At 40.6% G+C, this 576,716-nt stretch overlaps 13 protein-coding genes across 31 annotated transcripts; 6 read left to right on the top strand and 7 right to left on the bottom strand.

The window, feature by feature from the left end:
• Positions 1–41,293: 41,293 nt before the first annotated feature.
• Positions 41,294–63,643, top strand: LOC110216695 (nucleophosmin). Of its 6 annotated transcripts, none has more exons than XR_013484819.1 (7): positions 41,294–41,492; positions 42,892–42,968; positions 43,361–43,480; positions 45,003–45,096; positions 45,497–45,603; positions 46,716–46,779; positions 60,728–63,643. XR_013484819.1 is itself a non-coding variant. In XM_078150308.1 (6 exons), the coding sequence occupies exons 1-5, from the start codon at positions 41,435–41,437 to the stop codon at positions 45,601–45,603; spliced, it is 456 nt and encodes a 151-aa protein (XP_078006434.1). In that variant the 5' UTR covers positions 41,294–41,434; the 3' UTR covers positions 46,716–48,456. The 6 variants fall into 6 exon arrangements, 1 of the variants encoding a protein (XP_078006434.1); XR_013484820.1 differs by lacking the exon at positions 60,728–63,643 and adding an exon at positions 54,486–56,230; XR_013484817.1 differs by lacking the exon at positions 60,728–63,643 and adding an exon at positions 47,330–48,456.
• On the bottom strand, positions 62,572–72,637 carry LOC110216694 (THO complex subunit 3). The gene is made up of 6 exons (XM_020998584.1): positions 72,282–72,637; positions 71,342–71,498; positions 69,781–69,985; positions 65,679–65,840; positions 65,285–65,385; positions 62,572–63,879 (listed from the first exon to the last, which is right to left on the bottom strand). Exons 1-6 carry the CDS (start codon positions 72,546–72,548, stop codon positions 63,716–63,718), a joined length of 1,056 nt encoding a protein of 351 aa, XP_020854243.1. The 5' UTR covers positions 72,549–72,637; the 3' UTR covers positions 62,572–63,715.
• A 26,703-nt stretch (positions 72,638–99,340) lies between these two features.
• On the top strand, positions 99,341–135,648 carry SIMC1 (SUMO interacting motifs containing 1). Its single transcript, XM_020998873.2, is given in 11 exon segments — positions 99,341–99,877; positions 110,426–111,098; positions 111,101–111,258; positions 116,680–116,909; positions 117,202–117,271; positions 118,766–118,920; positions 128,812–128,901; positions 131,660–131,788; positions 133,069–133,225; positions 133,657–133,741; positions 135,287–135,648. Coding segments are annotated over 11 exon segments (2,364 nt in total). The 5' UTR covers positions 99,341–99,508; the 3' UTR covers positions 135,535–135,648.
• A 1,940-nt stretch (positions 135,649–137,588) lies between these two features.
• KIAA1191 (KIAA1191 ortholog) lies at positions 137,589–169,917 on the bottom strand. 2 transcript variants are annotated; one of them, XM_020998874.2, is made up of 9 exons: positions 169,601–169,917; positions 168,452–168,560; positions 167,572–167,655; positions 163,912–164,102; positions 161,738–161,855; positions 150,882–151,006; positions 141,256–141,362; positions 140,101–140,249; positions 137,589–138,165 (listed from the first exon to the last, which is right to left on the bottom strand). In XM_020998874.2, exons 3-9 carry the CDS (start codon positions 167,600–167,602, stop codon positions 137,960–137,962), a joined length of 927 nt encoding a protein of 308 aa, XP_020854533.1. In that variant the 5' UTR covers positions 167,603–167,655; positions 168,452–168,560; positions 169,601–169,917; the 3' UTR covers positions 137,589–137,959. The 2 variants fall into 2 exon arrangements, with proteins under 2 accessions (XP_020854533.1, XP_020854534.1); XM_020998875.2 differs by lacking the exons at positions 167,572–167,655; positions 168,452–168,560.
• Positions 169,918–189,749: 19,832 nt separating this feature from the next.
• Positions 189,750–200,566, top strand: ARL10 (ARF like GTPase 10). Its single transcript, XM_020998591.2, has 5 exons — positions 189,750–190,070; positions 191,157–191,325; positions 193,223–193,398; positions 196,263–196,459; positions 198,071–200,566. The coding sequence occupies exons 1-4, from the start codon at positions 189,909–189,911 to the stop codon at positions 196,437–196,439; spliced, it is 684 nt and encodes a 227-aa protein (XP_020854250.1). The 5' UTR covers positions 189,750–189,908; the 3' UTR covers positions 196,440–196,459; positions 198,071–200,566.
• Positions 200,567–201,678: 1,112 nt separating this feature from the next.
• On the bottom strand, positions 201,679–210,546 carry NOP16 (NOP16 nucleolar protein). Its single transcript, XM_020998594.2, has 5 exons — positions 210,298–210,546; positions 210,098–210,203; positions 207,174–207,249; positions 205,651–205,757; positions 201,679–204,648 (listed from the first exon to the last, which is right to left on the bottom strand). Exons 1-5 carry the CDS (start codon positions 210,402–210,404, stop codon positions 204,508–204,510), a joined length of 537 nt encoding a protein of 178 aa, XP_020854253.1. The 5' UTR covers positions 210,405–210,546; the 3' UTR covers positions 201,679–204,507.
• An 81-nt stretch (positions 210,547–210,627) lies between these two features.
• HIGD2A (HIG1 hypoxia inducible domain family member 2A) lies at positions 210,628–212,456 on the top strand. The gene is made up of 2 exons (XM_020998592.2): positions 210,628–210,918; positions 211,959–212,456. Exons 1-2 carry the CDS (start codon positions 210,630–210,632, stop codon positions 212,129–212,131), a joined length of 462 nt encoding a protein of 153 aa, XP_020854251.1. The 5' UTR covers positions 210,628–210,629; the 3' UTR covers positions 212,132–212,456.
• Positions 212,457–214,204: 1,748 nt separating this feature from the next.
• CLTB (clathrin light chain B) lies at positions 214,205–259,441 on the bottom strand. 3 transcript variants are annotated; one of them, XM_020998790.2, is made up of 6 exons: positions 259,004–259,441; positions 243,802–243,848; positions 223,946–224,063; positions 223,586–223,697; positions 222,468–222,521; positions 214,205–218,335 (listed from the first exon to the last, which is right to left on the bottom strand). In XM_020998790.2, the coding sequence occupies exons 1-6, from the start codon at positions 259,179–259,181 to the stop codon at positions 218,164–218,166; spliced, it is 681 nt and encodes a 226-aa protein (XP_020854449.1). In that variant the 5' UTR covers positions 259,182–259,441; the 3' UTR covers positions 214,205–218,163. The 3 variants fall into 3 exon arrangements, with proteins under 3 accessions (XP_020854449.1, XP_020854450.1, XP_020854451.1); XM_020998791.2 differs by having other exon boundaries at positions 243,802–243,845; XM_020998792.2 differs by lacking the exon at positions 222,468–222,521 and having other exon boundaries at positions 259,004–259,439.
• A 41,809-nt stretch (positions 259,442–301,250) lies between these two features.
• Positions 301,251–398,045, top strand: FAF2 (Fas associated factor family member 2). Of its 2 annotated transcripts, none has more exons than XM_020998650.2 (11): positions 301,251–301,588; positions 322,736–322,804; positions 348,551–348,628; positions 356,580–356,656; positions 358,961–359,099; positions 361,212–361,297; positions 361,396–361,487; positions 365,351–365,528; positions 366,325–366,496; positions 372,423–372,566; positions 394,740–398,045. In XM_020998650.2, exons 1-11 carry the CDS (start codon positions 301,526–301,528, stop codon positions 394,920–394,922), a joined length of 1,281 nt encoding a protein of 426 aa, XP_020854309.1. In that variant the 5' UTR covers positions 301,251–301,525; the 3' UTR covers positions 394,923–398,045. The 2 variants fall into 2 exon arrangements, with proteins under 2 accessions (XP_020854309.1, XP_020854308.1); XM_020998649.2 differs by having other exon boundaries at positions 301,252–301,588; positions 348,551–348,685.
• A 10,221-nt stretch (positions 398,046–408,266) lies between these two features.
• On the bottom strand, positions 408,267–439,537 carry RNF44 (ring finger protein 44). 6 transcript variants are annotated; one of them, XM_020998510.2, is made up of 11 exons: positions 439,388–439,537; positions 419,672–419,844; positions 418,839–419,055; positions 418,387–418,554; positions 414,637–414,810; positions 414,256–414,417; positions 414,019–414,167; positions 413,706–413,793; positions 413,371–413,492; positions 412,266–412,365; positions 408,267–411,726 (listed from the first exon to the last, which is right to left on the bottom strand). In XM_020998510.2, exons 2-11 carry the CDS (start codon positions 419,776–419,778, stop codon positions 411,664–411,666), a joined length of 1,350 nt encoding a protein of 449 aa, XP_020854169.1. In that variant the 5' UTR covers positions 419,779–419,844; positions 439,388–439,537; the 3' UTR covers positions 408,267–411,663. The 6 variants fall into 6 exon arrangements, with proteins under 6 accessions (XP_020854169.1, XP_078006433.1, XP_020854168.1 ...); XM_078150307.1 differs by having other exon boundaries at positions 418,839–419,007; positions 439,388–439,535; XM_020998509.2 differs by lacking the exon at positions 439,388–439,537 and adding an exon at positions 429,959–430,146.
• Positions 439,020–523,783, top strand: CDHR2 (cadherin related family member 2). 3 transcript variants are annotated; one of them, XM_020998506.2, is made up of 32 exons: positions 439,020–439,210; positions 488,938–488,999; positions 489,788–489,859; positions 491,087–491,226; positions 493,453–493,506; positions 494,254–494,343; positions 496,775–496,864; positions 498,439–498,564; positions 498,778–498,909; positions 499,016–499,091; positions 499,503–499,618; positions 503,132–503,365; positions 503,844–503,999; positions 504,250–504,411; positions 505,255–505,316; positions 505,469–505,712; positions 506,371–506,610; positions 509,586–509,655; positions 510,902–511,513; positions 511,675–511,746; positions 512,204–512,253; positions 512,574–512,725; positions 513,232–513,340; positions 513,496–513,584; positions 514,025–514,096; positions 517,669–517,746; positions 517,902–517,962; positions 518,172–518,296; positions 518,403–518,516; positions 519,662–519,742; positions 519,980–520,058; positions 523,410–523,783. In XM_020998506.2, exons 2-32 carry the CDS (start codon positions 488,954–488,956, stop codon positions 523,542–523,544), a joined length of 3,939 nt encoding a protein of 1,312 aa, XP_020854165.1. In that variant the 5' UTR covers positions 439,020–439,210; positions 488,938–488,953; the 3' UTR covers positions 523,545–523,783. The 3 variants fall into 3 exon arrangements, with proteins under 3 accessions (XP_020854165.1, XP_020854164.1, XP_020854166.1); XM_020998505.2 differs by lacking the exon at positions 439,020–439,210 and adding an exon at positions 440,816–440,902; XM_020998507.2 differs by lacking the exon at positions 439,020–439,210 and adding an exon at positions 454,871–454,936.
• A 660-nt stretch (positions 523,784–524,443) lies between these two features.
• Positions 524,444–544,620, bottom strand: GPRIN1 (G protein regulated inducer of neurite outgrowth 1). The gene is made up of 2 exons (XM_020998508.2): positions 544,389–544,620; positions 524,444–528,730 (listed from the first exon to the last, which is right to left on the bottom strand). Exon 2 carries the CDS (start codon positions 528,679–528,681, stop codon positions 525,850–525,852), a length of 2,832 nt encoding a protein of 943 aa, XP_020854167.1. The 5' UTR covers positions 528,682–528,730; positions 544,389–544,620; the 3' UTR covers positions 524,444–525,849.
• A 14,654-nt stretch (positions 544,621–559,274) lies between these two features.
• On the bottom strand, positions 559,275–566,141 carry SNCB (synuclein beta). Of its 3 annotated transcripts, XM_020998860.2 has the most exons (6): positions 565,735–566,134; positions 564,633–564,767; positions 562,353–562,394; positions 562,007–562,125; positions 560,850–560,939; positions 559,275–559,971 (listed from the first exon to the last, which is right to left on the bottom strand). In XM_020998860.2, exons 2-6 carry the CDS (start codon positions 564,751–564,753, stop codon positions 559,939–559,941), a joined length of 405 nt encoding a protein of 134 aa, XP_020854519.1. In that variant the 5' UTR covers positions 564,754–564,767; positions 565,735–566,134; the 3' UTR covers positions 559,275–559,938. The 3 variants fall into 3 exon arrangements, with proteins under 3 accessions (XP_020854519.1, XP_020854520.2, XP_078006431.1); XM_020998861.2 differs by lacking the exon at positions 559,275–559,971 and having other exon boundaries at positions 560,354–560,939; positions 564,633–564,764; positions 565,733–566,141; XM_078150305.1 differs by lacking the exon at positions 559,275–559,971 and having other exon boundaries at positions 560,354–560,939; positions 565,735–566,140.
• Between the last annotated feature and the right edge of the window lie 10,575 nt (positions 566,142–576,716).

The following is a 576,716-nucleotide window of genomic DNA, read 5'->3' as shown; positions in this document are numbered from 1 at the left end:
CCACATAGTTAACATAGAAGCAAAAATTTGAATCGCCCTATACCCAAGTTTCTGGCTGAGGTCTAACAACCTTCTGGCAATCCTCTGCCTTCCTGTTTCAGTTTCCTGCTATAAACTATTTCCCTTTTTGTGGTCTGTTAAACCACTTTTTTTGTTTTTCGAATTTTTGTGTTTCTTGTTGGTGATTTCACTGTTTAAAATGGTTCCCAAGGATACTGCTGTCTCTGTTCCTAAGGACGGAAAGGCTATGATGTACCTTACAGAGAAAAGACATGTGTTAGATAAGCTTCCTTCCAGCATGTTCAGTGATATTGACTATAAGTTCAGTGTTAATGAATCAACAGTATATACATCCAGAAAAAAGAAAAGGAAATTCACTATCCTGTAAGTGAGGCAGCTCTGGAATGCTCTAAAGTGAATGACATGATCAGAGGCTCTCAGGAATCTAACCCAATATTGCCTGTAGGAGCAATGGTTCAGTATTCCATAATTCTTTGATCACAGTAACTTTATAGATTATAACTACCATAAATGATGAGAACTGACTGTATAACTATGTGCCTGCCTAAATGTTGCTGTACAGGGTACAGTAACTTCAAAACAAAAGCCACTCCCCTGCTCACTAGCCCTTAAGGGAAAAGGATATCCCCAGACTTATATCTGGCAGCTTGGCTCCTTCCCACCAAACACAAAGACTGGTTACACAAAGACTGTCATAAATATTGAATATTAAGTAAGCAAATAGCAAAAAAAATTAAAAATTTTAACAAGCAGCAGTTATACAAATTAGAAGAAACAAGAAAAATACACAAGAGTGAATGATTTCTTCTGATGCAAGCAAGATAATATTTCACCTTGAACCAAGAGAGAGAAATCTTGATCTCACCTAAAAGGAAATTCTCTCTCCAAAGGCAAGGTGAAAACTGGGGATATGTTGAGGAGCTGGCTTCCCCTACATCCACAGTTTTCAAAGTCTTTCTCTCCAAATTGGAGGGGTTCCCAGAGAATTTCTAAATCCATGAGTGTCTCTGGAAGAATACATTTCTTCCCCAAAGCTCTTACATCAACTCTGCTACTCCTGCAGGCATTTGGCATCCTGTCACTATTCCAGTAATTAGAATATTCTGCATATGCAGAGGCATGCAAAATGTCCCAGGTTTAGGGAAGTTACAAATATATATATATATATATATATATATATATATATATATATATATATATATATATATATATATATATATCTCAAAGGCAAGAACAGACATTTCATTTTTGTCCTTTGATCCCTAGTAGTTTGTTCCATGCAGATCATGTAGTAGGTGCTTAACAAGTAAATGATTTATTGATTCCTTGGTTCCAATGGACTATTCACCTCCCTGCAGTGTTTTCACCACTCTGTACTTTACCATCATGACTCACTTGCCTTCTCATCTTAGAACTTCCCTGAGTGTCTAAGGCCTTCTCATCCTGGAACACTGCTCCTCCATGTCAGCCCCCTTTTATTACAGGTAATTTCCATCTTGGGAACCTCCATTTTGGGAGATTACAAGGGGCACTTTGCTGTCACTGAGTGCAGGACTCTATTGCGATACCGAAACAGGGATCTGGGTCATAGACCTGAGTCAGAGTCCCAGGGTAAGGATGAGCATAAGCATATTGGAGCTTGCAGCTGCTGGGGAGCAAGGATCTTGGTCAGAGGTCCAGGGAGGAAAAGAGTGCTTGTGGTTACTCTTAGGGGAGAGTATAGGGCAGGAGAGTATGACCACACCTCTCAGTTCATACCACCTTGGAAGAACTGAAAACTATAGGTCCCTAGAATTAGTTCTGAAGACAGCAGCACAGAAAAAAAATCTGAAGCTTTTCACAATGCCTTTTCCACACTAGGAGCAGAGCCCAATGTGAACATCAAGTTAAAAGTCAAGGAATAAGCTGGGAAAATGAGCAAACAGAAAAAAAATCTTACCATAGAAAGTTATTATGATGACAAAGAAGATCAAAACACAAACTCAGACAACTACTTGCAAACACATTTGTAGCAGAGAGACACAGACTGAAAGGTAGAGGGCTGGAGAAGAATCAATTATGCTTCAGCTAAAGTGGGGGAAAAAAGGGGGCAGCTAGGTGGCGCAGTGGATAGAGCACAAGCCCTGGATTCAGGAAGAGTACCTGAGTTTAAATCTGGCCTCAGACACATAACACTTAATAGCTGTGTGACCCTGGGCAAGTCACTTAACCCCATTGACTAGCCAAAACACAAAAACAAAAACAAAAAAATAAAGTAGAAGAAAAAAAACAAATAGCAATCATGATCTCAGACAAAGCAAAAGCAAAATAGATCTAATTAATAGAGACAAGGAAGGAAACTCCATCTTGCTAAAAGATACCACAGACAATGACATAATAATATCAATAATAAACATAGATGCACTAAATGGTATACGATCCAGATTTTTAAATGAGAAGTTAAACAGGAGGAAAGACAGTAAAACTATACTAGTGGAGAATCTCAATTTTCCCCCTCAAAACTAGATAAATCTAACCAAAAACTAAACAAGAAAAAAAGTTAAGGAAGTGAATGGAATTTTAGAAAGGATATTGAAAACTAAATAATCTAATCCCAAAGAATAAGTGGGTCAAAGAACAAATCATACAAATAATAATTTCTTTAAAGAGAATGACAACAATGAGACAACATACTAAAATTTATGGGATATAGCCAAAGCAATAGTTAGGGGAAAACATATATCTCTAAATGTTTGCATCAATAAAATAGAGAAAGAACAGATCAATGAATCAATGAATTGGGTATGCAACTTTCAAAAAAAACTAGAAAAAGAACAAATTAAAAACCCCCAATTGTTGTGCACAACTAGTTCATTTAGCTATAGAGCCTACCTAGGGCCTAGGATTTCCCAATCACCTGATGAATCAAGACCAGCTTGATTTTCTATCTCAAATGCGCATTGATGAGGCAGGAGGCAGGATGGAAGCAACTCTGTTTATTTTTAGCAAAGCACTTACTTATATAGTAAAATAACAGGAACTCTTTCTCAAGTTACAATGACATATAGCCCATGCTGTGCTCAAGCACAGCGCGTGCACGAACTGTGCAGTTATCTGACTCCAATCCCAGAATAGACTGCTAATGACCATACAATAACTAGAGGAGTTAAAGACTGTTACAGATCCATACAATGGAGCACCGAACCAGGTGACCTTTGCTCAAAGATCAGCACCCAAGAGGGGCCTCTGCCCATCAGTGAGACCTCTTGAACAGCCTGTGGCCCTCTACATCCTTATAGATCCCTAACAATTCCCCCTTTTTGTTTTTGCCACAGATGGAGCATATGAAGCTCAGTCCCAAAGTCCTTTATCTGATTAGCTATGCATGTGAGCAAACACGGTCCAAAACACAGCATGGCCATCAATAGCAAACATAGTGGCAACAAAGAAGACAATAGAGACATAAGCCAATGTCCAAGGTTATCAAAAGGGTTATGGAGTTTATCTAGCCAATCAACTATATGTTCAGCAGTTTTATCTGGCATCAAATCTTTATCAGCGGCCCTTGCAATATCTTTAGCAATTTCGTATAAGTCATCAATATCCACTGCAATAGTAGAATTCCCAAACAGCTCATTTAGATGTCTACTTATTCTTTGCCACTCCCATTAGGATTTATTGTATTTAACATTGATAAGGCAAATGAATTCATACCTATAATCACATTTCAAATGCATTCTATATTCTAAAATATCCAATTCATCACCTATTTTGATAATGGTTTCCTTCATTCCCTCAAGTATATGGTAAAATTCATCATCTATCCTTTTGTGTGTTTGAAAACCTTTAGATACATTGCGAGCTAATTGATTCATAAAATCAGCTTGAACCATTTCATTTCTTGCGATAGATATAGATTGAGATAAAGATATATAAGCAGTTATGATAGCTATAAGTGAAACAATTCCTAATGCTACACATGAAATACATCTCTTTTTCCTAGCAATTGCTAATTGATTACTTTGGTCTATTATTACAAAAATATGATCAGAATGTGGCTTATACCAATCTTTGCTTTTCACAGGCACCAAGGCAAACTTTTGTTGTGTAATAACAAAAATAATTTGGTCTCTAATCTTGGTTCCTATACATTCAGACATCCTGCAATTAATACAAGTGACATTATATTCCCCTGAATCCACGGCCGTTATATTAACATTCTGTGCTCTTCCCCATATAAGTGCATGGTTACCAGTCAAGCAAGCTCACATTGTCATATTATCATGGACAGTCCCTTGCAAATTTGTGATGTTTATGGGACTTAAGGCTGCCCATGCCTTCCACAACTGATTTTCAACTCCTCTATCATGAAGGGAAATCCACTGAGGAAATGGAAACCCACCAAAAGCCCAAGTATGATTGTTTTTCTCCCTAGTATGATTGTGCCAGGATTGTAATGTAAAATTCTTTTGTAACACAATACAATGACGTTCTGAAGTATGACAAGATAACCAAGGAGGACACCGTAAGCTCTTGCTAATCGGTGTCACATGATAGCATGACTTTGAATTACTTGGACGTCTGATAGGTATGTCATTAACACACTGTGACCCCAAGATGCCCATGTATAAATTGAAAAAAGACAACAGTATAAGGAGGGGGTGCCATTATTAAACACATACCCATCAAAACGGGTGGTGACATTAAATAATTGTCAGGGTGTTGAGACCGGTTCTTAGGTGATATGAAATGAAATTCCTTGCCAAAACCTGTGGAGGCATTTCCTTGCAGAATGACCTCAGGTATTGTCTCTCCCCATGTAACTAGTCTGGGCCATGGTGGTTTTGTCACAAAGGCCATCATGTTGTATTTCCTGTCTCTGCTGCTGCTGTATTCTGTATCCCTGCTGACGATAACAACAAGAGGCACAGCTTGGTTAAAAGTTCTTGTAGTGCCTTCTTCTTATTCTTTCAGCTCCTTCAATTTCCTGGCCGGCCTGTGTTTTCTCTTCTGCTTGCCTTGTCCCTTCTGAATGGATAATGCGGACATCCTTCGTTCTGATCCCGAGTTCTCCATCACCTGTGAAAATAAGAATAAACCCTTGCCCCCAGGTTAGCACTCACCCTGGACCCTGCCAGACACCGTCAACATCTCTCCACATAACTTTCATATTATGTTTAGAAGAAAGGAATCTGTTTGATTTAGTGGTGTCACTAGTACTGTTGTCATTTCCTGCCAGATATTTCATTGCAGGGGAGAGGTTACAACTATCGAATTTTAAATAATTTATAGTGTAGAGTGCAGTGTTCAATTGATGCCAAGGGGATCCCTTAGCTCCCCCTTTTTGTTCTTGGAGCACCATTTTCAAGGTATGATTGGCACGTTCAACTATGGCCTGACCACGAGGATTATAGGGAAGGCCAGTAGTGTGACTAATAGAGAACTCAGTACAAAACTTTTTAAAACCCTGAGAAATATATGCAGGACCATTATCAGTCTTTAAGCATTGGGGTGGGCCAGTAAAGGAAAAACAATGAAGCAAATGATTAACATTGCGAACAGCCTCACCCACTTGAGCAGTATCAAAAATAAAGCCTGAACAAGTATCAATAGAAACATGAACATATTTTTGTCTTCCAAAAGGAGAATAATGAGTAACATCCATTTGCCATAAGGTGTTAGGTGTAAGTCCCTTGAGGTTATGAACATCAACATGGAAAGGGGGTTGAAAAGGCACACAAGTAGCACAGCGCTTAACAATTTCACGTGCTTGTGATTTTGTTATGCCATACAAAGTTCTTAAAGACCTAGCAGATAAATGTAACTTATTATGATTATTCCTTGCTATTTCCACATTCATTGTTAAAGACCTATCAACAATATCATTACCTTCAAAAATTGGTCCTGGGGCAAGAGTGTGGGAACGAACATGCAAAACATAAAATTTTTCTGTCCTATTCTGTATCATAAGTTGTGTATCAATAAGCAGCTGACATATATTATTACCAGTATTTTTTATTACAGCAGTCTCTAGATGTTTTAGAATTCCTTCAACATATTTACTATCTGTGCTAATATTCATTGGCTCCTCATATTTTTGAAATGCTCAATAGACAGCATATAGTTCATTCTGTTGTGTAGATATAAAGGGAGTTTCAATTACATGTAACTCCTTTCTTTTAGGACACCACATAGAGGCCTTATTCATCTTTGTGACATTAGTAAAGACATTAATCCTGTGTACAGATTCACCTGCTGTAAGTGTATCCAAGGCCAATTCTCAAAGATTCTATGCATTAAGTGTTTTCAACTTTTGTAGGTCTATTTTTGGAGGATGTAGAACTATTTTTTCTTGAAGTATCTGGTGACCTAAATATTGATATGGAGGATGTTTTTGAATTTTTTCTGGGGCTATTTGAAGCCCATGACCTTGCAACAAATTTTGTATTTTTAACAAGATTTCTTCCAACACTTCAGGATTGGGATGAGCACATAAAATGTCATCCATGTAATGTATCATTTTTAGCTTTTTGTAATGGAATAGTAAAAAAGCAATCTTTTAAATCAATAACTATCAAAGGCTAGGAAGTCATAAAGCATCGTTAATTTTCCTGACTCCTTTGCAATAAAAAAAACAGGTGAATTTTAAGGAACCCAAACAAGTTCATTGGATTTCATTTTGTATTTTGTCAGTTTTATGGATAGAAAAAGCACAAACAGTGGGCGGGAGAAAATAACAGCTCTCAGTAAATGTAAAATATCATGCCCATAAATTAAGGGGAAATGAATTGAGTTTTAGCTATCTGTTATCCTAGTAGTTTAACTTCATCTTAAAATAATTGATTAGTGGCGATTTATTAGGCAAGCTAAAAGTAATTAACATCCATAAAAAGTCATATGAAACTTATTAAAAATTATCAAGGAATCTTGATTAATTTGTAACATTTTGGTGGTATACCCGCAGACTGCAGAACAATACACCCAAAGTAATCAAAGGGTGACACCCTCTGTACCCTTTCAGGGGTAATTATAAATCTATGAGACTGAAAGTCTTGTTGACTGAAAAGCTTGTTAAAACTTGGGCATTAATAAGGAAAGTTTGGTAGTAGTAGGACAACTGCAACGTTTATCATCCATACAATAAATTATTTTTGTCTGGGAATATTTCTAACAAGTTTAATAGTGTTATGAACAAAATTTCACCACCTGGTAAAAAACATTTCTCCTTAATGGATCATAATAGGGAAAATGGGAAATACTGATTTAATGAGACGACCATATCCAAATTCAAACTCAAAACAAAGTTAGTTATAGTTCTAAGAGTCTTTTACCTCAAGCAGTAAGTTTCACTAATTATGGCTTAAAGCCAGATACAGTTAATTGTTTTTCATAGAAGTGTAATAATGAATAAAGATTTACTAGGACTCACATATATAAGAAATTTTACTTAACATCCTTTCTTTCCCACATTTAAACTTGTCTTGGTGAAAAAGCCAATTATTAGAAATTATTTATATAAAGTTGCAATTTCTCAGTCTTAGCTTTAAAACAGTAACTTCAAATAACTTAGTTAACAATTTGGTAATTTTCATGAGTGATAGTTAAATTGTTTTAGCTCTAAGCTGTTCTTTCAATCATAGGTAAAGATAGAAATACCTGATCTTCTAAATGATAGTTATAAAACATCATAGAACAAGATTAACCGGACTTGATAAAATAATTTAGCTGAATTTACACAGTTATCTGACTACCTTTCAGTTTCTTTTAGTTCACATTTTAATAACATTTAAATTATTAAAAATTGCTTGATATAACACATAAAAGTGTACCAATTTGTAATGAGACTAGATTTTTAAAACTTGAAACATGCATATTGCTAATGTGAATGAACTAAATTATCTTTAAATTGTGTTCCAATACTTAAAAACTTTTCTTTTTGATTTGAAGAGGAAAACTGTCCTCCTTATCTCCTCCTTCTTTCTCCCCCACTCCAACCTGGCCAGGGCTGGAATTTGAGAGAAAGGAAGAGAATATTTTTCAACATAATCTTTCAAACTTACACCCAAAGCTTTGGCCAGAGCTTTAGAATGCAAAAAAGAAAGAGAATTTTTTCTCCAAAAGTTTCCAAATCTTTTACTCTCAAATCATCTATTCCTACTATTCATGCAAACAGATTATATTATTCTTTCTATCCATACTTTTCTTGTTCCTGTATGCTTAAACTTTCTTGCCTTTTATCAAATTATATAACCTAAATAATGAAGTACTTTTTCTCCCATTCTCTCCCCCATCCACCCGCTCCCGGGAAATGCGGCTGGTATTAGGGACGGGGAAAGGGAGAAAGTCACTAACAGCATTTCAAAATCCAGTTGCAGCCCTTGGCTGCCTGGCAGTAAAAGATTAAACAAATCACAGACATTAATCACAGACCATCATTCACACAGACACAGACAAACATAGAAAAAAAAATGACAGGGAGAATCCAAAAGTGAGAAACTTGTCAGAAATTCCCTACACAAAGGAAATAATACTCTCTTTATTTTATCTTTTCTTTTCATGGTATTCTAAAACCAGGCAAAATCTTTCTTAAGGTTTTGGTTTTATAAAAGGAAACTTTTTCACTTTCTAATGCTCCACAACGTCCACAATATAGTGCTGTGAGTACACGTTTCTTTTCTATTTCCCCTTGGGGATTTTTGAAATTCCTCACGGTGGGATTTTTGAAATTCCTCATGGTACATGGTGGGAGCTTCCTTTGTTCTCACAGCTCCTACAAGCCCATTTTTATAAGATTATAGATAGTGAAAGTACCCAGAGGAACTGATTTCGGGCCTTTGGTGTTATAAAATTCTGTTAATTGTTCTCCCACTATTTTCCATTGTTCTAAATCTAAGTTCCCTTCTCTGGGGTGCCATGGAGATTTTATATCAATAATATCTAGAAACTCTCTTATTTTCTCAGGAGTTACCGAGCACCCCTGTTCCTCAATCACTTTATATATTTCTCTAACATTCTGTTCCTTATCTGAGAGTTTACCTAGATTTTGCCCCATGGTAAGAAATCCTCTTACCTCTCCATAGTCTTCTGCCACAGGATACAATTCAGAGACCTCTCACAAGGAGGCTGCCTGGCTCCAACAGACCTCGGTGTCTTGATGTGGGTGTCGCTTCTTCTTGGTCCAGACATTTCCCGACTGTTTCATGCAGCTGTCTTACTCTCCGTATCTTCTTCACGGCAGCAGTGCAGCCCCACGTTGGGCGCCAGTTTGTTGTGCACAACTAGTTCACTTGGCTATAGAGCCTACCTAGGGCCTAGGATTTCCCAATCACCTGATGAATCAAGACCAGCTTGATTTTCTATCTCAAATGCGCATTGATGAGGCAGGAGGCAGGATGGAAGCAACTCTGTTTATTTTTAGCAAAGCACTTACTTATATAGTAAAATAACAGGAACTCTTTCTCAAGTTACAATGACATATAGCCCATGCTGTGCTCAAGCACAGCGCGTGCACGAACTGTGCAGTTATCTGACTCCAATCCCAGAATAGACTGCTAATGACCATACAATAACTAGAGGAGTTAAAGACTGTTACAGATCCATACAATGGAGCACCGAACCAGGTGACCTTTGCTCAAAGATCAGCACCCAAGAGGGGCCTCTGCCCATCAGTGAGACCTCTTGAACAGCCTGTGGCCCTCTACATCCTTATAGATCCCTAACACCCAATTAAACACCAAATTGGAAATCCTAAAAATCAAAGGAAAGAGTAATAAAATTGAAAGTAAAAAACCATTGAACTAGTAAATAAAACTATAAGCTGGTTTTAGGGAAAAACCAATAAAATAGTTAAATCATTTGTTAATCTGATTTTTAAAAAAGAAAGAAAACCAAATTGCCAGTATCAAAAATTAAAAGGGTGAATCCATGAAGAGGAAATTAAAGCAATTATTAGGAACTACTCTGCCCATTATATGCCAATAAATCTGACAATCTTAGCAAAATGTAAGAATATTTACAAAAATATAAATTGCTCGGGTTGACAGAACAGGAAATTAAATACTTAACCCCATCTTAGAAAAAGAAATTGAACAAGCCATCAATGAACTCCCTAAGAAAAAAATCCCCAGGGTCAAATGGATTCACAAGTGAATTCTACCAAAGAATTAAAGAACAACAAATTCTAATACTATATAAATTATTTGGGAAAACAGTTGGAGTCCTAACAAATTCCTTTTATAACACAAATGTGGTGCTGATAGCTAAATCAGGAAGAGACAAAACAGAGAAAGAAAAGTGTAGATGAATTCCCTAATGAATATTGATACAAACATTTTAAATAAAGTAGTAGCGAGGAGATTAAAACAGTATATCAGAAGGATCATATACTATAACCAGATGGGATTTATACCAGGAATGCAGGACTGCTTCAATATTAGGAAAAGTATTAACATAATTGGCCATATTAATACCAAAACCAACAGAAATCATATGATTATCTCAGTGGATGCAAAAAAAGCTTTTGACAAAATACAACACCCATTCCTATAAAAAACATAAGAATGTAAGAATAAATTAAACTTTCTTTAAAATAAAATTTAATATCTATCTAAAACTTTCAGCAAGCATTATGTGTAATAAGGATAAGTTAGAAGCTTTCCCAATAAAATCAGGGGTAAAGCAACAATGCCCATTATCACCACTCTTATTCATTATTGTATTAGAAATGTTAGCTACTGGGGACAGTTAGGAGGTCACAAGTACCAGCTGTGTGACCCTGGGCAAGTCATTTAACCCCAATTGCCCTTACAAAAAAAGAAAGAAAGAAAAGAAATGCTTGCTATAGCAATAAGCCAAGAAAAAGAAATTGAAGGAATTAGAACAGGCAATGAAGAAACAAAACTATCACATTTTGCAGATGATGTGATTATATACTTAGAAAATCAACACCATGTTGCTGAGGGAAGTCTTCACATGCTTGAGATAGACATCCCCCTAACTCACTGATGGGTGAGTTATTAACTGTCAGTTAATCTAAACCTGAGATGATTTACCAGAATGTGGCCATTGTGCATACTACAGGTTAATAGGATATATGGAAATACACAATTAGAAATCATAACTGTGAATGTAAATGGAATGAGCACACCCATAAAAGGAAAAATTACAGCAAAATGTATTAAAAAGCAGAATCCAACAATATGATATTTACTCCACACACACACATATATGTATATACATGTATATGTGTGTATGTATGTATATACATACATGCATATACATCATATACATATACATATACATATGCATATGCATATACATATACATATACATATACATATGCATATACATATACATATACATATACATATGCATATACATATACATATACATATACATATGCATATACATATACATATACATATACATATACATATACATATACATACATATACATATACATATACATATACATACATATACATATACATATACATATACATATACATATACATATACATATACATATACATATACATATACATATACATATACATATATATATATATATATATATATATATATATATATATATGCTTTCAGAAGATTGACCCAGAGTTCAAATAAGTGACTGAAGCAAAATCTATTATGTTTCAGCTGAATGCAAAAAGTCAGGACAAGCAATCATGGTCTCAGGGCAATAGTAAAAATAGACTTGATTTAAAAAGATATACAGGAAGACTACATTACACTGAAACTTACCATAGATAAGTAATGTCAATACTAAGCATATAAGTACCACATGGTGTAGTATCTAAATATATTTAAAGGAAAAATTAGATGAGTTATAGGGATAATGGTAGGGGACATCAATATACCCATTTCAGGCCTAGACAAATTGAATTTAAAAAAATAAATACGAAGGAAATTAAGGACCTAAATAGAATTTTAGATGTTAGATATGACAGAATTGTGGAAATTACTGAATGGGAATATAAAGGAAAATGCATTATGGCTAATGTGAAAATTTTGTTTTGTATGACTATACTGTACATATTTGTAATGGGTTTTGTTTTTCTTCCTTTTTCAATGAATAGGGAGGGGAAGAGAAAGAATTTGAAACTGAAAAAAATTAAAATTGAACTTAAAGAAAGAGAGAATACATATGTCTAAGCCATGCATGACACCTTACAAAAATTGATCATGCATTAGAGTATAAAAACTTCACAAGAAAATGCCAAAAAGCAGGAATATTAAATACATCCTTTACTAACCACCATGAAAGAAAAGTTACATTCAATAAAGCATTGTTGAAGAAATAATTAAACATTAATTGAAAATTAAATAGCTCAAGCCTAAGGAATGAGTGAGTCAAAGAACAATAAATAAATAGATAGATAAATAAATAAATAAATAAGTGACTAGATGAGTAAATAAATAAATAAATAGATGGACAAATAAATAAATAAGTGAGTGAATGAATGAATAAATGAATTAATTAATTAATTGATTGATTAATGTGTTAAAGATAATGGCAACAATGAAAGAACATACCAAAATTTGGGAGATGCAGCTAGAGCAATCTTTAGAAAATTTTCTTCTGGGACAGCTAGGTGGCACAGTGGATACAGCACCGGCCCTGAAGTCAGGGGGACCTGAGTTCAAATCCGAACTCAGACCAAACACTTCACACTTACTAGCTGTGTGACCCTGGGCAAGTCATTTAACCCAAATTGCCTTAAAAAAATTTCTTCTAAGTAATGTCTCTAAACATTTTCATAAACAAAAGAAAGAACAGATCAATGAATTGGGCATACAACTAAAAAAAAAACTAGAAAAGCAATAAATGTTTAAAACCCAGCTAAAGACCAAAATAGAAATCTTTTAAATAACAACATTGAAAGAAAATAATTCTCCCTATCTCACTCAAGCTGAAAGTACTCTCAGGTCACTCAAGCCTGATTCCATCATGATTAGGATGTAGGCTTTAACTCACTCTATTTTTCTGACCTGGACCAGAAAGCCACCTTATGTGGCTTGGTGGCTCTTTGCTCCCAGGGGTTCAGCATATTTGTGCCAGACTTAATGAGGACACTGAATCAGCTTTATCTCCATTGCAGTTCAGAAATCCTATACTCAAGCAAACCACCAGCCTCAATATCTCCCAGTAGCAGTGACTACAAACAAGTGCCACAATGTCTGGCTACTTTTGATTTAATAAATAAAATTAGAAGTTGTGTTTTTTGGGGCATGGTAGGGAGGAGGGGGTAAAGCTAATATTGAGCAAATGAAAGAGGAAAACCAAATTATCAAGAGGAAAATGGAAAAGGGTCAATTTATAACAAATGAAAAAATAAAGAAAATTATTGGAAACTATTTTGCCCAAATGTATGCCAATAAAACTGACAATCTAAATAAAATGGAGAATATTTACAAAAACATTAAATGCCCAGATTAACAGAACCAGAAATAGAGTACTTAAATTACTTAATCTCATAAAAAGAAATTGGACAAGCTATTAATGATCTCCCAAAGGGGGGAAATGGAACTAGATAGATTTACAAGTGAAATGTATCAAATATTCAAAGAACAATTAATTCCAATATTACATAAGCTATTTTTAAAAATAGAAAATTAAAAGATCCTACCAAATTCTTTCTATAATTCAACAATATTTTAAATACCTAAACCAAGAGGAGTTAAAATGAAGAAAGAAAACTACTATTCAATATCTATAATGAACACTGATGTGAAAAATTTTGAATGAAATATTAGAAAGGAGACTGCAACAACATATCACATAGATTATACACTATGACCAGGCTGAATTTTTACTAGATATGTAGAGTTGGGTCAATAATTTTAGGAAAACTCTCAACATAATATGCCTTATCAATAATAATAATAAAACCAAAGTATTGTATTTATAGATACAGAAAAAACTTTTAACAAGATACAAACCCATTTTCCTGTTTTAAAAATAAAATGTAAAAAAACAGAAATAAATTATTTTCCCTTAATTTGATAAATATTACCCATCTAAAGCCAAAAGCCAGCATTATATAAAATGAGGAAAGCTAGAATCCTTTCCAGTAAGATCAGGAGCAAAGCTAGGATGTTTATTATAACCATTATTGATACAGTGCTAGAAAAGCTATCTATAGCAATAAAATAAAAAAAAACTAAGGGAATAAGTATAGGCAAAGAGTAAACAAAATTATCATTTTTTGTAGATGTTATGATGTTTTACTTAGATGGCCCTAAAGAGTCAACTAAAAATTAATTAAACCAATTAATAACTTCAGCAGTGTTTCAGGATATAAAATAAACCCACATAAACCATCAGCACTTCTGTATATTACAAACAAAGGCAAGGAGGAAGTGGAGGAAAGAGAACTTCCATTTAGAAATTAAAGCTAAGAAGCTTATAGCATCTTCTAAATGGGACTACTAAAGAATGTCCATATTTCTAAGCACCACATGGAACTTCTTGCAAAAACAGATATGCGTTAGGGCAAAGAGATATTGCAAACAAATAGTAAAAACACAGAAATAGTAAATACATCCTTTACAGATGATAATATGATAAAAATAGTAATCAATGTAGGGAACACAAAGAGACACAAACTTAAATGGAGTCAGCAATGAAATCCTTAAAAATAAATGGGTCAAATAAAAAAATCATAGAAATAATTAATAATTATATAAAAGAAAATTATAATGAAACAACATGGAAAAATTTCTGGGATGCAGCTAAAATGGTCCTCAGGGGAAAAAATCATATCCCTATGAATACATATTAACAAAATAAAAAAGAGATTAATAATGTGAATATACATTCTTTAAAAATTAGAAAGCTAAAAATAAGCCTACAATAAGTGCAGAAGAGGAAATTTTAAAATTAGAGAGATTAAATTGGAAACAAAAATGTAGAACTAATCAATAAAGCTAAAAGCTAGTTCTTTGGAAAGAACAATAAAATTGATAAACCTCTAGCCAATCTAATTAAAATTAAGAAGGCAGGGGGGCGGAGCCAAGATGGCAAAGTGAAAGCAATAACTTGCTTGAGCTCTCCCCCAAATCCCTCCAAATACCCGTAAAAAAATGGCTCCAAAAAAATTTTGAAGCAGCAGAACCCACAAAAAGACAGAGTGAAACAAATTTCCAGCCAAAGACTGCCTGGATGGTTGATCAGAAAGGCATATCACACCGTGCTGGTAGAGGAGTGCAGTTCAGCATGGGCATGCAGGCCACAGCAAACCTGCAGCAGGCCTCAGGGGACTGAACTGCAGGCAGCTGTGGCAGTTTCCAGTCTTCTCAACCCACAAACACCAAAGACAACTTAGAAGGTCAGTGGGAAAAGTCTGTGTCTCCAGTGAGAGAGAGAAGCAAGGTGGTCTCAGCTCCAATTCCTGAGTGAGCGTGGCCCTGGGGCAGTGGCTGCCTCCTGAACTTCTGGCCCACAGACTGAGGGGGAATTGAGTGGCTGGTCAGAGGGGGATTGCAGGGATCTCTCTGCTGGTGCAAGATTCTCTTGCTTTGCCCATGCTTGCATATGGGTCACAGTTCTGGATGGCAGTCCTGGGGCAAGGAGGAGCTCTGGCATGGTGGAGCTTGTAGTGGCTGTAAAGAGAAAATCCTCACAGTTTCAAGACAGAAAAGAGTGCCTGTGGTCACTCATAGACCAGAGCACAGGACAAGAAAGGAGCAAACACCTCATCCTTGATCACAGCACCTTGGAAGAACTGAAAGTTTACAGGTCCCTAAAAGTATCTCTGAAAACAGCTGCACAAAACCCCTGAAGCTTGGGACAGTACACTCTCCACACTGAAAACAGAGTTTATAACTCTAGTAATTGGTTAGGCTCATAAGCAAGCAATGCAAAGAGAGTCAGACTATATTATCTTACTTTAGTGACAAAGAAGATCAAAACATACAACCAAAAGAAGACAACAAAGTCAAAGCTCCTACATCCAAAGCCTCCAACAAACACATTAATTAGTCCCAGGCCACGGAAGAGCTCAAAAAGGATTCTGAGAAACAAGTAAGAGAAGTAGAGGAAAAACTGAGAGTGATGCTAAATGAGACCCAAAAAAAATACTGAAGAAAATAACACCTTAAAAAATAGCCTAGGGGCAGCTAGGTGGCGCAGTGGATAGAACACTGGCCCTGGATTCAGGAAGACCTGAGTTCATATCCGGCCTCAGACACATAGCACTTACTAGCTGTGTGACCCTGGGCAAGTCACTTAACCCCATTGCGTAACTAGAAAACATTTAAAAATTAAAAAATTAAAAAATTAAATTAAAAAATAGCCTAACCCAAATGGCAGAAGAGGTCCAAAAAGCCAATGAGGAGAAGAATGCCCTAAAAAGCAAAATTGGCCAAATGGAAAAGGAAATCCAAAAGCTTACTGAAGAAAATACTTCCTTAAAAATTAGAATGGAGAAATTGGAAGCTAGTGACAATTTGAGAAACCAAGGCACTGTAACACTAATCTAAAAGAATGAAAAAATTGAAGAGAATGTGAAATATCTCATTGGAAAAACAACTGACCTGAAAAATAGATCCAGGAGAGAGAAAACTTTAAAATTATTGGACTATCTGAAAGCCATGATCAAAAAAAGAGCCCAGATATCATCTTTCAAGAAATTATCGAGGAAAACTGTCCTGATATTTTAGAACTAGAGGGCAAAATAGAAATTGAAAGAATCCACCGATCACCTCCTGAAAGAGATCCCCAAAGGAAAACTCCTAGGAATATTGTAGCCAAATTCCAGAATTCCCAGGTCAAGGAGAAAATATTGCGAGCAGCCAGAAAGAAACAATTCAAGTATTGTGGAAACACAATCAGGATAGCACAACATTTAGCAGCTCCGGAGGGCATGGAGCATGATAATCCAGAGAGCAAAGGAGATAGGACAACAACCAAGAATCACCTACCCAGCAAAACTGAGTATAACCCTTCAGGGTAAAAAATGGTCATTCAGTGAAATAGGGGACTTTCAAGCATTCCTGAGGAAAAGACAAGAGCTGAATATAAAATTTGACTTTCAAATACAAGACTCAAGTGAAACATGGAAGAGGTAAACAGGAAAAAGAAATCATAAGAGACTTATTAAGGTTGAACTGTTTATGTTCCTGCATGGGAAGATGATATTTGTAACTCATGAGTCCTTTGTCAGTATTAGGGTATTGCGAGGGAAAAAAATTCTATGTATGTATACATAGATAGATAGAGGGCACAGGGTGAACTGAAGATGAAGGGGTGATATCTGGAAAATAAAATTAAGGGGTGAGAGGATTATACTGGGAGAAGGAGAAAGGGAGAAGTAGAATGGGATAAATTATCTCACACGAACCAGACAAGAAAAGGCTTTTACAGTGGAGGAGAAATGGGGAAGGTGAGAGGGAATGAGTGAATCTTATTCTCATAGGATTTGGCTTAAGGAGGGAATAACATACACAACAGGGTATGGAAATCTATCTTACCCTACAGGAAAATAAGGGGGAAGGGGACAAGAGAGCAGGGGGTTGATAGAGGGGAGGGCAGATTGGGGGAGGGGATAATCAAAAGCAAACACTTCTGAGGAGGGACAAGGTCAAAAAAGAGAATAGAATAAATGGGGGGATAGGATAGGATGAAGGGAAATATACTTAGCTTTTCACAACAGGACTACTATGAAGTGTTTTGCATGACTACACATCTATAACCTGTATCAAGATGCTTGCCTTTTCAATGAGAGTAGGTGGGGAGGGAGGGAGGGAGAAAATTTGTAACCCAAAGTTTTAAAAACATATGTTAAAAATTAAAAAGAAAAATTAAAAAGAAAAAAAAACAATGCACAATGAAAAAAAATGAAGAGGGCAGAAAATCAAATCAGTGAAATAGCAAATGAACAAGGTAAAATCACAATAAAACTAGAAGAAATAAAAAGAATTATCAGAACCTACTGTGCACAACTATATGCTAACCAAACTGAGAACATGAAAGAAATAGAGGAATATCTAAAAAATATAAAATACTCAAACTCATAGAAAACCAAGGAAAGATCTATAACTGAATCTAAGAAAAAAGAAATAGAACAAGTTGTAAAGGAATTACCAAAGAAAAAAAAACTCCTAGTCCTGGTGATTTACATTAGAATTCTATCAAACTTTTAAAGAATAATTGATACCAACACTACATATATTATTCTCAAAAACTTAGAAAGTACTCTACCATATTCCTTTTATGAGACAAATATAGGCTTTATACCTAAACCAAGGAAGGATAAAGCATAAAATGAGAACTATAGACTAATATTATTAAAGAATATTGATTAGATATTTTTTAAATAAAATCCTGTCAAATAGACAACAGAAATTCAATATCCAAGAAACAATTCATTATAAGCAAGTTGTATTTATAAATATCAATGTGGCAAGGGTGATTTGACATTAACCAAGATTAGAAGGAAAATAGAAAATTGGGAAAGAATTTTTACAGCCAGTATCTCTGATAAGGGCCTCATTTCTAAAATATATAGAGAATTAAGTTAAATTTATAAAAATACAAGTCATTCCCCAATTGATAAATGGTCAAAGGATATGAGTAGGCAGTTTTCAGATGAAGAAATTAAAGCTATTTACAATCATATGAAAAAATGCTCTAAATCGTCATTGATTACAGAAATGCAAATCAAAACAACTCTGAGGTACCACATCACACCTATCAGATTGGCCAACATGACAAAGCAGCAAAATGATAAATGTTGGAGAAGATGTGGGAAAATTGGAACACTAATGCATTCTTGGTGGAGTTGTGAAATGATCCAACCATTCTGGAGAGCAGTTTGGAACTATGCCCAAAGGGCTACAAAAATGTGCATACCCTTTGACTCAGCAATAGCACTTCTAGGGCTTTATCCCAAAGAGACCATACAAATAGGAAAAGGACCTACATGTACAAAAATATTTATAGCAGCTCTTTTAGTGGTGGCAAAAATTGGAAATTGAGGGGATGTCCATCAATTGGGGAATGGCTGAACAAGTTGTGGTATATGAATGTAATGGAATACTATTGTGGTATAAGAAATGATGAGCAAGCAGACTTCAGAAAAACTTGGAAGGACTTGTATGGTCTGATGCTGAGTGAAGTGAGCAGAACCAGGAGAATGTTGTACACAGTAACAGCCACATTGTGCAATGACTAACATTGATAGACTTAGCTTTTCTCAGCAATGCAAGAATCTAAGACATCTCCAAAGGTCTCATGATGGAAAATGCTATCCACATCCAAAGAAAGAACTATGGAGTTTGAATGCAGATGGAAGCATACTATTTGCTATTTTTTTTCTCTTCTGTTGTGTTTTGTTTCCTCTTTCTGGTGGTTCCTCCTATTGGTTCTAATTCTTACTTACAACATGACTAATGTGAAAATATGTTTAATAGGAATGTATGTGTACAGCCTGTATCAGATTGTGCACTGTCTTGGAGAGGGAGGCAGAGAGGGAAGGGGAGAAAAATTTTAAACTCAAAAGCTTATGGATGTGATTGTTGATAAATCAAAACAAATAAATTTTAAAAAGGAAAAGAAAAGAAAGAAAAAAACACAATTGATCATATTAAAAGCAAAAACATTGAAAACTACGATTATCTTGAAAGATGAAGGAAAAGCCTTTGAAAAATAGACATAGAAGGATCTTTTCTTAATATCATAAAAAGTATCCATCTAAAAGGCAATGCAAGAAACAACAAAAGCATCACATACAATGGGAATATACTAGAACCTTTCCCATTAAATACAAGATTAAAGCAAGGATGCCTACCTACTCTTTCTACTACTATTTGATACAGTTCTGGAAATGTTAGCAACAACAATGAAACAAGAGAAAGAAATTAAAGGCATAAAGATAGCAAAAGGAGACAAAACCATCCCTATTTGATGATGATATGTTAATTAGAAAATCTAAGAGAATCAGCAAAGATACTAATGGAGACAATAGCATCAGCAAAATTGTAAGCTATAAAAGAAATCCCTCCAAATCAACATTTCTATATAATAATAACAAAATCTAGGAGTCAGTCACATGAAAGGAAATCCAATTCCAAATAACTACAATATGCATAAAGTAGTATCTGAGGATCAATCTACCAAAGTACACAAAATACTTGTATAGAGTCAATTACAAAAGAATCCTTAAAGAAATAAAGAACAATTTAAATAGCTGGAGGAATAGTCAGTGTTCATGGCTGGACTATGCCAATATGATAAAAAATGACAATATTATCAAAGTTCGATTTACAGTTTAAATGCTATGCAAGTCAAGTCAAAGGAATAGTTTATAGAACTTGGTAAAAAAAATAATAAATTTATTTGGAAACAGAAAAGATCTAGAATATAAAAGGAAATAGTGAAAAGAGGTAGGGATGACTAGCCCTTCCAAACTTCAAACTATAGTATAAATAGCAATCATAAAAGCCATCTAGTATTGGTCAAAAATAGAGAAGTAGATCAACAAATAGACTAGATAAAGAAGAATTAGATATAACAGAACTCAACAATATAGTGTACCAGAAAATATAAATTACATAGGAAAAAATTCCCTCTTTGATAAAAATTGCCAGGAAAACCAGAAAACAGTCTGGAATAAATTAGGCTTAGACCAACACTTTACACCATACTCCATAATACATTCTAAATAAATACATGACTTTAATATTATATTATATTTTTTAAATAGGAGAAAAGCAGATTATTTACCTCTCACAGCTATGGGTAAGAGATGTATTTTAACCAAACAAAGGATAGAGGAAATTATAGAAGATAAAATAAATAACTTTAACTAAATAAACTACAAACTTCTGTACAAACAAAATCAATGCATCTAGGACAAGAAAGGAAGTAGCCAAATAGGAAAAAAATTCTTTGTATCAAATTTATCTGATGAATGTTCTATATTCACAGTATATAAGCAATCAACAGATATAGATACATGACCAAAAGCCATTTCCAAATAGAAAAGTGGTCAAAGAAGATGAAAAATTCTTTTTTAAAATTTTTAAAATTTAATATTTTATTTTCCCCCAATGACATACAAAAGCAACTTTAACATTCTCTTTTTCAAATTTTGAGTTCCAAATTTTTTCCCTTCCTCCCTTACCTCCCCCCATTGAGAAGGCAAGAAATTTTACATGGGTAATAAACAATCCTTAAAAGAAAAATTACAACTATATAAAATGATGCTCAAAATCAGTTCTAATAAGAGAAATAAAAATTGAAATAAGCTTGAGGTTTCATCTCATACCTTGAAAATTTATAAAAATGACAAAAAATGGAAATAATCAATATTGGAGAGATTGTGGGAAAATAGGTATAATATAGCATTGTTGGTAGAGCTGTGAATCAGTACAATCATTTTGGAAAATAATTTGGAATTATGCAAATAAAGTGATTAAAAAGTTCATACCCTTTGACACAGAGATTTCACAACTAGGATTTTACTCCAAGAAAGCCATTGATAAGAAGAAAGTCCCTATAGACACAAAGATATTTCTAACAGAAATTTTGTTGATAGCAAAGAATTAGAAACAAAGTAGATGTCTATCAACTGGGGATTGGATAAAAAAAATTATGGTACATGAATGTAATAGAAAATTCTATGCCATAAGAAATGGTGAATGTGATAAATATGGAGACGCATGGAAATATCTACATGAATTGAGGTAGAATAAAGTAAGCACAGCCAAGAAAGTAATATATAAATGACTACAACAATGTAATTGTAGTCACACACATGCACCAAAAAAAGTGAATATTGAAAAATTACAAAGAACAAATACTCATAGATCAAAAGAAAAAATATAAGAACACACCTCCACTTCACCCTTTTGCAGAGGTAGGAGGTCCATAGGTGTTATACATTGTACATATTTTAAAATGTTTTTATATATTGATTGGTTATTCTTATTTTTTTCCTCATCTCTTTTTATCTTTAAAAATATTATTTGTAGCATGAAATGACTATCTGGGAAGAATAAGGGAGGATACTGGGATAAAATATGGTAATATTTTAAAAATCAAATATCAATAAAAACTCTTTTATTTAAAATGATAGAGTAGCAGGCTTGGATTTATATTTTGGGGTTGTCTTCCTTGTCCAGTATCCCCTCAAATAACACTTTACACTATCTATTCTACCTACACTACCTATACTATAGTCTACGTATACTACTAGTCTATAACACCTATTCTACTCCTCCTAAGGCTACTCCTGCTTATTATCCAGAAGAAATAATTGCCTCTCCTTTCTTTCTTACTTTAAATCATGCCTGAATGTAAGAGGAAACTATCCCATTGGCAAATACCTGAAATCATAGTCTTCCCCTTTTGTTAAGCATACAAAGCAAAGATGTGCTCGATTATAAATATTTTTAAAGGAATTCATTTGAAGCTACACAATTTTACATAGCTAAACAATGGAATTAGAAGAGCTCATTTATGATCAAATTGTTGATCAACACTGTGAAAAATTATCATAGAAAATAAATGCAAATCACAACAAAGGCATCTTTACACTTAACTGAAGCATACAATCTATTTTTTCTTTAGAATGTAAAACCCTTTTTAAGAATTCATTTTAAAAATATAAATTTAAAAATTTATATATTACCCTACCACAACTAAACACAGAGACGGTCAGACACCTGACTCTACCATCACCCACAAATGTTCCAGTTCCATGTTCATGGACTCTGAAATGCCTTTATCTGATCAAAATCTGTTGTCATTCCACCTCTTCTGCCTTGCAACTCAAAATCCTGTTCTGTCTTCACTACGACTTCAATCCCTCAAGCCCTCATTTCCTTCCCAGGACATCACCCTTTCATTGGCTGTACTCTCCTCTCTTCCCCATCTTAACCCCTTAGCGAACCAATTCAACTCCACTCTTCTCTCAAGTCCCTTGATCCCTTATCCTATTGCTGATCTTGTCCTGCCAAGCCTCAGTTATAGATTATTACCATCATCTGTTGCCTTATCCTGAAACAGTTCTGACTGGATCCACTACAAATTTGTTATATAATCCCAACTGGACCCTTCCTACAGCAAGGCAATCAATCCTTTTACAACTCCCTAATTGACTCTGTATCCCATTCACCACTTTAGTTTTTCCAAACCACTTCATCTGTCTTCAAACTTCCCACAGCTCTACCTCCCCCACCCACATCATCTGAGAACTTTGCCTCAAATTTTACTGAAACAATTTAGGACAGCCTCCAAGAGCTCCTTCTTCTCCCCTCCTCCTCATATGACACTCAAATGCCTTCTGCAATTAACTCTTCCTTCACCCCTGCCTCACAGGAAGAGGTATCCCTTCTCCTAGCAAAGACAAACCCTGCTACATGCACAAGTGATGACATTCCTTTCTGTCTTCTCAAGCTATTCGCCCTCAATATTATCCCCATTCTCTCATTTATCTTCATTCTCTCCCAATCTAATGGCTGTTTCTCTACTTCCTATAAACATTCCTGTCTCCCCCGCGCTTATTTAACCTTCACTTGACCATTCATCCCTGCTAGCTTTCATCCTATTTCTCCATTTTCTATCTTCTGTCTACAATCATTGTTTCCACTTCCTTTCCTCTCACTCCCTTCTCAATTCTCCATACAGTCTGGCTTCTGACCTCATCATTCAATTTAAACTACTCTCTCCAAAGTTACCAATAATCTCTTAATTGCCAAATCTAATTGCCTTTTCTCAGTCCTCATCCTTCTTGATCTCTGCTGCCTTTGACACTTATTGATCACTTTCCTATCCTTAATACTCTCTTCTCTCTAAGTTTCCATAATACTGCTCTCTCCTGGTTCTCCTCCTATCTCTTTCACCAATCCTTCTACACCTCTTTTCCTGGATCTTCCTCCAAGTCCTGTTAACCACTAGTATCCCCTAGTATCCCCTAGGACTCCATCCTGGGTCCTCTTATCTTCTCCTCCACTCTATTTCAAATGGTGATCTCATCAACTCCCATGGACCAAATCATGGACTAACTATGCAGATGATGCTCACACCACTTATCCAGCCTGAACCTCTCTCCTAATCTCTATTCTTACATTTCCCACTGTCTGTTGGACACCTAAGACTGGGTATCATATAAACATCTTAAATGCATTATGTCCAAAACTTAATTCATTATCTTTCCCCCAATCCCCTCTTCTTCCTAACTTCTTGATTACTATGAAAGATACCACCATTCTCCCAGTCACCCAAGTTCACAACCTAGGTGTCATCCCTGTCTTTCATTTCCCATATACAATCTATTTCCAAGCCTTGTCCATTTTATCTTCACCTCTGATACTGCCACCACCTTGGTGCAGAGCCTCATTCCTTCATGTCTGAATTATTGCAATAGCCTTTTGTTTGGTCTCCCTAACTCAAGGCTCTCCCCACTCCAATCCATTCTCCACTTAGCTGTCAAAGTGATCTTCCTAAAGTGCAGGTCTGACCATTTCACACAAACACCCCTTTTCAGTAAACTCCAGTGGTTCCCTATCACCTCCAGGATCAAATATAAAATCCTGTTTGGCATTCAAAGCCCTTCATCACCTGGCCCTTTCCTACCTTTCCAGTCTTTTTATACTTTACATCCTCCTGCTCTCCATACTCTGTGATCCAGCACTGGCCTTATTGCATATGACACTCCATCTCCCCATGCATCTTCACTGGCTCTCACCCATGCCTGGAATTCTCACACTCTTCCTCTCTGCCTTCTAGCATACCTGGCTTCCTTTAAGTCTCCCCTAAAATCTCATCTTCTACAAAACTTATTTCCCAGTTCCCCTTAGCGCTAGCGCCTTCTCTCTTTTGATCATCTCCAATTTACCATGTTTATACATATCATGTTTTGTACATAATTGTTTTGCATGTTGTCTCCCCCATTAGACTGTGAGCTGCTTGAGAGCAAAGACTGTCTTTTGCCTTTCTTTATATCCTCAGCACTTAGCATAGTGCCTAGCACACAGTAAGTGTTTTTAAAATGCTTATTGACTGATCATTTTTATTACACATCCCAAGGTCACATCTCCAAGCACTGATATAATGTTCATCAATCCATTTAGTGAAGTAGACTTTCAGCCCCATTCCATTCTCTCTGCCCTCCTGTGAAAAAACTACACACACACACACACACACACACACACACACACACACACACACACACACACACACACGCAAAGAGAGGGAAGAAACTAAATACAATCTACAGTAAGAACACTAGATGGCAGTATAGATAAGCTTATATGATACATAATCAAATTGCTATAGCCTTTATTACCTACTGGATTACCTAATAATTTAGGAATTGCTGAAAGTATATTAGCTTATGTTAATAAAGAGAGACATTGATATATGTTGGCGTAGCTGTGAATTATTATAGCAATCACGGAAAACAATGTATAACTATGGCCCAAAAGCTACTAAACTATGCATACCCTTTCACCAAGCAATACCCCTACTGGGCCTGTACCTCCAAAAACACCAAAATAAAAAAGTGGAACCTATATGTAAATATTTATCACAGCTCTTTTCATATGGCAAAGAACTAGAAGCTGAGAAGGAGGCCCACTGACTGGGGAATGGTTGACCTAATTTTGGTATATGACTATTATGGAATATTATTGTGCTAGAAGAAATGATGGAGACAGCTTCAGAGAAAACTGGAAATACTTATATGAACTGATGCAAAGTAAAGTGAGGAGCCCAAAGAGAACAATTTACACTATGACAGCATTACAAAAATGAACGATTTTGAAAGACTTAAGAACTCTGATCAACGTAATCATCAACTATGCTTCCAAAGGACCCGTGACAAAACATGCTACCCACCTACTAATAGAGATGGTAAACCAAATACACAGAATAACACACAGTTTTTTGGACATAAACAATATGGGGTTTTTTTGTTTGTTTGTTTGTTTGACTATGTTTGTTGACTGGGATTTCTTTTTCTTTTTCTTTTTTTTCCCTCAGTGGGGAGGGAGATGGGAAGAAGAAAAATAAATGCCTGCTAATTGGAAAAAAAATTAATTTAAAAAAATGCCAAACAGGGGACTTTTTAAAGAAATCATAGCTCAAAATTTTGTAGCACTCTGAGAAATACTTTATAATGCTCCTGGTGAAGTAGATAGTGTAAAATATCATCCTAATTTTAGAAATGAGAAAAGTGAGTCTCAAAAAAGTTAAATATGATGTCCAAGGATTTCAGCAAGTTAAATCTATTGTAACCAGAGTCTTAATACCCATTGGTATGGACTCTCTACTCACTGGTAAAGATGAATGCCCTGGGCTAGCATGAGGGATGGGGTGGAGTTGGTCAGAACAGGAAAGAAGAGAATTCCAAGGTCTTCAGTCTTCTTTGAGTTTTCTTCAAGTCTCTTTAGATCTGTTGGATCTTTTCAAGCCATGCAGTTACTTCGGGCACTTCTGGCTTCCAGCTTTGATAGAAAAAAATGGAAGATTCCAAGCCCACTTCATGTTGCTGGAGGTAAAGATGGTAGGAAGAAGCTGACATAAGAACTGGCATCATGTCCCTATCCTCAGCTTACTATACTAGACTACAGGGAACTTCCCTTTAGCTGAGATCTAGGACTCTCAGTTGAATTGAGCTACCTCACTCCCAATAGGAAAGCTCCTTCCCTCTGTTATATATTCTCCTATATATACTTTCTATGATACATATATGATTTCTGTTTTTGCTACAGACTTGAATAAATGGGTTTTTGGGCTACCTGCTATGTGAGCTCATTGTAGAACTGGTATTTGGTGGGAAGGGAGTCATTCCTTGGATATAAAACTTGGCATCTTGCTTCCTCCCATTAATGAAACAACAATCAGAAATTAGTGTGAACCTGAAAATCTTATCCCCTAGACTAATAATATTTTATGGAGCAGACAGATATAATTCTATCCCAGTACTCCTTCTCTCTAAGGAGAGCAGAGTGGCCAAGCTTTTGACCCCAACATTCTGCTCCCCTCCTGAAAGGAAATAGTCTGCCTTGGAGAAGGGTGGGGGAAGAAGAAGTTAGAGATGTCTATTTTGCCTCCCTTTGAGCCACACTATGACACTCTCATGCTACATGGGGGAGACAGCCTTCATTACACTATTTTGGAAGTATAGTACCTATGGACACTCCCCAAACTTCCAGAGTAGGCCTCTAAAACAAGTACTCTGGGTTCAAGGTACTCTGTGGATTGACCTTCACTAACAATATAAATCCCTAGACCCAAATGATCTGTCTAGGAAATGGCCACAATAAGGAAAGTAGAAATCTAACACTTCCCCCATAATCCTGGGGCACACTCTCCTCCAGATTCTCCTCCTACCAGCTCACATAGGGAACACTGTGGAAAGGAATGCACCCAGTGAGCGCACATGGCCAAGGAGCACACGTAGAGGGACACGGAGACAAGAGATATACTTGGCAAGAGTACATGTTGTGGGGTAACATGCCTCCAGAGCTTGTAGAGCTGCTTAGATCTCCTAGTGCCACCATCACATTGCTGCCATTGGGCCTCTTCCCCACCGGCTTCTGCCAGACAAGTAGTCTCCACCAGATGCTGCTAAGCCACACATTGCTTGACCAGATGCTCCTCTCCAGGGTACATCATCTCAACCAGACATTCCTAGGCACAATTTTCTTCACTGAGTACGTGGCTATGGGAATTCTCTCTGTTTTCAGCTTCTGGCTTCAGCTGAAGTCATAATGATACTCTGAAATCTACCCCATGAGACAACAGACTCTACTATGACTTTTTTGCTTCAGAAATGGAGGGGTTTTTTTTCTTTTTCTTTTTTCTTTTCTTTTTTACTCTTGCCTTAGCTATCTATAGGCTATGTACAACCTTGGTAAAGAAAAAGGGTGGGGAGAGAGCAAACCCTTTCTCAACTTTTTTTTTCTCCATTCCTCTATTCCTTTCCAGAGCATTAGAAAGTTCTTCATCTTTAGAGGGACAAGATGGTGTTGTGGATAAGGCACTGGACCTGGAGTCAAGAAGACCTAAATTTAAATCCCACTTCATATACTAACAGTATGACTCTGGGCAAGTAAGTCCCTTAAGTTTTCTGTGCCTCAGTTTCCTCATCTATAAAATGAGGGGATTTGACTGGATGACCTCTAAAGTGTCTTCCAGCTTAAATTTATGACCTTATGATCTCCAGAGTATTATTTACTTTAGGTATGAAACTTTTTAGGACACAGAGCAGGGTATTTCCAGCTAACTAATGCCCTCAGACTTAATCTCTTCTTTGAACTGAATTTCCAGTTCTATGGACTTGGTAATTTTTGAATGACTTATTAAAAGTTATACTAACTCAGTGACCCTGTTGTTCCTAGCATTGCTTGTCAATCAGTGTTGGGGGAGGCTGTGTTGAGGGAGGCATCACCTGGTCTGAAGCTTTTGTATTACCTGCTATTTGGGCGCAGGAGCAGGTCACCCCCTACCTGCTTGTCAGCACATACTCACAGTTGGGGAGAAGCTGAGACACAACAGTCCATTCTGACATGGATCTATCTAAATTTTCTGTTTCTCACTGCAAAAGTGATCAATAAAAATTAGCTCCATCTTGAATTCCTTGCTGATCTCTAGTGATCAGCCCATCAACATGTTGCCACTTTGAAGTATTTTTTTTAATAAACTCCTTTTAATTCTCTTGTTCTTAAGTTTTGCCTTATTAATCAGGGTAAAAGCCCAAACAAAGAATTTTCCTTTTAGCAAACTATATCCTAAATTATGGTAAGGATACACTTGACAGTAAGAATACACTTGATTATCACCCATATAAAGGATATATATTTGCCCAATAGCTCTGGGATTTGTAGTTCCCCGCTTTTTTCACCTCCAAACCACTTGAAAATGAAGACAAGATGGTTTAGGACTGTTACCCATCTGACTCACCTAATTACACTCCTGGTCTTTCATATGCATTCACCATCAGCAAAATCCTAAAATCTTTGAGCTCACATTACATCCCCCTGGCAAATCACATGAGGGTACAATGTATATATGGGTGCATAAGAATAGTGTAGAAATTTGCAAATCACATAGTTTATATAGTTAACACAGGTTTGATACAAGCCCCATGCAGGTACCTTGTACGTGATTGCCACGTTAGAACTTTATACCATTAATCATAGGATGTACAATATGTACATTAGAGTACAAAATCTAAGATAACTTTGATATCAAAACTCAAGCCTTATGGCACATACATAATACATAGCACATACAACAAAGTTGTTTACAATGAAGAAATAAAGCATATCAAGTATAGCAGCAGTACGTGCATGACATTCCATCCTAGAAGGGAAGGGGAAAGGAGAAAACATTTATTAAGCACCTACTAGGTATTAGGTACCATGCTAAGCATTTTACAAATTTTATCTCATTTGTACTAGAATACATCAAACAATCAATTAGCAATTAATAAGCACTGATTAAGTAACAATGCACCAAACACTGTCCTAGGTTAAGTTTGCGTAAAAATGAAACAGTTCCTTCCTTCAAGGAGCTTATATCCTAGAGGAGAAAGCAATGGGGTACAACATATAAGTATGTTCACAAGATACACAAAATAAATACAAAGCAATTTGTTATGGTACAGGGAAGCATTTGAATCTAGGGGTATCAGGAAGGCTTCATGTAGGAGATGGTTTTTACTATAAGTTTTGGAAGAAACTAAGGATTTTAAGGGATAGAGGTAAGAGAACATAGCATGTAAAATTCAACAAAATAGACTGAGGACCATTTTCTCCAGACAAGATAATAGTTTATTAATAAGGTGCTGAACCTATTAATAGAAGGGCCAATGGCTTGCCCCAATTTATGCCACAGATCCCAAGCTTAAGACTTAACTCATTTTTTATAAGGTTAGAACAAACAACAGAGCAGGGTAGGTGACATCATGGAGCTGGGGACAACATGATTGGTTATGTAGCTGGGGCAAGGGGAACAATTTGATTATTTAGAAGTTTGGGAATAAGGACTAGCAACAACCCCCTCCTTCCCTCCTGTGACTAAGAAATGTTCATTGTTTGAGTCCACCTGCAAGGTCAAAAGATATTGTGCCAGACTTGTTTGGATAGAAAACTAGCCATCCTTGAAGTATAGCCTCGTGGTATAAAAATAAAAGACCAGACTCTCTGGTGTCCACTCACATTCCTTAAGGATAGCAGATTTCCTTGAGCCAAGAACAGTGATAAGCAGGAGAACTAAATATCTAAACATAACTCATTACAGGCCAGCTGAAGTTCTGCACTAAGTTCAGAGACAAAGAACCATGACCTGGGCAGTTACAGGACCCCCCAAAAAAACCCCAACAATTAATTGTAAGTAGGATCAATAAAAAAGTGATACATAATCAATTTAATCTTCTCAATTCCCCCTTTGTGTGTGCTTTGATCAATCACACACACATAAGTTAATTCTATAAAAAATTTAACATAATCATTACTAGTAGGGCACACTAATATAAGCTTTTCCAGTATAAGGTCAGAGCAAGTTTTAACAGCAACTAATGCAAGGTCTAAAAAGAATAATAAGACATAGGGCAAGAAGGGCCCATTCACAAAGGGTAGGTAACAGGCTATTTCCCTGCAACCAAATGAACAAAGAGGAGAGAGTCTATCAGGGGTCACCTGAGGAAGGTAGTTGTGTACAACTTCCAAGACCAGTTAATAATGTAAGAATAACAAGATAGTGGTGTAAGAACAACAAGATAGATTAAACATAGCACAAGCCATAGTAAAACTATCTAAAGCCATGGACTAATTTTTTTAGAGGAGAGATTTTACATGTATCGAGATAATCCAGAAAACTCAGCAAACATAGATACAGTGTAACAAAAGCCAAAGCAATACAATAATGATCAATAGTAACTAACATCAAGTCTCCTATTCTAGTAACCCACTCCCAGTGTTTATTTAATCAACACATTTCATCTTGGATCCCTGATGCCCCATGTAGTCTTCTGGTCCCCTGGAAACATCTTCTCTTGGACATTCTGGAATAAGTCTCATTCTCAGGGAAGTTTTGAAGGGGGCTCCTCTTCAGTGAATCTCTTTCTCTGGTTCCCTGTCATCCATAGATTCTTGGATGTTCCTGCTAAACTCTTTTACAAAACAGACATAAATACAATGTAGTACAGTCTCTTAAACATACTTCTCCAGTAACTAGTTTGTGTGATGAAAACCAGCTCAGACTTTGTGGTTCTGATCTTATTAACAATAGAGCTATAAGAAGAATTTCAAATTAGGAACCCACAGTTCCCTTGCAACTTTAGAGAATTTCATTTCTTAAATGTCCCTTGCCTTTTCTGTCTTTATCTAAACCCTGTACTTGCTGTAAACATTGCCAACAATAGGTTAAAGAATCTTTTTAAAAAAAAAAAGATTCTATGAGGATCTGGCTTATAAAATGAGCCTTTTGGTTAAATAGTTAATATTTACCAGAGTAGACATATAAGCTAGGATTAAGGGTACTTTTCTAAATTGGCATTGACTCTATGACCATTTAACTTGCTTCAATGTAACTTAGCAAATTGTTGTTGGTCTGTTTAAGAAATTCAAATAACAGCTGAGAAATCAGAAGCTAAATATTTTAAAATACTATAGAATGCACAATTCTGAAAACTTTTAAAATCACATATGTAATCATCTGATCTTATTGCTTTCTAAAGATTTTTCACTCCAATTAGTTTTCTACTTGAATTTATTTAGAACTCTAATTAAATTTAGAACTTCAATTAATTCCAATCTTCCCCTTAGGAGGAGTAGAGATTGAAAAGGATCTAATCCTTATATTAAAACATAGGTAAGAATGCTCTTTATAAGTAGATGGCTTTTATCACATAAACAAATTTACATAAAAGATGTTAATTTTGCTCTGATTGTAACAAAAGACCTAGGATGGGATATGTAAATATAATAAGTAATCAAGTTCAAAACAATGCACATGAAAGGAGTTGTCTATAATAAAACATATTTGCATTTCAGGACATGCTCTACACCAGATGGGAAACCTGCAACCTTAAGGCCACATGTGGCTTTCTAGGTCCTTAAGTGCAGCCTTTTGACTGAATCCAAATTTTACAGAACAAATCCTTTTATTTTAATATATTTTTGTTCACTTTTTATATTTTTATTTAATTTTTAAAATACCAAAGAATAAAATAAGTTTCAACAAAATAATTGTCCCAGATTGACCGGCACAATTAGAACATTATTAAGCCAGAAGGGCTAAATTGATGCCTGCTATGTTCATGACTTATTTATAACTTCCCCTGCCTAACTGGCACCACTACCACACAAGGTTGGTTGGCAAGAGTTTATGGGGGTTGAGTACACCAGTCTATTATCAGCTTTTAACAGTGGTGCACTATGTTTCTGTTTGAAGTGGAATTTGTGAATAGTTGCACAACTTCAGAGTGTTTTTTAATTCTGTCTGCTTAATAGCCCATCATGTCAAAGAAGATCAAGAGAATGCTGAAGAAAACAAATTTTTTTAATGAGGATTGGTGATTGCAATATTATCTTGTTTCTGCTAAAGATAAGATTATTTGCTTGCTTTGTGATACTGTAATACCAACATTTTAAAAAATCCAATACTCTTCAGCATTATAATACTCATAAGGACAACAAATATTTTAAATTAGAGGCATGAAAGGTTGTATTGCAGAAATTAAAAGATAAAAGCAGAAGCAAATACAATTCTTTCAAGGAGCAATAAGACTTGGAAATAATGCCACTGAAGCAACTTATAAAGTAGCTTATACACTTGGGGGAAAGAGGAAGCCATTCAGTGATGTAGAAATTGTGAAAGAATTCATTGTCAAAGCTGTAGGATGCTTAGACCCTGATAATGTTTCAAAGTACAAACTGCCTCTTTCAAGGAGAACATAACTGATTTACAGCATGAATTAGCCTTGAACTTAACAGAACAAATTCATGTAATGCTTCAAAAGGAAAATATATATTATTCAATTGCTTTGGATGAATCATCTGATACTACTGACCCAGCTCAGGTTTTATACCATTCGGATAATAATAGATTTTCTTTGCCACAAAAAGTTACTCACTTTGGGCACCATTGTGAAGGGAACACAGGGAATAGATATCTTCAATAGCTTTCAAGATAAATGTCATGAAGTTGGACTGAATTTGGTAAATTTAGTGAGTATATATACAGACAGTGCACATTCCATGACAGGAAAACAGGAAAACAAAATCTCTGTGCTAAAGCTACTATTTTAAGTGACAGTTTGCAACAACTTATAAGTATTGTTAACTATATTCATGCAAATGCAACACAGCATCATCACTTTCGTAACATGCTAAAGTTGAACAACGAGGTATTCAGTGTGGATTTGCCATATCATTCTAAAGTGCGTTGGCTATCACAGGGACAGGTGCTAGCCAAAACTTTATCTCTGCGAAAACAGATAGTTAAATTTTATGAAGAACAGAATCAGCAATGTAAATTATTAAAAGAAGATTTCTTTATGAATGCTGCATTTCTATGTGATATCATGTCAAAGCAAAATGACCTAAATATTTCTTTGCAAGGTAAAACTAAGTCTATATATGATATGTGGCAAAAAAAAAAAAATCCAAGCATTTTGAAGAAACAATCTTGTTTCAAAACACTTCTTCAAAAGGAAATTTCAGATGAACATTTTCCCCAGCTAGCAAAGGTCATTGATAAGCAGGACGATTGTATGCAAATTATTTGAAGAATATGCAATTGCTATAGACCTACTCACTAGAGAACACAATGAAGGGTTCACTGACTGAGAATCGTGATATCACACTCAAATTTCAGCCTCACCTCATGGATATTAATTACCAAGGCATCTAAAGAACTACAGATGGAATTGATTGAGCTTTTAGTAGATGACATTTTAAAGTCATTGTTTGATGCTAGAAAAGATCTAACTGAAACATGGAAAAATGCAGTAGGATACCCATGCCTTCAGCAACATACCCAAAAAATGCTTTCTTGCTTTTCAACCATTTGTTGCTGCAAATCTACATTCTCCTGCCTAACCAAAATCAAGATGCACTTAAGGTCATGAATGATTGATACCCATCTAAAAGATCATCTGAAACTGTGGACCTCCATGCTACAATCAAATATGCAAATGCTTTCCAACAAAAAAGCAGACACAACAAAATCATTAAAAGTTTAGTTAACTTTAAAATTAACAAATAGTTTTCATTTTTTGAAATTATTAAGTACATAGTAGTTAGATTTTTACAAAATAATGTGCAAATTTAAGTGTACTTAATTGAAGTTTCTTGAATGTGGCCTTATTTGTTTATAGCTAAATATAGATGTGCCCTTCCAACATGAAAAGGTTCCCCACCCCTGATCTAGATGAATGGTGGTATCCCAGCCGGAACTAGTATGTAGGAGGTGTGGGCTGGTACTGTGTTGCTTTGCCCATTTAGGTTATGACTGCCCATATCAGTCTGTCTGGATGTGGCTCAAAGGGAAGAAAATGTAGATCCATCTGGAGACTCCTTTCCCCACTCTTCTTTAAGGGAGACTGATTCCTGCCAGGAAGGGAAACAGGAGATTGGGACCAGAGGCTGGCCACTCTGCTTTCCTCAGAGAGAGTGGTATCAGGCTAAAATAATAACTATCTGCTCCCTTACATGTTGTTAGTCTTAGAAAAATCATTTTTAGGTTCCAGCTGCACTCCTGATTGCAATCTCCTTAATAGGAAAGGAGTGCCCCAAGTTTTTTATCCAAGGCTTGATCCTCTTCCTACCAAATATCAATTTCACAGTGAAGACATGTATTGAATAATGAATAAACTCATTTATCCAAATCTATAGCAAAACAGAAATCAGAGAAGGTATACATATGAGATTATACTAGACAATATAAAGTGAATGAGTGGAGGTGCACTAACTGCTGGAGGTGTGATAACTCAACCAAGCCAGCGTCTCAGATCTTACCCCCAGATCTTAATCAAAACTCCCCCAAAGTCTCTAATGCAGTAAGCAGGGGATAAGGATATGTTTAAGGTAGCTGTCTCCTCTGCATGTTGATTTCTTCCGATATGCTTTCTCTACCTTCAGGGACCTGAAGAATCTGGAAACTTATGTCTTCTTTCTCAAAGCTGGAAGCCAAAAAACTAGGATCCCTCCTTTTTCAAACTTTCACTAACTCTTCCCCCTCACAAAGGTGCAGAGTATTGAGTGATCAGTCTCTACCAATGAAGAGAGCCTTATGCAAATAGCTTACATGCCTCTCCTGGGGTTAAAACTCTTTGCAGTACCTTGCAAAGATAGCTGGAGTAAGCTCAAAACCTGCATGTATTATACAATCTGAATGCAAATATCAATGCTTTAAAACAAATTTTCCAGGCATCCCTGGTATGGCACAATTGGAACTAAAATAAAACAAATGCACATTAACAATACATGCAATAGACATGGCACTATACAGACCATCACTTAAAAGTACCACAGTGACTACATGGCAAACTACATACAAGACATGCACATTTCAAAAGTACATGCATATGCACAGTATACAACAATTAGTCAAGAGCAACAAGCATGGCTAACAAGGCAAAGCTAGCTAACAGCAACAATAACACTACCAATAGGCCTATGTATAAAATACAGTTTACCTATAAGTATTGAATGGTTTTGTCAGCTTAGTCATGCCTGATTCTTTGTGACCGCATTTGTGGTTTTTCTTTGCAAAGATGCTGGAGTGGTTTGCCATTTCCTTCTCAGACTCATTTTATAAATGAGGAAACTGGGGCAAACAGGGTTTAGTGACTTGCCCAGGGTCACACAGCTAGTAAGTATCTGAGGCCACATTTGAACTCAGGTCCTCCTGACTCCAGGCCCAGCACTTTATCCATTGTGCCACCTAGTTGCACAAACAGACATTGCTATAGCATTATAGTAACACAAAATATAGTCAAATGAACATAATAGCAAAATAAGAAACAAGCTTACTCAACAGGCAGTAATTCACATGCACTACAATAAACATTTGCAATTACATGTTAGGCACATTTCACATGGGCCATCTCTATTACTGTCACCTAGAGACAAGTGTAACTATATCTTCAGGTTTACCTGTAACAGCATAATTTAGCCTATTAACTGGTCTGATAGTCCTAGTTCTCTTGTCACTGACTCATCTCTCTATCCCTACACCCAAGCTAACAGTATCCATTGCCTATCAGAATCATTATGGAATTGTTTGTCTATACCTGGGCTGTCAACAATGTCAGGCTGGCTATCTATATGTTTATATTCTGTGGGTTAAATCTGTACTCAGATAGTCTCTGTAGCAGTTTTAAATGGAAAAGGAGTCAGTTCTAGGTCCAGGTCTCCTATCCTCATAGTTTTCTTCATTGGATGCATCACTTTCAGCACCCACGTCTGGCTCAGGGAGTCTTTGTACAGGTGGAGGACATTCTCTTTTTCTCAACCTTTGCCTAAGAATACATCAGTCATCTCCATGTGCTCATTAGAAAATCAAACTGACTCTCCTATGGGCAAGAGGTGGTTGTGGTGGATAGTCCTAGCAGGTATCCCTCCATTCTCTGGGATCATTTTATAAACAGGCAAGTTTTCTAGCCTCTCAATAACTTTGTATGGGTTAGCTTTCTGTTCGTCAGCTAATTTGTGAGTCCCTTGAATGTCAATGTTTCTCAACAGAACTCTTCTCCTTATTGATGGTCTTGGTACCATGCTTTTGCATCATAATGTCTTTTACTCTTTTCACAGCACTTTTGGGCTGAAGCTGTGGCTAGCTGGTAGGCATCTTTCTACCTCTCCTTTAATGGAGAGATGAACTGAATATAAGTGCATCACCTCCTTCATTTGAGATATCAAGACACGAGTCAATAGCTAGACATAGTTCTCACCTAAATATGAGCAAGTATGATGTAAAGCCTGTAATATCATTCATGGTGGAATTGTATGTATACAATAGAAATGATACATGCATACAAAAAATTCCACTGAGTTTTTTGTTCTGGTCTTAAAATTCCCAACATGTTTAACATATGATTAATGTGATTAAAATGTTCAGGCTGTGGGTCTCCTTGAGAATGGTAAGGAGTAGTCCTAGACTTTTTGGTAACTGCCAAGGCCAACAATTCTTTGAGTAGCTTGTTCTCAAAGTTTCTACCTTGGTCAGAGCAGATCCTGGAAGGGAATCCATATACTGAAAAATATTTTTTTCCATAACACTTCAGTAATAGCAGATGCTTTGGGGTTTCTGGTTGGGAATGTTTATTCATATCTAGTGAAATAGTCAGTCACCATCGAGATATGACTCATCATTTTACCATCTCTTTCCAAGGGTAGAAAGTCAGTACAGAAAAGTTACTGTGTAGAACGTTGTCCTGGTTCTACACACTTCACTCAGCATCAGATCACACAAGTCTTTCCAGGTTTTTCTGAAGTCTACCTGCTTATCATTTCTTATAGCACAATAGTATTCCATTACATTCATATACCAAAACTTGTTCAGCCATTCCCCAATTGATAGGCATCCTCTCAATTTCCAATTCTTTGCTACCACAAAAAGAGCTGCTATAAATATTTTTGTACAGGTGGGTCCTTTTCCTGGTTCAACCATTCTAAAGAACAATTTGGAACTTTTATATATTAATATATAAGAGAAATAACAGTAAATTAGCCCTAAGCTGTAATTAGTAAAATTTTGTTATTTGAGGTAAAATCTCATGGGACTGTAATTTGCTATGGTTCCGAGTTTTGATTTCAGGTATGATTGTCTGAATTGTCAAGAAACCAACAGCCCTCCATTTAAGAGGAATGCCATGTGCTTCCCAAAGGGAATGTAGCATGAGAACTATTACAGGTAGATGTCTGGTATCAGGTAAAAGTTGAAGGGGTAACCTCGAGTAGGCAAAAGCAGGAGCCTCTTGACTCAGTTTCCTGATTGTGCTATTTCCTTTGCAAACAGGAAATTTTTCCGTCTAGTTAATTGTGAGCCTGATTTATACTCTATAAAATTTTCTTTATTATGAAACAGTTAGAAAAATAACTTCTTTTTAATACAGATTTTTTTAGAATTTATTTTTAATATACATCTTTCCCTCAATCACATGTTAAAACAATTTTTAACATTTTTTTAAAGTTTTGAGTTCCAAATTCTATCTTTCCCTCCCTCTCTCCCTCCCCGCCCTGCCAAGGCAGCAGGCAATCAGATATAGGTTATAATGTTCAATCATCATTACATCAAAGTCAACTAATATCCACCCTCTTTATGCATACTCCTTTAACAAGGTATAATAACAATACAGTTCTCAAGGGTTACAAGTCTCATGTTCCCTTGTAGGGGTTTAAACAGCCCCCCCCTTTATTAACAACATATTGTATCCTGTCCCATTTACCTTTTAAGTCCTTCTTGAGTCCTGTACTTGAAGACCAAATTCTTTGTTGAGCTCTGGTCTTTTTATCAGGAAAGTTTGGAAGTCTCCTATTTCGTTGAATATCCACCTCCTCCCTTGAAAAATGATGCTCATTTTTGCTGGGTAATTGATCCTTGGCTGCATTCCAAGCTCCTTTGCCTTATGGAATATCATGTTCCATGCCCTGTGGTCTTTTAATGTAGAAGCTGCAAGGTCCTGTGTAATCCTGACTGTGGTTCCATGATATTTAAATTCTTTCTTTCTGGCTGCTTGCAGCACCTTCTCTTTCATCTGGTAATTTTGGAATTTTGCTATTATATTCCTTGGCGTTGTCAATTTGGGATCTCTTTCAGGTGGTGATCGGTGGATTCTTTCTATAATGTGCAATCATGCAAAACATTTCCATATTAGTCACTTTGTACAAGAAGATTTGAATTAAAAAAATGAAAGAAAGTGAAAAATAGCATGCTTCAGTCCGTATTCAATCACTATCTGTTCTTCTTCTGGAGGTGGCTAGTATGCTTCATCATTGGTCCTTTGGGATTGTCATGGATCATTGTATTGCTGAAAATAGCTAAGTCATTCACAATTCTTCATCACACAATATTGCTGTTACTATACACAATGTCCTCCTGGTTCTGTTCACTTTACTTTGCATCAGTTCACATAAGTCTTTCCAGGTTTTTCTGAAATCATCATGCTTGTCATTTCTTATAGCACAATGATATTCCATCACAATTCTATACCACAGCTTGTTTAACCATTCCCCAATTAATGGACATCCTCTTGATTTCCAATTCTTTGCCACCACAAAAAGAGCTGTTATATTTTTGGACAAACAGATTCTTTTCCTTTTTTTTTTGTCTTTAGGATATAGACATAGCAGTGAGTGGTATTGCTGCATCGAACAGTATACACAGTTTTATAGCCCTTTGGGCATAGTTCAAAATTGCTCTCCAGAATGGTTGGATCAGTTCACAGCTCCATGATGATGGAGCCTCATAACATCACCAGAATATTGATGTTAAAGAAATAATGTTCTTTTGATGTAGTGGGATACTCTAAAGCACTGCATAATTTCCCAAATATGGTCCTGTCCATTTTCCTACTATTTTTTTTCTTGGCTTTGTTCATTTGTCTGGCAGCCATACCTGTTTATATTGATTCACCCAACATAAGCAACAACTTGCTTTCAAGACACATAGTTCTTACTATGATATTATAATTCAATGCAATGAATCCCACTTCTCTGCTAAGCCACAGCCTGCTATGGCAGAGGAGAAATGGTCTAGTGCAATGAAAAGTATACTGGTTCTGGAATCAGAAGACAAAGGTTCAGATTCTACCTGATGGAATCACAGAATATGAATTAAAATTCTGAGTGTGCTACCTGTGTGGCTGTGGGTGAGACACCGCCCTTCTTTGGGTGCTAGTTTCTTTCCGGATTCTGAGATGAGTTGGACTAACTGGCCTCTAAGATGCCTTCAGGGCAGCTAAGTGTCACTGAGGAGAGAGCACCGGGCCTAGAGTGAGGAAAACATCTTCCTGAGTTCAAATCTGGCGTCAAATCAGTTTCCTCATCTGTAAAATGAGCCAGAGAAGGAAATCACAAACCACTCCAGTATCTTTGCCAAGAAAATCCCAAAAGAGGTTGTGAAGAATTGGAAAAAACTAAACAATGACAAAGTCTCTTCAAATTCCAAATTGATATCATGAAATCAGTTGTTTGGAATACTGGCTTTTGGAAATGACTAATATGATTTAGCCTGGTGTGACCTAAAAGAGCAGATTTAGAATCAGAGGTTTGGGGTTCAAATATGGATTCTGCCACTTAATACCTGTATGACATTGGATAATCATTGCTCTTTCCTGGGTCTGTCTTTTCAGCTGTAAAATGAGGGATGGGAGGGAGTTAGCTGCCTCTAAAGTCCCTTAGGAGGCCACTAGGTGGTTCACTGGATAGAGCCATAGACCTGGAGTCAGGAAGACCTGAGTTCAAACTTGACCTCAGACACTTAGGAGCTGTGTGACTTTGGGTAAACCCTCTGCTTGCCTTAATCCACTTGAGAAGGAAATGGCAAACCACCCCAGGATCTCTGCCAAGAAAATCCCAAGGGCAGTATTGGTGTGCCAGGGTCTATGGGGTCACAAAGAGCCGGACAAGACTGAACAACAACAAATGACCCTTTCGGCTCCCTCATGGCAGATCTGGAACTGGAAAGGAGAGAAGTTATCGAATCTAATGCTCATTTTGTAGATGGGGAACTCTAGGCCCAGAGAGGTCAAGCGACTTCCCCAAGTCACACAGGTAGCGACACCCACGGGAGTCAAAGGCAGGTCATCTGACTCCAAATGCCGGGGTCCTGATTTTTCCGAGGCCTCAGGGGCTGGAGGAAGGAGGCCATGGATGGCTAAAGCTGAAAGCCTTTCTCAAACTGACCCTGGTCAGCAGGATGAAAGGAGCAGGATTCTCCAACACCCGGCTGATTTCTTCGAAAAGAAGACTAAAATGCGGGGGAAGAGGGACGAGTAGGTGGGGTGCAGAAGTAGTGCATGGGGAGGGGCGTCGCCGCCATTTTGCGCATGGTCGACAGAGCCGGTTTCACCATGCCGGGGGCTCGCCAGGGTCTAGAGCGCCCGCCGGCCGCGTGCCCGTGTGTCCTAGCGTGTGATCGGGGCAAGGACATGGCGGCACAGAGCTCGTTCCTGCTGACGTCGGGAGCGCGCGGGATCGTCGAGGAGGAGGCAGGCGTCATCGCGCGCACCAAACGCATTCTGTGGCTGGCAGACGAGAGCGCGCGCGCGGAGAGCGAGACCGGTAGTCCGTGCACGTGCTCTCGGTGGCAGACCTCGCGAGATGTGAGGGACCGTAGGTGTAGGTGCGATTCTGGACTGAGCAGAACCCCTGGGGAGCCGGAGCTCTTCTGTCTGTCCGTCTAGCCTCTCTCCTCTCCTCACTGCTCTGCTCTGCTCTCAGTATCGCTGCTCAAATGGAAGACTCAATGGAAATGGATATGAGCCCCCTCCGGCCCCAGAATTTCCTCTTCGGTAACGGCCGTGTATTTGGAGGCGGCTGCAGGGTTGGGGGCGGGGCGGCCAGCCGCGAGCCTGAGCTTATTGGGGGGGGGAGGTTGTTGGAGCCCGAGCCTGGGGCCTAGATGTGCCTTGAGGTCTAGAAGCCTGCCCCTAAAATGCGGACTGTGGGCTCATCGGCCAGGGAGCAGCTTGGCCGTAGCGGGCGGGTGTCGGAGAAGGGGTTTGACGCCACGCGTGGGATGGCTGGTGACGGATGCGGAGGGGGCCGTGGAGGCGAAGGCTGCAGGCCTGGCGACGGTGGGGGAGGGGATGACGACCGAGAGGCCCGGATTTGGTTTTCTGTGGAGCAGCGGAGGGTGAAGAGGGGCTCCGGGAGGGGTCGGCGGCAGCACTGCGTCTGGGCTAGTTCTGCTCGGCTTCCTCTTGTCTCTAATAAGGCCACCGGCGGAACCGCGCAGCCGCATCTCTGCGGGGACCTGCTTGGTTGCCACCGTTGCTGGGCCGGTTACTGGGGTGGGGTGGGGCACGTGTGCAGAAAACCTAGGTGCTACTCGAGGCCTTGGGCTGAGGGCTGAAGGCAGCTCCGGAGCAACCAGGCCCCGCGGCCCCAGGCCCTGGTTGTGCCTAGGGGCTTGGGGAAATGCAGGATCGCCACAGGGCCTAAGGGGGAGGGACTGTAAATGCAAAAATCTCTCGTTATCAATTTGTGATTGAAATGGCACTGAGGAGTTTTGCTTTGGTGGCTTAGTTTTTGGGTAGAGATTAGTAGCTTGATGTATGTGTTCTAATTTAATACATATAGTTTAGTAAACCCTTCCTTTGGCATGTGTTACTGAATTTTAATCATTTTGTACTCAACTGCATTTCCATTGTGGCACATTTTATCTCTGTCTCAACAATAAGATAACCTTTTGGGGGGGAGGGGTTTTTGTGGCATCACTCGTACATTGAAAATGCTTCTTGGTTGGATGAAACAAGTTGGGCAGATTTTTAACGTTGATAGAGTCGAAAAAATACTAAAGCTCTAGGGATGAAAAGGGTTCAGGGCCCCTCCTAACCCGCAACTTGTTTGTACAACAGAATGGATCTCCCTCCCTCTGAAACAAATACCACATTCCATTTTGGGAAAATTAGAGGAACAAATTTGTTCAGTCACCGTTTGAAGTTATGGCTCGATTTTTAATCTTTTTTATAGATTTAAAAACATGACTTGTATTCATTGAGCTTTTTATAAACTGATATTGTTTCACTCAGCATTAAGGTAAAGGTAGAGCAAATATTAGCCCTTATTTTGCATGTGAGGAAACTGAGGCTCAGATTAAGTGATATGATATTGTTCAAATGTTAGGGGAATCAGTCTTTTGCTAAGTAAGAGGTATCTGGTTAAAACTATGGCTCTGCTCCTTTTCAGGTTGTGAATTAAAGGCTGGCAAAGATTATCATTTTAAGGTAGATGATGAAAATGAGCACCAATTGTCATTGAGGACTGTAAGTAAATTTTCACTTTTTAATGTATCTTTTGCATCCTTTTGCTCATTTAACAGGATAGAAATAATTTAACACTCTCTTTTAATGGCCTTACTGTTAAAATTAAGGAATGACTATCATTCTGTTCATATAGGTGAAGAATAAGCTTACCTAAGTGCAGTACATCTTGTACATGGGTATTCAAAATGAAAATAATGGTTGATCTGATTTGTGCTGTGTACGTAGCTTTCATTTTCTCAAGTGCTTGTAAGTTAAGAAAAGTGACAAACTTCCATGATGATGCATGTAGCATTTTTTTGATTGATCATTGTTCTTTTACCAAGTAACTAGTTGATTTAGGAGCTTTTTAAATTGAATTAGTAAAATGTTGCTTTCCTTCTCTCCATTTACAGGTGAGTTTAGGGGCTGGTGCAAAGGACGAGTTGCATATTGTTGAAGCAGAGGCACTGAACTATGAAGGCAATCCAATTAAAGTAACACTGGCATCTTTGAAAATGTCTGTTCAGCCTACAGTAAGACCTTAAAAAATTTTTTTTCTCTGATTATTTTGAGATAAATGTTCAAGTAGTAAATCATTGATTCTAATCTGATATAAGTTGCACTTCTGCTATCCAGTTAAGATTAGGGCTTGGTGCCATTCTTAACACATGTCCCCACTAGAGGTTTATACTAATATTCTAGGATTTCTGCTTTATGCATTTTTTAAAGCCAAAATTGATAACCGACCATTTGTGTAATGTTTTTAAAAAAACCTTTTACATCCTGTGAAGTAGTTAGGTATGGACTAAGTATAATTATCCGTTTACTAATGCAGGTCCTCATCTTCTCTTGCAATGTAGTCTTTCTGAGTTGCCTAGAGCACTGAGAAGGTAAGTAACTTGACCAGGGTTAACTCAGCCAGTATGTGTCAGAGGTGGAACTTCATCCTAGGACTTAGACCTTTTGAGTAAGACACTACTCTATTTCTCATGTACGTATTATAAGTATTATTCCTAAGTCTAAGTATTTACTACATATTATCTCCCAATTGATACGCTATATAATTTACATGATGAATAAATTTTAATCAAATTGCATCTCAAATGTATTGTATTATTCAAGTTTCAAGTCCATTACTAGTTGGGAAAGTAGTATATTCCCAGTTCTGCTCACTTAGGCTAAATTAATAGCTTTAGTGGATAAACAGAGCCAAGTAAGGAATTATACTTGCTCATAATTCAGTATTTCTGAGATACAGTATTTCATCATTCTGTAGTAATTGTTCTTCATACCTTCAGTGTACCTCCTCACCTTGCCCTCATAGCATTCTTAATTTCCTTGGTCAAATGCCACCTCTCAGTTGAAGCCTTTTTTCATTCCTAGCTGCTGTTACCTCATCTTATATTAGATAACATTTTCTACATTTAGGTGCAGTTAGTCTCCTGGTGAAATGTAAGTTTCTTAAGTATACAGATAGTTTCTTTTTTGTCTTTGTAGTACCAGTGTATGGCACATAATACTTAATAAATACTTGCTTGTCCTTCATGAATTAACATAGCCAAAAACAATTAGTACTTGGTGTGCAGTCTTGTGGCGTTATAAGCCTCTTAAATTCATCTAGCCTAGTCTTTGGATATTTGATCATCAGGCCTATACCTGAAGCCTTTTCCAGATTGTGACAGTTTTCACATTTTCATGGCTGCCACTGAAAATCCAGGGTCGATCATGTCACAATATGTTGAAGTGTGAGAGGTCCTTGTGCTTATATGTGCTTTGCATATAAATGTAATTTCATCAGTTAGTACTATTTTATCAGAGAGGCCCAGAAAATGCAAGAGACTTGTCTGTGGTCAATTAGCTCTAGTAATAGTTTGAAAGAAAAGGGTAAAAAATCATGAAAAAATACTGCTTGTTTTTTATGGCTTTAAATTTTTTTTTCTAACATGGCTTAATATGGGTTTGACATACCTTAAATGTTCACAAAGGTGTTGATTCTTCCATGTTATTTGCCATTTATAGTATTTGGTCATAGATTGGCTTTTTCCCCCCTCCCAGGTTTCTCTAGGTGGCTTTGAGATTACACCACCAGTAGTTTTGCGGTTGAAATGTGGTTCGGGGCCGGTACATGTGAGTGCCCAGCACCTAGTAGGTATATAGTCTTTCATGCTCCTTAAAAATGGTGCTAATTTAGTTGCCAGAAAGACTTCTCTAAAATCTTGTTGGTATTTTTAGATGCAAACTTGACAATCTTTTATGGCTGCAATTGTGATACATTAGTGAGCGTTGCTTATGATTCCTTTCCAGTTAAAAGATTAGCTCTTCAATTTATCAGTTTAGCTTAAGGTTTCTTAGATATTGCTTTTTATTTGTACCAACATGATTAAAGAATTAGGATCTGGATCCTGGGACACATTCTGGCTCTGGATTGTTTTAGGGCATTTATTATTGTCATGTGTTCAGTTTTTTTCCTCTCCTGAACACTCAAGTTTAAAGCAAAAAAGTACTTACAATTTAAATTTAGCCATGATTAACACAAAATTTTCTCTTAGCACTGGAGGAAGATGCAGAATCAGATGATGAAGAAGAAAATGATATGAAACTCTTAAATACATCTGGCAAACGATCTGCTCCTGGAATTGGTAGCAAGGTTCTATAGGTATAAATGCAACTTTATGTTTTCTGATGTTTGTAAGCTGTTACTTGCCAGTTAGGATAATTATTTCTATCCCTTATTTCTTTAAAGAAAAAGGCAAAACTGTCTGAAGAAGATGATGATGAATAGTTTTTATTTCACATGGAAGTAGTGTTTTGGGGCACTCAAGTAGAACTCTTCTCAGTTCTGCTTTGTCATTCTCATGAGCTCAGAGTTAAATACCCTGAATATTTGTGGAAAGAAATTGTTGAATAAGCTATTAAGCCTTAAAACTGCCTTAAGACTTTTGGGGTACCTTGTATAATAAAGATTAATAGGGATCCTTATCATATTAACATGTCAGTAGTAATTGCAATTCTATTAATTTTGACATTCTGTTTTCTAAGAGTCAAAATTTACATGTGTAGTCGAAAATTTTTTTTTCAAGGAAGTCTCTGAAAAAGATCTGATTGCAGAGGTTTTTTTCATAGTTGTGAATTGAAGTTAATGATTTAGCAACAAATGGGATAGTCTTGATGTAGAACATCAAAACTGGAAGACTTTTATCATGTTAAGTCATTGTGTTGAGTAGATATTTTCATAATTCTGTCTTAATATGTTTACTCTTTTTACAAGACAGTTATATCAAAACAGGACACTCAGACTAGGCTACAATTATAAGGAAGGACATCAAGAACAAATCTAGAGGGTCAGTCTTAAACACCCTTATTAATGAACATCAGTTATAAAGCTGTGACTACATATAATGGGTCTGTTTCAATAACCAGAAAGAATATTTTGACTGAAAAACGAAAAAGGCTAGTGTGGCAAAAGTGGTAGAAAAAGGAGTGGCAAACTGGCAGTGGATTTTTATAAATTGTAAGTAAACTTTCAGAACCCTGTTAACAGCCAAAAACTGTACTTATAAACCATACTTGGCCTTTGATTGTTGAAAAGGGGATTCAAAATGATGAGCTTTGACTCCAGTTTTTAGAACAGTGAGTTAAAAATCAGTGATTCAGGGTGGGTACCTTGTTTTTAATGCTGATTTCTTTCTAAAGGTAGCAAAAATGGCAGGGGCTATTTGTAAGTACACATAATTTGATTGGTATAATACACACTATCTATGTTTGTAGTGATGATGACAGTGATGACTTTGAAGGTGAAGAAATTGAAGAAAAGACACCTCCAGTGAAGAAAGTAAGGATTGCTTCTTACCATAGAATGACAGCTAATAACTGTTGCCTCTTGTAATCTATAGTACTGAAGTCTCTGGTGTTCTTGATACTTAAACCTGAAACTAGGCCAGGGGTGGGGGACCTTTGGCCTTAAGGCCACATGTGCCCTTCTAGGTCCTTAAGTGCAACTTTTCACTGAATCCAAATTTTACAGAACAAATCCTTTCATTTTTATTAATACATTTTGGTTTGTCTTTTTTATTTTAGTTTTTAAATGAATGTATTTAAAATAAATTTAAACAAAATAATCGTCCCAGATTGAACGGCACAGTTAGAACACTAGTAAGCCAGAAGGGCTAAATTGACGCCTACTACACTCATGATTTATTTCTAACTTCACCTGTCTAACTGGCTCCACTACCTTACAAGGTTGGTTGGCAAGGTTTGGGGTGGGGGGATGTCTGAGTACACCAGACTGTTATCAGCTTTTAACAGTGGTGCACTTTGTTTTTGTTTGAAGCAGTGTGAATAGTTGCACAGTTCAAAAGTATTTTTTAATTCTGTCTGAACAGCCCATCATGTCAAAGAAGACCAAGAGAATGCTGAAGGAAGGAAACTTTTTTTTTAAGTGAGGATTGGGAATTGCAATATTACTGTGTTTCTGCTAAAGATAAGATGATTTGCTGCTTTGTGATGCTGCAATATCATTTAAAAAATTCAATACTTAACAGCATTATGACACTCATAAGGACCACAAATATTTTAAACTAGAGGGAGAGGCATAAAAGGTTGTGTTGCAAGGAAGAAAAGCAAAGGCAAGTCTTTCAAGCAGCAATAAGACCTGAAAATAATGCCACTGAAGCAACTTATAAAATAACTTATATACTGGGGGGGGGGGCAGGGAAGGGAAGCCGTTCGGTGACATAGAAATTGTGAAAGAATGTATTTTTCGAAATTGTAGGATGCTTGGACTACTATGCTTCCCCCTTAACCTCCCCCCCCCAATAACATTTCAAAGTACAAACAACTGCCTCTTTCAAGGAGCTCCATAACCGATTGGCAGCACGAATTAGCCTTCAAATTAATAGAACAGCTTCATGTAATGCTTTGAAAGGAAAATATATATTCAGTCACTTTGGGTGAATCATCTCGTACTACTGATTTGACAGGTTTTTCTGCTTCATTAAGATAACAAGCTCTTTGCTATGGAGAGTTACTTTGGGCACTCTTTCAAACAGAACACGGGGAATAGATACCTTCAGCTTTGAAGGTAAATGTCGTGAAATTGGACTGAATTTGGCAACTTTAGTGAGTGTATGTATAGATGATGTACTTTCCATGACAGAAAAACATGAAGGGTTTATTGTACAGATTAAAAAAAAAAAGCATTAACAGATCCAGATGCTCCCATTTCTTTTCATTGTATCTTGTATCAGCAAACTCTGTGCTAAAGCTATTTTAAGTGACAGTTTGCAACAACTTAAAAGTATTGTTAACTATATTCATGCAAATTCAACATGGTATCATCAGTTTTGTGACGTGCCAAAGTTGAAAAATGAGGTAGTCATGGTGGGTTTTTTCCAAAATGCATTGGCTATCTGAGGGACAGGTGTTAGCTAAAATTTATCTCTGTGAACACAGTTAAATTTTATGAAGAACAGAATCAGTGATGTAAACTATTAAAAGATTTCAGTATGAATGCTGCATTACTGTGTGAGGATCTGTCAAAGCAAAATGACCTGAATATTTCTTTGTGAGGTAAAACTAAATCTATATGTGATATGTGGTCAAAAATCCAAGAATTTCAAGGAAAGCAATCTTGTTTTCAAAACACTTCTTCAAGAGGAAATTTCAGATGAACATTTTCCCCAGTTAGCAAAGGTCATTGGTGAGCAGGTTGATGTATGTGAATTATTTAAAGAATATGCAACTGTTACAGACCTGTTCATTGGAGAACACAATGAAAGGTTCCCTGACTGAGAATCATGACATCACACTCAAATTTCAGCCTCACCCAGTTGTTATCACCAAGGCATCGAAAGAACCATAGATAGAATTGATTGAGCTCTTAGTAGATGACATTTTAAAGCCATTGTTTGATGGTAACAAAGATCCAACTGAAATATGGAAAAATGCAGTAGGATACCCATGCCTTCAGCAACATGCCCAGAAAATGCTTTCTTGCTTTTCAACCACTTACTGTGGCAAATCTACATTTTCCTACCTAATCCCAAATTCAAGACACCCTTAAGGTTACAAATGACTGATGCCCATCTAGAGGATGGACTCAAACCGCAGACCCCCGTGCTACAACCAAATACTCAAATGCTTTCTAACAAAAGTAAACACAACAAAATTATTAAAAGGTTAGTTAACTTTAAAATTAAATAGTTTTAATTTTTTGAAATGATAAAGTACATAGTAGTTAGATTTTTTACGAAGTAATGTACATTTTTAAGCATAACTAATTGAAGTTTCTTGAATGTGGCCTTAACTTCATTACAGCTAAATTACTGAGGCCTTCCAACATGAAAAGATTCCTACTCTGACCTTAACACCTCACCTATTCACTGCTCCTAGCTCTCTTCAGTTCTTGCTCCCCACCACATCTTTTTTATTGAAAGGGAGGGGAAGAAGGGAGGAGCATTTTAAAAGAACTATAATGTGAGCTTGAAAGAATAGGGTAGGAAGCTGTGCCAGCTGCCCTCCCCCTTTACTCTCCATTCAGTGCCCCTACCCAGCTGTCACTGCTCAACACTTGGCCACAACCCCCTTCCCACACACCCTTCCAACCCACACTCTTCCTTTTGGGTATTGTCATCCTCCTCCCCTGCACACCTACAGATGCATACACACTCACCCCCCTGGCTGTGGTTGTAACTCTCCATTACTACAGAGATAGCCTACAAGCCATTTGAAGGGACAGACCTAAAACTCTGCAGCCATTTACTGCAAAATCTCTCATTCATACTGTTCTGATGTATTGTCTCAGAAAATGTGTTTCCTTTATGCTTCAGTTTTTCTCTATGAACTAATCCCCTGTATTAAAGGGGGGGAGGGTAATTAGGGGCAGAATGAGAAAATGGATTAATTTTTTTAAAAGATAAACTAAGCATAGACTAGTAAAACTATAGCCCTCCGAAAGAGAATCAAAGGTGGCCTTAAAGATTAGTCAATCCAACCACCATTGATAGGAAAAACATGCCCAGAGAGGTTAAAGCAAAAGACTTAAATTCACACAGCTACACCAAGTCCCATAAGTCATTGATTCACCTACTTTACAAGAACTAGACTTTCCTTCTAGACTCCAGATAGCTCAGTTGGGACAGCATTAATATCTAGCATTTACATAGCGCTTTAAGGTTTGCAAAGTGCCTTAAAATATCTCAATTTGGTCCTCAAAATGCCCCTGCTAGGTAGATGCTATTATTATCTTAATTTTATAGGTGAGGAAATTGAGGAAAACAGGATAAGTGACCTGCCCAAGGTCACACAACTGATAAGTGTCAAAGTCTAGATTTTAACTCGGGTGATCAAGATTCCAGATCCAGCTTTTATTCTGCAGCTGTGGCAGTTTCCAGACTTCTGAACCACAAACACCCAAGACAAAAGGTCGGTGGGAAAAGTCTGTTTCTGCCGTCGTGAGAGAGAAGCTAGGTTTCAGCCTCAGTTTCCGAGTGTGGTTTCAGGGGCAGTGGCTGCCTCCTGAGCTGGCCCACAGACTGAGAGGGAATTGAGTGGCTGATCAGAGGGAGATTGCAGGGGTCTCTCTGCTGGTGCAGAATTCTCTTGCTTTGCCCATGCTTGCATATGGGTCACAGTTCTGGGTGGCAGTCCTGGGGCAAGTAGGAGTGCTGGCTTGGTTGGAGCTTGTAGTGGCTATGGAGAGGAACTCCTCCTCACAGTTCCAAGACAGAAAAGAGTGCTTATGGTCACTTAAAGACCTGACCACAGGCCAGGAAAGGAGTAAACACCTCTCCCCTTATCACACCACCTTGGAAGAACTGGAAATTAACAGGTCCTTAGAAGTAACTCTGAAAACAGCTACACAAGCCCCCAAAGCTTGGGACAATACATTCTCTACATTGGAAGCTAACCTCTATTTTAATAAAGAGTTTATAACTCAAATAATTAGCTGGGATCATGAGCAAACCTCGTAAGAAGTGTCAGACCATAGAATCTTTTTCTGTTAACAAAGAAGATCAAAACATACAACCAGAAGAAGACAACAAAGTCAAAGCTTCTACATCCAAAGTCTCCAACAAAAATATGACTCAGTTCCAGGCCTTGGAAGAGCTCAAAAAAGGATTTTGAGAAGCAAGTAAGAGGTAGAGGAAAAACTGGGAAGAGAAATGAGAGTGACGAAAGAAAATCATGAAAAAGAAGTCAACAGCTTGCTAAAGGAGACCCAAAAAATAGCCTAACCCAAATGGCAAAAGAGGTGCAAAAAGCCAATGAGGAGAATGTCCTTAAAGCAAAATTGACCAGATGGAAAAGGAAGTCCAAAAGCTTACTGAAGAAAATACTTCCTTAAAAATTAGAATAGTGTAATTGGAAGATAGTGACTTTATGAGAAATCAAGACACTGTAAAACAAATCCAAAAGAATGAAAAATTGGAAAGTAATGTGAAATAACTCATTGGAAAAACAACTAACCTGGAAAATAGATCCAGGAGAGAGAATTTAAAAATTATTGGACTATCTGAAAGCTATGATCAAAAAAAAGAGTCTAGACATCTTTCAAGAAATTATCAAGGAAAACTGCCTTGATATTTTAATACCAGAGGGCTAAATAAAAATTGGAAGAATCCACTGATCTCCTCCTGAAAGAGATCCCCAAAGGAAAACTCCTAGCAATATTGTAGCCAAATTCCAGAGTTCCCAGGTCAAGGAAAAAATACTACAAGCAGCCAGCAAGACACAATTCAAGTATTGTGGAAACATAATCAGGATGACACAAGATTTAGCAGCTTCTACATTCAGGGACCAGAGGGCATGGAATATAATATTCCAGAGAGCAAAGGAGATGGGATTACAATCAAGAATCACCTACCCAGCAAAACTAAGTATAATCCTTTGGGGGGGAAATGGACGTTCAGTGAAATAGAGGACTTTCAAGCATTCTTGATGAAAAGAGCAGAGCTGAATAGAAAATTTGACTTTCAAGTACGAGACTCAAGTGGAACATAAAGAGGTAAACAGGAAAGAGAAATTATAAGAGACTTATTAAGGCTGAACTGTTTACGTTCCTGCTTGGAAAGATGATATTTCTAACTCATGAGACCTTTGTCAGTATTAGGGTAGTTGGAGGGGAAAAATATATGTATGTATACATAGATATAGGTAGGTAGATAGCACAGGGTGAGTTGAAGATAAAGGGATCATATCTAGAGAATAAAATTAAGGAGTGAGAGGACAATACTGGGAGAAGAAGAAAGGGAGAGGTAGAACGGGGTAAATTATCTCACAAAAAAAAAGGCTCTTACAGTGGAGGGGAAATTAGAAGGTGAGAGGGAATGGGTGAATCTTATAGGATTAAGGGAAATAGAGTTAGTTTTTCAAAACATGATTACTATGGAAGTGTTTTCCATAACTGCACATGTATAACCTAAAAAAAAGAAGCAGGTCTCATTCAGGAAAAGACGTCAAGGCTGAACGTATAGACTTCAGATTCCTCCATGTAGAGATCTACAAGTCACAGGAAAGTTCTGGTACAAACTTGCCAGTGGGAGACAACATACAACAGAAAAAGGCTGCTACTACGAGTTCAGAAACTTAGCTTCTAGACCTGGTTCTTCAACCATGAGTTAGTTCATACCCCTATAAGGCTCTTTAAGATGAGCCTTAACTTCCCCTGTATGTAAGCAAACAAGGATAGATGATTTTTAAGCCTAGCACACAATAAGCATTCACTCCTTTAACACATACTTATCATAAGGAGAAGCTAGATGGCCCAGGGGATAGAGCACTGGCCCTGGATTCAGGAAGACCTGGGTTCAAATATGACCTAAGACACTTGACATTTACCAGCTGTGTGACCCTATGCAAGTCACTTTACCCCATTGCCTCGGGGAAAATACCACATACTTAGCATACAAACCACTGTACTAAGTGCTGGTGAAGGTACAAAATTCGTCTCAGACATGACCTTGAAGAGCTTGTAGTCTAGTGATCTAAACTGAATCAAGGATCCTTTCCAGTTCTAAGATGGTATGATAAGCTTAGAAACTATACTACATATCTAAATACAGGGTGAGGGTAAGGCTAGGATGGAAGTGTCTGTGCTGGGAATAATACCATATTTACTTACAACTTGTCCTAAGCCACAGCTAAGCCTGAACTTGCAAGCAACTGGGAGGTACAGTTAACATGGAAAAAACAATATTCTGTTCAAACATTCTGTCTTAAATCCTTATTGTGACAAAGAAAAGCAGGCTGGTTATAAAGTTCAAAGGATAATTAATAGAAAAAGATGAAACTTCAAAGTGGCTTCACCTGAGATGAAGGCAGTTAGTAACCTGAGCCAGGAGCAATTGTTCTTTGGGTACATGGGCCACCTGCCAAACGAGCTCTGAATCCATGTTAATACGGCTCTAATTGTTGATACAGCCAGGGACATCTGCTCTGCCTCGAAGTCTCCCTCCACTGGCACCTGCACTCTTAAGTCACCGCCTCCCACATCCCACTATATTCCTGGTGGGATGGAAGAATAGGGAACCCCTAGAACTCCCAAGCCATAGCACAAGCACCCAAAGTTACTAAACAGGAGAGACTGAATGCTTGTTGGATCTTTTACCCTTATTATATTAAGGTAATGGTGAAATAGAAAGAGCTCTGTGTTGGAAGTTGGGGGCCCTGGCTTCTTGTCTCAGTTCTGCCATTAGCTTACTTTATGAACCTGAGCATGACCCTTCTCCACTTGGGACCTCTGTTTCCCCAACTGTAAAATAAGGCAGTTAGACTTAATGACCTCTTAAAGGTCCTTTCTAGCTCTAATATTCTGCAGTTCACTAGTTCTACCTTGGATAGCTCCATACTTATCATTTCTGGAGAAAGTTGAGAAGACAATGCCATCATAACAGATTTGATTTTGAGCACTTACTCTCTCTTATGTGTTAAAGGCCACAAATCTTTTTCCCTCAATATTTAAAAGATCAGCCACAAAATGTTAAAACTACAAGGGACCTTAGAGATGATCTAATAACAGCTCAAAATCTAGAGTATTTCAAGATTACAATATACCTGTGAAGTAGTCAGCATAGATATCATTCCCATTTTACATGGCTCATAAAATGACTTGTCCAAGGTCACACAACTAAAATGTGTTAGAGCTAGGATTAGAACCCAGTGTCTTTTACACTAGATTCCCTGTTAGTCTGAACAACTTCATTTCATAGAGAAGACCACAGACCAAAGAGGACAAATAAGGCCTTTTTTTATCATCAGGCTCCCTCACTTTACATTCATTCAACAAATATGAACAAAGGCATGAGGTCCCACCTTGGGCTGCAGGAGATGGGTAAGAAAACCAATAGCTTGTCCAAGGTCATACAGTAGCAAATGACTACTGGCAAATGGCAGGTCAGGACTCTTCTGTTAACTCCACCACCACCCCCATTGTCTCTGATGTTTCTTAACCAATGTAGTTGAGTCCACTCGAAAAAGTCCAATTCAGGATTTAAGATGGGATTTTTTTCTTTCTTCCTCTCACTTTCCCTCCATCCACAGGATCAAAGAGGGGCAGTACTGATCCCTAGGGAATCGGGGCAGAACACAAAATCAAATTTTCCACTGGGAGAAGAGCAATTGTTGGTTATTTTTTTACTTGGGAGCGATGAGGCAAAAAGCTCCTTGTTTTCTCTGCTGCCCTTGAGAAATAAACACAGCTGTTTGCATTCAGAAAGCTCTGGCCCCACGTCATGGTGGAAAATGCTATCCACATCCAAAGAAAGAACTATGGACGTTGAATTGCTATCATTTTTTCTCTTCTGTTGAGTTTTGGTTCCTCTTTCTAATGGTTTCTCCTACTGGTTTTAATTTTTACTTACAACTTCACTAATGTGAAAATATGTTTAATAGGAATGTAAATGTATACCCTATATGAGATTGTGTGCCGTCTTGGGGAGGAAGGGGGAGAAAATTTTTAAACTCGAAAGCATATGGAACTGATTGTTGATAAATCAAAATAAATTAATTTTTAAAAAAAAAGGGAAGAAGGCTTTGGCCCCAGCCAAGAGCATCAAGCAAAGCCTGAGCCAGAAGGGCAAAGGGGAACCCATCCATACAGTGGCAGCAAGATGCAAGGGAAACATGTGAGACATGGAGAGAAAAGCTGTCAATATCACATTGATCACAGGGCAGAGACTGACCACACAGCCTGAGGCCCCCAGATCCATCCATAAATTGCCTGGCAGCCTGGTATAGGTTACCATGATTACGCTGCCCCCCTGGTGGCCAGCACTGCACAGGTGGCCTGGGCCAGGTCGACAACAGCTTGGGAGTGAAGCTGTGGACCTTACCACCATGGTTCAGCCAAAAGACCTCAGAGGGCATCTGTCTACACTAGCATCTACCTGAAAAGGAATCCCTTCCCCAATATAAGAATAACAATAGCTCTCATATTTATGCTGCATTCAGGTTTATAAAGCTCTTTCTTGTGGATATGTCTTTTGGACTCTCAGTTTACTCACCAGGATTTTAAGAGGTACAGACTAGATGATCTAAGGTCCCTTCATCCTGTGACCCTGTGACCTTGGTCATAGAAGGATCCACATTTTACACAAGAAACTGAGGATCACAGAGGTTAAATAATTTGTAAAGCATTACATAGCTATGTCAGAGCCAGATTTTTAATGCCGTTGTACCTAGACTACAATATTTCAAAAAGCAAACATCCCACCAGAAGGGGTTCTGACTAAACACTCCAATGAAGGGGAACTCATTTCCTCTAAGATCAGCTCTTTCTACTTTTTCTAATTGCATAATGCATTCCTTTTATTTCTCCTTGTCCATAGGGTAGAGAAGAAAGGAGAATCGATCTGTAAGCTATTCTCAGGTTCAAAGAGTTGTTTGGAATTAAAGTTCCTATGGGTGATGCTTATGAAGAAAACCTTAGTAGGTTAAAAATGGATGTTTGCCAGACAAGATACAATTATGAATCTAGCAAACACTACTCTTTTCAACTTTCAAGATTTCCTTCAAAAACAAAGCCCCTAGGGAACTCTAACATCAAACCAGGGAACTTCTTAAAAATCCATGCCTGCCTTCTCCCCAACCTCACTAACTAAGAGCAGCCAATACTGGAATAACAGCTAAAATTCATGGTTGCCATGGCAATCCTGTCGAATACTTGATGAGGGTTCCTCTACAAAATGACCATAGGCAGATGTTGTATAATGTATTAGAACATCATTTCGTTGTAGCAATGTGCATTCATGATCCCTGTGTAACCTGAATAAATTGTCTTTGAATTACTCTGGATCCATACTTAAAACTCAGACACTCTGCCCTACTCAAGAAGGAAGAAAAGAGGGGTCAGTAAAGGAACAGGATCATAGAATTTAGAGACAGAGGAAATGTTAGATACCATGTAAGTCCAACCTCTTCATTTTATAGAGAAGAAAACTGAAGCCCAGAGAAGGTGAGCCATTGCCAGGATCACATAAGTAATAAACATGAGAACTGGAATTCAAACCCAGGTCTTCCCACTCTAAGTCATCTACTTTTGACATTATACCATATTATCAATCTTCTATCATCCCACTTGCCAACCCAAGTACCCTAAAGACAAAGAAAAGAAAGAAAGAGCTTTGAGTTGTTATCTAGTCCTCTTACTTGGTTTTTGGCCTGTGCTAAATCACAACCTCTTTCTGCCTTTTTCTTCACCTTTAACCTATAATCTAATTCAGGAAAGTATATAAACATATATATATACACACACAGACACATACACACACATATGCATATACATAAATATATATACAAATATACTTACATACATACACATATACATATGAAATACCCTAGGACTATAAAAAATAAAACATTAAGCCTTCCCTCATGGAGCTTATTATATTCTACTGTGCCTCAGTTTTTTTTTTCTTTTTTCTTTAATTTTTTTTTCCATATACTTTTGAGTTGAAAATTTTTTCTCCCTTTTTCTCCCCCCCACCCTCCCCAAGACGGCACACAATCTGACATACACTTTACATTTACATACCCATTAAACGTATTTTCACATTACTGAAGTTGTAAGTAAAAATTAAAACCAATAGGAGGAACCATCAGAAAGATGAAACAAAATTCAACTTAAGGTAAAAATAAGTGAGAGCAATTCGACTTCCATAGTTCTTTTTTTGGATGTGGACAGCATTTTCCATCCTGAGGCCTCTAGAGATGTCTTAGATCCTCATAAGGCTGAGAAGAGTTCAGTTTAACATTCTTAGTCATTGCATAACGTGGCTGCTGTTGTATACAAAGTCCTCTGGGTTCTGCTCACTTCACTCAGCATCAGACCATGAGTCTTCCCAGGTTTTTCTGAAGTCAGCCTGTTCATCATTTCTTATAGAACAATAGTATTCCATTACATTCATATACCACAACTTGCTCAGCCATTCCCCAATTGATGGGCATCCTTTCAATTTCCAATTCTTTGCCACCACAAAAAGAGCTGCTATGAATATTTTTGTACATGTGGGTCCTTTTCCCATTTGTTTGATCTCTTTGGGATATAGCCCTAAAAGTGCTATTGTTGGATCAAGGGATATGCACATTTTTGTAGCCCTTTGGGCATAGTTCCAAATTGTTCTCCAAAATGGTTGGATCATTTCACAACTCCACCAACAATGTATTAGCGTTCCAATTTTCCCACATCCTCTCCAACATTTATCATTTTCCTGTTTTGTCATGTTGGCCAATCAGATAGGTGTGATGTGGTACCTCAGAGTTGTTTTGATTTGCATTTCTCTAATCAATAATGATTTAGAGCATGTTTTCATATGAATATAGATGGCTTTAATTTCTTCATCTGAGAACTGCCTATTCATATCCTTTGACTATTTATCAATTGGTGAGCCTCAGTTTCTTACGTAAAGTGTGGATCATTTGATGACCAAGTTCACAGGGCAACAGGAGGGACCTGAGAATATCTACTCCAGATCAGGTCTTCTAACCTACATGTCCCTTAGGGTTCTGTCCTGGACCACCTTCTGTTCTCCCTCTATATTATTTCATTTGTTGATCTCATCAGCTCCCATGGATTTAATTTTTACAAATGACTCTCATATCTACCTCTCCTGCCCCAATCTCTGCTGACCTCCTATTCTGCATCTCTGACTTTCAGACATCTCAAAATACATGTCCAGCAGACATCTTAAACTTGTGTCCAAAACCAAACTCATCTTGGCCAACTAAACCCTACCTTCTACTTTCCCTATAATTGAGGACAGCAATACCATCCTCCCAGTCCCCTAGGCTCACTACTTAGAAGTCATCCTGGATTCCTCACTCTCTCTTGCCCCTATATCCAATATGTTGCCAAGGCCTGTCAATTTCACCTTGGCAACATCTCCCAAATACTTTCCCTTTTATCCTCTGACACTGTCACCACTTTAGTGCAGGCCCTCAACACTCACACAGGGATTGTAGCCTGCTGGTGGGTCTGCCTGCCTTCAAGTTTCTCCCCACTCCAATCCAGCATTCATTCTGTCACCAAATTGATTTTCCTAAAACACAGGTCCAATCATTTCACCCTCCCACTCAATAAACATCAGTGGCTTCCTGTTGCCTCCAGAAGCAAACACAAAATGCTGTTTGGCATTCCAAGCCATTCACAACCTAGCCCCCTCCGACCTTTCCAGTCTTCTTACACCTTACTTCCTGAAACATATTCTTTGACTTCCTGGCTGTGCCACAAGCAAGACACTCCATTTCTCAGCTCTGGACAATCTCTCTGGCTGTCCCTCACACTTGGAACACTCACTCCTCCTTTGCTCTAACTACTCACCTCCCTGGCTTCCTTTTAGTTCCAGCTAAAATCCCACCTTCTACAGGAAGCCTTCCCCAACCTTTCTTAATTCCAGTGGCTTCTCTCTGTTATTCTCTGTTTATCTTGTACATAGTTTGCTTTGCATATATTTCCTTGCATGTTGCTTCCTCCGTTAGATTCTAAGCTCCCTGAGGACAGGGACTGTCTTTCGCCTCTTTTTGTATCCCCAGCACTCAGCACAGTGCCTGGCACGTGTCCATTCCATTCCGTCCTTTTCAGTTGGGGTTTTCTTGGCAGAGATATTTAAGTGGATTGGCATTTCCTCCTCTAGCTCATTTTACATATAAGGAAACTGAGGCAAAGAGGGTTAAATGACTTGCCCAGGGTTTCACAGAGAGCATCTGAGGTCAGATTTGAGCTCAGGAAGTTTTCCTGACTCCAGGCTCAGCACTCTATCCACTGTACCACCTTTCCTGGCATATAGTAGGCACTTCATATTTATTAGATACAAATAATTATAGTGTGTGAAGAGGTGAGAGGAAGAGCTGACCAAGTACTCTAGGGAAATTTCAGAAAGAATACTTTTAGTCAGAGGAAGAGGAGGGTTACTCTCAAAATGTGTCCTCCAGAAAATGGCCCTTGAGCTGAGAATGTTTCAAAGGGTCAGATAAGAATGAAGTGCATCTCAGGCACAGGGGGTTGCCCATCTGTAACTCACATGATTGTAGTAAGGGAAGCATTTTGTAAACTGTAAAGCAGTTTGGAATGTGTTATTCTTGTTCTTCCTATTATTATTGTTGAACCAAGCATGGCTATGATACTGTAGGGGTCTCCACCAACTCCAGACCTAGCACTTAAGCTGAGACCTGGTTTTTGTGCATGTTCATATCAGGTTTGAAAATTATATCATTCTGACATTCCATGAAGAACATTTTCTGGCATTAAAATAGGCATAAACTGTTATAAACCATAAAACATATATAACCATAAAATAGGTTAAACTGTAAAACCTGTGCTCCCCCATGACCCGCCCTTTTGGGTGGTCACCCCTTAAGTAAGGGCCGATCCCAATTCAATCAGCTTTACCACTTTTAACCTTCACTTCACACCCATTTTTGATATTAGTGAAGGTAGCAGGTGGCTCAGTGGATAGAGCACTGGGCCTGGAGTCAGCAAGACTCAAGTTCAAATCTAGCCTCAGACACTTCCTAGCTATGTGACCCTTGTGCAAGCCACTTAACCTCTGATTGCCTGATGAAAAGATCCACTGGAGAAAGAAATGGCAAACCACTCCAGTATCTTTGTCAAGAAAACCCCACGGGCAGAGGTCCACAGGGTCACAAAGAGTCTGACACAACTGAACAACTTTCTTTGGGGTTTTTCAAATCAACTAGAAAGGCTGATAACCCAAAAGGTTCCTAGTAAAGTGCAAAATCACATGGACCTGGCAAATTTCTTTGGGGTACTCACTATACATGTAAGGAATGACTATGCTGGCAGCATAAATGCTCAGGTCAATTTGCTACAAGAGAATCCACTCTTCAAGTAGCATGACATGACTTAAGTGAATCCCCTCATAAATAGCCCTATTTTTCTATGGCATGAAGGACTACAAAGCACTTTCCTCACCATACCTCTATAATACGGGTAGAGAAACAATGATCACTCCCATTTTAAAACCAAGGAAATCTGTGCTCACAAAAAGAAATAATTTGCTCAAGATCACACAAGTTGACAGGAGCAGAGCCAGGATCAAAAACTAAGGTGTGTAAATTTTAGGACTCTCAATTCAGTGGTCTTTCCACATAGTGGTCATAAGGCCATGTAGTGCAGTGGCAAGAACACTGACCTGTGAGTCTCAAGACCCAGATTCTAGTTTCCATTTTGCTACTAACTAGCTGTGTGATAGTGTTTCCTCTACTTCACCTGGTTTCCTCATTTGTTAATTATGAGTAAAAGCTACTCCCTCTGCCTGCCCTAACAGGACTCAGGAATCATGGATGTGAAAAGTGTTGTGAAACCCACAAAGAGCAAGCATAAGGCAAAGCTGCTCACATGAAGCAGAAGACAGCACTTGAGGGGGAGTCAAAAGACTTGAGGCTCCAATCCTGCCTCAGCCAACAATGAGACCCCATCACCAGGAGCAAGTCACAACCTAAGCCTGTTACCCCTCATCCATCAAGGTGAGGAAGATCAAATAGATAAATCTCAGCTAGGATCCTCATTCAAGGATTCTAATTCCTGGCCCTGCCTCTCACTACCCCGCTGTGAGCATGGGTAAATTACTGAGCTTTTCTCCAAGCCTGGAAGAATAAGATAATTTTACAGTCTGATAGGAACTCAGCAGCCATCTAGTCAAGCCTATATACCCCCAAAATTTTCATAATACACTTGTATTTGTCAAATCTGAATTTGCTATGAGATCACAGGAACACACATCCAGAAGTGGAAAGGACCTCAGGGCCTAACTTCATTTTATAAGAGGAAAACTGAGGTCCAGGGTGGTAAAAGGACATGTCAAAGGTCACACAAATTGTTAAGTGGCAGAGAGCTATTTTGAATCCAAGCCCTGACTCCAAATTCATCATTCTTTCCAATGTACAATTCTGCCACTCAAGAGGAAGGAGTACAGGGGGAGTAAGAGAGGGTCTGTTCCTCATTTAATTCTCTGAGGCCAAATGAAACAAGCTCAATCTTTTACATAAAAGCCACTTATATGCTTAAGACAGCTATTGTAACCTTGTAGCACCACCCACAAAATCATCCCTTAAATATTCTCTCCAAGCTAAATCTCCTACAGTACCTTTACCCAGCCCTCATACAGCAGGGACCAGCCTGGGTGCCCTCTACATCCTTTCCAGCTGCAACTGTTACCACTCTTATCATGACCAGAACTGAACATAATATTTAAAATGTGATCTGAACAGGGGAGAGAACCTGAGTACTTGGAGTGTTATCCAGACTGTATTACTGATGGCCTCCCATTGCTTCTCAATGCAGCCCAAAATATGTTAGCTTTTCTGGCTGCCATGACACCCTCCTGATTCATTGAATTAAATCTCCCACATCTTTTTCAAACTTCTTTCTAACCATGATTCTCCTATCTTGTACTTATGAAATTGATTTTTACTCCAAGTGTAAGACTTTACATTTAAATTTTTTAATTTCATATGAGTCATTTCAATATACTTGCCCATCGATATCTTTTGAGACCAAGATTACTCTCTTCCAACTTTGTGTCATCTACAAATCTGATAAATATGTCACTAACTCACTGACGATATTAAGAAAAGTGGACATCTTTCACTCTTTTGTAGACGTGGGGAGCCAAGGTGGGTCCACAGGTGGGAAATAATGAGTGTGTCAGATTTTTTTCAATGTAGTGATCACTTTTGCTGGAGTTTTTTCTCTTCTTTTTCTTTTTAAATCCTTTTTCTAAATCCTAGGTGGCCCTCTATAAGAAGAAAGGGGGAAGATATCAAGGAAAATCTAGGTGATGTAAAAACAAATTATAGCAATAAATTTTTTTTTAAGTGCAGAACCAAAAATAGATCCCTACTCCACTAGAAACTTCCTGGCCAGGTTTCAATAGACCCACCCTGTAAAGAAAACAATCTTCATCCTTCACAGCACTTTGAAAACTTTCATTAAAGAAATGTGAACCAATATTATCATAAGGTAGCAAATGATAGCTTAAAAGATCACTGATCAGCTTCAGCTTCTCAAAGAGGTTCAAATTAGAATTCAAAGTGATAAAGAGCAAAGTTACCCATAATTATATTTACCCATTTCTAACAGATAAAGAAAACACAAAAGTCCAATACCATCTTACTAAAATGTAAGAATGCCCCAAAATTTAACTTTTATTAAAAGCTGAAATAATCAAAATTACTCTTAAAAAATACTTTCCCCAAAATGTTACATCCCTTTTCACCACCCTGGCCCCACAACAAGAATGAGTATGAGCAGAGGAGAGCTGTCAAGACACATATCACATATGGGGACACCCAAATGAGGTAGCAACTTGGGTCCTGAAATCATGCCATGCCACCTACAGTCATTCTGGCAGAAATACCTACTTTACCCCTGGGTAAATTACTTAGCCTCTCTATGCCACAGCTTCATCATCTGTAAAATGGGGATAACACATCTCCGTCCTCCCTTTAGGGTTACTATGAGTAAAGTATTTTGTAAACCAAGTGCTATAAAAAATGAATCACAGAAATTCAGAAGTCATCTCATCCAACCCTTCTCTTTACAGAGCAGGGAGCTATTATTGTCAGGAGTGTGGTACTAAGGCACCAGTGTTTCTTTTTCATCTCTCTTCAAGATGAAGTTACTGATATGGGCATGCAATCTTTGATCAAGAAGTGAGGTTGTCACCTCTTAAGACCAACAAATTTTTAAAGTCAGCAAAGTTTACAAAACGTAGCTTTACAACATCTTTTCAAAATTAAAGGCAATATAAAAAAATGAGAAAACTGGTTAGACTATTCAGCTAGCTGTAGAAACTCCTAGGATTCTGAACAATCCCCTCAGAAAGGAAGATAATAGAATTTAGATCATCTAAATCCCTCATTTTAAAAATGAGAAAACTAAGGCCCAGAGAGGCAAAGTTCTAGGTATTAGTAGAACTAAGCTGTGAATAGAGGCCTCCTATCTCAAATCCAGTCTTCTTTCCACTGCTCTGACTCTAAATTCAGTGCTCATTGCATTAACAGATTACTACAATAGCAACCTCACCACTCCCACAAAAATACTGAGGACAGATATGCTATTGTATTCAAATGGATGGACACAGAAACAACTTTCTTTTTCTCCTGGGATGTTTGGGGCTGGGGGAGAATGTACTACAAGAGAAGCAGACCAAATAAACTAGACAAAATGATGCCTGACTTTCCCAGGCCTTTATCCGAGCCTTTCTTCTGAATCAGTACACTTCCCTCTGCATACTGGACACTCCAATCTCCTTTTAAGAGTCATTAGGAAGCCCAAATAACTTCACAGTCCCTGCTTCCCGGCTGCTGTCATATTTGCCATCTTTGTCATCACAAGCAAATGCCAAAAGAGGTCTTTTCGGATGCCAGGCCACCGTGAATGTTGGGGACTCACACTGCACCTCCCAGAGCTTATCACCTACAATCAACATACACAGAAAGAAAAAGTCAGATACATTCACATACACATTGATTAGAAATAAATTTTACATTTCTTTACCACTTTTAAGACCTAAAAAGAACTTCTTTACAATCACTCTGTGAGCTAAGTAATATGTAAGAATTATCCTCATTTAAAGACGAAAAAACTAAGGCTCAGAGAGGTAAAAAGCACTTGTCCAAGGTCACAGACCTAGGAAACACCTGGCAAAATCCATTACTCTTTACACTCCATCCCACTGTTTCCAAAACATAGGTAAGACTAGGTGATTCTGGGACACTTACTCCATTAACAAAAACTTTTAGGAATAAAAAACAAGATGGTACAGAAGGTAAGTTTTCTCTCCTTTGAAACATAACTGCACCAAAAACAAAGAAACTGAAGAATTAAAATTCTTTCAAACAAATTTTGACAATATTTAAAATATTGAACTTTTCCAACAAAATGCAACGTAAGTCAATAAAAACCCATATATACAGCCTTACGGCTTAGGAAATGTTTTCCTCATAATCCTATGACGTAGGTAGTTTATGTATCATTTCCTCATTTTGCAGATGAGGAATGTAACAAGTTGATCTGTACATCAGAAAGAGGTAATTTTCATATTGGGTTTTCACCCAGATCCAAAATCTTTATAAATAAAAAAATCTTCCCCTCAGTGTTTTTCAGTCATTTCCTCAAATTAAGATGAATGAAGGTGTAAAGTCAAGGTGCCTCAAACCTTCCCTCAATCTGACTTCTTCAAATCCACTACAGGTCACTTTCTCCATATAGAACACTAAATTAGCATGAATTTCCAGCTAGTGGATATTCATCACTTCATTAGCATTTCAAAAGGCTGTCAAACTGCTTTACTCTAACTTCTGATACCACTGAGTGAGGCTTTTATTATTCTCCCAAAGAACTCTAATTTTGCATATCTATCAATATTCTAAAATGGTGTCAAAGGAAACTTTATAAAATCTTTTATCTAAAAATATTGAACATTTTCAGGCTTTAGAAACAGAAGTGAAAGGCGGCTGCAAATTAAGGAAACTTTTTTAATAGATACAAAATGCAATTCTAGACATAAATGGACATAATCTACCTCCACAACCACACATTTGCTCTTATGAAATGCAAAACTACTGGGGTGGAGGGATGTTTAGATAATACAGCTCACTCACAAACTGATTCTTGGGTTCTTTAGAAAACCCTTGAGTTTCAGCTCTGCCATTTACTACTTGTGATACCTTGGACAAGTTATTTCAGATCAATTTTATGAAAGCTAGAATAGACATCTAAGGTCTTTTCCAACTGTACTTTCTGTGATTCTGTGAAATGGGTTTATTAAGCACATATCACTGGGACATGGTGGTAATCTCCTTACATGGAAATTTTTTACCTGTCTCTACTTCAGCAATGTCAATAAAGTGATCTTCAGATGCTGATGCGAGCATCTTCCCATCATGGCTAAAGCTGAGGGTTCTTACTGGCCAATCCAATCTGCAGCATAGGGAGAAAGTAGGATTAAATAACTCATGATTAAATAAAATTCTTTTATGTATAACACACATATGTATGACTGGAAAAGGAAATGGGCTAGTCCCACAATACGAATAGATGGACAGCCTGAGTGCCGAGTTGATATCCACAAAATATTATGCACATTATATAGAACCAAAAAGCCTCCAGCACACTGTGTGAACCTCATCTGAGAAATGTAGAGAACAAAGGAGAATAGCACAAAGGAGGCACAGATAGGCAGAAGAGATGAATGGCCAGGAAGTGCTACTGACCTGGAAAAACATCTCACACACACTAATTCATCAACATCCCAAAGGCTAACCAGTGCATCAGCACTTCCTGTGGCAAAGTACTTCCCCATGGGGTCAAATTTGATACAGATGCAATTGGAGGGATGGGCATTGATGGACTGCACAGGCTTCAGCTCAGGATAGCTAGGAAGAAAAAACACAAAACAAGGCTCATGGATCATCTATCCACATACTCAAAATGCAACCCCATGACACCCTGGAATCTCCATTATTGGCAAAGGCATTAAACTGGGAGTTGACACAAATTCTAACTGACTGTAGGGAAACCTGACCAATTACATTTGGTCTTTCTGATCTACATTTTCCTCACCTGTGACATTAAGGGATAACATTCATAGTACCTATCCTTTTTACCCCTCCCATGACTGGAATCTGTTCCCTCTTCACCTCTTACCTCTTAGAATCCCCTCTGGCACGTAGTAAGTACTTCATAAATACTTTTCCCTCTCAAAGCTTATTTCAGCATCGCCTGCTATATGAAGATGCTCCTCATTCCTCCAGCTACTAGCGCCTTTCTTCCCCCTCCACAATTAACTTGAACTGATTTTTGTATATTATTTACACGTACATGTTGTCTCTGCAACAAAATGCACAGTAACCTCTTTGAAGGCAGCAATTATTTCATCCCCGTCTTTTTTCATCCCCAGGGCCCAGTACATATTACCTACTTAATAAATGCTTCTTGACTGATTACCTTCTCCTAGGATTGTTTTAAGGAAAGCATTTTTTAAACTTATAAAGCGGTTTTACAAACATGAGATCAAAGTGACTTTTCCCTTCCTCACATTTTTCTCAGTATACTTTGTTTCCATCTATCATTAAACCTCATCACATTCTATTTAATATCACACTTTATAAATATCTCATTTTATCTTCACAACCACCCCAGGAAGGAGGTACATCATTGTCCTCATTTTGTAAATGAGGAAACTGAGGCTAAGAAAGGTTAATCGACTTTCCTAAGGTCACAAAGCTAGCATCTGAGACAAAATTTGAACTCAGGTTCTCCTGACTCCAGATCCAGCTCTTTTCACTGTACCACCTCGTTTCCTCAATTGATGCCACTAATATAATTCAAGCAAGAGAAAACAAAGACCTGAACTATGGTGGTGTAAGTGAAAGGCAAGGAAATTACAATACATCTATGCTGGTCTACTTGCTGTTCCTTGACCATGATACCCCATCTACCAGCTCCCTTCTCTTGCCCTGGGTCTCCCCATAACTGGAAAACTCAACCTCCACCTGTTGGTTTCTCTGGTTTCTTTCATGACTCAACTAATTCCACTTTCTGCAGGAAGCCTTTCCCACTCCCTCCAGCTGCTAGTGCCTTCCTTGCCCTCTCAGAATGCCTTTCATCTCTTCTATAGATCTAACAGGTAATAATTTACTTCTTTCTCCTCATTACAAAGTAAGGTCCTTGAGGGCTATTTTTGCCTTTCTTTGTATCTCCAGCACTTAGCATAGTGCTTAGCACGTGATAAGCACCTTATAAATGCTTATTGACTGAGAATTTAAGCTCCTCAAATACCTGCAGGAAAATGAATAGAAAATGAATCCTCAAAATTATAATGGCCAAGCCTGGCCCCAAAGAAGAAATAGGAGAAAGCACTTCCTCTCTACTTCTTTGTAGAGGTGGGGAACTATGGGTATGGTTCACTTTATATAATGTTGGCATTTTCAATGTGTTGGTTAGTTTTGCTGAACTTTTTTCTCCTTTTTTATTTTTCATTATAAGGGGTAATTCTTTAGGAGGGGAAGAGGGAATAGAGTTGGTGAGGTAAATAAATCAGGTTGCAATAAAAATATAATTTTAAAAATTCAAAGCTTGTCAGATTGAAGTAGATAATGAGTGCAAAAGAACTTTATGAATGTCAAAGCAACAGAACTTGGAAACGCATGAGTGGAAGGAAGAGAAGGAGAGAAAAAGATGAAAAGCAGGGTAGACAATCAAGGAAGGATCCTAGGTTGTGAAACTAAGTGACTGAGAGGACAGTGGTGCTCTCAAGACCCACGGGGAAATACAAGATGCAGCATCATAGAATACAAAAGTTAAAAGAGATTTCAGCATGGTACAGTAAAAGCAGCACTGGATTTGAAGTCAAAATACTTGGGTTCAAATGCTATATCTGCTACCCATTACCTGTGCTACTTTGAGCAAGTCGTTTAACTTCTCTGGGCCTGTTTCCTTGTCTGTAAAATAAAAGGATTAGATCCCTTCCAGCTCTAAATATATCATCCTAAATGGAGTGAAACCCCTCATTTAACAAAAGAGGAAACCAAACACCATGGAGGGAAGTGACCTGCTCAAGCTATCATTGCTAGTGTTAGATCCTTCTCTTTGCTTCTTCTACCTGTCAATAGGGAGTATGCCCTACTCTTCATTCAAAAAAGAATGATAGGGGGCAGCTAGATGGTGAAGTGGATAGAGCAATGGCCCTGAAATCAGGAGGACCTGAGTTCAAATCCGGCCTCAGACCAAACGCTTGACACTTACTAGCTGTGGGACCCTGGGCAAGTCACTTAACCCCCAACTGCCTAAAAAAAAAAACAAAGAGAATGATAAATGTACCTATCACCACAGCCACATCTCTACCTACTTTGTTTCCCTGAAATTCACCTGGCATTTGGTTTATACTCCTTTTATGCTATCAACATGAAGTTATCTCTCCTTCCTCTCTGACCCTAAAGCACACTTTGTATCATTCACATGCCACTTACATTATGATTGTGCTGATGTCTTATTTAACCTCCTAGACTCCAACTCCCTGAGAAGAAGGATCAGTACTTATTTCATACATTATCCTTCTCAAAACCTAGTGCAGTACAATTTACACAATAAACTCTCAAATGTTTAATGAAGAAGAATAATTCCATGGCCTAGTAGACTGAGCAATGGAGTTGGGAATCACAAGCTAGATTCAAGATGAGACTCATTCACTTAGATACTATGTGACCCTGCATCATTCTGAACTTTTTTACACATGTCAAATTAATATACATGTCAAATTACGGGTGATAAGGCTGGCATTAGGCCTACCGCACAGGGTTACTTTAAGAAAAGTATTTCAGGCCTCAGACACTTGAAACTTCTTAGCTGTGTGACCCTGGGCAAGTCACTTAACCCCAACTGTCTCACCCCCCAAAAAAAGTATTTTACAAACCATAAAGTACTATATAAATCTAAGTTATGATAATAAGTGAGAATGTCTTCATGTTATGAATTCTAAAAAACACAACCAAAATGCAAGATACAAAACGAAAAGGAATAAATCCCTTCATTTCCCAGAGGAAGAAACTGACACATTACTGAATTGGTCTAGTGAACTGCCCAAGGGGAACAACTTTTAACTAGGCAGAGTTGGGATTCAAATCCAAGTCATCAGAATCTAAATTTAGTACTCTTTCAACTGCTCTTACTACTTACTCTATGCTGCCTTCTCTCTATAAGTCTGCAAATGAGTCACTTTGACAAACATATTCCCTCCTCAAGTAATGACTGTTTTAATGAAACCCATGATAGCAAGTAGAGTTAAAATAGTACTCATCTCATCTAATGATTGTAGAAATTTGTATTTTCTAGTTCAGCACCCAATGTTCAGCAACATGGTATAATAGAAAAAGCACTGGGTACGAATCCCTGGTTCAACTACTAAGCAACAGTGGGACCTAGAGCAAATCACTTCTGTAAGTGTCCTCATCCATAAAATGAGGAAGTTAGACTACATGATTTCCAGAGTCCCTTTCCCACCTCTGACATCCTATGTTCTAATCTAAGTAAATTCAAGGAATTTGAGATTAGATAGCTAAATGGGAGCTGGGAAAGACTAGCATCAAAGTAGCATAAGCAAAAGTAATCATAGGAACAAAAACATGAGGTTAAAAATCAGTACAAAACAAGTAAGAGGAAAACACAAACCCAACCAGCACACCTTAACTGTGACTTGATTAAGCAACCCAATAACACAGTCTAGGTTCTCAAGTCCCTTCCTGCTCTCACTTTCTATAAGTCTGTAGCAGCCATAAATAGAAGAGAAATTTCCCTGAGCTGGGTGATACCCATTACCTGAGAATGTTGATACAACCATTGCCATTTGTCAGGAAGAACATATTATTATCATTATTCCAGGAGATTTCATTTACTTCAAATTTAAATTGCTCCTCTGCTTTTGAACGGTGGGTTTTAGCATCAATGAAAGTCACCACATCATCTTTATTGCCCACAGCAATGGTCTGCCCATCAGGACTCCAGCAGATGTTAATATTCTCCCCTAGGAAAGAAAAAAAATAAGCAAACTACTTGACCAAGATCCACCAAATAAACTGTCTCAGCAACAGCTGTAATGCAGTAGAAAGGACGCAGGACAAAAGGCTGAAAGACATGGGTTCAAAAATCAATTTTATTTACTAGCTGTGTGTCCTTAGGCACATCACAACCTCCAAGATTCAGTCAACAAAATTAAAACAGTAATCTTTGCACTATCACATCTAAGGTTTATTGTGAAGGTAATCCCTAAAGCGCTACATAAATGCAAGTTGGGTTATTTTACTAATAATACAAGTTAAAACTTTTCTTTGAATACTGCATTAAGTAGTAAGGAGGAACATATATAAACTGCTAAATACTAAATCCTAAAATCCTAAAATTAATGCTAAAGCTAAATCCAATGACCTCTTATATCAAATATGTCACTTCAAACATCATTTCTATGGTGATTTAAGGTTTACAAAGCACTTTCTTCCCAACAAACTTGTAAGGGAGATGGGGATAAGGACTGGACCCAGAATTTCATTGGTACAGGTAACATGGTGGGAAGGAGAGTAAAGAGGGGTGAACAGACTTCCTCTACAAATATAGGTCAGCATCTCCTCTGCAACTTACTGTCTTAAGACAGCTGCCTAAAGCAGGTGTCAAATCCTTTACCCAACCAGAATAAAATGTAACTGAGAAAAGTTTAACAAAATAAAAAAAATACATGTATGATTTCCTAAATCAATATGGCACCTGCAGGGACTCCATTTGAGTTTGATATGATGTGCCTCTAGCACTGATAAGCTAAGTGACTTGTCCCAGGTGACATAGCCATATGTCTCAGACGGCATGTTTGAACTCCAGTCTTTCTGGCTTCCACGATGCATTTTCTAAAGTAGATTGTGTAAGTATTGTTCTCATTTTACATATGAGAAAACTGAGGCCCAGAAAGTTCAAATAATTTATCTAAAGTTACCAGGCAGTAAGCAACAGACCTGGAATTCCAGCCCAAGTTGTGTGACATCTAAATTCAGTGCTCCTACCACTACACCAGTAGACACATAGACAGATATGGATGGATGCACAGGCAGAAAAAAATGCTTTGAGCTATCACTTCTGTGAATAATTTGCATGAAAATGTTAGCTCCCGTTTCTATACTGTTTCACTGAAAAACATGTGAAGTTGGAGTGAAAAGGACTATCACAATTTTAGTGAAAGGGAACCAAGACTCAGAGGTGAACTTCCATTCTCCAGGCGACTCAGCTGTTAAATGTCAAAACTGGGACTTTACCCTATGTCTTCTAGTCCAGTTTCCACATACCACTATGGACTACAGTACAGCACAAGAATCCCTTCCTCCCTCTTGAGAATCACCTTTAGTGTTCACAGTGGCGATGCATTTTGTAGTTCTAACATCCCAGATGCGAATAGTTTTGTCCCCAGATGCAGTAACAAAGAGGTCTGGATTACTCGGATGCCAACAAAGCTGATCCACGCTGTCCCCATGCCCTCGGTAGTTATTTTCTTTTACCTAAAACGAGGGTGGCATCCGTTAACTCAAACACGTAGATATACTTCCGTGGGCCACTGGGGAATCTTGGGAGTTGGAATAGCCACCACAATGACCCACAGCACTTCCAAAGATGCCCCCATCACTTCCTCCTCAATCCCTGTCCTCCACAAAGCCTAGTCACATTGCTTCTTTCAGCTCCTGTCCCCCCTCTAATCTTCCAAGTCCTTTATCCCCTCACCCTAAAATCTCAAATCCCTACTATTCTCCAGCCCCTGACATTTTCCCTTCTCCTCCATCCTCTGGGTAAACCCCCCCCCCATCACTTTTCAATTCCCTAAATCCCCAGATGTTTCAATTCAGCTCAAAACAATATTTATTAACCACCTACTACAGCATCAGGTATTTGGGATAACAATGAAAATTACAAAAACAAAAGAAAAGGTCACTGCCCTCAAATTTATATGGGGAGGAGAGGGGAGGGTCCAAGTACAAGCTCACAAACAAATAAGTACAATCTATTAAGAACAGAGCAATAATAACGGAGAAGGAGACGGGGGAAGTGGCACAAGACAAGTTTTGTGTGTCAGGTGAAACCTGCCCAGAGCCTAAATGTAACAGCAGGGGGGAGGGGAGACAGCTGGTGCAAAGGCGCGGTGGTGAGAGATGGCACGTCGTCGTGTACAGGAAAAATCAGGCCACGTCGGCCTTCCAGGGTTCGCGCTCTCTCCTGCCTCCCCAGACCAGGAGATCCTTACGCCCCCCAACTCCGGGCTCCAGCCTCCCCCCCGGGGCTGAGCGCACCAGCCGGTCCTTCTCCAGCAAGAAGACGCTGGCCGTCTTGTCGAAGGAGCCCGAAGCCAGGCGGCGCCCGTCACAGCTCCAGGCCACCGAGTGCACCTTGGCGCTGTGCGCCGGGAACTCGCGAGTCTTGCTGTGGCTCCGAAACAGCTCCTGCATCCCGGCCACATAGCGGGACGGGCTCCCAGCCGAGCTACCCCACGGCCCGGGCCCCCCAACAGCGCCCAGCCCCAGCGCAGAGCTCCCCGCCAGGGTCGAGGCGCTCGCCATCCCGCAAACACACAGCCGGGCCAGGAGCGCAGGACAACACGTAACAACTGCCTCCCACGCGCCCCAGTGGAGGATGGGGCGGACACGCGCAGGCGCACTTCCTCCGCCCAATCGACCACGGGGGAAGGAGCAAGGAGGCGGGGGCCTCCAGCCGGACAAGCGCAAGCGCACTCATCCCGCCCAACCACCGATTAGGAAGCGGCGAGGAACCGCCTCCGGGAGAAATGCGCAAGCGCACGCATCCAGGGAGGGGCGCCGATTCCGGAAGCTTCGGGAACCAAGTGGCGCAAGCGCATTCCCACCACCCCACTCTCCTGTGGAGAGTGTAAAGGGTTTAAAAACTACAAGTCCCATCCTTCAGAGTGCTGTCTCCTATGACCCTTCTTTGATATCCTTCTGGATCTCCTCGAGTCCTGCTTCTGATAGTCTCAACTTTTCCCTGCTGTCTTGTAGTCTGCTTGTACCTTAGCTAAGCAGGAGCGAATAGCCTAGAAACATCCTGGAAACCAAAGAGCATTGATTGCGCTTGGCAGACGCAGACCCTGCGGAAAGAGGCTGTGAACGTGGGGCGGGCGGAAATAGCGGGTTGCGGGGAAGCCAGAAAGTAGTGCAGGTGAACGCGGAAGATAGGGAAATTGAGAGTGACCTTTAATGGCTGCTTTCTAGGCATATTAATGAAAAACAAATAAAATAATAATAGGTAACATTTGCATAGCACTTGAAGGCTTGCAAAGTGCTTTACAGATATTTAGTTGGACTCTCCCCAAAACCCTGGTGACCTGAGTGCCATCATTGTCCTCCCCATTTTACAGATGACACATTCCTCCCCCTTCACAGTTCTGCAGAACCAGTGAAACTTCGCTACTCCTCTTCTATGACATTCCTGCCCTGTCTCAGTGCCTTTACATTGGCTGGCATGGCTGAAATGCATTCTTTCCCTCCTTCTGGCATCAAAATCTACCTCTATTCTTAATTACCCCCAAACCTTTCACAAATCAGTTCATTTACTTTCTACCTTTATGTGTACATTTCTTCCATAGAATGTACAAGTATGTGGGTGCGCATCTAAGACATGGGTTTCTATATGGATTATCAATATGCTGTTCTCTCCAAAAGCTTCCATTGCTATCTCTGGAATCCTGCCTACCCCCATCTAAGAGAGACTGTGATGCCTACCTTGAAAGGAACAGAAGGGCCATGAGTTTGGGTGAACTTTTCTCCAGTCCCTGAGAGGAGGACTGGATTGGAAATAGAGTTGATCTTTGTAATTTACAGATTTCATATTTGCAACTTCACCTACTTGCTACAATTTATTTCTAACCCCAAATTCTATACTCACACTTTTATAATCATTCCTCCACATAGTTAACATAGAAGCAAAAATTTGAATCGCCCTATACCCAAGTTTCTAGCTGAGGTCTAACAACCTGGCAACCCTCTGCCTTCCTGTTTCAGTTTCCCGCTATAAACTATTTTCCTTTTTGTGGTCTGTTAAACCATGGTGGGTTTTTTTTTTTAATTTTTGTGTTTTTTGTTGGTGATTTCAATGTTTAAAATGGCTCCCAAGTATGTGGGACAAGTGAAAGTTCCTCATGTTAGATGTAAGGTATGCTCCAAAAATGTAGTAAGGGTTCAGCATGAGCTGGGCCTAAGTTTCACTTTCGTTTTTGGAGAATGGGGTTGTACACCAGCTGCCCACCCCCTCCCTTGTTTTGTAACCACCCCCTCTTTTATACCTTAACTTTACCACATAAGGCAATCCTCTAGCTCCCAAGCTTGTTTTGAGTAAAATGTATCTCTTGGGTTTTAAATATAGACTGTGAGGTCTCTTGCCTCAACCAATGAGGATAAAGAAATTGAGACAAACAAGTGGGGAGGGGGGTTTCTTGGAGTGATTTGTACAAGAGTATAGAACTACTTTCTGCTATTTGTGCTTGGCCTCACTACTCCAGTCCACCCTGGGTAAGTGACGCCTAACTCTCGAGTGAGACTTGCTAAAATAAAACCTTCCGTTTTCTACCTGGAGAAACCTCTGAATTTTTATTTGGGTAAGTGGTCTCAATCCCACTCAGTGGGGACTCATCCAGAATTTTCTTTGATTAGGGAGGGGGACTTCCTTGCCAAGGTCAAAGCCAAGCGTGCGTCTGAGATTTCTCGGAGGCCTTGAGCTCCAGAGGGAGGTTGCTACCCAGTCTTTGAAATAAACCCGAAGAGAGAGACTCGGAGAAACAGAAGGTTTGTTAGGGCTCCAAAGGTTAGAGATGAAACTGAGAAATTCCGGCTAGTGAGTGACAGCAGTTATGTAAGTTGTATGCGTGCAACCCAGAGGTAAGTACTCAGGGGTCTGGAGGTAATTGGCATAGGGTGAGGGCCTTTTAGGACGGACTCTAGTTTGGGCGGAGTCCAGGCCTGGTCAAATTGCAGAATAGATACCTCATGGGAAGGACACCACTGAGAAAGCTTCATGGGTGACTGGTGAGGAGTGGGCAACCCTCCTTGGTGATTCGGCTGAGTCTGTCTTTAGACTCGGGGAGTTCGGTGACAGCTCCCGTAAATTCCCTAGGTGAGGGCCTAGGGGGATGCCTAGGAATGTAAGGGACAGTCTAAATCTGCAGAGTCAGAGTGCAAATGTAAGGGACAATCTAAATCTGTGCAGTTGGAGTGCAAATGTGAGGTACCTATAGACAGTCCTTTAGGCAACTGATTGCAGAATTGGAATGAACTACCAAAATATACAGGAAAAGATAAAAAGAAAATGATTAAATATGATTTGATGATTTGAGGATTCTACAGGGTGGAGGTTTGTTGTATATTTATTTTCTTTTTTGTGTTTATGTCTGTGCGTGGTGTGAATGAGTGTTAACAGTGTTTGATAGTAAAAGATTTGGCAAGAAAAGCATTCTGAGTGCTGCAGCTGGACTCTGGAGTGCGGCTTTATTTCTCTCCCCGCTCACTCACTGATAACAGCAGCCTCAGAGGGGTGGGGTTGGATGAAAGAGAGAAAACTACTTTATTATTTAGGTTATATGATTGGTAAAAAGCAAATTGAGAAGGATTTCTGAAGTGTCAGGTCAGAATTAGAAAGAAATAAGATATGTACAGTTTTAAAGGGACTTTAATCAAAGTCCATTAGAAAGAAAGGCAAGAAAGTTTAAGCATGTAGGAGAGAGGAGTATGCGTAGCAAGCTTAAGGAAGGTATAATTTATTTGCATGGTATTAATAGAGGGTTTTGAAAGTAAGAAGGTTTTGAAACTTTTGGGGAAAAAAAAATAATATCTCTCTCTCTGCATTCTACTTCTGGCCAAATTTGAGTGTGAAGACAAAGAGAGAAAAAGGGAACCTTTTCCCCTCAGATTGAAAAGAGAAGTAGCACTTAATCTTTTCTGCCTCTCACAAAAGATAAAAGTTTTTGTGTACCAGAACATAAAGAAAAGGTAATTTATGGGCAGCCAGGGGACTGTGCTGAGGGCTTCGGCTTGTTGGGGATGACTGGGATCTACTATTGCCGAGACCATGATGTTTCCCCACAAGCCCCAACTCATTCAAATTGGTAAAAATGTGATGTTTTTAATTTCAGAACTTATTACACTGTTTGGCACTAAAGTAAATTGAAAGAAACTAAAGAACAGTGGAAAAATAGCATAAGAGGAGTGAAGTGTTTAGAGTGCATAGTAAAGTTGTAAAAGCAGTTTGGTAAGAGAGAAGAGAGAGCAATTATCTCCCTTCAGAAATGCAAAAAGAAAGCTTTGTAGTAGTCTTGGTGAGTGTAATTTGGGTGGGGGTCTTAAGTTCCCCACCCTTGGATAAGGATATCCTCTGAATAGCTTTAGATATTTTAAGTAAGTTGAGAAGTTGTGAAGAAGTGGTATGTTTTAAAGTAGAAGGATGGAAAAATGAAATTCTTTTTTCTTTGCCTAATTTAAAAACCAATAGATAAAGTTATGGAGAGATGGAAAGAATTATGCCCACCCACCTTTCAGGCTAGATCCGTGGGTGGGTTCTATTAAATATAATATGCAAACTGGCTATGATAAAGATATTGGTTATTGTGAGTTATGATTATTACTGTTCAATTAATTATTAAGGTCCAGAGGTGCCTACCTGGAGGGAAAGCAAAAAGAAGTAGTTAGAATACTGGTCCAATATATTTTAAACTGACCTGAATACAATAGGTGATTCCAAACTGTTTGTAAAACTTTCGAAAGAAAATGTGGACATGAATGGGGAACTGAAATATTGAAGAAATATATGAATTTGTGGATAATATCCCTTTATAAAGGGCCAAGGGTATTGAACTTAGAAATGTGTATTTGTATAATTTTAAGAGCACATATTGTTATTTGACAGTAAGAAATTTATTAACTATGTGGCCCCAGGAGACTGTTGAATCTGGTGAAGGGGTCTAGAAAGAAAGATTTTTTATTGAGTCTGTTTTCAATTGTATTAGTTATGTTGCTGGAAGGGCAATTTCCTTTATAATCTGGAATGTTAAATTAATTGTGCCTTCAGGGAAAAGAGCAAAAGGAATGAATCTGGCTGTTGGGGCATTCTGTATGATCCTGTTTTGTAACATTTCCTTTTTAAGTATTGTAATTTAAGAAAGCATAAAATTTCCAAATTTTGTCTTGATTTAAGGGGCATTTTCAGCTAAAATTGTTTTGCTACATTTGTGAGATTGTTGACTAGGTTGCTTGGGGATATTGTTTTGATGTTAAAACCTAGAACTGTTAATTGATTATTTGTGTGTGAAAAAAAGGGGCACAAGGCAATTACTCTTTACGTTGAAAACTTGCCAAGATCCCTGGAAACCAACAGGGAGAGGGTTAACATAACCCCTCTTAAGATCAAATTGGGGGGGGGGCAGCTAGGTGGCACAGTGGATAGAGCACCAGGCCTGAAGTCAGGAGTACCTGAGTTCAAATCCGGTCTCAGACCAAAACACTTGACACTTACTAGCTGTGTGACCCTGGGCAAGTCACTTAACCCCAAATGCCTCAAAAAAAAAAATCAAATTGAGGGAACCCACTACAGCGGTGAGAGTAAAACAATATCCTTTATCTCTGGAGGGGAGGCTCGGACTCAGACTGGTGATTCAAGGGCTATTGGAAGGGGGACTTCTTGAACCCTGTATTTACCCCTTCAATATCCCCATCTCACCGGTCTGGAAAGGGGATGGAACATATAGACTAGTCCAAGATTTAAGGGAAATTAACAAGGTTGTACTACCATCCCACCCAGTGGTCCATGACCCCTACAGGGTCTTGGAAAGGGTAAATGAAGGCAGTAGGTGGTTCAGTGTAATTGATTTAAAAGATGCGTCCTGGGCCTGTCCCTTAGACCCTAATAGTAATCTTTGCCTTCGAGTGGCAGGATCCTGAGACTGGGAGGAAGCAGCAGTATAGGTGGTGTGACCTGCCCCAGGGGTATACCGAATCACCAAATTTGTTTGGACAAGGCCTTGAGAGAATCCTGGAAGGGTTTAGAGCTCCCCTTGGCACACAGGTATTGCAATATGTAAATGATTTGCTGGTGACAGGTAATGAGAGAATAGAAACTAATGAGGCCTCAATCAAATTGACAAACTATTTGGGATCAGAAGGTTTGAGGATTTCCAAACATAAATTACAATTTGTGGAACAAGAGGTGAAATATCTAGGACATTTAATAAGTGAGGGGCAGAAGAAGCTGGACTCAGAGCGAGTGGCAGGAATCCTTCAAACTCCCCTCCCAAAAAAAAAAAAACCTAGGAGGGAACTCAGAAAGTTCCTGGGGCTAGTAGGATACTGTAGAAATTGGATTGATTCGTATGCGTCCCTCACAAAACCCTTGTACCAATACTTATTGGAAGAAGAACCAGAGGAAATTAGATGGGGCCCTGAAGGGGAGGGGGGATTTAAGAAGTTAAAGGGGGTCCTCCCCTCCCCTCCTGTTTTGATGCTCCCCTCACTGGAGATGCCCTTTCACTTATTTGTAAATGTGGACAAAGGGGTAGCACTGGGGGTCTTGACCCAAATGGGGGGGGGGGCAGAAGAGACCCATGGCTTTCTTGTCAAAAATCTTGGATTCTGTGGCTAGAGGATGGCCGACCTGTATTCAAGCAGTGGCGGCTACTGCTGTACTAGTGGAAGAGAGTAGAAAGCTGACCTTTGGGGGAAGCTTCATACTGAGCGTTCAGCTGCTTGCTGCTGCTTGTGCTTGGCCTCACTACTCCAGTCCACCCTGGGTAGATGACACCCAACCCTCGAGTGAGACTTGCTAAAATAAAATTTTCTGTTTTCTGCCCGGAGAAACCTCTGAGTTTTTTATTTGGGCAAGTGGTCTCAATCCCACTCACAAAGATACTGCTGTCCCTGTTCCTAAGGACAGAAAGGCTGTGATGTACCTTACAGAGAAAAGACATGTTAGATAAGCTTCCTTCCAGCATGTTCAGTAATATTGACTATAAGTTCAGTGTTAATGAATCAACAATAGATACATCCAGAAAAAGGAAAAGGAAATTTATTAACCTGTAAGTGAGGCATCTCTGGAATGCCCTAAAGTAAATGATGTGGTCAGAGGCTCTCAGGAACCTAACCCTATATTGCCTCTAGGAGCAATGGTTCAGTATTCCATAATTCTTTGTTCACAGTAACTTTATAGATTATAACTACCATAAATGATGAGAATTGACTGTATAACTCTGTGTCTGCCTAAATGTTGCTATACAGGGTACAGGAACTTCAAAACAAAAGCCACTCCCCTAATCACTAGCCCTTAAGGGAAAAAGATATTCCCAGATTTATATCTGTCACCTTGGCTCCTTCCCACCAAACACAAAGACTGGTTACACAAAGACTGTCATAAATATTGACTATCAAGTAAGCAAAACAGCAAAAAAAATTAAAAATTTTAATAAGCAGCAGTTATACAAATTAGAAGAAACAAGAAAAATACACAAGAGTGAATGATTTCTTCTGATGCAAGCAAGATAATATTTCAGCTTGAACCAAGAGAGAGAAATCTTGATCTCACCTAAAAGGAAATTCTCTCTCCGAAGGCAAGGTGAAAACTGGGGATATGTTGAGGAGCTGGCTTCCCCTACATCCACAGTTTTCAAAGTCTTTCTCTCCAACTTGGAGGGGTTCCCAGAGAATTTCTAAATCCTTGAGTGTCTCTGGAAGAATACATTTCTTCCCCAAAGCTCTTACATCAACTCTGCTACTCCTGCAGGCATTTGGTGTCCTGTCATCATTCCAGTAATTAGAATATTCTCCTGCATATGCAGAGGCATGCAAAATGTCCCAGGCTTAGGATGCAGGTTATAAATATATACACCTCAAAGGCAGAAACGGACTATTTCATTTTTGTCTGATCCCTAGTGGTTAGCCCTGTGCAAATCATGTAGTAGGTGCTTAATAAATAAATGATTTATTGATTCCTCGGTTCTAATGGACTACTCACCTCCCTGCAGTGTTTTCAACACTCTTTACTTTACCACCATGACTCAGTTGCCTTCTGGACTTAGAACTTCCCTCAGTGTCTAAGGCCTTCTCATCCTGGAACATTCATCCTCCATGTCAGCCTTTTACTACTGGTGATTTCTATCCTGGGAACCTCCATTTTGAGCATGGGCTCAAGCCGACCATGCTTCACTCACTTTGAAGCTGTGCTGCTTACTCTTCAGACTTCACCACCATCCCTCCCTTTGTGGTAGATATATCACCCCCACTTTTCAGTTATTTTTATGTGTTGTCTTCCTCCATTAGAACGTAAGTACCTTGAGGACAAAGACTTTTATTTTTACTGTATTTGTATCCTTAGTGCCAGATACATAGTTAAGCAAAGGGGCTCCTATAGCCATCATCTTGGGAAGCAGGTCCTATGGAGAGAGGGCCAGCCCTCCCCACCCACTGCCAGACAACTGCCATATACAGGGCAGGTATTCTAACCTATATGAAGCAGCAGGGTATCCTGAGGGAGATACAGAGGGTAGCATGTACAAGGTACCACCTTGACCACCATCTCCCCCCAGATCCATATGGTCATAGCCCAGAACCCTTGGGCAGAGAACATATGGAATATCTGTCCCCCAAAATACCAGACCTACTTCCACCTCAGCCCCTGCACCACTGTGAAGAAGAGGCCCACCTTCCTCTTCCCCACCAGTAATAGCTGCTGACCAGTTGCCACCAATGGGTAGGTGAGTGAGGGAACCCTAGGGACCACTTGTTCAGCTTCCAGCCCAGCTCTCACAGCCATGATCCAAGGAAGTAGCATGTGCCAGGCAGGTCAGTCCATTACCATCTCCTTGACTGCTATTTCCCCTCAGACCCCAATGGAGATAGCCCAGGACCCTGAGTCCAACAGCCTATCAGTACACCCCAGATCATTACGTCTGCTTTTAGTTCAGGAAATGCAGCCTAGCAAACACTCCTGCAAGTGCTACAGCCACATTTATTGACTCAGAAAGAAAGCTCTTTTCACTAAAATTTTGGCACTATCAAATGTTTCAACCTCAAAGTATGATCTGATTGAAGATGGCAGAGTAAGACAGGAACTTGCCAGAGCGCTACCAAACTTCCTTCTAAACAACCTTAAAATAATGCCTTAAAACAAATTCTGAAGTGGCAGAACCAACAAAAGGAAAGGGGGTGACACAGTTTTCCAGTCCAAGACAACTTAGAAAGTTGACAGAAAAGGTCTGTCTCACTGAGGTAAGAGCAAAGCACAGGGGCAGCTAGGTGGCCCAGTGGATGGAGCACCAGCCCTGGATTCAGGAGGACCTGAGTTCAAATTTGACCTCAGACACTTAACACTTGCTAGCTGTGTGACCCTGGGTAAGTCACTAAACCCCATTGACTAGCCAAAAAAAAAAAAAAGTGAAACACAGTCTAGAACAAGCAAGGCCCCAATGAACTCAGCAGAAAGCAGCAACTTCCAGAGCTCTCAGCCCACAGAGGGCCAGATCACTGATCAGAAGGAGATTACAAGGGATGCTTTGCTGTCACTGGGTGCAGGACTCATGCATTGCCAAAACAGGGATCTAGGTCATAGACCAGAGTCAGAGTCCCAGGATAAGGAGGAGCACAAGCATGTTGGAGCTTGCAGCTGGTGGGGAGCAAGGATCTTGGTCAGAGGTCCAGGGAGGAAAAGAGTGCTTGTGGTTACTCATAGAGGAGAGTGTAGGGAAGGAGAGCAGTGACCACACCTCTCAGATCATACCACCTTGGAAGAACTGAAAACTATAGGTCCCTAGAATTAGTTCTGAAGACAGCAGCACAGAAAAAAAAAAAAACCTGAAGCTTGCCACAATGCCTTTTCCACACTAGGAGCAGAGCCCAATGCGAACATCAAGTTAAAAGTCAAGGAATAAGCTGGGAAAATGACCAAACAGTAAAAAAAAAAAATCTTACCATAGAAAGTTATTATGATGACAGAGAAGATCAAAACACAAAATCAGACAACTACTTGCAAACACATTTGAAGCAGAGAGACACAGACTGAAAGGTAGAGGGCTGGAGAAGAATCAATTATACTTCAACTGAAGTGGAAAAAAAACCAAACAGGTAACAATCATGATCTCAGACAAAGCAAAAGCAAAATAGATCTAACTAAAAGAGATAAGGAAGGAAACTCCATCTTGCTAAAAGATGCCAGAGACAATGACATAATAATATCAATAATAAACATAGATGCACTAAATGGTATGCCATCCAGATTTTTAAATGAGAAGTAAAATGAGTTACAGGAGGAAAGACAGTAAAACTGTACTAGTGGGGAATCTCAAATTTCCCCCTCAAAACTAGATAAATTTAACGAAAAACTAAACAAGACAAGAAGTTAAGGAAGTAAATAGAATTTTAGAAAAGATATTGAAAACTAAATAATCTAATCCTAAAGAATGAGTGGGTCAAAGAACAAATCATACAAATAATAATTTCATTAAAGAGAATGACAACAATGAGACAACATACCAAAATTTATGGTATGTAGCCAAAGCAATACTTCGGGGAAATATGTATATCTCTAAATGTTTGCATCAATAAAATAGAGAAAGAATTGATCAATGAATCAATGAATTGAGTATGCAACTTAAAAAAAAAACTAGAAAAAGAACAAATTAAAAACCCCCAATTAAACACCAAATTGGAAATCCTGAAAATCAAAGGAGACATTAAAAAGTAACTAAGAAAAGTAAGTAAGTAAAAAGGAAGTAAGAAAACCATTGAACTAGTAAATAAAACTGTAAGCTGGTTTTAGGGAAAAACCAATAAAATAGTTAAATCATCGGTTAATCTCATTTTAAAAAACAAAAGAAGAAAACCAAATTGCCATTATCAAAAATTAAAAGGGTGAATCCATGAAGAGGAAATTAAAGCAATTATTAGGAACTACTCCACCCATTATATGCCAAGAAATCTGACAATCTTAGCAAAATGGATGAATATTTACAAAAATATAAATTGCACAGATTGACAGAAGAGAAAATTGAATACTTAAATAACCCCATCTTAGAAAAAGAAATTGAACAAGCCATCAATGAACTCCCTAAGAAAAAATTCCCAGGGTCAAATGGATTCACAAATGAATTCTACCAAAGATTTAAAGAATAACAAATTCCAATAGTGTATAAACTATTTGGGAAAATAGATGAAGAATTCCTAAAACATTTCTTTTACAACACAAATGTGGTGCTGATACTTAAACCAGGAAGAGCTAAAACAGAGAAAGAAAACTATGGATCAATTCCCTAATGAATATTGATGCAAACATTTTAAATAAAATACTAGCAAAGAGATTACAACAACACATCAGAAGGATCATACACTGTGACCAGGTGGGATTTATATCAGGAATGCAGGGCTGCTTCAATATTAGGAAAAGTATTAATATAATTGAATACATCAATATCAAAACCAACAGAAATCATATAATTATCTCAATGGATGCAAAAAAAAAGCTTTTTACAAAATACAACACTCATTCCTATTAAAAACACAAGAACATAAAAATAAATTAAGCTTTCCTTAAAATGAAAAGTAGTATCTAAAACCATCAGCAAGCATTATCTGTAACAAGGATAAGCTAGAAGCTTTACCCAGTAAGATCAGGGGTAAAGTGACAATGACCAGTATTATTCAATATTGTATTAGAAATGCTAGCTATAGCAATAAGGCAAGAAAAAGAAATTGAAGGAATTAGAACAGGCAATGAGGAAACAAAACTATCACTCTTTGCAGATGATATGATGGTGTACTCAGAGAATCAACCTCAAGCTGCTGAGTAAGTCTTCACATGCTTGGGGTAGACATCCCCTTAATTCACTGATGGGTTTGAGGTCTGTCAGTTACCCTAAACCTGATTTAGCTAAGATGATTTACTGGGGTGTTGCTACTATGCATGCTACAGGTTAATAGGATATATGGAAATACACAATTAGAAATCATAACTGTGAATATGAATGGAATGAGCTCATTCAAAAAAGGAAAGAGGATAGCAAAAATGGATTAAAAAGCAGAATCCAACAATATCTTTACCAAAAAAAATATGCTTTCAGGAAGATTCACCCAGAGTTCAAATAAGTGACTGAAGCAAAATCTACTATTTCAGCTGAATGCAAAAAATTAGGATTAGCAATTATGGTCTTAGAGCAACAGTAAAAATAGACTTGATTTAAAAATATAAACAGGGAGACTACATTACACTGAAAGATACCATAGACAGTTAATGTCAGTACTAAACATAGATACTGAATGGCAAAGTATCAAAATACATTTAAAGGAAAAATTAGATGAGTTACAGGGAGAATACTAGGAGACATCAATATACCCATTTCAGGCCTAGACAAATTGAATTTAAAAAAAAAAACACAAGAAAACAAACCCAGGAAGTATATGAACAAAATTACAAAACACTTTTCACACAAATAAAGTCAGATCTAAATAACTGGAAAAACATCAGTTGCTCATGGGTAAGCCGAGCTAATATAATAAAAATGACAATTCTACCTAAGCTAATTTACTTATTCAGTGCCATACCAATCAAACTACCAAAAAATTATTTTATAGAGTTAGGAAAAATAATAACAAGATTCATTTGGAAGAACAAAAGGTCCAGAATATCAAAGGAACTAATGAAAAGAAATGCAGGGGAAGGTGGCTTAGCCATTCCAGATTTAAATTGTATTATAAAGCAGCAATCATCAAAACCGCTTGGTACTGGCTAAGAAATAGGGAGGTGGATCAGTGGAATAGGTTAAATAAGCAAGACACAGTAATTAATGACCATAGTAATCTATTATTTGATAAACCCAAAGACCCCAGCTTCTGGGATAAGAACTCATTCTTTGACAAAAACTGCTGGGAAAACTGGAAAAAAGTATGGCAGAAACTAGGCATAGATCAAAATCTCATACCACATACCAAAATAAAGTCAAAATGGATTCATGATTTAGATATAAAGGCTGATACTGTAAGCAAACTGGGAGAGCAAGGAAGAGTTTACCTATCAGATTTATGGAGAACAGAATTTATGACCAAACAGGAGATAGAGAAAATTTTTTTTTTTATCTCAGAAATAGGTAATTTATTCTCTTCAATTGTTGAGAATTGTTGGGAAAACTGAAAAAGCATTCTGGCAGAAATTAGGTTTAAACTAATATTTAGTTTGTTTCTTTGTTTTTAATTTTTATTTTTTAAATTTTTTTTTCCTTATGCTTTTGAGTTGAAAATTTTTCTCCCTTTTTCTCCACCCCACCCTCCCCAAGATGGCACACAATCTGACATAGGCTTTACATTTACATACGCATTAAACATATTTTCGTATTAGTGAAGTTGTAAGTAAAAATTAAAACCAATAGGAGGAACCATCAGAAAGATGAAACAAAACTCAACAGAAGGTAAAAATAAGTGAAAGTGATTCGACTTCCAGAGTTCTTTCTTTGGGTGTGGACAGCATTTTCCATCCCGAGGCCTCTGGAAATGTCTTAGATCCTCGTAATGCTGAGAAGGGTTCAGTTTAACATTCTTAGTCATTTCATAGTGTGGCTGCTATTGTGTACAAAGTCCTCTTGGTTCTGCTCACTTCACTCAGCATCAGACCATATAAGTCTTCCCAGGTTTTTCTGAAGTCAGCCTGTTCATCATTTCTTATAGCACAATAGTCTCCCATTACATTCATATACCACAACTTGCTCAGCCATTCCCCAGTTGATGCGCATCCTCTCGGTTTCCAATTCTTTGCCACCACAAAAAGAGCTGCTATGAATATTTTTGTACATGTGGGTCCTTTTCCCATTTGTTTGATCTCTTTGGGATATAGCCCTAAAAGTGCTATTGCTGGATCAAAGGATATGCACATTTTTGTAGCCCTTTGGGCATAGTTCCAAATTGTTCTCCAAAATGGTTAGATCATTTCACAACTCCACCAACAATGTATTAGCGTTCCAATTTTCCCACATCCTCTCCAACATTTATCATTTTCCTGTTTTGTCATGTTGGCCAATCAGATAGGTGTGATGTGGTACCTCAGAGTTGTTTTGATTTGCATTTCTCTAATCAATAACGATTTAGAGCATTTTTTCATATGACTATAGATGGCTTTAATTTCTTCATCTGAGAACTGTCTGTTCATATCCTTTGACCATTTATCAATTGGGGAATGGCTTGTGTTCTTACAAATTTGTCTTAATTCTCTATATATTTTAGAAATGAGGACTTTGTCAGAAAGACTGGATGTAAAAATTCTTTCCCAATTTTCTACCCTCCTTCTAATCTTAGTTGCATTGGCTTTGTTTGTGCAAAAACTTTTCAATTTAATGTAATCAAAGTTATCCATTTTGCATTTTGTAATTTTCTCTATCTCCTTAGAGAACATTATGAAAAGCAAAATGGATAATTTTGATTACATTAAATTGAAAAGTTTCTGTACAAATAAAGCCAATGCAACCAAGATTAAAAGGAAAGTAGAAAATTTTGAATTTTTACAACCAGTGTCTCTGATAAGGCTCTCATTTCTAAAATATATAGAGAATTAAGTCAAATTTATAAGAATACAAGTCATTCCCCAATTGATAAATGGTCAAAGGATATGAGTAGGCAGTTTTCAGATGAAGAAATTAAAGCTATTGATAGTCATATGAAAAAATGCTCTAAATCACTATTGATTAGAGAAATGCAAATCAAAACAACTCTGAGGTACCACAATCACACCTATCAGATTGACCAACATGACAAAGCAGCAAAATGATAAATGTTGGAGAAGATGTGGGAAAATTGGAACACTAATGCATTGTTGGTGGAGTTGTGAAATGATCCAACCATTCTGGAGAGCAGTTTGGAACTATGCCCAAAGGGCTACAAAAATGTGCATACCCTTTGATCCAGCAATAGCACTTCTAGGGCTATATCCCAAAGAGATCAAACAAATGGGAAAAGGACCTACATGTACAACAATATTTATAGCAGCCTCTTTTTTGTGGTGACAAAGAATTGGAAATTGAGAGGATGCGCATCAATTGGGGAATGGCTGAACAAGTTGTGGTATATGAATGCAATGGAATACTATTGTGCTATAAGAAATGGTGTGCAGGCAGACTTCAGAAAAACCTGGAAAGAATTGTATGGTCTGATGCTGAGTGAAGTGTACAGAACCAGGAGAACATTGTACTCAGTAACATCCATGTTGTGGGATGACTAATTTTGATAGACTTAGCCATTCTCCGCAATACAAGAATCTAAGACATCTCCAGAGGCCTCATGCCAGAAAATTCTATCCACATCCAAAGAAATAACTATGGAGTTTGAATGCAGATCGAAGCAGACTATTTGCTATTTTTTTTTCCATTCTGTTTTGTTTCCTCTTTCTGGTGGTTCCTCCTATTGATTTTAATTCTTACTTACAACATGACTAATGTGAAAATATGTTTAATGGGAATGTATATGTATAGCCTATATCAGATTGTGTGCCATCTTGGGGAGGGAGGCAGGGAAGGAGGAGGAGAAAAATGTAAAACTCAAAAGCTTATGGAAGTGATTGTTGATCAATCAAAATAAATTAAATTTAAAAAAAAAACAAGAAAGAAATTAAGGACCTAAATGGAATTTTAGAAAAGTTAGGTAGGACAGAACTCTGGAAATTACTGAATGAGAATATAAAGGAAAATGCATCATGGCTAATGTGAAAATTTTGTTTTGCATGCTTTACATGTTTGTAATGGGTTTTGTTTTTCTTGCCTTTTCAATGGATGGGAAGGGGGAAGGGAAAGAATTTGGAAGTGAAAAAAAATTAAAATTGAATTTAAAAAAAGGAGAATACATATGTCTAAGCCATGCATGGCATCTTACAAAAATTGGCCATGCCTTAGAGTATAAAAACTTCACAAGAAAATGCCAAAAACAGAAATATTAAATACATCCTTTATTAACCACCATGCAAATTATATTCAATAAAGCATTTCTGAAGAAATAATTAAACATTAATTGGAAATTAAATAACTCAAGCTTAAGGAATATGTGGGTCAAAGAACAAAAAAAGAAATGATAATTTCATTAAAGATAATGGTAACAATGAAAGAACATACCAAAATTTGGAGGACGGAGCTAGAGCAATCTTTAGAAAATTTCTTCTAAGTAATATCTGTAAACACTTACATAAACAAAAGAAAGAACAGATCAGTGAATTGGGCACACAACAAAAAAAAACCTAGAAAAGCAATAAATGTTTAAAACACAGTTAAACACCAAAATGGAAATCCTTTAAATAAAAAAGGACATTAATAACATAAAAAGAGATTAACAACATTGAAAGAAAAAAAAATTCTCCGTATCTCACTTAAGCTGAAAATTCTGTCAGTCTGATCCCATCATGATTAAGATGTAGGCTTTAACCTGCTCCATTTTTCTGACCTGGTTCAGTTTGCCCCACCTTATGTGGCCTGGTGGCTCTCTTTTCTCAGGGGTTCAGCATATTTGCGCCACACTTAATGAGGACACTGAATCAGTTTTATCCCTATTGCAGCTCAGAAGTCCTATACTCAAGTAAACCACCAGCCTCAACATCTTCCAGTAGCAGTAATTACAAACAAGTACCAAGATGTTCAGCTACCTTTGATTTAATAAATAAAATTAGAAGGGTTTTTTTTGGGGGGGAGGGAGTAAAGACAAGAAAAAAGGTAAACCATTAGCTAATTTAATGTTGAACAAATGAAAGAGGAAAATGAAATTGCTAATATAGAAAATGAAAAAGGTCAATTTACAACAAATGAAGAAGAAATAAAGAAAATTATTGTAAACTATTTTGCCCAAATGTATGCCAATAAAACTGACAATCTAAATGAAATAGAGAATATTTACAAAAATATTAAATGCCCAGATTAATAGAACAAGAAACTACTTAAATTACTTAATCTCATAAAAAGAAATTAAACAAGCTATTAATAAGCTCCCAAAGGGGGAAAAATGGGACTAGATAGATTTATGAGTGAAAGGTATCAAATATTCAAAGAACAATTAATTACAATATTATATAAGCTATTGGAAAAAAATAGAAAATGAAGAGATCCTACTAAATTCTTTTGGTGATTCAACAATATGTTTAATACTTAAACCAAGGACAGTTAAAATATGTTTGAATATGTGATGAAAATGTAGTGAATCCACCAATCCACCTCCTGACAGAAACCCAAAAAGGAAAAGTCCTAAGAATAGCTATGGAAATTAAAATTATGCTGTATCATTTTATAATTGATTTTACAATTTATAATTGACCCTATTTCCCATTTTGTCAAGCCCCATTTCTCAGTTATGCTTAAAAATTTGGTCTCTGAGTCAAATTTAAAGGCTTGGTTGAATGATGTTGTTATTCCCTTTCAGATAGGCCCTGGGACATGTTTTGTTGTCTGTAAACAAAAACTAGTTTAGGTGAACTCCTCCCCAAAAGACAATTCTTCTGTCCTTGTCTCACCTTGTGAAATTAAGAGTGGTTTGATCTCCCCCAATGGGACACCTAGCTGGGTGGTCCTAATTGGGGCATTTCTGATTTTCTAGCCCAGATTATTAGAAGAAGTTGAGGCCCATAAAGCAATGAACATTCCTTAATTATCAGAGGGACAAGATCATCCACACATGAAGGCCAACAAACCACCTTTCCCAAATGTATCCAATTGTGACATTCTTCATCCACTCAGAACTTTTCCTTTCCCGCCTGTCAGTAAAGTAGGGTTTTTCCCCCCCTTTCTCATCATGGACACTGACTTGAGACTGAGGGAGGCAAGTGTGACCCACTTTGTTAACAGCTATATGTGTCACTGTTAATAAATTGTTATCTTGCTAGGAGAAAGCGTACCTCATTTTGCCTGTTTCATTTTACTCACCACTTAGCCAAAGTACAGAATTCTCACATTGAAGAAAACTGCAAGCGTCTAGAAAGAAGCAGTTCAGGTACCAAAGAACTACAGTCAGACCTGGCATCTGCTACTGTAAATAAAAGAAGATTTTGTAATAGAATATCCTAAAAGGTTTAGGAGATAGGTTTATAACCAAGAATAACCTGCCCTGGACCTTTAGTAGAATAAAGGACTTTTGACTATTTCTTCCCTCCCTCCCTCCTTCCTTTTTTCCTGACTTTCTTCCTTCCTTTCCCTTCTCTTTCCCCCCTTTTTTTTTAAGGCTAGGTATTCCAATTTTGCCCAGCCTGGAAGTGCAACTTGTAGGTTAATTGGCATAGGAACTTTAACCTGCTCTAATTCTGACCCAATATGATTTAACCCTCCTTACACAGCTTAGTGCTTCCTCCCAACTCTCAGGGACTCAACATATGCCAGACATAGTATGGAAACTCAATTAGTTTTAGCACTAATACAGCTTAGAACTCCTGAGGTCAAGTAATCTACCAGTCTCAGATTCCTCAGTAGCAGGTGTTATACACATCCAATCATCACACTCAAAACTTCTGAACATTTCTGATGAAAAGACCAAGGTTGAGTAGCAATTGAAATACAAACACAGAAGTCCAGAGAAACCTAGAAAGGTAAAGTTACTTAATAACCAAAGGAGTTATATGAGGATGTAGTGCCAGCATTCTAATAGGGAAAAACAAATGTCTCTTTAGAACCTTAATGTTTTCCAAGCATGGTGCAGAAGTTCAATTAAAAATAAAATAAAAAAGAGGTCCTGGGGGTGTATTGGTTCTGTTCTGAGGTTTAAAGAGGTGAAACAAGATATTTTATATATTTTGTTATATATTATAATTATAATATAGTATTGTATTATTTTAAAATAAGCTTTACTATAGTTAAAATATTATGTTGTAATGTTATTATAAATATATTATGATATTTATGTATTATATAACAGTGGACAAAGGAAGAAGAAGGAGATGGAACTTACTATTTCTCATAATTAGGGTATGTGAGAAAAGTACATAAATATGGAGAAAGGGGTGGGAGGAACAGGTATCAGATGAATCTTATCTGAAACAGACAAAAGAAAAATTAACAAACATGTACTCAAATAGTTTGGTGTAAAATACATGAAACTCAACAAAGTAAAAAGGTGGGAAAAGGAGATGGTTAAGAGAGAGAATAACACTAGGGAGGAAATAGTTGAAAGCAAAACAATCCTCCTGAAGGGAGAATTAAAAGAAAAGAATTAGACTCTAATGAGAAAGTTATCAATTTGGGAATGGCTGAACAAATTATGGTATAGGAAGGTAATAGAATACTATTTCTCCATAAAAAAATTACAAGAGACTTGCAGAGAATCCTGGGTAGTATGAACTGATACAAAGTGAAGTGAGCAGAACCCAGAGAACAATTTATACAAGGACAACAACATCATAAAGAAAAACAACTTTGAAATATACAACTCTGATCAATACAATAATCAACGATGTCTCTGAAGGACAAATAGGTAATGAATTCAAGATGTAGAAAGAGACATACATTTTTGGTCATTGACACTGTATGGATTCTTTTTTGCTTATTTTTTACAATGGTTGGTTTTGTTTTTTTTAATTTTTCTTGGTTGTTTCATTTTAGAAGGAAAGTTAAGTGAAAGGGTATCAGGAAGTTATTAATACCAAAATAAAAATCAAGGTCAATGAAACCTTTTTAAAAGTGCACAGAAGAGAACAGAAGGAAGTACAAACAGGACAATTTTTAAAGTAATGTATGGAATTGATTAGTCAGTCAATAAACATTTCTTAAGCATCTACTATGTGTCAGGCTTCTACTAAGTGCTGGGGATACAAATATTTTAAAAAAAGAAAAGAAGAAAGAAAGAGGGATAGGGAGGGCGAGGGAGAGAGAGAAGAGGAAGAAAGAAAAAAGAAGGAAGGAAGAAAAGACAAAATCCCTGCCCTCAAGGAGCTTACCATCTAATGGGTGTATACAACACACAAAAGGAAACTAAAAAGTGAATGAGGGAATGATTGGAGTGGAAAAGTCAGAATTTTCAAAGTAGTACACCCAGGTGAGAAATGAGATGTTATGATCTGGGCTCCCTCCTTAAATGGCAGTTTTGGAGTTTGTGACTTTACCCTCCAACTAAACACACACACACACACACACACACACACACACATACACACACACACACACACATGCAGGCACAAAATCAAGTGTTATAAAATGGAGATATCAGGGGGTTTTTTTTAGCTAGTAAGTGTTATGTGTCTGAGCCTCAGAACAGAACCAATACACCCCCAGGACCTCTTTTTTATTTTATTTTTAATTGAACTTCTGCACCATGCTTGGAAAACATTGTTCTAAAGACACACTTGTTTTTCCCTATTAGAATAAGAATGATACAGTTCTTTTAGATTACCACTTAGTAGCAACTGCTATCGAAATAAGGAATTCATGATAAACTAACTGCCACAGTGTGGCATAAAATGTAGCAATCCAAGAAGAAATCTTTGTAGCCAGTAGAGAGGTACTAGGATCTGTGGAGATTAAATGAGGAGCTCCTTGGATTGTGTTTTGAGTTGGGTTCCCTCCTCAGTGAATAGAGGGAAGGGGTCGAGGAAAGAGAAGGGGAGTAGTTCCCAAAGGAATAGTGGGGTAGTAGTTCCCCAAGGTATAGAGAAGGGTTGTAGAACCAGGGATGGCTTTCTATGCTGCCTGTGCAGTGCTGTGGCCTGGTGTCTTAGATTAGCTAGTAGACAAGGGAGCAGTATAGCTGTCCAAAACATCTCTTCCCAAAATGTCTCAAAAAGTTCTCCTTTAATACAAAAGAATTATTCCATCTCCAATGTATGTTAGTGATGTTTTTGTTTTGTAGCTCCCAAGTATTCCAAGGCAGTGGCTGTCTGGGTGAGATGGTGAGAACACCACCAGAGGGCTTATCTTAGCTTACAGTAGAAATCTATTACATACGAGAACTTAAGAGTGCTATAAAAAATTACTTCACTTGGGCTGAGCTGAACATTATTGCAATTTTGTAAACAGGATGAGATCTTCCCAACAGTTTAAGGATTTTAGGCAAAACAGTTGAAATTCTGTAGGTAAATGGAAAACAAAGCGTCCTAAGGAAGTTTTCTTGCTTCAAATGAGTTTGACTAATACCAAGGAGAACAGCCCTGGGGCTTCCTTTTGCAAAGGAGAATCATAGTGCCCTTATTTTAAATATTTATAACAGGAAAGATGGTGGAGTAGAGGCAGCAATCCAGCTGAACTTTCCCAACATTTCCCTCCAAACAACTTTAAAATAACATGTCAAATCAAATTCTGGAATGGTAGAGCCAGCAAAAGTTTGGGGAGAGATATTTTTCCAGCCCAAGATAACTTAAATAGGGGTAGGGAACCTGCAGCCTTGAGGCCACATGTGGCCCTCTAGATCCTCAAATGTGGCCCTTTGACCAAATCCAAACAGTTTGGATAGGATACCTCTGATGGGAGGTAAGATGGAGAGGTCTGTGACACTGGGGTGGAGAGGCTGGCCAGGAGTCCAGCCCAGCAGGGACACCAGCTATGGGCCTTGGAGGAAACAGAGACAACAGAGCTACAGCAGCATTTTGGGGACTTCTCACCACCCAAAGACAGAAAGGGCATTGGACAACTGCTCAGAAAGAGATTACAGGGGACCCTGAGCTGGCACTGGATGGAGAATCTTATTGCATTGTCCATAGGCAGTTCCAGGTCAAAGTTCCAAGGCAGACAAAAGCAATGATGCTTGTGGCTGCAGGAAATCAGAGACCCTTCATGAGTAAAATATTAGAGCACAGATGAGAGCAGTCACCACAGTTCTTCTCCCTGAATCACACTACCTTGGAAGCACTGAAAACTAGCCCACCAAACTAACTCTGAAAACAGGAATAGGGAAAAAGCCTGAAGCTTGGGACAATGCCTCCAGCCCTGTGCTAGGAATAGGGCCTAACTTTAAAGTTAAAAGTAAAGAAATAAGCTAGAAAAATGAGCAAAGAAAATCTGACCATAAAAAGCAATGATAGTGACAGGGAAGATTGAGACACAAATTTAGAAGAAGACAACAACATGAAAACAGCTACAAGGAAAGCCTCAAAGGAAAAAAAGGAATGTAAATTGGACACAAGACCAATAAGAATTCCTGGAAGCACTAAAGAAAGAGATGAGTGGTTAAGGAAAAATTGGGGAAAGAAATGAGAGTAATGCAAGAAAATTATGAAAAGAAAATTAACATCTTGGTAAAAGAGACACAAAAAGATGCTAAAGAAAATAGTTATAGCTTTTCCCGTCAGACTCTATATGTGAGATGAATGGAATTTTCACAAAGATTCTAATGTTAAGGAGAAAAAGGCTTTAGTTAACCAATCTGTCTACCTATGCATGCATGTGTTCTATTCTCTAGAAAACAATAACAATTCTATTATGTTCATAGAAGAAGGTTGGTATTTACAGTTGCAAAGACCCTAAACAGGAAAAACACATTGACAGGAATATTGAACCATATATTATGAACAGAGGATACCATCATTCTTCCATTGTTCTCAAACTCAGTCATCTTCTACTCTTTCTTCCAACATTTAATCAATTGCTATTTTTATCCATTCTGCCTTCACAACATCTGTACCTGTATTTACACAGGTACCAAATCTAATTCAGGCTCTCAATCATCTGTCACTTAACTATTAATGATTAATAGCTTCTCTACTGGTTTTCCTGAGTCTACACAATTACCACAATAACACAAGTACATAATTGGTACTTCTAAACCATAGTTTTGACCATATCCCTCTCCTGCTCAAGAAGCCTCCTATGTTTGGCACTTTTAAGCCCTTGAAGATCTGACATCAACCTGTTTTTTTCAGACTGAATTTACATTATTCCCACCCAGGCACTCTATGTTCTGGCCATACTGGCCTGCCTGTTGTTTGTTCCCAGTACAGGACATTCTGTTTCCCACCTCAGCCTTGGCACTGGCTGTCCTCAAACGTACCATGAACTTCCTCTTCACCTCAGCCTGGTGGAATCCCTACCATCCTACAAGGTAAACTTAACCACCATCTACTTATGTCCCCTAGGGCAGCTAGGTGGCGCTATAGTGCACAGAGTGCATGGCATGCAGTCAGGAAGACTCATCTCCCTGAATTCATAACCAGGCCTCAGACACTTAGTAGCTGTGTGATACTGGGTAAATCATTTAACCCTGCTAGCCTCATTTCTTTGTCTGTATAAAATGAGCTAGAGAAAGAAATAGCAAACCACTTTAGTATCTTTGCCCAGAAAACCTCAAATGGGGCCAGAAAGAGTCAGACATAACTGAAAAATGGCTCAACAGCTATGTCCCTCACCCTAAAATTATGTCACATTTATTTTGCATGTACTTATCAGTGTTGGGGGTGAATGGGGTGTTCAGGAAGGATTAGCACCTCTGGTATGAGGGCTTGTTGAGGCCTTTTCAGGGCTACTCATCCACCTTTGGTGTCTACCTTTTTACCCAATGTCACCTGTGGCTCCAAGAAGCTGTAGAATGCACAGCAGCCACACCCTGGTAAAAACTCTTGGCAGACAGACTAAACCAAGTTGAAGGTAACCAAGAGGTCTCAAACCCACCCGTGAGTTAGGGAGATGTCTACCCCAAGCACGTGAAGACTTTCCTGAAGCAGAATTTGTAGATCAGAACAATTTGTTCCAAAGGCCATGAAGGTGGCTCAAGCAGGTATTGTGGAGCACTTAGAGCAGACCTGCACAATCTTTGGCCCCTTGGGCCACTTGTAGCCCTCAGGCACATCAAAGGATTTTGGGCCACCAGAAATCCTATGGTGGGCACAAGTCTGACTTAAAGCTTGGTCTGACATTGAAGACACTAAGGTCATCCCTGTATTGTCCTGACTTTTGTCCTGCCACTGGACTTCAGTGACTCTGGAAGAGAGAGTGAGAGTGACAATTTTGTGCAACTCTGCTTCATTAAAACTCCAACTCACCAGAAAGTCAAGTCATCACACAGTTCTCTTGAAAATGAAGGACAACATCTGTGTTCAGGTCATTCCACACCTCCCCCCCAGAAGAATGTGACTTCCTAGAATGTAAACTCCTTTAGAGGAGGAATTGTTTTATTCTTTGTATTTCTATCCATTGTTTTGCACAATGCCTATTTTGCTGATTGATTGTGATAAAGTTTTTTTGTCTTTTTATCTATCCTTCACTAGTCCAGTACTTAGCACAAAGTAGGCTCTTGACTTAACCTTAGTTGAATGGATGAATAGTTTATGCTGGGACTTCAGCATTTAGCTCTGGTCCCCTAACTTGACAGGCGGCCAAGAATGTCACCTTCTTTTCTGAAGTTCTTCCAGTTGGCTGTTCTTCCCCCTCCCTTCCAAATTATTTGTATTGTCGCTAACAGAACTTAGCAAAAAGCAAACTGAGGCAATCCTTTGAGCAAGATATCATTTATTAATAGTGAGAAAGGAATTTATAATTTTCTTATTAATATGCTATGAATAATGAATGTATTTATAATTTAGTTTTCTCAAGAGCTGTCTTTCCCAGCTTGTGAGTCAGACTCACAATGCAGCTTGAACTGATCAATCAAACCTTAACAAGGCTCACAATCACCGGCATCCTTTTGCCTGCATACCTGAAGTGAAGCAAATCAAAGATTGTCGTGTTGAGGTTTAGGGGTTTAGGGGTGCTGAGACCCCAATATCACAACACCAGGATCCTGCCCTAAAGAATTTGACCCAAGACTTCTTTCAGCCAAAGACAAGGTTTATTAGAACATCTGTCATATTGGGCCGGCTCTTAAGGAGTCTGAATGTTAGTGAACTATTGGCTAGATTTTAAGAATCTAAGCACATTCATGGAGGCAAGATGGACCTTATATACAGAAAGACTGTAGGAGGGATCTAGGGGTGGCCAAGTGACTGGAGGAGAGGTCTAAGGAAGATCAGAATGGGAGTAGCCAGTAAAGTGGAATGAACCGATCTCCTGGGACCTGGACCATGTGGCCAAGGGGGAATGGAGCCCAGCTGGGATTAAAGGTGGGAAATGGGAGAGGGCCATAGGGAGGAAAACAAGGGAGAGCTAGGCTAGATTTAGGATAACCAAATTGGGAGATAGGGTGTAGCCACAATGAAAGGCCAGTTGACGGGATTATAGCCTCAGGCAAACACCAGAGATCTGGCTGTGTGGGAAAGTCCAGGGTTTTTCCTTTTTGGGGTCTAGCTCCCAACCCCATCAGTAGAACCTGTTCTGGTCACAGAAACAACCCTCAAGGACTTGAGCAGTATTGCTTCCACCTGACTCCAGAATTGTTATATTGTCTTCAGTTTGTGGGTTTGTCATGGGAAAACATTCTGGCCCTGGGAACGATTGTTTGTAATCCACTTTTCCCTCTTCCTTCCCACTTGTAATTTATATATATAATCTCTGTCTTCACTTCAGCAAGGTGGAATTCTGATCAGAATTCCTGATTTGCAAATCTGTTCCTTATAATGAAACTAATTAATTAAACAGCTACCTGATTACTGGCACTTTGTCTCTGGCCTGCTGTTTTCTTCATTCTTGGGTTAGAGACTGGCTCAGTAAAATCCTGTTAACAACAGGGTGCCAAACCTATTACTAAAAGTTTCTTATGGTGTGCATTCATTTGTGCCAAAAGACCCTGAGTAAGAGCTGACAGGGCTTTTTAAACCTAGGTGTAGGGGCAGTTAGGTGGCCCAGTGGATAGAGCACCGGCCCTTAAATCAGGAAGACCTGAGTTCAAATCCGACCTCAGACCAAACACTTGACACTTACTAGCTGTGTGACCCTGGGCAAGTCACTCAACCCCAATTGTCTAAAAACAAACAAAAAAGGTATATTCCTTCAGATTATCCTGATGATGTATCATTTGGACTTCTCCAGGCAAAGGCAAAGCATTGGTGAACAATTTAATGAAGAAGTGGATTAATAGTTTTCTGTTCCTCCCTATTACTCCAAGCCCACCCTCCCCAAAACTAATCCTCAGGTAAAAGGATTAATGTGAATTAGTTGTTTTATGAGACCTAGCTGCCTCTAGCAATCTTGCCTAGAAAAACATAAGCCATCTCAATCAGGTTCTATCTGGTCTCCCTCCACGTACATGAGGTCATCCCTAACTTTGGTTAGGAAAACAGAAAAGTGTTTCCCTGGAGAGGGTCTAACTCAAGTTGGCTCCTGTGCTTAGGGGTAAACCCACCCCAAATTGGTTAATGAGCATCAGATGCCTTGGGAGCTGAGAGTGGTCAGAAACTGCCTGCCTTTCAGAAGTGTGGTCGGTCAAAATGAGGAAAAGGATGGATAAAACACTTTTTGTATAAAAAGGCAAAGGGTGGGAAATCTTGGGATGTGTTTAGACCCAGGCTATGAATTGAAAAAATGGTGCATTGATAGGAGTATCTTCATCTAGGAATTCCATATACTAAAGAAGTCCCACAAGAAAGAAGTTTAAACTCATATGGGGCAGAGAGTTTATACAAAATAGAATTAAAATCAGTTTTCAATTTCTCACTACTCTTGGATCTAGTGACACTGGCCTCCTGGTTGTTGCTGGAAGACATTCCCAGCATTTTCTCTTCCCTCCTCTGCTCTAGCAATTGACCTGTCTTCTTTGTCTTCCGTCCCAACTAAAATTCCATCTTTACTGGAAGCCTTCCCCGGCCCCTTCCCTCTATTACTTCCCATTTAGCCTATATATATGGCTTGCTTTCTATGTATTTATTTAAATATTGTCTCCCCCATTAGATCGTAAGCTCTTTGAGGCCAAAGATTCTTGCTTCTTTTTGTATCCTCAGTGCTTAGCACAGTGCCTAGCACACAGTAGGCGCTTAATAAATGATAGACTAATGTGTACATGTAGTCACTCCGTATAGAACACGAGTTCCTTAAGGGCAGGAATTTGCTTCATTTTGCTAGTGCCTTCCCTCTATTATCCTCAATTTATCCTGTATATATCTTGTTAGCATTGTCTCCCTCAACTGCACTGTGAGGTCCTGGAGGGTTAGGGAGGTATTTTTGTCTTTTTAGCCGGAGAGCTTAGCACAGCCTTGCTTGCACGTAGTAGTAAGCGCTTCAAGAATGCTTTTCCACTTCGAAATCAGCAGCTGGTGCTTAGTGAACCTTTGATGGCTATCCCGGCACAAGCACAACCTTCCGCCCCACCGCACCTCTAAGTTCTCTTCGGCTCCTTCACACTTTCACTTTCCAGGTTGGTTTCATTTCCCAATTCGAGTAAACTCTGCAGAGAAATCCTCTTCTTTAGTCTACTCGCGGGGCGGAGGGGAAAGTGATAGAGAGCAGCTTCGCGGCTTTCCCCTCCCACCTCCCTTCCCGCCGCGGCCTGGAGCGCGTGCCCAGGCTCCGCCCCCTCGCCCTCCCCCCGCCCCCCGCGCCCCTGCTGAGGGGCCCGGGAGCCCCGGAGTCTGCGGAGCCCAGACCCGAGCCGTTCTGCGGGCGCCAGGGGGCCCCGCCCTCGCCCGGGAGCGCCCTCCGTCTCCTGCCCAGCCTCCGGGCCCAGGACGAGCTCAAGCCGCGCCCGAGGGGCCCATGACTCGAGCGGGGCCTCCTTCCCCGCTTCAGAGCGCGCACCGGGCCCCGCCTCGCCGGCCTCGGCCTCGGCTCCAGCTGCAGCGGAAGTTCGTACAGGGATACGAGCGGGAAGGGGCTGAGGCGACGGCGAGGCCCGGGCTGGGCTGGGATGGCCGCAGCCGCAGCCGCAGGCGCTCGGGAGCGGGGCCCCTCGCTTCCCGAAGCCCCACAGAAGCCGATCCCATGACGGAGCCCATTGTGATTTCGGATGACAGCGATGACGAGCCTCGCAGTCCCGGCAGAAGCCCCTCGCGGACGCGGACCCGGACCCGACGCGGACCCGGGAGCGGAGGAGCCCACTCGGCAGGCGGTTCGCAGACTGTGATGGTGAGTCCGGGCCCCTCCTCCCCTCCCCCTTCCTCCTCCTCTTATTCTTTTCCTTTCCCCCCTTCTCTTCCTCCTGCCCCTCCCTGTCCCTCTTCCCTTTCCTCCTTTCCCCCTTCCTCCCTTTGTTAGAGCCTGCCTTCTGTTATTCTCCATTGATCGTGTGTGTCTTGTTCGGATGCTGGCTCCCTCCTTGAGATCTAGGGAGGTAGCCTTCTCCTCCCCTTTCTTCTTTTTTTCCTCTTCTCCCCTTCCTACTTTCTTTCATCACCTCTCTTTTTCTCTCGTCTCTCCCCCTTCTACTTCCCCTTCCCTTGTCTACCCCCTTTTTTAAAAAAAAATTTTGGGGGGTCAGGCAATGGGGTTAAATGACTTGGCCAGGGTCACACAGCTAGTGTTAGGTATGTCTGAGGCTGGATTTGAACTCAGGGCCAGTGTTCTATCCACTGCACCACCTCGCTGCCACCTCCTTCTCTAGCCCTCCTTCCTCCCTCCTTTCTTCATCATAACTTTGAGACTTCCTGAAGAAATGAAGGACCAGCCCAGAACGGGACCAGAGACTCCGCTCTCCCATTCCCAAACTGAGTTGCCCCATGTGTTAAGCAGCATCTCTCAACACATCACTTCTTCATCTAGTTCTGTGAAGTAGGTAAACACCGTGTTGTTGTTGTTGTTTGGTCGTTTTCAGTCCTGTCCGACTCTTCATGACTGCATTTGGGGTTTTCTTGGCAAAGATACTGGAGTGGCTTACCGTTTCCTGCTCCAACTCATTTTACAGATGAAAAAACTGAGGCAAATAGGGTTAAGTGATTGGCCCAAGGTCACACAGCTAGTAAGTGTCTGAGTCTAGATTTGAACTCCGGTCTTTCTGACTCCAGTCCAGGCACTCTATTCATTGCCACACCTACCTGTCTAGGTAAACACCGTGGTAGCTTAATAAAGCAGGTTATGGGTAACAGGTCAGAGGAAAGGGACTGGCCAACCAAACATTTTTTATGAACCAAAAGACTGATATTTGGCTCCTGTGGAAGATCCAAACAAGTTGTTCTATTTCCAAGGCCAAATCTCAGCAAAATATCAAACTAAAGTAGCAACATTTTTGTGTTTGATAGGTTTAGACATGATACTATAGTGGAAACTTTTCTGGGCCTACTTTAATCATCTATAAAATGAAAGGGTTTGGACTAAATAATCACATAAAAAAAAATAAAGTGAAAAGTAGTATGCTTCAATCTGCATTCAGACTCCCATCAATTCTCTCTTTAGATGTAGATAGCATTTTTCATCTTGAGTCCTTTGGAAATGTCTTGGATCATTGTATTGCTGAGAATAGCTAAGTCATTCACAATTGATCATCATACAGTATTGCTGTTACTGTGTACACTGTTCTCCTGGTTCTGCTCACTTCATTTTGCATCAGTTTGTGTAAATCTTTCTAGGTTTTTCTGAAATCAGCTTGCTAGTCATTTCTTTATAGCACAATAGCATTCCATTTACAATTATATACCACAACTTGTTCAGCCCTTCCACAATTGATGGGTGTCCCTCCAATTTCCAATTCTTTGCCACCACAAAAAGAGCTGCTGTAAATATTTTTGTACAAATAAGGCCCCCCCCCTTTTTAAATCTCTTTGGAATAAAGACATAGTAGTGATATTACTGAATCAAAGGGTATTCATGGTTTTATAGCCCTCTGTTCATAGTTCCAAATTGCTCTCTAGAATGGTTGGATCAGTTCACAACCACAACAGCAGTGCGTTAGTGTCCTCTCCAACATTTGTCATTTTTTTCTGTCATATTAGCCATGTAAGGTGGTACCTCAGAGTTGTTTTAATTTGCATTTCTGTAATCAGTAGTGATTTAGAGCATTTTTTCAAATGGCAGCAGATGGCTTTGATTTCTTCTTCTGAAAATTTGCTGTTCATATCCTTTGACCATTTATCAATTGGGGAATGACTTGTATTCTCATGAATTTGACTCAGTTCTCTATATATTTGAGAAATAGAGATACTTGCTGTAAACTTTTTTCCCAACTTTCTGCTTTCTTTTTAATCTTGGTTGCATTGGTTTTATTTGTGCAAAACTTTTTAAATTTAATATAATCAAAATTATCTGTTTTACATCCTGAAATGCTCTCTGTCTCTTGTTTGGTCATAAATTCTTTCCTTCTCCGTAGATCTGACAGGTAAACTTTTTTTTGCTCTCCTGATTTGCCCATGGTATCACTCTTTATGTGTAAATCATGTACCCATTTTGACCTTATCTTGGTATGCAGTATGAGATATTTGTCTATACCTAGTTTCTGCCATACTATTTTCCAATGAGTTCTTGTCCCAAAGTTTGGATCTTTGGGTTTCTCAAACACTAGATTGCTATGTGTCTTGTACTTAATTTGTTCTACTGATCTACCACTCAGTTTCTAAGCCAGATTGTTTTGATGATTACTGCTTTATAATACAGTTTGAGATCTGGTGTGGCTAGGCCACCTTCCTTCTAACTTTTTTTTCATTCATTCCCTTAGTATTCTTGACCTTTTGTTCTTCCAGATGAATTTTATTATTATTTTTCTAGCTCTATAAAATAATTTTTTGTAGTTTGATTGGTATGGCAAGTTTCTCTCTCCTTAAAACAAACCACTAGACCTAATTGTCCTCTCAAATTATTGTCCTATATCCATCTCCTCTCTTTCTTTATCAAACTCTTGGGAAAAGTTGGGTATACTCTCTGGTCTCCACTTCCTTTCCATTCACCTACTTTTCAGCCCTTTGCACACTGGCTTCCAACCCCATCAACTCACCCGAACTTGCTCCCTTCCAGTGTTCTCTTAAATATTAAACCTAACCTTTTCTCAGTTCTCAATCTTGTTGATGTCTCTGTAGCATCTGGCACTATTCACCAACTTCTCCTGGGTATTTTCTTTTTTTTTTTAATAGAAATTTATTTATTTTTTAGTTTTAAACATTTACTTCCACAAGATTTTGAATTCCAAATTTTCACTCCATCTTGCCCCTCCCCCCACCCCAAGATGGCGCGCATTCTGAATACCCCTTACCCTAGTCTGCCCTCCCTTCTATCTTTCCACCCCCTTCTCTTATCCCCTTCTCCTTCTATTTTCCTGTACAGCAGGATAGATTTCTGTACCTCATTTCCTGTATTCCTTATTTCCCAGTTGCATATGGAAACATTTTTTTTTAAACATGTGTTTTTAAAACTTTGGGTTCCAGATTTTTTCCCTTCCTCCCACCCCACCCACCCTCATTGAAAAGGAGGGCAAGTCAATACAGGCCATACATGTGCAATTATGCAAAACACTTCTATAGTAGATGTGTTGTGACAAACTATATTTCCCTTAATCCTATCCTTCCCTCCCCCCATTTATTCTGTTCTTTCTTTTGACCCTGTCCCTCCTCAGAAGTACTTCCTTCTGATTACCCCTTTCCCAATCTGCCCTTCTCTCTATCATCTTGTCCCCTTCCTTCCCTATTTTCCTGTAGGGTAAGACAGATTTCCATACCCAATTGAGTGTGTATGTTATTCCCTCCTTAAGCCAAATCCTATGAGAATAAGATTCACTCATTCCCTCTCACCTTCCCTTCTTTCCGCTCCACTGTAAGAACCTTTTCTTGTCTGTTTTGTGCAAGATAATGTACCCCATTCTACCTCTCCCTTTCTCCTTCTCCTAGTATAATACTCTCTCACCCCTTAATTTTATTCTCCAGATATCACCTCTTCATCTTCAACTCACCCTGTGCCCTCTATCTACCTATCTATCTATCTATCTATCTATCTATCTATCTATCTATCCATACATATAATTTTTTCCCCTCCCACTACCCTAATACTAACAAAGGTCTCATGAGTTATAAATATCATCTTTCCATGCAGGAATGTAAACAGTTCAGCCTTAATAAGTCTCTTATGATTTCTCTTTCCTGTTTACCCCTTCATGTTCCACTTGAGTCTTGTATGTGAAAGTCAAATTTTCTATTCAGCTCTGGTCTTTTCATCAAGAATTCTTGAAAGTCCTCTATTTCACTGAACTCCATTTTTTCCCCTAAAGGATTATACTCAGTTTTTCTGGGTAGGTGATTCTTGGTTGTAATCCTATCTCCTTTGTCCTCCGGAATATTATATTCCATGCCCTCTGGTACCTTAATGTAGAAGCTGCTAAATCTTGTGTTATCCTGATTGTGTTTCCACCATACTTGAATTGTTTCTTTGTGTCTGCTTGCAATATTTTCCCCTTGACCTGGGAACTCTGGAATTTGGCTACAATATTCCTAGGAGTTTTCCTTTGGGGATCTCTTTCAGGGGGAGATGGATGGATTCTTTCAATTTCTGTTTTGCCCTCTGGTTCTAAAATATCAGGGCAGTTTTCCTTGATGATTTCTTGAAGTATGATGTCTAGGCTCTTTTTTTGATTGTGGCTTTCAGATAGTCCAATAATTCTTAAATTCTCTTTCCTGGATCTATTTTCCAGGTCAGTTGTTTTTCCAGTGAGATATTTCACATTGTTTTCTAATTTTTCATTCTTTTGGATTTGTTTTACAGTGTCTTGATTTCTCATAAAGTCACTATCTTCCAATTGCTCTGTTCTAATTTTTAAGGAAGTATTTTCTTCAGTAAGCTTTGGGACTTCCTTTCCATTTGGCCAATTTTGCTTTTTAGGGCATTCTTCTCCTCATTGGCTTTTTGGACCTCTTTTACCATTTGGGTTAGGCTATTTTTTTAAGTTGTTATTTTCTTCAGTATTTTTTGGGGTCTCCTTTAGCAAGCTGTTGGCTTGTTTTTCATGCTTTTCTTGCATCACTTTCATTTCTCTTGTTTTTCCTCTACTTCTCTTACTTGCTTCTTAAAATCCCTTTTGAGCTCTTCCAAGGCCTGGAACGGATTCATATTTTTCCTGGAGGCGCTTTGTATGTGGGAGCTTTGACTTTGTTGTCTTCTTCTGGTTGTATGTTTTGATCTTCTTTGTCACCAGAGTAAGATAATATAGTCTGACTCTTTTTTTGAGGTTTGCACATGATCCCAGCCAACTACTTGAGTTTTAAACTCTTTGTTAACGTAAAAGTCTGCTTCCAATGTGGAGAATGTACTGTCCCAAGCTTCAGGGGTTTGTATAACTGTTTTCAGAGATATTTCTAGGGACCTGTAAATTTTCAGTTCTTCCAGGGTGGTATGATAAGGGTCGAGGTGTTTACTCTTTTCCTGGCCTGTGCTCTGGTCTTTGAGTGACTGGCCACAAGCAGTCTTTTCTGTCTTGGAACTGTGAGGAAGGTTTCCTGTCCACAGCCACTACAAGCTCCACCATGTCAGCGCTCCTCTTCACCCCAGGACCGCCACCCAGAACTGTGACCCAGATCCAAGCACAGGCAAAGCAAGAGATTCCTGCCTCAGCAGTAGCAAAGAGATCCCTGCAATCCCCCTCTGATCAGCCACTTGATTCCCCCTCAGTCTGTGGGCTGGAAGCTCAGGACACAGCCACGGCTTGGCACCTGAGTTCTGCGCCTAGCTTTTCTCTCACTGAAAAAACAGACTTGTCCTACTGACCTTCTGAGTTGTCTTTGGCATTCATGGATTGGGGGGGGGGGTCTGGAAACTGCCACAGCTGCCTGTGATTCATTCCTCTGAGGCCTGCTCCAGGTTCACTGCAGCCTGCATGGCCATGCCAAACTGCGCTCCTCTACCCGCCCGGGGCGATATGCCTTTCTGATCAACCATCCAGGCTGTCTTGGGCTGGAAATTTGTTTTACTCTGTCTTTTTGTGGGTTCTGCTGCTTTAGAATTTGTTTAGAGCCATTTTTTTATGGGTGTTTGGAGGGGTTTCGGGAAGAGCTCAAGCAAGTCACTGCATTCACCTTGGTATTTTCTTTTCTATGTTTTTATGACATGCTCTCTTAGAGATTCTCCCCTTAACTCTTTGACCATTTTTTGTTCTCAGCCTTCTTTTCTAGATCATCATCTTTATCTCACATACACGCATATCCCCATCAGATTGACTTGCCCCAAGTCTTTATCCAGGGCCTTCTCCATACTTTCTCTTCTGGTGACCCTATTAGGTAGTTTTAATTATCTTCTTTATGAATATGGCCCTTGGATCAGCATATCTTGCCATAGACCCTCTCCTGAGCTGCAGGATCAACACCTGCCTATTGGGCATTTCTGACTACATCACTTAACAGATATTTCAAATTCAGCATATCCAAAGTTTGTAAATTCCAATTTCATAGAAGGAATAATTTCCCAGAAGTTAAGAGTTGTCTGAAACTTCAGTGAGCTACTGCTGTTTAAGGCAATAATTCCTCTTTCTGGATGGCTTCAGGGACTGTTGGATAACCCCCTTGCTAGGTATATTATAGAGGGCAATTCTGCCCAGTCCTGCTAATCATTGGATTAGATGACATCTTGAACCTTACTCTCATCGGAGCTGGTGAAAAGAAGAAAACACACACACACACACACACACACACACACACACACACACAGAGTTAGATACAGAAATTCATTTCACTCAATAGGGAAATAGGAGGGAAAAGGTAGAAGGGCAAATTAGAGGGAAGGAAGATTAAGGGCAGGATTAATCCTAAGCAAAATAAACTCAAAGGATATAAAAAATAATTAAGACTTTTTTTTCTTTTGGCAACAGCAAAAAATGGGAATCTGAGGGAGTATGCATCAGCTGGGGAATTGCCAAAATATGGTATATAAGTGTGATAGAATACTATTGTACTGTAAGAAATGATGAAGGGAATGGTTTTAGAGAAACCTGGGAAGACTTATATGAACTGATGCAGAGTGAAGTGACGAATTGATGCAGTAAAGTGAATAGAACCAGGATAACAATTTATACTGTGACAGCAATGTGGTAAGGATAGACAACTTTGAAAAAATTAGGAGCTCTGATGAGCATAATGACCAACCAAGGTTGTTACAGAAGACCAGTGAAGAAACATGCTACCCATCTCCTAATACAGAGGGGAAGAATTCAGAGTGGAGAATGAGACATATTTTGCTTGGACATTTGTTTCACTTAACTATACATGTTTATAACAGGGATTTTGGCATTCTTTCATTCTCAGTTGCCTAGGGGATTAGGGGAGGAAGTAGGGTTGGAATAAGAAGGAAAGAAGGTGGACTTTGCTGATTTAAAACACATATATGTGTGTACACACACACACAAATATAGTGTGTGTTTTAAAGATTCATCTCATTCTCTATGTTGTTTTTGATTATGCGTAGTAAAGGCTGCTTTAAGAGTTTTCTTTTGCCACCATAACTTTTTCAGACTCCAACTCTTTAATGACTATCTTTTATATTTTAAAAAAATGCTTAAATATACCAATTAACCTTTTCTTCAGTACTATATCTTTTAGTATATAATGTTCCAGGTTCTGTCCTTTTTATTTTTAAAATCTTATGTAATTCAACTTCATAGTTTTCTTCTTGTATTTTATGTTACGCATTTCTCTTTCTCTGCTTATAAAATTATCTCCTAGTCATGGAAGTTTTGAAGATTGACGCTGATTTATCTAGGTGAGGTGAATTTGAAGTTTCTTGCAAATTATGTTTATTTATAATCCTTCCCTTTTTTCAGTATTTCTGGGAAATTTTCCTAGGTGATTTTTTTTTGGAGGCAGTCAGGCTTAAGTAGCTTCCCCAGGGTCATTCAGCTAGTAAGTGTCTGAAGGATGGATTTGAACTCAGATCCTTCTCACTCCAGGGTAAGTCTATCTACTGCACCACCTGGCTGCCCTGCTAGATGATTTTCTGAAGTATAATTGTCATATCCTTTTTTTCATTTTTCATGAAACCTAGTAAGTTAAACTTTCTTTTTTTTTTACTTGCCAAATCTGTTAGTTTTACCTACATAAATACTAAATGTTTTCCAGTTATGTGATTTCCTGGGTTGCTTTTCTGATTTTTATGTTTTACTATTCTGTCTTCCATTTAAATAAATCTGTTTTGAGTCTAATTGTTTTGTTTGTATTTTCCATGGCTGTTTTCCAATCTGTTGTTTCATTATCATCTTGTCTTAAGTTTACTTAATTGTACTTAAGCACTTCATAATTTTATCCTATCATGTTTTTGATCATTTTATTTCCTTCAAATTCTTTATTGTGTCCATTGTACTTTTTTATGACCTGATGAAATTCTAATTTCCTTTCTAGTGCTCCTAAGATCATAGACAAAGCCAGAGGGGACCTTACGGGTCTCGTCTAATCTGATTATACATTTTCCTAATAATATCCTGGACTCTTGTTTTTTGAAGTTCCTTATTTGTTTGAAACACCTACTATATCCCTTCCTTTGCTCCTGTGTGATAACATATTTTCAGTTCTTTGAAGACCATGTTGTCTTTCATGTTTTAAAGCTACAGAACACTGTTAGTATATTGGTATTAATAATAATAGGGATTTGTAGAAGTTTAGAGTCATTAAAGGAATTTTATAATTTCTTTTTTTCCCCAATTTTTTTTAAATTTTTTTCTTCCCTTCCTCCCCACCCCACCCCACCCTGCCCTAGAGAAGTCTACAGTTAAACATGAATACATACACACATACATATATGTAAGACCATACTATGTATATTTCTGTTTATCAGTTCCTTCTCTGGAGGTAGATAGCATCTTTCTTCATAGGCCCAAGTATTTCCATGTTTTTCTAAAATCCAGCTCATCATTTCTTATATCACAGTAGTATTCCATCATAGTCATATACTACAACTTGTTTAGCCATTCCCCAGTTGAAGGGCATCTATCATTTTAGCCAGTCTGATGGGTGTAAGATGAAATCTCAAAGTTGTTTTAATTGGCATTTCTCTCATCAATAATGATTTAGAGTATTTTTTCATGTGACTATATATAGTTTTGATTTCTTCATTGAAAAACTGCCTTGGGGCAGCTAGGTGGTGCGGTGGATAGAGCACCTGCCCAGAAGTCGGGAGGACCTGAGTTCAAATCCAGCCTCAGACCAAATACTTGATACTTACTAGCTGTGTGACCCTGGGCAAGTCACTTAACCACAGTTGCCTAAAAAAAAAAAAAAGAAAAGAAAAACTGCCTGTTCATATCCTTTGACCATTTATCAATTGGAGATCACTTGTATTATACGTTTGATAAAGTTCTTTATATATTGAGAAATGAGACCTTTATCTGAGAGAATATTTATGAAACTTTCCTCCCAATTTTCTGCTTTCCTTCTAATCTTGGCTATGTAGGTTTTATTTGTACAAAAACTTTTAAATCTAATGTAATCAGAAATTATCCATTTTGTACCTCACAATGCTCTCTATCTCTTGTTTATTCATAAGTTATTCTCCTATCCATTCATAGGTGATGTCTCCCTTTATATCTAGGTCATGTATCCATTTTGAATTTATTTTGGCACATGATTTAAGATACTGGTCTATGCCCAGTTTCTACCAGACTGCTTTTCAGCTTTCCCAACAATTTTTACCGAATAATGAAATCTTATCCCCAAAACTTACATCTTTACATTTGTCAAACACAAGGTTACTATAGTCCGTTACTACTATGTCTACTCTGTTCCATTGACCTACCTTTCTGTCCAGGGGTGGGGAACCTTTGGCTGAAGGCCACATGTGGCCTCAAGGCTGAAGGTTCCCCACCTTTGTCTTAGATGGTTCCAGATAGTTTTGATATATACTGCCTAATAGTTTAAGGTCTAAATGTCCTTACTTTACATTTTTTCATTAGTTTCTTTGAAATTCTTGACCATTTGTTCCTCCAAATGAGTTTTGTTAACATTTTTGATTTTATAATTTCTGAAGGTAATCTGTCCTGTTTTCATCATGTTTAATTCTAGGCACAACTCATCCATTCCTGCTTTTTTCATTAATCTAGGCAATTGATATTCTTTGTCTACTTGGTTATTCCAGTGTGGTTCATTATTAGGTCAGATTCTTGAGTATGTATCTCTTTCTTCCAAGAGTTTTGCAGTGTTTTAACATTTTATACAACTGGTAAAATTACGTCCACAAACGGATCATTTCTCTGCTGGGGAAAGGAGGAAAGTTCAGTTCAACAAACATTTTTAATACTTGTTGCTGCTGTTGTTGTTTGTCCTTCATTTTCCAAGAGGACCATGACATCAGGAAGATGATGCTGTGACTTGCAAGTGAATTGGATTTAAGTCAGGGAGGTCTGTGCAAAGTCACCAGCTTCACTTTCTCCTCCAGAGTCATCTGGGTGTGGTGGCAAGATATAGATCAGGATGAGTGGAGATGTGCCTTACAATTCTGTGCAAGGTGCTATTATAGAAGGAATTCACCTCAGTGACCAAGAGCATGTTTTCTAGTATTCTTTTTTTTTTTTGGCTAGGCAATGGAGTTAAGTGTCTTGCCCAGGGTCACACAGCTAAAAAGTGTTATGTAGCTGAAGCTGGATTTGAACTCAGGTCCTGCTGAATCCAGGGTCGGTGCTGTTTCATTGTGCCACCTAGCTGCCCCTATGTTTTCTAGTATTCTTCACTAAGAAAGTTTAGAATTTTTTAGTTTAACTAGTATTTCATTTTCCTCACCTTCCCCCAACAGGATTTCATCGACTTAACCAAAGACACTGACCCAGTAGTGAAGGCCCACAGTGGACTTGTGGTGATAGATCTGACAGAGGTGGAGGAGGAGGAGGAAGAGAGTCTCTCTAACTCTACTTATGCTTGTGAGAACAGTATGAACCTAGATCTGGACCCCAGCTCTTGTTCCCAAAAGAAGCCTTCCCATTCTGTGGCAGGTGCCAACTGTCCCATCAAATGTGAGGTAGCACAGCAGACTGATGAAGACTCTCAGTTCGTGGAGAAGGAAGTGTGTGACAATCTAACTTCTGCTCAGGACCTAATTCAGGACACTGAATTTGGAGGTTGCCTCTCTCCAGTATCCAGTGGTGAGGAATCTGTGTGTAGCTCAGAGCAGAACTGTAGTACAACTACCTTCAATAGTGATCTGGGCTCTTTGGCAAGTTTACAGATCTCGTCAGATGTTTTCTCACTGTCTCCAAACAGCAGCAGCAGTGACAGCAATAGCCAAAATGCATCAGTGCCCTGTTTTCTGGAAGGCTTTCCTGATCCATGCCCTAGTGACTGGCAGAATAAGAATAACTCCGCTATTAACACTAGTCTGCTCCAGAAAGACTTCTCTCCCCTTTCACGATGTTCCTCCACGGAGCAGGTTCCCAGGGTTTCTGCCCTGGAGACTCAAGACAAGGCAGAAAAGCCGTGCCTGTGGTTGCCAACCCAGGGCCTGTGGCAATGAAGTCACCAGTGGTGGACTTACCCACGAAACCCTGTCTGCACAGATTAAGATATTTCCTTAGACCTCCAGTGCATCACCTGTTCTTCCAGGCACTAATACAGGACAAAGAAGTCACAGAGGTAATGGTGCAGATGTTCCTTCCAACCAGTATAACCACTGTGTGAGCCCATCAGTACCAAGAAAGGGAGAATTGGGTATGGTTGGGTATAGCCTAAGTTATGAGTAGCATAACTGAAGTATGAGTTTGGGGATGGGAATAACAATATTGTCCATTAGAGATGAGCCTCCTATCTTTTGATGTACCTCTTTCCAGGAACTTGATTACAAGAGATCACTGTTATTGTTTTAAACCTCTCCTAAAGGAAAATCTCAGTTTTCAGGAGAAAATTTTAGTGGCTGTGAAGGGAAATCACTTGACAATAAGTTACCACCTTAGTAAAATGGAGATAATACCTATACCGTTTACCTTAAAGTTACTGTAGGGAAAGCACTTGATAAATTTTTAGAAGGCAGACTAGCTGCTTGGGCCTTCATAGCTAGTTAGTTCCACTCTGCTGGCAGACCAATTAGTAACAACCTTTTCCCCCTTGTCGCTTTGGTGCCAAATATTTGTTACTTGGTCTGCACCTCTGTAATATACTTATCAAGTGTTATTGTGTATGATAGTTGTATGTGTAAGTTCTCTGCCCTCTTTTAGACTACAGTCTAATGCATGAAGGCTGGGCCCTATCATGTCTAATCTTTGTTTCTCACCCTGCACCAAGTATGACGTTCTTCATAGAATAGGTCCTTAATAATTGTTGAATTTGTTGAATAGAAACTTGTGGTGCATTGATGTGAGATTGTTTCCATTCCATCTACCAGCTGATCTCAGCATTCAGAAAAATGATAAAAAGTGAATGGCCTGAAAATTCAGCTGGACAAATGTTTATTATTTACCTTTATGGGCAAACCATGGTCATTGCTGGAGGAGACAAGAGATACAAGGTTTAAGTAACTTGGTTTCTACCTCTTCATTAGTTAAAATGGCCAGGCCAGTGTAACTGAGCAAGATTAAGGAATTCATAGTGATTCTATTCTAGGAATCTATTTTATCTTTCCCATTATCCTGGTCGACCTTCTCAGATTCCACACCATCATTTGTCTTTGCTTTTTAGGTATCCTGGTTCAGTCTTGCCTCAGTTGTCCCTAGTTCTCCATCTGGTATTGGAGGTTGAGAGAATCCTTGAATCCTCAGAGGCTAGAGTTACGTGTGCATTGTAGATTTACCATTGTCCATGGGGGAAAAGAAAGCTATCTAGGAAATTGGTAGGAGTAAAGTGATTCATTTATAGCATTTCTGAAGTAGATATTACTCAAATTGTATTTTTTGGTAATCTTTAAAAAATTGATAATTTGTATTGCTCCATAACCTTTATTTCCTAACATAGATCCCTCTCCCCTCTTCCACTCAGTGAGTCGCCATTTCTTATAACAAAGTGTTTGTTTAAAAAAAAAAACAGTTCAGCAAAACCAAGTCTTGACAGTATAGGAATTATTCCACACCTATAGACCTCCATCTCTGCAAATGGGATGTAATGGAAAAGCATTTTATTAAACCCATGCTAAACACTGGGAATAAGAATAGAAAAGTGAGTCTGTCCCTGTTCTCTAGGAGCGCACAATGTGATGTCAGTTAGCAACACAAAAAGTAAGATTCATGGTTGGGCAAATAGAGAAATCAAGTGATGCTTGGATTTTTACAGGGAAAATAACAGGAGAAATGGCAAGGACTTGAGGACCTTGGGAAACAACATCAGACCAGATGATCCCTGATGAAGAGGCTAGTGGGTCTAAAAATCAAAGTGGAGTGGAATTCTGAGATAACCAGCAGAAATTGGGGATAAAACAGTCAGCATCTAGCCAAATAGGCATCCTGTTCCTGGTGGGAATTGGGCAATGGGACAGTGGGGGTTAGAATGGGGAAGCAGAAGGTAACATGCAGAGAAGAGAGGGAGGTAAAGTGCCTTAAGAGCTTTACTTTTATTTACTCTTAAATTACTTTGAAATTTCTAGCAATTTAGGCCTGAGAGCACTGAGAAACAAAAATATGGCTACCACAGAGTGACTTCCAAAAAAATCTTCCAGATCTTCAAATCTTCCAAGCATTTGTTAAGCACTTATGTGCCAGGCATTATTCTAGGCAATAGATACACAAAGCCAAAATGAAAAGTGGTCCTTGCCCTCAGAGAGACTACATTCTACATTTTTAAAAGATCATAACTTTGTAGGAGGAGGACTCACAGTTTCTCTGATGATGCTTATCACCTCAGCTCTTTTTAAACTTTGGGTCCTGTTGCTTCAATAAATCTTAGGAGGATAATGAATGGGCTTTACCTGGATTTGGTTTTTTAATAAGCCAAGGATATTTCCTTCCTTTGACTCTTGTCTCTTGTCTCATGGAAGAGTTCTGTTCAGTCAGTGAATGTGAACATAAGAGAAGCGCTCCAGTATGGGGGAAACAACATTGGCTGTAGCATTAAGGTACTTGAATTTGGTTCATGGCCTTGTGATTCAGTAGTGTTCCCTAGGGCAAGTATCTGTGGTATTTTTATGAGCCTGTTCCCTCTTCTGTAAAATGGGGGTAGTAATTTATACAGTTTATATGGTACAATGGAAAGAGCATTGGCTCTGAAATCAAAAGACCTGAGTTCAAATTTGAATTTTGGTGCTTACTGCCTGAGTGGCTTTGGGCAAGTCACTTTCTTTTTTCTGGGCCCCAATAAAATGGAAGGGCTGCACTAGATGGCCTCTGAAGTCCTAGCTCTCAATCTGTGAGCCTATTATCATTTCCCTTAGAAGGTTACTATAAAAAAAGTCTTCCATTTGTGTCATATAAACATTTGCTATTATTAATCTTTTCTGGCCCTCTTTTAACTTTTCCCTTAAGCTTTGAATAATTTCTGTTGACTTTTTTCTTATTCACCTTTAGCTTTAGTATAGAGGTATCACAGCATGTTGTAAACAATTACTTCCACTTCCACTTATGGATGGGAAATGAGTGCAGAGAGAAGACTTAGTGACTTGTCCAGGATTATACCAGAAATCGGAAGCAGAGCAAGGCTTCCAACTGTGTCTCTTGATTGACAATATAATCCAATACTCTATACCAATGAAATAGAGCTCTTTGACAGCAGGTACCATTTCATTTTTTGTCCACAGTGCCTGGGACCTAGGTGTTTCATAGATGTTTGGTGACTGATTGATCTCTGCTTAGTATGTTAAAAAGAACGCTAAACTCGGGGACAGAGACCTGGGTTTGATTTCTAGCTTGGACACTGAGTAGCTGTGTGACTCTAGGCTAGGTACTTCTCTAAGTTTTCTCTTATTTTGTTTTTAATTGTTTTATTATGAACTTAACAAGAATCAAATATGAACATTTTAATCAAAACATTTTTATCAAAGAACAGAAATAGAGGATTATATGTGAAACTTTGATTATATATGAAACCTGTTGTATGGGTTTTTACTGTATACTGAGTTTAACACAGCAGCAACAAAACTGCTGTACTTATCTCTTCCCCTTTCTCTTTATTTTTAAAATAAGTGTTCATTGATGTCATTTTTTCCCCCTTAGTATTCTTTCTATACCCTTCTCAGAGAGCCATTCCATATAACAATATTTTTAAAGCCAAAGAAAAAGGGGAAAAAATCAGTCTAACTGATCAGTACACCAAAAAAGTCTGAGAATATGTTCATTGTACCTAAACTTACAGAGCTCTTCAGCTCTATGGAAAGGGTGAGGTGGGGTTATCTTTTCATATCTCTTCTTTTGAACCATCCTTGTTCTGCACCATTCACTTTTGATTTTTTGGGGGTGTCTATCCATTTACATTGTTGTTATTGTATATGTTGTTTTCTTGGCTCTGTTTGCTTTGTCATATAAGCAACAAAAGTTCCAAGAAGCCATTGGTAAACCAGAAAAAAAACAACAACAACTTTTTACTAAGGGCTTAGCAAGGCCTGTTAATCCCATGTGTGTCCCATGTGTGGGCATACCTTACAGAAGGGAGAATAAAGCTTTTTATTCCTAGGCCTGAATCACAGTTCCCTTCCTTATTTCCCCATTGGCTGGGTAATGCAAGGTTTATAGCCTATCCAGAGCACCTAATTTCCCTGCATGAGTCTCTGCTCCTAATTACATCTCCCATTCCCCACATTTCCTTGTCAACAGCCTACAAGTTGTCAATACGCCAGCAGTTACTCTTCAAGGGTCCACACTTTGATGAGTGATATGCAGAAGCAACATTCCCAGACACATTTTCTACAACCATATCTGTTCATGTAGATCTTTCCCTGCTTCGCTATATTCGTCATATTTGTCATGTCTTATAGCACAGTAATATTCCATTACATTCATGTGCCACAATTGATTTATTCATTCCCCAGTGATGATCATATGCTTTGTTTTCAATTCTTTCGTATCACAAAAAGTGCTGCTATAAATATTTTAGTGTATCAGGGAGCCTTCTTCTTATCATTGGCCTCCTTGGGGTATAACCCTGGTAATGGAATCTCTGGGTCACAGGATATGCACTTTCCCCCCCTTACTTGCATAATTCCAAATTGCTTTCCAAAGTGATTGAACTGATTTACAGCTCTACCAACAGTCCACTAGTGTGCCTATCTTCCCACAACCCCTCAAACATTTACTATTTCAATCTTTTATCATCTTTGCTATGTTTTGGGAGGTGCAAGGTGATACCTCAGTGTTATTTTTATTTCCATTTCTCTTACTATTAGTGATTGGGAGTATTCTCTCATGTGGTTCCTAATAGTTTGCAATTAAAAAAAAAACTTCATATCCTTTGACCATTTATCAGTAAATTTTGTGGAATAGCTTTTGGTCTTTATATAGATAATCTGTTGGCTGTTTATATAATTTACTTAGCAAACTTTATCAGGGAATGTTGATACGAGATTTTTCCCATTTATTTTCTGTTTTTAATGTTTCAGCAGTGCTTCTCTTTTTATTTTTATCATTCACCACCCATCAACTCTCTTCCCTGCTACCAGTTCCCCCCAGTTTAAGTTTCTTCATCTAAAGAATGGGGTAAAGATACTTACACAACCTACTTCCCAGGGTAGTGTTTCAGAAAGCACTTTGTAAATTATATGTTCCTATAGAAACATAAATTTTTAAAAACTTGAATCCTAAGTCAGTATACATCCTGTTTGAGTCAAATGAGATAATATTTGTAAAGCACCTAGCACATAGTAGACACTTAATAAATGCTTATTTCCTCCCTTCCCTCAATGCTTAGTAGGAGGTCTTAGCAGGCCATAAACATAGAACCTGCTGAACATTCATCAAACCTTAATTACTCCTGTCCTGTCAGTTTTCCTGTGGGTTTTTAAACTGTATGATTTTGAGTTTATTGGAAGTCTATTGGAAGGTGACTCTTCCCAACAGACCTTTACTTTCTTCAGAATGTCCTGACTCTGTAGTTTTTGTCTGCCCAGGAAACCACCTACACTGACATTTTCTGTTATTTCTACAGAACAAGGAACAAAAGAGAGCACCCATTCCCCAACGAAGACTGCGAATGGTGTTCAGCACCATTGAAGAGAACGTCCCACAAGAGACTTTGCAATTCCTCATGGATTTTGTGTCCCCCCAACATTACCCACCCAAGGAGATTGTGTCCCATGTCATCAAGAATATCCTACTAGGTTCCAGAAGTATGGCTATTGTGAAAGAGGCCTACATGCTTCTAATGAAAATTCAACAGTAGGAACTTTTGCCGATTATTTTAACGTATTTTCTGGAGGGCCCAAAATTTGGTACTTGGCTTTGCACAGAGTTTGTTGCTACAACCATCCAAATAGTTAGCATAGAGATGTGCTTTTAGATCCAGGGAGGGTGAAAGTTGGGGAAACAAGATGAAAAGTATTTATTGGAGGTTAATGGGAGAGCCCTGAGAATAAGTAGAGAAGCTGATCTTTTCCTCACGTTATCTTCTAGGCCTTTTCTGTCAAGGAAGTTCTCCAGAACTCTAATGAAAATAACTTGTGATTTTTAGGCTACATCCAGCCAATGTTGCCTCTGTGCAGTGGGACTGGAAGCTGCTTACTTGTGTGATGGAAAAACAGGTATGTGGCAACTTGTGTGGAAGTGTCTTCATACAAAGAATATATGACTTAGAGGACCTGGGTTCAAGTCCTACCTCTGCTACTTATTAGCTATGTGACCTTAGGCGTTTAATCTCACTAGACCTTAGTTCCCTTTTCTGCAAAATGAGGGTATGGGACTAATGTGACATCTAAACTTCCTTTTGACTCTAAAAGCCTATGTGGTTTTTTTTTTTCATTTTAGCCCTGGTTAGACAATTCCCTGATCCCTAAATTTCTTTATTAGGCTACTACAGAGCCATAAAATGAATCACAGAATCTCAGAGCTGGAAGAGAACTTATAAGTTATTTCTTATGGCCTGTGGGCTCTGGTCCATGTTGTCCTTTGGGGATATTGGGGTTTAGCACTGAGTATACTGACTTCCAAATCAGGAGGCCACTGAATCCAAAGTCCTTGAACAAAGAGGATAATATCCTCCAGGTTTGAAAACAAGGTGGCCCACTAAAACACCTTGCTGTTTACAAGGGGGCACAGTCACACCCTGGTAAATCTGCCCAAGGTCCACGCCACTGTTTACCTTTCCCATGGATATGTTCTGGTGTGGAGCCCAAAACTTAGTAATAGCACTAGAAAGAGGTTAGCTGTCAAGCACTGTAGTAAAGGTCTGTCCCTGAGTGATAGGAAGAAAGATGAAAGGAAGGGACAGTTAAGCTGAAGGAAGCTGGAATCAAGGAAGTGGTTTCTTGAGGCTTTAAAGGATAGGAGGCCATTAACAATAGTCTCACTGGTCTCTTTAATAAAGTTCTTCTCTGGTGCCATCTCATGATATGACTAACCCCAGCCTCTCCAAAGTTATGTCAGTAGCAGAGTTCTGGCCCTTCTGTCAAGGCAGGAAGTCTTCAGGTATAAGTGCAGAAAGAGACTGATTTAAGTAAAGACCACCCTAGCTAACTGAAAAAAGATACATTACCAAGTGATGAATGTTTTTGACTGCAGCAACTCAAGAAACTGTGGAGGTTTTTTGATCTATAGTGTTGGAGGGAGTGCTTAGAATTGAAATTAGAGACTTTTTTACAATAAAGTAAGTTGAGCTTTTTTATTTTTTCTTCCCCTTTTGAAAAATAAGGGCCTAGCTGATAAAGAATTGTCCTCAGTCCAGAAGAATTGGGTTCAGATCCTACTTTTGCCACATAGTAGCTCTGTGACTCTGGCCAAACCATTTCTCAGTGCCCCCAATCTATAAGCTGTCAGTCTGCATTGGTAGACGAAGTCCCTCACTAGAAGTTTCCCCATACCAATGAAATCACAGGGCCCACAAATTCTGCCCAACTAAGGGCATGACCCTGCCATGTGTGTGGTTTATCTGATGATGTCCTCTTTGGTCTACTACTACCTTATCTGACCATAGACAACTTGGAGGCCAGTGGGGAGCCCTGGTTCACGATTCATTCTTTTTATCTGATAAGCAAGGAATAGCTCTCTTTCCACAAGGTCACTACATGCTTTCCCCACAGGAGGAAGAGCTTCCTGGCCGAATATTCTTTTTGCGCTATGTAGTGCAGACCCTGGAAGATGATTTTCAGCAGGTCCTAAGACGTCAGCGGCATCATCTGCAACAATCCATTGCATGTACTATGCTTTCCTGTGATAAGCAGCCCCATAACATCAGGTAATTAGCTTCATTGTGGTTCAGGAGCAGCCATTGGGAGGATAGGAGACAGACTAGAGGAGAGCAGCCACTAAGAGGAAACTTAATTTGTGTAGGCCTCTGAATTCATGGAACCAATTTTGCAGAGAGGGAATTCATTCTAGAGATGTTCAGAGTAAAACCATAGTTGTTGAATCACACAATCAGATATGTGAATAACCTAAGAAAAACTAGTTCTTTTCTAGGATATGGTCTCAGGATGTGATCGGTACTAAAAAGTAGTGTTAAGAAGACAGGATCCCATGCAGCGGATCCCATGCAGCAGATCCCACATAGCTTACTGGATGAACCAGAGGAAAGTTAAGAGTATAACAGGCAGTCTTTCTATAGAATTGAGTCCTAGAGCTTCTGGGACCTTCATGTAAGAGGTCAAAACAACAATTTCACTTGACTTCATAGCAGTGTTTACTAGCAACAAGACCAATTTGAGTCTTTGTAAGGTCATTCTTTGGGTGTTGTAGATGGAAATGTGATCTCAGGAACATATCAAATATCATTCTGTATTCTTTTGTTTATATCTGCTCCCCTCCTAGATAAACTTATATGTGGGTAGTAATCATGTCTTATTTCTGTTGTATCTTCCCCGCCTTAGTGCATAGTACAGTTCTCAACTTCAAAAGGTGTACAATTTTATTTGCTAAATCTTGTCATTTCCAATTGCAGGGATTGGCATGAGTAAAGAGGCAAATAGGTAAGAAAGATACAGGCATGTTACAGGATGGAGAGTAGATTGTGAAGGGCTTTGAATGCTAGGATTAAAAGTAGCAGTCTGGAATGGCTGAGCAAGTTGTGGTATATGAATGTAATGGAATAGTATTGTGCTATAAGAAATGACGGGCTTCCGGGAGCCAAGATGGCAGAGTGAAAAGGTAGTCACTCTCACTCTCCCCTATCAACTTCTGAAAACCCAGAAAATATCACCCCAGAAAAAAAACCCTGGAACACCTGAACTAGAAGAAAGATAAGGAGCAGCAGTGCAGCAGTCCAGCAAACAGGTCTCCCAGTGCCTCAGCAAAAATAAGGGAGTTAGAACTACAAGGGGCCCCAGGCGCACAAGTACCCTGCGGCATTCATCTGAAATGAGGTGAAGAAAACAACCTAAAGGCTTCCTAAAGCCCGCCTTGCTGATTCCAACCCAACACCAGGTGAGCTGTAGGAGCCCTGAGCCTCCAATTGTGAAGAAATCCTGAAGCCCAGGTGGTAGAGCAGGCAAACACCAACACCTGGACCTCCGAGTGCCTCAGTGAGGGGGGAACGGAGAAACCAGCTCAGAAAACCACCAGGAGCCTCGGCACTCCACCCAAAGGAATCTCCCGTGCATTAGCAGAAAGAGGGAGACAACACTGCAGGGGCCCCAGGCAGATAAACACCTGCAGCACCCATCTAAAAGGAGCTGAAGAAAGCTAAAGGAAAGGAAAAGCAGGCAACCTAGAATTGCCTGAAAGTTCCAGCCTTGCTGATTCCAGCCCAACACGGTAAGCTGCCAGAAACCTACAGCCTCCAATTGCCAGCATAAGAGGCCCCAGACACAAAGCCAGTGACCAAGACCTAGGCTCCCAACACAAGAAGCTTGGGTCAGTACCCTCTGTTCCCCAGCAGGAGAGCTCAATCTCTTTAAAGGCCAGGGAATAAAGAAACACCATGAGTAAAAAGAAACGTACCATAGATTCATATTATGAGAAGAGTGAAGATCAAGACAGAAATTCTGAAGAGGACAACATTGTCAACAAACCCACATCTGCAACAACAAAAGGGAATATGAACTGGTCTGAAGCCCAAAAAGCCTTCTTAGAAGAGCTCAAGAAGGATTTTAATAGTCAAATGAGAGAGGTAGAAGTCCTTCAAAAATACAATTGGCCAATTGGAAAAAAAATACACTGAAGAAAACAAGTCCCTAAAAAACACAATTGGCCAGTTGAAGAAGGAAGTACAAAAACTAACAGAAGAAAACAATCTGTTAAAAACTAGAATTGGACAAATGGAAACTAATGTCTCTATGAGAGAGCAAGAATCAGTCAAACAGAAACAAAAAAATGAAAAAATAGATGAAAATGTAAAATACCTCATCAGTAAAACAACCACCTGGAAAATCGACTCAGGAGAGACAATTTAAAAATTATTGGACTACCTGAAAATCATGATGAAAAAAAGAGCCTGGACAGTATCTTTCAGGAAATCATAAAGGAAAACTGCCCGAAGTCCTAGAACCAGAAGGGAAAATAACCATAGAAAGAATCCACCATCACCACCTGAAAGAGATCCCAAATTGACAACGCCAAGAATATAATAGCAAAATTCCAAAATTACCAGATGAAAGAGAAGGTGCTGCAAGCAGCCAGAAAGAAACAATTTAAATATCATGGAACCACAGTCAGGATTACACAGGAGCAGCTTCTACATTAAAAGACCGCAGGGCATGGAACATGATATTCCTAAGGCAAAGGAGCTTGGAATGCAGCCAAGGATCAATTACCCAGCAAAAATGAGCATCATTTTTCAAGGGAGGAGGGGGATATTCAATGAAATAGGAGACTTCCAAACTTTCCTGATAAAAAGACCAGAGCTCAACAAAAAATTTGATCTTCAAGTACAGGACTCAAGAAGGACTTAAAAAGGTAAATGGGACAGAAGATACAATATGTTGTTAATAAGGGGGGGGCTGTTTAAACCCCTACAAGGGAATATGAGACTTGCAACCCTTGAGAACTGTATTGTTATTACACCTTGTTAAAGGAGTATACATAAAGAGGGTGGATATTAGTTGACTTTGATGTAATGATAAAAAAAAATCTAATCAAGTGGGTTAAATGGATCCAAATAAGTGGATCAATCTGATCTTAGAAAATGTACTGAGAAAGGAGGAGGCAGACAAGGGTAAATTACATTACAGGAAAAGACACAAAATCCTATTACAGCAGAGGGAAAGAAGGGGGGGAGCATTGTTTGAACCTTACTCTCATCAGATTTGGCTCAAGAAGGGCATAATATAATCAGTTAGGTATAGAAATCTAACTTGCCCTATAGGCAGTAGGAGGGAAAAGGGGAAAGAAAAGGGAGGGGGGAAAGAAGGGAGGGAAGCAGCAGTAAGACTAAAGGGAAGAAAAGGGAAAGGGATAATAAAAGGGGGAAGGGACTGAAGGAGGTGGTGGTCAAAAGCAAAACACTAGTGAAGGGGAGAAAGGAAAAAGGAGAAAGAAAAGCATAAATGGGGGGAAAGGATGGAGAAAAAGACACAGATAGTAATCATAACTGTGAATGTGAATGGGATGAACTCTCCCATAAAACGGATGCAGAATGGATTAAAAACCATAATCCTACAATATGTTGTTTACAGGAAACACATTTGAAAAAGAGTGACACATACAGGGTAAAGGTAAAAGGCTGGAGCAGAATATATTATGCTTCAGCTGAAGTAAAAAAAGCAGGGGTAGCAATCCTGATCTCAGACAAAGCAAAAGCAAAAATAGATCTAATCAAAAGAGATAAGGAAGGAAACTACATCCTGCTAAAAGGCACCATAGACAATGAAGTAATATCATTACTAAACATATATGCACCAAATGGTATAGCATCCAAATTCTTACAGGAGAAGTTCAGGGAGTTACAGGAAGAAATAGATATACTAGTGGGGGACCTGAACCTCCCCCTCTGCACTAGATAAGTCTAACCACAAAATAAACAAGAAAGAAGTTAAGGAGGTGAATAGAACATTAGAAAAGTTAGGTATGATAGACCTCTGGAGAAAACTGAATGGGGATAGAAAGGAACATACTTTTTTTCTGGGCAGTACGTGGCACATACACAAAAATTGACCATGTACTAGGGCATAAAAACCTCACAATCCAATGCAGAAAGGCAAAAATATTAAATTCATCCTTTTCAGATCATGATGCAATAAAAATTATATGTAATAAAGGGCCATGGAAAGATAGACTAAAAAATAATTGGAAACTAAATAATCTAATCCTAAAAAATGATTGGGTCAAACAACAAATCATAGAAACAATCAATAATTTCATTCAAGAGAATGACAATAATGAGACAACATACCAAAACCTATGGGATGCAGCGAAAGCAGTTCTTAGGGGAAGTTTTATATCTCTAAATGCTTACATAAATAAAATAGAAAAAGAGGAGATTAATGAATTGGGCATACAACTAAAAAAACTAGAAAAAGAACAAATTAAAAATCCTCAACTAAACACCAAATTAGAAATATTGAAAACCAAAGGAAAAAAATAAAATTGAAATTAAGAAAACTATTGAACTAATAAAAAAACTAAGAGCTGGTTTTATGAAAAAACAATAAAATAGATAAACCTTTGGTTAATTTAATTAAAAAAAGAAAGAAGAAAACCAAATTACTAGTATCAAGAATGAAAAGGGTGAAGCTACCACCAAGGAAGAGGAAATTAAAACAATAATTAGGAATTATTTTGCCCAACTATATGCCAACAAATTTGACAATCTTAGTGAAATGGATACATATTTACAAAAATATAAATTGCCCAGATTAACCGAAGAGGAAGTAAAATACTTAAATAACCCCATCTCAGAAAAAGAAATTGAACAAGCCATTGATGAACTCCCTAGGAAAAAATCTCCAGGGCCAGATGGATTTACATGCAATTCTATCAAACATTTAAAGAACAATTAATTCCAATACTATATAGACTATTTGGGAAAATAGGTGAAGAAGGAGTCTTACCAAATTCTTTTTATGATACAAATATGGTGTTGATACCTAAACCAGGAAGAGTCAAAATAGAGAAAGAAAATTATAGACCAATTTCTCTAATGAATATAGATGCAAAAATTTTAAACAAAATACTAGCAAATAGATTGCAGCAACTTATCACAAGAATAATACACTATGACCAGGTAGGATTTATACCAGGAATGCAGGGTTGGTTCAATATTAGGAAAACTATCAGCATCATTGAGCATATCAACAAAAAACCAACAGAAACCACATGATCATCTCAATAGATGCAGAAAAAGCTTTTGATAAAATACAACACCCATTCCTATTAAAAACACTAGAAAGCATAGGTATAAATGGAGTCTTCCTTAAAATAATAAATAGCATATATCTAAAACCTTCAGCAAGCATTATATGTAATGGGGACAGGCTAGAAGCATTTCCAATAAGATCGGGGTGAAACAAGGATGTCCATTATCACCACTGTTATTCAATATTGTACTGGAAACCTTAGCTTTAGCAATAAGAGAAGAAAAAGAAATTGAAGGCATTAGAATAGGCAAAGAAGAAACAAAGCTATCACTCTTTGCAGATGACATGATGATATACTTAGAGAATCCTAGAGAATCAAGTAAAAAACTACTTGAAATAATAAACAACTTTAGCAAAGTTGCAGGCTACAAAATAAACCCACAGAAATCATCAGCATTTCTATATATTACCAACAAAGCCCAACAGCAAGAGATAGAAAGAGAAATCCCATTTAAACTTACTGTAGACATTATAAAATATTTAGGAGTCTACCTCCGAAACAAACCCAGGAACTCTATGAACACAATTACAAAACACTTTTCACACAAATAAAATCAGATCTAAATAATTGGAAAAACATCAGTTGCTCATGGGTAGGCCGAGCTAATATAATAAAAATGACAATCCTACCTAAGCTAATTTACTTATTCAGTGCCATACCAATCAAACTACCAAAAATTATTTTATAGAGTTAGAAAAAATAATAACAAGATTCATTTGGAAAAACAAAAGGTCCAGAATATCAAAGGAACTAATGAAAAGAAATGCAGGGGAAGGTGGCCTAGCAATTCCAGATCTTAAATTGTATTATAAAGCAGCAATCATCAAAACTGCTTGGTACTGGCTAAGAAATAGGGAGGTGGATCAGTGGAATAGGTTAAATATGCAAGACACAGTAGTCAATGACTATAGTAATCTATTATTTGATAAACCCAAAGACCCCAGCTTCTGGGATAAGAACCCACTCTTTGAAAAAAACTGCTGGGAAAACTGGAAAAGAGTATGGCAGAAACTAGTCATAGGCCCAAATCTCACACCATATACCAAAATAAAGTCAAAATGGGTTCATGACTTAGATATAAAGGCTGATACCATAAGTAAACTGGGAGAACAAGGAATAGTTTAGATCTATGGAGAACAGAAGAATTCATGACCAAACAGGAGATAGAGAACATTATGAAAAGCAAAATGGATAATTTTGATTACATTAAATTGAAAAGTTTTTGCACAAACAAAGCCAATGCAACTAAGATTAGAAGGAAGGTAGAAAATTGGGAAAGAATTTTTACAACCAGTCTCTCTGATAAAGGCCTCATTTCTAAAATATATAGAGAATTAAGACAAATTTATAAGAACACAAGCCATTCCCCAATTGATAAATGGTCAAAGGATATGAACAGACAGTTCTCAGATGAAGAAATTAAAGCCATCTATAGTCATATGAAAAAATGCTCTAAATTTGATTAGAGAAATGCAAATCAAAACAACTCTGAGGTACCACATCACACCTATCAGATTGGCCAACATGACAAAACAGGAAAATGATAAATGTTGGAGAGGATGTGGGAAAATTGGAACACTAATACATTGTTGGTGGAGTTGTGAAATGATCCAACCATTTTGGAGAACAATTTGGAACTATGCCCAAAGGGCTACAAAAATGTGCATACCCTTTGATCCAGCAATAGCACTTCTAGGGCTATATCCCAAAGAGATCAAACAAATGGGAAAAGGACCCACATGTACAAAAATATTCATAGCAGCTCTTTTTGTGGTGGCAAAGAATTGGAAATTGAGAAGATGCCCATCAGTTGGGGAATGGCTGAGCAAGTTGTGGTATATGAATGTAATGGAATACTATTGTGCTATAAGAAATGATGAACAGGCTGACTTCAGAAAAACCTGGGAAGACTTATATGGTCTGATGCTGAGTGAAGTGAGCAGAACCAGGAGGACTTTGTACACAGTAACAGCCACGTTATGCAATGACTAATATTGTTAAACTGAACCCTTCTCAGCATTACAGGATCTAAGACATCTCCAGAGGCCTCGGATGGAAAATGCTGTCCACATCCAAAGAAAGAACTATGGAAGTTGAATCACTTTCACTTATTTTTCCCTTCAGTTGAGTTTTGTTTCATCTTTCTGATGGTTCCTCCTATTGGTTTTAATTTTTACTTACAACTTCACTAATGTGAAGATATGTTTAATGGGTATGTAAATGTAAGGTCCATATCAGATTGTGCCGTCTTGGGGAGGGTGGGGGGAGAGAAGGGAGAAAAATTTTCAACTCAAAAGCATATGGAAGTGATTGTTAATAAATCAAAATTAAAATAAAATTTTAAAAAAAGTAGCAGTCTGGACTAAGGGGAAATCATTTTCTTACAGTCAGGACTATGCCAGTGGTTTGTGACATCCATGGCATTAATAGATCTTCACATGTATTTCCTAAAGTGTTCCAACAAGACTAAAGAGAGATTAGGACCTGGAAGTTAGCACATATGAGAACATAATAGTAGCTGATGGCATACTATATATATGTGTATATAAATATATATGTATATATGGCCATATATATATATACACACACACACACACACACACACACACACACAGATATATATAGTATATCATCAACTACTGGTAAAATTATACACATATACATATACACATAAAATGCATACAAATATATCTACACATGTGTACATATACACACATGTATATGTGTGTACATATGTATACTATATATAAATATAGTCTTGCACCATGCATCCAAACTTATTTTGGTAACAGTACAAATAAGGTTTCCCTTATTCTTGGAAATCTGGGAATCTCAGAGTTGGAAAAGGCCTTAAAAGTCATCTAGTCCAAACTGATACTCAGTATATCCCCTCTAAAGTATCCCACGCAGGTGATTATCTAAACTCCACTTTAACACTTTAGGGATTATTTTTTAGAGAAACTCACTGCCTCATAAGGCCCCTTATCCCGTTGTTTGGCAGAAAGTCCATCCTTATATTTAATTTAAAAATAAATAGCATAAAGTTTCAGAATTAGAAGGGCCCTTGGAGGTCTTTTGGTGCAACTCCATGGAAAGGGGGCCTGGGTGTGAACCTTGGCTTTATCACCTACTCAGTTGTCTGCATGAACAGTTCACTTCTCTGAGTTTTAGTTTCCTTTTTTTGCTATTTCACTACCATCCCACCTCGGTTCTTAATTTTTCATAGCTTAATGATGTCTTCTATGCTGTGCCATTTCTCTCTCACAAATGATTAATGCTGGTGACTAATTTTGTAAAAGTCATAGTTGACATTTATATACTTTAAGGTTTGCTAAACACTTTGCGTACATTGTCTTACTTAATGCTTACGAGTGTATGAGTTAAGTTAGTACTGACAGGTGGTATTATCCCCATTTTATAGATGAGGAAACTAAGGCTCATGATCTATTTCACTTGTAAGTATCAGAGGCATGATTTTAACTCAGTTTTCTCCTGACTACAAGGTTAGTAGCATATAGTGCTGCTATTTAATGACATTGACAATCTGATTAGTTTTTCATGTTCTTAGAATAATAGTAATATTAAAAACAACAGTTCCTATATGTAGTGTACTTTACTATATACAGTATGGTAACATTTTTTAGATAAAGAAATAGGCTTAGGAAATTGAATTACCCAGAGTTAGATAGCAGAGCTATGATTCAAACACAGATCTGATTCTTGAGCCCAGCGATCTTTCTCTACTACTTCACGTATAATTTTCTTATTTTATACTGAAGTTGGGATCTATATCCATGCAAAATTATATATCAGACTACATTTCAGCCTCCCTTCTTGTCCTCTCCCCTTTCAGTATTTCTAACTTGAGAGGCTTTCCAGCGGTAGAATGGGTCGCCTCTAGGCTGCTCTAGACTCCTCAGGTAGACATCACGTTGAGATCTTCAAGTGCCTCTTACACTAGGCATTTAATAAAGGCATTCATTCATTTATGTATGAGGTCTTTGAGTACAAGGGAGAACATGCCTTATTTATCTTTGAGTCTGTACAAGCACTCTAGCAGCTACTTTTTTTGTTTTGTTTTGTTTTAACCTGCAATTTCATTAGCATAGGGAACTCTCAATGAGGAAACCCCTCTAGCAATTGGCAACCATTCTCCCAATTTACAACCTTAGAGAAGCTGCCTTTGGACTTGCCAGCTAGTATGTGTCAGAAACAGGTCTAGAACCTAGGTTTTCCCAACTCCAGTGCCAGTGTTCTCTTCTTTAGACCAGAGGAGTCAAAACTCCCAGCCTGCTATAAAACTCAGGACTGTGACCAAACCAGATTTAAATTACATTTAAATGTAGTAGTTTAACAAAACAAATAAAAATACAGTACAACATACCTAATTTTAATTTTTGGTTTTCTAAGTCAGTAAGTGGCTCCAGGGCCTGTTTCTATTTGATTTTGACACCGTTTTATACCATGCTTCCTCTCCAGAGGCTTGATAAGTATATTAGCTTTGTTGAATCATGTCTGGAGTGGTTCTAGGCAAAATTGTGTAGGGATGTTGTAGAGGAGATCCTTGGTAAGAACTAATTAAAGTCAGGCGGCCTTTGATACCTCTTCCTGTTCAGGAATTCTGTGACTCCTATTTTATCTTCCAGGGTGAAATAACTTACCTAAGGTTACACAGCAAGTAAGTGACAGAGGGAGAATTCAAACTCAGGTCTCCTGACTCTTAAGTACAGTGTCCTCACAGTGTGTTTATTTTGAAACTGTCCAGCAGAGAGATTAGTAGCAAACCCAATAAGAAGCCATGTCATTTGCTAAATGACTGCTTTTCTCTCCATTGCAGGAACATCATCCAGTGGCTGGTTGGAGCTGTGACTGGGTGTGGATTAGATCGGAAGGAAGGCCATCAACAAACCTTTTCAGGAAGCCAATTGTAAGGGAAAGAAAGGCACCACCTTTCTTGGGGCAGTAGGGAGGGATTGCTGAAAGCATCTGCTTTCTCTCACACTGGGAGACTGGGAGACTGATGAAGTGGTTTTTTTTAATGACCCTTTAAATTATCCAAATCATCTCAGTGACCAAAGTGTCTTAGAGTGTGTCTGGAGCAGGAAGCACAGTTTGTTCTCAGTGAGGTGGGGTGGGATGGTGAAAAGGCTATTGGAATTGGAGTCCTAAAACCTAAATTCAAATTCCAGCTCTGCTACTTAATAGCTCTGTGACATGGGGCAAGTTACTTTGTCTTTCCAGGCCTCCGTCTTCTCTATAAAATAAAGGGCATTGACTATGTAATGTCTAAGTTTTCTTCCTACTCTGAAATCTGACCATCTAAAATCTATGATCCAGGTGGGACTGTGGCTAATTGTGGTACAGTTAGCTTCCCAGAGACTTTCTTTTCTACTTTATAAGACATTCAGGTTGTTAGGCCTCGTTTTGGGGGAGCAATAGAAAGGTGCTACAGCTACTAGCTCTTGAACAATTCTTGAACTAATTCACATTTCCATCACCCTTTAAAATGACTGCCTAATGTCAATATTATCTTCATTGTACAAATGAAGAAACTGAGGCTAAGAGAGTTGCAGTGACTTGCTCAGGGTCACAGAGCCAGGAAGTGTTAGAACTAGGACCCAAACCTAGTTCTTGTAGTCAGGTCAGTGTTATTTCCACTCTACCACCATATGTACTTGTAGAGAGAATTATGCTGAATCATGCTTGCCTATAAGTAGCATTCTGATTAATTTTCCTTCTTCCTTACCTCCAAAAGAATGAATGACACACATATACACACAATGTCTTATTCTGCACTCTTGAGTCTAACCTTTCAGGAGGGTAGACAGCATGTTTCATCATTGGTCCTCTAGAATCCTTAGTCCTTGACTTCATCAGATAATCAATACTCTCAAAGTTGTCTGTACCACATTGTTGCCATTGTATTAATTGTGCTCCTAGTCCTGTTCACTTAACTCCGCCTCAGTTCATACAAGATTCCCAGATTTCTTACAGCCCAGTAGTATTTATAACATTTATATACCATATTTTGTTTAGCAGTTCCTTAATTGATGGGCACTCCCTCAGATTTTCATTCTTTGCCACCTCAAAAATTGTATTTTTTGTAGTTTGTTTTGCTTAGGACTAATCCTTCCTTAATGTGCCCTCCTTCTAATTCCCATTTCTAACCTTTCCCTCCCATTTCCCTACTGAATGAAATGTATTTCTGTACCCTGTGTGTGTGTGTGTACGTGAGCGCGCCTGCCTTTGTATCTTCTCATCAGTGCAGATAAGTGAGGTTTGAATCAGCTGTTACCCTTCACCCCCTTCTCCTTGTCTAGTATAGTTATCTACTCTCCCATCCTGATTATGTGAAATAATTTTCCCTAACCTTCCTTTCCCTTCCTGTTTTCCTTCCTTTCCATTCCTTCTTAAGGTAATCAGGACATAACAGAGCCACATCTTCTCTAATTAAACTCTTTCTTTGAACCCTGCTGATGATAAAGAGTTCAGAGGTGACATCTCCCTATATTTGAATGCAGTTTGTCCTTGTTTGGTCCCTTATGATTGTTCATTTGTGTTTACCTCTTTATGTCTTTTTACTCATATGTTTGAACTTCAGAGTTTCTCCACAGCTATGGTCTTTTCAATAGGAATACTTGGAAGTCTTCTATTTCATTAAAAATTCATTTTCCTCCCTGTATGATGATAGTGTTTTTTCTGAATAGGTTAATTCTTGGCTGTAAGCCAATAATTTCTTTGCCTTTGGAATATCATATTCTAAGTTGTGCTCCTTAATAGTAGGTGCTGCTAAATCATGTGTGATTCTAATTGGTTTCCTCTATGCTTGATTTCTTCCTTTCTAGCCACTTGCAATATTTTTTCTTTGGCCTATAAGCTCTGGATTTTGGTTATAGTGTTCCTGAGAGTTTTCATTTTGGGGATTTTTCAGAAGGTGACCAATGGATTTGACTTTGCCTCCTTGTTCTAAAAATTCTGGGTGTTTTCTTTAAGTAGGATGTCTGGTCTTTCTCTCTCTCTTTTTTTGTTTTTTTGGCCATAGCTTTCATTCAGGTAGTTAAGTAATTCTTAAATTTTTTCTTCCCCATCTTTTTTTTCCAAGGTCAGTTGTTTTTGCTGTGAGAAACCTTACATTTTTGTCCTTATAAATTTTCAAGTGTTTTAAAGACTTTGTTTTAATGTTTCTCAGTCTCGTGGAGTCATTGACTTATACTTGGTTCATTCTAATTTTCAGGGAGTTTGTTGCTTCTGCAAGGTTTTGTGCCTCTCGTGCCAATCTGTTAATTCCCTTTCCAATTCTTTGTTCCATAGCTCTTTCTTTTCCAAGATATTTCCTTCTAGCATGCTTAAAAAATAAAAAGATTTTTTAACTCTTGTTTCATTGTTTCTAGGAATTCTAGTGGAATTTTTGTGTCCAGACTGTTTTTCTTTGAGGCTTTGCTTGTAGATTTTTAGGTTCATTCTTTTCATCTGAGTTTTTTTTTTTAAGAGATAAATTGGGGTTAAGTGATTTGCTCAGGATTACACAGCTAGTAAGTGTGAGTCCGGATTTGAATTCACGTTCTCCTGACTCCAGGCCCAGCACTCTATCCACTTCACCCCCTACCTGCCCCTGAGTTTGTGTCTTAAGTGTTCCTGCCACTATAATAGCCTAATCTCCTAATTGCCCTGTACTTTGAACCCAGGGTAATTTTACATCTCCAGAGGATGCTGTCTCTGGCTGTTGAGGTGGACAGGACCCCAACCTGCAGCTCAAATAAAATTGCAGAGATGATGTTCGGATTCGTGCTGAACATTCCTGAAAGGAATCAGAGGTGAGAATTTTATTTATTCTTTAGATATTTCTGGAACCTCACTTTTCTCAGGTTGATTTCCTTTACCCAAAAGGGAACCAACAATATTAAAAATGAGTATTTCTGTAGTCTTTTATGTTTCATAAAAACTTTTTCCCAAGAGCTCTGTGCAGTGGATAACACAAGTATAATTACTCTCATTTTACAGGTGAGTAAACAGGCCAAGAAATGGGAAGTGATTTGTCTAAGGTTACGTAGCTGATAGGTCCCCTTACTGTGGATCCAACATGCCACTTCTGACCCATTTCACCAGTATGGGAGGGAACTAGTCCTTTCCAGTGTGGGGGAGATATGCAGACAACTGGATACAAACGCAAATATAGACGGGATAAATTGGAAAAAAAAATCAACAGAAGGCAGGCACTAGAATTTAGAGAGATCAGGAAAGGCTTCCTGTAGAGAAAGTAGGATTTTAGGTTTTTTGTTTGAGAAACAGCAAGGAAGCCAGTGTCACTGTGTCTCACAGTTTATACATGATGTAAGGTGTAAAAAGACTAAAAATAGCAGAGACCTTTTCAGGGACATCACCTTTACAGTTGTGTGGATTGGAGTGGGGAGTGGACTTGTGACAAGCAGACTAACCAGCAGGCTATTGCAGTAATCCAGGCATGAGACCAGTATCAGAAGGGAGATGTTAGGAAGCCATCAGCCACCTTTGGCTTGTATTACATATGGAGGGAAAGTGTGTGAGGAGTTGAGGGTGACACCTAGGTTTCAATTTTAGGCAAATGGTGGTGACCTTAACAGCAATAAGGAAGTTTGGAGGAGGAATACTTTGAGGCCTTTTATCATTCAGCCATTTCTAGACATTCTACATTGCCCGTATATTTCCTAAAAGTGACTCTCAGAATTAGACAACAGTGCTCCAGATGGTAGAGGGTAGGGTAGAGAACATGGTATGCCCACTTATGCCCACTGTCACCCATCTCCTCTGTTAAATGCCATCTGTGCAGAGGACCCTATATTTTGGTGTCAGGCATACACAGGTGAAAGATGGCAATTCCTGCACTCTCCAAGCTTACAATCCAGTAGCTTCTGAGATTAAGGTGCCCTGGTGAACTGAATTAAGATGGCTGGTAGCTTAGGGGGAAAGAATAAAGCCAGGATATATTCATTACCCTATTTTCAGGGTATCAGTGACTTGGTTTCATTTTTGATAATTTAATCTCATGCTCTCTCTTTCTTGTACCCTCTTCTCCTCTATTTCCCCTTTCCCTTTTCCCCCCCATCCCCCTTTGCAGGGAAATCTTCTTTACAACAATGGAGAGTCACCTCTTGCGCTGCAAAGTACTAGAGGTTCTATTCCTCCACAGCTGTGAAAAGCCTACTTCCCTACCACTCTCTCTTGCCCAGACCCTCTATTTCCTCAACCATTCAACATCACTGCTGAAGAATCAGGTAGATCCTTCTAACTTTTTTCAGCACCTCATTCCAGATGCCTGGACACTGGATTGAACATTGCCTAAGATAATGTGAAATAGCACTAAAAGCACCCTCAGAGGTCATCAAATTTATTCCTGCCTGAAGCAGGAATTCTCACTACTACGTGGCCCAATTGTTGTCTGGTGGTGAGGCTCTCACTATGTTTATTAGGCAGCCTGTTGGACAGCTCTTGAGTGTTAAAATGTTCTCTCTCCCACTTTTGACCACTGGTTCTAGTGCTGCACTCTGGAACCAATCAAGACAAGTCTAATCCCTGTTCCATATGGTGGCCCTTCACATGTTTCCTACCCACCCTCAACTCTGTCCCCTAAAACTTTAAGTACTTTGAAAAATATGAAGCACAGAATGATCACAAGGGATTAATGGTTCTTAATTTTTTCCTTCAGTCTGATAAAAGCCAGTGGCAGAGTTGGGATGAGCTCCTTGAACATCTACAATTTCTCTTATCTAGTTATCAGCACGTGTTAACAGGTAAGCAGCCCATTTTGTACTTGTGGGAGATGCAGAGGCTCATAAAGGCATGGACAAGACAATTAACCTGTTTGCCTCAGTTTCCTCATCTGTAAAATTGTAGCCCCTACCTCTTAGGGTGGTTGTGAGGATTAAATGAGAGAAAATGCATTTAGCACATATTAAATATTTGTTAGGATTGTTAGCTATAATGATGATATCATCTCCCTCAAAATTTGTTCTACAGTTATACAAGTTCACAAACTGGGCTATAATAGTTTTATTTTGAAAGGCATATATTCATTAGGTTACTATGTTCCTATCCCCTTGATGTCAAATGTAAGTTCTCTAAGTCCTTCTAACTCTAACATGCTTTATTAGCAACTAGGGGAAATCAGGGAAGGCCTCCCATTTTACAGGTGAACAAATTGAGGCTCAAGAAAGTTTGCCCAGAGTCACATATGTACTACCAGAGCTTTCTTTAAAATCAGATTCCCTGATTCCATTGTATATTAACAAAGCCCTATTCAGAAGTGATACAAAGGATATGAGCTTGAATTAGTACTAAATTAAATTAGGACTTGATTTAGTACTAAAAAGAATCTTAGAGGTCATCTGGTCTTTCCTCCCTCTACTCCTATTTTGCAGATAAGGAAATGGACTTAAAAAGGAAAGTGAATCCCTTGTCCCCACACCCTGTGGTCCCCTTTACAAGTTTTAGCCTTGCTTTCAAGATCTCTACCAGTAAATCCTGCCCTTGGAACTTTTTCTCTCCAGTGTGACTCCTTTATTCAAGGCTGGCCTCCATGGAAGGACTGATGTAGAGCAAAGTATAGAACAAACTTGGACTCAGGGCAGCTAGGTGGTGCAGTGGATAGAGCACTGGCCAGAGTCAGGACTCAGATTGGCCTCAGACACTTGACACTAGCTGTGTGACCCTGGGCAAGTCACTTAATCCCCACTGCCTCCAAAAAACCAAAAACAAACCCCAGAACACTTGGCTTTAAAACTTTTTAGCTGTGTAACATTGGAGAAGTCACTTTTACTTCTCCAAGCTTTAGTTTCCTTAGGTAAAATGAAGAGAACACAGGGTTATTATAAGGAAGGCACCTTAAAGGTCTTAACGGCTACACTAGTGAGTTTACTTTTTATCTCAAGACCTACACCCAATATGTGCTTAATTAGTGCTTTAATTTCTTGAAAGAATGAGTATCTTAGCCCAACTTTTCCCCACCTGGAAATGCACGCTAACCTATCATCAAGGCAGATGAAAAACTTTAGTTAGAACCTCTGTGTACACCCCTCCTAACTTCTGATGGTCCAAAAACAACTTAGGCCAGACCAAGCCCCATAAGCTAATGGAAGAGGCCATTTCTGTGCCTTGGGTTTTTCTTTCAGAAAAATGATCTCTACAGCCGTAGGAAGTACACAGAATTGAGTAAGGTGGTACCTTAAAACTCAAATGATTGAGCCTCCTTAAGATTAGGTGAAATTTGAAGGCCATCAGAGAGTGTTTATGTACTGGAAAGACATTTCACATCTCTGATGTCTTTTTTTTTATTTCAGAGCACTTAAGGACTTCAGTCATTGAAAGGAAGGATCTGCTTATCAAAAAGATTAGGCCCCATCTACAGGAAGGGGATGATATCACTGCAGTGGATGTGGAAATGGAGTTTACAGCTTTCCGAATCCGACTAGCCCAAGAGCTGGGGGAGCCCCTAGTACCCCAGCTCCAGGAGAAAGTGTTCCTGCTCAAACTACTCCTCCTCTGTGCAACCAACAGTAACTTTGTGCCAGAAAACAGGGTCCAGTAGGACGATGGCTGAGAACTCTCAACTTCCCAAGTCAACATGACAAGTTGCCTTAGGGGCTTTTGCAGAAAAATCACACCTTATAGTGATATACAAATTATATCTATTTTATAATTATTTCTCATGTGTAGAATATTTTTTTAAGGAACTTTCTGTGCTAAAGCTTTCTTCCTGCCAAGTATGGTCTTTGAGTTGCTTTCTTAGGGATGAAAATCCCAATTTAAACCTCCCTGGTTTTATTCCCTCATTGGGGGAAGGCGATAACATGAAAAGAGCCATGACTTCAAACGAGCCATTTCCCCTCTCCAGGCCAATTTCCTCCAGTAAGATGAGTGGAATGCATGAGGTGACCCAAGGTTCTTTCTAACTCTAAATTATATAACCACTGAGGAGCAGGGTTCTACATTGGAGTTGAAGAATCTGTCCAATCCCAGGGGAGCTCTCAAAGGCCAGGCCCTACTTAGGGCAAAAGGACTCAAGTTTGGGCCTTATAATTGGACTTTGCAATCTGAAGACAAAGTAGCTATGTAATCATGAAGTTTGATACATCTCATGAAGACCAATCACTATGATGGAGATTGGCAGCAGAAAAAAATAACAGATTAAATCATAAAGGTTTTGAAGGATTGTATCAGATATTTCTAGGACCCTCCCCTGGGCACATGGATCAGAGGTTCCAACCTCCTTTAATTTTGAGATCCATGATATTGTCTGTATAGCTTCCATATTTTTCCATGCTCCAAGTGACCACACGAATCGCGCCCAGCTTCTTCAGACTCAGCTAGGTGTTCTTCACACTTAGATGCTCCCTTTAATGTATGTAGCAGTCCATCTCCAAGTGTCAGCTGCCAGGACTGTGGGCAAATTATTTCTTAAATGAGATGGGGCTAGATCAAATTTAAGGTCCTCCAGATAAAAATCCTATGTTCCCCACTATTTGGCACAAGGAAGTTGTGAACTACAGGATCACTATCTTCCCCTATTGCTTCTATTTTTCTACCCTTGCAAAAACCTACAATCCAGAGAATTTTTCTCAAATCAAGGTCAACACATTAAAAAGGAATGAATAGTAAACAACATGAAATACAAAGGCCCAAGCCCTCATGGGTACTGTGTTTCTTTAACAAAACCAGGAAGTAGGAGATGAAACAGGCTTCCAAGAATGAGAGCACAGAGATGTAAAAGGGTAATAAAATTATTTCAATCATCTGTTGGTGGGAGGGGAGAATGAAGGGATGGTTCAGTTTCATTTTAAATTCCCAAAGAGAAAAGCTTTTATTTCTCCCAGCTATCCTTTTCTATTAAGAAAGGATTCAGGCCAATACTTGGGGAGGAGGTTAAAAGTCACAGGATGATTTACCTCAGATCACTGAAGATTAAGCTTCCTTGAGTTTTCAAGTTTTTAAAAAATAAGTTATTTCAGCGGTTCCTCTACAGCACAAAACATTGCACAGAATCTCCCTTACAAATTTAAAAGAATGAGGGCAGCTAGGTGGCGCAGTGGATAGAGCACCGGCCCTGAAGTCAGGAGGACCCGAGTTCAAATCCGGCCTCAGACCCATAACACTCACTAGCTGCGACTCCGGGCAAGTCAATTAACCCCAACTGCCTCACTAAAAAAAGAATCAGTTATTAGTCTCTATGAGCTTAGTGTGCTACCTATTGCTAAAGTGAACACAGACCACTTATTTATCTACTGAAGGCAGCAATTCAGTGACAAACCACAATCCTTAGCATTCAGTCTTTCTGAAAAGAAAATTCCACTGGTAGGGCAGAGCAGACCAAATCTTCTGCTTCAAGCCCTTGACCAAAGGACCTTTTAAATATCTTTTACATAAGTGTCACAGGACAGCAGCAGTCGCCACTTCCAAAAGACTTTTCCTGTTAGGCTACTGCCTATCTCTATTCTTGGCCAGGAAGGAACCAGGAAACAGGGCTCCTGAACCAGTGCCCTGATTCTAAAGAAGCAGTGTTCTCTAAGAAGAAGCTGTTAACTCCAGCAACTAAGATAGAAAATAGAAATGTTCTTTATCAAAGAAAGAAGCACCAAACAAATATTTATCTTGGATAAAATATGCAGAACAAAGTCTACCAGATTTTAATGATTTCCCTCACCCCCTGCAATCTAGTTCTATACATCAGTAACTGGCTGTGATCAAGTGTACTTTGAGAAGTTATTCATACCAACTTTGGGACATTACAGAATAGGTTTTTCTGCATTAGAAAGATTCAAGCTTTGCTACAAATATTTAAAAGAAACAATCACTACTTCCCCAGGAATATTATCTTCAGCAGAATTGTAAATGGATGACATCATTCCTACATCAAGTGCAAGATGGATGGGAAGAAAAGAAAAGTCTAAAATACTCTCTCTCTACATAACAGTGGTCAGCAGGGAAAAAACTTTGCTCATATGAAAAGGGGAGCTTTAGAATCCTGTAGGAGTCAACACATTCATGTCCCTTGGTTTGATGTTATGGGTTCGTGGAGGTGGTTTCTTTCCTTCCATCACAGGAAGGTCCATCTTAGGTGGCTTGAACGCTGCTGGGTCTTCTGCAATTCTAGTAGCCTGAACCCGAATGATCTCCATTGGTGATGGCTTCTGAGTACCTCTGTAGGACTGGACACTGAAACCTGAGTGAAGTAAGTAAAGCCACAGAAGACAGATTATTTCCATTTCTGAGGCTGGATACCTAGAACAAAAACAACTTGGGGTAGGTCACAAAGCTCTATACACAGTCACAAGTTTGATTTATAAAACATTCAGAAACCCATCTTGGGAAGTGTCATACAGCATGGTGACTCCCCATCACCCCAGAACTAAGGGGACAAGTGCTTTTGCGGGGGAGGAGGGAGAAGAGATGATACAACAGAGTAAAGTACTAGCATAAGGAAGTGGTCTCTTTTTCCCTCAGCAGTGTCCCTTTATGACTATATTTAAATATTAAGTGACAAAGCTTTATCTCCAACCTATTCCCCATTTGTTAAAGGATACATACACAACCCCTACACCCAACCCTGTAGTGGGGGATGGGGTGGGAGGGGGTGGAGAAAGAAGGAAATTCCCCATTTGACAGATGAACTAAGAGCTCACAACTGCCCAAGGTCACAACTAAGTGGTGTGGGTGTGTCAAACTAGAAGACCATATTCTCAACTCAAAATCTCTTCTTTCCTATGCCATGATACTGGTTAGTGCCAAGAGCACTATCCTTGGGAGTCAGGAGCTCCAAGTTGAAGTCTGGACTAACACTAGCTTTGTGACTGTGGGGTAAGATATTTTACCTTTGGGTCTCCATTTTCCCAATTATAAAATGGGAACACTATACTGATACATTATAGCACTGAACAAATCATGCTGTAAAAATTTAAAACCCTGAAGAAAATTATTTTATTTTTTACTTTTTATCAAACCGCCTTTCATGAGCAATGAACACCTACTTCTTTACAACTCCTGTCAATGTAAGCAATAAGTTACTATCCTAGGAATAGAGTGCTAGGCCCAGAATCAGAAAGATGAGTTCAAATATGACCTCAGACACTTACTAGCTGTGTGACTCTAGCCAAGTTACTTAACTTCTATTTGCCTGTTTCCTTGACCATAAAATGGAGATTATAACAACACCCACCTCTCAGGGTCGTTGTGAGGATCAAATGAGACAATACTTGTAAAATGCTTAGCATAGTACCTGGCATAAAGTTACCACTATGTAAATGCTTGCTCCCTTCCCTTTTCACAAACTTAATTGCTTCACAACAAACTTTCACCTCGATCCCCCATACCTCCCCAGGCTGGACTTTAAACAATCCAAAATCCTTGGAACCTGAAGTTCAAGTGTGTTTAGCAATATTGGTCAGCAAAGAGATCCGCTTCAACACTTTAGTGTTCCAGAAGCATTTTGTTAAGAGGCAGTTTAGTGCAGCAGAAAAGGCACTGGATTAGGAAATTTAAGCGTGAATCCCAGCTCTGCTACTAATAACCTATGCAATCTTGGGCAAGTGACACTACCAACCTCAGTTTCTTTGTTTTGGGTTTTTTTGGCTTTTTCGTGAGGCATATGGGGTTAAGTGACTTGCCCAGGATCACACAGCTAGTTAAGTGTTAAGTATCTGAGGCTGGAATTGAATTCAGGTCCTCCTGACTCCAAGGCCAGAGCTGTATTAACTGCCCCTCTTAGTTTCTTGATACATAAAAATGACAAGGTTTAGAATCAGGGGTGGGGAACCTTTGGCCTTGAGGCCACATGTGGCCTTCTAGGTCCAAAGACTGAATTTGAGGACCTGGAGATGGAGGGCCACATGTGGCTTCAAGGCCAAAGGTTCCCCACCCCCTAATTAGATTATCTCTAAGATTTCCTTCCAGTCCTTAATTCTATGGCCCTTTGGTCTTAAGCAATCACATAAGACACTGTACATAAAGTTATTTAATGTTATTTCCAATGCTAATGAAGGACTTTGAGCAATGTTGGAATGGAAACCATCCAGAAAACAGCACAATCCCTCTTAGCTATGTAGTTTTCCTCTTTCTTATCCCAGAAAAACTCTTATAAATGACCCCTTCAACACAATACCCGAGTCGGATTTCTGAAGGGTTCTTGGTCTTGGTCCAAAAAGGCTCCATTTTTCAGATGAGGGTTTGTCTCTATCTCCATTCTCAGAGTCCATGCTGCAGATATCTAGTCCAGGTAAGGAAGTAGAAGATCCATGAGTAAACCAGCCTCTAAAAGGAAAAGTCACAAGCAAAGTCCATAAGGCACACAAGAACCATCACATAAAAACCTCTAAAAATATACCTTAAGTATATCCTCTAATGATCAGAAACTTCCAAGTGAAGAACTGGAACATGGAAATCATGGTTCACTGACACCTTTCAATCATAGATGTACCCTTAATGTTGCCATAACTCCAAGAACATAACCATTCTTCTGGACCCTTCTCTTGCAAGAAATCAGGTAATGAGCCTCCCCTGACTTAGCTAGAATACAACAGGCATTACATTCCATCAAAGGTCTTCCCAACTTGGTAATACCTAACTAAAGCTTATGCATTTTTGGCATCTACGGTCAACCAAGGTACAAATGAAGTATCAGAAGACACATGATCAATATATAACCAAACACCACCAGATGTTAAGCACAATATCATTCCTATGGCACAAATTGCCCTCATAATAATCTATCTCACACTGGTCTTTCAAAAGATCTAATTAAAACCTTAGGTAAGGTATGTCTATACAGACTTTCTTTATCATAATGCTACACATCTACAGTTCCAAATGTTATCTATTCATTTGGAAACCACATAGGAGTATATGAGTAAAATGTAAACACAATGCTAAATTCAGAAAACATGACCTACCATCACATGAGGAAGATTTAGATGTCAGCTAGATGGCATAATGGATACAGTGCTAGACTTAACAGTATTCAGGAAGACCTGAGTATAAATTTATAAATAAAGCTAGTGCAAACTTACCAGGCCAAGTCACTTAACCACTTAGCCTCAATTTCCTCATCTCTAGAGTAGAATAAAAGCACCTGCTTCACAAAGTTATTGTGAAGCTCCAATGAGATAATATAGGAAAAGTGTTTTATAAACCTCAAAGTGCTATATAAATAGACGTTATTGATTACAACATGCTCGTAAGAGTCCAAAATGAGGCTAACCCTAATTTTGAAAGCTTTGGTGATAGTTTTGTAGGAAGGGATCCTGGGGAATTGGCATACCTAGGCTTTTGCTTGGGAGAAGAATGGGGTGTACTACTTGGAGAAGACTGTGTTGAAGCAGTCAGTCTATCTTCTTTTGTCATTTCTCCATTTTGTAACTTCAATTTCTATTTGAAAAAGGAAAAAAAAGTCTTTGAAAGAATTCATACCTACTTATAAGCTTATTAAAGAAGGATCAGCTAATACCTTGGTTCAAATCTGGAATAAAACACAACTTTCTTTGTTCACTCCCCACCCCCATTCATCTTGACATTGATGGAGCAAGGAAAAGAGCACTGAAATGTAAGTCAAAGAACCCAAGTTTCAAACCCAGCTCTGCCATTTACTGTACAACTCTGGGCAGATCATTTCCCCTCCACAGAACCCTCAGATTCAAAACTGAAAGAGAACTCAGAAGTCTTCCAATCAAACTCCCTTCTCTAAACAGATGAGAAACTAAGGTTATGAGACATTAAATGACTTGCCCAGATGTCACACAGGCAATGAGAAACAGAGGGAAGATTCAATTCCAGGGCTGACTCCAAATGCAGTATTTTTTGTGCTACATATTCTGCCTCTCTAAGCCTCTACTTCTTATCCATAAAACAGAGATCTTAAGGTTTGCATCATCTTCTTACAAGTTTTTGTAAAGAACTGATCTGTAATGAGGTGATACAAAATGAAGTAAGCAGAGCCAAGAAAACTATGTACAAGACCATTATCAACACCAGTAATTTCAATTAATTGAAAGAATGACCTCAAATCAAAATGAATGTTGCAAAATTAAAAAGAACAAGCATGGCCCCAAAGAAGAGCCAATGAGAAGATGTCTCTCTTCATTCCTTTGCAGAGAGGCATGTCCTTGGGTGTTGAACACTGCATATATCGTCAGACTTTTTTCAATATATTGATCAGTTTTGCTTATTTTTTTTCTTCTTCCTCCTTTTAAAATAAATTTTTCTTGCTATCTTAACGTCACCAGAATTTTCCCTAGCATCCCTCCTCTTCCTCTCTCAGAGCCATCTCATAAAAAAAATTATTTTTTAAAGGGAAAAAGAGGAAGAGGAGGGAGGAAACATCAGAAAAAACAATTAATACACTGAAAACACCTGAAAATATATGTAATGTTCCACATCCTTTGCAAAGGAATGAAGCAGGGATGACTTCTCATCCTCTTTTTCTTTCTCCTCTAAAAGAGAAGTGAAGAAGGGGTATCTTCTGAGGCTGTTTCTTTTAAAAAACAAAAATGACAAAAAAACAAAAAAAAAACGATTGGTTATATGACTCCTCTGGGAGAAGAATGTGGAATAATGTGGAAATTTAAGCAATATAAAACAAAAGATATCAGTAATTTTTAAAATTTTATTTAAAATAAACATTTTTTAAAGTCTTAAAGTATTACAGAAATTAGGGTTGTCATTACATATTTCAATCAATCCAATCTTTAGGAGGTATCTAAGTCATTTTTTGCAAAAGCAATGTTACAACATTAAAGAACAAAAAATGATAAGTTTTAAACCTATAAAAGTACTGGTACTGCCACAGAAGGAATTATCTGAAGTCTGGGAGCAAATACAAGGTTTCTCTACTGTACAATTGTGTACACATAGTTTGCTGAAATAGGTGAAGTAGGGAGGTGAAAGCTGTGATTAAGATAGGAAGCTGTTCAAAACAGAACAATACTGACATTGATAAAATGCAACAAAGACATCCTAAGGAGGAAGACAAGTATCTGGGAGCAAAGTGCCCAATGAACTTGAATAGAACCAGATGAAAAGTGTCCAGGGTGGGGAGGGGAATGGTAACCAAGAATGGAGGTTACATATCACAATTTAGGAGTAAAGGAAAAATGTATACTTGCAGAGGATAGGAGAGAGGAGGGGAGGGGAGGAGAAAAAGGAAGGAAAGAAAGAAAATGCATCTGAACCCATGTGAAAAGAATTCTTGAAAAGCACTTCCTGAGAACATTTATTAAGGGAACAGGATCGCAAGAGGTAATGTGGTATATTAGAAAGAGGCCTGGACTTGAAGTCACAAATACTGGAATGAATTCCTGTTTATATTTTGTTTGAATTCAGGCAAATCACTTTCAGTTTTCTCAAAGATGAGGATAACATTTGTATGACCTTCCTCGCAGGGTTATTTTTCATAAACTGTTTTATAACCTAGAAAAATGAGTGTTACTGTTATGTGTCCGCTAAAGATTAAGGCTTCCTGACTGATTCAATTATATACACTAATGTGGCTGAATGATAGGGGCTTTCCCCCTAAGCATGTGTTTAGTTCCTCAGAATAAGAAAACACAAATCAAAATTCTTATGAGAAGTCACAATAGATAAAAAGGAATAAACAAGAGACTACCATTTACAGTATACACACCCTATTTATTATAATGGAAACATAAGAAACAATGAATATAAAGAAGTCAGAGAAATACAGAAAGATGCATGAACTAATAGAATGGACCTCATACAGAATAAATCAGAACAGAAAATATACACAGTGACTACAATAACATAAACAGGAAGAACTACACTTGAATGCTGTGTAACTATAATGACCAATCCTGAACCCAGGGAAGAGCTAAGAATATACAGCACTCCCTTTATTGGAGATATACTGTCAAAAGTAGTTGATATGTAGCTGAATTTTTTTTAAAAATTTAAGGAGGCGGAGCCAAGATGGAGGAGTGAAAGCAGTGACTTGCTTGAGCTCTCCCCAAAACCCCTCCAAATACCCATAAAAAAATGGCTCTAAACAAATTCTAAAGCAGCAGAACCCACAAAAAGACAGAGTAAAACAAATTTCCAGCCCAAGACAGCCTGGATGGTTGATCAGAAAGGCATATCGCCCCGGGCGGGTAGAGGAGCGCAGTTTGGCATGGCCATGCAGGCTGCAGTGAACCTGGAGCAGGCCTCAGAGGAATGAATCACAGGCAGCTGTGGCAGTTTCCAGACCCCAATCCATGAATGCCAAAGACAACTTCAGAAGGTCAGTAGGAAAGTCTGTTTTTTCAGTGAGAGAAAGCTAGGCGCAGAACTCAGGTGCCAAGCCGTGGCTGTGTCCTGAGCTTCCAGCCCACAGACTGAGGGGGAATCAAGTGGCTGATCAGGGGGATTGCAGGGATCTCTTTGCTACTGCTGAGGCAGGAATCTCTTGCTTTGCCTGTGCTTGGATCTGGGTCACAGTTCTGGGTGGCGGTCCTGGGGTGAGAGGAGCGCTGCATGGTGGAGCTTGTAGTGGCTGTGGACAGGAAACCTTCCTCACAGTTCCAAGACAGAAAAGACTGCTTGTGGCCAGTCACTCAAAGACCAGAGCACAGGCCAGGAAAAGAGTAAACACCTCGACCCTTATCATACCACCTTGGAAGAACTGAAAATTTACAGGTCCCTAGAAAGTATCTCTGAAAACAGCTATACAAACCCCTGAAGCTTGGGACGGTACATTCTCCACATTGGAAGCAGACTTTTACCTTAACAAAGAGTTTAAAATTCAAGTAGTTGGCTGGGATCATGAGCAAACCTCAAAAACAGAGTCAGACTATATTATCTTACTTTGGTGACAAAGAAGATCAAAACATACAACCAGAAGAAGACAACAAAGTCAAAGCTCCACATCCAAAGCCTCCAAGAAAAATATGAATCCGTTCCAGGCCTTGGAAGAGCTCAAAAGGGATTTTGAGAAGCAAGTAAGAGAAGTAGAGGAAAAACAAGAGAAATGAAAGTGATGCAAGAAAATCATGAAAAACAAGTCAACAGCTTGCTAAAGGAGACCCAAAAAATACTGAAGAAAATAACACCTTAAAAAATAGCCTAACCCAAATGGCAAAAGAGGTCCAAAAAGCCAATGAGGAGAAGAATGCCCTAAAAAGCAAAATTGGCCAAATGGAAAAGGAAGTCCAAAAGCTTACTGAAGAAAATACTTCCTTAAAAATTAGAATAGAGCAATTGGAAGATAGTGACTTTATGAGAAATCAAGACACTGTAAAACAAATCCAAAAGAATGAAAAATTAGAAAACAATGTGAAATATCTCATTGGAAAAACAACTGACCTGGAAAATAGATCCAGGAAGAGAATTTAAAAATTATTGGACTATCTGAAAGCCATGATCAAAAAAAGAGCCTAGACATCATCTTTCAAGAAATTATTGAGGAAAACTGCCCTGATATTTTAGAACCAGAGGGCAAAATAGAAATTGAAAGAATCCACCATCTCCCCTGAAAGAGATCCCCAAAGGAAAACTCCTAGGAATATTGTAGCCAAATTCCAGAGTTCCCAGGTCAAGGAGAAAATATTGCAAGCAGCCAGAAAGAAACAATTCAAGTATGTGGAAACACAATCAGGATAACACAAGATTTAGCAGCTTCTACATTAAGGACCAGAGGGCATGGAATATAATATTCCAGAGGCAAAGGAGATAGGATTACAACCAAGAATCACCTACCCAGCAAAACCGAGTATAATCCTTCAGGGGAAAAAATGGATTCAGTGAAATAGAGGACTTTCAAGCATTCTTGATGAAAAGACCAGAGCTGAATAGAAAATTTGACTTTCAAATACAAGACTCAAGTGGAACATGAAGAGGTAAACAGGAAAGAGAAATCATAAGAGACTTATTAAGGCTGAACTGTTTACATTCCTGCATGGAAAGATGATATTTATAACTCATGAGACCTTTGTCAGTATTAGGGTAGTGGGAGGGGAAAAATTATATGTATGTATAGAGAGAGAGAGAGAGAGATAGATAGATAGATAGAGATAGATAGAGATAGATAGATAGATAGAGAGAGAGAGAGGGCACAGGGTGAGTTGAAGATGAAGGGGTGATATCTGGAGAATAAAATTAAGGGTGAGAAGGATTATACTAGGAGAAGGAGAAAGGGAGAGGTAGAATGGGGTACATTATCTGCACAAAACAGACAAGAAAAGGTTCTTACAGTGGAGGAAACAGGGGAAGGTGAGAAGAATGAGAATCTTATTCTCATAGGATTTGGCTTAAGGAGGGAATAACATACACACTCAATTGGGTATGGAAATCTGTCTTACCCTACAGGAAAATAGGGGAAGAAGGGGACAAGAGAGCAGGGGATGATAGAGAGAAGGGCAGATTGGGAAAGGGGTAATCAGAAGGAAGTACTTCTGAGGAGGGACAGGGTCAAAAGAAAGAATAGAATAAATGGGGGGGGCAGGATAGGATTAAGGGAAATAGAGTTAGTTTTTCACAACATGTCTACTATGGAAGTGTTTTGCATAACTGCACATGTATGGCCTATATTGACTTGCCTGCCTTTCAATGAGAGTGGGTGGGGTGGGAGGAAGGGAGAAAGTCTGGAACCCAAAGTTTTAAAAACACATGTTTAAAAATATATATTTCCACATGCAACTGGGAAATAAGAAATACAGGAAATGAGGTACAGAAATTATCCTGCCCTACAGGAAAACAGAAGGGGAAGGGGATGGGGGGCAGGGGGAGAGATAGAAGGGAGGGTAGACTTGGGGAAGGGGAGTTCAGAATGCATGCCATCTTGGGGTGGAGGGAGGGGCAAGATGAGGTGAAAATGTGGAATTCAAAATCTTGTGGAAGTAAATCTTGAAAACTAAAAATAAATAAATTTATATTAAAAAAAATTGTTAAGGGGAAGCTAGGTGGTGCAGTGGATAGAGCTCTAGCCTTGGAGTCAGGAGGACCTGAGCTCTAATCCAGCCTCAGACACTTGACACTTAACTGTGTGACCTTAGGCATGTCACTTAACCCCAACTGCCTCACCAAAAAGGAAAAAAAAACTGTTAAAGGGGAAGGCTCAGTGGATATATTTAGAAATGAATATGATAAAATTAAGCAAAAATTTCTTTTTTTTAATTAATTTATTTTGATTTATCAACAATCACTTCTATAAGCTTTTGAGTTTTAAAGAACTCAAGTTTTTGACAAAAATTGCTGGGAGAACTGGAAAGCAGTTTGGCAAGAATAAGGTATGGAACATTATCTCCCACCATACACCAAGATAAAGCAAAAATGGGTACATGGTTTAGACATAAGGGGTGATATCATAATCAAATTGAGGGAGCATGGAATAGCTTACTCGTCAGATCTATGGATAAGTGAAGAATTTATCACAAAAGAGATAGAGAGGATCACAGGATGTAAAAGGGATAAGTTTTATCATCATAAATTGAAACATTTTTGCACAAACAAACCAATGCAGCCAAGATTAGAAGAAAGAAGGAAACTGTGGGAAAACTTACAGGAAATATTTCTGGTAAAGGCTTCATTTCTCAAATATATAGAGAACTGAGTCAAATCCATAAGAATACAAGTCATTCCCCAATTGATAAATAGTCAAAGAATACAAGCAGGCAGTTTTCAGATGAAGAAATTAAAGCCATCCATAGTCACATGAAAAAATCAATTTCTAATTCACTGTATAGTGGCAAAGGCACTGGATTTGGAGTTCAAGCAGCTATGTTCAGATTCCAGCTCTGCTTACTATATGTGTAACTTTAAGCAAGTTCACATAGCCTCTCTGGGTCTCAGTTTTCTTATCTGTAAAATTAGGAAGTTGGCCTACATAATTTCCAAGGTCCCATTCAGTTCTAGATCCCATGCATTATAAGCACACAATGTTACTTTAGGTGATCTCACAATTAAAAGAAAATAACCCTTTGCTCCTAGAAAAAATTAAATGTAATTATTACTATATGATAAAGAGGTTACACAACTATAAAAAGGCAATTGCAGGGAACAAAGTACTACTCATGAGGAGGGAAGTAAGTGGAAATAACAACTAAGCTGGGACAAGGGTCACAGGAGTGAAATATTTAATGGCATGCCAAGACACCAGTTCACCCAGCTCTAGAGGTAAGAACTAAAGTACCAACTAATGTTATAAAAAGGCAACTTGTCATAATGGATAGAAAGCTGTCCTCGAAGCCAAAAAAGACCTTGGCTCCTGTTCCACCTCTGACATATGCTGGCTGAGTGACCGGTCACTTAAGGAACTAGACAATCTTTTAATACTAGAAGTTGCATAGAACTGAATGAACTGCACTAGCAGAAGGAGCTTCCCTATACCGAGGAAATCACAAATTTTTAAAAAAGCTGCTGAAGCCAGAACTTCAACAAGAGCCCAAAGAGTACCAGCTTTGAATCAGAAAAATGAGTTGGTTTAGAAGTAGCATAGCACATAGCCATTTGATTTCCCACCGCAGGTCTCCTATGCACTGAAAATGTATATTACATAAGATTCCATGATGGCTGCAATCTGATAGTTTGCTTAATGATCCTCTGCTCCCAGGCAAGTTATAGAACAGGAAAATAAATGTTCAATGAAGGTGTGCGCCACGGTCATGAAGGATGAAGATATCCTGCACAAAGTTCAAAAAGAAGTATTCCATATAAACTGTTGCAATGTCTCAATAAGATCCATCATCACTCAATAGATAAGTCTAGCAATCCAGATAGCAAAAAAATGCTTTGTAAATTGCCTACACTGACATACAATGGGATGGCCAATTCATTAGTGGATTGATGGATGGATAGAGAGATACATAGACAGGTATATGTACGTGTGTAGGGGTGGGTGTGTGTGTGTGTGTGTGTGTGTGTGTGTGTGTGTTGTGTGCTCGTGCACATGTATCCTACAGATGAACTTATAACAAAAGAATGGGCTAGATTTCCCTTAAGAAACAAAATACTTTAAATAAGTACAAGCTGCTCCCTACCACAAAAGGATCTCTTTAACATAAATACTGTCCTGATGATGCTTTATTAATTGCAAATCACAGAATACACAATGGTCTTCAAAAACACAAAATTCAACATAACCTGATGAAAACAATGCTATCAATAATATTTGTGCTTGAGATGTGCCATAAATAACATCTAGGACATCTGACAAAAAGAAAAAGTGGTCCTGACAGGGAGAAGATTGACTAAATACACAGAAAGGACATGGCCAATACAGTCTTGCATGACTATGTACATTTTCTCATGGGGGGTGGGGGAGGTCATCATTTTTTCTACCAGTAAGTATGGTGAAGGTGGGAAGGAGAAATTATAAATGCTGGATAAGTAGGGGAAAATGTTAAGTTTAAAAAAGGCATAATGAGACAGATAAAGTCTAAGCACATAAAATGGTATCTTTCAGATCTCTTAAGAGATCTAAAGAGATCACCTTCTAGGCTGAGCTCTGCAAGTTCGTCACCTGAGTTTGGGTCTGAAGAACACAGCTGTGGGTTTGCCACTGCCACAGGCTGGAGTTCCAGTAGATTGCTGAACTTGGCCTCTATCAACCCACTGAAAAGCTCTACTGGTTTGGAATGATAAAAAAGCAGGCTCCCTTTGGTTTAGGATTTCTGCTCTCTTTATTCAGATGCAAGTTTCAAACTAGGCTGGAGGCCAGAACTGAAATCCAGCTCTATTCCAAGGGTCAGAGATACATAGCTATAGCTTGCTTCTGAGCTTTCTTCTTGATCTGTCCACAGCCTAGTGGCCATGACGACTTGTCACTCTGGTACCTCAACCCTAAGCACAGGTTGTCCTTCAGTCCGCCCTCAATCTGTGACTCAGAGTTGGATAAGTGAGTGACAAAGCTGCCAACTGGTACTCTATTTCTGCATCCCGCACAAAGTCAGGCCCTCCTCTGTGTGGCTCTGGGACCTTTGCATGCCTTGGTGCACAGCCTCAGTCCTTTTTCAATACCTTTTTGGGAATGCTCCACAAGGCCATTCCGTGATAGAACCCACTCACAGTGTCCATACTACTCCCTCCTTTGTGTACCTATGCCAATCTAAGGAGAAATTATTCACTGTGAGATTCTTTTCTTAGATTTACCAATCAGGACTAATTTTAGATATCCGTGGAAGAGTTAGAGAGGAGAAAAGTTGACTCCACTTCTTCCTGCTATTCTGCCATCTTGGTTCTCCCTCTTTTCAACAAGCATTTAAAGTGTGCTAAGCACTGGAGACAACACAGAAAGGCAAAAAACAGTCCCCCTCTCAAGAAGCTCACAATCTCATGAGGGACATAACATCAAGCAACTGTGTACAAACAAGATCTATACAGGAAAAACTGAAAATAACTACTGAGTGACAGTACACTACCACTAAGGGGAAGTGGGAAAGGATTCTTGTAGGAGGGGGGATTTTAGGTGGGACTTAGAGATGAGAAAGCAGCTACAGACACTTCAAACAAATTCGGCCTGAAAGAGAAGTATAACAAAATGAAGATCCTTTATTGATGTCAAGTCAATCTGCATTCTGCAGGATAAATGCTGGAATACTATATAACATAAGACAGGAATGATTATTTCACCTCCTTCCTCACAAGGAAGTGGTGAGTCAAAAACTAAAACAATCTAGAAATGAGAGCTTTTGTTACATGAAATTATGTACATTATTTTTTTGTACATAATCTAATGAGGGAGACAGCAAACAACTGTGTAGAAACAAGATCTATACAGGAAAAACTGAAAATAATTACTGAGTGACAGCACTTCCACTAAGGGGGATTGGGAAGGTTTTCTTGTAGAAGGTGGGATTTTAGGTGGGACTTGAGGAACACCAGTGACACCAGGAGGTGGAGATAAAGGAAGATAATTCCTGGCAAGTGACTTTTTCAAAATCATTCAAGCTGTTAGGTACTCACATGGACTGCCTCTGCCACACGGTGGTACTTGGTTTCTTCTGTGGTGAGGCCTTTATGGGGAGTGTATCCTGCGTCTGTCAACCCTGCCTGCTGTTCAAAGCGATGGATGCTCTCTTGTGTCTGTTCTGAAATAGAAGACAAGTTTACACACACATAGATAGGAAGCAGAGAAGGTGCACCACACATTAGCCACAGAAATGCAGTTGCACGCTAGGAAGAGGGAATAATGAAAAAAGTTCTAGAACTGAGGATAAGTCAACCTGCCCCAAGTTTTTCCACTATTATCAATAAAGTAATTGAAAATAATTTAATACCAATAACCTCAAAAGCAGCGAGACAGTTTATAGAGAGGGAAAAAAATAAAATATCCTAAGGGTCATTTATCAAGTAACAACTCAGGTCTATTTCTAGAGCACTTGAAATTAAAGGGCTTCCTCAGTAGCTGCCAATCAAAGGCTCACAGCAAAACATGAAATTCACACCAGAAGACTAAATAATCTAATGAGAAAGAGGGTAAATATGCCATCACAGCAGAATTTTAGAGTGATGTTAGGATGAACATCGGGATGAAGGTCTGTGTTGAATTTTAGTAGATATTTACTAGGCATCTGAAAAAGAAAAAAAATGAAATTTGAATGATGAAAAAAAAAATGGAATAATGAAAAAGAAAAACCCAATGAGAAACTATTCTAAGTGACTTCTTCCACCCTGGAGGATCAGTTAATCAGGGCCTCTCCAGCACCAAAGCAGCACAGCCTTCCAGAACAACTAAAGACAGCCAGGGCTGTGTCCTGGGCAGCAAGAACAGAGATCTCTCCTGAGAACTCTGAGAATGCCCCACTAACGGTGACAACCTCATAAACACCACCAAGCCAGAGACTCTGAAGTTCCCAACGTTCTGTCCTGAGACAACACTGAGGCACCTTAAGTTCCAACACTCCTATGGCCTCCCCCATAGGAGGAAATCAGTACAAGACTCCAAGGATCTCAAAGCAAGACCAACAATCCCACACAGCAGAACAACAGAAAGCAGAGGCTAGAACTAGTACAAAGCCCCAGTTCAGGAACTAAAGTTGGACAGATGAGAAAATAAAACACCAACTAGCGTCAAAAATCATTACAAATCTAGAGATCCCCAAAAAGCAACGATGAATCAAAGAAAAAAATGGATTTTGTACAAGGACCACCTAGGAGAAATGAAGATACAAAAATGAAATAAAAGCTCTTAGGGAGAAGACTTGGAAGAATAAATAGCTTAGAAGAGAAAGTACCCAAGAAATGGACCCACTGAAACCTAAAACAGACCAAATGGACATCCCTGACTTCATGGGATGTCAAAAATTATTAATATAAAATCAAAGATTGAGAAAATAGAATGTTATAAAATCTGATATAAAAAACTGGCCTGGAAAATAGATCAAGGAGATTTAGGAATCAATCATTAGACTCCCTGAAAACCATGATTTGGGGGGTGGAGGAGCAGACACCATAGTTAAAGAAATCATAAATGAAAACTGTCCAGAGCCATTAGAATCAGAAGTCAAAATGAAGACATAAGGAATCCACTTCAGCACCATGGCTCATGGCTCAGATGCCTCATCCTGAAACTTCCTTCAGCTCCTGAGCCCTGAGATCTCCTCAGAACCTCCATTCTCCTCCTGGTTCGGATGCTCTGCTTTGGACTTTCCAGACTTCAACGCCATCCTTCCAAAGTTCCCGCTCCCCTTTTCTAGCTTCCTTTTGCGTGTTGTCTTCCCGTTAGAATGTAAGCTTCCTGAGGTCAGGGACTGTCTTTTTGGCTTGTATTTGTACACCCAGTGCTTAGGACAGTGCTTGGCACATAATAAGAGCTTAATAAATGCTTGGCACCTATCTGCCCAAAAGGAGAAGTCCCAGAAATGTCACTGACAAAACCCGGAGCTCCCACATCAAAGAAAAAGTACTGCAAGCATCCAGAAAGAAAACAGTTCAAGTATCAACAGACTATATTAAGGTTCACACAAGACCTAGCAGTTTCAATAAAAAATGAGATCTCTGAATACAATACTGCAAAATGCAAAAGAGAAAGCATTACAACCAAGAACCTGCCCTGCAAACCTGAATATGGTGCTAAGGTGGGTAAGGGGGAAGAAGGACTTACAATGGAATTGCAGACCTTCAAGAATTCTGATGAAAAGACCAAAGCTAAGTAGGAGCTTTGAACATAAAAAAACCTAAGAATCCAGAAAGAAAAGTTACCTGAGCAATGAGGAGCTATATGATGATGTAATAATGTATTAAGAGAGTGATGAATAAGAAAAAAAGAGGTTCTGTGGCTAGATTGAGAATATTCTCAAGATATGAAGAGGAGAAAGCAAAGGTGAGGTAAAAAGAATACCCAAGTGTAGAAAGGAAGAAGAGGGTAAAATTTGTTATTTCTCAAAATTCAGATGCACAAAAAGGGTATACAAACATGAAGAGAGGCGGCAGAGAAAATAGGCATCAAAAGAACCTGACTCTAATCTGAAACAAAAGAAGGCTGAACTTGCAAAAGCAAAAAGAGCTGGGTGCAGAAATACAGCAAACACAACCAATAAACAAGAGCAAATGGGGGAGGGGCGGGTTAGCAGGGAAGAGGCACTGAGAGGGAGGCTACTACCCCAGAGCAGAATATGTGAAAATGAGAAAGAAAAGTAAAAACTAGAATTTCAGAAGATGGTCTTAGATTGCCTTTTAAACAAGTGAGGAATGTTGAACAAAATGTGGTATATATAAATTTCTGGAAAACTACCATGCTGCAAGAAATCATAAAGGAGATTTTAGAGAATCTTTAATATGAACTGACACAGAATAAAGAGAGCAAAACAAGGAGAACAATTTACAGAAGGACAGCAACTTTAAAATATTTTTAATTTAACTTTCAATTAAGCATTTATCTTCTCTCCCTGTCATATCCCTCCCTCATCAGGGAAAAAAAAAGAAAAGAAAAATAAAACCCTTATAACAAATGTGCAGAATCAAGCAAACAAATCTCACAATGGCCATATCCAAAAATGTGTCTCATTCTACACATCTAGTCCAATGCCTCTGTCAGGAGGTGAGGAGCACGATTCTGGAATTATTGCTGATTTTTTTAAATAATATTTTATTTCTCCCCAGTTACATGTTAAAACAATTTTTAACTTTTTTTTTTAAGTTTTAAGTTCCAAATTCTATTCCTCCCTCCCTGCCCTCTCTCCTCCCTGAGAGGGTAAGCAATCCAATACAGGTTATACATGTGCAATCATGTAAAACATTACCATGTTATTAATTTGGTACAAGATTCAACAAAGAGAAAAATAGTATACTTCAGTCTGTATTCAGACCACAACAGTTCTTTCTCTGAAGACAGAAAGCATGTTTCATCATGAGTTCTTTGAGATTGTCTTAGATCACTGTGTTGCTGAAAACAGCCAAGTCATTCAGTTGATCAATGTACAATGTTCTCCTCATTCTGTTCACTTCACTTCATGCAAGGATTTCCAGGTTTTTCTGAAATCATCCTGCTTGTCATTTCTTATAGCACAATAATATTCCATCAAAATCGTATATTACAGCTTGTTCAGCCATTCCCCAACTGATGGGGATCCCCTAAATTTCCATTTCTTAGCCACCACAAAAAGAGCTGCTGTAAGTATTTTTGTACATATAGGTCCTTCCCCCCCTTTTTTAAATCTTTTTGGGATATAGACCTAACAGTGGCATTGCTGGATCAAAGTGCAATCATAGTTCGATTGCCCTTTGGGCATAGTTTCAAATCGCTCTCCAGAATGGTTAATCAGTTCACAAATCCACTAACAATGCATTAGCATCCCAGTTTTCCCACATCCCCTCCAACATTTATCATATTCCTTTTTTGTCATATTAGCCAATCTGATAGGTATGAGGTGGTACCTCAGAGCTGTTTTAATTTGCATTTCTCTAATCAACAGTGATTTAAAGCATTTTTTTCATGATTATAGATAGCTTTGATTTCTTTGTCTGAAAACTGCCTGTTCATATCCTTTGACCATTTATCAACTGGGGAATGGCTTGTATTCTCATAAATTTGACTCAGTTCTCTGTATATTTGAGAAATGAGGCCTTTATCAGAGATACTTGTTGCAAAATTTTCCTCCCAGTTTTCTGCTTTCCTTCTAATTTTGGTTGCATTGGTTTTGTCTGTGTAAACTCTTTAACTTTATATAATCAAAATTATCTATTTCATATTTCATAATGCTCTCTATATCTTGTTTGATCATAAATTCTTCCATTATCTGACACATAAACAATTCCATGCTCTCCTAATTTATTTATGGTATCACCCTTTATAGCTAAAATAAGTCATGTATCCATTTTGACCTTTTCTTGGCATACTATATGAGATGGTAGTCTATACCTAGTTTTTGCCTCAGTCACTTACTAGCTGTTTTCCTAACAGTTTTTGTCAAATAATGAGTTTTTGTTCCAACAGCTTAGATCTTTGGGTTTATCATATACTAGATTACTACACTCATATACTATAATGTATTGTGTACCTAATCAAATCCACTGATCCACCACTCTTATTTCTTCGCTAGTACCAGACTGTTTTGATAATTACCACTTTATAATACTTTTTGAGATCTGGTATAGCTAGGTTACCTTTCTTTACCATTTTTTTCCCCCATTTCCTCCACTGATATCCTTGACCTTTTGTTTTTCCAGATGAATTATTCTAGTTACATAAAATAATTTTTTGGTAGTTTGGTATGGCACTAAACAGAGTAATTTAGGTGATTATTGTTATTATATAGGCTCCACCTACCCATGAGCAATTAATATTTTTCCAGCTGTAATTTTGTAATTGTATAGTTTCTGGGTTTGTCTTGACAGGCAGACTCCCAAGTATTTTATAGGGTCTACAGTTATTTTAAATGGAATTTCTCTATCTCTTGCTGCTGGACTTTTTTGGTAATATAGAAATGCTGATGATTTATGTGGGTTTATTTTGTATCCTGCAACTTTGCTAAAGTTGTTAATTATTTCCACTAGTTTTTTAGTTAATTATCTAGGATTCTCTAAATATACCATCACAGCATCTGCAATCAGTGATAATTTTGTTTCCTCAATGCCTATTCTAATTCCTTCAATTTCTTCTTCTCTTATTGCTACAGCTAACATTTCCAGTACAATACTGAATAACAGAGGTGATAATGGGCATCCTTGTATCACCCCTGATATTATTTGGAAAGCTTCTAGCTTATCTCCATTATATAGATAATGCTTGCTGATGCTTTTAGATAGATACTACTTATTATTTTAAGGTAAACTCCATTTATTCCTATGTTGTTTAGTGCTTTTGATAGGAATGGGTGTTGTACTACAGTTGATCATTCTTTTTTTTTTTTGGTGAGGCAATCGGGGTTAAGTGACTTGCCCAGGGTCACACAGCTAGGAAGTGTCACAGCTGATCATTCTTAAGACATAAACTGTTCAAGTTCTTCTTTCAGTCGTTCAAAGTTGTTCATTTTTTCAAAGTTGTTATATCATTGTCCCTAAAACAATTCTTAGAGGCAGCCAGATGATGCAATGCTGGGCCTGAAGTCAGAAAGACCTGAGTTCAAATCCAGCCTCAGACACTTACTAGCTGTATGATCCTACATAAGTCACTTAACCTCTGTTTGCCCTGGTTTCCTAAACTGTAAAATAAGATAACAGCACCTACCTCCCAGGAGTGTTATAAAGATCAAACAGATAACTGCAAAGTGCTCAGCACCATGTCTGGCACAGAGTAGGCACCACATAAATGTTTATTCTCTGCTGCTTCTTCTGGTTTTGCTCACTTCTCTCTGCATCAGTTCATACAAATATTTCCAGATTTCTTTGCAACCGTTCCCCTTCTTCATTTCTTATAACACAATAGTATTTCATTACATTTATATAACAATTTGTTCAGCCATTTTCCCCACTGGTGGGCACCCCCTTTGTTTCCAGTTCTTTGCCATCACATAAGCAGTAGCTATAAATATTTTTGTACATATAGGATACACTTTCTTTGATCTCTTTAGGGTTAAAGTACTGGTAGTAGTACCACTGGGTCAAAGGGGATGCACATTTTAATAACTTTCATAGTTATTAAATAGTTCAAAATACTTTCCAGAATGGCTATGCCAAGTCACTGTTCCACCAACAGTATATTAACTTGCCTGTTTTCCCACAGCACCTCCAACATTTCTTATTCTCCTTTTTTGTCATCTTTGCCCAACTGACAAGGACGGATGGCAACATTAAAAAGAAAAATAACTCTGAAAGACAAAATCACTAACAGTTTTGCTGGAATTTTTTCCTCCTCTTTTGCTGTATTTGTTTGTTATATGAGATAGCTCTCTAGAAGGAAGAAGATACTAGAAGAAATTTAGATGACATAAAAACAAAAGATATCAATATTTTTAAAGGCATTTGATCAATGCAAAGATCAACCATGTTCCAGAGGATCTACAATGATGAACTCAAAGATGATGAACTGTAAAAAAAGATATAGACAACAGTCATGGCTTTTGTGTAGATTCACTGTGCTTATTTGTTATGAAAGTTCTTTTTCTTCCTTTCTCTCCACTTACAATACTTCCTCCACTCTCTCACCCCACGCCTGTCAATTTTACTTTTGTAACAGCTCTTGAATATGCCCCCTTTTCTCCAACAATACATCAATCTGGTACATAGTCCAATTGCTGGTTTGTCAGCCTGCCCCAAGTCTCCTCCCATTTCAGTTCATCCTCTACTCATCTGCCAAAAGTGATCTTCCTAAAACCTAGGTTTAACCATGTCACAGGGCATGCTACCTCCTCACCCTAACCCTAGTCAACAGATTCCAATGGCTCCCTATCTCCTCCATCCTCATATATAAAATCCTTTCTCTGGCATTCAAAGTCCTTTATAATCTGGCTCCTTTCTACCAGTCTTCTTAATTACTCAAACAAGACACTTCATCTCCTGCCACCAGGAATTTTCACCGACTGTCCCCATTGCCTGGAATGCTCTGTCTCCTCATCTCTACCTCTTGGCTTCCCTATCTTCTTTCAAGTCCCAGCTAAAATTCCACCTTCTACAGAAGTTAATTCTGATCTCCCTTAATTCTAGTGCCTTCCCTCTGTTGATTATTTCTAGTTTATCCTATATATAGTTTGTATATCATTGTTTATATGTTGTTTCTTCCACTAGACTGTGAGCTCCTTGAGAGTAAGGACTTATCTTTTAACTTTCTTTTTATCTCCAGAGCTTAAGACTGTGCCTGACACATAGTAGGTGCTGAATAAATGCTTATTAACTGAGTGACTAACTCTTTTTACTCTCTGTGCAACCCTGAAAAAATCCCTTTGCCCCTCAGGGTCTTTATTTCCAGATCTATAATATGAAGGGAGTGAAACAGATTATCTTCTAAGGTTTTCAGTTCAAAATCATGGTTCTAACATGTAAATAAATCTATCACCTACTACATGTTTTTCTCTATGTTGGAGTCAAACAACCAGGGTTCAACTCTTAACTATGACAGACACTGGCCATGTCACCATGAGCAAGTTACTACTGGGCCTCTGAGCAATTCCTTAAGACTCTGAAGTGTGGAAAAGTTAGTGACCTGAATCAGTGGAGAAAATTTCCATACCACTAGTTTTTTCCTAGATGGAATCACAGGTACAGTCCAAAAACAAAACCCTCCCCCCAAAAGCCAGGTACACACAATACTGTTAAATATATATGAAAACAAGAATATTTGATTTGATTAACAAGAGCAATTTCAGAAATGCAGCAGAACAATCTAATATATAGTTCTCAAAGTCAAGCATTTTAATACTTCAGGTACTAAGGATTTCTGTAACATTCCAAAATATAATATGAATAAGTTAGCTGTCATATTCAATAAGACTATGGCTAAAATCCAGGTCTTCCTGAAATATCCTGAAACACATTCTCCCAAAAGCAACGTGTAAGAGAAACTAGCCATCCTTTAGCCAACTGCCTCCAATATTTCAGCCAGGTTCAACACATCTGTATTCTCTATTAGACCAAATATTCCATGACATTAGCCATTAATATAGTTGGTATTCCCAGACTTGGAAGAACATACAATTAAGGCTGCTAAAGCACTAACTAGTCTTCCCATTTTGCAAACAAAACTCACTAAATCTGACTTTATTTTCACATAAGCTTCCTAATTGGTCATACCCCAACTTAATAACCAAGAACCACCTTTTTTTTCCTTTTAAACAGAGAAACACTGAGACTGTTATTTCAAACCTAGGAAACTCATGCTCATGGTAATGTGATGACTGATCCTGGACTATCCTTCTAAAAATTAAAACTCCTTTCACAGTATCTGGAGCCCCAATCTTTGATCTTCAATGAGCCACTTTTTTTCTTTGGGTCTCAGTTTTCTATTCTTCACAATGAGAGCACTGCACTAGATCAATGCTTTCCAAAGCAATTTGGTCACAAAGCACTTTTGTGCTTGAAATATAGCAATGGGAAGCAAGCACACATCCACAGTCAAATCCATGGGCCATCCAAGAAGCTGGTACATTATTATTTTAACTCTGGCTCCCTCTGAGAACAGGTACGATGAGGTTGGGGTTGTAGTATTTTACAATTTAGTACTTCACGTTCTAAGAGGCAGCTAGGTAACTCAGGGGATAGAGCACTGGGCCTGGAGTTAGGAAGACCCAAGGTCAAATTTGGCCTCAGACATTTACTACTGTGTGACCCTGGGCAAGTCACTTAAACCTCTGGCTGCCTTAAACCACAAGAGAAGGAAATGGCCGATGTCTTGGCCAAGATAACACGGACACATCAGCACGCTATGGTCCAATAACAACAACCTCACATTTCAGGGGACCGAGCTGTGTGGGTACACGCATATATACTATAACAGGGTTGGATTTTTTTTCATGGCTGGGCAAGGGCAGGTGGAGATTAACAGTACAGCTTGTCTAAAAACAACAGACCCAGTAGGACTGGGCGAAAAAGTTAGAGCAGAGGGTAACAATAAGAGGGAGACTAAAAGCCTAGGACAAAACACTCCAAGTCAGAGGGCCCTGCCAGCTAAGCTGGAAGAAGAGGCAAACCCTTCCAAATGGCTTGCTAGTGGTTCATTCAACTCCCTATATTCATGTTACAGAGGACAGCAAGGTTCTGTGGGAAAGAGTTTGAGAAATATTTGCCAAAACTTTTGTCATTCTAATCAAAGTACCATGGCATAGTAGAAAGAATACTGGAGTCACAAGACCTGGGTTCAAATCCAAGCTCTGCTATTTACTCCCTAAGAGGCTCTGGGGAAGTCACTTAACTTCAGATTCCTAGGCTATAAACTGCCAGGGTTAGACTGGATAAGCTCCAACACACTTTCAGCTCAAAATCCTATGACACTAAACTTCAGACAGTATATCAGTAATAATTAGCAATGTCTACTTTAACAATCACCGTACTGTATACCCATTTAGTTACCAAGGCAAACACTTCACGATGCCCACAGTAGAACCTTGTCTACTAGATACATACTATATATGCTATACTAAACTGCTACTGTTCTTCCACCAACACTGGAACAGCCTTCACAAGTTTACAAAACTAAGTAATCACTGATCTGCAAGGACTTTAGGCCTGAGTGTCAATGTGCATGATTTAAAAAGCCAACATGGCCTCTGAACACTTGATTTTAGCTCTTTAGATAATTTTTCAACCACTGCTGAGTCCTGTTATCATCCCGATGCTGGTTTCCTAAACCTGTTTAAACAAGTGTTTCTGACCTTGGAAAGAGACCAGAAAAATGACATTGTGCAAATCAGTGAGTGAAGCACTCCGATGTACCTTACTCCTGCTTCAAAAAAAAAAAACAGCTGACAAAGCTGTAAGTCAAGTCTATGCAAATAAACATCAAAAACAGAAGAGTGAAGTTCCTCAAGTTCCATTCCAATAATTTAATTGGCTTCTTGCAAGCAACCAGACCTACCCTCTGTAACTATCTTAATGAAAATATAAAAAGCAAGCCCTCTGGGCTTGAACTTCTTAAAAAGCTAAGACCTCCAACCAGGTTATACTGCCAAACCACAGATACATCAGTACGTACTCAGTGATTCATTAGCTTCAGTGTAAATCCAACTCCCCAACCACCAGCATGAGAACTAAATTTGAAGTCAGAAAAACTGGATCCAATCAACCCCAGGCTCCTTGCTTATATGTATTATGTCAAGCAAATTATTCCCCCTCCCTGTGCCTTAGTTTCCCAAATTATGAAATGAAAGGGTTAGGCTCCCTTCCAATTCTAAATCTCACAACCTCATGATTCAACTATTTATCTATGCCTAATAGACAAGTAAAGTGGCACAATTACAACATCTTTCTTTCTCCTAAAAGAAAAATTAAATTCAAATAAACATTTTCTAAAATTAGACATGCTGGCTAGACTGCAGAAACAAACACAAACATCTGAGTACATCAACTAAGATGCTAGAAACTAGCTTTAGGAGATGCTAACTCAAAGCCTACCTTCTACAGAATGTAACAGTTTCCTTACCATAACAACCAAATCAGGAAGGGCAAGCACTCAGCGGAATATTGAGGAACAGCACCTGAAGGCTAATTTCAGGTATTTTGACCTCCAACTACCACCCCCATTTCCCAACTCAACTCTTACAAAACATTAAGAGCAGCAGCAGCTAGGTGGCGCAGTGGATAGAGCTCTAGCCTTGGAGTCAGGAGGACCTGAATTCAAATCCAGCCTCAGACACTCGACACTTACTAGCTGTGAGACCTGGGCAAGTCACTTTACCTCAATTGCTTCACCAAAAAAAAAAACCCAAAAAACATTAAGAGCACTTGCTTACTTGTAATCAGAGAATTCATGATGACGTGTGTAGCTTTGGCCTTCACCACTGGGGCCTTGTTCATTTGGTCACTGGAAGCTGAGGGATTAATGGAGAAACTATTTTCTCCTTCCTCAACCTGTGCAGGAAGGGTGAGGAAACACTTTTGAAATGGACAGGGAAGAAAATTAAGTCACAAATTCTGTTCTCAAGGTTTACTAAAATGCACCCATTCTACTTCACAAGTACAAACACAAAAACAGAACCAGAAGGCGGTTTTAAACAAATGTATTACTATTTGTGTTCTGTTAAGATGTATATTTTTGAAAATGTAATTTTAAATTTTTATTTGTAAATTTACTATTTGGAATATTAGCACTTTAGAGATTTAAGTCAATTGTAAATATACACATACACATTCTGACTATGTTAAGTCCTATATCTTGAGAATAATTTCTAAAATTTTTGGAAATTAATTACAAGGAGGGTGAGAGAAGATATTGAGGAAATTATATCAATGGACAGTTTGCATTGTGGGCAGGTGGTAAGAAACAGCAAAAGATCAGCTAACTTGCCTACATCCAATGATTTAAAGAATTTTGAGAGAGGCCCACTGATTAGAAGAAACATAATTAGAAGCACATTACAGGCTTGGGTAACCCATAAAACCATATACCCAAACCATTAAGAACACTAATTCAGGTGAAGGACTTGATTAAAAAACTAATAGTAGAATGGGAATCAGAAAATTAGTTCCATGTCTGTCTCTCTATTAGGCAAAACCACCTAAGCCCATCTATAGAACAAGGAAGTTATACAAGGTGATATCTAAAATTCCTTCCAGCTCTTAAGTCCTATGGTCTTCTCATCCTTAAATGATAAACTTAAATGCAGACTGATGTCCACATTCTAAGTACCTGTCTCAATGCTCAAATCTTTGGGAAGAGTAGTAGGAAGAGAATAGTGGGCTGATTCTCTCCCTCTTTACAAACCTACAGAAGACAAAGATAAGGGGAGGAAAGGCAGAAAAGGGGGTAGCAGGTACTCCAAAGCAGTTCTTCTCAAAGGACTGAAGTTCAAGATGTCACCGCCAAACTGGGGGACTGCACACTGCATCTTCTTCTCCCTCCCCTCATATGCTCCATCAAGCCTTAACCTTGTCTTCAAAAGGCTTGATTTCTACTCAAGAAACAAAGAGGTAAGCTATCCTGACATATTTTTCTGCTCTGCTTTTTCTAAGTCTGGAAAAGCTTCCAGGGACCATGAAGGCAGCTAACATTCAGTAAACAGAAAGGGTTTCTGGTACTTTTAATGTCTTTGGCACAAAATTTGTTTAATCCAAAATAGCTCCCGTGTGGTCAGGTCAGATTCCAGTAGACACCTCCTTAGTCTAATTATTCACCATTGAAACGTAAATGAAACACTTGCCCAGGTTGAAAGCCACCTTTCTGGATTTAGCAAGAAAGCCTTATACAAAGCAAAGAAGAAATAGAAAGGAAAAAGCTAACCTGGAAGAGATGATAAAACCCCAGCTTCACCAAATGACTTTAGGAAAATGAGTCTTGCCCACACTCTTCAGCACCTCCCCATGGCTTACCAAGCAAAGTCCAAACTCCTCTGCCTAGCATTCAAGGTCATCCACAACTGGAACCACCTCACCTTTCTCAACCTTCTGAAATTACTCTTACCTCTTTGCAATAAGCTCCTACTACTTTCTAGTCCCTGAACATTACCTGTCCTCTATTCTTTATGCCTTTGCTCAAGCTTTGTCCTAAGCCTACAATGAGTGACTTTAATCCTTTTAACTTAAGTTCCCAGCCATTTTTACTTAAAGTTCACCATAAAGTCACTTCTTCCAGGAAGGCTTCCCTGATTTCCCATGTTTGAGACCAATCCCCACCCTCAGACCAAAGAGAATTTTGTTTTACACCTCTCTAACATACTCATGATGTGACACTGTATATTACAATGATGTGTATGAGTCATAGCCACCACACAGACTAGTAGCCCTAAAGGAGGGCTTCTTAACTAAACTCTGTATCTCCTATGCCTGGCAATGTTGTCCACACAGTAAGTGCTTAATGTTTGTCCTAAATGTTATGTCACTTCCCAATTGTCCTAGCCCTCAAATTTCTCCCATTCTTAAAAGGGTAGAGAGGTACTAAGATCTACACAAAACAACAGCTATTAAATACCTTGGAAAGCTGTTGGTACTTCCGATCTGGGATGACCGGCTTTTTCCACAGAACCTTACTGCACATGTCAGATGAAGGTGGAGTCATCGGTGTGGGATCCTCCAGGACATCATCATAACTGAATGCCCGACGATGCATTCCAATTGGCAAAGACATCTTGCCTAGAAGCCCACTTGTACTGTGCTCAATAGCTAAGAACAAAGACGTTCATAATGAGGAACACACATGGTAATACATCAGCTAGTGTACAGTCATATTCCATCTTGAAGAAGTTTAATATACTGATTATCCCTACCATCAAAGTAGAGGAAAGAAAAAACGGAAGATCAAAATGTTGCCATATCAAAGCAGCAGCACCAGAGTGTAAAGACCAGGGAGATGTAGAGGATTTACAGGAGCTGTGATACTACTTGAATATCCTAACACAAGTTACTTTTCCCTCTGTGGGCCCTTGGTTCCTCATCCATAAAATGAGAATTGGACTAGATGATCTTTAAGGTCTCTTTCAACCCTAAATCCTATGACCTTATATAACACATTGTCCACAAGAAAAACTTCTCAAAAGTCATTCTGTGGCAGGTGACATAAAATATTCTCATCAAAGATCACTGTACCCAAATGCAGGTGATTTCTCAAGCCACATTAGGAATTACTAAAAATTGACATTGGCTTTTGGTGAATATCTCCAATAAGTATTCAGCATCATCTGTATCAGAACCTTCTTCAAATATAACAGTGCACTGCCTAGTTTTAAGTATTCAGAATACATTTCAATACCATTCAAAGTTCACTTCCTTTGACAAAAGCTGTCACATTTCAGACTGATCCAACATAAACTGGTGGAATCTTTTCCTAGATTTGAACTTTGCAAGGCTGAGATTCAAGGCAACAATACTGTTACCTAATTCCAAAGTTGTTCCCAGCTGACAGCTTCCTCTTTCATGCTTGGGTAGGGTTTCAAATAAGTTTTCTAACCAGGGATACAAGGTTCATTTAATTAACTTGCTCTTTAAATTAAAACTGTTTGCTTTGACTCTAGATTAAAAGATGAATTTGCTTAACGCCTGGTTAACTTTGATCGTATACTGAACAAGACACACCTAGATACCCAACAGTAAGTATCTGGAAAGTGAACAGATTTCTAAGCATAGGATACCACTAGATTTTGTTTTTGTTTGTCAGCTAGCCAAACAGTTAACAATAATGCACTAAAAAATAATTTGATAAAACATTTGCTTTTCAGTCTACAGAACATAACTGTAGCAGTTATCAATCAGTAATCATAAGGGCTAGAAGAGAAATGCCTCAGTTTCTCTATGTCTAGGAGTAAGGGGGTAGGCCAAATGATCTTTAATATTCCTTCAGTTCTGACAAGCTTCAATTCTATGAAAACAGTATAAATTAGGATATACACAGAGGAAGTGGTCAATGAGGCAATTATGGGAATCAGTGACAAGACTGAAAAGCATGAAACCAGTCCAAGTTGACATCATCTAGAATTTTGAGCTGATTCCATACTAGGGAAATAATGCTCATGTAAAACAAAAGATTTGGACTAGATGGCCTCTAAGGTCCCTTCCAGCACTATGATATTATGATTGCTTTATTAGTTAAGCTTGGGAGCAAACTGTAAAAGACACTGCTCTATAACCCAAATGTTTATTTAACAGCCTTTGATACTACTTGACAATGCTGTCTTACTTGTTGTTCAGTCTTTTCAGTCGTGTATGAGTGTGTGAGTTTTTGTGATCTCATTCAGGGTTTTGTTGGCAAAGGTATTAGAATGGTTTGCCATTTCTTTCTCCAACTCATTTTACAGATAAAGAAACTGAGGCAAACGGTGAAGTGACTTGCCCAGAGTCACACAGTTAGTGAATGTCTGAGGCCAGATTTGAACTTAGGAAGATGAGTCTTCCTGACTTCAGGCCCAGCAAGTACTATTTACTGCACCACCTAGCAGCCCCATGCTATCTTATACTGAAGAATGATTAAAGTTAGCAGTAAAAGCACAACAATTAATTAGGTATTGTCCATATATATAGTACTGAATTCCCTTTAATATCTCTAGTGGCTCCCTATAACCTCCAAGATCAAATATAAAATTCTCTGTTTGGCATTCAAATATAGGCTCCCACCTATATTTCCAGTCTTCTTAAACCTTAGACCCCCAAAATACACACACACACACACACACACACACACACACACACACACACACACACTCTCTCTCTCTCTCTCTCTCTCTCTCTCTCTCTCTCTCTCTCTCTCTCTCTCTCATCCAGTGACATTGGAGTACTTGCTGTTCCTCTCACAAGACACTCCATTTCCCAAATGCATTTTCACTGATTGTCCTCCATGTCTGAAATTCTCTTCTTCTTCATCTCCACCTCCTGGCTTCCTTAAAGTCCTATCTAAATTCCTACTTTCTACAAGAATGCTTTCCCAATTCCCTCAAAGTTGTACCTCTCTTGTTTATTACTGACAATTTATTCTGCACATATCTGTGAGATTCTGGAGAGCAGGGACCGTTTTTTACCTTTCTTTGTATCCCCACTACTTAGCATAATACCTAGCATATAGCAGGCACTTAATTACATTTGCTGACTTGATAACAAAGGGAAATATGTTGACACTAGGGACCAAGAATTTAATTACTGGTCTAGTATAGATCCAGAAATTATAACAATGAAAAATCTAATCATCAACTAAAGTAGCTAATTCATAACCAATCAGAGCAGCATGAGTTTTTTCCCCCTGCCATCTTTAGGCCAAAAAAATGCATTTGTGAATTTGATCATCAATGACTATGTTTAATAATACTTATTTTAGAATAAACAAATACTATACTTCTAAATGAATCTTTATGGAACAAGTTTTGACAGCCACAAATCCTTAATTAGTTGACAAAAAATTCTCTTTCCCCCTCTCCCCATGTCAGATAAAACCTACAAGATCTCCCTACTAACCAATGCAAGGGCTTTAACTTAAAAGTTCACCTCACCGATCTTCCTGACTATGGATAGGAGTACTTCACAGCCTCTGCTCAAATCCAGATTATCCCTAATGACAGGACCAGCTTGTTCCAGTGTTCCCCATGCCTCATTACCTGTCAGTTCTCCCTCAGATCTGACCTCAGTCCTCACCAATGCTCATTCTGTGGTCAGACTCTCATAGCACACTAGCAAAGTACAAGCTCTCAGAGCCTGGGTTTCTCCCTTTTCTAAAGGGTATTGGCTTTCCTTAGATTTTCCTATAGCACCTAGTATAAATAATAGGCAAATAATATAAATTAAGGAAAGAAGGCTTCCTGGTTAGGTGGAAAATAACAGCTGAAAGTCAAGAACCTAGGTTCTAGAAGACTTCTGCTAGTCACTAGCTATATATTCTTATGCAGGTAATGCCCTGCCTGGGCCTCAGTTTCCCTATTTAAAAAAGGGGGATTCTAAGGTCCCCTCCTGCTATAATATTCTATGAGTCTGTGAGAGAATATAAATCAGGACAATCACTTTTCCTATGCATAGACAACTTTTAAATACCAAGGTTAAATCTAAAAATGGTTTACAAATAGAACTTTAGCTTCAAATGAAGTGATTCCTTCCATAATAACTTAAACAACTGAACAGATAAAAGTATGACTTTACTAGAAAAAACTGAATTTACCAGGCACATCTGGCTCTCTGGATGATGCCATGAAAGACTGTGATCCAGGTGTTTCTCTAGATAGATATCCAGAACTCTTATTCCCTGTCATCAAATAAAAATAAAGTGCATTTTCATATGCTGAAAGTTGGGAAAGCAAAAAATACTACAAAAATTACCATTGATACTTCTACAAATATAGTGAAGTTTGAGAAAAGCACAATGTAAAAACACCATTTATAGATAATTCCCTGAAAAAATGGTAAGACATCTACTAGAAATACTTGAAAGTCAAAGCCCTCTACTAAAGCCCTTCTTTGATGACTGATCATGGTAATAGTGCGACTCTTCAGTTAAGTAACACAAGCTATGGCAGACTGGTTTAGAGCTAATCAAAGCAATGTACTCATTCTGAAAGATCACCTCTCCCGAGGCCCACACCCTAAGACCTCTGGATTCTTAACCTTTTTTGTATCAACAGATCCCTCTGGCAATCTGGTTAAGCCTATGAATCTTTTCTCAGAATGTTTTAATTGGATAAGATACACAAAATCACAAAGAAAGCCAACTGCACGGGGATGCAATTATGGAAAGATTTAAAGTTTCAAATCCATGGACCTTATGAAATCTATCCATTAAGATATAGGTAACTCTACACTATTCCAGGCAGTACTGGTCCAGTGACTGACATCTGCTGCCCTGCCCAGATTAAGTTCAGAGAATTTTATCACCCATCCAGTTGGCTGTAAAGGCAATAAATTTTTTTGCCAAGGTTAACTCTTGGAGACCATCTCCCAGAGGAAACTATGGACCCTCGAACCCAGTCTAAGGCCTAACCTTATTGATTCCCCTTCACATTAAATTAGAATGATGTAAATAGTTAAAGAGAACATCTGCTTACCACGATGAAAGTTAGGCAGATAGGACAAAGATGTCAAAAGGAAACATTCTGCAGCTAGTGATGAACTAGCAAAGAGTCCCAAGCAGCTCTCATGCAGAGGTTCTACAGACTAGAATTAAGAAGCAAAGCAAAAGTCCTTTACCAAGTTCACTCACAAAAAAAAAGCCCCATTCTGACATCACACCCAAAAAACACATTCAATGACAACACTAGAGTTTCTGTTTACCTACGGTTACAAGAGTCTCTGAAAAGTGCTCTAACAGTTCCACCACAGAATCACTAAAACAGATGCTAAAAGAGAATTCACTGAATCTCAAAATAACCCAACTTTGGACTTAGCTATGGTTCAAGAACCACAATAAGGCCACATTACCTCCAAGGCCATTCCAACCATATAAGCCACCTGTAATTAAAACTGCCCTAGTGTGGATGTACCACAGGGATTGGTTCTAGACAGTAAGTCCCCGAGATATCATTAAAAGAAAGGCCTGGGCCTGCTCTGTGATATTAGAAGGAGGGCTCAGGGCTTCCACACTAAACAGCTTTCAATTCCACTCCTTTTTCCAAGCTTCTAGGCCCTTCCCATCTCTAAGCACAGACTACCCCACCCACTCAACCGCGGGAAGTAGGGTAAACTAGGCAAGATGAACAAGAGCACCTGTTTTTCTCCCATCCCACATCCCCTGTCGAGCCTTTCCACAATACCTACAAGCTTTCGGGCCTGGGCCTATGCCCATCCAGACCCCCTACTACCCCCCTCACGACATCCACTCTATACCCTCTACACATCCCTCTATTCATAACACCTCCCCTTCACAAAACCTCCATTCCCCATTTATACACTTCCCTTTACTAACCTTAAGCATATGGAACCCAGAACCCCAAGGCCACGGGCCACTCTAAAACCACAAATACTCTAGTGCCTCCCCCCCATCCACACACCGTGACGCCCCTCAAAACCTTCTCGTCCCATCCCCACCTCCCTATAGGAAGCCGCGCAGGCATCCATAGCTGCCCCCCCCTTTCCCCAAGGCCCCCAGAATCACACCCCCAGCCCCGCACCACACACACAAATTTCACACCCACACCTCCCCAGCCAGCTCTTCTCCCCCTCCTTGCCCAGCCCCCGGCCTGCCCTGGATCTCTTACCAGCTGGGTTTCTGTGAGGAGGGGGGTGGGATGGAGGAAAGGGGGGTGGGAAGAGACCGTCCGCAGCCCGAGGCTCCGCCACGGACAGCAATCTGAGCCTAACAAGGCTCCAGGCCCCCGTCGCTCCCTAAGCGCCGAAGCACGGGGCGAACCGAGGCCATGACGCAAGCAGCGCCAAGACCCAAACGGACCTCAGCTAGGAGAAGTACAGTCAAGGCGTGCGGGGGTCTAAAATCCGGCCTTATAAAAGCCGGGAAGATCGCGAGACTTAGAGCGCGAGGCGAAGTTGCCAGCTCTCCGAAGGGAAGGGAAGAAGAGGGAAGGGAAGAGACGGAGGAAACGTATGAAACGCCTCTCCGCGGCCCTCTGGGAAATGTAGTTCCCAATGAAATAAACCCCGCCCTAGTCTTGCTGTTTGACGTTTCCTGAGGGTCTTTAGTGCACCTGGCGGCTGTAAAAAATCATGACTTCAATCTGCCTTGACGTCTGGCCCCAATCTCCTTATTCCCTCAAATTTTATCCTTAATTTTCATTTATTCATTCATTCAATAAACATTTATGAAGCGCTATGTGGCAAGTACTCCGGATCCAAAAAGAGGCAAAAGACAGTTTCCATCCACATTTTCCATCTCAACAATTCCATTCCATTCCATTCAACTATCACTTCTTAAACACTCAACCCACTATGTGGAGAAGATATAACAGGTACACAGATGAGTAAATACAAGACAATTAACGGAGGGTGAAAGCACTGACAACCAGGAGGATGGATTAGGAGAATAAACGTGAACCTTGAAGGAAGCTAGACTGAGGATATTACCCCCAAACAAGGTTATGGTAGCTGTCATTTATGTACTCTTCCTGCTTCCTCAATAAGTTCAATGCCTGGCTCGCAGGCTTTCTCTATGCTCTAATTCCTGCTCTCATTCTAGGAAATTTCAACATACATACTGATACTCCCTTAAACATACCATCTTCCCAGCTATTCAATTTACTGAAATCAAATGACCTACTCCTCCACTCCATTACTGCTACACACCCTTGATCTTGCCATCCACCACAAGTGTTCTACTTGTTCATATTCAAGAACTCTGAAATTCCTTCATCTGAACATATTTTTTTCTCATTCCATCTTTCCCTGTGCCTCATGACCCTAACACTCCTGTTCATCACCTACACCATGACTTCCATTGGCTCTACCTTTCCAGTTGTTGCCCAAAGCATCACATCTGTGTTTCCTTCCCTATCTTGACCCCTTAGTAAATCAATTCAATTCTACAATATCTTCTACATTCAAACCTCTTGCTTCCTCTTCCAAATCCCAATCTTGGATTACTTCCACCATCTGCTGCTGTTCCTCCTACTCCTGTGTTGCTGAATGGAGGAGAAAAATCAAAAACTATGATGACTGGGATTGATGGGATGCTTGGGTGCTTGTGCTTGGAGCCCAATTTCTCCCTAGCCTCAGAAACACTGTCTCCGACAATTTCTCCCCAGCCCAAGGACACTGTGCCTAGCAATTACTCATGAGTGTGCCCCAGCAAGACCCTTCTCTCTTTCCCTGGTACAGTTACAAACAGTGCCTGAAGGAATTATTAGTTTTAACTGGCTTTGCACTGGGCCATAAAGAATTCTTGCCCACTGTACTATCTATACTACCACCCTACCTCATGATCTACATCCTGGACTCCTCATTATCTGTATTCAAGATTTAAGACATGTGTATACTCCCTACATCTATCTTGTCAAACAAGACATTGACTGGTGGCAGACTGGACAACTCTCAGTTACTCCTGAACTCTAGTTAACTTAGTGACTTAGCAGCCCTAAATCCACACCTCCATGCGGCCCCCCTTGTGGGCTTTTCCTAGTAAAAGCTGGGTAAAACGCCTGCACCTGCGCAATAGGTACAAGAAGTGCTTGTTCCTTTTAACAACTGACCACTCCTTAACCACTCCCTAATCCCTGAATCACCTAGTTAGCATATTTGGCTCATGTTTTATTGTATTTTATCCTATATAAACTTTAACTGTATCCCTCTAAGGTTGCAGGTTCCTTAAGAATCCTTGCCCGCTGAAAAGTGTAACAATAAACTTTTTGCCAACCTGACTTAAAGTATGCTTGAGTCTATGAATTTATTCCAGACGACCCTGTCATGTACTTTAGTCTTTGAGGGGTCACAACCTCTCAGACCGCAACAGGATTATTGTACTGTTAGAAGACAAGCGTGATTGGCATCAACTGCCTCTAGAAATCCTGGCTGGAAAATAAAACCGACACATTCAGGACCTGCCCTCCTCCCCCACCCACCACCACCCCACCTTGACCTCTCGCTTGAAGACCAAGTTACCCCTAATTTTGAAAAGAAGAAGCAAGGACAGGGAAGTCATTCCCTATGGAAGGTCTAGCCCAAGCCCTACTCAAGCTATTGCCTCAGGGATGAGATTATTCAATCATATTCTTTAGGAACTTCCAAGACTGAGAAGTGGGAGCCTGACAAAATGGGGGAAAGGATAGATTTCAGAGTAATATAATACAGCATAATATTAATTTCTTCACAAGACAATCTTTTTATACTTCCCTAATCTATTCACTGTTCCACTTGTCATAATGGCTATTTCAAATATTTTCACCTATCTTCAAGCTTTCTATGGCACTGCCTTCCTTCAGCTCCCAACTAAGGACCTTTCTTAATACTTCACAGAAAAAAAAAATTAAGCCATTCCTAGAAAACTACCTCTTCTCTCTTATCTCACATAGATCAGATGTCTTCTCCCACTATATGTTCACACGAAGAAGTGGCCCTTCTTGCCAAACACTTCTACATGTACACTTGATCCTATTGGGACCCACCTTCTGCAGCAGATTGCCCCCTCTATCATCCCTACTCTCTAATTTTCAATCTCTCTCTCCCTACTAGCTATGTGTCTGCTGCTTTCAAACACTCATGTTTCCTCCATCATTTAAAAAAAAAATGATCCTACTGATCAGGTGATGGGACTTGGACCAAAGGAGGATGGGCCTGGGGAAATCTCTGGCATTTACCTGAGGCTATAATCCCATCAACTGGCCTTTCATTGTGGCTACACCCAATCTCTCAATTCTGTTACCCTTAACCTAGCCTAGTCCTCCATTGCTTTACCTCCCCAGGTCCCTAGGCCACTTCCCACCCTTAATCCTATCTAGGCTCCCTTCTCCCTTGGCCACCCCTGGAGTTCTATTACTTCATAGACTACTTGGCCACTCCTAGATCCCTCCCATAGTCTTTCCTTTAAGATGTTCAAATTCCTAAAATCTAGCCACTGCTCAGATTCTTAGAATCTAGTCAATACTTACAGACTCCTAGATTCCTCAAGAGTCTGGCAATATGGCAGCTCTTTAATAAACCTTGCTTTTGGCTGAAAGAAGGCTTGGGTCGAATTCTTTCAGGCAGAACTCAAGTGTCGGGATCTTGGGGTTCCAGCACCCCTAACCTCTAGACCTCATCAGACCCCTAAAAGGAAAAGACCATGTCTTTGAAAGCAACCCAGTCCCTGAATTTTCCAATACATTTCAGCAGCCCAGATCACTGGCACCTTCCCACAAGGCACTTGGCCCACCCAGCCCATCAAGATCACCTAATTAACCTGCTTCATATTCCTTTCAGCATTGCACCTGGCCCACTCCAGACTACTTACCATTCCTTAATTCCTTTCTCCCCTGTGACATTGACACCACCCTAGTGAAGGCCCTCACCACCTCACACCAGGTGTTGACAGGATTTTACTGAGCCAGTCTCTAACCTGGACATTCTCTGAGCCAAACAAAGCAGGCCTAGAGACAGGAGTACCAGTAATTAAGTGGCTGTTTAATTAATCAGTTTCAGAGTGAGGAATGCCCTCTTAGCTGGAGTAAAACAACAACATATACATAAATCATACATGGAAAAGAACAAGGGGGGAGGTAGATTACAAACAATCATTTTTCAGGGCTTGAGTGATTTCCCATGACAAGCCTACAATACAGGAGGACAATACAACAATTATTTAATTATTTCAAATTTGGGGGGATCATGACCACTCCCTACCCAGGGCACAGAACCAGAGCTCTGTATGTGAAAGGACTGTCCAGGGTTTGATTGATCATTTCAAGTAGCATTGTAAGTCTGACTCCAGAGCCAGAAAGGCAGCTCTTGAGAAATCTAAATGATTAGTATATTCATTACACATATCATATCGATTAATATGAAAATCCTAATTCCCTTCACACAGGATAATTGAAAAGGTCTGCTGGTTGGTCTCCACGTTTTAAGTCACTCACCTCTCCCATCTATCCTTCATTTAGCTGTCAAAGTTATCTTTCTAAAGCCAAAGTCTAACTGTCCCCACACCTCCTCTCCAATTCAATAAACTCCAGTGGCTTGCTATTACCTCCAAGAAGAAATATGAAATCTTCTGTGTGGCATTCAATGCCCTTCAAAATCTGCACACACACTCCCCACACCCCATCTTCTAAAATCTTACATTCTCCCACATCATATGTTCGCCATTGCCAGTTATCTTGATTTGTGTCTTGCCACTGGACTCTGATGACTCTGGAGGAAAGAGTGACTTTGCACAGCTTTGCCTCCCTTAAATCCAATTCACTTGCAAGTCAAGACATCACCTCCTGATGTCATTGATTGAACAACAATTCCCAATGATGCTGGCCTTCTTGCTCTTCCTCAAATAAGACTCTCCATCTCCCAAATCCAGGCATTTTCACTACCTATCCTCTGTGCCTGGAATGATCCCCCTCCTCATCTCTGTCTCCTGGATTCCCTGGCTTCCTTCAAGCCTCAGCTAACATCCATCATACCATTTACAAGAAGCCTTCTGTGTTCTCCCTGAACTGTAGTGCCTTTTCTTTGCTAACTTCAGATTTATCCTGTATAAGCTTCTTTGTACATAGTTGTTTCCACCATTGGACTGTGAGCTTCTTGAGAGAAGGAAATGTCTTTTTACCTTTCTTTGTATCCCTAGTGCTTAAAGGCACTATGCCTAGCACATAATAGGTGCTTAATATATACTTATTGACTAACTACTAATTACCCTATTTCCCCAGATTCTCTCTCCTCTCTAGGTTTTTATGACAATGCTCTTTTGTAGTTCTCCTTCCAATCTGGCCCTTCCTTCTCAGTTTCTTTTATGGCATTATTGGATTATTGAAGTAACCTGCCTGTCTCAAGTCTCTCCTCACTCCAATCCATCCTTCATTTAGTCAATAAAGTGATTTTCCTAAAGTATAGATCCAACTCAATGAACTTCAACAGCTCTCTGTCCCCTCCAGGACTAAATATAAAATCCTCTGTTTGGTGTTCAAAGCCCTTCAGAAGATAATGAACCCCTCTTACCATCCCTTTTCCAGTCTTCTTATACCCTGCTGCCAGACACAATACTCTTTGATCCATTGACACTGGTCTCCTTGCAGTTCCATGAACAGAACACTCTATTTCTTGGCTTTGGGCTTTTTCTCTTGGCTATCCCAAAATCATCTCCCTCCTTATCTCTGCTTCTTGGATTCCCTAGCTTCCTTCGAGTTCCAATTAAAAATCACTTTCTACAGGAAGTCTTTGTCAATCCCTCTTTAATCTAGCGCCTTCTCTCTGTTAATTATTTCCTATTTATTCTGTATGTAGCTTATTTGTACAGTTTGTTATCTCCTCCATTATATTGTGATGCAGGCATAAAGGCAGTATACATTTTCTTTTTTTTTTCCTTTTCTTCCTTTTCTTTTTTCTTCTTCCCCATGATCTGGCACATATCCTGGTGCTTGACTCCCTGAGGCCCCTGTGGTCTGAAAGTCTCTCTCCTCCTCCAACAAACAGCCACTTTATGGTTTAGGGACTCCTTGTCCCCACGAAAGCAAGTGCAGTGCATCCTCTCTTGCTCAGAGAAAGACCTTTGTGATGTGTTAGTCTTAATTATGATTTCATAACTATGTAGATTCTATAGCTCCCGGCATGCATTTGCTGACATTTAACACTCACATCTGTGCACTTGGACACTTCCCTTGTCACACACATAGAGGCGGACCTCCTCTGTTCCTCCTTCCCCTCTATCTATAAAAAAACCAGTTCCTTCTCTGTTCTACCAACTGATCGGAGCTGCTTGGTTCCATTTGCTTATACGACAATAAAGCCCTGCTTGACTCACTGCCCTGAGAAAATTATCGAAGTGAAAAAGATCAATAGTGTCAATAAGAATGAATATTGAGAAAAAGCCATTATATCTGGCAATTAAGAAATCAATAGTAACTTCGGAGAAGTGCAGTTTTGGTTAAAACATGCAGCTGGAAGCCAGACTAAAGAGAGTTAAGAAGAGAGTAGGAGGAAAAAAAGGGGAGACACCTTTTGTAGAGGGCCTTCCCAAAGAGTTTAGCCACAAAAGGGAGGCAAGATATGATAGCTAATGGGATGGAAGAATCAAATGAGGTTATTTTGAGAATGGGGAAAAAACCAATGTGTTTGTAGGCTGTAGGAAAGCAGCGAGTAGATAGGGAGAAATTTAAAGATGGCCAAAGATGGCCTAGACCTTGTAAGTAGATAAATAGTCTAATCATTAGACTGTAATGTAAGCTTGGCCTAATGTAAGCATGCTCATGAACTTTGGAGCGTGTGAAGATATTCTATTACTGTTTCATGTTCTCTTGCCATATGGTGAGAAAGATCCCTTTTATTTTCTGCTACCACAAAGAGAGCTGCTAGTAACATTTTAGAACAAATAGGTTCTTTTCCTTTTCCCTAATCATTTTTGGAAATTGACCTAGTAGTGGTATTGCTGGATCAAAGGGTATAGGCAGTTTAATAACTCATTGGGCATAATTCCAGATTGCTATCCAAAATGGTTGAATCGGTTCACAATTCCACCAACAATGAAATTGTGTCTCAATTTTTCTACATCCCCTCCAACATTTGTCACTGTTCCCTGCTCTGCTGAAACTGAACTGAGCGTACATTCAAAAGGACACTAGCCCAAGTGAGCTCTCCTGGCTGACTGCATTTGAGGAAAGAGGCATTCATCACTTTAAGCTTCAGGGTGGGGAGAATACCTGCAGCCTATTCTCCCCACCCTAATTTACAGGCAGTCATGAACTCATGGCCCTACTGTTGCTTCCATTTATGGTGTGGCTTTTTTTTTTCCTGCCTTAAGTGAAGGAGCGTTGGATAGAACTGATGAGGCTTTGAACTAGTGAGCTGGAAAGGTCAGTAGAGCACCAGGGATCCAGGAACTTGAGTTCAAAATTTATTAGCAGCTTTGCCCAGTGAGAAGTGGGTTAAAACACTGCCATCCTTCAGTTGGTCAGATTCTCAAATTCCTCCTTATCCTCGACTTTTTACAGAATTGAAACTGTTCTCTACAAAGTTATTAATAATCCCTTAATTGCATGCTTGATTTTCATTGGATCTATAGCAGTCAAGAGAGATTTTATTCATTCATTGGCAATGTCAGGATCCCCACACCAAGACCACCCCCTGTTTTTTTACTCCTGTCTTTTTACTTATAGGAGACACCGTGTTTTCCAGAGCTAACACCCAGCAAGCAAGCTGTGCCTTGAGCTTGACATAACAAAAATCTTTTGCATTCACCCTCTGGATGATCTCAGCTTTGGCAAAATCCTAGAATTGTTTCTCACCAGCCCCAGGTGGTCCTTGAGCTACAGGACAAGTACCTGTAGAACTCCTGTTCCAGTTATTAAGTCCTGCTATGAATCAAACTTGTCTCATTCTTGCTGTTACACCTCATTGTTAGGGCTACAGCTCACTGTACAGCCATTGGTATAAGAAACTGAGATTTGCCCACACTAAGGTGGGTCTCCTACTAGAGGAGGCCCCAACACATGTGTCTGGTTTCCCTCTTCCAGCAGAATAAAGAAAGTTTTTTGCTTATGATCATTGTTATCTCTTTGGTTTTATTTATTTATTTATTTATAGTTAACTGTGGTTTTGATAACCTGTGTGAGATTTCCGGCGTTTTTTTAGAGTAAATAGCAGTTGCAAGGGGGGCTGTGGCCCTTTGGTCATTTATCAGGATTGACGGCAATGAAGCATTTTGGTTTTTTTGTTTTGTTTTGGCTAGGCAACGGGGTTAAGTGACTTGCCCAGAGTCACAAAGCTAGTAAGTGTTATGTGTCTGAGGTCGCATTTGAACTCAGGTCCTCCTAAATCCAGGGTTGGTGCTCTCTCTACTGTGCCACCTAGTTGCCCCTGAAATGAAGCATTTTGAAGTTAATTCAGTGGAGTGAATACTTTGTAACAACTTCATTATGTTTGAGCTCACTCTCCCCAAGGACTGAAAAGATACAGAAGAGAGTGTGCTCCCATGTTAGCTAAATGTGTTTCTACTTCTGTTCTTGCTATATTGCTTCATTAATATCTTTTTGTTAGAACTAATTGGTGTTAATTAGTTAATTGATACTGGGGTGATAACCTTTGGGTCAATCAATGACATAGGAGAGATATTAAGTACAACTGGTGATTGATATTGTGGAGAGCACATCAGAATGGAGACTCTAGCTAACAGCATTAGAAAGATACCCTCAGTTCCTCAGGGGTGCCCCTCCCAAGAAACCTAAAGGGGATATGTAGCTAGCCTTGCTCTGAGGGACTTATTTGTTTATGCCAGTGGGAGTCGAGATAAGAACTACCCCCATTCCTCTACCTCCAGCTTACATAGGCTGTACACAGAAGAAAGCAAAAGTTGAGAAGTTTACAAGGAAATTTAGCTACTACTGCTGCTACTACTACTGCTATTACTACTGTGTTAAGTTTAATATATACTTTTAAAAACGGAGTATACTTGTTTACAATTTACATTTGCCTATATAATCTTCTTTTGTGTTCTCACTCATATACCAAGATGTTACATTTTTATAAGTTCATAATAAAAGTTTAAATTTAAAAATGGAAAAGTTTATTTTGATTGTCTTACTTGACTGTCCCTTTAATACTAGCTATATTTTTGGTCATCTTTGCCAACTTGTTCATATTTCCGTCTTCTATCTTCCCATCTCCTTATCTTTAAACTCCATCTTCTCACCTCTCCTATTTCCTTATTCAGCTGTCTTTCATGGCCATCTCTTTCTTTTAGGTGAACCTTTTCCTAAAATTCAACATAACTAAAGTTAACTTCATTAGAAGGAGTATATTAAAGAGGAAAAAAAGGCATTAGATTTGCAATCCAAAGAGAGGCTTTGGTTTGAATTTGAGGCCTCTGAGTCTGCTACTATATGTGTGAAGTTGGGCAAATTGATTAATCTCTCTGGGCCTTGATTTCTCACCTATAAAACAAGAGGTCTAGAAATGAATAAGTAGTCAAAGGATGTAAACAAACATTATAAAAAGAATAATTGCAAACAATGAATAACCATATAAAATTGTTTCAATCATTAATAATGAGCAATTAGCAAAAATCTACCTTCTCATTTCTTCACCCCACACCAGTTGAGAACTAAAGAAAAAGAAAACCCCCTTTTCCAACTTATATAATTAAACAAAACAAATTTCCTCATTGGCCATGTCCAAAAAATATATATCTCATTCTACATTCTGAGTCCTATTACCTCTCTATCTGATGAATAGCATGTTTCATCATTAGTCCTCAGAAATATGGTTAATCTTTAAGTTAACCAGATTTCCTAAGTCTTTCAAAGTTGTTTGCTTTTGCCATATTATTATCGCTTCTTAAACAGGCCTATTCACTGAATGGGTGTTGCCTCAGTCAAAGTGAAAACTTGAAAAGGACTGTACTTGAGGACCTAGAAGGCCACAGGTGGTTTTGAGGCCACAGGTTCCCCACCCCTGAGCTAAGTACACAAGACATACTAGTCAATGACTACAGTAAGCTACTGTTTGATAAACCCAAAGACTCCAGGTGGGATAAGAACTCATTATTTGACAAAAACTCTTGGGAAAACTGGAAAATTGTATGGCAGAAACTAGGCACAAATCAATACCTTACACCATATACCAAGATAAGGTCAAAATCAGCACATGATTTAGATACAAAGGGTGATACCATAAGCAAATTAGGAGAGAAAGGAATAGTGTACCTGTCAGATCTATGGAGAAGGAAAGAATTTGTGACCAGACCAGACAGAGAATATAATGAAATGCAAAATGGATAATTTTGATTACACTAAGTTAAAAAGGTTTTACGCAAACAAAGCCAATGCAACCAAGATTAGAAGGAAAGCAGAAAGCTGAGAAACAATTTTTACTACCAATGTTTCTGATAAAGGCCTCATTTCTCAAATATATAGAGAACTGAGTCAAATTTATAAAAATGAAAGTCATGCCCCAATTGATAATTGGTCAAAGGATATGAACAGGCAGTTTTCAGATGATTAAAGCTATTTATAGTCATATAAAAAATACACTAAATCACTATTGATTAGAGAAATGCAAATTAAAACAACTCTGAGGTACCACCTCACACCTATCCAATTGGCTAATATGACAAAAAAGGAAAATGATAAATGTTGAAGAAGATGTGGGAAAATTGGAATACTAATGGTGTTGGTGGAGTTGTGAACTGATCCAACCATTCTGGAGAGCAATTTGGAACTATGCCCAAAGGGCTATAAAACTGTGCATACCCTTTGACTCCACAATACCACTTCTAGGTCTGTTTCCCAAAGAGATCATATAAACAGGGAAAGATCCCACATGTACAAAAATATTTATAGCAGCTCTTTTTGTGATGGCTAAGAATTGCAAATTGAAGGGATGCCCTTCAATTGGGGAATGGCTGAACAAGCTGTAGTATATAAATGTAATGGAATACTATCGTGCTATAAGAAATGATGAGCAGGTGTACTTCAGAAAAACCTGGAAAGACATATGAACTGATGCTCAGTGAAGTGAGCAGAACCAGGAGAACATTGTACACAGTAACAGCAACATTGTGGGATGATCAACTTTGATAGACTTAGCTCTTTTCTTCAATACAATGATCTAAGACAGAGGTTCCCAAACTTATTTGGCCTACTGTTCCCATTACTCAGCACCCCCCTGGAAATGTACTTTCTTTAACCCTGTAAAGGGTTTCTTGAAATTTGCATCATTTAAAAAAATAAATATATATGTAAATTTTAAAAATAATGCATCTTAAATTTAATAATTTATTGAAAGTTTGTGGAGTTTTTCCTGCATTGAAATTTTGAGTATGCAATATTGCATCACATAATTGTTAACAAAAAATCTGATTATGCAATATTGTATTAAAATTTTTAAATATTTATTACACTTGCACTATTGTTAACTGCTTATCACACAATTCAGAAACAATCTAAATTATATTTCCTACATGTTGACTATCATACATGTAAACAAGTCATTACACACACATATTTCTGACAATGAGTGCTGGACCTCCTGACAATACATGACATGTTCACCTGCCAACCTGCTTGTTAAAGCCTGTCAGCAGACTTAATCATTGATTAATTATAACTTGTATTTTGTGTGGTTAGTTGGAAAATAATGTAATCACTACAACTTTAATTCTGCTATACTGCAGATGATACATGTATGAATGATTTTTCAAAATTTTATTCTCTTCTCTTTTTTATGCTTTTACCAAGCCCCTTATTTATTTTTATTCAATGCCACCCAATTGCACCAGAGGCTACTACCACCCCCCTGAATTGTTCCAGCACCCCTTAGGGGCAATATCACCCACTCTGGGAACCTCTAATCTAAGACAATTCCAAAAAAACTCACGATGGAAAATGCTATCCGCATCTAGAGAAACAACTATGGAGTGTGAATGCACATAGAAGCATACTATTTTCTCACTCATTTTTTTTCTTTCTCGTGGTTTCACCTTTTGTTCTGATTCTTCTTTCACAACATCAGAATGTAGAAATATTTTTTTAATATGATTGTACATATATATAGCCTATATCAGATTGCTTGCCATCTTAGGGAGGAGTGAGGGGAGAGAGAAAAAAATTTGGAACTCAAAATCTTATAAAAGTGAATGTTGAAAACTGTGTTTACACATAATTGTAAAAAAAAATTTTTAAAAAAGAAAATAAAAACAGGGGGAAAAGAAATGTAAAAAAAATTAAAAGATTTATTTTCCTTTATTCTCCTCATTATTTATCTTCCCTTTCTGTCTATTCTAGACTTTTATTCTTTGATTCATGAATCTCATACTTATTTAGTTCTTCTTCAGTCTCTGTATTTGTCATGGAATTAAAGTTTCTCAGGAACCTGTTTTGGGTTCCTTTTTCTAAATATTATCCACATTATTTTCTCGTAGGTCTTGTACCCTAGCGTACTTTTCTGTTGTGCCTCATTCAGAAAGACAAGATCCTGCAGGTGAGAGAAAGGATATTCCCACATGGCACGAATTTCCTATTTCCCTGATTGTACAGTTCATTATTAACCTTTGCCTTCCCCATGGTTATTTTTTCTCCATTTGCCATGAAATCTCTTCCAAGGGTCCATGCCCTCACATTTTTCTGGGTACCAGGTGCCTCTAGGTGCTCCAATTCCCCCTCTAGGACAAGATCAAATCCTTGCCAATTTTGCCCATTGTAAGTTTTCCACCTCTCTTTGTAGGGTATCTGTCTTCTCCCATGACAGCATTCATTACTCCCACAACTGAAACAAGATTCCTTTATTGCTTTTCTCTTATTTCTGTTCCTCCATTTGTCTCTTCAACTACCCTCCTGTAACATTTTTTCTTACTGAGAGAGTACATGAATTATTTCACCTTCATTGCTAACCACTGACTTGAAAAGGAGGCATCACACATTCTGCCTATCTTCTTCCTCTCCTCTCCCCTTTTATTGCCCTCCCATTCTGAAATTTAGTCCCACAAAATCATTGATTCACATATAGGCACAGGATTGTGTGGTTTAGTCCATGATGTTTCAGACCTGTTTCTCCACATCTTTTTTATTTGACTCTTCTACTTTAGCTCTTTTATCTTTCTGTTCTTTTAGAAAGAAATCTTTTAATGGCCTCTCTGTGGTTATTTTGCTGTTGTTGTCCTTGGCTGCTGTGTTCGTTTACCTTTCTGTTGTCTAGGGTGTTTGAGAAGCAAATAATTTGCTCAAGTCCAGTTTTCTTTCTAGAAATGTGTTGTATATTCTCTTTTTTTTTTTAACTCAATGTACATCTTTTTTCATCAATGAGTAGATTCAGATTTGCAAAGTATGTCACTTTGGATTGCATTTTGGGCTCCATTGCTTTTTGAAACACATTATTCCAGTCTCTCCTTCAGTTTTAAGTAGGTACAGAATTGTCTTGAGTAACTTGAATTATTTTACATTTTGAAGGTGTTTCTCCTGGTTGCTTGCAGAATGCATTATATTTCATCGAAATTGTTACATTTAACCACTATGTATCTTGGAGTTTGCAGCACAGGACTGTTGTTTTCTGGAGGCAATCTGTGGATTCTTTCTATTGGTACTTTGTTTTCTATGTTTAGAAGTTCTGGGTAGTTTTCTTCCACTATTTCTTGCATTATGGCATTCAGCTGTTTTGATTTGTCATTCTGGGAGACTTATCTTTAAGATGTTTCTATATATCTTATCTGTAAGATCATATTGCTTCTATGGAGATAAAATTTCTTTTAATGTTATTAATTTTTGCTTCTCTTGTTCCAGATTATTCTTCACTTCTGTGTTTTTGCATTGCCACTCAGTTATTCTCTCTTTTGTTTCATTGGTGAGACTTGCCACTGTGGATTTAAGTTTTTCTATTCTGTCAGTAATTTCTACCACGCATGCCATAAATTCTGTTTTCATGATTTATTCCTCTTTTAAACCATTCAGGAATATCTGTTATAGTTCCATGCTCTTATAGGAATCAACAGGGTCCCCTGTCTCATTAGATAGTGATTCATTTTTATTCATCTTGCAATATTTATTCAGAGATATCTGGACTCATTTAGCTGTGGAAGTCATATTCTTTTCTGCTATTAATATCTTCCTTGTTGATTTATCTGCTTATAGCTAAGTCTTCCTCCTTAACTGAGCCTTTCTCCTTCTAAGATCTTTGGTAATGTTAGTCATTTTTCCTTATTTTCCGCTAATACTCACCTTCTGACTCCTTCCCTTGTGATGGCAATTTTTCCAGGGACTGGACTCCAAAGTCATCTCAGCTTCCACTTGGCCTGGGAAATTCGTATTTCATCAGCTTTAGTCTCTGCCTTAAGTGACTTCTGAGGGGACCAGACTGGTCCCAGATGGGTACTGGTCTCTTTCCCTTAGGCTTGGTGGAGTACCACAGAGCCACACATGCCCCTCACCCCTATTCTCTCTGTTTCTTAGTTGTCTGGATGAGCTTTGTAGCAGCACAGAGCACTGTTGAGCTTCCATTGTAGTCAGAAAAAGCTCCTGCTTTTTGGTTTTCCATAGCACTTGGAGGAACGGTAGAGTTAAGTTCTGTTGCAGGTCAATGTGTGCTTGTACCATACCATTCTGCCTAAGCATAGTGGGTTGTCAGGACCAAATGTTAAGTGAGTTAAGGATAAGGGATAGCCTCCTCTGCTGTTACAGGCAGCTAGGTGGTGCAGTGAATAGAGTGTCCAGCCTGGAGTCAGGAAGACCTGAGTTCAAATCTGGCCTCAGACACTTACTAGTTGTGTGACTCTGGGCAAGTCACTTAACCCTGTTTGCTTCAGTTTCCTTATCTGTGAAATGAGCTGGAGAAGAAAATGGCAAACCACTGTAGTATCTCTGCCAAGAAAATCCCAAGTGGGGTCATGAAGAATTGGACACAACCGAACAACTCTAACATTCATTTAGTTTTTTCCTTTCTTGGGTTCTTGGACCATGGAAAGATTTGAAATTGCTTTAACTATTGCATAAAATTCCTACTTTAAAGAGATTTAAGAGGTCATGAGGATTGGAGAAGATTTCTAGTTCTCCATCTTCTTGTTCATGTGACCACCTTAGTTTTTTTTTCTATTTTTTAGATTTTTGACTTTGACTTAATATCCTTCTTGTTTCACATTTGGTTCACTGTTTTTCAGGGAGTCTGTTGCTTAGGCAAAGTTTTTCTTTTTCTTTTTTTTTTAAATTTTATTAATTTATTTTGATTTATCAACAATCACCTCCATACGCTTATGAGTTTAAAATTTTTCTCCCCTTCCTCCCCACCACCCTCACCAAGACAGTGCACAATCTCATATAGGCTATACATTTACATTCCTATTAAACATATTTTCACATTAGTGAAGTTGTAAGTAAAAATTAAAACCAATAAGAGGAACCATTAGAAAGAGGAAATAAAACTCAACAGAAGAGAAAAAAAAATGATAGCAATTCAACTTCTGTCGAGGGCCAGCACCGACAAGTCAGAGGATTCAGGCCATGCCAGGTTTTACCTGTTGTGTGTCCTCTGTCCGATGGCTGCCTAAGTCAGATACGTGGGCTCTCCAACCCCCTCCTGCTCTGTCTCTCTTGAAAACAGAAGGACCTTGAAGATTACAAGAGGCAAGGAAACTGTTCAGGGGGGGACTCCCCCTGGTTACTATTCCCATGAGAAAAATAATTGTTGATACTATTGCCTTTGCTACTCTGGGTGCTGTTCCCACGAGTAAAGTATAAAAACCCTAGCCCTCAGATTAATAAATGGAGCCTGTTCTTTACTTGCTACCCACCTGGCCCCCATATTTCTTTATCTCTGTCATACTCGACCGGCATTTAAACACAGTTGCAGATGCAGGCGTCTGCGGCAAACTTTCATAGTTCTTTCTTTGGATGTGGATAGCATTTTCCATCATGAGGCCTCTGGGGATGTCTTATATCCTTGTACTGATGAGAAGGGTTAAGTTTATCAATATTAGTCATTGCACAACATGGCTGTTACTGTGTACAATGTTCTCTTGGTTCTGCTCACTTCACTCAGCATCAGACCATATAAGTCTTTCCAGGTTTTTCTGAAGTCAGCCTCTTCATCATTTCTTATAGTACAATAGTATTTCATTACATTCATATACCACAACTTGCTTAGCCATTCCCCAATGGGACGGGCATCCTCTCAATTCCCAATTCCTTGGCACCACAAAAAGAGCTGCTATGTATATTTTTGTACATGTGGGTCCTTTTCCCATTTGTATGATCTCTTTGGGATACAGCCCTAGAAGTGCTATTGCTGGGTCAAAGGGTATGCACATTTTTATAGCCCTTTGGGCATAGTTCCAAATTGTTCTCCAAAATGGTTGGATCATTTCACAACTCCACCAACAATGTATTAGTGTTCCAATTTTCCCACATTTTCTCCAACATTTATCATTTTCCTGTTTTGACATGTTGGCCAGTCTGATAGGTGTAATGTGGTACCTCAGAGTTGTTTTGATTTGCATTTCTCTAATCGATAATGATTTAGAGCATTTTTTCATATGACTATAGATGGCTTTAATTTCTTCATCTGAGAACTATCTGTTCACATCCTTTGACCATTTATCAATTGGGGAATGGCTTGTAGTCTTATAAATTTGTCTTAATTCTCTACGTATTTTAGAAATGAGGCCCTTATCAGAGAGACTGGTTGTAAAAGTTCTTTCCCAATTTTCTACCTTCCTTCTAATCTTAGTTGCATTGCCTTTGTTTGTGCAAAAACTTTTCAATTTAATGTAATCAAAATTATCTATTGTGCTTGTCGTAATGTTCTATATCTCCTGTTTGGTCATGATTTCTTCTGTTCTCCATAGATCTGATAGACAAACTATTCCTTCTTCTCCCAGTTTGCTTATAGTATCAGCCTTTATATATAAATCATGAACCCATTTTGACTTTATTCTCATATATGGTGTGAGATTTGGATCTATGCCTAGTTTCTGCCATACTCTTTCGCAGTTTTCCCAATAGTTTTTTTCAAATAGTGAGCTCTTATCCCAGTAGCTGGGGTCTTTGGGTTTGTCAAATAATAGATTACTATAGTCATTGACTACTGTGTCTTGCATATTTAACATATTCCACTGATCCACCTCCCTATTTCTTAGCCAGTACCAAGCAGTTTTGATGATTGCTGCTTTATAATACAATTTAAGATCTGGAATTGCTAGGCCACCTTCCCCTGCATTTCTTTTCATTAGTTCCTTTGATATTCTGGACCTTTTGTTCTTCCAAATGAATCTTGTTATTATTTTTTCTAACTCTGTAAAATAATATTTTGGTAGTTTGATGGGTATGGCACTGAATAAGTAAATTAGCTTAATTGTCATTTTTTTATATTAGCTCAGCCTACCCATGAGCAACTGATGTTTTTCCAATTATTTAGATCTGATTTTATTTGTGTGAAAAGTGTTTTGTAATTGTGTTCATAGAGTTCCTGGGTTTGTTTCAGGAGGTAGACTCCTAAATATTTCATAATGTCTACAATAAGTTTAAATGGAATTTCTTTTTCTATCTCTTGCTATTGGGCTTTGTTGGTAATATATAGAAATGCTGATGATTTATGTGGGTTTATTTTGTAGCCTGCAACTTTGCTAAAGTTGTTTATTATTTCAAGTAGTTTTTCACTTGATTCTCTAGGATTCTCTAAGTATATCATCATGTCATCTGCAAAGAGTGATAGCTTTGTTTCTTAGGCAAAGTTTTTCTTGTGCCAAGTTGTTAATTCCCTTTCTAAGTCTTTCTTCCGTAATTCTCATTTCTTTTCATTTTTTTCCACAAGCACTCTTATTTCATTTATAAAAACTTTTTAAATTCTTTTTTTCTTAAACTCTGGCTTCATCTCTTCTAGGAATTCTAGTTAAACTTGTAACCAAGCTGTGTTTTCTTTTGAGGCTTTGCTCATAGATATTTTTGACTCATTCTCTTCCTCTGGATTTTGTATATTGATTGTTCCTGTCATCATAATAGCTTTTCATGGTGGGATTTTTTTTTTATTTTTTCAATCTTCCAGCCTACTTCCTGACTTCAGACTTTAAGATAGTGCTAGGCTATGTGAACTTCTGGAGGGAATGTCTGATCTTTCTTGGGGTATTAAGTGTTATGTATTACAGGATTTCAAGAACAGGCTAGCTTTTAGTGCTGCTGAAATGGTCTGATTCAGGGTAAAGTTTGATTGTGATTGTTGACTTTCTGGTCTAATCTTTTGGGGCTGAGTAACATACCTCAGGTCTTACCCCACATTGGAGTTCCAGTAGAGAGATGCTAGACTTAATATCAGCCAACTGAAAAGTTCTGTTGATTCAGAGTGACCGAACTATAGAGTCTCCTCTGATTTGGGATTCTAGACCTAGTTTTTCTTGCTATAAGATTCAGACTGAGCCAGAGGCTGGAATTGAGAAACCTTTCCCCATCCCCACTTTCCTCTCGGAGTCATAGACACACAGCTACTATTTTTTCTTAATCTGATCATCATCACTCAGAAGTGTTCTGCTTCTATAATCCATAATTCTGAAATTGCTCATCTCCTACAAACAGGGCAGTTTTGTTATTACCTTTTAAAAATTGAATACATACCTTTACAAGCTATGTAGTTCAAGTTTACAGTTTCATATTCAATCCTCTTTTTAGTATGTTGAAATATTGTTGATTATTAAGTTTATAACAAAAAGGAAATTTTTAAAAATGCATCCTTTCTTTTATCTCTTTTTGTACCTTATCTTATTAAACCAAAACTTCATCCTAATTGCAACCTCCAATTTATTCATTACATTCTGCTTTCCTAGTCTATCATTCCTGTTTAAGCCTCTTATTCCTCTCTTCAAATTCCTCTCTTCTCTTCTGTTTCTCTTGACCCTTTAGTTTACCATTTCAATATTAAATTTAATTCAAAGTTGAATTGGCCTGAAGAGCCATTTCAGAAAGCATGTATCCAAAACTTCCCTAGAAATGTACAGAGACTCCAAGAACATGGTGATTCATATCTCTGGCCTTTTGGGTTTGGTGAGCTTCCTAGATGCTTCTGGTCCAGTGGTGGTCCAGTGCTGAAAAGAGAAGGGTCAGAAAGGAAAGGGAGAAAGGATAGGTAGATATCAGATGACATAGAGATGATAGTTTAAACCATGAAAGCTGATAAAATCATCAAGTGAAATAGCATTAGGAGACAAGAATAGGACCCAGGTCAGAGCCTTAGGGGACACCCAAGGGTAGTGGGCATGACCTGGAGGAAGATCCAGTAAAGGATACAGAGAAGGGGCAAGCAGATAGATAGAAGGATAACCAGGAGAGAGCAGTGTCATAAAAACCTAGAGAAAAGAAGGTATCAAGCAAAAAAGGGTGATCAACAGGGCCAAAGGTTGCAGAAAGGTAAAAAAGAATGAGGACTGAGAAAAAGTCATTAAATTTGAAAATCAGAAGATCATTAGTAACTTCAGAGAGAGTAAGTTTCTGATAAACAAAGTTTTGGCAGAATGATAAAGTCAGAAGCCAGACTGGAAAGAGTTAAGAAGAGAGTAAGAGTCATGTCTGACTCACAGAGCCTTCTTAGGTTTTTAGAAAGGCTGCCACTTACTGCAGAAAGAGAAGGTGACCAGAATCAGGAGACCTGCATTCAATTCCTGACTATGCTACTGGGTGACTTTCAGCAAGTGACTTCCTCTTTCTGCACTACAACTTTCTCCTCTATAAATTGGGACTAATGATACACTACCCAACCTCATAGAGTTGTTGTAAAGAAAGTGCTTTGAAATCTTTAAAGCTCTATATAGAAAAAGGAGTTATTATATTCTACTTGGAATACCTGTGTTTGTACTACTTGTCAAGTCACTTCACTCTTCTGGGCCTCAGTTTCCCAAATTATAAAATGGGAATAATATTGTTTATATATAAAACGAAGGAGTTGGACTTTCAGCTCCGATTCTATGTTCCTAGGTTGTGCACCACCTTCAGCACAGAGGAATTTGAAGCTGCTATTGCGACTGGAGGCATTGTGCACCAGAAGCTAGCCCAATCACGACAGCAGGAAGTGAATTCTGGGGCTTGTAAGCATTGAGGGATGGGGCTAGACTGGAGGTCCAGGGAAGGACTACCCTTAAGATGATCTGCCTAATATAATGTTGGGACCAGGACGCTGTGGTCCCAGGGCAGATACCAATGGGTATCTTTTAGATCTATCTTTTAGATGGATGTTTGCTTAATCAAACCAGCTCGAGGAAGGGAGCTTGTCCCCTTTAAGAAGGCGGGGGGAGGAGGGAGGAGAGGGAGTTAGAATCTGCAGCTGTCGCACAGCTGGGCTGAACCAGCTGCTTCAGGGCGGGATTTTGCGGGGTCTGGGTGGTGTCTTGGGCTCTGGCTTGGGCACAGGCTCTGCCTCTGCTTCTGCCTCTGGCTCCAGCTCAAACCCGGGTTCAGGCTCCGCGTCCTGCTGCACCTCCTCATGGCTCCACGGTCCCTCACCCACGTTATGCTGTTGCTGGGCGGTGCTGTTGCCGTGCTGGGCTCAGTGCTCTTCTTTGTATGGAAGGCCTACGTCAGTGAAGGTAGCGGGCGGCGACGGAGGCCCTGGTGGGAAGCGGAGCTGAGCCCCTACGTGGGGGAGGTGAGCGGGATAGCTGGGCTAGGCAAGAGGAGGGCAGCGAGCCCGGCACGGAGCCCTGGAGAATACGGGGAACAATACGCTCTGGGCACCAACTCAGGGTGGATCAGATATCATCCGCCCATCTCCGCCTCTTAGGAGAGCCGGCGAGGGGCGCCAGGTGGGCGATGGAGTGACCTTGGGGTTTTCTCAGCTAGTTAGCTTACTCAACTTAGTCTGGGTTTCTCTATATGAATCTCTGTGCTTACACATCTATGATTTCGTGTGTGCATCTGTGTGTGCGCACAACCATGTGTGTATAGTTTTGTCTCACTTTTTGTATGTGTCTCTGTCTGCATTTCTGTTCCTCGGGCTGTACTAGCCTGCGTCCTAATCTATCTACTTGGTGTGTTCTAAGGTCTTTACCCTACCCTGTCTTATAGGCCTGGCCAGTTCCTATGATAATCTAGTTTTCTTACTTCCAGCATCTATACTCCTAAAGCTGAAAGGGCCCTTCCGTATGGGCTAGTTATATTCCCCTCATTTTACAGATGAGGAGACTCATCTTCCCAAGGCATGCTCAGATATTAAGAAGCAAAACCAGGAGTCAAACTTACATACTGTGATACCACAGCCATTAATGTTCTCACTTGGTTCCCATAAACTGGGTGATGCCTAGTCTCCTGCTTGTCCCGGCTAACAAATGGAGAACCTGCCTTTCCCTTATATTACAGAATTAGAAAATGATATATTCCCATGGAGACTTGAGGGGAAAGTCCTCTCTCTCAAACCAATGCTACGTAGTCCAAGAAGGATCTTAGAAAATGCACAGCTCTTTTGCTAAGGAAGGGTCACACAGATTTGTTCTTGGTACCTTTGGAGCCTAAGGTTGGTGTTTGGAACGTGTGAATGTCCTTTTCATTGCATTTAGTAGAGAGCTACTGTTGATGATGCCTTCTCAAATTGGGATCCTTTCTTAGACAACAAGGGAGGGTCAGGTATTTCCCAAGGGCTGACTAGGGGCTCTAATGTCTCCCAAGAAAGAGCACAGGATACAAAGCCTGTATTCTCTATTTTGATTCTGTGTTTCTGCATCTGCTTTCTCTGCAGTTGGATCCGGATGAGCGACAGGTCCTGGTGCTGGGCCTCGATGGAGCTGGGAAAAGCACCATCCTCCACTGCCTCTCCGGCCATGGAGCCAAAGAGCGCATGGCTCCCACCTGGGGTTTCAACTCTGTTCGGCTCCCCACGGAGAGCTTCCAGATGGATTTGCTAGAGGGTGAGCTTGGCATAGTCAATGCCCATATCAAGAGAAGGAATGGGGGAAAATAATTATAAGGCACTCAGGAAGTAAAAAATAAATTGTTAATGACATATATGTCATATATATAAAAAATAAATTGTGAATGACATATATGTCATATATATATATATATATATATATATATATATGTATGTATGTATGTATTCTGCCAAGCCCAGAGCTATTACAAGAAAGAATCATAAAATCACAAAATGTCACAAATGGAAGGGATATGAGAGACCTGGTCTACCTCTCTTGTTTCAGAGATGAGCAGAAATATTCCCCCTTCTCAGGAAGCTGTCTCTTGGGGGAGACAAAATAATGAAGCAGTAATACAAGTCACTACTGTATATGCTTGAAGCTAGAGTATATGGTACAGACTCTGAGCCCTGTAGGTATAGGGGCTGGGGGAAAATCTGAGTGGGCTGGGGGAAAATCTGAGTGGGCTGAAGAAGTGGAGAAAGGATTGTTGGAGGTGGTGGGGTTCCAGTTGGTTGCTGTAGGGTGGACAGGATTTGTATGGGAAGGGAGAAGGAAGGATGTTTCAGGCTCAGGGGAGGTCTGTACAAGCAAAGGGCACAGAGTTAGAAATGAGCTTGGTGTGTGGGAGAACAACCAAGATAATGACCTTGATTCAATTCAGCAGGTATTTATTAGGTGCCTACCACGCACCAGGCGCTATACTCAGCACTGGGAATAGTCATGGACCTATGATTTCATAAACTTCCAGGTGAGGAAATTTCCCTCTAGCAATGCAGGTTGGTACCTCCTCTGCAACCTTTAATCCAAGAGAGCTGTCTAGAACACTAATAGATAGAACTATCTCTTGGGGAGACAATGACTAGCCCTGGGAAGTTTTCTGGCTTCAAAGCCAGCTTTCTATCCACTATGATAAGGGATGCAAAGAAAAAAAAAACCCAGGTTCTCCCCTCAAGGAGCTTACATTCTGCTGCGACTGAGAAAAAAACACATATACAGGTAAGTAAATGCAGAATACAAAGTAACTTTACTGTAATGGGCATCACCAATAACTAAGGAAATTGGGAAAGATGTGTCTCTGTAGGAGGCAAGCAAGGTTGCTCAGCAGAGAGGAGGGCTTTCCTGGAGAGAGGAACCTTTAGGGTGAGGGACTAGTAGCAGGAATGGGCGTGTTGTACAAGTATGTGTGAGTGAGATTAGGCAAAATGATGATGCTAGCTCAGAGGTCAGAAAGTGGTCAGTGAATGGAGAGTTTCTAAGGCCACCAGGATGGTTTGATGCTTTTCACAGTACGTAGTAGGATGTGGTGGAGAAAACTCTTGATTTGGAATCGGAGAACTGAGTTTGACTCCTGGTTCTGCTATTTTGGGTTTTTGTTTCAAGTCCCTTCCCCACTCTGGGTTTCAGTTTCTGGATATATCAAATGCAAGATTTGAATCAGATCAGTTTCTTAACTTGGGGTCCATGGACTATGAATAGGTTTCAATGGATCTTTAAGTTTTAAAAAAAATATTTTAATAACTATATTTCATTTATTTATTTTATTTTTATTTTTTTTATATTTTTAGACAATTGGGGTTAAGTGACTTGGCCAGGGTCACTCAGCTAGTAAGTGTCAAGTGTTTGGTCTGAGGCCACATTTGAACTCAGGTCCTCCTGACTTCAGGGCCACTGCGCCACCTAGCTGCCCCTATAACTGTATTTCAACATAATTGATTTCCTTTGTGTTTTCGTTGATACATTTAACATTCTTTGAAGGGGTCCACAGGCTTCACCAGACTGCCAGGACACAAAACAAGATTAAGAACTCTGGAATAGATGATCTCTAGGGTCTTTTTCTACCATTAACCTGGTGATCCTTCTGTCTGTCTCTCCCTCCGTTTCTCCCTCTCAGTTGGTGGGAGCCAGAACCTTCGCTTTTACTGGAAGGAGTTCCTGAGTCAGGCAGATGTGCTGGTGTTTGTGGTAGACTCTGCTGACCGGCTACGGCTGCCCTGTGCTCGGCAAGAGCTGCACATGCTGCTGGCAGAAGATCCGGACCTGCCTGTGGTTGTAGTAGCCAATAAACAAGTGAGTGAGTCAGCTCTTGAGGGATGAAGCAAGAACTTGTCTTTAGCACCAGCTCCTATAGTTATTCAATAATAATTTTAATGATTGCTAAGTTTTTTAAAACTAAGTTTTTATTGATATCATTTGCTTTTTTATATTGACGCAATTTTCCCCAATATCATTCTCCCTTCCCCTTCCAGAGAACCGTCCCATATAATAGATAGTTTTGAAAAAGACAAATAAGAGAAAAAGAGGGGAAAATCAGCATAATTGATCAGTACATTAAAGTAGCCTGAAAATGTATGATGTACCATAATTTTCGACTTCTTATCTCTGCAGAAGGGTAGAGTGGTCGCATATTCTCCTATTTCTTCTTTTGAACCATGATTTTTCTTTGTGATTTTGTGGCATTCACTTTTTTGTGTGTTTCTGTTTACATTATTGTTTTCTTGGCTCTGCTTACTTCCCTCTGCCTCAGTTCATGTAGCTCTTTCCATTTTTCTCTATATTCATTACCTTCTTCATTTCTTATAAGGTAGGGCAATATTCCCTTACATTCATGTATTACAGTTTGTTTGGCCATTTCCCAATCAGGCATCAACTCAGTTTCCAGTTCTTTGCTGCTACCAAAAATGCTGCTAGAAATACCTTGGTGTGTATAGGGATTTTTCTTCTTATCTTTAAAGCTGTAGAGAGGGTGGTCTCCATGGGATCACTGTAATTTCTATACAGCTTTAAAGTTTACAATCTTTTTTGTCTCCAACATTCTTCAGAGTTAATTAGTACAAGCATTATTATTATCCTCACTCTTAAAGGGAACAAACTGAGCTTCAGCTTGGGTAAGTGACTTGCCCGAGGCAATTTCCTTATCTGCAAAATGGCGCTGATGATGATAATAGCTTCTAACTCCAGGGGTTGTGGTGAAGATAAAATGAGATACTGAAAAGAGCTCTGCAAATCTTAAAGTGACATGTAAATAATAGCTGCTAGTCATAGCAGGAAATGGCAAAATTCAAATTTGAACCCAAGTCACAAGATTGTGGGATTTAGGGGTAGAAGGGACCTTAGAATCATCCAGTCCCGTTTCTCCCTCTCCAGTTTCACAGCTTAGGAAACTGAGGTCCAGAGGGGATAATGACCTTGCCCAAAGTTACTCAGTTAGTAAATGCTAAGGCAAGGAATTAAGCCTGTCTTCCAAGTCCATATCCCTTGTTCTTCTCCTCTACCATAGCTGCTCAGAGATGACTCAACTTGGGGGCTGTACCTATGTAGGACATATGGGTTTTAAAGAAGGAACAAGACTTTAGAGATGATCTCATTTTGTAGGTGAGAAGACTGAGGCCCAGACAGGAAAATTAACTTGCTCAGACTTTGCGTAAGGAAGATTAATCTGGCAGCAGTGTTGAAGGATGAAGGGAAGGGAGAGTAGATTTACAGGCTTATTAAGAAGCCAACACCAGCTGTGTGACCTTAGGCAAGTCACTTAACCCCGACTGCCTCACCAAAAAAATTAATTAATTAATTAATTAATTAATTCATAATTTTTAAAAAAGAAGCCAACAGATTTTACTGTAATTTCATTTGTTTAAAATGGAATCTGGTGTAGGGAAAGAACATTGGATTTGGATTTGGATTCAGAAGACTAAACTAAGCTATTTCCTTTCTTTGGGATCATTTACTGATCTGCAAAATGAAATTCAACAATTATTAATTACCTACTATATGCAAAGCACCATGCTAGATGTTGAGGATATGAAAATCAAAGGAGAAACAGCCTATACCTTCAAGAAGCTTACATGGTACTGGGAATTCAAACCAAAGACTCTTGATTCCCAGTTCAGGGTTCATTCCAATACAAACATCTCCCTAAACTAGCTGGAGTTCTAGAACAAGGGTGAGGAGAATAGGGAAGGGAAAGCTGACTATCATGGATGAGGACATGATGACAGAATTCAGTTAGATGATGTCTTAAGGTCCCTTTCCATCTTTATGTCCTAAAGTCCTTCTACTCATATAAAGTCCCTAAGCTGAGGCATCCTTTAAAGCTATGTTGTAATGGAAAAGAACAAGGGACTTAGAGTCAACAGACCTGGGTTGTAGATCCTCTGATTCCCCCCCACCCCCCATTTTTATCTAAGAGCCAGCGTCTACAATGGGAAGCATGGCATATATATATATATATATATATACACACACACACACACACACACACACACACACACATACATACACATATATATTCACACACACACACACACATATATAAATAAAACATGATATATACATGGGAAATCATTGAAGGCTATTCCATATATATATATATATTATATATATATATATAAAATATGTGCAATGGAAATTGTTGAAGCCATTCCAGAGGGAAAGCACTGGGGTGGATTGGAAGAAGAGGTAGGAATGGGGAGGAGGGAAGGAAGTGGATCAGGAAAGGTCTCCTGCAAAAGGTTAGGATTTGAACCAGGGAAGTCAGGAAGTAAATCAGGGAAGTCAGGGAGTAAGGAAGTAAGAAGGGAGGGCATTGCAGGCATGGGGGACAGCCAATGAAAAGAATCCCTCCTGCAAAGACCCACCACTATCCAGTATTTAATCAGCAAAGCTATGCAGGGACCACCAGAATGACTGGAGGTAACAGGGGTGGGGGGTTAGAAAGAGAATAATGAAAGATGAAAGAGGTGGTAAGGGCGGGTAGATATTGGAGATGAGAGAAGAGTTGAATCCATACTAAGGGACTCTACTGTTTTGCCCTCCCCAAATTCCCCTCACCCAAAGCAGGGCTAATGGACACAGGCCCTCTGTGGGTAACCCAACTGTAGTGTGACAAATGCCATAGTATTGCCATTCAGACTTGGCTCCCTCTTCATCTGTAGGACAAGAGTGAGGCCTTGAGTGTGGCTCAGCTGCAGCAAGAACTGGACCTGCAAGCCTTTGGCCAGCGTGAGTTCTTTTTGCTGCCAGCCAGCATTCCCCCAGCTGGGCCAGGCTCCTCACCTCCAAGCATTCACCATGTCTGGACACTGCTATTGGACCTTCTCTCCCAAGCTTGACTGGAAATATACCTCCTGGGGTAAGGGCTCCCCACTCACCTTCCCACCCAGCCCACAACCTTCAGGTTGGAGAGGTGCTTTTCTGAGGATCACTGAAAGCCCTGGATTTGGAGTCAAGACCTAGGTTCCAATCTAGACCTTCAGGGAAGTCACTTCACCTCACCTGTGTCCTCATCTGTAAGATGAGGGGTTGGTCCAAAGTGGTTCTTTTTAGGTATAAAATCCTGAACCTTGATCCTAAAATCATAATCCTGGTGCTCAAATGAAAAGAATTTAGGAGCTCAATAGATACTGTTGGCTTCCTTCTTTTCCTTAGGCTCCTGGGTAAATCAGGCTCCCTGGAAAGAAATCCATGGAGGGATACTTTCCTTCTCTGCCTACTGTATCTGGGATGACTAGGGCAGTGGTCACCTTTCAGGGAGCCCCAGAGTGAGCAGCCCTTTTAAGCTCTGCTCTCAGCAGAGCCCTTGGCTCTCAGGCCACAAAGTGGCCCTTTGGATAACCTGCCTACAGTGCCAAACCATCTCATACAGGAAGTGGCTTATAAATGATACTATGGTATAAGAGAACACTGGATTTGGAGTCAGAAAACCTGGACTCGAATTTAACTGTTACTTATGATCCATCTGACTGCAAGCAAATTGCTTCTTTCCTTGGCAAAAGAACCCCTGTCTCACAGGGTCATGGTGAGGCTTAACAGAACTTGGTGCTACTGACCTCACGGGGTTGTTGTGGGCAAAGTGTTCTGTGAATTGTAAAGCACCATGGAAATATGAACTGTTATTTTTTTATTATTAAGGAAGCATGGCATAGCAGATAGTCAGGAAAACCAGGGTTCAAGCCTCACTTCCGACTGAGTCTGGCTATGTGGCCTCAGTTAGGCTGCTTTGCATTTCTTGGATTACAAATTACAGAACAGGTGTTGGTACAGGAAGTTTCCTGACTCGAAATTCCTTACACTACTGAAATCATAGGTCAGGGCTAATTCCCCAATTATTTATTGGTGTTATGTTATTCACTGTTTGATTTGCTTCATGGGTTAGCATGAAGGTGGATGAAGAAAGCTTATTTTCAGGGTCTGACTAGTGGTTAGATGGGGAGTATATAGTTTTCATGTAGGTATTGCAAAGGGACAGAGCTGGGCCTAGAACTGAACCGAAGATAAAGTGGGATTGCCTTTGAGAAACTACAGCACTTTTAATGATCCCAAGCTGCTAGCTGCAGTAAAAGCCCCCTCCCCCTTTTTTTTTTGGGGGGGGTCCATTGGAGCATTTTATTTGTATGTATGTTTTACACCCTTAGAAGAAGAATCCCAGGATTTTTCCTTCTGTGTTTTCATCTTGCTTCCTCGTGGTCCATGATGCCAGCTGAGGTTGCAAGCACAATGAACCCAAACTGACGGGATGGGTAGCAGATTATTCTGCCACTTTTCCAGATCTTTCAATTGAACATCAAATCTGGGGCTCATTACACCACACTTGTTTAATCTGCCCATGAAGTTCACAACGAATTCTCCTGCTCTGTGATAATCAATGATCTCAATCAACAGTTAAGAACTGGGTTACTTAAGAGCACGGCCTAATGAGAACCTGGCATTTTCCTCGCTTTTCTGCATTGCTGGTATTTTTCAGAGCATCTGCCAATCCATTCATGCATACCATGGTGGCAGTGTTACAAGATGGCAGAAAGAGGACAGGATGGGTGAGTGTGGAGAGATATGGGAAGTGCAAAAGCCCTTCTTCTTAAGGCCAGCATTTCATCCAGTGATGCTATAAGGCTGGGAATCATGAAATGCCACATTGTCTGAAGAATCAAAAGTACCAGTGACCCAAAGGACAGTGAGGAGATTGAACAGTGAAAAGGACAAAAAGTGAAGTGGTGAGTACAAAAAAGTACATATTACCAGTGATGAATTTGAAGAATGGTGTGGAGTCTACTATGGAGGACAAGTATGACTAGAAGTAGGCTGGTTATGGTGCAAGAACATGGCATCCAGAACATATTAAAAGAATTCAAAAAGGCCCTCAGCGCATTGGGGAGAGCATCTACAGACAATGATGGACAGCATGTGAGATGGCTGCAACTCGACAGGTTTGAAATCTGGACCAGTGGAAGAAGTGCTCATGCCAGTTTCATTTCCAGGATCTGACTCTACCAAGGGTACAGTGATTGCCAAGTTCCTTTCCCTAGGCTCCTGGAGGCAATGACATTAACAGTTCACATCTAGTTACTTCTAGGCATCTATCCTTCCCTGGGCTCTGGCCCTGGCCTATTGTGATCGACACGTTTCCAAGTCTCCTCCTAGGGCTGTAGTAGTCTAAAAGTGTTCTTATTTCAGTGACATTGATATTGAGGATATGTTCTCCAAGCAGGTTCTGGGGAAAAAAATGCCAACTTCTGTACTTACTTGCTTCTTGACCTGAAGTCAGGGGAGAAGATTAACTTTTGTGGACTAACAGGCACTTTGCTGAGGTCTCCCTGTCACTGTACTATGACCCTGGCCAGACCCGCCATCTCTCCAGCTCCCTTCCTCAGGGCTGTGACACTCCAAAACAAGCACAAACTGTTAGTAAGATGATGGAAAAAGCTGTTGGGTAGTACATTGAGTCAGAGTTGTGCTACTTTGTGTGACCTTAGACAAGTTACTTCCTCTTCTTGAGGCCTGTTTCATCAACTTTTAAAGGGCAGGGCTGATGATCTCAGATTCTGCCCAACTTTAAAATCTTGTCTTGCATATTATTACAGACTGTCAAGAGTGAAGCTATCCATGTACTGTGCATTAACTCTTCTCCTGCATCTATCCACATAGGCTCACAGGGGCAGAAAACTGCTTAGTGAAATCATCCCATTAGGTCAGCAGGACTGCGCTTGAGCTTCAGTCCAAGATAGCAACCTCCCCATTTAAAATTTCTACAGGAAGCAGGCTCAAATTCCAGACTCAAATCATGTTTCCTGGTGCTGTTATTTATATATTGAAGGGTGGTCGACATGGCCAGGAAGGACAAAATGACTAAAACTGTGGATGTCATTAATGTAATGGCCTGCCCAAGAGGGCATGGAGATCATTCCACTGGGCTTTTAGACCTTGGAAGGCTGTGAAATACTGTAATGGTGTCAACTGTTAACGGACTTGTAGTGAATTTAAAATCTCTACTAGCTATCTGCCACTGTCAGGCTGGCACTCTCAGGGAATGCAAACAAATTCTATAGTTAATTCTACTAAACATCATCAAGTGTTCTAAAGCCAAATTACAGTGTGAATTTTAATTTATTCATGCTAATGTTCCCTTTGAAGCAGTTAATAACCATACTGGAAGTATGGTTAAGGTATGAAAATAATACTTGTATGGGAGTAAAGAGGCTTGAATTCTTGTCTGGGCTTTACCACTAACTGTACCTGTGACCTCTTTGGGACCCATCTGCAAAATGGGTTAGACTAGATGATCTCTAGGTCCTTTCTAGCTCTGAAATGCTAGAGTTCTAACGTCTCTTTATGATCACACACATACGCATACACACACACCCCACTCATATGTGTTGACATAGATGATAGATATAAAGCTAGTTCTGTATGTAGGTAATGGGGGAAAAAATTTGGTATGAGTCACATCAGGTAAAAAGTTTGATTTAGTTCTCTCCATCAGGAAAAACATCCAACTCCCTTGCTTTTTAGATTTAGAAAAAAGAAATTTAGGGAGGTAAATTTTTATTAAGTAAATCTAAAAGTAACAAAAATAAACTTCAATTCCACAATGTAGCTAAATTAGAGGAGCAAGATACATAAAAGTGAGGCAAGAATGAGTGAAAGAAGGCTTAGTAAGTTTGGAAGTTTGTGTCCTAGAAGAATACTTATTCATCATACCCCTCAGTCTATTTTTGTTGTAAACAAAAATTATCACTGCCACTTGAAATTCTAATTAGCTGTCTAGCCATTTAGAAAAGTCTTATTTCCCATGGAATCTTAAAAGGTCATTTTATGCGGCAAGTATCTATTTAAGATTTTAGAAATGCCCTTTGCAATTTTAAGAGTTTGTCTAGGTCCTTTAGCCATCAGAATAATTTCCTGCCTTTCCTTTAGCCTATGTACCATAGCTTCCTTATTCTATAATAAATATATTTGGAATCAATATTGCTGTTAGACTTTGTGAATACTTTTCTCATCACCCAAAAAATCAGAGTCAGGGTCATTTGAGAATTTTTTTAAAAGCTTCACTGGAAATATTCTTCAGGAATGATGCTGCATGGAAGAGCTAGAGGCTCCTGGGAATTGTTACCTGGGCTTGCCAATCACAGCATTATCACTTCTTTTTAAGGTGTCGCTCTCCTCCCTTGATTCATAGCTAATCATTGTGCTTCACAATGGAGATTGTTAAATTCCTCATCTCAGCTGGTACCCAACAGGACAAAATAAGAACATAAAGATTCTTTGCTAAGGACTCTTAGCTGCCTTTTAGTTCTGGTGCTTCTTTCTCAGCTACTTCTGAGAAATAATTTTTCTCACTCAAATCTGACCCTTTGGAACTTGGCTCCCAAACTATTCTGCTGTAAAGACAACCCTGGCAACCCAGCTCCTTTTACTACCTGAATTCCATGCTGCTAGCTCCTACCCTATAGCTTCTGCCTTGGAGGATCCAGCCTAGATATGCATGCCCCCTTCTCTGATCCCAAATTTACCTTGCTGTTAGACAGCAGCTACATCAAGAACTTATGTGTACAGAGCCCCTGTCTTGACTGACTTTAACTAGATTAAAAACCTCTTGAGAGATATAGGATTTAATGTGACAAAGGATCTAGAGATCATGCAATCTAATGTCATCACTTTAAACTAGGAATCCAAGGCCCAAGGAAATGAAGGAATGTGCCCAATATCACACAAATAGGGAACAGGAAAAGCAGGATTTGAACACAGGCCCAGTGACTGCAGATCTACTGTTTTTCCACCATAACAGTTTAGGAAGGTTAAATGCCTACTGATGGTCTAAACAATTTATCAATTGCTCCCCATGACTAGGATCTTTCATATTTGGTTCTAGAACTCAGCTCATTCAGCATATTGCTCTGAATACTTTTTTCTTCAAATGATATTTGTATAACCAGCATTCAGGATATAACCATACTCTTAGTAGAGATGCCAGAGATTAACTTCTTTGGCCCTGTTTCCTAATCTAAAAGTGAGGAGGCTAAAACTAGAGAATCTCTAAGGCTCCTACCTTCTCAGATTATAAAACTGAAGATAATAAACATGAGAAAGCATATTTATTGGAATAAAAAAATGTAAAAATTTTCACATAAAGTAGTTTTAACATGGCACTTAATGGTAACTTTTTTCACAGTACGTGTATGTTTTTCTTCTAAAGAGACTTCAATTTTAAGAGTCTGGCATCAGTGTGGGAAACTGAATTGACTTTTTATGATTGCTTAAGCTAAATAAAGCCTTGAAAATAATGTACATTTTTGTATTTCCAAGGAGAACTCTTCACACTCAGCCCCCATGTAAGTCTAGAAAACTAGTTCTTTGTCAGAAGAAACAGTACAGATATGTCTGAAGCTTCTTCTGGCCAGGACTTTGATTCACTCACTCCAACAAGCCAGCAGTGATACAAAGATCTCAATGCCCAGAAACACTAGACAGACATAACTGTCTGGCTTCTACCACAACAATGGCTTTCAAAACACCAGTGTTATCTTGGTATCCCAACCCACTAGAGGTCTAGGAAGACTGGAAAATGGTATAATAAACAATGCTTCAACACACAGGCGCACTGCTTTGGATATGGTAGGCACTGAAAAATGTTTTAATTAATGTCATTAACTCAACACCTTAATACAACAGTTAGGCTACACTGGAGCTGGGTTCGAAAAACAAAGGTATGAATCTTTTTACTTGTGTGACCTTGGAAGTCTTGTCACCTCTTTGGGCCAGTTCTCATCTATAAAATGGTGATAATTCCATCTGTAGCACTGATCCCCAAGGGTTGTTGTGAGGATACTAGGAGGTAATGTAGGAAAGAAAAGTGCTTTGTAAACTTTCAATGTTGTCAGCTAGTATTATAGTAATCCCTTCTCTGTTAGGGTCAACAGCATTTCCTCTCAGATTTCTACGGATTGGAATCACATGTTTTATTTTAACTTGGTGATCAAGCATAAGTATGAGGGAAGAAACCTCAAACCTTCCCTTCTTAGGAGCTATCTGGATAGAAGCCCATTAAGAAAAAGAATGGCCAACATGCAATTCTGAAAGGTAAAGTGTCAGTCTTCTACCTAAGAGCTTATGTTTACAGTTTTTCTAAGGAAGTACATAAAGTGGATTATTGATGGCTAAAAGATGACTGTGAAACTAAATGTCAGAAGTACAAAATAAAAGAAATGTTATTAAGAAAAAAACCTTCAGTTTATTTAACACAATTTTGGTTTGGAAGAGACACTATGGTATTATGGGAAAAGCAATGCAACTTGGAAACAAAAACCTTGGGGAGAGTTTCAGCGCCACTTCTTATCAGGTACATAGTCTTGGGTAAATCCTTTAACTTCTTTTACTTTCAATGTTAACAAATCTGTCCTCAGAGTTGGAAAACCTAGGTTCAAATTCTAGCTCTGGCACTTCCTACTGTCAGACCTTCTGGGCCTCAGTTCCTCATCTGTAAAATGGAGAGACTGGAGTAGATTACTTTTAAGATTCCTTCCCTCTCAGTTTGTTTGAAGACAATTTTGGTGGGTTGGGTTAATAATGACTGTTTTCTTCAAATAATTTAGAAGTTATATGTTAAAGGAATTAGTCTTATTTTGTCTCCAAAGGACAGGAAAAGCAATAATAATGGCTGGAAAGCACTGTTTTCAGTTCCATAAATGGAATAATTTCCTAACAATTAGAGTTGTCTCAAAGGTAAATTTCTCCATTGCTATTGATCTTCAAGGAGAAGGGTCCCCTGAGGAAGTGTGAGGAGATTACTGTTCAGGTACAGATTAGATTAGATGACCTGAGGTTCTTTCCAGCTAATTGTTGTGATGCTATATGAATATCAATCCTAGCTACATCCCAGCTAATTTCTAACAGCTGTTAGAAAAGTGCTTTATAAATTGCAAGGCACTGTATAAACTAAAAGCATTATTCTTAACTCTTAAGACAAATAACAGCTGATATTTACATAACATTTTATGGTATACAAAGCACTTTACTTATTTTACAACTACCCTGGAAGACAGATGGTATAGGTAACAGCCTCATTCTCAGATGAGGAAACTGTGTAGAAGAGAGGTCAAATGACTTGCCCAGTTCCATATAATACAATACATAAAAAGGAGAGGCCTTGTAGGAAGACTACTATTTCACTCTTAGGGCCTAAGTACTTCCTACTAGTTATGTGGTCCCAAGCAAATAACCTCACTGCTTTTGGGCCTCACCCTTAAAATGGGGAAAACAGGGCCTGGGGAATGCTTAGCCTGAAAGAAAACGTGGGTGGGTTATGACTGCTGTCTTCAGGCATCTACAGGGCAGATTTGTAGAAAAGGGATTAGACTTTTTTCTTCTTTTCCCCATGGAGCAGAACCAAAGGGAAAGAGCTGTACAGTGGACCAGACACAGCTTCATCAAGGGCTAGAAGGGTGCTCTAACAGCTGGGGGGGGGGGAAGGGAACAGGGGACAGGGACGGGACGGGGGACTAAGCAGAAAGAACTTCTGAGTGCCCAGACTCAGGGGAATATTGCCCATCTTAACCCGTGACCTCTTTTATTCTGTAACTGATAGACAACTATTTGAAAGCTTCAAAGCCACATGAGCTTCAATGTTCAAAGAGCGAATTTTTAAAAATCCCTTCTATAAAGGCAACTTGTTCTGGCTCCTCCCCTTCTCCAACTCCCTGAAATCTACTTCTTACAGCAATAGCACAGCCCCTTTCTATGATCCATCACCAGCTGGGAAGAAAAGACTGGGTACAACCTTGGGGGAAATCCAAGAAAGTATGGACTCACCAGATGTGTTTTCCCACCTAGATCTCCAGGCCACCAACCACCCAGGCCTCCAACAATGTTCACTTAGCTAAGACACAACTGGCTTATGGCACAGGTTCTTCATTCTACTTCCATTTTGTTCTTCAGGGAATCAATAAAGGATTGGAACTCTTCAGGGTAAAACCGCTTGTATACATTAATCTTGCTCTTGATCTGCTTTGGAGTATCTTGATAGTAATTCTTCTCATCCCGGGCCATTGCCTAAGGAGGAAAAAGAAGCAGATCATCCAGAAATTTCATGAGATTACTTCTTGCTCTGTATCTCTCTTCCTCCATCTAGACCCACTCTTCAAAAAGTAAAGCCCAAACCTATATAGGAATTAAGTCACCAACTAACATGTTGGTCTGCTAAAGAGCTAAAGTGTCCTGAAGAAGTTATTTCAGTAGCTGATGGCTCTTACCAGGGAATCTCATACCCCAAATTCAGGCACTTTAGGAGAATCCAAAATGAAAAAGACCATTTCAGCCTTGCCAAAGGAGGAAGTAGGTAGAAAGAGGGCCACATGCTTTTTATGGTATGGATGAAGCATCGGGCTAAGAGACAGCCTAGTGTATTGGACTTAAAAGAGTAAGCAAACCTGGGAATCAGAAATTCTGAAACATATGCATATGACTCTGAAGTCACCTTATATCTCAGAGCCTCAGTTTCCTCCTGTATAAAATTTATACTGCCCTCCCCACAGAACTGTTGTGAGGAAAGAGTATATTATAAACCCTAAAGTGCTTCATAAGCAGCAATGATCACTTTTCTGTTCTGAGCAGAGTGCCTCCAACTTGCTACTGTAGCACAGTATTCCTAAAAGAATGTAACATCACATTGCCAATTCCCGTATATACCTTATGGGCTGGAATAGACTTCCTTTAAAAAAAAAATCCATACACACCAGTCACTCTTTAACAAACCATGTCTTCTTCTCTCCTTTCCTCAAGTATCATTTTCAAGAGTAAATAATGTGGAAATATGTTTTGCATAATTCCATATGTATGAGTATTGTATTCCTTGCCTTCTCAATGGATGGGGGAGGGCAAGCAAAGCCAAAACAAACTATGTCTTTCACACAGATGTTCAGAGGGAAATCACACATGTTAACTAACACAAGCCATTCAGCCACAGTGCCAGGATTCTCAGGCACTTGGGGATAAAGGGCCAATAGTTTCTCTGGGCAGGACCTAAGAGACCCAAGAGGTCAATCGAATGCTCACCTTATAGTTCTCCCCGTGATTCTCGACCATGTATCGCACATAGTCAATGAGGTCCCGTGAAAGGGTATTACCCTTCTTCTCAGGCAGGCTGGCCTCCTCTTCTAGGTCTACGAAGAGAGGGAAAAAACATATAACCCAGTCTTTTCCTTTACATTCTCATTAACATGTAACTCATCAACATTCTTTAGGCCACCTAACCTACGCACATAGTAGATAGCTAATCTTCCATTAGGGTGGTAGAATGAGAGTACTCAGGAGTATTCAAATGTGGGTTTAAATCTTGGTTCCAACCCTCTAGCTGTGTGATCTTGAGTTGAGTCACTCATATACTAAGCCTGTTTCCTCATCGAAAAACAGGGATAATGATATCTCTACTACCAACTCACACTGCTGTGATGAAAACACTTTTTAAATTTGTTTTGGTGAGGCAATTGGGGTTAAGTGACTTGCCCAGAGTCACACAGGTAGTGAGTGTTATGTGTCTGAGGCCAAATTTGAACTCAGTTCCTCCCGACTCCAGGGTAGGTGATCTATCCACTGCGCCACCTAGCTGCCCCAGAAAGCACTCTTAAAACCTTAAAACACCACAAAAATAGGAGTTATTGTTTTCTGATAGGATATAGCTTCCTAAAACTACAGGTAAGTAGACATCACCTCAAGGCAACCAGACCATCACCAGGAACCCAGATTCAGTCTTTTCCCCCACTTCCCCACCACTGCCACATACCAATTTTTGAATGTAATACATAACTCAAACTATTAAGCATCCTTTTTGTCCCCCCTTCCCAGTAAGTTGGCAGGAAGAATAATGATTTTCTATGTGACTTTGAACAAGCTACTTAACCTAAGCTTCATTTTCCTCATCTGTAAAATAAAGAAGTTGGACTGAATGATATCTAGACCCCGTTCTGCTAAATTCTATCATCCTATGAACTCCTTGGGTTCTAGTACTAGCTTTGCCACAAACTCTGCTCTCAGGCAAATTACTTTCCCTCCTTTAGCCAGTTTCCTCTTGTCTAAAGTTAAAGAGCTGGCCTAAATGCCTCTAGTTAGGTCACATTCAATCCTCTGATTTTAAACTCTTCTGAATGTCCATTCTATTATGACAAAGCACAATCAGCCTCTGTCAAAACGTGCTTGGCCAAGACCTAACCTTTCCATTTGCTTAATGATTCATTTCTAAAGTATTAGAATCCAGAATTAACTCACAACAGCCCAGCCAGATGAGGAAAGGGATGGGATTTCCCCCCCATTTTATGAATAAAAATCTGAGGCTCAGGATGGTTAAGTATTGCCTTGGTGATATTAGCAAAGGGGTGAAACTAAAATACAAATTCAGATCCTTTGACTTACAATCTTGTTTCTAAAACAATCCACATCAGTAAGTGTATACAGCTGTCTATACATGTTTACTTTAATTTTTTAAAAATTCTGAATCTGGAGACCAATTTCCGGACTCACCCTGAGGTGGGTGATGGGAGATAGGAGGCATATATTCCAAGTAAGCATAACAACATACTTACCATTTAAGACATATGGCTTCCGAACTATCTTGTTGGGCTTTTTTTCCTTGCTAACATCCACATCCATTGCTGTTACCTATGAGGAAAGACACTGTCTATGAAGAAATATGCCTGGAATATGATTTGACAATTGCACGGCAGAGACTGGGAAATGTTTGTGGTGTTTAAAAAACTCAAAAGCCATTGATGAAACTACAATCAAGTGGTCCATCATTCTGTGAAAATAGCTCCCAGAGTGCTTGCTCGTTAACCAAACACACCAAAGTCATTTGCTGGGGTGTCCATACTGAGACTAGCCAAAAAAAAAATCAACTGGCAGCAAGGACAATTTCTCTGTAGTCAAGTAAACAAGCTTTTAATTAAGTGCCTGTTATACCCCAGACATGGTGTTAAGCTTTGGTGACATAAAGAAAGCAAAAACAGTCCCTACCCTCAAGAAGCTCACAATCTAAATGGGGGGAAGACAACAATTGACTATGTACAAACAAAATCTATACGTGATTAGAGATAATCTCTAACATTAAGAATGACAAAGAAAAGCATCTTCCAGAAGGTGGGATGTTTTGTAAAGCAGATCAAAAGGACTGGGTAATAGATTGGACAGGGGTGGGGTATGTGTGAAAGTATAGGAAGGAAAGAAATATTTATTAAGTGCCTACCATTGTTGAGGCAGACACAGGTTTAAGTGACTTACCCAGAATCATAGAGCTAGTAAGTATCTGAGGGTGAAGCCCAGAGCTCTATCCACTGTGATACCTAGCTGCCAAGAGTGAGGAGATGATGACTCCTAGATTGTAAACCTAGATGACTAAGGATGGTGTGCTCTTGACAGTAATAAGGAAGTTATGAAGAGAAGAGTGTTTTTAAGGAATAAAAATGAGTTACCTTTTGGACACATGGAAATTAAGCATGACAGGACAGGCAACTGGGGGCGTGAGAATGGAGGTCTGGAGAAAGGTTAGGGCTGCATAACAGATCTGAAAAGCATATTCTAAGCTATAAAAGCACATATGATTTATTTCTAAGGTCCCTTACAGCTCTGACATTGTGCAATTCCTTTTACAGTTTTTCCTCAGGTCCCATATGTATATCTTCTGGAGACCTAAGCTGATCAAGGCTGTGTGTCACATCTGTATTCAGAAGAGTCTGATGCTTCCCATATTGTCTTTTTATTTTTTCTGGGGCAATTAGGGTTAGTTAGATGACTTGCCCAGGGTCCCACAGCTAGTAAACATATAATCTTTTTTTGTATGAACTAGCAAAAAATAAGAGTTAAGAACTAGTGACAGGGCCATATAGTCCATTTTAGAGATAAAAAACCAAGGCCCAGAATGGTAAAGTGATTTGCTGATGGTTATATAGTAAGTTAGTGAAACCAAGACTAGAACCCACTTAGGTCTCCTGACTCCAAGTTCTGTGCTTTTCTCACTAGGCCTACTTTCCCACCAGATATAAATGTCAGAGAAGCTGGCCCTGGGATAGCGCCATGGTTTAACCCAAGCCTGGGAGGCATGAAGAAGGACTTAGGCTATCCCCCACAAGGCACCAAGAGGCTACTATGACTGAGGATTAAAGAATGCCTCACTTCCAAGAGGTATTGGGGAAGTAGTGTCAGTCCCAGGATAGGAAAAGCTCACTACCAAGAGGCAGGGGCAGAATCATAATTATCAATTCTGATACCTGGAGCAAGAACCATAAACAGTGAAGTACAACAGGTGACATTAAATTAGTTTTGTAAGGCAAATTCAACTGGGAAAGCATTTCAGACCTAGGGACATATCCCTAGACACCAGCCCAGTGAGATGACAAATCCATCTCAAACCCCTCTGCCACTGGAAGAGGAGAAAGTGCAGAGCCTAGCAAGGGATTAGTTTGCCTGGAATGGGGGAATGCATGCTATGAGTATACTAATGTATTTCATGTAGATATTCTCAATTAGATGCTAAATGGTTGTGCCAACCTGATATTCGAGTTCAGCACTCCAGTCAATAAATAAGCAGTACCCCCTATACGCTAGGCTCCCAGCTAGAGTCCTCTCCCTCAAGAAACTTAACTTGGGAAAAAACATACATAAATAAGTAGGTACAAACAACATGCAAAGTAAATACAAGATAATGGGGAGGGGGGAACAGATGATATGGACAGGAAAAAGGCACTAGCAACTGGGGAAATCAGGAATGGCCATCACATCTAGGTGATGGCATCTGAGCTAAACTTTGAAAGAAGTAATGGATTCTAAAAGGCAAAGGTGAAGAATAAACAATTCCAGGCATGGGGAATTGTAAAAAGGCTACATGGCAGACAGAATATCCTGTCTGAAAGACAACAAACAGGTCAACTTGGCTGGAATTTAAGAGAAGGGGATTAATATGTAACAAATCTGGAAAGCTGAACTGGAGCCGGACAGAGGAGTTGTATTTGATCCTATGGGGAAAAGGGAGCCACTGGAGCTTCTTGAACAAGGCAGTGACATGATAATCAGACCTACGTTTTAGGAATATCACTTTGGCAACTATTCAAGCAATGGACTGGAAAGTGTGAGAATGGACTGTGGAGACTGGAGATAGGAGACAAACTAAGGAAGCTAACAGTCAAGGTAAGAGATGACGAGAGCCTGAACAAGGTTAGCAGCTGGGTGAATAAAGAGGAGACTCATTTCAAAGATGTTATGCAAGCAGAACAGAGAGCAGGGGATGTTTTTGCCTTTCTTCCTACCTCCAGCATTTAACACCATGCCTGGCACTTAATGAATGCTTGCTGAATGACTGGGAAGTTGGCACGGGAGAGTGAGGGGTCGACTGGGTGAGTGGCCGCCGACAGAGGGCGAAAAGCGAGTTCTCCGCTGGGTTTGGGGTGCCCGAAGGATCTACCCGCTAGAGGCTCTGTCCTGGGGGCCCTGCGTGAGTGCCGGGGCCGGGTCGTACCTTTCTTCGGAAGGGCACGGCCCTGTTGGGGTCCATGGCCAGGCCCATCTCCGCCAGGTTCTGCTGCACGGACTTGGAGCGGTCCCAGGCATGACGGATGTGGGAGCTGCGGGAGCAGAGGCAAGCCGTGAGCGGAGCCCGCCTCGCTTCCCACACGGCCCCCGCGCCCTCAGTCCCCCAGCCCCGGCCCTCCCGCTCACCACTCGATCTTAGGCGCCGCTTTCCGCCGCGCGTTACGGTTCAGCCGCTTCCGGTTAACGTTATAACCGAATTTCCGCCGCCGGTTCTTTCCCTTCGCTTTAGGCATCGTGACGACTCCGAGACCACCGCTTCCAACCGCTCACACGCGCCCAACCGAAGTCACCGGAGACCGCGTGGAAGCCGCCCGCTTCTTCTTCCGCAGCCGGCGACGCAGACGTAGCCGCCTTTTCTGCGCATGCTCTTGCGCGCGCTTAGCGTAGCGCCCCGATCGTCTCTTGGGAAGGGTAGTCCTCCGGGCCGGTGGGACCCTCCCCGCAGTCTTCCACTGCGCATGTGCCGAGGCCTTAGGTTCCGCTCCCTCCCAACCACTGTTTTGACCACAAGTGTTTCCGGCAGCGGAAAAGGAAGGGGCGGGGGGAGAGTGTGGGGGAATCCTCAGGCCGAGAGGTCAGTGTCCGCTGCGATGTCAACTCCTGGGTCGGTGGCTCCGGAGGTGGCCTTTGACCCCGCGACGCCCCCAGTAGTTGAGGGCTTTAGCCCTACCCCGCACCGTTTGCGGGATGAGAGCGTCAAGGACAAATTTCAACGCAAGGTCCGCGAGAACCCGGTGGTGCCCATAGGTGAGGGGTACGGGGAGGGGGGGGCGAGACTGCGGACGAGACTCAAGGGGGCAGGAAGCCGAGCGGGGAGCGCGTGCTGGGGTGGGAGGACCCCTAAGGTCACCCCAGTGCCATCTCCGTGTCCCCAAACCCTTTCCCATCCCCGCTCACCTCTAATTCACCTACTTTGTGTGTCGGGTGGGCCCCAACCCCGGAGTGCATTCTCCCCGCCCCCCCCACCGCTCCCACGACCCCCCACTTGCATCCCAGGCGCTCGGCTCCAGGCCTGGAATATCAAAGGCACATGGTAAATGCTTGTTGGCCTTAATTGGATAGACACCGAGACCAGAACCGAGGTCTTCGGCTTGCCCTGACCGGGGAGGGGTCTGTGCCCGATCTTTTTTTTTCTTTTTTTAGGCAATTGGGGTTAAGTGACTTGCCCAGGGTCACACAGCTAGTAAGTGTCAAGTGTTTGGTCTGAGGTCGGCTTTGAACTCAGGTCGTCCTGACTTCAGGGCCAGTGCTCTATCCACTGGGCCACCTAGCTGCCCTGGGACTGTCAATTATAAGAGCACAGGAAAGGGTATTCCTGGGAGGGAAGGTCTTAAACTGGGGAAGAGGCCTGGGAAACACAAAGCTGGGACGTTGGGGGGGGGCGGGAAGGAATTAGAGGTTTTTATTTTTTTGCCTTCCATAAATATCCTATCCCATGCTTCATAATTACTTGTCTTTCCTTCTATTCTTTGTGTGTATTATAGTTACTTATATATAACTACTCCCTCTCCCTTGCCCACTCCTCAAGAAATTGTAAGCCTCTTGGGGACTAGTCTCTGATTCAGAATTGAGTACAGAGAGGAGACAAAGCTCCTTAGGTCTTTTTTAAATTGTATTTATCTTTCTCTATAGAATTTAAACTCCTTGAGGGCAAGGATTTTGTCATTTTTGTCTTTGTATCCCTAGCACTGCACCTGATAAATGGAAGGTATTTAATAAATACATATTGGTTGACTATTTGGATTGATGTTGAACTTCCTCTTTCCACCTGGCTTGTTCCCCTACAGGTTGTCTGGCCACAGCTGGAGCCTTATGTTATGGACTCTACTGCTTTCACCAAGGCAACAGCAAGAAATCCCAGTTGATGATGCGGACCAGGATCGTGGCTCAGGGCTTTACAGTGATGGCCATTCTGGGGGGCTTGGTAGTCTCAGCCATGAAATCACCCAGGCTTCACTGAGACCAGTGGCCCATTACTTGAAAGAGTCAGTGACCATTTGCAGGGGACCCAAGCAGCTTTCCAGAGGGGGATTGGAGGAATTTCTTGGCCCTATGCTAAAGTCATATCTAATGGTAGTGAGTGAATCCTGTGTTTCACTCAGGCAGAACTGTTGATAATGTAATGGGTTTTTTCCATTAAAGAATGAAATTAGTTTGGATTTGAGAACAGAATTTGTCTTCAATTTTTTTTTTTGCCAGTCCTTTTTCTGCTTCTCCCAGATAGTCCTCATTGTATTATCCATACAGTGTCTAATACATAAGTAATAAATATATAATTCCTCACATTCCTTGAGTGTTTCAGTATACTTTTTTCACAACTACCCTGTAGATAGTATAGATATCTCCATTTTACAGATGAGAAAACCAAGTCACAGAGAAATTGAAGGATAAGTGTCAGAAAAGCAATCTCAAGCTCTTACTCCAAGATAGACATTCTTTTTCTGTACCATGTGCCCAGAATGGTTGACAGAGCTCTATGGATTTAACCTTAACCTCAGTTCTCTGAATTATATATGGTCTCATTGTATAACAGTATGTCACAGTGGAATCAGAACCTGAAAGACACATTTAGTTCTGTCCCCTTGTTTTACAAAGGAGTTAAGTGGTCCAGTGAATGGAGCAGTGGATTTAGAGTGGGAGGATTTGAAACCCAGCTCTGCTTACTAGCCTTGTTCCCTTACATGAGTCATCTGAAATCATCTAGGCCTCAGTTTTTCTCATCTGTAAAGTGCTAGACTAGATGACTGACCCCTGAGGTACTTGTCAGATTTAAATCTCTAAACCTACCAAAATAAATCCAGAGAAGGAATTTGGTCCAGAGGATCCACCTTGAGAACAGTGATACCTTTCTCAGGGGAACTGACTTAATCTCCAGGCTCTGAAGTCTTTCAGGTAAGAGAATTGGACTCAGAGTCAGCAAACCTGGATTCTAGTCCTGAGTCTACCACTAACTAGCTTTCTGATGTAAGGGAAACCAGCTAACCTTTCTGAGCAACCATTTTCTCATCTGTGCTGTGAGCATGGATAATATCTCTTGCCCCACTTCCCTCACCAGGCTCTTTTCAGGTAAAGTAAGAGAAGGTTTTTAATGGAGGCCTGTCCTGAGGACTGGCCTAGGTAAGTGCAGAGAGACTTGTTCCCTTCCTTAAAGGTTGTCCATCAGCTGATTTTTTTTGGCCAGCATAACTCATGAAGTACTGAGAAATTAAGATAACTCTGTCTCTATCAATGAACACCTAAAGAGGAGGAGGAGGAGGTTTTCCCCCTTGAAATTAGCTTGTTTTTCTTATAAATATGGTTCAGAACCAGTTAAAAGCTGCACAAAATATTACATAATTTGTATCAGAGTAGTAGAAGGAAGTCAAGAATGGAAGCTGGGCTTTGGATGAGTTTCCCTCAGAATTCTTTGACAATTTGCTATTGCTATTCAAAAGGGAAAATAGGAGAGCTTCGTAATTATTTATAAAGGGATTCTGGCAGTAGATGGGACGTTGGACAAAGTGACATCCAAGGTTCCTCCTCATTCTCAAATCCTGTGATTTCTCTGAAATGGCACAGTATAGGGAAAAGGGCCTTGGACTTGGAGACAGGGATCTGAGTTTGAATCTTGCCATTGATATTAGCTGTGCAACCATGGACAGGTCACTTGACTGAGCTTTTGTTTCCTCTGAAAAATGGTATAATACTTGTATTGCCTCTCACAGGACTGAGAAAGGTGCTTTGTAAACTTCTGAGTGCCTTTAAGCATGTGTTGTTACTGCCTACAGATTGGTGAGGAAGCTGCAAAGCAGAAACGAGGTAGGCATAGCTGTAAGGTGAAAACATTTTACAAGCACTTTGATCTCACAAAAAAGAGAAGATTTTAGAGAAGATTGTGGAGTAGAATATCACAGTGCTTAAAAAATGAAAAAATAAAGGTGGGTTTGAAATCTGCTTTCCTTAGTTGATTCTATTACCCCAACCCCACCCCAGGAATCAGCAGTCTGAAAGAAAGCTCAGTCAGATACAAAGAACATTAGACTTGGACTCAGAATAATAATACTAACTCACATTTATATATGACCTTGCAGCTTATAAAACACTTTTCTCAAGACCTGGGTTCTCAAGTTGCAGCTCTGCTACTTAGGAGCTGTGTGACCTTGAGCATTCACTTCCCTTTTCTGGGCCTCAGTTTGCTCACCTATAAAATGAAAGCAATAACACTTGTACTGTCTACCTTATGAGATCATTGTGAGAATCAAATGAGATAATATATGTAGAGTGCTTTGTAAACATAAAGCACAAATCAAATGTCACCTCAAGTCTTCTGAGTCTTGTCAGGGGAGTGACTTCCTAGGGTCCTTATATAGCACTTGGTACCTTTCTGACTGTACTTTCACATAAGACAGTGTATTAGTTGTTGGTTCTGTCTTTTCCTCTTAGCAGAGTCTACAAGGTGCCAGACCGTGAGTCACCCAAACTATAATACTAACGCTGTATGTAAAACTGTGCGTATAGCATGTACTCAGTAAATGTAGAAGGAATAAATCAAAGTGTTCTGTGTAAATAAGCATGATTATCATCTGACCTCTAACCTGAGTTTGGCTTAAGCCCTCACCTCTAAGCCTTTGTAATACCTGGCCATTTTGTATCTCAGCTTATCTAGTCTTCACATCTGTTGGTCTGCTGAGCCCCAGGGAGATCAGAGTTGGGTGGAAGGACAGCCACAGCCAAGTACTCAGTGTGGATAAACAGGAAAATTACCTGGCCTCCTGGCTGAACCACAAACAAGACTCTCCATCTCTTAGCTCTGCGCATCGTCTCTGGTTGCCCCCCTTCCTATCCCTCCTCAGTTCAGCATACTTCTCTGGCTTTAAGTCTCCACTAAAATCTCATCTTTAACAGGGAGTCTTTCCCAAACCCTCTTAATTTTAGTGGCTTCTCTCTGTTAATTATTTCCTGTTTATCCAGTATATAGCTTGTTTGTATATATGTGTTTGCATGTTTGACTGCAAGCTCCCTGAGGGCAGGGACTACTTTTTGCCTCTATTTGTATCCCCAGCTCTTAGCACAATGCCTGGCACATAGTAGGCCCTTAATATTGATAGATTGATTGACCTTGTTCTATCTGGGGAAATATTTTTTTCTTTGGCTTCAATTTATTTTTAATAGATTTGAAATAGGCTCACAGAGACAAAAGCCAGACAATGATATAACTCATTGAAATTGCCTTTCTCTATGATGTGTTTCTACCCATAACGACCCAGCAGCTGCTTATTTATATCAGGGTAGTAGAAGGTAGGCATGGATGGAAGCTAGGGCTTGAATGAGTTTTCTTCAGAATTTTCTGACAGCTGCCAATGGCCATTTGGTACCAATTCTGTAAGAAGTTCATCATGGTAGATGACATTTCATCTAGCAAGGATATGGCCATATGGAAATGTATGAGAGAAACCTTTGAGCACTAGAAAATTATCAAAACGCTAAAGGTCAGACTTGGAGGGAAAAGGCTGCCCCCAAAGATCACTCTTCAAATGCAGTCCAGCCTTCAAAGCTCAATCATGTGTCAGCTTATATCTGAGGGTGATCTGCCTGGCATTGATTCCCAACGTCTGGAAATCAAGGTTTCTGGATGGTCAAAGAAAGCTTATTAAAGTTCAGAAAAAAGTAAATGATGTCCACCATGGTCTCTGAGGAAGTGTGAATGAGAGATTGTTGAGCACTGTGGCTGTCTCCTGTACCTGCAGCTCACCTTTCATCTGCTTAGCTGAGAAAGCCACCACCTAGAAAACTTGATTTTGTAAAAGTACTAAATTTTACACTGGTCCTTTCGTGAAGCTGTCCCTGGGCCCCTGGTTAACGATCTTCCTGTTCACCCTTACATACTAGATGTCATGGATTCTTGCTGTCTACAAATGTGTTCTGTCTGCCTTCTAAACTGTCAAGTACACACATCCTTCAAATCTCTCCCAGCTTGAACCACAGTTTTGCACACAGCAGCTGCTTTTTAAAACGTGTGATGAAGTGAATTGAGGTTGATTACATATTACCTCTCCTCAGATAATCTCTGTTCCAGCCAAACTGGCCCACTGGTAAGGCCCTTCTGTTCCCACCCTGAGCCTCTGCACAGACTGTACCCCATGAGGAGAATGCTCTCCCTTCACTTCCTCCTTTCAGAACCTCTGGCACTCTTCAAGGCTCAGCTCAAGTGTGTCCTCCGCCAACAATCTTCCTGCTTCTTCCAGTGGTTAGTGCTCCGTAATGACTTTGTATTCATTTTGTGTGTGTCCTGTATTTGCATGTGTGTGAACATGCTATTGCCCTGGTAGGATATAAGCTCTTTGAAGGCATGAGCTATCTTTGTGTCTCCAGCACCTAGCACAGTGCCTGGTTCACATAGAGGCATACATAATGAATGCCTAGTGATTGATTGGTTAACCAAGGACAGGGGTCGAACCCAAGGTAGAGGCTGAGGTTCTGCTCAGGCTGGAGACCTGGGCTCTTACCAAGAAGGCTGGGATTATGTCTAGGGAAAAGGCAAGGATACCAGTTATTGAGGAAACTGGTATTATCACCCAGTCGGAGACTGGCCAGTGGAAATGGTCTTAGCTAGTAAATGAACAGAAAATATCAAGCCCAGAATAGATACCTTGACTCAAATATAGTCCAGGCTGTCGGGGGGGGAAAAAAAGGATGCTTTTCCTGGTTCCTCATGGGGGAAATTTAAGGGATGGACAGTATAATAGGGAGTGGGGGCAATGGTATGTGTAAATTGATATCTAGTGAATATCCAGCATTGATCATTGTAGCTACCTCTTCTTATCCAAAGAAATTTTAATCTTCTAAATCATGACCTTTCTGGGAGTCCTTGGGGAGGCAATTCTGAGTCAGGTTGGTAGGACATGTAATTGCTCAAAAATGTTTATGGGACTAGGACCACCCTTTGTTTTCAGCTAAGCTCTGGAGGAAACCACCAATACAGCATACTGTTCTTGCCTCTTCTACTCCTTCATTCCCTTGAATTCTCCCCACTTCCATTTCTTCTACCTCAAAGTAATTTTGCATTTATTTTGTCTATAACCTGTATTTATTTATCTATGAACATATCTTATCCCTCTAAAGGAATATAAACTCTTTGAGGGTAAGGTGTTTGTTTCCCCAGTACCTAACAGTGTGTCTGGTGCACAGTAGATAATTAGTAAATGCTTGTTGGTTGATTGATTGATTGATTGATTGATGGATTGATTGATTCCTCACCCTACCTTGGCTGATTATTTCTCCATTTTTGCAAAATGAATCTGCAAGAGTTAACTTCAGACATGATCTAGCATTTCCCATTAGAATGGCCTCTGACCACTGAGATACTTGAAGGAAAAGTGGAGACACTACACCGGCTGTCTGGGGATACCAGTGAGGGCTGGAGAAGGCTCTATTTTGGGGTCCCACAGATTGTAACTGACATGTGCTCTTGGATTCTACTGTCCTTGAAGGTCATGGAGCTGGGCAAGACTAATATGATTTAGAGCAAGAAATGACCTTGAGGCTATCTAGTGAAACCCCCTCGTCTTACAGATGAGTAAACTAAAGCCTAGAAAAAGGAAAGGACTTTGCAAAGGTCATATAGATAGTAGGATAGGACCTAATACAAAGGCAGCCTGACATAGATTGTAGCTTCCAAAGATACAAGAATGATGATAAATAAGTGTAAAAAGAGTTAACAACACAACCTTTAAGCCAAGAAAAATAAAAGACCTGTGGGACTCGATGGTCCTGGCAAACCAATGGTCGATGTGACACCTCAGGAGGTGAGTTTAAGAAGAAAGGAAGAGGCCAGGGAGGGGGCTCCCTTTGCCCCAAAAGATGAGGGGGAACTGACTAAACATTTTGTGCTGTCGCTATTGGAGGAGTGGCTTCCAGAGCAAACAAAGCTGCTTCTCCTTCCCTCCTCTCTTCTTCTTAGGCCTCTGCCTCAGCCTCCTCACCCTCTACTCTTTGGTAACCCTGAATAGGTGCCTAGCGGGACAATGGGGTTTGCTTCAGGGAGATGAGCATAGAACGCATGCGGGATACATCCTTGCACTGCCTGCTGCTCTTGGGGTTGAAGTCACACAGCTGGGCCACCTTCTCCCATTCAGTGCCAGGTACCTCTTCCTTAGACTCCTTCAGGAAGGCCTCTTCTGATGCTCTGCAGGAAGGAAAGACATAGGTATCACTCACTACTTGCCCAAGAATATGTAAAAATCATCTTAGCTGACAACCGTAGGAGCACAAAATCAACAAATGTCAGAGCTGGAAAGGACCTTATAGACCATCTATTCCAACCTTCTCATTTCATATACAAGGAAACTGGGGTCCATAAAAGGGAAAGGATATTTCTGTGGTCACATAGCTAGTAAATGGAAGGGCCAGTATTCAACCCAGGGGCTCTGACTCAATGCTGTTGTGTGCCCTTACATTGGTATCTGGCCCTATTCCCAAATGAGCAAGGTCACTTTCTCTTTTCAACTGATATTTCTAGCCTAAAACTTGCCATCCAGAAATGGAATGAGCTGTTGCAGGAAGGAGTAGGTCCTTCATTACTGGATGCCGTCCAGTTAGGTTAAATGACCACTTAATAGGACAGTAGTATAGGCAATGGATACATGATTCTGGTGAGGGCTGGATTCGATGCTCTATAAGGTCCATTTTGGGATTTGGGGGCCTTCTTGCTATAAAGAATACCTGTGAATTATAGTCTATCTAAGCCAAAGGTCTTTCCCCTGACCAGCCCTCCTAGTTCCCTAATACCCATTTAGGGCAAATCCATCCCTGCAGTGTTTCTATCTGGTGTCCCTTGCCTACTATATCCACTGTGCTTTCTGGAACGCCTGTTCTATTGTTGACAGACTGCTCTTTACATTAGATCCAAGCCATATCCCCCACCCCACCCCCGATTATTTTGTGTGTGTGTGTGTGTGTGTGTGTGTGTGTGTGTGTGATCCTGTGACCCTTCCAGGTCAGGCTTGGGAGTTGGAAAGATTTGGATTATGGTCCTGACCAGCTTTGTGAGCCTGGGCAAGTCATTTCTATGTGCTACGCTTTTCCCATTTGTAAAATGATGAAAATTTTCCTTGTCTTATCTCCCTCACAGAACCATTGGCTAGGACCTAAAGTTTGTGAACATCCTCTGGAAATTATGAAGCACTCTATAAGATAAAGGATGTTCATGATCTGGGAGATGAAGTAAGCATGGTTCTGGAAAGCATGACCATTTATCTCATTGGCAAAGATTGGGTCTACCTCTCCTAAAAGGAAGACAAATCCAGAGATTGGCTTTCCCTGTCAAGAAATTTTCCCTAAACCCTGAAAAGCATTTTTCTTTACTTAGCTGAAGCCTATTATCTATTCCATCCAGTCTATCACATCCTTCCCATCTGATGGTGCTCTGCTTTCTTAAGCTGAGAGAAGGCTTTCTGGTCACAAATCCCTTATTACTTGTTTCATATAACCTTGGATTTCACAACTAGAAGGGGCCTCAAAAGGCAATGAATCCAACATGCACCTGAAAAAGAATCTCCTTTTTACCATGCCTTTTAAGTGGTCATCTATCCTCTTCTTGAAGACCACCAAAGATGGGGAACATTAGGCAGTTCATTCCATTTTTAGACAGCTCTACTTGTTAGAGGAATTTTTTCCTCCCAGCCAGCCAACATCTTCCTCCCTACAGCTTCTACTCATTGCCCCTACTTCTGTCCCAAGACCAAGTAGAACAATTATCCACACAGCCATATAACAACCCTCCAAATTTTTATTTTTGTTTTTGTTTTTAGGCAATTGGGATTAAGTGACTTGCCCAGGGTCACACAGCTAGTTAAGTGTTATGTGTCTGAGGCCGGATTTGAACTCAGGTCCTCCTGACTTCAGGGCTGGTGCTCTATCCACTGCGCCACCTAGCTGCCCCTACTGCGTCACCTAGCTGCCCCAACCCTCCAAATTTTTGAAGGTGGTGATAATGTTCTCCTCTTCTCCAATTCCTTCAACCAATTCTTATATGTCTTGTTTTCCAATCTTATCATCCTAGTACCCTGCCCTTCCCATTTAATGTGCTCCAACTTATCAATATTCTACCTAAAATGAAGTACTTAGAACTGGATATAATACTCTAGTTGTGATTTACTGAAGCAGACATTAGGACTCACAGATCTACCTCATTCTAAACACTATAAATCTACTTATCTGGTCCTGAGCTCTCTGATGATCTCCAGTTTCACATCTTCAACTGCCTATTGGACATCTTGAACTGAATGTCCTATAGACATCTTAAATTCAACATGTCCAAAATGGAATTCATTATTTTCCCTCCCACCCCACCCCAAACTTTCTAACTTTCCTATTAGCATCGAAGGTACCGACGTCCAGTCACCTAACCTAGAAACCTGGGTGTTATCTTGCATTCTTATGCTTTGTCATCACCTGTATCTAATTTGTTGACATGATCTATTGATTTCTACCTTCAGAATATCTCTCCCATACTCCTCCTTCTCTGACACTGCCACAAACTTTGGTCCCTCATCACTTCGCACCTGGACAACTAGAATAGCTCACTGGCTAGTCTGCCTGCTCCGATCCATCCTCCATGCAGCCTAGTCAAAGTGACCTTCCAAAAGCCGAGGTCTGACCACATCCACCTGCCACCTCTCTCCACTCCACCAACTCAGCAAGCCCCAGTGGGTCCCTATCACCTCCAGGAATGAATATAAAGCTCCCTGTTTGGCTTTTACAGTTCTTTCACCTTTCCAGCCTTCTCAGCCTCACACCTCCACATATGGACTCTGCTGTCCAGTGGCACTGGCCTCCTTGCTGTTCCTTGAACAAGAAACTTCGTCTCAAGGCATTTTCACTGGCTATCTCCTATGTCTGGAACATTCTCCCTCCTCATCTCCACCTCCTGGTTTCCCTGGCATCCTTCATGTCCCACGTAAAATCCTACTTTCCACAAGAAGCCTTCATGCTAGTGCCTTCCCTGTGTCGATTATTTCCTAGGTATCATGTACATCGTTTTTCTGTACATAGCTGTTTTCCTGGTGTCTCCCCAATTAGACTGTTAGCTCCTTGAGAACAGGGACTGTTTTTTGCCTGCCTTTCTGTCCCAGCACTTAACAGTGCCTGCCTGATGGCACATATAGGCATTTAATTGACTGATTATTGACTACTATCTCTCCTTTCAAGTTTTATGTCATTTGTAGATTTGTTAAGCATTCCATCCATGCCCTTGTCCAGGTCATTGATAAAAATATTGAACAGAACAGAGCCAAGAAGAGCCTTGTGGTGCTCTACCCTAGACTCTCTCCTACCTAGGTCAGCCTCTCCTGAGTTTGCTTTCTCCTCCTCTAGATCCAAGCAAGAGCATCATACACGGTTTCCCATGGGGCTGCACTTTGACTTTCATGATTATCTTCCTGTGCCAAAAAGCCCTACCCCTTCTACCCTAGGGTCCCCTTAAGATCATGGAACTTCAATTTGCCTCACAGGGCCATTATGAGGAAAGCTGAAAGCACTTTGTAAACCTTAAAGTACTATAAAAATGGAAACTATTATCAATATTTGTCATCATTACAATCAGCATCAGCAGCATCGTTATTATAGAGGCAATGTGGTGTGGTGGACAAAACACTGACCCGCCCCCCCCCTCCCCCCCCCCAGCCAGGAAGACCTGGGTTTAACTTCCACTTCTTGATTAATACTGACTGTGTGACTTTTGGCAGGTTACTTAACCTCTCAGTATTCTAGGCAGCTATGACTGTATGTTGCATAGAAGATGCCATTCTGAATTGTTTGGGCAGCTACATGGTGCAGTGGATAGAACCCCAGGCCTGGAGTCAGGAAGACCTGAATTCAAATATGACACTTACTATCTGTGTAACCCTAGGCGAGTCACTTAACCCTATTTGCCTTAGTTTCATCTTCTGTAAAATGAGCTGGAGAAGGAAATAGCAAACCACTGTAGCATCTTTGCCAAGAAAATCCCAACTGAACAACAACAAATTTTTAGAGAGAGTTTCCTCCTCCAGCAGTTACTTATGACAATAATATCACTGGCACAGTTTTGATCCCAATTATTCTTAGATTTCATCAGCTGTGAACAGAATTATAATTTTCCATGCTGTTCCCAACCAAAACCACTAAGACCAGCCATGTTTCTCTTGCCTCCCAGGCTCTGGGGCACAGGGAACCATCAGCCAGCTGTGGCCAGGGGATCATTCATCGATAGCCTCACCCAACACATTGCTCTCCACCCCAAGCTTCTCTTGGGACAGGTAAACAAAGGAGACACGTACACGTAACCTATGATGTCTGCATCTGGTTGCTGGTAGAATGCTTTGTCAGCGATCCTTGAGGGGAAAGGTTAGGCAAGGGAAGCCAGGATGACAGAAGAAAGAGAGGCAGGCAAAAAGGTTAAAGAGAAAGAAAGACAACATTAGTGTGCTGAAGCCCAAGAGATGTTAGAAGCACTAGGCCCATTTGGGAAGGCAGCAGGGCTACTCATAGCCCTTAATAGGGAGGAAGGAAAAAACAAAAGAAGGGCAAGGATTTCTCAAAGCATAGGTATGGAAGAAGAGACCACAAAACAATGCACCTGAGCTCCCCACAGGTGCAGCTTGGTCTAGTAGGGTCCTAGGCTGTCTCCAGTTTTGTAACAGGGCAGGGCCTTTGGCCTGCAGAGATCATTACACAACCACACTAAGTTCTTAGGAACTCTTTTTTCCATTTCTAGCAATAAGCAGTGGCCCGCTCCCAGCTCCGTGCTGGGCAGGGAAAGGGTGTGCAGTTGAATATCTGGGAAGAGCTGTGAGTGTCTTTAAGGAGAGAAATAAGACCATTATAATATAGTTGAGTTGTGGTGAAGGGCTAGGGAGGCTATTCTGATTAGGATAGAAAGCCACCTGTTAGGTGGGTTGGTCTCTCTCTCTCTCTCTCTCTCTCTCTCTCTCTCTCTCTCTCTCTCTCTCTCTCTCTCTCTCTCTCTTTCTCTCTTTCTCTCTCTCTCTCTTTCTTTCTCTCTCTGCCTTCCCAAATACCTTTTATCCTCCCAGAAATCCCCTTTTTCCCAAATATATTCTGCTCTCCCATTCACACTCTCCCACATTACTCTCGAATACTCTTTTCCCTCTTGCCCTCACTCTCTTAAATACTCCCTACTCTCCCACCTCAATCCTCCCAATATCCCTTGCCTTCCCAGCTACTACTGCGCCCTCCTACCCAAATTCTGCAAATACTTCCACCTGTGCAAATACTTCCTGCTCCCCCAAACCCCTCTCTTTCTACCAGCTTTGAGATACCTCCCTGCCCACCTATCCCTTCCCCCATATACCCTTGCCCTTTCCCAAATCCTGCTCCTCTCAAACATTCCTTGCCCCCCTAAGCCCCCTCCCCAAATGTCTCTCATGCCTCATACCTGTTGCTGATTTTGTTTTTCTCCACCTGCTCATTCTGTCGCACATTCCATTCTTCCAGGTCCCTCTTTGCCTTCTCCCGCCACTCTTGTTCAGTCACCTTAGAAGCCGCATCTGGGGTCCAAACAGGGGATTAAGTGCAGGGAGCAGCTGAAGGGTACCTCCTAAGGCCTGTCTTCCCTCTCCTAATCCCTCCTCCCCATGTTTCTTGTCCTCCCCCAATTTCCCAGGGCAGGTCAATGGGCCTGGTATAGAAGAGCCACCCAGTATATCCAAGCACTCCATCCCCTCCAAGGTCCTCAGTGCTCCTGTCAGAGACAGACAAAACTTTCAGGCTCCCTGTGGCTCCTGACTACCCTCACCCAGCTCTTGCAGCCGTTTCTTCTGCTCCTCTCTCCATTTTCTGATGCTCTCTGGTTCCTGACTCAGCCTGTCTGCCTGGGCTACAGCAGCATAGCTGTCAGAAGGACCGTTGGCTTCCTAGGAGAGATTTGCACACACACAAACACATATATCACATTATCATAATTTTATAATTGTTAGGGACCTTAGAGGTCAGCTGGTCCAATCCTCTCATTTTACAGATAAGATAGTCTCAGACACTCTTTTGAGTTAGTCTAAGGCTAACTCCTGGGATTAGGGAAAAGGTAGAGAGGCTTCCCCTACCTGGGGCTGCCCCATGGGAGCCCCCCAAAACAGGCTTCCCTCTCTGGTCCTCCGTGGGCTTTATAAAGGACCCCCCAAGCTTAGGGACCCCTAGGAAGAAGGAAAAAAGTAAAGAAGGAAAAAAAGGAAGGAAGAAGACATTAATTAAGGGCCTATTACGTGCTAAGTATTTTACAAATATTTCATTTGACCCTTACAATAACCCTAGATGGTAAATACTATTTTTTTTTTTGCCCATTTTATAGTTGAGGATATTGACGCAGACAGAGTTTAAATGATTTGCCCAGGGCCACACAGCTAGTAAATGACTAAGGCAGGATGTGAACTCAGGTCTTCCTGATTCTGGGACCAATGCTATGTCTACTGCACCACCTAACAGCTCAGAATCTCATAGCTGTCAACTGTCTGCAGCCCCAGGGCAAAAAGGCTCAAGAGCTAAGGGACATTGCTCTTACCAATCTACCATAGGGCAGAACCATGTATGGCTTAACCACCAAATCTACCCCTGCCCAGAACCAGGGAAACTGACAATGATATAATCAGAATAAATTAGGTTCCCTGCTGCTGCAGAATCTGATCACTACCTGTGCAGCTGGGTAGTGTCTGCCTCAGTTTCCTCAACTGTAAAATAGGGATAATAACACCAGCCTTGCAGGGTTGTAGGGAGGCTCAAATGAGATAATTTTTGTAAAGCACTTAGCACAGTGTCTGACAAGCAGCAAGTGCTATATAAATATTTATTTCCTGACCCTCCTTGCCCTTGTAGGGAAGTTTTCAGAGTGGATTTGTTCCCAAAGTTACTGAACTATGTGATTCCACTATACGCCTTCACCCCAAAGACATCAGTAGATATGAACAAAAATATTTTTAGCAGCTCTTTTTATAAGGCAAATGAACTGGAAACAAACAGCATACCAATCAATTAAGGGATGGCTGAGCAAAATATGACCTACGAATGTAATGGAATACTATTGTGCTATAAGAAATTGATGGGGTCTCAGGCCCCAGCCCTAAGACCATGTCTCTGGAGGCCTCCCAATTTCTCAGTAGGCCTCTGTCCTGTGAGAAATTTTTCACATTCTCTTATCAGAACAGACAGAAGGGTGCCTGGCCCAAGGATTTTTATCCCTGGCTTGCCCAAGGACTCTCCCTCCCACCAGATTCCCAAGGCCATGCCTCTGACATGTCTCTCAATGTCTGGTATACTCCCTATACTTTCCCATCCATAGCTTCTACAGACACTTGGACCCTTAGATTACCTAATTAACATCCTTGGCATTCCCTTTCCATGCCCTTTTTCTACATAAGCTTTAGATTTACCTTCATTAGGGTGCAAGTTTCCCAAAGGGACTTTGTCTACTTCTATTGGCATTAGAATAAACTGTCTCTTAACTTAAAGAAGGCTTGAGTGTGTGAATTCATTAAAGGCTATTCTGCCTTGGCATTCTCGGGGTCTCAGCACCCCTAACCTCTACCCCAAACCTCTTCAAAATGATGGGAATGATGGCTTTGGAGAAACCTGGGAGCATTTGTATGAACTGATACAGAGTTAAGTGGTCAGAACCAGGACACATTATACAATAGCAGCATATTGTGAAGATAAACAACTTTAAAAGACTTAAGAATTCTGATCAGTGCAATGGCCTACCATGATTACAGAGGACTTATGATGAAATATATTCCCCACCTTTTGAGAGAGAGGTGATGGATAACAGAGTGTGGATTAAGACATATTTTTTGGTCATAACTAATGTGGGAATTTGTTGACTATGTATATTTTTTACAATGGTTTTGTTTTGTTTTTTCGTTCTGTTTCCAGTAGGGGTGAGGAGTAAAATAGATTTTTATTATTTGAGGAAAAGAAAAATTTTAATTTAAAAAAAGAAAAAGCTATCAAGAGTTGAATTTCTGTGCATAAAAAAACAAAGAATAAGATTTTGTGTAGGTCTGGTACCTAGAGAACTTCAGTCCCTTGTGGTTGGCCCAACTCCTCCCTAATGTATGAATGTCTGTTCCCCTAGTTCTCATCTTGTGTCTCCTCGGTGGTGACCTCACTGCTCCAAGTGTTTTTGTAGGTGGCAGGAGAGGTTAAAGGGCTCCTCAGAAATGGCCAGGAAACCAACTAAGGGCAATGACCATCGATAGAAACCAGATCCACATTAGATCCATTTCTAGTTCTGAGGCCACCTCTGTCTCTAATAGCAAATGAGAGTTATCAGACCGCCCCCTACAGACCGCTTCCCTAGTCACCTTGTTCTAACATAAAACTTTCCATTTCTAGACAACATCCCTTTTATGTCTCTGCCAACATGAATTCAGTTCCTGGTAAGGGTGTAGTGAATGAGACCGAGGGGCTACTTTTTTTTTTTTTTGGTTAGGCCACGGGGTTAAGTGACTTGCCCAAGGTCACACAGCTAGTAAGTGTTTTATGTCTGAGGCTGGATTTGAACTCAGATCCTCCCGACTCCCATGCCCGGGCTGTATTCACTATGCCACCTAGCTGCCCCTGAAGGGCTACTTTTTGAGATCACTACTACTCTCCTGTCATCCTTTGCACAAATCTCAGATGGTTGGGCTATGTGTTCTCTCTGCTGACTTCCAATCATGTGTCTCCAATTGCCTTTCAGATATCTCAGAGTGGATGGATGTCCAGTAGACATCTTAAACTCAATATGCCTGAAACACAACTCATTATCCCCACACCCCCCATCAAACCCACCCCCCTACCTTCTTCATCTTCTCCCTTATCTATTACTGTAGAGGGCAACACCATCCTCCCAGTCCCTCAGGCTCACAACCTATGAGTTATCTTGGATTCCTCACTATCTCTCACACCCCACTCCCTATATCCAATCTGTTGCCAAGGCGTATTGATTTCACCTTTGCAACATCTCTTGCATATACCCCGCCTCCTCTCTGACACTTACCTGGATTACTACAATAGCCTGCTGGTGGGTCAGCCTGCTTCAAGTCTCTCCCTACTCCAATCCATTCTCCACTGAGCCACTAACAAGATTTCCCTAAAGTGCAGGTCAAATCATGTCATTCCCTACTCAGTAAACTCCAGTGGCTTCCTATTGCCTCCAGGATCAAATACAAAATGCTCTGTTAAGTGTTTAAAGCCCTTCATAACCTAAACCTTCTTATCTTTCCAGTCTTCTTAGACCTTACTCCCTGATATGTACTCTGATCTAGTTACACTGGCCTCCTGGCTACTCCACAAATGAGACACTCCAGCTCTCTGGCCATTTTCTCTGTCTACCCTCCATGCCTGAAACACTCTCCCTCCTCTGCTCCAACTGCTGCCCTGACTGGCTTCTTTTCAATTCCAACTAAAATCCTACCTTCCAAACTAAGTCTTCCCCAACCCCTTGTAATTCCAGTGCCTTCCCTCTGTTAATTATTTCCTATATAATATATATACATATATATGTATATATATCTATATATCTTGCTTTGTATATATTTGTTTACATGTTGCCTCCCCTATTAGATTGTAAACTCCTTGAGGGTAGGGACTGTCTTTTGCTTCTTTTTGTTCCCCAGAGCTTAGCACAGTGCCTGTAATACAGTAAGTGCTTAATAAATGTTTATTGATTGATTTCCTAGAAGCCAAACCTAGAAAGTGGGTTTGGTTGAAGACTGAAGAAGAGGTGAGGGCAAGATGTCTGGATTTAGGTGCTACTTCCCCAGGGACCACCAAGGGAGGCCAGATCTTATCTTCTTTGGCCTTGTACTTGGCCTTATAGGTTGGGGGTATTTGCTTGTTTGGGAGGGTACAAAAGATTGGAAGAGGGTGTGAAGGGAAAGGCTGTGAATGATGATGAAAGCTTGTGAATCAGCCTGGTTGTGAATGAAGTTTTTAAATGTCCTTCAAGGCAGGCTTAAGTCCTTTATTTCCAGTGCAATCCACTCTGTTTTCTCTTGCCCATGGTACCTTTAGGCCTTAGATTATATAACCAATCTATCAATCAACCAACAAGTTATTTTTTTAAAGACTGAGTATCCATATGTACAAAATATTCATAGCAGTTTGTGTGTGTGTGTGTGTGTGTGTGTGTGTCTGTGTGTCTGTGTGTCTGTGTGTGTGGTGTCAAAGAATTGGAAAATAAAGGGATGCTCATCAACTGGGGAATGGCTGAACATAATCATATGATTATGATGGAATACTACTGTGCTATAAGAAATGATGAAAGAGATGGTTTCAGAAAAATCTGGGAAGACTTGTATGAACTGATACAGAGCGAAGTAAACAGAACCATGAGAACATCATACATAATAATTGCAATATTATAATGATAACTACCTGTGAAAGACTTAGCTACTCTAATCAGTACAATAATCCTTCACAGTTCCAAATGACTAATGAGAAAAATGCTATCCAGGGGCAGCTAGGTGGTGCAGTGGAAAGAGCACCAGCCCTGGATTCAGGAGGACCTGAGTTCAAATCTGGCCTCAGACACCTAACACTTACTAGCTGTGTGACCCTGGGCAAGTCACTTAACCCCATTGCCTCACCAAAAAAAAAAAAGGAAAAAAGGAAAAATGTTATCCACTTCCAGAGAGAGAACTGATGAACTCTTAAATGCAGAGGGAAGCATATTTCCTTTCACTTTCTTTATTTTTCTTGCCTTTCCCCCCCTACAACATGGCTAATATGGAAATATGTTCTGCATGACCATATATATAAGTAGAGGGAGAAAGAAAATATGGAATTGATAATTTTAAAAATTTTTAAATAAAAATAAAAAATAAAGGCTAGGTGTCCTTATCTTGTCGAGCCTAGAAATGCAGCAGCTACGTACTCATGGCCACTGATTGTCATGGGAGCTGTTGCAATTGAAATGAAAGTAAACTGAGGCACAAAACTCTGAGTATGATCAATTTATTAGCAAAGCACAAATTTGCCAATAAATAGGGTCTCAGCTTCCTCAGTAAGCTAAGACCCCCAAATGACCTATCACTTTTATAGACAAAAGAAGAAGCATCCAAAAACTAGAAGGCAGCATCATAGGTGAGGAACATAATATGATTGGTTACTAAGTCTGAAGCATCCTAAGTGTGTGGAATGATGATTGGCTGGAAATGGGAAATGCAGGGCTAGCAACAACCTCTCACTAATAAATTCTGATTGATTCAGTCCACCTGCAAGGCCTGTTAGTGGTATAGAGATAACAGACCAGACTTGTTTGAAATGATTAACAGAAAAAATTGAACTTCTAAATTTAGCCTAGACACAATGAAACAGGACTTAAGCAGTTATACAAGAAGTAAGTGGTTGGTACAGAATAGAATAAATTACAGAATAGAATCGATTTGATTTTCTCAGAGCTTTGACCAACTCTTTCTAACTTGGGCTGGTTTGCCTTTCCTTAGGCAACCTGTTGAGCCCTCGCTCCCAGGAGCTTACTATATTAATGCCAGATTTAGTGTGGACACCTGATCAGTAGCCTGTCCCCAGTATCTGAGATCACAGATGCCTGTCAACTGTACTACTTCTCAAAAAGCATTTATTAAGCATCCACTTCAGCAGATGTTAAGTAGATATACTGGGGATAAAGAGACAAAATTAAGAATAATCCCTCTACTCTTAAGGACTTTATAGTCTACCCAAGGTAAACAATATGCACACACACATATATATATATATATATATATATATATATATATATATATATATATATATATACACTTAAGTAGAAAAGAAATAAAAAGTAATTGGATGGGGAGGGGAAAGAGAGACACTAGCAGCAAGGAGGATCATGAAAAAGGCCTCATTTAGAAGGGAGTACTTGAGCTTAGTACAAAAGAAATTAAGGATTCTAAAAGATGGAGATGACGAGAGAGAGGGCCTTTCAGGCATGAGGGACAGCCAGTGCAAAGATATGAAGGCAAGAGATAGAGGGCCATCTATGAGGAATAGCAAGAAGGTCAGTTTGTCCACATTGCTGTGTGAGTGTTGAAGGAAGTAATGTGCAAACCACTTAGTCTCTCACAGCCTTAGTCTTCTTATTTGAAAACTGGAGATATAATAACACCTATTAGGTGGGACCATAGTGCATAGAGTGCTAGGCCTGGAGTCAGGAAGACTCATTTCAAATTTGGCCTCAGAGGGGCAGCTAGGTGGCACAGTAGATAGAGCACCGGTCCTGGAGTCAGGAGAACCTGAGTTCAGATCCGGCCTCAGACATTTGACACGTACTAGCTGTGTGACCTGGGGCAAGTCACTAAACCCTGTTTGCCTCAGTTTCCTTATCTGTAAAATAAGCTGGAGAAGGAAATGGCAAACCACTCCAATATCTTTGCCAAGAGAACCCCAAATGGGGTCACAGGGAGTCAGACACAACTGAAAACTGCTGAACAACACCTCATAAGATTGCTGTGAGGATAGAATGAGATAATATATGTAAAGTGAGATGTAAAACTTAGGTATTACATAATAGCTACTATTAGCAAATATATTTCATCCTGGAAGTAATAGGAGAGCTTTGTATTATTCCCCGATGGATTAATGTTGCAAAATTGAGTATATTCAAAGGTACCATCAATTTCCAAAGAATAGGCATTATATCTTATTCTTCCTTCAAGCTTAACTCAAGTACTACCTCCCACACGAACCTCCTCCCCAGATGCTGGTCCCTTCTACCCTCAAAAAATTACCTTACACACATTCTGTATTTACTTTATATGTGCATATGTTGTTTCCCCTGATACAATGTAAGTTAATGGCAAGGAATATTTCATTTGTGTTTGTATGTCCCTAGCATCTAGCACAGAACCAGGCATATATTAGATATTTTAATAAATGCTTGTTTATTGATATGTTTCTGTGTTGGGTATGCAGCAGGTATTCAACAAATATTAAATCATTATTATTATTATTTTAATATGGTATGTTTATAAAGGGCCTTATGGCTATAAAACACTTGTACATTGATGTATCTAGTTAATTTAACTTAACAGACACTTATAAAGTATCTTTTTATCTGCAAGGCTGGAAACTTAGCATTGGGGGAGAAAACAACTATTCCCATTTTAAATAGGAAACATCTGAACCACAGACTATAGATTCCAGGCCAGAAGGGACATTGAAGGCCATCTGGCCAAAGCTCCTTGTTTTACAAATGAAGATACTTGCCAAAAGTCACTAAGTATAAGTTTCAGGCCAGGAATTTGAGCTTCTAACGCCCTTAATGCAAAATCCTCTTCTCTTTCCAGTATGCCATCCTTCCCCTGATGCCCAGAGATGACAAGTGACTTGTCAAAGGTAATTCACTCATCTCAGAAGTGGTAGGGCTGAGATGCCATACACAGAAAAATGGAAAGAGTGGTTAAAAGTCACAAATGCCCATTTTGTATTATAATCTACCCAAGGTCAGTATTTTTCTTCTGCTTGTTCTTAAGTCAGAAGGCCTCAGTTTGGCTCTCAGTTATGTTATCTGTGGGACCTTGTTCACAATTACTTGACTTCCCTGTTTCCTTATTGATAGAAGGAGGGCATTGACCTAAGTGGTCTCTAAATTTCCTTTCATCTTCTAATTCTTCTAATTCTCATTCCAAGGTACCTTGATGCTACAGTGGATAGAATGCTGGATTTGGAGTCAGGAAGATCTGAGTTCAAATTCTGCCTTGGATACTTTATAGCTGTGTGACATTGGGCAAGTTATTACCTATTTCTGCCCTAGTTTACTCATCTGTAAAATGAGGACAATGACAGCACCTATCTCCCAGGGTTGTGGTAAAGATAAAATAGGGTAATATATTAAGCACTTTGCAAACTTCAATGTACTATATAAATGTTAGCTGTAATTATTCAATAAACCTTTCTCTAGTCCATAGATGGACCTCTGGTCCACAACAAGTTGTTACCAGTCTGTAAAACTTTGAACACAAAAGTCTCTTGGCCCTTTAAAAAAAAAACTTTCTCCTCTTACTCCTTTTTTCTCCCTGCCTCCAACTGTTCCCATCCTGCTTTTCTCAGGCTCTGCATCTCTGCCCCCATATTAAATTAGAGTATTTAGAGTATTTTTTTGTGAGAAAATTTGTCTCTCCTTGACATATAGATACTAAAGCGGATAGACACTTGTCAGGGACGTCATAGGTGAATTTTATGATGCCGGTGGGGCTCGGACTAAGGAACTCTGAGTTTGAAAAATCACAGAACCTATTACTTTCTTTGGTGAAGTAATCGGGGTTAAGCGATTTGCCCAAGGTCACGTAGCTAGTGTTAAGTGTCTGAGGCTGGATTTGAACTCAGGACCTCCTGACTTTAAGGCCAGTGCTCTATCCACTGCACAACCTGTTACTTTCAAAGCTGTGCTACTTATCTATGATTTTTCCAGACTCTTATCTGAAACTCCGGCGATGGGAAGCCTACTAAGTCAAGAGAATACCAAATCCATTTTTGTACAGCTCTAATTATTCTCTACACTGATCAATCAACAAGTTTTTATGAAGCATGCACTATGTTAGGAGCACAGTACTAGGCCCTGGAGGTACAAAGCAAAAATAAAACAGTCCCTTCTAAGGAGCTTACTGCTAATCAGGGGAAGTAACACGTAAACATTTGAGAATCTATCTGTCTGTCTGTCTATCTATCTTTAATACAAGGTAATTTTGAGAGGAAGGCACTAGTTACTGGGGCTATTATTGATGGGGTGCTCATGCCCCAGCCCTAAGATCATATCTCTGGAAGCCTCCCAATTTCTCAGTAGGCCCCTGTCTTGTGAGAAAATTTTCTCTTGTTGCAGAACAGTCTTATTAGAACAGACAGAATGGTGCCCGGCCCAAGGATTTTTGTCCTGGCTGGCCCAAGGACTCTTCCTCCCACCAGGTCCCTAAGATCCATAGCTCTGACAACTCCCTTAATGTCTGGTATACTCCCCGCACTTTCCCATTCATAGCTCCTAAAGACACCTAGATCCCTTAGATTACCTAATTAGTATCCCTGTAATTCCTTTTGCATGCCCTTTTTCCCATATAAACCTCAGCACTATCTTCAGTCTCTCACAGGTTCCCTTAAGGACTCATGCCCACTTTTGCTAAAGCATTACAATAAACTTTTTGCCACTTGACTAAGAGAAGGCTTGAGTGTATGAATTCATTCCAGGTAGCCCTGCTTTGGAATTTTCAGGGTCCCAGCACCCCAAAACCTCTTCTTTTTGAAAGACCTCATGTAGAAGGCAGCATTTGAACTGTACTTTGAAGGAAACAAAAGATTCTAAAGAGACAGAGGTGAGGAGTATATTCAAGGCTTTGGGAATAGCCTGCCTACATGTAAAGTCATGGAGACATATATAAGGAACAAAAATATCATTTGATGGAATAATGTATAATAAGGTTGGAAAGATGGAGTACAGGTGGAGTACAGAAGTAGGATGATGTCCATTTTCATATGACCAAGAATAGTGAGAAGGGAACGGATGCCAAAGATGGTGTAGACGTAGACTTGACAAGCTTTGCATATGTGGGGTGAGGGGTGTGGGAAGCCAAGGACGACTTCAAGGTTAAGATCTTGGGTTCCTGGAAGGCTGGCAGTACCCTTAACAGAAATTCTACAACCAGGAGAAATACTATTTGTTGTTTAGTCATTTTGATCATACCTGACTCTTCATGACCCCATTCGGGATTTTCTTGGCAAAGATACTGGATTGGTTTGCCATTTACTTCTCCAGCTCACTTTACAGATGAGAAAACTGAGGCAGACAGGGTTAAATGACTTGCCCAGAGTCACACAGCTAGTAAGTGTCTGAGGTCACATTTGAACTCAGGAAGAGGTCTTCCAGATTCCAGGCCAAGCTCTCTGTGCAGTATGGCTCCACCTAGTGTCACTCAGGAGAAATTGCTGCTGCTGTTTGTCCATTTTCAGAGAGGACCATGTCATCAGGGAGATGCTGCCATAACATGCAAATGAATTGGATTTAAGTGAGGGAAGGCCATATGTAAAGTCACCAGCCTCACTTTCTCCTCCTGAGCCATCTGGGTCCAGTGGCCAGATATGGATCAGGACAAACGGAGATGGCCCAGGATACAGTGGGGGACCTTGGCCTTTTCAAATTAAGTGGAGAAAGTGAGGCTGGTGACTTTCCATGGCCCTCCCTCACTTAAACCCAATTCACTTGCATGTCACAGCATTGCCTTCCTGATGTCACGGTCCTCTTCGAGAGTGAAGGACAAACAGCAACCTCTGTGAGTAGAGAAGGAGCTGCCCACTAGGGACCAAACTTCCAGTTGGGCAACACGACTTCCTTCCTTCCTTCCTTTCTTTCTTTTCTTTCTTTCTTTTCTTTCTTATCTTTCCACATAAGGTATCACACCCTTACCCGCTGGTGCTTTGACCAAAGGAAATGTAAATTTTAATCTCTGAAACTTTTTTTGTTTGGTTTGGTTTTTTTCTCTTGAAGACCAGCCTTAACTCCAAATCAGTCTGGTCCCAGACCAAGCCCTATTTCTCTGCAACTCCTTCTGGCCTTCCCCTCCACCAGGAATTTCTCCTAATTCTGCCTCCAAGGCCAAGCAGAACAAGCCTAATCCTTTTCCCACATGGAGGCAAGTTCTCTAAAGAGAAGGTTTGTCATGGTACAGGGTATCATGGTAGATTGGGAGTCATAAGATCAGAGTTCACATCAAGCCTTTGTCATTTTCTGCTTGTGTGACTTTTTTTTTCCATTTTAAAAATCCTAAAGTTAACAAATGTCAACTAAAACAAGCACTTCTAAATGCACGCAATAGAACAGAAAGAGAGGTTTACACATAAAACTGCAAGCTTCTATTATGTACAGCTTACTTTTCAACTATATAATACAGTCAACTTATTTATTTCAAAGCTGTGCTATTTATCCATGACTCCTTCTGTTCTCTTCCATGCATTTTAGAAACATGTGTCAATGACTTTTTTTAAAAAATGTGTGATTTGGGGCAAGTCACTGAACCTCTGTAAGCTTTTATTTTATTTCCCCATGTCTGTGGAATTCACTATACTGTGCTCCAAACGGGCTCTGAACATCCCTTCCAGTTCAGTCCAGCGAAGTCTTTAGCAAGATTAACTGTTGTAAACTGAGATGGACTGGTTCTCCTAGAGGGTTTAAAGGAAGATGGAAAATTAAAAGTCCAAGCAGTGTGATGTCAAAGGGCTTGCTACTTTCACTGAGAGCTGGCTCTCTGCCTAGCAGCAGAAGCAGGGTGCTGTGCTCTCTATGCATAGGCATAGATAGGCCTCTAAGGCCTGTGACAGCTCACAGTGAACTGAACCCAGCAAGCACGAATCTTCAAGGCGATTGGATGCTCAGGATTGAGCCTAAAAGATTTCCACAGCAACCTCAGTAACTCCTGGGCAGGAGATATGTGTGGCTAACTCTGAACTAAAGTAAGGTCACCCCTTAGTCTCAGGCCAAATCTTCCTTTCTATTATGTTGGGGCTAAGGGTTGGGCTTCCCAAAGAAGATGGCAGTGACACCTACCCGGTCAAGTCCAAGGCATGAGGAATGTAGGTTGGGTAAATGAAGCAGAATTCTACAGTGGAAATAGAATGGAGACCTAACTTTTGATGCTGGCTCTGCTGCTTACTACTGAGCAACCTTGAGTAAATCACTTCCCCTCTGTGGGATAATGAGGATAGGACCTTATCTGTATAATGAGGACAGGATCTCTGCCTAGCCTCAAAGAGCTAACAGCTGAGGGGATCAAAGCAGAGAATGGGTGGAAAGCACTGTGTGGCAGTAAAACACTGTATAGGTGAGAGCTAAGAAAGCATTCTTATTACTAAGGACTCAAGCTCAGGCAATCAAGTGTATTAGCAGGCTGCAGCCTAGACTACTAATGAAGAACATACTGAAGCCATAATGATCCCAGATAGTACCTCTGACAACAGAGTTAGTCCCTGATGGCTATGTATTCAACTCAATTAAGTTCAACAGACATTCATTGAATGCCTATTATGTTCAAGATAAAATATACTAGTGGATTGAATTCTAGCCTTGGAGTCAGGAAGAGATAGGTTCTAGTCTAGCCCCTGATGCATGCCATGAGCAAATCACTTTACCTTTCAGTGCCCCAAACAACTCTCTATGACTATAAAGTTTTTAGATGAGATGCCTATCTGCTTTGGTGAAGAAAATTTCACCTACACTAGGAATCCCCAACATTGACAAAATCACAAATCTAAAAAAAATGTGCAAAGTACTGAGTTATGTGCTGGGGATACAACAAAAAACCTGCCCTGCCTCTAAGGAGCACACATTCTATTGGAAGGGCATTCCATATACAGTCTATCTAAAAATGGTGAGAAGGTTTATTGATTCATGAAGGTTATAACAGTACTTTTCTGAAGATGCTATTATTTTTCTTCCTTGAAAAGGGAAACCCCTACTTCATTGACTTCACAAGCCTGTATCATAGACTTCAAAGAATTTATTGATCTCTTTTGTTTTTATATCACCTACAATTGCTGCTATATCCCTCTTCCCACTCCTCCCAGAGTCATACCTTATAGTAAGGAATTTTTTAAAAGTAGAAGAAAGAAAAAAAGTATTGCAAAACTAACCAATATGTCAAAAAAGACATATTATATATATATATATATACATATACATATACATATACATATACATATACATATACATATACATATACATATACATATACATATACATATACATATACATATACATATACATATACATATACATATACATACATACATTATACCTGTGAACCCCTACCTCTGCAAAGAAGCAGGAGAAGGAGTCTCATATTTCTTCTTTGAGGCAATGCAAAATACTCGATAGAGGGTTAGACTTGGAATCAGGTAGACTTGTGATTAAATCCTTCCTACTAGATGTATAAATTATTATAACTTATACATATATTATATCTGTATAACAGAGGTTATCAAAGTGGGTGATACCACCCCCTGGGGGTGCTGGAATGATCCAGGGGGGCAATAATAGCCTCAGTTGTAATTGGGTGGCACTGAACAAAAATAAGGGGGTGGTGAATACATAAGGAAAGAAGAGAAGATAAGAAAATTTTGAAAAACCCTTTGTACATGTTTCATCTGTTGTGTAACAAAGTTAAAGTTGTAGTGACTACATTATTTTCCAAACAAACGCACAAAATGCAAGTTATAACTGATCAGTGGTCAAGTCTGCCAATAGGTCTTAACAAGCAAGCGTTGGCAGGCGGACCCTGTCACTCATTGTCAGGAAGTCCAGCATGCACTGGCAGGAATATTTTTGTGTAATGACTTGTTTACAATATGATACTACATATAAATGATTACATGACACAATATCACATCATCAAAATTTCAATGCAGGAAAAACTCCCACAAATTTATAATAAATTATTAAATTTAAGATCTGTTATTTAAAAAATATATTTTATATATTTTTTGAAATGATGCAAATTTAAAAAAAATTAAAGGGTTGAAGAAAGTAGATTTCCAGGGGGGTGCCAAGTAAATTTTTTTAAAGTAACTTTTGAAAGGGTAGGCCAAGGGGGCAGCTAGGTGGCACAGTGGATAGAGCACTGGCCCTCGACTGAGGAGGACCTGAGTTCAAATCTAACCTCAGACACAAAACACGCACTAGCTGTGTGACCCTGGGCAAGTCACTTAACCCCATTGCCTAGCCACAAAAAAAAAGAGAAGAAGAAGAAAGAAAGGGTAGGCCTAATAAGTTTGGGAACCTCTGATGTATACCATGGGCAAGTCAGGGGAGCCAAGATGGCAGAGAAACAGGAAGAAATACAGCCACACTCTCCACTACAAGACCACCAAATACAGCTACAAAACATACCAGGTTAGGTAGGTTCTGATCAGGATATCCAAGAAAAAAATCATAGTCATTTTCCCAGCACAGGGCAGCAAAGGGAAACAGACAGAGACAGAAGGGACAGGGTCTAAACAGGAACAGCTGCATAGTCTTTCAAGGCAAGGCTGAGAGCCAGGGAAAGAAGACATCCTAGACATGCATACAGAGGGGCCTTTTCTCACTGGTAGCTCTGTCACTCACTACCCGATGCTGGGTCACAGATTGGGATCTAGCCTAAAGATGGCATCCAGGGTGAGGAGCAGTTATGAGTGCTACTACCAAGCAAAGATCAAGTTCAGAAGCAAGCAGCAGCTATGAGGCGCTGACCCTAGAGGCAGAACTAGGTCTCAGTTCTAGCCTCCAGTCCAGTCTAAAGCCTATAGTAGAATAAACAGGGCTGGAATCTCAGAACAAACAACAGCCTGAAATTCTGTCACTCTGAACCAGCAGACCTTTTCAGGTGGCTGATAGTGGCCGAGTCCAGCAGCAATTTCCTGGAATTCCAACCGCGGCAAAATCACAGGTTACTCAGACCCAAAACCCAGGCCAGGACCCAGCAGACCTTAGACCAGAAGGGCAGTGATCAAATCATGGGTCAGACCACTTTGGCAATACTGATCTCTTTCAGATCCCCAGCCTAAGCCATCCTTGAACGTCCTGGAATAACACTATACAAAAATACCCAAAGAAAGCAGCAGTGGTTCTGAAGAGGACAAAATCTCAGCTCAGACATTTCCTCCAGAAGTACTCAGGGCATGGAAATTTAAAGTCAAAGTTAGATAGTAGGTTGGAAGAATGAGCAAACAACAACAACAAAAATCCCACCATAAAAAACTATTAAAGTGACAGAGACATTCAAGATACAACCCAGAACAAGAGCAAAGACTCAGAGAAAAACACAGCTTGTGCAAAAACTAAACTAGAATTCCTGGAAGAAATGAAGCAAGAGGTTGTTGGGTTTTTTTTTTTAGGTGAGGCAATTGGAGTTAAGTGACTTGCCCAGGGTCACACAGCTAGTAAGTGTCAAGTGTCTGAGGCTGGATTTGAACTCAGGTCCTCCTGACTCCAAGGCCAGAGCTCTATCTACTGTACCACCTAGCTGCCCCTTTTTTGAAAGATTTTTAAATGTTTTTATAAATGAAATGAGTGTACTTGAGGAAAAATTGGAAAGAAAATGAGAGCCATGGAAGAAGGAATTGGAAAGGGAATTAACAGCTTGGCACAAGATACATAAAATCTTGCCCAAGCAACAAACTCTCTGGAAATTTGAATAGACCACATAAAAGCCAATGACTTCATGACACAATATGAAATAGTAAAGCAAAGTCTAAAGACTGAAAGCATATCAAAGCAATGTAAGGTATCTCATAACAAAAACAACTGACCTAGAAAACAAATCAAAGAGAAAGAAATTTAAGAATTGTTGAATTCTCTGAATGCTATGACTAAAAAAAGAACATAGACATCCTATTTTAAGAAATTGTAAAAGAAAATTCCCCAGATTTCTTAGAACCAAAGAGCAAAGTGGAAATAGAACAAGTTACTTCCTGAAAGAAAGGAAAAAAAAAAGAACCCAAAATGAAAACTCCCAGTAACATTATAACCAAAATCCAGAACTTCCAGGTCAAAGAAAAATACTGCAAGCATCCAGAAAGGAAGAATTCAAGAACCATACAGGCATAATCACATATGATTTAGCAGTCACCATTATAAAGGGGCAGAGAACTCAGAATACAATGAAGGCAAAGGATACAGAGGCTTATAGGAAAGAATTAACTTACTCAGAAAAATTAATTATAATTGAAAAAATTGACCTTTAATGAGTTAGAGTACTTCTAAGCATTCCTAATGAGAGACAAGGGGTGCATAGAAATTTTGAAGTGCAAACTTCAAAAGTTGAGAGACATAAAAAAGTAAACAAGAGCAAACAATAAGGGACTAAATAAGGACAAACTACTTCTACCCTAAGCTAGATGGTGCAGTGGATAGAGCACCAGGCCTGGAGTCAGGAAGACCTGAGTTCAAATGTGACCTCAGACACTTACTAGCTGTGTGACTCTGGGAAAGTCACTTTACCCTGTTGGCCTCAGTTTCCTCACCTGTAAAATGAGCTGGGGAAGGAAATGGCAAACCACTCCAGTATCTTTGCTAAGAAAACCCCAAAAGGGTTATAAAGAGTCAGACATGACTGAAAAATGACTAAACAACATATATACCCTCTGAACCTTATCATCATAATTATCATCATTATGGATAGAGGAAATCTAATTAGTCAGATGGCCTAAGAGTGATTCTACACTAAAAGGGAAAAGGAAAAGGAAGGGGAAACATTCTCATACAATCAGGACGTGCAAGTAAAAGTCTATGCAAACAAGAAGGAGGGAGTGTAGGGAGGGGGTGACACAAGCTTCAGAAGAGGGAAAGTACACACACATAGCCAGGCACAAAAATCAGTTTCATTCGATGGGGAAACAAAAACAGGAGAAGGGAGAGGGCAGGAATAAGGGGAGATTAAGGGAGATTAATCCTTAAAAAAGCAAAAAACAAATTCTGAGAATATACAAAATATATTGATACCAGCTCCTTCTGTGGTGACAAAGAATTGGAAACTGATGGGAGTGACCATCAGTTGGGAATGGTGTCACAAATTATGGTATATGAATGCAATTATACTGTAACTGTATTGCAATACCCTGTTCCTACTTGTGCATTTGTGTCTGTCTTATCCAATGCTGTAGCTCTGGATGTGTCTTCATCACATGAAGGGATTGGTTTAAGAGGGATACTTGCAGAAGTGAGGAGAGCAAGGAGAAAAATGTATATAATTACAAAAGAGTAAAGACAAACTTTGAAAGACATAGCAACTCTGATTGTGATCAAACATTATTTTAGGGGACATATGATGGACGCAAAGTGCAGATGGAGACATTTTTTAGAGATGATCAATGTAGAAATTTGATTTTGATCACCTATACATGTTTATAACAAAGGTTTTGTTTTTCTTTTTTCAGTGGTAGGAGAGAGGGAGCAGGGAGAGAAGGCAGATTTTCATTAATTGGAAAAAATAAAATTTAATTCTAAAAAAGAGGGAGTCATTTAACCTGTCAATGCCCTAATCAATTCTCTAAGGCAAGGGTTCTTAACCTGAGGTAGATGGATTTCAAGGGGGGGGGGTCTGTCAACTTGGATGGAAAAAAAAATGACATCTTTATTTTCACTAACTTCTAACTGAAATTTAGCACAGGAACAAATATTATTCTGAGAAGGGGTCCATAAGCTTCACCAGGCTGCCAAAGGCGTCTATTACAAAAAATCTAAGAACCCCTAACTTAAAGCTAAAAGTAATAGAAAATTTGGTGATCTATATTGCTGGAGGGACTTTCCACATCAGCAGTTCCTCACATTTATGAAATCACAGGTCTGAACAAAAAATTGAATACCCCTCAGATAGCACAAAGACATACAGAAATTGATAACTCTAGAACTAGGGGAATAGCATGATGTAGTAGATAAAACGAATGCTAGAGATATCTCTGTATTCTGCAATGTGAAATCTTTATTGTGTATTTAAGCAGGGTTTTTTTGGGGGGAGATTCTCTCTCTCTCTCTCTCTCTCTCCTCTCTCTCTCTCTCTCTCTCTCTCTCTCTCTCTCTCTCTCTCTCCCTTCCTTCCTCCCCTGCTTCTTATTTTAGGATGGGTGATTTTACATTAATGATTTCTCTTTCTCTTTCTTTTTTGCCCTCTCTGGCTTGGTAATGAGACCAGAGAGCACCTAAGTGACTATTGCTCTCATTGAGAGGCAGCATGATGTTTGTGAATAAAGGACTGGACTTGAAGTCTGGAAGACTAGAGTTCAGCTCATGCTTCATACACTTAATACCAATGTAGACCTGGGTGAGTCATTTAACTTGTCTCAGCCTCAATTTCTCCATCTGTAAAATGGAGATTATAGTATTTGTAGTACTTAATTCACAGGGTCATTTGAGGCCCAAATGTATGTATAGCACTTTTTAAATCTCAAAGTGTCATATCAATAGCAGTTTTCATTATTATTATTAAGGATGTCCCATATTATTCCAGGTTTTAATGCAATCAGTTCAATGTCATCTGCAGATGGCAGGGCTTGAGAGATATTACCATCTGTATGACTACTTTGGCTTTTCATGGGGCATTCCCCATGACACTGGTTTATATCCTTGATGAGCATTCACCTTCTTGTTTAATGATTTGCTAGAAGGAAGAGAATCACTAGACGAAGTTTTCTATAGCTGCATCTGTCAGCTGAATCTCATAGGACCTTAATATGTAAATGAGAGCTAAGCACCTCAGCCCTATTTTACTGAGACTCAAGAGGGTTAAGTGACTGACCCAATGTGACACACTTTGTATGTAGCAAAGTCCAGAAATGAACTCTATAAAAGAACTGCTAATCTAGATTACTATAGAAATTGGCTTCTAGGGTCTTAGACCTAAAATTCCAGACCCTGATTTTGAGGGATATGGCCCTACAAAATTTCTAAGAGTTCGTCTAATAATTCTTTACCTTTCACCTGTATTATTGTAATAGCCTCTTAATAGGCCTCTAATTTATCCTCTGTAAGTCTGCCAGAGTGTTTTTCCTAAGGCCTAGCTATGACATTCCCCTACTCAATAAACTCCCGTGGCTTCCTATTACCTGTAGAGTCAAATAGTAACTCCTCTGTTTGACCCTTAAAACTCTTTACAGCCTGACTCCAATCTACCTTAATAGCCTCATTACAAATTATCCATATTCAAGTACTCTTCACTCTAGCCAAACTGGTCTTCTTGTAGTTCGTCATGTGTGACATTAGATCTCTTGGCTCCATGCTTTTGTAAAGGCTGTCTTCCAAGCCTAGAATGCACTTCCTTCTCATCTTGGCTTCTTAGAATCCCTACTTTTCTTCAATGCTCAGCCTAAGTGCAACTTCTATATAGGGCCTTTTGCAATCCCCCACCTACTAGAGCCTACCTTCCCAAATTACTTTCGTGTTTATTTATTTGTTTTGTACATCTTTATACACATATATATTCCTAAACACCTCATAGCATGTAACTGTTTCATTTTTGTTTCTGTATCATCAGTGCCTAGAACAATGCTTGGCACAGAGTTGGTATTTAATAAATGTCTGTTAATTGATTGGTGGGGTCCCCACTGATTTGTGGGTCTCTATAGGGGTCAAAAGGTTGTCAAAGCACCTCAGGTTATGGAAGTGGTAGCCACTGATGAGAATTGGGTACAGACTAGAGTGACTAGACTATTTCTAATTTTAGAGTATTTCTAATTATGTATTAACTATTTTAATTATAATGAATATATTATATAATAACTATTATATATTATAACATAATATATAATACAACATATTATATATAATATTTTTAGAATTGTCCCTGATTATATATAATATATACTATAATAATATATAACATAATGTATATTATATATAATCGATTAATAATACATTATTAATTATGCATTATAATTTAATTAATAGTTAAGTATTAATAATTAGAGAGTTTCTAATCATGTGGTTCAGGGATATCACTCTCCCAACCCTTTGATCATTATTAGTGAATGAGAACTACTAGGAACGAGCTCTTCCCACTCCTTAAAACAAGGTCTTATAGGGACCAATGAATAGATATGAAAGAGATGCTTGAACTCAGACCACCAGCACCTAGGAAACTTTGCCTACCCCTAGGATGGCAATTTATTTACCTGGAACATGTCTCCATTGACTGTTGTCCCTGTGTCTTCAATACCTGCTGAAAAGAGACAGAGAAGACATAATTATGTAATTGAGCACTTTTTACTGTTCAGATTGGTAAGCTCATATTTTGCCCAATTATATGCCAATAAATCTGACAATCCAAGCAAAATGGGTGAATATTTACAAAAATGTAAAATGCCCAGATTAACAGAAGAGGGAGCAGAATACTTAAATAATCCCATCTTAGAAAGAGAAATTGAACAAGACACCAACAGGACCAGATGGATTCACAAGTGAATTCTACCAAACATTTAAAGAACAATTAATTCCAATACCATACAAACTATTTGGAAAAATAGACAAAGAAGGAGTCCCATCAAATTCCTTTTACAACACAAATATGGCGCTGATAGCTAAACCAGGAAGAGCAAAAACAGAGAAAGAAAACTATTTTCCTTAATGAATATTGATGCAGAATGGTAAACTCGCCCTGTTCTAGCATTTTATAGTACAGTGGTTGCCAAACTGTGAGACAAAGACTACTGAGAGCTATGGAGTTGCAGTGAGGAATCCATGAATTCATATGCATACCAAATGTTATTTTGATCTTTATTTAGCTCCAACAAAATATGAGGTATGACAGCATAAAAGAAATGAACCTTCAATAGACAATAAACACCAGGTTAGACTCATCACTCTGACACTTAATAGCTATGTGTGACTATGGGCAAGTCTCTTAATGTCTCTGAGAATAAGTTTCTCCATCTTATAGATGGGGACAATAATAGTTGTATGACTTATCACCTAACAGCCCTTTAATCAATCAATCAGTCAATCAAGAAACAGATGTTAAGCATCTACTGTGCAAAGAAAAATGAGGGACATACAAAGTTAGACAAGGCAGGTTTCCTGTCCTCTCAATATATGTATATGTACATATGCACATATATACATATATATGTATATATGTGTGTATGTGTATGTGTGTGTGTGTGTGTGTGTGTGTGTGTGTGTGTATATATATATATATATATATATATATATATATTTCTCTTCTTCAGAGAGCTGTTTGTTAAACATTTACCAGCAGGCCTCGATTGTATCCCTAGTGCCTAAGAGGCAGTGTGTCATGATAGATGCCTGACCTTGTAAGAAAGACCTTAATTCAAATCCTACCTTGGATGCATGCTAGCTGTGTGTTCCTAAGCAAGACATTTAATCTCTAAATGCCCCAGGCAGATCTCTAAGATTGCAAATTACAGAAAAGTCACTGTAGAGTTGCATTAGTAGAGCTTGTTTTTATACTAGGAATTCCATATTCCAGTGAAATCACAGGTTTTGACCCTTTCTTCTCTCCAGGACCTAGTACAATTTCTAACCATACACCCCATTAATATTTGAAATTGAAGGAGTTTATAATCTAATAGGGAGGTAAGACTTCAAAAGAGACACATAGTATTGAATAAATGAATGAATGAATGATAAGGATTTACTAAGAGCTTACTATGAAAAAACAAAACAAAACAGGGTAGCTAGTTGGTGCAAATGGATAGAGGAGCAGCCCTGGAGTCATGAGGATCTGAGTTCAAATCTGGACTCAGACACTTACTAGCTGTGTTACTCTGCGCCAGTCACTTAACCCAATTGCCTTTAAAAAAAAAAAAGAGCTTACTATGGGCTAACCACTTACAAACAGGAAAAAAAAACCCAAATACAAACAAATGAGACAATCCCTTCTCTCAAGGAGCTCACATTCTAATTGCAGGATCTAATGGAGAGAGATGAAAAGGCTCAGCGATCCTAAGGATTCAACTATAGGGTAGATGGCAAGGCTAGCGGTGCTTAGGATAGATCAGCAGAGCAGTGCCTGGAGAGTGTAACATCAGGGCAGATAGTAAGGTCCTCCATCTTACAGGAAGGATTTTAGTTGGTGACTTCCTACTCAGCCAACTAGTGTGAATGGCCTGTCTGTCTGGCAAGATGGAGGGTGGCTTGGAGGTTCCTGACCCACCACCATTATGAGGTACTATAGTAATAGTAGCAAGTAGTTGTTATTATGATTGTGATGATGAATGATAACAGAGGACCAGCTTTGTGGAGCAGCAGTCAGCTTTTTTCCCAAGCAATGAATTTAATCACCAATGTCAAGACACTTACTAGCTGTGTGACTCTAGGCAAGTCACTTAACCCTGTTTGCCTCAGTTTCCTCATATGCAAAATAAGTTGGAGAAGGAAATGGCAAACTTCTCCAGTATTGGTGCAAGAACACGCCAAATGGGGTCAGCCACAACTAAAACAACTGAACAAGTCAAGAGAAAGAATTCAGATTCTCCCTGCAGAATATGCACACTGATACACAGGCATATTCAGAGGTTACATGTACTGACATACACACATTCTGCACGATGGTCAGTACTGGGGAGCAGTCCTGCTCCGATTGACCTGAGTAATCAGTCAAAAGAAGTGGGAAGAGGTGAGTAATTTCAAAACACTCTAGTCCAGGATCCATGTATGTTTACCGATTAAGTTTGTTCTTTACTTTAGGAGTGTGGGCTGAGTCACGACTGAGCAAACTGATACTGATTGTCATACCCAAACATACGGTCTTAGGGAGTGACATGGGAGGGGCAGCATTCCTACAATCCTGGTAACAGCAAACAAGCAATTAGCAAGGGGGTGCGGTAGGATGGGGGCATCAAGAAATATGGATGTAGGCAGAAGGGTAATCAAAGGAACTCTTTCAGTAAGGGTTGAGCTATGCTTGTCTTCCTGCTGGAGGCACCCACCCATTGAGTTACAAACCCAAGCCTCTCATTCAGGAGGCTAAGGAATGACTTTCAATGCTAGACTTTTTTTTTTTAAGGCAATTTGAACTCAGGTCCTCCTAACTTCAGGGCCGGTGCTCTATCCTCTGAGCCACCTAGCTGCCCCTAATGATAAACTTTAATTAAAGAAAGTGAAGAGTTCTCAGGCAGGGTGGAAGAATCTATGAAAACCAGGACCAAGAAACTAACAAGCCAAATATACATACATGTATACATTCATATACATATGTGTATATACATACACACACACACATAGATGGGCAAGTAGGTGGCATAGTGGATACAGTGCTGGGCCTGGAGTCAGGAAGACTCATCTTCCTGAATTCAAATCTAGCCTCAGACACTTACTAGCTATGTGACCCTAGGCAAGTCACCTTATCCCGTTGACCTCAGTTTGGACTCATGTGGAAAATGAGCTGGAGAAGGAAATAGCAAACCACTCCAGTATTTTTGCCAAGAAAACCCCAAACAGGGTCATGAAGAGTAAGACATGACTGAAAATGACTGGACAAACACACACACACACACACACACACACACACACACACACACACACATATATATATGTATATATGTGTGTGTGTGTATAGAAACAGATATGTGTATGCATATTTTGTGTGTTCAGTCATTTATATATGTGCATGTATGTATATATGCATGTGTATTTATATGCAATCTGAAAATGTATAAGAAACTCTAAGTTATCAGAGTAACGAAACAAGTATGAGGTTTTCTTCTACAGAGTTTCCTGAAGAAGAATCAGTCAGTACTCCCTGCTTCATAGATGTTCCCAAGTAGAACTAAACCTGAAGTCAGTTCTGGGCGGAAGAGACACAAGAGGTGTCACTGACTCCCTGCTGAGAGACACAAAGGCATCCATGGAATCTCTACATGGCCAGTTAGGAAGTTTACTGTTTTGCCAGAGTGTTTTCCAAGGTATAACAAATCTACAACCATTTTCCAATTTAATAATCATCCTCCTTGACAGAAAGGTCACTTTCTCCTCAGGATTCCATCACTACCACTTCACTTAGGAATTCTTTCTAGTTCATCCGTCTTGTATCCTGGGGCTGCCACACACAACAAAAAAACAAAGTGGATGAAAAATGCATGTTGCCCAGGTCAAGTCATGGGATCAGATGGATAGCCTTTTGAATTACTCCATCATTGTATACATACCTTCACATCCATACACATGTACACACCTTCTCCTTTAGAATTTCTTCACGTGGTCTTTTGATTATTATGAATAGTAAGCAGCGGGGTGATTAGGCATGGTCAGACATGTACCTTTTAGTAAAGCAGACTTCAGGGAAATGATGAGTAAGAGCCCATGTGCAAAGATTCTACATGAGAAGGTAGGTCAAGAAGTAAGGGAGACTTTCAAAAACTAAATTCTGACAATACAGGAATTATTTCAACAAGGTAGAATAGCCATCCAAGGGCCTCGGTTTTAAAATAGTCATATATAAAGGAGTAGAATAATACCATGGAACAGTGTCAGGGAAGCGGAAGTCCAGAATGAATTATTCTACTCTGTTTTAATTCATGCAGGTCTTTCCAAGTTACCCTGAATTCTTCATTGTCTGACACTTATTTAACCACATATGTAAAATATTTTTACATCCATTATCTTATTTGATTCCCACAACAATCCAGTGAAGGCAAGCTAGCTAGGTGATGCAGTAGATACAGTGCTGGACCTGGAGTTAGGAGGACGTGAGTTCATATCCAGACACTTACTAGCTAGGTGACCCTGGGCAAGTCACATAACCTCTCTCTGCCTCGGTTTCCTCAACTGCAAAATGGGGATACCTCCCAAGGTTGTTGCGAGGTTCACACGAGATAATTGTAAAGTGCTTAGCAAGTGCCTAGCACACAGGAAGCACTTTATAAATGTTAGCTATTATTATTATTATTGTACTAAGAGATTTGCCCATGGCAAGGGTGGGGAACCTGAGACTCAATGTTCTGTGAAGTTTGGATTCAATCAAATGGCCGCACTTGAGGACCCAGAGGGTCACATGTAGCCAGGAGGCTGCAGGTACCCCTGGTCATACACCTCAGAGAGGTGGAGCTGATATTCAAAACCAGAGGGAATTGAAATTCAAGTTAGGCGAGAAAAGGAGAATACCAACATATACTAAATGAATTCACAGTTAGCAAGCCCAGACAAATGAAATCCCAGAGTGCTGAAAGAACTTGTAGGTGTGAACACAGAACTGCTGCTGGGGATTGCTGAGGAATTAGAGTGCCTGATTTTCAAAGGCTGGTGGGAGAGGGGAGGAGGAGATGTATTCCAGAACTATAGATTGATGAATTTGATGTTGATCCTATGCAAAATTGTGGAACAAATTATCAAGCAGATTGTTTGCAAGGATTTATGATGAGAGAAGAAATCCCTAGGAGTCAACATGGGTTCACTAAGAACAAGTCATGCCAGACTCATTTTCTTTTTTAAAATCGTATGTAGTAAGTGGCATAAAAAGGGTATTTTTCAGGAATTGCATAATCAGGAAAGGAGGTAGGTTGCTCATTTAGCAGGGAATAATGGACATTTCAAATACTACACTGGTACCCACAAAATGTTAAAAGACTTAGAGGAGTACAGATTTCAGAGATGTGATAAAGATCAAATGAGGTAATGTACATAAAGCACTTTGTTCCCCTAAAAAAAAAGGCTTAGAGAACATTCTTCAGGACTTGAGCGGATCATTTATGAGGGATTTAGGAGAGATTATGGACAAGAATCACATAGAGTGAGAGCAAGGATGGGTGACCATCTGTACCACTGCACATCAGTAAGATCACAGGTTTATTGAATTTTAAAATAACTACAAGCATTGTAGTTTGAGAAGAGTGACTGTACTGGTGCGGACAAGTCCAAATGCACAGAGTATCTTGATTTTAGCAAGGCATTTGACAATGTTTCTCAGTTCATCCCTGTGGACAAGAGGAAGAGTTATGAATGAAAACACAAATAGGGAGATACTGAACTAGTTGAATGACTAGATCCCAAAAACGGTGATTGATGAATTAATGTCACTGCAGAGGGAGGTGTTGAACATTTCTATCAATGACTTGGATAAAAACTTAGGTCACATGCTAATCCAATTTGAGGAATATGCAAAGTTGGGAGAGATAGCTAACAATTTAGATAACAGATGTAAAAGCTTCTTGACAATCTAAATAAGGGCATGAGGCTCACAAGATAAAAATTAATAGCTACTAATGTAAAATGCTACATATGAATACTTCTAAGATCTACGATTCCATTAGTGTGGGTATTTTCCACTGGTGCAGATTAAAAGCCCTCTATGACTTGATATCTCAAGTTGAGAACTGTTATAGTTTAAAAAAAAATCATCACTGCAGTCAATTCAGTGCCAAGCTTCTCAGAACTTGGCTAGGCTGGTTCTTAAGACTAGTGTTGCTGTTCCTTTACACAAAACCTTTCCAGTGTGGTAGGACCTGTCAGAGCCTGTGTCTCATCTGCATAGCCTACAAGATGACAGAGTCACCTACTATGATGAGGAATCAGAGCTGAGTATTAGTGAAAAGAAAAGTCCACGTAAAATTGTATACTAAAAGGTGGCTTTGCTGAATTTTTTTTCCTTTTTTCTTTTAAAAAAATCTTTGTTACAAGGAAATGCTTGCTTGAGAAATGAATGTGACCTAAACACAAAATGCGTCAATAAAAAATCATACACTAAGATTTTAAAAATCAGCTATGTTAAGTACTAGATGGAGGAGGCATGGCTAGACCATGGTTCATGTGAAAGATATCTAGGGATTTTAGTAGACTACAAGCTCAGAATGAGTCAATAGTGTGACACAGCCCCCAGTAAATCTAATGTGATCTTAGGTTGCATAAATAGAAGCAGAGTGTCTAGAAGAAGGAAAGCGATCAGGTGCTTGCTATTGCCGGAGGGCTGTGTTCAGCTCTGGGTGACCCATTTTAAAAGAGACAGTAACAAGCTGGAATTCTGTCCAGAGATAGGTGATCAAAATGGGTCAAAGGTCCGGAGACATTCGATGAAATCTGTGGCATTTGATGAAGTCTCTTAAGATCTCCTTGTGGGGGCAGCTAGGTGGCGCAGTGGGTAGAGCACCGGCCCTGAATTCAGGAGGACCTGAGTTCAAATCCGGCCTCAGACACATGACACTTACTAGCTGTGTGACCCTGGGCAAGTCACTTAACCCTGTTGCCTAGCCAAAAAAAAAAAAAAAGATCTCCTTGTGGACAAGGTAGAGAAATGTGGGCACAAGGAGACGGATTTAGAATGAGTTGAATGACTTCATGTGAAGAGCTCTAGTAATGGCCTTGTCCAGCTAATCCAATGTCAGTTGAAGAAACTGGAGATATCTAGCTCAGAAAAGAGAAGACCAGGCCTGGGAGGTGTTCATGGTCCCTGTTTTCAAATATTTGAAGAGCTGTCATGTGGTGGCAGCTAGCTGACAGTGAAAGTGAACAGAATGCTATCCCTGGAGTCAGAGAGATCTGAGTTTGAATCCTGCCTCAAACATTTACTATATGTATAACACTAGGCAAGTCACTTAACCCCTGCTTGCTTCAGTTTCCTCATCTATAAAATGGGGATGATAACAATAACACCCACCTCCCAGGGCTGTTGTGAGTCTCACATGAGATAAAAAATAATACATAAAAGTGCTCTGCAAATGTTAAAGTGCTATATAAATATTAGCTATTATGTGGTAGATAGAAGAGATTTCTGTGGCTATAGAGAGCAAAACTAGGAAATGTTCTGTGGAAGCTGCAGGGAAGAGTTTAGCTCAATATAAGGAATAACTTCTTAACAATCAGAACTGTTCAAACACGAAATTAGCTTCTTCATAAGAGAATAGCCCCCTTACTACTTATAGTGTTTAAAATACAACTAAATGACTACCTGTCAGGGCTGCTATAAAAGGGGACTAAGACACTATCCGCGTATGAAGTTGCATTTGATGCCCTCCACTAGTTCTACCAACTAATGCTGTCTATTAAAAATCCTTCCCCATGGCACAGACCAACTAACAGAATTCTAGAACTCTGCAATTAAAAGGGCCTCCGTGGCCATCTCGTCCATCTAGTTCTGAATTTTTTATTTAGAAAATGTTTGCAGTATTGTATGCCTTTCAGGGAATGATGGTATGATGGCAAGAAATCTGCTGTTGATGGTGCAAGGCACACAAAGAGTCACACTGAGGCTCTTGCAAAATGCCACTAACCATAGTGTGGATGTGATGCCCACCAGCACCTCTAATTAACTCTAGGAAGCAGGTAGTGTCAGTATCATTATTCTCGCCTTACAGAAGAGAAAACTATGACTCAGAGAGGGAAAAAGACTCACATATAGTCATAGTGTTAGAGTCAGGATTTGGTCCCCAATCTTCCAACTTCAACCAAGGAGTGGAAAGGGACTGTATGTGATGGGGTTTCATTGTTTGGAAGGCTCCTCTTGCCACCCAGAGAGACTGGCATCTAATTCAGGTTTTAGGATCGAGAGCTAGAAGGGGCTTTAGAGATTTTGTTGTTGTTGTTCAGTCCTGTCTGACTCTTTGTGACCTCTGTTGGGGTTTTCTTGGCAGAGCGGTATGCCATTTCCTTCTTCAGCTTATTTTACAGATGAGGAAATTGAGGCAAACAGGGTTACTTGCCCAGGGTCACACACCTAGTAAATGTCTGAGGCCAAATTTGAATCCAGGTCTTCCTGACTCTATCCATTATGCCACTTAGCTGCCCTAGAATACCAACTGCCCTTAGAGATTACCTAGTCCAAATCCTTCATTTGATAGAAGAGGAAACTAAGTCTCAGAGAGACTTACCAAAGTCACCCAGGTAGCAGAAGCAGGATTTGAACCTAACTTCTCTGATTCCAAAAACAATGTTCTTTATCAATTCTATTCCATGTAGTTTAGTTCATTTCAATTCAGTCTCGATTCAATTCAATTTAATTCTATGCAATCCAATTCAAGGAGCTTTGGGTCTACTAGGGGAGAAAGCACAGAAAGCTGGGGTGGTATAGTGCAAAAAGGGTTGCATTAAAGTCAAGTTATATAATCTCTCTGGGCCTCTGTTTCCTCCTCTGTAAAAAGAAGAGGTTGAACTAGATGACTTTCTAAGGTCCTTTCCAGTTCAAAACATAAGATCTTATGAGTCTGATTTAACTTAATTCATCATGATGTAGTGGAAAGAGCCAGAAGTGGATTTCAAGTAGGAAATCTTAAGTTCAGATCTTGACCTTGCTTACTTACACTCTATGAGTCACTTCATGGTTTGGGGCTTTATTTCCTCATCTATAAAATGGGAGGGTTGATCAAATGATGTCTTAGATCCCTTCAAATTTTAATAATTCAATACAGTTCACATTCACTGTGGTTCTATTTAATTTGATCCAATTCAACAAACACCGATTACCTATTACATGTTAAATTCTATGCTGGATATAAGGGAAATACAAAGTTTCCATGATGAGACATGGTCCCTGCCCTCCTTAAATTCACATTCTCCTTAGCCCATCAGGAGGTCACGGAGCAGACAACACCACCCTGTGTATCTGAGTAGAAGTGCCACTCAGAGCCTGGAATTGTTTAGGCTCTAGACCCATGGGGAAGAAAGAAGAAGGGAAAGGACATTATCCTGAGTCACTATGCTCCAGTCAAATAAACTAATTGGCCACAAACTAACTCATCAAGTGAGGGACAAACAAAGGCTTCTAGGAATCTGGGCTCTGAGTTAAGATTAGCCAGTGGACCTGGCCCAAAACTGATATAAAACTGGAGAATGGGAAATAGAATACCAGTGATGGCCTCACCAACTGCCAGTCTAAATTCCAAAAGATGACATCAATTTGGTGTTTGTTAGGCTGAGGATCAAACCAGATACCCCTAACCCCACCTTTGCAACCACTATGGCTAGGGATAGTAGGGTGCAGGCCTCTGATTTCCTGGGCTTATGACACAAAGAGAATATGGACTTACATTTGTGTGGCACTTCAAGGTTGGCAAAGGACCTTCTTTCACAATGACTCTGGGAGACAAGCAATAAAAGAAACCTTATCCTCATTTGATAGATGAGGAAAAAGCTATTCAGAGAGGGTATGTGACTGGTTTTGGGATCATACTGCTAGCACGAATTAGAGCTAGGTTCCTAAACCAGTTTCTTAACTACAAGTCTCCTGGTTTTGGTTTTTAAGGAAGGGCATGAGGAGTTGGGGCAATCAGGAAATGGTTTGTGTAGGAAGTAAACAAAAGCATAAGTATATACATATATACATACATATATAAACAACACATATTATATGTTTGTATAAGAATTCAACAAAAGCATAATAAATATATCATACATATAAATATATACATATATTATATAAATTCATATTAACATATATGTAAATATATACACATATGCTATATATTTATGCTTTTGTTGACTTCCTATGCAAATATATAACATATATGTTGTCTTCCTGGATAGAATGTAAGCTCCTTGAGAGGAAGAAATGCTTCATTTTTTGATTTTGCATCCCCAGCAAAATCAGCACATAGCAGATGTTTAATAAATATATGTTGACTGACTGAGTGATCTGATTCAGCATAATATTGCTTATCTGAATTGTGTTAACTTCTTAACTTCTTCCTGTTCCTGTTACTGAAAATACCTGGGAGTGAGATCTCTTGTAAGGTGGTTAGTGCAAATAGTATCATCGCCATTTTACAGATGGGGAAACTCCTCTTACATCCTCTTCTGGTGCTTCTTCATGGTATGTAGGTGATATTTGGTTCTCAGAGGGTTTGAACACAAGTTCTAGCAGATCCTACCAAGTTGGAAAGGTGTCACTTTGGAGTCAGTGCAGTTCATTACCAGGTTGCCCAAAGAGTGAGGAATTTTTTTCAGCCCTAGTAACAATCAAATACCATCTCCTAATTTGTAAGGGGGGTTTCGCAGTCTGGAAATGCTGGGAATAACACACATGAGTTAAATCACGTCCCTGAAGTAACTAAGCAGAGATAAGAAGTAGAAACTGAGGGTCCGAGGGGTGAACTGAGTTGTTGAGGATCCCAGAGCTAATTAAAGTAGGAGTCAGAATTCTTAATCAAGTCTTGACCCCTTCTTAAAACTTCCTATGAGGTGACTAGTGAAAGTCTCATTATCCTCCAGTCTATAGAAAAGAAATTCTTGACTTCAAGTACAGTGATTTTTCCATGCATCACAGCTGCCTCCCAACAAATTCCTTTCCAGCTCTATCTTCCCTGTTCTCTACTTGATGGTCTCTCTCAGGGGCTATATTCCATGTTCTACAGCCCATTCCAGCTCTAACATTCTATGCCACCACCATCCAGACAACTAGAGGCTCCTCAATCTAAGAAAAGCCCATTTCAGAGATAAAGGACAGCTATCTATGCTGTCAAAGGAAGGTTATCTGGACAAAGGGAGGCAGAGGGGACCCAGTCCCAACCTCTATCCAGGCCTCAACCTCCTCAAACTCTGTTTAACTTTCAGTTTACCTACAGAACCCACATCTTTCCTTCCCGGCCCTCAGTATCTTCCACAGCCTCGGTAACTGGACTGCAGTAATTTATACTTGATCCACACCCTCCTTCCCACACCCAGCCTGCTGACTCCTCTGTTGGGTGGGTCTAACAGCATTTGCTGCCCTTCCTGAAACACCTCTCTGCCTACTGCCATTCTCCTGCCCCATTCTCCTGTTTTAAGAACAGTTGAGCCAGCTAAAGGGGTGTGTGTGTGTGTTTGTGTGTGTTTGTGTGTGTATGTGTGTTGGAAAGCTTTCTCCCTGCCCTCCCCCCTCCCCCTTTTTTTCCTTAGCCTTTGGAAGCAGAGAGCAAAGACGCTCAGAACTGTGGAATTTCAGGGTTAGAAAAGCTCTCAAACTCCTCATTAAGCCTGGACTTTTCTGACAGCTAGTATCTGGACTCCCTACTTGTACTCATTTTGCAATCAAAGAATATGAAAGTGGGAAGGAACTTCAGAAGAGATATAATGCTGACAAAACAATCCCTCTCAAATATCTCGACACAGTCATCCAACCACTGCTTGCAGATCTCCACTGATGGGGAATTCACTATGTCCCAAGGCAGCCCATTCCACTTTGGGGCAGCTCTCTGGTAGTTTTCCTTATATCTTCAAAATCTGCGTCTCTGAAACTTCACTCTCCTCATTCTGCCCTCTGGGGCTAAGCAGGACAAGTCCAGTTCCTGCTACATGTGACTGCCCTTCAAATACCTGAAGACAGGTATCATGTGTCTTCTCCAGGCTAAACATCTCTAGTTCCTCCAGCTGATTCCTATGTGGTATCATTGCAAATTCCATCATCATCCTGATTGCCTTCCTTGAAACACTTATTCCTTGTCCCTTTTTGCCTCACAGCTTTACCATCTCCTGGACTGTGTTAAAACATGAAGCCCTACCTGAGAGGGGATGCACCGACCAAATGGTTGAATTCTGCCTAAGTTAGGAATTTCAAGTGTTAGGAGTAATGCATGTTAGGGACATTCATAGGACCCAGCTCTCCCACACTTACCACCTCTTCCCTGAGAACTGAATGTCTCTTTAGCGATGCCCTTCCCAGCTCAGAGGAACTGTGAAAAGGGACAGACATGAGAAGGAGGAGGAGGAGCAGGAAAAAAGGAGATTGAAGAATAGAAAGGGTGGGACTAAAGCTTCTTCCTCTGCTTTTGTTTAAGAGTCAGAGTCCATGGGTTATTATTAACTCCAATTCACTCTCATATATTTCCCATGCTTCCAAACTCCTCACCGGAATGGACTTACAACCGCCCACCTCTTATATCTAATGAAAGAAGTCTCTCCCTTCCTTCAAGAGGAGGCCCACCTCCTTCAGGAAGCCCTTCCCACCTCCTTAACAGAAAGTGATCTCTCCTTCCTCAAATTTCTCCTAGTAGTTTTCCTAGGCCTCTCTTGTGCCTATTTTATTCTCTTGTTTCATGGTTATCAGTATACTCATCCTCCCCTTATTAGATTGTAAACTCTCTAAAAGCAAAGGCTTTTGAGATATATACATATGTATATCTATGTATACACCCATATATATATACACATATAGGCCTTCACAAATGTTCGCTAAATTGAATTACTTCCCTGATAGTAGTGACCAGTAGTGTGGAGATGGCCCAGAGTAGTTGGTCTTAAGCTTTTTTACCTCTTAGACCATTTAGGTGATGAGAAACCTTCTCCAGAACCCTTTACTTTTACCACATGCTGCCACCACAAAACCCCATCAGAATGAAAAAAAGGAAGCACCGCTTGAGATACAATATTCACAAGGCAGTGTCTGGTTTTGATTAAGCATCATAAGCACACTTTTTCTTCAAGCCAAAAACAAAAGCAGAGACCTCATTGTCTTATAAATATTCATACTACGGAGACTTTCAATTCACAGATTACCAGGACTAGAAGGGATCACAGAACACAGAATGTGAGAACTGGAAGGGAGTTTGTTGGGAAGCAGCTGTGGGATACTAGGGTAGAGCTCTGGATTTGGAATTTTAAAATCTGGGTTCAAATCCTGAGCTAGCTATGTGACCTTATTTAGGCCATTTGCTTTCTTTCTCTGGGCCTCAGAAGATTCAACTGGGAATCAAGAGAGCAGGGTGTTAAAACTTATTAGCTGAATGACTATGAGCAAGATACTTTATCCTCTGAGCCTCAGTTCCTCCATCTGTAAAGGGAGGAATAATAATACTTTTGCTCCCTACCTCACAGGAACATAGAATGTCAGAATGAGAAAAGAACTTAGAACACAGCATGTCTGAGATGAAAATACCCTGAAACAACATACCCAGAATTTTAGAACAGGAAGGAACATTAGAGATCATATATTCCAATCTTGTTTACAAGTGGGCCCAAACAGGGAAAGCAATCAGAGCCATAACTAGAACAAGGAGGATGGGGTTCTAAGATGCCAAAATGGGGTTGGGGGGGTATAGGAACTGGTAAAAGCTATTTTGCCTTACAATCCTCTGGGAAGTAAAGGATCCAGTTACCCCTGGCCACCATCCCCAGGTTCCCATCACCAGGACAACTCCCAAGGGTTAGGGTCCACTCCCTGCTGATATCTATGGGAGCAAGGACCAGGACTCTCTGTGGGATCCTAAGTGGGGCTGTCCCACGTGCTACTATACTAAATTTCCCACAACTGAATTTACCCCAGGCACAATTTTGGCTAGTTACTTTGGAAGCATTTTGTGAAAAGTCCTAGCAATTTAGTTGACAATTTAAGACATCCTTGGACCCCCCCCTTCCCCTTCCCCCAAGACTACCAAGGGTTCCCTCACATTATTCTTAGAGAATCACTAGGATATTGTAAGCTTATGGCAGGCAAGATAACCTGTCTAGTGCTACTTTGTATCCCCCATACAATGTCTGAGCACAGGGTTACTTATGCATAACGCATAGAACACTGAATTTGGGCTCAAAACCTAGCTCTCGTGCTTACTGTAGACTGGCTCTGAGTCTCAGTTTCCTCCTCTGTAAAACTGGGTTAACAATCTTGGTTCTGCTTAACTCATGGGGGGTATTGTGAGGAAAACACTTAGTAAAACTTAAAGAGCTATACAGATGTTAATTAATATTTTCCAGTGCTGTGTAAATGCTTATTTTGATCTGATCACAGAAACACAGAATGTCTGAGCTGAAAACAAACCTCTCACTTAACAGATGAGCTAGAGGCCTATAGAGGAGAAATGAATTGCCCAAGGTCACACAGCAAGTTAGGAACAGGTGATCTGCACCCCCCTCATGCCCCATCCCAACACACTTTCTGAAAGCGCTGCACCTGAAGAGGGTTGTATTTCCTCCTGCACCAGGGTCTGACAAGCTCCCAACCTCAATTTATAATAGTTGCCTTGTTCAGACTCATCAGAGTGGGAGGGAGACAGAATGAACCTTGGCTTATTCTCTATGTTGAGCTGACATTTGATTTTAGTAGCCTGGAATGGTTATGTCCCTTCCTCTGGAATCCTTGAGTTGGCAGGATCAGACCATTCCCTCACTATGTTGTGCCTTCAAGTTCCTTGGTCTAGGAACTACAGATGGCTGGCTGTCAGATGCACCTTCTTTCTATGTTCCCTGCCCTTTACCTAGACCTAGCCACTCCTGGGCTTCTTCTTGACTCCCCCTCCCACCCCTACCCTCACTCACCAGATTGGCCTGTCATTTGGCAGAGATCCTGGCCTCTAGAATTACAGACAGGGCCTTGGCGGGGGCTCAGGTGTCCAGCAGAGTTTCAAGCTCTCCCACTGCCCTCTGCCTCCTCTCTCCGCCTCCCCCAATGTCTGAGCCCACTTCAGACTAGACATCACCCTTGGCTATTGCCCACAGCTCCTCAATCACCAGGCTACTTACTTCCATTTTCAGTTGCCGGTTGCTGCAAGGCTCCCTCAGCGCCGCCAAAACCCTCATCATCGTTTTCAATGCCTGCGATTTCACTCTCCTGCTGGGCCAGGAAGGCAGCCGCTGGATCTTCCTCCGCTGGCCCTGGGGCCCCACCGCCGGAGGAGAATAAGCCGAAGTCATCAGACATGGTTTACCAGACTGTGTATCCACACAGTCCACCACTGCCTTGCCGAATGTGTGCCCAGCCCTAGTGCCTACTGCTCTGCCCACCCCTCCACCCCACCTCCTAGTGCACAGGGCACAGCAGTGGCTCCTGTAACCCGATACTGCCAGCGGAGCTGAACCCGCCTAGGAGGGGAGGGGAGGGCAGAAGAAGGCCAGAGCTGGGCCCAGCACCGCAAAGAGATCGCTTCCTATCGGGCTCAGCTGTCACTGCGGCTGAAGGAAGCCCGGGGGAGGAGCCTGCCCAAAAGCAGGGAATTTGGTGATGTCAACAGTTACAGTCGGTCAGGAATGAGAGTGGGAGGATCCCAGAGAGCCTGGGTTCAAAAACTCCAACGCAAAAATGCAGGAAAAGAGCTGAGGAGCTAGATAATAAATCAAGATAAATGCGCTTATAAGCGCAGTGTAAATCATTAAAGAGGACATAGTTGTCCAGAAAACGGGAGACAATAGTCCAGCTATCCTCTGGTCTGGTACCAACCGCAGTACTGACCCTAGTTCTGGGTGGTAGTGTGATGTAGCTGGGTTTGATTTTTTGCTCTGCCATTTACTAGTTGTGTGACCTTGGACAAGTCATTTTACATTTCAGGGCCTTAGTTTCCTCAGGTAGAAAGTGGGGGAAGGGAAAGAGTTGATGTAGCTTCGAGGTCACAAAATGTTTTCTTTGAAAAAAGGATTAGATTTAATCGACTTTGATAAAGGCCTCATTTCTAAATATAGAGAAGAACTAAGTTAAATTTACAAGAATACAAGTCATCCCCAACTGATAAATGGTCAAAAGATATGAACAGGCAGCTCTTGGAGGAAGACACTAAAGCTATATAGTCATACAAAAAATGTTCTAAATTACTAGTGATTAGAGAAATGCAAATCAAGACGACTCTGAGGTACCACATCACATTTATCAGAATGGCCAACATGACAAAATAGGACAATGATAAATGCTGGAGAAGATGTGGGAAAATTGGAACACTAATGCATTTTTGGTGGAGTTGTGAACTGATCCAACCATTCTGGAGAGCAATTTGGAACTATGCCCAAAGGGCTATAAAACTGTGCATACCCTTTGACTCAACAATACCACTTCTAGGTGTGTTTCCCAAAGAGATCATAAAAACAGGGAAAGGTCCCACATATACAAAAATATTTATAGCAGCTCTTTTTGTGATGGCCAAAAATAGCAAATTGAAGGGATAGCCATCAATTGGGAATGGCTGAACAAGCTGTGGTATATAAATGTAATGGAATACTACTGTGCTATAAGAAATGATGAGCAGGTGTACTTCAGAAAAACCTGGAAAGACATATGAACTGATGCTCAGTGAAGTGAGCAGAACCAGGAGAACATTGTACACAGTAACAGCCACACTGTACAATGAATAACTTTGGTAGACTTAGCCCTTCTCAGCAATGCAAGGATCTAAGACAACTCACAACGTAAAAAGCTATCCACATCCCAAGAAAGAACTATGGAGTCTGAATGGATATAGAAGCATACTATTTGCTCTCCTTTTCTTCTGTTGTTTTGTTTTGATTCTTCTTTCTTGTGGTTCCTCCCATTGGTTCTAATTCTTCTTTACAACATGACGAATGTGAAAATATGTGTAATATGAATGTATAAGTGGAGCCTATATCAGATTGCACACCCTCTTGGGGAGGAGGGAGGAGAAAGGGGGGGGAATTTGAAACTCAAAATCTTCGGAAGTGAATGTTGTTTAATAAAAACTATTCAATTTTTTTAGGTTTGAATTTTCTCCATCCCTTCATCCCCTCCCCATCCCATTGAGAAGGCAAGAAATACAATACCCATTATACAAATGAAGTCATGCAACACTCATTTCTACATTAGCCATATTCCAAAAAGGGAGAAAAAAGAAAAGAAAAAGAAAAAAATGCTTCAGTCTTCATTCTGAATCCATCAGTTCTCTGTCTGGAGATGGACAGCATTTTTCATGATGAGTCTTTTGGAACTGTAGTATATCATTGTATTGATCGAACTTACTAAGTCTTTCATAATTATGTTTACAATATTGCTGTTTCTGTGTAAATTATTCTCCTAATTTTGGTCACTTCACTTTACGTCAATTCATATAAATCCTATGAGGTTTTTCTGAAACTATTCTCTTCATTATTTCTTACAGCACAATAATGTTTCATCACATTCATATACCATAACTTGTCCAGCCATTCCCTAAATAAGGGGCATCTCTTTGGTTTCCATTTCTTTGCCAACACAAAAAGGGCTGCTATAAATAGCTTAATGAGTCCTTTTCCTTTTCCTTTGATATCTTCAGAGTATGGATCAACAAGTGGCATTGCAAGGTCAAAGGTTTATAGCTTTTGGGGCATAGTTCCAAACTGCTCTCCAGAATGGTTGGACTAGTCCACCAAAAATGGATTAGCATGCCTATTTTCACACATCCCCTTCAGCATTTGTCTTTTCCTTTTCTGTCTTGTTGGCCAATCTGAAAGATGTGAGGTGGTATCTCAGAGCTGTTTAAATTTGCGTTTCTCTAATGATTAGTGATTTAGGGCTTTTTTTTTTGTGAGGCAATCAAGATTAAGTGACTTGCCCAGGGTCATACAGCTAGCAAGTGTCAAGTGTCTGAGGCCGGATTTGAACTCAGGTCCTCCTGACTTCAAGGCTGAAGCTCTATCCACTGTGCTACCTAGCTGCCTGATTCAGGGCATTTATTCATATTTAAATATTATTGATAGCTTTGATTGTTTTTCTTCTGAAAACTGCTTGTTCATATCCTTTGACCATTTATCAATTGGGGAATGGCTCTTATTCTTATAAATTTGTCTTAGTTCCCTATATATTTGAGAAATTAGATGTTTATTAGAGAAACTTGCTGTAAAATTTTGTCCCCAGTTTCTTGCTTTCCTTCTAATTTTGGCTGCTTTGGTTTTATTTGTGAAAAAACTTTTTAATTTTTATGTACTCAAAATTATCCATTTTAACCTCTTATGAACCTCTCTGTTTTTTCATTGGTTGTGAATTCTTTGCTTATCCATAAATCTGACAGGCAATTTCTTCCATGCTCCACTAATTTGCTTTTGCTATCTTTTTATGTCTGAATCATGTACCCATTTTGAGCTTATCTTGTTATACAGTGTGAGATGTTGGTCTATGCCCAGTTTCTGCCAGACCACTCTCCAGTTTTCCCAGTAGTTCTCAGATAATGAGTTCTTGCCCAAATAGTTGGGATCTTTTGGGTTTACCAAACACTATGTAATTGTGCTCATTTGCTTTTGTATATTATGGACCCAATCTATTCCACTGATCGACTCTTTTTCTTGTCTAGTCCCAAATTGTTTTGTACATTACAGCTTTTTGGTATAATTTGAGTTTTCTAGTACTGCTAAGCTTCCTTCCTTCACATTTTTCTTTTATTGATTCCCTTGATATTCTTGACTTTTTATTCTTCCAGATTTTGTTATTATTTTTCTAACTCTATAAAGTAATTCTTTGTTAGTCTGATGTGGCATTGAAGAAGTAAATGCATTTAGGTAGTATTATAATTTAGCCTTCCCATGAACAATTAATATTTCTCCAGTTATTTAGATCTCTTTATTTGTGTGAAGAGTGTTTTGTAATTGTGTAATACAATTCCCGTGTATCTTGGCAGGTAGACTCCCAAGTATTTTATAAAATCTGCAATTATTCTAAATGGAATTTCTCTTTTTATCTCTTCCTGCTGGATTTTGCTGGTAATATATAGAAATGGTGATGATTTATGTGGATGTATTTTATTTCCTACAATTTTGCTAAAGTCGTTAATTGTTTGGGCACTAGTTTTTTAGTTGCTAACGTTCTATAAGAATTCCATCATATCATCTGCAAAATGTGATAATTTTATTTTGTAATAGCCTGTGATTATTCCTTCAATTTCTTTTTCTTCACTTATTGTGATAGCTAGCATTTCCAGTATATTATTGAGTAGTAATGATGAAAATGAACATCTTTGCTTTCACCCCTGACATTATTTAATAGGTTTCTAGTTTATCCCCATTATAGATAATGCTTGCTTTTGATTTTAGAGATATACTACACTTATGATTTTAAGTTCCATATATTCCTATGCTTTCTAATTTTTTTAAAAAATAAGAATGGATGTTGTATTTTTGTCAAAAGCCTTTTCTGCATTTATTGAAATAACCATATGATTTTTTCTCTGTATTGATATAGTCAATTATGCTTATAGTTTTCCTGCAATTCTGTTACAAATCCAGCCTGGTCATAGTTTATGATCTTTGTGATATTTTATTGTAATCTCCTTGCTAGTACTTTATTAAAATTTTTTTCATTAATGCCATTAGTGAAATTAGTCTATAGTTTTCTTTCTCTTTTTTTCCTCTCCCTGATTTAGGTATCAAAACTGTATTTGTGTCATAGAAGGAATTTGGTAGGTAGGAATCTACCAATTTTTTCAAACAGTTTATATAATGCTGGAATTTATTGTCCTTTACATGGGTGGTAGAATTTATTTGTAAAACTGGTCCTGGCAATTTTTTTTTAAGGAAATAAGTTATGCCATGTCCAATTTTTTTTTTACTAAGATAGGGTTATTTAAGTATTCTATTTCATCTTCTGTTAACCTGAGAAATTTGTATTTTTGTAAATCTTCATCCATTTTACCTAGATTGTCAGTTTTATTGGCATGCTTTTATTTCATCTTCATTGGTTATACATTCATCCTTTTCATTTTTAGTACTGGTAATTTATCTTCTTTCTTTTATCAAATTAGCCAATGATTTATCTATTATATTGCTTTTTTCATAGAACTAGCTCCTAGTTTTATTAGTTCAATTTTTAAACTTTTACTTTTATTAATCTCCCCTTTGACTTTCAGGATTTCTAATTTGGTATTTAATCAAAGGTTTTTAATTTGTTGGTTTTTTAGGTGGTCTTTTTAATTGGGTGACCAATTCCTTGATCTGCTCTTTCTTTTATTGATGACATTTAGATATAAATTTTCCTCTAAGTACTGCTTTGGTATGTTGTTTCATTGTTGTCATTATTTTGAATGAGATTATTAATTGTTTCCATGATTTGTTCTTTGACCCATTCATTTGTTAGGATTAGGTTATTTATTTCCAATTGATTTTTAATCTATGCTCCAAAGGTCCTTTACTGAATATAGCTCTTATTGCATTATGGTCAGAAAAAGATGCATTTAACATTTCTGCTTTTCTGCATTTGTGTGAGAAGTTCTTAATGCCCTAATACGCGGTCAATTTTTGTTCTATCACTTCTACTTTAGCTTAGCACAGTGCCTGGCACTTGATAAATGTTTACTGAATGAATGAATGAATGAATGAAGGTTCTATACACAGCTGAGAAATAGATTTATGTTTTTCTACTCCCATTTGATATTCTCCAGAGGTTTATTATATCTAACTTTTCTAAAATTCTATTTACCTCCTTAACTTCTTTCTTGTTTATTTTATGTTATATTTATCTAGTTCTGAAAGGAGTAAATTGAGGTGTTCTGCTATTATAGTTTTACTATCTATTTCCTTCTATAATTCATTTAACTTAACTTCAAGAATTTGGATGCTATGCTAACTGGTACATATATGTTCAGTACTGACATCAATTCATTATCTATGATACCTTTTGGTAAAATGTAGTTTTAAAAGATTATCTCTTTTAATTAAGTATATTTTTAAAATTTTGTTTTTTCTGAGGTCATGATTGCTACCCCTTCCTTTTTTTTTTAACTTTAGCTGAGGCATAATAGATTCTGCTCCAGCCCCTTATTTTAATTCTGTGAATGTCCTTCTATTCCAACTGTGTCTTGTATATACAATATATTATTGGATTCTGGTTTCAAATCAGTTCTGCTATTCTTTTCCATTTCATGGGTAAGTTTATCCTATTCACATTCACAGTTAAGATTGCTAGTTGTGTATTTTCCTCCAGCCTATTCTCTTATATTTATCCTTCTCTTTTTTAACTCTATCCTTTGAGAGTCTACTTTGCTTCTGACCATTCTTTTCATTAATCCTCCATCTCCCTTATTTCCCCTTCCTTTCTCTTAACCCCTTTTCCTCCTACATCCCTGTTGGCTAAGGTGAATTTCTATACCCAACTGTGTGTGTTGTCTATTCTTCCCTCTGAACCAGTTCAGATAAGAGTGAGATTCAAGCATTGCCTACTTCCCTTTACTCATTGTCTCCTTCATTGTTTAAACTCTTACTTGCACATCTCATTTATATGAGATAATTTCCCCCATTCTTCCTCTTCATTTCCCCTTCTCCCTCTTCATTTCCCCTTCTCCCTGTATGTCCCTCTTTCTCACTCTTCAGTTATTTTTTTGAGATCATTTGAACATAATAGACTCAGACCCATACCTTCTGTCTAAGTAGACTCCTTCTAACTGCCCTAATGATGATAAAGTTCTTAGGAATTGCATGTATCATCATCTCACATAGGAATGTAAACAGTTTAACTCTGTTTAGTTGCTTATGATTTCTTATTCATGTTTACCTTTTTATACTTCTCTTGTGTTTGAAAGTCATATTTTCTATTTAGCCTTTGCTTTTTCATTAAGAATGTCTGAAAGTCTTCTATTTCATTAAATGTCTATTTTTATCCTTGTATGAGTATACTCAGTTTTGCTGGGTAGGTTATTCTTGGTTGTAATCACAGGTCGTTTACCTTCTGGATTATCGTAGTCTAAGCCATTTGCTTCTCCATGGTGGTAGCTACTAAATCTTGCATGATCTTCACTGTGGCTCTATGGTTTTTGAGCTATTTCTTTCTGGCTACCTACAACATTTTCTCCTTGATTTGAGAGCTCTGGATTTTTGCTATGATATTCCTGAGAGTTTTCATTTTTGGATCTCTTTCAGGAAATGATTGTGGATTATTTTAATTTCTACTTTACTCTCTGATTCTAAGATATCTTCCTAGTTTTCCTTTATAATTTCTTGAAATATGATATCTAGGCTCTATTTTTGTTCAAGGCTTTCAGGTAGCCCAATAATTCTTAAATGATCTCTTTTCAATTTATTTTTCATGTCAGTTATTTTTCCAGTGAGATAACTCACATTTTCTTCTATTTTTTCAGTCTTTTGACTTTGTTTTATTGTTTCTTAATGTCTCTTAGAGTCAATAGTTTCCACTTGACTACTTCTAATTTTTTTTTTTAGGCAATTGGGGTTAAGGCACTTGCCCAGGGTCACACAGCTAGTATGTGTCAAGTGTTTGGTCTGAGGCCAGATTTGAACCCAGGTCCTCCTGACTTCAGGGCCAGTGCTCTATCCACTGCACCACCTAGCTGCCCCCGACTACTTCTAATTTTTAAGGAGTTATTTTCTTCAGTATTTTTTTGTGCCTCTTACCAAGCTGTTAATTCTCTTTTCATAATTTTCTTGCGTAGCTCTCATTTCTTTTCCCAGTTTTTCTTCTGCCACTCTTATTTGATCTATTTTTTTTTTTGCTCTTTCTTTAGGTCTTCTAGGAATTCCTGTTGGCCTTGTGTCAAATCTGCACTTTTCTTTGAGGCTTTCTTTGAGGCTCGTAGATGTTTTTGAGTCATTGTCTTCAGAGTTTGCATTTTAAGCTTCCTTGTCCCCATAGTAGCTTTTATGGTCAGGTTTTTTTTCAAATTGTTTGCTTATTTTTCTAGTCTATTTCCAGACTTTGGACTTACTGTTGTGTTGGGCTGTGCTTACCTCTGTGGGTGAGGGGGAATGATTGGCCTGAGTTTCAGTCTTTTATGTCCTTCTGCTGCTTTTTACAATTCAATCTGGGGGGCTGTAAGTTTTTAGCACTTCCAAAGTGGTGTGATCTACCTTCCTGGTCTGTACTCAGCTCCTTATACAAGTAGGGCCCCTGCTTTTGTTGTGTGTTGTGTGACCACAACTGGTCCTCTCCATCCTGGAACTGAGCAATGGATGATAGAGCTTTTAGATGGCACTTGTGCCTACTCCTAGTGCTAGTATAGGGGCCCTGGGATCTTTCTGTCCTGGTGTTGTCTCCTTACAATCCCTGGACACTGAGCTTCTCCCAGCTCCACTTCTGCCACTGTCACAGCTGAATGCCCTTTTATTGCATTGTGCTGGTCAGCTACCACTCCAATATCTACAGACCTTTATGTCTATCTTCCTACGCTTCTCTGGGTTAAAGAAAATGACTCGCTTTGAATTCTCTTGGCTTTTCCACTCAAAATTCAATTTGGCATTTTTTCTATGGTCATTGTGGAACAGGTTTTGAGGAAGCAGAAGTTGCTGACCTCTCGCTCTGCCACCTTGACTCCTACTAGGGGTTTTCAAATAAAGGCTTGATGGCACCTTGTTTGAGATACTGTAGAGGAGAGTATCAAATACAGATTGGGCCGCTGAATTCTCATTTGCAGGTCTGTGATTCTGTAGGATATTAAGGCTTTAGAACATTTGAAGTGGGAGTTAGGGGAAAAACCTGATTTCCATCTTTAAGTATTTGAAATGCTGTAGGGTAGAAAGGGGATTAGACTTTTGCTTTTCCCTAGGGGGCAAAATGGACTGCAGTGGGGAGAAGATACCAGGAAGCAGATTTCAGCTCAATATAGCAAAAAAAAAAAGTTTTAACAATTAAGATTATCCCAAAGTGGAATACATTGCCTCATAAGGTAGTGAGCTCTCCATTTTTGGAAATCTTTAAATGGAATTTTGATTACAATATGTTGGAGGTGTTTTTGAGAACATTCCTGCTCAGTTTGGAGATGTGCTAGATGATCTCTTCCAGCTTTGAGTTTCTGTGGTTCTGTCCCTTCTGCGCTTCAGTTTTCTCATCTATGAGAATAGAAATATGTACATTACTTAGTCCACAGGGCCGTGGTGAAAATAAAAATGAGATAATGTGCATAAAATGTATTGTCAACTGTAAAGTATTATTGAATTGTGAGACACATCTATTTATTATTCTTTTTATCAGTAATAATAACAAGAATAGGTTTACAGCAGAGGTGGGGAACCTGAGGGCTCGAGGCTACACGTGGCCCTCCAGGTCCTCAAATGTGGTCCTTGGAATCTAAACTTCACAGAACAAACACCCTTAATAAAAGGATTTGTTCTGCAAAACTTGGACTCAGTCAAAAGGCTGCACCCTAGGACCTAGAAGGCCACATGTGGCCTTCAGGCCTTAAGTTCCCCACCCCTGGGTTACACAAATAGGTTTCTAAACTTCACAATTCACTTTTTTCAACACAACCCTAGGAGATGGCTAATGCAAATAACATTTAAGGCATCTTTCAGTAATGTCCTACTCATCATGACTCCATTTGGGGTTTTCTTGGCAAAGATGCTGGAATGGTTTGCCATTTTCTTATGTAGCTCATTTTACAGATGAAAAGCTGAGGCCAACCAGGTTAAGTGACTTGCCCACGGTCACACAGCTAGTTCTGTCTGAGGCCAGATTGAACTCAAGAAGATGAGTCTTCCTGATTCCAAGCCCAGTTTTCTATCTACTATGCCACTTGGCAGCCCCAATGCAAATATTGTAATCCTTATTTTACATATGAGGAATCTGAGGCTCAGAGATATTAAATGATTTGGTTAGGATTGTACAATTAGTAAATGGAAGGGCTAGTATCTGAACCTAGATCTTCTGACTCCAAGTCTTTTTTCTGGAGTTGTTGAGATTAGGTGATAGAGAAAGAGAAGAAAGCAATATATGATCTGATGGATGCCTTATATTTGTGGAGAGCAATAAGTCAATAAGCATTTATTAAGCATCTACTATGTTCCAGGCATTGTGCTAAATGCAAAGAATAGAAATAAAGGCAAAAAAAATTTACTTGCTCTAAAGGAGCTCACAGTCCAATGGGGAGGTAATATGAAAACAACTATGTGCAAACAAGGCATTTACAGCTCAAACTGAGATAACCAAAGAGCAAAGGGACTATATTAAAGGGGATCAGGAAAGGAAATTTCAAGGCATCCAGGGAAAGGATAAGTAATATCCAATGACCTAATACTTTACTTATTTTTCTTCAGCATTTTTTTGGGTCTCCTTTAGCAAGCTGTTGACTTGTTTTTCATGATTTTCTTGCATCACTCTCATTTCTCTTCCCAGTTTTTCCTCTATTTCTCTTACTTGCTTCTCAAAATCCTTCTTGAGCTCTTCCAAGGCCTGAGACTGATTCATATTTTTCTTGGAGGCTTTGGATGTAGGAGCTCTGACTTTGTTGTCTTCTTCTGCTTGTATGTTTTGATCTTCTTTGTTACCAAAAAAAGATTCTATGGTCTGACACTTCTTGTGAGGTTTACTCATGATCCCAGCCAATTACTTGAGTTATAAACTCTTTATTAAGGTAGAGGTCTGCTTCCAATGTGGAGAACGTACTGTTCCAAGCTTTGGGAGTTTGTACAGCTGTTTTCAGTGATACTTCTAGGGACCAGTAAATTTTCAGTTCTTCCAAGGTGGTATGATAAGGGGCGAGGTGTTTACTCTTTTCTTGGCCTGTGCTCTGATCTATGAGTGACCACCAGCCCTATCTTCTGTCTTGGAACTGTAAGGAGGATTTACCTTCACAGCCACTACAAGCTCCACCAGGCCAGCACTCCTCCTTGCCCCAGAACTACCCCTCAGAACTGTGACCCAGATCCAAGCATGGGCAAAGCAAGAGATTCCTGCCTCAGCACTGGCAAAGACATCCCTACAATTCCCCTCTGATCAGCCACTCAATTCCTCCTCAGTCTGTGGGCCAGAAGCTCAGGAAGCAGCTGCCGCCCCTGGGCCACACTCGGGAACTGGGGTTAAAACCTAGCTTCTCTCTCATCACTGCAGAAATAGACTTTTCTCATTGACCTTCTAAGTTGTCTTTGGCATTTGTGGGTTGAGAAGTCTGGAAACCACCACAGCTGCCTGTGATTCAGTCCTCTGAGGCCTGCTCCACGTTCGCTTCAGAAGCAGCACTCCTCTCCCCACCAGTGTGATATACGTTTCTGATCAACCATCCAGGTTATCTTGGGCTGGAAATTTGTTTCACTCTGTCTTTTTGTGGGTTGTGCTGCTTTAGAATTTGTTTAGAGCCATTTTTTACAGGTATTTGGAGGGGTTTGGGGGAGAGCTCAAGCAAGTCACTGCTTTCACTCCACCATCTTGGCTCTGCCCCCGACCTAATATTTTACAAAGAAGTTTTATCCAAGACAATGAGAAGCTCTCAAGAGTAAAATTTAAAAGATCCAAGCAGAAATTATTGCGATAAGGAAAAGGACCTAAGAGGACCTATATCACTATATAGGGAACTCATAGACTAACTTAGATTTGAAAAAGACATATATAGAAAATGGAGGCAAATAGTTTGGTACAGGGGAAAGAGCACTGGATTTGGAGTCAAAGAACTATATGTAAATCTCAGATCTGACACTTACTGCTTGTGTGACCTTGGACAACTCACTGAACCTCTCTGGCTTCAATTTCTTTATCTTTAAGGGAAGAGTTTAATGTCCAAACGAGAGATAGAGGGGATTATGGGAAATAAAATACATAATTTTGATTACTTGAAATTAGAAAGCTTTTGCACAAACAAAATGAATGCAGCCAAAACAGGAAACTGGGAGAAAATATTTTGCAGCAAGTTTCTCTGATAAAGGCTTCATTTTTCAAATATGTAGGGAACTGAGTCAAATTTATAAGAATACAAGTCATCCCCCAGTTGATAAATGGTCAAAGATATGAATAGGAAATTTTCAGAAGAAGAAACCAAAGCTACCTATGGTCATATGAAAAAATGTTCCAAATCTCTATTGATTAGAGAAATGCAAATTAAAATAAACCTGAGGGGCAACTAGGTGGTGCAGTGGATAGAGCACCTTCCTTGAAGTCAGGAAGACCTGAGTTCAAATCCGGCCTCAGACCAAACACTTAACACTTACTAGTTGTGTGACCCTGGGCAAGTCACTTAACCCCAATTGCCTAAAAAAAAAAAAATTAAAAACAACAACAACAACAAAACAACTCTGAGATACCACCTTATACCTGTCATATTGGCTAACATGACACAAAAGGAAAATGATAAATGCTGGAGGGGATATAGAAAAGTTGGGACAGTGATGTACTGTTAGTGGAATTGTGAACAGATCTAACCATTGTGGAGAATGATTTGGAGCTATGCCCAAAAGGCTTTAAAACCATGCATACCCTTTACTCCAGCAATCCCAAAGAGATCAAAGAAAAAGGAAAAGGACCTATTTGTACAAAAACATTTATAATATCTCTTTTTGTGGTGGCAAAGAATTGGAAATCAAGGGGATACCCATCAGTTGGGGAATGCTTGAACAAATTGTGCTTTATGATTGTGATGGAATACTATTGTACTATAAGAAATGATATGCAGGATGGTTTCAGAAAAACCTGGCAAGACTTATATGAACTCATGCAAAGTTATGTGAGCAGAACCAGGAGAACATTGTATACTGTAACAGCAACACTATAATGATGATCAATTGCGAAAGACTTAGTTACTCTGATCAAGACAATGATCCAGGACAATTCCAAAAACCCCATGATGAAAAATGCTATCCACCTCCAGAGAGAGAATTGATGACCTCTGAATGCAGATTGAAGTATGCTTTTTTTTTGCCTTTATTTTTATTGCTTTATTTTGTGTTTTCTTTTGTAACATGGATAAAATGGAAATTTTTTTGCATCACTTCACATGCATAAACGAAATCAAATTGCTTGCCTTCTCAAGGAGAGAGGGGTGGGAGAGAGGGAGAGAATTTGAAACTCAAAAATTTTTTAGAATGATTGTTAAAAGTTTTTTACATGTAATTGGGAAACGTTTCATGAAATTAATAAAAATAATTTTTAAATATTTCATTATCTTTAAAATAGGGGACTATGTATAAGGACATTAAAATGTTACAAACAAATGAAGAAATGAAATATCAAATATATCCTTTACTAACCACAAGACTATAAAAATTATTTTCAACAATGGACATTGAATAAAGGATTAAAACTTAATCCTAAGAAATTGGTGGGCCAAAGAACAAATCATAGAAACAACAGACAATTTAATCAAAGAAAATGACAACACTGACACAGCATACCATAATTTGTGGAATTAGACAAAAGAGTTTGTAGGGGAAATTTTTATCTCTAAACACTTTTATCCACAAAAGAGAAAATGAGCAAATCAATTAATTGAGCATAAAACTAAATTAGAAAAACAACTAATTTTAAACCTCTAATTAAAATCCAAAATAGAAATTTTGAAAATCAAAGAAGAAATTAGTAAAATTTAAAGCAAAAACTCACAACATAAAATTGATAAATAAAACTAAGAGCTCATTTTTAAAGGAAAAACAAGAAAAATAAAATAGATTAATCAATCAATAAACATTTACTAGGCATCTATTATGTTCTTGGCATTATAATAAGCCTAGGATTGTGATTGAAAGTAAGGCAAACTGAGGCAACAAAGTTCTGAGCACATTCAATTTACTGGTAAATCTAGCAGTTACCAATAAATGGAGTCTTTAGCCCATCAGCAAGCCAAAAGGCCTTAAATGAGGGCTCACATTTTTATGGACAAAAGGAGTCCAAAAACTAGAAGGCAACATCACAGATGGAGGAAATAATACAATTAGTTACAAAGTCAGAAGCATCATAGACTTGGAAACAGTATGATTGGCTGGAAATTTGGAATGTAGGACGAGCAAGAACCCCTCCTCCCATCTTGTCACTATTGGTGGTGTCCACCTGCATGGCTACTTAGTATCACAGAGATAACAGACTAGAAAGAAAAGCCAACGTACCAGAGATAACAGACCACAACAAGGCCTTTAAACCCCAAAGAAATTAAAGAAAGGAAAATGATCTATGTGGACAAAAATATTTTTAGACACTATTTTCATGGTATCTAAAAAGATGTCCTCCTTCTGGAGAATGGGTAAACAAATTATGGTATATGAATGCAATGGCATATTATTGTGCCATATGAAACTACAAAATAAATAATTTCAGAGGAAACTAGGAAGACATTTATGAAATGATGCAGAGAGGAGTGAATATGAATAATACAGTGTATATAATGATAACATTTCTAGGGTAAAACAACTTCGGAAAACTTTGGAGTTCTGCTCAGCAAAATGACAAGCCACAAATCTATATGAGTAAAGATTAAACACACCATTCATCTTTTGACAGACAGGTTATGAATTGAAGATGAAGAAAAGACATACTTTTTGGACATTGTTAATGTGGGAGGTGTTTTACCAGACTATGCAGATATGTAGCGCTTTGTTGCTTAGTCATTTTCAGTCACGTCTAATTCCTTGTGAGCCCTTTTGGGGGTTTTCTTGGACAAGATACTAGAGTGGTTTGCCATTTCCTGCTCATTTTATAAAGAAATTGGGGCAAACAGGACAAAGTGACTTGCCCAGGGTCACATAGCTAGTAAGTGTCTGAGGCTAGATTTGAACTCAGGAAGATGAGTCTTCTTGACTCCAGGTCTAGTATTCCACCCAGTGTGCCACCTAGCTGCCCCAGATATGTGGTGAGGGGTTTATTTTTTTGGTTGTTTTGTAATTGCTCAATTTGGGGAAAGAGTTAAGAGAAGGGACAGATCAATAAAAAAATGGTTGTTATTTGAAAAACCTCCACAAATGCTGGAACTTTTCAAAAACAATTTACATTGGTGATAAGAGGAAGAACAAAGAAGGGAGAGGATAAATACTCAGTGCAGATGGGAAAATGCTGATGAATACCAGGGAGAAACCTGAAATATTAAATTCTCATTTTGCTACTATTTTCTCTTCTAAGTAAGATGATCTCTGGAGAACAAAAGTAAAATTGAAATCCAAGATAAGTGAGGAGAAGGTTAAGAAAGTGTCTATCTGGCCTTAATGAGTTCAAGTTACTAGGCCTGGATGAACTACATCCTAGGGTCCTGAAATAATGAGCTGATGTGGCTGCTAAGCCACTGTGCGTGATCTTTGGAAGACCTTGAGGACTGGGAGAAGTGACACAGAATTTAAGAAGGACCAGCATTGCTCTCATTCATAGAAAGGAAAAAGAGGGAAGTCTGCAAACTATGGGCCACTGAATTTTACTTCAATGCATAAAAAAATTCAAGGATATATTATTAAAGAGATGGTTTATCAGCACCAAAAAAGGGGACCGTCGATCATGAAAAGGCAATACCACCTCACCAAAAACAGATCCTAGCAGATTAACTTTATTTCTTTTGTGGTAGAATAACTTGATTAGAATTCTGTAGGCAGTGTATACTAAAATTTCAACAAAATATTTGACCAAGTCTGTTGTACACTATGCTTGTAGATAAGATGGAGAGATATGGGTGAGATGACAGTATGGTCTGTGACTGTCAGAATTGGTTGAGTGATTGGACTTAAAGACTGGTCATTAATTAGTCATTGTCACCTTAGAAGAAGGTCTCTAGTGAAGTATCCCAGGGATCTGTCTTCAACCCTAACCTATTCAACTTTTTATGGATAGAAATGATGTGGATAAATCATAGAAAGCATTATTATCAAATTCGTAGATGAGATGAAACTGCAAGAGAAAACCGGCATTTTGAGTGACAGAAAGAAAATCCAAAAATAGCTTTACAGGTTAAAATAATGGGCCACATTAAATAAAATGAAATTTAATGCTTATAAATATAAAATTATATACCTGATTTCAAAAGACAAATTCAAAAGCATAGGATGGGAAGAGGGGAAGTGGCATGAATAGGTATCAGTTCTTATGAAAAAGGTCTTGGGATTTTTATTAGACTCCAAACTCAATACTTCTTTTGTTTAATTTTATTTTTAATTTTTTTTATTTGGTGTGTGAGGCAGTCGGGGTTAAGTGACTTGCCTGGGGTCACATAGCTACTAAGTATCATGTGTTTGAGGTCGGATTTGAATTCAGGTCCTCCTGACTCCAGGGCCAGTGCTCTATCCACTGCGCCATCTAGCTGCCCCTCCTTAAATTTTTTTTAATTTAGTATTTTATTTTTTTCTGAGTTACATGTAAAAACAATTTTTAACATTCATTTTTAAAACTTTGAGTTCCAAATTCTCTCTCTTCCTCCCCTTCTCTCCCGCATTGAGAAGGCAAGAAATTAGATATAGGTTACACATGTGTAGTCATGCAAAACATTTCCATAATAGTCTTGTTGTGAAAGAAAACAGACAAAAAAAACCTCAAGAAAAATAAAGAAAGGAAAAAACCAGTTTGCTTCAAACTGTATTCAGACACCATCAGTTCTTTCTCTGGGGATGGATAGTATTTTTCAGTCCTTCAGAGTTTTGTTGGATCATTGTGTTGCTGAGAATAGCTAAGTCATTTACAGCTGACCATCTTACAATATTTCTGTTACTTTGTACACAGTACATTTCATTTTGCATCAACCCATGTTAAGTCTTTCCAGGTTTTTCTAAGAGCATCCTGCTCATCATTTCTTATAGTACTATAGTACCATAACATACCACAATTTGTTCAGCCATTCCCCAATTGATGGGCATCCTCTCAATTTCTAATTCTTTACCCCAGAAAAGAGCTGCTATAAATATTTTTGTACATATACGTCCTTTTCCTTTTTTTAGATTTCTTTTTGGACAGAGACCTGTAGCGGTATTGTTAGGTCAGGGGCATGCATGGTTTTATAGCCATTTGGGCATAGTTCCAAACTGCTCTACAGAATGACTGAATTGGTTCACAACTCCACCAACTGTTAATGTCTCATTTTTCCCACATCCCCTCCAACATTTGTCATTTGCCTTTTCTATCCTATCAGCCAATCTAACAGGTATGAGGTAATACCTCAGAATTGTTGTAATTTGCATTTCTCTAATCAAGAGTGAATTAGAATATTTTTCATATGACTATAGACAGCTGTGATTACTTCATCTGAAAACTGATCACGTCTTTTGATCATTTATTAGTTGGGGAATGGCTCTTATTTTTATAAATTTGACTTAGTTCGCTATGTGTTTGAGAAATGAGAATTTTGAGAAATAAGAGAAAAGAGTTTTATCAGAGAAATTTGCTTCAAAATTTTTTTCACAATTACTGTTGCTAACTGTATTTCCCTCCATCCTACTGCCCCTCCTCCACATTTATTCTATTCTCTCTCTCCTTTCACCTTGTCCCTCCTCAAAAGTGTTTTGCTTATGACTACTCCCTCCCCAATCTGCCCTCCCTTCTACCACTACCTCACTTCTCTGGTCCCCTACACTTCCTACTTTCCCTTAGGGCAAGATAGATTGTTACACTCAACTGAGTGTATATGTTATTCCCTCTTTGAGCCAATTCTGATGAGAGTAAGGTTTACTCACTCCCCCTCACCTCCTCCCTCTTCCCCTCCACTGTAAAAGCTTTTTCTTGCCTCTTTTATGTGAGATAATTTATCCCATTCTTCCTCTCCCTTTCTCTTTCTCCCAGCACATTCCTCTCTCACCCTTCAGTTTTATTTTTTAGCTATTATCCCTTCATATTCAGCTCACACCTGTGCCCTCTATCTATATATACTCTTTCTAAGTACCCTAATGATGAGAAAGGTCTTATGAGTTACAAATATCATCTTCCCATGTAGGAATGTAAACAGTTTAACCTTATTAAGTCCCTTATGGTTTCCCTTTACTGTTTTCCTTTCTCTGCTTCTCTTGAGTAATGTATCTGAAAGTTAAATTTACTATTCAGCTCTGGTCTTTTCATCAGGAATGCTTGAAAGTCCTCTGTCTCTTTGAAGATCTATTTTTTCCCCTGAAAGATTATACTCAGTTTTGCTGGGTAGGTGATTCTTGGTTGTAATCCTAGCTCCTTCACCCTTTAGAATATCATATTCCAAGCCCTCTGATCCTTTAATGTAGAAGCTGCTAAATCTTGTGTTATCCTGACTGTGGCTCCATGATGCTTGAATTGTTTCTTTCTGGCTGTTTACAATATTTTCTCCTTGACCTGGGAACTCTGGAATTTGCCTATAGTAGTTTTCCTTTTGGGATCACTTTCAGGAGGTGATTGGTGGATTCTTTTAATTTCTATTTTACCTTCTGGTTCTAGAATATCAGGGCAAGTTTCCTTGATAATTTCTTGAAAGATAATGTCTAGGCTCTTTTTTTGATCATGGCTTTCAGGTAGTCCAATCATTTTAAAATTCTCTCTCTGGGATCTATTTTCCAGGTCATTTGTTTTTCCAATGAGATATTTCACACTGTCTTCTATTTTTTCATTTTTTTGGTTTTGTTTTATTGTTTCTTGATTTCTCATAAAGTCATTAGCTTCCATTTTCTCAATTCTAATTTTTAAGGAATTATTTTTTTCAGTGAGCTTGTACCTCCTTTTCTATTTGGCCACTTCTGCTTTTTAAGACATTCCTCTCTTCATTGGCTTTTTGGACTTCTTTTACCATTTGGACTAGTCTGTTTTTAAAGGTGTTATCTTCTTCAGTATTTTTTGGTATCTCCTTTGTCAAGCTGTTGACTCATTTTTCATTATTTTCTTGTATCACTCTCATTTCTCTTCCCAATTTTTCCTCTACCTCGCTTGATTTTTAAAATCCTTTTTGAGCTCTTCCATGGCCTGAAACCAATTCATATTTTTCTTGGAGGCTTTGGATGTAGGAGCTTTGTCTTTGTTGTCTCTGTTTGAGTGTGTGTTTTGATCTTCCTTGTCACCATAGTAACTTTCTATAGTCAATAGTTTTCTTCTGTTGTTTGCTCATTTCACCAGCCTATTCTTTGACTTTTAACTCTTTGTTAAAGTAGGGCTCTGCTTCCAGGGTGGAGGGCATACTGTCCCAAGCTTCGGGATTTTATGCAGCTGACTTCAGAGATATTTTTAGGGACTTGTAAGTTTTTAGTTCTTCCAAGGTGGTATGATCTAAGGAGAAGTGTTTACTATTCTCCTATCTTGTGCTCTGGTCTGTGAGTGACCACAAGCATTCTTCCATGCCCTGGAACTGTGATGAAGGTTCCCCCTCCACTGTGGCTGCAAGTTCTGCTTATGCTAGTGCTCCTCCTCACCTTGGGATTGCCACCCAGGACTGTGATCTGCATCATCTGTGGGCTGAGAGCTCTAGAAGTAGCTGTTGCCACTGCTACTGCTGATTCAGTCACTCCCAAGGCCTGTTCCTGGTTTGCTGTGGCTGGTGCTGTGCTGGCACAGCCTGTGCTGGACTGTGCTCCACTCTTACCCAGATGCAACAGACCTTTCCTGCTGACCTTCTAAGTTGTCTTTGGAGGCTGTGGGCTGAGAGGTCTGGAAATCACCACTGTTGCCACTGATTCAGTCACCCCAAGGCCTGTTCCTGGTTTGCTGGGGCCCAGTTTGCGCTGGCCTTGCTCCTCTCTCACCCTGGAGCAACAGATCTTTCCTGCAGACATTCCAAGTTTTCTTAGGCTGGAAATTTGTTTTACTCTGTCTTTTTGTGGCTTCTACTGCTCTAGACTTTGTTTAGAGTCATCTTTCAAAGGTATTTGGAGGGGTTTGGGGGAGAGCACAGATGAGTCTCTGCCTTTACTTCACCATCTTGGCTCCCAAACTCAATATTTCAAAAGTGTGCCATGACTTCCAAAAAAAGCTAATGCTATTCTTCTTTTTTTTTTTTTTGGCTAGGCAATGGGGCTATTCTTGGTTGCTTTAAAAGAGAGGCATAGTTCCCAGACCAAGGGCAATAATAGCTCTACTATATTTTCCCCTTGTCAGACTACATCTGCAGCACTATGTTCAGTTCTGGGCACCACATTTTAGGAGACACAAAAATTTGATCTCCAGGATCAAATGCAAAATCCTCTGCTGTTCAAAGCTCTTTATAACTTAGTTCTACCTCCCCCGCTCCAATCCATCCTTCTATAGTCTTCTTACACTTTATATGACCTGCTCCATATTCCCTTCAATTCAGTGGCCCCTTGATGTTCTTTGAAAGAGACACTCCAGGGCAGGTAGGTGGTGCAGTGGATAGAGCACCAGCCCTGAAGTCAGGAGGAACTGAGTTCAAATCTGGCCTCAGACCAAATACTTGACACTTACTAGCTGTGTGACCCTAGGTAAGTCACTTAACCCCAATTGCCTAAAAATTAAAAAAAAAAACACACTCCAACTCTCTGGGCATTTTCTCCTATGCCAGAAATGTTCTCTCTCCTTGTGCCCCTGCCCCCTGCCCCCTGCCACTTCCCTAGCTTCCTTCAAGTCCCAACTAAAACTCCACCTTCTATAGGAGGCCTTTCTCAATTCCTCTTAATTCTAGTGCCTTCCCTCTGTTAATTATTTCCTATTTATTCTGTAAATAGCCTGTTTGTACACATTTGTTAGCTTGTTGTCTGCCTCATCAGATAGTGAGCTCCTTGAGGGCACGGTTTATCTTCTGCCTCTTTTTGTGTCCCTAGAATTTAGCATAGTGCCTGGCACATAGCAGACACTCAATTAAATGTTTGTTGATTGACTGTCTGACAAATTGGAGCCAGCTCACTTCACTATACATGAATTCATGTAAGTTTTTCCAGGTTTTTCTGAAAGCATCCTGCTTGTCATTTCTTACAGTACATAGTATTCCATCACAATCATATAACATAAGTTGTTCAGGCATTCCCCAACTGATGTGCAACCGTCCATTTCCAGTTCTTTGCCACCATAAGAAAAGCTGCTTTAAAGATTATAAAGATTTTTGTGCAAATATGTCTTTTTTCTTTGATCTCCCCGGGATACAGACCTAGTAGTGGTATTGCTGGGTCAAAGAGTATGCACAGTTTTATTGCCCTTTAGGCATAATCCCAAATTGCTCTCCAGAATAGTTGGATCAGTTCACAACTACAGCAACAATACATTAGTGTTCCAATTTTCCCATATCTTCTCTAACATTTATCATTTTCCTTTTCTGTCATATTAGCCAATCTGATAGGTGTGAAGTATTATCTTAGAGTTGTTTTAATTTGCATTCCTCTAATCAATAGTGATTTAGAGCATTTTTTCATAAGATTACAGATAGCTTTAATTTCTTCATCTGAAAACTGCCTGTTCATATCCTTTGACCATTTATCAATTGGAGGATGACTTGTATTCTTATAAATTTGACTCAGTTCTCCATATATTTGAGAAATGAGGCCTTTACCAGAAACACTGGCTGTAAAAATTATTTCCCATCTTTCTGCTTTCCTTCTAATCTTGGTTGCATTGGTTTTGTCTGTGCAAAACCTTTTTAATGTAATGTAATCAAAATTATCCATTTTGCATTTCATAATGTTTTCTATCTCTTGTTTGGTCATAAATTCTTCCCTTCTTCATAGATCTGACAGGTAAACTATTCCTTGCTCTCCTAATTTGCTTATGGTATCACCCTTTGTGTCTAAATCATGTACCCATTTTGATCTTATCTTGGTATATGGTGCAAAATGTTGGTCTGCCATACTATTTTCTAGTTTTCCCGGCAGTTTTTGTCAAATAGTGAGTTCTTGTTTCAGAAGGTGGAGTCTTTGGGTTCATTAAACAGTAGATTACTATAGTCATTTACTGCTTGGGAGGATGTGAATTTTGATCACTGAAACCTTGCAAGTTATCTTGTAGGCTAGATTTCTTCCTTAATGACCATGCTTTAAACCCAAATCACTCTGGCTCTCATTGATTAGCCAACAATAGGTCCCAGCAGGAGCCCCACCTGGTCATTATTTGGGCCTAGATGGCACAGAGTGAATATAAATAGCAACTGTTTCTATTTTGACCAGCAACCTTGAGAACCTTGAGGGTCTTCCCCTCCTAGATTTACATGTATGTGCATATATATATATATATATATATACATATATTTGGACTAGGTAAAGAGGCCATTCTCTGCCTCATTTCTTAGCTACCCTTAATCACTAAATGGGTTTTGCCTCAGTCAAACTGAGACCTCAGAAAGACCTTAACCTAAAAAGGCCACGTTCTCCTTCTGCATCTGGGCCCATCTCCAATTGTCCTAATCTATATCTTTCCACTGGGCAGAGAGGAGAAAGTGAGGCTGGTGACTTTGCACAGCTCTCCCTCACTTCAATCCAATTCACTTGCAAGTCGTGGCATCAGCTTCCTGATGTCATGGGCCTCTTTGAGAAGGCAGGACAAACAGCAATAACCACAACTTGTGTACCTAACCTGTTCCACTGATCCACCACTCTATTTCTTAGCCAGGACCAAATAATTTTGATGAATATCACTTTGTAATATAGTTTTAGATCTAGTATGGCTGGGCTACCTTCCTTTGCTTTTTTTTTTCATTAATTCCCTTGATATTCTTGACCTTTTGTTCTTCCAAATGAGTTTTGTTATTATTTTTTCTAGCTCTATAAGATAACTTTTTGGTAGTTTGATTGCTATGGCACTGAATAAGTAAGTTAATTTAGGTAGGACAGTTTTTTAAAATGGCATTTTGTCTTTAGTTTTGATTTAAAAAAATTTTTTTTTGCTATTTTTTGGGGGGGGGCTAGGCAGTGGGGTTAAGTGACTTGCCCAGGGTCACACAGCTAGTACGTGTTATGTGTGTGAGCCAGATTTGAACTAAGGTCCTCCTAAATCCAGGGTGAGTGCTCTACCCATTGCGCCACCTAGCTGCCCCTTTGTCTTTAGTTTTGCAAAACCAAACAAACACATGCTGCCTGGTATTGAGGAAAGGGTACTAGATTTAGAGTCAGAGGACCTAGATTTGAGTCCTAGCTCTGCTACTGTTACGTCCTTTAATCTTTTTTCTAGACCAACTATCCTGAGTTGTCCTGTGGCATGGTCTTGAAGCTTTACACCTTCCTGGATACCCTCCTCTGCCAATGCTCCAGATAGTCAACATTCTCTATCATATTCCCTTAAAGCTGTCTATTCTTCAGGCTAAACAACCCTATTAACTTCAACCATTTTCTTCAACTATTTCCATGGCATGTTTCCAGTCTCCTACATATTGGTTACCTTTCTTCATATCCTATATCTTGCCCTTCCAAAAATATGGAACAGAACTGAACATTATATTCCAGATCTGTTCTTAACAAGTTTGACTACAATGGGACTATAAGTGCTGTCCTTCCAGATGTATTTCTTTTAATGGATCCTAAGATGTTAGACAATTTAACTGGCACGTAACATTATGACTCATATTGAACTTCCAGCTTTATTTCACTCAAACTGTTGTCTAGTAAAGAAAGTTTCCCTTATACTATACTAGTGCAGCTGATTTTTTTTTTGTAGCCAAATATAGCACTTTGCGTTTATCCATGGTCCAGTCTTGCTATTCCTCAGCTATTTCATCTGTAAAATAAGAGAGCTGGACTTAGTCCCTTGTATTTGTGTCTGGGTGGCATCTGACAGTCCCCACACTTTTCTCAATCCTTCTTGAACTTTCTGTAGCACTTGATACTATTAACTAACCTCTTCTCCTGGATACTTTCTTTTTTCTAGGCTGTCATGATATTGTTCTCTCCTGATTTTCCTCCCACCAGTCTGACCACTCCTCAGTCTCCTTTGCTGATTCATCATTCATTTCATCTTCCTCCTTTCCCCCCTCCGCCCAAGGCTCTGTCCTGGGTCCTGTTCTTTTCTCTCTACCTTCTCTCACTTGGTGACCTCATCAGCCCCTGCTGGCATATTTATCTTATCTGTACAGATGATTCCCAGATTTATATGTTTAGCTGGTTTCTCCTGAATTCTAGTTCCACAAACCTAGTGGCCTATTAGACATTTCATACTGGATGCCCCACAGACATTTCCATCATCAACCTGTTCCAAAACAGAACTCATTTTCTTTTCCCCAGACCCAACCTACTTCCAAACTTCTGTATTTCTATTAAGGGTACCACTATTCTTCCATATGCCAGGTTTACAGCCTCAGTATTATCCTCAGCTCCTCACCCTGCCTTATCCCACATATCAAATAAATATGCAAATCTTATTTCTACCTCTACCATAGCTATTTCTCTTCCAATACCTTCTCACTACTTACATGGCCAGGCCACTATCCTACTTTAGGCCCTCATTACCTCTCACTTAGACTGCTGCAATAACCTACTAATTGGTTTTTCTGTCTCAGATCTCTCCTTACTTTACAAGTGGTTAAAGTGGTTTTCCTTAAGTGCAAGTTTGATAATATGATTCTTTTGCTCAATAAACTCTAGGAGCTTCTTATTGCTTATCTTATAGGACAAGATATGAATTCCTCTGTTTGGCAGAGGAATTGTTAAAACCCTTCATACTTGGCCCCAAACTCCCCTACCCTTATAATATTACTTCCCTTCTTAGGGAGGAAGCTATGTGGTACAGTGGATAGAATCTGGGCCTGAGGTCAGGAAGACCTGAGTTCAAATTGAATCTCAGAAACTTACTAGCTGTGTAACTCTGGACAAGTCATTTAACCTCTTTTTGTCTCAGTTTCATCAACTGAAAGTGGAGTTAATAACAGCACCTACTTTGCAGAGTTGTCTTGAGGATCTCAAATGAGATATTTGAAAAGTGCTTAAAGCACAATGCATGACACATAGTAAGCATTTTATAAATGCCAAATATAAATGCCTTCCATGCCAAAGTTCAGCCAAACTGGACTTACTGTTGCTTTTCACATGACTGTACATCTCCTATATCTTTGTCTTTACTCTGGTTACCTCCTTTCCCACCTGAACCTGGAATGCACTTCTCTCAAATCTTGCATTTCCTTGAGGACTCAACTCAATCAAGACCTTCTACATGACATTTTTCTTCATCTCTCCAACTACTAGCACCCCTTCTCACAAATCTACTTTTTAATTTATTTTGCATATACATATATACGCAAGGATGCACCCTAGTAGCAAACATTGGCATTTAATAGACTATGTCATTGTAAGGAGAAGAGGCAGACAGAAATGTATGAGTAACTAAGGTGACATGTGGGGCAGAATGCTGGACTCATCCTTTCCAAGCTAAATATTCACGTTCGACAAAAGCAGCAGCCACAAGGCAAGATGACTACCAGAAGACTTAATGTCACCAGATTAGAGTGCTTCTCCTAGAATGAACAGTTCATTGCTGGAGGCAAAGCTGAATAACACATAATTGACAACAGTGGAGCAGAAAAGGAATGTGTAGATTTCAGAGATTTCATGCATAACATCATATTTACTCATCTGGGCCAGAATACTTGCAAACATCAAGATTGGTTTGATGAAAATGATGGGGAAATTCAGAAGCAGCTAAATAAAGAAACAAGAAGTCCAGAGTTTACCAGCAGAATAGTTCATTCATCTCTAAAAAGGCAGCATTTAACTCCATCAAAAAGTAAGGTGCAAGCGAAGCTTAGAGACAGATGCAGAATTCTTGGCTTAGTAAGAAGGCAGATAAAACAATCCAAAGCACTTTTATGATGCCTCAAAGGCTACTTATGGGCCAAAGACTTATGGTGCATCTCAATTACTCAGTGCTGATAGACCCACATTACCACAAAAAGTCAAGGATATCAAGGGAATTAATGAAAAAAAAATGCAAAGGAAGGTGGCCTAGCTGTACCAGACCTAAAACTCTATTACAAAGTGATAAGGACATGATCCTGGAGAGATAGGCTGAACACTTCCACAGTGTTTTCAACAGACCATCATCAATCAATGCTGAAACTATTGACTATTTACCTCAGGTTGAAGTCAATTTCTCTCTAGCCAAACTTCCAACTGAAGAATAGATTTTGAATGTCATCAGGCTCCTCTTGTGTGGCAAAATGCCTGATGCTGATTCTATTCCAGCTGAGATTTATAAGGAAGGGGGTCCACTTGTCATATCAAAGCAGACTGAAATTTTCCAGATTGTATGGCAAGAGGAGATTATCCCCCAGGAATTCAAGGATGCCTCCATTGTCCATCTCTATAAAAGAAAAGGAAATAGATTGTCCTGTGACAAATGCAGAGGGATCTCTCTTTGTCACTGCTGGAAAATTCTACCCAGAGGCCTCCTTAATAGGCCAGTCCTTTACCTGGAAGATGGTCATTTACCTGAGAGCAAATGTGGCTTCAGAAAGGGTCAAGGAACAGTTGATATGGTATTTGCTACCTCACAACTCCAGAAGAAATGCCAGGTGCAGAACAGATGTCTGTATACAACATTCATTGATCTGATCAAGGCCTTTGATACTGTCAGTCATGAGGACTTGTGGAAAATCATGGTAAATTTTGGCTGCCTGGGTTCTGGATAATGGACAATGTTCTCGAGCTTTCTCAGTTACCAGTGGAGTGAAGCAGGGCTGTGTGCTTGCTCCCCTGCTTTTTAGCATGATGTTTTCAGCAATGTCACTGGATTCCTTCAATGAGGATGAAAACAGCATTAAGATCAGCTATTGCTTTAATGGTATATTATTCAACTTGAAAAGGCTACAAGCCAAGACTAAAGTAGAAAGAGAGTTGGTGCATGACTTTTTGTTTGAAGATGATTGTGCTCTCAACACAACCTCTGAGGCTTAAATGCAACAAGGCATGGATCAATTCTCTGCTGTTTGTGCTAATTTTGGCCCAACAATTAAACCAAGAAAACAGACATCCTCCACCAGCCAGCACCACACCATCCAAACTTGGAACCATTGGTTACAGCAAATGGAGAAATTTTGAATGCTACAGATAAGTTTGCTTACCTTGGCAGTATACTTTCCAGGGATGTACACATAGATGATGAGGTTGAACAATGCATTGCCAGAGTGAGCTCAGTGTTTGGGAGGTTCTAAAAGAAAGTGTGGGAGAGGAGAGGTATTAAACTGCTTAGCAAACTGAAAGTCTACACAGCCATTGTACTGACGTCATTGTTGTATGCTTATGAAACTTGGACAGTATAGCAATGCCATGCTAGGAAACTGAATTGCTTCCATTTGAATTGTCTTAGGAAGATTCTGAAGATCACCTGGCAAGATAAAGTGCTGGATACTGAGGTCCTTTCTCAAGCTGAACTGCAAAGTATTCAAACTTTACCACAGACAATGCAACTGCAATAGGCTGGCCATGTTGTTCAAACACCAAATGTACGTTTGCCTAAAAGACTACACTATAGGGGACTCACATAAGGCAAGTGCTCATATGGAGGTTGGAAGAAAAGACATCTCCACTCCAAATGTTATATAAATGGACTATTTATACCCAACCTGTGGTAGAGCCTTCCAAGCTTATATTGGTCTGATCAGCCATTTGGACCCCAACATAGTGATGTCATTTTAGTCCTCTTCAAGAACAAAGGACAACCATCACACCAAACACACACACACAAATACACACATACACATTTATGTTGTTCTATCCCTTCCCCAACCAGATGGCTACAGAGGAGAAAGTAAGGCTGGTGACTTTGCACAGCACTCCCTCACTTAAATCCAATTCACTGGCAATTCATGGCATCACCTTCCTGACATCGTGGTCTTCTTCAAGAATGAAGGACAAACAACAACCTGTGAGTAGTCTGAGCTGCCTCATTGTGGATCCAACTGGCCAGTTCCAGTTGGGCAATGTAGCTCCTTTCTTCCTTCCTTCCTTCCTTCCTTCCTTCCTTCCTTCCTTCCTTCCCTTCCTTCCTTCCTTCCTTCCTTCCTTCCTCCCTCCCTCTCCCTTCCCTTTCCTTCTCTTCCCTGCCCTGTCCTGCCCTTCCCTCTCTCCCCTGCCTTTCCTTTTTCTTCTTCCTCTCCCTCTGTCCATATAGGGTATCATATCCTTAGCTGAGGGTGCTCTGCCCAAAGGAATCTAAATTTTGATGACTGAAACCTAGCAAGATATCTTGGTGTTTACAGGCTACATTTCTTTCTTAAAAACCATGCCTTAAACCCAAATTACTCTGGATCTTCTCCCTCTGTCCACATAGGGTATCTTACCCTTACCAGAGGGTACTCTGCCTAAGGAGTGTAAATTTTGATCAGTGAAATCTAAAAACGTATCTTGAGGTGTATGGCCTAGATTTCTTTTTCTTTTTCTTTTTTTTTTGGAGAGGCAGTTGGGGTTAAGTGACTTGCCCAGGGTCACAGAGGTAGTAAGTATCAAGTGTCTGAGGCTGGATTTGAACTCAGGTCCTCCTGACTCCAGAGCCAGTTCTCTATCCATTGCACCACCTAGTTACCACTTTTTATTTTTTTTTAGATTTCTTTCTTTTTTTTTTCACTTTCCTTTTTTCATTAATTTATTTTGGTTTATCAACAATTACTTCCATAAGCTTTTGAGTTTTAAATTTTTATCCCCCTCCCTCCCCACCTCCCTCCTCAAGATGGCATGCAATCTGATATAGGCTATACATATACATTCCTATTAAACATATTTTCACATTAGTGACGTTGTATGGAAGAATTAGAAGCAACAGGAGGAACCACCAGAAAGAGGAAACAAAACAAAACAGAAGAAAAAAACAACAAATAGTTTGATTCGATCTGCATTCAAACTCCATGGTTCTTTCTTTGACTGTGGATAGCAATTTCCATCATGAGACCTTTGGAGATATCTTAGATCTTTGCATTGTTGAGAAGGGCTAAATCTATCAAAGTTAGTCATTGCACAGTGTGGCTGTTACTGTGTACAATGTTCTCCTGATTCTGCTCACTTCACTCAGCATCAGTCCATACAAGTCTTTCCAGGTTTCTCTGAAGGTCATTTGCTCATCATTTCTCATAGCACAATAGTATTCCACTGCATTCATATACCACAACTTGTTTAGTCATTTCTCAATTGATGGGCATTCCCTCAATCTCCAGTTTTTTGCTACCACAAAAAGAGCTGCTATAAATATTTTTGTATTTGTATGATCTCTTTGAGATACAGCCCTAGTAGTGATATTGCTGGGTCAAAGGGTATGCACTTTTTTATAGTCCTTTGGGCATAGTTCCAAATTGCTCTCCAAAATGATTGGATCATTTCACGATCCACCAACAATGCATTACTGTTCCAATTTTCCTACAACTTCTCCAACATTTATCATTTTCCTGTTTTGTCATGTTGGCCAGTCTGATAGGTGTGACGTGGTACCTCAGAGTTGTTTTGATTTGCATTTCTCTAATCAATAGTGATTTAGAGCATTTTTTCATATGACTATAGATGGCTTTATTTTCTTCATTTGAGAACTGCCTGTTCATATCCTTTGACCATTTATCAACTGAGGAATAACTTGTATTCTTATAAATCTGACTTAATTTTCTATATATTTTAGAAATGAGGACCTTATCAGAGACCCTGGTTGTAAAAATTCAAATTTTCTACTTTCCTTCTAATCTTGGTTGCATTGGCTTTGGTTGTGCAAAAACTTTTCAATTTAGTGTAATCAAAGTTATCCATTTTGCATTTCATAATGTTCTCTATCTCCTGTTTAGTCATAAATTCTTCTGTTCTCCATAAATCTCATACGTAAACTATTCCCTGCTCTCCCAGTTTGCTTGTAGTATCAGCCTTTATATCTAAATCATGAACCCATTTTGACTTTATTTTGGCATATGGTGTGAGATTTTGGTCTATGCCTAGTTTCTGCCATACTCTTTTCCAGTTTTCCCAGCAGTTTTTGTCAAAGAGTGAGTTCTTATCCCAGAAGCTGGGGTCTTTGGGTTTATCAAATAGTAGATTACTACAGTCATTGACTACTGTGTCTTGCATATCTAACCTATTCCACTGATCCACCACTCTATTTCTTAGCCAGTACCAAGTAGTTCTGATGATTGCTGCTTTATGATACAATTTAAGATCTGGAATGGCTAGGCCACCTTCCTCTGCATTGCTTTTCATTAGTTCCCTTTATATTCTGGAACTTTTGTTCTTCCAAATGAATCTTGTTATTATTTTTTCTAGCTCTATAAAATGATTTTTTGGTAGTTTGATTGGTATGGCACTGAATAAGTAAATTAGCTTAGGTAGAATTGTCATTTTTATTATATTAGATCGGCCCACCCATGAGCAACTGATGTTTTTCCAGTTATTTAGATATGACTTTATTTGTGTGAAGAGTGTTTTGTAATTGTGTTCATATAGTTCCTGGATTTGTTTTGGTAGGTAGACTCCTAAATATTTTATGTCTACAGTAACTTTAAATGGAATTTCTCTTTCTATCTCTTGCTGTTGGGCTTTGTTGGTAAAATATAGAAATGCCAATGATTTTTGTGGGTTTATTTTATAGCCTGCAACTTTGCTAAAGTTGTTTATTATTTCAAGTAGTTTTTTACTTGATTCTCTAGGATTCTCTAAGAATATCATCATATCATCTGCAAAGAGTGATAGCTTTGTTTCTTCTTTGCCTATTCTAATACCTTCAATTTCTTTTTCTTCTCTTATTGCTAAAGCTAATGTTTCCAGTACAATATTGAACAACAGTGGTGATAATGGACATCCTTGTTTCACTCCCAATCTTACTGGAAATGCTTCTAGTCTGTCCCCATTACATATAATGCTTGCTGAAGGTTTTAGATATATGCTATTTATTATTTTAAGGAAGACTCCATTTATACCTGTGCTTTCTAGTGTTTTTAATAGGAATGGGTGTTGTATTTTATCAGAAGCTTTTTCTGCATCTATTGAGATGATCATGTGTTTTCTGTTAGTTTTGTTGTTGATATGATCAATTATGCTGATAGTTTTCCTAATATTGAACCAGCTCTGCATTCCTAGCATAAATCCTACCTGGTCATAGTGTATTATTCTTGTGATAAGTTGCTGTAATCTATTTGCTAATATTTTATTTAAAATTGTTGCATCACAAATCAAAACAACTCTGAGGTACCACATCACACCTATCAGATTGGCCAACATGACAAAACAGGAAAATGATAAATGTTGGAGAAGATGTGGGAAAACTGGAACACTAATACATTGTTGGTGGAGTTGTGAAATGATCCAACCATTTTGGAGAACAATTTGGAACTGTGCCCAAAGGGCTACAAAAATGTGCATACCCTTTGATTCAGCAATAGCACTTCTAGGGCTATATACCAAAGAGATCAAACAAATGGGAAAAGGACCCACATGTACAAAAATATTCATAGCAGCTCTTTTTGTGGTGGCAAAGAATTGGAAATTGAGAAGATGTGCATCAATTGGGGAATGGCTGAGCAAGTTGTGGTATATGAATGTAATGGGATACTATTGTGCTATAAGAAATGATGAACAGGCTGACTTCAGAAAAACCTGGGAAGACTTATATGGTCTGATGCTGAGTGAAGTGAGCAGAACCAAGAGGACTTTGTACACAATAACAGCCATGTTATGCAGTGACTAAGACTGTTAAACTGAACCCTTCTCAGCATTACGAGGATCTAAGACATTTCCAGAGGCCTCGGGATGGAAAATGCTGTCCACATCCAAAAAAAGAACTATGGAAGTCGAATCGCCATCACTTATCTTTACCTTCTGTTGAGTTTTGTTTCATCTTTCTGATGGTTCCTCCTATTGGTTTTAATTTTTACTTACAACTTCACTAATGTGAAAATATGTTTAATGGGTATGTAAATGTAAAGCCTATGTCAGATTGTGCGCCATCTTGGGGAGGGTGGGGGGGATGAAGGGAGAGAAAAATTTTCAACTCAAAAGCATATGGAAGTGATTGTTGATAAATCAAAATAAATCAATTTAAAAAAGACTAAAATTGTTGCATCTATATTCATTAGGGAAATTGGTCTATAATTTTCTTTCTCTGTTTTGACTCTTCCCGGTTTAGGTATCAGTAACATATTTGTATCATAAAAAGAATTTAGTAAGACTTCTTTTTCGCCTACTTTCCCAAATAATCTATATAGTATTGGAATTAATTATTCTTTAAATGTTTCATAGAATTCTCTTGTAAATCCATCTGGCCCTGGAGATTTTTTCCTAGGGAGTTCATCAATGGTTTGTTCAATTTCTTTTTCTGAGATGGGGTTATTGAAGTATTTTACTTCCTTTTCTGTTAATCTAGGTAATTTATATTTTTGTAAACATTCATCCATTTCACTAAGATTGTCAAATTTATTGGCATACAATTGGGCAAAATAGTTCCTAATTATTGTTTTAATTTCCTTTTCCTTGGTGGTGGATTCACCTGTTTCATTTTTGATACTGGTAATTTGGTTTTCTTCTTTCTTGTTTTTAATTAAATTAACTAAAGATTTACCTATTTTTTTTCATAAAACTGGCTTAGTTTTATTTATTAGTTCAGAAGTTTTCTTAATATAAATTTTCTTAATTTCTCCTTTGGTTTTCAGTATTTCTAATTTGGTGTTTAATTGAGGATTTTTAATTTGTTCTTTTTTTCTAGTTTTTTTTAGTTGTATGCCCAATTCATTGATCTCTTCTTTGTGTATTTTATTCATGTAAGCCTTTAGAGATATAAAACTTCCCCTAAGAACTGATTTGGCTGGATCCCATAAGTTTTGGTATATTGTTTCATTATTGTCATTCTCTTGAATGAAGTTATTGTTTCTATGATTTGTTGTTTCACCCATTCATTCTTTAGGATTAGATTATTTAGTTTCCAATTATTTTTTAGTCTATCTTTCTCTGGCCCTTTATTACATATAATTTTTATTGCAACATGACCTGAAAAGGATGTATTTTATATTTCTACATTGGATTGTGAGGTTTCATGCTCTAGTACATGGTCAATTTTTGTGCATGTACCATGTACCGCCGAGAAAAAAAGCATATTCCTTTCTATCCCTATTCAATTTTCTCCAGAGGTCAACTATGCTGAACTTTTCTAATATTCTATTCACCTCCTTAACTTCTTTCCTGTTTATTTTGTGGTTAGATTTATCTAGTTCAGAGAAGGGGAGGTTAAGGTCCCCCACTAGTATAGTTTTGCTATTTCTTCCTGTAACTCCCTGAACTTCTCCTCTAAGAATTTGGATGCTATGCCATTTGGTGCATACATTTATGATATTACTTCATTTTCTATGGTGCCTTTTAGCAGGATGTAGTTTCCTTCCTTATCTCTTTTGATAAGATCTGTTTTTGTTTTTGCTTTGTCTGAGGTCAGGATTGTTACCCCTGCTTTTTTTTACTTCAGCTGAAGCATAATATATCCTACTCCAGCCTTTTACCTTTACTCTGTGTGTGTCCTTCTGTTTCAAATGTGTTTCCTGTAAACAAATATATTATAGGATTATGTTTTTTAATCCATTCTGCTATTCCTTTCTGTTTTATGGGAGAGTTCATCCCATTCACATTCTCTGTTATGATTACTATCTGTGTCTTTCTCTCCATCCTATTTTCCCCATTTATGCTTTTCTTTCTCCTTTCTCCCTTTCCCTCCTCACTAGTGTTTTGCTTTCAACCACAGCCTCCTTCAGTTTCACCTCCCTTCTATTAGCTCTCTCCCTTTTCTTCCCCATTTACCCTTATTACTTCTTCCCTCCCTTCTATCTTTTCTTCCCCTTTTCCCCTCCTACTGCTTATGGGGCAAATTAGATTTCTATACCCAACTGATTGTTCTTCCCTCCTTGAGCCAAATCTGAGGAGAGTAAGGTTCAAACAATGTTCACTTCCCTCCCTTCTTTCTCTCTACTGTAATAGGTTTTTGTGCCTTTTCCTGTAACATAATTTACCCTTATCTGCGTCCTCCTTTACTTTTCTCCCAGTATATTTCCTTAGTTAGATCAGATTGATCCACTTACTTAGATCCATTTAACCCACTTCATTAGATTTTTAAAATTAATTTATTTTGAATTATCAACAATCACTTCCATAAGCTTTTGAGTTTTAAATTTTTCTCCCCCTCCCTCCTCACCTCCCTCTCCAAGAGGGCAGCAATCTGATATAGGCTATACATATACATTCCTATTAAACATATTTTCACATTAGTCATGTTGTAAGTAAGAATTAGAACCAATAGGAGGAACCACCAGAAAGAGGAAACAAAACACAACAGAAGAAAAAAATAGCAAATAGTATGTTTCAATCTGTATTCAAACTCCATAGTTCTTTCTTTGGATGCAGATAGCACTTTCCATCATGAGGCCTTGGGAAATGTCTTAGATCCTTGTATTGCCGAGAAGGGTTAAGTCTATCAATATTAGTACCTAACTGATCATGTTATTTCCTTCTTGAGATAAATCTGATGAGAATAAGGTTCAAACAATGCTCATCTCCCTCTTTTCTTTCCCTCTGCTAGAATAGGTTTTTGTGCCTTTTTTTCCTGTAATGTAATTTACCCTTGTCTGCCTCCTCCTTTCCTTTTCTCTCAGTACATTTTTTTTAAGTTAGATCAGATTAATCCACCTATGTAGATCCATTTAATCCACTTGATTGGATTTTTTTTATCATTACATCAAAGTCAACTTATACCCACCCCCTTTATGTATACTCCTTTAACATGGTGTAATAACAATATAGTTCTAGGGTTACAAGTGTCGTCTTCTCTTGTAGGGATGTAAGCAGTTTGCCCTTAATTAATAACATGTTGTTTCTTTCTGTCCTGTTTACCTTTTGATGTATCCCTTGAGTCTTATATTTGACGATCAAATTTTCTGTTGAGCTCTGGTCTTTTTATCAGGAAGGTTTGTAAGTCCCCTAACATTTCCTCCCTTGAAAGATTATGCTCATTTTCGCTGGGTAGGTGATCCTTGGTAGTAATCCAAGCTCCTTTGCCTTATGGAATATTGTATTCCACACCCTACAGTCTTTTAGTGTAAAGGCTGCAAGGTCCTGCATAATCTTGACTGTGGTTCCATGATATTTAAATTGTTTCTTTCTGGCTGCTTGCAGTATTTTTTCTTTGACCTGGTAATTTTGGATTTTGGCTACTATATTCCTTGGTGATTTCAATTTGGGATCTCTTTCAGGAGGTGATTGGTAGATTTTTTTCTATGGCTATTTTACCCTCTGGTTTCTAGGACCTCAGGGCAGCTTTCCTTGATGATTTCCTGAAAGATGCATCCAGGCTCTTTTTTTCATTGTGATTTTCAGGTAGACCAATAATTTTTAAATTGTCTCTCCTAGATCAATTTAGAGGTCAGTTCTTTTACCAACGTGGTATTTAATGTTTTCATCCATTTTTACATTCTTTTGTTTCTTTTTGACTGATACTTGCCCAATTCTAATTTTTAACAAATTGTTTTCTTCTATTAGATTTTGTACTTCCTTTTCCATTTGGCCCATTTTATTTTTTAAGGACTGCTTCTCCTCAGTGATTTTTTTGTTTCCTTTTCTGTTTGGCCAATTCTGCTTTTTAAGGAATTGTTTTCTTCAGTTAATTTTTGTCCTTCCTTTTCCAAGCTATTGACTTTCTCATCCCTCTCATTTCTTTTCCCAATTTTTCTTCTACCTCTCTTATTTGACTTTTAAAGTCCCTCTTGAGCTCTTCCAAGGAGGCTTTCTGGGCTTCAGACTAGTTCATATTCCCTTTTGAGGTTCCAGATGTGGGTTTGTTGACAATGTTGTCCTCTTCAGAATTTCTGCCTAGATCTTCACTATTCCCATAATAAGAATCTATAGTACATTTTTTCCCCTCATGGTGTTTGCTTATTTCCTGGCCTTTAAAAAGATTGAGCTCTCCTGCTGGGGAGCAGAAGGGCACTGACCCAAGCTTCTTGTGTTGGGAACCTGGGGCCTGGTCACTGGCTTTGTGTGCTGGGGCCTCCAATGCTGGCAGTTGGAGGCTGTAGGGTTCTGGCAGCTTACCTGGTGTTGGGCTGGAATCACCAACACTGGAACTCTAGGGATAGGATTGGGTAGTCCGGCCTGCTCACCTAGGCCTTTCCTTCCTTTTGCTTTCTTCAGCTCCTTTCAGACGGATGTTACCCTACTGCAGTACGTTTTTCTGCCTGGGGCTTTCCCCTTTGGAGTACTTCCCAGAGTTTTGCTGAGGCACTTCTTTCTTAAGGACCAGGCATTAAACCCAATTCACTCTGGTTCTCATTGACTGACCAACAATAGGTCCTACCCAAGCTCACTTAGGAGTCATTGTTTGAACCCTGATAGCTCAGAGTGAATGTGAATAGTAATTGTTTCTGTTTTTGGCATGAAACCCTGAGGTTCTTCCCTTTCCAGATTGATTTTTTTTTTTGACTAGGTCAAAGAGGCCATTCTTTGCCTCATTTCTTACCTGGTCTTCATCACTGAATGGGTGTTACCTCAGTCAAACCTGGGAAAGACCTTAGCTTAAAAAGGCCAAGGTTTCATCCTGCATCAGGGGCCATTTCCAGTCATCCTGATCTATATCTTGCCAGTGGGCCCAGATGGCTCTGAAGGAGAAAGCAAGACTTATGATTTTACATAGCCCTCCCTCACTTAAATCCAATTTACTTGTAAGTCATGGCATCAGCTTCCTGATGCATGGTCCTCTTTCAGAAGGAAGGACAAACAACAATAACAACAATTATGTGCCAGGCACTCTGCTAAGTTCTGGGGATATAAAAAGAGGCAAAAAATAGTCCCTGTCCTCAAAGAGCTCACAATCTAAAGGAAGAGACAAGCAAATAGATATGTACAAACAAGATATGTACAGGATAAATAGGAAGTAAGAGAGGGAAAACACTAGGATTAAGGGAATTGGGAAAGGCTTCCTGTAAAAGGCAGTATTTTAGTTAAGACTTGAAGGAACGCAGGATGCAGAGATCATGAGCCATGGGGAACAGCCAGAGAAAATGTCAGGAGTTGAAAAACAGAGTTTATTTGAGTAATAGCGAGGAAGCCAGTGTCATTGGATGGGAAAAAAAAGGGCAGAAAGAAAGGTATAGGAAGGCTAAAAAGGTGGAGTGAAGTGTGAGCAAAGTTATGGAGGGCTTTGGATGTCAGGAATGTTTTATTTTGATCTTGAGAGGTGATAGGGACCCACTGAAGGTTCTTGAGTATGGGGATGACATTGGAACTGCAGTTTAGGAAAATTATTTTGGTGGCTTAATGGAGGATGGACTAGAGTGGAGAGAAATTTGCGGCAGGCTGACCAATTTGCTTGGCCTTTTTAGAAAAGATATTGATGGCATCTAGGTGGTGAAGTAGAGGGAGCTCTGCCCTTGGAGTCAGGAGGACCTGAGTCAAAATCTGGCCTCAGACACTTGACACTAGCTGCGTGACCCAGGGCAAGTCACTTAACCCTGATTCCCTTACCAGAAAGCAAAAAGAAAAAAAAAAAAGAAAAAAAGAAAAGATATTGACAAAGTAAAACGCATTTAGAGGAGAGCACCAGGATGGTGAGAAGACAGGAGACAATTCAATACAAATAACAGTTAGTTGAAGGAACTAAAGCTGACTGACCTGGAACAAAAATGTCATATACACAGCTCCCAACACTCTTGAGTGTAAGCTGAACCAGATTTAAATTTAATTGCAAAATACTTAACAAAATAAATAAAAATGCAATAAGAAAATTATGATGTTATATTTAAAAACTAAGTCAATAATATCAGGGCAGGAATTCTTATGTTGGGATTGGTAGTCATTTCTATTGGAGTTTGACAAGACTGCCCTAGAGAACAGAAGACTTACAAAGCATGTGATAGCTATCTTCAAGTATCTGAAAGACTCCCACATGGAATAGAGATTAGATTTATTCTTTTTAGCCCTAGAGGAAAGGACTAAAAGCAAAGGATGGAAATTTCAGAGAGGTAAATTTTAGCTCAGTTTGTGAAAAATATTCCTAACAATTAGAGCTACCCCAAAGTGGAACAGGCTTCTTTAATAAATAGTGAGTTCCCTCTTATTGGAGGCCTTTAAGGAGAACTTAGATGAGGATTTTGCAGAGGGAATTTATCTATAGGAAGAGGAATCTATATAGGATCTCCTTGGATAGGAAGAAGAAGGACAAGGAGGTTGGACTAAATGTTCTTAAACCTCCTAAATGTTCTTTCAGTTCTCTTAGAAATTTAATATTCTATGTCCATTTTACTTTGTTAATCAATATGTATTTATTAAGTAACTACTGAACGTGGGGCTCTGTAGTCAATGCCTGCTAATGGAAAACTCCTTTCCCCTACTCTCTCTTCCTATACTCTAATCCCCATCTAAATCAGCCCTATTCCTTGCCTGCTCCTATGCTTTTATTGCCCTTTGGAATTCCTATGTTATTATTAACGAATTCCCCTTTATCATGGAATTTTTTTTCCCCCACTGTCTTCTTTCATTCACAGAAACCTGGTTTTCTCTAGGAGACACTTATCCCTGTCTACCCTTTCCAGTGCTAGTTATTCCATCTCTCAGTGTCCTCTATACGGTGCATCAGGAGTTGGTATATTCCTCATGTCCTACTTTTAGCACCTTTCTCTATCATTGTCATTTAGAAACTTCTTTTGTGTTTCTGTATCACCCTGTTCAGATCCTTGTTTTTTTAAAATCTACTAGCCTGTAGATTACCATCCTTCTTTCTCAAATTCATTACCTGGCTCAGTTTTCCTCTTTAACCCAATTCCCGCCCTCATACTTGAAGACTTCAGTATATGAACTGGTATCCCTCTTTTGAGTAACCTGGCTTTTCAGCTAATCAACCTACTCAACTTTTATGTCCTACACCTTCACTCCATCTCAGTTACCCATAAGAAAGGTCCTTAGTTCTCAGCATCACTGCAAATTATCACCTCCATGACTCTTACATTTGCCCTCATTTTTATATCTTCTGTCCTTCCTTCTCTCTCTCCCTCTCCCCCATTACTCCTAAACCTATTCTTCATCCTAATTGCAACCTCTAGTCTCTTCATCCCTTTCTGGCCCCATTTTCCTCCTTGCACAGTCTTGACCTCACAGTTTGCCAGTTGACATAAACATTGTCTTCTACCTTTAAATACCTTAGTTCCTTGCCCTTCTGTTATTCTCATCATGCCAGTCTTCAAACTGGTCACTCCCACCTTCACCCATTTTCTGTTCCTACTCCTGTGCAGATGAATGCAGCTTAAAGAAGTCACACTATCATGCCAACTGAGTGTACTACATATTCATGTTATCTAATCTCAACTAAAGGGCAGCTAGGTGGCACAGTGGATAGAGTGCCAGGCCTGGAGTAAGGGAGACTTATTCCCTGAGTTAAAATCTGACCTCAGAGACTAGCTGTGTGACCCTATGCAAGTCACTTAACCTTGTTTGCCTCAGTTTCCTCAACTGTAAAATGAGCTGGAGAAGGAAATGGCAAAACCACTCCAGTATCTTTGCCAAGAAAACCACAAAAGGAATCATGAAGAGTTGGGTACGACTGAACTGCTGAACCTCAACTAAGCCTTCATGCTCCCAGAAACAACTGTTTCAAACCCTTTCCTCTGTTGCACTCTCTTTGAGTCCCAACTTCACTTCTACCCTCAACTCCTCTTGACAGATGTCTTTGCCTCCTTTTTTTATTGAGAAAAATGACACTAGAAGTTGTGAGCTCTCTCACCTGTTGTACTCCATACTTCTAACTCCTTTTCCTTTTTACCTACCTTCATGTCTCTTTAGTCTCCAAGGAAGAGACAGCCTTTCTCTCCACCAAGACTAACCCTTTTACTTGTGCCCTTGATTCTGTGCTGTTCCATCTCTTTCAATTTAATCGCTTTCTCTCTTCAAACTTTTCTTTTTCACTGGCTCCTTCCCTGGAGTCTACCAATAGACACAAATCTCTCTTCCTGTCTTCCCCAATCCTTAGAAAATCCTCATTTAACCCAGGCAACTCTTCAAGCTATAGCCTACATACCTTTCACTGCCAATTTCTTAGAGGCATCTATACTTAATGTTTTTACTTTCTAATTCTCACTCACTTCTACAATCTGACTTCTGACTACCATTCTACGGACATCATTCTTACCTGTTAAATCCAATCTGTAGCACTTCACATAACTGAGTACTCTTTCCTTCTAAATATGCATAAGATCATAGGTCACAGCTTTGGAACTGGAAAGTACTTCAGAAGACATCTCTTTTGTCCCTTAACTTCTGTGACTTTACTTTCTCCAAGTTCTTCTTCTAGTCTGATGAAATCTTCTGAATTACTATCCTCCTACCCTTAAGAACTGAGCATGGATCTCCTTTGCTGTATCGATCTCCTCTCTCCAAACATATGTTCCTTCTCAGTCTCCATCTTGGGACCTTTTTGACTTTCTTTCTCAGTTCTCTTCCTTTGTATAATTTTTGTTTAGTCATTTTTCAGTTGTGTCTGACTCTAGTCTATATGAATTCAATTATCATCTCTACACATGACACCTAAATCAATATATTCAGCTGTAATATCTCTTCCGAACTCTAGTCCATCTGCCTATGGGACACCTTAAATTCAACATGCCCAAAACATAATTATCTTCCCCCTAAAGTCATCTCCCCTCCAAACTTCTGTTTTTGTTAAGTGCATCACTATTCTCCTAGTCACCTAGATTTGTAATATCAGAATCATCCTAGATTCCTGACTCTTGATCTAGCAGAGTGCTCAGTACATAGTAAGTGCTTAATAAATACTTCTTTCTTCTTTCTGTCTTTCTTTCTTTCTTTCTTTCTTTCTTTCTTTCTTTCTTTCTTTCTTTCTTTTCTTTCTTTCTTTCTCTCTCTCTTTCTTTCTTTTTCTTTTCTATCTATCCATCTATCTATGTACTCTCTTATTTCCAGTAGCCAACCAGTTGACAAGTTTTGTCAATTCTACTTCAGAAACATCTTTATTATCTGTCATCTTCTTTTGATTGTATTATTTTTAAGAGCCTTCTAAATAGACTGCCTGCCTCTAATCTCTCCCCTCTCCAATTTATCCTCCACACAGCTGCCAAAATAATTTTCTTAAGGCACAGACCTTAATATGTTAGTACTTTGCTTAAAAATGTTTGGTAACTCCTTATCGCCTTTGAGTTAAAATACAAAAATTTCAGCCTAAGGCTCTCTCCAATCTGGCTCCAGCTTAACCTTTCCAGCTTTTTTTCTTATTATCTCTACACTTTATTTCTGACTTTTGAAATCCGTTATCTGATTTCAAGGCGCAGCTCAGAGATCAATTTCTCCACGAAGCCTTCCCTGAGCCTTCTATTTATGAATGTTCTCTCCCTCTCTTAAAAAAAAATCATTATGTATTGATTTTTGTACAAGCTAGCTACATCTCCCTCCTCCCCCACTACAGTAGAAAGTAAGGTCCTTGAGGGGCAGCTAAGTGGTGAAGTGGATAGGGCATCAGCCCTGAAGTCAGAAGGACCTGAGTTCAAATCTGGACTCAGACCAAACACATGACACTAGCTGTGACCCTGGACAAGTCACTTAACCCCAACTGCCTAAAAAAAAAAAGGTCCTTGAAGGAAGGGATCGTTAGTTATTCCTGTTTGGGCATCTTCAGTACCTGGTAAGGTCTCTTATACATAGCACATGCTTAATAAATATTGGAAAAATTTTGTTTAATAGGGGAATTATTCAAAGTCTAAGTTGGATTAGATGACCTATTATATCTTTTACAATTCTGAGATTGTGTTCCTGTGATGCTTGATGAGTTGGGAGAAGTTGGGGGCCAGGAAGGGTGGCTGAAAGCTGACGTTAGAAGGAAGGGAAGAATGGACTCAGGCTAATCCAGGATTCTGGAGAAGGAAAGCACAAACCACTCCAGTTTCTTTGCCCAGAAAACCCCAAATGAGGTCATGAGGAGTCGAAGAATCAGATGTGACTGGCTGAAACTGAACAAAATTGGGATTCTCAAGGCAAAAAAGAGTGAAGGCCCAGAGGTGAAGGTGGGGGCTGGGCAGAGGCGGGAAGGAGTAAAATAGGATGGCCCAGGAGGTTGCAGAACTAGAGAAAGCCAGACTGGGGAAGGAGAGACAAATGCCCGGCCAAGGAGAGGAAGGAGCTGTGGAGGCTGAACAAGCTGCTTAAAGTTTACCAAAAATCCCTGCTTCACAACCATATAAAAAAATGTGTGGAACGCAAAGGTCACTACGCCTGTTTTACACATAAGACAACAGAGGGCTTCCCCCACGCCGATCTCCCCCAGTGAGATGTATGGGTCACACTTCCAAGGGTCGAGGCCGCAATCCTAAACCGTATCTTCTTACTCCCACATATGGGCTAAGGGACCCCGCAGGGGAGGAAGGGTTTGGGGAAGTGAGATGAGCCGGTGCGGCTGCAGTACTAGGTACACCCCATAGCCTTCCCAGAGGCCGGCCCGAGGGCACACACGTGGGATAGCCCTCGAAGCAAAAAAGAGCGCCTCCCGCTTTCGTACGCTTCCGGTCCTTAGACGGCATCCGGGATCAGCCCAGAAGGACTCGGGAGCTTCCGGAATCACCCGCGATCCATTCTGGTGATTGTGCGTGGAGCCTCGCTTTAGTAAAGCAGTCACGTGGGTTACCCGAAGGCCTTCGGGAATTTCCGGAAGGTAAGGGGCGTGCCTCCGAGAGGTGGCCTTCTGCAGCCATCCCAGCAGCCTTAGGTTGCCACCGCAGAATCGCGAGCCCGGGACCAGACGGCCCGCGGTGACGGCCCGGGACCGGAAGCGGGTACGGATGAGGTCATTTCCGGCGGGTGACGGTGCGGACGGGTCAGAGGCGTAGAGGCGGCGGCAAAATGGCGGCGCCTGAGGAGCGGGACTTAACCCAGGAGCAGACGGAAAAGCTGCTGCAGTTCCAGGTATTGAGGGCCTGAGGCCACCGACGCTGCTGCGTGTCCGGAGCCGAGCGCCGTGTTCTTCCTCCCCTGGCGGGGAGACGGCAGCACCTGTTAGCCACGACCCGCGGGGACTCCCCACTCCCTGCAGCCAACTGCCCTCTGGTTTCCCGGCCCCTTCCAGAGACCCCGACGCGCCCCCTGGCTTGGCACCAGCCTGGTCTTTTGCCATCCCTTTTGTCTGGGATCCCGGGGCTCCCCCTTCTCTTGCTCTCTGTAGCTCCTTCCCCTTCTTTACCTTTCTCCCTGACTTCTTTCCCCCATTTCTCTCCCTTTCCCCTTCCTTCCCCTCCTCCCTCTTTCCTTTTCCTCTCTTCCGCTCCCTCTTGTCCTCTTTTCCCACTTTTTCTCACCTCGACCCTTCCCCCATTTGTCGCTTTCCTCCCCCTTCACCCCACCCCACACACTTGGTAACATTCCCCTCCCCCCAAGTATTTGACCCGCTGTTGTCAACCCTAACTTCTTAGTGGAACCTACTCTAGTTTACACATGAGTGTCTTTACCTGTTAGTTATCCCTCCTCCGTGGGCCTGTAGTCTAGGAGGATTTGTTCTTAAACTGATCAAGCTAGTAGCAGCTGTGGGCATGCCTACTGTATATCCAGTGCCCTGACGTTGTTAGTGACTTAACACAGGAGGATCGGGGTGATTTTTCTGTGGGGGTTTATGGTAAGGAGGCTGTTTAACTCTGGACTGGGAATCTGAGAGGTGGAGGATGGGGGAAATGAATGGTGTCCATTAATTTTAGAATCTTTTCTAAAGCTGATAACACATTTTCTTCCTAAATCTTAATGAACAGATTATTGCCAGATTAGAGGAATAGAAGCAGGGTGACATTTGCCCAAAGGATTAACCATCCAAAATAATACTTTTTAGTTATTTCCTTCAATAAATGTTATACTTTTCAAAATGTCATTTTTTTTATGGGGTGATGGGTAAGAATTGTCTAACTTGGAGTCCTCTGATATAGTTCAGCTTAATTTTTAGGCTTGGTAAATAGTTTTTGGTTGTAAAATTTAAAATTACTTATGAACAGAAACATGAGCATAGAAATCTAAATATAATTTGTCCAAAACTTAGTAAGCATTGTATGTAAGCCTGAGTGGGGAAAATTGATGACACAGCAAACAGAAGAAAAAGAGTAGCAAACAATGGTCACCTGGTCTCAGCTCTGGACTGGTCTGAAGTCACTAATTATTTCTTGCTTTGTTTAACTTTGGTAAACCATCTAACCTCTTTTTAGAGTCACAGAGAGGTAGCGCACCTGAGGTACTAAATGCTTTAAGATGCCGTAAGTTATTTTAAATTATTTTTATCTGTGAATCTTAATGTGGTACTGTGAGCATGCAAGTGACAGGAGAGTCTTATCTGTTATCAAAGAGTGTCTACTTCAGTAAAAGAGCTGCATGTCTAGGTGTAGAGTCAGATAGTGGCTTTAGTGTAGGATGAACTTAGTTGGAAGCACCGTAGTTCATTGTTATGGTTATGATCAGATTTACCACTTTCTGATTTGTCTTATCTTTCCTTGTAACATTAAGCATTGATTTTTTTTTTCTTTTCTGCATTTAGAATATTCTTGGAAGGCCAAAGTAAAGTTTAGGACATAACAGAATTTCATTTGTCACATAATAGGAATCAGCTTCTGGTTTTTACTATTTTGTTTAATTTTGATATTTTGAGAAAGCAAAAAAATTTAGATATCTTAGATTTCTTCCTTCCTGCTTAAAATGTACAATAGTTTTTTATCTTTAAGATTTCATAAAATGTCTCCATCAAATGCTATTTTTCATACTTTTTCTGTTTGCATAGGAAACTAATTTTGAGCTCTGGTGTATAGCATCATATTTGAAACTTATTGCAAAAATCTTCCTTTTTCTCCCTTGACCTCTTTTTCATGTGAAGGAAAAAGTGATCATTTTAAAAATTGATATCCTGAATATTAATACATTTGTCTCCTTTTTTTAGACTATTCCAAAACATTCATGAGAAAAAGCCCTTTGAAAAAAAGATCATAGTTTGTTTACTTAGAAGTTTTTATCTAGTCTGACAAAGGACCTGTGATTTGGAGTTTAAATTGTGCCAGTTATCAACTTTGTAGGTTTCAAGTCAGACATATTTGTTGAGCACCTAAGTGCTGGATTTATGCCATTTCAACATATGGTTTGCTATTTCATGAAAATTAAAACAGTTGTATTGCCATCATTTTACAAAAAAGTTTAGTGTGTTTTAAGGAAATTCTCATTTGAAGAATGCTTACTCGTTTCCTTTGAGTAAAAATGTATAATTTGTATTTCTTTGAATGGTGCAATTAATTACATTACAGTTAAGGAAAATTATGTTCCTTGAAATTGTATTATGATTAAAATTAATTTTCCAAAATGATTAATGTTGATAGGATTTGGCTTCCTGACCAATAGCCTTTTGTCCAGTTTTTCCAGAAATAATTTCCAACACTGTATTTAGTTATTTAATCATAAATGATATAGCTGTATTCTTATAGTGCATACTTTCTAAAGTATAAATATGCATATTTGTATAAAACAAGAAATTACTAATCACATAAATTTTTATTTTATATACTAATGTACATTAAATATTTGAATTGTGTTCTAGGAATTAAATCATTATGTTTAGGATCTTAGTATCTATAGCAGATAGGAACCTTAGAGCTGATCTGGTCCAATCCCCTTATTTTATGAGTCATTTTCTTTAAACCAGTTCAGTCAGTTCCCAAGTTTTAGTGATTCTTCCCCTGCAAAATTTCTTGTATCTGTCTCCTTCTTTCTAATCATACTATCTCTACCCTACTTCAAGTCTTTGGTACCTCTTGCCTGGACTATTGTAGTAGTCTCTTAATTGATCTTACTGCCTCTCTTCTGTCCATTTTCCACAAAGTTGCCAAAATGATATTTGTGAAACTGCAGTTGTCATTCATCTTCACAAAAAGCTCTAGTGGTCCCTTGCTTCTAGGATCGCAGGCAAATTCCTCTTTGTTTTTTAAAGCCCTTGAAAATTTGGCTTCAGCCTACCTTTCCAGTCTTACAACACATTACTCCCACAAATAGAGCTGTTTGCTAATATTCCTCATGCATAGCATTCCATCTCCTATCATCATGTCTTTGCATAGGTTGTCCCTCATGCTTGGAATATACTTCCTTTTGCACTTCTTTATCTCCCTTTGAAGCTCAGCTTAAGTGCCATTTCCTACATGAAACCTTTTGTGATACTGCTGGTATCAGAGGGGCTAGTATCCCTCCGCCCAAAATTTCTGTTTGTAAACTGTACATGTAGTTTATGTTTACTTAAGTGTACATGCTGTCTCTTCTGATAGAATTTAAGCTCCTTGAGGTCAGGAACTGTTTCTTTTTTGTATTTGTATCCCCAGGTCATAGCATAATGCCTGGCACACAGTTGTTTAATAAGTACTTCTTAACTAGTTGAAGATGAGGAATTGAGGCTTGAAGAGTTTGACTAACTTGTCCAAAGTCATTTAGTTATTGTAAATAATAATGGTGGTATGCTTCCAGGTCTTCTGATTCCAAATTCATTGTTCTTGCCACAACACTCATTCTCTCCCCTCCAACTTTCCAATTGCAGTCTATTGACAGCAACCACTCCTTTGGGAAACTTTTCATTATAGCACCTTGTCTTGTTACTTATGCACCCTAAGTTCTCTGTATTTTGGGAGAGGGAAATGAGGGAATGAGGAGGGATGTGTGAACTTCCTACTAGATCATAAGCTCTTTGTAGGCATTAACTTTTATTCATTTTTGTATCCCCCTCATTGATGTATAAAACATCTTATATTTATTTCTTTTAATTTATTCAGCTGAGTTTTCTACCATATGTATTAAGCATGTAGGAGATATGTCTGTGGAAAGCTTGCCTTATACTATACAAATATATTATTCTGAGTTCTTATGCTTCTTTGTGATTCTGGTCTTATTTTATTGTAGCAAATCAGAAGGTAAAGAAACACCTTCCTCAGAGTTACAATGCTTTGAAGAAAATTCCAACACTCTTCTTTTCTCTTCTAACCCCTATTTCACAGGCTTCAGTTAAGTACTTGTCAGGTGCAAGGCACTGTAATTAATTTTACATGAGATGCATATATATGGCGCTATGTCATGATCGACTAATATCGTAGAGAAAAGGTAGTGTTTTAGAATTATGAACAGAATGAGCATTAGGGGAGGTTTTGACTGACATCTTTGGCAGTCATTGGGGTAGAGGGAACAGAAATTAGAGCCATCTTATGAAATTATATATACAAATAGGTATGTATGTAATGAGAAAACTGAAGTAACAGGTCTTGGCAATCAAAGACAGTATGATATAATAGAAAAGAGTGATGAATTTGGTGTCGGATAATCTGGGTTCTAGTCCCAGCTTTGTTTTTTATAACATGTGTGACTTTTTTCCGCTGGCCTCACTTTCTACATCTGTAATGTAAATCCAGTAAAGACTGGGTGAAATCTGGGTTCTCATATCACTAAATCTTAAGGTTTTGAAAGCCTTTTTGCTATCCTAAATGTTGGAGTTAATGCCTTCAAAATTAGTGTGGAATTGAGAAGAAAGGCTGATATTCAAGATACATAGAGAATTGATCCAGATATATGATGAAGAGCCATTCCCTGTTAGATAAAATGCCCAACGGATATGAACTTAAAATTGATGTAGCTTTTTTTTTAAGATTACTCTCATTTCTGAATATTTCCCTCTGTTTCTCCTACCCACCAAACCATCTTTTTACAAAGATTAAAAAGAGATCAGTTTTTCAAAAAAAAATGAAAGTAACAATTATATGATTAGCATGCTCCAAATAATTAATGAATGTAAATTAAAACAATTTTGAAGTTTCACTTCAACCTCTGCAAATTGGCAAAGATGGGAAAAAGGAAATTAGGGGTTGTGGAAAGACAGGTGCTTCACTGTTAGTTGAACTATGAAGTAATCCGGCCATTTTGGATATCAGTTTAGAATTGTGCAAGAAAAGTGACTAAACTTTTCTTGCCCTTTGATACAACAACTCTACTACTGGGCACGTACCCTGAGGAGGTCAAAGATAGAAACAAATTTGCAATACAGACTGAACTTTGAAATCAAGCTCTGAAGGAGGTAAGATTTTAGGTAATCTTTAAAGGGAGCATAGTAAAGTAAGCTTCCAGAGGAGGGTATCACTGTCAAGTCTAAAGGAATGAAAATTTGGCAAGATTCTATTTTGCACTGCTCTGTAGAAACCAGATGAAGGGATTCCACTAGATTGCCTTCTAGTTCTAAATGTCAAATGAACCTTGGAGTGAGTTGGAGCCAATTCATATGGGCTAGAGCCCATTGTTATATTTCAGTCCTCAGATAGCTTGTTTTATTTTGTTGGTGGGCTAGACTTAAGAAAGTGATGGAGAAAATAGTAGTACAGATTAATTAAACTTTTGCCTCTGATTGTTAAACATTTATAAGCATACTCTAGTCCCTAAGCCTTCCTTTTCTACCATATAATGACCCAGGTGTAATGGAGTTGTATTTGGGAAGAATGGATAAAACCATAAAACATTTATTTCTAATGGGGTTAAGCATGACAAATTAAAGCTTAGTTGTTGAGTCAGCAACTTGTTAGAAGACATAATCCAATTCTTGAGGAAAATAGGCCACCTTTTTTCTTTCATTAGGATTTTTGTTTTGTTTTGTGTAGGCAATGGTATTATGTGACTTGCCTAGGGTCACACAGCTAATAAGTGTCAAGTGTCTGAGGATGGATTTGAACTCAGGTCCTCCTGATTCCAGGGCTGGTGCTCTATCCACTGTGTCACCTAGCTGCCCCTTTCGTTAGGATCTTTATGGCCCTTAGTATCTCCTAGCACTTCATATGTGTCCCTTTTGTTACTCCCGTGACACTAGTATTGTGAAACAATTATAACATCCCCATACTTACTGTTTGAGTTATGCTATGACTGGATATTCACTATAATTTCGGGTGGTTTTTTTGGTGTGTGTGTAAGGCAATTGGGATTAAGTGACTTGCCCAGAGTCAGACAGCTAGTGAGTGTTATGTGTCTGAAGTTGGATTTGAACTCAGGTCCTCCTGACTCCAAGGCCGGTGGTCTATCCACTGTGCCACCTAGCTGTCCCTACTCACTAATTTCTTATAAGGTATGTGTAATGTTTAAAAATGAAGAAAGTTATGATAATTTGAGAGGGATCAGCTCATAATGTCTATTTTAAACTGAGTTCTAACTTCATATACACAGAAGGTAATAGAATGGGATAGATGGGCTTCTGCTGTTGCTGTTTGCAGTGTTTTTCAGAATTTTCATGTCATGGAGGCACTTGCCTTGCCACTGGAAAAATACAACAGGCTTATGGAACCTTTGTTTAGATAAAACAGTCTTGGTAAGCTGCAGTGAGATAGTATGATACCTGTGATGGTATCATAGATTGTGTGATGTGTACCTGAGACTAGTTGACAAATATTGGAGAACCTACTCTGATGGGTCTGAAGCAGCCTAGGAACTACCTCATGATTATCAGTGGTTAATTTACCAGATTACCAGTAGTCAGAGGACCATATTTTGTCATCCATTGCTTGTAAGATCTGGAAGAATGCTACTAACTAGTTGTGTTACATTCAGCAAATTACTCAGTTCCTGTAGACTTTAGTCTTTGAAATGAGAATTTTGGACCAGATAGGGTCTAAAGTTACTTCTAGCTTTAACGTCCTTTTCCAATTAAAAAAATCCAGTGATGGAAGATTACAGTTTTCAGAGAATTTATTTTTAATTGAGCAGTAGTATCTTGTTAAAAGCATCTAAAGTCTGTTGTAAATGACCCAAGTGATTTTGGGAAACAAGTAATTAAATGGAACTAATTAGAGTGAATATTAGCGTAAGGGCCTGACTGCAGGTCAGTGTCTGTTCTTTTTTTTTTTTTAATTTTTTTTTTAAAGGCAGTTGGGATTAAGTGACTTGCCCAGCGTCACACAGCTAGTAAGTGTCAAGTGTTTGGTCTCGCCCAGATTTGAACTCAGGTCTTCCTGACATCAGGGCTGGTGTTCTATCTAGTATGCCACCTACCTGCCCTCCGTGTATGTTCTTAGACAAACTTCTGGGACCCCATCTGTCCAGATTGGTGGGCATAAGCTCATATATATAGCTCACTATAATTAGTCCAAGACCTACTAGCGCTGGAGAGACCATGCCCTGAAGGACTTAAACCTACTTAGTTCTTGAACTCCCATCTTGGGGTCCTCAGTTTTGTATCTGTGTCTCTAGCACTTATAATGGTGCTTGGCACATAATAAGTGCTTAATGTTTTTCATTCATTCACTTACTTACAAGGGGATGTGAAAGTAATACCAGTCCTGCTACTCTAGCCCTCCGCTAGAAAGGCTGTTTTCCCATTGTGAAAAGCAAAACTCTCTCTCTGATAAACCAGTGGTAACAAAGTTATCTTGCCCTTGTCAGGTTTCTGAGTTTTAAGTGAAAATGAGAAACATGAAGACTTAAGAGCATTTTCAATCAAAATAAAGCCTGTGTACTAGATGGAATCTAGAGAGTGCTTCTCCCCCAGCTGAGATTTGAGACCTGTGCCTTAGTCTTTAATCACAAGGATGAGCTAGGTATATTTGGGTGGTACTACATAACTCTTCTAAATTACCTAATCCTAGAAATCCTGTGAGTTGTGTACATGGTACCTTATTATCTGTAACATGTAAGTACTGTGAATCTGAGTAGTAGATCAGGTAGCAACAGTGACCACATGTGAAAATCATTGGGTCTAAATGTATACGATCTACTTTTAAAACTGCCTCGTGCATAGATTCGGATGTCAGTTCTTAGGCTTTTCTAATACATCATTTTTCCCACTTCCACTCAGGCTGACTTCCTTTCATGTGTGGCTATGAAATTACCTTTTTGAGAGGGACATATGGGTCAGGGAAGACTGGCACCTCTGGTGTGAGGGCTTGCCAAACCATTTTTAGGGCTGCTCATCCACTGTTGGTGTCTACCTTTCACATAACTCTCATCTGTGGCTCCAAGAAGCCGTAGCTTCACTGCTGCCACACTCCAGTAAAACTGTCTCTGCAGATGGGCTAAACTAGATTGGGGGTAACCAACAGGCCTCAAACCTGTTGGTAGGTCAGGAGGATATCTGTTCCAGACTTGTGAAGACTCCCTTGGTGGAATGGGTAGATGAGAATAGTTTGTTTTAACATCTGTGAAGGTGGCTAAAGCAGGCACTGTGGAGCGCTTAGAGCTTGGTCAGACATTGAAGATGCCAGGGTCGTCCACTGCATCCCAAGCCGTCACCATTCATCCTGACTTTTGTCTTGCCACTGGACTTTGATGACTGTGGAAGAGAAAGTGAGGCTGACTACTTTGTACAACTCTGCCTCACTTGAATCTAGTTCACATGCAAGTCAAGACCCTGTGATGTCATCGGTTCTCTTTGAAACAAAGGACAGACAACTTTTATAGACCTTATTGAAGGAGCTTCTTACTACAGAGTGTTATTTTATGGAGAAAAAAAAATATTAAATTCTCTCCTAAATAGTTGGAGAAGGTTTGGGGATGCAGTCTTAGGAACCTGCTATTTATAAGTAGGCAGGAAATAGAAAAGTTCAGGAGGGACCAAAAGTTCTCCCTGCCCTACCTCCCACTGGTATCTTCCTCTCCATTTTCTCCACTCCAATCATGAAATGGACTAATTTCGCAAGTTCTAGAACCAGACGAAATTCTCAAAAAATATCATGAATTCTCCCCTAAATCTGTAATTGGAGAAGATTTGGGGGAAAAGTCTTGGGAACTCTACTATTGATAGCAAGAAGGAAATTTTAAAAGTTATTTAGTTAGAAATTAAAATGTAGACCAGTATTGCTCACTGGTTTGTTATCATGTACAAATTTGTCCTGAAAGAATTATAGAATATCAATACAATGCATAGTATTTATTATATAGGCTTTTTTTTGGCTAGGCAATGGGGTAAAGTGACTTGCCCAGGGTCACACAACTAGTAAGTGTTATGTGTCTGAGGCCAGATTTGAACTCAGGTCCTCCTGACTCCAAGGCTGGAGCTCTAGCCACTGCGCCACCTAGCTGACCCTATATAGGCTTTGTTGAAATGGAAATTTATTGTTGTGTATTTTGAATCCTTTCTATTATGTTCTGCTGTGCACGTGGCATGCTTTTTTTTCTTTTCTTATTTTGTATTTAAATTTAAACAAATTTACAAATTAAAAAAAATTATAGGATTATCAAGTAGAGTGTGAGTTTCTTGAGAGCAGATGCTGTCTCTAGTGCCTAGTGCAGTGCTTGGCATTTAGTAGCCGCTTAATAAAGGCTTTTTTTCATGTGTAGGATTTTAGAAATAGACAGGATCTTAGAATTCATTGTCTAAACCTTCATTTTATTATTTCAAAATTTTATTCCAGATTCACTAGCCAGCAACCAGCAGCAAAAACAAATTCAAACAAAAGAATAATCGTGCATGAAATTGTCAAATTATTAGTTAGTTAAACAATAACACCATTCTCTTTGCTTTTTTCCTCTTCTAAACTCTTCTATATTCTTTTGGATTTCAAAGTCATAACTATATCTTTTCCTATATCTATATCTCTTGTATTGTAGTCAGGGTCCTCAACTAGTGGAGATGAAGCCTGTGCCAGTAGAGCATGAGCTTCCACAAAGTCTACCAAACTTGAAAGATTTCATGTACAAGTCTGGTATGTTGTCTGAGGACCAGTTTAACCAGGTTGGATAGGCCTATCACCAGGTTGGCTACAGGATATGATGACTTTTTGACCCATTGTGACTCTTGAAAACTAACTACTAAATTGACCCATTTGTATTGGAGAGTTTCCCACATTCATGAAATGACAAGTGGTTCTTGAAGTATTTTAGTCAGTGTATCTATTCTGATTATCCTTTCTTCACTCTTCATCAATTCAGTTATCTTACCATATTTCTTTGTATTTTTCATTCCCGTTTCTTATGGCACAGTAATATTCTATTATGTCCATATGCCATAATGTTTTGCTATATCTTTATCTTTGGAGACATAAAGGGTTTATAGCTATTTGACTTTAATATGAATATGAGTTCTATAAGTATTTTTGTGTAAGAACATCATTAGGATGCACTCCTTGTAGTGGAACCAACCACTGAGTTAAAGGGTGTGACATTTTAAATATAGTGTTTTCCAAAAAAAAAATCAGTATTTCATTTAGCAGTATATTAATGTGCTTATTTCTCCGCAGCCCCACCAACCTTGGTTTTTATTGTTTTTAACGTTTTGCCAACTTAAGTCAACCCCCCTTCATTTTACAAGTAAGGAAACTGAGATCCAAAGTGACGTGCCCCAGGGGGCACAACGAGTCAGGGATAAAACCCAGGTCTTATTACTTTGTCCAATGCTCTTTATACTATGTGACATCCACTTGTAGAATAGTCTCTCGGTGATCACTTTGTCTAGTTTGCAAGTTGCCAGACTGTTTGCTGCTTCTAGTATTATCATTTTACTTCTGAAATCAGGAAAACTCAATTTTTTTTTTATAATAAAAGAATCTTTGAATTGCATGAGATCACAGAATTTGAGAGTTGGTAGAGACCTCAGTGGCTATCAGGTACAACCCACATAGGTATCCAGCCTCTGTTTAAAGTGCTCCAAGGAGGGGGAAACCACCAGCTTTCCAGGAGCCCATTCTCCTTTTGGGCAGCTCTCATTGTTAGAAAATTTTTCCTGACATCAAACCCTTAATATTTCTCTTTGCAGTTTCCATCCATTGTTTCTGGCTGTGTCCTTAAGGATATAACACAATTCTAATCCCTCTTCACGTGACAACCTTTGAAGTACTTGAAGCCAGTTATCATGACCCTCTTGAGAGCCTTCTCTTTTGTGGACTTAATATGATAATGTGTTTCCTTCAGTCAGTTCTTATGTGATATATACTCTAGTCTAGACCCTTTGTCTTTTCTCTGTACAATCCAGCTTGTCAGTGTTATTAAGCTATGGTTTTTAGAATTAAGCACAATCTGGGGCAGCTAGGTGGCACAGTGGAGAGAACACTGGCTGTGAAGTCAGGAGGACTGAGTGCAGATCTTGCCTTAGACCAGACATCTGACACTTACTAGCTGTGTGACCATGGGCAAGTCACTTAACCCCAATTGCCTTTAAAAGAAAAAAAGAATTAAACACAATCCTCTGGGTGAAATGATGCAGGCATAGTATTTTGGGACTATCAGCTCCCTGTTCCTGGAAACAATCCCTCTTAAGGCAGCTCGAGAATGTATTAGCTTTTTTGGCGTCAGACTGCTAACTCATGTTGAGCTTATAGTCCACAACAACATGCCCCTCCAATTCCCATCTTTCAGAATAAGTATTCTCTAACCATACCTCTTCCATGTTGTTTTTTGAATGCAAAAAAAATGACTTTAACAAGTGTAGAATGAGGGAGGCAGAAGTTCATATAAACAGTCCTCTTTTTTGCTCTTTATATATTAAAAATGTGTTTGATTTCTAAATGCATAAAAAAGACCTATGAACTTATGTAGTTTAAAATTGTATATTTTATTTAAAAAGTAATAACAAAAATGTGTTCCCTTTTGAACATTTTTTTGTCAATTAATGTTTTAAAGGATTTCTAAAGTCCTTTCTAGCTTTCAATTTGATGAGAGCCCTTCTATTGATTTACTTACAGTGCTCATGATATCGTTTTCAAAAAAACCACTATTAAAATAATTGCAGCTTATATCAGTATCAGTTTCCAGGAATGAAGAGATAAAGAAATTCTATGAAGAACTTGATAAAAGCTGTTCAAATAAAAAATCAGTGTATATTTTGATATTTGGTGTCTTCAGTGCAAAGAAGGGCATTAAGAAGATGGTAAAAAAAAAGTTGGATAATATGGTTATGAGTAAGGAATTGAAAGTAGCAATATACTAAAAAGAAGCATTATGTTTATGATACTTTTTTGAGAAAAGAATCAGAAGGCACTTTACCAGAACAGGACCAAATAGTTTTACAAACATTAAAATTGATTAGATTTTGACAGACAGGAAGCAACTTATTATTGTTGTGGGAATTATTCCTGAATCAGCTTTCTGTGTACAGTTAGACCATCAACTTATTAGAACAGAGGACAAAATTAACATAAAATTTGAATTAAGGAAGCGAAAATATGGTGTTCATTGAAAGCAATTCTAACAACCTTTAAGTATGTTAACACTTAAAAATGGGAAACTATTGAAGGAAAGGTCATCAACAGCAATTACAACAATTTCAGACATTTTAAACAGATCAGTTGCCACATCAGGGAGACCAGAGATACTATTTCAGCCAACAGAGACTTGGAATTGCCAAACAGATCGATTTGACAGCATCAGTTGCAAGAGTAACATCAACTAATATAAACGTGTTTGTAAATTTTTATGGGGAAGTGAGGTGGAAAAATTATGAGCACTATCATCTCATGAAATAGCAAGAATCAGTGGAGGGAAAAATAAATTTAAAGAAATTTTGGTGAGATGCCCAACAATGCACAGCTATCCCAGTCTGTGTTTGCTTCTTGAGTAGTGGAAGTGACACTGAAGAAAGCAAAGATGGAAAAAGTCTCTCAGCACACATTGGTTCATTCTGGGTCAGTTTGAGTTCACTGAGGAAAAATCTTGATACATATGAAAGAGGGGAGCATGCCAGAGGTGAGGAAAAAATTTTGAACCGTGTGCCATTAAAAAAAAAAGTGACAGTGTCATCAATTGCTGATCCATATGTCTTCTGAAGAGGCAGCTAGATGTTACAGTGGATAGAATGCTGAAGTGAGGCAGACATAAGTTAAAATTCGATCTCAGGCATACTTACTATGACCCTGGGCAAGCCACTTAACCTCCGCCTGCCCCAGTTTTCTCAACTGTAAAAATAAGGATCATATCCAGCCATTTTGGAGAGCAATTTGGAACTGTGGCCAAAAAGCTATAAAATTGTGCATACTCTTGGACCCAGCAATACCATTCCTAAGTCTGTATCCCAAAGAGATCATAAAAATGGGAAAAGGACACACATATACAAAAATCTTTATGGCACCTCTTTTTGTGGTGGCCAGGAATTGCAAATTGAAAGGATGCCCATCAATTAAGGAATGGTTGAACAAGTTGTAGTATATGAATGTACTGGAATACTCTTGTGCTGTAAGAAATGATGAGCAGGTAGACTTCAGAAAAACCTGGAAAGCCTTATATGGTCTGATGTTGAGTGAAGTGAGCAGAACCAGAACATTGTACACAGTAATAGCCACATTTTGCGATGAATAACTTTGATAGACTTAGCTCTTCTCAGCAATGCAAGGATCTAAAACAATTCCAAGGAACTTATGATGGAAAATGCTACCCTCATCCAGAGAAAGAACTATGGAGTCTGAATGCAGATTGAAGCATACTATTTACTCTGTATTTTTTATTTTGTTGTTGTTGTTGTTTTCTTTCTTATGGTTCCTCCCATTAGTTCTAATACTTCTTTACAACATGACTAATGTGAAAATACGTTTAATATGAATGTATATGTAGAGCCTATACCAGATTGCATGCCGTCTGGGGTAGGGGAGAGGGGAAGGAGGGAGAGGGAGAAAATTTAAAACTCAAAAGCTTATGGAAGTGAATGTTGAAAACAAAAAATTAATTAAAAAAAATAAAGTTCATAATGGCACCTAAAGAGGTTGTGAGAGACAAATGAGATAACATTTGTAAAGTGCTTAGCACAGTGTCTGACACACAGAAATGCTTGTTCCCTCCTTCTTACTTTTATCATCTACATAAAAATTTTATGAGACTGATGACATATTAAGGCTTCCCTGATTAGGGCATTAGGAAGGGACAGGCAAGGTTTTTCAAGTGCTGTTTCATAATAGACCAAATCCTTACAATAACACAGTTCGTTAAAGAGCGTAGAGAGTACTAGACACTAGTCTATATCTAGGCTTATTGATGATGAAAAGCAGTTGATTCAGTAGAACAAATAATTGATGTTGCTTTAAAAGTTCTCTTCCAATGAAGTGTCTCCCATATACATGCCAATATCATTTAAGGATAGCTTGAAAGATGTTATATCACATAACTGTTCAACCTCATGGTAGTATCAAGAAAGTTCTAATAATAATAATTACACCTATATGTTGCTTGCTTTACGTGTTATTTTATTTGATTCTCACAACACACCCGTGAGGTAAGTAGTGCTATTTTCCCCATTTTTTAGACAAGCAGACTGAGACTGAGAGAGGTTAAGTGACTTGCGCCAGAGTCACACAGCAGGTAGGTATCTGAGGTTGAATTTGAACTTGTGTTCCTAACTCCAAGTCTAACACTCTCCACATTGTACCACCTGACTGCCTCTAAGGGAGATGTGCTTGCCAGAAGTGTCCCTTAGTATTATGGAGAAGGTTCTATACAGAGTCCAAGTTGAAGAGATCCTCCATTTTGGTTTGGTGAGAGCCTCCATTTTCTCCTTTTTAAGGTGACATTGTGCTGTCTTGCATGAGCACTAGAACATTGCAGTTTCCTAAAGAGGATTCATAACTACTCAAAAGAACTTGGTCTAAATATCCACAGAAGAAAAAAAATGGTTGGAGATTACCTTTTTGTTAAGAGACTGTAATATGTAATTAGGTGAACAATTTCTTGAACTTTTCCATCAGTACATATATCTAGGATAGACATTGCAAATAGCCAGTCACATAGGCCAGGAATTGAATGGGAGAGTAGTGGGTTGGATTGCCTTTGAGAAATTGCTTGGTTTTTAATGACCTCAAGCTTCTTTCTGAAACAAATGCCCATCTTTTTTTTTTTTTAAAACCATTTTATATCAAGTGTAGCCTTTCTTCTTAATCATCCCAGAGAGCTATCCCTTGTAACACAATAAAGGAAACAAAAAAAGAGTTCAGCAAAAATAATCACACACATTATTATATTCAACATTATATTCAGTATTCCACATTTATAATCCTTCATTTTTTTCTTTTTTTTAATGTCCATATATATATATATATATATATATATATATATATATATATATATATATATATATATATATATATATATATTAGGCACAGCAACTACTTTTAAATGAAGATTGTTAATGGAATAAGCACATTAAAAAATATAACAGCCAGTGCATTTAAATGTTATATTATACATTTTCATTACTTTCAAATGCTCAGATCTGTGATGTCATAGATTGGAGAGTTCTTGCCAGTGATGCAGATTGTAATCCTTTGTGGCTTGTCAGTAACTCTTGTCCATGTTCTCACAAAATTTCACCGTGGTTGGAGGAGTTCAGTCTATTCCAGAGGCTTTCCTCGCTTTTTGTAGACTTAATGAAGAGTAGTATTGGAGCACTGTGGCTGTCCACGTCATCTCTTGTTCTTGCCATGTGATAGGCCCATCTTCTCTTCCTGTTAGACAACTCCACCATGACATCCTTTACTATTATTCTTCAGAGGTCTTTGGTTATATGCTGCACCCTGCTCACGACTACCATGTGCCTCTCCTCACCAATGCCTTTTTTGTAATACTCAGAGATGGTTTTTTGGAGGCAGTGCTAGCAACACCAGTAAAATAGTATTGAAAATATGTATCTTCACTTTAACTGGAAGCTTGCGCATAACAGTGTCAGTAAATAAATATGCTTTTTTTGTTTTCCTGAAAGCAGTTAGATCTATTCTCCTTTTTAACGTTTTACCTCATTGTCCATCTGTACCATCTGTTCCTCCAGGTAGACTGTTGGACAAGCTCTATAAACTATATCCATCTACATGCAAGTTGAAATCTGGGCAATAGAGGTTTTTTCCCCACTTGATCATTGCTGTGTGGATGAACAGGCTAAATTCTTTTGAGTGGTTATAGCAATAATAGATCTCTTTCAGGGGGCTCTGCAGTGTTTTGGAGATTGATATAATTAGCACAATGCTGTTTGCAAATAGCATCTGGAGCACACCATCATCTGCAGGGAATCCCTTTCTTGATCTGGGCTCTGTGCTGAATTTCCTTTTCAAATCAAGTGTAGATCTCCCTGTTTTATGTCATACTTGATGCTAATTATTGATTACCAAACAGAGCTATTTCTGTTGAATCCTTCACCTTTTCAAAGAAGCAGCAGGGTTGTACCTTCTTAAAAAGCTCTTTAGACCTAAACTTTATCATCATGATTTCACAGCATTTAGTTTCAGTTTTGTTGTTTCCATTTACATTGTTATCATTGTAAATGTCCTGATTCAGCTTCACTTAAATGTGTTTTTTTGTCCAGCGCTTAAACACCAAAAGAAAAAAATTGACATTTCCAAATTTACAGCAGAACAGAAAAAATGATTTTATGTGAATCTAGGAATCTGTTACATATAGCTTGCTTTTAAAAAAGGGTATCTAATAAATTTACCATGTTAATTTCAAAGCTGTCCTTTTTGTTTCTTTCTGAACTTTCTGTTCTCTTCTGTGCATTTTCTGTGCATTTTCCAGTGCTTGAATGACTCTTTTTACTTCACTTTGCATCCATTCATATGTCTTTCTATATGTCTTTGTATTCGTCATAGAAATTGTTTTCTTTAGTACAGTAATATTTTATTCCATTCTATGATATGTTTAGCCATTCCCAAATCAGTGGGCAGATACTTTGTTTCCAGTTTTTTCCCCCCACAGCAAAAAGGGCTGCTATAAATATTTTGGTATATATGGGACATTTATTTTTAATCATTGACTTCTTTGGGTTAAGAGTGACATTTTAGTCACTTTTAAAAATCATAATTCCAAATTATGTTCCAAAATGGTTAGACAATTTACTGTTCTGCCAGTGGTATATTAGTGTGTGCCTGTGTTTCCATAGCCCCTCCAAAGTTGACTATTTCCATTTCTTGTCATCTTTACCAAATTGTTGGAAATCAAATGAAACCTTAGTTGTTTTTGCATTTTTCTTGCTGGTTATTTGTAAGTCTTTTATAGTTTGCAATTCTTTTTGCAAACTGTTCATATTCTTCAATTTCTTCTTTATTGGGAAATGGCGATTTGTCTTACCTTGTATGTTAATTCTCTGTATGTCTTCAGCATCACAGATATTTAATGCAAAGTTCCCCCCCTTTCAGTTGACCATTTCCCTTCTTATCCTAGTTGTGTTGATTTTGTTCTTGCAAAAACGAAGCCTGTCTTTTTAATACCATTATTTATTTGGTAATATGGCTGCAAGGCATGGAGTACTTGTCCTTTTCAGGATTTGAAATTGGGGATCACTTCCATGTTCAATAGAGAGGCTCATGGTGGTGCAGGCTAGAATGTATTACAGTTTAGAAATTATGTGTTACAAATTGTGTGATGTCATCAGAGAAAAATGCAACAGGAAAAAAATAAGCTGATCACTTAGCAAAAGCAAGGAACAATTAATGAACAGTCTCATGTACTCCACTAGTATCCCCACTATGTCAGAACTCTGGGAAGATCTCAGCATTTGTGAATCCCCTTTGATGAACTTATGGACATGGTCAAAAAGTCACACAGGATGAGTAGATTCAGACAGATTGTGATCCTCACTATTCCCTGGAGGCAATATCCACATTGATGAGATCACAGATCCATTGTGATATGATAGCCCTATCCTTTTAACATTAGTGTTATAAAGGACTTGTAATATAATAAGGTAACTTTCTTTACTGTTCGGAGTTGTGTGTATCTATATTCCACTAGAATTCTCTTATGCCTCACAATGGAACACAATTTTCTAATAGGCCCTACAAAAGGCTTTGTAATTGTGCCCAGTGACAAACTGGCCTGTCATCTAAGGTCCAACTTGTCTAAGTTCAGGAATGCTTATCAACATGTTGGGTTCAAGATGATCCTTGTTGCTGCCATAGAAACTCTCATAGGCTCTCTATTAAGTTCTTAGAGTGTTTGTTGTCATTTGAATTGATGGAGGGAGGTTCTGTTCCTAGGTATTCTTTACTTCTGCTTCTCCTGTCATCTCAGTAACCTCATTAGTTCCCATGGGTTTAACTATCATCTCTATGCAGATATCTTACAGATCTGCATATCTGGATCCAAGTCTTTTCCCTGAGCTTTAGTCTTGCATCACTAGTTGCCTATTGCACAGTTCTAACTGGATGACTCTGAGACATCTGAAACCTAACATGGCCAAAACTGAACTCATCATTTTTCCACTATTTCTGTCAGGGGTATTGCAATCATCAATGTTGACGTTATTCTGGACTCCTTACTTTCACTTCCATATCCAGTCATATGTCAAATTTTGCCATTTCTGCCTTTAAAATATTTCACTTCTGACCCATTCTCCACTCATACTGCTGTAAGGGTAATTCAGGTAGATTATTGAAATAGCCTCTTAATTGTTCTCCATTGCCTTAAGTGACTCACTGCTCTAGAGTATCCTACACACTGCTGCCAAAGTAATTTCTTTATGTGTAGATTTGTCTAGTGACTCCATTATTCAATCAGCTATAGTAGTTTTCTTTTGCGTTTAGGATAAAATGCAAACTCCTGTTTAGTTTTTAAAGCCCTGCACAACGTTTTCCCAACCTACCTTCTAGCCTCGTTGGATATTACTACCTCTGCCACACTCAGAGATCCAGCCAAACTAGCCTTCTCCTTATTCCTCAATCACCCTACTCCATCTCCCTTGCCCTTTGGGTTAGTTGTCTGCCATTCCTGGAATGTCCATTCCATTTCCGCTTACCTCCAGCTTACAGAGTTTCTCTTTTCAAGGTGCAGCTGAAGCACCATCTTTTTCTACTCACGATTGGCTACTAGAAAGTACAGATATTAGCTAAAATTGCCCTCCCCCCCTTTTTACTCAAGATGCAAATATTTTGTATTGGCTTAGGCTGAGCATTTTCATCATATTCATTCATTGCTCTTTTCAGTATTGGCTACTAGAAAGTATTCTGATTGGTAGTGAGGCTGTGTATTATGGTAAATCTTTTTCTTTATGATGGTTCAGTAGTGACTTGCCTCTTTTTGCTGAGTCCTTATTTAATTTTAAATACCTCTTTTGTACTTGAAATTAATTTTTTTCCCACAAAGATGTGATATATTCCTGGGCCTGGGATCATAGAATTTTGTAACTGGTGACATAATCTACTAATCCAACCCCCTATGTCTCTCCTGATATTATGACTTTCCAGTCAAAAGTCAACTATCTTCTTCCCCTGTCTCTTCAATGCAATTGTTTTATGATTGGTCAATGATAATTAACAATGGGCCTTGATCCTTTGAGTATTCCCCAATTATATCGACTTCAAAAGATATTTTGGTCTTGGGTTAGACAATAATAAGTACTTCATTGCATCAAAGAGTCAAGTGCTCTATTATTTTCCTTATGATTTTTTTTTTGTAAAACTAAAATATATTTTAAACAATATGGCCTATTTAACATTAATCTGTTTGTGTTTGATAAACTGCATTAGAGTGAATATGGGGTAGGATAAAGAACAAAGGTGTTGGGGGACAGAAGACCTGGTTTTTAAGCCCTGACTCTGCTTCTCATTATCGTTGTGATTTGGTGCAGGTCACTTAACCACAACAATAATAGCTTACACTTCCTTAGTGCTTTACCCTTTACAAATATTTTCTCACAGCTTTTTGGGATATGTATTCTAAATATCATTTACCTTCATTTTGTAGGTCAAGCCACTAAAGCTCAAAAGAGTTTTAAGTAATTTGACCAGAGTTATTCAGCTAGGAAAATATCAGAACCTCTACTCTTGATTCCAAGTCTAGAGTCCTTTTCATTGTATCATTTAATATCTCTGGACCTCAGTTTCTTCATGTGTAAAGTGAGGGAATGAGACTAAACGATCTTCAAGGTTCTTTAAGTCACTTGCCTTTCCGGGCCTCAGTTTTTCCATCTATTAAATGGATATAATAATATCTACACTACATACCTCCCCAGGATTTAAGGATCAATTGAAATAGTGAATTCAGATGCCCTTAGTTAACTGTAGAAGTGCTATGTAAATGTATAGTATAACTATTATTTCAAAGGATCATAGATTAAGAGTTAAAAGGGATCTTTGAGGCCAGTTAGTCCAACTCTTCCCTTCTATAGATGTGGAAACAAATTTTATTACAGACAAGGAAACTGATTTCTTTAATGAACAATAAAAGTTTTCTGAAGAAGACTGAAGGATATCTACTTGTAATTTTTTATTTATGTGGACTACACTGTTGTGATAAAACCGTAGAAAATTTAGAGAATTATTTTCCACTTTTACTAAAGAACTGGGTATGTTGTTTGAATTATGAATTTGAACTTAATTTTTCTTATATTACTTTAGCACCTTGTTTCTTTCACTGAAGGCCTTCATTGTGACGTAGAGACGACTGGACTATTGAAGAGTATGCCATTGGAACTTGAGCTCTGGAAGATCCTACCAGACTGTAAAATGTTGAGAATAAACCTGGCAATGGTTTTGCTCACTGGACTTAAAGCTAATTTAAAAATAAAGAAGGATTGATTGGGAGCAGCTAGGTGGTGCAGTGGATAGAGCACTAGCCCTGAAGTCAGGAGGACCTGAGTTCAAATCCGGCCTCAGACCAAACACTTGACACTTACTAGCTGTGTGACCCTGGACAATTCACTTAACCCCAATTGCCTAAAAATAAAAAATTAAAATTAGAAAAAAAAAGGATTGATTATCTTGTGATTTTTTTCCCCCAAACTTTGCCCCATTCTACCACTGTTATGTTAGGCAAGTCACTTTACTTGTTTGGGCCTCATTTTTCTTATCTGTAAAGAGACGGGGTTGGACTAGATGACCTGTGAGTCCCTTTCACTTCTAAATCTATGATCTTATGAACTCATTAAGACCATCAACTAAAGCTTGGAAGCTGAAATTTGCATTAGTGAGTGAGGAGTACTCATACATTGAAATCAGAGCTCTTTGAAATATTTAAAGTAGTGACTTGCTTTATTAACATTGATCAGCTTTTTAGTACATTGTACCTCACAGGATTATGTTTTTAAACTGTAAAGCACTATATAAATGTGAATTACTTTGATATCTTTCTAATCATCCCTAAGTGAGTAAATACCATTTTTTTCAATGTAGTAACTTGACTTTTTACCTTGTCCTTTAGGATTTGACTGGTATCGAGTCTATGGATCAATGTCGTCATACCCTGGAACAACACAACTGGAACATAGAGGTACACTGATTGGACGTTTTTGGGGAGATATTTTCTTTTGTAGTCTTATGAAGAATCAAAAACCCCTCAAATTTCTCTGTAATGCCTTCCTTAATGCCTTGTTCCCTTTCTCCCACTTAGTAATGACTATTCTATAATTTTAATTCAACACGCATTTTTAAAGTATTTTTCCAAGACACTATATTTGGTGATGGACATATATTAAAATAATAAATAATTAAATTTAAAAATTAAAAATTAGCCACTTTTCCTGTCAGAGAGTCTGTAGTTACTTATAACACAGGAAATTATACAAACATAAATGAGTATGATATAAGAATGTTATAAAAATATAGGAGAGAAAAAATACTGTAAGAAAATGTGAGAAGGGGAGTTTCAAGCTAGGGACTTTTGAGGATGATTTCATTGAGAAGAGAGCATCGATTTAGGGTCTTGAAGAAATGAAAGGATTTCTACAGGTATGGTTGTGAAGGAAGAACAATGAGAAAGGGGTTAATATTGGAGAATACCTAATAGTCCAGCTTAGCCGAATTGAAGGAAACATCAAAGGGGAATAGTCTAAAATAAGAATAGAAAAGTAGTTTGGCACCAGACTGTGGAGGGTCTTAAATTTCTTGCTAAGGAGTCTTTATTTTATCTTAGAGGCAGTAGGGTATCACTGAAGTTGGTTTTTTGTGTGTGTTTTTTTTGTTTTGGTTTGGTTTTTTGGTTAGGCAAGTTACTTAACCCCCATTGCCCAACCCCCCCCAAAACAAAACAAAACAAAACAAAGAACAGGCAGTGGAAATACAGTGATAAGAGCAGTGGCACTGGAGTCAAAGAACCTAGATTTAAATCCTGCCTTCCAACTCTTACTACCTGTGTAACCCTGGGCAAGTCACTTAACCACCCAAAGCCTGAGTTCCCTCACTGGCAAAACAATGGTGCTCTGAGATACTTTCTGTGTTGGTTTTTTCTCAACTTTTTTTTTTTAATGTTACAAGAAGCGGTTCAATTTGGGAAGTAGGATCATGATATAAAAACAGAAAGAATCAGAATAACTTTTTTTTTTAAAGGTTATGGTTGACCATAGAGAGGGTAATACCAGTTAAGTAGTGGGATCGGAAGCCAAATGGTAGTATCTCAGGAGGAAATAATGTGGTAATAAAAGTAATTTACTAGTTAGCAGAGATGTGGGGCAGTAGATTGAAGGGTTGATAGGAGCAAGGGACTTCAAGGTTCTTTTTAGGATAGAGGAATTTTTAACCTAAGCAGGTTTATAGACAAAAAACAGATAGTAAGAGAAATCATAGGTGAGAGAGTGAGGGAAAGATCCCTGGAGCAAGGTTTCTAGAGAAGATAGGATCAAGGCCACAGGCAGAGGAGTTGACCTTGGCAGAAGGAGGGTCCCCTTATCTTCCCAGACTGGAAGACCAGGAGAGTATAGGTGAAGATATAAAGAGATTTTGAATTGCAAAGGGAATGTAAAACAATTTGCCTCTAATCATCTGATTGTAAGAATTGGGGGCTTAAAAGGAAATGACCATTCATTCCTCCTTTATTTACATCTTATGCATATAAACTATTACTTTGTTGCTTTTTAAAAAATTCTTTTTAAAATTGGTTTCTTTTGTTTTAGCATCACATTTATATCTGAATATATTCTTCCCACATCCTTTACTCAGCAAGCCGTTGTCTTTTATAACAAAGAGGGCTCCCCCCCCAGAAGTACTTCAGCAAAACCAACCAATATATTGACTGTCTGAAAATGAATTACTTTGTATATGTCTCATATGCTTCTATAAATGAATGAAAAATTATTAAATGCTTACTGTGTGCCAAACACTAGCTAAGCACTGGGATACAAATAGAAGAGAGAGACTATCCCTGCTTCCAAGGAATTCACAATCTGATGGAGGGAGAAATGCACATATGAGAATTCATCTGAAAGGTAGATGGCAAGGCCTAAGAGTCTTTAGAGTACATCATAAGATCAAATGACAACGAATGCCCAGAGGTCTGGAGAGTATAAGGTAATACTTTTCCATCTAAACTGGAAGTAATGTAGTTGAGCAGCCATGTCTGCCTGACAAGAAGGTTGGAGCTGGGAGACCCTGAATCACCACTTTTGGGAAGGGAGATGTGTGGACCTGAGGATCAAGGTGGAAGAGTGGGGTGGTGGTGGGGATCCTCTAGCAGGAGGGGTCGTCATCCATACAGGAGGTGGCATCATCCATACAGGAGGTGGTAGGGTAAAAGGAGTTAGGTGGCAGAGCTAGTACCTGCTTGGTCCTTCAGTGCCTTGATGGCTGGAAAGTAGACTGAAAACCCTAGAAAGACTGTAATCTCTGTGAAGGGAGGGTACCTGTTTTATCTATATTTTATGTTTACCACAATGTTTAGCGTATAATAAATGCTTAGTAAATATTTGTTGAATTGAACATGTAGATTTTTTTTTAAAATTTGGTTTCTAGTCTCTAAAGATGAAGGCAGTAGATCTAGAAGATGGAAAGTATAGGAATTTTTGATAAAAAGTCATGTAATTTCTGGCTAGATGTAGAGTAAAAATGAACTTGTTCAAATTGTGACAAATAAGAGTTCTTTACTTTAACTGGCTCCTTATATACCATAGCTACTTCTCACAAAATAGTAACTTAGAAGCCAAAGAGGTGGTATTGGCCCAAAATATCAATGAGTTCAAGGATGGCTTAGATCAGCAGTGTCAGTTTCAGATAGAATCAGATGCCTGCAGGCTACATATTGACTTAAAAAACTACAAATTAACATTATCTATGTTATATTTATATTTATTTTGCTAAATGTTTCACGATTATGTTTTAATATGGTGGCCAGCACTTAGATAACTATGAATGTTATTTGTGAACTATTAAAGGAGTTCAGATGTTTGAATATCAGTCGTCAATCAACACTGTGTCCCAGGTACTGTACTAGGGTCTCAGAACACAAAGATAAAAGTGAAAAATTTCTTGCCTAAAAGGAGCTTATATTCCATCTACATCACTAAACTTTTGAAGTTATATGATAGGTATTGATTATTGACTCTAGTTTCAAAGAGTGTATACTGGACTAAGTGAACCTATTGGCCTGATCCAGAAAATCTTTTCTTATTTATTTACATTGGCTTAAGCCCCACGCCTCCTCTCTCTCTCTCTCTCTCTCTCCCCCACTCTCACCCCCATATATAGGTTACTTTTATTAGGGCTACCAACTCAAATATTTTTAAATGCTTGTGATTAGAGTTCTTTAGAAATCAGTCTCAGTTGTTTACATTTACTTGTTTAGAGCCTTAGACTAGTATATTTTTAACTATAGTCATTTACTTTGGCTGTTGTAATCACACCACTAAATTGCATATTCCATTCATTTAAAGAATGTTTATTGAACAGCCCTTATGTCCTTAGCGTGGTACTGTGTCCTGTGGGCCCTTGAAAAGAAGTTTTAAGTTGAGATACCTGCACTTAGGAAGCTTACTTACCATTTTGTGAAGGAATTAAAGCTATTATACATACAGCCATTAGAAAGGGCTTCTATAAAGGAGGTCAGATTAAACTGGTTAATGTGAAAAGCAGTATGATGTTGTGGGGAGAGTGCTAGATTTGGAGCCAGGAAGATAGTAGTTACATGACCATGGGCAAAGCATTTAATATCTCTGAGCTTCTTCTAAAGACTTAAAGGAGGGGTTGTAGTGTACGTTGGTTGAGGGAATTTCCACATCAAAATATATGTATCCTTCACATTTTGATATAATTAGAAAGAAGGGTGAAAAGAGTTTTGAGTAGGGGAAGATATTATGAATAAAAGCTCAGTGGTAGTTCTAAATAGACCCAAGCTGCAGAAAAAAAAGGATAGTGGATCCAGATTGTGAAAGTATTTGAATGGCAGGACAGTTTGGACTTTTTACTGGAGGCATTGGGGAGCCATTGATCATTTTTGAGAAGAGGAGGCAGTTGACATGAAAGCAGTGTCATATGAAGAAGTAGAGAGTGATTGGATAAAGAGATTAAAGCCAAATCCAAGATATTCCATAGTTTCTAGACTGAGGTGTTGGCAAAAGTGGTATCTGTAGTATTTGCCAGACTTGTTTATTGAGATACATGTTTATTATAACAAGTTTAAGTCCAAATGTACTTCTTTTTTGTCTTTTAATTTAATATTTTACTTTCCCCTAGTTACTTGTAAAAATAACTTTTAACATTCATTTAAAAAAATTTTTTGAGTTCGAAATTCTCCCCTTCTCTCCTCCCCTCTTTTCACCTACCTCCCCTTGCATTGAGAAGGCAAGCGATTTGATATAGGTTATACATATGCAGTCATGCAAAACACATTTCTGTGTTAGCCATGTTGTGAAAGAAAACAGACCAAAAAACCAAGAAAAAGAAAGTAAAGAAAAAATATACTTTGATCTGCATTCATACTCCATCAGTTCTTTCTCTGCAGATGGATAGCATTTTTCATCATAAATCCTTCAGAATTGTCTTGGATCATTGTATTGCTGAGAATAAGTCTTTCACAGTTGATTACCTTACAGTATTACTGTTACTGTATATAGTGTTCTGGTTCTGCTCATTTCATTCTGCATCAGTTTGTATAAGTCTTCGTAGGTTTTTCTGAGAGCATCCTGCTCATCATTTCTTATAGTAGAGTAGTATTCCATCACAATCATATGCAACAGTTTGTTCAGCCATTCACCAATTAATGGACATACCCCCAATTTCCCATTTTTTGCCATCACAAAAAGAGCTGCTGTGAATATTATTGTACGTATAGGTCTTTTTCCTTTTTCTTTGATCTCTTTACGATATATACCTAGTAGTGGTATTTCTGGGGTACAGGGTATGTATAGTTTTATAGCCCTTTGAGCATAGTTCCAAACCTAACCTTTCCCTCCGCCCTCTCCCCTTCTCCCCTTTTTTCTTTCTGAATTTAGAAGCTGTTTATGCCTTTCTAAATATATTGTTCCCTCTTTATCTCATTCCCATTAATCTTTCTTAACTTTTTTATGTTCCCCTCTTATCCTATTCCTATCCCTTCCTTATCCTCCCTGCCATCCTTTTGCCCTCTTATTTCTTTCTAAATTTACAAGACTTTTATTTCCTTCTAGATATATGTGTATACTTCCCTCTTTAACCTATTCCCAATGAGTAGAGTTTCAGAACTACCTACTTTCCTCCCCATCTAATTCCTTTGTATCAGTTCTTCCTCTTGTATCTCATTTGTATGAGATAATTACTTTTTGCCTTTTCCGACATCATTTTGCTTTGTAGAATCACATCATACTCAGCTCTACCCCACTCTTTCTTTTGAACTACCCAGTTACCGAATGACAATCTTAGACATATGGCTTACATTTCCATGTATAAAAAGTAAATAATTTGTGTTTATTGAGTCCTTTGTAATTAGTCTTTGATGTTTACCTTATATTTCTCTTAGATCTTCTATGTCAAATTTTCTGTTTAGTTCTGGTCTTTATTATTGCAATAAAATCCTAAAAGTGTCAATTCATTGAATGTCTTTTTTTATTATTATTTTGTTCAGGATTATACTTCGCTGGATATGATATTTTTGGCCACAACCCTTGTTCTTTTGCTCTTTAATACATAGCATTCGAAGATCTGTGGTCTTTTTCTAGATCTCGTGTGATTCTAATTGTGGCTGTGCCATATTTGAATTGTTTTTTTCTTGTTGCTCATAATATTTTCTCCTTAACTTGAGGGTTTCAGAATTTGGCTATGATATTCCTGTAGGTTTTCCTCTGAGAATCTTTTTCAGGTGGTTGATCAGTGGGTTTTTTCTTCATTTTTTTTTTGGGGTCTCCTTTAGCAAGCTGTTGACTTATTTTTCATGATTTTTTTGCATTACTCACAGTTTTTCCTCTACTTCTCTTACTAGCTTCTCAAAATCCCTTTTGAGCTCTTCCATGGCCTGGGACCAATTCATATTTTTCTTGGAGGCTTTGGATGTAGGAGCTTTGACTGTGTTGTCTTCTTCTGGTTGTATGTTTTGATCTTCTTTGTTACCAAAGAAAGATTCTATGGTCTGATTCTTTTTGCTCTGCTTGCTCATGATCCCAGCCAATTACTTGAGTTATAAACTCTTTGTTAAGGTAGGAGTCTGCTTCCAGTGTGGAGAATGTACTGTCCCAAGCTTCAGGGGTTTTGTGCAGCTGTTTTCAGAGATACTTGTAGGGACCTGAAAATTTTCAGTTCTTCCAAGGTGCTGTGATCAAGGGTGAGGTATTTACTCCTTTCCTGTCCTGTGCTCTGGTCTATGAGTGACCACAGGCACTCTTTTCTGTCTTGGAACTGTGGGGAGGATTTGCTCTCCACAGCCACTGCAAGCTCCACCACATCAGCACTCCTCCTTGCCCCAGGACTGCCACCCCAGAACTGTGACCCAGATCTAAGCATGGGCAAAGCAAGAGAATCCTGCACTAGCAGAGAGATCCCTGCAATCCCCCTCTGATCAGCCACTCAATTCCCACTCAGTCTGTGGGCCGGAAGCTCTGGAGGTAGCCACCCCCTGGGGCCATGCTTGGGGAATGGGGCTGGCAGCACTTCTCTCTGAGCACCGCAGAAACAGACTTTTCCCACTGACCTTCTAAGTTGTCTTTAGCTTTCATGGATTGAGAAGTCTGGAAACTGCCACAGCTGTCCATGATTCAGTCCTCTCAGGCCTGCTCCAGGTTTGCTGTGGCTTGTGCGCTTACACCAAACTACGTTCCTCTCCCCGCCTAGCTCGATACACCTTTCCCATCAACCATCCAGGTTGTCTTGGGCTGGAAATGTGTTTCACTCTGTCTTTTTGTGGGTTCTGCTGCTGTAGAATTTGTTTAGAGCCATTTTTTACAGGTATTAGGAGGGGTGTGGGGAAGAGCTCAAGCAAGTCACTGCTTTTACTTTGCCATCTTGGCTCCGCCCCCTAGCCTTAATTTCTGAATTGGCGATCAGTGGATTTTTTTTATTTCTTTTTTTTGTTTGTTTTTGTTTTTGTTTTTTTAAGGCAATTGGGGTTAAGTGACTTGCCCGGGGTCACACAACTGGTAAGTGTCAAGTATTTGGTCTGAGGCTGGATTTGAACTCAGTTCCTGCTGACTTCAGGGCCAGAGTTCTATCCACTGTACCACCTAGCTGCCCTAGGCTCTTTTTTGGTCATGGCTTTCAGGTAGTCTAATAATTCTTAAATGATCTCTCCTGCATCTGTTTTCCAGATCACTTGTTTTTCCAATGAGATATTGTACATTCTTCTATTTTTTCATTATTGTTTCTTAATGTCTCATGGAGTCATTAGCTTCCACTTGCCCAATTCTAATTTTTAAGGAATTATTTTCTTCATTGAGCTTTTGTACCTCTTTTCCATTTGGCCAATTCTACTTTTTAAGGAATTGTTTTCTTCAGTAAATTTTAGTACCTATTTTTCTATTTGGACAATCCTGTTTTTCAAGGCATTCATTACTTCATTGGATTTTTGAGCGTCTTTTACCATTTGGCCTGTTCTGTTTTTTAGGGTGTAATTTTCTTTCTGTTTTTCAGTTTTAAAATTTATTTTAAACTTAAGTACAAGAAAAGAAAAAAAACCATGCTTATTTCTACTTGTCGTCTGTTTCTCTGAAGGTGGTTAACCTCTTCTTTCATAAGTCCAAGTCTTTCCATGTTTTTCTAAGTCAACCAGCTCATTTCCTACATTTCCTACACCACAGCAACATTCCATTCCAATCCCATTGTTTCTGAGAGATTGTGAAAATTCTGCCCCTCCCCTCCAGTTTTTTGCATTCCTTCTATTCTTGGCTGCATAGGTTTTATTCATACAAGAAAACTTTAATTTAAAATAATCAAAATTATCCATTTTACACTTCAGCAATGCTCTCACCTCATAACATGGTTTAAGGTCTGATACTACTGAATCTTCTTCCTCTACATCTTTTTTCCCCTGGTTTCTTTGAAAGTTCCTGACCTTTTTTTCTTCTAAATGAACTTTGTTACTATTTTTCCTAATTCAGTAAGATAATTTTTTAGTAATTTAATGGGGATAGCATTACATAAATGGTTTTATTAGGTAAATTTGTCATTTTTTTTTTTATTATATTGGATTTACCTACCAATGAACAATAAATATAACTTCAGTTATTTAGATCTAACTTTGTTTGTTTAAAAAGTATTTTATGTTTATATTCATGTAATTCCTTTGTCTGTTTTGAAAGGTATACTCAGGTATTTTATACTGTAGTTATTTTAAATGGGCTAAAACAATATTGAATAATATTGCTGGCACATAGTGTAGTTTCCCTATTCTCTTTTGATTAAATCTAGTTTAGCTTTAACTTTGAGATCATGATTACTGCCCCTGCTTTTTTATACAATAAATTCTACTCTTGACCTTTATTTTGTGTTGGTGTATATCTCTCATTTTTATAACATTTCCTAAAAGTAACGTGTTTTTGAATTCAAATTTTTAATCTATCAGTTTCCATTTTATGCGTAGATTCATCCCATTCATGTTCTAATTACTTATATATTTTTCTCCTTCATGAGGTGTTATTTTCTTAGTATTTTTATGTGCCTCCTTTACTAAGCTGTTGACTCCTTTTTCATGATTTTCTTGAATCACTGATTTCTCTTCCTGATTTTTCTTCTACTTTCTTACTTGATTTTTAAAACCCTTTGTGAGCTCTTCCGTGGGCTAAGACCAATTCATATTTTTCTTTGAGGCTTTTGATATAGTGTCTTTGACTTTGTTGTCCTCTTCTGAGTTTGTTTTGATCTTCCTTGTCACCTTAATAATTTTCTGTAGTCAAGATCTTTTCCTGCTGTTTGCACATTTGTCAAGCCTATTTCTTGACTTTTAACTTGATGCTAAAGTGGGGCTCCATTACCTCTCAGATCTATGGATAGAAGAAAATTTAATGACCAAACAAGGGACAGAGAGAATCATAGAAGATAAAGAAAGTTTTTGCAAAGATAAATCTAATAAAGGGAAACAAATGGGAGAAAAACAGCAAGTTCCCAAGATATGTAAGAAACTGATTCAAATTTATAAGAAGTCATTCCCCAATTGATAAATGGCATAAGGATAGGAATAGGAAGTACACATGGGAAAAACTCAGGCTATGCATAGTCTTATGGTCCAAATGATTGATAGAGAAATTAAATTAAATCAAATCTGGGATTGTACCTCATGCACACTGGCTTGGCAGAGTTGACCAAAAAAATACAATTATAAATACTGAATGGGCTGCTCTGGGAAAGGAGGCACAGTTATACACTACTGGTCATATGAATGAGTATAACCATTTTTGAAAGCAATTTGAAACTATGCCAACAAAGTTACTAAAATCTGTATATCCTTTGACTCAGCTATACCACTATACCTGAAAGAGATAAGAGAAAAAGTTAAAAGTCTCATGTGTAACAAATATATTTATAACAGCCCTTCTGGTGGTAGCAAAAAACTGGAAACTAAAGGGATGCCTATCAATTGAGGAATGATTGAACAAAATGTGGGATATTAATATAATGGAATACTACAATGACACAAGATATTATGAAGTAGATAATTTCAAAGAGACATGAGAAGACTTGAAATGAAGCAAGTGAATTGAGCAGAGCCTGAAGAACAATTTAACCTACAACATAAATATAAAAATAAGCTTTGAAAGCTAACTGATGGAGGTCGACTCAGGGTGAAAAATGAGAATACTTTTTGGACACAGCCAAAGATGGAATGTTTTGCTTGACTATGTATACTTTTTTTTATTAATTTTATTAATTTTAGTTTTCAGCATTCACTTCCACCAGATTTTTAGTTCCAAATTTTCTCCTCATTTCTGTCCTCCCCCCACCCCAAAGCAACATGCGTTCTGAATACCCCTTCCCCTGATCTGCCCTCCCTTCTATCTCCCCCTCCCCATCTCTTATCCCCTTGTTCTATTTTTCTGTAGGGTAGGATAGATTTCTATACCCCCATTTCCTGTATATCTTATTTCCCAGCTGCATGTAAAAAACAATTTTTAACATTTGTTTTAAAACTTTTGTTCCAAATTCTCTCCCTTTCTCCTTCCCCACCCACCCTCATTGAGAAAGCAAGCAACTCGATACAAGTTATACATGTGTAGTCATGCAAAACACTTCCATAATAGCCATGTTATGAAAAAATAACTATATTCCCCTTCATTCTATCCCACCCCCTGTTTATTCTCTTCTTTGACCCTGTCCCTCCTCAGAGGTGTTTGTTTCTGATGACTCTCTCTCCCAATCTGCCCTCCCATTCCCCTTTTTCTTATCTCCTTCCCTCCCATTTTCCTGTAAGGTAATATAGATTTCCATAACCAATTGAGTGTGTGTGTTATTCCCTCCTTAAGCCACATCCAGTGAGAGTAAGATTCACTTATTCCCTGTCACTTTCCCCCACTTCCCCTGCACTGTGAAAGCTTTTCCTTGTCTGTTTTATGTGAGATAATTTGCCCCATTCTACCTCTCCCTTTCTGCTCCCAGTATAATCCTCTCTCACCTCTTAACTTTATTTTTTAGATATCATCCCTTCATTTTCAGCTCACCCTATACTCTCTGTCTACACACACACACACACACACACACACACACTCTCTCTGTCTCTCTCTCTCTCTGTCTCTGTCTCTGTCTCTCTCTCTCTCTCTCTCTCTCTCTCTCTCTCTCTTTCTCCCTCCAAATACCCTAATACTGAGAAAGAAATCATGAGTTACAAATATTATCTTTTCCAGGTAAGAATATAAACAGTTCAACTAAAATAAGTCCCTTATGATTTCTCTTTCCTGTTTGCCTTTTCATGCTTCTCCTGAGTCTTGTACTTGAAAGTCATATATTCTGTTCAGCTCTGATCTCTTCATCAAGAATGCTTGAAAGTCCGCTATTTTACTGAATATCCATTTTTTCCCCCTGAAGGAGAATACTCAGTTTTGCTGGGTAGGTGATTCTTGGTTGTAATCCTGCCTCCTTTGCCCTCCAGAATATTATATTCCAAGCCCTCTGGTCCCTTAATGTAGAAGCTGCTAAATCTTGTGTTATCCTGATTGTGTTTCCACAATACTTGGATTGTTTCTTTCTGGTTGCTTGCAATATTTTCTTCTTGACCTGGGAACTCTGGAATTTGGCTACAATATTCCTAGGAGTTTTCTGTTAGGGATCTCTTTCAGGAGGTGATTGGTGAATTCTTTCAATTTCTATTTTGCCCCCTACCAAACCTTTTTCATCAATCCATCACCTCCTACTTTGCAGAGAAAATAGAAGCCATCATCTGTTGTTAGTGCCGCCTTCTTTTCATTTTAAAACAGCTTGACATCAACCCCTAGTCTCTCTTTCTTTGTTTTAGTCTCTGACAGAGAGCTACCCTTATCCTCACCAAGGTCAGCCCTTCTACTTGTTTCTTTATTTACATTTAATTTTTTTTCTCAATTACATGTAAACAAATTTTTTTTAACTTTTGTTTTTTAAAATTGAGTTCCAAATTCTCTACTTAAGAAGGCATGCAGTTTGATATAGATAGTACATGTGCAGTCATGTCCAACATTTCCATGTTTTCTATGTTATAAAAGAAAACACAGACCCCCCCAAAAAATACTAAAGAAGGGGGGAAAAAGTATGTTTCATTCTGCATTAAGACTCCAGTTCTTTTTCTGGAGGTGGATGGCATTTCTCATCATAAGTCCTTCAGAATTGTCTTGGATCATTGTGTTGCTGAGAGTAGCTAAGTTATTCACAGTTGATCATCATTCAATATTACTGTTAATGTATGCAGAGTTCTTGTGGCTCTGCTCATTTCACTGTGCAACAGTTCACTTAAGTCTTCCTAGGTTTTTCAGAAACCATCCTGCTTATCATTTCTTATAGCACAATAGTATTCCATCACAGTCATATACCATAGCTTGTTTGGCCATTCCCTAATTGATGGGCATCCTCTTGATTTCTAATTCTTTGCTGCCAAAAAAAGAGCTGCTATAAATATTTATGTACATGTGAGTCCTTTTCCTTTGATTTCTTTGGGGTACAAACCTAGTAGTGATATTGCTGTGTTGAAGGCTATGCACAGTTTTATAGCCATTTGGGCATAGTCCCAAATTGCCCTCCAGAATGGTTGGATCAGTTCACAACTCTACCAGTAGTGTGTCATTGCCTCTCTTTTTTCCCTCCAGCATTTGTCATTTTCCTTTTCTGTCGTATTAGCCAATTTGATAGGTTAGTGAGGTAGTGCTTCAGAGTTATTTTAATTTGCATTTCTCTAATCAGTAGTGATTTAGAACGTTTGTTTATATGGGTGTAGATAGCTTTTCTTCTGAAAACTGCCTGTTCATATTCATATTTGTTGGGGAATGATGCATATTCTTACAGATTTAATTCATATTTGAGAAATGAGGTCTTTATCAGAGAAACTTGCTGTAAAAAATTTTCCCAGTTTCCTGCTTTCCTTCTAATCTTGGCTGCATTGTTTTTGTTTGTGCAAAAACTTTTCAATTTGATGTAATCAAAATTAATTTATTTTATATCTTGTAATGCCCTCTATCTCTTCTTTGATCATATCTACTTGTTTTTCTAAAAAATGTTTCCTTAATTTTTTTTCCCTCGACATCATTGTCTTTTTGCACTTATCTCCTCTGCCCAGTAGAACCCTCTTCTGTAACAAATACGTGTAGTAAAACAAAACAGATCAGTGTGTTGGCCATGTCTGAAAATATATGTCTTAACCTGTACCTTTAATACACTACTATGCTGATAAGCAAGAAGAATGTTTCATCTTTAATCTTATAAAGTCATGATTGGCCATTCTATCGATCAGAATTCTGAGGTCTTCCAATGTTTTTTCCTGTATTATCAACATCTTTCCTTGTGCCTTTGATACCCTACCCTCTCATCTCCTCTATCAGCTTGCCTCTTCAATCATGTCTCTTCTCTCTCTTACTCTTCACTTTCTCCCCACTTATTGTCTTTTGCCTAGCTATTAACAAATATGCTTAGGTCTCCAAAACCTTCGGGGCAGCTAGGTGGCACAGTGGATACAGCACCTGACTTGAAATCAGGAGGACCTGAGTTCAAATCCAGCCTCAGACCAAACACTTGACACTGACTAGCTGTGTGACCTTGGGCAAGTCAATTCACCCCAATTGCCTGGAAAAAAAAAAAAAAGAAAAACCTTCAAGGGGCAGCTAGGTGGTGCAGTAGATAAAGCACCATCCCTGGAATCAGGAGGACCTGAGTTCAAATTTGACCTCAGACACTTAACTGGCTGTGTGATCTTGGGCAAGTCACTTATCCCCAGTTGCTCCACCCCACCCCAACCCTACACTTCAGCCTACCATTATCTCAAGTTCTCTCTTCCCTTTCAGAGCCAAACTCCTAGGGGGGAAAAAAAGCTATACTTGTTGCCTCTTTCTTCTCCTAGTCACTTCTCACCACTCAACTGAAACTCTTTTCCAAAATTACCGATGATCTCGATTGCTATATCAAATAGATTTTTTGCAGTCATTATCTTTCTTGACCTCTCTGAAAGTTTTTACACTTAATTCCCCTTTCCTCCTGGATATTCTCTTCCTCCCTGGGTCTTTGTGACTATGCATCCTCTTGGTTCTCTTCTTACATGATTAACAAATCTTTTTCAATTTTTTTTGCCAGTTATTATCCAGGTTCTCTTCCCCTATATGTGTATACACTCTTTCTCTTAGTAATATCATCAGCTCCCAGATGTTTAATTATCACTTCCATGGAGACCTCTCCCAGATCTATCAGTTTCTAGCTCTGACCTCTGTCTCAAGTTCCACTTTTTTATCACCAGTTTCCTGATGGATCTACAGCTGGATGCTCCATCAGCATTTCACATGCAACATGTCCAGAATTAAACTCATCTCCCCCTCAAGCTTCTATCCAGGATATATAGGTTTAGATACCCAAGTCATGTCATACAGATTTGCCACCGGGGTGTCATTTTTCTCTCCTCTTCATTCGTTCTCATTCCCCTTGTCTTCATTCTTCAAGTCTTGTTTAATCTGCTCCTACCACATCTCTTGTGACTGTCTGGTCCTTTTTCTCAGTTTGTGAGGCCAACACAAGGCCCTCATCACCATTCAGCTAACCTATGATGATGACTTCTTAATTGGATGCTTTGCTTTTTAGTCTCTTCCTTCTTTAGTCCCTCTTTTCTCTTGGCTGTCGCAGTAATTTTCTCAAGCCTCAGGACTATCCTGCCCCTCACCTGTTCAAGAATCTTCAGGGGCCCACAGCTGCATCAGGGAACAAGTACAGACTCCTCAGTGTGACATTTCCAGTCCTTCACAATATTACTCAAGTTCGTTTGTCTCTATTTCATATCACATCATCTTATTTTCCAATCATATTTGCCTAATTGCTGCTCCTTGTACATGAAATTACATCTTCTTTTTCTGTCTTTGCTCAGGCTCTGTGCTATACATGTAAAATACATCCTACTTCTTTCCATCTCTAGAATCCCTAACTCGGTTCAAGACTCAATGCCCAGGCTCTCTCCTTACAGAAAGCCTTTCCCGATCTTCTGAGTTGTTCTGTGTCTCTCTTCCGCAAATTATCATGTATATATTTATGTTTATATGTTTTTTACCTACAGTGCTTTGTAAACTTCTCAACTTTTTGTCTTTGTATATACACGGCCCCACTTGTACTTCTATATGTGATGCAGTGGATCACTCAGAGCCCTGAAAGTTCAAACAAACAGCCTTTTACTGAAAACATATTCCAATATCCCAGAGAATTAAAGCAATACGTAAAGATAAAAACAAATTAACTGTCTCTCAAGAAGGTTAAAAAGAGCTTCTGGGGTCTCAGGTCCCCACCAAAGACCTGAAACTGCTTTAAAATTACTCTTGCTCAAAAGGCCTGAAGCTGGATTTCAGAGCTATCCAGCAGAGTTAATTTAGACTGCCCCAGATCTGTGCCACAACTTCATTGCTTAAAATTACAAACTATGATATCAGAGGACTAATGATGGACTGTGCTTCTCACTTCCTGACAGAAAGGTAAAGGACTAAATATGTAGAATGAGACAAAAATTTTTCGACATGGCCAACATAAGAATTAATTTTGCTTGAATATGCCTGTTTGTTATAAGGATTTTGTTTTGTTTTTCAGTAGGAGGGGAGATAGAAAGAGAAAATAAATGCTTGTTAAATGGAAAGTTTTTAATTGAAAAAACAAAAAGAAAAATCAACAGCCTCATTTGCTATTGTGGGGAGTTAACTCACCTCGTTTCTGCCATATTCTGACCCACAACACTTAACATCTCACTGTTGGTAACATAAGGTGTCAGTTTTTTTTTAATATAAATTTATTTATTTTTAGTTTTCAATATTCACTTCCACAAGTTTTTGAGTTCCAAATTTCTCACCCCTCCCCCCACCCCAAGACAGCATGCATTCTGAATACCCCTTCCCCTGGTCTGCCTTCTCTTCTATCTCTCCCCCCTCCCTTCTCTTATCCCCTTCCCCTTCTACTTTCCTGTAGAGCAGAATAGACTTCTGTACCCCATTTCCTGTATTTCTTATTTCCCAGTTGCATGTGAAAACATTTTTTTTAAAACATGTGTTTTTAAAACTTTGAGTTCCAAATTTTCTCCCTTCCTCCCTCCCCACCCACCCTCATTGAAAAGGCAAGCAACTCAATATAGGTTGTACATGTGCAGTTATGCAAAACTCTTCCTTAGTAGACATGTTGTGAAAAACTAACTCTATTTCCCTTAATCCTATCCTGCCCTCCCATTTATTCTATTCTTTCTTTTGACCCTGTCCCTCCTCAGAAGTATTTGCTTCTGATTACCCTCTTTCCCAATCTGCCCTCCTCTCTATCACCCCCCTGCTCCCTTGGCCCCTTCTCTCCCTATTTTCCTGTAGGGTAAGACAGATTTCCATACCCAATTGAATGTGTATGTTATTCTCTCCTTAAGCCAAATCCTATGAGAATAAGATTCCCTCATTCCCTCTCACCTTCCCCTGTTTCCCCTCCACTGTGAGAGACTTTTCTTTTCTGTTTTTTTTTTTTGAGATAATTTACCCCATTCTACCTCTCCCTTTCTTCTTCTCCGAGTATCATCCTCTCTCTCCCTTAATTTTATTCTCCAGATATCCCCTTCATCTTCAACTCACCCTGTGCCCTGTATCTATCTATCTATACATACATACGTACATATAATTTTTTCCCCTCCCACTACCCTAATACTGACAAAGTTCTCATGAGTTACAGATATCTTTCCATGCAGGAATGTAAACAGTTCAATCTTAATAAGTCTCTTATGATTTCTCTTTCCTGTTTACCTCTTCATGTTCCACTGGAGTCCTGTATTTGAAAGTCAAATTTTCTGTTTAGCTCTGGTCTTTTCATCAGGAATGCTTGAAAGTCCTCTATTTCACTGAATGACCATTTTTTCCCCTGAAGGATTATACTCAGTTTTGCTGGGTAGGTGATTCTTGGTTGTAATCCTATCTCCTTTGCCCTCTGGAATATTATATTCCATGCCCTGTGGTCCTTTAATGTAGAAGCTGCTAAATCTTGTGTTATCCTGATTGTGTTTCCACAGTACTTGAATTGTTTCCTTCTGGCAGCTTGTAATATTTTCTCCTTGACCTGGGAACTCTGGAATTTGGCTACAATATTCCTAGGAGTTTTCCTTTGGGGATCTCTTTCATTTGGGAGATCTGTGGATTCTTTCAATTTCTATTTTGCCCTCTGGTTCTAATATATCAGGGCAGTTTTCCTTGATAATTTCTTGAAAGATGATGTCTAGGCTCTTTTTTGATCATGGCTTTCAGATAGTCCAATCATTTTTTAAATTCTCTCTCCTGGATCTATTTTCCAGGTCAGTTGTTTTTCCAATGAGATATTTCACATTGTTTTCTAATTTTTCATTCTTTTGGATTTGTTTTACAGTGTCTTGATTTCTCATAAAGTCACTGTCTTCCAATTGCTCTATTCTAATTTTTAAGGAAGTATTTTCTTCAGTAATCTTTTGGACTTCCTTTTCCATTTGGCCAATTTTTCTTTTTAGGGCATTTTTCTCCTCATTGGCTTTTTGGACCTCTTTTGCCATTTGGGTTAGGCTGTTTTTTAAGGTGTTATTTTCTTCAGTATTTTTTGGGTCTCCTTTAGCAAGCTGTTGACTTGTTTTTCATGATTTTCTTGCATCACTCTCATTTCTCTTCCCAGTTTTTCCTCTACTTCCCTTACTTGCTTCTCAAAATCCCTTTTGAGCTCTTCCAAGGCCTGGGACTGATTCATATTTTTCTTGGAGGCTTTGGATGTAGGAGCTTTGATTTTGTTGTCTTCTGGTTGTATATTTTGATCTTCTTTTTCACCAAAGTAAGATAATATAGTCTGACTCTTTTTGCTCCGCTTGCTCATGATCCCGGCCAATTACCTGAGTTTTAAACTGCTTGTTAAGGTAAGAGTCTGCTTCCAATGTGGAGAGTGTACTGTCCCAAGCTTCAGGGGTTTGTGTAGCTGTTTTCAGAGATACTTGTAGGGACCTGTAAATTTTCAGTTCTTCCAAGGTGGTATGATAAGGGGCGAGGTGTTTACTCCTTTCCTGGCCTGTGACCACAAGTATTCCTTTCTGTCCCATAACTGTAAGGAGGGGTTCCTCTCCACAGCCACTACAAGCTCCACCACGCCAGCGCTCCTTCACCCAGCACTGCCCCAGAACTGTGACCCAGATCCAACACGGGCAAAGCAAGAGATTCCTGCCTCAGCACTGGCAAAGAGATCCTTGCAGTCCCTCTCTGATCAGCCACTGGATTCCCCCTCAGTCTGTGGGCCGGAAGCTGGGGAAGCAGCTGCCCTGCCCAGGGCCAGGCTCTTGGGGAATGGAGCTGAGACCCTGCCTTCCTCTCTGACCACCGACAGAAACAGACTTTTCCCACTGACCTTCTAAGTTGTCTTTGGCATTTGTGGATTGAGGAGTCTGGAAACCTCCACAGCTGCCCGAAGTTCAGTCCTCTGAGGCCTGCTCCAGGTCTGCTGCAGCCTGCGTGCCCACGCTGTGTTCCCAGCCCGGCGTGATACACCTTTCTGATCAATCATCCAGATTGTTTTGGCCTGGAAATTTGTTTCACTCTGTCTTTTTGTGGGTTCTGCTGCTTCAGAATTTGTTTAGAGCCATTTTTTATGAGTATTTGGAGGGGTTTGGGGGAGAGCTCAAGCAAGTCACTGCTTTCACTCTGCCATCTTGGCTCCGCCCCGCCCATAAGGTGTCAGTTTTATAGCATAACAACCCACTCCCTCATCCTTGTAACAAAGCTGAATGAGCCTATCAGACAGCAAAAAGAGCCTGCATTATGGGGCAGCTAGGTGGTGCAGTGGATAGAGCACCAGCCCTGAAGTCAGGAGGACCTGAGTTAAAATCTGGCCTCAGACCAAACACTTGACACTTACTAGCTGTGTGACCCTGGGCAAGTCACTTAACCCCAATTGCCTAAAAGCAAAAAAAAAAAAAGCCTGCATGAGCCTATTTCTGTGCCTAGGTAGCTGGCTAAGACACTTTGTTTCACTTTTGGCCCACCTAGCAGGCTAGGGGCTCATTTAGGTTGCTTCAGCCTGCTTGGCCCACACACTTGTTGGGCTGCCTTCCACTGTTAGCTGGGATCTATCTGTACTTCTGTCCCCAACCTGGCTAAGGCCTGCAAACTAGGCCACCATCCTTTCCACTGCCTCATCATCTGAGGTGCTATTAGAGCTATAGCCTGTAGGCTGGAGGTTGCTGCCAATATCACTATCTCACTATTGCCAGTACTGATCATGCCAGGATGTCATTGTTTTCCCACTATTCTGCTGCTACAGTTGCTGTCATCTACCCAGTGCCCAGAATAGTATGCTGCACGTAAGTGCTTAATAAATACTTATTGGACTGGATGACAGCTTTATCTGGGCCGTGTTCTTTATTTTCTCACCCTTAGTATGTAGAGAGAAGAGAAGGCAAGGTATTGGGATGAGGACAGAACTTCTAGGAAACCTAAAAAGGAAAAGTATAAGGTGGAAGTGAGAGGAGAGTTATTGAGCTAAGAGGATAGTTAGCCTATCTGGTGTCATAAACCAAATGACGGGAGAATTGCAAAAAGGAACTTTGGTCAGGGAGGATGAAGACTCAATAAAAACCATTTGATTTTAGTAGAAGTAGACTATGGGAGCCAGGAACAAGGATTCCATATGTAAAGGAGATTGGTGGGAAACCCAGAGACAGTAAGTGTAGGCCACTCATTAAAAAGTTTATAAAGTCAAATGAAATAGGCAAAGTGGAGGATATTTAAGGAGCAGTAGGATCAAGAAGTTTGTTTTAAGATTTAATTCGGCAAACATTTGTTAGAGCATCTATGATATGTAAGGTACTTTGTCCAGCATTAAGAATACCAAGAAAAAAGCAGAGGTCATATGAAATCATTGAAGTTGATTGGAAAGGGGAGTGATGTGGTCAGACCTGTACTTTAGGAAGATCAGTTCATAGAGGCAGGCAAGCGTAGAATGATATTAGGGAGTAGCTAGGTGTCTGGTTTGTCTAGAATATGAAGTGTGGAAAGGGATGCATAGTGTGCAGTTGTGCTCAGAAGATAAGATAAGGAAAATTAATATCTAAAGGTAGAAAGGAAAATAGCTGTGAAGAGGGAGCAAATGAAGAGGCTAGAGATGGAAGAGGGTTAATTGTGCACCAGGTCCAGGGTAATCAGGAAGGTCTGGTATTAGCTCTGTTGAGGTGGCACTGAAAGTGCGAGTGTAGATAAACATGTCAGATAGTCTTTTCTGAAGACCAAGGGTCCTTCGAAGCCCTTGTAGGAAAATCTTTGTTCATAGGGAACTGGAATTGTGGAAGATTGAATCTCAGGGTCAAAAACAACAAGTAGCAGTAGAGTAAAAAGGGAAAATATTTAGAATCAGAAGATCTGAATTTGATTCTTATGTCTACTACGTATGCACATAAGACATTGAACAAATGACTTAATCTGCTTAGGCGTTAGTTGCCACAGTTGTAAAATGAAAAAGTTGGATAAAATGATCTCTAAGATCCTTTTTAGCTCTAAATCCTATGACTTAAATGTATGTTTTCAAGATGTGGAATGTAATTTCATCTTTTCTATTGCATCTGTTGGTTTGCTGTTTACTGTTTCTCTTTATTATAAGAAGGGGAGTTATTGGGAAGTGACTGAATTTAAAAAAAGGTATTGAGGTGCACCTAGGTGGTGCAGTAGATAGAACTGCAGCCTTGGAGTTAGGAGGACCTGAGTTCAAATGTGGCCTCAGACACTTGACACTCGCTGTATGATCCTGGGCAAGTCACTTCAACCCGATTGCCTCACCAAAAAGAAAAAAAAAATATTGATAAAACACTTAAACATCATATGCTGTGTATCACAAGAGAACCTATCAAGATTTATAAAACCTGTTGATTTCTATGCCCTGATGCATGGGGGAAAGACTACTACCAGAAGAAACCTAAACTCTGTCTCTAATGAGTTTAATCAAAGGACTTGGAGATACAGACAGTATTTTCAGCTCTTCCAATTAAAGTTTGGAACTTTGGAAATAAAGGAACCTGTGGGAAGTGAAAAATTGCATAGAAGGTATCCAAGTACACAATTTGGTTTTCTGATTCACAACTTGAAGATACTAAAGTGATGCACGTTTGGGTTGGGGTAGAATGTCTCATGAGTACTGAGAGAATTGTGTTTGTCCAGAAATTTACTGCTGTAATTCAGAGGGAAATCTGAAATAGAAAAAAGGGAATATTTAGAGGAAAGATAAAATCAAGTCCAGATAAAGCTTTAAAGATTGTTTAAGTTATATGGAGGACAAGTAATTTGACCTAAAAGCAAGAGTAGTGGTGAAAGAGGTAACAGTTTATAATAGAAAATATCTGATAAGAGGGAAAGAAAAAAATATTGTCCCAAGTATCTGTATACATAGAATATAGGTAATAAAATGAACTTGAAATTTTAACTCAAGGAGATAAATATAACTTCATGAATCTTCTGGACCTAGTGATATGGAACCTTCATGACTGGACTGTGACAGTGTTCAAAAAGAAAGTTTTCATAGAAGTAGCAGCAGAATTTTAAAAATGTATAGATATGTATGTGTGCATAGATATGGATGTATATGTATTTGTATACACAGATGTGTACACACACACGCAAATATACATACTAGTGCATAAGTTGGGAGTATGCAAGACAAAGAAATGTAGTTAATAGTGTTGTGGAGCCTGTACTATAGGCTACTTAGCCACATAGACTGCTAATTTGATATAGATCACAAAACTGGCTTAAAGGTATTGATGTAGTAGTGATGGGCGGAATGGGAGGGGGATAGAGGGAGTTCATTTAATGTCTGTTGAAGTTCCATTCTGTTAAAAGTAGAGCATCTAATAAGTTCATGCAAGCATTTTCATCCCTCAGAAGGCAGAGGAATTGACAAAGGGAACTGCAATTCAGTACTCAGTTTTAGCCAACAAAGGAAGTACTTGATGAAATGGAAGTAACCTTGGGATGAAGTGACCATGTTATCTTAGAATTTTTACTTTAGATCCAAGAAAGGGGACTATAACTGAACTGCTCAAACGAGTAACTGTAGTTGAAAAGAGAATATACCACTGTGAGACTCAACAAACGTATCTTAGACTTTAGGAAAGTAGACTTCGAAAAGTTTAAAGAAACAAGCATGAACTCATGACCAAAGACTCTAAAGCAGAAGATTCATTAAGAAGAATTTTTTATTTTTAACATAAAAAATATTGAGGCCAGTAGGACTGGGAAGGGGAGGGTGCAGATTATTTGCACAAGAGCTACAAGGAAGGTGAAGTCCTACTGTTACGGTCAGACTGTGTAATGTGAACAGACAAAGTGAAAGAGCTGTTCAACTCTTATTTTGCTTATGTTTTCTCTGTCAAGGAGAATGATCTTCAGATTGGAAAGGGTGAAACAAACATAGTTAAGGGGGAATTGAAGCCCAAGTTTAGGTTAGGTGATAGGAAGAGAGCACCTTACTGCTTTAAATCAGTTCAAATCTCCTGGTCCAGACAAATTGCATCCTATTGTATTGAAAGAACTGGTAATATTTTGAAGACTGGAAAATGAGGAAGGTACTAGAAGACCAGAGGTGGGCAAATGTCTTGATTTCCTAATTCCAGAAATTATCAAATAGATTTGACATCAGTTCCCAACAAAGTTCTAGAAGGCATTAATTAGATGGCTTGTGAAGATGTCAAAACGTAACAGTGATCACTGAATCAACATGAATTTTTATTAACAAGTTATATCAAATCAAACTCTTTCCCTTTTTTCAGAGGGTTAGGGAAATATTTTCATATTGAGTATATCTGGATTTTACCAGTATATTTGACAACGATGAAGAGATGCATTGGGTGCGTTGCATGATCCTTTTTTTTTACATCTTCTAATAAGAAGTAAAAATTTTTTAACATTAATTTTTTTAATTTTCGAGTTCCAAATTTTCTGCCTTCTTCCTCATTGAGAAGACAGATAATTTAATATAGGTTATACCTGTGCAGTCTTGTAAAACATTTCTATATTAGTCATGTTGTGAAAGAAAACACAGACCAAAACAAAAACACATCCCAAGAAAAATGAAGTTTGAAAAAATACTGTTTGCATTCGGACTCCCTCAGTTTTTTCTCTGGAGGTGAATAACATTTCATCAGGTTGCATACTCTTTCAATTAAGTTGATGTGAAGCTATGGGAACATCTAATTATACTAGAAAAAATGTTGTGTCATGCTAGGAAGATAAATATTGATTGGAGGGTTTGATGTTGTTAGTGGGGTTTATATCAATTTCAGACAGATACTATTTGGAAAGCTTCAAAGGGGAAAGGATGCTTGGCCTTGTCTTTACTATTTTTTGTCATTGTCTCAAATGAAAACTCAAAAGGTAGTGCTGCTACCAGTTTTTGAATGAAGCAGAGCTAGGAAGGGTATGACAGAATCAGGATGTAACAGATAACAGCCTGAATGGCCTTAAAACCTGTAGGACTAAATCAGTAGGGAATAAGTGTAAAGTTCTGTACTTTGAGAAAATCATTTTACAATAAGTGGTTGATACCACTTTACATGTAAGAAATTCAGACATTTTGCTTTGTTGAAAAGTCAGCAAGAGTCTGTAGTGTAATATGGTGGTTACCAAAAAAAACCTAATACTATAAATTAAAAAAAAATTCTTTAATTAATTTCTTTTGATTTATCAAGAATCACTTCCATATGCTTTTGAGTTTAAAATTTTTCTACCTCTTCTTCCCCACCACCCTTCCCAAGACAGCGCACAATCTGATATAGGCTATATATGTGTGTGTGTGTGTGTGTGTGTGTGTGTGTGTGTGTGTGTGTGTGTGTGTGTGTGTATGTGTGTGTGTGTGTGTGTGTGTGTGTGTGTATACACACACACACACACACACACATTCTTATTAAACATTTTCAGATTAGTAACGTTGTAAGTAAAAATTAGGACCAATAGGAGGAACCACCAGAAAGAAGAAACAAAACTCAACAGAGGAGGAAAAAAAAATAGCAATTAGTGTGCTTTGATCTGCATTCAGATTCCATAGTTCTTTCTTTGGATGTGGATAGCATTTTCCATCACGAGGCCTTTGGAGATGTCTTAGATCATTGTATTGCTGGGAATGGTTAAATTTATCAATATTAGTCATCACACAATGTGGCTGTTATTGTGTACAACGTTCTCTTGGTTCTGCTCACTTCACTCAGCATCAGATCATAGAAGTCTTTCCAGGTTTTTCTGAAGTTCACTTGCTCATCGTTTCTTATAGCACAATAGTATTCCATTACATTCATATACCACAACTTGCTCAGCCATTCCCCAATTGATGGGCATCCTCTCAATTTCCAATTCTTTGCCACCACAAAAAACTGCTATGAATATTTTTGTACATGTGGGTCCTTTTCCCATTTGTATGATCTCTTCAGGATATAGCCCTAGAAGTACTATTGCTGGGTCAAAGGGTATGCACATTTTTATAGTCCTTTGGGCATAGTTCCAAATTGTTCTCCAAAGTGGTTGGATCATTTCACAACTCCCTCAACAATGCATTAGTGTTCCAGTTTTCCCACATATTCTCCAGCATTTATCATTTTCCTGTTTTGTCATGTTGGCCAATCTGATAGGTGTGATGTGGTACTTCAGAGTTGTTTTGATTTGCATTTCTCTAATCAATAGTGATTTAGGGCATTTTCATATAGCTATAGATGGCTTTAATTTCTTAATCTGAGAACTGCCTGTTCATATCCTTTGACCATTTATCAATTGGGGAATGACTTGTATTCTTATACATTTGACTTAATTCTCTATATATTTCAGAAATGAGGCCCTTATCAGAGATACTGGTTGTAAAAATTCTTTCCCACTTTTCTACTTTCCTTCTAATCTTAGTTGCATTGGCTTTATTTGTGCAAAGCTTTTCAATTTAATGTAATCAAAGTTATCTGTTTTGCTTTTCATAATGTACTCTGTCTTCTGTTTGGTCATGAATTCTTCTATTCTCCATAGATCTGATAGGTAAACTATTCCTTGCTCTAGCCTAGTTTGCTTATAGTATCAGCCTTTATATCTAAATCATGAACCCATTTTGACTTTATTTTGGTATATGGTGTGAGATTTTGGTCTATGCCTAGTTTCTGCCATAATCTTTTCCAGTTTTCCCAGCAGTTTTTGTCAAAGAGTGAGTTCTTATCCCAGAACCTGGGGTCTTTGGTTTATCAAATAGATTACTATAGTCATTGATCACTGTGTCTTGCATATTTAACCTATTCCACTGATCCACCACTCTATTTCTTAGCCAGTACCAAGTAGTTTTGATGATTGCTACTTTATAATACAATTTAAGATCTGGAATTGCTAGGCCACCTTCCCCTGCATTTCTTTCCATTAGTTCCCTTGATGTTCTGGACCTTTTGTTCTTCCAAATCAATCTTGTTATTATTTTTTCTAACTCTATAAAATAATTTTTTGGTAGTTTGATTGGTGTGGCACTGAATAAGTAAATTAGCTTAGGCTAGAATTGTCATTTTTATTATATTATCTTGGCCTACTCATGAGCAGCTGATGTTTTTCCAGTTATTTAGATCTGACTTTATTTGTGTGAAAAAAAAAATTTTTTTTTCAAACTACGTTAAGAGTAGTATCCCAGAAAAGGAATGTAATAATGCTGCCCTGTATTCTGTTCTGGTTAAAATAAATTTGGAATTTTGGGTTCAGTTTTAGGTACTACATTTTATGAAGAATATTGACAAATAAACTGAAGCATGTTCAGAGGAGGTCAGCAGGAGTAGCAGGGGGGCACTTGAAATCATGTTATATGAGGAAGGTTGAATAGGAGACAAGTTGTTGATAGGTTATAATATATGTCTTTAGAGGGAATACTCAACACTGATAGTATTAGAGATCCACTGAAATATTGAAGGGTAAATCATTTATAAACATGTATCTCAGTTCATTTTACTTTTAAAAAAGCCAAAAGACAAGGACAAAAACAATGCATTGTAATTGATCTGCTTAACCTTTATGTTGTATATTTTGCCTTTGAATGTGAATCAAGTTGTGTTTTTATAAATGAAAGGCTTAGGGATCAATTATTGTTAGCTATTGTAATTCGCCTCCTATTTTGAAACTTGAAACCATGATGGCTTTATTTTTCATGGTTGACTAATTTATTGAGACTTTTTCTCCTTGCTTTTGTGTGTTTTTCTCCTCAGGCGGCTGTACAGGACAGACTGAATGAGCAAGAAGGTGTACCAAGTGTCTTCAACCCACCTCCGTCCCGACCCCTGCAGGTTAATACAGCTGATCACAGGATCTACAGCTATGTTGTTTCAAGACCACAACCAAGGGCAAGTTATTTTGCAGCTGGGGATATTCTTTCTCCTCCATTTCACAAGGTCATTCATGTAGCAGCATTTTTTGCTGTGTGACAACCTTGGGCAAAAAAAGCCAAAATGTATAATAATGGACTTTTGTTGATTTCCTGACTACAATTTTTCTTTTTTGCATTGTGAATTGAAAGGAAAGCAGTGTAGCTATCTAGCTGAAATTTTTCTTCAACTTTGATGTGTCTGTCATTTTGGGATATTTTCTTATCCTTTAGCAATATATTGCTGGCTTATTCTTATGTGCCTTGTAGTTTAGCCAAAGCAAAAATGTTTGTCTTTTGTTTAACAAATCTTCAGAGGTATGATAGAAAGAACTGTGAACTTGGCATCAGAAGACCTAGGTTTAAATCCCATCTCTTGATACTTTTTGGATATGTGATTTGCTTCTTTGAACATTAGTTTCATTATCTATGAAACTTGCAACATGGCATAATGGATAGAGGGCCAGTCTTGGAGTTAGGAGGAACTTGGTTTAGGTCCTGCCTCTGGTAACTCTTTGAGACTCTAAGTTATAGATAGATACTGATCTTCCTTGGTGGAGATAATTTCCACACTGAGAGCTCCCATACTAGTGAAATCATAGGGCTGGACAAGAAAAAAGATAGCTCAGAGGTTTATTGGTAAGAAAATGCTTTTAAAATATTCTTCAACTCTAGAATGTGGAAGTTGATCTAAATGGCCAAAAGGTACCTTCCATCTCTGAATCTATGATTTTGTAAATTATTGTTAAGATTCAATTCCTTATCTGAGGCCTGTTGCTTCAGTTTTTTGTGGGTTTTTTTTCACGTCTCTTCAAGATGAAGTTACTGTTGCTAGAAGTATAAGCATAAGACTTCAGGGTCTTTGTTCTATCAGTTGGTCTTGGGGAATAACCGGAAAGCAATGACAGGGACCTTGAGCAAATTCAAATTAGGGTGCTTAAGGGCTAGTAGAGAATATGAAATTTACAATTCCATTTCTTCCTCTCCTGGCGTGATCTGCCAGTGCTTTGAATATGAAAACTGAGTTTCCTTGTAGTAACTTTTGATACTTGTGGTTGTCAGAGTAGGAACTCCTAGAGCCTCTTTGTAGCACAGCAGTATTGAAACAGGGCTATGGTTTTCATGGGAATTGTGTACCTTCATAACAAACCAAAAATAGGTCTAGATTACTCCATTAGTTATTAACCAGTTGATGACAACATCTTCATGTCAGCATTACTCTTTGTCATTTTATCTACAGGTTCTAATTATCATAATGCTTATGTTACTAATTTTATTGAACAATTCTATATATGTAACATAAGAAACAAATGAAAGAAAGGAAATCAAGTATTTCAAAGGCTGCCGTGTGAAAGAGGAATTAGATTTATTCTCCTTGGCCTGAGGGAGCAGAGGCAGATACTTAATATAGCAAAAACTTATCTTACAATTAGAGCTGTCCTAAACGGGAATGGTCTGCAAATAGGTAGAGGATTTCACTCATGAAAAATCTCTAGGTAAGGCCTCTATCCTCATTTGTTGGGTCTGTCTTAGCAGCCTCTGAGATCCTTTCCATCTCTAAAATTCTAATATTCATTATAGAAGCTTAAGAGTTATAAGGATCCTAATGATCCTAATACACGAAACTCCCTACCTAGTACATTCTGTTTTTTGGGCAGCTATAATTTTCAGGAAGTTCTTACTCTTACTGAGCTATAGTTAGTCTTGAAATTTCTTACGTATTTGGTCCTAGTTAGAACAAAATTTATCCTAATATTGCGGTCTGAGAGGTTGAGAGATTGTGACCCCTCAAAGACCGGAGTACAGGACAGGGCGTCTGGAAGGAATTCACAGACTCAAGCATTCTTTAATTCAAGGTGGCAAAGATTTATTGTTACGCTTTTCAGCGGTCAAGTATTCTTAAAGGATCCTGCAACCTTAGAGAGGTACAGTTACAGTTTATATAGGATAAAATACAATAAAACATGTGCCCAATATGCTAACTAGGTGAATCAGGGTGGGATGAGGGAGTGGTTAAGGAGAGGTTAGTTCTCAGTTGAAACTCAAGATAAGAAAAATCCCATTATTCAAGAGAGTATCTGGTCCCAGACATCCTGGGCCCAGTGATAACAAACTGGAAGAATACTGATCAGCTCTATCTGGTCCTGAAATTTGCTTGACACAGGAAGGGGTGTTTTTAGTTCACTCAGAGCTTAAATGATTATCAAGGGACAGTGTTTCTGAGGCTAGGGAGAAATTGGGGTCTGAGTACAAGCACCCAAACATAAGCACCTAAGCATAAGCACCCAAGCACCCCAACACTATCACAAGGTAGCATTTCAAATATTTGAGAGACAATCTTTTGTTGTTCAAGATCAGAAGTTCTTAACCTGAAAACTGTGAACTTAAAAAAAAATTCTGAATAACTATTTCACTGTAATTGGTTTCTTTTGTAATTCTACATATTTCATTTTATGCACTTAAAAACATTCTGAGAAGGTATCCATAGGCTTCACCAGACAGCCAGAGAATATCCATGACACAAAACATAAGAACCTGTGGTCTAAATAGTCTCTTAAAGTTTCTTTAAGAGGCTCTAAATTTTATGATCCTTAGACAAGTCTAGACTTGTTGTATTTGGCAGAACTAGGACCATTGAATGGAAATTAAGAAAAAGTACATTTCAGCTCAAGATAAGATTGGTTGGTTATTGTCTTTTGTGCTTGAAGAGGACCAAAATGGTATCACTGTTTTGGGGTCAAGGTACGTTGTGTCCAACCCTGGCTGATCAGAAGGCTATACCACAGATGGGGCACAAACCTTGCTTTTGAGCTACTGCAATTCTGCTTTGCTTGTAGAGTATAGCACCTTTTTTGATGCAGGCATACCATCCTGGAAGATCCTGTGCTAGTGTTTCCCATGTCTCACAATCAAAGTTCTTTAGAGAGGCTTCCTTGTATTGCTTCTTCTGACCTCCATATGAGCATTTATCTTGTGTGAGTTCACTGTAAAAATAGTCTTTTAGGCAGATGTACTTTTGGCATTTGAAAAAACGTGGCCAGCCCATCGGAGTTGCACTGTAGTCTACAGTAGAGTTTGAATGCTTGGCAGTTCAGCTTGAAAAAGGGCCCCAGCGTCCATGATCTTCAGAATCTTCCTAAGACAGTTCAAATAGAAGCCATTCATTTTCCTCGGATGGCACTGCTATATTGTCCAAGTTTCATAGGCATACAACAGTGAGGTCAGCACAGTGGCTTTGTAGACCTTTAGTTTGGTAGGTTGTCTAATACCTCTTTTCTCTCACACTTTCCTTTGGAACCTCCCAAACAGTGAGCTAGCTCTGGCAGTGCATGTATCAACCTAATCATCTATGTGTACATCCCAGGGATGTAGGTTGCTGAGGTAAATGAACTTATCCACAGCATTCAAAAATTTCTCCATTTGTTGTAACCACTGGTTGTATTTGATGGTCTCCATTTGATATAACACATATGGTGGGTATGGTGCTGGCTGGTGGAAAATCTGTTTTGTGTTTGTTTTTTTTTGGTTTGTTTTTTGTTTTGTTGTTAATTGTTAGACCAAAATTAGCATGAGTATCAGAGAATTGATCCATACTTTGTTGCATAGCAGCCTCACCACAGAGGCTGCATTGAGTGTACAGTCATCTGTGAACAAAGTCGTACACTGACTATCCCTCTGCTTTAGTCTTGATCTGTAGTCTTTTCTTATTGACCAGTTTACTGTCAGTGTGGTAGTTAACCGTGATGCAGTTTTCGTCCTCATTGAAGGAATCCAACAACATCACTGAAAACAATGCTAAAAAGTATGGGAGCAGGCATACAGCCCTGCTTTACTCCATTGGTGACTGAGAAAGCTCGAGAACATTGGCCATTATCCAGAACCCTGGCAAGAATACTGTCATGAAACTGATATACAATGCTGACAATCTTTTCTGGACAATCAAATTTTGCCAAAATTTTCCGCAAGCCCTCATGACTGACAGTATTTAAGGTCTTCATTAGATGGACAAATGTTGTATACAGACCTTTGTTCTGCTCCTGGCATTCCTTCTCAAAAATGTAATGGGTTGCCACAGGTGGTCACAAGTTTCCCATGACTGAAGGTTGTTATGAGTTGTTGTGAGATATAGAACTAAAGGGACGGTAGAGATAAGACAATCCAACCACCTCATTTTGTAGAGGAAGTTTTGGTAGTTAAGTGAATTTCCTAATGTTAAGAAAGTAGTAAATAGCAGAATCAGGATTTGAATCAAAGTCTTTTGACTAATCCAGAGCATGCTGCTTGATGTCAGATAAATTTGCATACTCTAAAGAGGATTCATGCTTGAAATAAGGGTTGGACTAGATTACCTCTCAGATCCCTTCTAACATTGAGGTTCTGTTATTCTAGTATAAAGCATATTTGGTGCCTTCAACCATTCATCATATGATGAATTTCAAGTGATCTTGCCCTCGTGGTTGTCTAGACATGTTCTAGTTTGTTAATGTCTTTCTTAAAATGTGATGCATAAAACTGAACACAATATTCTAGGTGGCATCTGACCAGGGTAGAGGACAGTAGGATTCCCACTTACCTCATCTGAAATCTTCTTCTATTGATGGATGCCTACAGTTGCTTTAATTTAGGAGGGGTGAGAGAGAAGCCCTAAAGGGAGAAGTCTATACATGTAATTTCAACAATAAAGAGAACTCCTAGTGAGGAAATTCTTTTTTTTAAATTTATTTTGATTTATTAACAATCACTTCCATAAGCTTTTGAGTTTTAAATTTTTCTCCCCCCCCAAGATGGCGTGCAATCTGATATAGGCTATACATATACATTTCTATTAAAAATATTTTCACGTTAGTCATGTTGTAAGGAAGAATTAGAACCAATAGAAGGAACCACAAGAAAGAGGAAACAAAACAGAAGGAAAAAAAAAAGAGCAAATAGTATGCTTTGATCTGCATTCAAACTCCATAGTTCTTTCTTTGGATGTGGATAGCATTTTCCATCATGAGATGTCTTAGATCATTGCATTGCTAAGAAGGGCTAAGTCTGTCAAAGTTGTCATCGCACAATGTAGCTGTTACTGTGTGTGATGTTCTCCTGTTTCTGCTCACTTCACTCAGCATCAGACCATACAAATCTTTCCAGGTTTTTCTGAAGTCTGCCTGCTCATCATTTCTTATAGCACCACCAAGTAATGTATCATACCAAGCTCTTTTTTTTCCTGACACAACTTTCTAAAGAGGGAAAAGTTACATTATAATGAAACACTATTTTGTGTTGCAAGATAGAGGTGTTAGTACATGAGCGAGGGACACGAATTATTCCAGGAGGTTTCGGAGTCACAGGTACAACCCATACTAATTGGTTTAGATATTCTTCATACAGCCCATTGGAGGTGTTATGACAATAAAAATATTTTCTGTCGTCCGCTTGTGATAGTGAGACAGTGTAGGTGGAGTTTACTTGTGTCCAATTATATGTTACAGATCTTAACCTTTTAGGAAAATATGGACTAGGTGGCCAACTTGTAAGGGTACAGGATATATTGGTACCGTTTGCTGCAGTTACAATTAGATTAAAACTAGTTAAATTGACTCTCATTAGGGGAAATAGAGGGGCGTCCCAAACTTCTACGTTGAATGGGTATGACCAATTCATGATCTGGGTGTTGTTTTCACCAACGTAGATGGAATCAGTACGCGGTCCTTGCTGAGGATTTCCCACTGGAATACCTGGAGTCCATGCCATAGTTAGCGTGTAGCAGGAAAACACTGTAAAACACTTAATTTCGCAAAAACATTTGGGTTAGTGGGACATGATACCACTTATCATCACCAGGGTATACTACTATGGCAGTATTAGTGTTTCCTTGTGCTATGAGCTCAGCTGGCCTTGGTCTATCAGATTGATGCTTCTTTATTCAGTATTCCATTCCATTCATATACCACAACTTGTTCAGCCGTTCTCCAGTTGATGGGCATTCTCTCTATTTCCAATTCTTTGCCACCACAAAAAGAGTTGCTAAAAATATTTTTGTACATGTGGGTCATTCCCCCCCCCCCCTTTTTAAAGTCAGTTGGGGTTAAGTGACTTGCCAAGGGTCACACAGCTAGTAAGTGTCAAGTGTTTGGTCTGAGGCCGGATTTGAACTTAGGTCCTTCGTGCTCTATCCACTGTGCCACCTAGCTGCCCCCCTTTTTCCATTTTTACGATCTCTTTGGGATAGAGCCCTAGAAGTGCTATTTGCTGGGTCAAAAGGTATGCACATTTTTATAGCCCTTTGGGCATAGTTCCAAATTGCTCTCCAAAATGGTTGGATCATTTCACAACTCCACCAATAATGCATTAGTGTTCCAATTTGAGGAAATTCTGCTAAAGAAGATTGCTACCTGCTTTGTGATTTCTAGTTTTAGAGTTTTCTGTGGTACTGTGAGGTTGAATGACTTGTCTCGGATCACAGTCAATATCTGTCAGTCAGAGGGATGGAACTCAGATTTACTTGACCCCAAGACTAGCTCTGTTCATTGCATTAAATTATTTTGGCTGCTGTGTCTCTTTCTGGACAAATCTGGGTCTCTTGATTCCAGGATTAGCACCATTCCCAATATACTGTATTGCTTTTGAATTAGAACACATAGATAAAGGAAAAGACAGACAAGAACAGGAAATCACATTCAAGGGGAAGAATACTAGAGGACGGCAACAATGGACTTTTATTGAGCAGGGAGAATACAGGGATCAGTGTGGCTAAAAGTTAGAAATAATGTGAAAGAACAAGGAGTGGAAATACTGTATTGAGTCAACACTTTTGTTCTGAAGGTTAGGAGATGGTCCCCCAGAATCATAGAATTAGAAGACTCCTTATCAGGTGATCTAGTCCAATTTGTAACTAAGTAGTAAACCTGTCTACAACATATTCAACAAGTGATCATCTAGCCTTTGCTTAGCACAGGAGACGGCACTGTGTCTCAAGGCAGACCATTCTACTCTAAGGATTTGGAAGTTTTTCTGTATAATAAGCCTCTGTCTCTCCTAGTTCTCTTACCAGGAGCCAACCAGGACCAACCCAATCCGTCTTCTACATGACATCACACTTGAAGGCAGCTATTTGACCTTCCTATGTTAGAATATTAGAGTAAATCTTCTCTTTTCAAGGTTAGACATCTTCACTTTCTGCAAATGATTTTTATGTGACGTGATTTTAAGGCTCTTCCCCATCCTGGTCACCTTTGTCAAGATGCTCTCTGATGTATTAAAGTTCTTTCTAAAATGTGGTGTCCAGAACTGAGCACACTCTTCCAGATGTGTTCTGACCAGGGCAGAATCTAGCAGAATATTGTGTTACTTTTACTTTGGACACTGCTGCTTTTAGTAACAGCCTAAAATTGCATTCACTTCTGATTGCCAGTACAAAAGCAGAAACAAAAGAGTTCTAGTTCTCAAGGAACTTAAAACCTATGTATAAATATAGGAGGTTTTGGTCCAGCTTTGTGATTTCGTTGGTGTAGGGAACTATCTGTAAGGAAACTCTACCAGTGGAGATCTGTAAGTATTATACAACTTAGTCTTAAGAGTTTGCTGGGGCATTGAAAAGTTAAATGGCTTCTAGCTAGGATCACACGACCAGGATGCATGATGCATTTGAATCTGTCTTTCCTAACTCCAAAGCCAGCCTTCTGCTATGCTATGTCTTTCACAAATATGGTATAAAACAAATTATTTGTCCTGTTGATTCATATTTAGCTCTTGTTCAGTCCATTGAAACCCCTAAATCTTTTTCAAATAATCTACTCTCTAGTCATACCTCCTCCATCTTATACTTGTAAAGTTGATTTTTTAAAAATTCAGTGTATTTTTATTCTTTAAAAATTTTTTCATTTCAGGGATTGCTGGGATGGGGTTATTACTTGATTATGCTTCCATTCCGATTTACCTATTACACAATACTTGATATATTTAGGTGAGTATTTTGTATTTACATGTTGATACCATGGTAAAATCTGAGATTTCTACAAATAAGTTATATTTAATATGTATACTGATTGTACATAATCAATGTGGACTATAGAGTTTTGCATTTTTAGTGTCATATAATTCATTGCTTTATTCAGTCAGTCTTAATAGTATGCAAAAATATTTTATGGTGCATGTGTGTGATTGTTATATATTACTAGAGAAGTTGTTTAAATTGATTTTTACATATAGTTTTTAAAGAACCACTAGCTTTATCTGCGTCTCTCCATTTCCCTCAATTACCTAAATCACTCTTATTCCACCTAGCCTTTTTTTATATTCTTCAGTTTCTCTGACCCTCTGTTTTTGTACCTTTTCCTAGTTCTTCTCCTCTTACCCCCAAACTTCTCCAACAGCTCATCTAACTATATTCACCTAGCTCAGATGATGTTCTGTTGTGCTCCTCCTAGACCACTATACTGCCTGAGCTACTTCTAATGGCTCTTGCCCATACCCTCAGTCATGTCATAAAGACACAGCTTTAAAGAGAAACTAGAAGTGCAGGTAGTACCTGAACTGAGTGCAGAGCAAATAAGCTTTCTCAATGAAGGAAGCTGAAGGTGACCACCTGAGGTTGAAGGTATCACAGCACACAGATTGTCTAAGCTGGAAGGGGCCTTTGACCAGGAAATGCCAGGTCATTTGGCTCCTGATTTTATAGTTGAGGATACTGATGCCACAAGAGGGGAATTTCCTTGTTCAAGGTCACACAGGGTGATTGGGGGCTATGTCAAGGCTAGAGCCTTGTCATCTTGATTCCTCATAGATTTGCTTTTTGGCTTCATGCTATCTCCCTTGGCAATAATGTTTGCAAACTTGCTAGCTTACATCCTTGTTTTGGGTAATTTTTTTTCTCACCAGGAAGTCAGCAGATCCTATCACTTTGTAATTTATTGAAAACTAGTGTGAGTTTACCTATTTGTCATAGATTCTGAGGTGGAAGGGGCTCTGCTAACCCATCACTAAGCAGGAATTGTTTTTACAGCCTCTTTGACAAGTGATCAAGAAGACTGTTAATTATTTCCATTTTTAGGAAAGTTTTATCATTCTTAAACGTTTTGCTCTGAAGAAACTTGCATGATGAGTGTTACCAATTTTAATATTATTGATTATCCGAACAATTTTTGGATTTTATGTGACACACTCTATCCCTGTCTCATTGACATCTCAGCTTTTGATATAGAGGGTCTACTGAAGTTTAAAAAAAAGTTGTAGGCACACATACCTTATAGAGTCTAATCCTTTAAAAAGGAACTGCCAACAAAACAGTGTGGTTCAATAGAAAGCAACCTGGATTCAGAGTCAGATGACAGGGTCTGAGTTTTAACTCTGCAACTCACCAGCTATATGGCCTTGGGTAGATGACTTCACCTTTCTTAGCCTAGGTTGCTTCTGCTCTAAAGTAGAGATGATAAACTCACACTGACTACTTCCTGGGATTGTTGTAAGGAAACTTTAAAAGTGCTACTTAGATGTGAGTAGTTGTTCCTCTTGTTATTTCCTCTTCCCTGTGTGCTGTCAAAGACAATTTTTCTTCTCCTTAAAGGAGTAAAATTAAGGAGTAATTGAAACCACAATTGAAAGTTGATACTGGTTTGAAATTTAAATCAATCATTTGACTGGATTGGATAATATGTAACACTTTCATGCATATATACTGTACGTGTGTATACACTGAACGCTTTTACAAATGAGAAGAAAAGGAAGTACTGGGAAAAGAGTGGAGTAAACAAAAATGAGCATATTTTGTTCTCCCAGTCCAGCACTGCTTTATCTGATTGTCTCTTCTTCTTCTTCTTCTTTTTTCTGGTGAGGCGGTCAGGGTTAAGTGACTTGCCCAGGGTCACACAGCTAGTGAGTAACATGTGTCTAAGACTGGATTTGAACTCGGGTCCTCCTGACTCCAGGGCCAGTGCTCTATCCACTGCGCCATCTAGCTGCCTCTCTTCTTCCTTTTTCTTACCAGTTCTTGTAAACTGTCTTATTCTTACAGTATGTTCACCCCTGGGATTCTGATTTTTCTATGCAAAAGCACATAGGGTCTAATCAGACTAGTGTTAGAATTTGTGATCCTAATTTGCTTCTTTGTAGGAACAGGGAAATTTCCACTTACCAGCAGGCAGATGTGATGTTTCTAGGTGCTATTGAATGACTCTGTGTGAACTGGTTGATAATGTCTTTTGCTTAAGCTGACTATATCATACACAGTTAAGTAAATTGGATCCATGTGACATATGTCCTTCTTCCCTAGGTTTGCGCTTCGTTTTATACGTCCTGACCCTCGAAGTCGGGTAACTGACCCTGTTGGGGACATCGTTTCATTTATGCACATATTTGAAGAGAAATATGGGAGGACACATCCTGTCTTCTACCAGGGAACATACAGCCAGGTCAGTGGTAGAGACAATACAAAAGCTACTTTATTGATGTGAATCCCTTCTTGGAGGAAAACTGAAGAGCTTTCCCTTTTATTTTTTCTTAAGTGCTTCTTCAGTGCAAAATTTACAGTTCAATTTGAGTATGACTTAGATCACATACTCCAGGCATCCATTAATTAGTTATGTGAATATTTAAGAAATCTGGGTTCCTCAGCAAGAAAAACTGGTTACCGCCATTAGTAATCATTGTAAATATGTGACAGAATTCTGTCTAGGTAAATATCTTGGCATCTTTATGCTTTGAAATAACTCAAGAATTAACCTTAATATAAATCAGGGTAGTGTGAGCACGGGGGCAGAGACACAAAGTCAGTTATTCTTCCCTAACCTCTGCCCTCCCCCTTTCCCCAATCTTGTACCTTACTGTCCTTTGTCACACATCCAGATCTTGCCATTTTCTGCTTGTAGGACATATCTAGCATCTTTCGGACTCAGACAGCCAGTGCTTTTTAGTTCAGGTCTTCATTAACTCCTGCCTGGACAGTTGCGAAATACTCCTTATTGATCTCCCTGCCTCTTCCCACTCTAATCTATAATTCATCTTCCAGCATAGCTGCCAAAGTGATTTTCCTTAAGCACAGATTTGATCATATCATTCCCCTGCTCAGAAAACTTCAATGATTCCCTACTGCCTCTAGGATAAAACATAAACTCTTTGACTTTTAAAGTTTCTTTACAGCCTGGTCCCAGTCTCAATCTTTCTTTCCAGCTTTCCCATACTCTTTAGTCCAGCCATATTGGCCTTCTCTCTGTTCCTTGCACGTGGCATTTGATCACTTGTCTTGCTTTGAACTGGCCTCTCCCTCTCCCTCTCCTCCCTTTCTCTCTCTCTCTGGTGTTTGTATCTCCAGTGCTTGGCTTATACTGTGCACTCAACAAATGCTTGCTGATTTATTACTATAGTAGATCTTTAGATTTGGTCAGAAGATCAGAGTTCAAATCTCACTGCTTCTACTTAATAGCTTTCTGACCATAGAAAAGTTTCTTCGCCAGAATGGGCCTCAGTTCCCTCATCTGTCAGATGAAGTAGCTGAAGTAGATGTTCTTTAATGTTTCTTCCAACTTTAAATCAAGCTAAGTAAGGTCATATTCCTGGCACATCTGGAAAGGAGTAGAGAACCACCACCCTGGGAGGAGAAAAGGTTGCTGGTTGGTTCATGATTCCTATAGCCTGGATATCTGGAGAGGGAAAATATCTTCTTTTTCACTTTTCTTCTCATGCTTCACATTTCTCTTACACTTTCACTGCTTGCTGCTGCCATTTTCATTCTTGATGGTGCTTTCTACTTCTTCTCTTTATAGTATTTAACAAGTATTTAAGTGCCTACCTACCATTTATTTCCCTGGAACTTTTTTGGGAACTGTAAGAGTTACAAAGAAGTCTAACATGGTCCCTGCCCTCAAGTAACTGACAGTCTCTGCTACTTAATACCTTCAGTGTATCCCAGAGTATGCCCTCACTGGGGGAGCTGCATCGGTTGTGCATTTAATAGCTTTGTTTTGTTTGCAAGAATGGGACAGAGGTAGAATACAGTACAGTACTTACCATTTGTATCTATCTGTCTAGTGCATATATATATATAATCTTGTTTGTACACAGTTGTTTGTTGTCTTTCCTCACCCATCTCCCCTCCCCACTCCCACCCCCATTCTCTGAATTAGAATAGGGACTTCAAGAGGACAAGGAATGTTTTTGCCTTTCTTTGTATCCCTAGTATTTAGCACAGTGCTTGGCACATAGTAGGTGTTTATTGACTGCACTTTTTGAGAACTCTATTAGCTTCTCTTTACTTTTGTGTTGTTGGTGCAATTTAAAAAATTTTAGTGGCTTTTTTCATTGAGGAATGTTAAAAATTAATTCAAGAAGCAGCAAAGCATAAGAAGTAGAAGTGTGTATTTAGTAGGGATTTTTAAAGAGATATGAAAGTAAATCACCTATTCTAGGTGTTTTGGTTTTTTTTTAATTCCCTAGTTTTAGTCCTTTATTCATATTTCCTATAAACTTTGTTAAGGATACATGTACTGTGCCATGTGTAGTTAGTTGTTGTTCTCTGTTTCACAAAGGCACTAAATGATGCCAAGCGAGAACTTCGATTTCTATTGGTCTATCTTCATGGTGATGATCATCAAGATTCTGATGATTTTTGTCGGTAAGTAAACAGATTTCTTTCTCGCCTATTTTCTGTTCCCTTAGCTTATGTTTTTAGTCAATGTGTTATTCTCATATTTGTGTCTTCCCTCCCAACAGCAATACTCTTTGTTCACCTGATGTCGTTTCCCTTATAAACAATAGGATGCTCTTTTGGGCGTGTTCCACAAACAAACCTGAGGGATACAGGGGTAAGTTGTGCCTCTTGCTTTGTCTCATTTGCTTCATGGAACTTAACAAATATCTTCCTTTGGTATTATCATGAATAGATAGTGAAGGGGAAGTAATGTCACAAATCCCTCTTCGTTATTGGTGTAGCCTTTTTTGTTTTGTTTCCCCAGCATAAAATTATAGTTATCAGCCTGTCCTTAGTCTTAGTGAAGTATCGTGGAAGATGTTTCTTCACTAGCTACTCTTAACAATATATTATGTTTTAAAGTACTCTGAATACCTTGAGGGGTCATATTCATTAGGGATACTTACAACAGGGACTCTTAGTTTGAGATCTTCTTAGAACTCATCTTAGGGTTTGAAGAGCTGAAGAAAAATTAAGCTATTTTTCGGGTACTTCCTATGAACATGGTTTACCAACAGTGCATTTAACATGCTCTTGATAGTCTAGTTTTCTTATCTTCTAATCCCTTAGTTCTGGTTTCTTAATTACTTAACAAATCCTATGTACATTGGCTATGTTGTGGCTTCATAAGGCCTAGGAGAATAAGGCTGAATCTCTAAGAGTAGAAAACCATGTCACTAAATCAATCCATAAATTTTTTTTCCTTTTAAACCAAATGAATGACTACAGATAAAATTCTTATTATAATAAAATCTTGGGGATTCAAGAACTGTTACACTTCTTTAGGGACAAAGCGGCCCCTGAGAAACCAACAACAAAAATTACAACTGGGAGTAGCCAGAGATTGCATCCAACATTCTGTAGTTGGTTGGTTACCTAGTCAGTGTAGAAGAGTACAGTGATTAGCTTTTGGTGTTCATAGAAAACTTGAGAAGTATGGGAAAAGTAACAGAATATAGAAAAGCAAATTTAAAAAGCAGAAAGGAGAAGGAAAGGAACAGTGAAAATCAAAGGATGCTCTGATAAAATGCAAGGAGAAAAGAGTTAGCAGGGGAGAAACAGAAGATAGAATAACTGTTATCTGGAATGACAGACAACCACCTGTTCCTCGTTGCCATAATCCTTGAAAACATGGGACAGCACTAGTGTTTCTGTGGAAGGAATAGCCAGCTACCTGTACTTCATTGCAGTTATTGGAAGGCATGACAGATCTCTGCAGTGACAAAGAGCGATCATACTACATAGCACCATACCTTATACTGACTGACAGAAGCAGCAGCAACAGAGTTTGAGGCATCAAGCCATTCTTCAATATAAATTCCAGCCTTCTTTTCCCCAATAAAAATACGGGAAGATTAAAATAATCTTAAAGAGAAAATGTGTACCACTGTATGATTTGACAAGGGGAAGCACTGTTAATGTTGATGTATCAGTATAGTATTAGTTCATCTACCCTCTGTGATATCCCGGGACTTAAGAAAAGACAGCTGTTGAAATTCTTTCTGGCTCTCCTAAAATGCCATATGATTCACCTACCCAAATTAGAAGACCCAGACCATGTTCTATATGAGTGGTTCTCAGGAAATAGTTTTGTGAGTACTCTTAACTCTGCCGTGATATTCATCAAAAATACGTAGTTTTGTGTAAGTAAGTAGAGTTGACTACACTGGATATATTTTCAGAAGTTGTGCTTTTGGCATTTCAAACTAAGACAATATTAGAAAGTTTATTGTTATGCAGGCATCAAATCATGGTGCTATAGAATAATTTTATGACTTTTTCATGGTACTTGATATTCAGTACGGTTTTTCTACTAGTAAGACAGGTCAGTTTGGATAATGTTTGCTAATTTCTGCTCAGACTGGTGACAAGGAAATTTTTTCCTCTTTGTTTAAACAGAATAATGACAGATTGAATGTTCTTAAAGGTGCTGATCCTACAGGCTCCCATGAAATAAAATATTTGGCAGTTGAAAAATTTTGTTTTCCTATAGATTTCAGAGGTGTTACACCTTTATCTGTTGTTAATACTACAAGTTAAAATGAATGGATAGACGTAATAAATTTTTTTCCTGACTGATTCTTTTATCCAGTAGCCATTTATTAAGCGCCTGCTATATGCAAGGTACTGTGCTTATTGTCACTGAGAGATTGTTTTGGAATTATAGTAATGCCCAGTGAAAGCAAAACTGCTCCATTGCTAAACAGTGGTGGTGATTACCCTGAGCAAGCAGAATTAGTTTCTTAATAGAATTTTTAATGATATTTTTTCCTGCATTGTTGTTTCATTGATTCAACCTCTGGGCCAGGGGTTCAGTATAAGATATTATTACAGAAAAGATTTCATGAGAACATTGAACTGTTTTGCTGATACTATATAGTTATAAAGAGATAAAAAGTAGAGTGTGTTACCACAGTGGATCAACTTTCTCATGAAATCTCTTCTGTAATTACATTTCAAAAAAACAGAGTTGCATAGTGGATAGAGAGCTAATTTTGGAGTCAGGAAGACCTGGGTTCAAATCCCACCTTTCACATATAGTGGCTGAGTAATCCTGGGCAAATTAGTTAACCTCTCAGTGGTCTAGGCAGTTATGGAAGACTTTAAGTTGCAAGGAAGGTGCTGATCTGTATTAGTAGAGGTAGTTTCCTCATCTAGAGTTCTCAACGTTGAAGAAATCGCTATTCCAGAAAATGTAAATAACAATTCAAATACTGACCAACTTGTCCCATAGGTTGAATCAGTGATGCAGTTTGTGATGTTGCCTGTACCTGGAATTCCGTTCAACACCAAACATTAAGGAGCGCTTATGTTCTTCATACCCTATGAACAAATTTAGTGCAAATGGAGATAGAAGAGTGGGTGCAAGCTGACAAGGAGGTACCTATGGTCCATTGTTAGTGATGCAGCAGTCAGATAGTTTGAGTGGTGCTGCCAGGTCAAAGCACATGATCAGCCACAGTGTTGTCATGTAGAAAGCATATAGGTGTAGAAGTCTGGAGACCTGGGCTCTAGTGCTGGTTCTGCCATTTGCTGTCTATGTGACTTTAAGAAGTTCACCCAAACTTCTTGTGCCTTAGGTGTCTCATCTATCAAATAGGGCATGGTACCTTTCCCACTTAGCTCCCATGATTGTCGTGAGAATAAAATGCTAGGAATATCTCAAATTCAAAATCACTGAGGTGTGAGAATATTAATAGTGTTTCTAGTGAGTAATGAGAGAGATCCTTTGTTCTGTAGACTTGGTTGTTGTAAAGGGCTTGTTGTAATTGAGTTACCAGAGTACTATCATGGGGCTATCAGCCATGATGTGGAAATAGAATTATTATTCAGAGTCTTATTTCTTATAATGAAATATTTATGAAGATGATCTTTGGAGGCATTTTATGGTATTTTTCTTTTTTATTAAAGCTCTTTCAGTCATTAAACAGAACCTAAAGCCTGAATATTGCTCTTCTAGCCAATTAGTTTGCTTGGTTCTGAAGTTTAAATATTTACATGTATCTAGATCCCTGCCTTGGGATACTGTCTTATCAGGATCTCCATGAAAGAGAAACTGTTGCTTTGTAATCTGTTAGACTCCTTTCTTAATGGAGCAGAAATCACCTTCATTAATTAAACAGTGATGTCATCACTACTCTTAAGGGAGAACTAAGGAAAGAGGTTTCACCAAGATTCTGCTTTAAGTTGTAGTTATGGGAGCTAAGTTCATTTAAGAGCTTGAGTGGAATGCTGTACTTCAAAGTTAATTATTTGCTGGCTTGTTTATTTCAAAGTGGTCCTGGTAACACCCAAGTTCTAGCTTCAGCTCCAGTAGCCATGTGACTTTGAGCAAGTGACTAAAGTTGTCTGAGCCTCAGTTTTCTCATCTATAAAATAAATTCCACCCCACCTGTCTCACAGTGTTGTGAGGATTAAATGACGATACTTGTGACAGTGCTTTGAAAATTGTATCCTGTTCTCTTTGGTCTCCTCTAGTGTCCCAAGCTTTGCGAGAGAATACATATCCATTCCTAGCTATGATCATGTTGAAAGATCGGAGAATGACTGTGGTTGGTCGGTTAGAAGGTCTCATTCAACCTGATGATCTCATTAACCAACTGACATTCATCATGGATGCAAACCAGACATACCTGGTTTCTGAACGCTTGGAGAGGTACTAGCTAACCCCACTTGGGCCAGCTATTATAGGAATCCTTTTGGGCCACATAAATGTATGGCAAATGTTGGCTACTTGTTTACTGTTGAAGTACTTGAGTACTGTTAAAGATCCTGCTGCTTTCTCTACATTGATTAATACTGAGCAATTCATATTTTGTCTCTTTTGTGCATATTTACATATAAACATGCTATATATGTTATTTTTCCCTATAGGAACTATTTCCTTTTTGTCTTTATATTCCCAGTTCCTTGCACAGTGCTTGGCATAAGAGGCATGTAAAAAAATCTGTTGATTGGTGTTTGGCAATATTCAGTTTTCATGATTCACGTGGTGACATGAAATTTTTTTTTAATATTTTAAAAAGATATTCTTTTCAGCATTACTCTTCTTTTGTCCCCTATACCTAGAATGTAGATTTCTCCTCACCTCGCACCTCACAGCACCCCTCACTTCCTTAGATGCAGCTCAAACATCTTGTATACCTTGGTCTTGTCCCCTCACCAGCCACTATTGCTCTGCTTCTCAAATCACCTTCTGCTCAACTATTTTCTGTTGACTCACTTTACATTTATGCTCTATATGCACGTGTATCACACATACACGCACACACAGACACACACACACACACTCACTCTCTCTTACACTTGTTGGCTCCTTATTAAAATGCAAACTCCTTGGAAGCTGAGATTGCTTGATTGTTTTTGCTCATATCCTCAACACTTAGCCTGTAGGAGGCACTGATGGAGTACTTGTGCTTCAATTGATTGAATGCCTTTTGGCATATCTGCAGGGAAGAGAGAAACCAGACCCAGGTGCTCAGGCAGCAACAAGATGAAGCCTACTTGGCCTCCCTCCGAGCTGATCAGGAGAAAGAACGGAAAAAGCAAGAGGAGCGTGAGCGGAAGCGACAAAAGGAGGAAGAGGTACAGCAACAGAAAATGGCAGAAGAGAGACGTCGACGGGTAAGGAACTTTTGTGCCCTTGTTTCTAACACTATATATAGCACAGTGTATATAACACATCAAAAACTTTGTATCAGTTTTGGTATTTTCTTTACATTTTAGTTGGTTTCAGCGGTTGCTGTGGCTGAAAAAATTAATCTTCCAGAGGCAGATCCTTTAGTGATAAGCTTGTCCTCACTTAGATAGTTTTGTTGTCTTCTGACCAACACAAGTCTCTGGGCCTGTGAAGCTTAACACACTTGATATAGTGCCTGCCAGTACTCAAACTACTTGGATATCTAGTAAACATCTTAAATTCAATATGTTCAAAACAGAACTCATTATATTTTCTTCTATACCTCCCTCTCCTACATTCCCTATTGTTGTAGGGAGCAATACCATCCTCTGAGTTCCTCAGACTCACAACTTAGGAGTCATCCTGGATTTCTCACTACCTCTCTCCCCATATTTAAGCTGTTGCTAAGGCCTGTTGATTTCACCTTTGCGAAGTTTTTCAGGTACGCCCCCTTCTCTCATCACCTCAAATCTGGTGGGTCTGCCTTCCTTAATTCATTCTCTGCTCCATTCCATCCTCTATTCAGCGCCTAAAGTGATTTTCCTAAACCAGAGGTCTAACCATGTCACTCATCTACTCAGTAAACTCCACAATAAGGCAAGAAATGGTAACTGTTTTTAAAGTCCTAGGAACTAAGCATAGACAGCTAGGCTATGTTCATGTACTCTGATTTCTTTCTCTTATGTCTCAAGTCCTTTGCTTTCTGTTTATTAACAGTGAAGAAACAGGAAGAAAAACTCCATACTCTCTGTTTTAGCCAAGGTTTCTCAGAGACAGTTTATCAGTAAACAAGAATTCATGCTTGGGGAGAAGCTCAGACTCACAAAAGTTCCATTGCTAATTAGAATTTTCTCTGACCCAAACAATCTTTATTTTTCTTTCTTCCTTTCTTTCTTTTTTCCTTCCTTCCTTCTTTCTTAATTCAGTTTTATTTTCAACTCCAAGTTGAAAATAAAATCCCATATCTGTCCTCTTTTTACTCCAAAGACCAGAAACACACAGCTCATTGCAAATATGTGTACTTATGCAAAACAAATTCCCACATTACCCATGTTCAAACAAAAATTTAAAAAAAAGAGAGAAGAATATGTACTTCAGTTGCCACTCTAAGTCTTACAGCTGCAGGGGGATAACATGAGTTCTTTGGAATTGTGGTTGGTCATTGTCTAGATCAGAGTTAAAATGGGGCTGTTACTGCATAAATTGTTCTCCTGGTTCTTCTCACTTCTCTTTGTATATAAGTTCATATAAGTCTTCCTGGATTTTTCTGAAACCATCCCCTTCATCATGTCTTAAAGCACAATAATATTCCAATCAGCAGTCAGTAAACATTTATTAAGTGCCTGCTATATACCAGGCACTGTGCTAAATGCTGGGGATTCCAAAAGGGGCAAAAGACAATCCGTGCCTGAAGGAGCTTACAATCTAATGACAGATACAACATGCAAACAAATATATACAAAGGAAGCTATATACAGAATAAATAGGAAATAATTAACAGAGGGAAGCCACCAGAATTGGAAGGAATTGGGAAAGGCTTCCAGTAAAAGATATGATTTTAGTTGGGTCTTAAAGGAAGCCAGGAAGGTCAAGTAGTTGAAGCAGAGGAGGAAGAGCATTTTGCTTTTACAATACTTAAGGCGTAAGGTGATGAGGTCCTGTACTAGAATGATGGCATCATCTTTAGAGGAAAGAAGGGAGTGTATATGAGATGTGGCAAAGGTGAAATCTGCTGGCTTTGGCAACAGCTTGATTATAGAGGGGTGAGAAATAATGAAGAATCTAGGATAACTCCTAAATTTTAGCCTAAGGGAGGGACTAGGAGGATGGTAGATTTGCAAATTATCAGTATAGTGATTAAATCCATGGGAACTGATGAGATCACCAAGTGAAGTAAGTATAGAAAGAGAAAAGTGAAACTCTGAGACACAACTACAATTAGAGGGTGTGATCTGGAGGAGAATCCAGCAAAAGAGATGGAGAAGGAGCAGTCAAATAGGTAGGAGGAGAACCAGGATAGAGAGTGTCCTGAACATAAAGAGAAGAGAGTATGAGAAGGTGCAGAGAGGTCACGGAGAATGAGGATTGAGAAAAAGCCATTGAATTCAGCAACTAAGAAGAACATTAATAACTTTAGAGAGAGTAGTTTCAATGGAATGATGAGGTTGGAAGCCCAGTTGTAAAGAGTTAAGAAGAGCGTGAGAAGAGAGAAAGTGGAGTTACCTATTAGAGATGGCAGAAGAGATATAGGATGATCACAGTACAGAAGAATCAATTGAGAGTTTTTTCAAGGTGGGTGAGACATGGACATATTTGTAGGCATTAGGAAATGAGCCAGTGGAGAGAGAGAGATTGAAAATAAATGAAAGAGTGGGGATGACAGGGATTGGTTGTACAAGTGGAGGGATTAGTTTTGATAAGATGTAAGGCTACTTTGGCGTGTGAGACAGGAGTGAAGGGTTAATGGCAAAAGGCTTCTGAGTGATAGGAGATAAGGAAGAGGGGAGAGGAGTTCAAATTGAATGGCTTCGATTTGTTTTTTTTTTATGAACTATGAGGCAAGGGTCTCAGCTGAGAGATTGGGAAGAGAGGGAGCCATGGGAGATTTGAGGAGGGATGAAAAGGTTTAGAAGAGCTGCTGTGGAGATTGGGATAGTGAGTTGATAAAGGGATACTGCATAGCAGCAGTAAGGGCTCAGTTGAGGTAGTATCATAATCCATGATCCACTCAAAAACAGTTGCATGATTTTCTCCATCTTCATTCAGCAGCAAGTGTGTAGGAGTGAAGGTAACTAATAATAGGTGTGATTCAGGGCTGAAGCATGGCTGGGTACAATTGATGATACAAGAGAACTAGGGGATTCAAGAGAGGCAGAGAGTGTAGTGTCAAACTGGTTTCACCAAGGGGTCAAGATGTGGAGAAAAGATGGAGAGGAGAAGAAGAGAAAATGGCTAGTGCAGGGGAAATAGCCTGGGAGAAAATTGAGGGATCAAGGGATTGGAAGTCATGGTGCAGAAGAAGAGTAGAGTTTTGTAAGGGAAGGTAGAAAGAGAAATAAAAAGCCAGTAGATTATGGTTGGATAAAGGGATTTTAGAATTCTTAAACGTAGAGATGGTACATTTCTGATCAAAGATATGACTATCTTTGTGTGTGTGGCTGAAGGTGGAGTAAAGGAATAGCTCATGGGAAGTGAGTAGGTAGAGAAACCCATTGGATAGTATATTTGAGAAATGAATATGTATGTTAAAGTCCCCTATTATTTGAAGGCAGGACTTGGGAAGGAGAGAAAAATTGTGGGCCAGGTACTGAACTTATTAAGGAAGGAAAGAAGGAAATGACCTGGGGATCTGTAGACATAGGATTTTGATTGGATAGTGGGTAAGAATAACATGAAACTCAAAGGAAGAGAGGTTAGTGAGTGATAGAAGAAGGGGTAGAACCTGGAAGTGGCAATAAGGAGGAAGGAATGTTCCAGAGAAATCCCTTGCCTTCACAAGTGAGCCAAGGTGAATGAGTGAAGGTAAAACAAGTACTGGAAAGGGTGGCCAGTCAGGCTGTATCATCAGCAGGAAGCCAGATTTCATAACAGCTAGTTGGCAGGAGTGAAAAGGGGAAAGATTTAAGATGAAGGAAAATTTGTTGCTTTTGGAACAGGCATTCCAGGAGGCACAGAGGAAGGGCTGTATAGAGTTAGGTTGAAATTTGGGGGTGGGAAGGTTGAGGGGGATGGGAACAGGAGTTGGTTGTTGGGAGGTAAGGAATAGGGTTTGGATAATGAACACAGAAATTTAGATCACTGAGATGTAAAGAGTTATGACCAGGTTTGAGAATTCATCATTGAGTGGAGGTCACCACTTTTCTTCCTCAGGAAGTTGGAGATAGGATTGGAGGCAAGTGCAGTATGAGATGAGAGACAGACAGTCAGATGGGAGTTCATCACTTTCATATTCCATAACTTATTTAGCTATTTCCTAGTTGATGGGAATCCCCACAGTTTTCAGTTCTTCAGGATGAAAAGAGCTGCTATAGATATTTTTATATGCATAGGATCCTTTCCCTCTTTCTTTGGTTTCTTTGGGGGTAGTGGAATTTCTAGGTCAGAGAGTATGCACAGTTTAATAGCTTTTTGGGCCTACTTCCAAATTGTTTTCCACAATAGTTGGACTAGTTCACAGTTCTGCTAACAGTGCAGTAAAGAACCTATTTTCTCACGTTCCTTCCAGTAATTTGTCATTTTCCTTTTTTTTGTCGTCTTAGCCAATCTGATGCATGTGAGATGGTATCTCAAAGTTGTTTTAATTTACATTTCTCTAATAATGATTTGGAGTATTTTTTGATGTGCCTATTGATAGCTTGGATTTCTTCCTCTAAAAACTGCTTATTTATATCCTTTGACTTTTACTTTGATATATATCTTAGAAATGAGATCTTTATGAGAGAAGTTTTCTGCAAAGATTTTTTTCTTCAATTTCCTGCTTGTCTTCTAATTTAGTTGCATTGGTTTTGTTTGTGCAGAAAAAAATTTTAAGTTTATGTAATCAAAGCTGTTCTTTTTACCTCTTGTGACCCTCTCTAATTCTTGTTTGATCTTAAACTCTTCTATTCTGATTTCTGTCTTCTAATTTGCTTATTATTACATGCCTGTTTTCAGCTTCTTGTTATACATTGTGAGATGCTGGTCTGTGCCTGGTTTCTGCCAGACTAATTTCTAATTTTCCCAGCAGTTTTTGTCATATAGTATGTTCTTGCCCCAATAACAAGGATCTTTGGGTTTACCAAACACTAGGTTACTGTGCTCATTTGCTTATGTATATTGTGCACTTAGTCTGTTCCAAACAACAACCTTTCTGTTTCTTACCTAGTACCAAATTGTTTTGACAGTTATGTCTTTGTAGTTACAGTTTGAGATCAGGTGCTGCTACACCCCCTTCCTTCTCTCTCAGTATCTTTTTTTTTTCATCATTTCCCTTGATACTCTTAACCTTTTGCTTCTCCAGATAAATTTTATATTTTTTTTCTAGCTCTATAAATTAGTACTCTGGTATGATATGACATTGAATAAGTAAGTTAATTTAGATAGTATTGTCATTTTTATTATATTAACTCAGCCAATCCACAAGTAATTAATATTTCCCTAGTTATTTAGATCTACCTTTATTTGTCTAAAAAGACTGTTTTGTGATTGTGTTTTAAAAGTTTCTGTATTTTGACCCAAGCAGTTTTTAATTCATATTTTATAGTAATCAAACAAAACACAATTTTAGAACAAAGTAAAACAAAGGAACTTAATTTTAGTTTAGATCTTTTTGTTTTGTTTTGTTTTTTCAATAAACTTACCATATAGAACAATAGTAACGCTGTCCTTGGAGAAAATGTCTTTCTGAAACCAGTCACTTCCTGTTTAGCCACTCTCTCTAAGCATTCCCCTGTTGTCGGCCAAAGGTGAATAGACAGCCTCTTCTGATTAGATTAAGCAAAAGAAATTCCCACTCTTGGTTTAGTTACTATAAACAAGACAAACTCCAGTAATCTTAGTTTCAAGAAATTAATATTTTTTTCTCTGAAGATGATTAAGTCTCTATTTGAGGAAGACTAACTAGGTTTTTGATTGAAGCAAAACCAAGAATCTCAGGCCAGAACACTTTCAAAATATTATTTCTCAATATTTTATAACAATGCTATATACTTCCATAGTAATTAAGAAAGAGCTAAATTTGGACAATAACTTATGAATATGAACAAATGTTCACGACTCTTTTTAAAATAATCTAAAACATTTTATTTCTTCTGACTACAAGATCAGGTTCTTTTGGTCCTTCATGGTGAATGGTCTTTAACTAAGGACTAACTTAGCCCTTTGTCTTCCCAGAACCTGCAGGAGGAGAAGGAGCGGAAGTCAGAATGCCTGCCGCCTGAGCCACCCCCTGATGATCCTGAAAGTGTGAAGATCATTTTCAAGTTACCCAATGATTCCAGAGTAGAGAGACGATTCCATTTTACACAGTCTCTAACAGTAAGGAACAGGAGGGCATTTTGGACTTAGAAGAATTTGGGATAGGGATTTGAAAACCTTTATAGACATTCAAGTTAACAGAGCTGCTTGGGGGTATTGTAGTACCCTGACTAGCAAAGAGGGAGGAAATTGGATATGGTTACAGTCAAGAATCTCTGGCAATAACAATATAAAGGCTATTAGAATCACGAACAAAGTTGAAACATGGTAAAATACCTTTCACCTGATGTCTTTAAAAGGGCTGCAATTGATCTGACTGAAGCCAATATCAAAAGGGAAGCTTTTGGGGGTAACATGAAGTGAACTTTAGAGGGTATTTACTTTTTTTTTGTTTGAGAGTGTTTAGTATTAACTGGATGTTTCCCTCACACAGTGAAATCTTCTAGTCTGTTCATCCTGTTTCTTTTGATGGAGGTTGTTTTGTTTCTAGAATCAGTGACTTAAGTAGTCACTGATTTTATCAATATTTAGTGCCAACAGCAACAAAAAGAAATTTCTCTTTTTGGCCAAGACTAACTGCAGATTTAGAATAATCTTTAAATCTTTCTTCCTTTCCTCTCTTTTTTCTTGGATTCTTTATATTTTTGAGTTTTGAATCCCTAGAAATAATTTTTTAAAAATATTTTTTGATCTTTATATTCACATCACATTTATTTCTGAACATATCCCTCTTCCCACTCCTACAAGCAACAATTATTAAAAAGAGAAAAAAATAGTTCAGTAAAACTGACCAACACATTAAATATGCATATTAGTATATGCCAGATTGTGCATCTATAGTTGCTGACTTCTGCAAGTGAAGGAGAGGAAAGTGGATTTGAAAGGTATTATTTAATGAGAGATAGTTTGGTATAGTGAAAAGAACTGTGGATATGGAGCTGGAGGATCTGGGCTCAAATTTCATTCTGTTGATACCTGTGTGTCCTTAGGGAAATAACAGTGTCCCTAGGTCCAGTTTCCTCATTTATAAAGTGAGGGACATTGTACAGAATTATCATTGTCCTTTTCTGTGTCTATATCCTGTGATCCTCAAGTGTATACTTGAAATAGTTTCTGTTTTAATACAGAACAATTCAATTAAAAAACCATTTATTAAAACATTTTCTGTGTGCAAGGCCCTATGCTCAATGCTAGAGTACAAAGATAGAAAATGATAGTCTCCTGCCATTAGGGAATTTACATTCAAAGTGTGGGTGCCTGGAGCCTATCGTTAATGCTTTTCTCTGTGCACTTATTTCAGTTGAATACAGTTATGAACTCCCTCTTGCATACCCATTGATGATAGTAGTCAGTCACCCAGAAAGCATTTATTAAGCACTGACTCAGTGCTAGATACTGTGGTAAGTGCTGGAAATAAAAAGAAAAAAGCAAAGACAGCCCCTGCCAAACACAGCTAGGGGAACCAGGGCACAACCTTCTGGAGGTGGGGCAACAGGAACACTCTAGTTGAGTCTTAAAAGAAGCTAGAGATTCTAAGAGGTGAAATTTAGGAGGGAGAGCATGGAATCAGTAAGTGGAGTATCTTGTGTGAGGGAACTGTAAATAGGTATATGGAAGGCAGTAGAATATAAGAAGATTGGAAAGGTAGGAAGAGGTAAAGTTAAGAAGAATCATTTGGTTTTTGCAATAATATGGATCCTTTGGAATTTATTGAGCATAAGAAACTGACATGATAACCTGTACTTTAGGAAAATCACCTTGGCAGCTGAGTTGAAGGAAGGATTGGTGTGGGGAGAGTTTTGAGGCAGGGAAACCAATTAAAAGGCTAAGGCAATAGACTGAAAAACAGATGGTGAGTACCTGAGCTAGACTGATGGCTTGTGTCAGTGGAGAGAAAGGGATGTATGTGAGAAATGCTGTAGCAAACAAAATTGTAAGATTTGGCTACTGATTAGATAAATGAAGGGGAGAGGAGAGAAAGAACACTAAGATTTGGAACCTGGGTGACTTGGAAGCATGATGGTGTTCTTGACAGGAATAGGGACATTCAGAAGAGGGGGAGAGTTTTGGGGAAAAGATAATGAGGTCTCGTTTTGGACATGTTGAGTTTAAAATGCTTATAGGTCATTCAGTTTGAAATGTCCAATAGGGAGTTCATAAATACCAGGCTAAAATTCAGTAGAGAGCCTAGGGTCAGATAAATATATCTGGAACTATGCTACATAAAGATAATAACTGAACCTGTATTTTCTGACCAAATGAGAGTATAGAGAGAGAAGAGAAGAAGGCCCAGCTCAGAGCCTTGGGTGATACCTACAGCTAGTGGGATGAATATACAGCCAAAGAGACTGAGAAGGAATATTCATACAAATGGAGAATCTAAAGAAAGCAGAGTTGAGAAAATCCAAAGAGAGATTATTCAGGAGGAGAAGGTGGTCACTAATGTCATATGCTACAGAAAGTTCAAGAAGAATGAGCATTAGAAAAAGGCCATTGTGTTGGGCAATTAAGAGATCATTGGTAACTTTTGAGAGAGCAGTTTCTGGTGAATAATGAGGTGGGGAAGCTAGATTGCTAAGATTTGGAAGATAGAGCAGAGGAAGTAGAAGCTCTAATGATAGACTTCTTTTTCAAGGAATTTAGCAGAGAAGGGGCAGAGGTACAGGATAATAATTAGTGAACATGTTAGAATTTTTTTTTTTAGGAATTTGGCAGACTTGAGTATGTTTGAAGGCACCAGGGAAGTAACCAGTATATAGAGGCTAAAGATTATAAAGAACGTAGGAGTAGTGGTAGAGTGAGACATTGGTGAGTAGGGTTGTAGGTCATGGAAACAAGGGAATGAAGGACTGAATTTGGGAGAGGCAGTTCTGTGTCAAAATAATGGTTAAAGTATGAGAAGGTGGGAAGTACGCTAGCTATTGAGTACAGGCAGAGTAGTCGATTAGTCAGTAAACACCTATTATGTGCCAGACACATCCAGAGAAAATACACAGAGTCCAGAGATAAGTGTCTTGTTTGTGGAACATCAGGGAGGCCAGTGTCACTGAATCATTAGGTCTGCTGATGAAGGCAGGAAGAAAGTTCAAGGTCAACAATTTGTATAGGCATAGACCATACATAACTGCCTGTCCTGCTCTCTTAGTACACCCCATCTTTAGCTCAACATTTTCAGATGTCAGAGTTGTTCAGGACAGAGGTGGATGTGGACGTTAGTTCCTTCTTCCCTTCATGTACCTAGACAAGATAGGGTTTAACTAACATTAGTAAGTAATTACAGCAAAAGTAAATCTGTATAGGTCTAAATACATAGTAATCTTATACAAAACTAAATGTAATCTAGCCACAACTTGAATTGAGTCCTAAGTGACTAATTGCCCTGAAATTCTAATCATTTATTAAATATTCTATGTACTGAACGTTGTACTGAACATAGTCCCTGCCCTTACGGAACTCAGAATCTACTGAGGAATATAATAAGCCATTATAGACAGAAATAATATGCCGTATAAAATGCATGTACACACACACAACAAAAGAAGTGCTTTACTGGGTTATGAATAAGAGTGCTTTGGTAGATCTGGGGGATAAAGTTACAGACCAGGTGGGGGGGGGAAGAGCAGAAGCTTTGCTGGAGGACCTAACATTTGAGTTGACCTTTAAAAAATAGGTATTCATTAGGCAAAGAGGAAAAAGGAAGGAATTTTAGAGACAGAGATCATTATAAACAGAAGCATGCAGATATAGTGGAGACCTATGAAACATTCCAGAGACAGATTAGTTTGTTGGGATGGTAGAGTATATTTAAAGGAAATAATGTCAGATAAAGTTGGAAAGATAAGGTGATATTAAGGTAAAAGGTAAAATAACATTGAAGACCAGATCTCTGGTCAATAAAATGATCAGTTATTGTTTTAGAAGACTGATGATGTAGACTTTTGTCTACAAACACATAATGTTCTGTAGGCCCAGAATAAACAAAGGTGCATTATCAGATATGGCTAGAATATTTATCTGTTTACTTGACTCAGTTGTTCCAAAGGATGATTCTGTTGGTAATGGGCAGAGGCATTTTTTAAAAGGGCATTAATAAAACTTTTTTTTTTTGGTTAAAGAAAGGTAGAGTTGTGCCAAATTGTGAAAGGTTTTGAATCTCAGGAAAAGAAATTTGAATTTGGCAGGCAGTAAAGAGCCATAGAAAAATTTTTAACAGGGGAATGATATGACTATCTCTGTATGCAAGAAAAATTAGTTAGTAATATGAAAGATGCATGATTGGAAGTGGCTAGGCCAATAAAGGAGGTTATGGTAGCAATCTAAAGGGGTGGCAGTGAGGGCCTCTTCTAAGACAGTGGTTGTAGGAATAAACAAGGGAATGAATCTAGCATGTATTTTTGAGTCTAGTTTGAGGAGACCTGATAACCTGATTGAATATGAAAGATGAAGAAGAAGGAAGAAGAGTAAAATATAACTCCAGGCGATGAGCATTATTGGATGACTACTGTCTAAACTCATCTGAGGAACTGTGGCTGGGGATGATATTTGTTTTTCTGACCACAAAGATTCCTTCCCACTTTTCAGGCTCACAAAGACTATTTCAGACTCTGCCATTTTCATGGAGGTCCCTGGCTGCTGTTCATGGTAAACCTGTTCTCACCCACTCTGATTTCTTTCTGCCAGGATTGATTTACCAAAAATGCCTTCACTTGCTTGTTGTAAAGACTGAGTCTATGCATGGGTGAAATTCAGCTTTTTCATTTCTTGGCCCAATACCTGTTTTTACCAGTATTGCCCAGCCTTCCTTAAATGTTATTATTTCCTGTCAGGACTCCATCTAGTTAGTTTTCTTTTCCTGTTTGAAAACCTGTGCCTTTTAATGGACTTCCCACTGTTGCCCACTACCTGTGTAACCTTGAACAAGCCATTTCACCTGTCTGAGCATCATTTTCCTCATCTGGATACAGTTAGGACCTGATGTGTAAACAGTGAATCCTCTGAAGTGGTTGCATTATTTAAGTTCATGTTGCATATATTTCAGGTTCTGGAGTGCTTACATCTAGCTTTAGTATATTTGCAGAACTGAAATAATGAAAACTTTCTCTGAATCCATTGAGTGAACATGACAGAACTATCCAATTCCACCTCCTTTCCCTAGAATCTTTTGGTGCCTTACAGTCCATGTGCTTCCGAAGTTATAATGTGGTGGAAATAGTACTAGGCACAAGCCTTAGCTCTGCCGCACTTGGACCTGTTACCTTGAATAAGTCATTTGACCTTTTTGGGCCATAGTTTTATTATCTCGTGTATGGGAGTAGGAGAGTTTGGATTAGATGTTCATTAAGGTCGTTTCTGTCTCAGCAGTCATAATTCAGTGAATTATGCAGAATTATGAATATTTTATACATCTGTTAGCAACATAGATAATATCTGCCACAATGATAGGACAATAATTATCATAAGATTTAGAGCTGAAAGGTACCTTAGAGCTAATTTAGTACAATGCCCTCTTTACTGATGAGGCTCAACCCAGGCTCAAAGAGGTGGTGATTTGTGCCTCACAGAACCCATGACCTCTGACTCCAAATATTTCCTACTACCGTAGGCTGACATTTCATTATGAATGCCTCTGAGAATTTTGAAGGAACTTAGAGTGAAATAAGAACTCTTGACCGGAGCATAAAGCCTTTTTGCTGCAAATGGCCACTGTTTATGTACTTGTGGATTGCTATTAGAAACCTCTGTTCATGAGAATGGTTCAGGACCAAAGAGCCTTTATTTCCATGTTGAGCAAGCTAGATAAAACTATGAAAAGGAGTAGGATCACAGAACACTTAAATATAAACTTTTTGGGGCGGGGGCTCAGTAGCCACATGATTTCTCCTAAGAAGGTCATGCCTACCTATTCTATTAAATTTTTAAGGAGTAATTGATACATAATATATTTAGTCATTAAAAAAAACCCTTTTAACAAATTTCTGTACCAAAAACTATTCTGTTAAAAAGACTGAATCATAATCCCTAACAAGAGTCTTACAACTCTGGTACCTCACCCATAACTTGGATGTGATCCTGGAGTTTTTGAAGGGTAACAGTTCAGTGGGCATTGGTAGGTTCTCCCTCAGTGGAAAATCTTCGAGTATATTTCTAGTAACAAACCTTTGTTAGCTGGCTGTTCAAGGACCAGCCTAGTTAAGTTCACAGAACTAATTACAAATAATTGGGTTGCTAGGCAAGAAATTCTCTGGCTATGGCAGCCTTTGAATCATTGTAATACAAAATGGCCCTTGACTGTGTATGTTGTTACTGCTTCTGCAGTGACAGTGGGGGAGTGGCAAAAAATGGAGCACAGGGGGCTTAAAATCAGTTTTTAGACTGCATGTTAAAATTTAATTTAACTCTTAGCACTCTAAATGTAAGATCTTTGCCCAGCAAAAAAACTGGACCACATCAATATCAATATTGTCCCTATAAATGAAAACAGAAGACATAAGATATTGCACCTCAATGGAAAGATAGCTCGCAGGTTCTTAATAAGGCAAATAAAGGAGTTGATGAATTTTGGTTTGTTGTGCACCCAAAAGCAACAAGAAACATCATTTCGTGACATGCTTAGTCACCTTGCCTTGCATTGGTCACAGTGAATATAAGCAAAAATACCAACATGAGAATAACTGAAGTGTGTACACCAGCATTGCATATTGAAGAGGACAAAGAAGTAGAGAAATTCTGTGAACATTCAAACTAAACAAGGTTTTCCAAGCCAAGTTAATATATACTTTGTTCCTGGTTGACTACATTGAAATGATAAATAAATTTCATGCTTAAGGACTTGAAAAGAGGCCAAAGGTTGGTGTCATGGCTTGACTCTCCTCTCCTCACCTGCTGCATTGACATCTTGGAGAACTCTCCATTCTGAGGCCCTCCTGTCCAGACTAGTGATTTCCTCCCTAGAGCTCCCTAGTTAGAACTCCAGCTGTGCTTCACCTCACGCCTATACTGTCTTCTTCTCCAGTTGCATTATCTCTGTGCTACAGGTGCCCCCCATCCCCCACCCCTATCCCTTTGCTTTCCAGCTCTCCTTTAGGTGTTATCTTCCTCCATTAGAATAAAAGCTCTTTGATGGTAGGGGCTGTTGGGCTTGATTTTAATTGTGTCCCCAGCACTCAGCATAGTATCTAACATACAGTAAGTTCTCAGAATGCTTTATCTCTTCAAGGGCAAGGACTTCTACCTTTCTTTGTATCCCCAGTGCTTAACATCATGATCTGGAACATAATAGTTGCTTAATAAATGCTTAATGACAGACTGCTCAGAAGACCCAAGCCAATATATTATGAATAATTGCTTCAAGAAGAGAGACAGAAGGAACTAAACGTGATTGCTACCAAAAAAATCACAAAGTATTGTTGATTTTCAGCAGACAGGAAATAACTTGTTCCTGATATGGGAGTTATTTATGAATCAGCTATTTGTGTGCATAACATTGATTAATTAAAACAAAAGTAAAAATCAACACCAAACTAGAAGAAAAGATAAATATAAGAAACAATATAATTTATAGTGTCTCCAACTAGACATGTTTTAAGTGTTGGGTTTTTTTTTTAACGCCAAAAATTGATAAAGATAACTTTGTCTGTCACCATATCTCTAATATGATTTAAAGCAGCCATCACAAGGAGTCCACAAAAGCATTAAAATCACCAACAGTTATCTTATCTCTTATCAAGCAGAGAGATCCTGCAGTCAAAGGCAGCATCATTTTAGAAGACAAACTATTTGTAAGCTATTTTAAAAGTTGATTGTATAGTATTATAAGTAGTAAAAGGTGGTGAAAGGGAAAAATTTTTGAAGAAAGATTAGTGTGAGACCAGGTGGAGTCGGATAATTCTGGGACATTTATAGATGAAACTGGAAGGAAATCAACAAAAGGACAAAAAAACAAAATAGATCTTCTATGTTTCTATAATCTGTTCACATCATAAAGATTGGAACTACCACTTTTTAATTTGTATTGCCTTCATACCATTTGTGCTATATAAGAAGTAGAAGTAGTCCTTAAGAAGATTAGCCAAGAAGAGTGGCCAGACCAGATTAAGTATCCCCACTTCTTTCTTTACCCTTCCTCCCCATTTAAAAACAATTATGGGAGTGATTTTCCATTTCTCAGAGGTAGAGATGTCAAATGGTTGGGAAAGATATTGATACCAAAGAATGTGATTGAAAAGACAGTAGCAATTATTGACCCATGCGCCTATTCTCTTATTTCTACAGTATCTACATTTTAAGAATGATCTACAAATATCAGGGATGTCTTTGATAAAAAATGAAAAAGAAATAGAACTTCACAGATGATTTTTATAGTGGATTATATCTGCACAATCAAAACCGTTGACTGGAAGATTCAGTGGTACAAGATTACTAATGTGTGTGTGATTAGAAAAAAATCTGACCTGACAGACCAAAATGTAATAAACATTTTTATGGATGTGTAAAGATGGCACAGTATTTTGTGAAAAGTCTAGCTACAGAGATAACTTTTGTTCGTTGATCCTCTGATTATCAATATCAAGTGAAACGTGAAACAGGGAGATAGGTGCTTGTTTGCCAGAGATGGTATCTGCATGCCACTGTCATGCAGGATCTACTGGGCAGAGTCCAAATGGAAGAGGGCGAGGCCCTTGAGATGGTCTTAGCTGTGGATGATAGTGTGCTGGGTAAATACATTTTGGCACTACAGATGGGCAGTCAACTTGACAGTAGGAGGAAGGTACATTCAGAGCAACTTCTGCTGCAGAATGTGATAGTCAATCTGGCCTGTGATCCTGGATTCATTTTTTTGCTATCTTCAAGCGGATGGTGAATTTTCCCTCTGACTCTCTTAAGTTTAGGGTCCCCAGCTTTGTAGTTAACCCACTGCTTGTTCATTTTCACACATTCTTGCCCAGCAAAGTGACCCTATATCATTCAACATACAAGCTACTTCTCAGCTATAATCTCTGCTTAGCTGACTGCTGATTAAATGTGAAGTTCTTCCCGTGTTCCCTCAACGCAGCTTACCCTGCCTGGGTGTGTGCTTCTAAAAACTGTCGCTGGCAGAGAGAAGAAACTCGTAAAATCGTGTAAGTGGAGTCACCTACGTAGAAGCCTAGTATCTAGAAATTGTACGAACTGGCTCTAAAAACCATAAACATTTATAGGCCATTAGCAAAGTAAACCAGTACCAAATTTAGTATTGGGCTTTTTTCCTAGCAGATTTATCTTTCATCTTTCTTACTGTTTTTGAGTATCTGAACATGCAAGTTATTAGTTTTACACAAAAGCTAAAATATGAGAAGCCCTCAGTCATAGGTTGTTCTTGTGAGTGGAGGTATTTGTTCCCAGCTAGTACTGACTGGACGTTGTTAATATTTTTCACCTCTAGCAGCATGATGAACCCAATAATCAAGAGCATAAGAAAACTCAGCTCTGGCTACTGAAGGTAGCGTCAGTAGCCAACAAGCTTATGTAAATAATTCCACTTCTACATGACTTGGGAGGAAGCATGGATGGAAGTATTTTGTCATGTTGTTATGGCCATATTAGTATGTGAGAGCTGGTCAGTTTGATTTGACAAACATCTTTTAAATGCTTACCTTGTGTAAGACTTTGGACGATAAAGATACAAAGAGATGCCTGCCCCTCAGGGTGCTTAACATTCTACTGGGGAATACAACATTTATACAAAGAATAAATATATAGTAAATTAAAAACAAGAGAGTGCTACTAACCAGAGAGATGAGGAAAAGCCTCCTGTAGGAGGTAGTACCTAAACAGTCTTTTGAGGAAAGACAGGGATTTTACAAGGTAAAAGTGAAGAGAGAATGCATTTTAGACATAGGAGAATACTAGTGCAGAGCCATGGAGGCAGGAGATAGAATTTCACGAATGGGAATGGTTAGTGGGGCAATTTGAGTAAAAAGTGATAAAATGAAGGTAAGATAGGAATAGCAATTTGGCAGTTTTGTGGAGAGATTGGAGGCAGGCAGACTAATTATAAGATTGTTGTAATAGTCCAGGAGAGAGGTGATAAGAACCTAAATTAGGCTAAAGGTTGTGTGAGTAGAGGAAAGGAAATAGATGCAATATGTAATGTGGAGGTAAAATCAAAATTTGGCAGTTGATTAAATACAAGAATTCAGGGAGACCGAAAATGACTAAAGTTGTGAACCTGGGTGACTTTTTAGTCTTTTTAGCACATTTTTAGCATCTTTTTAGATTGTGTTGCCATTTGTCAACCAACAAGCATTTATTAAGTGCTCATTGTATGCCAGGTGCTATGTTGGTCACTGGCAAAACAAAGCAAAAATGATGCAATCCTACCATCAAGGAGCTTACATCTGAATCAGGAGATATAACATATACACATAAGTATTTACAAGAAAATTTCAGTAAGGAAGACACTAGCTAGATGGGGATATGAGGAAAGGCATTTGAGTTGAGCATTGAAGGGAACATAGAATAGGATTCTTTTTTTTTTTGTATTTTGTTTTTTTAATTTTTTTTCCATATGCTTTTGAGTTGAAAATTTTTCTCCCTTCCTCCCCCACCTCCCCAAGATGGCACAATCTGATATAGGCTTTACATTTACATACCCATTAAACATATTTTCACATTAGTGAAGTTGTAAGTAAAAATTAAAACCAATAGGAGAACCATCAGAAAGATGAAACAAAACTCAACAGAAGGTAAAAATAAGTGATAGCGATTCGACTTCCATAGTTCTTTCTTTGGATGTGGACAGCATTTTCCATCCGAGGCCTCTGGAGATGTCTTAGATCCTCATAATGCTGAGAAGGGTTCAGTTTAACAGTCTTAGTCATTGCATAACCTTGCTGTTATTGTGTACAAAGTTCTCTTGGCTCTGCTCACTTCACTCAGCATCAGACCATATAAGTCTTTCCAGGTTTTTCTGAAGTCAGCCTGTTCATCATTTCTTATAGCACAATAGTATTCCATTACATTCATATACCACAACTTGCTCAGCCATTCCCCAATTGATGGGCATCCTCTCAATTTCCAATTCTTTGCCACCACAAAAAGAGCTGCTATGAATATTTTTGTACATGTGGGTCCTTTTCCCATTTGTTTGATCTCTTTGGGATATAGCCCTAGAAGTGCTATTGCTGGATCAAAGCACATTTTTGTAGCCCTTTGGGCATAGTTCCAAATTGTTCTCCAAAATGGTTGGATCATTTCACAACTCCACCAACAATGTATTAGTGTTCCAATTTTCCCACATCCTCCAACATTTATCATTTTCCTGTTTTGTCATGTTGGCCAATCTGATAGGTGTGATGTGGTACCTCAGAGTTGTTTTGATTTGCATTTCTCTAATCAATAACGATTTAGAGCATTTTTTCATATGACTATAGATGGCTTTAATTTCTTCATCTGAGAACTGTCTGTTCATATCCTTTGACCATTTATCAATTGGGGAATGGCTTGTGTTCTTATAAATTTGTCTTAATTCTCTATATATTTTAGAAATGAGGCCTTTATCAGAGAGACTGGTTGTAAAAATTCTTTCCCAATTTTCTACCTTCCTTCTAATCTTAGTTGCATTGGCTTTGTTTGTGCAAAAACTTTTCAATTTAATGTAATCAAAATTATCCATTTTGCTTTTCATAATGTTCTCTATCTCCTGTTTGGTCATGAATTCTTCTGTTCTCCATAGATCTGATAGGTAAACTATTCCTTGTTCTCCCAGTTTACTTATGGTATCAGCCTTTATATCTAAGTCATGAACCCATTTTGACTTTATTTTGGTATATGGTGTGAGATTTGGGTCTATGCCTAGTTTCTGCCATACTCTTTTCCAGTTTTCCCAGCAGTTTTTTTCAAAGAGTGGGTTCTTATCCCAGAAGCTGGGGTCTTTGGGTTTATCAAATAATAGATTACTATAGTCATTGACTACTGTGTCTTGCATATTTAACCTATTCCACTGATCCACCTCCCTATTTCTTAGCCAGTACCAAGCAGTTTTGATGATTGCTGCTTTATAATACAATTTAAGATCTGGAATTGCTAGGCCACCTTCCCCTGCATTTCTTTTCATTAGTTCCTTTGATATTCTGGACCTTTTGTTTTTCCAAATGAATCTTGTTATTATTTTTTCTATCTCTATAAAATAATTTTTTGGTAGTTTGATTGTATGGCACTGAATAAGTAAATTAGCTAGGTAGGATTGTCATTTTTATTATATTAGCTCGGCCTACCCATGAGCAACTGATGTTTTTCCAATTATTTAGATCTGATTTTATTTGTGTGAAAAGTGTTTTGTAATTGTGTTCATAGAGTTCCTGGGTTTGTTTCGGAGGTAGACTCCTAAATATTTTATAATGTCTACAGTAAATTTAAATGGGATTTCTCTTTCTATCTCTTGCTGTTGGGCTTTGTTGGTAATATATAGAAATGCTGATGATTTATGTGGGTTTATTTTATAGCCTGCAACTTTGCTAAAGTTGTTTATTATTTCAAGTAGTTTTTTACTTGATTCTCTAGGATTCTCTAAGTATATCATCATGTCATCTGCAAAGAGTGATAGCTTTGTTTCTTCTTTGCCTATTCTAATGCCTTCAATTTCTTTTTCTTCTCTTATTGCTAAAGCTAAGGTTTCCAGTACAATATTGAATAACAGTGGTGATAATGGACATCCTTGTTTCACCCCCGATCTTATTGGAAATGCTTCTAGCCTGTCCCCATTACATATAATGCTTGCTGAAGGTTTTAGATATATGCTATTTATTATTTTAAGGAAGACTCCATTTATACCTATGCTTTCTAGTGTTTTTAATAGGAATGGGTGTTGTATTTTATCAAAAGCTTTTTCTGCATCTATTGAGATGATCATGTGGTTTCTGTTGGTTTTGTTGTTGATATGCTCAATGATGCTGATAGTTTTCCTAATATTGAACCAACCCTGCATTCCTGGTATAAATCCTACCTGGTCATAGTGTATTATTCTTGTGATAAGTTGCTGCAATCTACTTGCTAGTATTTTGTTTAAAATTTTTGCATCTATATTCATTAGAGAAATTGGTCTATAATTTTCTTTCTCTATTTTGACTCTTCCTGGTTTAGGTATCAACACCATATTTGTATCATAAAAAAATTTGGTAAGACTCCTTCTTCACCTATTTTCCCAAATAGTCTATATAGTATTGGAATTAATTGTTCTTTAAATGTTTGATAGAATTCGCATGTAAATCCATCTGGCCCTGGAGATTTTTTCCTAGGGAGTTCATCAATGGCTTGTTCAATTTCTTTTTCTGAGATGGGGTTATTTAAGTATTTTACTTCCTCTTCGTTAATCTGGGCAATTTATATTTTTGTAAATATGTATCCATTTCACTAAGATTGTCAAATTTGTTGGCATATAGTTGGGCAAAATACTTCCTAATTATTGCTTTAATTTCCTCTTCCTTGGTGGTAGCTTCACCCTTTTCATTCTTGATACTAGTAATTTGTTTTTTTTCTTTTTTAATTAAATTAACCAAAGGTTATCTATTTTATTGTTTTTTCATAAAACCAGCTCTTAGTTTTATTTATTAGTTCAATAGTTTTCTTAATTTCAATTTTATTAATTTTTCCTTTGGTTTTCAATATTTCTAATTTGGTGTTTAGTTGAGGATTTTTAATTTGTTCTTTTTCTAGTTTTTTTAGTTGTATGCCCAATTCATTAATCTCCTCTTTTTCTATTTTATTTATGTAAGCATTTAGAGATATAAAACTTCCCCTAAGAACTGCTTTCGCTGCATCCCATAGGTTTTGGTATGTTGTCTCATTATTGTCATTCTCTTGAATGAAATTATTGATTGTTTCTATGATTTGTTGTTTGACCCAATCATTTTTTAGGATTAGATTATTTAGTTTCCAATTATTTTTTAGTCTATCTTTCCATGGCCCTTTATTACATATAATTTTTATTGCATCATGATCTGAAAAGGATGCATTTAATATTTCTGCCTTTCTGCATTGGATTGTGAGGTTTTTATGCCCTAGTACATGGTCAATTTTTGTGTATGTGCCATGTACTGCCAAGAAAAAGTATATTCCTTTCTATCCCCATTCAGTTTTCTCCAGAGGTCTATCATACCTAACTTTTCTAATGTTCTATTCACCTCCTTAACTTCTTTCTTGTTTATTTTGTGGTTAGACTTATCTAGTGCCGAGAGGGGGAGGTTCAGGTCCCCCACTAGTATAGTTTTGCTGTCTATTTCTTCCTGTAACTCCCTGAACTTCTCCTGTAAGAATTTGGATGCTATACCATTTGGTGCATATATATTTAGTAATGATATTACTTCATTGTCTATGGTGCCTTTTAGCAGGATGTAGTTTCCTTCCTTATCTCTTTTGATTAGATCTATTTTTGCTTTTGCTTTGTCTGAGATCAGGATTGCTACCCCTGCTTTTTTTACTTCAGCTGACACATAATATATTCTGCTCCAGCCTTTTACCTTTACCCTGTATGTGTCACTCTTTTTCAAATGTGTTTCCTGTAAACAACATATTGTAGGATTATGGTTTTTAATCCATTCTGCAATCCGTTTCCGTTTTATGGGAGAGTTCATCCCATTCACATTCACAGTTATGATTACTATCTGTGTCTTTTTCTCCATCCTTTTCCCCCATTTATGCTTTTCTTTCTCCTTTTTCCTTTCTCCCCTTCACTAGTGTTTTGCTTTTGACCACCCCTCCTTCAGTCCCTTCCCCTTTTATTATCCCTTTCCCTTTTCTTCCCCTTTAGTCTTACTGCTGCTTCCCTCCCTTCTTTCCCCCTCCCTTTTCTTTCCCCTCCCTTTCCCTCCTACTGCCTATAGGGCAAGTTAGATTTCTATACCTAACTGATTATATTATGCCCTTCTTGAGCCAAATCTGATGAGAGTAAGGTTCAAACAATGCTCCCCCCCCCCTTTGCTGTAATAGGATTTTGTGTCTTTTCCTGTAATGTAATTTACCCTTGTCTGCCTCCTCCTTTCTCAGTACATTTTCTAAGATCAGATTGATCCACTTATTTGGATCCATTTAACCCACTTGATTAGATTTTTTTTTATCATTACATCAAAGTCAACTAATATCCACCCTCTTTATGTATACTCCTTTAACAAGGTGTAATAACAATACAGTTCTCAAGGGTTGCAAGTCTCATATTCCCTTGTAGGGGTTTAAACAGCCCCCCCCTTATTAACAACATATTGTATCCTTCTGTCCCATTTACCTTTTTAAGTCCTTCTTGAGTCCTGTACTTGAAGATCAAATTTTTTGTTGAGCTCTGGTCTTTTTATCAGGAAAGTTTGGAAGTCTCCTATTTCATTGAATATCCACCTCCTCCCTTGAAAAATGATGCTCATTTTTGCTGGGTAATTGATCCTTGGCTGCATTCCAAGCTCCTTTGCCTTAGGAATATCATGTTCCATGCCCTGCGGTCTTTTAATGTAGAAGCTGCAAGGTCCTGTGTAATCCTGACTGTGGTTCCATGATATTTAAATTGTTTCTTTCTGGCTGCTTGCAGCACCTTCTCTTTCATCTGGTAATTTTGGAATTTTGCTATTATATTCTTGGCGTTGTCAATTTGGGATCTCTTTCAGGTGGTGATGGTGGATTCTTTCTATGGTTATTTTCCCTTCTGGTTCTAGGATCTTCCGGGCAGTTTTCCTTTATGATTTCCTGAAAGATACTGTCCAGGCTCTTTTTTTCATCATGATTTTCAGGTAGTCCAATAATTTTTAAATTGTCTCTCCTGAGTCGATTTTCCAGGTCGGTTGTTTTACTGATGAGGTATTTTACATTTTCATCGATTTTTTCATTTTTTTGTTTCTGTTTGACTGATTCTTGCTCTCTCATAGAGACATTAGTTTCCATTTGTCCAATTCTAGTTTTTAACAGATTGTTTTCTTCTGTTAGTTTTTGTACTTCCTTCTTCAGTTGACCAATTGTGTCTTTTAGGGACTTGTGTTCTTCATTGTACTCTTCTGTTAGTTTTTGTCCTTCCTTCTTCAATTGGCCAATTGTGTTTTTTAGGGACTTGTTTTCTTCAGTGTATTTTTTTTCCAACTGGCCAATTGTATTTTTGAAGGACTCTTTTACCTCTCTCATTTGACTATTAAAATCCTTCTTGAGCTCTTCTAAGAAGGCTTTTTGGGCTTCAGACCAGTTCATATTCCCTTTTGTTGTTGCAGATGTGGGTTTGTTGACAATGTTGTCCTCTTCAGAATTTCTGTCTTGATCTTCACTCTTCTCATAATATGAATCTATGGTATGTTTCTTTTTACTCATGGTGTTTCTTTATTCCCTGGCCTTTAAAGAGATTGAGCTCTCCTGCTGGGGAACAGAGGGTACTGACCCAAGCTTCTTGTGTTGGGAGCCTAGGTCTTGGTCACTGGCTTTGCATTCTGGGGCCTCTTAGCTGGGATTGGAGCTGTAGGTTTCTGGCAGCTTACCTTGTGTTGGCTGGAATCAGCAAGGCTGGAACTTTCAGGCAGTTCTAGGTTGCCTGCTTTTCCTTTCCTTTAGCTTTCTTCAGCTCCTTAGATGGTGCTGCAAGGTGTTTATCTGCCTGGGGCCCCCTGCAGTGCTGTCTCCCTCCTTTCTGCTAATGTACCGGGAGATTCCTTTGCAGTGGAGTGCCGAGGCTCCTGGTGGTTTTCTGAGATGGTTTCCACCGGTTCCTCTGCCCTCACTGAGGCGTTTGGAGGTCCAGGTGTTGGTGTTTGCCTGCTGTACCACCTGGGCTTCAGGATTTCTTCACAATTGGAGGCTTCAGGGCTCCTACAGCTCACCTGGTGTTGGGTTGGAATCAGCAAGGCTGGGGCTTTAGGAAGCCTTTAGGTTGTTTTCTTCACCTCCTTTCAGATGAATGCCACAGGGTACTTATCCACCTGGGGCCCCTTGTTTTTGCTGAGGCACTGAGAGATCCGTTTGCTGGGCTACTGCACTGCTGCTCCTTGTCTTTCTTCTAGTTCAGGTGTTCCAGGGTTGTTGTTTTTTTTCCTGGGCTGATATTTTCTGGGTTTGCAGAGGTTGATAGGGGAGAGTGAGAGCAACTAACTTTTCACTCTGCCATCTTGGCTCCCGGAAGCAGAAGTCCTGAGAATAAGATTCTTAAGAAGTGAAGGTGGAGAGGGAATTCATTCAAAGTATGGGAGATAGTTTCTGTATAATCACAGGAAATAATAGAATGTCATGTATGAGGAGCAGCAAGAAGGCTAGCTTGGCTAGACAGTAGAATTCATGAAGGTGAGTAATGGATACTATCTCTGGGAAAGGTAGGTTAAAGCCAGGTTTTGAAAGTCTTTAAATACCGAATGTGTGAATTTGTATTTGATTGTAGAAATAGAGGAATAATTTGCTCAGTCCTGTACTATAGAAGAATGTCATTTTGGCAGTTATGGAAATAAGATTGAGAGGGCTTAATTTATTGGCTGTGTGAGATGTGGGAGATTGAAGAGCCAAGTGTGACTTAAAGGTTATAAACTTGATCAGTAGAAGGATGGTGGTACCCTCAACAGAAATAGGGAAATTTAGAAGAGGGGTAGATTGGGGGGGATATATTGTGAATTCTCTTTTATACATGTTCAGTTTGAAGTTCCTGTGGAACATCTACTTTGAAATGTTCAGTAGGCAATTGTTCATGCAAAATTGGCTCTCAGGAGAGAAGAGACAAGGTCTGTGTATAAAGATTTAGGTTGGTGTCATCTGTTTAGAGATGACAGTTAAATCCATGGAAAGTGAAAGTTCATAAAAGAAAGATCTAGAGAGAGAAGAGAAAGTGTCTTGGGGGATGTCCACACTTAGTGAATGGAACTTAGATAAGATCCAGCAAAGGAGATGAAGACAGAATGGTCAGATGTGATGTAGTTGAAGAACCAGAAGAAAGCAGTGTCCCAGAAACCAAGGGAGGATAGTGTCTAGGAGGAGGAGAGTGCTGAACAGTTTTACATAGGATGAGGGCTGAGAAAAGGATTTATTCCTAAATTCTTTAGAAAGAAGATTTGGGAGTTGAAATATTGACTTTGGAGAAAGCAGTTTCAACCAGGTGCTGGTACTTAAAACCCTGCACATGATAATTACCTGTGTTTTCTGGTAGCTGAATGTCCAACATATTTACCACTATGTGAAGGTGTCTTGAGATTTTTCCCAGGCCAAGATCCTGTGAGCAAGATGCCCAGGCTGTTTACTGACCTTAGCAAGTCCCCATTTACTCTGAACTGATTTCTGTCACTAAGAGAGGCAGAGGCAGCATGATACAGTGTAAAGAACATGGAGTCAAAAGCCCCAGGCTGATTCATTTCCCAGTTCTGAAACTTAACTGTGTGACTGTAGACAAGTCATTTCATCCTGCCAAACCTGTTTCTTTACCTGTAAAGTAGGAAATCTATTGTGTAAAAAGTGCCCTCGGAAACTATAAAGTGCTGTAGAAATGAATTTATATTAATTAATAATATCATGAACCTGTCCCTCTCCCATATGTAGAGTGTTGCCTTTGTGTGATCAATGACTGAAAAAAATTCCATTTCATCCCTTTTTCTGGGTCCCCTTAACCACTGAGACAGACTCTCTCTTTTTTAAGAATTTTGTTGGGTCCCATGGCTTGCCTTCATACCTTATTTCCAAACTGGTCTCTCCTTTCATTTTCTATTCTGGATTGTATTCTTTAGTACTATGACATTGAAGTTCCCCCTTTCTGCAACTTATCACTCTTAGTTGGGCCGGAGCAGTTATACTAATTGCACTCTAAAGAAATTACTTAATATTGCATAATCATACCATCAAAGTGTAAAAACTCACCCTCCCGCTCTGTGCTGCAAGGTAGAATTCTAGTGTTTTAGTCCTTGTATTCCCTCAGAATACCAATTCACTATAAACGACAGCTTTCACCCCCATGTTTTCTCTGCCTCTACACCCTAAGTAATGACCTCATACTGAACTGCTATTTTACCAAACCAGATATAGCATAGATGGACATTTAGGCTCCCCTTCAAGCAGCTACAGCTTCTTACAAACAGACAAGGAACTTATATCAGGCTCTCAAAGGAAAGCTTCTGGTTGAGAATCACGTAAATATCTTGCCATGGTATAGTGAAAAGTGTACTGGATTTGAAATTAAAGAATCTGTTTGAGTCCCAGCTCTATCATTTACTACAGATGTGACCTTGGTCAAGTCATTTAATCTCTCTAGGCCTCAGTTTCCTTATCTATTAAAATGTGGAGATTAAACTAAAGGAACTTTCAGATTCATTCTAGCTATGAACTCTCTGTTCTGCCCACTCATTGATTTAAAAAATCACCATTAGGCTGTTTGCCGTCAGCAAGATGGTAAGCCCTAATGGCTTTTCATTCTGCAACTTTCAACATCATCTTCTATCTATGAATGCTCTATTGGTCCTGCTTGCCTCCTTTGTATGCCTAGGTGATAATCTTTACCCATCAGCTCTTCTGCAACTACTGGCCAAAATAGATGAACAGGAAGAGTTTTATGACAGATCTTGAATATTTAATACCAATGAGACTAACTCTAGTACTGCACCGACTGGAAAGTCAGTGAAAGGGTATTGACCTAACAAATCTGGAAACCTGAGTCTTCCTGTGCTGATACAGGTATGAATATTCTTCAAGCAGTGCCCCTACAAACATGCACAGATAATGAGACAATCTTGGGAGGGGAAGAGTTCATGGATTCTGGTATCCAGTAGTTGTGGACATTTTGAAGATTTGGCCATGAAAATATTTCACAGAGGAACAATCTCCTTGAGTGGTTGCAAGCTGTCCGTTTTCTGTTTGATTTGATTTTCCTCATCTCCCCTAACACTTCTGACATCCTGTTGTTCAGCTTCTCCTGTTGTCTACTGAATCCAGTACTCAACCCAGTCTCTAAACCTGGGCTCCTGCTATCTCCATTAGCATGACGACTCTCCTTTTTGACTCTTCATATTTTGACCCTTATCTTCACAATATTGTTGTTGAGTTGTTTCAGTCATATCTGACTCTCCATGACCTCATTTGGGGTTTTCTTGGCATAGACTCTAGAGTGGTTTGCCATTTCCTTCTCCAGCTCATTTGACAGGTAAGGATATTAACACAGAGACTTTCTTTCTACAGTTAGAGCAAAAGCTCCACCCTTGCCACATACATTCTGTCTTATTTACAATTCTTGCTTAATAGAACTTGGCTAACTGGATAGAACACCTGTGTACTCACCTTCTATAATCTGAAAGAGAGAATGCATGGTGACATCTTCAAGAATGCCTTGGAGGTTAAACTTTAAGGGATAATGAAGGCCATGTCTATAGTTTGAGCTGTTGTAAAGGCTATCAAGCTTATGTCAGTAGGCAGACAAGGGGCAGAAGACCATTAGGTAAATGCATTTGGGAAAAAAATAACCCAAATTATTATAAGACAAAGTACTTTAAATCCTCAATTTTAACCAGAAAAGTATTCTGGAAGCCTGCCTTAATACTTTTCCCTGAAGATAGAAAACCAGCATATTGTAGGTGTCATTAATAGGAATATTAGAAAGAAAACTTTGTTATCTCTCTGTACAAAACAGTAGCTTGTTAGCATCTGGAATTCCATGTGCAGTTTTAGTTTTTGCACTTTTAAGAATATGATGGAAATAGGTAATGTACAGAAAAAGATGTCCAGAATGATTAAGGTTGGTATAGAAGCTGCCACTTGAAGACAGATTAAAAACCAGTATTTTTCATTCTGGATAGAGAAGGAAAGCATAAGTATGACAAAAGTCTATAAAATAGTAGTATGAATAAGAGGAATACAAGTGTAGATTTGTTCACTAATCCGTCGGATACCAAACTTGCAACTTGCAAGAAGAAAGTTAGCTAAGAAAAGACAAGTCTTACTTAAACACAGGCAGGTAGCCTTATAGAACTTCTTTCCAGTACAGTGTGGTGTACTGAAAGAGGTGGAGGCTTGGGACCTGGGTTTGAATCTCAGCACTAACAGTCACTAGCTGAATATCCATGGATAAATAACTTCTTTTCTTTGAACCTTAGTTCTTCATCTGCAAAGTAAGAATAACAAGAGCTTTACCTACCTCTCACATTCTTGTTGTGAGAAAGGCCGTTTGCAGGTTTTAAAACGGTTTAGAAATGTGAGCTATAATAATAATTATTACTTCAGGGGAGATGCAAGTAAAAAATGCAAAAAAAAATACAGAAAGGTTTGGAGAAATTAATAAAAGATGTGTCTCTCATCTTTGGCATTAAGGAGAATTGCTTTGCTTTATCATAACACTTGCTTTTGGTTCTCCATTTAACAAGATAGCCTGGCTTAGTGAAGGGAATGCTGGCCTTGGAGTCACTAGACCTGAATTCAGGTGTTGGTTCCACCACTTCAGAGATGGACAATCTCTGAAAAAGTCCAAAGGGGCAGCTAGGTGGTGGAGCACCAGCCCTGGAGTCAGGAGGACCTGAGTTCATATCCGGCCTCAGATACTGGACACTTACTAGCTGTGTGACCCGGGGCAAGTCACTTAACCCCAACTGCCTAAGCAAAAAAAAAAAAAAATTTTTTTTTAAAATAGTCCATTAATTTCAAGGATTAACTTTCCTCATCTGTAAAGTGACAACCTTAATATTATCTACCTCATGAGATTATTGAGGAAAGTACTTTATTATAAACCTTTTATTATGCCATATAAATGCGTGTAAAAGTTATTATTAGAAAAATTTTGAGTTCAGTGTACACATACATAAGTTTGCATATTTTTGTGTTCTCATATCAAGGAAATGGCATTAAGACTAGTAGAGGTGCATACTCACTTGGTTTACATTTTAACACTTTCCAGAGCCAGTACCAATCAAAATCTTCTCTCAGGATGAAGCTCCAATTATAGTTTCATCCATCTGTGAGACTCTCCATATTGACCAGTATATAAATCCAAAAATATTGAGGGCACCTGTCAGAAGAAGAGCATTTTACTGTCAGCAGTTATATAAATAATGTTCTATCTTGGTAAGTTTCCCATAAAGTTGTCTTGAAAGACTTGGAAGTCTAGTGTCATGTTGTGACCATAGTTAGGACACAGGGTCCTGAGGATGTTTCATATTTTGAAATCGTAACTGAAAGACCTTTCTATTTCAGAGTAATTAGTTTGCTACGTGTTCTCTTGAATAAATGAAAGAAAGTAATCCTTGCTTCTCTCTCATCTCCCTCCCTTTTTCCTTGTAATTATTGCAGGTAATCCATGACTTCTTGTTCTCCTTGAAAGAAAGCCCAGAGAAGTTTCAGATTGAAGCCAACTTCCCCCGACGGGTGCTGCCCTGCCTTCCCTCAGAGGAGTGGCCCAATCCCCCCACACTGCAGGAGGCTGGACTCAGCCACACGGAAGTGCTTTTTGTTCAGGACCTCACAGACGATTGACGCTTTTGCCCTCAGCCCCGCTCCCTCTATCCCCAAAAGAAAACAAAATGAAAAAAAAAAAGAGAAATTCATATTATTATTATAATACAATATTTTTTTTAAAAGACTGCTGCATCCTAAGAGGGCAGGGGTGGGGGGACTGGGGATCAGAAACCATGCTGCCTGTATCAACCACAACCTGTGTGGTTCATGAGAGAGGGAACCAGCAAGTGCGTCTGTTCTACAATCCCACTGCTTCCCTCCTGCCTGTGTACCAAGCCCCTGCTTTCCATTCACAGGGAGGGATACAAGAGAGAATACCTCTTCTGATCAACCCATAACCCTTTTGGTGGGATGGGACACTCCCTCACCTGTTCTCATTCTTTATAGCTTTTATAGAAAAATAATAAAACCACCAACAACCAACTATATCCCAATGTCTACTGAAGAATTTGCTCCTCTTGCCTCTATGGAGAGGAGCTTGAAAGAAGAGAAGGGACAGACTGAGGTGTTTCTTCAATTTCCCACTATATACAAATCTTTTTTTTTTTATGTTGCTTTATAATGACCAAAGGAATGGGGCTGACATTTTTTCCCTTGATTGTATTTGCTAAAGAGCCAATCTTTACCAGATACGTTTTTGCCCTGGGTTTCTTAGCCTACATAGTATAATAAAGGCTTTGTGGGTTGGTTTGTGTTGATACCCACTCTTGTCCTCCATGGCTCTCCAGAGAAGCTATTGTAGTCAACATTCTTGTACTTAGAGCCCACTCCCATGCATACACTGTTGAGTGTGAATGAATCAGTGGGTGAACTCTGTAGCCCACTCAGGGTCTATGTAATACCACACACAATATGACTACACGCAAGTGTAGCTTTTGTAGAGGTCTCAGTCAGATTGTTAGTTTGGAGTCTGAACCAAAGGATGTTAGCTTTCCTTTCCTGTTGTCATACAGGAATCCTCACTCCTATTTTCTCCTACCCCGTTCTCTACTCCACTCTTTTCTCCCCAGAGATTTCCGGTTACAGGGTTGAGCCTACAGAGAAACAGGAGTTACCCTGTTTGTGTGTATGTGTGTTGCAGTGTAACTTTATTTTTATTTTTAAGTACAAAAGAAATAAAGGCCTTGAAGGGAACCTGGGCAGGAATTATATGCCTAAAGTGGGAGGCATGTGTGTTTCTCCTGTAGATGCTTGCTTGAGGCAAGAAATTTCATTTTTGTCCCCGAATGTGGTGTTGAAGTCATAGGGCCCTTGAACCAGAGATTAAAAGGCTGTGTATTACATACCTGAAGCTCTAGCCCGGGTTGAATTAACAATAGTGAGAATCTAATTTAGGGCACTAAGAGCAGTGTGAGCTGATGAGTAACCCCAGAATGTTCTGTAGTGAAAGTAATGGCTATTGGGAGTAGAGATGCAACCTACTGAGACTGCAGGCCCCAATGTACTATGGGGCCAAGTTATTCGGATCAAGATGGGACTTAATTTGTTGGACCTACAGACTGCAGAGGCTGCATCTCTTATTTAACTTTAATTTAAGGCAGCTATTTTATGCTCCATATTATCAGTGTTCAGTTCATCCCTCTCATCAGGGATGTCATCAGTGGGGGCAGAGTGTGGGACCACTGAAGAGTCACCAGAAGTTCTGTGAATATCTCATTGGCTTTGGCATATGCAATCATATCTGATACATCAACTCTGTAGAGTTAAAATTTTTCCCTGGGCTTATATTACTTTCCATCCTAATTTCCATCTATTTCAAGACTGGATTAAAAAACAAACAAACCACAAACATGTATCTTAAAAGCTTTCTTCACAGTGACTTTAGAAACAAAAGTTAAGTTCATTCAACCCTATATGAAGTCTGTTGGTGTCAGACTAGATGGGAGATAATTTTCAATTTAATTCTGAGCCAACCTCCCTGCTTGGAGTATACAGGTATACTCTTAGCAGGACATGGAAGGTTAGTAAATACCTTAATAAATTCTGATGTTTTTCAGAGTATAGTGTTATGCAGAGATGGAGCCCATTCAATCTCATTTTTTTCAGTCATTTTTTTTCCAGTTCTTTATTAAACCTCTGACTTGATTTAGACTACTCCCCTCCTGTCTCTCTTACTTTTTGATAACTGTGTGATTGGGTGAATGGGATTGGGTTGGAGACCAAGATATTTAGAGTCACTGCTTTTGAAAACATCTTGCCTATTTTGCTTTTGGCTTAAGGACACTACCTGAACCCCATTCTCCTTCCTTTTCAAACAGCTTCTTAATTGAGGTCAACTCTTGTACTGTCTCTAGGTACAGTCTTCTTCCCTTGAGTTTTGCACTTGATGCCAGTACTATATTACTGAAGTAGAACTCAGGGTATGGGGGTGGTGGTGAAATGCTCAGTGAAACCAACAAGAAAATGCTGAACAGTGTCCACATAATCTCTGGGATCTTTGAGCAGTTGTTTACACAAGAGTCACACTCAGCAGCTGAGGCGGGGAGAATGAAGTTCAATTGAGGTCTAAAGTACTCCCAATTCTGAGGTTGCCAATTCAGATGAACCACCTTTGGAACATGACCAAGCAAAGATACCTGAATTGGAGTCTGTTGGATTTGTGTAACCTAACATTCAGCCCTCCAAGCCTTTCCTTCCATGTCTGCAGAATATCTGCAGCAGATTTTTCATTCTCTCCCCTTGTTTGAACCTGGTCAGAATGACGGATGACAGCGGAGAATCTTAAAAAAAAAAAACCCACACCCAACAAATGCAAGAACCCGTAAAACGAACTTGGACTCTTCAACTGAGCAGTCATCATGAAAATTGCAAATGGTGCCAAGGCCTAAGAAAAAGCTGCAGAAAGTGACCAAGCAGGGATTGAAACCCCTAAATGCAGAATTAATGGAATAGAGTGATGCCATCTTGTGCTCAAACAAGGGGCCCCACTTTACACTTTTTTTTTATTATTATTATTAAAGACTTGTAAGGAATGCAGCAATGGGAAACCTATCCTGGAAAGGATGTAATGACCCTACCTATACTGCACCTGAATAGTTACGTGGTCATTTACTGAATAAATCTAGTGTACTTAAAATTTTTTTCATAAAGTTTACATTGTATTGTAGGTTAACATTAAATGTTTTATAACAAAGTGCACAAGTAGCAATGGATCCTTCTGTCTGGGAGGGAAGGGACTGAGAAATGGTAGATGTGTTCTTCTGGGGGAAGGGGGAAGGAGGTGATTAGACAGTAGCATGGAAGTTGTCAGACTGGTATAGTGGATAGACCCCCTGGATTTGGATTCAGAGTATCTGAGTTTGTATCTTAGCTCTTCTACCATCCTGATGGCCTTTAGAAAATCATTTCCCCTTTCTGTGCCTCACTTTCCTTCTGTTATCAAATGAGGGAATTTTAGATAAGTTCATATCATGCCTTCCATCTCAGAATCCCATGACAAACTATGAAAGATATTCCCTACTGAAACAGTGCCTTTAAAAAGTTTCATCTGCTCCTTGAATCATTTCCAGTAATAATGAACATGATTTCTCTCTCTTTGATGAGCTTTTGATGAGATGGGATTTGTGTGTAGGTTAGCACCTATCATATATCAAATGAAAATTTGAACTTCACTCCCCCTATCATATATCAAATTAAAACCTGAACCTCACATTTCCCTACCCCTCTGTTTTTATTCCTTGCAATGATCAATGAGTGCTGTCTGCTGCTAGAATGAGAACATGTTCCTATGAGGGAGATTTTTTGAGATGAGCTTGGTTGTAATCTCGGTGAGAATTCACTGCCTAGGACCAAACTCTTGGCACTTGCCTTGACTTCCTGAAAATGCTTAGAAAACTTTCTTCTTGACCTGGTACCCTTGTGTTTCCTCTCATGCCAGTGACCTTGTGCAAGAAATTTGCATACTAACTTTTCCCATTGATACGTTATACATTGAAGGACCTGGGACTTTGATATTTTCTGTTAGTATAAATCAGAACAACTACCCTTCAGATTTACCAGCAGGAAGTGATTGATTGGTTTATAGTAGGTCAAATACTTGTACACTATTAAACCAATGTAAAAGCAATTTAATGATTGATGGCATTTAGGATTCAATGTTTGATATCACTTTATGGGGTTTAATTTACAAAGTGTGCTCTCTAGAGCAGAGTTTCTTAGCCTTGGGTTGTGAAGCCCTTTGACATTTTGATGTGAAGCCTTTGAGCCCCTATGTTTTAAAACTCTTAAAGTAAAAATACTTAGGATTATGAGGAAACCAAGAGTTAGTGAAATAAAGATGTTTTTTCCTATTCAAATTCATGTACCCCTTGGGAAAACTTCTGTAGGCAGATTGGCTCCCCCTGAAAATTGGGTTGCCACCAGGTGTTATGGTAACACAGGTCCAGACAGAGATTAAGGAAGAAAAACAAAACTCTTGACTAGATATTTTTATTTTCAGTGGGGTGAGGCGATCGGGATTAAGTAATTTGCTCAGGGTCACACAGCTAGTAAGTGTCGTGTGTCAGGCCAGATTTGAACACCGGTTCTCCAGATTCCAAGGCCAGAGCTTTATCCACTGTACCACCTAGCTGCCCCTTGATTAGACTTTTAAAGAAAAAAGCAGTATAATGCTGATTAAACATTTACCGTCTATCTTTGTTACCCAATACTCAGAAAAGATTTATAATTTTATCACATTTTATCAATAATTTTATCACGATGGTTACTATCCAGATACAAATAACATCCATGCCATCTAAGGTACTTGCTGAGTTGCTGTGGCAAAATAATCATTACTTGATGGCCAGCCTTCTGGTGATGAGCTTCTCTGCAGTTTAGTAATTTGGTACTTTGGTAGGCTCCTTGAAGCCTTTTCATCGTGGTGGAACCTACCATACTGTACTGTACTGGAATGGCCTTCAACAACTTAATTACCTCCATGGCACAATAAGACATTGAAGTAGAACTTTAGGGGAGGATATTTGTATGTTAACTGTTAGAAAAAAAAATATTTGAAGATTGGAAGTAATAGTATCCAATAAATAGGTGTTGTCTCATTTTTACTTATTACTGTGCTCGATGTATTTTACTTTTGAGTCCCAAAATAGTTCTATCTACTCATCTTATTTCCTTGTGCAGAGAAGGTGTTCCTGGGTGCTTGAAGCCTATACCAACAGAGAGAGAGCACTGGAAGGTAAGTCCTACGAAGCTGGAATGGCTGTCAAATAGTCTACCTAATTGCAGAAGGCTCATCACCAGGTTTACTGCCAGGTAACTCTTTGCCCGTAGCAGTTCAGGAAACACTGCCTTTTAAGGAGTGAAAACAGTAGTAACTATACTGATGAAATTATGCATCTTTTGAGTATTGAAGTTAGAGGTAAATGCAGATAATTAGCATTTAAACAATAGATGTACAATGCGCTAGCTCTTAACCACTTTTTAAAGCAACAGCGTCTTTATCAGTAAGGACTATCGTGTCTATGCAGTTTCAGGCTCGACTCTTCACCTGTTGACAGCACCTGAATGCATCAGCTGCTTGCCGTTGCCCAATTCAGGCATCAAGCTTTCATTGGTCAGCATCCTCTAAGTGAGGTATTCTGAACTTGCAAAAGAGAAATCTGTCCCATATATGGCTTCTTCCAGTGCATGGTAATAGAGAGCAGCTGTTTATGGCCCCTGGAGTAGTTTGAGAAGAGGAAAAGAGGCAGAAAGTATTCAAGTAGCTGAAATAAATAGCAGATGGCCTAGTTTATTTACAGGCTAAATCAGTTTACCTCAACTCTTCAGAGGCATGTGGATTTTGAACCTAGGATTGTCTCCTTTGATACTGTAATCCCATTTGAAGTCACAGATTTACTGTTTGACTTTATGTGAATCACTTCCCTTCTCAGGGGCCCTGTTTCTTCTGTAAAATAAGAGAATTGGTCTCAACCAGGGGTTCTTAACCTGTTTTATCATGAATCACTTTGACAGTCTGTGAAGTCTTTGGATCCGTCTGGCTAATGTTTGTAAATGAGTAAAATGAAATACTTAGGATTACAAAGGAAACTAATTATTTTGAAATGCAGTTACCAAAAAAAGAAAAAAAATAATGAGTCCCAGGGTAAGAAGACTTAGTGTAGTTTATCTCAAAGCAACCTGCCAGCTGGGAAATTGTTTTATTTTAGTTGGGGTATGCTGCCAAGCTCTGGAACAAGTTCCGACAACAGCTACTAATGTGCAGTGTGACCACAGGCAAATTACTTTCTCTTTTTCACCCTGTTTCCCGATTTATAAGATAAGATTTTGTTTTGGACCGGATTTCTAAGGTCTCCTCTTGGTTGTAATAGAAAAAAATTTTTTTTCTTGTTGATTTTAGGGGGAAAAACAAGGACAGCTTAGTTCATTATAAAGGAATTTGGCTCCCAGATTTGTTAATCAAGATATTAGATTGGTGTTTACTATGTTCCTACTATGCTATGTTCCTAGCACTTTGCCTAATAGCTGAACTGCACAGAGGAGCTATAATCCAGATTCTAACCATAGAAGCTCCACATATCTGCAAACAAGTAATAAGCTAATGTATCTGTATTGTGAAGTAGGCTTCTTTTTTTTCCCATATATGAAACGGCTTGGGTATTCCTGTATGGATGGTGGGTAAGGGGAGTAGGAAGAGAACCTCTCCTACTTGTAGCCACTACAAGCCTAAAATTAAGTTGCTAACATGGCCCAAAGAGTGAGAAAAAGTCGTTTGAGACAGAGGGAACAGCTCCAGAAAGGACCAATTGATGCTTCTAGTAACTAGGCAGTTTGGAGTCTTTTCCAAAATCAGTTATGAAATAAAATTTTGCATCTTTGGAATTAAAAAAAATCAGCAGAACAAATGTTAGACAATAATTCATGTGGGAAAAGACCTGCAAGTTTTAGTGGACCAGTTCTGTGAGTCAATGTATGATAAGACAGTTAAAATAGCTAATGGCATCTTAGGCAGCATGAATAGAAACAAAATATCCCAAACAGTCCCGCTGTTCTCTGTTCTGCTCAGACCACATCTAGTGTGTTGTGTTTGGTTCTGAACACATTCTGGGAAGAACTTTGAAAAGCTAGAGTATGTGAAAAGGAGACTGTTAAGATGATAGGGAAACTAAAAGGTACATCTCTGACCATATGTATGGTGCAAGGAACACTGGACCTCAGTTAATTTTCTAGTCATCTGCCATTTACTATAGGCGTGACAGGCAAATTCATTTCTTTGGGTCTCAGTTTCCTCATCCAAAAAATAAAAATGTTGGACTAGATCAGAGTTCTTAACACTTTTTGTGTCCTGAACCCCTTTGGAAGTTGGGTGAAGCCTGTAGACCCCTTCTCAGAATAATACTTATAAATGCATAAAATTAAATGCACAAGATTACAAAGGAAAGCAATTATGTTGAAATAGTTATCAAAAGTTTTTTTTAATTGTGATAATATATCTAGCAGCAGGTTTAATTAATATAGTAATTTTGAAGTAATGATAAGCATATGTAATATTTCAATATATGATAATGACTGATATTCATAGAGCTCTTAAAAGTTTGCAAAACATTGCCTCAAAACAACACTGGGAGGTAGATGCTATTATTATCCTTGTTTTATAGATGAGGAAACAGGCTCAGACGTTAAATTGTTTGCCCATGGTCACACAACTAATAAGTGTTTAATGCTGGATTCAAACTCTAAGTTTCCTTATTCCAAATCCAACAGTCTTAACCAGTGAGCCACCTAGCTGCCAGATATCTGCAAACAATTTCTATTGGTGACAAAGTCACTGGTATTGCTTAACACTATTGTAGATTGTTGCCTACATTCATAATTGAAGAAAATGATAAATTTCATTTAGAGGTTAGTGAAAATAAAGATGGAACCTCTTTGGGGACTTGTAGACTCCAGGAAGGTGAAGAAATAATGATCTAAAGATCTCAAACATCCCTTTCAGTCCTAACATTCTATGCTTCTTTGGTACTCACTGAAAAGGAGGACACACACATGGTCACATGTCTTATAAGTATTTAAATTGCTATTGTGGAAGATGAGTTAGACATGGACTACCTCAGAGGTTGTGAGTTTCCTACAACTGGAGATGTTTAGGAGTGTTGTAGAGGACATTTCTGTTCAGATATCAGTTAGATGAGATTACTGAAGTTCCTTCCAGCTCTAATTTCCTATCTTCCATCCAACCTACTTTTTTTTGTTTGTTTTTGTTTTTTGCTAGACAGTGGGGTCGAGGGAGTTGCCCCGGCGTCACAGAGCTAGTAACTGTCAAGGGTAGGAGGCTGGATTTGAACCCAGCTAGTTAGTGTCTCTCTTCAGTTTTCCCCTCCAATTCTTCCTGCACATTTTGACAATTTTGTAATACATAGCTCTGTTCATGCCCACTTCCCTGCTTAAAAAGGTACAACTCAGGGCAGCTAGGTGGCACAGTGGATAGAGCACCAACCCTGGATTCAGGAGGACCTGAGTTCACATCCGGCCTCAGACACATAACACTTACTAGCTGTGTGACCCTGGGCAAGTCACTCAACCCCACTGCCTAAAAACAAAACAAAACAAAACAAAAAAGAGGTACAACCCCTTCTTTAGTGTCTACAGAATAAAGTATAGATACTTTACCCTAGCATTTAAGGCCCTCAAGAATCAATTCTTAGCCTACCTTTTGAATCTTATTTTCTTTCCATGAAACTATTTTTTTAAAGATGTTTTATTGCTACTTTATTTTAAACATTACTTCCAAATGACATAAATTACTTTCTTGCCCTGCCTCCAATAGAGGTACAAAAAAATACTATTGAGCAAAATAAATCAACACAGCCATGTCTGAAAATCACTAGACCTATCATGTGCCACCCCTCGGTTCAGAACTTCTTGACTCTACCCAGTGTACTGCCACCAATTCCCCTTAAATGTACCCAAATCACAAGGCTTATAGAAGGAAAGCTTATTTACAGATTAAAACAAACTGAGCCTATGTATGGGCTAGAACTGGAACCCATATATAGAACTGTACCAACCAGTGAGCATCTCTCCCCAGAGACTTGTAAACCTCTTCACTTATAGCACACAATAGGTGGAACTCCCATTGCAAATCTCTCAGCACCTTAGTATGTCTTCCATAGAGATTCCTTCAGCATTTCCTTCAGTTCTAAGCTCCCAACAGATGTACCCAACATCCTCCTTATTTTCTTGTGTTGGCCTGCCTTAGTCCATCGTTGCTTCTCCATTTGGAATTCTCCTTGTCCTCGTCTACTGCTGTTCACCAGTGGTGCCCCTGTCTGGCTCCCCCACAAGTAGTGCTTTCTTTTAGAGCAGGGGTGGGGAACCTGTGGCCTCGAGGCCACATGTGGCCCTCTAGGTCCTCAAGTGTGGCCCTTCGACTGAATCCAAACTTCACAGAACAAATCCCCTTATTGAAGTTTGGATTCAGTCAAAGGGCCACACTTGAGGACCTAGAGGGCCACATGTGGCCTTGAGGCTGCAGGCTCCCCACCTCTGAGAGGGAGGGAAGTGCTTCCAGACCTCCTTTGAGGCAGCTAAGCAGAGCAGTGGGTAGAGTGCTGGGCCTTGACTTAGGGAAACCTGAGTTTAAAACCTGTCCAGACATTAGTTGTGTGACCTGGGCAAATCACTTAATCTCTATTTGCCTCAGTTTTCTCATCTGTAAAACAGGGATAATAATAGCATCTACCTCTTAGAGTTGTTATAAAGATCAAATGAAATGTTCCAGTGCCTGGAACATAGTAGGTGCTTAATAAATGCTTGTCCTTCCAGCTCCAAGAGTGTGCTAATGAAAGACCCTGATCTGGTTTTATCTCTTATGCTTACAGCTTACTCTCTCGCCTCATGGGAATGTCTAGTCTTCAGTAGTACTTCTTTAAGAGTTACTCATTTTTGCCGTTATGTGTAGGGGGCCCATGTGTCCCTTTCCATTAACTGTTTAGCCTCTTCTTAAATCCCCATTTGGCTTCTATCAACATTGCCACATTGGAGAATTGTAGATTTGGGGGATGGAGGTGAAGGGAATTCCCATAATTCTGAGCAGCCATGTACAATCCATAGAGTAGGCAAATGGATGGGGAAAGACTGGCAAGCTTCCCTACTCCAAATCTGGCTATATACAACTTTGTATTATAGTGATTTTGGTCCCTGTCCTCCTTTGCTAGAAAGAGGGAAGAGACTAGGTTTATTCCTATTTCCTTCCTAGTTTGGGTCTGGCAGAAAGTTAAGGTTATGATAAGTGTCTCTTAAAGTAGTTGTTGTAAGTGATTTGATGAAGACAGAATGGCAATAAGGGAAGTTGGGTGGTCTTAAATTATGGTTTTGTCCCATATATGAGAAGGAAGATTCTGAACTCTGACCCTGACCTCTTAGTCCAGCTTGATTTAAAGGGATTTGTAGACTGGACACAGACTCGTGTCATCAGGGTGGGGTGGGTGAGGTAGGGTGGGGAGGGATGTAAGGTTATAGGATTTAGAACAGGAGAGACCTTAGAGATCTGGTCCAAGCCCTTTTTGAGGACTAGAAAGATTTAAATGGTTTTGCTCAAGCTTACAGAATCAGTTAGTAACAAAGCTAGGCTTCTTAGGTTCTTTGATTCCTTTCCCAATTGCCTAGAGAGGTTGGTACTGCTGGGTCTCGAAGGCAGGATTTGAGTCATCTGATGTCAAAACTGAAAGAGATATGAGTTATTTAGATTAATATCCTTATTTGATAGAGAGTAAACAGAGTCACAGAAAAGGAAAGTTTTCCTCAAAGCTGCACTGCAAGTTTGCAAAATGACCTTGGATTTGAGGCCATGTTTTCTGTTTCCATATTAAGCAGCCAAAGAGAGAGATTATGTCCTCCAAAGACCTTCCATCTGGCTGGGGTGTGTGTGTGTGTGTGTGTGTGTGTGTGAACATGTCCACTAAGTCTTGGTGTCTTGATGTCTTGGTGCCACAATGAAGAGCGCTCCCCTGCCTCCACCCCCCCCCCATCCCTGCCTGGATCAGGAATGGTGTTCTGAGGCCTCCCCACCTAGCTCCAGGGTACCTCTGTTTCCTGAAGGCATCTAAGAGGACAACTATGGAATACAGACACGTGGGGATGGTGAGAATTCAGTGGAATACAATGTGGCAGACTCCAACTCACAGAAAATAAGCTTCCTGCTGGATTTGTACAGGGCCCTAGGCAATGCTTACAGTAGGACCTCATAGGACTTTTAGTTACTGCCGTGAGATGTTTTAAGTTACTTTTCCCCATGCCTTCTTCCCTCCTCTCCTTTTCCCTTCTTATTCTGCTCTTTACCCTATACCTTGTCTCCTCTCTATCCCCTATTCTGTTTCTTTCCCTCTGATCTCTCCTATCTCACCCCCTCCCATCCCGTCTTCCCTTTTTTTGCAGTATTTGTTCTACAATCTATGTTACAGGATACATACTACGCACAGACTTTTTAAAAAATTGTTTTCATAATACATCGTAGCCAGTATTGCTACTGCCCACAGGGCTGAAGGCAGCCTTCTGGGATATTGGGTGGAGAAGTTCCCAAAGTTTCCTTCTGGCTGGAGACTCAAGCCAAAGAGAGTGAGGTGCCTTTTAAAATGTAACCCTGGCCCTTTGGCTGGGTATCTGAGCTCCTATACTCAGGAAACCACCCTATCCCATGTCAGCTGGGGCAAGTGCCTTCTCTGCCACAAAGTGTTGGATTAACACAAACAAATCCTTTGTCCCCAACTATCCTTTTTCAAAATATTTTAAAATAAAATTTGAAATTCAAAAATTTTCCATCCTATGTTCTCTAATGCTGGGACGTTTGTTTTCCTTAAATTAGGATAGGGACAGAAATCGAATGTATGATTTCACTGATAATAGGTAACTCCCAAATAAGGAAACTGTCAGTTCAGGCCTGCAGCTTTGCTGCAATTTAGTCTTTTTTTTTTTTATGTGAGGCAGTTGGGGTTAAATGACTTGCCCAGAGTCACACAGCTAGTGTTATATGTCTGAGGCCAGATTTGAACTCAGGTCCTCTTGACTCCAGGGCCAGTGCTCTATCCACTGAATCACATAGCTGCCCCTGCAATTTAGTCTTTTTTTTTTTTGACAAGACAATTGGGGTTAAGTGACTTGCCCAGGGTCACACAGTTATAAGTTTCAAGTGTCTGAGGCTAGATTTGAACTCAGGTCCTCCTGACTCCAAGGCCAGAGCGCTATCTACTATACCACCTAGCTGCCCCTTGAAATTTAAAGAATTGCAGAGGCATTGCGATGTGACTTACCCAGGGTCATACTACCAGCACATACCAAAAGTGACACAGTAGGTTGAGAGGCAGCCTCATTGAAAAGCATCATTCAGGAAACCCTAGCCTTATCAGCAGTCCACATTACCTGCCATTTCATAGCAGGGTCACTTAAATCTCATGTAATATTTATTTCAAAATGAACACAGGGCAAGTCACTTTATTTTGAGGCTTCATTTTTCCTCATCTGTAAAAATGATATGGGTTTAGATGATTTCTAAGGTCTCTTCCAGCTCTAACATTTAGGGATATTTGTGAGCTTCCATTTCCGTGGGAAGAAGGGGTGTCCTGTTCTTATCCCCAAATTTTGTGTGCCTCCAACTTGGGAGTTCAGAAGAGTGACCAGGGAAACCTTTTTAGAGATGTGGCTTTAGCCACTAAGTGCAGAATTTTTGGAGGGGAAGGAATATGAAATCATTCTAAAGGTGGAAGTTATGGGAAAGAAGGAACAGAGATCAGCATGTGAATGAGTTGGGGGGAGCGAGGAATGAGTTGACCTTAGGTTTGTGTAAGGAGGTAATGGGAGATAAAGTCAGGGCCAGACTGTGGTGGGTCTTGAGGAGTCAGATTTTATCCTATAGGCAATGAATAAGGAGCCTTGGAAGGGTTTTGAGCAGAGCATGATCAGAAGTGGACTTTATAAAAGGTAATTGGCAATCTTTACAGGATGGATTGATGGGGAAACTGAAGACAAAGGTGACAGCAATCGCTTAGACATAATATCTCAGATGACAAGGATGATTCTTTTGTCCTCTGACCTGGTCAGCCATCATCTGAATGGTCATGTTCAATCTTAGGTAAATTTTTAGGGAGAACAGAGTGACTTTTGTTCAGAGAAAGATGATGGAATTGGGGAGAAGGCTGGAGACTATGATATCACAATATGTAAACTGAACTGAAATGCCAATCCAACCAACCTCTTCAATTTATAGGGACAAAGCTCCAGAGGAAAAGTAACTGAACAGGGGACACACAACTAACCAACCCTGGGCCCCAAGCACCCCCCTCCCAGTCACACACACACACACACACACACACACACACACACACACACACACACACACACACTCTCACCACAATGGGGGCACTCGATCTGTATTGGTATACATCATACATTTATTAGTGAATATCCCTGTTAAATCAGCCACAACATTAAAAAAAATAATGATTGCACTACTTGGTCAAGCAGAACTAGCAACTTTCCTTTTAAAAAAAGTACAAATCTGTTAAAAATTTCAATCAGTATCCACATATATAATACAACATACTAGTTATGGTAAATGCTATAAACCAAGATGGGTCCAATGGAATGGAAGAGAACAAAATTGAAACCACACGTTTAGAGCTTTTAAGAACCATTTTTTTCTCTATATATTAGCATTTTTTTTTCAAATACATACATGGGGAAAATGAGGTAACTGTAAAATGTGCAAGTAACAGAGCCAAAAAAATTATATATATAGATATTTATATATATATATAGATATTTATATATATATATAAAAACTTTCTAACACAGAATACGGGCCCCAGGCGGGGCAGGTGGGCAGAGGGGCTGGCCCTCAGCCGCCAGGCCCAGGGGTGCGAGAGCTTAAAACAGTAAACAATGCACCATCCCCACCACAGGAAATCATTGGTAACAGTGGCATCTACAGCGCGGTCAGCAAATCACAAACATCCTAAATATTGGTTTTTCTCTTTTTTTTTCCTCTTTTTCCAGGATCTCTTTTAAATTTTTTTTTGTTTGTTTTGTTTTTCTAGCTGCTCATCAGGATAAATTCTGCAGCCCAGGTGCTGTGAGCCTTTCGATCCGCCTGCCAGGGAACCATAGAGGGGGGAGAGAGGGGGTGGGTGAGACTCCGAGAAGGGTGTCCTTACCTAACGTAAGGTTACCTTTACAGGGTCCAGGGTGGGGTCAGGGGCGAGGAATGAAACAGATGGGTTTCTCAACACTGTTGGCTATAAATATAGAAATGTCACCTGGCATAATATATACAGTAAGACTTTGGGTTCTCTGTGGCAAGCGGTGGGGGTAGGGGAGGAGAGGAGCTGGTCCCAGAGAGTTCTGGGACACAGCAGGTGGACCCCACCCAGGCCAAGGGGGAGGGCCGCTGTGTTTAAGAGAACGCGGTGTTTGGGCCATTCCTGAGGCAACAGGAGCCTGGGGGAGGGGAGGCTGAGAGGGGACAGCCTGCTCGGACGTGCCAGGCCCTACACGCAGTTCGCTTTGCAGGTGGTGTCCTGGTGAGCTGGGGGAGGTGGAGGTGGGACTGAGGAGAGGGTCTAGGTTGGCTGCCATGGAGGACCCATCAAAGGGAGCCCCTGGAGGCACCATGCTGTTCCCCAAAGATGGTCCCCTAAGCCAGGAGGGAGACAAGACTCTTACCTCAGAATGGGGATAGACACCCCCCACCCCAAGAAGAGGGGTAAGTTAGGCTCTCTTCCCCGCTCCCCCCAGAAGGAAGCTGAGCTATCTCATCCCTCCTAACCATGGGGCTCCTTGGAGCTACAGGCCTGATCATGCTGGAGGAGAAGGGCATCGTGAGCCTCAAGTCTCAATCACTAACCCTCCTCTCCCCAGGGCCTGGCATGCCCCCACCCTCACTCTCCTCAGTTTCTCCACCCTGGCTATGTTAAGAGAGGGGGAACAGGAGGATAAAATGCCCGGAACGGCTTCGGGTCCTGGTCAGGCGTCCGTGGACATGTGCAGTACAATGCATGGCAGTTATTGGCTGAGCATAGACACCCTGCCCTGGCCCCCATGCCCCATGCCTGCCCCACAATTGGCTGGGCTGGGTTAGGCTGGCCTGGGCACACATGCATGCATATTATTGGTGAACATTTACACAGGTTATAGGATTAGGGATAGGGCCTCCTCCTCATCTTCCTTGCACTAATGCTAACACTTGGTTTTTGTTTTAAACCCCAAAAGAAACAAAAATAGGGGGAAAAACAAACAAACAAACAAAAAAAACACCCCACACACGATTTTGGAAAAAAACTTGCTGCTTAACACATCATGCAAAAAGTCTGGGGAGAAATCTGGGAGCTGGGGGACAGCTCTCTTCTCCCCTCCTGCCCCTGCCTTGAGCCCCCTTTACATGTCCTGGAGGGGCTGCCAGAGGCCCTCCCCATGCACCATTCCCATTCAGGGACAGGCCCAGGGCATACATTCTCCTGGGGGCAGGGGGAATCCCTGGGCTCACCTTGAGAGGGGAAGACCTCGCCTCCACTACAGTGCTTTGCTGTCTGTTGGTTGCCCCAAGATGGACAATCTTTTCAGCTGCCTCCAGAGCCAGCCTGGATTCTCTACTGCCCTGGAGCTGGGGGGAGGGTGTCGAGGCCAGGCTGGGCTGGAATGTAGTGACCAAGGAGAAGATGAGGGAGTGACAATGATGTTCAGCTCTCCCGCACCTCCCCTCCTCCTCCCTTCCCCCCACCTCCTAAACTGGGTAACCCTAGGGGTGGGGAAGGTGTTGAAGGCCTTCCTGCCCCAACCCAAGGGCCCAGGGGAGGTGGAAAGATGTTTGAAAACAGACTTCTCCTTTCCAAACCCAAGGCCATGACAGGTGGAGGTCACTGGGGGAGGAGGGAATCCTCCAGAGCTGTGGCTGGTGCAGGGAGTGGGGAAGTCTTCCCCTGCCTGCCCCGAGGGTAAGAGAGAGACAAGAAATTTCTAAACTGATCCCCTCTTGTCCATGGAAACCAGGCAGATAGGCAGGCAGGTGCTGGCCAGAATCAACCCATTTCAGTGCAAAAGAGAGTTCATTGGGGCAGACAGGAACTCAGTGGCATCGACCCTGGCACACTAGCTCAGGTCCTGTTCCCCGTGGGCCGGACCTCTACACCTGTCTGTCAATGCTTAGGGGGTGGGGGGGGAAGGGGCGGCCAGCGCCCCATCTGGCCACCAGCTCCTCCATGTTCTCTTGCATTCTCTGCAAGAAGGAGGAAGGGTTGGGAGGGAGGAAACCAGGTGCCCCTCTGGTGGAGTGGGGAAGGAGAAGCCAGCCAGGGGTGGGGAGGGGCAGCAGTCTCCAGATCTCTGAGGATGCCCTGCCCTGAGGGAGGGAGGGAGGGGAGAGCTGGACAGCTGAGGGGTGAGAAACAAGAGGCAAAATGAGACAGACCCGAGCAGGAAACTCCACGAGTTTCAAATACTGAGGCAGCCCCGCGGTGGCGGCAGTGGCAGCAGTGGGTGGGAAGAGGCGGGAGGAGTCTTTGGAGGCTGGTAAACATGTGGGTAGCAGCTCTTCTCCTCAAGGGCAGGACGGGGCCAAAGCCCAGACCCCACTCTGGGGGAACAGGTGGCTGTGGCCTGGCCTGGCCCAGAGTGGGTGGGAGTCCAGGGTCTGACACTGTCCAGCTTCTTAGCCAATCCAAGGAGAGGCTCCAGGGGAACAAGAGGGAGGTGGGTAACAGAGCTTGGGCCCCTCCCCCACACTCCTGGGCCATATGCCCAAGATTCTCTGGGCCTCCAGGGCTGTGGACCGAGCTCACTCAGCCTCCCGATGTACTTCTGAGGCATCTGCCCGGCAGATGGGGCAGGTCCTGTTTGCCTGAAGGGGGCAGAGAAAGGCCAAGAGAGCCCATTAGGGAGGGAAGGGGTGGAGGTCTATGAGTGTGCATGACCGTATGTTTCTGTGTATGGGGAGGGGGGAGGGGGCGAGGACCCCTATTTGAGGTCTGCCTCATAGCATTAGTCAGTCTGCAACATCAGTAGACTGGCTGACTTATGGTGACAGTGTGTCAGTTCTGTCTGTGCCATTTTCCCACTGCTCCATGGCACTAATCTGCCTGCAAAGTTGATGTTTCTCTCCCCTTGGTGAGAGGCAGTGAAAAGAGCCCTGGGTTTGAAGTCAGAGGACCAGAGGTTCAAATCTCAGGTCTACACTCAGCCCTTCCCTTCCAGCTCGGAATCAATGAACTATGATCTCATTCTCAGATCCCAGTCTTCCCAGGTAGAGACAACTGTGTATGTGTGTGATGGGGGAAGAGTCTAAGGATGATGTTCCATTCTCCCCCACCTCCCTTGTGCGTAACTAAAGGTGGGAAAGGTGGGCAAAGGCCCAGGGGAGGGGTGGCCCTACGTACTCACCTTTAACCATTTGTCAACACACTTGGCATGGAACTCATGGTTACAGGGGAGGACCCGGAGAAGCTGCCGGGCCTCAAAGTCACTGAAACAGACGACACACCTGCAGGACAGAGAAAAGATCCAGTTTGCCCTAAATTCAGGGACAAGTAATCAAGCAAGATAAGATGCCTGGGCCGCATTGCTGGGCTTTGCCCGTTCCCAGCTCCAGGCTCGAGGTTTCACGCTGAATGCCAGCATTCATTCCAGGGGAGAACAGAATCTAAGCCATGGGCTCAGCTAGCAGCAGGCCAAACTGGAGTGAGGAATGAGTCTGAAGGAAGACATCAGTTGTGGACAATGGGAGGGAAAGTGAGGCACAGTGGAAAGCGCCTATGTGCAGGTGTGGGCGCTTCTACTTTACTCACCCGAACTACCTTGAGGGAAGGGGGGAATAAGCATTTGTTAAGCACCTACTATGCTAGGCAGTGTTACGCACTTTACACACACAACTTATTTTATCTTAACAACAAGCAGGTACGGTCTTATTATCACACTTATTTTACAATTGAAGAAACTAACTGTTGGAGGTTAGGTGACTTGCCCCAGGGTTACATAACTACCAAAGGATCTGAGGCTGGATTTGCACTCGAGGTCATCTGGACTCCAGGCCTAGTGTTCTGCCCACTGTGCCACCTCCCTGACTTGGACAAGCAAGTCCCTTCTCTCTGGGCCTTAATTTTCTCCCTCATGAGCCCTGATTCTCTGTTTTAAGGTTCCCAGCAGCCTTGAGACTCTTCATCCTGTAGGTCAAAGGTCTTTTCCACTGCCAGCACTTCAGGGCTTTCTATATACTGTATGTATGGGATAGTCTAAGGAGCTTTGCTTGAGTATGTAAGGAGGGATGAACTATGGGGACCTGAGTGACTTGCCTGTCATGGGCTCATCCCCCTTTCTACCCTGCCATGCTGATGACTCTTGGTGTTAAGGCTATGACTCTGCCTTTGTGGACCCCAAAAGAACTTCTCCTTTTCTTTCATTTCATAGGCCTATCCCAGGAGAGGAGAAGATGCGGGGGCGGGTCTGCCTTTCTCCCACAGCCCCAGCCTCGTCAGGAAAGGACACTTACAGCGTCTGCTCTGACTGGTGGCTCTCAGGGTTGAATCGGTAGGACGGAAGTTGTTCTATGTCAGCTTTGGTGAGTCCCCTGGGCTTGGCCTCTCCCAGCCTCTCTGCCAGGTTCAGTAATGCCTGTGGGAGTGCAGCACAAAGAGCAGAGTTAGCAGCCTCCAGGTCCTTTTACTCAGGAGAGGTGCCTGGGGAAAGAGGGGGGGTGGGGTGGTTGGCAATATGGCTGACATAGTGCTTTTTGTTTCTCCTCTCTATTTTCAGAGCCTTGGGGGGACACTGCATTTCCCCAACCCCACCTGGAAGCCACATGCACCCAAGGCCCTGGGTCCAGACCTCATAATTCTCCATCTCCACATCATCCACGTCTATGTCCAGGCTGATCGTGGGGCCCACAGCTGTTGGGGACATGGGAAGCATCGATCTGGGAAAAGAGGGGCTGGTGAGTGACTGAGGTCTTAGTGCCGAGATGTGAGTCAGGGAGATGGCTGAGGAAGGCTTGTGAGGGACACAGAGTCAGGACCAGTAAGAGGTTCCAAGGGCCTGGGGCCCCAGGGGAAGGTTAGGGATCTACAGATTTAACTATTGTGGTCCCAATAGGGTCAGCCCCCAACACTGGAGTGGTCAGTGCGGAGCACTGGGTACTTACAGGAAGTATGGCAGGAAGCTGGGGTAATAGGTTGGTGGTGGGGGTGGGGGTGGCGGTGGCGGCGGCGGTGGTGGTGGTGGTGGGGGCAGAGGCTGCTGCAGTCGGTATCTCTGAGTGCTCAGCCTCCGGGGCATCATATGAGGGTATGGCTACAAAAGAGGAGGCCAAGGTCACTGAAGACCTCTCTAGGGACAGTGCCACTCCCTTCCCTCTTCATCCTCTCAGCCTCCTACTTACCACACCAAATGGCAGTTCCTGGTGCAAGGGCTCATGAGGGAGGTAATGCAGGGGGACAGATGGGGAGAGGGCTGGGGTGTGGTGGGAGGCAGGGTACGTGAAGCCCCCAATGGGGTGCTGCTCCCCTCGAAGATCCACATCATTGTCTATCCTCTGCAATGGCTGGAGAAAAACCAAGAGCAGGGGTTGGGGAGCGGAGACAGTGAGAAAAGGGGACTACTGGGGAAGAAAGGCCTCTTTGAAATGAAAACAAGAAAGAGGGGAGACAGAATGCAGCAGACTTGTGGAGGGGACAGGGAGCTGGGAGTCTGGGCTCCCAGGCCTGGAACTGCCTCTGACCCACCGGCTCAGAAACTGTATCCTTTCCCTGCCCACACTTACCATTCGAGGGTGCTGAGGTTGGAGGGGCACAAACTGGCCCAGTGGTGCCATGTGGGTGGCCTGGTGGGGGGGTCCTGGTGGTGGTGGGTGCAGGATATAATGGTCACTGGAGATGAGGGGGGGGAACGCCTGGTAGGAGACGGGGAGCTGTTGCATGGCACACGCCTGGATCAGCTGGAAGAGAAAAAGATGGATGGACAGATGCCTGGGCTATGTGAGGGCAGGGACCCTCTTCTCAGAGCTCCATCCTAGGCTGGGCAGTGTCTTCTCCTACTGGTGGTAGTGGTGGTGGGGCTGGGAAAAGTGTGTGGGGGGGGGAGCAGGTTGTATTGTAGGATTTATAGCTGGAAAAGACCTGAGCTACCATTTAATTTAACCACTCATGTTTTTACTTAAAGTACAAATGAATCACAACATCAGTTAACACATATGGTTTTATCAATGAAAATTACATTAAAGATGAAGCATCATCATCCACCTTGCTCTGCACCCTGAGGACTACTGAGTCTTTCCATCTGCCCTGAAGCCAAACCCTCCAATGTGTAATGTTATCTCTCCCCTATTACACTGTAAATTTCCTAAGCCCAGGCACTATTTCAATTTTCCATCAGTATCCTCACTGCTTAGCTTAAGTAATCAACTGATCCTTTTTCCTTCATTCATGAGAAACCTGAGGCCCAGAAAGGAAATACTTTGCCAAAGGTCATACAAGAGGTAGTAAAAATGCAATCTTGAGTCCAGGACCTCTGGTCTAAATGTAACGGTTTATCAAATAATGTTAGGTGGGCACCCACAGGGGCTGCCTGTCACATGGGTCAGAGGGCAGGTAGGTTTGATTTGGATGTCCCTTTTCTGAGCCCTCCCCAGGATGGGTGTGGAGCCACTGTCTGAACAGCCTGGAGCAGAAAAGACCCAATGAATGGGTTCATGAGAAGCAATGCACACATGCCAGAGAACCACAGAATCTCAGAGGCAACTGAGGCAGGGAAGGACTCCTCCCTACAGCCTTCTCCTCTTCTTGTCTGGACTCTGGCAAAAGCCATTTTCCCACACACAATGCTTTAATCCCTCTCCTCTCACTTTTCCTCTACAGTCTGGCTTCCAACCTCACTCAGCTTAAACTCAGGTTTTAGACAGAGGTCTAAAGTTACCCATGATCTCAAAACCACCAAATCCAATGACCTCTTCCCAATCCTTATCCTTCTTGACCTCTCTGCAGCCTTTGACACTGCTGCCCACTCCTTCCTCTCTCGCTACCTGTCTGCTGGCTCTTTCTCAGTCTCCTTTGTTGCATTTTCATCCATGTCATAAGTGCTGACAGTAGAGATCCCCCAAGGTGCTCTCCTGGGCCCTCTCCTCCTCTCTCTATACTCTATTGCCTGGTGATCTCTTCAGCATCCACCAGTTCAACAATGGTCATCTCTATGCAGAAAATTCCCAGATCTATTATTCAACCCTAAGTCCTCTCCTGCACTGCAGTCCTGCATCCTGAATGATTTACTGGATATTCTGAAAGAGAGCCATCTCTTATACATGGTCCCCTCTCTCCACATACACAGTCACCACCCTAGCGCAGGCCCTCATTGCCTCTCACCTGGACCGTGACAATCGTCACCACCTCATTTCCTCTCTACCTCCAGTCTCTCCTCCCAACTCTCAGTGCTCCCTCCCACAGCCCCCAGAGTGATTTTCATGAAGTGCTGATGTGACCAAGCTCCCCCCACCCCTGTGCAGTGAGCTCCACCAGCCCCCTGTTATCTCCAGCTCCTCACTGTGGTATTTAAAGCTCTTTACAACCTGGCTCCTTTTGACTTTTCTAGGCACCTTACTCTTAAGGCTGACCCCAATGGCCCACCAGCTGCTTCTCACACCGGTGCCCTGTCTGTCTTTGCACTCACTGTCCTCCATGCTGGAAGGTCTGGAGCCTCACCTCTGCATCAGCGGCCATTCAGTACTTGGTTCAAGTGCCACCTTTACCAGGAGACCTTTGCCGGTCCCCTCAGCTGTTAGAACCTTCTCTAAGGTTACCTTGTATCTACTTCATATGTACCTTGTGTACATGCACGCACACACACACACACGTACACGCGCGTGTGCTTATTACTCCCAACAGAGTACTCCCAGTGCCTCTGCACAGTGGCTGGCAAACCACAGGTGTTTAATCAATGCTTACTGATTAATTATGGGGAATCCCCTGAGATAGCCAATTCCACTTTTGGACAATTCTCAGGAAGCTTTTCCTTAAATTGAGATGTCTCTACCTGCAACTTTTTTTGGGGGGGGGTTTCTTTTTTTGCTAGGCAATGGGGTTAAGTGACTTGCCCAGGGTCACACAGCTATTAAGTGTCAAATGTCTGAGGCTGGATTTGAACTCAGGTCCTCCTGACTCTAGGGCTGGTGCTCTATCCACTGCGCCACCTAGCTGCCCCACCACTGTTCAGTACGCACTGTTTCAGTCCCCTTTTGCTTCAGGGGGCACATCAACTCCCTCTTTCACATGAGGGCCCCTCAGGGATCATGTTCTCCTTAAGCTTCTCTTCTCCAGGCTAGGTGTGTCTAGTTCCTTCTACTAATTCTCATATGGCATGATCTGGAGACTCCCATTATCCTGGCCCCCCTTCTCTGGGTAGTCCTGACACATTTGGACCACAATGTATCAATGTCCTTTCTAAAGTGTGGTGTTTCTGACTGAATACAGCCCTGCAGATTGGTCTGATCCTGGCGGAGGACAGGAGGGTTCTCACCTTCTCGTTCAGGATGCTATACTCCTTTTGATGCAAGATCTCATTAGCTTTGAGCTCACAGTCCATGAAAATGCCCAGATCTTTGCCCCCCAGCTACCACTGAGCTGGACTTTCCCCAACTCATACTTGTGTAGATTTTCTAAAAGCCGGTGTGAGACTCTGTAAATCCCTATTAAATTTCATCATTAATTGGATTGACTGCAGCCTGCCATTCTAGCCTGCCCTCACCGTCATCTAATGTGTTAGCTGGCCCTCTCAACTTTGTCTCCTCTGCAAATCTGAAAAGCAGGCCACCCATGCCTAGTCACCCTAGTCACTAATGTAATACTGAGCAGAAGAGCAGCAACCCAGGAGAGATCCCTTGCAGGCTGATCTCTCTGGCATTTTACCAAGGATTGCTGCCCTAACATTCTCTCCCTGAACTTGGTACTGGGGATAGGGCTCAGTGAAGATGTGGCCACATGTCCTACACCATGTACCACCAACCTCACTAGGGGCAAAGTACTGTTCCAATGAACCAATGAAGCTCTGAGATCCTGGGTGGAGGGAGGAGAGAAGGAGTGACGTGAGCTGAGGACAGTGGCAGCCTCTGGCCCTGAGGTCCTGGTAGCTTCTGGCTCTGTGTCCTGCTTGCCTCTGGCCAAGGTATGTTCCATCAGAGGATTTAGGGCTACAAAGCACCTTGAGGGAAGCAGTAAAGGTACCTTCTGGGCTTTAGTTTCCACTTCGTTAAAATGGAGAAACTGTCTTGCCCAAGTTCATTCAGGTGATAAGTGTCAAGAGTGAAGAGTCTAACTGGATCCAGACTCTAAACTGAGCCTCTTTCCCTTACAGAACAATGCTGCCATCTGTAAAGTTCAACTCTCCCCTCCCCCAAAGCCTGGGCCCAGAGCAGTGGTCACCTGGGAACTCCAAGGTCAAACCCTACAAAGACACAGCCCAGGCACCCCTGCCCCCAGTCCCGTCCCAGGGCCCTCAGGCTGCAGTCATCTTCATGTTCACTCACTGGGGGTGGGAGGCAGCAGAGGGGGTAGTGCTGCCCGCTGAACATCACGGAGCATGCTGGGAGCTGCTGCGTGTTGCACCCAGGGATATGCTGGCCTGTGTGGAGGGGGAAGCCTTGAGTCGTTACCGTGGTGACCGTGTAGGACAGAGGGACGGCCCCCTGGTGCACCTGAGAAAGGAAAACAACAAGAGGCACCTCTCAGGACATGCTTCCCCACACTGGCCGCTTCGTTTTATAGCTGAGGCCTGACCAGGCAGGCTGAAGTGACTTGCCCCATAGGAAGAAGGGATCTGAACGCAGGTCAGCTGACTCCTGGTTTAGGACTCTTCCTTTTTCCTGGGACCACCTTCCCCTGAAGATGCCAGGGTCTGAGGTCAGAGATGGTCCTCTCCTCTTAGGGGATGGGATGGGGATAATGGGGACCCTCCACTCCACCACTTGTCCCAGCCTACCTGCTCGTGGAGATCAACCATGAATGGGGTCTGCTGGGCAGCTGGGTGGAGCATTCGGGGTGGTGTGCCGGCGAGGGCAAAGGCGCGAGGCTCCTCTATGGGGAGGTGCTGAGGCTGCAGCTGGGGGGGGAATGCCGTCGACAGGAAGCTTTCATCCTGGGTGAGGAAGCTGGGCAAAGGGCGATCACGTCGTCCCCACTGGCGCCAGGCAGGGGGGCTGCACCACAGAGTCGAGGCCCTGGCTAGGACCATCTCATCTCCAGGGGAGGATGCCCAGGACAGGGGAATGGCAGTGGGTGGCTGAGGCGACCTAGGAGACTGCTTTCTTTCTTCCCTTAGATTCCTAAGGCCCCCCCTCCTGTGGGGAGTGGGGGCTGGCACCTTTTGGAATCTGAGAGATTTTACCCATCTTTTCAGCAAACTCAGGGTAAGATAAAGCACTGAGGTCACTGACCCCATGGGGGAACATTATAGATTCAGAGGATTTAGAGTTGGAAGGACACTTGCAGATTCATTTGAAAGCAAACCTAGAGCAGGGCACTGACTTCTCTAAGGCCACAAAGCGAGTCAAGGGCAGAGCTCTTTACTCCTGTGAAGCCTGAGCGTCTTGCCTTCTACTTCATAGGATTTGGAGCAGGCTAATGCTTTAGAGATGACCTCTAAGATCCCAAAGAGATTGGTGGCTTGCCCAGGGTCATAGAAGTACAAGAGCCAGGATCTGAACCTGGGTCTTCTGACTCCAAATTGAATGATTTGATCACTACCATGGGTCACCATGGATTGGGAAGGCCTCCCCCTCCTCTTTCTGTGGTAATAAGGATCAGGGCTCTTACCTTCGCCTGAGGTGTGCTGGGGTACTGCAAGGTCCCCCGGAGAATCGGTGCTGGTTGAAGGGGGCTGAGGGTGGCCGCCTATTCACTACCAGTTCCCATGGTCGCATTGGTGACGTCGGGAAGGTGGGGGAAAGAGCTGGACCTCAGTAGTGGGGCAGAGGGAAGGGCCAGATCTGCAGGAAGGAAGGTGAGAGATCAGGTGGAACCCAGCTCTGGCTGCTGAGGCCACGAGCAGCAGCTGCCCCAGCTCCTGTGGGTGCTCTGGGCACAGAAGCACAGACAGGGAGTAGTCTTCCCAGGATGCTTCTGGGTTAGAAATCTTAATAGCTCACAAGAAGGGCTGGAGTCGGGAGGCCTAATTTCCGATCCTTGCTCTAGTACTAACTGTGACCTTGGGTAGTTCATTGCCCTCTCTGCACCTTCATTTCTTTCTTTTTAAATTGGGGATAACACACACGGGACCTACCTCACAAAACTGTGATGAAGAAAGTGCTTTGGAAACCATAAGGCATTACAGAAATGGGTGCCATTACTATCCTTCTATGGGGAAGCTTAGCCAGAGGGAGGCTTTGGGCCCTACTTCAATCTCATCAGCACATTCACGGAGTCCTCCTAGTTGATTTATGGTGCTTCAAGGCTGAAGGAGACCTTGAGGATCGTCTAGTCCAAACCCCTTCTTTTTCAAAAGGGGAAATCAGGGTCCAGAGAAGGGAGTGACCCATCCAAAGTCATGAAACTCCTAAGTAGCACAGCTCTGATTCAAAGCCAAGTCCTCTGAGATTCTTCTAACAGCCCTGTGGGTGCTCCTTTGGGGAAACTGAGACTCAGGGGAGGGAAGATTTGTACAAATTCACACACACTAGAAAGATCAAATAGAAGGAACTGGAACTCAGCTCTCTTCACTCCCTCAAGATGGCATGACCTCTCCTGATAAAACAGCTCCCTACCGCACCTGAATTCATATTTGTTTGGTCCCTGTTTCTTTTATTTGTCTGTGTATGTGTTGTTTGCCACCAGCAGGGGCTTCAGAGCAGAGCTGGCTCCACTCTTCCTTATAACTCCAGCACAGTGCTATGTACCTGCCTTGCACATAATGGGTTGCTTAATAAATCTTGGTTGAATCCATAGTTAAAAAAATTCAGTCATTTTAATTGAATCCACAATGTGGCAAGGGGCTGCCTGGGAGTCAGAAAAGGCTAGGTTCAAGTCCTGATACATCCTGGCTAACCAGAAATGGAGCCCTGGAGGACTCAACCCTTTCATTTCTGGAACCTCTTCCTTTCCCCAAACGGTGAGGGCCTCAGTCCCCCGCTACCTGTAAGCCCAGCTCCAGCCTGACTTAACTACCATCTCCTTACAAGATACCCTCATTGTAAAAGGAGGGCCCTTCCAGTTCTGACATTCTACGATTCTAAAATCCAGACTATTCTCTCAGACCTCACTCTCCTCCTTTATCAAATGGAGACAGAACTACTGGGAGGGCCAAAGAAGGTGGGAATGGGAAAGGGTGTGAGGAACTGGAGATGGTGCCGGTGGTGAGAAGGGAGTAGAGAGGCACTGTCATTCCTGGGGCAGCGGGCCTGGCTTGGCAGACTTCAAAGGCATTATGAAGGAATAAGGGCCTCTTCCTATGAATGGGCCTGCAAGTCAACCAGCAAGCCCTGGGCTGGGAAGTGGGTGACCTGGGTTTGAATCCTACCTCTTTCCCCGACTTGCTGTATCACCTTGGGCAAGTTACTACCCCAAGTTTCCTTTGTAGAAGGAAGGGCTGGGCTTCATGGTCTGCAGTTCAATGACCATTTCTTTCCCACTGCTATCTATTTTCTCTCCTGAAGGTTTGCTCTGGGCTCGGCTGTGCTATGGGGAAGCCAGGAAGGCTCTGTCCAGAAAATTCACCTGCCTGCCTTCCCAGGGGTCTCTGCACAAGTGAGAATGGGAGAGGAGGGGATGCAGCAGCACTAACAATCGAAGGCCTGGGGTCAAGTGATGGCCCAATCCTGGCACTGTGTGACCTTGACTTCCAAGTCACTTCTCCAGAGCTTATTTCCTCCGTCATCAGACGGACATCTCTCCAAGCCCTGGCATTTCTGAGTCTTAAGTGTCAGGAGACCTGAGTTTGAGTTCCAGATGTTATACTTCCTAGCCTCACTTTGGCTAAGCCGCAAAATGGGGCTAGTAGTCCCTGAACACTCTAGCTTCAAAAGGATCACTGGGAGAAAAGCCCTCTGTAAACCTTCAAATGCTAAAGCACAGGGCGCTGCAGATGCTATGACTGGACAGAAGAGACTGCTGAGTTCAGAGGAGCAGGGCAGGGGGCAATAACCAGCCTTCTCTTCCCCGTCATACAGACCCACCAGGCATGGGATAGCTGGCCGGGGCGAGGCAGGGGAGAGCTGGGTCAGGGGCTGGGTACTGTGGGAATGTGGAAAATGGTAAAGGCTCTGAGGGCATGGGATGGAAGCCAGTCAACCCAACTCTGGGACAGAGGATCTGAGATCTGAGGACTGGAAGGTACTTGGAGACCATCTATACCCAAGGTGTCCAACTCCCTTCCAGCAAAACCAGATGAAAATGTCATTGGGAAATGTTTAACAAAATAAATAAAAATATAATACATACAACAGAATGAAGCTAGCAGGGACCCACAATCATCTCCAACACACATACATAAACAGGCTCTGAGGTGAAAAGAAAAGAAGGACCCCTCCTCCTCCTCAATAGGGTGTGACAAGGCCTTAAAGAGCAATAACTTACAAGGCTTTTTTCCAAAGCAGAATATGACTTGCAAAGTACTATACTTGCCTGTCCTGGTCTGGGGCAGTAATGTCAAACTCAAATAGAAAAGAGCCACTAATCTTCACATTAAGATCCCTGGTGCCTTCATACGACTTAGTTTTAACATGCAATTCTATGTGTTACTGTATTTTTATTTTGTTAAATATTTCCCAATTACAGTTTAATCTGGTTTGAATGCAGGCCCCATCTCTCATCTGCACCAAGGCCCTCATTTTGCAGATGAAGGAGACTGAAGCCCAGACAGCTGAGGGTCAGACTTATGCTAAATTTCATTGCTCTTTTCATGCCCTTTCCCCCACCCCTCACCCCAAGCCTGGGAAGGTGTAAATTTAGGGCAAACTAATGGCCATTTTGCTTTGCCTTAGGTAGCAGTGGCAAACTCAGAATTCGGACATACTTCATTCAACTATTCCCTCAACTATTCCCTCGCTCCTGTCAATAACACAAGTGCCCCAGGCTAGAAATACAAATGGCTTCAGACTAGGCTTTAATCCAACCATGGTAGAGGGAGGAAGAAGGTGGCAGAGAAGCCCTGAGTCATCTGGGGAGACCTGAAGAAATGTGTCTACTCCTGCAGCCTCCCCATCAGCAACAGGAATCTTAGGTTCTTGGGCAAGACGGGTTGTTAGGGTGGGGGGCCTTGCACACCTCAGCACTCCCTCTCCTACCCAGGAGTGCAGTTTCTAAATGTTTCTTTAAGGGAAACCCAGGGGCCCATACAACCTATCCTGATCATTAGAGGTACCTCCAAGTGGAAGGTGGACTTGGGAGGTAGTTGCCTATCCTGAATGGAAAAGCTGGTTGGACTGAAAAACTGTCAGAAGAGAGCCACTGAGTTAATAGGCCTTTAATGAGATACAAAGAAACAAGCCTGGGATGCTATTGCTTCTGCCCAGGGCAGAATGTTTCCACTGGGTTGGGTGAAGGAGTCACTCCTGTTTGCTTTCCACCTCAGACCCTACATGTGTGTTTATGTATGTGCGGGGGCGTTGACTGTCAGGGTTGTAAGAGTCCTTAGGAATCATCTGGTGTAATCCCCTGCCAATCTCATGGGAGGACCTGAACCTTGATCTCTCAACTCCCAAGGCAGTTCTTTTCACAGGGGCTATATTCCCTCTTTGCACCAACAGGGGAGTGCTTCCTCCCAGGAAATGGGCCCTGTCTTTTGTTCATTTAAGAATCAACAGGCATCTATTAAACATTTGCCATATGCCAGGTACTATGCTATGTGCCAGGGATATACAAACCCTTGTCCTCAGCACTTACATTTTCTGGGGATCAAAGACAAATGAGCAAATAAAAAGTAAATAAATGGGAGAGGTATGGGAGGAGGAACTAGTAACTGGGAAGATCAAGAAAAGTTTTACAAGCTAAGCTTGGAAGGAATCTACTGGTTTTAAGAGGCAGAGATGAAGAGTGAGGAGACGATGAGAGATGCAATGCTGAATGAGAGGAACTGAAAAAGGACATTCTGGCTAGACAGTAGTGCACATGAGACATGAGCATGGAAAGACAGGCTCCCCGGTCTGAAATGCCAAATGGATGAGTTTACATTTGGTGGAACAAGTAAGAAGGGAAATAAATGAAGTTTCTTGAGCAGGGGCAGGAGATGGTCAGATCTTTGTTTTAGGAATGATAAAACTGTCAACTGTGTGAAAGATTACTTGGAGAGGAGAGGAAACTGCAGGCATCAAGACCAATTATTGCAACAGTCCAGGTGAGAGGTGATGAGCATTTGAACTATGAGTCCAGGTCATGTAAGTGGAGAGAAGGGGATGGTTTTCTAAGCCACTGGTTAAAAGTGAGTTGACAGCATGTTTGGAACCAGGGGCTCCTGGTCCCAATGTCTCACCAATGTCAAATGAAACCTGAATTCTAATGTCCCCAGGAAGATCTCCCTCCTGCAAGTGCTATCTATCTTTGCCCCCAAATTGAAGACCTACAAATTGGCCATGAACCAGTAAGTGGAAAATATACTAGACCTGGGGAGTTAGAAGACCTAGCTAGGTTCGTGTCCCAGCTCTAGCATTTCTTAGGAACTGTGAGACTTGTGCAAGTGCTTTTTCTTTGTAGCTCAGCTGCCTCATCTATAAAATAAATTGTTGAATTTAATTGAACATGGCTGTTGGGGCTCAGTGATCACAGAGGTGCCTTCAGTTCTGATCTGTGAGTCAGTGGAAAAGCCCAGGTCTCCTGACTCCAAGGTATAACTGTGAGCTCGTGAAGGCAAGACTCTATCAGGTGCTTGGGTTCACCACCACGGTTTAGCAGGAAGAGAGAGAAGATAAAGTAGTCAAGAGTCTAAAAAGGAATGGTTACAGAAACCAGGGGAGTAGGAGTAGAGTAGGCAGGAGGAGGGGTGATTGACAAAGTCAAATACTGTATAGGGTCAAGGAGAATGAAGACTGAGAATGGCTAAATCCAGTGAATGGATGGTCTTTCATATGTAGAGTGAGAGGCTGGAGTTAAAAGAGTGGAGAGGAAGTGGGGGCACTGAGCAGTGGCTACTTTCTGTAAGAATTTGACAGTAAAAGAGAATATAGGACAATAGCTTGAGGGGATGGTAGGGTCAAGGGAAGAATTTTTTTTTTAACAATAGGGTAGAAGTGTCAAGTTTGCAGGCAGTTCCAGCAGCTAGGAGATAAGAAGACATTGAAGATAAGAGTGGGAAAGAATGGCAGAGGGGGAGGATCCCAGAGACTGGAAGGACTGAGCTGGAGCGCACAAAGTAGAGGCCTAACTTGGAAACTAGGTATTCTCTCTTTCTTAACTCTTTCTCATAGTCTAAACCAAAAAAAGAAGAGGCAGCTGAAGATGTAGGAGGTTCTAGGAGTAGCTAGTTGGCACAGCAGATAAAACACCAGGAGCCAGGAAGACCAGAGTTCAAATCTGGCCTCAGATACTTCCTAGCAATGTGACTCTAGGTAAGTCATTAAACTTTTGTTTGCCTTTTTCTTCATCTCTAAAATAGGGTTGTAATAATAGCACCTAACTCCCAGGGTTGTAATGAGAATCAAACAAGACTAGAGTGCTTATCATAGCATCTGGGGTGCTACATAGATGTTAGCTGTTATTATTCTGAGGTAGATGAAATCTAGGAAGGGAGAGTGATAAATATGGATGGCTTTGATTTTCTCAGTCAAGTAGAAAGTAAGGTAATCTTCTGAAATTGGTTGTTGTGAAGGTGGCCTGGAAAAGGGAAGAAAAAGATCCAGCATCCCCACTGTAGGGAGCACAAAAGTCAACCAGGGAATAAAAAGAATGCTGTATAGCAGCTGTGGTCTGGAGATTAGAGAACACAAATTTGTTGTGGGTCCAGTCAGCAGAGCTGGGACTAACTGCAGTGGCGTCCAGCAGCTCAGGAGTTGGTGACAAAAAGGTGGGGACGTAGGGTTATGGACTGGCAGGGACTCAAAGGTAGGAGCCTGCACTAAATGTAGTGGAGGAAGCCACCTGAAGGCAAAAAAACTGAGACCGGAATCCTCACTTTTATTTCTTAGCTGTATGACAATAGCTAAGAAACCTTAGCTTAGTGCCTTTCTTCTGAAACTACCTCTAATTCATCCTGTCTCTATCTTATTTGTACATAATTGTTGTTGCATGTTGTCTGTGAGTTTGAGACGGAAAGGGACTGTTTTTTTTCTTTTGCCTTTCTTTATATCCTCAGTGATTAGCACAGTGTCTGACACATAGTAGGTGCTTAATAAATCCTAGATGACTGGCTCAATACCGCTTTTCTCTGAACCTCACCTTCCTCATCTGTTAAATGGGGATAATCACATATTTATAACACCAAACTCACAGCATTGCCATGATGAAAGCACTTAGGAAAAAGTGCGCCAGAAATGGCAGCCAGGACTAATATGTCTATTTCTAAATCCTCTCTGCTTTTTATTCGCACTCAACCAACCTTCACCCCATGGCAACCAGGCTGGGGGAGGGAAAAGAAAGCTCAGAGAAAAGAAATCCACAGATAATAAGAGAATGCTATTTTAGCCAATGATTTTTCTTCCTCCTCCCACACTTTTCCTTGTGGCCTTGGCCTAGGAGTCAGACTCCTGCAAGCTAGTAGTCCTGGCTCTGCCCCTGACTCACAGATCATCAGAGGGGGAAAGGCCTTCAAAGATCAGGAGATCCAACCCTCTCATTTTGCAGAGGAAACTAAAAGCCCAAGTATGGAAGGGAGTTGTCCAAGGTCACACAGTGACAAACTGAGGTCTTCTGACTCCAAGTCCAGAGCTTTACTTGCCAAACTGTGATGCCTGGTGGGAGTGACATTGGAAATATCAGTCCATCAGTCACTAGACATTTTTTAGTGCCTAGTAGTTAAGTGCTGAGGATACAAAGAACAAAAAGTTTCTGCCCTCGGGAAGCTTACAATTTAATGGGAGAAAAAAATATGCAGATAACTATACACAAATAAAATACACACACTATATAGAATAAATGGGAGGTGCGTTTCAGAGAGAAGGCATTAAAATTAAGGACTAGGAAAGGCTCTTTGTCGAAGGTAGAATGTTAGTTGAGATTTGAAGGAAGCCAGGAAGTGAAGATGAGGAGGGAGAGTGCTCTAGGAATTGGGGGACAGACGCAAAAATGCTTGGAGTCAGGAGACAGAAGTGTCTCATTTCAGGAACAAGGAAATCGCTTCTCCTTTTGGAACCTAAGTCTCCTCCCTTTTTAAAAGTCAAGAGGATGGGACAGTCTTTAAGAAACCAAAAGTTGAGAACTAAAAGACAAAAGCCACCTTCGAATCAACAGAGCAAAGATAGATTGTTCTTTGAGAGTCGAACCTAGGACTGTGGAGGAGGAAAAAGAGAGCTAAGCTTGGGCTTGTCTGATTGAATGTTTAAGCAGCCTAGACTAGACACAGAAAGATTCAAGCGGGACTGGTCAGAGCACTGACTGGCTCAGAGGCTCAGTGGACCCGGATTTAATTCCCTATATGTCAGATCTTGGGCAAGTTACTTGGCCTCTGTGGGCCTCAGTTTCCTCACCTGTAAAATGAAGGGAGTTGGCCAGATGGCCTTTGAGGTCCCTTTCTGCTCTAGACCTATGACCCTGTCATTTGGTTCTGTGAAGGTCCTGCCCAGTCCTCTCTATGGGTAATAGAAATAATACCAGGGAGTTTTCATTTTCTACTTTCTCACAACAAACCTGGGAAAGATTTGGGAAATGTGTTCTTCCCATCGTACAGGTGCCAGAACTGAGGCCAAAGCCACAGAAGGGAGTGGTAGCACAGACTAGATCCCAAGTCTCCTGACTTCTCTATTTCACAGAATATGAAAGACCAGGGAAATCATCTTTTTGAAGATGAGGAACCTGGGGCTCAGATGAGGGAAATGATTTGCTTAAGTAGCATTATTACATAGCTGCTAAGTGGCAGAGTTAGGGCCAGTGACGCTCAGTACTCTTCCCAAAATGAAGGCAAATGGAGACTTGTCAGTGTTTCCATCCAGAGCAGGACAAGAAAACCCAGTCCATATAGTTTCCTGAAGTGGCTGAGCAGCAGCCTGGACCCTCTGGAAAAACTCTGCAAGCCACTTGTACCCCAAAACTCTGCTGGGGAATCAGGATTCATGAGGGTCAGTCACTAGTGCATGGCTGTCTATGGTATGACACAGTCTGGGTCTAACCACCTGTGTTTCAGGCAAAGTTCTGGCACTGACTCACTTGTTTTACCCTGGACATTCAAACACTCCCCAAACCTCAGTTTCTTCATCTATAAAATGGACCTCATAATACTCACTCTTCTAACCACGCTTTCAGGCAGCATGAGTTGCTGATAGAAATCAGTAGACACAGATTGAACTTCCAGCTCTGCCTGTCATACCAACTAGGTGTGAGTGTGTGTGTGTGTGGGGGGGGGCTCCCCCTCCTCAATGCACCCGCCCCAAGGCCAGAGAGTCTTAAGCAGTAGAAGAAGAGACCCTTCCTTCTCTGGGCTTCAGCTTCCTCAACAGTAAAACCTGGGGAATGGTCTACCGAAGAGTTTTGAAATCCCTCCCACTTCTGACATTTTGTGGATTCAAGAAAAAAGAAGCTATGCATCCCTGTTACTGATTCAGAATTTCATTCTGGAAGACCTTTAGGGCATTTAGTGCTAACGTGAAGGCAGGCCAGAAATCTCTCCAACATCCCATCTAGCCTTTAAATGAACATTTCCAAGGATGGGAAGGAATCTTCATTCCAAGTTCTTTTAATTCAGTCTAAATCTATCTTCCTCCTTGTAGTCTCCTCCCAAGCTGCTCCTGATTCTGACCCATGAGGCCAAGTACTTAAAGCTGGCCATCAAAGCCCATACATACTGAATGTAGGAGCCACAAAGTGGGGTCTGCGGAAGGGGATTATTTATAACCCAGCTAGGAGTTCTTCCCGTTCAGCTGGGAACTTCTCCCTATGGGGTTTTTGATATGACAGAGCGAATTCCAACACCAACTCTGCCAAAGTTAGGAGGAAAGAACACCAGCCTTCCAAGGCTCACACAAGGCTTTTCTCCAGATTAGCAGGATGGAGTAGGTTAATGCAAGCATTATTCCCATATTTCAAACGAGAAAACTAAGACCAAGAGAGGGAAAGGAACTTGCCTAAGGTCACACAGAGTTAGTGGCAGGGGTCAGCACTGGACCAGGTCTCTTGTCTCCCCCAAGTCCAACACTCCCACCAAATCGGAAATTGGACTCGGGATCAAAGTAAGAGAGAAAAGGAGTCGGATTACTTAGGGATCCCTAATTTCTCTCCCCAAACTCGGGCCTCCTAATTCTCCGATATTAACGACCTCCACCCCAACCTTCCGGGCTTCAGGGGTACAGATGGGGGTGTCGGGGAAGGGTGGCAATCCAAACCACCTTCCCAGGGGAGGCGGCTCTCACCAGCCCACATGGAGGCCATCCGGAGCCCAAGCCTTTGTGCTAAGGACCAGGTAGAGCCCGGGGTCTCGGGGCGGGGAGGAGGAGGGGTAGCAAAGGCGTCCTGGGAGTCGGGGCCGGGCTGAGGGAGCTGTGGCTTTAAGAGCCGCGGCTCGAAGACCATGTGCTCGGCGTCAAACAAAAGCAACAAACAAAGGAGCGGGAGGTGGCGGCGGCTGCGCTCCGGACGGTTACATTTCCTCACAGACCACGGGGGAGGGGGCAAAAGGGGGAGGGGGAGAACGCCCCCAACACCCCCTAAGTGCCCAGCTCCAGGGGCCAGAGTGACCACGGTTTTCCCACCTAGCCTAGATTCTGCCAGGGTCGTTGGGGAAGGGAGGAAGGGAGAGGATCAAGCGGGGATTCCCTCCCTCCCCCCCACCCCGAATGGGACCAACTTTGACTCTCCGGCCTTACCCCCCCCCCCCGCCCGCGACCCACAGCGCATCTGCAATTAACCCCTAAAAGGCCAAGCCACTATGTCCCCTTCTGCCCCAGGGCAAGGACTCCAGGGGGCTGGGGCTCCAGGGGCTGGGGGAATTGGGCAGTAGGTGGAGGTGAAGGAGTGGGCGAGCTCACTCACCTGCAAAGCGCAGAGACCAAGTGAGGCGAGGCGAAACGAAGTGGCCGTTCAGCCTCCCGGCTGCAGCCCCGGGGCCGCTTCCCTTTGTTCCCGAGCCTGGACGGCTGGATCCGGCCCGAGAGCGGAGCGAGGCTGGGGGCGCAGCTCGGCCCCTTTAAGAACCCCCGCCCTGCGGAACAATGTCTACCGCCCTCCCCTCACCCCTCACCCCCGCCCCCCCGCCGGGCTTCTTCCGGCGACTCTTTGTTTTCTCCGACGACCGTGTAGCCCCCTCTCCCCCCCCCGACCCCGAGCTAGCCCGGGGCTGGGGCTGGGGGGGGCAGCGGGCCGCGGACCGATCCCCAGCCGGGGCCGCCGCCACCGCCGCCTCCTGATCCCTGTTCCGGGGTAACTGGCCCTTTAAGAACTGTCCGCAGCGGCGGCAGTGGGGGGATGGAACGAACCAAACATTTGATTCACAACATTCGGGGGCCGTGAGCGCAGCGGCGGGAGCGCGCGCCAAGGCTTGTGGGGGAGGGGAGAGGGGAAGGACGCGGGAGCGCGCCAGGCTCTAAGACTTCCCTCTCCTGCTCCGCCCCTCCCACTGTGTGTGGGAGGGCTCAGGGCCCCTCCCCCTCTCCACGGAGCACGTGATTCCTGGGCCCGCCATTTTGGGTAGAGTTTCCCCCCCCCCAGTGTCTTCCCTCTCCCTGCTTATCTTCCCCGTACACAAGTGAGCTAGGAGGGGCTGATTATTCGGCGGTACGCATCGTGCAGCTACTGGATCTAGGGCTGGAAAAGGTTGGACTACATTTAGGACATTTTACAGAGTGGGTAAACTGAGGCCTGGAGAACCGAGATAAGGCAGTAAATTGCTCGAGGTCACACAAGTCAGTGGGAGTGCTGGGCTTTAATGCAGTTCATCAAATGTTTTAAAGCACCTGCTGGGTGTAAATTGGAGCTCATTCCAATAAAAATCTAAGCTTTGCCTGAAGGGTTAAGTGAGGGGAAGAAGGAGCAACCATTTTGGGCTGGGGAAATCATGGGGGGGTGGGAGATTAAATTGTGGTACCCTTTTCTTGCAAGCCCTGGTTGTCTGTGAAGCCCCCCCAAGAGCAAAGGTTCTTTCATAAGCCCAGTGCTTAAAAGGAGGGGCACTGAATGAATTTCAGTAGCTCTCATTAATAGAGAGCTGGAAGAGAACTCAGAGGCTGTGTAGTCCAACTTCGTTTAAAAAAGAGGAAACTGATGCCCAGAGAATTTAAGTGACTTGTCCACCGCCTCTCACTCCAGAGCAAGGTCTCTTTCCACTTTACATGCTTCAGTGCCCTTTGAAGTGATTTGGAAAGAATTCTGATTACTTATTACCTGGGCAAGTCACTCTGGGTCCATCCTTGTGTGCAAAATTTGCTGTGTGGATTACATGATTTCTGAGGCTCCTTCAAGCTAAGCTATAAAAAAGTCAAGTCACTGGTTCTATCATGTGTATGGAGTTCCTTCCAGCTATAACAACCTATAGTCCTTTAAGGCTTACACGTTATTGCCACACAACACCCCCGTGGAAGGCAATATCAGGAAACAGGCTCATCAGAGAACTTCGCAGCAGTCATGTTATGTGTCTATAACCAAAAAAGGGACAGGATTTTCTCTTAGGTCAGCTAGACATCAGACCCAGGTGTTGCCCAGTAGGGAGTGGAAACTCCAAAAGCCAAGTGGCCTGGAACGACCAGGTCCAGCGATGACGTCACCGTGGGCTCCGCTGCACCGCGATGACGTCAGGTTCTCTAACCCAGAGTTACTCCTCCACGGCTTAGTGTTTACAGCGGGGCCCCTTTAAGAAAAAGAACCTGGTGCGCGGCGAATGAGAGGCTCGAGATGCAAATTAGTTAACGTCTACCTACTGCGGATTGGCTGTTCCCGAGGATTAGGTCACACTCCCATCTTCCCTCTCCTTTCCCTCCTCCCCCTACCCCTGGTTTATAGTGGGCGAATCCAACAGTGAAGAGGAGGAACCGAGAAAACTTTGTGAGCTGATGCGCCAGGCAGAGGCGCGGGGTACTGCGCCCAGTTCTTCGACGGAGAAGCGTGCTTGCTTCGTTCCTCTCCTCCCGGACCCCGGGCGGAGCTTCCGCGCACCTGATGCGGTCACTCGTGGAAGGGAGCTTAGAGACTGTCTAGTCCAAGCCACTCATTTTTATAGTGAAAAGAAACCGAGGTCCGGAGAGAAGGGGGTTCTCTCAGGTCAACGAGCGGGTGGGTGCCAGACCCCCACCTAGAGCTCAGCGGTCCTAACGCCCATCTACCCTGTCCAGGGGCTTTCTCTGGGGAGTGGAGCTGGCCTGTGGCCATAAGCCTTGGCTTTGTCCCCAGTTCTCAGAGCATATGTAGGAACATGAAGCTTTCGGAGCAACCCTTCCCCTCTGCACCTGCCAACCCTACTCATGGCTTCCCAGGCCATAATTGGTGAAAAAACCTGGCCCTAATCGTGCCCAGCCCAGCCTCCTCCGTCCTCACTTTAGGGATAATGGATTTGGAGTCTCGAATCTCACTAACCGGTAGTGGCAGAGCGACCAGACTAGTGACCTTGGGACAACAAATGAGAGGGGTTGGCGGTTCACCATCCCCTACCTCTGGATATTTCATGCCTTAAGGTCCTTCCCATTTTTTGACATTCTAGGTTCTGAGGCTGCTCTGACCTCAGACTTTCTGTGTTCTATATTCTGATGTCCCTTCCAAGACCTGCTTTTTCTGCGTTCTAGGATCTGAAGTCTTTTCTTGTTCTATCTGGCTCTGACATTATGTCCCACTCGAGACCAACCTACATCACTGATCCATTGCTTCTGCAAATCTGAAGGACAGGGCCTAGCCCAGTGATTTCACTGGCATGTAAAACTCCCTTTACCAATGCAGGTCCAGCACCCTAGTCTGGTCTTAGTCTTAGTTGCCTAGCACATTGAGAGATTAGGTGACTTTGCCCAAGGTCACACAGCAGGATATGTCAGAGTTGGTACTTGCATGGAAGGGCTTCCTTGGCTCAAGACCTAGTCATTATCCCCTTTCTCATACTGCCTTTCTACATGTATATATTTAAGATATGTGCTTCAATCTTGACATATTTTTCCTATAACTCTGCCCAGGCTACGTAAAATCTGAATTCTGATTGCCATTAAAGTCTCCACAATCTGCCCCTTCCCTACCTAGCCAGCCTCAATTTTGCTTCTCTCTAAATTATATGGTATACTCTAGGGGCCTGGAAGTGAGGGCCTGGGCTTAGTGTATCCTAAGGGCCCTTCCAACTAAAGATAGGAGGAACTGGAAGGCAGCTCAGCTGACAGGATTCAGAGAAATGACAAATGACTGGATCTGATCTCACAGCCATCACTACTGCTTACTCCCATACTGGTATATGCTGTGTGGGAGTCCCAGAACAGCCAAACTTTGAGTCCTAATGAGGACAGACACCCATGAATAGCCACCTGATGATATCATACCCTGGGGATGGCACAGGGGAGGGGGATACCACCCTACTGAGCCTCCCAGCCCTTTCTATTCTCTCCTGTGGTCATGCCAGGTCATACAGCCTGGCTTACTATATGCATATGTTCTAACACTCTCCATACCAAAACTGGGCCATCCCAGTCCATCTTGTGGCTATATTACCCGCTTCCTGATGCCCTAAATGCCCTTGTGGGACCACCATAATCCATCAATCTCCCCCCCCCCAAATACTCCTGCAGGGGTGAGGGATATTGAGGGAACTTCACTCTGTAGCACCTAGGAGCACAAGATCTCCAGCTGGGAGGCACCACAGACATTATTCAGTATGATTCCCTCATTTTACAAGATGGGGAACTCAGGACCAGAAAATCAGATTGGGCTTTAAATCCAAGGACCATCCAGCCACTAGTACCAGCATTCATTTTATAGATGAGATTAGTGAGGCAGGTCTAGAGAAGGGATCCTCCATGGTGCCAGGCATGGGAGCCTCAACACTTAGAAAGTTCCAGGAGCACCTTCAGTACGTTTTCATATGGTAAAGTCACTTCCAGGTTTGGTATTCTACACAGCATTCTAAGGCTCCTGCCAGCTCTGACATCCCATAAGTTATGATTTGATACATTCTTCCCCCACTCTGACCTCCAACCAGTTTCACTAGCCACAATCTTAGGGTCTTATCTGAGCTCACTTTATTACCAGTGCGCATCATCATCCACCTTAAATACAAAGAGAAACCTCCTGTGTTGCCTGGTATTCAGGGAAAGTCAGATGTTCTGGAGAGACTACTGCCACTATTCAGTGTATGAGTTTAATTTTTTTTTTGATGGGGGGCAGGGGAGAGGAAGGAAGGATGCAGGAAGGATGCAGGGGAGAAACAGCAAGAGGCCAGCCTGGTGTTGGAAGGAGCTAGCCTCCAGCAAGTGCACCTTGCAAGGACAGGAAGTCTGGGTGCTTGCAGAGGCCAGCAGCAAGCTCCATTTCCTGCTTTTGAATCACATCTGCTTAGCCTCCTCGCGCCCAAAAAGCTGCTCACAGCTAGGGTGGGGATTGGAGGGAGGCCACCTCCCCAGCAGCACTGACTCCACTGGACCCAAAAAACATCTTTCTTCCAGGGCCCTTCACACTACCTCCTCCATAGGCAATATCCCCTCATTTTCTCAGGAGGGGAACTGCTGCCCACAGGGGTTAAGTAATTGGCAGAATCCACACAGTACAACCTGGCCAGGAGTAGTCCTGGAGACAACAAATGAGACAACATATATAAAGCACTCTACAAACCTTAAAGTGCTATGTAAATGCTAGCTATTGTCCCCTGGGGAGCTCAGATTAGCCTTACAGGACAGGATGGGAAAGCATGTCTTATGAGTATCCTTTGAGAGATCTGGGTTAGCCTGGGGAAGAGAAGATTGAGGGGAGATGTGATTACTTTCTTCAGGAATTTGAAGGGCTGTCACTGGGAAGAAAAATTAAGCTTGTTTCACTAGGCCTTGAGGGACAGAAGGAGGAACAAATAGAAAAAAAAGTTGTGTGGACTGATTTTGGCTCAAAATAAGGAACAAAGTCCTAACAGAGCTGTGCAAATATGGAATGGGTTGCTCAAGGAGGTAGTGAGTTTCTTAAAACAGGAAGCTGGATGATTGCTTCACAGGAATGTTGTAGAAAGAGTTTCTCCTTAGTTCTGGGTTGGATCTCTGAAGACCCTTCCAACTCTGATTCTGTGACATTCAGTGGAAGAGAGTGTGTGCTTGCTGGGTGGTGACAGCAGAAGGGTGACTTGGGGAAACACCTCTCTAGGGTCTATGACCTTCTCTTCCAAGGATCCATCCCCCACACCCCCACTCTCTTCCAGCTAGAATAACTTGGAAAGCCTCTTGCCTCTCCACTTAGGTCTGGGGTCTATGCATCAGTGTGTATGTATATATATCAATATCTATCTATCTATCTATCTATCTATCTATCTATCTATCTATCTATCTATCTACGTTTGTGTCTAAAGTTCATACTGCCTGGCTTCTTAAAGGAAGAGACATCTGAACTTCAACAGAAGGTAACCAGAGGTGGAGGGAGATGAGTACAGAGAGCATTCCAGGCACAGGGACAGCCTTTGCAAAGGTAGGAAGGCTGGAGATGGAATGTCTTGAAGGGGCAACAGCTAGCAGAATATATGCACAGATGCAATCATAAGCATGGGAATGGATATGATATACACAAGATGAATAGAAAGTGATTTTTGAGAGAGATACTAACACCTGGGAGTAAACAGAAAAGACTTCTTGAAGGAGGTGATGTTTGTGCTGAGCCTTAAAGAAGCCAGTGCCCCACAGATGGGCTAGCATTTGAAGCCCTTCACAATCTGAGGCCACCCTACTTTTCCAGCCTTCTCTCATGCTTCAGTCAAACCAAGGGGCTCACAGCCCACCTTTCACAACATATCCTGCAGCTCCAGGGTCACCTCCTTCAAAAGACTGTTCCTGATCCCCTCGGTTGTTAGTGCCAACTTCCCAAATCACTTTATATTTATTTCTCTGCGAACATGTTGTATCTGCCCATTAGAATGTAAACTCTAAGGGCAGAGTCTCTTGTTTTTGTATCCTCTGTACACAAAGTAGGTTCCCTGCACAAAATAAGGGCTTAATAAATGTTTATCAATTGCTGTGTCTGTGCTATAGAGCAGGCTCTCCTGAAACTGGGCAGTTTGGAGGTCTGATGTTCCTTCCAAGTGGCTTTCCCCCCCTATGTATTCCATGATCATACTTATAAGGTTTTAGGGTTGCAAGGGATTTTAGAAGTTGTCTGTGGGGCAGCTAGGTGGCACAGTGGATAGAGCTGTGTGACCTTGGGCAAGTCACTTAACCCCATTGCCTAGCCCCCCCAAAAAAAGGAGAAAAAAAAAGTTGTCTGTTCCAATCTTTAATTGAAAACCTCCAGTGGCAGAAAAGTCATTACTTTTCAAGGCAGCCCATTCCATTATTGGATAGCTCAGATTGTTGGGAAATTCTTTCTCATGTTGTTCCTGGGGTCTTCCTTGTAGATCCCATGTTGGTGACAGTACTGGTGACACTATCTTTTTTTTTTCCTCCCTTCAGTGTTTGTAGGGAATGTTCAGGAAGGATAGCTCCATTTATGGGAAGAAAAAAAAAATGAGACATAGAAATGTATAGTAGAAAAAGTCCTGAGTTTACAGTTGGATGATATGAGTTCAAGTCCTAGCTCAGCTACTTATTAGCCATATGATTTTGGGTAAGTTCTTTGTATTTCTCTGGCACTGTTTCTTATCCTTGTCCCATTTCTGCTTGAAGTAAAATTTGCCTTGGCTTCACAACATCACTTTTGCCTACCAGCTCACAGCTTGTGCTTTATAAAGTATCTGACAGGAGTGATTGTATCTCTGAGGGAAATAGCAAGACTTTGGGGACTGTCTGCTCCAGGGAAAAGGATACAATGCATCCTTGAGGATCATTTATCCCAGGAGTGGAAAGATGGTGGCTCTTTGGGGATTGTCTGTCCTAGGAGAAAATTTCTGACAGACTCTGTTCAAGGAAGAGGACTGCAGTGAACTCTTAGGAATTATTTCTCTGAGGAGAGGGAGAGTGGGTCCTCAGGGACCATCTGTCCCAAAGAGGGTAGATAGCCTTTTAAGATCTATCTGCTCCAGGAGAATAAAATAGTGGACCATTACGAATAACCATTCTGCTCCAAAAAATCCCAGGAGTGCAATGGGGCCCTTATTTGACATGTGGGGTGTGGAGCTGAAGCAATCATACATTCTTAATCGTAGAATTTAGAGCTGGAAGGAGTCTTGGGCGAGATTAGCTAGTCCAAATCCCTCATTTTACAAAGGAGAGAACTGAGAGGGGTAATAACTAGCATAGCTAGAATTTGTACCCAGATCCTCTGACTCCCCAGTCCACACACCAAGCAACCTCTCTATAAATTCATGGGGGACTTCGTTCCCTCAGCTCAAAACCTCTCAGGACTCACACTCAGGAAGGGCTTCAGGGTTAGAACTGATCTCTAACACCCTATGCTTTTCAGTAATTTCTCCCACCCTTCACCCCACGCAGGGCCCTTCTGCACAGCAAGCCTGAAAGGAGGACATCCAGCCTCTGCGGGCGGAGGCTAGACGGTCTCTCAGTCACCCCCTTTGGACAGCGCTACATCTTAGGAAATTCTTTCTCCTATGGAGCTAAAATCCACCTCTCTGTGCTTCCCCCCGCCCCCGCTCCAAGTCCTCCCAGGAAGATCAGAGCGAACCTTAAAAAAGCGCAAGAATAAAACACGCCCCTTCCCCACCCCACTTCTGCCTCAGTGTTTAAATAGTTTTCCCCAAGCTTTATTATCTCTATTTTACAGAAGTGGAATCTCAAGACCAGGGTCTCAGAGCTGATCCGGGCTGATCCCAACTCAGCTGAGTTTCTGAACTCGGAGTTCAAGTCTCTTTCCGCAACAGCCGGGAGAGCTTGGGGGTGGGGAGAGTAGGCCAGTTAGTCGGGACAGCGCTCAGCCCGCGACCGCGGTGCAGCGTCCGCTCTCAGCGTAGCCCCAGTTTCTCGGCAGCGGAGCGTGCCGCTAGGAGCAGTGCATGCTGGGATTTGTAGTCCGATAGATGGTGGAGTTGGTAGGAGGCACGCCTCCTTCACCAAGCTCTGTTGTCCCAGCGCAGTCTGCAGCAAGTGGTCTCGCGGGGAGGCCAGAGGCTGCGAATCCGCGAGTCCGCGGGTAAGGGAAAGCGTCCTGAGTCAGGAAGGGGGAGGAGGGGCGGACTCGGAAATCCGAGCTCCCAGCAGAGCTTCCTCGCTCAGCTCAACTGGGGAAGTTCGCATCCGGCCTGAGTGCCCGGACCACGCAACTCGTCCGGTACTCAACTTGGCCAGCGCTGTGTACTAAAAAGGGCTCAGGATTTGCAGTCAGAAGAACATGGTTCGAATCCTGCCTCTGCTACTTACTTTGTGTGACCTTGGGCAAGTCATTTAACTAAGTCTCAGTTTGCTCATCTATAAAATGAGGACATTGGACTAAGATGATTCCTAAGAGGCGTTCCAGCTCTAAATCCCATAGAGTTCGCAGCCCGGCGAGAGGGCTCAGGTGCGGGAGTACGGCGAAGGGGGCGGCGTTACGGCAACGAATGGGAGGACGATCCCCTCCCCCGCCCCGAGAAAGGGAGACCCAGCTGTCTTCCTGCCCCCAAGGCGAAGCTCCCAGCCCGAGCCGGAGTCTCCCCCGGCCACCGATCGGAGGGGACCGCACCCACAGGCTCACTGGAGATGTCTCACTGGGGGGCCTCAACGGCACCAGAGTCCTTGAAGGGCCCAGCATCCCTTCTCCATGCCCAGGGGCACGGGGATACAGCGCGCACCCTCCCCTCGTTCCTTACGTAACCATCCATCCAGTCGGTCTGGTAGTCCCTGGAGCCTCACAGCGGGCCCTGCTTTTAGCTAACTTCTCTTCCGTCCTCCCCCCACACACAAGGAACCCCTTCCGCCGCTGGCTCCCCCAGAACAGAGCAGAGCAGATCCCCATCCCCCACAATCGGTCCCCAGCAGCTCCCTCCGCTTCCACGCCTTCCCAGCCTAGGGCCCCAAGACCAAGCGGCCACTCCCCCTCCCCGCTGACCCGTCGACCTCGTGTGTGCTGGACCCCGGGACTCAGCGTTCCTTCCCCAGCTTTTCGCCTCCTGCAGCACCCCGAGGCTCAACCCCCTTTCCTGCATGGTCCCGGGGTCTGGGTGGGTGAGGGCGCTTGCGAGAGACCCAGCTGCTAGAGGAAGAGACAGAGGTACGACCACCTTCCCTTCTTCCTTCTCCCCAGGGCCAGTAGGAGAGGCAGCCGGTCCTGGAGCATGGGTGCACCGGGTTCCCGGAGCTGCAGCTCCCGAGGCGCACGGGGCAGGGTCCGGGCGCAGAGCTTCCTGACCCCCCCCCGGAGCATGGAGGCCAGGCTCGGGTGCCTTACCTGCCTCGGCTGTGGGCACCAGCTGCACGGATCCTCCGGCCCCTAGCGTCCCTCTGGCTGTGTGCTCGCGGCCGCTGCGCCCCCGAGTCCCGGTTTCTCTTTGGCCCGCGCGCCACCGCGCGCTCAGCCTCTCGTCATGTTGCCTCGGCAGCCCTGTTGCCAGCGGCCCCCCCACCCCCCTCCCCCAGCAGCCCGCTACCTGCCTCCCTCCCCCCTCCGGCCGCCGCCTAGTGGAACGGTCCGCGGACCTCACCATCTGCTCCTCGAAGCGCGGGGCCCCGGTTCCTGCTGCGCAGCCCCCTCAATCCCACCCCGTGCTCCCTACAGAGTGGAACGGTCTGTGGGCCTCACCATCTGCGCCCCCTGGGAGAGGGAGGGGGGCAGGGGAGGTCAAAAAAATGTTGCTTTTAGTTTCCCGCAAACCTCTCCGCCAGTCCCACTCCCTCGGCCCCGACCCTGCCTGGATACAACTGCAGAGGTCCACCCCAAGAGGGTTGGGTTGGGCTGGGGAAAGGGCAAGTGCCAAGGGCATCGATGTAGTACCAGCGATGGGTGCTGGGTAGGACGAGACGGGGGGCATTGGGAACCTGCTTTAGGAGCAGAAGTGGCTTGGCGCCCTCAGGGGTACGTTTTACATTTTACATTGACCTCTGCAACACCTTAGATGGGGATCGGGTCAAGGCTGGCCAGTGTGGCCAGGCATTGGGTATAGAGAAACAAGTGTGGCTCAAGAGCAGTAATCGATAGGGGGGTAGACATTACAAGACCATAGTCTTAGAAATTACGTAACTGTTCGCTTTAAAGACGAGAAACCGAGTTCAGAGAGGTACTGTGACCTGCTTAGAGTCACACAGCAAGTTAGTGGAAGAGTTTGGATTTGGATCAAAGTCTTTTGACCTCAAATCCAGGGCCGTTTTGGGGAAGCTCCTGGAACTGTATCTCTCACTTTCCCTGTCACCCCAAGAGAAGGCAACTGACTCCAGCCACTCCTCCAGGTGAGCTCTAAACAAGGGCTCTAAACAGTTTCCCCCTCCACAGCCCTCCTGGTTTCCAGTTTAGGGGCTGGCCCTTCGGCAGTCCCAGCACTCAGATCCCACCTTCCTTCCGCCCTTTTCAAGGGGAAACTCCACTTTACAGAGGCCGGGTCCCTAGTCAAGCCTCTTATCCGAGAAACCAGACTAATGAGCCCGAGAGTCCTCGGGTGGCACCCAAGCAGTGGATAACCAAGAGAGGGTGTGGCCCTTCCCTTTCAGCAGTGTCTCGGAGGGGGTGGGGTAAGGAGACAGCCTGGAGAGTCATCCGCCCCCAAGAATCTATGCGGACCAGAAAAACTACAACTTCTAGCGTGCATTGGGCTCCTTTCTCTCCCCACTCCGCCTCCCCCTTCCCCAACACCCTAGCCCCGCCACCGCCCGCCCATTGCACACCGGGAGATGTAGTGCCCGCAGGAAAGGATCCGATTTAACTCTTCGAGGGACCTTACAGATGATCTAGTTAAACTCCTTTATTTCACAGGTGAGCATATTGGGGTCCCTGGGAAAGGGCAAGTGTTTGTTCACGGGGACACAGCATTACAGAATCTCAGAGATGGAAGCAGGCAAGTTGTCCAGCTTCTAACTAGTCCCGACAAGTCCTCCAGCTATTCCGGAGTCCGCTGTCTCCAGAGGCAGCCCATTCCGTTGTTGGTGGGCTCTAATCAAAGGAGGCTTTTCTCTACGTGACGCCGAAATCTGACTTTCGGAAAAACTTCCATTCATCGTTCCTAGTTCAATTCAACAAACGTTATTTACAAACACCGTGTGAGACAAAAACGAGGCAGTCCTCGGTCCTCAGAGCTTATTTTACTGTGGGGATACAACATGTACACGCAAATACCAGGTAATTTGAAACCGGAGAGAGTGCTAACAACTCGGGATGGGGGGCGGATCTGGGAAAGCTTCCTGGAAGAGCTAGCATTTGAAGCTTTAAGGAAGACAAGTTTGCTGAGAACTGAAGATGACAATGTGAATTCCAGTATGCAGGACCACTTGGAAGAAAGTGCAGGGGCGGAAATTGTAATGTGCGGCGCAAGGAGCCGCAGGTATCCTTTCGGCAGGAATGAGGGGCGTGCGAAGGGAAGCAATGTGAAATAAGGCTGGGAAGGTAGATTAGGGCCGGATTGTGGAGGAGTTTAAAAGCCGGGCTGAGGAGTTTGTTTCATAGGAGGCCACTGAAGGTATTTAAATAGATTTATTTCTGCCTGTGGGGACAAGCAGAACAGGTCCAATACCTTCCCATTGCAATTTTTCAAATATTTGAAGCCAGCGATCATGAATGAATGAATGAATAAGCATTTATTAAGTGCTTACTATGTGCCAAACAACATGCTGAGTAGTGGGGGGGAGGACAAAAGGGAAGGTGGTCCCTGACCTTACTGTCTTTTTTCAGGTTAAAAAATTTAAGCTGTTTTCAAGAAAGTTAGTAAGCAGTTTTTGAACTTCAATTTTAAATCGTCAGCAAATAAGCAGTTGTTTGAAGTGATTATTCCCACGTATTTCCTACACTTTTGATCATACTCGAGAAATGACAAATTTCAGAATATTTTATCATTTTGGCCATTTTAAAATAACCGCTATTGAAAGTTCAGAAAACCAATCACAAGGAAGAATCAATGGGATCATTTGTTTAAAAAAAATACAAAGCTTGCAATCTTGCAGCAAGACAAGCATATACGTGCAGTTGTATCTGGTTTAAGGTAGAACCCTTAGTCACTAAATAAAATTACTGAACGTTTATAATAAAACAACATCCAACATGTTTTAAATTCTCTCTTTGCCTGGTTGGTAGAAAGAAAGCTGCTACTTCAGTCATCTAGTGTCTCAGCAGAAACCTCAAAAGATGGGTTTCTGAGCAGGAGCCCTCACTAAGTAGCACTTTTCCTGTGTACTGGTTCAGACAGTTTGGGTGATGTTCAGCTGTCTCCTCCTGACCCCACTTGGGATTTTTGTGGCAAAGATACTGGAGTGGCTTGCCATTTCATTTTGCAGATGAGGAACTAAGGAAAACAGGGTTAAGTGACTTGCCCGGATTCACACAGCAAGTAAATTATCTGAGTCTGAATGTGAACTCATGAATGAGGATGATTCCAAGCACAGTGCTCTATCCAGGGGAGCCACCTAGCTGCCCTGGGGTTCAAGAATACATAGCAGCTAAATCATAAAATGGAGCCACATTTTGACTCCTAAGCCTCAAAGCCCATAGGCTTTGCTAGGGGCAAGGAAGTCAACATACTTTTGCTACAAAGTAGAAAAGTTTAAAGTTTTATGTGAGAAGGAAGGAGTCTATCTCAGAACTTGGCACAGCTAGAGTAGATACACTGCTATGGGATGCTGTGAGTCATATTGGAGATGGCCTCCCTGATCTGCCACCACTACCTTTCTTGGCCAAAGGGTTGGTCTTTTTGCTCTTCCATCCTCAGAACTGTGTCACTCTTAAGAAAGACATAGAATTCCCGAGAATGCAGATTCATTCCATAAACTTAACTTGTTTCTCCCCAGTGCCCACCGTCCTTAGGTTAGCTCTCTTCTAATAGGTTATTCTGACTGAAAGTGAAAGGCAGAGATTATAACTAAGATGAGTAAAGATCACAGAGGGGCAATAGGTTGAGTTGCTATGTGATTGGGGCATCAGGAAAGAAAATCAGTACTTCCTATCATGCCCCTAGCTGAGTCTCTCCCAGAAGCCTAACTTGGTATTGTAAACGCTATAGCACCAAAGGGAACAGGGAGCGAGTGAGTCAGTGCAGGGGCCAAGGTTAATAGTTGCTCAGTCGGGATATTAGGAAAATACATCCAAGTTATCCTTTTTAAATCCCTTTGAGGGTACTCATACATTGGGATGACCAAATGAGTTATGTCATATGAATATAATGGAATACCGTGAGATATTATGAAAGGGATGATTTCAGAGAAACCTGGGAAAACTTATGTGAACTGATCCAGAGTGAAGTGAGCAGAGCCGGAAGAGCAACCTATACAACAACAGCATTGTAAAGACTAAACACTTTGAAAGTCTTAAGAACAAGAATCAAAGAAGTAAGCATGCTACCTACCTCCTGACAGAGATGGACTTGGGGTACAAAATGGGACAAATGGGTTTTTTTGGACATGGCCAATATTTGGAATTTGTTTTGCTTGACTATGAATATTTGTTATGAGTGTTTTCTTTTTCAGCTGGAGGAAGAGATTAGAGAAATAAAAAATTTATAGATTTAAAGTTTTTTGTTAATTGAAAAAAAAATACAGAAGGCTCACCAAGACTCCACATGGCTTTAAAAATTACAACTTGCATTGATACAATGCTTTGAAATTTGTGAAACTTTCTTTACAGCAAGTTGGTGAAGTAGGTAATGCAGGCATTACATAACTTACATTATAATAGGGGGAGACAGCATGTACGAGAGTGGTGGACAGAGAAATTTTTTTGTTTGGAAAGTTACAAGGATGGTTAATGAAACTATGGGGGAATAAACTGACACATTATTTCTAGTAACAATGAATAAGTGAATGAAAAAGCATTTATTAAATGCTTATTATATGTACCAAGCATTGTGCTAAGCCCTGGGGATGGAAATACAAAAGCAAAGAGGCCTTACATCCTAATGGGGAGACTACATATACAATATAGGAAAATGGTGACCAGAGAAAGGCAGTTTGGTCCTCAGAAAGTTACAAGGATGGGTCATAAGGAGGGACAATTGGAAGTGTTGATTTGATCAAGGTTCCAGAACTGGTTTAGACAAGGGGGGAGCCTGGCTCAGGGGAGAGTAGTAAATAAAATGAATCATGGTTTTCCTGAAGTAGTGGACCAGGAGAGTCAATCACTAATCAAGATGGCTTGGTCCATTTTATGATGGTTCTAGAACTGGAAAGGATGGGGAAGGGAAAAGAGCAGAGGGTCCAATCATGGTGAGATAACTGGTAAGAAGGTAGTAGGGGAGACTGTTCCCCTCTGTCTCCCAACCCAAATTTTCCCCAGAATCCTCAGTTTTTTCAGAGTATCCTAGGATAGTGTGGTCTCCAGTTTCCTCCCCATCCCAGTCACTCTTCTAGGCCATGTGACTCCAAAGCCAGTGTCTTGTTCTGGGATATCCTGGTGACATTGTTATATTGCCAGAGTTAGGAATGTTTGTCGTCAAACATTGTCAGTGTTTGACTCCAAGGAATCCCCATTAGGTGGATGTTTCTCTCAGGGAGTCTGAGCTTAAGGGCTTCTGCTCCCAGAATCCCCTTCTCCAACTGAGGCTACAAAACTGTGTCTCAGGGCAGAAGTCTGAGGCTGCCAGGGAAGAGGCTGGGGGCAGTGAACTTGGCCTTGGGAAGCAGGAGACCCATATTTTAGTCCAAAACAATGCTATCAAACTCAAATAGAAATGAGGTCACTACACCATACATAAGGATCCCTGCAGGTCACATGTTGACAGTTTTAAAATGTAATGTTATCTATGTTTTCTGGCATTTTTATTTATTTTATTAAATACTTCCCCATTACATTTTAATCTGGTTCAGGCCCTACTGGGAAGTGTTGTGGGCCACAAGAGGACCTCATATTTGACCCCACTGGTCTAGAATCTTTCCCTGATTCACTGGGTGACCTTGAGAGAGTTGTTTTTCTCTAGGCCTCAGTCTCCCCATCTAGAGAATGATAGACTGTTAGGTTTGTCTAGAAGAATGTTTTAATGATCATCTGACTCCCAAACTATTGCTCTTTCCATTTCATCATATCTCCTCCTCCCATTTTCCCTATAACAACAACAACAAGAAGACGTTTTCCTACCTATCAAATGGAGACAGAAAGCAGTGGGCATACAGACCTTAGAGGTCATCGTTAGTGTTCAATGGGTCAATTCCTATCAGTTAGCTGTTAATGGAGTTGATGATGTAGGGGTTAAAGAATTAATTACAGGGTGTTGCTGTTCCCAGTCGAGTCAGGAAGGATCACCGTGACTGAAGAAGAAGAATAATCTGGCAGATAGATCTTTGGAAAGTCCCCCTCATATCAGGCCCTTTTTTGTTTCTAGGAACCCTGGGGATGGGGGGTGGGGGGAGGGGATCACTTAAGCCCAGGTCTGGGGCAACTTGGGGCTTTATGACCAAGCTAGTGGGGGCCTGGTAGATCTCATAGTCCTTGCCTGGACTTTGCAGGGGAGAGGAAATAGGAGAGCCCTGGGTTCTCTTCTGAGCTTTGTGTGGAAGACTCTGGAGATGGGGGGAATATCCTCGTCTTGAACAGGCTTGTGTTGGGGGTGTTCAGGGATGGTAAGGTGGAGGGCTTAAAGTCATAGATTGGGTTCTCAGGAAGAGGAAAGATAGGGGAGATCACAGCCCCAGGCTGTGCTAGAATGGGAGAATTTCATTCAATTTTATAATTTTATTGCTTATTTACTATTTGCAAAGACAGGACTATGTCCTGGATATGTAAGAATTAAAAAAAAAGCACCATCCCTTTGTTCAAAGGGTTTATATAAGTATAAGACGATAGTATGTACACAGAAATATGAAATAAGGTAGGGTATGAAGGACAAAGATCTTGACAAGGTGCTCTAGGGAAATTTGAAGGGAGAAAGAAGGAAGGGGAGAGACAAAAGCTAACATCTGGTAGTTAAGCTTTAATGGGTTGATGACTGGTAGGTTCAAAGATAAAGGTACTGGAGAGTACCCAGGAGAGGGGGAGGGGAGGATTATAGCCCTGGGCTGGGTTCTGGGGGGGAGGGGGAATGTAAAAAGGGGGAGATAGATGAGTGGAGGAGTGTCTTACCCAGATCTGGGGGAATGAGGGGAGCTGGCAGTTAGGGGGTGTAGGGAAAAGAATGCCGCATTTTGAGTCAAGTGCCTGGGTCTGACTCATTTCTCTGGCATTTACTACCTATGAGATCTTGGCTTTAATCTCTGTGACTTGCATTTTCTTCATCTGTTAAATCGGAAGGTTGGACTAGATGGCCTTTGAGGTCCCTTTGCACTCTAGACCTATGATCCCATGTTGTGGGAGCCCCTAGCTTCAGCCGAGTTGTGCTAAGAGGTGGGGTGAGGAAAGGCAGGACATGAGTTGGCCAGCCTGGGTTGGGCTGTGCTGGGGAGGTAGGGAGTGGGGAGGACCTCAGAGGCGGGCCATACGAGAGCTAACAGGCTTGCTCTGGGCTCCGCTGGAGGAATGGAGAATGGCAGAGATACACTGGGAATTTGGGGGGGTGGGAGGACGTTGAAGAGGGCTAGACAGCTAAGCATCTCACTTGACTGTTTTTGCTTCCTTGAAGGGAATAGGGCTGGGGGTCCAAGCCAAACCTGCAATCAACCAATCCACAAGTATTATTAAGTACCTATTATGTGTCTTCGGTAATGAAAGGAGCAGAGGACGCAAAACAAAAAACAAAACAATTCCTGTCCTCAAGGAATTTACATTCTAACGATGATAGGATATGCGTATTAAGAAGGAATAAGGCATACACAACGGATACAACCTAAGCAGTTGGTGGCGGGTGGGGGAGATAGCTCTGATGTCAAGTCATGAAGGAAGCTAGGGACTCTGAGAGGCAGAGGGGAGGCTCCTGGAAGCCCCCAACCATAATGCTTAGAACACAAACTGTAAGAATTAGAAAATAGCCTTCCAATATACATTAAATACAACTTGTGGTTTTACAGATAGAAAAACTGAGCTGAGAGAGGGAAAGAGAATGCCTAGACTCATCTGTTGGTGAGACTAGGACCATTCAGAGTACAGTTTTCCTGATTCTTTCTGCTACTCTCAATGATTTTGTTTTTCACTGGATTATTTGTTGCACAGAATGTGTTGGGCCTGGGTGCCTCCTTTCTCTCATTCTGAGAAATAGAGATAAGATGAAAAAAGATGAAAAAGGGCTGCCTGGAACAGTTCTAAGGTGAGGAAGGTGAGGGGTAATGGGTTACAAAAGTCATTCTTAGTTTGGTCCAGTTAATTGTGGCTGGTTCCAAAGGTCTGGGTGTGGCAAATTAGCCCTGAGCCTAGGGTCTTTTGAAGACAGGAATGAGTCCAGAAGGTCAGGGCATTAGAAAAAAAAAAGAGAGGTAAAAAATTATAGCATTCAGCCCTTGCCCACCTTGGTGTCTGTGCCATAGTAGAAAGGGCTTTTTGGCTCTGAAACAGGGGTAGGGGTGGAGTATATTGAAGAAAGCTTCTTGGAGAAGATGGCATTTGAGGTGGGCATTAAAGAAGAGGAGAGTATTCTAGGTGGAGTGTGCTATGTGAATAAAGTCTTGGAGGTAAGAAAATGCACAGTGTTTGGGGGAGGACAGAAAGTTGTCCAGTTTGGTAGGGGTGGGGAATCTTCAGCCTTGAGACCACAGGTGGCCTTCTAAGGTCCTTGGGTACTGCCTTTTGACTGAATCCAAGTTGTGTTGGGTTTTTTTTTGACTAGGCAGTGGGGTTAAGTGACTTGCCCAGGGTCACACAGCTAGTAAATGTCAAGTGTCTGATGCCAGATTTGAACTTAAGTCCTCCTGACTTCAAGGTCAGTGCGCTATCCGCTGTGCCATCTAGCTGCCCTCTGACTGAGTCCAAGTTTTACAGAAGAAATGATTTTATTAAGGGGATTTGTTCTGTGAAGTTTAGATTCAGTCAAAGGATCACATTTGAGGACCTAGAGGGCCACATATGGCCTTGAGGCTGTAGGTTCCCTGCCCCTGGGTAGGAAGGGAAGTAACAGGAGGAGCAGCTGTAAGGATAGATTGGGATCAAATTGTGCAGAGTGGACTAGTGATAGTTGAAGTCCCTTCCAGATCTAAATTTAGGGTCCTATGATTCTGTCAAGGTGGACAGAATTGAGGAAATACATGGGGAGCAGTGAGACAAGTTAAGAGCTAGCTGGTTTTTTAGCTGATAAGAAGAGAACATCTCAACTAGGCTGTTGTCCAGGGAAGTGAAGAAGAGGGGCAGATAAGGAATGAATAGGTGATGGACAGGAGAGGTGAAGTTGAGGAAGGAGTACAATAGAATTGGGCAATTTTGAGTCTGGGCAACAGAGGGGATGATAATCTTAATTTTCATTCCTGCAGTCAGCTAAGGTTTTCGGAGCACTTCCTTTACAATAACTCTGTGAGGTGATGAATGCAAATACAGTCCCCCTTCCATCCCCAAAGAGGTTTGGAGGTTCCCTGAAGGACAGAGGGCTAAGGAGGATCCCTGGAACTGCAGATATGTGAGAAAAGCTAATACTCTCATGAGTGCCTTGGTTCCCAGCACTTGCAACCCAGAAGAATGGTCTTCTTTGGAGAGATCCTTCTCTCCTTTAGCTGAGATGTGACCTTGCTCTTGACTTAAGTCCATTTACTCTTTTGTATGTAGTCTTCTATCTGAGGGGTGGGGGACCTGTGACCTCAAGGCCACATGTGGCCCTCTAAGTCCTCAAGTGAGGCCCTTTCACTGAATCCAAACTTCACGGGACGAATCCCCTTAATAAAAGATTTGTTCTGTAAAACTTGGACTCAGGCAAAAGGCAGCACCCAAAGACCTAGAAGGCCACATGTGGCCTCAGGGCCATAGGTTCCTTACCCCTATATCTATCCTAATCAGTATACTTCAGTTTCTATTGTATGAATAAATTTATTTCCTTATTGTTTTTTGGGTAACAAACACTTGGTGGGAAAAGTGTGAAACTCACTGAAGATAAGAGATCATTATTTCCCTGGTCTGGGACATAACTACCCATGACCGAGGATGACCAGGGAAAAGGACTGTGATTCAGAACTTCCAAAGATCAAAATAGTCCCACTTTACCAATATCTGATGTATGGAACATAGATAGAATTCTAGCTTAATATCCCTCTTGGAGACAGAAGAATGGAGGGGTGAGTGCCCAGCCACGGCTCTTCTCTTGTTGCACTGAAAGGTGGAAAATCCCGAGTCTCCACTGGGGACATGGAATACAGCTTTCCAGGTCCCATAGCTTATTTATATGGAGATAGGTCCCTGTTGGACAAGGTTTAAATGGTCACAGTAGTCAACAGTAATATACCAATATAATTATCTTTATTTTGTGGATTGGGAAACCTCAACAGAGGAAGGCAAAGCACGCCATTCAGTATTGTACAATTGATAAGTATCAGAATGGGGGGTGGAATTGGGATATTCTGACTCTAAGCTAGGGCATTTTCTGCTCCAGCATTCTGTTTAGTACTGCTCATGGAGAGAGGATATTGGGATTCTGAAGGGGGTAGAGAAAAAGAGGATAATTCTATCTCCCTTGAATGGATTAATTAAGTTAGCTAAAGAAGACTTTAAAATCATAGGAAGCAGAATGTCAGAGCTGGAAGATGACCATTGGAAGAGAGAAAGGAAGGAAACAAAGTACCTATCATGCACCAGGCAGCTAAGAGGCAGTTAGACGGCTCAAAGGATAGAGCTCTGGGCCTAGAGTCAGGAAGATTTAAGTTGAAATCCAGCCTCAGACACTTACTAGCTGTTTGCCTTAATCCACTGGAGAAAGAAATGGCAAACCACTCCAGTATCTTTGCCAAGAAAACCTCATGGATGGTATTGGCGTGCTATGGTTCACGGGGTTACAGAGTGAGACACCACTGAACAACAATATGTTAAGCACTTCATAAATATTATCTCACTTGATCCTCATAACAACCCTTTGAGGTAGGTGCTATTACTAACCCCATTTTACAGATGATGAAAACTGAGGCAGGCATAGGTTAAAGTAGCTTTCCTAGGGTCTGTGGCTGATATTTGAACTTAGGTTCCTGGGCTCTATTCACTGTGCCACCTAACTGCTTCTAAGGGCTGGAAGGAATGAATCATTGATTTTTTAGGTTTGGATACAAGTCCTTCCTGTGCCCACTTTGTGTGTGTGTGTGTGTGTGTGTGTGTGTGTGTGTGTGTGTTTGTGTAGATGTCTACACCTATGCTTTTTATCAATGTAGGGAATTCCCAGTGTGTGAGCTTCTGCTAGTGCAGATTGCCAACTCATCTGTAACACCCAGTCTCAAAGAATTTCCCATAACACTGAGATCTTAAGTCACTTGCTCATGGTCACCTAGCCAGCATGTGTCAGATATAAAACATGAACCCAGGTCTTCCTGACCACAAGGCCAGCCCTCTAGCCGCTAGACCATGTTCCTTCTCTTTCCTTACTGTGTCTTTTATTAAATATCACGATTTTACATTTTGAAGCCTTGTAATCCTGAGTACTCACAGGGAAAATGATTGGGTGTCCTAAGGATTGCTAGATATTGAATTTTCCAGCTTCTGCCTGCCTGGGTAGAGGAAGCCAAAGGTTTTTTCCCTGTGCCTGGAATGCTCTTCATCCTGACCCCCACCTCCTGGCTTTCCTAGTTTCCTTCAAGTCCCACTTGGAATGCCACCTTCTACAGGAAGCCTTTCTCCATCCCCCTTAATTCTAATGCTCTCTTTCTGGTGATTATTTCCTATTTATCCTGTATGTAGCTTAGGCTTTTACTTTTCTTTGTATTCCTGAATTTAGCACAGTGCCTGGCACATCGTAGGTACTTAAAAAATATTTTTAATCTCTCCTGTCATCATCAGTCAGTCTAGAATCTCTGACACTAGGCTTACATATCAAAGGACAACTCATTCCCAGCAATATCAGAGTTTATGGACAAAGTCCCTGTTTCTAGTCCTGCCTGGGTATATGCCATCTCTTTTATCTAGGCCATCCCAGGACCTCATTTTCCAAATGGGGTCTGTTTACCTTTGCTTAGATGATCCAGGGAGAGTCTTCAGTATTTGGGTCATTAGTGCTTTTTACCCCTCCACAGGTTCCTATTCCACCCCTTCCTCTTCCACACTGTTTCCCAGTGATTAGAGAGTAAACCTCTCAGGGCATCCATCCTGTTCCATGCTTCTAGGCTTGGTCTAGCCTCTCTCTGCTCACCTATAGCAGACAGAGTTGGCCACAAGGTAAAAGAAGATCATTTGAATTAATTAGGAATGGGAAACCTGCAGCCTCAAGGCCATATGTGGTTAAAACTCAGAATCAATCAAAGGGCCACATGTGGCCTTGTGGCTGCAGGTTCCCCACCTCTGGGATTGATCATCGCTGTCCCCATCTCCAATCCTCCAGCTCCATAAGACCTCGAAGAACCAATCTTGAATTCCAATTGTCAGAGGCAGAAGTGTGGCCCCAGTGTGGATTATGGTAGTGGAACAAGCCCTAGTTAGGACATTGGGTTTGACTCCAATTTGTGCCATTTACTAGCTGTGCAACCCTGGACAAGTCACTTCTTCTATTGGGCTCTAGTTTCTCTTCCTTTAAAATAGGGATTTTTGCCATCTCCAACCTCAAAACCTTTACTAATAACTGCTCCCTGGCACTTCTTCTACTCTATAACCCCTGGGAAATATCACCCCTCTCCACCCCCCTCCTAGGCTATGAATAAGATGAAAGGGGATTGGATCTGAAATCAGAGGACCTGGGTTTGAATTCCAGTCCTTAAGCTTATTGCCTGTGTAATTTTAGACAAGTCACTTAACCTCTCTGGACCTCAGTTTCTTCATTTGTAAAACGACCTTAGATGACCACTATATCTACGAGCCTATGTTGTAGACTTCCTAGACTACAGGACATTTTCAAGGGCCTTCAACAGGGGAAGAATTTTTGTCTCATCCCCAAAGGCAGTTGAAATTAGCATGTAATTTGCATATAATTTGCACTTGCCCTTAGAGGGACTGCTGTATGTATTCTATTACATTCTCTCTGCCCTGCAATGAGGAGGGGGTGGAAAGAGTCCAGGGCTGGGAGTCTGGAAACCTGAATTCCTGTCCCAACTCTCACTAAATAGCCAGGCAATCTTGGGAAGTTACTTTCCCTGTTCCTCATCTGTGAACTGAGAATGATAACAGTAACATTGTTTCACCTTTAGATAGTAGAACTGTTATATTGTAATATGTCATACATAGAACTATAATGTCACTAGAATGGACCTTAAAAAGCATCTAGCCCATTTTCTTCATGTTATTTTTTTTCTGATTCAATAATATTTATTAAGCTCCTGCTATGTATAAGATTTCGTGGAAACAAAAAATGGAAAATGAACCTAACCTTGAAGAGTTTACATAGTTTATTTCCCTTTTTGTTCCCCAAAGCCAATTTATTTCTCAACAATTCCCTCACTTTCCGGAGAAGGAAACTGAGGGAAGTTCAAGTGACTTTCTCGAAGTCACACAGGTGATAAGCAGAATTTGAACCCAAATCCTTTGACTCAAAAGCTAAGGCTCTTCTCTTTGCAGTATATTGATGTTAGAGCTAGATTCAACTAGTCTAATTCCTTAATTTCACAAACAGGAAAACTGAAGACAGAGAAGAGAGAGTCATTAGTCCAAAGAAATGGAAAATCAATGGCAGATCAGTAGCTAGAACACCTATCTCCTGCTTCTCAGCCTCAGTCTCTTCCCACTCTATGATGTTGCTTCCACACCCCTTCTCGGTCCCTCTCACTCTTCCTTGCTACTGACCCATGCTCTTCAGGGAAAGAGGAGTGAAGGGGGGCATCCCTAGCCCAGAGCCTGGAACCCACGTACCCTTCTCTGGCCTTCAGTCTGCCCTCAGACCCTCAGCCTGCTTGCTTCCGCCTGGGTGCCCCCTGCACAATGCCCAGTCTGTCTACAAGAGGCCCTAAAGGGTTGGGCCCCACACTCCCATTTCTAGACCCTGGGAGGCTCAGCCAGGATGGGGCCTAACCAGGGGGATGAGGTTGGAACCTTTGTCTACCACCACAGTTGACCACAGAAAAAGCTTAGGCGTCCTGAGGTAAGCCCCCTTTCCAGCTCTTCTACACCCCACCTTGGACCTCCTTTTCCTTAATCCTGTGCTGTGGTTTTCTGGAACACAAATGGGCCCCAAACAGGGATTTATACATCATAGATATTCCACAAATGGTTGTTGAATGAAAGAATTGAAACCAGGACCCTTGAATTTTTTTTTTGACCCTTGAATTTTTTTGCAGGTCCAGACTTGGAGGGAATAAGAACACAGAACCTAGACTAGCAGGGCTAGAAGAAGATTACTTTAGTAATCTGGGGTTCTTAACCTTTTTTGTGCACTGGACTTCTGTGGCAGCCTAGTCAAGTCTAACACTACTGTGGTTTGTTGCCTACATTTATAATCAAAAGGAATATTAAATTTCAGTTAGAAGTTAATGAAAATAATGAGGTAATTTCTTTTTCCAATTCATGGACCTCAGATTAAGAACCCTTAATTTAGTCCAACTTCATTTTTTTTATTTTGAGGCAATCAAGGGTTATATGACTTGCCCAGCTAGGAAGGCTGCATTTGAACTTAGGTCTTCCTGACTCCAGAGCCAGTGCTGTATTCACTGCACCACCGAGCTGCTCTCTAGTGTCGCTCCCTCCTCACTCTTACTTTTAAACAGAAGGAAACTGAGGCCAAGAAAGGGATGATACGGTCATTGATTTAGAGCTGGAAGAGACCTTAGAGGACAGCTGGGCCAATCCCTTCCTTGGACAGATGAGGAAACTGAGGTTCAGAGAGGTTGAATGACTTGTCAGGGGTCACTTAGCTGGAGCATCAGAGGCAGGACTTGAACTCAATTTACTAGACCATGCTTCCTCACCAGAAATGCCCAAAGGACATATCAGTGCCAGACCTGGAACTTAGGTCTCTGATGCTAAATCTAGAGGTTTTGCTGTACTTTACCCACCCCTGCCCCCCAGGCCACTAAGAGGGGAAAGTCACTGAGTTCTGGCCCCCCTCCATCGTTTTCCTTCCTCATTGTTACTTCTTGACTTTAGCAATGGAGCTCTTGGCCCATTGGCACCCAAGACAGAGAAACAGCTGCAGTCTGGGTTATATTTTTGGAGTTAAGATTCTGGCTTTTCAGCAGGGAGTGGTGGGGTAAGCGCAGATTTGGAGGCAGATGCTCAGGGCAGCTAGGTGGCGCAGTGGATAGAGCACCAGCTCTTAAGTCAGGAGGACCTGAGTTCAAATCCAGCCTCAGACCAAACACTTGACATTTACTAGCTGTGTGGCCCTGGGGAAGTTACTTAATCCCAATTGCCTTAAAAAAAAAGTGGAGGCAGATGCTCCCCCTGGTATTCCCTCTCCTGGAAGAGCTTGAACCAGGGCCAGGGAGAGAAGCATGGTTAGCGCTGGCCCTGGGAGCTCTGGGAGGTGAGGCCCCCAGTGTAATCTCAGGGTTTTTCCTAAGATCTTTACCCCTCACCATTTCTTGTTAGGCCCCTCCTCTCAACCTCTAGCTCTAGCATCCAATCCCTATCCTTCCCAGAGATGCTTTTCTCCAGGGCCTGCCTGTTGGTCCCCTGGGTGGTTCTCATGATAACGAGAAAACGTCCCAGCATCTCTCCTATAAATACTCCTTCCATGCTCCTGAGAACATGGAGAGAGGGCTGAGGAGGGCCAGGCAGAAAGAAGCCCCACTGGCACTGTTAATGATTACCAAGGAGAGGAGTAGAGACAAAGATCCAAAGTCTGTACAGCTCAGAGTTCCACAGTGCAAGTCAGGACCAACATCTGCCAGAACTGGGCCTGTGCTTCAGGTATGGCCTGGACATGCAGGGGGGACGTGCACGGGCAGCTTCTTGTCTGGCCAAGAGGGCCACGGGAGAGTTCATGGAAACTGGCTCCCCAAGGCCTGGACTTTGAGGAGGTACCTGGGCAGTGATGGAAGAGAATGTGCTAGGTGGCAGGAGGGCAGGGTGAGCTGCCTGGGGCAGGAGGAGCTGATGGTTATAGCTGGATGGAGGCTGATTCTGGCTTTAGACTTACAAGGATGATTCCGCGGGGACGTTCTAGGAGACACGGCCTTCCCAAAGTGGACTTTGATGACTCTACTGGAGCCTTATGGATTTTTTTTATCCAGTAATCGCTCTTTTCTAACTTTGCCTTGCCCCTGATTCCTTCGCAATTTCTTCCTTCATCTGGGAACGCCAGGGAGCATAAAGAGCAGGATGGGGCAACAGGAATGATAATAGATATGAAGTTAGAAAACTAGGTGCCATCTTTGCCTCTTACCTGGGTGACTTTGAGCAAATCACTTTATTTTCCTAGACCTCAGTTTACTTATCTGTAAAATGAGGGAATTAGATCAGTGGTTCACAAAATGTGGTCTGGGAATCCACGGGAGTTCCTGAGACCTTTTAGGGAATCTGCTAGGTCAAAACTCTTCTCATAATAATAAGACATTTTCATTTCAAATATGGTTAATATCAGTAGATACAGCACACATAAACAAAAGCTGTCTGGTGGGATCTGCAATAATTTTTTGTATGGATATATAGTATAAAAACGTCCTGAGACCAAAAAGTTTGAGAACCAGTTTCTTCCTGTGAATGACTATGAATTTCATCTCTGAAGGGTAAAAGGGATCAAAGGAGAATACCATATGCAGTAAAAGCTCCCGTTTCTATATTTTAGGCATTATAAAATGCTTTCATCACAACCCTTATGCAAAGTAAATGAAGTAGCTATGACGATCATCTCCACTTTGTAAATGAGGAAACTGATGGTTAGAGAGGGATAAGGACTTTCCTAGCCACCATCATACCACTGGTGTTCAACTGAGACTCAAACTAGCACATTGTCCTCTTTACCAAGCTATGACATCAAGGAGTGGGCAGGAAGCAGTTAAAGAGGTCCCAGTGACAGCAGCCAGGATTCCAGATGGGGGATCTTGTTGTTTGTTTCTGTCCTTCTGCTGTGGGCTTGATGGTCAGAGAATCATATAAACACTGGAGATGGGTTTTACAGAAGCCAGTGGTCTGTGGGATGTGACTATGGGTGCCATAAGAGAAAAATGCTGTTAGTGGGGACCATCTCTAGTCATCTGGACCCAGATTGCTCCAGAGGAGAAAGTGAGGCTGGTGACTGTGCATGGCCCTCCCTCACTTAAATCCATTTCACCTGCATGTCATGGTATCACCTTCCTGATGTCATGGTCTTCTTCCAAAACGATGGACAAACAACAACCTGTGATGCTAGTAATATTTTCCCTGCAAATGTGTTAAATATGAAATCTAATCTGAATCAGAAACATTCCTTAAGTATAGTACTTTCAGCCAAAAAAAAAGTATAGTACTTTCAGGGGAAAAACTGACCATATTTCTTTTATTTTATTTTAAAATTTCCCTGAATTCCCTGTACTCCCCAGTGAACATTTGCAGACCAGTCTTTATGAACTCTCCAAATTTTTTTTTTATTTAGGGTTATGCTTTCATTTACACAAAGGCCGGGACAAAGACCCAGAGGAAATAATTGTTCAAGGTCACACAGCAATTTAGTAGAGTAAGGCTTGGAACCTGGGTCTTCTAATTCCTTGTTGGAGATCCTTTCTGATTCATCACAGCTTCCTCTTCATTTCTGAGTCTTCCAGTTTGGAGTATGTAATAAGGCATAGTAGGAAGAACTCTGGGTTTGTCACCAGAAGATAGGTTAGATGTGTGTTTGGATCCTACTACCTGGCTGGGTGACCTTAGGCAGGTAATTTTCCCTTCTCTGCTATTCCATTTTCCTCATCTGTAAAATGGGAGCAGGGGGTGGTGTTGGTTGGATGGTTTCAAAGGTCTCTTTTAATTTTAAAATCTGTATGAGCCTCTGGGATTTTGAAGTTCAAAGTCTAGACAGAGGAAATGGGGAAGCTTGAGGGAGAAGATGAATAAGGATGATGGTGATATGGGGCTGGGGGCTGCAGAGGGTGCCCAAGGCCTGGTACTAGAAATTGTTAGGGTTTTTCCCTAGAGCATCTAAGTCTCTCATCTTGTTTGCTTGAATGAGTCCCATTCCCATAGCCAGGGCCTCTCTCCTGGTCTTTGACTCTCCCTGTCCCATGGTAAGGTTGACCAGGAAACTTGGGTCCCATCTCCAGCAAGAAGTCTTTCTTAGTCCTCTTTATTCCTAGTGCCTTCTCTTTGAGATTACCCCCAATTTATCCCATCCTCCTCTTGTTTGTCTATAACTGTTTGAGTGTTGTTTCCCTCATTAGACTATGAACTGCTTGAGAGCAGACTGCTTTTTGCCTTTCTGTGTATCCCCAGCATTTAGAATAGTGCCTAGCATGTAGTTGGGGCTTAATAAATGCTGACTGATTAACAAACTGACAGCTGGGTTAGAATTGTCTGGATGAGGTCTCCCGCGGGCCTCTCATTATTCCAGGGGAATATAGTCCTGGACTTTCTGGACTTTGGTGGTGGTGGTAGAGGGGCCTGGGAGCTTGAACAGTCAGAGGCCCCTGGGTAGGGGAGTGGCAGCTTCCTGTTAAACTGCTGTTAGTTTATTGCACTGAGGGCTATAAATTACTGACCCCTCCCTAATCAAAGGGGGAAAACAACATTATTCAGGAGGACATATGTACAGCTGCCCTCATTAGCTATGCTCTGAGTTGGAAGTTCTTGAGGTCCCAATAGGCCCATTATTCCTGACTAAAGCAGAACCCACTGGTGAGTGATAAGTGTCAGAGGCAAGGCTCTGGGCTTTACTTTCTCTCAGCACTGAGCCCTGACTTGGAGAGTCAGCTGGAATCTGAGGAAGCTAATTTCCTTCCCAAAGCTATGATCTTTTCTATTCATTTTTTCGTTAATTCATTCAGTCACCCAATAATAAGATTATTATTGACCATTTCAATTTAATTAACGTTTCTCAATACTATGAGGTACTGTGCTGAGTGACGTGGATGCAAAGACAAAAAAATAAACAAATAAACTCATCAATCCCTGCTCTGGAAGAACTCACATTCAGGAGGGGCACGTGCCCAAGTACTAGGAGGGGGAGAATACTAAGGACTAATGGATGAAGAAAAGCTTCATGGAAAAGGTAGCACCTGAATTGAACCTTGAAGGAAGTTAAGAATTCTGAGAGCTGGATACCAGCAGAGAGCACATTCCAAGTATGAGACGCATTATGTGAGAAAGCACCAAAGCTTGAAGTGGGAATGTCCACTTTAGGGAATGCACAGGAGTCCAGTTTGGTTGCAATATGGAGCTCAGGAATGAGAACACTTTGAGACAAAATTGGAGCCAGTTTGAGGAAGATCTTGGATGTCAGGAGTGTGTTTTATCCCATATGCAATGGGAAGCCCCTGAAAAGTTTTGAGCAGGGAAGTGACAGGGTCACATTTGCATTTAGGCAGAATTATTTTGGAAGTCATGGAAGGCAGATTAGGGAGGGGAGAGACTGAAAGGGAGAGGCTGGAAGCAAGAAGACGATTTAATTAAATCAACTAATTAATTAATTAATTATTTTTTTGGTTAGGCAATGGCGTTAAATGACTTGCCCAGTGTCACACAGCTAGTAAGTGTTATGTGTCTGAGGCCGAATTTGAACTCAGGTCATCCTGAATCCAGGGCCGGTGTTCTATCCACTGCTCCATCTAGCTGCCCCAGGATGGTGGCATTTCTAATTTACCTTGCATGTGGCTTTTTTGCATGTAATGATTTGCATTTTATCTCCTCCATTAGACTAGGAGCACCTTGATGACAGTGACTGGCTTTTGCTTTTCTTTGTATCCTCAGAGCTTAACACAGCACCTAGCAAAGAATAGGTGCTTAATAAATGTTTGTTGACTGACTGACCGACAGTCACGTTAAGGAGGGTAGCAGGTAAATAAAATAGTGATCCCACAAATGAGCCTGAGAAGAGACAGACAGATAGGTAAGAGGAGAACCAGGATATAACTGTAATGGAAGTCAAGGAAGAAAAAGCAGCTAAGAGGAGGAGGGTCCTGGTTAATAATGTCCCAAACTACAAAGTGGTCGAGTAGGATGAATGCTGAGAAATGGCCAGTGGTGGGTAAGAGAGCATAGGATCGTGGACCTAGGGCTGAGAGAGACCTCTACTCTAACCCCCTCATTTTACAGGTGAAGAGAGTGATGCCCATGGAGATGAAGTCACTCACCCAAGAGGAGGGAGGGAAGCTAATAAACATTTAATAAGTACCTCCTGTGTATCAGGTGCCGTGCTCAGTGCTTTACAAATATTATTTCATTTGATCTTCATGACAACCCTGGGAACTAGGTACTGTTATGATCCTCATTTTGTATTTGAGGAAGCTGAGATATACAGTGGTTAAGTGGTTTGCCCAGGGTCACATAGCTAGTAAGTATCTGAGGCTGAATTTAAGCTCAGGTCTTCATGATTACAGGCCCAGTGCCATATCCATTGTATCACCTACCTGCCAAGGTCCCACAGGTAGTAAAATTTTTTTTTTTTGCTTAAGCAATTGGAGTTAAGTGACTTGCCCAGGGTCATACAGCTAGTAAGTGTCAAGTGTCTGAGTTCAGATTTGAACTCAGGTCCTCCTGACTCTAAGGCCAGAGCTCTATCTGCTGCGCCATTTGAACCTAGGCACTGGGAATCCAGAGCCAGAACTCTTTCCACGGTGCCATGATGATTGGTGATATTGGAGAGAGAGGTTTCAGGAAAGTGGTAGGATTAGAAGTCAAATTGCATCATCACTATTACCACCATCACCATCACCATCACCACCTTCCTATCCTCATCATCCCCATCCCCACCACCATCAGCACTACCACCATTAGTACCACAACTAGCACTACCACTGCCGTCGGTATCATTAACACCATTGGAACCATCACCACTGTTACCATAACTATCACCACCGCCACCTTCTTATCCCTATCATCTCCATCCCTACCACCATCAGTATTTTCATCATTAGCACTATCAACCCCATCACCACCAGCACCATCATCACTACCATCAACAGTACCATCACTACCATTACCATAACCATCATCATCATCACTATAGCTCATTCTCTCAAGGAGCTTATACAATAAGGGGGGAGACAACACATGAATGATTAGGTAGATATGTGGTATATTCAGAGTGGATAGAAGGCACTCTGTGAGAGGAAGAAGACATTGGAAGACTGGGAATGAATGGCCTTTTGGAGAAGGTAGAATTTGAACCTGTCTTTTTTTTTTTTTTGGCTTAGGCGATTGGGGTTAAGTGACTTGTCCAGGGTCACACAGCTAGTAAGTGTCAAGTGTCTGAGGCTGGATTTGAACTCAGGTCCTCCTGACTCCAGGGCCAGTGCTCTATCCACTGCGCTACCTAGCCTAGTTGCCCCTTGAACCTAAGTCTTGAAGGAAGTTGGGAAAGCTAAAAGGTAGAGATGAGAGAGTAGAATATTCTAGATATGGAGGACAGCAGGTTCAAAGACTTGAAAAAGGGAGATTAATTATCCTGTTTGAGAAAATGCAAGTAGGCAAGTGTTTCTGAGCCCATAGAAGAAAGTAAATAAAGTATAAGAAGACTGAAAAGGTTGGAAGGAATTAGATTATTAAGAGCTTTAAATGCCAAATAAGGAACTTCATATTTTATCCTGGAGGTGATAGGGAGCTATTGAGCTCATTGAGCGTGTGTGTGTGTGTGTGTGTGTGTGTGTGTGTGTGTGTGTGTGTGTGAAAGAGAGAGAGAGAGAGAGATGGCAGACTTATTCTTTTAAAAAATTACCTTGGGGGACAGCCAGGTGGTGCAGTGGATAGGACACTGGCCCTGGAGTCAGGAGGACCTCAGTTCAAATCTGGCCTCAGACACATAATACTTTCTAGCTGTGTGACCCTGGGCAAGTCACTTCACCCCAATTGCCTCACTTAAAAAACAAAACAAAACAAAACATTATCTTCCACCAAATGGAACATGGATTGGAGTGGGGAGAGATTTAAGGCAAGGAGAATAATTTGAAGGCTATTACAATAGTCTAGATGAGAGCTGATGAAAGCCTAAAGTAGAATTGTGACTGTGTGGGTGGAGAGAAGAGGACATAAAAAAGATGTTATGAAGATGGAAATTCCAAGATTTGGCAATGGATTGGATATGTGAGATGAATGAGAGTCTAAGATGGTATTGAGGTGGAAAGCCTGGGTGACTGGGAAGGTGATGCTCTTGACAGAAGAGGGCAAGGCTTCAGGGGAAAGGGAATGAGTTCTATTCTGGACATGTTGAATTCGAGGTGGCTATGGGATATCTAATTGAGATGTCCGAAAGGCAGGTCATAATGTGGGCCTAGAGTTCAGGAGAGAGACTAGAGCTGAATACATAGATTTGTAAAGAGATGATAATTGAACTCATGGGAACCGATGAGGTTGACAATTGACGCAGTATAGAGAAAGAAAAGCAGAGGGCCTAGGACAGTTATGGTGAATACCCCTGGTTGTTGGCAGTGACATGGATGAAGAACCACAGAGGAGACTGAGAAGGATCAGTTTACAGGCTGGAGCAGGACGAGGAGAGACAAATGTCACAAAAACCTCAAAACTCCTCCAACCTTGATTATTCTCATCCTTTGTTATCTTTGCCATGAGAGAACTTCGCAGGGGTCACATCATGTGTCTGTAACCAAAGAAGGGGCAGGATTTTCTCTTAGGTCAGCTAGACACCAGACCTCAGTAGCACCCAGGTGTTGCCCAGTAGGCAGTAGAAACTCCAAAAGCCAAGTGGCCTGGAAGGACAAGGTCTAGCGATGATGTCAGGCTCTCCAACCCAGGCTTACTTCTCCACTGCTTAGTGTTTACTGCAGGCCTTTAAGAAAAAGAACCTGGTGTGCATTTCATTGAACATCCTGAAAATTGGCAAAGATAACAAAGGATAAGAATAATCAAAATTGGAGGGGTTTTGAGGAGATGGTGCACACTACGGCATTGTTAGTGCCCTGTGAGTCAGCACAATTATTTCAAAAAATAACTTAGAAAAGTGCAAATAAAATGACTACAATGTCCATACTCTTTCATCCAGAGAATCAAAAGAGGTGATTGATAAGGAAAAAATCCCTATACATGCCAAAATATTCATAGCAACACTTTTTGTAATTGTGAAGAATTAGAAACAAAGTAGGTGCCCACTGATTGGGAAATGGCCAAACAAATTATGATACAGGAATGTGATGGAATATTATTGTGCTGTAAGAAATGATGAATATAATAAATATAGAGAAGTATTGATTTACAGGATCTGATGCAGAGTGAAGTAAGCAGAGCCAAGAAAAAATATACACAGTGACTAAAACAATGTAAGTGCAAAGAACAACTGTAAAACAATCATAAGGGAAAGTTAGAAAATTACAAAAAGTAAGCATGGCTCCAAAGAAAACATATGAGAAAATACCCCCCTCCCCCCCACTCCTTTGCAGAGGTGGGAGGTTCATAGGTACAGACTGCACATCTTGTCAGATTTTTTCCTATATATTTGGCTGATTTTTTTCTTGTTTTTTTTTCTTTTAAAAATATGTATGTTATATTACCACTGCTAGATCTGTATCCCAAAGACATAAAAAAAGGAGAAAAGGACCTAATTGTACAAAAATTTTAATAGCAGCTCTTTTTGTAGTGGCTGGCTAAGAATTGGAAATCAAAGGGATGCCCATCAATTGAGGAATGGCTAAACAAGCTGTGGTATATGATTGTGACAGAATATTATTGTGTTGTAAAAAATGACAAGCAGGATGATTTCAGAAAAGCCTGGAAAAACCATGAATTGATGCAAAGTGAAGTGAGCAGAACTAGGAGAATGATGTACACAGTAACAACAATGTACGATGAACTATGAATGACTTAGATATTTTCAGCAACACAAGGATCCAAGATAATCCCTAAGGACACATGATGAAGCATACTATTCACTAATAACCTCTTTTTGTTTGTTTTGTTTTAAAATAAATGTTATTGATATCTTTGGGATTTTTTTTTACCATCAATCTCTCTCCCCTTATCCCCACTCTAAGTCATCTCATAACACATGTATCTTCTTTTACACATGCAATCATGTAAAACATTTCCATATTAGTCATTTTGTACAAGAAGACTCAAATTAAAAAACAATGAAAGAAAGAAAGTTGAAAAATAGCATGCTTCAATCTGCATTCTCTCTCTAGAGGTGAATAGTATGCAATCTTCTGGAGAAGTTGGGATGGGATGGGATCAAAGATGCATGTAGAGGTGTTGATATTAGCAAGGAGAAGGCCTACCTTGTTATCTGAGACTAAAGTGAAGTATAAGATGGTGTAAGGAAATGTCCGAATGATGTGAGATGAAGAGGAACAGAGAAGAGGGAGTTCTTAGTGAAGGAATGGCCTCAGTTTTCCCAGTGAAGTTTCAGGCAAAGTTCTGGGCTAAGTGGTTGGGAAGAGTAAAGGCCAAGGGAGGCTTGAGGAGAGATGAGAAGGTTTGGAAAAGTTGCTGTAGTGAATGAAAAAACTAACCGAGTTGCTTTTATTTTCTCAAACTTTTAGTACATACAGTGGATCAAAGAGCAAAATACATTTTAAAGTGCACATAATCTTATTGGTAAAATGTTTGCCCTGCAGTAGTGAGGGCCTAGATGAGATTGGATAGCATAAATTGGTGGTGAACCCAGTCAGCACAGTTTTGTGATTCTCTCCAGCTCTGTCCAGTAGCCCATGAAAAGGAGCAGAGGAGATGGATAGTGGGAATAATCCAGAGGTGGGAGTTAGCAAGGTGTGATCAGCAATAGGATGAAAGGACTAGGGATTCAAGAATGGAGAACAGCATCCAATTGAGTTGGTTTATTGACCTATTGTCAGATAGGTATAATTCTTTTTTTTTTTTTTTTTAGGCAATTGGGGTTAAATGACTTGCCCGGGGTCACACAGCTAGTAAGTGTCAAGTGCTTGGTCTGAGGCCAGATTTGAACTCAGATCCTTCTGACTTCAGGGCCAGCGCTCTATCCGCTGTATCACCTAGCTGCCCCTAAAGGGTTCAGATAGGGAAGGAAAGAGTGTAGCATAAGCAGAAGCAAAGACCTGGGAAAGAATTGAGGGGTGGAGAGAATGGAGGTCAAGGTGAAGACAAAGGGTAGGTTAGGAAAAGATGTAATGATAGAAGATTATGATATAGAGGAAGTTCAGAATTCATGAATAAGGGAGTAGAACACTTATGAGCTATGGCAAGATCAAGATCAAGGCTATATTGACTGACTATTTCTTGGTCTACCTGAGGTGGAATGAAGGAGTAGGAAATGGGAACTGAGGGGATCCATTAGGGTACTGGAGGGAGTGTCAAGATGTATTTATAATTGGTGATTTGGACCCTTTCTTCATATAGTTGTTAATAGTTTGCTTTTCTTCTGAGAAATGCCCATTCATATCCTTTGGCCGTTTATCTACTGGGGAGTAACTTTTGTTTTTATACAGTTTAATCCACTCCCTGTATAGCTTGGATATCAGTTTTATCAGAGAAATTTGTTGCAGAGTTCTTTCTCCTTCTAATTGGTTCCCTTCTACTTTGAACTACACTGATCTTGTTTATGCAAAAGGCAATTTTATATATATATCAAAATTGTTCATTCTATATTTTGATTCTCTGAATTGACTATTTGGTTAAGAAGTCTCCTTCTATCCATAATTGTGAAAGGGATTGTAAGTTGATTATCTATCCATTTGGAGCTGGTTGTAGAATATGATGTTAGAGGTTAGTCTAATACCAATTTTGGTAGACTTCTTTCCAGTTTTCCCTTAAGTTTTCCTCCTAGTATTTGGGAATCTTTGAATTTTTCAAACATAACACTACTATTCTTTATTATCCTTGGGTCCTGTGTTCCTAATCTGTCCTACTGGCCAGCTTTTCTAATTTTTAACATTTGATAGTCTTGATGATTATTGCACTGTATGTAGTATGTTGAGTCAAATCAAATCAACAAGCATTTAAAGCACCTACTGTGTGCTAGGCACTATCCTAAGTGTGGGGGATACAAATAAAGGCAAAAACAGTCCCTGACCTCAAGGAGTTTACAGCCTAATAGAGGAGACAACATATAAACAGCTATGTGCAACCAAGAGACATACAAGATAAATTGTAGTTAATCTTAGAGGCAAAAGAACCAGCATTGAGGAGTACTGAGAGAGGCTTCTTGCAGAGGGTAGGATTTGAGGTGGGACTTGAAGGAAACCAGGGAGATCAGGAAGCAAAGGTGAAGAGAGACAGAATTACAGGTATGGTGGAGAGTTGTGATGGAGTGTCTTGTTCCTGGAACAGCAAGGTCAATGTCACTGGATCATAAAGTATGTGGAAGAGAATAAGGCACAAGAAGACTGGAAAAGTAGAAAGGAGCCAGGTTATGAAGGGCTTTAAAAGTCAAACAAAGGATTTTGTATTTGGTCCCAGAGGTCATGGGGAGCACTGCAGTTTACTGAATAGGGGAGTGACCTGGCTAGATTTAGGCTTTGGGAAGTTCACTTTGATAGTTGAGTGGAGGATGGACTGGAATAAGGAGAGACTTGAGTCAGGGAGACCACATAGAAGATAATTTCAATAGTCTGTGTATGAGTTTATGAGGGACTGAGCAGTATAGGGTCAGGGATAAAGGAGAGAAGGAGGCATGTATGAGAAATATTGGGAAAATGGAATAGATAGGACTTGGCAGTGGATTGGATATGGAGTGTGAGATAGGGCGAGAAGTAGAGGATGACACCTTGGTTGTCAGTATGGCTTCACCTGTAGTTCTGCTAAGTCCTTTTCTTACAATTTTTTTTCATTATTGCCCTTGAGATTCTTGATCTGTTGACCCCCTAAATAAGTTTTGTTATTTTGTTCTATATAAAGTCACCCTTTGGGTTTTGTTTTTTCTCTTAAAATGGGGAGGAGGAGGTGGGAAGGAGACAAAATAAGGGGTTTGTGAATTGAAAAAAATAACCAAAAAAAAAGTAACCTTTGGGGAGTTTGACTGGTATGACACTGAAAAAGTGAACTAATTTAGGTAGTATTATAATTTTTATTAAATTGTTATGGTATAGCCATGAGCAATCCATATCTCTCTAATTATTTAGGTTTTATTTCTGTAAAGAGTAGCTTATAGTTGTATTCATATAATTCATTTTGTGTATTATTAGGTGGACTCTCAAATATTTTTTAGTTATTTTGTATGGGATTTCTCTTTTTAGGTCTTCCAGATAGGGTTCTTTTTTGGTAATATACAGAAATGCTGATGATTTATATGGACTTATTTTATATTCTGCTACTTGCTGAAGTAAACGTTTGAATTAATTTTTAGTTGAATCTATAGGGTTCTCTAAATAGATCACCATATCATTTTCAAAAAGTGATAATTTTGTTTCTTCTTTATTCCCTTGATTTTCTTTTTCTTTTCTTGTTAAAATTAATTTATTTTAAACTTAAATATATAATAAGAAAAGAAAAGGAAACATAAACTTAAATGCTGTAACTTAAATACAAAATAAGAAAAGTAAAAAAAGCATTGCTATGTGTACAGCAGAATGTAAGAAAGGATTCAAAATATACAGCAATAAATTTCCATTTCAAGAAAGCCTATGTAACAAATACTATACATTGTGTTTCGAGCTGTCCATCTTACATCTTTTCTTTGCTTCCTTGTGAGTTTTCTTTTGTTCTCTGCTGTACACTTTTTACTTTTTTTCTTCCCCACTCCTCCCCCCAGGAGGCTACAATTAAGTGTGGATACACACACACATATACACATACATATACTTAGACATGTATAATCATACTCATATCTAGACAGGTACTATACTTGTTTCTCTGAGGGTAGATAACATTTTCTTTCATAAGTCCAAGTCTTTCCATATTTTTCTAAGTCCATCAACCCATCATTACATACACCACAGCAATATTCCAACCTTATACTGTCTAGTTATTTTGAACTGTCCAAAACAATATTGATTAATGTGGCTGATATATGGTAGTTTCCCTATTTTTCTCTTTTGATTAAATCTATTTTAGCTTTAACTTTGCCTGAGATCATGATTACTGCTCCTGCTTTTTTTCTAATAAATTCTACTCCTGATCTTTATTTTGTATTTGTGTGTATCTTTTATTTCCTGTCCCTCCTCATTTCTCTACTTTACTTCTACCCACTACCTTGCCCTCCTATTACTTAACCTACACCCCCTCCAAAGATCCCTCTCTTATCCTCTCCTCCTCCATCCTTTTCCTTTACCCTCTTGTTCGTATATGAATTTAGAAGACTTTTATAGCCTTCCAAATATATGTTATTCCATCTTTATCCAATTCTCATTAATCTAGACACCCTTCTATACTCCCCCTTATCCTATTCACTCACCCTCTTATTTATATTATTCTCTCTTTAACCCAGATTTGATGTGAGTAGGGTTCCCTCTAAAAATCCTTCACTTGTCCTTTCCTCCCTCTCTATTCCCTTAGCCTTTTATTTCTTTCTAAATTTACATTTATATACATCTGTATAAACATAAATATACATATATTAATACACATGTATGTGTGTGTATATATGCACACACACACACACACACACACACACACACACATATATATATATATATATATATATATATATATATATATATATATATGTATGTATGAATGTATCTTTAACCCATTCCTGATGAGAGCAGGGTTCCAGAACCACTAGCCCTCCTCCCCCATCTATTTCTTCTGTGTCAGTTCTTTCTCTCACACCTCATTTGTATAAGATAATTGCTCTTTTTACCTTTTCCTAAACAGTATTACTTTTTAGAACCACATCATACTCAGGTCCACCCCAATCTTTCTTTCGAACTATCCAATTACCAATAACAATCTTAGACATACGTTTTACATTTCCTCATATAAAAAGTAAACAGTCTGTCCTTATTGAATCCCTTGTAATTAGTCTTTGATGTTTACCCTATATTTCTCTTGGATCTTCTAGGTCAAATTTTCTTTCTTTCTTCCTTTTTTTTTTTTTGGCTAGGCAGTGAGGTTAAGTGACTTGCCCCAGGTCACACAGCTAGTAAGTGTTGTGTGTCTGAGGTCAGATTTGAACCCAGGTCCTCCTGAATCCAGGGCTGGTGCTCTATCCACTGCATATGTCAAATTTTCTATTGAGTTCAGGTTTTTTTTTTTGCAACAAAATCTTGAAAGTCTTGGCAATTCATTGAATGTCTGGTTTTTTTTTTCATTCAGGATTATGCTTAATTTTGCTGGGTATATTTTCAGCCACAACTCCTGTTCTTTTACTTTTCAATATATATAGTGTTCCAAGACCTGTGGTCTTTTAGTGTCACTGCTGCTAGGTCTTATGTAATTCTAATTGTGGCTCCGCCATATTTGAATTGTATTTTTCTTGTTGCTCATAATTTCTTCTTAACCTGAGGGTTTCAGAATTTGGCTATGATATTCCTGTAGGTTTTCCTCCAAGGATCTCTTTCAGATGATGATCAGTGAATTTTTTCTATTTCTACTTTCCCTTCTTGTTCTAACACTCAGGACAATTTTCTTTAATTATTTCTTGTATTATTATATCAAGATTCTTTTTTTGGTCATAGCTTTCAGGTAGTCCAGTTATTCTTATGTTTTCTCTTCTTGATCTATTCTCCAGATTAATTGTTTTTCTTATGAGATGTTTCACATTCTATTCTATTTTTTCATTCTTTATGTTTTGTTTTATTATTCCTTGGTCTCTTATACCTTCACTGGCTTACCCTTGCCTGACTCTAATTTTCATGGAGTCATTTTCTTCCTTAAGATTCTGGATCTCCTTTTCCAGTTGGTTGACTTTCCATTCATAATCTTTTTGTTTTTTCTTGGATGGTTCTTTTAAAAAATTTTTTTTTCTCAATCTCTCTCATTTGATCTTTAAAGTCTTTTAAAGTTCTTCTATGAATTCTTTTTGGGCAGGTGACCATTTGACATTGCTCTTTGGTGTAGGAGAGGTTTTTTTGATTCAGCATCCGCCTCTGAAGATAGATGACCCCCAATCTTCTCTATTCCCACAGTAACTTTTTAAAGATGAATTCTTTTTCCATTGCCTGCTCATTTTCTTTTTCATTTGTAGCTGCTTATTATTATAATCACTTCTAGTCCTGGGCTTTGGGGGGATGGTGCCTCTGCCCTAAGATCTTCCTTCAGTGTACCTTTCTGGACTGGAAATGAAACCAAGAACTCTGCCCTTTTGTAAGTGCCCATGGCCAGGGCATCCCGCCCCACTGCTTCTGCAGTCACAGGGTGTGTGCTGGTTCGTTCTTGCCCAGGGACAAGTCTTGGCAGTATAACTGAGGCTGGCGTCACTTATCAGCAGAGATCCCTCCCTTCACCTCCCCTCCCGCCCCCCCCCCCCGCTCAGATGCCTGGCTCCCCACACTATCTTTTTTTTTATTAATTTATTTTGATTAATCAACAATCACTTCCATATGCTTTGGAGTTGAAAATTTTTCTCCCCCTTCCTCTCCCCCCACCCTCCCCAAGATGGCGCACAATCTGGTATAGGCTTTACATTTACATACCCATTAAACATATTTTCACATTAGTGAAGTTGTAAGTAAAAATTAAAACCAATAGGAGGAACCATCAGAAAGATGAAACAAAACTCAACAGAAGGTAAAAATAAGTGATGGCGATTTGACTTCCATAGTTCTTTTTTGGATGTGGACAGCATTTTCCATCCGAGGCCTCTGGATGTCTTAGATCCTCGTAATGCTGAGAAGGGTTCAGTTTAACAATTTAGTCATGCATAATGTGGCTGTTATTGTACACAAAGTCCTCTTGGTTCTGCTCACTTCACTCAGCATCAGACCATATAAGTCTTTCCAGGTTTTTCTGAAGTCAGCCTGTTCATCATTTCTTATAGCACAATAGTATTCCATTACATTCATATACCATAACTTGTTCAGCCATTCCCCAATTGATGGGCATCCTCTCAATTTCCAATTCTTTGCCACCACAAAAAGAGCTGCTATGAATATTTTTGTACATGTGGGTCCTTTTCCCATTTGTTTGATCTCTTTGGGATATAGCCCTAGAAGTGCTATTGCTGGATCAAAGGGTATGCACATTTTTGTAGCCCTTTGGGCATAGTTCCAAATTGTTCTCCAAAATGGTTGGATCATTTCACAACTCCACCAACAATGTATTAGTGTTCCAATTTTCCCACATCTTCTCCAACATTTATCATTTTCCTGTTTTGTCATGTTGGCCAATCTGATAGGTGTGATGTGGTACCTCAGAGTTGTTTTAATTTGCATTTCTCTAATCAATAACGATTTAGAGCATTTTTTCATATGACTATAGATGGCTTTAATTTCTTCATCTGAGAACTGCTGTTCATATCCTTTGACCATTTATCAATTGGGGAATGGCTTGTGTTCTTATAAATTTGTCTTAATTCTCTATATATTTTAGAAATGAGGCCTTTATCAGAGAGACTGGTTGTAAAAATTCTTTCCCAATTTTCTACCTTCCTTCTAATCTTAGTTGCATTGGCTTTGTTTGTGCAAAAACTTTTCAATTTAATGTAATCAAAATTATCCATTTTGCTTTTCATAATGTTCTCTATCTCCTGTTTGGTCATGAATTCTTCTGTTCTCCATAGATCTGATAGGTAAACTATTCCTTGTTCTCCCAGTTTACTTATGGTATCAGCCTTTATATCTAAGTCATGAACCCATTTTGACTTTATTTTGGTATATGGTGTGAGATTTGGGTCTATGCCTAGTTTCTGCCATACTCTTTTCCAGTTTTCCCAGCAGTTTTTTTCAAAGAGTGGGTTCTTATCCAGAAGCTGGGGTCTTTGGGTTTATCAAATAATAGATTACTATAGTCATTGACTACTGTGTCTTGCATATTTAACCTATTCCACTGATCCACCTCCCTATTTCTTAGCCAGTACCAAGCAGTTTTGATGATTGCTGCTTTATAATACAATTTAAGATCTGGAATTGCTAGGCCACCTTCCCTGCATTTCTTTTCATTAGTTCCTTTGATATTCTGGACCTTTTGTTTTTCCAAATGAATCTTGTTATTATTTTTTCTAACTCTATAAAATAATTTTTTGGTAGTTTGATTGGTATGGCACTGAATAAGTAAATTAGCTTAGGTAGGATTGTCATTTTTATTATATTAGCTCGGCCTACCCATGAGCAACTGATGTTTTTCCAATTATTTAGATCTGATTTTATTTGTGTGAAAAGTGTTTTGTAATTGTGTTCATAGAGTTCCTGGGTTTGTTTCGGGAGGTAGACTCCTAAATATTTTATAATGTCTACAGTAAGTTTAAATGGGATTTCTCTTTCTATCTCTTGCTGTTGGGCTTTGTTGGTAATATATAGAAATGCTGATGATTTATGTGGGTTTATTTTATAGCCTGCAACTTTGCTGAAGTTGTTTATTATTTTAAGTAGTTTTTACTTGATTCTCTAGGATTCTCTAAGTATATCATCATGTCATCTGCAAAGAGTGACAGCTTTGTTTCTTCTTTTCCTATTCTAATGCCTTCAATTTCTTTTTCTTCTCTTATTGCTAAAGCTAAGGTTTCCAGTACAATATTGAATAACAGTGGTGATAATGGACATCCTTGTTTCACCCCCGATCTTATTGGAAATGCTTCTAGTCTGTCCCCATTACATATAATGCTTGCTGAAGGTTTTAGATATATGCTATTTATTATTTTAAGGAAGACTCCATTTATACCTATGCCTTCTAGTGTTTTTAGTAGGAATGGGTGTTGTATTTTATCAAAAGCTTTTTCTGCATTTGTTGAGATGATCATGTGGTTTCTGTTGGTTTCGTTGTTAATATGCTCAATGATGCTGATAGTTTTCCTAATATTGAACCAACCCTGCATTTCTGGTATAAATCCTACCTGTTCATAATGTATTATTCTTGTGATAAGTTGCTGCAATCTACTTGCTAGTATTTTGTTAAAAATTTTTGCATCTATGTTCATTAGAGAAATTGGTCTATAGTTTTCTCTCCCCACACTATCTTGAAGGTGAAAATTCCTGTGGCTGGGGCTGTGGTTACCTCTTGACCCAGCTAGCCCCGGGGCTTGTGGCTTGCTGTTTCAGTGGAAGTAGCCTGGAAATGTTTACACTTCATAGGGACCAAACCTCGGTCCTGGGATTTTTCTTTGCATCTTCTTCAGTTGTCCCAGGAGGACCACTGTTCTGTCCCAATTCTTGTCTATTTTTATTGCTCTATGTTGACCTTGAGGCACTACTTTGTCTTCTTTTTTAGAAGAAATCTGGAGAGGTTGGAATTTTCTGACCTACACCATCCTCCCAGAATCTTCTTGATTTCCTTTTTCATATCTTAATACTATAGCAAGCGTTTCTAAAACTCTATCACACAGTAGTGATAATAATGGGTATTCTTGCTTTACCCCTGATTTTATGTGAAAATCCTGTAGTGTTTTTCCATTACATATAATGTTGGCACAGTGAATAGAGTGCTGGGCCTCGAATCAGGAAGACTTATCTTCCTGAGCTCAAATCTGACCTCAGACACTCACATACTAACTGTGTGACCCTGGGGACAAGTCATGTAACCCAGTTTGCCTCAGTGTTCTCTTCTGTAAAATGAACTGGAGAAGAAAATAACAAACCAGTATCTCTGCCAAGTAAACCCCATATAGGGTCATGAAGAATTGGACAGGAATGAAAAATGATGGAACAAAAAAACTGCAAAACAAATTATATTAAAGAAAGGTCCATATATTCTTGTGTTTTTTAATGTTTTCTTAAAACAGAAATCAGTGTTACATTTTGTCAAAAGCTTTTTTTACATCTATTGATATGATTATGATTTATTGCTTTTGATATTAATATGGCATATTATGATTATAATTTTCTTCATTTTAAGCCAACTCTTTGCTTTCCTGATATAAATACAGCCTAGTAATAATAAATAATCTTTTAAATATGTTGCTATAGCCTCTTTGCTAATATTTCATTCAATATTTGGTGTCAATATTCATTAAGGATATTGTTCTATAATTTTCTTTCTCTGCTTTCTCCCTCCCTTGTGTAGAACATGGAAAGACCATATTTGTATCACAGAGGGAATTTGGTAGGATTACTTCTTTTTCTTTTTTCAAAATAATTTGTATAATACAACTAATTATTCATTGAATTTTTAATAACATTTACTTTTTCTTTTCTTTTTTTTTCTTTGAGAATTCATTAGTGGTTTGCTCATTTTCTTTTTCCATAGTTAAGTTATTTAAATTATTTTCCTTGTTCTGTTAATCTGGGTATTTTATATTTTTCCAAATATTCATTCATTTCATTTATGTTATAATTTTTGTTGGCATATGGTTGGGCAAAATAGTTCCTAATAATCACCTTTATTTCCTCTTCATTTGTTGCAAATTTTTAAAATTTCTGATATTGATATATTTTTTCTCTTTTTAATCAGATCATGTACTAGCCTATATATTTTATTAGCTTAAAAAGAAACCCTAACTCCCATTTTTACTTACCAATTCTTTTTTTTTTGCTTTCAATTTTGTTAATTTTTTATTTTTAGAATTTCTATTTTTGTGTTTAGTTGTTTTTTAGTTGTTTTTTCAGTTCCATGACACATTTATCTATTCATTCTTTTGTTGACCAACGTGTTTAGCAATATGAATTTTCTGTAAGACTGTTTTGGCCAAGGATATTGTCTTATTCATCATTGTTTCCCCTACAAGGTTCAACATAATGCATTTCACACAGTAGTTTGTTAAATGAATGTGTGAATAAAATAAGTGAGTGAATGAATATAAAATAGAACTGTCCATTAGAAAAATTTCACTGGCAACAAGTTCAAGATGGAATAATGCAGGGACACCAGTTTGGAGGTTGTTCTAATGGTCCAGATGTGGTATGTTGAAGGGCCAGCGTAAGATAAAGACACTGAGAGTTTGAGAGGAGGGGACAGATGCAACAAATATTATGAAGGTAAAATCAACAATACTTAGAAACTAACAGGATATTGGAGGGTGGGAAAGGGAAGTCAGTCAATAAGCAGTTATTAGGCACCTACCACTGTGCTAAATTCTGGGGAAACAAAGAAAAGTAAAAGATAGTCTCTGTCCCCAAGGCACTCACAATCTAATGGGGGAGATAACATTCAAACAAGTATGTACAAACAAGCTATATACAGAATAAAAAGGAAATTATTAATAGAGGGAAGGTATTGGAATTAAAAGGGTTGGGAAAGGCTTCGTGTAGAAGGTACACTTTGATTTGATTTTTTATAAGTAATTTATTTTTAGTCTTCAACATTCACTTCCATAAGATTTTGAGTTTTTAATTTTTTCCCTCTCCCTCTCCTCCTCCCTCCCCACTTCCCAAGTGCAATCTGATATAGGCTCTATACAAACATTCATATTAAACACATTTTCACATTAGTCATGATGTAAAGAAGAATTACGACTAATGGGAGGAACCATGAAAAAGAAGAAACAAAACAAAACAACAAAAGAAAAGGAGAGCAAATAGTATGCTTTAATCTGCATTCAGACTCCTAAGTTCTTTCCCTGGATGTGGATAGCTTTTTCCCTCGTGAGTCTTTTGAAGTTGTCTTATATCCTTGCATTGCTGAGAAGAGCTAAGTCTATCAACGTTGGTCATGGCACAATGGTGCTGTTACTGTGTATGATGTTCTCCTGGTTCTGCTCATTTCACCTTGCCTCAGTTCATATAAGTCTTTCCAGGTTTTTCTGAAGTTCACATGCTCATCATTTCTTATAGCACAATAGTATTTCATTACAATCATATGCCACAACTTGTTCAGCCATTCCTCAGTTGATGGGCATCCCCTCAATTTCCAAGTTTTGGCCACCACGAAAAGAGCTGCTGTAAATATTTTTGTACATATGGGTCCTTTTCCAATCTCTCTGGGATACAGACCTAGGAGTAGTATTGCTGGGTCAAAGGGTATTCATAGTTTAATAGCCCTTTGGACATAGTCCCAAATTGCTCTCCAGAATGGCTGGATCAGTTCACAACTCCACCAACAATACATTAGTTTTCCAGTTTTCCCTCATCTTCTTCAACATTTATCATTTTCCTGTTTTATCATGTTAGCCAATCTGATAGGTGTGAGGTGATTTTGCATCAGAGTTGTTTTGATTTGCATTTCTCTACTCAACAGTGATTTAGAGCATTTTTTCATATAACTATAGATAGCTTTAATTTCTTCATCTGAAAACTGCCTGTTCATATCCTTAGATCACTTATCAATTGGGGCATGACTTGTATTCTTATAAAATTGACTCAATTCTGTACATATTTTAGAAATGAGGGCTTTATCAGAGACACTGGTTGTAAAAGTTCTTTCCAGTTTTCTGCTTCCCTCCTAATCTTGGTTGCATTGGCTTTGTTTGTGCAAAAACTTTTCAATTTAATGTAATAAAAATTATCTATTTTGCATTTTATAATGTTCTCTATCTCTTGCTTGGTCACAAATTCTTCTGTTCTCCATAAATCTGACAGGTGGACTATTCCTTGCTCTCCCAGTTTGCTTATAGTATCAGCCTTTATATCTAAATCATGAACCCATTTTGACTTTATTTTGGTATACAGTGAGAGATGTATTCTTAACCAAAGAAGAGATAGAGGCAATTATAAAATATAAAAAAAGATGACTGATTATTTGAAACTGAAAAACTTTTGCATTAACAACATGAATGCATCTAGGACCAGAAGAAAAGTGATTGAATGGGAAAAAAGCATCTTTGAATCAAATTTCTCTGATAAGGGTTTGATATCTGAGATATGTTAACAATTAATAAATAAATTTAAGACTAATAGCCATTCTCTAATAGATAAATGGTCAAAGAATGTGAGCAAATAATTCTCAAAAGAACTTTGAAATATTCACAACCACATAAAAATGCTCTAAAACTAATAATAAGAGAATTGCAAATCAAAACAATTCTGTTTTCCATATACCCTGAAAATTGACAAAAATTACAAAAAATGGTAGTAGTCAATGTTGGAGGAGTTGTGGGAGGATAGGTACATTGATACATTGCTGGTGGAGCTGTGAAATGGTACAACTATTTTAGAAAAAAATTTGTAATTTTGCAAATAAAGTGATTAAAATGTCCATACCCTTTGAACTTTGAACTTTGACTCCATGACTGGGCTTGTGCCCCTCAAAATCTATCAATAAAAAATATACTCCAAAATATTTGTAACTGCACTTCTGTGATAGCTAAGAATTGGAAGCAAAGTAGATGTCCATTGAGTGGGGAATAGCTAAACGAATTGTACGTGAATGTAATGGAGTACTATTGCACTGTAAGAAATGAAACATGTGATGAATAAATAGAATCTTGGAAAGATCTATATGAATTGATGCAGAGTGAAGTAAGCAGAACCAAGAAAAAATATACACAGTAAACTACAATGCAAATAGAAAGAATGACATGCCAAAAAAATCAAAAGTAAATGTAACAAAATTATAAAGATCAAGCAGGACTCAAATGAAGATCTGTGAGAAGATACCCCAACTTATCCTGTGGTGGAGGTGGGAGATCTACAAGTGTTACACATTGCACATGTTTTCAGACTTTCTTAATATATCAATCATTTATGCTGATTTTTTCTGTCTCTATTTATCATATGGAATGATCCTCAGGGAGGGAGAGAAGGAGGGATACATGGGATGCTATGCTGATGTAAAGAATCAGGAAACAGCAATAAAAATTATTTTTGAAAGTATACTCTCAATTCCTTAAACTGATTTGTGCGTGGCATTATTGCCAAACTTATCATCTTTGTCACCTTCCTCTGAATGTACTCCAACTTGTCATACAATAAGGCAATTAACTGGAAGGCTAGATTTGGAAGGAAAGACAATGAGATCATCTTGGGCATGTTAAGTTTGTGTAGGATATTGACAGCAAAATCCATTGGATTTTAGCCCTTAGACCTCTTAGAGAGATCATTTTCAGTGGAATGGTGGGGACAGAAGCCAGATGTCAAAGGGGTAAGTATTAGCTGGTTAGGAAACGAAAGCAAGTGCTTTAGACAACTCTTTAGAAAACAAACTTTTTAAAAGAATTTAATTCTCTTTTTTTTTCTTTTGGTTTTATTGATGTTTTTGTGTTTACAACTAAGTCATTTTCATATATATATATGTATATATCCATCCATTCTCCACTTCCTCCCCTGCCCAATGACTCTTCCCATATGAAAAAGAAAAGCAATTGAGTAAAACCAACTGACATAGCAACTAGGAATACAGTCAGTCAACAAGCGTTTATTAAGAGCTTACTATGTGCCAGATGCTGTGCTAAGCACTGGTATTCTGGAGTACAAATACAAGCAAAAAGAGAGTCTCTGCCCTCAAGGAGCTAACTTTCTAATAAGGAAGATACTCATAGAAGAAAATTGAAAAAAAGATAGGAAGATCAAGATGTCTGGTGTGTGTGGGGGGGGAGGGGGATATGGTAGAGAAGTCTGTAGCCTGGTGAGAATAAAGACATGGCTGGTGTGGGTGCTCTCCCTAGATGGAGGTTCTGGGAGGAGCCATCCAATCTGAGGGAGAGACAGAAGGGTCCTTTGAGGTATGAATTCCAGAGCTGCAGTAATCTTAATTAATAATTAAACTAAGAGCTTTCCAGGGGAATACATGAACAGATCGGGCAATTGATGCCTCCAGCATTGCGGGACCCCACTATCTTTTCCCTTCTCTTGATGTTCTTGTGCCCCCTGAGCACAATGTCTCCTCTGGTCAGGTTGTTCAGCTAGACTCCTGGGCTTTCTCTTTTCTATGGCTTAACTCTCAACTACCAGGACTAATTCTTTGTCGAATCCAATCCATTTGCTAGGGGTCATTTTCCTTGGAACTACTTCCATTGACCGTGAGTCCCTACTGGATGTGTCTTCTCTTAGAGGATGAGTAGTTCTGATGCAATATTGGGGGAGGGAAAGAAGAAATTCCCTTCTGCTCTTCTGGTAGAAGACCAGTATAAAAGGCTAAAAGTGATCTTCTCTCAAGAGCTGGGTTCTTCTCTAGCTGATTCTTCTCTAGACTGGAGAAGGTCATATTCTTTGAAGGTGGACCAGACTCCAAAGGTGGCAAGCTAACTTTTCAAAGACTATCCTGCTCTTGGCCAGTCCAATTCCATTAAATAGCACTTGACATTCATACCCTATTGTTTCTCTCACTGCCCCCTATCAGAGTATCTTAAAGGAGAGACTGTTTTGTTTCTGAGTTTGTGTTCTTAGTGCCTAGAACTGTACTTGCCACTTAGTAAAGCCCTTGATAAATGCTTATTGAATGAATGAATGAAAGAAAAGTCTTCTAATATTTCTCAGAATTTTTCACATTTGTCATTTCTTGTGGTGCCGTGATATTGCATTTCATTCATGTACCACAATTTATTCATTCTGCAATCAATGGGTACTCCTTTGTTTCTAGTTCTTTTCTACCAAAAATATACTACAATGAATATTTCTGTATGCACAGGATCTTTTTTTTTTGTTCTTGAATTCCTTGGGGTATGTGCTTGGGAGTGAGATCTTTGGGTCAAAGGTTACAAACAACTTAGTCACTTTTCTCAAAAAGTTCCAGATTGTTTTTCAGAATGATTGAATCCCTCTACAGCCCCACCTGCTGTGTTTTAATTATCCTGTCTTCCTATAATCCCTCCAATATTAATCCCATCTTTTGTTATCTTTACCAATTTGCCCGTGTAAGTTAAAACCTCAGCTATTATAGTTTGCTTTTTTCTTATTATTAGTAATTCAAAACATGTTTTTGAATGATCGTGATAATTTAAAATTCTTCTTTTGAAAACTGTTTTTGCATTTTTTGACGGCTTATTTGTCAGCAATGGCTTTGTCTTATATTATTCCAATATCTACATATTTTGGACATCAGACTTTTATCAGAGATATTTGGTGTGAAGATTTTTCCTGATTGATAATTTCTCTTCTTATCATAGTTGTACTGATTTTGTTACTGCAATTCTCTTTAGTTTTATGTAATAGAACTCATCTTTTTTATCTTTTTTCCATTAGCCTTATCCACTGTTTAGTTCAAAATTTTCCCCCTACTGATAATTGTGAAAGATATTTCCTCCCGTTTCTCTTCAATGTTCAAAAAATTATAAGACCTTTTATATTTAAGTTGAGCATGTGTATTTGGAATTTATTGTGGTATATCATGAAAGATCCTAGTTTAGACTCCCCCTCCAAAAAAAACTGCTTCCCAGTTTTCCTACCAGTTTTTGTCAACTTTCCACCTGCAAGTAGATTTATCAAATGATAGACTACTGATTATGATTCCTTCTGATTATGGTTTATCTAGTCTGTTAGATAGATCTGCTTTTTTTCTTTTTTAAGCAGTGCTAAAATAGCTTACTAATTATTGCTTTGTAATATAGTTTGAAGCCTAGAAATGCTATTCCCTTGTCATTCCTGTTATAGAAGCATATTTTTAAAAAACCTTATATTTAGTTTCTCTGGAAATCATTAATATTTCTTCAAGACTCTTTCCAAAATCTTTGGAAAAGCCCTTAGGAAAGGAAGATGATAGTTCCAGACAAAAAGAATAAAAAAAGAAAAAATAAATGCAATATGTCCCAAACCAAACTTGTTTTCTCTCCCCCAAACCTTCTCTCTTTCTCATATTTTCCCTAATATATATATGTATATACACACACACACACACACACACACGTACACACACATACATACATATATATATATATATATATATATATACTATATATATATATATATAATTATTATTATTATTGTATGTTAGAAAGTAACATCATCCTCACAATTTCTCAGGCTCAAAACCTAGGAGCCATCTTGGACTCCTCAGTATCTCTCCCCTCCCCTTCCCCCAAATCTAACCTGTTGCCAAAGCCTATTGATTTTACCTTTGCAATGTTTCTTAAATACCGAGTGTGGTGGGTGCCCCAACCCCCCATCTCTACCCCCCAATCCATTCTCTCCTGTGACACTGCCATCACTCTAGTACAGGCCCTCATCACCTCGAATTTGGACTATTGTGATAGCCTGCTGGTGGGTCTGCCTGCCTCAAGTTTCTCCCTGTTCCATTCCATCCTCCATTCAGCCACTAAAGTAATTTTCCTAAAGCATAGGTTAACCATGTCATCCACCTACTCAGTAAACTCCAAATAAAAATAAAATAAGTGGCTCCCCATTGCTTCCAGGATCAAATGCAAAACGCTCTGTTTGGCATTCAAAGCTCTTCACAACCTAGCCCCCTCCCACCTTTCCAGTCTTCTTACATCTTATTCCCTCACTTGTTACCCTTTGAGCCTGTGATATTGGCTGTTCCACAAACAAGATACTCCATCCCTTGGCATTTTTTCTTTGCATGTCTTCCATGCCTAGAACACTCTCCCTCCTGCCTACTGACCTCTCTAGCTTCCTTTAAATCCCAACTACAATCTCTTCTTTTACTGGAAGTCTTCCCCAGCCCCTCTTAATTCTAGTGCCTTCCCTCTGTAATTATTTCCTATTTAACCTGTATTTAACTTGCTTTGTGTATGTTTGTGTGTTGTCTTCCTTGTAAGCTCCTCAAGGGCAGGTATTATTTGATGCTTCTTTTTGTGTTCTCAGCACTTAGCACAGTGCCTGACACATAGTAGGTGCTTAATAAATGTTTATTGATTCATCTCTGATAATTTAATTTATATATGTTTTGAGTATAACTTGGCAGATTGACTTCTAGGCATGTTATCCATTCAAAGTTGTTTTTAGTAGAATTTCTTTTTATCATTTCCTCCTGATTTTAGTCATTGCTATTTAGAAATGCCAATGGGTTTGTTGGATTTCTTTTGTATCTTGATATATTATTGATACTATTATCTCAATATTTTTGCTGACTCTTTAGGGTCTTTAAGCAAACCATCATATCTGCAAATAGGGATAATGGTCTCTCTTTTGTCAATATTTGTCTTTAATTTCTTTCTTTTACTTATACCACTAGCATTTCTGGAATTAAGTCAAATCATAATGAAGAGAGACATCTTTGCTTTGCTATAAACTTTTCAGAATTTTGGCAGTAAAGGTGAGGGAGGGCCTAGGAAAACGTTTTTTTTGGGGGGGAGTGATTAGGGAGATATGACTATATCTGCAGGCAGGGGGGAAGGAACCAATATAGAAGGAGAGATTAAAGGTGTAATAGAGAGACCAGTGATGAACCGATTAAGGTCCAGGTAAAGGTAAGAAGGCATAGGATCTAAGGGCATTATTGGAAGGGTTAGCTTTGTTTCAGAGGAAGAAAGGGGGTCTTCCTCATCCTTTGACATTGAAAAAAAGCCTAGTGATACCTTCAAAAGAGATAGGAAGTCTTTCCTGGAATTCTTTGGAATTCCTTGGAAGGAACCACGTGTTCTGTTTTAGACACCTGAGAAAGCATCTGGTTGTTGAACACTTCCCTTAGCTTCCATGACTTGATTTATCTTTCTTGGTTGTCCTACTCAACTGATCACTATTTCTCAGTCTCCTTTGTTGAATCATCATTTGTCTCCTGCCTCTTTAACAGGTGCCTTATGCTCTGTCCTGGGCCATCTCCTTTATTTATACTCTCTTCCTTGGGGGAAAGGGTGGAGAAGAGGCACTGTGATGTCATAAATTCAATTCTGGACTTGGAGTGGAGAAGACTTGAGTTCAAATCTCACCTAATATTTTCTCCTCTAAGTCTCAGTTTCCTCATCAGTAAAATGGAAATAATAATACCTGTAGTACTTATGTCACAGGATTATTGTGAGGATCAAATAAGATACTATAAGTAAAGTTTTGAAAACTTGAAAGCACTATTTAAACTTCAGTCTCTGAAGGTAGACTTTATTTTTGTTTTGTCTTTGTATCTATAGTGCCTAAAAAAGCACACAATAGGTACTTAATAGTCAGCCAATAAGCAGTTATTAAGTGCCTACTATGGATCAGGCACTGTGCTAAGTCCTTGGGATGTAAAGAAAGTTAAAAGTCAGTACTATTCTCAAGGAACTCACGATCTAATGGTAGAGACAATAAGCAAACAAATATGTACGATTGAGCAGGATAAATAGGAAATAACTAGCAGAGGAAAAGAACTAGAGTTAAGAGGGATTGTCCAAGGCTTGCTGTAGAAGGTGAACCTGGAAGGAAGCCAGGGAAGCCAGGAAGTGGAGATAAGGAGGAAGAGAATTCCAGGCATGTGGACTAGTCCTAGAAAATGCCTGGAGCTAAGAGATGGAGTATCTTGTTTGGAGTATCCAGCAAGGAGACTGGAGTCCCTGCATCTAAGAGGACGTGGAGGGGTGTGAGATATAAGAAGACTGGAAAGGTGTGTGTAGGAGGAGCCAGGTTATAAAGGGCTTTGGATAGCAAACAAAGGATTCTGTATTTGATCCTGATGCTGATAGGGAGCCATTGAAATTTATCGAATATAGAGGTGACATGTATGTCTGGACATATATTTTAGGAAATTCACTTTGGTGGCTGAATAGAGGTTGGACTGGAGTGGATAGAGACTTGTGGTAGGCATACCAACTAGCAAACTATTGCAATAGTCCAGGTATGAGATGATAAGAACCTGTACTAGGGTGGTGACAATATCAGAGTAGAGAATAGGGTATATTCAATTGATGTTGCAAAGGTCAAGTTAATACGCTTTAGCAAAAGATTAGATATGAGGGGTAAGAGATAGTGAGGAGGTGATAAGTCTAGAGGACTGGGGGAATGGTGGTGTTCTTATAGTAATAGTGAAGTTTTTTTTTTTAAGGGCGGAGTGTTTAGGGAGAAAGAGAATGAGTTTGGTTTTGGATATGTTGAGGGTTTTTTTGGGGGGTGGGGCAATTGGGATTAAGTGACTCACCCAGGGTCACACAGCTAGTGTCAAGTGTCTGAGACCAGATTTGAATTTAGGTCCTCCTGACTCCAGGGCTGGTGCTTTATCTACTACACCACCTAACTGCCTCTACATATGCTGAGTTTAATATGTCTACTGGATATCCAGTTAAAGATCTTTCAAAGGCAGTTGGAAAGGTGAGATTGGAAGTCAGCAGAGGGGTTAATAAATGATTGTTGAATAAATTAATGAATGAATGAATTTCATCTGCTTCTGTGGGTTCAATTATCTGCCTTGGGTTCTAATCTCTTCTGAACTTCAGGCCTGCATCTTTCACTGTTGGACATCTCTATCTTGATGTTTTATTTCAACATGTCCACGGTGTAACTCATTATCTTCCCTTCTAAATTCATCTTGTCCAAACTTCCCTATTTATATTGGAAGTGCCCTTGTCCTTCTAGTCTTCATGTACCTAACCTCTGAATCATCTTTGACTCTTCTCTCTCCCATATTCAGTCATTTGTCAAGTCCTGTAGATTTGTCCTCCATAACATCTTGCATCCATTTTCTTCTCTCTACTCACATAACTACCATCCTAGTTCAGGGCCTCATTACCTCTCATTGGCCAGGTCCAACTCAAGTTTGTCCAGTGGCCCAGGTTTGGGATTGGAACAAAATGAAACACTCTTAGACCATGTAACATTAAACAAAAAATGTATCTTGTGTTATGAACTAGAAAAGTATATAAGAACATCAATACTTCCATATACAAAGGCTAGAAAATTAGAATATTATAAAACTGTGAATCAATAAATATTTTGTTTAAAATACATTATTTAAAATATATTTTAATAATGTATATTACATTTAATATATTTTAAAGGTAGTATGGTATAGTGAGTGGATAGAGAGCTGACCTGGGTTCAAATCATCTCTAGCACATACTGGCTATATGATCCAGGGCAAATCATTTTAACCTCTCAGTGCTCTAGAACACTCTGAGATTACAAGTTGCAGAAAAGGTGCTGACCTAAATTGTTAGAGAGAGTTTCCTCATCTGAGACTTCCCTATGCCAGTGAATCTCAGGTTTAGGTCCTAACCTTAACACTGTATTAAAGTGACAATGCCAGCGTGGTCCTGCTTGTCTGTCTCCTGCTATTCCTTCTGTTATCTTCTCTGTATATTAAAAATATGTTTTTGATGATCTTTTATTCCTCCTCCTCCTCCTTCTTCCTTATATGTATATTATATACGCATACACAATACACATAATATATGTGTATATAGACATATGTGTATATGCATATGTGTGTATATATATATATATTATATATATTTATATGAAGGAAAGGAAACAAGCATTTATTAAGTGCCTATTATATTGCAGGAACATTGCTAAGAGCTTTACTATTTATTATCTCATTTAATCCTCACAACAACCATGGGAGGTAAGTATTGTTTTGATCTCCACTTTACAGTTGAAGAAACTAAGGCAAACAGGTGAAGTGACTTGCCCAGAGTCACATAGTTAGTAAGCATTTGAGACTGGATTTGAACTTAGGTCTTCCTGACTCTAGGTTTAATGTTCTATCTACTGTGCCACCAAATTCCTCCTTGAGAACAGAGATTGTTTCATTTTTTGTCTTTGCATTCCCAGTACCTAGTAGTAGGCAAATAAGTGCTAATTAAAAAATATATTTTTATTTTTAGTTACAAATTATCCCCCTCCATGCACATCCTCTCCCACCCATTGAGATGGTAAGAGATATGATACCCGTTGTACCTATGAAATCATGCAAAATATTTGTGCATTATCTATGTTCCACAAAAAGCAAGAAAAATAAAGGAAAAATGTGTTTCAATCTACGTTCTAAGTCCATCAGCTGTCTATATGGAGTTGTTTGGAGTTATAGTGGCTCATTACATTGATCAGTTATTAAGTCTTTCACAGTTGTTTATCTTTACAATATGGCTGTTACTGTGAAGATTGTTCTGGTTCTGCTCATTTCACTTTGCATCAGTCCATGTAAGTCTTCCCAGGTTTTTCTGAAACTATTTCCTTCATCATTTCTTACAGCACAATAGTATTCCATCACAATCATATGCCATAACTTGTTCAGCCATTCCCTAATTGATGGGTATCCCCTCAGTTTCCAATTCTTTGCCACTGCTCAAAGAGCTGCCATACATATTTTTGTACATAGGGGTCCTTTTCCTTTGATCCCTTTAGGGTATACACCTAGTAGTGGTATTGCTGGATCAAAGTTTATGCACAGTTTTATAGACTTTTGGACACAGTTCCAAACTATTCTCCAGAATGGTTGGTTTAGTTCATAGCTCCACTAACAATGCCTTAGTGTACCTATTTTATCCACATTCTCTTTAGCACTTGTCATTTTCCTTTTCTGTCATCTTAGCCAATCTGATGAGTGTAAGATGGTACCTCAGAGTTGTTGTAATTTGCATTTTTTTTAGTTATTATTGATTTAGAGAATTTTTTCATATGACTATTGATAGCTTTGATTTCTTCTTTTCAAAACTGTCTATTCATATCCTTTGAGCATTTATGAATTGGAAATTGGCTCTTTTTTTTAAATAAATTTGTGTCAGTTCTCATATATTTAAGAAATAAGACCTTTGTCAGAGAAACCCTGTAAACCCTCCCTTCCCCCCAGTTTCCTAATTTTCTTTTAATTTTGACTTCATTGGTTTTGTCTATGTAACTTTATTTATTTTTTTTTTTTACTGGAAAACTTTTTATTGTGGGTGGAGTGGGATAGCTGGACACAGCTTAGATGATTCCAATTTTGTTGGCAACATCTAAAGCATCATAGTCTGGAACAAGTCAGACATAGGCCTTCTCTTCATCAGGCCTGATCAGTGTATTGACCTTGGCCACATTGATGTCATACAGCTCCTTCACCGCCTGCTTGACCTGATGCTTGTTGGCCTTGATGTCCACCATGAAGCAAAGTGTGTTGTTGTCCTCATTCTTCTTCATATCAGACTCAGTGGTCAAGGGAAACTTAATGATGGCATAGTGATCAAGCTTGTTTCTCCAGGGGGTACTTTTCCAAGGGCATTTGGGCTGCTGTTGAAGTCTTAGTGTCTTGGGTTGCGGGAAGGTGGGGGACAGTTGGATCCTCTTTTTGTTGCTATGACCACCCTTCAATGCTGCCTTCTTGGCCTTCAAGGCCTTGGATTTGACTTCTGTCTTGGGGGGGGGGGACAACTGCTTCCTTCTTCTCCTTCGGTGCCATCTTGGAGGAAAGGATGTGCAACTTTTTTTTTTAACCTCCCATGAACCTCTCTATCTTTTGTTGGTAATGAATTCTTCCTCTATTCATAGCTCTGCTTGCTCTTGGTTTTAAGATATATACTATTTAGAATTTTTTCTAAAGTTCCATTATTTCTTGTGCTTTCTAGTGTTTTTAATAGAAGTGGGTTGAATTTTGTCACAAAGTTTTTTATGCGTCTATTAAGATAATCACATGATTTTTAAAATTACCATTATGGTCAGTTTTGCTTATAGTTTTCCAAATATTGAACCAGCCTTGTATTTCTGGTATAAATCCAATCTGCCCATAGTATAAAATCTTTGTGATACATTGTAATCTCTTTGGTAGTATTTTACATTTTACATCAATATTCATTAAGGAAATTGGTCTTCAGTTTTCTTTCTCTGTTTTTGTTCTCCCTTGTTTGGGTATTAAAACCATGTTTGTAGCATAGAAGGAATTTGGTAGGACTCCCTTTTTACCTATTTTTTTCAAATAGTTTATGTAGAATTGAAATTAATTGATCTTTGAATGTTTGGTAGAATTCTCTTATAAATCCATCTTGTCCTTTTGAAAAAAAATTAGGGAGTTCAATTATGGCTTGTTCAATTTCTTTTTTCTAAGATAGGGTTATTTATGTCTTCTATTTCCTGTTCTGTTAACCTTGGCAATTTATGTTGTATAAATATTCATCTGTTTCAATTAAATTGTCAGTTCTATTAGAACATAGTTTGTCAAAATAGTTCCTAATAATTTTTTAAAATCTTCATTGGTGGTATATTCAACCTTTTCATTTCCAATACTGTTATTTTGGTTTTCTTCTTTCTTTTGTAAGAAATAAATTTAACTAATGGTTTAATCCATTTTATTTTTTTCTCATAAAACCAGCTGTTTTATTTATTTATTCAATTTTTAAGAGCTTTTCATTTTATTAATTTCTCTTTTGATTTTTAGGATTTCTAGTTAATAAAAATTTAATTGGGGATTTTAAATTTGATATTTTTCTAGTTTTTTTTTTTAGTTGCATGCCCAACTAGTTGATCTTTTTCTCTCTTTTGTCAGGGTAAGCATATAGAGATATAAAATTTCCCCTATTGCTATGTGTGCATCTCATAAATTTTGGTATATCATCTCATTATTGACATTATCTTTAATGAAATTATTGTTTCTATGATTTGTTCTTTGACCCATTCATTCTTTAAGATTAGGTTACCTAGTGTGTAATTAATTTTTAATCTGTGCTTCAAAGGTCATTTAATGCATGAAATTTTATTGCATTGTGGTCCAAAATATTATTTCTTGATGTCTCATGGAGTCATTAGCTTCCACTTGACTGATTCTAATTTTTAAGAAGTTATTTTCTCTAATATTTTTGTGCCTCTTTTTCCAAGCTGTTAATTTTCTTTTCATAATTTTCTTGTATCACTCTCATTTCTTTTCCCAGTTTTTCTTCTACCACTCTTATTTGATTTTTAAAATCCTTTTCCCTCCTCTTTTAAAAATATTTCTTTAGCTCTTCTAGGAATTCTTATTGGGCTTGTGCTCAATCTGCGTTTTTCTTTGAGGTTTTACTGGTAGATGTTTTCAATTCATTGTTTTCTTCCGAGCATGTGTCTGGAGCTTCCTTATCACCATATTAGTTTTTTATGGCTAAGTTCTTTTTTTTGGGGGGGGTGTCTATTTTTCCAAACTATTTTTTTTTTACTTTGGACTTTATGTTATGGACTCTGCTCACCTTTGATTGTGGTGATGAGGAGAATGACTGACCTGGTCTTTGTGATGACCTATGTCCTTCTGCTGTTTTCACAGCTATGTCTAGGGACCTGTAAGTTTTTGGTGCTTTGATAGTGATTTGATCCAAGAAGAGGTTTTATCACTGCCCTCCTGGTTTACATTCTGGTCCTTACCAAGATAGGGCTTCTGCTCCTTCAAAATGGCAACTACTCTTCTCCATCCTGAAAATGTGACCTAGAACTGGGTAATGGGCAGCAGGGCTGACAGATGATGCCTGATGCTGCACCCAATGCTAGTACAGGGGTCCCCTGGAGTCTCTTCCTGGCTAGGTATTTAGTCCCCCTACCATCCCAGGGAGCTCCAGATGTTCCCCCATTGCTGCTGCCACCTCCAAGGCCTATAGCCAGTGCTGATTCCACTGAGGTAGCCAGCCCTCCCTCTGTAGACTTCTCTTTCTGTGTTTCTAAGTTGCCCAGACTGGGAAAATGTCTTATTGTGACTTTTTGTTGTTTTTTTTTCTTCTGAGAATTCAGTTAAATGCATTTTTCAAAATAGTTATAGAGGAGTGTGTTGAGAGAACTTGGCAAGAATACTCGTCTCATTCTGCCATCTTGACTCCACCTTATTTCCGGAATGTGTTACATTGATATTTAATTGAATTGAAGAGATGAGCAAGGATTTCCTCTAGACTTCATAATGGAATTCATTTAACAAAAGAAACTTATTTAACAATATCATGGGAAAGATGTAGCAAAGATACAGTGTTGTTTCAGTTGGGCACAGATTTCTTCCTTCCTCGAGGTAATGACGTTTCTGGGGTATGGGAGATGCTATGGTCAAAATTGAATGAATGTGTCTTTGAGGGATGGGGTGAGCCTATCAAGCCTAGGACATTTTGTTTTCAGTGGTCAAATTGGGATCAGAAGAAGAAATTCTATCTGGGTGACTTTATAGAAGCCTTTTCTTTTCTACAGGTAGCCCTGGGACAGGATGGCCTGGAGCCTGCTGGTCCTTCTGCCCTGTCTCTTAGTCTCTGGTAGGAATTTCCCTCCTGTCCTCCTCTTCTCTCTCCTCCTTTGTGGCTGATGGCATTCTGATGTCTAAAGACATCGTTCTCCCACTGGTGTTCTCTTTGTGGTCCAGTGGAGCCACTGAGAGTCAGTGGCCAGACTGGGAAAGTTTAGCTGAAAGGTCTGGAATCACTAGTGCCCAACCCTCTAAGGCCTTCTGGGAGGGGTCCTGACATCAGCCTGGTCTTGGGATTCCCACCCCCCCCCCCCAGCCCCAGGTCTTGGACTTCATCCTAGAGCCTCCACATTCAAATAAATAGTGGCTGTAGGTATGCCCAGACTGTGGAGCTTATAGGAGAAGGTGATGTCTGTGCCCCATGAGAGGGGAATGGCTCAGAGGTAGGGCTGGGAGGATCATGGCTGGAAAATGGTGCTTGGGGAGTTATGGGTTAGGGGAAGATGGGATTCAGGTCAGGTTTATGATTAGAGTTGGGGGATGGGATTTGAGGAGTCATGAAAAGTCAGGCTCAGGGAGCAAGGCTGGTGAGATGTCAGGATTATGATCAGGACTGAAGTTTGGGATTTGTGGAGGCTGGGAATAAGGTTGAGGGGCTGGGACTGGGGGTGGCCAGGGCCCAGAATTCAGGGCAGGAAGGATACCAGGATAAGAGTCAGGGCAGGGGATTGGGATTTAGGCATTCTGAGACTTAGGCTTAGAGCTCAGAGCCAGAGGTCAGGGCTCAGGGAGTGAGATTGGGTCTCAGGAATCAAGGTCTCAGGTCTCAGGTCTCAGGGCTCAGTATTGCCTTTGCAGTGCATGGGAACTCAGCTCCAAGATTCACCAGTAACATGACTGTAGTTCGTCTGCCTGAGGACATGCCTACGGGTGAGTACCTACTGTGTCAAGGTGGGTGGCTTGGCCCAAGGTGCAGGCTACAATGAGGGACTGAAATGATCCCAGAACAGAAGGGACAGTGCTGTGGGCCCAAGTCCATTTGTTCTTGAGCCGATGACTCCAAATCATCTCTACTTCTTAGACACTAAATAGCAGACTTTAATGTCTCAAAAGGTCTTAAAAATTATCTGACTCAACTCTCATTTTACAGATCAGAAAACTGAGGCCTAGAAAGGGAAAGAACTTGCCCAAGATCCTGGGCTTGAAGCCATGTCCTCTGACTACCCATCTCCCCAGCTCTTCCTTGTGCTATCATGCTCTTATGTTTTTCAGTTTGGGAATTTCTAAAGATCGTTTCCAAATGTGTCCCTCCAGGTAACTGTCCCTGAAATCTTTTCATGAGTGGACTCCCATAGAAGAGCATAGCTAGGAGCTTGAGTTAACTAAGAGCTTTACTATTGCTCTCTGCCCTATTCCTCTCTGTGCCCATGAAGGAGTCAAGATGGGCCAGTGGAAAGAATACCAGAATAAAAAGCAGATGACCTATGTTTGAGTCTTTGCTATACTACTATCCTGCCCGGGCCATCTCCGGTTGTCCTGATCTATATCTGGCCACTTCGAGAACGAAGGACAAACCAAAAAACAAAAACAAACAAGCAAAAAAACCAATCACCACCAACAAAAACCAGACCAAAACAAAACAACCCCCCCCAAACCAACAACCAAAAACCCCCTGTCCTACTAATCATGCTGTGTTACTTTGAGTAAGTTGCCTCCCTTCTTAAGGTGTCATTTTCCTGATCTGTAAAATTAGGAGGTTGGACCCAACTCTAGGGTAATAGATGATGCCTAAAGCATTTTCCACCTCTGATATTCTATGTCCTAGAGTCCCTTCTGACTTTACCAGCCTATGTTATTTATTCTAACATTGCATTAAACCAGCACACACTTAATAAATGTCTATTCTCAAGCTGTACCTAGCTCTAATATTCTAAAATCTGTTGACCTCCAAGGTTCTTTCTAACCCTAATAAGCCATAAAGGTATGTCTACAAGACACAGGTACTCCTAGAAGCTCTTATAGGGCCATGTCCTGTCTCCCACTTAGGCCCAGGGGTCAACTATAAGGGAAACTCTGTGTGTGTATATGTGTGTGTGTGTGTGTGTGTGTGTGTGTGTGTGTGTGTATCTCAGGTCTTTCTTCCCTCTCCACCCACAGGGACTGTAGCTTTCTGGATTACAGCCACAGACCAAGATGGTGACCCTCTGGTCTACCAGATGAGTGGTCGTTATTCATATTTCTTTGAAGTCAACGAGAACACAGGGGAGACTACCCTGAGCAGTCCTTTGGACTATGAGGTAAAAGCTTGGGCATAAGATGGAAGCAGGTCATCATTGGCTGAAACTGGAAGGAGGATTAGAGGGAGTCCTTTGGGAAGATAGCACACAAAACATTAAGGTCTAGGGACTGAATTGGCTCAGAGCAGGACACTGTACCATGAGAGGCAGCATGTATTTGGAGTCAGGTTCAAATGCAGCCTTAGTCACTTTTTTAAAGTATTATTTATTTTTAACATTCATCTTTTTAAAATTTTAAGTTCTGAATTCTCTCCCTCCCTCCTACCTCCCCCCCACCCATTGAGAAGACAAGAAATGTGGCATCAATTATAATGTGAAATCATGCAAAACATATTTCCATATTTGCCACGTTACCAAAAAAAGCAAGAAAAATAAAGTGAAAAAAATTATGCTTCAATCTGCATTTAGAATCCATCAATTCTTTCTCTGGAGGTAGATAGCATTTTTCATCATAAGTCCTTTGGAATTGTCTTGGATCATTGTATTGATCTGAATAGCCAAGCCATTCATAGCAGACCATTGTACAATATTGTATAATATTGCTATTACTGTGTATTTTGTTTTCCTGGTTCTGCTCACTTCACTTTGCCTTAGTTAATGTATGTCTTCCCAGGTTTTTCTGAAAGCATCTTGCTCATCATTTCTTATAGCACAGTAGTATTCCATTACAAATATGTACTACAACTTATCCAGTCATTCCCCAATAGGCAGACATCCTCTCAGTTCCTAGTTCTTTGCCATCACAAAAAGAGTAGCTATAAATATTTTTGTACATATAGTTCCTTTTCCTTTTCCTTTGATCTTTTTGGGATGCAGACCTAGTAGTGGTATTGCTAGGTCAAAGTTTATTCGCAGTTTTATAGCCCTTTGGGCATAATTCTAGATTGCTTTCCAGAATGATTGGATCAGTTCACAACTCCACCAACAGTGCATTAGTGTCCCAGTTTTCCCACATCCTTTCCAACATTTATCATTTTCCTTTTCCATCATACTAACAATCTGACAGGTGTGAGGTGGTACCTTAATTTGCATTTCTCTGATCAATAGTGATTTAGAACATTTTTTTCATACTACTGTAAATAGTTTTGATTTCTTCATCTGAAAACTTTCTGTTCATATGCTTTGAACATTTGTCAATTAGAGAATGACTCTTATTCTTATAAATTCGATTCAGTTCCCTATATATATTCCCTATACATGAGGCCTTTATCAGAGATAAAGTAAAAAGTAAAAATACCTCAGACATTTATTAGATGTGTGACCCTAGGCATTTAACCTCTCTGGACCTCAGTTTCCTCACTTGTAAGATGATGGCATTAGACTAGATGATCTCTAAGGTCCCTTCTAGCTCTAAATCAATACTTTAAAATTTTTTTATTAATTTATTTTGATTTATCAACAATCACTTCCATAAGCTTTTGAGTTTTAAATTTTTCTCCCCCTTCCTCCCTAAGATGGTGTGCAATCTGATATAGGCTATACATATTCATTCCTATTAAACATATTTTCATATTAGGCATGTTGTAAGGAAGAATTAGAACCAATAAGAACCACCAGAAAGAGGAAACAAAACAAAATAGAAGAAAAAAAGAGCAAATAGTATGCTTCGATCTGCATTCAAACTCCATAGTTCTTTCTTTGGATGTGGATAGCATTTTCCATCATGAGACCTTTGGAGATGTCTTAGATCCTTGCATTGTTGAGAAGGGCTAAGTCTATCAATGTTAGTCATTGAACAATGTGGCTGTTACTGTGTACAACATTCTCCTGGTTCTGCTCACTTCACTCAGCATACAAGTCTTTCTAAATCAATACTTCTAAGACAGGAATAGTACTTACTCTGGAAGTCAATATGGGTGGGGAGATGACAAATTTGGGCATAGGGTCAAGGAAATCTGTACAGAGTGGTCTGGGTGGAGGATATAGATCAGGGGATCTGGCAGATGACATGCACTGGGAGATCTGAGTCAGAAGGCACAGAATGGGAGAATTCTGGGAGAAGGGACAGGTTGGGAAAATATGGATAGATCTGGGAGGGAATGGGCCACATTTGGTAACTTGAAGAGCTCAAGCTGGAGGAAGGAACTAACGATATAGCTTTGGTGGAAGTGTGGGCACTGGATAGGTGACCCTTCATAGTTCAACCCCCTGAAGTTTGTGGTTCATGCTCAATGGACCCATGTTGGCTCAGCTTTGCATCACCTCTCCCTTCATGCTTTTCCACAGACACTGTTCCTTTTCGATGTCACCATCTCTGTGTGGGATAATGTAAATCCAGAGGTATGTTGGGGGAATGCCTAGGGCTTGGAAAGTTGAGGTAGAGATCAGGGTTAGGAACCCCAGAGGACTAGTTTAGGACATAGGCAATTCCTGGGTTCATGATGTTCTACTTTTCCCTTCGGCATGGCCAACAGGTAATCATAACCTGAGACAAACCTCAGGGTAAAGAAAGGGGAATCCCAGCTGGGAGGTGAGCAAGAATAAAACAAAAGCCAGGCTGGGTTGGTTCCAGGGTGCCTGAGGATTACCGAGATTCAAGCACCTGGGTCTGAGACAAGATGGAAGATGAGTTGCTTGAAAAGAGACTTGGGATGAGAAGTCATTTGACATCCATATAGAATGTCAAAGCAAAATAATAGGGATTGCCAGATCACTTGTCTAGTTTGACCTATCTCCTAAAATCCCAGGCTTTTTCTGACAATGACTGGCATTTTCTGCTTCTCTTCTTACCCCCAGAACCAGGATAGTCAGAAGTGGGCTTAGTGATGTCCCTTCCTCACTCAGCCAGACCTATCAAATTATGGCTTATGCATAAGGAGCCTCGCTGTACTGAACCTTAAGCAAGCTCTGCGATGTGGTTAGGCAGCTCTGAGAATTGAATAAGTTCAATTCATCCAATATTTATTAAACACCTACTATGTACAAGGTATCATATTCTGGGGTTATCTATATGTTATATAGATGTGACATGGTCTTTACCTCTAGGGATCATACAGTCTAATACCGGCCTCCTCTTCCCTCATAAAGGTGCAGAAGCAGTTGCAAATCATTGTGCTTGACACGAATGACAATGAACCAGTCTTCATGGACACACCCTATTCTACTAGTATCAATGAGGTAGAGTATGCTATAAGCTCAGGAGTCTTGGGTGGAGGGCAGTGGGATATTTGTAGTGTAAAGCTCAGGACCAAGGAAATTGGGATTTGGGATTAGAAGCAAGGAGAGAAGACCAAGGTCAGTCCAGAGAGGGTATAAATCTAGGGGTCAGGACCAAGGAGAGAGGGCCCTGGGGCAGGCTGAGTGGGGCAGGGGTCTGAAGTCAGGACCAAGAGCAGAGATCCACATTGGGTTTTTGCAATTTGTGGACTTAGTGAGAGTAATGGTACTGGTGGTGTTGAGACAGAGAAGAATAAAATATCATTCTTACCATCCAGGATTTTCAATTCTGTCCCTTCCTGGGGGCATCATATGTAAAATAATTCTATGGTGATTTAAAATTTGCCAAGTGCTTTGTGGGAGATAGGTAAGTGTTATTATCTCCATTTTCCTGATGGGAAAAACAAGTCAGAGAGATGAAATGACTTGCCTACAGTCATACAATTTATCAGTGGCAGAGTCTAGATTCCAAGTTAGGGCTCTTGATTCCACATCTAACGAAAGTCTACAGGCAGGATTATCAGTTAGGAGACTATTGCAGCAGTCCAGATGAGAAGTGCTAAGGACTTGAACTAGGCTGGAAAGGTAGGCATTATGGGGTAAAGGAAAGTGCACTAGGTCAAAACTTAAGCCTAGAGTCTAGTCCCTGCCACTAATTCAATATCACCTTGGGCAAGTCAGTTTCCATTTGTGGGCCTCAGTTTTTCCATTTGTAAAATATGAAGTTTGGATTCATCGTCCTCTGATGCTCTTTCCAACTCTACCAGTGTGAGTCAATGAATCCAAGAGAAGATGGAATAGATGAGAGATACAGTGGAGGTAGAACCTGCAAAACTCAGTGACTGATTATATATAAGGAATAAAGGAAAGAAAAAGACTTTTCTTGCCCAATTGATGAGGAGGATGGTGGAAATAGTAATAGGGAAGTCAGGAAAGGGGGCAGGTTTTGAAGGGAAAATGATGATGCTAGTGTTGAACATATTGACATCCGGGAGTGACATCAAGGCTCAGATATCTAGCAGGCAGTTGGAAATAGAGGACAGATCTTCAGAGAGATGTTGGGGTTAGAGATATAGATTGAGTAGTTAGTTATCAACACAAAAGTGAACATTGAAATCATGCAAGTAAATGAGATTATCAAGGAATGGAGAAAGAAAGAAGAAATGGACTAAGCACTGACACTTTGGAAAGGTCTATTCTAAGGACACAGGAGGAAGTGTTAGTTTCAGAGACAGGTGGCCATAGAGAAGATGGGAGGAGAACCAGGATAGGGCATTATTATAAAAGACAAGGGAAGAGAGAACATCCAGGAAGAGGCAGTTGTGTGTCAGATGCTTTGGAGAGGAGAATGAGGACTGAGAAGATTGGATTTGATGACTAGAAGGTCCCTGGTCACATTGGAGAGAGCAGTTTCAGTTAACTGGTAAGGCTAGAAGCTAGATTGCAGGGGCTGAAGACAGTGGATGGAGAGTGTGTGAGACAGGGTACATGAACCATTCTTTCTAAGAGACTGTCAATGATAGGGAGGAGAGAAATGGTTCAGTAGCTTAGGAAGGTTGTAGGATACAGAAAAGGCTTTTTTTCTTTTTTAGGATTAAGGTGGCTGGAATATGTTTATGGGCTGAAGGGAAAGAGCCAGATGAGGAGAACTTGAAGAAGCAGGAGAAAGAAAGTAATGATTAGTAGACTAAGGTTCTGGAGGAAGTGGGAAGGAATGGGATCGGGGACCAGGAGGAGAGGTTAATCTTAGTGAAGAGGGGTGACACATCTGAAACTTGAAGGAAGGCGGAGAGGACAGATGAATATGTTTGTAGATGGAGAAGAAGATGAGGGGATCTAAATCTAATAAATTTGCTTTCAGTGAAGTAAGAAACAAGATCATCTACTGGGAGTGAAGGGATGAGGGTCAGAAGGAAAAGTGAGAAAGGCTTGAAGGCGAGAGAGAGAGAGAGAGAGAAAGAGAGAGAGAGAGAGAGAGAGAGAGAGAGGGAGAAGGAGGTTTGAATTAACCTATGGAGAATGGAAGAGAAGGTGGCAGTAATGAGGAAATCTCTCTCTCTCTTTCTCTCTACCCTCTCCTCCTTTCACGAGTTTGGCTCCTAAGACTTCCCTTTGGGCTTATGCCAGTACTACAGACCTGGATAGAGGACTTAAGAACTGGAGTCCCTAGGCAAGGAAGGAGGAACTTCTGGGTTTAGTCACTGAGCATCAGGTTGCTCTAGAGGGAGGTCTTCCAGGTCTTGGAAGCTGAGGAGGCCCGAGTCCTTACCCACTCCTTCCCCTATGCCAGGAGGGTGGCTCAGGTCCCCCACTGGGGTTTGAGCTGATCCAGAAGTGGGGGTGGTGTGCACAGCCTCTTAAACTCCTGAGCCTTCTCTTCTCTATGTTATAGACCCTGCCTGTGGGCTCCCAGGTTTACACAGTGAGAGCAGAAGACCCGGACACGGGGCTAGGTGGCGTAGTGAACTACACCATTCTGGAGGTGAGTCAGACAGGGAGCGAAGGTGTTCTGAGATCACCTAGGGTGGAGGGTCATTCATGGGCTATATGGATCCACGTGACAGCAGGAATCTTTGGAACTCCAACTGATCTAGAGGCTTGGGTCTGTCCTAGGAACCAGAAAGCTGGATTGCTCCTTGTGTGACCACAAGAGGGCAGTGTCTTCCCACACAATTAGGTGGCCCCAACCCTAGGATGTGGAAGAAGAGGCACTGGGAGATGTCCCTTCCCCTTACATTGGACAGCTTCAGGGCTGTGAGCCGGCAGGGAAGAAGGAGGGCTATCTGATGGGTGAAACAGAACAGCTCAGAGGAAATGGACTCCAGCACCAGCTCTGCCACTCACTCCCAGTGACTAAGCAAGCTGACTCTTGTGAGCTTTGGTTTCTCCATTTATATAATGAGGGCATTGGATTAAAATGGTCTTTAAGGTCCATCCCCAGTCTGACATTCTAGCTTTATGTTCTAAGGACTCTGATACCTCTCACATGCCATAATTCCATCTTTGTCTTCTGAGGCGAAGATCCCTCAAAAAAATCACAGAATCATCTACTGTCAGAGTAGAAAGAACCTTAGAGAGTAGCTAATCCAATTAAGTGACCTACTCAGAGTTAGAGCTTAGATTTGAATATCTCAGGGTTTAGACTAGAAAGGAACCTGGAGACCTTGGACCTCTTTATTCTACAGATGAAGAAACTGAGGCAAAGGAAGGGGAAGGGACTGGCCGGTCATGTGTCACGTCATTCACAGAACCTGAACTGTGGTCAAACCTATGTATTCCCAGCCCAGGGTCTGAGGAGATGGACTAAACTGGGTACTAGGACCAGGGCTGCAGGAATTCTTGTGTGTGTCTGTGTGGAGGGACAAATTCAGGAGTGAAGGATGGCAGGGATGGAGGTGGGGCAAAGGGCAAAATCCAGTTTCAAGTGTGTCCATGCCAGGAGAGGGTCTTGTCTCCTTGTCCCTTCCCCCACCATGATTGTGAGGATGGGCCCCAGGAAAGAGGCCCCACTGAAATAAGACTGAGACAGTTGCACTCTGAGTCAGTTCAGACAAGTAGAGGTGGCAAGGTGAAATTTGGGCAAAGGATCAATGCTGGGGAGAAAAGAACCATCTCTCCTAACAGTAGTTCCCTAGGTGCAAGACCCAGTTAGGATGGCTGGTTAGTTATGACTGTAACCAGGACTCCTGTGTTCTTGTCTCAGTTCTAGCTGGGGGTCACATGGGCCTTCAACATTTCCAATTGATTCCCTAATAACTTGGGTTTAATGGGGAGGGGAGTAGTGAGAGTGGTTGCCAGTTGGAGGAGGGGAGGAATTGCCTATGGCTCCCTGCCCAACTTCAGAGGTTCCTAAGACCTGGATGGAAGAGATGGAGGGCAGTGTGTTGGGTGGGAGCAGAACTAGAGAAAGGGAGGCCAGGATCCTTGAGTAGCCTCAGAGCTGACTCAGCTGTGCCCAAGCCTACTCTCCTTCAGGGCCCAGAACAGTGGCCTGCCCTTGCCCCATGGTAACTGGGCTGAACTCTCGTTTGATCTCTATTCCCACCCCTATGTCAGGTCATCCCCAACACTGCTGAAAACCAGAAACTCTTCTCTATCCTGCCCAATGGAACCATCATCCTTGAAGGTCCTCTCAGCTACAACAACAAAAGCGTATTCTACCAACTGAAACTGCAGTCTTGTGTGAGAGCAGACTCTGGTCTGGGGGAAGGGAAACTTTTTGGGGGTGGAGTGAGGACTTCCTAGGGGTGAGAGAGGACTTCCTGTTGGGGAGAAAGGAGCCTTCCTAGGGCCTGATTAGAGTGTTCTGGTTGGAAAGCTAGGGAGAAAGGAGGAAGGGGAGGAGGTAGAATGAAGGAGGTCTCACAAACAGGCCCACGCTGCCATTCTCTGCAGGACCAAGACCTGGATAAACCATTGTGTTCCCAACCAGCCTTCCTGACAATTACAGTGATAGACCTTCCAGATCTGGACCCAGAGTTTCTCCAGGAGCCTTATACAGCTTCAGTAGAAGAAGATGCAGCCATGGTGAGGCAGGGGCTAGGAGTGGGTGGGTGGGTGGACCTTGGGATGGGGTGGTCTAGGTCTTCCTTGGGATCCCCTTTCTGATTAAGCTGGTGGCCTTTCCTTCCAGGGCACCACGGTGTTGACCTTGAAGGCTATGGATGGAGACAAAGGCATCAACGATCTGGTCAAATTCTCTATTTCTAGTGAGAAGACAGTGGGCCTGCTGGGTCTTCCTTTTCTTCCTTCCTCTTTCCTTTATACCTTCTCCTTTGTCTATTTCTTCCTCCTCTCTTCCCTCTCCTTCCCCTTCCCCTCTCTTCCTCCATAGACTAGAGCTGGAGGGGAGTGGAATGGAAAAGAGATTGCATTGAGGTCACCTTCTTGGGATCACAGACTCAGGACCACTGAGATTTAGAGAAAAGAAATGGGAAGAGAAATGGCAGAGGGCTAGTAAACAGCAGGATATCTTCCCCACATGCCCAGGATCCTGAACTTGGCTTCAGGATGCATGCCTATAGTTTCTCTCTCTCTTGGGCAATCTGCTTGGTTTGGGGTTGGAGACTGGGCCCTCAGCCTGCCAGCCCCCATTCCCTCACCCCAGTCTTCCTGCTCAGATTCTACAAGGCCTTGGTTCAGCATCGGGGAGGAGGATGGGGTCGTCGAGGTGAGCCACCCTTTGGATCGGGAGCTACTGCTGGATGAGGATGAAGAGGTGCACTTAGAGGTCACGGTGAGCTCATAGATGAAGAAGTGACACAGGCCCCACCCAGTCCCAGCTAAAGTTGTTTATTTTGCTGGCTACTGGAATCCTTTTCTCTTTTCTGCCCTCCCCTTTTCTCCTTTTCCCCCATCCCTCTCCACATCTCTCTGTATCTATGAAGAAATGGGCATTGTCTGTGGATATTATTGTAGAGAGGGAGATAGATAAATACATAGAGCATTTATTAAGTGCTTACTATATGCTAGGTACTCTGCTAAGAATTGAGAATACTAATAAGAGCAAGACAGTCCTTGCCCTCAAAGAGCTTGCATTCTAATGGGGAGGGGGAGACAAAACATAAAGGGATGGGTGTAGTGGATACACACCTGGTGGCCTAGCATGGAAATGGATGTTCTGGGCAAGATAAAGCAAAAACAATCAGAGCCAGGGTCTCAGGAGTGGAGTCCAAAGTTCTGGGAAAGAGGGTCAAATTCACTATCTCCAGGGAAATGTTGTAAAAAGAACATTGTCTACTTGTGGGATGCTTGGAGAATATTTCTTTGGGGGTGGGATTTGAGTTATGTGTCTCTGAGGTAGTGATAGACTTGCAAACATGGAAGTCTGGCCACATACTTGGGTGGGTGGAGTCAGCTCTAACCTCACTTCCTTCTATCCCCCTCTCCTCTTTGGATAGGAAGAACCTTAGAGTTGGAAGTGGTGGCACTAGAGGGCAGTGTTATACAGCCAGGCCAGGCTTAGTGACTATTAGATATGGGCAGGGCTCCAGAGCCCAAGAAAGTAGACTGCCCAAATTGAGGAATCCTGGGATAAGGTCCTGGGGCTGTGTAATTCAACACTTCTGTGGTCTCTAAGCTTTCTGTAGTATCTGGGTGTCTAATCAGAAGGAAGTAGCTTTTCAGACCAGGCTAGTTATGGACTGCTGGTGAGTTGGAGACAGATACTTTCACTCACTCACTCACTCACTTACTTACTCATTCATTCATTCATTCATTCATTCATCCATTCAACATTTATTAAAAGTATGTGTCCACAGAGGGGTACTTAAAAAGGAATTCCAACAACGTTCTCTCCAAACATCATAATCAACAATTCAAATAAATAAACATTTAATAAGCAACTGCTTTGTGTGGACCCCTGTGCTGAGGTCTAGGAATATTTAGATGAGACATGGTCTTAGTGTTTTGTTTTGTTTTTTGATTATTTTTTCCTAATGAACAAAAAGTTATTTTCTCTCCCTGCTATCTTCCCCCCTCCCTATCCGAAAAAGAGAAGAGGAAAACGAAATCCTTGTGACAAATATTCATAATTAAGCAAAATAAATTACCACACTGTCCATGTCCAGAAAATACATATGTTTCAGTCTGCACCCTGAGTCCATCATCTCTCTGTCAGGAAAAGAGTAGCAAGCTTCATCATTGGTCCTCTGGAATTGTGATTGTTCATTGTTCTTAATTAAGTCTTTCCCAGTTGTTTGGCTTTACGATGTAGTTATTGCATACTCTTCTCCTGGTTACGTTTACTTCATTCTATATCACTTCATACAAATCTTTCCAGGTCTCTCTGGAACCATCATTTTCATCATTTCTTACAGCACAGCAATATTCCATTGGATTCATATGCCATAATCTATCTAGCTATTCCTCAATTGATCTTCATCCCTCAGTTTCCCACTTTATCACCACTTCAAAAAGCACTACCACAAATATTTTTGTGCGTTTAGATCCTTTCCCTCTTGTTCTCTTTGGGGTGTAGGCCTAGTAGCAGTTTTGTTGGGTCAAAGGGTACACACAGTTTAATAATTTTCTGGGCAAATTGCTTTTCAGAATGGCTGGACCCTGTTTTTCTGCAGCTCCTCTATCACTTCTCATTTTTTCTTTTCGGGAGTCAACTTTGCCAGTCTTATGGATGTGAAATGGAAACTCAGATCTGTTTTAATTTTCATTTTAAATATTTATTAGTAATATGGAACATTTTTTCACATGGCTATTGATAGCTTGAATTTCTTCCTTATAAAACTGTCTATTCATGTCCTTTGACCATGTATCGATAGGGAAATAACTCTTACCCTTTTTTTTTCTTTGAGGCAATCAGGGTTAAGTGACTTGCCTAGAGTCACGCAGCTAGTAAGTGTCTGAGGTCAGATTAGAACTTAGGTCCTCCTGACTCCAAGGCTAGTGCTCTCTCCACCGCTCCACCTAGTTGCCCCAATATGCTAATTCTTATAAATCTGAATCAATTCCGTATGCATCTTAGAAATTCTGAGACCCTTATTGGAGCAAATTGCGGCAAAGATTTTTTTCCTCCCGTCACCTGTTTCCCTTCTAATTTTAACTGTATTGGTTTTGTGCATGCAAAACATTTTACATTTTAGATAATTAAAATTGTCTATTTTTATCTTTGTTTGGGGTCCCTGTCCTCTTGAAGCAGGGAGATAGAACACAAATAGGTAACTGCAATATGCAAGATCACATGCTGAGTGAGCTAGAATAAATAGGCATTCAACAGACGAGGAAGGGAGAGGGAGGGAATCCTAGGTACAGAGAATGGCATGAGCAGAGGCATGGAGTTGGGAAGAAACAACACTCTCTTTCCTTTAAAAAATGATTGATATCTTTGGTTTTTACAACACCTTCATTTCTGAACATATCCCTCCTTTCTCCCCGCCCCCCACCATGAAATCATACCTTGTAACAAAAAAAGAAAGCAAAAAGCAGTTCAGTTGAGGCTAACAGCATATGCCCAGTTCTGCATCCATCTTTCCCCACCTCTGCAAAGAAGGGAGAAAAGTTCATTTTCTCATTTCTTCTTAGGAGACAGGCTTGCTCATTGTACTTACACAGCATTCAGGCTTTGTGGTTGTGATTCTTTTGTTTTGTTTTGTTTGCTTTGGGTTTTTTTGCTAGGCAATGGGGTTAAGTGACTTGCCCGGTGTCACACAGCTAGGAAGTTCATGCATCTGAGGTCACATTTGAACTCAGGTCCTCCTGACTCCAAGGCCAGAGCTCTATCCACTGTGCCACCTAGCTGCCCCTGTTGTGGTTCTTACTGATTACATTGTTGCCTCATTGATTATATTGTTTTCTTGGATCTTTGTACTTTACCCTGCATCAGTTCCCATAATTCTTCCCACTGCAACCCATAGTTCTCATGTGAAGTTGATAATGAAAATATTCTTTAGTACATCAGAAGACCTAACACTATGTAGTGAATTGTGTGCTGGAGCCAGGAAGACCTGGATTCCAATTCTGCTCCAGTCACTTAGTAGCTGTGTGCTACTGAGCAAGGCACTTAACTTCTGGTTTCCTTATTTGTAAAATGAGGGAGCTGAACCAAATACCTTCTGAGAAGGTCTCTTCCATCTCTGAATCTATGAGCAGTAATTCCATTGGTATGGGAACCTTATTTTATTGACCCAAATCTCTCCGTACCTTAGTGAGTGAGTGGAGGAGTACCATCTTGTGGTCAACCTTCACTTCCTCCTGCTCTTCCCTCTCTAAGCCTCTCCCCACTTTTTATCTGCAGGCCACAGAGATCCATCTCAACATCTATGGGCAAGAGGCAAAGGCCAGGACCTGGGTCACCATAAGAGTGACAGATGTTAACGATCACTGCCCCCAGTTCTACCACTGCATCTTGCCTGACTGTGATTTCTCTGATGATAAGGTGGTATCTACTTTTAGTGGCTATGTGGCTGAACACTCCTCCACCCGACTGCCCATTAGTAACCTGTCCATGGTGGGTTATGATCCAGACAAGGTAAGGCACTGTCCCTATGCTGCCAACCAAACTGTACTAATGCTTCCCTCTGTTTCCTCCTTGAGTTCTCTTTCCTAGAGCTGCCTACCCCTCCCTTGACTGCTAACCACTCCCTCCATGTGAGACCATGCAGCGAGTTAGGGGAGGGGTAGGATCTTTGGGAACCAGCTGGAAGCTCCTTGATGAGATAGATAGTGATAGGTAGGAATAGATGGAGATTTTATGGGGGTAAATGAAAGTGGATAAATATAGATAATGGTAAATGGCGTTGGGTGGGAGTTGGATGGAATAGATGTAGATAATGGTGAATGGTGATAGCTAGGATATGGGGATGAATGGGAATGTATGGATAGAAATAAATGCTCATTTAATTGAATTGGATAGAAGTGAGATTCATTACTATTATTGTTAAATAAGGATAGACTGGATGCAGGAAGGGAACTCTAACTAACAGCACCTATATCTTTCTTATTTCCAGAACCTCAACGGTACTTTTCTGCTATCCCTGTCTGGCCCTGATCACATGGCATTTACCGTGTCCCCTGAAAAGGTGGTGAACACAGGAGAGGTACAAGTATTGGTCTGGCAGCCTAACCTTGTGGATTTTGAGCTGCAGCAGACAATGGAAGTAGAGGTGAGAGATGGTGGGACTGCTTATTGGGTTTTAGAGCTGAAAGAGACCTTAGAGATCACTTAGTCCACCCCCCCCCCACCTTTCTACAAAGGGGGCTATTGATGCCAAGAAAGGGGGAGTGACCTTACCAAGATCTGCTAGCTAAGTAAGTAGCAGAGTTGGGATTAGGATTCAGGTCTTTCTGACTACAAATGCAGTGCTCTTTCCCATTCATTATGCTAATTCCTTAATACTTGTACCCCTGAGGCAGGTCATAGCCCAAGACTCTGGCAACCACATGGTCTCCACTGCCACAGTAATCATCCACGTGGAAGATATTAATGACCATGCACCTCAGTTCAATGAGAGCCAGTACATTTTATATGTATATGAGCACTGCCCAGATGGCACAGTGGTTACCAACGACATCAAGGTGAGGGATGGAAAAAGAGGACCAGGGGCTTCCTGGGGTGGAGGGTGGAAAGGACTCCCCCAACCCCTAGGACTGGCCTGGGCTAACATTCCCAGTTATGGAAAGAATTAGTGTTTCTCAGAGTGTCTATGCTTGAGAAACATGGAGCAATATGTAGTGAGAGTCAGCAAAAGCCAGGAGAAAGAGAGTGCAAGTGTGTGTGTCGGGGGGGGCAGTGGGTATCTGTTTGTCTGTCTGTCTATGTCTCAATAAATGAATGAGAGTGACACAGAAAAAGGCATCAGGGAGACAGAGACAGGAAAAGACAGACAGGCAGATTCAGAAAGGAAAATAGAATCATAGACTCAGAATCCCTGAATATCAGATTTGGAGGGGCCTCAGAGGACACGTAAATGAAGTCCTACTTGAGCAGAAATCCCATCTATAGCATTTCTAATAAATGGTCATGCAGCCATCACTTGAATACCTAAAGGGATGGGAAAATCACTATCTCTTGAAGCAGTCCATTCTACTTTGGGACAGCTCTAGTTCTTAGGAAATGTTTTCTTGTCAAGAAGACAAATCTGTCTCTGATCTCTGATGCCAAGCAAAATAAGTGCAGATTTTCAGATATGTGAAAACCACGATTATGTCCCTCTTGCTCCAAGTCTTCTCTTCGCCAGGCTACACATCTGAGTTCCTTCAGCTAACTAATGTATGACATGATCTCTAATCTTTTCATCAAGCTGGTCACCCTTTCCTGGACATACTCTAACTCTCCAGGAGTAGAGGGTGGGAGTCACTGGGCAATAAGGTGTGGGAGATTTGGCCAATTGATAGTACCCTTGGGTTATATTTATCTAGGCCACAGACCCTGATACTGACTTCCGAGGACACATCACCTACCAACTTATCTCAGGGAACAGGTATGTACCTGCTTGGCCTCATGGAGTTAGTGGACTTGGGGCTCGAATGGTAGCTGACCCTTCAAGGCAATAGCAGACTTATTGAAGGAGCATAGGTAGACCTTCCTATTCCCAGCAATTTTCCTCCTTCCCCTCTAATCTGGCCGCCATAGTGCGGATATCTTTCAGGTGAACTCCAGCTCTGGAGAGATAACAGTGAAAAATGGCACCCTACTGGACCGGGAACTGCAATCTGTCTACTATCTCACACTGCTGGCCACAGATGGAGGTGGCCTGACGGGCTCCACCCTCCTGCAGGTCATCCTGCTGGACATCAATGACAACGCCCCTGTGGTTACTGGTTCCTACAACATCTTTGTCAAAGAGATGACAGACGATGTCTCAGTGACCATCCAGGTGAGGGCTGGGAGTGGAGAATTGGAATGGGCTCAGTAGTGGATACTGGGGCAGAAAAAGAACCACTGTGGGAAGAAGGAAGTAAACCTTGGGACTGGGCCTTAATCACAGTGAGAAGAATTTAGATTAAACATTTGGAGGAACCATGGAATTCTCTGAATTCCCTCAAGCTCTTTACAGAAGAGTAAATTGAGGTTATGCAACTTGGTGCTCCGGTAGACCAATGCTCTAGCATTAGACCTGGGAGTCAGAAGACCTGAGTTCAAATCTGTCATTCTGGCTATGTAACCCTGGGGAAGTATGCCTCAGTTTCCTCATCTGTAACATGGGAGTAATAATAATACTAGTCTCCTAGGGTTATTATGAGGATCAAATAAGTTAATATTTGTAAAGTACTGTGTAAACTTTTAAATGCTTCAGAAGTATAAGCTATTAAACTGAGGTGTAGTGAGTTCAAGAAACTTGTCCATTGCCACCTGGCTGCTGAGCCAGGATTCTGACCACTGACCAGTGTTTGCATTATTACTGGATGGGCTTTGAGGTGCTGTCATTCACATAAGACAGCTACCAGGTGGGTGACATGGGGCACAGTCAGGCATAGCAATGGTTATGGGTGCTGACCTCTCCTTTCTTCCTTTCCTCTTCCCCCACCTTGAAGGCCTATGACAATGATGAACCCGGCACTGATAACAGTGAGATTCGTTTTAAACTCCTGCCTGGGCCATATAGTGACAACTTCACCGTGGACTCAGTGAGTGGATTACTGAAGAACCAGGGGCCCCTGGACCGTGAAGCCATTGACCCCAACCTGGCAGGAAGGATCGTGCTGACAGTGCTTGTCTATGATCTAGGAGTTCCCTCGCTCAACACCACAGTGAATGTTACCATCTACGTAGAGGTAACAAGGCCAAGGGAAAGAACCACTCCTCCTCCCACTGGTTTTAGGCTCCTATAGCCTTCCTTAGGCTCACTGCCTTCCATTCTCTACCTATAATTTAGAGTTTCTTGGGAGGGGGTGGGGGAGAGGTCTTAATTGCTTTGGCCTTAAAGTGGCCTAGATATAGAAGGTTCTGTTTTTTAGAGGCTGTGAGTTCTAGGTCAGGAAAAAAAAAACATCTTGGGTCAGTCATTGCCCACTCTCAGTTTCTTCAGTAACCCCCTTCCCAAAACTCACTGAGCTCTTGCCGACTCTGCCACAGTCCTCATGTGGGATAGTATATCCGTCTCTACTGATGAGGAGAGAGTCCCACACCAGTGGGCCAAAGCCAACTAGGGCTACACTTCCAATTAATTAAACAACAAGTCAATAAACTCAACCCATTTAGTAATTTTATCTATTAATCACATTTATTAATTAATTTTTTATTTTATTTTTATGTTTTATATTTATTTATTATATATTTGTTATATATAATATGTAATTATATTTATTATACATAATATACAATTATATTATATTTATTATATAATTATATTAAATATAATATATAATTATATTTATTATATATAATATATAATTATATTATATTTATCATATAATTATATTAAATATAATATATAATTATATTTATTAGGTATGATATAATATATAATTATATTGTATTTATTTATCTATTATATTTATTTATTAATTTATTAATCACTTAGAACACGTAATATCTTGTGCTAGACACTAGGAATATGCAGACCACAATAAAGCCATACCTTGTCCTCAAGGGGCTTGCATTTTGCTGAGGGAAAGCAAAATGGTTGCTGATCAGTGTACATGGGGATACATGGCATTACAGAGGTAATTTTAAAAACAAGAGAACATTGACAGCTGTGTGAGTGGGTGTCAGGGAAGGCTTCACAGAAGTGGCATCTTGGCTGAGCCTCCAAGGAAGATCTAAGATTTTGAAGGGCAGAGATAAGTAGGGAGAACATTGCCACCTGTGTGAATGTATGGCGATGGAGGTGGGGAGCAGGGCAGTCTCATGTCAGGTTTGGAGAATAATTAGCATTCCAATTTGGGAGGGACATACCATGCAATGTGCAATGAGGCTAGAAAGGAGGCTATATCTAGATTGTAGAGGACTTTAAATGCCTCCCTGAAGAGTTTGCATTGTATCCTAAAGGTAAATAGATAGTCACCTGAAGGTTTTTGACCAAGGGAAGTGACATGGTCAGACTGGCAATTTGGGAAGATTATTTTGGCAGCTGTGTGGAGTGTGGATTAGACAGAGACAGCACTGGAAGCTGGAAGGCAGGAGGCTAATATAATAGTCAGTATGGCAAAAGACCTGAAATGTCTCAGTACCCATGTGAGACAGAAGAGGAGATGTGACATTTATTGAGGAGGCAGCTTGGAGGTGCAGTGGGTGAGAGCATTAGACTTAGAGCCAGGAAGACCTGAGTTCAAATCCCATCTCAGACACTTGTTAGTTGTATGAGAATGGGCAAGTCACTTAATCCCTCTCTCAGCCTCAGTTTCCAGTTCTATAAAATGGAGATGACTAGCACTTTCCTCACAGAGCTGTTGTGAGAATCCAGTGAGATAACATTTGTACAGTGATTAATAGACCACAGAGTGCTTTATAAATGATAGCTATTATATACGGGTTAATTGGAAGATATTTATTTTTTAAAATATTTTATTTTTTTCCAATTACATGTAAAAACATTCTTTTTTCAAATTGAGTTCCAAATTTTCTCCTCCCCTTCCCTCCCTTCCCTCACTGAGAAGGCAAGCAATTTGACATAGGTTATACATGTATAGTCATGCAAAATACATTTAATGGGAAGATACTTATATTCTCAACAGAAATTGGGAAGTTAGGAAGAAGGATGGGTTTTAGGAGAAGATAATCCATTTTGAACATGTTGAGCTTGAGATATTTACAAGATATCCTGTAGAAAGTATCTAGCGGACAGTTGATGATTTGAGATGAGAGTTTAAGAGAGATTATGATTGAAGAGAGAGATTTGAAAGGCACCTGAAGAGATGATTAGTGAACACATGGGAACAGTTGAGAACATCAAAAGAAAATGTAGAGTGAGAAGAGAGCCCATGACAGAGCCTTGGGGGACACCCACACGTGGGAGGCAGATGATGGATGATGGGACAGCAAAAGAGTCTAAGAAGTAGTGGTCATGGAGGTAGGAGGAGAGCTGAGAGAGAGAGTAGTATCTCAGAAGCAATAGGAGGAGTGAATGTTCAAAAGGAGAGACCTGTAGACAGGTGATGCCAATTCTCTTAGTAAATACATCAGTGCTCACTGTGTGCAGATCATACATGGCCCTTGCCCTCACAGAGCTAATAGTATAGAAGAGAATTAAGATGTAATAACAATCAGCTATAATATACTCTGTTACATGTGTGCTCCTAGACAAGCCACTCATTTTTTCTAGGTCAAAGATTTTTCTAGATCATCTCGATCTAGTCGTTTTTCTAGGTCATCTATAAAGTGAGAGGGTGGGGCTGGATGATTTGTTAAAGTCTCTTCTAGCGTTGCCATTCTATTTTCTAATTTCCAACACTAAGAGCTATATTAAATGCATTGTAGAAGTCTCAGGGGCAAGGTTGGGGAATAAGAAAGTGGTCATCAAGGAGGTACATATTCTTTTCTTCCTTTCTCCAGTTCTGAGATCCATTCTAATCTCCCTGTCTCTAATCCTGGTTCCTTTTTGGTTTTCCTAGAAGTATGGAATACATACAATTGGTGGGAATTTTAGGTCGTTGGCTGACAGCCAAGAGGAAAGGAGTCTGTTGGATCCCAACCTCACCTCATATTCAGTGCCCACCCTACATTTGGTCCACAGCCTCTTTTATATGTTTCTGCTTTGTTAAATTTAACCTTTATCTGCCAGTTACCCCCAAACATTCTCTATCTGCAGGACATCAATGACAACATGCCTGTGTTTGTTCAAAATACTTATGAATTCTATGTAAAGGAAAGAGTGAAGGGTGAGTATTGCCCTCCTCCCCGTTCCAGAATGAAGGGCATGTAAGTATGTGTGTAGGAAAGGGATAGAGGGGGAGGGGTGGCACAGGCAGTATTGCATAGTAAAAAGAGCCTCTGGATTTAGAGTCCGCGCCTTGGATCCAGAAGTGATTTGCCCAGAGTCACACAGCCAGTATGGGTCAGAGGCAGGACAGGGTTTGAGTACCTCTTCTGCTATTTATTAACTGTGTGATCTTGAGGAAGTGATTCCCCCTTTCTGAGCTTAGGTTCTCTTATCTGTGAAATGAGGATGGTAACAACTGCATTACCTATTTCAGTAGGGAGTAGTAGGCAATTCACTTTGTAAGCCTTAAATGTCTCTAGATATGAGAGACATTCTTGTTGTTCATTTGTTTCAGTACTGTCTGACTCTTTGTCACCCCATTTGGGATTTTCTTGGCAAAGATACTGGAGTGGTTTGCCATTTCCTTCTCCAGCTCATTTGACAGATGAAGAAACTGAGGCAAACAGGGTTAAGTGACTTGCCCAGAGTCACACAGCTAGTAAATGTATGAGGCCAGATTTGAACTCAGAAAGATGAGTTCCTGATTCCAGGCTTGGTGTTCTATCCACTGAACCACCTGGCTGAGAGACATAATAATGTATATTAATATTATTATATAATATAATAATAGAGACACTGTAGCATAATGGCTAAAGAACCAGCCTAGAAGCCAGGAAGTCCTGTGTTCAAGTCCTGCTTCTGACACATTCTGGCTGAGTGACCCTGGGCAAATCACTTAACCTCTCTGCGTTCTAAGTAACTAAGTTGCAAAGAAGGTGTGGACCTGCATTGGTAGAAGAAGCTTCCTTTACTTGTAACATTGAAGTCACAGGGCCAGTCCCTATCTCTAGCAATATAATAAATAGGAAAACCAAGTCTCAGCTCTCTAAGTCCCTAGGAGTTCAGATATCTGCCATCTTGCCAAGATCCCCTTTCCAGCACGTGTGGGCTCATTACATACTTGAAGAGTTGAGTTGCCTTGAAATCCCCAAGATTGGGGTGGGGGGAGGGAATGGCTTAATTCTTGGGCCAGGGACCATCTCCCAGTGCCTTAGGTTTGGGTTCAGAAAGTGCCTCCCAGTGACTCCCAATGAAATCTATCCCAAAGGACCAGACTGTAAATCAGAGGATGTATCCAATGACCAGGCTGGCAGCTGAAGGTCTTTGGAGAGATAGAGGCTCAATTTCCTTCTTGGCCCTGGCAGGTGCATACTTGGGCTTTGTGGAGGCCTGGGATGCCGACCAGACAGATGTCAACAACCGCGTCACCTTCACTCTGACTGGGGATGGAACCAGCAACTTTGAGATCCGCTCCACATTCCAGGGCTCAGGCTGGAATCGTGGGAATGTGTCCCTGGTCCCAGATGTGAGTCTAGACTATGAGACGCCACCCAGCAACTTCACATTGCTTATACTGGCACAGAATGCAGTTGAATCGGAAGGGATAGCATCTGCCACAGTGCTGGTGATTACAGAGGATGTGAATGACGAGGCCCCGAGCATCCTAGCGTCCTCTTTGGAGGAGGTCAAAGTGTTTGAGCACCAAGGCAAAAAAGATGAGTTCGTGACTCGTGTGGTGGCCCAAGATCCTGACACAGATGCCTTACTGGAAATCCGTCTTCAGGACATAGGCTGCTTCAAGAGAGGGGTTAACATGGGTACTGTGTGCCAAGACTGGTTCAGGTTGGTCCCCAACGGTAGTGTCTATATCAACGACAGCTTGGCCATCGATTATGAAGTCTGTGACCTCGTCAGACTATTCGTCCAGGCCCTGGATCTGCATACAGCTGAGGGTTTCCCTGCCAACAGCCCTAACGGTGAGGGCTCTGCTCAGGCAGGGACAGGGAGAATGGTGAATGGGGGAAGCTAATGGTGAAGTAACGTTAGAGGGGAGAGAGGAGAGAATGATAGGGAGCTCTGGAGATACCAGTTTTAGCCTCTTTCTGTAGAACTGAGTCTCTGCGTTCTGCTTTTGCAGAGACTCTACCCATCGCCATCTTGGATGTGAATGACCATCCACCCCAGTTCCTGCCTTTGGATGAAACATTTGGTGAGGAATAATCACTTTCTCTCTGTGCTGGGGGTCTCTCTATATCTGGGTCCTCTTGCTGCTCCCTGGTGTGGTCTCAACCTGATTGGTCCAACACTGGGGAATTGTGATGAGGAGGCAAATTTGAGGACCTTCCTTCCCCCTTGGACCAATTTTGTAAGTCAGGATGACCTATGTTTAAGACCTACCTCTGACATACATGGGCTGTGTGACCCTGGAGAAGACACTTAACCTCTCAATTCTCTAGGTAACTCTCTAAATTGTAGAGAAGGCAGGGACCTGCATTAATAGGAGGTGTTTCCTTAACCTAGAGTTCCCCGTATTAATGAAATCACAAGTCCAGTCTCTCTCCATACCACATCACCCCCTTGCTCTCCTAATAGCATGCCCCTTACATCTTGTCTCCAAGACCTGGCATCTGCTGAGTCTATTCATCCTATCTCTTTCTTCTCTGTAGTGATCGTACCAGAAATTCTTTCTCCAAATCAGCAGGTGGCTTTTGTGAAGGTAAGAGGCCACTGCTTGGGACCTCTCGGTTCAGCCATTTGAGTCTCTAGGAAATAACATGATGGATGCATTAGAAAGAAATTTAGCTTGGAAGTCAAAAGACCTGGGTTCTAGCTCCCCTATTCCATTGATTCTCTATGTGATCTTAGACAAGTCATTTCCCTTGTAAAAAAAAAAAGATTGGACTTGAGAATCTTGAGGTTCTCTCTCAGTTCTGGGGGAACCATGAACCTGATTGTCTGGCCATCCCAACCCAGTGTTTCCAGGTCTCAGACTAGAAGGCCCCAGAGCAGGCTACCCTGTATTGCTCTTTCCCCCAGGCCACAGATGAGGATGATGGGGTCAATGCAGCCCTTTCCTTCTTCATTGACTTGGTGGAATTCATCTCCAAGGATGGCTCCAGAACCCCCTCTGAAGGCCTGTTCCGGATCAAGTCTTCATCTGAAGGCGACATATACACAGGCAGCATAGAGTAACCTGGGGAAGGGGGTCTCAGAGTTGGGGACTGAAGAGGGGCAAGTGGCCTTGTTGTGGGGAAGGGATAATCAGAGCTTTCCAACAGTGGAATGAAGGGCTGGTAATTGGTCTTTGGAGAGGTCTTCAGGTGGAGGCTGGGCAACCACTTTTAGGGGAATATTTTAGAGGGGATTCCCATATAGATATGGGTTGGCCTAGATTGCCCCTGTGTTCTCTTCCAAATCTGACATTCTTTGGTTCTGGATTGCTTTAATAGGTAGTGAGGTCCCTGCAAACATCCAAATAGAAGCTAGGCATTGAGGATGCCATAGAGGGTTTTCCTGCATTGGGTAGGACACTGGACTAGGCCACTTCTGAGGTCCCCTCTAGCTTTAAGAGACTATCATTCTAGGTGGGCAGAGGACAGGGGAGGAGGAAGGGATTAACAGTGAAAAGGGGGGATTTTCTGAGCATGGTGGAGGGGAGCCCTTGGCCCTAATCCTGATCTGGGACTTTCCCCAGGGTGGTAACTTCCCTTGACAGTTCCCTCCAGGGAACCTACCAGCTAACAATCAGGGCCCAAGATAACTCTAGTGAGAACACCCGTCTGACAGCAAATACCTCCCTGAATGTGAGTACGTGAATCCTCACTCTCCCTTGCCTTCCTTCCCTCTCAAGGCCTTTGGCCTGCTATCTCTTTGGCCTCACCCCAGGTACCATGCTTCTAAGTGGTCAGCCCCCACAAACCTTCAGTCCCATGGTCTTCTCTTTCCTGATCCCTGTTAGCTCTTCACTGTGGACCAGAGCCATCGCCTACGGCTTCAGTTCTCAACAGGAGCAGCAGAAGTGGGAAGCAATACTAATATAATCAGAGCGTATGGTCTGGGGCTTCAATCTCAGGGACGCTTGGGAGGAAAGGGCACCAGGGAGGGAAATGGGACCCTGCCTCTGTGTGTCCAACCCTGAACAGGCCCGAATATACCCATGTCTCAAAGCCAATCCCTGTTCCTGCCCTTCCCTTTACTTCTGTGCCTCCTTCTTTGCCCCATCTCTCTTCCTCATCCTGCCCACATTTCTGCTGATTCCTTGCCCCAGTTCTGCCCTTGTTTCAGTGTCCACCCCCAGTCTCGGCCCTGTTTGTGTCTCTGTGCCTGTCCCTGAGCTTGGTACTGCCAGGATCAGGAGGTGGCTCAGGCCATTCAGGGCCCGGTTAAGGTGGCTCCCAGGCTGTGAGCCGGGACCAGGGCTAGCCCTGGAGGGATGAAGGAGGCACAAGCTCCTTTTGTCTCTCCATTGGTCTCTGCTTGGCTTGTAGTGCCCTGACGGAAGCAACGAGGACCACGGTCCACATTGTGAGCATTAAGGACATTGAAGTCTCAATCTCCAGGTGGGTGCTTCAAGCACAGAACAGGGGGTGGTGCTTCATATGTGGGTAGGGTATGGAAAGGGCATACAAGGAAGGCAGTCACCTGGAGGTCATAGGTGATGGATAGAGATGGAAACAGGGTGGGGAGGGCCAGACAGTGAACCTCAACCTAAGACCGGGCTATTCAGTAGTGATGCCAACCACTGCTTCCCATCTTCTCAGGGCTTCCTCAAGGTCTCTGTCCATGGGGAAGTGTGGCCCTTCCCACCTTTCAGTAATTCTTTGGGAGGGCAGGATTCATTCCCTATGGGAATGCTTCCAAGCTGGCCATTGTGGCCTGGGCCAACCACTACAGATTCAGAAGCTTTCCCAAGAGCTTTCTTCTCTAGACATAGAAGATGAAGAGTCACAACATTTCAGAGCTAGAGGTAACCCAGAAGGGTACCTCATCCAACCTGGACTGGAGCAAAATTCCCCTCCACAGCATTCCAGAAAGTGACCAGCCACCCTCTGCTTGAAGATTTCCTGGGATGGAGAACTCACTTCCTCTGAAGGGGGATGGTTTTCATTGTCAGGAAGTTCTTCCTTGTATTGAGCCTAAAGGTCTCTCCCTGTAACTTCCAACATGTAAGACACTAGATTAAGAGTCAGAAGGTCTAGATGTAAATCATAGCTCTATTGCTTACTACCTGTGTGTGGCCTTGGCTAAATTATTTCATATCTCTGGGCCTCCATTTCTTTTCCAAAACGATGAGGGAATTGGACTAGAATTATGAGATCATAGATTTGAAGCTAGCCTTCAAGTTCCCTTCTAGCTCTAAATCCCATTAATAACTATAATACCAAGGTCTAACACTTATATAGCACTTACTATATGTCAGGCACTGTGCTAAGCACTTTATAATTATTATTACAATTATTGTCTCATTTGATCCTTATAACAATTCTGCAAGAGAGGTGCTATTATTATCCACATTTTACAATTGAGGTAACTGAGGCAGATGGAGGTTAGAGTGACTTGCTCAGGACCACACAGCTAGTAAGTTTCGGGGGCTACTTTTGACCTCAGGTCTTCCTGATTCCATGTCAGGTGATCTATCCACTGTGACACCTAGTAATCCCATGGTCTTTTATTTCAAAGTATCATGTTTGTTGTTTAGTTGTTTTTCAGTCGTATCTGACTCTTTGTGACCCCTTTTGGAGTTTTCTTGCCAAAGATACTGGAGTGGTTTGCCATTTCCTTCTCTAGTCTATTTAACAGAGGAGGAAACTGAGGCAGCTCTTTGAATAGCATTCAAACACAGTTTTTTGATTCCCCATTCTCCAGTGGAGCTGTGACCTCATCGATGTGGGCATTCCCTCCACCCATTCTATATCACCCACCCACTCCCAGGTTTCCTGTAGGTCTGCTTTTCTATAAGCTCAACATTTCTAGTCCTTTCTGCTAATCTGTGTATATGAGATGGTCTCTAGCTCCATCCCCATGCTGATGGCTGTCCTCTGCACACCTTTCAGCTTGTCAATGGCCTTCCTCAGAACTTTAGCTAGGATGCTCCAGAAGTAGCCTGACTAAGGTCAGAGAACAGCAAGGCTCTCACTTCCCACCTACTGGACAGGATCTCTTTATTAAAGTAGTGTAAAATACATCCATTCAGCAAATGTTAGTTGAACAAGCTACGGATTAAATGAGCTCCAGAAGCTTACAATCCACTAGATGGGACAGGTCATGTACAAAGATGAATATGACAGAAGGTGGGGTGGGATAGGGAAGAAAGGAAGACAGGAAACAAGCATTTAACATATTTAAACAAAGTGTTTAAGCACCTTCTCTGTGCTAGGCAGTGGGCTAAGCACTTTACAAATGCGATCTCATTTGATACTCACAATTCTCTTCCCAACCAGGTCTTTTTCATATGGGGGTAGGGTATGGGAAGGGCATACAAGGAAGGCAGTCACCTGGAGGTCATAGGTGATGGATAGAGATGGAAACAGGGTGGGGAGGGCCAGACAGTGAACCTCAACCCAAGACCGGGCTATTCAGTAGCAGTGCCAACCACTGCTTCCCATATTCTCAGGGCTTCCTCAAGGTCTCCCCTTCCAACCTTTCAGTAATTCTTTGGGAGGGCAGGATTCATTCCCTATAATTTGGGTTCTAGCTTGCTTCCAAGCTGGCCATTGTGGCCTGGGCCAACCACTGCAGATTCGGAAGCTTTCCCAAGAGCCGAGGGAAGCACTGTTATTATCCTGATTTTGCATATGAAGAAAATGGGACAGACAGAGGTTAAGTGACTTGCCCAGGGTCACACAGCTAGTGTCTGAGGTCTGATTTGACCCAGCTTTATCCTGACTTCAGACCCAATGTGCTATCCACTGTACCATATAGCTGCCTCTAGGGGGCAAAGGAGAGATCCAGGAAGAGTTCTTTAGGGAAACTTGAGAAAAAAGGAAGATTTCTTGGCTACCACTTCACACTGGTGACTCGCCTTGAGCTTGGAATCCATTAAAACCTTGAATTCCTTTTCCCATGAACCAAAGGCTAGCCAAGGTGCTCCTCTCATCCAGCTGCTCTTCATTTCCTAAAGGCCATGGGTGTTATAGGACCCTGCTTGAAGAGTCCCCCAGAGAGAGAATTTACCTTCCTGAGCTCAGTTCATCCACCTGACGGAGAGGTCCTGGATCTCACATGCTACCTCCTGGATCCTCTCTGATTCCAATACCTGTCTTAGGCACTTAATCAGCTGCTCTGTTCCCTGAAGACCTTCAAGAGTCTTTAGATGCCTCGCTAGGGTCCTAATCTAACCTGGTGCCAAGACTCAGTTCCTTAAAGGTCTTACTACTAATATTGTTAAACAGTCTCTGCCCTCAGGATGCTCTTGGTTCAGTAGTAAAGATAAAGCGTAGGCATAAATAACTAGCATAAGGCAGAACAGGGAGGCGTGACTTGGTAACTGTCTATGTGAAAAAGACCTGGTTGGGAAGAGAGTCTTACTGAACTTCAAGTTCCATGAGTCCACAGTGTAATGAGATATTCAAAAGGAGAAAAAAAAGAAGAATTTGATCTTAGGATAGATTAATAGAGGTGTCCTGTCCAGAATGAGAGAGCCTGTAATGCTGACGTTCTCTGCCTTGGCCAGAATACATCTGCATTACCTTCGGTTCTGGACTTTTCATTTTAAGAAGGACATGGACAAATTGGAGCATGTACAATCAGAATGGTGAGAGGAATAGAGACCAGGCAAGCATTGGTTGAAGGAAGTGGGGAGGTTAAACTTGGAGAAGACTGGGATGGGAGTTGGGGTGTGACAGCTGTGAACAGCTACGATGAGGGAAAAAGATTCAATTAGTCCTGTTTGGCTTCTCAGGCCAAAGCAAAGAACAGCAGGTAAAAGAGAGTAGTTTAAAGCTAGAGAGAAGGAAGAACTTCCTCACAAAGAAGATAGGAATGGGCAAACTTGGAAGGTAATGAGCTTTCTTTCACTGGAATTTTTCTAGAAGAGCCCTATGACCTCTGAGGTTCTTCCCCACCCTTAGATTTTAGAACCCTCTGACACCCTCCCCATATTTTAACCTCCTTCTGTCTATGATTCTCTCAGAGCTAAGGGCTTGTCTTATATGGATGCCTACTTTGTGTACAGCAATGGAACAGCCTTGAACCTCAATGAACTCAACTTGTGAGTTGCATGGGTGACTGAGGGCTGTGGGTGATGGTGTATTTGTGGAGGGGAGAGGCAATAGGCTTCTAGGATGAGATCCAGCTTCCTGCCTTAGGGACAAGCAGAGTCTCCAGTTCCTTGAGCAAAAGCCTAAGCAATCTTCTCCTGCCTAGATTCATCCGAGGTGACCAGGATGCATTAGAGATACTGCTACGACTTGGGCTGGTGGTGATTGTGAGTACCTTTAGTCAGAGAGAGAGGAGGGAGAGGTTGGAAGATGGGAGCTGGAGGGAGAGCAAGGGGGTAGGAGATGGGAAATGGGGAGTAGAGGAGGGTTGTCAGGGATTGAGGCTGGTGGGAGAGAGTGGACAGGATGAGTGCTGGAGGGAGATGGGGAATGGGGGATGGGGGATGGGGCTAACAAAGTCTTTCTGACCTTCCAGGGCTCTGGGGAGGAGGTAAAGCAGGACAAGGAGACAGAGCTGCTCGGCATCATTGCTGGCCTGGGGTGTGCCTTGACAGTTCTTATTATCATCATGACCATATCATTGGTGTGCACCAGGAAGAGGTACCCTGGGGCCAGCAGCCTTGGGAGCCCTAGGTTGTCCCTGTTTCCTAGCTCTGCAAACCACACCTCCAACTGTGACCCAACTCCCTTCTCTCCTGCTCCTCAGCTACAAAAGGAAACTTAGAGCTGTGAAGGCTGCTAAAGAGGCCAAGAAGACAAGCCATGGATTCAACCTGCAGGGCCCTGTAATCCCTGGGACAAACCTGTTTAATTCAGAGAAGTGAGCAGCATCCTTGGACTGACTGGGTGATGGTGGTGATAGAATTGAGAGTAGGGGGAAGATTGCTTAAAGTGTTCCCTCTCCTAGCCCTGGGAAAGTGACTAGAGGAAGTGTTAATAAGATTGGTGACTAGGTGGCTCAGTGGAAAGAATGCTGGACTTGGAATCTGGAAGACCCAAGTTCTGAGGCACTTACTGTGAGGCTCTGGGCAGTCTCAGTTTCCTTATCTAGAAAATGGGGATAATGATAGCATCTCTCTCTCTTTCTCTCTCTCTCTCTCTCTCTCTCTCTCTCTCTCTCTCTCTCTCTCATAGTGAGGAGCAAAGGAGATGTCATGTAAAGGAGATGGCTTTTTAAAACCTTATCTGGGTGTATAAATGCTAGTTATTATTATTGTTATTATTATGAGCATTGAGAATAGGCAAAGAGAAACTTCAGTTCTGGGAATCAATATCCTGAGGCATAATAATAACAGACATTTGTATAGCATTTCCATGTTCACAAAATGCTTTACAAACATTGTCTCAATTCTCACTACAACCCTGGGAGGTGGGTGCTATTATTATCCTTACTTTATAGATGAAGACACTGAAGGTCAGAGAAGTCAAATGACTTGCCCACAGTCACACAGCTAGGAATAGTCAGAGGCAGCAGGATTCCAATCCATCGCTTCCTTGCTCCAAGTCCAGCATGTTATCCATAGGGCAACAAGGTGGAAAGATCCCCTTTCTTTGAATTAGGGACCCTGAGTCTTAGTCCTGGGTCCAAATGGAATCATAAAATTATGGAGTTTAGAGCTAGAAGAGACATTAATGCCATCTAGTCCAACCTGGATTTGAAACTGGACCCTCTGATTCCAGAGCCAAGTGTTCTTTTCACTGTTCCATGCTGTGGCAATGGAGAAATGTATTAGATAGTTTCCTTCCAGCTCTAATACTCAGTGGTTCTATGACCATTGTGATGTGAGGAATTCACTCACAAGGTAGTAAGTTGCCTGTTACTGGAGCTACTTAAGCAGAAAGGCTAGGTGGCTATCTGTCAAGGAGATTCTTGCACTAGGGGGAGACTGTAGTAAGATCATAGCTTTAACACTGGAAAGGACCTTAGGGTCCTTCTAAGCTCTCAGATTCTCTGATTTCCTCCAGAGCCAACCCCATGCTCAATCTCTCTTCGATGGATCTGGGCTTTGAATCTCTTTCCTCCCATAATGAAGATGATGTTGCCAGGTAAGCAGCCCCTCCTCTTGTCTTTCTTGCCTGAACAGATCATTTCATGCCTGACCTGATCCTCCTGAGGGACTCCTGAGCGTCTATACAGAGCTAATCTGGCCCTATAAAGGGCTGGGCTTAAGGAGATATATCAGCCCTGGGGGATCCCTGGGCTCCTGTTTATCAGGGAGAGTCCTTTCACCCCAAGATAAGGGTCTTTCTCTGCCTCCCTTTGAGCTCAGCCTTCTCTTCCAGCATCAACTCCCTGGATGAGAACAAGGTGGATACAGATATGGACATGATGATCGACATTGACCTGGGGAAGAAGCACAAGGTGAGAAAGGGAGGGAGGTGAGAACATTCCTAGTTGTTGGGATTCCATGTAGCCCTGGCCCCCTAGGAGCTCAGGGAAGAAAGTCACAAAGAGTTTCTTCACTTGAGACTGGCTCAGTGACTAATTTTTCAGGGGTCCAGCAGACACTTTTAGAGCCAGTCATTAAAACTATCCAATCAAAACCTTCTTCACCATCATCACCCTCAATTATTACCGTCACTATCGTTATTCAATTCAATTCAACAAGGATTTATTAAATGTATACTATGAGAAAGACTCTGTGCTTATCCCTTGGGGAAACAAAAAAGGAGGAATAACTCACAGTTCTTTCTATGGGAGAACTTGTGATCCAGTAAAGGGCTGAGCTCCCCCCTCCACAAAAAACAGCAATACAAGATAGTGTCTCGGTTTTCTCATCTGTCAAGTGAAAGTTGGACTAAATGGACTCTGAGGTCCCTTCCAACTCTGACATGCTGGTTTATATGTTACAATATAATTGTCCCTGAAACTGATACCCTATGTTCTATGGAAAGACTCTTCCAGCTGTGACAATCTATTCTAAGGTTCTCCTACCTTGATCATTTACATTCTAAGGACTCTTCAAGTTCTTGACATTCGTAAGCCTGTTACAAGTCCAGCTTCATACTCCTCCATGATAACATTGTAATTCCTTTTGTGCTCTCAGCTACGTTGTACTTGTCTTTTTTTTTTTTAGGAAATTGGGGTTAAGTGACTTGCCCAGAGTCACACAGCTAGTAAGTGTTATGTGTCTGAGTCCGAATTTGAACTCAGGTCCTCCTGAGTCCAGGGCCAGTGCTCTATCCACTGTGCCAAAGTAGCTGCCCCTATACTGTACTTGTCAACAAAGAGATTAGCATGTAGTTAGCCCATCCTTTACACCTCTGTTTTCCTACCTATTTGGCCCAGAGGCAGACAAAACCTTTTTCTACCATCATCCTTAATAACTCACATTTTTGTAAAACTTTAGTATTTGTAAAGAACATGTTCCACAGAATTCCTAAGAGGTATAGTTAGAATAAACTAAAAATCAATATATCTACTCTCATTTTAGAAATAGGGAAATGGATTGGAACCCAGATCTTTTAATTCCGAGTCCTTTAGAGGAGCTGAGATAAGAGTGCTATTTTTAAAAGAAAACTTTGACTAAGAAACAAAGGAAGGGAAAAAAACAATTTCAAAGGTATTTCTACAGCTCAAGTTTCTGCTCCTGGGTGGGCTTGACCTGGGAAATGGGCTTCTCAGCTTAAATTCTCAGGCTTAATATCCTGGACTTAAAATCAAAGGGCCTGAGGTGAAATTCTGACTGCTACTTAGCCTAGCTGCATGGCTTGTACCAAATCACCAGTCTTCTCTAGGCCTCAGTTTCCTGATCTATAAAATAAAAGAGGAGCTTTCTTAAGGTCTCTTCCTGCTCTAAATTTTATGATCCCCATGGAAGCTCTAGCCCCAGACCAGGGCTCCACCAGATTCCCCAGCATCTCCCTATGGACCTTATTCCTCAGGCCCAGAGCTCCTTCTCCAGGGAACTGGACTGGGGTGGGTTAGGGAGGGGACCCCTTAGGATCTCTGTGGCATTGGAGGTAGAGAATTCTTTGAGCAAATCTCTTGCCTGCTGTGGGCCTCAGTTTAGTCCTCTGTTGAATAATGGTTTTGGGTTCAGTGGTCTCTAAAGTTCCTTCTAGCTCTGACAATCTATGTTTAGGATGGGGAGGGTTGCAGCTGGGGAGAAGCCAAGGGAATTCTGTGCAAGGTTTTAGCCTTTGGGTTCCTCCTGGGGCCTTCAAATGTTCCACTGTTTATTAGGGAATGGAAAAGTCTCAGTCAGGAAAGAGTCCAGCAGTAGTCTGGGGAGAAAGAGAGGGAGAAGGGATGAGCGAGTAAGGAGGATGAAGGAGAGAAGAGGAGAGAGGGAGGGAAGGAGAAAAAGAGAGAGAATGGGGAGAGAGAGAGAGAGAAAATAGAAAGAGGTCATGCTATGTCTGTGCATATGTGAGAGCATGTTTGCATGCCATGGTGTGTTACATGCGTAGCAATTGTGTGTGATAATGTGGGTATATGTGGTGATGCCTGTGGGATGAGTATGATATCTGGTAGATGTGTGATGGTTTTTGTGTGGCTGGAAGAAGAGAGACAGAGAGAGAGAGAGCGAGCACTTCTACAAAAAGTGTCACTCCTGGAAGGCCAGGGGCCCTGAGACATTGAAAAGTTCCAGAAGAGGGACTGAACCACTCTGATGTTTCCTCCAAGCAGGGTGGCAATACCTCAGGTCACCCCAACCACCTCAAGGGTAGTCCTGATATTTTCAGATGAGAAAACCATGGACACATACAGGCTTCATTTTAAGAATATTTTTATTTTCAAAACAGAGAATTGACCAAACATAAAATTTTGCTTTTCAGAAGATCTCACTATAGTCTTCTTTTAAGTATCAAGCTTCACTTGTACATTTAAAATGGGATTTGAGTTACAAACACTTGATTCACATAAGTAAATACTGTATTTTTTGCTCAGAGCAAGGTGTGCCTGCACATGTTCTTCCCCATCCCTTCCTGCCTTTACTCTATGCTTACAATGCCCCATTTGGGTCTGCTGAAATCTTCTTCTTACCTCCAAGGCTCAGTTTAAATGCTTCTTCCTTCAGGAAGCCTTCTTTGATAGCCCTGACCATCTCTGACCTTATGTTTACACTTCTTTATATATTTATTCCTTCCTACCCTGTAACATAGCTACTTGCATTCCATGACATATCCCCTCTACTAGATCGTGAGCTCTCTAAGGTCAAGCATCACTCTCTTCTTTGTTATCTTCATTATTCATTATTTTTCATCCTCCTCACCCCATCTTCTCTTGGCTCCTACTTAGCATAGAGTACAGGGTTGTGCATAATATGATTCAAGAATCATTTGCTGATTGAGTTCCTGACTGAACATCCTGGGTTAGGAGTGATGGGGATAGGAGTGATGGGAGAAGGGCATTCAGACCAGAAATGATGGTGAGAATGGTGGGCCATTCTCACAAGCCTTGGTCCTTGGGGGTGGGCCAGGGTGTGGCAATTCACTAGGACTCATTTCTTGGTTTCCAGGGGGCCCCCTATCTCTTTCCATGTGCACCATTCCCAGCCATCACTGGAATCCTCAGATCTGTCCTTCCTGATCCTAAGGCACTGCCTAAGCAAGGGACTAGGTTTTGTGGGTGTGAATGTCCTCCTTTACCCCCACCGCCCAATTCTGCTACTGCCATGGAGATTTTAGCTTATCCCCTCATTGGGCAGGTCAGGGGAGTGGGAACCTTTCCTCACCCTTCACTGGCAATTGGCCTCTGTCTCCCTAGGAGAAACCAGAGTTGACAGCTGCTGAGCTGCTGACCATGGTGCTGAAGGAAGGAAAAGGCAAAAATCAAGAAAGGGACAAGATGGTGCTGAAATTGGGCGAATTCAACATGGCTCTGGATACCACTGACCTCTGATCCTACCTACACCACATGCCACCCTCCCACCCCACTCCTGAGGTCGCCCCCTCTCTCATTCCTCCTCCTCTCAGAACATATATCATGAGCCCTGACCTGTTGATGACCTGTGTGACACATCTGCTTTTGGGATGAGACTCAGTGCTTCACTGCTATGTCTTTCATTCATCTCACCTGCATGTGCTTCAGGCCTGGTGGCTGGCTTCAGCCTGTGTCTATAATAAATTAATTCTCTTGTATGCATAGTATAGTTTCTTTTCCTTCCTCTTCTCCTCAACCCCCACCCCCAATTCAATCAATCAGGCCTTAGGTTTGGGGAAATGTTTTATTACCAATGCACAGGTTGACAAATTGTACCCCAAAACAATGGGCAGGGGGAACTGGGGTAGGACAGTTGTCAGGCATTGGAATGAGGAGTTATGGTTTGGTCACTACAGATGGTAAGGCGAGCTCACACCAGATCCAGGAGACAGGAGATGACAAGTCAGGGGGTGGGGAGGAAAGAGAGAAGCTAGGTGAACCTAGGGCGGGAGTGTTTTTATTGAGGGGGTGTGAGATGCCTTTGAAGGGATAGCTGCCTTTGCTCAGGACTTAGGGGTTTTATCTGTAATATCCCCTAGCCTGTCAAGGTGTGAATCCTGACCTGTTTATTCCCTGACTAATTTGTTATCTTACTTTGACCCCTGACCAGCCTCATTCCCTGATCCATGAATCTTTTCCTGTCTGTAAACCCCAACCTGCTGGTAGCTCTAGACTGTCTAAAAGCTCATAATTCATCTATGACCCTTTATAATCTTGTAACATATTTACCATACTCCTCTCACTGTCTGTGACCTCTGGCTTGTGACTCCTTATCCAATTTATAACCCCTGGCACCTGTCTGCAAACTCCTGACTATCTAGGAGCCCCGACATGGTCTGTGAGCCTCCTCCTCAATTGCCTTGGACACAGCAACCAGGAGGTAATCAGGCTGTCTTAATAGCAGCTCACTTTAGATGTCCTAGGCATTTAGAAATAAATTTTAATTGGGGAAATCAGGCGAAGGCTTGGGGAATTTCCCTGCCTCTCTAACCAGGAGAAAATGGAGGCCAGAAGAAACATCTGACGTCCCCCAGCCCAACCTTTGTAGCATAGACTAAGGAGAGGTAAGGGGTCATTTTAAGCCCTGCAGGGGTCCTGCCATCAGCTTCTACATCCCATTCTCTGAATAATCCAGACAAGTCCAGGCTGCTGAGGGATTCAGAAATGGGGACACATGGGCCATTTGATAAATACTGGTAGCTTTGAGGCAGTGTACTTGGGGCTTGCACACTCGGAGCCTCACACACTTGAGAACTTACATACTCACTTGAGGTCTTCCTTCATGGCTCCACATGCAAACAGACTTTGCTACCAAATTGTCCATATTTCTCATGCATTGCCCTATCTAGGGCCATGTGGGAGAGGCAGTGCGGTACTGGGCTTGGGATCAGGAGAGATCTAAATTCAAATCCTGCCTCAGACACTTCCTAGCAATGAGACTGAGAGCAAGGTACATAGCTCTCTGAGCTTGTTCCCTCAGTGTAAAATGGAGATGATAATACCTGTGGTCCTTCCTACGCCATGGGGCCATTGTGAGGGCCAAGGGAGATAACAGATGTACAATACTTTGCCAACTTCAGAGCACAAGAGAACAAATGTCAGCTATTATCAGGGTTTTGTGGTCCTGGGGTAGCAACCTCTCCTCTCATCACAACCCTCTCTTCTCCCCTCCCTACCTCAGGGGCTCAGTCAAGGAGGTTTGGGGAGGGAGCAACCCAGGGATCCAAAGGACTGACTGGATCCAAGGCCACCTCCAAGGCCTGGGGTTGGGGTGAGATGGGGAGGGCTCTCTGGGCCTTGGGATCAGAGACACACCAGGTACAGGTGCTGGGGCTTGTGCCTTCAAAAGGGCAGTGGGGCCCAGGCTGGGGTGTGGGGTTGAGCAGGTTCCCAGTGGCCCTGGGCTATGTTGAGTTCCTTGATGAACCCATTCCTGCAGGACTGAGGGAGGCAAAAGGGAGAAACCCAGGCATATTGGGCAGGGATGACTTTAGACTGGCCAGAGGACCTAGTGTGGGTGCTTTGGGATCATTCTGCCTCTGACCCCCAGTGTAGTTGTGTGAAAGTGAGCGATTCACTCTTCAGAGGCTTCAGCAGAGGTGAGAATTAGGGAGGAGGATGTGGGAGGTGAGGTGTTGCCTGAGAAACCACAAGACACTGGTGTAGATTTATAAAAAAGGAGAGGGGAGGACCTAGGACCAGGGTAGGGTGAAGAGTGGCTCACTCAGCTGTAGGGCCGGCCCGGGAGCAGCACCGGGGCCTCCGCATACTCTGCAACAGGGCCCTGAACAAGCTGGGGGGGGCGTTTGGCTTCCCCAGGCCGGGGGCCACCTCTGAGAGAGCCAGCCCGAGTGCTAGGTAGCTGTGACCCAGATGGTCCCCCTTGCCGCCCATGCTCCTCGATCTGCTTTTCCAGGTGCTTCTGGATGGCCATGCCTAGCACCTCTACCTCCATGGAGGCCCCGTACACCTCCCATGTCATGCCCTTCTCATCCCAGCTGACCTCCCGCACAGGCTCAGGCGCTTCCTCAGCTGCTCGCACCTGTACTTCTGGATATGAGGAGTGGGGTGATGTGGTCACTGGGGTCATGGGGCCAGTGGCTACTGATCGGGTCTCCACACTCATAGACACCTGCATCTCTACATCCTTCTTGGATAGCAGTAGGCCAGGACTCCGGGAAGCTGGAGCATTCTGAGCACTGGGTTGGAAGCTGAAGGTTGTGGGGCCTGAACCATCCTGGGGAGTCATGGGGCTCACTGCCACAGACACGCAGACAGCACGTGTATCTGCCTGGGTGCCAGCATCCTGTTGTGGAGTGCTCACATCCCAGGATGGCACCTTAGTGAAATTATCCCTAGTCCTGACTTCCCTGACTGGAGTTGGACCCACTCCTTTCTGTGGAGCTCCAGGAAGCTCCTGGATCCTCTCTGGGGTCAGTGGGATTTCCTCTGCTCCAGCCTTGGCAGGGTCAGCTGGGTTCATTTTCTGTAGGGCTGATTGTGGAGAGCACCCTGATGACCATCCTTGGCTTGGGGATGCAGATGCTGTTTTTTGAGATTCCTCTGTGATGGCTTGGGTCTCAGGAACCTTCACTGAAGGGGTTTCAGGTCCAGTGGCGAGGAGAGTTGCTGCTGCCTTGTGGCTGAAGTCAGGCTGGGTGTCCTGGGGTGCTCCATAAATAGCCATTTCTTTGTTCAATCTCTGGGAGTCAGAGAAAGGCATTGTTTCTGATTTAGGGCAGGCTGAGCTCTGACTCGAGGTTTCTGGGAGAAGTTCTTTTGAGGCTGGAGACTTCTTAAAGGACACAGGGTCTGCTTTTCCCAAAGACATAGCATCCAGTTCCTCCATGGACATAGGATTTACCTTCTCCAAAGGCTTGGGATCCACCTTATTCAAGGGCAGGGGATCCAATTGCTCTGAAGACACAGAGTCTCCCTTCTTCGAGGATGTGAGTTCTGCCTTCTCCAAGGGTACAGGATCAACCTTTTCCATGTGTCTAGAATCTGTTTTCTCTGGAGACATTGGATCTACCTTCCCCAAGGACATAGGATCTACTTTGTCTGAGGGAACATGATCCACCTTCCCTGAGGAGACATAATCTGTCTTCCCCAAAGACATAGGCTTCACCTTGTCCAAGGAAACATGATCCACCTTCCCCAAGGGGACAGAATCTGCATTCCCTAAAGACATGAGATCTTCCTTCTTCAGGGACATGGGATCTGTCTTCCCCAAAGGGATGGGATCTGTCTTTCCTGACAGCATAGGCTCTATCTTTCCCGAGGGAATAGCTTTTGCTTTCTCTGAGGAAATAGGATCCGCATTTCTGAAGGGCACAGAATCCACTTTCTCTGGAGAAATGGAAGTTGCCTTTCCCAAGGATGCTAGATTGACTTTTCCTAAGGATGTGAGATCTACCTCCACAGAGCACATGAGATCTGCCTTCCCTAAAGGCACAGGATCCACTTTCCCCAGAGATGTGGAATCTACCTTCCCTAAGGACACAGGATGTACTTTCCCTGCACACATGAGATCTGCCTTTCCTGAGGCAATGACATCTTCCTTCAGCAAGGTCCCAGGGTCCATTTTTCCCTGGGACATGGAATTCGCCTTCCCTGAGGCCACAGAATCTACTTTTCCTGAAGACAAAGAATCTGTCTTTCCTGAAGCAATGACAACTTCCTTCCCCAAGGACAGAGAATCCACTTTCCCTAAGAACACAGGATCTGTCTTCCCAGAAGGTATAGAGTTTGCCTTCTCTGAGAATGAAGGATCTGCTTTCCCTAAGGAAATGCGATCCATCTTTCCCATAGACAGAGGATTTGCTTTCCCCTGGGTCAAGGGATTTGTTTTCCCTGAGGATGCAGGATCTACATTCTTCAGCGACACAGGACCATCCTTCTTCAGTGATGCAGGGTCTGATCTTCCTGAGGACAAGGGATCCTTCATCCCCATGGAGGTGGAATCATTTTTTTCTGAGGACATGGGATCCATGCTCTCCAAAGTGACAGAATTTATTTTCCCCAAGGGTGTAGGATCCTTTTTCTCACAGGACACAGGATCTGGCTTCCCTGAGGTTGAAGCTGGCAGCAGGCCTGAAGTTTCTATTATAGCTTCTTCTTGGGGTGGCTCTTCTGGTAGCCCCAAAGTGGTCTCTTTCTCTGACTCCTCTTTTCCCCTGGTGGCCCAAGTTGGAGAGGGGCTGGAGCACTTGGAATCAGAGGAGCAAACCAGGGAGATCCCACTAGGACCCAGTTCTTTTGGACTCAGTGGTAATTGTTTCTCTGATCCAGATGCCAATTCTGCAGGCCCACAGGAGTGGGTAGGTCCCAGACTCACCTCTGAGGCCTCCTTCTTGGGATGAACTTGGGGCTCGGAGCTGGCTGCTTCACTAGGGAGGCCCAGCTCACTCACACAGCAGTTCCTCATAGCGAGGTCTGCTGTTTGGCAGCTCCTAACCTGATCACACAGAGAGGCAGACTGAGCTACTTGTGGCAAGTGGGGCCCAGGTTCTTGATGTAACAGCTGCAGGCTGGCTGTCTCTTTAGTGCTGCCCATCTTCCCACAAGCCCTTGGCCATAGTCTATCCAACGGCTGTCCAATGGTTCTGAAACAGAGGGCAAAGGAGGCTATTCAGACTTAGAACCCTGAGTTGTGAAAGAATCATCCAAATCCTACCTCTTCCTTCAAGGCCCACCTCTTCCTTGAAGGCTTTCCATCTTCCAGCCCACACAGATTTATTCCTTTTCTGACCTCCCACCTAGCTCAACCCCATACCATTTAATTTGTCCCTTGATTATTAAGTAATGGTGGGGCAGCTAGGTGGCACAGTGGATAGAGTACTGGGCTTAGAATCAGGAAAACTCATCCTTATGAGTTCAAATCTGGCCTCAGACACTTACTAGCTGTGTGACCCTGGCCAAGTCACCTGCCTCATTTTCTTCATCTGTAAAATGAGCTGGAGAAGAAAATGGAAAACCATTTTAGTATCTTTGCCAAGAAAATCTCAAGCAGGATTTAAGACAAACCCACAAAGAGCTGGACATGACTGAAATGACTAAGAAACAAATAAAATAATGGCAGCTAGGTGGAACACTGGGTGGAGTGGCTGGACCTGGAGTCAGGGAGACCTAAGTTCAAAACCAGCCTCAGACATTTACTAGCTGTGTGACCTTGGGCAAGTCACTTTATGTCTGTTTGTCTCAGTTTCCTCAGCTGTAAAATGGCCACAATGGCAGTATCTTTTTTTCCTGGGTTGCTGTGAGGATCAAATAAGATATATATATATATATAATATTATTAAATACTATTTATAAAGTACTTAACAGTCATACATACAAGCAGTAGATTCGGACTACTAACTTCAGTCTGGCCAGCTATATTACCTATAATAACAGGTCACATTTCTATAGTACTTTAAAGGCATTATCTCATTGGACCCTCACATAAAATGTGTGAGGGAGGTAGTGTAAAAGTATGATTGCTCCCATGTTATAGATCATAGAATCATAGGATTTTGAACTAGAAAGAATCTAAGAGATCACATAGTCCAGGGGTTCTTAACTTGGGGTCCATGAACTTAAATAAATATTTTGATAACTATATTTCATATAATTGGTTTCCTGTTTAACCCTAATTATTATATATGTGTGTGTGTGTGTGTGTGTGTGTGTGTGTGTGTGTGTGTGTGTGTGTATATATATATATATTTAAAGACATTAATCTCTGACCTGGTTCAACCTTCTCAATGAACAAATGCAGAAAGCAAGGTTCAGAGAGGGGGGAAAGATCTTGTCTAAGGTCACACAGGTGGTCAATTGTGGGCAAATCAGGTCTTATCACCCTAAATTCAGTGTTCTTTCCCTTAGCATATATGTGTGTGTGTGTGTGTGTGTGTGTGTGTGTGTAGGGAGTTGTAATAGATATATATGTGTAACACATCCATTTTGCTGCCTCTTTGTATCCTATATTGATACATACCTGAGTTCAAATTCAGTCCCAGATACTTCCTAGCTGTGTGATCCTGGCCAAATTACCTAGCTGCTATCTGCCTCAGTTTCCTCATCTGTAACATTGGGATAATAATAGCACCTACTTGCTAGGGTTGTTATAAAGACCAAATGAGATACTATTTATAAAGTGCTTTGTGTACCTTAAAGCATTATATGAATGCTAGCTATTATTATTATTATGTTTATCTATCATCATCCAATTCATTTAATAGAGGAAGAAATGTGATATAGTGGAATGAACACTGGCTTTAGGGGACCTGGGTTTGAATCTTAGCTCTGTCACTATGTAATACTGAGTAAATCACTTAACCCCTTTGGGTCTCAGCTTTCTCATCTGTAAAATGAAAAGTTTGGAATAGCTGGAGCCCTAATAAACAATTCTAGTACCTTGGGGGAAAGAAGTGAGAAAGTTACCTTCATATAAACTTTTAAGTCAAATTAAGTTCCAGGGGGGACGGAAAGACAGAGACCTCATACCTCAGGGCAGTAGGCGCTATGGGAACAGGGGTGGGAATAGACAATGGCTGAGGTGAGAAGGCCAGAGAAGGATGCCGAATGAGAGTCTGGGAAAGCAAGCACTATCTATCAGCTTCCTATTTTAGCTATTATTTTTAACCAAGTTCTAAGCTCAGTTATTCTCCCTTTTGAAGAAGGAAGGTTTGTCAGCAGTCTAAATTTTGGTTCCCTGGCACAAAGCCCTTACTCAAAGTTATACTTAATTGTCTTGGGAACAGATGATCCCAAAGGTCCTTTCCTAAAACCTAAAATCCTAAACATTTACTGAAGCCAGCATATAGACAGGAAATATCAGATTGAGCACAAGAGAGGATACAAAGATGTAAGGGATGAGGTATCCCATGCACGAGCCAAGCATGACCCTCTCTTGCTCAGATATTTTGAGTCAAAGTACTGAGTTTCAGGGAGATTAGTCTGGCCTCTGTAGCCGGTCTGTGAGCTCTGATGCAGTTAATGAAGCAGTAAGTGATCACACCCTCTGCTAAAGGATTCCTTGTGTTGTATCACTGCAGGTCTGATCATCTTGCTCTGCTGTTCAATAAACTCCAATGGCTCCCTGTTGCTTCTAGGATCAAACATAAACTCTGTTTGGTTTTTAAAGACCTTCACAACTTGGCTCCAACCCACCTTTCCAACTTCATTAAACATTCTCCCTCTTCCAACATTCTAAGGTCCAGATAAACTGTCTGCCTTCTCATTCCTCCAAGATGACACTCCATCTCTTATCTTTGCACTGGCCAGTCGCCACAGCAATGCTTTCCCTCCTTCACCTTCAGCTCTTAGAATCCTTTATTTTCTTCAAAACTCTCAAGTTCCTTCCCACCCATTCACATGAAGCCTCTCCTGCTGCCCCCAGCTGCTACTGCCCTTTAACTTATGTATTCTTTATACATGTTTATTAATGTACATGTTGCCTTTACAATAGAATATAAAGTCCTTGAAAACAGGACTGTTCCTAACACAGTGCCTGGCACAGAGTAGGCACTTAATAAATGCTTGTTGACTAAGTGATCAACTAGTCATCTTGGCACAATCAAGTTTCCTAAAGGCTCTGATAGCAGAGTTCAGACTCTGGCAAATCTTACTGAGATGGAAAGACAAAGGGTCTGGGGTAAGATCTGTGTATCTGTAGTCTGAGGCTCAGCTAAGTGTAGAAAAGCTCATCTCCAGAGGGTTGGCCCCAGGGACTTACCAAGAACTGTCTGCTAAGGCAAGGAGGTGTTGATATCTGCTTCTGGATGAGGAGGACCAACACCAGTGGAGGACCAACAGGTCATTCACCGTACTGAGGTAGTAATCATTGGGAGACTATGTAGACCCATCACTAAAGTCCAAGGATGGGAAACATCCGGGTGTCAGATGTTGCAAAGCTTTTCCTGAATAAACAATAGCTAACATTTATGTAGCACTTTCTGTGTACTACATCTCCTATAAACAGACAAATGGGTCAAAGGGAGCCAGAAGTTAGAAGAAGCTAATATTGAACTAGGACAATGATTTTCTATACTGGAATGGGAGTTTTGAGGAAAAGAGACCCAACTAGGGCTCTACCGAGGCCTCTACTGAACTAGGCTAGCATCCATACCACATGGTGCCAACTGTCTGGTGACGGTGGAGGAAGAGGACACTCTGATAGATAAGGACCTGTAAAACGAAGTCTTGCAAGAGTACTTTTTATGCACAAAGAAACCTTATTTCTTTTAATTTTATTTATTAATTTATTCTTGACCTAGTAACTATTTGTCTCCATGTCTCTAGTCTTTCTCTTCTTCAATCTGGTCCTCTACTAGTGCCAATGGATATTCCTAAAACATAAATTCCCATCCTCAAAAACTTCAACATTTTCTACTGCAGCTGTCAAATTCTAATCCCAGCCTTTTACAGCCCCTTGTCCCCCAGTGTGACTCTCACCCACTTGTCCCATTTTATTTCATATTATTGCCTTTCACACATTTTCCATTCTAATCAAACTAGCCTGCTAGCTGTTCCCTGTACATGATATACAATCTCTCTCCTCTGTACGTTTGAACATATGATCCTCCATATCTGCACTCTTTCACCTCTACCTGATGGAATCCCTAATTTTCTACAAAGCCCAGCTCAGTCACCTTCTCTCTCCCTGCCCCCTTACTCTATGTTACTGTGTATATGCTTTGTATTTTCTTACTTATACACATTTTATATACCCCCAGTAGAATTTAAGTTTCTTGAGGACAGGTATAGTTCATTTTTGTTTTCATATCTTCAGTTTCTAGTACTTAGAGCCTCCTACTAGCACCTAGTAACTTGTACTAAGTATGCTACTTTTGCACATAATGATACTTCACAATTGATTATTGACTTGATCTGAATAATAATTCCAACTCTACAGTCCTTTACAGTTTGCAAAGCACTTTCCTCACAAGTGGTGAATGAAGTAGGCAGTGCAAGTATTATAATGCCACTTTACAGATGAGAAAACTGAGGCTCAGCAGTCAAGTGATCTGCCTGGGGTCACCTGGTTAGTAATTATCAGAACTGGGATTGTAGCACAGCTCTGAGGTTAGCACTCCTTCTACTACATCTCCTTCTGCCTCTACTTACTTTAAGAGACTGCAAAGTCTTTGATGTGACCACTCCTTTTGCTGACACAGACTGCATCTCCTGCATGTCTGAGTAGATGCTTGCATGAGTTGCTGAGGCCAAAAATAATTCATCCCCTGTGGCTTCCCTCCTGGGGACAAGACTTCCCATGATTAGCTAAGATGGTCCTAATATGACCAACACAGAGCTACTCAGAAAAAAAAATTCCTGTAAATAAATATCCCCCCAAGACACACAAGGGCTCAGGAGGTCATATAAGTGTATGCATACAAGTGTGTATGTGCATGTGTATTCATGTATACATGTGTGCATGCATGGTGTGTAAGAGGGATAGACAGCTCCAGAAAGAGAGAGAAAGATAGACACCTCTTTCAGTGAATGGGTGGTGATCATTGCTAAATGATAAAGGTGGGAAACCTCTTAGGTATGAAAAATGGCTGGGCCCAGGAAATTAAATGAACATAGTCATGTAGAAATATGTATATGACCTAGCAGGCTCCATAGCTGACAGGTTTTGGAATAGTCAGAGTGCTCATCTCCAGTCATAAAAAGGCACAGGGAATCTCCAGGAACTCTCTCTATTTATTAAAAACTTGTTAATTAGAATTATATAGAATGTCAGAGTTGGGAGAGAAATTAGAATATGGAAAGTTAGAGCTAGAAAGGACTTTGAATCAAAAAACACAAAATATCAGAGCTGGCAGAGTGGGGAGGGAGCTTAGAATATAGAATGTCAGTGCTGGAAGGAAAGTTAAAAACTAGAACATAAAATGTTATATTGTTTCCTTTTTGTCTTTTTTCCTAGCCTATTGCCTTCACATAGTGCTTATTAATAATCTCAAACTGAATTGGATCAGAGGTAGGGGAGACCTCAGAAAACAGAACATAGAATGACTGAGCTGAATGAGACCTTAGAACATAGAATGTTAGAGCTGGAAGAGAGCTTCAAACATAAAATGTCAAACCTACAAGGAACTTTAGAATATTATTATAGCTTGTGTTTTAATAATCCATTTATATAGGACTTTGTTCTTGTTCAGTCATTTTCAGTTGTATCTGATGCTTTAAGACTCCATTTGGGATTTTCTTTCATTTTAAAAAATCTTATTTAATATTTTATTTGTTCCCAATTATATATAAAAACAATTTTAACATTCTTTTAAAAATTTTTTGAGTTCCAAATTTTAAACTTTTAAATTTTCAATTCCAAATTCTTTTCCTTCTGCCCCTCCCTCCTCATTGAAAAGGCAAGCAATTTGACATAGCTTGTACATGTGTATTCATGTGGGTATCATCCATGTAAGTCATTCTATGAAAGAAAACACAGACGAAAATCTCAAGAAAAATAAAGACAATAAAGAAAAAGTATCTTAGATCTGCACGCAGGATCTACCGGTTCTTTCTCTGGAGATGGAAGCACCTTTCATTATAAATCCTACAGAATTGTCTTGGATCATTGTATTACCAAAAATGGCTAAGTTATTCATAGTAGATCATCATACAATATTGCTGTTACTGTGTACAATGTTCTCCTGGTTCTGCTCATTTCACTTTGCTTCAGTTCATGTAAGTCTTTCCATGTTTTTCTGACAGCATCCTGCTCATCATTTCTTAAAGCACAATAGTATACCATCACAATCATATACAACAACTTACTCAGCCATTCCCCAATTGATGGACTTCCCCTAAATTTCCAATTCTCTGCCACCACTAAAAGAGCTGCCATAAATATTTCTGTACATATAAGTCTTTTTCCTTTTTCTATCACTCTAGGATACAGACCTAGTAGTGGTATTGCTTGGTCAAAGGGTTTTATAGCCCTTTGGGTGTAGTTATAAATTGCTTTCCAGAATGGTTGAATCAGTATACAACTTCACCAATAGTATATTAGTGTTTTAATTTTCCCACATCCCCTGCAACATTTGTCATTTTCCTTTTCTTTCATATTAGCCAGTCTGACAGTTGTGAGGTAGTAGCTCAGAGCTTTTTTTTTAATTTACATTTCTCTCATCAATAGTGATTTAATGCATTTTTTATATGACTACAGATAGCTTTGATTACTTTGTCTGAAAACTGCCTGTTCATATTCTTTGACCATTTATCAATTAAGGAATGGTTCTTATTTCTAGAAATTTGATTCAATTTTCTATATACTTGAGAAATGAAGCCTTTATCAGAGAAACTCACTATAAAATTTTTTTCACAGTAACGATTACGAAGTATATGTTTCCCTCCATCCTATTTTCCGTTTATCCTACTCTTTTTCTCCTTTTACCCTGTCCATTCTCAAAAGTGTTTTGCCTCTGACTTTTACCACTCCCAAACTGCCCTCTTTTCTGTCAGCTCCTCCCCTTGTCTCATCCTCTTCCCTTCCTACTTTTCTGTATGGTAAGATAGATTTCTATACCCAACTGAGCATGTATATTATTCCCTCTTTGAGCCAATTCCAATAAGAGTAAGGTTCATGTGCTCCCCTCCCACCTTCCCCCATTTCCCCTTCCACTGTAAAATCTCTTTCAGGCCTCTTTTATATCAGATAATTTATCCCATTCTACCTGTCCCAGTGCACTCCCCTTCTCCTGGTGCATTCTTCTTTCTCATCCCTTCATTTTATTTTTTTAGATAATCATACCATCATTTTCAACTCACACCTCTGCTTTTTGTCGATGTGTACTCCTTCTAACTGTCTTAATAATGAAAAAATTTTTAGGAGTTATAAATGTCATTTTCTCATGTAGGAATATAAACAGTTTAACCTTATCAAATCCCTTATGATTTCTCTTTTCTGTTTACCTTTTTATGCTTCTTTTGCATCTTGTATTTGCAAGTCAAATTTTCTATTCAGCTCTGGTCTTTTCATTCGGAATGCTTGAAAGTCCTCTATTTCATTGCACATCCATTTTTTCCCTGAAAGCTTATACTCAATTTTGATAGGTAGGTGATTCTTGGTTTTAATCTTATCTTGTTTGCCCTCTGGAATATTATATTCCAATCTCTCTGATCCTTTAACATAGAAAGTGTTAAATCTTGTGTGGCCCCATGGTATTTGAATTGTTTCTTTTTTGCTCCTTGCAGTATTTTCTCCTTGATCTGGGAGTTCTGGAATTTGGCTATAATGTTCCTGGGAGGTCCCATTTTGGGATCTCTTTCAGGAGGTGGTTGGTGAATTCTTTCAATTTCTATTTTGCCCTCCAGTTCTAGAGTATCTGGGCAGTTTTTCTCCATAATTTTTTGAAAGATGATGTCTAGGTTCTTTTTTTGATCATAACTTTCAGGTAGTCCAATAATTCTTAAATTATCTTTCCTGGATCTATTTTCCAAGTCAGTTGTTTTTCCAATGAGATATTTCATATTTTCTCCTATTTTTCCATTCTTTTGATTTTGTTTGATTGTTTCTTGATGTCTCATAGTCATTAGCTTCCATTTGCCCAATTCTAACTTTTAAGGAATTATTTTCTTCAGTGAATTTTTGTATTTCTTTTTCCATTTGGACAATTCTGCTTTTCAAGGTATTCTTCTCTTCATTGGATTTTTGTACCTCTTTTTACCATTTGATCTATTCTGTTTTCTAAAGTGTTATTTTCTTCACTATTTTTTGTGCCTCCTTTACCAAGCTGTTGACTCTTTTTTTCATGATTTTCTTGTTTTATTCCCATTTCTCTTCCAAATTTTTCTTTTATCTCTCTTACTTGATTTTTTAAAATCCTTTTTGAACTCTTCCATTGCCTGAGACCAATTCATGTTTTTCTTTGAGGTTTTGGATGCAGGAATTTTGACTTTGTTGTCTTCTTCTGAGTGTGTGTTTTGATCTTCCTTGTCACTATAGTAACTTTCTATGGTCAGAATTTTCCTGTTTGCTCATTTTCCAGCCTATTTCTTGACTTTTAACTCTGTGCTAAAGTGGGGCTCTGTTTTCCAAGTGGAAGGGGCACTGTCTCAAACTTCATGTTTTTTGTGCAGCTCTTTTCAGAGGTAATTCTATAAGTTTTTGGCTGTTCCAAGGTGATATGATCTAGGGAGAGGTGTGTTTACCACTTTCCTGTATAGTGCACTGGTTTGTGAGCAACCTCAAGGACTCTTTTCAACCCTGGACCTGTGACCAGAGTCCCTGCTCCCCTCTGGCTGCATGCTCTGCTGTACTAGTGCTCTTCCTCACACTGGGACTAAGACCCAGGATTCTGACCCAGGTCCAAGTATAGGCAATATAACAGTCCTGACCATAGTGCCAGCAAAAGGACCCCTGTAAATCTCCTTCTGACCCATTGCTTGATCCCCTTACCGTCTGTGGGCTGAGAGGTCTGGAAACCACCACTGATGCCACCGATTCAGTCACTGTGAGGCCTGCTCCTGGTTTGCTGGGGTCTGGTCCACACTGCTGGACTGCATTCCTCTCTCACCTTGATGCAACAGACCTTTCTTGCTGACCTTCTAAGTTGTCTTGGGCTGAAAAATCATTTTACTCCATCTTCTTGTGGGTTCTGCCAACTCTAGAATTTGTTTAGAGTCATTATTTAAAGATATTTGGAGGGGTTTTGGGGAGAGCTCAGGTGAGTTCCTGCATTTACTCTGCCATCTTGGCTCCACCTCCCCATTTGGGGTTTTCTTGGCAAAGATACTGGATTGGTTTGTCATTTCTTTCTCCACCTTATTTAACAGATGAGCAAACTGAGAGAAACAGGGTTAAGTGACTTGCCCAGGGTCACGCAGCTAGTAAGTGTCTGAGTCTGGATTTGAATTCAGGAAAATGAGTCTTCCTGACTCCAGGCCCACCACTCTATCCACTGAGCCATCTAGTTGTCCTTGCAAAGACATTAATATGTCAACCCTTCAAGGACTTGTGATTTCATCAATATGGTTATTTCTTCCATCAATATAGATTGTGACTTCTCCATGACTTAGATGGCCTTTGAGAGTCTCTGTGACAAAAAAAAAATCACCACACAGACAACCTGATGATAGTTCATTTCAAATGGAACTAGGTTGGTCTTTACACAATAGACATACCATCAGTACCTGACATTCTTCCACCTTGGTGAGACCTGTCAGAATATGTATTTCATTTGCTTAGCCTTCAAGAATCCATGGTCACATGCACACTACTAAGAGGTACTGTAGCAGGACTTAATTAGAAGCACATAATCATAGCTTATATGCTTTGAGGTTTATGAAGTACTTTCCTATAACAAGCCTATGAGGTGAAGTACAAATATTATTATCACCATTTTATAGAGAAGAAAACTGAGGCTCAGAGGTTTAATGACTCACCCAGGTTCACAAGCTAGTTTTGGAGACTTAAATTTCTTATGTCAAGGTCTGATTTCATTCTAACATGGATATTTAGAACATTAGAGTTGGAAGAGACTTTAGGGATTATGAAGTCCACTACCCCTCCCCTGCCCCCATTTCACAGATGAAAGAACTGGGGCCCAGAGAGGGTAAGGAAGTTTTCTAAGGTCACCTGGCAAGAAATAAACAGAGATAACCACATGACCCTAGCATGTGCAAATCCCCAACCTAGGACTTGACCAAGACACTAAAACTTAGAATCATGGTTTTGCTTGTTTCAGGGTGGGGTAGGGTGAAGTTGAGACTAGATCTGTGATTTCATCAGTTTAGGGAACTTCTAATGATCCAATTCCCTCTACCAATGCATATTAGCACTTCCTCTAGAACTCAGAGCCTCATAGAGTTGCCTGTGGCATAGAGAGGTTACATGACGTGACCAGGGTCACTCAGGCAGGATACAGGATGTCCCCAAAATCTTAAAGCTGTAACTTTAAATTGCACTATGACTTTTAGATCACCCTGTATTTCAGAGTCAAGATTTGGACATGGGTCTTCCTGACTCTAAGAATATCTCTTTCTATGCTTAACCATGCTTCCTGCCTAGAGATTTTTCAAATAAGTCTGTGTGATTCAACCAACTAAGTCCCAGAGCCTTGACCATCCACAGACTTCTCCAGTGGCCTTATTTCCTCTTTCCCCCTCCATCCCAAAAGAATTACTTTAATTCTTGAGCCCCCAGGGAATATTTTTTAAAAGGCAGAGCCTAGCCTAAAGGCAACAGACTTTGTACATTTTTAAAATGAAGGGATCAGACTATATGATCTCTATAGTCCACTTCAACTCTAACCTTCTAGGAAATTCTGTGTGAATCTTTGCTCCAATTTGACCACAACTAACTAGATGATTTGAGATAGGTCCTTCTGTGTCCAGACCACCCTGGACCTCCTTGATCCCAACTGCACACTAGGCCCATGGAAGGATGTAGCTCTTCAGGAAAGAATCTTCCCATCCTATATGCTTCCTTCTGGTCTGAATTCAACCCTGGTCAGCAACCTCTTGCACTCTGACGTATGGGAGAAGGGATATCACAAAATTATAAAATTTAGAACTGGACAGAGGCATCAGAGATCATTCTCACTTAACCCCTTCATTTTACAGATGAGGAAACTAATACTTGTAGAGGTGATGTAAGAGGTGTTTGGTTGTAAGGGAAGTATGGTGTTGTAGAAAGAGCATCACCCTTATACTTAGAGAACCTGGATTTGAATCCTGGTCAAACTACCTTGTATGACTCTCAGGAAGTCTCCTCACTGTTCTGAGTCAGCTATTTCCTCATCTATAAATCTCTGCCTTGCACTACTCACAGAATGATGGTATAATAATGATAGCACATATTTATATAGTGATTTTAGGCTTATAAGAATTTTCCTCACAAAACTCTTTGAAATAGGCAGTGCAAATATTCTCATTTTACAGATGAGAAAGCTGAGGTTCAGAAAGAGGAAGTGACTTGCCTTTGGTTGCAAAGCTAGGAAATGATGGAGATTGAGTGAGGTAATGGATGCAAAGAGCTTTGTAAATTTCAAAGTGCTATATAGATGTCAGCTACTATTACTGTTATTCAAGATGATGATTCATTGGACCCCACTTAGTGATATAGCCTATTCCTTCACCTCACACTAGTCAAGCATGGAATTTCTCTCATTGGAAGATACCAATGAACCAGGGTAGGCTATTATAGGAGGCCAGTTCACTAAAAGATCTGGGGGGGTGGTAATTAGTGCACTGCAAGCTCAGTATAAGTCAGTAGTAGGACATGGTAGTCAAAAAAGTGACTACAGTTTTTAGACTGCATTAAAAGAGCCAAAATGTCCGGAACAATAGTCCTGCTGTCATCTACTCAGGTCAGACCACATTTTATTAAGGACAAGAGGGAGGTGATTAAAATAGTGAGGAGACTCAAACCCATGCCTGTGAAGATCAGTTGAATGAACTAGGTATCTTTAGCCTGGACACAAGAAGACTTTGGAGGGAATAGCTGTCTACAAATATTTGCAGAGCTTCATAGGAAATAAGGATTTGATATTCTCTGCTTAGTTCCAGGGGACAGAATCAGGAGCAATGTCTGGAGGTTGCAGATAGGCAAATTTAAGTTTCGTGTAAGGACAAAAATTCCAAGTCATCTAGAAGAGGAATGGGTTGCCTTGGAAGGGAGTGAGTTCCTCAACAATGGAAATCTGGTTGACACTCCATCAAGGAAATTGTGCCTTAAATAACTTTGTGCCTCTCCCAAGGTCTGGCATAGGGATCTATACATTATTGGTGTTTGTTAAATGTTTACTGAACTGAAGAAACCAAAATGATATGAACAAATGTACCAAAATACGATGTTTGGAATTCATGTATAATTTCAGCTGGCATTAGCACAGCTTTATGCTATTATTCTCTTCCTTCTACCTACTCTTTCCTTCCTTCCTTTTTCAGTCCCTAGTTCCAACCATCCTCTCAATGACAGCCCCCAAATAACATTCTAGGGAAGACAACCAGTAAGGTGAGATATTTACAGTATGGTGAGACTTGTCATACAAGGGAATGATTGAAGGAAATGAAGATGTTTAGAAGAGGATCATCTTCTAATTTATTTTAGTCATAGTCATGATTTAGAATAATAGAATGCTAGATTTAGAGTGGAATGGACCATACAGCTCATCTAGTCCAATGAGATCTAGATGAGATCCAGAGAGGGGAAAGGATTTTCCAAAGGTCAAAAAATAGTAGTAGTAGTTATCAGCCTTCTTTCCATTGTACCACACTGCCTTCTCTCTGAGCAGCTGTCATGCAGAAAAAGAATAAGATTTATTCTGCTTAGTGCCAGAGGGGAAGTTGAGGCACATACAAGAGAGTCAGTGTTTGACTTGATGTGAGGAAAAATTTCCTAACAATTAGAGCTCTCCCAAAGAAACAGGCTTTCCTCACAAGGTAGAGTCTCACCCAGCATTGTAGAGCTTTAAGAAGAGGCTGGATGACCATTTGTCAGGGATATTATAGAAATACATGTTAGACATGTGCGTCCTTTGAAGTCCTTTCCAGCTCTGAAATCATGTAAGTCTATGATTCAACTATTCCCATCCCTTCTATCACTCTCCTCTTCACAGCAGATAAACAGGTTGTGCTGTTAAACTATTTGTCATTGAGACAATGTAAGGGAAGTCTTTGGGATCTGTTTCCTTAAAGGCTTGATGACTTATTAGCTTCCAGAAAGCTTAGGGCTCCCTTTGTTCCTCAGCTGAGTGACCCTTGGCTAATCACTCTACCTTCAGGGACTCTCAGCTTCCTCATCCATTAAATGTAGCTAATGCTGGTACTTCTGAACTCCCTGAGGCGCTACAGAGGAAACACCCTGGAAATCTTAAAATGTTGTAGAAATATGAACTCTTATGATTATCCTGTGCCTCTAAGATTCTATAGCCCCGCCCCTTCTCTACTTCACTGTTTAAAGAGGGCAATCTAGCTGGCTTCCCAGCCACACCAGGCATAGGGTAGTTGTAGGAGCCCAAACCTGTCCTCTCTTGGGAACCTAATTCTGCTGGTAACAGAGACCTGAGTAGAGGGCATCACTCATGAATTTTTCTTGGCTCCCCAGTATGTGGTAGGTGGAGGTTAAGGCTTAGAGATCTTCAGGGAAGGCTCAGAGCAAAAGCCTCATCTCTTTCAGGAAGCCTGGTGACTTCCTGAGTGTAAATTCCAGAGGGCTCTAGCATGGAGCTAGATAGTGTATCTTGTTAGCATGAGATGGAATATATGACAATATATATGAGTGGATGGGTGAAGCTGAGTGTGTGTGTGTGTGTGTGTGTGTGTGTGTGTGTGTGTGTGCGCATACATGTTATGGTTAGTATGAGTTCGTGCCTATTATCATGAAGAGTGGATGAATATATGTGGAAGCAAGGTCCATCTGTGTATCTGAGCCAGGGGTATACTGTGAAAGTATATGGGAATATATGTGATAATTGGTAATTATGTATGTGGGGGGGTCATAGCGAGGGGAAAAAGTGTACATGTCTGTGTGCATATGACATTGAATTTAACCATCTGTGAGGGGGTAGATGGGTATATGTGATAGGTTATATGATGTAGCCATCTATGAAGACCAGAGTGAGAGGAAGCAGAGATAGATGTGTAATTGTGTGTGACAGCATGAAAGGTGGGGAAGCATATGTGTGACTGTGTGTATGTGTCACAGTAACTAAGAGTGTCAAAATGAGGGTCAGAAGCATCAATAGGAAAGGATGTATGAATGCATGTGATGGTATGACCACTGTATGAAGGGTAGAAATGTGTGAAAATGAGTAGCATTGTCATGGTATTTGTAATTATGAGTGTGAGTATGAGAGGGGTGGAAGTTAATAGTGATTTGGGGTGTGTGCGTGTGTGTGTGTGTGTGTGTGTGTGTGTGTGTGTGTGTGTGTGTGTGTGTAACCCTGTGTACCAGTATGGTATGGAAAATATCCTCATTAAGGGTGTGTATACATGCCTGTGATGGGATTGGAGAGTGGTTTTTTTTTTAAAGTGATTGTGTGCTTGTATATAGGAGAATGTGAGCCTCCAAGTGTTAGCATATGGGTGTCAAACCCTATTTAAAAAATATACAGAAGTGTGAACCTATTAGAATGTAAGTGTGAGTGTAGCTGAGAATGTGTGTACCATAGTGTGCAGCTATGTGTACAAGTGTGTAAACCTATGAGAATGTGGACATGTATGAGTGTATTTATTGGAGAGCAGAAGCTGGTGTGTGAGAGTGTACAGATGAATCCCCACCCCCAACCGCTGACAGAGTGTGAAGGGGCAAATTTCCCTCCCCTGTCCGCCCCCTAAGGTACTGACAAGTTGGGGACCAGCCCCCTGCCCTCCTTTCCTACACACCCCTTCCCCAGAGCAACACCCTGAGATAAGTGCATGAAAAACAAAGAGGAAGAATGAGGGGGGTAGCTGCCACACGTGTGTGCGCCATCCCTGGTACTAGATTGGGGTGGGGGGGAGACAAAGAGAGCAGTGATGCTCTTGGCTGTGGGGCGGAAGCAGCCCCGGCTTGGGGTAGAGGTTTGGCAAGGAGACGGTCTGGAAGGCAGCCACAAAAATTGCCCCCTCCCAGGCCTGGGATCCCTCCCCTTCTGCTGTTCTCGAATTTACACATGTGTGCATATGTGTAAAACGCATAAGGCTGAGCCCAACACAGGCACATATATGTGTCTGCACACAAGCACGCACATGGCACAGATCTCTAGCCTAGGGCCCTAGCTTCTGCTTCACACACAAGGAATGGGGGTGGGGGGTGGGAGAGGGGAAAGAGAAGAAACGGGTTCTTACCCCCATCTTCCTATCATCGGAAAGCAGGCAGCTGGGGCTGGACCAAGGGCCCTCCCAACTTTCAAGGTGAGGAGGGGGAAGAGGGAGAGTGTCAGGGGGAGGGGGCACCAAAGACTCAACCAGGACATATGCCTCCCCACCCTTCCCTAATAAACAGGAGAGTTAATACGGGCACTGAATCTTGAAACTAAGGAAGACAGGACTCTGGGGGAAATAGCCTGAGGCTACGGCCTTTGGGCCGGGGGTGGGGGAGAGGTAGGCTGAATGTTGCGGGGGTGGGGGTTGGGGGGAAAGACTGAGCTGGGGAGAACTGAATCGGGGGGGTGGTCTAACTGAGCCTTTGGAGGCCTGGGTGGGTCAGGAGTAGAGCCCTCATCCTCCACTCTGGTTCGGCCCACCTGTCCAGTCCGTGAGGACGCCCGGATAGGGGAGGAGGGCAAGGGACAGATGGGGGGGGTGTAGCGGCACAGTGAGTTAGGGCAGGGGCTGGGATAGGGTTACCTGTGCCCCTTTGGAGCAGCCCTTCCTCCTCCTCAGGCCGCCTCCACTGGGGTCCGGGAGCAGCGCCCGTCTCACCCGTGCCCAGTGCCCTGCTCCTCGCGCCCGCGGTCGCCGCTGCGCTGCTTCCTTCAGTGCCCAGGCTGGCGCCGAGCGCAGCTGTCAGCCCGCGCCCTCCGATGGAGCATGCGCGGGAAGCCGCTGCCTCGGAGACGAGCAGGACAGACGGGGGAGACGCGGGAGAGACTAGAAGAAGGAGGGAGGAAAGGAGGGAGGGAGGGAAGGAGAAAAGGGGGTGAGAGAGAGAGAGAGAGAGAGAGAGAGAGAGAGAGAGAGAGAGAGAGAGAGAGAGAGAGAGAGAGGAAAAGAGGGGGCTGAAGATATGGAGAGGGAGAGAGAAAAAGGAAGAGAGGCAGACAGAAGGATGGGCAACCAGGGGAAGGGAGAGGGCAAGGGAGAGAGAAGGGAACAGGGGTCTGTTTGTGACCCTCTGAACTAGGGCTAAATTCAGAGGAGGGAGAGGAAGCAGCATTTTGTATCTCTACAACTATAGAGTCATACTGCTCCCCTCACACAGATACCCCACCTCTACTCTCCTTTGTTCTAACTAGAGTTTTCCATCGGGAAAGAAAGCACTTTTCGTTACTGAGTCTGGGACAGGGTAGGGAATGAGGGGAAGAGATGATATGAGCCCAGACCTGCTTCTTGGATATGAACTGCTTGACATTTGCTTCACTAACCCCTTAACCTCTCCCCAACCCCCAGCCACCTCCAAAGGAGATACTAGAGGAAAATCAAGGAAATTGCCTGTATGGTTTAGCCCCCCCCATCCCCCCCCCCACCAATAGTCTGTGGCTAGAATTAGTCTGTGAGCTGATTGGATCAGAGTTCATTCTGAAACTAGAATTAGGACTATCTATGACCAAAGTCAGGGTTCAGTCTGAGACCAAGATTAGGGCTTAATGCCTTCACTATGACGCTACTCTCTGACCACCTTCATTCCACTGGAAACTTGGAATCTACCCTCTGGGTCTCCAGTTCTGAGAGGTGAGCTTTTGACTTCTCTTGCTAGGCCCCAGACTGTCATGACACTTCCCAGCTATCATCTCACTATACCCTGGTGAAGTTGCTCTTCCTCTTCCTCAGCTTTTTCCAGCAGTCCTTTATGTGCTGTTTCCTCCATTAGAATGTAGACTTCTTGAGGGCAAGTATTACATTGCTTACTTTATATCCACAGCATTAAGCATAGTGTCTGGCACACAGTGTTTAATAAATGAGCTGTTCATCTATCCACCAATCTAATTAGCAGGCCTAGTCTATGACTGAAGTTAGGGCTCAGGCAAGAGGAAGAGTGGGACTTTAATTGTGACTGGATGCAGCATCTATCTGTATGATAGTGACTTGGCCATGAAGATATGCAGCCTTCGACCTTGGCCTTGTTAGGGAAGAGATCTGGCAGCTGAGCTGAGGGGCCCAGATGGCTGTCATATCTGCAGTCTCTCCCCCCCACCCCCAACCTCGCCAAGGGCAGGGACATTATCTTGACTGTGAATTCTCCTGCACCCTGTGAAGGGATGGTTAGATGTAGGGATGAGGCTATTGGTCTGAGGCTCTGGTGTTGCCTAGTGAGCAGAAGACAAGACTGGGGTGCGGGTGAATGGAGGGGGAAGTTGTGAATGCTGAGTGGATCCTGGTGCAGGGTTCAGCTCAGCATCCCTGAAGATGCTGAAGGTGCTTCAGGTCCCTACCCATCCCCCCATCCCCCTCATACAGCATCAGCCTGGGCTGAGACAGGGTCTACTTGGGATTTATGGATGGTCAGATGAGAACCACAACCCCCTTCTTGACACTTTTCCTTAGGAACAAGCTGAATAATAATAAACAGGACAAGGGATTGGGTCTAGAAAAGGGATAGGGACAGATTGGAAGATCAATGAAAGAACAGAATGGAAGAAGGATAAAGACAGGAATGGGGATAGAGACTGGATACAGGAATGGAGACTACAGAGATAGGGATGGGGACAGAGATAGGGATGGGGGTAGGAACAAGGGGTAAAAGAGGAATGGAGATGGAGAAAGGCACAAGGAAAAGACACTTAGAAGCTAGAACACAGAATAAAAGTCCAGGGTACCCCTGCAGACTTCTGGGGTGCTCAATTTAGTCAGTGACACTGATCAAACACTGAAAGCAGCCTCCAAAAACTCACACCTTTTTGATTCTCCCCAAGGCACCCTCTGTATTCCTTAGACAACACCACATTCCACACACTTGCCCTCAGATCCCCTCATATTTCCCAAAGACAATCACCATACATACCCACTCCTCTTAGAGACACCTTTTTCAAACACTTTCTCTCCATTTTCTTTCCACTCTGAACCTACATAGACACACAGCTTTCATAGACAGTCCTCCACCCTGCCATCTCTCACAAACACTCCTCATATGCTTTCTTCACATTCTCATGTACATTGACCCATCAAAGATGTCACACACACACACACACACACACACACACACAAATACATCATACATACAAATGTGATTTAAAAAAACACACTTATCATACACAAACAAATGTAGCTGTGAATCTAAGTTGGTATCCAAGGAAGGGAGTAGGGAGAGTTTGGGAGTCTGTGTTGTTGGAGAAGGGGACTGAATAAACAGTCATGGGTGCTTTCTAAGCATGGGAAATGTGAGGCTGTGGTGGAGGCTCCATGGAGACAGGCTGTACTGGAGAGGAGGCTGGAGCAGACTGCCCTCCCTCCCCTTTCCTGCTTCTTCTTCTCCCTGCTTCTGACTGTTCCTGGCCTTGGCTTGTGTGTAGGTACTCGAGTGTGTACATGCGCGTGCATGCACACACACACACACACACACACAGACTTTCACAGTCAGCCATCACACACAGCCCAAGTTGTTCACTGATCACCTGCATTGAAGGCATCTCACACAGCACACAAGTATCTCTTCTCTCAACCATACCATAAATTACATTCCTTTCCTTACACTCCCTCACAAACTCCCTCCCTCCCATGTCTCTCCCTCTCTCTCTCTCTCTCTCTCTCTCTCTCTCTCTCTCTCTCTCTCTCTCTCTCTCTCTCTCTGTCTCTCTCTCTCCCCTACCTCTCTCTCTCTATCACACACACACACACACACACACACACACACAAAGATACATTAAATCTTTCCCTCCCCCTTTCTCACTCTTTCCTGACTATCCATCTGACTGACTTTCTCCTCTTTTTCTCTCACCCACATCCTCCTTCTTTTGACCCCCATCAATACATAACATACATGAGAAGGACTACAGTCAGTTGGCTGAGGTAGGGCAGGGCCCCCAGTGGAACACATTCATTTGCTCTTCCTTAGTGTGAATAGGCAAAAGTAAACATGCACACATGCGACAAGTGCACCTACAGATAACACACCTATGAATAATATACTTATGTACATACATGGATACATATTCACATAGATACACACAGATAAATAACTTCATAAAAACACAAAGACACATAGGCACATGAGTGGATATATACCCTTATACATACTGATGCACAAATATACAAATACATACACATGTACATCTATAAATGGAGGTACACATGGAGGTAAATGAACACACAAAGACACACAAGCACATAAATAATATACACAGACCCAGAAATAGACATACACAAAGACAGACCCAGTTTAAGAACTAGTGGAAGGATGAGTATCTTGTGCCATAGAAAGCAGGACAAAGATAAGGGATAAGGTAAATACAAGCACTGTCAGCTCTGACAGCTCCTTAATTCCCTTGTGGCTATTCATATACATAGGCAAACATACATTCAGACAGACACACAGGCATAAGAGAAGCCTAGCAGATAGGCCTAAACTGGCCCCTGGATGGAGTGGGATGGGGTGGGCTAGGCCTAGGGTGAGTGAGTTTAGGCTATGACTCACACATGAATCATATCTCTGAGCAGTTGCTAATCTGGCCACCTTTGATTCCTCCAAAGAGTGGTTCCACCTCCTTCCAGCTGCTAGGGTAGAGGGTTGTCAAGAGTGAGGAGAACTTGGTTGGGGGGAGGGGAAAAAAGACACAAGTGAGAGAGAGGGAGATGGGAGGTTGGGAGGAGCTCCCCCAGGCCCAGGCTCTTACTGTAAGAAGGGAGGTTCAGGTTGAGGTGGGCTTTTTCAAATTCCTCTCCACCCCCAACCAGCATAGCTCCTGATCAGATGCTTAGACAGCTCCCCAACAGGGCAATGGTGATGGGGGTGGGAGTGGTGGTGGTGGTTTGACAGGCTGTTTATTTCATAGTTAACCCAAAGGAAGGGCTTGTGCATCTGTGCCTTTGTCTCTGTCTCTGTATGAGCTTGTTTATGCCCATGTGTCCCTTTGGTGTCTGTGTATTAATCTTCTCTTACAGATGACAAAGGCTCAGAAAAGAGAAGTTACTTTCAATTCAATCCCATCCAAAAGTCATGTATTAAGGCCCTACTATGTGTAAGATATGTGCCTGGCATTTAGGGAGGTAAAAATAAATTACAACCATTCTCAAGGAACTTTTATTCTACATTTCACATAGTGGGTCAGTAAAGAGTCAGGACTTAGCACAGGCCTCCTGATTCCCAGCCTAGAGCTCTTTTCTCTGAATTTTGGCTGTATCCAATGGAAGGAACCAATTTCATTTTACACATTTGGCACTAATTTCATGCAAATAAATACAGATTTATGCAAAGTGATGCCTCTGTGTGTGTGTGTATGTGAGAGAGAGAGAGAGAGAGAGAGAGAGAGAGAGAGAGAGAGAGAGAGAGAGACAATGGAATTCTAGTGTCCTAATATAGGGGTCCCCATTCTATTTTGTTTCTCTCTTAGGTGGGTCTCTCTCTTATTGGGTACAGGGACCACAGATCATGACTAGTCTTATACCATTTCTCATCACTAGCCTCTAAATCCCTCTGGTCCCACACACAAACATAGACAGTGGGGCCCCACAGGGGAGTGTCATTCTCCTGTGGACAGAGTGGAAAAGCCACATCTCCCCTGAATTGGAAACCAGGGTCCCCAGTGGGAGGAAAACTGGCAAGTGAAGAACTGATCTCAGGCACTTTGGGGACAAGGTTTGAGGCTCCACCAAGAAGTTACTTGTGCTGCCATTGCCCAGGCTCATCACTAGGAAGAAAACTCACCAGTGTGGATGGCAAGCAGCTGGTGCCCAGATAATAACAGCTCTCATTTCTATAGCTCCTTAAGGTTTAAAAAATTCTTTCCTCACAGCGACCCTATGAGGGTGAGGTTTCATGTTATCATTTCTATTAATCAAATCAGGAAACTGAGGCTCCAAGAGATGAAAAAACTACTCGAATCAGAGATATAGCAAATGGAAGAACCCAAGTCCCCTGATGCCAGATCAAGGGCTCTTTCTACTACATCACACTTTGGTACTTTTTCAGGGTTTATAGGGGAGGCCCTGAGTGCACTAGATTTGGAATAAAAAGACCTGGATTCAAATCCCAACTCTCTTACTTAATATTTGTTTGATATTGAACAAGCTATTTTTACCTCTGTTATCCTGAGATTCCTTATCTTTAAAATTAAGGGACTGGGCTTGATGATCTCTATCATTTTCAGCTCTAAATCCTATGATTCTGGTTGGGCGGAGGTTCCTACCTGTGAAAGGGAATGTGGTATAGGCAATTTGCTTCCAGAAATTCAAGGAATAATAAATAATCTCTTAGGTTCAGCACTATGGACAGCCCCCAGCAAATGTTAGAATTCTACCATCTCAAAGCTAGTAGGTACGAGAGGGTTCCCAACTCCTACTTATTGCTCTTCCACAGTATCTCTCACAGGGAGTCATCAAACTTTTGCTCAGCAACCTTCATTGCTGGGGAGCAAACTAACTTATGAGGGTGGCCATTGAGCTTTTGAACAACTGTAGTTGTTAGAAACATTTTCCTTCTATGGAGCCAAGCTCTGCCCCTGTGCAACTCCCCCTAATTGCTTCTTCTTTTTGCCTTATGGAGTCAAATAGTGCAAACTTAATCTCTCTTCCACATAAGAGTTCTTCAGATATTTAAAGACAGCTAAGATAACTAATGTCTCCCCAGAGCATTTTCTTTCCTATCATTTCTGGTCTCTCCCAGAAGGTGGAGAAAGGAGTCCTTTTCCACTGCACTCATTTTGTGTGTGTGTGTGTGTGTGTGTGTGTGTGTGTGTGTGTGTGTGTGGCAATTGGGGTTAAATGACTTGCCCAGGGTCACACAGCTAGTAAGTATCATGTGTCTGAGGACAGATTTGAACTCAGGTCCTCCTGACTCCAGGGCCAGTGCTCTATCCACAGCACCATCTAGCTGCCCCCTTCACTGCACTCTTAAACCCATAATGCCTTCTCTCTATATTGACCACACTTTTGGAATAAAATCTGTTACCTAAGAGGAGAAGAAACATTGTACAGTGCGAAGAATGTGGCATTTGAAGTCAGATGACCTGGGTTAAAATCCTAGTTCTTCCCTTTACTAGGTAAATCTCTCAACCTAGGCAGTGGGATTAGATTATTTCTAAGGTGTGCTTCAGCTTTACATTCTATTATTTATGAAGAGTTGTCCATTAAAACCTTTAGGACTCCTTGTTGGTGGAAGCCTGTTGCAAAAGAAAGAGCAATGGATTTGGAATCAGAAGACTTGGGTTCAAATCTCTACGCTGTGCCTTATCTGCTTGACAAAGGACAAGTTACTTCACTCTGATTCTCACTTTTCTCATTTATAAAATTAAGAGGTTGAACTAAATGTTCCTTTTAGGTCTTGTTCAGTTCTAAAAATGTCATCCTATGATTTTTTTTCTCAGGATTGGGCACACAGTAGGGACAGGGAAGTACCCTGGAATGGTAATTAGGTGACCTAGATTTAGGTCCTAATTCTGCCCCTGAGCAGCTTAATGACCTTTCTTCCTTTTCCCAGTTGGGACCCAGGCTCCTCTTTACTCAAAAAGGGATAACAACCCTTGTCTTGATTCCTTACAAAGGTTGTTGTAGGGATCAAGGGAACACATTTGTGATCATTCTTTGTAGACCCCAAAGAGCCATTTTGGGAGGAGGAGGAAATTTGTATATAAATAAATGCTGAGTAGGGGAGTGAATAATTGGTCTCATTAATACACTTAGCAGACACAAGTTTAGCTGAATTTTCATGGCAAAGGACTTTACAGATATGATTGAAACACCAAAATAGGTCATCTTGGACATACAGGATGTGTGTACAGTTTTCCTCATCCTTTAGTTCCATTTGATGACATGGAAGTATAGAAAGAACATTGGATTTGGAGTGAGAAAACTTCAATTCAAGTCCTGGCTCTGACACTACCAGTGTGACCTTGATCATATTATTTTCCCTCCCTTAAGCTTCAGTTTCTTTTCTTTCTTTCTTTCTTTTTTTTGTTTTTGCTTTTTGGTGAGGCAATAGGGGTTAAGTGACTTGCCCAAGATCACACAGCTAGTAAGTGTTAAGTGTCTGAGGCTGGATTTGAACTCAAGTCCTTCTGACTCCAAGGCCAGAGCTCTATTCATTGCGCCACCTAGCTGCCCCTTTCTTTCTTCCTTCCTTCCTTCCTTCCTTCCTTTCTTTCTTTCTTTCTTTCTTTCTTTCTTTCTTTCTTTCTTTCTTTCTTTCTTTCTTTCTTTCTTTCTTTCTTTCTTTTTTTTTTTAAAAACAATAACATGATACTTGGGCTATATGTCTTCTAAGCTGCTTCTCTAGTCTGTTGTTCTGTAATACAATGAACTAAGATCTGACTGATGTCAGCCCTGAGTAGGGTCATATATAATTAGAGCATATTTTTATGTAGTGCTTTAAGGTTTTACAAAGCACTTTACAACATTCATTATCTTATTTGATCCTCACAACTTTTAACATAGATGCTATTATTATCCCCATTTTAACAAAGGAGTAAAGTGAAGCTCAGAGAACTCAGATGATTTGATAATGGTTAGAGTCAGGATTTGAACCCAGATCCCCCATCTTCAAGTCCAGCCCTATTTCTTACTTTTAGAGGATTGGGGGTGCATATTTTGTTTTTATGTCACCTTAATTTATAACCATCTCCCTCCACCATCTCCTACTCAACAAGTTTTCCCTTATACAAAGATTTAAAAATAATAAAAAAACTATTTAGCAAACCCACCCAACAAAATAATGACTGCGTATGGAAGCATATGCAATACTCCACAATCATATTCTAATCTACTCCCTTTCGATGAAGGGTGGCAGGTGCAATTTCTCGTCTCTTCTCTGCTGCCCAATGAGGTCACTATAATCACACAGCTTTCAGTATTATTTCATTGTTCTTTTTTGTTTAAGATTGTGTTGTCACTGTGCATATTGTTTTCCTGGTTCTGCTTATTTCTCTCAGCATCAGTTTATGTACCTTCCCATATTTCTCGGAATTCCTCATATTTCTTATAGTGTGGTACTATTCCTTTGCATTCATGTACCACATGAACGTTTAGTCATTCCCCAGTTGATGGATGCTTACTTTGTTTCCAGTTCTTGGCCACCACAAAAAGTGCTGCTATGAATATTTTGGTGTATATGGGGCTTGTCTTTCTATCTTTGATACTGCTCCTCCCCCACCCCTCCTCTCGACACTCCCACCCCTGGGCTATAGGTGTAGGAATAGGATGTCTGGGTCAAAGGATATAGGCATTCTAACCACTTTTTTAAAAAAAAGTATAACAAATTCCAGAATGTTGTGCCAATTCATACCTTTGCCAACAGTGTATTAGAGTCACACTCTTTCCAGTATACCATTCTTCCTGTTCTTTTGCTTTCAGCCTAGGCTTAAGTTTACCTGGAGAAAGCCCTGGCTGAACTAGTTGGGAGTTCGGGCTTGGGGACACTGATGTAGAGTTCCAAAGGGGTTGGATGAAGAGGAAGGAAAATCCTTCTTTCTATCTCCCTTGGTCCCAGTGTGTGTAAAAATGTGTATGTGCATGGCATATGTGTTTGATCCAGGCACAAGCTTCCCCCTCTCCTCACCCAGCCCCACTTGCCCAGCTCCTGTTCCTAAGCAACTGGGATGTAGGAGACGATTTCTTCCTGCAAAGTTGGGGAGGGGAAGAAGCTATAAATAGGGAGGGAGAAAACAAAAATAAAGTCATGGGTACGGATTGGCTGCAGCTGGTCTCTGGGCTAGCCTTCAGCTCTTCTGGGGTTGGTGACTCAGGACAGCTTGATTGGTGGGGGTGGGGGATTGGAGACTGGGAAGGTTCTCTTATCCCTCACCCAACAAGTCCCAGGGGAGGGTTGAGATATGCTTGGTGTTGTGTACTAGTTTTATAGTCAAAAGACGTGGGTTTGAATCCCATCTGCTACTTACTACCATTTATGATCAGCCAAGTCACTTCTCTTTGAACCTCAATATCTTCCTTTGTAAAATGAAGTGATTGAAATAGGTAATCTTTAAAGTCCTTTCTAGCTTTAAAGCCTATAGGTTCCTGCACATACCCCATGAGAACAAGCAGGGTTGCAGATGGAGGCTATGATGCTTGGGGAGCTGAGGGTACTGACACCAATCTTACCATGGGCTGGACTAGCTTCTGTGCTTCTCCCCACCCATGAACATTAGGAAGTCTTTATGTGGACGGGCAACTGCTGAATACATGTCACTCCTACCTTCCAAAATGTCCAACTCCTGACTTCTGTAGGGATCCTTCCTATATTAGCTCCACCTGCTTCCAGTCACTACAGGAACCTCTTTACCCTTTAAAATTTTTTTCTTCAATGCCACTCTGCCCCAAACATAGCCCAGATAGCCCAATAAGTAAGAATAGGGCAAGGTCAAAGGAGCTGAAATCAGAGGTGTTGAGCTAAGTTAGCTCCACACAAAGAAAAATGCTTTCTCAGAAAGGCCCTAACACTTAACCCTAACCTCAACCTCAGACTGAGCTCTTAACCTCTGCCACAGACTGATCCAAATTCCACAGCCTTTACATTTTACTGGGAGATAGAGATTCATTCATTCATTCACTCACTCACTCATTCAACAAGCATTTATTAAATGCCTACCACATATCAGTCACTGTGCTAGACATTGGGAGACAAAAATGAAAAAATGAAATATTACTTGCCCTCAAGGGACTTGCATCCATTTTTTTCATTGGTGAGGCAATTGGGGTTAAGTGACTTGCCTAGGGTCACACAGCTAATGAGTGTTATGTGTCTGAGGCCAGATTTGAACTCAGGTTCTCCTGACTCCAAGATCAGAGCTCTATCCACTGTGCCACCTAGCTGCCCAACTTATATCCTTTTGGAGAGAACCAATACATACACATACAAGTAAATACAAGATATATACAAAATAATTGGTGGGGATTTTACTAAAAACATAAGTGGATGAGGAAAGTCTTTGTAGAGGTGATGGCACTTTAGCTGAACTTTGATTAAAGATAATGATTCTAAGAGGCAGAGGGAAGGAGGGAAAACATGGCAGGCATCCATGGGGGACAGCTTGTGCAAAGGCACAGATATGGGAAAGGGAATGTCATATAGTAGGAATAGCAAGTAGGTAATAAGTGGTGCAGTGGATAGAATGCTAAGCCTAAAGTCAGGAGGAGTCATCTTCCTGAGTTCAAATCCAGCCTCAGACACTTACTAGCTGTGTGACCCTGGGCAAATCACTTAACCCTGTTTGCCTCAGTTTCCTCACCTGTAAAATGAACTGGAGAAGGAAACAGTAAACCACTCCAGCATCTTTGCCAAGAAAATCCCAAATGGGGTCATGAAGAGTGGTACATGATTCAAAATGAGTGAACAAGAATATTGGCTGAAATGTACAGTGCCTATGAGGGAATCATGTATAATCACCCTGGAAAGATAGGTTGGAGCCAGATTACGTCTCTAAAAGCAACTGGTGGTGCAATGGATAGAACACTGGGCTTGGAGTCAGGAAGATCCAAGTTCAAATTTGACCTTAGACACTCACTAGCTATGTGACCCTGGTGAAGTCATTTAATGTCTTTTTGTCTCAGTTTCCTCACCTGTAAAATGGGGATAATAATGGCAACTATCTCACAGGGTTTATGTGAAGATCAAATGAAATGATACTTGTACAGAGTGATTAGCATAATTATATTAGCACTTTGTAAATGTTTATTCTCTTTCCCCAAAGAAAGGAGTCTGTATTTTGTCATAGAGACAATATAGAATCATTGTAGTATCTTGAGTAGGGAACATGGTCAAATCTATGCTTTGGGAATATTAATTTGCCAGCTATACGGAGACTGGATTGGGCAGAGATACCCTGGAAGCAGGCAAGCCAGTTAAGTAGCTATTGTAATAGTCTAGGCAATAGGTGTTGAGGGCTTGAGTTCAATGGTAGCTGTGTAAGTACAGAGAAGGGGATGTATTTGAAAGAGGTTTTATAGGTAGAACAGAGAATTGCCAATGGCTTGGATATGGAGGATGAAGCTTGAGGGAGAATGGAGAGTCAAAAGCAATGAGGTTGTGAACCTAGGTGACTGGAAAGAAGAAGGTACCTTTGAAAGAAACAAGGAATTTAACAAGGGTGTTGGGTTTTGAGGAAAAGAGAATGAATTCTGTTTTGTATATGTTGAGTTTGAGACACCTATGAGATATCCAGTTTGAAATGTCTGATAGGTAGTTAATGATGTGATACTGGAACTCATGAGAGAGACTGTGTCTGGGTATATAAATCTGGGAGTCATCTGCTTAGAGATGATAATTGAGCCCATGGAAGGTGGATGGCATCACTCACTCCATATAGGGTTTTCTTGGCAAAGGTACTAGAGTGATTTGCCATTTCCTTCTCTGGTGAATTTAAGGCAAAGAGATATTAGGTGACTTGCACAGCTAGTGAGTGTCTGAGGCTGGATTTAAACTCAGGTCTTCCTGACTTCAGGCCCAGTGCTCTATCCGCTGAACCACCTAGCTGCCCCAGTGGTGATGTGGTACTGAAACTCATGAGGGAGACTGAGTCTGGGCATATAAATCTGGGAGTTATCTGCTTGGAGATGATAATTGACCCCATAGAGAGTGGATGATATCACCAAGAGAAAGAGGGTAAAGAGAGAAGCTTGGGGGGTTCATAGTTAGGAAGTGAAACATTGGTGGGAATCTAGCAAAGGAGCAGGAGTGGCTGATTGACTGAATGTAGTAGCACATGCCTGTAATCTTTGCTACCGAGGCTGACAAATCACTTGAGCTTGGGAGTTTTGAGTTGCAGTAGGGATAAAACCACCCCTTCCAAATCCAAATCCAACGGGTCCAGAGATGTGGGTTCAAGCCCTAGCTCTGACATTAAGTAGCTATGTGAGCTTGGGCAAATTAATTAATTTCTATGAACTTTGGTTTCCATTTTGTAAAATGGAATGATAACAATAATAATACTTTTAGTACTTATAATGGTATGATGAAGGCCCTTTGGCATCAGTAAAATACTTCATATGTGTGAACTGTTATTTTTTAAATTGACAAATAACTCATAGACCATATAACCCAAAGTTTCTGGTGACATAATACACACTATATTAATACTTATTCCTATCTGAAAGTAGCAATCATGAGGCTAATAGGTTCATTAGTCAAAGGAATAATGCATTATAGTATAGTAAAAAGCTTAATAGAAGTCAGGAGACTAAGGCAGATCCCCAGATCAATCCATCAACAAACATTTATTAAGCACCTACTCTATGTCAGGCATTGTGCTAGAGGGTGAGCATACAAAGACTAAAATGAAAACAGTCCCTACCCTCAAGAAGCTTATGTGTGACCTTGGGAAAGTTACTACTCTTCTGAGACTTCTTTTCTTCATTTGAGAAATGAGATTGTTTAGATGTTGTTGGAATCAGACCCTGAGCTTCCACAACAAGGGCCCAGCTCCCATCAGCACATCCATACAGACACTGAGACACTTCACCTTTGGAATGGGTTATGGCAGGAAGTACCTGAAATTCTGCCCTCAACCCTCTTGGCTAAGCCAGGGACCTTAGTCCACTCTTGTAAATATTGGTCTTAAAGCTTCCATAAGCATCCATAAGCATCTTCTGCGGGCAGTGTGAGGCCTCTAGCCAAAAGGATACTCTATGGGGACAGTTCCTTCTTCCACTGTGAGTGCCAGGAGACTGATCCGGTGGACTCTTTCTCAGGGATATCGAGGGATGAGGTGTCTGCTCCATCCCTCTGCTCCCCGCCCCCAAGGCTCTGGGAATAACTCAGCTCAGAATCCAAGTCCAGTCGGGTGTTCTGTTCGCTGGCATCAGAGAGAGAGAGAGAGAGAGAGAGAGAGAGAGAGAGAGAGAGAGAGAGAGAGAGAGAGAGAGAGAGAGAGAGAGTATGTGTGTGCGTGTGTGTGTGTGTGTGTGTGTGTGTGTGCGCGCGCGCGTGCGCTCGCGGGAGCTTCAGAGAAGGTGGAGGGGCACCCGCTCCCTCCCCTGCCTCGGTTACCAAGACAACTGCATCTGAGCTGGGCGGAGTTTCACAGCATCTTTGGACAGAGCATGAGTGTGGGGGTGGGGTGTGCGTTTGTATGTCTGTGCCAGTGAGCGGCATGTCTGGGTCTGCTTTCGCGTGTGTCCGACGAATGGGTGTTCGTGTGTGCACGGAGGGGGTGGCTCTTGTGTTTCAGTGTGTGAATTGGGGGACGTGGGGTCGGGGGTGTATACATGAGTGAATGCCCGTCTGTATGTGTTGGGGGAGTTGAAGTGGGGACGAGGACGTTGCGAAGCTGTCATACACGAATTGTATTGTGTGTGAATAGAGGCGAGGAGAAAATCTGTTGTGCAGTGGGGGCGGAAGTGTACATTTTTTTTTGTGGAGGAGAGCTTGCGAGTGTGTGTGGGGGGGTATGGTGTGCTCCTGCAGGAATGTGTGTGGGGGTGTTGTGTATCTTTGTGTGAATATGGGGGGAGGAGGGTGTCTGTGTATAACGGAGGTGGAGGTGCACTCTGCGTCTGTATGTGCCTCCAATGCAGCAGGCTGCCGCCAGCGCCCCTCCCACTCCCCAGCCTCCCATAGCTTCCAATAGCCCCCCCCCCCCCCCCCCCCGCCCAGAAGGGCTGCCTCATCTCTTCCGGCGATCTCAGCTTCTCCAGATTTCTCCAGCGGAGGCGGAGAGGGAGGATGTAGGGCCTTGGACCCAGACTCTAGGATAATGGCTCTGAGATCTTCTGAAAAGGAGGGAAGGGGCGGTGTGGGTTCCCCGCCACCCAGCTGCGATTCCCAGCAGGCCCTAAGCCCTGCTCACCAGCAGGTGGCATTTGGAATCTTAGAACGGCGAATCCCCCCCCCCCCATCTCAGTATGATGCCTTCCATGATCCCTCCAATCCATCCTTGGGGGTGGGGAATACCACATAGAAAAATGGGTCATTTGCTTGATGTCTGAGGGGAGAGGGGGCCAGGAGTGCCTTGATCCCCTAAAACCTTGCTTTGACCAGAACACGGTGGAAATTGAGGCACATAGCCAGATACCCCTGGAATCACAGGAGCTAACCCAGGGAAGATTTACCGTCCCTTGAGGTAGCAGGGCTCTCAAAAAAGAGAGAGGAGACAAAGCCACGGGGGTGGGGAAGGGTTCCATTGCTGGGGCAAGGATGGGGGGCAACAGTAGAGAGATGAAAGAAACTCTCAGTCTAAGCCTAGAAAGGAAGTCACCCAGAGTCATGTCTTAGGGCTCCATGTGTATCTAGGGTCCAAGGAACATGGACTGAGACCAGAAATAGCTCGCCAGGCCAGAACCAGAGTTCCAAACAAGGATCAGGGATTAGAACCTGGACCAAGATCAGGTCCCACAGTTATATCCAGAGACCCAGGTCAGGAGCCAAGAGCCCAGGTTTGACCAGAATGGGGCTGCAGGTGTTTTGGAAGGGGATGAGGCCAGCACAGGGGTGGGTACAGACAATTGGCTTTATTTATGGACACACTGGGGAGTCCCAGAATGGGGGGCAGCCCCATGACACACACACAAGAGGGGAAGGATGTCTCCATGCCACAGTCACAACACACACCGCCCGGGCCGGGTCAGGTTGGGGGTGACTCCAGTGAAATTTTCAAAGGGAAGGCAGGGGACAGAGGAACTGGAGGTAGGGGATGGAAATACACGGCCTGGCTCCTGCTTTGGGTTAAAAACACAAGTTCTTAGGTCCTGGAGGGGGGTCTAGGCTACCCTGGGGAGCCCCAGGAGCCCAATTGTAGGGAGGAAGCATAGGGGACCCAGGCTCACCCAGGGAGCCCCCATCCAGGCAGGGAGTAACTCAGTCTTAGCCTAGGCCAGGATTGATTTTGCCTAACTTTGTTTAAAAACATATGGGCCATGCTGTATCCTACCCTGGGAGAGGGGGTGGCTGGGGGAGGAGAACTGGGAGGCTCTCCACCCCGCCCACTGCCCCCAGGAGGGAGGGAGGGACAGACACCAAACACAGACTTCTGGGAAGGAGAGAGGAGCTTGGGTCAGGAAGATATTATGTTGAAGGGAATGGGAGTAGGGGTTAGCCCTGGCTCTGGGGGTTAGGGGGCCGGTTATTGTGCTGCTGGTGGGAGGGCCGGAGCCCGGCCCTTTATGCTTCTGGTTCATATTCCTGGTACTCCTCCTGTGGGGGAAGTTGGGGTGGGGAAAGACATGGAAAGGAACCAAAATACATTTTAGATCCAGAGTTATAGCATTGGAAGATCCCCATTCTTTGCCCCTGTTCAAGACTTCTCTCCCTTAGGAAACCTCCCTCCCCTCCCTATAGGGGAGTCATGAAAGCTGAGTTTTAGTCTTAGCACTGCTACTAACTTTTGTTGATCTTGGCCAAGCCCTACTAGGGCTTTTAATATTCTCTTCCGTAAAAGAAGGAGCTCAGACTAGATTAGGGGTTCTTAACTTTCTCTGTGTCTTTGGCAATCTGGTGAAGCCCAGAAACCCCTTCTCAGAATAATGTTTTTAAATGCATAGAATAAAGTATATAGGATTACAAAGGAAAACAAGTATACTGATAAACAATTATCAAATTTTTTTAAAGTTCATGAACCTTAGGTTAGGAACCCCTGGGCTAGATGACATCTAAAGTCCCTTTTCACTCTAGCATCCTTCATTCCACGGTCTTCACAGTCCCTTTCAGGTCTGACTTTCTGTGATTCTATGACCCCTCCCCACCTAAGGTCACATATGTGCAAACATAGATGTGCAAACACAAGCCACATTGATATGGAGATACATGCTGGCATACAAACATGCTACAGTACATAAGCAGAAAGCTGAGGCACAAATTGGGGTCAGCAGGGTCCCCCATGTTCTTTCTTGGAAGAGGAGAAAGAACACTGGAGGCCTCAGCACTGCCAGGAACTCCTTTCTCCTCTTTAGCCTGGCTTTCCAAGGATCGGGCAAGAGAGGAAGGTCTGAGTCTGGGAGGGCTGGCCCTGAGAATCCAAAGGCTTGTTATTCTCCTGGACTGACTTCAGTGCCTTCTTCCAGTGCTGAGCTTACCTGGGGGGGCTCTTCATAACTCTCTCCTTCAGTATCCAGCAGTGGCTCAGCCATTGGCTCTTCCCCAACCTCCTGGCCCACTTCTTCTGGCTAGAAGAAGAAACAGGGGAGCACTGAGGGAGGGTCCTTAGTACTCAGTACCCTCTCAAGACAGATGGACTGACCCAAGAAAGAGGGTAGGAAATGGAAGAAAAACAAAGACCAGACTGGGTATTTCTCCCACTTCTTCCCTTGGACAGCTCTCCCCAAACCCATAAGGGGAAGAAAAGGGATGGGTGTGAGGGTTGGGGGTATCTCCTCTTAGAGACTGTCCCTTCATCTGCCCTGCCATGAGCCCCCTGCTTTGCACTGCTCCCCCCCCACCCCCCTGTGGCCTGGTTCCTTCAGCTGCTGCTATTCTGAGATAAGCTGGGAGGCAGCCGCTGAATGGTGAGATCCAAGACTCTCCCCCCTCCCCCTTCCCAGCTGCCACCCAGACCCAGGCAAATACCAACAGACAAAAGTGGGTCTGCTGACCATTGCTCCCCCACAGGGCACATATGTGGCTCAAATGCATGAAGATGCACAGACGAGTCCACAGATATCATGCGGGTATATAATGCAACCTGAATAGACAAGATTAATACCTACAGCACACAGGCCTGTATGCAATCATGAGTATAGCAAGCACACCTGAGGGCTTTAGTATTCCTATTCTTTATATACCTAGGTGACAAATTTTACGAACACAGGGCAATTGTAGGCATGTGTGGCTGGCTCATGCTTTTAAAGGTACCTATATACACCCAAGGGGACACTTGTGGAATGCACAGAGGGGTCCTCAAGGACCGCACACATGTAGCCATGCATCAGACTGGTAAATAATATCTTCTCCAATTACATGCGATTTGTATCATTTTGGCAGAGCACATACAAAATTGACCGGATTAGACCTTGACTCCACTCCCTTAAGGTCACATCTGTGCAAACACAGATGTACAAACACAAGCCACACTGATATAGAGATGCATGCTTGCAATACAGCTTGCTACAGCACAGACATGCTCTTATGCAAACGCAGAGGCTGCCAGGGCGTGTCTGAAGTGGGGTGGGGCCGGGTGGGGCTGGGCGGGCCGAGTTCTCCCAAATCCCTCGCAGATCCTCCAGGGAGCGCTCACCTTCAGGTCGGTGGGAAACTCCTCTTTCTTCACCAGGCCCGTGGCAGCCGCGATGTTCCCAGCCCCGGAGAACACCGCGCCTCCTAGCTGGGAAGCTTGCTCCTTGGTCTTCTCGGCCACTGGAAGGTGGCCGCAAAGGGATCAGTGCATTGCCCCGCTGTGGCCAGGGCCGGGAGCGTAGGTCCCTCCCTGCCCCAACTCAGACAGCGGACCCAGGACTCCCTCCCGCAGGACTGCATGTTCAGTGACCCTCCCGCCTCCCGGGATGCCGTGCTGTCCTAGGGCACACCCCAGGCTTCCCGGAGTACCACCCGGGGCAAGGGCAGGGGAAGGGAGGAGGGGCTACCTGATGTGACGCCTTGTACCACCCCCTCCCGGGTCTTGCTTCCTAGAGAAAAAGAAAAGTCTGGGGTCAGAGAGTGCCCTCTAGTACAATGGAATGAAAAAGTGCATAGTGGCCCTAGAATCAGAAAACCTGAGTTCAAGTGCAGTCCCTTAGAGTCACTTCCTTTCTCTGGCCTCATTTTGTCCCTTTGTACCATAAAGGGCTTGAACTATTTTACTAAGGTCTTTATCTCATCTTATGATTAGGGGAAGGCGGCAGAAAATTCAACCAGTAGCTAACACTGTCCCTTACCCACCAGACCAATGTGGCCCCAAAATCTGCCGGAGTCAGGGAGTCCTCATGTGTGTGTGTGTGTGTGTGTGTGTGTGTGTGTGTGTGTGACGGAGACAGAGACACACAGAGAGAGAGGAGGAGGAGAGAAGAGGAGAGAAGAAGTAAGAGAGAGAGAGAGAGAGAGAGAGGAGTCTGGGATTCTTGAGTTGGACCTGGGAGAGTTTCCTCAAAGACCAGGGCAAATCCTGGATGCCAACGGAATCCAAATGGGTCTTTTTTTTTTTTTTCAGGAGAGAGACTACACGACTAGGGACAGGCAGCCACAGTCCTTGAGAAGGCCAGTCTGGTCTTTGCTCTTCCTGCTGCTGTTGCCTGGTGGTCCTGAGGCAGAGGAGAAGGTCTCTCTAGCCACCAACAACTCATGTGGACCCTCATTTCACTCACTGGTTCTGTCCTATGACAAAATTTCCCCTCCCACAAGTGAATAGGACCTGAGGCTCTGGGCATCACTAGTTAGTGTGTTAAGTATTTTGGAATTTGAAGGGGGCTTTTGTTAACAAGAACATGGATATTGTAGCTCTTGAAAAGGAAATTTTATCAAAGGAATAGCAGGTCCCAGGCTGTGGGGGAAAGAGGTCCTTAACTCAAGAGAGGTGGGCAGAGAGTTAGAAGGAGATAAGGGCAGGCAGGAACAAGACAAAGACAAAGGCAATGTAAATTGTAGAGAGGCCAGAAAACCAGCTTTAAGAGGGTGTGAGAAAAAGATACATAAGGAATATACAAGAAATATATGAGTTGTTCCCCAGTTTGACAGAGAATTATGAAAGACAGCAGTTTTCACTAGACAACAAAGGGGGACTTGAGTACCAAGCAGGAAAAGATTTTGTACCTTCAGAGACAAAAAGGAAGGTTTTAGAAGGTTTTAGGTTTTAGCTTAAGGTCTGGAAGAGAAATGATAGAAGCTACATTGCTCACCCAGGCATGAATCAACAAGCATTTATAAAGTGTCTATTATGCTAGGCACTGTGCTAGGCCCTGAGAGCAGCACTTTAGATTCATTGAGTTAGACTTATAAGGAACCTTAAAGATTATCTAATCCAATTCCTTCATTTTACAAATGAGGAACTGAGGCACAGAGAAGGAAAGTGACTTGCTCAAGGTCACACAGCTACAAAATGGAAGAGTCAAGCTTCAAACCCAGCTTCTCTAAGTCCAAGCTTCCCAGACCCCCATTCTCTTTCCATTGCCCCCCCCTTTCCATTAGGGATTCCTCTTAGTTTCTCTTAAGTCTAGAAATCCAAGTGACCTTTTTTTTTCAGAGCCTTAGATCTGGTACCAATATCACGCTGACTAAGGAGCATGATGATGAGATGAAATGGGGAGATTCCTCAGCAACCAGAGGACAGAATGAAGGGTTAGATGGAGAAGTGAACAGGAGATGGGGGAGACAAAAATACATAGCATCACCTACTGAATCCCTATTGGACCCCTGGCTACCACCACTAACCCATCATCACAATAATGATTAGGCACATTTCTAAAAGGTTTTCAAAATACTTCCCTACAACACCTCTGTGAGGTAGGTAACACACATTATTATCTTTATTTTTAAAGATAAGGAAAATGAAGCTCAGAGATAATTCCTGAAAATCCTAAAATGTGATTTAAAGGCACAGTTAAGTTTTTGTGTCCTTGCCCAGAGCTCATTCCATATCACCTTTGACTGCTTCTAACACTCTCCCCACTCCAACACCTGAACCCTGATCCCTCCCATAGTGATTCCTTCTGTTAACTCATTGTTCTAATCGCTGGTAACCCACTGACTCCTGTTCACTACCCCTTGACTTTTCATCTCACTCCCTCTTGACTCCTCTCACTGACCCATCCTCCACCCATGACTTTCACACTCCAATCCCTGCTGCTCTGTTGAGATGGCCTCCTGGGTAAAGCCTGGCTAGTCTGCCTAGGTCAGACCAGGTCTTCGTGGTGCAAGGGGGCAGCTCTCACCAACATAGAGAACACCCTCCTTGGTCTTTTCTGCAGCCTCTGTGACCCCCTGTTTGGTCTTCTCTGCAGCAGCTACCACGCCCTCCTTGGCCATGGACAGGCCCTTCATGAACATGTCCATCTTGCTGGAATCTGTGGGGGCAGGACAAAGATGACCTGTTGACCCCAGAGAAGGCATCCTGGGGGAAATCCCAAAAGTGGGGGAGGGGAAGCCATTCCCTTTCCTCTTTGCCTCCCTTCACAATGCCTCCCCTCTGAGGACCCTATTTTCTTCAGTCCAGTTCCCTGGGGAGGCCCCTATCCCTTCCCATTCACAGTGGGCCAAAGTCCCAGTGTCCTTGAAGCCCAGGAAACTGGGAGGGGCTGAGGACTCCTTTATGGGGGCTTTAGTGGAGTCAGAGCCACAGCACCAACTGGGGGGCCACACACATTGACCCATAGAAGTGCGCTGACGCATGCTCAGTCACATAGAGACACACGAAGTCACACGCGCAGGCACACACGCACCCATGGCATTAAGTGGGGGGTTAGAAAATCAGAGAGGAGAAATGAGGTTGGGGGCTGCAGGCTTTACTTCTACCGAGATGCCTTTCAAGCTTAACCTATTCCCCACTTTTCCCCAAAACCCCTGTACCCTATGCTCCTTCCTCTCCACCTCCCCCAGGGAGCTCAATCCCGCCCCCAGACCTAGGGACCTGTGCCCCTTCTTCTTCCACCTCCAGACCCCAGGCTCTGTCTTCTCCAATACCTTTTCCTTGCACCCCGCGATACCTTGTCCTCATCCAGACCGGCAGCCTGGAGCCCTGTGTCCCTCCCTCCCCCAGCCCCAGGGTGACCTATGCTTCTCCCCCCACCCCCCAAAGCCCCAGCACTCGGTTCTCCTTTACCCCCAAATCCCTTCCTTTTACAACAGACTCTATCCCCTTCCCTTCCCCCTCCTCCGCCCTCCCTCGGCCCCGCCGCCCTGTGCTTTCCTTCTTCCCAAGCCCCAGGGCACCTTTTCTCCCCAACCCTCTCCAGCTCCCCAGCAGCCCTGGCATTCCCCCCCCCCCTTCCGCAGCTTTTTCTGTAGCCCTTTTCCGGGCTCATGGCTGCCTTACCTGGCCCGGCCGACCGGGCTGGGGGTGGATGGGTGGATGGATGGATGGATGGATGGATGGATGGATGGATGGATGGATGGATGGATGGATGGATGGATGGATGGATGGATGGAGAGAGCGAGGGATGCGGCGGTGTTTGGTGGATGGAGGGGCGGCGATGTCTCTTCGGGAAGGGCCGGAGCTGGAGTGCGGGTGCAGGGGGCACTCAGATCTCTCCGGACTTGCAGGAAGGCTGAGCCATGGAGCGTAGCGCGGCCAGATTCGGAGGCGACAGTTTGTCCCTGGCCTTCCGTGCGCTCTCCCTGGTTCTGTTTGTCTTCCGATTCTTCCTCCCCAGGGTCTGCTACCAGTTCCCAGTTCCTCTCTCGGCCGCTGCGGCAGCTATGAGCTCTCGGCTCCCCTCTGGCGGCCAGAGCAAGCACTGATTTGGAGAGGGGAGGGGAATGGGTGGTGAGAGGGGCGGGGCGCAGCTCTCCTCCTTCGTGACAGCTTGCCCAGGGAGGGGCCAGGTCAGAGGGCCTGTACTCCTACTTCAGAGTCAAAATATGTGTATCTCTATGGATTATTAGAGCTGGAAAGGAGGCTAGAGGGAAAAATAGGATCGTAGACCTGGAAACCGGAAAGGGTCTTAGAGAACAGCCAGTCCAACTTCTTTATTCTTCAGAAGGAGGAAAATGAGGCCCATAAAGGTTAAAGGATTCGCCCAAGGTCATAGAGGCAGCAAAGCTATAGAATTAGCATTCAAAGCCATACCTTACCAGCTGCAATTAAAGCTCCCCCCCCCCCCCCCCCCCCCCCCGATTTCATACTAGAGATAGTAGAACTTACTCCTGGGAGGGATCATGTATTTGAATTCCCTTATTTTACAAATGAAGTGACTGAGTGGGTAAAGAATCTTGCCTGAGGTCCTGTAGCCTTCAGGAATTGAACAGACATCCTCTGATACTAAGTAAAGTACACTTTCTGATGCGTTTGAGAAGTTCAGAGACCCCCAAGGACCAAAGCACAGGACAGGGTCGTCTGGAATGAATTTACCAACTCATGCATTCTTTAAGTCAAGCTGGCAAAGGTTTATTATAACACTGATATGGCATGTACAGCTCCTTAGGGAACTTGCAACCTAACAGGAATGATGCTAAAGCCTACATAGGAAAAGCAGTGGATTATGTAGCAAGTATGCTAATTAGGTTATAACATACAATCTTGGTCACAGGCATCATTTGCTAATGGAAACCCCGGGGGGGGGGGTTGAGAAGAGGGTTTCTAAGGGGTGTCAGGGTGTATTTTTGGTCTGTTATGCCTGTAATAAGATAGCTTCGATAGTTGATGTTTATAACTTGACCTCTAGATAGTATATGATAACTGTGGGAATCAGTACATGATAGTTTTGTTGATACAATATAGTCTCATTCATATAAGGGCAATTCTACAGGGGCTCAGCTTGTTCTTGTAACAGGGAGAGACAGTGAGATAGATTGCCTCCCTGGGCCCACTCCTGAGTTATTGCCAGAGATAGGGTTTTTGAGCTGGAGAGAAAACTGTCAGGGATAGTGTTTTGAGGCAAGGGTTTTGGAGTTGAGGTCTGAGTACAAGCACCCCATCACTTTTTACCACTTAGAGTGTAGACCAGTGGACTGTCTACAATTTGGAACTCAAAATCTTTCAAAAAATGAATGTTGAAAATTATCTTTACATGTAATCAGAAAAAATAAAATAGTATTAAAAAAAGAAAAAGAAAGAAAATGCTTATTGACTTGACTGTGTAAACTCGGCTAAGTCCCCTTACCTCTCTAAGGCTCAGTTTCCTCTTCAGTAGTACTATTTTCACTACTCACATGACAGGAGTGCTGTAAAGAAAATTAAATGGAAGCTATTCTTCTTCTTCTAGCCTTGATGTAAAGTAAGAAAATGTGGATTCCAAGTCAAGACATTAGCAATGTAGCCTTCAGCAAGTCACTTTATCTTTCTGAATCTCAGTTTCCCTGTTTGAAATGATACTACTAAAATTATAGACCAACTTGGAGGGGATCTTGGGGACCATCTAGTCCAACCCCTCATTTTACAGATGAGGCAACTGAGGCCCAGAGAGCTAAATTCATTTGTTCAAGGTCATGTCGGTAGTAAGAACAGAGCAGAGCCAGGATTTGAAGCCAGGTCTTCTGACTCCAGATTCAGTGTTGATTTTTTCACTGCATTACACTGTCTGCCTATACTATGTGAAATAGTAGATAGAAAGCCAACTTTAGAATCAGAATGATCTGTGTTCAAGTGTCTGACGCATACTGACTTCGTTACTAGGAGCAAGGTGCTTAATTTCTCAGTGCCCCAAGGAACTCTTTATGGATATAAATTATAGAACAGTTGCTAAACTGCTTTTGTTGAGGGAGCTTCCTCACGGGGACTCTCCCCATCAAGACATATTATCTATATCACAAACCCGTTATAAGGAAAGCACTTTGTAAACCAATATTGTTCTAAGAGTCTCAGAAAGGAGAGGTTCAGTCCTCAAACCCTTTCATTCTTGTCCTCTTAGACTATTGAACTGATGGACAAAGTCAGGATCTGGGATCCAGAATGGATCAAAGTCAGGTTAAGGCAGGGGACAGGGACAGAATTGGGGACGGATTTAGAATTAAGGGTGAATGAATCATTTCATTGGTTTCTATATTGTTAGAATTACAGTGATCTCTATACTCATAGAATCTTGGGTCATAAGGGTGCTTAGAAATCATCTAGTCTAACCCCCTCACTTTAAGGATGAAGAGACCAAGACTGAAAAAGGAAAAGTGGCTTGTACAAAGGCACACAACTTAGTGATAGAACCTGGCCTAGAATCCAGTGTTTTAATGAGCCAGTCTGAGGTGCTCTCTCATATCATTCTACCTCTTCTAGTAAAAAACAAACCCTAACCTTCCTGAACGCTGTGATCAGGGTTAGGGATGAAGTTCAGGATTGAGATGGGGTTATAGTTAAGGATTAAGGTTAGGGATAAGAATAAGGTCAGGGTTTGTTTCTTCCCCACAACAGATCTTTCAGACATATGAAGGTGCCAATTATGTCTTATCATCTCATTACACAGTCCAACCAACATTTCTTAAATGTCCACTATGTTCCAGTCACTGTTCTAGGCTCTAGGAAACACAGAGACAAAAATGAAACTGTCCCTGCCCTCAAGAAGCTTACATTCTACTAGAAAGCAACACACCCATGGGCTTACACTTGGTTGGAATTCCAGTAGACTTTTGCTGAGCTCAGCCACTATTAGGAAAACACTGCAGATTCAGAATGAAACAGTTGCAGGCTCTCATTGGTCTGGGATTTCCTGCCCTGATAATTCCAATGCAAACAGGCCTAGGAGCTAGAACTGAGACCCTACCCCACTCCTATGCTCAGAATCTCAACATTATTTTTTGCTTCTGAACTTACTCCTCTAAAGGTACACTACCTAGGTCCAGCAACTATTCCTCATTATGGAACATTATTACCCCTAGGCTTAGACCACTTCCTTGTCCATCCTGGATCTATGAATGCACACTAGACAATGAATGACAGAGCTGCCAGTTGGCAGGTATTTCTGCAACTTGCCCAAGATTGAGCCTCTCTGTGTAGATCTGCCCTCGTCCATATTTTCAGTCCTCTTTCAGTTCCTGTGCACTGGCATGCTCTGTAAGGTATGGTGGTAGCTAGACACTGTACCTCTCTACCTATCTTCCTATGGTGACTGGGTGAGAAACATGATTGGTTCCAAATTTTTTAAATTTACTGATCAGGATTCAATCTGGTGCATTTTCTAGACTTTTGTTCAGTAGTTGTTTTGGGAAGTTCAGATATGCTTCTTCCCACTTGTCTGCCATCTTGGCTCTGCTCCTAAGTCTAAAGCTTTGTTACGTTACAAAAATTAAGAATTAATGTTCTAACAGTGTCCTTCATCTAATTTCCTGGGCTTTCTCAATAAGAGGATCTAATCAAAATAGGGATTGTTCTTAATTATCTGGGAAGGCAAAACTAATAGCTAGATGAAGAAAGAGTGAACTCCTTAGTTGATCCTTGACCAAATTAATAGCTCATTGTTGACCAAACTAAGAGAATATGTATCCTTTTCTGGGAAGACTAATCTTCCCCACGGATATCAATAATACAAAAACCTTAACTACAAATCCTGTACTTTTTGTTTTTGCTGTGGAATTTATTCATCTTCCCCCCCCCCCAGATTGCTGTGTGAATTGGAAATGATTTAGCAGGAGTGAGAGATAAATTTTTTTTTCTGATTAAAGGAGAAACTCTATCAGTTAGAATTTATCTTTAATCAAGTTGCTTATACATTAATACAATGTTCATCCAATAGATTTTAAGTAAATGAAGGATGTACAATTCACCTCTCCCTTCTCCTTCCACTTAGTTTGATCAGCGATAAACAAAGGATACATTTTCTATTGACTTAGTCACAGACAAACTAAGAGAACTTCATTCTCTTCATTTAACACTCCCTATACTCATGAGAACTCAGGAAATTAGACCCAAGGACACTGTTAGAACATTAATTCTTAGTTTTTGTAACACATAAGGAGTACTTGGGCTTCCACAATTATTTCCAGGCTCGTCACCATCGTGGTTGCCCCCTTCTGAAAATATTCTAGCACGTCATGCAAGCCCAGGTCTTTTGACTCCAAAGTCTTTCCGAAAATTGCAGGCCTAGCATGTAACACAATCCTTTGGGTTTCCTTGTCTGTAAAATGAAGGGATTCAATTAGATACTAAGTGTTAATATTTCCTATTCTAGAATCTAAAGATCAATTCAATTGTGATATCCTTCATTCTAAGGAATGTTCTTACCAGCTCTGACTTTCCAGAGTCTACAGCCCTATATGATGTGTCTAAGGATGGATGGGTGAAAAGCTAGCAAGTTGGACCAAGGAGGGGGAAGAGTAAGCAGAGAGGGCTTCATGCCAGGCCAAGCAGGCTAAGTGGCTTTATCTGGATGCACCAAAATATCTGTCTTTCCAAATAAGCCTCTACAAGCATGGGCTAAAGGACAGAAGAGAAACTTGTGATTCTAACTGCAGGAGCCCTCATGTCCTCAGAATCAGCTTTGTAGCTACCCTGCAACAGGAAGCTACCTTGAAGCAAAGACCGAACCAAAAAGGAAGAAGATGAGAACTGGAAGTGGAAAATCCTTTGTAGTGGAAGACAAATTTTTTTTCTTCTGTCTATTCCCTAGTTGCATAGTACCCATACAAAGAGTACAGAACAGAGCATCAGTGCTGGCAAGCCACCTATCAAAGGGGATCACAGGATGTGGAGCAAGAAGAGAATTGGAGAGCATCTAAGGTCCTCATTTTACAGATAAAGAATATGCCCAGAGAGGTCAGTTTACACAGGTAGTGCAGCCACAATCCAAACCCAGGTCCCTTGACTCCAAGTCCCATGCTCTTTTCATTATATCATATTTCCTTTTTCGTGAGGTAAGGAAGCTGAGACTCAGAGATTTGCCCAAGGTCACCCAATGGGTCAATGACAGAGTGGAGGCTGACAATCTGGGGCTTTTCCCACTGCACACATTTGCCTTATCTACCATTCAGAAGCAGATGTTCTAAGAATATATAAGTTAATTTTTGCAAAGAACTTTAAATTTCTTCAATAAAAGCCTTTGCATAAATATGTTTAAATGAGAGGAAGCAACCCATTTATTTGGGGACCACTGGGTAGGGAGGGGGCATCTCCCTGCTAGGTAGCCTACACCTGCCCTGAGCCTTAAAGGAGATGGATAATTAAAAAGGTAGGGATTAAAAGGCAACCCAACTGTTAGAATAACCTCCTACACACAGAGGGCTGTTGTGTGCAATAGACCTGACACTTAAATAAGGTATTTTGTTGTCGTCAGAATTCTGACTCAGTTGGAGATTTACCATCAAGACAAATACTTTTGTTGGGGTGATGGTAATGGGGTATCAAGTTGTCATCAAGACTGAGCTTGGGAAAAATAATCATAGCTCCCATTTCTTGAGTCTTTTATGTTTTATGAAATAGCAACAGTAATAATTACCATTTATATAGTGCTTTAAGGTTTGCAAAGAGCTTTGCATGTCATACTTATCCATTCTTATCTGATCCTAACAATGACCTGGTGAGGAAGATGCTATTAGTATTCCCATTTCACAGATGAGGAAACTGAGGTGCATAGATGTTAAGTGATTTGCCCAGAATCACATAGCTAAATATATGAAGTATCTGAAGCAGGATTCAAACTCTGATTTTCTTGACTTTCAGTCCTTCACTCTATCCAATGAGCCACCTAGCAGCCCTTTCCTTGCAATGAGGCTGGGTGGTGAAGGAAAATGAACTTGAAACCTGTGTTTAACTTCCTACTCTGCCACTGGTTTACTATGCTAATGAAGAGGTTGGACTGGATGATTTTTAAGGGCCAGTCCTTCAAGTTCTGACACTGCATGAATCAATGAGACCTCTGAGATAGGTAATGCAAATATGATTATCCTCATTTTTATAGATGAAGAAAAGGAAGTTCAGAGAGGACAAGGGTCTTCACATAGACTCAGAGTCAGAAGATACTTTAAAGGGTATTTATTCCAACCCAGATCTGAGCACACATACCCATTGCAGCCCACCTGACAGATGGTTGAACACCTTTAGTGAAGGGCAACTCCCTACTTCCCAAGGAAACCTATTCTTATTTGCAGATAGTTCTAATTTTTAGGAAGTTTTCTTTAAATCAAACCTAAATTTGCCTCTCTTTTTTTTGGGAGGGGGGCGCTAGGCAATGGGGTTAAGTGACTTGCCCAAGGTCATACAGCTAATAAGTATTATGTTTCTGAGGCCAGATTTGAACTCAGGGCCTCCTGAATACAGGACCAGTGCTCTTTCCACCATGACACCTACCTGCCTCAAATTTTCCTCTCTTTAACACCTACCTATTGTTCCTAACTCCACCTTCCAGAGCCAATCAGAACAAGTCAATACCTCTTCACAACAACCTTTTAAATACTTGCATCATAATTGTAATAGCTAACATGTAGTACAAGGGACTTTATACATATCAGCTCACTTAATATTGTGATCCTTCCCACAGCCCTGTGAGGGAGGTGCTATAATTATCCCCATTTTATAGTTGAGGAAACTGAGGATGCGAAAAGTTAAGTGACTTGCCCAGGGTCACAGAACTAGTAAACATCTGAGGCTAGATTTGAATTCAGGTCCAGTGCTCTATCTAGTACTCCATCTAGCATTCAGCTATCATGTTCCGCCTTAATTTTTCCTTCTCTAGGCTTAATATTCTGAGTTTGCCTCAGCTAGTCCCCATATGGCATATAGAATTTATTTTGTGTTCACTTGTTTTTTAGAAATATAAATTTTTTTTCTTATGGAATGCTTTGGCTTTGGCTTTTCACCAGTTCAGATGAAAGTTAGGTTCAAGTATCACTCACTCCCTACACACCCAATTCTATTTGTTTTATAGTGTTCTACTTGTGTACCCTGATTATGTGAGATGATTTTTCTTCCTCCTCTCTTTCCCTAATGTATTCATTTCTGCTTGTCTTTCTTCTTTTAAAATCATCAAAATAATAAAATCACTATTAGAACCTCTATCTATCTAAATTCTTCTCTAACTCTTGATGATGTTAGAGTTTTGAGGAAACATTTACATCATCCTCATTAGAATCTAAATACTTCATCCTTATTTAGTCTCTTCTGATTGATAGTGTATATTTACCCTTTTATGTTTCTTTTGACTCGTGTTTATATTTCAAAGTTTCTATTTAGCTCTGTTCTTTTCATCAGGAATGCTTGGAAGTCCTTTATTTCATTAAAGATAAAGTTTTCCCCCTGTAGAATTATACTGGTTACCTTGCTACGTAAGTTATTTTTAGTTGTAAACTTCTATCTTTTGATTTTTAGACTATCATATTCCAAGTTCTTTTTAGTAATGCTTCTCTGTAGTGGTGGCTGCTAAATTTTGTGTGATCCTGGCTGTGTTCCCTAATACTTAAATTCTTTCTTTCTCTCTGCTTATAGCATTTTTTCCTTTGATCTGTAAGCTCTGAGTTTTTTCTATGATGTTCTTAGAAGTTTTCATATTGGATTTCTTTCAGGAATTGACAAGTAGATTCTTTCTACTTTCACTTTGCCCTCTGGTTTTAAGAAATCTGGACAGTTTTCTTTCATAATTTCTTGAGATATAATGTCTAGGCTCTTTTTTTTGGTCATAGTTTTCAGGGAGCTCAATGATTCTTAAGTTATCTCTCTTGAATTTGTTTTCCAGGTCAGGCTTTTTAAAAATATGAGATATCTTGCATGTTAAACTTTTTTCCAGTTTTTAAAATTTTGTTTTAATATTTCTTATTGACTCATGGAATCATTAATTTCTGTTTGGTTCATTCTAATTTTCAAGGAGTCTGTGACTTGGACAAGGTTTTCTAACTGTTGTGTTAAGCTGTTAATTCTTATTTCATGCCTTTGCTCTACAACTTTCATTTCTTTTCTAACTCTTTCTCTCATTTCATTTATAAAATCCTTTAAAAATTCTTGCTTCATTTCTCCCAGAAATTCAAACTGAATTTGTATACAAGCTGTGTTTTTCTTTGAAGTTTTGCTTATAGATGTTTTAGAGTTATCCTTTCCTTCTGGGTTTGTGTCTTGGGTGTCCTTGTCACCACAATAATTCTTTTTAAATTTTTTTTTTTTATTTTTAGGCAGTTGGAGTTAAGTGACTTGCCCAGGGTCACACAGCTAATAAGTGTCCAGTGTTCGGTCTGAGGCTGGATTTGAACTCAGGTATTCCTGGCTTATAGGCCGGTGCTCTATCCACTGTGCCACCTAACTGCCTCCATAGTAATTCTTTATAGTAGGATTCCTTTTTTGTTTACTCATTCTTCCATTCTTACTCCTAAAATGAGACTTTGTATTAGGGCCAGACTCTGCACGCTGGGCGGGGGGAGGGAATGTTCAGGCCTTTCTTGATCCTGTTTTGTACCCTGTTGGGTACTGTTGCTGCTTTCTCTAGGTCTTGAATACTGTGATCCCTGGCTGTGCTCTTCGGGTCATAGCAGTGCCTCCAGACAGGGACCTGCAAGCTTTCAGTTTACCCAAAGCTATTTGACTGAGGATGAAATCTGGTCATTACCCTTCTGGTCTGAGCTTTGCAAGCTCCTGACTCAAGTTTGGGTCTGGGCAACATAACTGAAGGGCTTGCCTCTGGTTGGAGCACCAGTAGACTATTACTGGCCTTAGCTATGTCAACTAGCTAAAGGTATAGGTTTAGGATGACAGAATTGCTGGTTCCCTGCTTGGTTTGAGCTCTCTGCCCTGGTTATTCAGCTGCATGTTTCAGATAGGGGTAGGGGCTAGAATAGAGACCCTGCTCCAGAGTCAGAATCACACATCTGCTGCCCACATCTGTTCTTTCTCTTTGTCTAGCACACAACCTAAAGCCCATGACTGCTCCTTGCCCTGATCTACAACCCCAGAAACAAAAACCAGATAGTGTCCATTTTAGAATAGATTTTGTGGTTTAGTCTATTGTATAGACTGAAAGTATAAGAAAATAAAAACAACTCAGACAGTGCAGGCATGAGGAGAGATTCTCTCTTGTGCCTAAGTATCTTTCCTTACACCCCTCAGACAAAACAGTCTTCTCTAAGACTGATTGGGCTCTTCTCTGCAGGCCACTCCTTCCATTAAAACGTATGGGTCACATTAAGTGCAGCAGTTGAGCAGACCATGGTAGGGGTACTCACCATGAACTTGGTATTGCTAAAACCCAAGCATCTGTCTGCTCCTTGCGTTCCCTAGGCCAGTCCCCTCTTCAATATGCACTGGAGCTGGAACCTGGCTCTTGGATACAAGAAAGAGAGTTGGCAGATGGCACCCTGTTCTTGCTCCCTGCACAGCATCACACCCTTCTGTACTAGGTCCATCACATCTTCCTGCCCTAGTGCCTGGGCCCAGGCTTCAGTTCAGTCATGCTGGAAGGCTCCATGGGCTGTACTACTGCCTCATCCTATCCCCAGATCTCTCTGTCTTTCTCCCTTTGCTGACTCATGCTAGAAAAATGAGTTGTTGTTTTTAACTTTGATTTCCAGATTGGGACTGGATCTGGCTTTTGCTAGGTCCTATTTGAAGTGGTTGTAATGGAGGGAACTAGGCTGTGCTGCCTTCTACTCTGACACCTTGGCTGGTCTCCCATCTACTCGTCTATGTTTATGTTTGTCACCTCAGTAGAATGTGAATTCATTTTTATATTTGTATTCCAAGTGCCTACCACACTGCCTAGCATATAGTAGGGGCCTAATAAATGCTTGTTGAATTGAATTAAATGATTTTGAGGCCTTTTACCACATTAGTTGTCCTCCTCTGGATACTTTCCAGCTTATCAATACCCTTCCAAAAATGTTGTTCCAGAACAGTATTTTTACATGGGGGCTGATCAGAACACAATATATTTGTAAATATACTCTGAACTTTCCTAGACCTACTATGACTTTCATAATGCAACCTTAGGCTTCCTTACCTTTCTTGGATGCCATAACATATTATTGACCTATATTGAACTTGCAGTCTACTAGGACACCCAGATCTTTTTCAGATGAATTGTTACCTAGGTGTGCCTACTATCAGTTAGTGGCAGATCTTTTGACTCCTGGGCCAATGCTGTTTCCAATTCCTATAATGAGCAATGATTATGGATAAGACTGGAGTTTGGGAAGTATTTAGTTTTGTTCTCCTAGAATCAGGTTAAAATCATAGCTATAATGTATCAAGTCAACAAGTATTTATTTAGTGCTTGCAATGTGCCAGATATTGTGCTAAGAGCGGGGGACACAAAGAAAGACAAAATCCCACCAAAACAAGCAAACAAAATAAAAAACAAAAATTCAGTCCCTGTTTTAAAGGAGCTCACAGTCTAATTGGGGGAGACAACATGCAAATGACTATATACAAATATATGTGTGTGTATGTATATGTATACACA

Source organism: Phascolarctos cinereus, unplaced genomic scaffold (genome assembly GCF_003287225.1).
Source record: "Phascolarctos cinereus isolate Bilbo 61053 unplaced genomic scaffold, phaCin_HiC Scaffold_2;HRSCAF=192, whole genome shotgun sequence".
NCBI lineage: Eukaryota > Metazoa > Chordata > Mammalia > Diprotodontia > Phascolarctidae > Phascolarctos > Phascolarctos cinereus.
This window is presented reverse-complemented; position numbering and strand designations above follow the sequence as displayed.

Bases quoted from the DNA above. Each gene is read 5' to 3' on its own strand.
- LOC110216695 (XM_078150308.1), top strand. From the start codon at position 41,435: ATGGAAGACTCAATGGAAATGGATATGAGCCCCCTCCGGCCCCAGAAT. The intron at 41,493-42,891 runs GTAACGGCCGTG...GCTCCTTTTCAG, and splicing joins GCCCCAGAATTTCCTCTTCG to GTTGTGAATTAAAGGCTGGC. The intron at 43,481-45,002 runs GTAAGACCTTAA...CCCCCCTCCCAG, and splicing joins AAATGTCTGTTCAGCCTACA to GTTTCTCTAGGTGGCTTTGA.
- LOC110216694 (XM_020998584.1), bottom strand. From the start codon at position 72,548: ATGGCGAGCGCCTCGACCCTGGCGGGGAGCTCTGCGCTGGGGCTGGGC. The intron at 71,499-72,281 runs GTGCGCTCAGCC...CCCTCGTTTTAG, and splicing joins TGCTGGAGAAGGACCGGCTG to GTAAAAGAAAATAACTACCG. The intron at 63,880-65,284 runs GTAAAAAATTTC...TGTTGATTGTAG, and splicing joins CATTGCTGAAGTAGAGACAG to GTGATAAGCTCTGGGAGGTG.
- KIAA1191 (XM_020998874.2), bottom strand. From the start codon at position 167,602: ATGGCATCATCCAGAGAGCCAGATGTGCCTG. The intron at 164,103-167,571 runs GTAAATTCAGTT...CTTTGTTCTTAG, and splicing joins CAGAGAGCCAGATGTGCCTG to CTATTGAGCACAGTACAAGT. The intron at 141,363-150,881 runs GTGAGTACCTAA...TTTTTCAAATAG, and splicing joins GTGTGGCAGAGGCAGTCCAT to AAATTGAAGTTACAAAATGG.
- ARL10 (XM_020998591.2), top strand. From the start codon at position 189,909: ATGGCTCCACGGTCCCTCACCCACGTTATGCTGTTGCTGGGCGGTGCT. The intron at 190,071-191,156 runs GTGAGCGGGATA...CTTTCTCTGCAG, and splicing joins TGAGCCCCTACGTGGGGGAG to TTGGATCCGGATGAGCGACA. The intron at 191,326-193,222 runs GTGAGCTTGGCA...TCTCCCTCTCAG, and splicing joins CCAGATGGATTTGCTAGAGG to TTGGTGGGAGCCAGAACCTT.
- NOP16 (XM_020998594.2), bottom strand. From the start codon at position 210,404: ATGCCTAAAGCGAAGGGAAAGAACCGGCGGCGGAAATTCGGTTATAAC. The intron at 207,250-210,097 runs GTACGACCCGGC...CTTTCCTCATAG, and splicing joins CCGTGCCCTTCCGAAGAAAG to GTAACAGCAATGGATGTGGA. The intron at 205,758-207,173 runs GTAAGTATGTTG...CTCTCTTCGTAG, and splicing joins GAAGCCATATGTCTTAAATG to ACCTAGAAGAGGAGGCCAGC.
- HIGD2A (XM_020998592.2), top strand. From the start codon at position 210,630: ATGTGCCGAGGCCTTAGGTTCCGCTCCCTCCCAACCACTGTTTTGACC. The intron at 210,919-211,958 runs GTGAGGGGTACG...GTTCCCCTACAG, and splicing joins GAACCCGGTGGTGCCCATAG to GTTGTCTGGCCACAGCTGGA.
- CLTB (XM_020998790.2), bottom strand. From the start codon at position 259,181: ATGTCTGATGACTTCGGCTTATTCTCCTCCGGCGGTGGGGCCCCAGGG. The intron at 224,064-243,801 runs GTAAATAAATTG...AATCTCTCCTAG, and splicing joins TCAATGGAGACATGTTCCAG to GAAGCCAACGGTCCTTCTGA. The intron at 222,522-223,585 runs GTATGAGGCATG...TTTCCCCTCAAG, and splicing joins AAAAACAAAATCAGCAACAG to GATCGCTGACAAAGCATTCT.
- FAF2 (XM_020998649.2), top strand. From the start codon at position 301,526: ATGGCGGCGCCTGAGGAGCGGGACTTAACCCAGGAGCAGACGGAAAAG. The intron at 365,529-366,324 runs GTACTAGCTAAC...GCATATCTGCAG, and splicing joins GTTTCTGAACGCTTGGAGAG to GGAAGAGAGAAACCAGACCC. The intron at 366,497-372,422 runs GTAAGGAACTTT...TTGTCTTCCCAG, and splicing joins CAGAAGAGAGACGTCGACGG to AACCTGCAGGAGGAGAAGGA.
- RNF44 (XM_078150306.1), bottom strand. From the start codon at position 419,297: ATGGGGTCAGTGACCTCAGTGCTTTATCTTACCCTGAGTTTGCTGAAA. The intron at 414,168-414,255 runs GTAAGTAGGAGG...CCTCTTTTGTAG, and splicing joins AGGAACTGCCATTTGGTGTG to CCATACCCTCATATGATGCC. The intron at 413,794-414,018 runs GTAAGTACCCAG...CTCTTTTCCCAG, and splicing joins AGCTTCCTGCCATACTTCCT to ATCGATGCTTCCCATGTCCC.
- CDHR2 (XM_020998506.2), top strand. From the start codon at position 488,954: ATGGCCTGGAGCCTGCTGGTCCTTCTGCCCTGTCTCTTAGTCTCTG. The intron at 493,507-494,253 runs GTATGTTGGGGG...TCCCTCATAAAG, and splicing joins GGGATAATGTAAATCCAGAG to GTGCAGAAGCAGTTGCAAAT. The intron at 519,743-519,979 runs GTAAGCAGCCCC...CTTCTCTTCCAG, and splicing joins AATGAAGATGATGTTGCCAG to CATCAACTCCCTGGATGAGA.
- GPRIN1 (XM_020998508.2), bottom strand. From the start codon at position 528,681: ATGGGCAGCACTAAAGAGACAGCCAGCCTGCAGCTGTTACATCAAGAA.
- SNCB (XM_020998861.2), bottom strand. From the start codon at position 564,753: ATGGACATGTTCATGAAGGGCCTGTCCATGGCCAAGGAGGGCGTGGTA. The intron at 562,395-564,632 runs GTGAGAGCTGCC...CTTTTTCTCTAG, and splicing joins GGAGGGTGTTCTCTATGTTG to GAAGCAAGACCCGGGAGGGG. The intron at 562,126-562,352 runs GTAGCCCCTCCT...GCCACCTTCCAG, and splicing joins GGTACAAGGCGTCACATCAG to TGGCCGAGAAGACCAAGGAG.